Consider the following 576,716-nt stretch of genomic DNA (forward strand, 5'->3'; position numbering starts at 1 on the left):
TGCAAGATCATCAGGTTGGACACAGTCCCTGACCCACATGAGAATAACAGGCTTAATCCCCATTTTACAGATAAGGTAAATGAGGCCCAGAGAAGTTAAATGACTTGCCCAAGGTCACACAGCAGACAAGTGGTGGAACCAGGCTTAGAACCCACATCCTTCTGACTCCCAGGTCTGTGGTCTTATCCAGTAGGACATGTTCTGAAATGTTGCTTTAAAAACATATATTTTCAAGACAGAATAAACTGAAATAGGGGGATTAACCTGCATTTGTGAAAAATACAAACATTTCTATACTCTCTCTAGACTCAGCCCCATGCTGTTTGCTCTGTAAGCTCTCAGCCAATACTGTTGATTGACTGGCTGAGAGGGGCACAGGGCATTTCAAGCCTCATCAGGCTGTGGTGTGGGACAGTCAAAGTTAGATGTGCAATAGCTTTTCTGGTTCTCACCCCGACAAGGTGAGAGCCCCAGGTAAGTGGGCGATGGAGGAAGATGTTGGCGCTCAAATCATCTCCTAGCCTAAACCTCGAGAGCTTCAAAGTCACCCTCAAATCTCCTACAGAAAGTCTTCCACTGGCATCCCAACACCCCAATTCATGTCAACCTGAGAGCCACCTGTATTTATGCATTTATACCCAACCCAAGTGCATATATTGAAGTGTATGTTCAATTGTGTATCCTGATTATGGTATTTCATCCTGGCATGTTTACTTTACTCTTCCATTCATCTTTGCTCTACCTTCTGCTCCCGCACATTGTAAATCACTTTATCCACCTGTTTCCCCATTAGAGTGTAAGCTCCTTGTGGGCAGGGAATCAGTGTTTGATTCTGTTGTATTTGTTCCAAGCACATGGAATACTGCACCTAATAGATGATCAATAAATATCATCGAATTACTCATATTTCAAACAAAATTCTCTTTTGCTTAAAGCTAAAGTGTACTCTCAGGCCTCAATTTTCTGCAAAATTTGTTTTTGAAAGCAAGCAAAAATTCTGTTAGCATGGCTGAAGCTACCCTGTATGATCTACACAGTATGATCTGTATGATGTACAGTGCTCTGCACATAGTAAGCGCTCAATAAAAACGATTGAATGAATGATCTCTTGGCCTTGTTTTTACTGTTATAGAGGTTTGTTTGAATCACCTTCTGTTTTTCTTAATCCATCATTGCTATTTATTGGGCTCTTATGGTGTGCTGAGCACTATACTAAGCATTTGGGAGAGTACAGTATAACAGAGTTGGTAGATCTGTTAATTTCCCACATCGAGCTTATAAGCACCTTATAAACCTCTGACATAGTCAAATGAGTGACGTTTGGGTCTTTGGGGATTGAGTCCCGTGAGGGCCTTTTTAGACATACGCATAACCAAGAAGTAAACATAACCACGAGTGAGGAAATCTTCAAGTGTGACAAAATTCAGTCAGTGATATTTGAGCATGTTCATTCATTCATTCGATCGTATTTAGTGAGTGCTTACTGTGTGCAAAGCACTGTACTGAGTGCTTGAAAGAGTACAATTTAACAACAAACAGACACATTCCCTGCCCACAATGAGCTCCCAACCTAGAGGGGGAGACGGACAGTAATATGTATATATGAGTAAAAAAATGAATCACAGATATATGCATATGTGCTGTGGGGAATACATATGTGTGATGGGGATGTGCATGTTCTGCGTGGAGAGCCCTTGGAAGACTACAGTACAACAGAGTTGATTAACTTCATCCCTGTCCTCAAGGAATTTACAGTCTAATGGGAGCAACAGGTATTAAACTGTTACAGATGGGAGAAGTGGCTGAGTATAAGGATAGGTTCATAAGTGCTGTGGGGTTGGCGGTGAGATGGGTATCCAAGGGATTAAGGGATAGATGATGTGGAGGGGTGGACGAATAAGGTGGTGAAGTGAGGGGCTAGTTGGGGAAGGCCTCTTGGAGGAGACACAGATTTATTTGTCCTTTGAACATGGAGAGAGCAGTGGTCTGTCAGATATGATGGGAGGAGGGAGTTCCAGGCCTAGGGGAAAACGTGAACAAGGGGTCGGTGGCGAGACAGGAAAGGTCAGCAAGATCAAGGTGCGGTGCGAGGGTTGGGGTTAGAGGAGTGAAATGTGGGTTGTAGTAGAAGACAGGCGAGTCCAGGTAGGAGTTGGGGGAGTTGACACACTCTATATATATAATAAGTACAATTGAATTTTAAAAAAGCACCTCCTTTATAAAGTTAATAAAAATCTCTAAAAGATAAGTGCTGTCTTGAAGGAAACTTTCAAAGATACATTAGTGCCTTTAACATTTAGCTTCCATATTTATTTCAGTTTTATTTTTTCTTATTGCCTAGAAGTTTCCTGGAAATAACAAATGTATTTCGTAAGAGTTCATTTACTTCTGCTGCTTATCCTACACCTAAAGTCATAATGTTCTGTTTGTGACAAAAATAATCATTTCCATAGTAACCAGCTGGAATATCTCAAAAATTGGATTAATACTTCTGGAGAGAGAGAAGCAGCAGAAGCAGATGAATAATGAAAATAATAATGATTGAGTTCTCTGATAAATGTTCTTAATCAAAAATGAAACAAGCTAAATTAGGACAAGATATATGATATGCACAGTAGAATGAAGTTTTAATTTTCCAAGAGACCACAGAAGCTCTCTAAGAAAATTTATTGCGTTGCATTTTACAGTAATTAAAACGGACCAAAAAAACCCTCAAAAGTTGCTGTAGCTTTGTACAAGTTTGGCAAAAAGTTTCTTTCGCATTGTAAGGCCAGAAACAGGGAAAGGGTAACCTTCAAGCAGCGTGTTTATAGAAAGGAAGCTATTTAAAGAATTGAGTTTTACAAGGCACTTTTGAAGGTAATTTGATCCACCCTCTTTCCCCATTACATTGCATATCTGGGAATGTGCATCATAAGAGGCAGATCGAATTTTCTTATGACTTACTTATTTTCACGACGGGTAGTAAAAGAGCTAACTCATTTCTGACCTGGCATATTCTGTGGTTACGCTGCTCTTTTATCACTCCTATTTTTGTTAACGTGGAAAATGCCCTGAATCAGAAAACGAACTGCCCGATAACTACAAGGAAGGACAGACCAGAGAGAAGTAGTAGCATTGACTGTATTTACGGAGAAATTCGACCCAACTTATTGAATTCCCCTCTAACAGTTATGTCATCACAACACCCTGTCTTTGTCCGGCTAAAGAATTAAATATTGAAACAGCTACAACAGAGCTCCCCCTATTGTTCTTTGAATATACTAGTGACCCTGGGACACCGAATGGGGAACAATTAGTGAGAACTTTAATCTACCCGCGAATGTCCAGGGATTTGCAGAAACACAGCTGGTAGGGATGAGAATGTATGAAAGCCTCAGGGCAGCCCACTGGCATTGGAATCATTTCCCCTGCACAGATTCAGAGTCCTGAAGACTCAGTATCCAGGTTTGCCCTCCTTACTGGAGGAAAGACTCCCATAACTTGTAAAATATCACCCAACTGTGGAAGTTACCTCTTTGCCTGCTTTTGTTTCAAAATAGAACAGCCTTAAGGGTACGTATGTTGTTCAACACAAGTACCTACTGATTAAGCTTACTAGAGTGCATCACACATCATCATCTTCGCACTGCCCACCTACTCACTGCACCTCGATCTCATCTATCTCACCACCCAACTCTCGCCCGCATTCTGCCACTGGCCTGGATCGCCGTCCCTCTTCATAAATGGCAGACACTCACCCCACCTTCAAAGACGTATTGAAGGCACTTCTCCAAGAGGCCTTCCCTGACTAATTCCTTATTTTCTCTTCTCCCACTCCGTTCTGAGTCAAACTTGCTTTTGGATTTGCTCCCCTTATTTACCCCTCTCTCAATCCCCAGCACTTATGTGCGTATCTGTAATTTATTTATTTATTTTAATATCTGTGCCCCTCTAGACTGTAAGCTCATTCTAGACAAGGAATGTGTTTACCTCTGTTATAGTGTACTCTTCCCAGTGCTTAGTACAGTGCTGTGTGCACAGTAAGTACTCAGTAAATACAATATGAAGGAATTAGAAATATTATTAATGATATGGTTTTTTTTACTAACATTTATTAGGTGTTTACAATATAGGAAGTTAGACTGCAGGCTGTTGTGGGCAGGGAATGTTTCGTTTATTGCTAAATTGTACTCCCCCAAGCACTTAGTACAGTGCTTTGCACACGGTAAGAGCTCAATAAATACAATTGACTGACTGACTGACTGACTACTGGGATAATTACAAGAAAATCAATTTAGATAAAGACCCTCTTTCTCCTTTTGGTTTTTTTTTAACAAGTCCTTACTATCATGCTTCAGATACCAATCCCATGTTGTGGTGTTTCAAGATTGGGTGAAAAATAATTTCCGGTTCATCCAGGCTATTTTTTTTTTACTTTAATTGTTGTCTCTACCCATATATCAATAGCATTTTAAAAATGATATTTGTTAAGCATATGTCAAGCATTCTTCTAAGCACTGGGATAGATACAAGTTAATCAGGTAGGACACAGTCCAATCTGATTATTTAATGCCCACTGTGTGCTGAGCACTGAACTAAGCTTTATGTTCCTACTAAACTGTGTTTCCAGGGCCCAGTGGACCCCACACAGCTTTAAGATAGAAGAGCTACTGGTGGGAAAAGGGCAGCATACTCTCCTGCCTAGATTTGGGTGACGAGCTTGACGCATAGGGAGGTTGGGCTGGGTCTTACCTCGTATCTACCCCAGTTCGTAGTACAATGTCTGGCACAGAGTAAGTGCTTAAAAGAGGCAGTGTGGCCTAGTGGAAAAAGTACGGGCCTAAGGGTCAGAGGACTGGGTTCTAATCCTGGCTCTGCTTCTTGTCTACTGTGGGATCTTGGGCAAGTCACTTAACTACTCTGTGCCTCAGTTACCTCATCTCTAAAATGGGAATTAAAGCTGCGAGCCCCACATGGGACTGTGTCCAAGCTAATGATCCCATATATATCCTATGCTTATTACAGTGCCTGGAACAAAGTAAGCACTTAACAAAAGCCAGCAAAAAAAAAAATTGTTTTAACCAGAACTATCCAGTATTCCGAAGGTAGACATTCTATTCCGTTTGGATGCAGAAGAGATTGTGGGCTTGGGTGGCAGACCAAGAAGCTCACTAACCATGGTTCAGAGAGATGGAAGGGTTGAAAGATCAAGCATTTGAGTGTGAAATCACTCTTACAAAATGGAAACCAACCTGGGTCTGCATGTGTAACCATAAATTATTGCCTAGAGAAGCAAGTAAGAGTTGCCTTCAGGACCGTAATTTATGATTACTGAGACACTGAAATCTCCACCTGGAACACAGTGACTTTTTCATGTCTCCGGAAAACCTACCCAGTGCTTCCTTGGGATACTGGAACACCAGCTCCTCCCAAGGCACCTTCCATCAAGGCACTTTTGCATGTTCTCCTGGCCGTAACCCAGATCTTCTGTTGACTTTTGTACCACATATAAATAGGCTATTGGTTTGTATTTTTAAATAGTGGACACTGTTCCACAGACAGTTCCACCTAATGCTTTTGGCATTTTTCCAGATTCAAGAGGTCCTCCCTGTGGGTGTATAATTTATGTACCTTAACTGGGAGCCCTAGAGGCAAGCAGTAGTCTTAGAAAATAGATACTTGATTGAACTAATAAAAATTGTTGTCATTTTGATTTCTAGGCACGGAAAAAATATTCTACAATTCCATTTGAAAAGTGACATTAATTTTCTATTCATTTCCAATTTCCTTTCTTCTTACCTTTAAAGTTTACAGCACTTACAGAAATAGGTGCTACTAGATGGTTATTTCATTGGATCTCATTTGTCCCCTAAAGACCATTAGTTTTCTCTAATAACTCTTATTTTTTGGTGAAATGAAATTTTATATTACTGAATTTAGTGCAATGATTTTTCTCCTCGAAGAGAAATGACCTTCGAAAAACTACTGGAATACAGCAAACCCTTAATAATTATCTCTTCATCGGTCCATTGAACCTAACATTTTCACAGAAACTTGGCAATCATACTGCCCTTCTCGATAAAGATGAAACAACAGTGGTTGCACTAGTTGGGTTTCAAATTCCTAAAACTTCATTCATTTTACAAAATATTTTTTCAGTTTTAGTTGAAAAAAATAAATGGCACTCCTGAAATACATAAACAAAGTTTATAATTTTAGGGGCACCAAACTTGTTTCTTTTTCCTTATGTTTTCTCCATCTGATGTGTTGAAGGAAATTCAATAATCCAGGATGGATTTTCCCGTTATTTTTGAGAGTCTAGTTACTGCCTGCCTCTTCAGAACAAAAACAACACACACACAATTTTATGAGAAAGCAACATGGCCTAATGTAAACAGCACAGACCTGGGAGTCAGAGGACCTAGGTTCTAATTCCAGCTCTGCCACTTGTCTGTTGCATGACCCTGGACAAGTCACCTAACTTCTCTATTCCTCACTTATCTCATCTGTAAAATGGAGATTCAGACCATGAGCCCCACGTGAGAGATGGACTGTGTCCAACCTGATTATCATGTATCTACCCCACTGCCTGACACATAGTTATCATTATTAGAGTTGTATTATTAATAAGTTAAGCCTTACATGTATTCTTTGAAAATAATCCAGATGTGAATAAAACATAAGTACTTCAGAATTTGTTTCCAAGGCACAATAAAGTCTAATTAAAAATATTAAATATTAACAGTAAAATAATATTTCCATTTTAAATGCATTTTGAAAGAATCTGTTTTCAAGATGCAAATACTATTATTTCCCATTTGAAGATAGGGGAAACTGGGGCTGAGAGGTGGTCTTAAAGGTTTTGGGAAATTCCAGTCACTCTATAGGATACCTACCAGTCTCCCCACCCCAGAGTAATGGGGAGAAACGCAGAAGCCAATCAGGAGTGTAGACTCGAACATTTAACTATTACAGGAAGTTTTGTCACTGCAGCCGCTTCGACCAGTTACGAAACTAAAAGGAAAAATTAAATGCATAGTGCTTTACAATTCCAATTCATCTTGGCCATCCAACTTTGAACTTCACCTACATTTATTTTAGTGGACTTACAAAAATATTGTGTAAGAATTGTGATCAATAGACTTCCACTTCCTCCAATATACTATGATAAAGCAAGAGAAAACTAAATTTAACAGGGGCAGATTTATACGTCAATTTTCAGCCAATTATATCATTGCTTGTGTCTCAGTCTTGTGCCTGTGGCTAAAAGAAGTTTACTTCAGAGATAGCATTTGAAGTCTAGCTCTATGGATTTTTCTTTATAATAATTCTGGTATTTATTAATCACTTTCTAGGTGTCAAGCAATTTGCAAATTGCTGGGGTAGGCACATGGTAATCAGATGGCACACAGTCCCTGTCGTAAGAGGAAGGAATGGTATTTTATCCTCATTTTATAGATGAGGAAACTGAAGCACCAAAGAAGAATAGCTACTTGCCCAAGGTCACATGGCAAGCAATGGCAAAACTGGGAATAGAACACAGGTCTCCTGACTCTATATTGTTTTCATCATCTGCATTTTAATACTTATTCATATTGTAGCTGCATCTGACTCACATCTAGGGACTTTAAATCATACCCACTTGGGCAAGCATCAGGTTAAAAATAGAAACTTGAGGTTAATTTCAGAATATTAGTCTCTAGGACTTGCATGGTTAAGAATTAGTAATAACAGGAGAATTTAAGTACTTAGTGTATGTCAAGCATTGTACTAAAAGCCCAGTCAGATCAGACTCATTCCCTGTCTCAATGGGCTTTTTTAAGTCTAAAGGGAAAAGAGAACAGGTAATAATAATAATAATGTTGGTATTCGTTAAGCGCTTACTATGTGCAGAGCACTGTTCTAAGCGCTGGGGTAGATATAGGGTAATCAGGTTGTCCCGCGTGAGGCTCACAGTTAATCCCCATGGTACTTCCTTTCTTCTGCATTTTATAGATAAGCTCCTCGTGGGCAGGGAATGGGTCTACTAACTCTATTGCATTGATTGTACTCTCCTGAGCATTTAGTATAGTGCTCTGCACACAGTAAGCATTCAATAAGTACCACTGATGGATGAGGGAACTACTGGGGCCCAGAACGTGACCTCTTCCGAATTAGAACCCAGGTCTCCTAAAACCCAGACTGCTTTTTCCAGTAGGCCACGCTGTTTCTGAGATTTTATTTAATTTTGTCCAGTGATAGTAAAGTACTGCAGCCTTGAAGACAATTAACAATATTTTTACATGATGAGGTAACATGGGGCATAGACTAGACCTTATCTAAATCTGGTCCACAGCTCCATGCATTGCAAGGAATCTGCCATCAGTTCCTAAAAAATTGTTACCTCGTTCTGCAAAATGTGGATGGATTCCTACAATAATTATGGTATTTATTAAGTGCCCTGTGCTAAGTTATGAATTATACAAGATAAGTCTGCACAGTAGATATTTGCGGCAGATTTGCAGTAAAATGATAAAAAAAATTCTGTCCATGTAAGTTTGAAAATGTAATATAAAAACCTGATGCGCTTTTTTTAAAATTGCCTTTTGCATTTCAGCCTAAAAGAGTGGGAGGAAAACAAATGATGTTTGGCTGGTTCACTGTCAACCAGTTCTTTTCAAATAAAGCCAGTCTCTAAAATAAAGGAATGCTGTCATAAGTGTAAACAAGCAAAAGGTTATTTGTCATATGATCGTTCTGTTTCTCTTTCTACAAGATTATGAACAGTTGGCAATTGGCCTGTTCCAAAGGTAGTTTGTATTTATACACTTTAGAAAATAGTGTGGAAGTTGCAGTACAAACTTCGATATTATCCTTTGAACATAGCTGCATCATAATGCGAGTGACATATGCTGCTCGAAATCCTGTCCCTCTCTAGTATTGAGTCTTTCAGGTGATAATAATAACAATAATAATAATAATAAGGATTTAATAATAATAATGTTGGTATTTGTTAAGTGCTATATGCAGAGCACTGTTCTAAGCGCTGGGGTAGATACAGAGTAATCAGTTTGTCCCACGTGAGCCTCACAGTTAATCCCCATTTTACAGATGAGGTAACTGAGACATAGAGAAGTAAAGTGACTTGCCCACAGTCACACAGCTGACAAGCGGCAGAGCTGGGATTTGAACCCATGACCTCTGACTCCCGAGTCCGGGCTCTTTCCACTGAGTTAAGCATTTACTATGTGTCAAGCACTGAACTAAGCCCTGGGGTAGATACATGACGATGAGTTCAGACACAACCCATGTCCCATGGGGGCTTACAGTCTTCTAAGTGAGAAGCACCATGAGGGGAAAAGACTAAGTCCAACCTGAATAGTTTGTATCTACCCCAGGGCTTAGAACAGTGTTTGGCAAGGTGTAAATGCTTAACAGATTCCACACTTCTGAACAGATCACCATGGTAATAATGTTGGTATTTATTAAGCGCTTACTACATGCAGAGAACTGTTCTAAGCACTGGGGTAGATACAGGGTAAGCAGGTTGTCCCATGTGAGGCTCACAGTTAATCCCCATTTTACAGATGAGGTAACTGAGGCACAGAGAAGTGAAGTGACTTGCCCACAGTCACACAGCTGACAAGTGGCAGAGCTGGGAGTCGAACCCATGACCTCTGACTCCGAAGCCCAGTCTCTTGCCACTGAGCCACGCTGGTATAGGGTGTACCATGGTACATGGTACATCATTTCTCACATGAACTCTGGAGCCTAGACCTCTCACCCCTCCACTAATTCAATATAGATTATTATAGCTTCTCTGGGCCTAACTACATTACATTCATTCATTCGGTCAGTCATATTTATTGAGTGCTTACTGTGTGCAGAAACACTGTACTAAGTGATTGGGGGTGTACAACAGAATTAGCTCCCATAAAGAACTTAAAATCCTGTGGAGGAGACACATGTTAATATGAGTGAGTAAATAAATCATTTACAATCCATAATTTAAAAATATGTACATAAGTACTGTGGGGTTTGGGGTGGGGCTAATATCAAGCACCCAAAGGTCAGGATGTGATTCTGAATTGCAAGGTACCAATTCTGCAATTGAAAGTGCATAAGTTTCTTGATACACAAAACTCACCTGTGTGGAATTTTTTAGCTAAATATTTTTCCCCATCTGTTAAAATCTCTTCTTTCCTAACCTAAAGTTAAAGGCATGAATCGGGGAAAAAATCAAATCCAAATCAAGATTATGTCAAGTCCTTAGATCACTTCAGTTTCAGTCTCATATATGACATCAGATAAGAGGGTTCTTCCTGGAAGTTCAGAATGTGCTTTCTTGAATTGCTTTAAATACAGTGATAGGAGGCGGTTAAGAAGGGTACTACTTTCCTGTGTACTTTCCAGTTAGTATATGACTAGATTAAGCAGCGTGGCCTAGTGGAAAGAGCACGGGCCTGGGAGTCAGAGCATCTGGGTTCTAATCCCAGCTCTGCCAATAGTCTGTTGTGTGATCTTGGGTCAGTCACTTAATTTCTCTATGCTCTCAGTTACCTCCTCTGTAAAAGGGGGTTTAAGACTGTGAGCCCCATGTGGTACATGGACTGTGTCTAACATTGCATCTAACCTAGCACTCAATACAGTGCCTGGCACATAGTAAGTGCTTAACACATACCATAAAACAAAACAACAAAAAAAACACTGGGCAGAAGGGAGAGTTTCTGGGTAGGTGAGGAGGATCCTATGCGCAATTTTCCTCCCAAGAATTTTTACGGCCAAGTTGATTGGCAGCCCCACAAGCTTCTTACTCTGACCTCGTTCTTACCTCTGCTGAAAAGCTCAGAGGAATCCTCCTTGACCTTAGCTTCTCTGTGATAGATTCTTGTCCAGAATTCCAGCTATACGGAGGAGGGAGGTCCAGCAGGATTGAATGACTGACAGATGTCCTAATAATAGGAATAATAATGATTCATTCAGCAGGGACTGTCTCTAATTGTTGCTGATTTGTACATTCCAAGCGCTTAGTACAGTGCTCTGCACATAGTCAGCACTCAATAAATACTATTGAATGAATAGTATTTATTAATAATAATAATGTTGGCATTTGTTAAGCACTTACTTTGTGCAGAGCACTGTTCTAAGCGCTGGGGTAGATACAGGGTAATCAGGTTGTCCCACGTGAAGCTCACAGTCTTAATCCCCATTTTACAGATGAGGTAACTGAGGCACAGAGAAGTTAAGGGACTTGTCCAAAGTCACACAGCTGATAGCAGCATGGCTCAGTGGAAAGAGCATGGGCTTTGGAGTCAGAGTTCATGGGTTCGAATCGTGGCTCGGCCACTTGTCGGCTGTGTGACTGTGGGCAAGTGGGACACGTGGGACAACCTGATTCCCCTATGTCTACCCCAGCGCTTAGAACAATGCTCGGCACATAGTAAGTGCTTAACAAATACCGAGTAGCAGAGCTGAGATTCAAACCCATGATCTCTGACTCCCAAGCCTGTGCTCTTTCCACTGAGCCACCCTGCTTCCCTCTGTGCAGAGTACTGTACCAAGTGCTTGGCATGTACAGTTCGGCAACAGATAGAGGCAACCCTTGCCCAAAAATGGGCTCACAGTCTAAATGGGGGAATGATAATTGTAACAAAAATAATGGTGTTTGCTAAGCACTTTGTGCCAGCTACTTTACTAACCACTGGGTAGGTACAAGATAATTGGGTTGGTCACAGTTTGTGTCCCATATGGGGCTCACAGGCTTAATTCACATTTTACAGGTAAGGAAACTGAGGCAAAGAGAAGTAAAGTGACTCACCCAAGGTGACAACAGTCGACAGTTGACAGAGCAAGGATTAGAACCCAGGTCTTTTGACTCCCAGGCCCCTGCTCTTTCTACTAGACCATGATGGTTCACCTATCCCCCTCCTATCCTGCAGCATAAGGGATCCAGAAGCCTACTACTGCAGATAATAATAATAATAATAATTGTGGTACTTCTTATTCACTTACTTTGTGCCAAGCATTGTACTAAGTGCTAGGGTAGGTACAGGATAATCAGGTCCCACATGAGGGTCACAGGCAGATTCTGCCCTGTGTCCTTGACAGGCCCCAAATGAGCCCTATTCAAGGGTCCCATCAGGCTCCAGAGCAGGACTGGCCCTTGGGATAATAGTAATAATAACTATTATCATTATTATGGTGCTTGTTAATAATAATAATAATAATGTTGGTATTTGTTAAGCGCTTACTATGTGCCGAGCACTGTTCTAAGCGGTGGGGTAGACATAGGGGAATCAGGTTGTCCCACGTGGGGCTCACAGTCTTAATCCCCATTTTACAGATGAGGGAACTGAGGCACAGAGAAGTTAAGTGACTTGCCCACAGTCACACAGCCGACAAGTGGCAGAGCTGGGATTCGAACTCATGAGCCCTGATTCCAAAGCCCGTGCTCTTTCCACTGCGCCATGCTGCTTCTCTTGTTAAGCACTTACTGTGTGCCAGGCACTGTACTAAGCGCTGGGATGGATACAAGCAAATTGGGTTGGACACAGTTCCTGTCCCATGTGGGGCTCACAGTCTCAATCCCCTTTTAAAGATGAGGTAACTGAGGCCCAGAGAAGTGAAGTGAGGCCACACAGCAGACAAGCGGTGGAGTCGGCATTAGAACCCATGACCTTCTGACTCCCAGGTCCGTGTTCTATCCATTGCCCCATGGGTGTTGTTCCTGTCCCTGGTAGCTGCTTAGGTTGGTCAGGACCGCTATGGGCAGAGAGTGGAGATGTTGAGCAGTGAGGACTTCTCCCAACTGTGGCACACTTGTCTCTCACCAACCCTCATCTCCTCCCATCCCCCGCTCCCTCCTTTTTAGAAGAAGCCACGATGCCAGGAGACACTTAACCAGCAGGAGACCCTAACAATGGCCCAGTGAGTACTAGTGTTAACCTACAAGCAGCATGGCATAGTGGGTAGAGCACCGGCCTGAGAGTCAGAAGGGCATGGGTTCAAATCCAGGCTCTGCCACTTGTCAACTGTGTGACTGTGGGCAAGTCACTTCACTTCTCTGTGTCTCAGTTCCCTCATCTGTAAAATGGGGATTAAGTCTGTGAGCCTCATGTGGGACAACCTGATTACCCTGTATCTACCCCAGCTCTTAGAACAGTGCTTTGCACATAGTAAGCACTTAACAAATACCAACATTATTATTATTATTATTATTATTTAGAAGAAGCCATGATGCCAGGAGACACTTAACCAGCGGGAGACCCTAACAATGGCCCAGTGAGTACTTGTGTTTACCTACAAGCAGCATGGCATAGTGGGTAGAGCACCGGCCTGAGAATCAGAAGCTCATGGGTTCTAATCCAGACTCCGCCACTTGTCTGCTGTGTGACCTTAGGCAAGTCACTTCACTTCTCTGGGCCTCAGTTACTTCCTCTGTAAAATGGGGAGTGAGACTGTGAGCCCCTTGTGGGACAGGGACTATGTCCAACCTAACTTGCTTGTAGCCCTCCCAGAGCTTAGTACAGTGGCTGGTACATAATAAGCACTTAACAAATACCATTATTATTGAAGCAGCATGGCTGAGTGGAAGGAACACAGGCTTGGGAGTCAGAGGACATCGGTTCTGATCCCGGTTCCGCCACTTGTTTGCTGTGTGACTTTGGGCAAGCCACTTAACTTCTCTGTGCCTCAGTTACCTCCAAAATGGAGATTAAGACTGTAAGCCCCATGTGGGACAACCTGATTACCTTGTATCTGCCCCAGTGCTTAGAACAGTGCTTGGCACACAGTAAGCACTTAACAAATACCATTGTGATTATGTACTGAACTGTCCCTGGCTCAGGGCTGAAGGGACAGGTAAAGAGCACTGTCTTCTCTGCTAGAGTAAAACTGAGTTGTAAAAATGAGACGTTTCTTTTATTTTTTGTGGTATTGGTTAAAAGTTTACTATGTGCCAGGCTCTGTACTAAATGTTGGGGTAGATACAACCTAATTAGACTGGACACAGTCCCTGTCCCACATGGGGTTCACAGTCTTAATCCACATTTTGCAGATGAGGTAACTGAGGCACAGAGAAGTTAAATTATATGCCCAAGGTCACACAGGAGATAGGTGGCAGAGGCAGGATTAGAACCCAGTTCCTTCTGACTCTGAGACCCCTGCTCTATCTACTAGGCCGTGATGCTTTTCTTAGGTTGAAGAGAAGCTGCTTCTCATTGATGATTAGGTTGAAGATAATTTGGGATTGTGTAATTCCTTTTTAATGTAAATATACATCTCGAAGATGCTGGTTGATTTCCAAAGGTGCATGATTCCTTCCACAGGTTACACAGTTTTGTCCTAAAGGATCCTCTGCAGTCATGACTATTGAGACTTACTGTGTGCAGAGCACTGTACTAAATGCTTGGGAGAGTACACTATAACAAAGTTGGTAGAGACTTTCCCTACCTGCAAGGAGCTGACAGTCTCTACAAATTAAACACTACTGCATGTCATTGCTTTGGCATTCAAGGCTAATGGCTGATTGTGATAGCATTTGCCCTCCATATCAACCCCACAGCCTCCCTCAGTCGAAGGCCCAACAATTTAGAATCAGCTGAAATGGCAGAGCTGGGATTAAAACCCAGGTGTACTGACTCAAGGTCCGGTAGCTCTAACCACTAGACCAGGCTGCTTTGACTATTTGATTCTATCATTTTTTTGACCCCCAAATCATGCATTTTATTTTCTAAAAGGGTAAAGCTCACTTATAAGAATAATGATGATAGTGGTATTTGTTAAGGGATTACTAGCTGTCAAGCACTGTTTTAAGTGGTGGGCTGAGGAAAGCACAAGATAATCAGGTCAGACACAGCTCCTGTCCCACACGGGGCTCACAATCTAAGTAGGAGGGAGAACTGGTACTGAATGCCCATTTTACAGCTGAGATAACTGAGGCACAGAGCAGTGAAGTGACTTGCCCAAGGTCACAGAGCAGACAAGTGGCAGAGCAAGGATTAGAACCCAGGTCCTTCTGACTTCTATGCCCATGCTCCATCCACTAGACCACACTGCTTCTCTCTCATTTCCCCAAACATTGCATCTTGCCTTTTCCATAACCCTATAACTACTTACTAGTAATATTTCTCATTACTGAGTTACTTTTTAATCTTTTTTCAATCATATTTATTGAGCACTTACTGTGTGCAGAGCACCATACTAAGTGCTTGGGAGAGTACAATAGAGAAGCAGCATGGCTCAGTGGAAAGAGCCTGGGCTTCGGAGTCAGACGTCATGGGTTCGACTCCCAGCTCTGCCGCTTGTCAGCTGTGTGACTGTGGGCAAGTCACTTAACTTCTCTGTGCCTCAGTTACCTCATCTGTAAAATGGGGATTAACTGTGAGCCTCATGTGGGACAACCTGATTACCCTGTATCTACCCCAGTGCTTAGAACAGTGTGCAACATTATTATTATTACAATAGAACAGACGTATTCCCTTCCCACAGTGGGCTTGGGGGAGGCAGACATTAATTAAATTATGGACACATAAGTGTTGTGGGGTTGGGAGGCAGATGAATAAAGGCAGCAAATCAGGATGAGGCAGAAAAAAGTGGTAAAAGAGGAAAGGAAGGCTGAGTTAGGGAAGGTCTCTTGAAGGAGATGGGCCTTCAGTAAAGCTTTGAAAGGAGGGAAAGTAACTGTCTAGTATGAAGTGGGAGGACATCCCAGGCAGGACGTGGGCTGGAGGTCGGTGGCGAGATAGACGAGACAGAAGTATAGTGAGAAAGTTAGCATTAGAGGAGCAAAGTGTGCTGGCTGAGTTATAGGAGGAGAGTAGTGAGGTCAGGTAGTAGAGGGCAGGGCGATCGAATGCTTTAAAGCTGATGGTAAGCTGGATGGACAACAACTGGAGGTTCTTGAGTAGTGGGAAAACATGGACTGAACGTTTTTATGGAACAATGAATAGGCCAGCAGGGTGAAGTATGGACTGGAGGGGAGGGAGAGGAGGCATGGAGATCAGCAAGAGGCTGATACAGTAATCAAGGCAGTCTTTCAATTTTCTCTTTACCTTCTTCTTCAGTTAGGCCGAAATGAAAGTTGCTTCTGCTTTCCCCTTTTCTAAGCAGCTCGTATGTTTATTTGCTTGAGGGAACATTTTGGTAACTGTTATGATTTGTTTTTTAAAATAAATTTTGAAACTTTCAATTTTATAAAAAAAAACTTAGGCTCTTCTGCTTGGCTTTAAGATCAAAGTTGACAGTTACAAACAGATAAGACTGAAGGAGCAGGTGCTAAGTTGTCAGAATAATAAATTACTTCTATAGTATTCATTTCAAAACATTATGCAGAGAGTTCAGAACCTTGAAACTAGGTTTTCCGAATTTAAATGAGTCAGATCATCTAAGTTACAATAAAATCGGTAGCATGAATATTTTTATCCTTTCGAAAGTATTATTTCATATTTTGATAGAACACTGAACCTGCAGAGTGCTTTATAATCATTCATTATACTTTCTCATGCCACCTGAATCCTGTGAAGCAAATATTATTATCCCATTTTAGAGATGGGTATCTCAAGGGAACACAGGTGTCCACCACTCCTGTGGCTGTGGTAAACTTGAATAACAGCCCAGACAAAATGTCTTTCTGTCTGCTTAGCTCAACAATTTCTCAGAACAGAATTTAAACATCTTAATCTTCTTCAGACATAGAAAGACTTTATGTTTAAAAGTTTTTTTTGTTTATTTTTGTAAAAGAATGAGAAATGACATCTTGGTTACAAAGAAGATTCATGATGTACAACATTTTCAGGGACCGGGTAAGGAAACACGGTAAGGAAATATCCACATCATATATGATAGGATTTGAGAGGCAGAGAGGATTAACAAAGTCTCGCATCTTTGGTCACTGGTCTTAATTTGGGCCAGGTCATTGGTGATCCAAACTTAATGTACTACAGTTGCTTTTTGGCCCAAGACATCAGTTGCCTCAGGCTCAAATCCACATCACCATTCATTCATTCATTCAGTCGTATTTATTGAGTGCTTACTGTGTGCAGAGGACTGTACTAAGTGCTTGGGAGAGAACAATACAGCGGTAAACAGACACATTCCCTGCTCACAACCAGCTAACAGTATAGACAGGGGGAGACAGACATTAATATAAATAAGTTACATTTAAGTATATAAATGCTTTGGGGCTTCCCTCCGGAGCCCGGGTTACCAAAGACACCATCGCCCTTCGGTAGTTTTACGCTCACTCTAAGAGACTGAAGGTGAACCTTCAGGGTCCTGACATCCCCAGGGATGGAAGAGCACAGGAATTTGCCCAGTCATTTCTGGTGTTGCACGTTGCCTGAGGAAGACGAGTAAGCTTCCCAGATGTGTCTGTTTATCGGTGTATTGTGCTCTCCCATGTGCTCCCATGTGCTTAGTACAGTGTTCTACACACAGTAAGCCCTTGATAAAGCAGTGTGTCTTAGTGGATAGGCACAGGCCTGGGAATCAGAAGTAGCTGAGTTCTAATCCGGGCTCTGCCTTGTGTCTGCTGTGTGACCTTGGGCAAGTCACTCAACAGCTCTGTGCCTCAGTTGTGATTCTGCACAAAATGGGTCTTAAGAGGGTAAACCCATATGGGACAAGGACTGTGAACAACATGATTAACTTATGTCTTCCCCAGTGGTTGGCACATAGTAAATGCTTAACAAATACCACAATTATTATTATTTTTACTATTATTATGAAATATGATTGAATGAATGAAATGAAGTAGATATTAAAGCATCAACTCTTCAGCTCTAGAAAATGACATGTACTTTCATTGAAATCTCATTTGAGGGGGTGAAAAGTAAATCGCCCCCAAGTGCTACACACAGTGGGTGCTCAATAAATATGATTGTCTTTTTTTCTAGAGTAGAACTGTGTTTGGAAGTTAGAATATGCAGGAAGGTTCCAAAAAAGTTTAGGTTTCTCTACTTAACAGAAAGCAGGAGGAAGGAGGAAGAGACAGTGGGAGGCTTAGGTTATTAAAAAGTAAGATACTGCTAGACACTTCCACATGCAGGCTTCCTTGGCCAATGGGGTGAGTTAGATAAATGGATGATAAAATTCTGTAAAATGGGCCATTCAGTTAGAGAACTACTAATGACCCACATTATAGGAGCCAGGCTTGAGAGTCACATGGAAGATGAGAAGAAAGCACCAGGGCAGTAAAGAGAAAAGAAATGATGTCAGTAAATCCTTGCACAGATTTAAATTGTCCTGGTAGGAAGGGGATGCTTTTTTTTTTTTAATTCCTGAAGTTTACCTGGAAGAAAGGCATAAAGATGAATTTAGACATGAGGTACTGGCAAGTCAGAACAGGAATCTGTGAAAGTAAAGACAAGAAAGGGTTTATTAATTCAGAAAATAGAATATGTTTCTGCAAGATAAGGATGAAGGGCAGGAGAAAAATCATCAATTTAGCTAGCTAATTTACACTCAATACAGCTTTCCTTTAGCCTTACGGAATACGTAATTTTTTGTTTTAACTATTTTATTGTATTTTTAAGCACTTACTATGTGTCAAACACCATTCTAAGCACTGGGGCAGATACAAGTTAATTAGGTTGGATATAGTCCCTGTCCCATACAGCACTCATAGTCTATATAGGAGTGAGAACAGGAGAACTGAGGCCCAGAAAATTTAAGTGACTTACTCAAGGTCATACAGCAAGCATTTTGTTTAGTGAAGATTAGAAACCAGGTACGCTGACTTTCAAGGCCCCGCTCTTTCCACTAGGCTATGCTTCTTTGCTTGTATGGCAGGGTAAGGGTTTCCTAAACTTTCCAATACTTTCTTTGGCCTTTTCCACTGCCATACACAGTACCCGCTCTGTTACAGCCAACTACTCTCATCTATTCTTGACCAGCCACCCAATCAGTGACTGGTAATAATAATAATAATAATAATGTTGGTATTTGTTAAGTGCTTACTATGTGCAGAGCACTGTTCTAAACACTCAGGTAGATACAGGGTAATCAGGTTGTCCCACGTGAGGCTCAGTCTTACTCCCCATTTTACACATGAGGGAACTGAGGCACAGAGAAGTTAAGTGACTTTCCCACGGTTACACAGCTGACAAGTGGCAGAGCAGGGATTCGACCCCATGACCTCTGACTCCCAAACCCGTGCTCTTTCCACCGAGCCACACTGCTTCTCTATGACAAGGGGTAGGTGACTTATTCTGGCCCCAGACAGGCTCCAAAACCCCATTCTACTGCTTTTCCCCCAAATATTTACTGCTGGAGATAGACATGCTCCTTACTCGAAGTATCTGTGAGTCTAGGAAGAGGATATGATCTAAATTGAAGGAGTTCATAGTAAAAAGGCAATCCTAGAAATGGGTTCTCTTCCATTTGGTTTTTATAAATCACAGCGCAGAGAAACACTGGAGGCTCTAACACTTTTAGAAGAAGAAAGGGAGAGTTGTGGCTAATGATGAATAATGGTGTTGCCATTAACACACAATGAACCCATCCTCCTAATCTCAGAATCACAGGGCTAGAAAATCTTCCAGAGATCCCTTAGTATGACCTCCTGTTAGGCTTGAGGACAGAGATTGTGAGTGCCAACTCCCTTGAATTACACTCTTCCAAGCACTTAGAATAGCATTGTGTATTCAGAAAGTGCCCAAAATACCATTGATTGGCTGTAACACGATGTAGACCTTCACCCTGGGCTTTTGGTTTTGTTTTTCTTACATTAGGTAATAAGTGCTTACTATGTACCAGGCACTGTACTAAGCACTGCAGTGGATACAAGCTAATCAAGTTGGACACAGTCCCTATCCAACATGGGGCTCACCATCTTAATCCCTCTTTAAGACAGTTGAGGTAACTGAGGGCCAGAGAAGTTAAGTGACTTGCTCAAAGTCACAGAGTAGACAAGTGAGGGAGCTGGGATTAGAACCCAGGTCCTTCTGACTCCCGGGCCTGTGTTCTATCCACTAGGCCATGGTCCTTCTCCTCAGATGCCTGGGCCCACTTTAATCCACACCACCCTATCCCTGATGGAGCAGGTAAGGTATGGACCTCAGTGGGATGATAGAAAGAGACTGACTGTATTCTCCCCAACACCAGCCTCACACAAACACAAAGGATTCCCCCTCAAGGACTCACTCTGAATATGACTCTGCACATTTGGGCACATCTGCACCTACTCTTTCCAGAGGAATAAGTAGCATTACCCATTTGTGAAAATAAGCTTAAAAGAAATCAGGTGGGCCTAATGAAAATCAGGCTTTGGGCCTAGAATGAGCAACAAGCATCATTGATTAAAGAATGCGAATTCATTCATGTGTATTTATTGAAGATCTACAGTGTCCTAGGCACTTGAAAACATACAATAAGACTAAGGGAAATATTCCTCCACTCCCATTGCCATGAAGAGTTTACACTGTAAGGGAAGTTTTTCAAATCGGAATATGAAAATAAAGTCTAAGATGATTAGCAAGTGTTGGAAATGGGAAAAGTGAATGGGGCACATTCATATTTTAGAGATCTAATAAACATTTTTGAAAACTATCTATGAGCCTGAGTAAAACCCAGCACAATTTAAAAATGTGTACCATTACTTAGAAAGAGGAAACCGAAAGTATTCAGTGATGTTTGGAAAATGTGGCAGATCTCAAAACAGATGCAAAAATACATCTCAAAACAGACACAGAAATACTACAAATGATTAGCTGTATGAAGTTCAAAGCAAACTGGATAGGTTTGCAACAATTCAGAGCTAAGGAAAAAAGTACATCATAGTAGCAAAATACTTAAAACACTGAAGACATAGTGTAAGCCCATCTTAGAAGAAGAGGGAATGACATAAGAAATGGAATAGATGGATAGGGAGAAAGGAGAAAGGGACAGTAGGAAATGCTAAAAATAGGGTTCTGCCAAGAGCCATCAGGACAGGATAGATAAGTGGATGATAAGACTCTGTAAGTGCTAGTTTTAAGGAATAAACTGCTAATGGTAATTGCTATTTCTATTTGCTGGCTTAGCTGAAAAGACTGCAATTGTTTACTTCCCTTTACACTAGGTTTATATACACGAGCTAAGTGTGTGTGTGCGGCTATGTGTTTGTGTGTATATCTACCCAACCTCAGTGAATCCAAAGTGCCTCTTAACAATGGTCTAGATATGTGTCTGTGTATGACTTCTAAGTTTTTTCTCCTCCTTTCAAGACCTGCTCAAATTCTTTGCTCTGTAAAATCTACCTCAGTCCTGATTATTGTATGGAAGGCCAACTGTCTGATATTGTATTTGGTGTGGCCTGGTGGGAAGACTTTGGTCCTGGGAGTCAGAGGACCTGGGTTCTAAATCCACTTCTGCTACCTGTCTGCTGCATGATCTCAGACATCTCACTTCTCTGTACCCCATTTACCTCATCTGTTAAATGGAGATTAAGACTATGAGTGCTATCTGGGGACAGGAACTATGGTACAGTGCCTGGCACATAGTAAGGGCTTAACAAATACCACTTTTAAAAAAGCTATTCTGTGCTGTTTCTTCATCTGTAAAATGCTGATTTAATAGCTGTTCTCCCTCCTTCTTAGACTGTGAGCCCTATGTGGGGAAGGGTCTGTGATTGACCCACTTATCTTGTATCTATCTAGCATTTCACAGGGTACTTGGCATGTACTATGTGCTTAACAAAATACCATTTGAATCATTCTTTTTTTAATTATTATTATTGTTCAGATGGAGAAGCACCATGGCCATGCTTCCATTTAGTGGGAAGCAGCGTGGCTCAGTGGAAAGAACCTGGGCTTTGGAGTCAGAGGTCATGAGTTCGACTCCTGGCTCTGCCACTTGTCAGCTGTGTGACTGTGGGCAAGTCACTTCACCTCTCTGTGCCTCAGTTACCTCATCTGTAAAATGGGGATTAACTGTGAGCCTCACGTGGGACAACCTGATTACCCTGTATCTACCCCAGCGCTTAGAACAGTGCTCTGCACATAGTAAGCACTTAACAAATACCAACATTTTTTAGAGGAAAGAGCGCAGGTTGGGAGTCACAGGACCTGGGCTTAATCTTGGCTCTGATACCTACCTGCTTTGTGATCTTGGGAAAGTTACTAAACAGCTCTGTGTCTCAGTTTCCTCAGCTGTACAGTGGAGATTTAAAACCTATTCTTCCAGGTACTTAGACTCTGAGCCTCGTGTGGGCCCAGAGACTGGGACTGGACTGATCATCTTATATTTCCCCCAGTGCTTGGTACATAGTAAGTGCTTAATGATACCAAAATAATAATAATAATAATAATAATAATAAGATGATGATGATGATGACGAGGTACGTGACAGAGGCACCAACCCTTCCCTACCAGTATGGTGAGGAGCAGTGAAGACTGAGAAAGGACAAGCTTCTAATAGCTAAATGGTCAGAAAGCCGTCATTTGGGTTTTCAGCCCTAAATGGAAATTTTCAGGTCTTTTCAGAGGGCTGTGATGAACAAGGCTGGGAGTCCAACTTAAACAGCTATGGACTTAATCGTGCCCATCACCCTTGGGACGTGATGGTCACAGAGTCTTCATTTAGTCTAAGGCTTTCTGCGCAGCTGTTTGCTATTTTCCCTTTTCATTAAACGGGAAATTTTGCCAACCTCTCCCTTTCGGTATAACATCGAGAGCAACATTTCCTGGAAGCCCATCAGAAGATCGCTTCTGTCACCCTGGCAACCCTGCCCTAGACCTCTCAGTCCCGAGAACCTGACTTCAGCTCCACTAATGCACTACATCCTACTGCTGCTGTCTTGGAGAGACACATAGCTTTTTGCCACCATCTTACTGAGGGGTCCTTACCATTATCCCACATTCCTGCTACCATTGGCATTGAGCTATGAGTGTGTGATGACCACCTTTTAGGTATGGACCAGAATGCATAGGGGATGTAGAAGGGAGAGAGAATAGGATGAGGAAATGAGAGGTGAATGAGAGAAGACTTCCAGCAGGAAATATGATTTTAGTCGGGCTTTGAAGATGGGGAGAAAGGTCATCTTTTTGAGATGAAGGAGGGAAGGAGCTCCAGGCAGGATGGAGGGCATGAGAAAGTGGTGAATGATGAGAGAGATGATGAGATAGAGGCACAACAAATATGTTGGTGTTAGAAGAGTGAAGTGTGGGGGCTAGCTGTAGTGGGAGAAGAGTAAGGATAGATAGTGTGAGAGAGCTGATTATCTTAAAGCCAATGGTAAGCAGTTTCTGCTTCATGCAGCAGTGGAAGAGTAATCACTGGAATTTTTGAGGAGCGGGGAGACTTGCACAAAATGATTTTTTTAAGAAAACTAATTTGGGCAAAAAGAGTGAAGCATAGACTGGAGAGGGGACTCCAAGAGTGAAGTAATAATAATAATAATGTTGGTATTTGTTAAGCGCTTACTATGTGCAGAGCCCTGTTCTAAGCGCTGGGGTAGATACAGGGTAATCAGGTTGTCCCACGTGAGGCTCACAGTTAATCCCCATTTTACAGATGAGGTAACTGAGGCACAGAGAAGTGAAGTGACTTGCCCACAGTCACACAGCTGACAAGTGGCAGAGCCGGGAGTCGACCTCATGACCTCTGATTCCGAAGCCCAGGCTCTTTCCACTGAGCCACGCTGCTTCCCGTAGGCTGAACGTGGGGAGGTTAGTGAGGAGGCAGTAGTTGAGGCAGGATATCACAAGCTTAGACCAGCTTGGAAGCTGTTTGGTTAGAGAGGAAAAGGTGGATTCTAAAGATGTTGTGAAGAAACAACCCAACTGGGGATTGACCAAATATGTGGGTTAATTGAGAGAGATGAGTTGAGGAAAATACTGAAGTCCTGGGCTTGTGAGACGAGGAGGCTTGTGATATTGTCAACAGTGATGGTCATGTCAAGGGGAAGATAGGGTTTGAGTGGGAGTTCTCTCAAAATGAACTGAAGACAGGAGGAACTATGAGGCTACAGAAAAGAGTTGTCGGGACTGGGGGAGGGGAGATGGTAAATTTGGGACTTATCCATACAGAAGTGGTAGTTGAAATCACGGGAGTGAACAAGTTCTCCAAGGTAGTGGGTGCAACTGGAAAATAAAAGGGGATCCAGAAGTGAACCTTGAGGGACTCCCAGCATTAGAGGGTGGGAGACAGAGGAAGAACCCACAAAAGAGACTGAGAGGGAGTAGCCAGAGAGGTAAGAGAACCAGGGGACAACAGTGTCAGCATTATAAGGGATAGCTAGTGTTTCCAGAAGAAGAGGAGAGTCCACAGTTTTGAATGTTGCTGAGAGAGCTAGGAGGATTAAGATGGAACAGAGCCTGTTGGATTTGGCAAAGAAAGGGGCCACTGGTGACCTTGGAGAGGGCAGTTTCAGTGAAAGCTGGATTGGAGGAGGTCAAGGAGAGAGTTGGAGGAAAAGGAGACATTTGGAGTAAACAATTCACTAAAGGAGTTTGAAAGGAATGGGCGGGGATTGTCTCTATCTGTTGCTGAATTGTACATTCCAAGCGCTTAGTACAGTGTTCTGCACATAGTAAGCGCACAATAAATACTATTGAATGAATGAATGAATGAATCAAAGAGAGATGGGATAACTGGAGAGTGCTGGGGGGTCAAGGGAGGGTTTTTTTAGGATAGGGATTATGTGGGCATGTTTGAAAGCAGGGGGGAAAGGAGAGTGAGCAGTTGCAGGTGCAAAAAGATAGGGTTGGAGATGCTAATGGAGAGAATAGATTTTGAAAGGAGATTGGAGATCTCTTGAGAGACAGCTGAGAAGGAGGAGAGAGTCTGAAGGAGCAGGAGGTGAATGGAACTGGAGAGGTGCAGGGGAAATTTTAGAGAGTTAACACGTGATTGCTTCAATTTTGTCAATGGCATGGATGGCAAGGTCATCATGGGCAGGAGATGGGGGAGGTAGAAGGACAAGGGGTTGAAGGAGGGAGTTAAAATTCAGAAACAGTTGGCATTGGTAATGGGCATGGAAGTCAATAAGGGCTTTGACTGGAATAGTTGCTACAAGTCATCAGATCCAAAAGAAAATGAAAATGAGAGAGCATTTCTAATGGGGCAGAGTAAAATAGAAGAATAGAGCTGGAATGCTAGGGGAATCTAAATGGAAAATTTCACTAACTGCATCACAGAAGGATAACCTATAATTAACCCTGAAGAAATGGGAAAAGGAACTGGAAAGAAATCTTATGAATGTTTGGTCAGAGGGAAAAAAATCAGCTGTGGAAATTGCTTAGGTAGGATTCCTGGGGGAATTGGTCATAGGTGCCATTAAAAGAATAATTTCTACATTCTGACCTCGAAATGAACCCAAAGGCAAAACATGCGATTTGGTAGCAAAAGCATGAATTAATTACAAGAAATCAAATTTCCAGATGGAATTAAGTCAACTTCAAATGCATGAGGACTTGGTGGAAATGAAACACTAGAGGACCTAGAACGGAACGATTTCTTTCTGGAAGAATGCAGCACCTAAAGAAAATTTTTCCTGTAGCGGAAATTGAGTTGGTAGAGTTGGTGAGTTAGTTACCATCTTACTTGTTCAAAGGGGAAAATTCCATGCACTGTCAAAAGAAACAATGAGGATCTAGTGAGTGTTCAATGTCACTGATTGATAGTAAAAATGATTGTCGCCCCACTAAGTGGTGCTGGCATTAAAATGAACGTTTGATGCCAAACCACTGGAGACCTGTGTTCAGTACACCTAAAAAACACTGTTGTTGGAAGAGAAAAATTCAAGTGGAACTCTTGTTGATGCTGTTGGAGTGTCCATTCATTGTTTAAAAGCTAAAGATAACTCACTGTGTTTTTAGTTCAGAGAGATGTCAAGTGAAAAAGAGCATTAACAGAATACAGAGATAAACTTTATATTAGTGCAGGCTTTACATTAGGGTTCTATACAGTGGGGAGCAGGTGGTATCTCTGCCAGTCTGTATATCCTTAGTTTAATGCAATTCTCAGGAATACTAGATAGCACTGAACCCCCAAAATGCAAAATTCCATCACCAACTTTAAGATTCTCTCTCCTCGCCCTGTGATCAGCCCTAACCTGGTCTACATTCACACATTCACATTATCTTTTATTTTATTTCTTTCGATATTTGACCCAGGTGGGACTCAAAGTCTTAATCCCCATTTTACAGATGAGGAAACTGAGACAAAGAGAATATGAGTCACTTACCAAAAGCCTCACAGCAGACAAGTGGTAGAGCTGGGATTTGAATCCAGGTCCTTCTGACTCCCAGGCTAATGCTCTATCCACTAGGCAATGCTGATTCTCCTGAGGGGAGAGTGGAGCAGAAGTCAGGCAGTTGGAGCTTGCAGTGCTGTGGGCTTGGCGATCAGCTCCAGGTTGAGAACACATCATTAGATTTCCATGTGGTAAAACATTCCTCTCTGCGTAAGCTACACTTCGGGTAAAAAGGAAGGGAAAACAAGTAAATATGGGGATGATTTTTCTAAGCTTAATCTTTGTCCAGGTTTTATCCAAGAAAAGTCTTTTGGCAGCCACACTGAGAGTGAGCCACATGGGGTCTCATCCTCGAACTGGCTTTGCAGTTCTGAACCTCAGTGGCTTTAGGTTTTACTTGTAAACCTCAACTCTGGTATTTTCTGCTGTTATCCTTTCCAATCTGTGGTATTGGACTTTAGTCTTAATCTTATTTGGGAATCTGGTTTAGCCATGGTTGCTGGAGCTTCATAATACACCCAACTGGATTCTGGTTGGGTTTCCTAATCCCATATCTTCTTTGGATCACTCTAAATTTAGGGTAAACAATATGGGTATTTATTTGGGGCTATAGTACCAGGTAGTTTCAATCAATCATCAGTTGTATTTATTGAGTGCTTACTGGGTGCAGAGCTCTGTACTAGGCACTTGGGAGAGTACATTAAAACAGAGTTAGTCATAATAATAATAGTAATTGTGGTATTAGTTAAGTGCTTACTATGTGACAGGCACTATACTAATCACTGGTGTGGATACAAGCAAATCGGGTTGGACACAGTCCCTGTCCCACATGGGACTCACAGACTCAATCCCCATTTTAGAGATGAAAGAACTGAAGCTCAGAGAAGTGAAGTGACTTGTCCAAGGTCACATAGGAGACAAGTAGCAGAGCTGGGATTAGAACCCATGACCTTATAACTCCTAGGCCCGTGCTCTATCCACTACACCATGCTCGCTGCCCACAAAGTTCCAGTTGCACTCTAATGAAGAAACAGCCTTTCAGTCTATCAGCTTGCTACCTGTACTTGGAAAGGTGGCTCAACCTCCACTCATTTTTCTTAAACTGGAGGAAAAAGGGGAAGTCAACCAAATGATGGGTAACACTCAATTTCCATCCAGGGAGACATATTGCTTTTATAACAGTCACTGACCAGAAATCAGCCCCTTTAACTAAAGGCATTGACTAACTTGTTAAAATGTTTTGATTTTCTCTGCAGGCATAAAAAATATATCATTAAAAGTCATTAGTTGTAAAAGCACAGCACTGCCATGAAGCATAAACACTGTTTGTTGTTTTCCTCCCTACCACACAGGCCACATTTACATTGGCGAGCCAAGTATGATGGGAAGTTGCAAATATTTTTTGAGTCTGAAATCCAGGATACTTGTGGCCTGCTTTTATGATATTTCGCTACCCTCATCACCACCAGTAATATTTGAGTGCAAACTGTAAACCAAGGGCCCCTTACCTAATATTCTTTTCCCCAGCTCCGGCATCCCTTGCTAAGAACGTAAACTGTCAAGCATCGCACATATCAGCCCCCTCCTCGTTCCATCATTTCCCCACACCTTTAAAACTCTACCAGGATTTACCTCTTAGGACACTGTAACCATTCCAGCAATGCTTCTTTTCTATATGCCAGATCAGTTGTGACTGGTTTTATTATTTATTAACATGTTTTCTAACATAAGAGTTTTTATATTCTTAAGTGTATCCGTTCTGCTTTGCCCACAAGATTGTAAGCCACTCAAGGGCTGAGATTGTATCTCTCATAGCACTTAATCAATGCTCTGCTCCTAGTGAACACTCAATCAGTGTTTTTCCTCCTGGATGCTGGTGTCAGTTATAAAAGTAGAAGCCTTAGACTCTACTTGCAAAGAGGCCATTTAATGGGAAAATCAGGATAAATACAAATAAAAGCACAAATAGCACATAACAGGCACCTACAAAAATAACATTTTGTAGCCATAGCGTTATGCCAGCGCTATCTGCTAATATGGACCACTTCCATCGTCCTCTTTCCTTCCTCTCATTCTTTGTGGGCAGGGAATGTGTCTGTTTATGGTTATACTGAACTCTCCCAAACACTTAGTACATTGCTCTGCACACAGTAAGCCTCAATAAATATGACTGAATGACTGACTGACTGACTGACTGACTGACTCACTGACTGACTGACTGAATGAATGAATGAAGGTCCTTCTTCCCTGCATCTCATTCCCATTAGCTTGAATATGTCCTCCCCTCTACCTCATTACTCCCATCGTGGGCCTGGAATCCAGGATTGACAATTCCCTAACTGCTCAGACTGGGAGAGGGAGGTGGAAGTCGGGATCAGGACTGAAATATTTCTGGTAACATTGCATTGAGATTCCCTGGTTCCTCCTGTAAACTGCTAACCAACAAGGGATTTAATGTAATGAGCCAAACGTCTGTTCAACTCACTGTTTCTCCAAGGCTGGTTTAGTTCTTCCAAACCTCCAAGAGTTCAGCTCTAAATAAACCCAGACTGGGATGGCTAGGTCTGAGTAATAAAAATTGCATTTTTACAAAGAAAACTTTTTCAGAGATATTTACATACATGGCTAATATAACTTGGGCAAAGAAAATAGTTTCACGGCATTTGCACTCTGTAGAATGTTTGTGTCAACACTTCCATCAGATAAAAACTTTCCCATAATGTGCAGGTGTTCTTGTCGTTCAGACATTTGTGTCAACTTCAAGGGATGTGATTGTTACGAACATTTCAAAGCAAATAACAAGGAAGTTCTAAAATCGTTTTCCCAATGTTTCTGCATAGTGAAAGAAAAGACTTGCCCTCAGAGGTCAAACTGACCCGAAAATGTGCATTATATTCCAGGAGTCAGGATTTTTGGTTCATTTGTTCAAGGAAACATTTTTTTTTCCACCACTATAGAAAGGAGAAAGGGAAAAGGGAAGGAAAATACTATTTAAATGATCAAAGATGTAAGCCTTCTTAATCTAAATTCTCAATTTGCTTGCTTGGAATTGTGGTTTCTCTCCACTATTTTTATAATTATCTAAATAATGTTTACACAGTTTAGCCCCACAAAGATTTTCTATCATGGAAGTTAAAATTGGAAAGGGAAGATTTTAAGAAAGAAGGGTAAGCTTTTGCTCTCTCTGGTTAATTATGTCATTAATTTATTCCTGCTTCTCTGTTCTTTACATTTATAAGGTGTTTCCATCCAGAGACCTAGCTCTTCCTGCCAGACATTTGTGCCTTTGACCAATGTTGGGTATTGGGGAGTGGCTGAAATCTGGCAGTATTGATAACTTGCACATTGAGAAGTGCGGGGAAGAGTTATTGGTTCAGTACTCAGCTTAGATCCAGAAGGACCAGAGCAATAGGTGCTAAACTCCTAGGGGGTAATTGACTTGTCCAAGGTCTCGCAGCAGGTAAGTGGTAGAGCCCGGATTAGATCCCATGTCCTTCTGCCTCCCAGGCCCATGCTCTATCCACTACACCATGCTGTTTCTCTGTAGAAACTATTAGAGCTTGTGAGCAGGGATCAAGTCTTCTAATTCTAATTCTTCTACTTCTATCTATTATACTCTTCCAGGTGCTTATTAGCATTTCTTGATTAATGGGGAAGACAAAACACAACAATACTCAGTAAACATAAACAGGAAAATATCAATCGATGATATTTCTCGAGTACTCACTGTGTGCAGAGCACTGTTTTAAGTGCTTCAGAAGTTACAGTTCTCTGTGCCTCAGTTACCTCATCTGTAAAATTGAGATTAAGACTGTGAGCCCCACATGGAAAACTGATTACCTTGTATCTATCCCAGCACTTAGAACAGTGCTCGGCACATGATCAGCGCTTAACGAATACCATAATTATCATTATTATTATCATTATTAGACATGATCCTTGCCCACAAGGAGCTTAGAGTCTACAGGGGCAGATGGACACTGAAATAAATTACAGATAGGGTATAGGGTATAGTGGGTATAAAGATATATGCATAAGTGTTGGGGGGCTGGGGTGAGTATAAAAGAACTACAGGAAACACCATCTAGGGAAGGGAGGGTGGGTAGAGAAGATGAGGGCTTAGTCAGGGAAGGTCTCTTGTAGGAGATGTGATTTTTGTAGGGTTTTGAAGAGGAAGGCTGTTGAATACAAAGGGGCAGGGGGTTGCAGGCCAGAGGGAGGAGGTGAGCAAAACAGTGGTAGAAGGAGGGTGGTCTTGTAAAGGAGCCCTGCTATCATCGAACACTTATTCAGAGGCTCCTGCCTCTGATCTTGGATCAACATTAATGAGAAATATTGTCAGCACCTCGGTCTCACAGAGTTGGAGTTATAAGTCAAGTTTTGGGACCATGTTTTGCAAGAAATAACTCCAGTGCACTCTTCCTCTTCCATACCTGCTCTTTGTCCATTTTAAATGATGACTCCCACATGAGAAGGAAACTGTATGATCCGGTTGGTGTGTTCATCTACCTCAGTGCTTAGAAAATAGTGTCTGCTTAATGAACACCGTGATGACTATCCCTTTCTTCTGGCTCTAGTCTCCAGAAGGAACTTGTTGCATTCCTAGTAAACAGTTTTAAAGTGGCACTTACTTAATGATCATAAATTCTTACTGAATGTCTACCGGAATCATTGTATTGTCCTTAATTCATTGGGATCGACCGAACACAGAGCTGCCCCCAAGAAGTTTACAATCTGGAGCAGCCATACCAACTTTGCCCTAAAATATTTACTCTTACGCTGCCTCGATATCGATAGAAAGTTGATACTAGTGTTTTCTTCCCAAAACTCACCTGCAACTTGATTTTCCTAAACTGTAGTTCTTGAACTTCTCACTCTAGGCTTCAAGGCTGTCCATCACCTTGCCCCCTCCTACCTCTCTTCCCTTATCTCTTTCCACTGCCCACCCCACACGCTCCGCTCCTCTGCCACCCACCTCTTCACCGTCCCCCGTTCTCGCCTATCCCGCCATCGACCCCTGGGCCACAATCCGGCTGTCCAGGTACGCCCTCCCTCCTCACCTCCATTAAACGAATTCTCTTCCCCTCTTCAAAACCCTACGTAAAACTCACCTCCTCCAAGAGGCCTTCCCAGACTGAGCTCCTCTTCTCCCTCTACTCCCTCTACCAACCCCCCTTCACCTCTCCGCAGCTTAACCCTCTTTTCTCCCCATTTCCCTCTGCTCCTCCCCCTCTCCCTTCCCATCCCCTCAGCACTGTACTCATCCGCTCAACTGTATATATTTTCATTACCCTATTTATTTTGTGAATGAGGTGTACATCGCCTTGATTCTATTTATTGCTATTGTTCTTGTCTGTCCATCTCCCCAGATTAGACTGTAAGCCCATCAAAGGGCAAGGACTGTCTCTATCTGTCACCGATTTGTTCACTCCAAGCGCTTAGTACAGTGCTGTGCACATAGTAAGCACTCAATAAATACTAAATACTATTGAAGTTGGGAAACCCGCAGAAACAGAATTCCTAAGTGCAAGGGAATGGGCAATCTTTGTGTGGGCAACTATCAGATTCTCAGTAAAAAAGTTCCATTTCAGCCAAACTACTAAATTGACTTTAGAGCAAAGATGAGGTTTAGGTTTTTGTAACAAAGTTTTGAACCCTTAAGAGTAACCAGGGCAATCACTCCTGGCTCCAAGATTTTTGCAATGCTAAGAAAAAATGATAACTCAGAAGCCACAGTTGTTTCAAAAACATTCACTAACCACTATCCTGCTATTGCCACAACTCCCCCTTTGGTTGTGATAGAGCTGTCTGGGAAAAAAAGAAAGGTAACAATTCAGCATTTTATTTTCAGAGAACGGGGGGCAGTCCTTCGTTACGGGCAGAGAACGTGTCTGCTAATTCTGTTGTATTCTCCCCAGCATTTAGTACACTGCTCTGCACGTAGTAAGCACTCAGTAAAGACCACTGACTGGTGGATTGATTATCTTTTATGAAGTTAGCTGACTGCCTTACTGGAAGTAGCAGCAGGAGATTATAGCATTCATTCATAAAGCTCTGGCAAACCCACCCCTCCCTCTCTAAATTTAAATAAAGTTCAGGCTTTTTTATTTTTAGCCTGGGGGGAAACTTCATTAAAATCAATTAGTTAGTAGGCCTCTCCAGTGAATAGAGTACCACGTTGGCAACAGCAAGGTGAGTGCGATTACTTTTCCCGGTTCCCTCGGTGCGTCTCTGGAAAATGACTCATTCATTCAATAATATTTACTGAGTGCTTACTATGGGCAGAGCACTGTACTAAGCGCTTGGAAAGTAAAATTCAGCAGCAAATAGAGACAACCCCTGCCCACAACGGGCTCACGGTCTAGAAGATAACTCGAGAGCCACAGTTGTTTCAAAAAACGTTCACGAACTACCATCCCGCTACGGCCAAAACTGCCCCTTTGGTGGAGATCAGGCTGTCTGGGAGAAGAAGAAAGGTAATAATTCAGCATTTTATTTTCAGGGAGTGGATCACCTCTGAATCATTCATGCATTCATTCAATCGTATTTATTGAGCACTTACTGTGGATAGCACTGTACTAACCGCTTGGACAGTACAGTTCAGCAACAGAGACAATCCCTGCCCACAATGGGCTCACAGTCTAGAAGATCTCAGAAGCCACAGCTGTTTCAAAAAACATGCATTCATTCAATCGTATTTATTGAGTGTTTACTGTGTGCAGACCACTGTACTAAGCGCTTGGACAGTACCATTCAGCAACAGAGACAACCCCTGCCCACAATGGGCTCACGGTCTAGAAGATAACTCAGGAGCCACAGTTGTTTCAAAAAACATTTATTCAATCGTATTTACTGAGCACTTACTCTGTACAGAACACAGTACTAAGCGCTTGGAAAGTCCATTTCAGCAATAAACAGAGACAATCCCTGTTCACAATGGGTTCACAGTCCAGAAGATAACTCAGAAACCACAGTTGTTTCCAAAAACATTCATTCAATCATATTTATTGAGCAATTATTGTGTGCAGAGCACTGTACTAAGTGCTTGGACAATACAGTTCTGCAGCAGAGACAACTCCTGCCCACAATGGGTTCACAGTCCAGAAGATAACTCAGAAGCCACAGTTGCTTCAAAATAATGCAATTCATTCAATCGTATTTGTTGAGCGCTTACTATTTGCAGAGCACTGTACTAAGCGCTTGGACAGTGCAATTCAGCAATAGAGACACTCCCTGCCCACAACGGGCTCACAATCTAGAAGATAACTCAGAAGCCACAGTTGTTTCCAAAAACATTCATTCAATCGTATTTATTCAGCAATTATTGTGTGCAGAGCACTGTACTAAGTGCTTGGACAGTACAATTCAGCAACAGAGACAATCCCTGCCCACAACGGGGCTCACAGTCTAGAAGGGGGAGGGGAAATGATGCCGGCCCACGTGTGCCCAGGTAAGGGCGGCTTCCCCGGGGGAAACAAACTCCTTGCAGCTGAGTCCATCATCTCCAGATGGGGTGGATGACCGTGGCCCTGGATTTAAAAGCCCCCCACGGACGATCCTCCGCAGCTGGGGGCCAGGCAGAGTCAGCGTGGTTCAGTGGAATGAGCCTGGGCTTGGGAGTCAGAGGTCATGGGTTTGAATTCTGATCTGTCCCTTGTCAGCTGTGTGACTGTGGGCAAGCCACTGAACTTCTCTGTGCCTCAATTACCTCATCTGGAAAAGGGGGATGAAGACTGTGAGCCTCACATGGGACAACCTGATGACCCTGTACCTACCCCAGCACTTAGAACAGTGCTCTGCACATAGTAAACGCTTAACAAATACCAATATTATTACCTCATCTGGAAAAGGGGGATGAAGCCAAGGAGCCCCACGTGGGACAACCTGACCCTGTAAATCTACCCCAGCGTCTCCTGTTGGCAAGTCACTTCACTGTGCCTCAGTTACCTCATCTGGAAAAGGGGGATGAAGCCAGTGAGCCCCACCTGGGACAACCTGATGACCCTGTAAATCCACCCCAGCGTGTCCTGAGGCCAAGTCACTTCTCTGTGCCTCAGTTACCTCATCTGGAAAAGGGGGATGAAGCCAGTGAACCCCACGTGGGACAACCTGATGACCCTGTAAATCCACCCCAGCGTCTCCTGTGGGCAAGTCACTTCTCTGTGCCTCAGTTATCTCATCTGGAAAAGGGGGAGTGAAGCCAGTGAGCCCCACGTGGGACAACCTGATGGCCCTGTAAATCTACCCCAGCGTCTCCTGCGGGCAAGTCACTTCTCTGTGCCTCAGTTGCCTCATCTAGAAAAGGGGGGATGAAGCCAGTGAGCCCCACGTGGGACAACCTGATGACCCTGTAAACCCACCCCAGCGTGTCCTGCGGGCGTCACTTCTCTGTGCCTCAGTTGCCTCATCTGGAAAAGGGGGGATGAAGCCAGTGAGCCCCACGTGGGACAACCTGATGACCCTGTAAATCCACCCCAGCGTGTCCTGAGGCCAAGTCACTTCTCTGTGCCTCAGTTACCTCATCTGGAAAAGGGGGATGAAGCCAGTGAACCCCACGTGGGACAACCTGATGACCCTGTACCTACCCCAGCACTTAGAACAGTGCTCTGCACATAGTAAACGCTTAACAAATACCAATATTATTACCTCATCTGGAAAAGGGGGATGAAGCCAAGGAGCCCCACGTGGGACAACCTGACCCTGTAAATCTACCCCAGCGTCTCCTGTTGGCAAGTCACTTCACTGTGCCTCAGTTACCTCATCTGGAAAAGGGGGATGAAGCCAGTGAGCCCCACCTGGGACAACCTGATGACCCTGTAAATCCACCCCAGCGTGTCCTGAGGCCAAGTCACTTCTCTGTGCCTCAGTTACCTCATCTGGAAAAGGGGGATGAAGCCAGTGAACCCCACGTGGGACAACCTGATGACCCTGTAAATCTACCCCAGCGTCTCCTGCGGGCAAGTCACTTCTCTGCGCCTCAGTTACCTCATCTGGAAAAGGGGGGTGAAGCCAGTGAGCCCCACGTGGGACAACCTGATGACCCTGTAAATCCACCCCAGCGTCTCCTGCGGGCAAGTCACTTCTCTGCGCCTCAGTTGCCTCATCTGGAAAAGGGGGGATGAAGCCAGGGAGCCCCACGTGGGACAACCCGACGACCCTGTAAATCCACCCCAGCGCTCTGCCCCGAGTAAGCGCTTGGCAAACACCCACATGATTCACTAAAGTTGTGCGGGGGCTTCAGGTGCCGATGCTTAGGGGGCCTCCCCGGCGTTTAGGGGATGGATCCGCCCGAATGCGGGGTGGGGTGGGATGGGGTTGGGGCAGTCCAGCTGTTCCCGAGCAGGACTGGTCCCTCCTCCCAGCTGCGGCTGCTTCATCCAACCCTCGGCCCTCCCCTCCGACGTTGCCGCTGCTGCTGCCGCCTCCACCTCCTCCTCCTCTTTCTCTCTTCTCCCTGCATCTCTCCCTTTTTTCCTCTGTGTGTGTGTGTGTGTGTCGGCACCCCACCCCCTTCTCGCCTCCCTCCCTGCGGTCGGCAGGGGCAGAGCAGACGGCGGGGGAGGGGAGGGGGGGAATCTCTCCCTCCAACACCATGACAGGCATCGCCGCCGCCTCCTTCTTCTCCAATACCTGCAGGTTCGGGGGCTGCGGACTACACTTCCCCACCCTGGCCGAGCTCATCGAGCACATCGAGGACAACCACATCGGTAAGGGGAGGGTGGGAGCGCTCCGACTCCTGCAGAGCTCAGCTCCCTGCAAAATGCACGGGGCGGGGGAGGGGAAGGGTGGGCGGGCGCCCCAGCCGAGGAGGGGGTGCAGATCGAGGTGGGTTGCGATAGAGGGGGTGCAGATGGGGGGAGGATGGAGGGGCAGAGCTCTGCACGCCGCCTGCTGCTTCCGCCCCGGCTCAGGCTGTCAGGGCTCCGGGAGGGAGGGAGGGAGCGGCAGCCATTCCGCTTCCTCCTCCTCCTCCTCCTCCTCCCCGCCGCTGCGTCCTGTCAGCGCTTGTTGCTAGGTGTGGCTGCAAAGGGGGGGAGGGGGGGCGCGCCCCCGCCTCGTGCCCGCGCGCGCGCCCCCCCGTGCCCGGGCGGGGCCGCGCGGACTCCGGCCGGGCTGCAGCCTTGGGTCCGGGAGCCCCCCCCCCCCCCCCCCCCGTCTCCGGGCGGGGCGGGGCGGGACGGGGGGTTTCGCTTGCTTCCCCCGCGCCGCCCTCGGCCTGTGGGAAAGGGCTAGGCCTGGCGGGGCGCTCACTCTGCCCTGCGCGCTGCGGACCCACGTGCACACCGCCCCGAGAGCCTCCCACAAGTTGGCACGCTCATCCTGCCCGCTTACCACCCCCATCCCCTCCCACTGCCCTTCTTAGCTCCCCTCCACCCAGTGCTCTTCTTACCACCCCCCCGTGGTCTTCTTATATCCCCCCCCCCCCGTGCTCTGCTTATTCGCCCTAGTGCTCTGCTTATCCCCCTCCCCCCCGCCTCTGCTTCTTCCCCCCACCCCGGGCTCTGCTTATCACCCCTAGAGTGCTCTTGATGTCCCCCCTCCAGAGGGCTCTTCCTATCCCCCCCGAGGGCTCTTCCTATTCCCCCCCCCCGAGGGCTCTTCCTATTTCCCCCAGAGTGCTCTTGCTGTCCCCCCTCCAGAGGGCTCTATTTCCCCCCTCCCCAGGGCTCTTCCTATCCCCCCCTGGCCTCTTCCTATTTCCCCTGCCAAAGGGCTCCTCTTATTCCCCCCTCCTCAGGGCTCTTCCTATTCCCCCCCCCAGTGCTCTTCCTATCCCCCCCCCCCAGGGCTCTCCCTATTTCCCCTGCCAGAGAGCTTTTCCTATTCCCCCCAAGTGCTCTTCCTATTTCCCCTGCCAGAGTGCTCTTCCTCCCCCCCGGGTTCTTCCTATTCCCCCCCCCCCCCGAGGGTTCTTCCTATTCTCCCCCCCCCCCAGGGCTCTTCCTATTCTTGCTCCAGATGGCTCTTCCAATTCCCCCCCCCCCCCGAGGGCTTTTCCTATTTCCCCCCACAGAGGGCTCTTCTTAACCCCCTCTGTCCCAACCCTTGCCCAAGCCCGGATAGTCTCTCAAAATTACCCACCTGGGCACATAGTCACCTGCAGAACCAGGTGTAGGTGTGAATCGGTAGGCATCAGTTAAAGTTGGAAATACAAGGGAATTAAGTGGTACAGACCTGCTGACTCTCTGCGGCTCTCTCAAGAGCCAGTAAAGTGACCCAGAAAGTAATTTGCAAGTGTAGGCAGATTATTCTCCATTGATTCCCCTTCTGAGTACTGCCTCAACTTCTACCTTTTCTTTTTTGCAACAATAGTATGTATTGAGCACTTACTCTGTGAAGAGCAATATAGTAAACGCTTCAATTCAAGCACTGAGTCAAAGATCCGTGCAGTTTTAGAATTAACAAAATGCTTGTGGAAATACCATCCCATAGGTAATATCAGTATGCTACCGCTTAAATTTGCTTTCCAACTTGTATCAGAATTTTGGGTTATAGGTCATCAGTTTGACTAAGAATGCAGAAGTGTAAAATAAAATAATTTCCGTGTCAGAAATGTCTTTTAACTTTTTTCAAATGCATATAGCAGTGAATATCTTCATGTTTGTCCTCTGGCAACATGTGCCGTGATGGAGAATTGAAAATAATGGGATAATATGTATATTTAAAAACTACAATAGAATTATAAACTGTTGTTTAGGACTACAATCAATATGCCACTCCATTCTGTACTTTAATAGATATAAACATCTTGGGAGGGGTAATTCATGTTTTCATGAGGAGCTAGTTTAAAGTTTAATGGTAAGCTACACAGTAATTTGACGTTGAAATTCTGAATTTGAATTCAAAACTTCCTCCCACTCTTTTCTCCTTCCCTTACACCTCTTTCCCATCCACCCTCCTACTCTGAGTTCTTTTGCAATACACACTACTGCTTACCGTTTTATTTGGCTTATATTGTCAATCCTTTAACAGTACTTTCAGCATTTATCCTTTCCCACCATGATGAGTGCATCAGCCTCCTTGCTGGCCTCCTGTCTCTCCGCACCCCAGTCCATTCCTGGCTGCCTGGATCATTTTTATACCAACTGTTCAGTCCATGTTTCCCCACTTCTCAAAAACCTCCAGTGGTTGCCCATCCACCTCTGCATTGAACCGAAAGTGCTTAATCACCATGCCCCCTCCTATCTTACCTCACTGATTTCCTACCACAACCAGGCACGTTTACTTCGCTACACTAACACCAACCTACTCACTGTACCTTGATCTCGTCTATCTCGCCCACGTCCTGTCTCTGGTCAGGAACTCCCTCCCCCTTTACCTCTGACAGATGATCAATCTTCCCCACATTCAAGGCTTTATTGCAATCACATCTCCTTCAAGAGGCCTTCCCCGACTACCCCCTCTCCCTTCTGCATCACTCTTGCACTTGGATTTGTACAGATGTATAATTTATTTTAATGTCTCTCTCTCTCCCCCTGTAGATTGCAAGCTCCCTGTGGGCAGGAGCCCACAGTACTTATGTACATATTTTAAAATTATACATTATAAATCATTTGTTCATAGTAATGTCTGTCTCCCTCTCTAGGCTGTAAGCTCATTAGAGTCAAGGAACACGTCTGCTAATTCCCTTGATCATACTCACCCGAGCACATAGTACAGTGCTCTGCACACAGTATGAGTTCAGTAAATAGCATTGATTGGAACATGCCTACCACCAACTGGTATATCTTTCTCTCCCAAGCACTTAGTGCAGTGCTCTGCACATATTAACCCTCAGTAAATACCACTGATCCATCTTTCATTGGTGAAAATAGGCACTCTATGAGTAGGGGAACAATTTAGGGTGAACCAATACTTATGAATACTGATTTCAATTGCTGTACTGCATGAATATCTACATGGTGAAGGATTAGGTGACTAAAAAAAAGAAGGTTTGGCAATATTTTTTAAGTCCACTTTGAATGTTTGTGAATCCCAGGCCCCGTAATTAGTCTTACCATAGCTGCAAGAAGGCTGAGCGCAATAGCTTCTGTGCCATCTAAACCTTAGGTATTGTTTTGGCCTGTTTTAATTTGGTTGCTTTTTCTGCCTAAAATATGAAAACAGATAACATGTTTGAAAATGGTACTTTTGCTGGTGAGAGCCAATTAGTGCATTTGGTTGTAGTTTAAAGACCTATGGGAAACCCACAGAAATGACCCCTGGGGTCATGTAAAGATTATGTATGTACATATTTATTATTATTATTTATTATTCTATTAATGATGTATATATATATATGTTTATTTGTTTTCATATCTATCTCCCCCCTTCCAGACTGTGAGCCTGTTTTTGTTTAGGGAGTGTCTCCATTTGTTGCTGAATTGTTCTTTTCAAGCGTTCAGTACTGTGCTCTGCACACAGTAAGCGCTTAATAAATATGATTGAATGAATTGGAAGTCAGAGGACCTGAGTTCTAATCCCAGTTCTGCTCCTTGCCTGCTTGCCTTAGGCAAATCACTAACATCTTTGTGCCTGTTTCATCATTTGCCAAATGGGGATTAAATACCCCTTCCCTCTCCTGCTTAAACTATGTGAGGGGACTATGACAGGGACTGAGTCCAGCCTGATCTTGTGTCTGCCCCAGTGCTTAGTACAGTGTTTGACATATAGTAAGGTTTTAACAAATACCATTATTATTATTATTATCGTTATTATTCCTAAATAGGGCAACTTAAACATCCAGCAATGAAATAACCAATATCCCAGGCAGCTACGTGAAGATCTTGGTTCCGTTAGGTAGGGAGGAATCCACCATCAATATAACATATGATTGATTTTTTTTTTTTCCCAGTAAGGATGGTGGGTTTTGGTGAACTAAGCTCATTCTCTTGCCTCATTCCCTAATGGGACAACAGCACATAATGTGAGAGATGACTGGCTGGGGTTCACTGCGCTGTCTGTGGGCGTGGTATAGAACATCTGTTGCTCAGGGATATTTTGGGTTCCCTTCTCAAGATTTTGATATAGCCCCCTTCCTCCCCCCAATCTGTTTTTTTGTGCCGTTAAATTGAGTGTACCCCGCCAGCACGCATCCTTTAGTTTTAGAGTCCATTCCCCAGGCGGATCTCACCTCGTGTTTGAATAAAATTTAAAAATTTGATAGAAAATAGTATGGTTCTACATTCTACTTTTAAATTCTTACTGACTTTATTTCTAGATTGATTTATCCAAGTGCATTAAAACCAGCTGTTGGTGAGTCACAGGAGTTGAAAACAAAAACTTTGAAAATTCTGACAGTTTCACACAAATATTATTTGGAGAGTTTGAGGTTTACTAAATCTTCCAAAATGATTCCTTTGGCCTGAGGATATATGTCACTGGGGTTTGTAAAAAAAAAAAAAATTAAAATAAGCTGCAAGAGTAACTCTGGTGTGTATTGTAAGACTGATCTTTTAAATATTGCTTTGGAAGAAAAACCTTGAAGCTAGCTAGTTTTAGGTTGTCAGTGTCAAAATAAATGTTACTCTAGGAAGTGTGTTAAAGGTGATAGCTTCTGAAACATTTTTGTTCCTCTGCAATGGAGCGCCCTTTAGTTTCAAAGCAGCTCTATATGTAGAGAGAAAGAAGAATTTGGCCTAAGATGAATAAGAACCACCTGATTGGTTGGGGCTGGTGAATAAATATACTTTTAGTGAAGTCGACAGAATGAAGCCCTAATACTAGCCAAGATATTGAGTTAAAAAGTACTGTACTTGTATTGTGAATGATGTTTATTGTTTCTAGCATAGTCTATACTTCTGTGGATACAATTAGAAAATTAATTTTAATTAACGCTGTGGTAGTAGCTTAATAATAATGATATTCGTTAAGCACTTACTACGTACCAGGCACTGTTTTAAGCTTAGTATAGTTGGAATAGGAGTGGAAATGTGAAAGACAAAAAGCGTACTCTGGTTTTTTACAGTAACGGTTTGTCACCATTTAGTAGCCTCTTAAAAAAAAGTATGAACTGAGACAGCAATCAGTAAATCAATGGTATTTATTGAGTGCTTCCTGTGTACAGTGCACTGTACTACAAGGTTTTGGGAGAGTGCAAGATAACAGAGTTGGTAGACATGATCTCTGCCCATGAGGAGCCTTCAGTCTATGGGGGAGACAGACATTAAAATAGTTAGGGTTTGTAATTAAGCGCTGAGGCTGGGCTAATGTCAAGTGCTCCAAGGGTATAGATCCAAGTGGGCAGGCAACACAGAGAGGAGAAGGAGAAAGGGAAATTAGGGTTTAGCTAGGGAAGGCCTCTTGGGAGTTGTGATTTTAATAGGGTTTGAAGGTGGAAAGAGAGGTGGTCTGACATACAATAATAATAGTAATTGTGGTATGTAAGTGCTTACTTACTTTGTGCCAGGCAGTGTACTGAGTGTTGGAGTGCATACAGGGATATCAGGTTGGACACAGTCCCTGTGTCACGTGGGGCTCACAATCTTAATCCCCATTTTACAGATGAGGAAACAGAGGCATAGAGAAGTGAAATGACTGGCCCAAGGTTCCACAGCGGACCAGTGGCAGAGCCGGGATTAGGAGGAGGAGGGAGATCCAGTCCAAAGGGAGGGCAAGAGGTCAGCGATGTGATAGACGAGATTGAAGTACAGTGAGTATGGGGGCCTGAGAGGAGCAAAGCGTGTGGGCTAGATTGTAGTAGGAAGTCACCGAGGTAAGGTATTTTTAGGAGCCTATTTTTGTAAAATCCCCCTACCTGTAACTTTGTAATGATGGAATATGTTTCGTAGTGGGTTTTTCTATATTAGTGGTTAGAAAAGTTTGCAGCTTACCCGCTGCAACATTCTTAGTGGCTGCCTTTTTTAAAGAGTGGGTTAACTAAAAAATTAGCAGAGATCTGTGAAGGATTCATGTATCTTAAAAATGCACTAACTCTCCCTCAGTGCTTATATTCTGGTTTTTTATGTCCTTTTTTTTGTCCCTACCTGTCTCTTGGTGGCCACATGGAAATTCTTTGGTGGCTATAGGAGATTTTGGGGTCTTCTAGACTATAACTTTCACTGTATGGGTCAGAAAGCACCTGTATATATTCTTTAAATTAAAACTGTCATGGTTAGGGGCAACAATTTCCATCCACCTTTGGACTTCTCATTTTGGGGTGAAGAACAAGAATTTGTGAACCTGGGGAAGGAGTGTGGCCTAGTGGATAGAGCACAGGCCTTGGAGTCAGAAGGACCTGGGTTCTAATGCCGGTTTTGCTACTTACCTGCTTTGTGACCTTGGGCAAGTCACTTCATTTCTCTATGCCTCAGTTACTTCATCAATAAAAGGGAGATTAAGACCGTGAGCCCCTTGTGGCACATGGACTGTGTTCCATCATCTTCCTGCAGAAACGCTCTGGGCATGTCACTCCCCTTCTTAAAAACCTCCAGTGCTTGCCTATCAACCTCCTCACGAAACAAAAACTTCTCACTCTAGACTTCAAGGCTCTCCATCACCTTGCCCCTCCTACCTCTCCTCACTTCTCTCTTTCTACTGCCCACCCCGTAGGCTCCGCTCCTCTGCCGCCCACCTCCTCACGGTCCCCCGTTCTCGCCTATCCCGCCGTCGACCCCCGGCCCACGTCCTCCCGCTGTCCTGGAATGCCCTCCCTTCTCACCTCCACCAAACTAACTCTCTTCCCCTCTTCAAAGCCTTACTGAGAGCTCACCTCCTCCAAGAGGCCTTCCCAGACTGAGCTTCCCCTTTTCCCTCTGCTCCCTCTCTGCTCCCCCCTCACTTCCCCTCAGCTAAGCCCCCTTTCCCCCCCTTTCCCTCTGCTCCTCCCCCTCTCCTTTCCCCTCCCCTCAACAGTGTCCTCGTCCGCTCATTTGTATATATTTTTATTACCCTATTTATTTTGTTAATGAGATGTACATCCCCTTGATTCTATTTATTGCTATTGTTTTTGTCCGTCTGTCTCCCCCGATTAGACTGTAAGCCCATCAATGAGCAGGGATTGTCTCTATCTGTTGCCGAATTGTACATTCCAAGCGCTTAGTACAGTGCTCTGCACATATTAAGCGCTCAATAAATACTATTGAATGAATAAATGAACCTGACTAGTTTGTATCTACACCAGTGTAAGCACAAGCACAGTATCTGGCACATAGCAAGTGCATAATAAATACCATTTGTAAAAAATTAGATGTTGCCAAGTGTGCTGAGGCTTCTTTTTAAAAATGGGGGCCTAAAGGCATCTTTAGATCACTCATTTCCATCTATATTTGTAAGAACTCCACAATCTTAATAATGTCAAATGTTTACCCCTGAGATTTAAAATATCATTTTATTCTTACTCTGAACCCCTCTTCCTAGAAAGTGGGAAAAAATATGAATATAGTATTAAAATACATTTCTAGAAGGCAATTTAGGAAATGAGAACAAAAGTCAGGTCTGCTATTGCATATAATAATAACTGTAATATTTGTTAAGCGATTATGTGCCAAGCACTGTACTAAGTGTTGGGGTAGATACAGGTTAATGGGGTTGGACACAGGCACTGATCCACATAATAATAATGATAATAATGGTACTTGTGAAGCACTTATGTGCTCAACACTGTACTAAGTGCTGGGGTAGATATACTGTAAGCATATTGGATTTAGCCCCTGTCCCACATGAGGCTTACACTTTAAGGGGGAGGGAGAACAGGTATTTAATCCTTATTTTACAGCTGGGAAAGCTAAGGCACAGAGAAATTAAACGATTTGCCCAAGATATATTTCCCACACACTCCCATCTGTCTGTCCATCCATCCACACACTTCCCCCCACAACCTCCCCTCCCCAAGACCAGTGGTAAATCCAACATTAGAATCCAGGCTCAGTCCCCTGCTCACATTAGATCATGCTGCTTCCCATCTGATTAGGCTGTAATCCTATTAGATTAGGCGGCTTGCTAACTGAAACCTTTAACACCAGAGGTAGTGTGTCAGACGTATCCTAACTCAAAAATTAAGGTGATTTTATAAATTCAGGTTCATTTATAGTATTCTTGTCTTTAATCCCAGAAAGAGGTGTCTGTTTTAATGCCTGTCACATGATTCAATTCTTTATCTGTCTTGTAAAGGTACCTCTTTATTGTGGATAAAATGGGCCAGTTTAGCAACTACGTTATCATGTAAATTTGACCACTTTGGTTGGTTTAGTCCCCTGCTGATGCTGGAGAGGTGTTAGGTTGAATTTAACAGGGCATTGAGTGTCTTAACTCAATCTCTAAAATTTCTATCTCTAAAATTTCCAGTGGCTACACTTCTCCCTTATGTAGATTTCGTAAATGCTACTACCACTCTAAATCAGTCGATCATTTATTGAGTGCTTATTGTGCACAGAACACTGTAAACACTGTACTGAGTGTTTGGGCGAGTACAAAACAACAATATGATAGATGCAATCCTTGCCCACAACAAATTTACACATGGCCTGGTAGTTCAAGTCAAGACCTAGGAGTTGAACTCAATTTGCTGACCTTGTGGCTTTAGCCACAAGATAGTTATTCATTCAATAGTATTTATTGAGCGCTTACTATGTGCAGAGCACTGTACTAAGCGCTTGGGATGAACAGGTAGGCAACAGATAGAGACAGTCCCTGCCGTTTGACGGGCTTACAGTCTAATCGGGGGAGATGGACAGACAAGAACAATGGCAATAAATAGAGTCGAGGGGAAGAACATCTCATAAAAACAATGGCAACTAAATAGAATCGAGGCGATGTACAATTCATTAACAAAATAAATAGGGTAACGGAAATATATACAGTTGAGCGGACGAGTACAGTGCTGTGGGGATGGGAAGGGAGAGGTGGAGGAGCAGAGGGAAAGGGGGAAAAGAGGGTTTAGCTGCGGAGAAGTGAAGGGGGGTGGTAGAGGGAGTAGAGGGAGAAGGGAGCTCAGTCTGGGAAGGCCTCTTGGAGAAGGTGAGTTTTAAGTAGGGTTTTGAAGAGGGGAAGAGAAACAGTTTGGCGGAGGTGAGGAGGGAGGGCATTCCAGGACCGCGGGAGGACGTGGCCCGGGGGTCGACGGCGGGATAGGCGAGACCGAGGGACGGTGAGGAGGTGGGCGGCAGAGGATCTTTTTTTCCTCCTCCATAGATTTTCCCCATCTGTCAAACCAAGACAACAACTCTGAGACCTCACAAGAGGGGTGATGTCGAATAGCCAATAGATGATGGTGAGATGTTTTGGGAAAGCAGTATAACCACTCAAATTTGAAAATAAATTACAACTGACCACCTGTTGATCAGTATTGATTTTTAGGATAATAGAATTCTGATTCAACTATAAGCTTTTTTAAACCATTTAACATTTCTGCTCCCAAGAGATTGTGTAATATTAAAAGCTGGACAGTGTCGGGGCGGGGGGAACATTTGTGGGTATTTTCATTGTTGACACCCTCTCCCTGGGGTTGGTTAAGCCATTTCCATTTCTTCCAAGCTTCTGCATCATTTAAAACCTATGACAGGAGAATACACTATCTCTTTTCTAAAGAGGCAATGACAACTCAGTATCAAAGTCCTGGTCAGTGATCTGCCTAAGTCAGTCTTCTTTCTGAGCCTCCTTTCCCTGCTCAATCCCTCCCTCCCCTCTGCCCCATGACTCCCAAAGTTAGCTACCTGGGCTAAAAAAAAGTCTGCCTTCTAGGCCTCTGGGCATCTCCACTACTGAGTCTACTCTGTCTTAAGGAGGTTAAAGCCACAGAGGGGATGAAAGGCAGTGTTAAGATCCCACTTATATGTCCCACTTATAGGCTAGTAACTTTTTAAAGGTAATTTTCAAGCAAAGCAGCATGGCCTAGTAAATAGAATATGGGTCTCGGAGTCAAAGGACCTGGGTTCTGTTCCCGGCTCCACCACTAGTCTACCCTGTGACCTTGGGTTAAGTCACTTCACTTCTCTGTGCCTCAGTTACCTCATCTGTAAAACAGGGATTAAGACTGAGCCCCTCATTGTAGGCAGGGACTGTCTTTTGGTTGTTATACTGTACCCTGCCAAGCATTAAATAAAGTGCTTAGCACACAGAAAGCACTCAATAAATGTGATTGGATTATGGGATATGGACTATGTCCAACCTGATAAGCCTGTATCTACCCTAGTGCTCAATACAGTCCCTGGCACATAGTACTCACTGAACAGATACCATTAAAAAAGGCTTTAGACCGTTTGAAATGGATCAGAATTCTTTCTATGTGCCTGGCCTGCAGTAGAATCAGAGTAGAGATGAAATTTCTTTAAGGTCTCAAGAGGAAGTCGGGTACGTCTTGAACATGTTCATAGCTCCAAGCATGCATCCGCAACTAAAAGTTGCCACCTTCCTCCCCTCCACCACTTTATTTCAGGTGGGATATATGTAATGTCAATTCAGCATTGTCTGTAGTCTCCAAGCCTCCTAATTTCCCAAAGTAAAAGGTTTTGGAAAACATTATGTTTATATTTTCTTTCTATGTGTTTTGGGTAATGATTTAGGATTGATTAAAGAAATTGAATCTAGTTTATGTTTAGGGGCTTCCCCATGTAGTATTTCATAGGCAGTAACCACATGGTGCTCATCACTATACAGAATGAGGAGTTAATGATCCCTTAGCATTTAGGTAGTTGGTCACCCTCCTAGAAATAAGTACATTTAGACTAGAATTTTTTCTCCTTTATAAACAGTACAAGAGTCTTGAAACCCAATTTAGATGTGATTTTCTGTTTCGCTTGAGCATTCAAGTTAACCTCAAGGTTGACTAATACAGAAGTAGTCCAGGAAAACCCAGTGTAATATTTAGTTTGTGCACCTTCCACTTATTTGGGTTCTTTAACACTGTTAACTTGCACTTCTGAGAGGCAGAGGGAGGTCCTTTCCTGTATCAAACTCGGTCCATTTCACATGAGTTCTGCTGTTTCTCAAAATAGAGTTCCAAGAAACTATCTTTAATCAATGAGCTCATCAGTACTTATATTAAAACTATCCTCTCAAACCTTTAGAATTAGAAAACAAAAGGCATTTTAGATTCTGAAACTGTTTTATGCCCTTGACCTTTTAGTTAGTGGTGTTTGAGTGTTTACTGTCTGTGGAGCACATGGTACTAAGTGCTTGGGAAAATTCAATGAAATGGAGTAGATAGGTGCAATCCCTGCCCACAGGTAGCTTACAGTCTAGAGAGGGAGACAGCAATTAAAATAGACTACAGATAGAGGAAAAAGCAAAGTATAAGAACATGGATGTAAGTGCTATGAGGCTGGATTCTGTTATATTGTACTCTCCCAAGCAAAGTACAGTGCTATGCAAATAGTAAGTGCTCAATAAGTAAATTAAGAAATTCTTAAAGGGTACACAGCCTTGTGCATAGGCGATAAAAAGGGGATGGTGGATTAGGAAAATGAGGGCCTAGTGTGGGAAGACCTTTTGGAGGGGATGCATTTTAGGAGGGTTTTGAAGATGGGGGAGAGTGGTGGTCTGTCACAAAGGGGTAGGGAGTTCATAAGCTTGAGGCAGTATTTGGGAAAGGAGCTGGCAGCAGGATAGATAAAATTAAAGTACAGGAAGTAGGTTGGCATGAAAGGAGCGATGTCTGTAGCCTGGGTTATAGGAGATCAGTGAGGTAAAGGAAAGAGGGGGAGAGCTGATTGAGTGTCTTAAAGCCAAGGGTAAGGAATTACTGATGTCCAGGTGGATGAGCAACCATTGGAGGATTTGGAGGTGTGGAAAGATGTGGACTAAATGGCTTTTCAGAAAAATGATCCAGACAGCAGAGTGGAGGATGGACTGGAGAGGGTAGAGACAAGAGGCAGGGAAGTCGGTGAGGAGGCTGATGCATGAATTGAGGTGGGAAATAAGTGCTTGGATAAGCATGGTAGCAGTTTGGATGGAGAAGAAAGGATGGGGTCTAGAGCTGTCGTGAAGGTAGAACCCACAGGATTTTGGGACAGATTGAATATGTGGGTTGAATGAGATAGATGAGTCGAGGACCAATGCCAAAGTTGTGAATTTGGGAGACGGGGAAAATGGCAGCATTGTCTATGGTGATAAGAAAGATAGGAGGAGGACAGGGTTTGAGTGGGGAGATGAGGAATTCCAAACTTTTAGGCACCTAGGAGCATGGAGAGCCCCAGTGCAACTGGATCCAAAGCTCTGACTTCATCAGTCCGTGGTAGCTTAGCTCCTTGAGGCGTTCTAGATGCCAGTGACCCCTGACATCCTGATTCTTTGCTCTGGCTGCTGCATAGAAATGGCCCAAGCTTGAGAGGCCCATCCATCAACTATTCATTCATTAATTCAATAGTATTTATTGAGCGCTTACTATGTGCAGAGCACTGTACTAAGCGCTTGGAATGTTCAAATCGGCAACAGAAACAGTCCCTGCCCATTGATGGGCTTACAGTCAAATCAGGGGAGACAGACAGACAAAAACAATAGCAATAAATAGAATCAAGGGGATGTACATCTCATTAACAAAATAAATAGGGTCATAAAAATATATACAATTGAGTGGACGAGCAATGATATTTAACGGGTGCTTAGTATGAAACACCATGTAAAGGATTTGAAGAGTACATCATTCAATTCAATCGTATTTATTGAGCACTTACTGTGTGCCAAGCATTGTATTAAGCACTTGGGAGAGTAAAATATAACAGTTATGAGCAAGACGCCTGATCCCTACCCACAAACAAAAATTAATTGCAGGTACTGGGAGCAGGAAGAACAATTATCTAACAGCAAATAAGGCAAATATTACAAGATGAAATAACTGATACCCTGGTTTAGTTTTCAGCAATGTAATGATATATTGCATAAAAAGTAACTAAATTGAGTACTTTAAGGGAGATGTTTCTAACACTGGATTTTTGGAATTTGTAAGAGGTTTACCCTGTGTGATGTTTAAGTGGCTTAATCAACAGGCCAATAGTTGAAATTCTTAAAAATTAAATGGTAGGTTGAGAAGCAGCGTGGCTCAGTGGAAAGAGCACGGGCTTTGGAGTCAGAGGTCATGGGTTCGAATCCTGGCTCGGCCACTTGTCAGCTGTGTGACTTTGGGCAAGTCACTTAACTTCTTGGTGCCTTAGTTACCTCATCTGTAAAATGGGGATTAAGACTGTGAGCCCCACGTGGGACAACCTGATTCCCCTGTGCCTACCCCAGCGCTTAGAACAGTGCTCGGCACATAGTAAGCGCTTAACAAATACCAACATTATTTTATTTTCCACAAGTGTTTCTAGTTGTCTCTTGCTTAAGGAGGGTGAAGGGGGAAACCACGGACATCTAAATTTGAAGCTAGGGAAACATATTTTCTAACCATTGAGAGACTTGCCCATTCTGTATTTCAATCAATCAGTACTTTCAATTTCTCATCTAATGAGTTCTGGAAAAGTGATACTCTCCAAAGCTTTTGGACTTTCCAAATTGTATAGGGTAAGGGAAGACGGAAGAAAGACTATTCATTTTCTCAACTAAGTCCTCATTTCCACCTTCTGCATCACCTATGCACTTGGATCTGTACCCTAAAGACACATAATATTCACCCCACCCTCAGCCCCACAGCACTTATAAACATAAATGTAATTTTAATGCCTCTCTCCCAGTGTGCACTCTACGCTCCTTGTGGGCAGGGAACATGTAGTCTCTGCACAAGCTAACTGGTCAATAAATACCATTAATTGATTAAAAGAGTTGAAACATTAAGTTTACAGGCTGCCTAGGGAGCAGTGTAGCATGAAGTAGTCATGGTTTTTATTGAGCACCTAGTGTGAGTTACTGTACTTAGCACTTGGGAAATTACAGCAAGTAATTTGTGTCTGAGGATGTTGAAGCACTTATCATTGTTAGGTTTAGGTGTTCCTTCTTTGGAAGAAAGCAGCTGTATAAATCTGAGAAGTTGTAACAAATTCAATCCCCAAATCTGGAATTTTTGTTTTCTAGTTTCCCCCAAGAGAATGGATGTCTGGTTTACTTTTAACCAATTGCTTGAATATAATTTGTATTTTTAACCAAAGTTTAGACATTAGACAGAATGAGAGTCATTTCCAGCTAGACAATAAGACTCTCATCATATATGTATATTTTTTAACCTTCTGGTTTCCTTGGGCTCTCTGAGCTTTTGTACTCTCCTTGTATAGTATTAGTAGAAATCCCCTACTCTTCCCTGTCACTACTCAGCATACCACATAAGGTTCCCAAGATGAAGAAAAACTAAATCATAGTTGTACAAAAAAGTGTTGCTCAATTTCATGCTTTCTCGATTTTACTTTGAAGTTTGCAACACAACTAGATTTTCCTGCTAGATTTCTTTTTGTCTTTGTAGAAGTCTCTGTGTGGAAACAGGAATTTAGAAGCTGTTAAAGTAGTCTACAAAGAAATCTTGCTGTTTCTAAATGCATAGTTAAAATTTTATTATTTATCCAAATTAAGGGTTTTGGGTAAGTTTGGATGAAATGATTGAGAAGCAGCATGGCCTAGTGGAGAGGGCACAGGCCTAGGAGTCAGAGGACCTGGGTTATAATCCAGGCTCTGCTAGTTGCTTGCTGTGACCTTGGACAAGTCACTTAACTTCTCTGTGTCTCAGTTTCCTCAACTGTAAAATGGGGATACCTGTTCTCCCTCTTATGTAGACTCGAGCCCTTTGTGGGACAGAGACAGTCCAACCTCATTAAATTGTACCTACCCCAGTGTTTAGAACAGTGTTTGACACATAGTAAGAGCTTAATAAAAACCTTTTTAAACCTGATTAGGAGTCTTTTTTTTTTTACATGAAAAGAACAAGTGTAATTATTGGGAAAAATCCATAGGAAAGCATTTTAATAATAACAATAGTATTTAAGTGCTTACTATGTGCCAAGTACCTTACTAAAACAGGGTAAATTCAAGATGTGCCTGTCCCCCATGGAGTTCACAAGTTTAAGTTGGGAGGGAATTTTATATTAAGAGGTATAGAGAGTTATAAATGTGCATAAACAGGTTTATGCATTTTTCCATGTTGTACCAATAAACTTGAGTTATAAATGATTTGACAATTCAATTTGAGAGTGGTTATTCAGGCCATGAAAAGTTACTTTTTGCACATGCTGTTACTTATGAAATCTAATTCCTATCCTGAATCTCTTGCAAGAACTTGTAGGGGAAAACCATGCCATTGGATAGTTGGAGAGAGATATTTGTTTCCAGCCATGAAATAGTAGTGGATCTCTTTAGGTTTGTCCTTGAGATGTCCCAGACATCCTCCCAGAAAACTCTGCCATTCACACAGGCCCGGGATTTTTCTCATCCTGGAAGCAGAAGTTCCCTTGCAAGGCCACTCTTTTGCAATTTTATGACTAAACCATCTGTGGGAGTTTACCGATTATGAAGAATAGTTTAAAGCAAAACTGTACAGTGCCCTAGAATTGTTGAGGATCGGAGAATGCTTGTGTCAACAATCTGAGGTAGAATAGATACTCTTTCCCATTTTTAGAGGTGGGAAAACCGAGGCACCATGAGGCCAATCCGTGGCCCCGGGGTCTTTATAAAAAATTAAAAAAAAGACAAAACCCTAAAGGAGGAGCAAGATCTAGGACGGGGCTAGATGAATATTTTGTCTAGGGGACCAGTTGCTGTCATTGAGGCTGCTTAGGACTGCTCACATAGGGTCCCCAGTGTTTGGAGTGAGGGCCGGGAAAAGGGAAGGGGAGCTGTAAGCCACCAAAGTGCAGGTGCCTCCAAGACTCTGACGTGACTAAGCGCTGCCTCACATTTTCAGGGTCTCTGGGGATGGCCAGCTGAGGCTGTGGTTGGCTCCAGACTGGGCAGAAGGTCCAGTCCACCAGCCAGCGAGAATCAAATGGTAGCCTGCAATCTCATTCATTCATTCAATAGTATTTATTGAGCGCTTACTATGTGCAGAGCACTGTACTAAGCGCTTGGGATGAACAAGTCGGCAACAGATAGAGACAGTCCCTGCCGTTTGACGGGCTTACAGTCTAATCGGGGGAGATGGACAGACGAGAACAATGGCAATAAATAGAGTCAAGGGGAAGAACATCTCGTAAAAACAATGGCAACTAAATAGAATCAAGGCGATGTACAATTCATTAACAAAATAAATAGGGTAACGAAAATATAGACAGTTGAGCGGACGAGTACAGTGCTGTGGGGATGGGAAGGGAGAGGTGGAAGAGCAGAGGGAAAAGGGGAAAATGAGGGTTTAGCTGCGGAGAGGTAAAGGGGGGATGGCAGAGGGAGTAGAGGGAGAAGAGGAGTTCAGTCTGGGAACGCCTCTTGGAGGAGGTGAGTTTTAAGTAGGGTTTTGAAGAGGGAAAGAGAATCAGTTTGGCGGAGGTGAGGAGGGAGGGCGTTCCAGGACCGCAGGAGGACGTGACCCGGGCGTCGACGGCGGGATAGGCGAGACCGAGGGACGGTGAGGAGGTGGGCGGCGGAGGAGCGGAGCGTGCGGGGTGGGCGGTAGAAAGAGAGAAGGGAGGAGAGGTAGGAAGGGGCAAGGTGATGGAGAGCCTCGAAGCCTAGAGTGAGGAGTTTTTGTTTGGAGCGGAGGTTGATAGGCAACCACTGGAGTTGTTTAAGAAGGGGAGTGACATGCCCAGATCGTTTCTGCAGGAAGATGAGCCGAGCAGCGGAGTGAAGAATAGACCGGAGCGGGGCGAGAGAGGAGGAAGGGAGGTCAGAGAGAAGGCTGACACAGTAGTCTAGCCGGGATATAACGAGAGCCCGTAACAGTAAGGTAGCCGTTTGGGTGGAGAGGAAAGGGCGGATCTTGGCGATATCGTAGAGGTGAAACCGGCAGGTCTCGGTAACGGATAGGATGCGTGGGGTGAACGAGAGAGACGAGTCAAGGATGACACCAAGATTGCGGGCCTGAGAGACGGGAAGGATGGTCGTGCCATCCACGGTGATAGAGAAGTCTGGGAGAGGACCGGGTCTGGGAGGGAAGATGAGGAGCTCAGTCTCGCTCATGTTGAGTTTTAGGTGGCGGGCCGACATCCAGGTGGAGACGTCCCGGAGGCGGGAGGAGATGCGAGCCCGAAGGGAGGGGGAGAGGAGAGGGGCGGAGATGTAGATCTGCGTGTCATCTGCGTAGAGATGGTAGTCAAAGCCGTGAGAGCGAATGAGTTCACCGAGGGAGTGAGTGTAAATGGAGAACAGAAGAGGGCCGAGAACTGACCCTTGAGGAACTCCAACAGTTAAAAGATGGGAGGGGGAGGAGGCGCCAGCGAAGAAGACCGAGAATGACTGGCCAGAGAGGTAAGAGGAGAACCAGGAGAGGACAGAGTCCGTGAAGCCAAGGTGAGATCTGGAACCTAGCGCCAACTCTGTCTCCAAGCCTCACACTCATCTTTCTAATTTTCTTGGAGCTACCAGGGCTCCTTCCTCTCCAAGCTGAACCATTATTGATATTCAGAAGTGAGTTTTGCATGTGAATCTTTGATGTGATCCAATATAAGTCATATATATTCGGCACGTGAGCTTTTTTATAGTAAATAATGAACTAGACTAAAAAAAAACCCATTTGCACTCAGTTGTATAGAGTACAAATTTCTGGGGTTCTGCAGGTTCAGAAATTTTTTTTTTTAATAGAAGCAACTTTGTAAAATTTTGTGTGGTTTTTAAGTGACATCATGAGAGGAATGAATAGGGGAGGTAGAATGGTGTTGAGAACAATAACTGGAAATATATTGACAGAGAGACCAAAAAAATCACTTAGGGTGGCAATAGAACCTTATCTAAAAGATATTTCATTACAAAAGGACTTTTTGTATCCTGAAAGGTAATAGTTTACGTATTTGTAACTTGACAAAATAAGATACCACATTTCCAAGCATCACCGTATAGTAGAGATTGCTAGTGAATACATTTATTAGTTAATGTACCGTTTTTTTCAAATGGGGCATCAAATACGAGTGCAATGACTTGATGCCTACAGTTGGATCTATTACCAAACCTGAAAGTAGTGAAGTGGAATTGGAAGACTTGTAGACCATAGGGTAATGATTCAGCTCATCAGCTGAAAGGGAAAAAAATCAAAAAGCACAGTAAATCCACAATATCTCTGCATAGTGGTTGACTCAAAACTCATTTTCTATATTTTATGAATCGACATATTGCAATACCACAACATTCAGCCTCCATACAGGCAGACTGGTCTGTGAAACTGTATTCCGTGCAGGACTATATCACACATCGGCCATCCAGTCATCCAACCGGAGCCAACCTTCGGTAGTTTGGACCTTACCTGGAGTGGGAGAGTGTACTCAGGACTCCAAAACCTTTATAGAGGAAACCAAGCTGGGTTGGAAGCTTGCCCAATACAGGAGAAATGACAGCACCTGACTGTCTTTCCTAATCTCTTCTGACTTTGGCCTTCCCCCAGGGGATTCCCACAAGGCCACCACAGGACTGATATGAGGTTACGGAACCGCAAACCATAAACTTTCCACACTAATAATAATTGTAGTATTTAAGTGCTTACTATGTGACAGGCACTCTAATAAGCACTGAGGTGAATACAAGCAAATTAGGTTGGATACCATCTATGTCCCACATGGGGCTCACAGTCTTAATCCCCATTTTACAGGTGAGGTCACTGAGGCCCAGAGAAGTTGTGACTTGCCCAAGGTCACACAGCAAACAAGTGGCATAGCCAGGATTAGAACCCAGGTCCTTCTGCCAGGTCTGTGCGCAATTCACTAGCCCACTGTGCATACTATGGGGCTTTAGCAAATTGCCCTGTGTTTTATTTGAAACAGCCATCTCAAGAACCTGGAGACTGTTGTTAGAACTCCGGCAAAAAACTTTAAGGGAATTCTGGATTTTCATTCTAACTCTGACTTATTGTTTAACTCTGGACAAGTAATTTTTCCCCTCCTGTGTCTTTGTTTCCTCAAGTATAAAAAATGGTCTTAGGCTAAGTTCCCTTTCTTTCAGGTAGTGAACGTTATTGTAAAATATTCGGGTTAAATAAGGTGCAGTGTTAATTCATAGCAATAAGAAATGGATGATGTATCATCTCTCTTTACTGAACACCAACATGTGCTGTTTCTGTGCCCAATGTTTTCTTCTTCCCTGAGTCTAATAAAATCACTTGAATGCATCCTCTGGGTTAGTTTTATTTATATCTTGTATCCTGTCAGTGTTCACAAGCAAAAGTGAAGAAACCTCTCTTTGGGTCTGAAATATATCGTCAGAAACTGGCTGGCTCTGGTCAAATTAATGGAAGTGACTCTGTAGAATGTACCACCTTTTGCAAACCTAATGTGTTCTTGTCCCTTTCCCAATTATCAGAATTTTTTTTTAAAAAAACCTCATTTACAGTCCCAGCTGAAGTAAATGAAGTGAATAAGATGGAAATAATGTTTGTAATAGAGCCTTGAGTAGACAAAGGCCGAGGATGTGTGAAAAATTACAAATAATTTGAATTGTGGTATTCATTAAACCCTTCTGTCTGCTAAGTATTTGGGTAGATAAGATAATCAGGTCTGGTCCTAGTTCCTGTCCTACCTGTGAGTCTCAGTATAATGATAATAAGGAATGGACCTATCAGAGGGGTTAATGTGATTTGATGTTATTGATACTGTGCAAAATTTGCCAATTCTAAATGCAAATAATTTGCCTAATCATGATGCTTTTTGCAGCACAATAAGTGCATGCCAGACATATTTTACTAACCTCAGTTTTATTACCTGTATATCTTCTGGTAAAAGACTGGGCTAGTAAATTATTCTATTTGCAAGGTTCTCTTATTATATCAGACTTGAAAAAACAGCCTTCAATAGAAGTATTCCTATTGTTGTTTTTCTTCATTTGTATTCATATTTTATATTTGAGGCTATACTGTAATCAATTGCATTTATTGAGCACTTATTTTGTGCAGAGCACTGGTGCTCTGAGGAGTACAGTGTAACAGAGTTGAAGACCTGTTCTTTACTGTACATTCACTTGCAATCAAGTTCACCTTTCTGTTGTGGAATGACTTTAAAAGGATTGCTTAGTATTGGGCAACAAGGTCTTTGAGGTTTCCCTACCATTTCCTATTTGAATTTCTGGCCTCAAACTTAGAACAACATCATTAGGGAAGTTACAAGAACTACAGACCAGTAATGCACTATCCAAATTTAATGTAATTCTAAATTACACTAGGAGGGAGAGACCTAGAAGAATAGGTTATATAGTTTTATTTAGACTTGTATTAGGTTTTAAAATTTCTGTATAAAACAATTTTTCCATTCTCTCACCATCTGCCCAGTTCCACTTGAATAAAGACAAAAAATGGACAAAATGTTAAAATAACTGTGGAAAACAAAGTGATTCCCTCTGCCTCAAACACTGCAGAAGTGGCCTAGTGGAGAGAGCACAGACATGGGAGTCAGAAGGACCTGGTTTCTAATCCTGGCTCTTTCCTGTATCTGCAGGGTGACCCTGGGCAAGTCACTTCACATCCCTCTGCCTCAGTTCCCTCATCTGGGCATTAAGACCATGAGCCCTATGTGGGACAGGACAGTCCAACCCGATTACCTTGTATCTACCCCAGCGCTTAGTACCTGGCACATAGTAAGCACTTAACAAATACCACAGTTATTATTATTATTCACCACCTCATTTGTCTCCACTTTTGATGACTGCCCTTTCCATCTTGAGGAAATGTTTGCCATCAGAATTTAGCCTCCCTCAGGCAAAAGCCAGTGTAATTCTGGCAGTTGCAGGAATACATTATGGAGAAGGGTTTGAGTTTTGGGGCTGGGGGGAGGGGTTGTCTTTTGCCCAAGGCCTCATTACAGTATGTTCTGTCTATTTCGGAGCCCATTTCTCTTCAGGAGAGAAGCTGTACTTTAACTCTCCCTGGGAGTGAGACCCATTTTTAGGTCATACCATCTCTTTTAGGCTTCTAGAGTACCACTTCTTAGCCTGTCCCAGACATCTTTTCATGAGTCCTGGGAACATACTGTGTGAAATAGCTGCTCTGTTACTATCCCCATTTGGCTGCTGGAAAAGGAGAAGCATGAGGAGATGAGGGATCTGGCCTGATCCAAAGCTGCTTGTCCAAAGATCTAATGAATGCCTAGATGACACAACCTTAAAATCATCATGTTAACATTAAGTTCCTTCTTGCCAGTCACTTTATTAATCAATGGTTTTTGTTAAGCGCTTAGTGGTTGCAGAGCACCATTGTTAAGCACTTGGGAAAACATTCAGTAGTATTTATTGAGCTTTTACTGTGTGCAGAGCACTGTACTAACCACTTAGTTGGTAGACCTGTTACCTGTCCACAATGAGCTTGCAGTGTAGAGGAGAGCTGTGAGCTACCAAGGTTCCCTTAAAAGTGAATCCAAAACTGTTACTACATCTCATGTGCACAATTTTTTTTATCAGCTGCCTTAGTAAGCAGATTTACATGGGGCCAGTTTAGGATCCCATGCTGACTTATTCATGTAGGCCAGTGTACAACCTAGCATCACTTTCACTTTGTACATGTTTAAGGATCATCCTTTGCCAGAAGGATGGACATGGCTATTGGCTGTGGCAGGAATTGTATTCAGTTCTGCCTCTTACTATTGTTAACTTCCTAAAGCCTATGCCTCTTCATGTCAGACTGATAAGTCAATCAATCAATCAGTGATCTTTACTGAGCACTTCTGGTAGGCAGAAAACTGCACTAAGTTCTTGGGAGAGTACAGAGTTAGCAGACACGTTTTATGTCCACAGCAAAGTTATATGAGGGCCGCTTTTGTATCTGAGGAAGCAATGCCTCCTGAAAGGCCTGGGGGTAAAGTCAGCATCTGGGGCCACTAGAAGTGATTGCTGTCTTTATTTTTTTTAATCGTATTTGTTAAGCCCTCACTATGTGCTGGACACTGTTTTAAGTACTGAGGTAGATAGAAGCTAACCAGGTTAACACCGTCCGTGTCCCACATGGGGCTCACAGTCTGAATCCCCATTTTACAGATGAGGTAACTGAAGGATGGAGAAGTGAAGTGACTTGCCCAAGGTCACCCAGCAGGCAAGTGGCGGAGCTGTGACTAGAACCCAGGTCCTTCTGATTTCCAGGCCCGTGCCCTATCCACTAGGGCCCGATGCTTCTCTTCTTTGTAGCTGCCGTTTATCTGTTTCATTGTATTGGTTTAGTGCCAGGTTTCTCTTTAGATAAATTCCCAAACCAAGTCAGCCTTGTAAAATGTTCATACTTCTCTGAGAAACACTGAAGGCTGAAATAGAACAGAACATAGCTAGGCACGAAATGTAATTACTCAGAGATGGTCCTGAGAGTTCCCAGCAGAGCCTTAATTCATAAGGGTGACATTCTCCAAGGACAGGCTACTAGCAGGTGTCTATGTTGCTTTCTAGGCCTTGTCATCAATGATATTTATTGACCCTTAATGTGTGCAGAGCCCTGTACTATGCACTTGAGAGAGTACAATGCAATAGAGTTGGTAGACACGTTCCCTGCCAACAATGAGCTCACAATCTAGAGACAGACATTAATATAAATAAATAATGTATAATATATGTCTGTTTTAGAAAGTTTCCACTCTATGGATATATTCATTCAGTAGATGTACAGTTGATTTGCAGGAGTGCCAACTTTTTATATAAGCATGAGGTTGAATTTTGGGGTGGAGTGGCGGGCTTTGTTGGGGAGTGTGGTGTTCAAGAGGGTGCTTAATACAGTGCTCTGTGCTCAATAAATATGATTGAATGAATGATTGACTTCTAGGGTAGGATACTCTCTTCTTAGCAAACACTCTAGACATTGGGGAGAGAAGTTCAGAAAACATCTGGCTGACCTGGAACTCAATCAGAGCGTGGTCCCTATCCTGTCCTCAGCCAGCACTTGAGCTCAGTGGAGTGTTACCTTCCACCTGAGCACAGAGGCTACCAAAAGCCTATTGCTTCCAGAACCCCATTCAGTCAGTCTTCAACATTGGTTGAGTGTCTACTCTGTGTGGAGCACTTTACCAGCCACTTGGGGGGAAATCGAGTAGAAATAGAAGATGCACTCCTCACCTCAGAGTTTAAATTGATGATATGATCGGGGAGGTGAGGATTAGTCAGAGAAAGCTTCCTGGAAGAGGAGGGAATCTAAAGGTTTAATGGATATAAGGAGGGAGAGTTCCCCGAGGCCTTCAGGGCTGGAGGTGAGAGGAGCCCCACTGGATTCTAGGGCTTGGAAACTGCAGTCTGCTGTCAGGGGACAAGTGAAACCATCATCTTGGTGCCTCACTTGGCTCCAAGTAATAATGATAATAATAACAGTGGCTGTGGTATTTGTTAACCGCTTACTGTTTTACTAAGCACTGGGGTTGGATACAACATATTTAGGTCCCACATGGGGCTCACAGCCTAAGTAGGAGGAGAACAGGTATTGAATCCCCATTTTGCAAATGAGGGAACTGAGGGCACAGAGAAGTTAAATGACTTACCCAAGGTCTCCCAGCAGACAAGTGGCAGGGCTGGGATTAGATCCCAGGTCCCCTGACTCCCAGGCTGTGCCCTTTCCACTAGGCCATGCTGCTCCAAAACGTGGCTGCAGTGGTCTGTCCTATCTAAAAAGCTTGTGTGGTCAAAGCTAATGGGGACAGTTCCTTGGAGGCCGAAACTGTCACACTTCCATAGAGCTGGCACTTTAGGTGATTTGAACCTGCATCTTGGAGAGGTCTGATGCCAATCATTTTAAAACTATTTTCTTTTTCCAAAATAGGTAGAGTTGGGATAGAATTTTGAATTTTATTAAAAACCTTGGAATGATTGTGTTATGCTTAGCTTTTAAAAATAAATTGTCTAGGGGGAGTGAGGGAAAGAGAGGCATCAGCTGCCTTACTCAGAATCACCAGGGATGGGACTGCACAAGGGTAATTTGGGATCCCTTCATGGCATGAATCCTATCGACCAACTCTCTTGTGCTTTCCAAAGTGCTTATTACAGTGCTCTGCCACGTGGTGTAGTGGCAAGAACTGGGCTTGGGAGTCAGAGGTCATGGGTTCTAATGCCAACTCTGCCCCTTGTCTGTTGTGTGATTTTGTGCAAATCACTTCACTTCTCTCTGCCTGTTACCTCATCTATAAAATGGGGATTGAGATTGGGAGCCCCATGTGGGACAGGGACTGTGTCCAACCTGATTACCTTGTATCCACCCCAGTGTTTGGAACAGTGCTTGGCATGTAGCAAGTGCTTAATAAATACCATTGTTATTTCTGATGCCATCAATTGAACAGTAACTCCCCTGACTTTTGACACTATGAGCTGAACAGTTTTTCAGAAAAATGTTATGGGCAGCAGAGTGAAGTATGGACTGGAGAGGAGAGTGATGGGATGCAGGGAGATCAGGGAAGAAGCTGAGGTGGTAGTCAAGGCAGGAAATAAGTGCTTGGATCAGTGTGGTAGCAGTTGGGAGAGAAAAGAGCAGACTCTAAAGATGTTATGACGATAGAACCGACAGGATTTGGGGGTTGAATATGAGGGGTGAGTGCGAGAGATGAGTCACGTATAGTGCCAAGGTTTTAGGCTGGTCAAATGGAGAATGGAGCCGTTGTCTGCAGTCATAGGAAGGTCAAGGGGAGGACAGGGTTTTCGTGGGAAGATTAGTAGTTCTGTTTTGTTTGAAGTGTTGGTGTGCCATTCAGAGAGAGAGGTTCTAGAAACAAGAGGGAATGCGAGGTTACAGAGAAGGATAGGGGTCAGGGCTGGAGAAGGAGATTTGGGAGTCATCCCCATAGAGATGGTGGGTGAAGCTGAGGGAATGAATGAGTTCTCCAACAGAATGGATGTAGGTGGAGAAAAGAAGGGGGCCCAGAACTGAACCTTGAGGTTAGGAGGCAGAGGAGGAACCTGTGCAGGAGACTGAGAAAGAGCTGTCGGAGAGATTGGAGGAGAACCAGGAGAGGATGGTTTAGCTGAAGCCAAGGTTAGAAAGCATTTCCAGGAGATGGGTGATTCCCAGTGTCAAAGGTAGCAGCTAGATTAAGGAGGATTAGGGTGAACTGGAGGCCATTGGATTTGGCAAAAACGGTGGTCATTAGTGGCCTTTAAATGGGCCATTTCTGTGGAGTGGAAAGGGTAGAAGCCAGATTGCAGGGGATCAAGGAGAGGAAATGGAGGCAGCAAGGGTAGACAACTCACTCAAGGGGTTTGGAATGGTAGGAGGGAGATTGGGTGATAACTGGAGGGTACAATGGAGTGAAGGGAGAGTTGCTTGGAAGCAGTGGGGAAAGGAGTCCTTGCAAAGTGAGCAGTTGAAGGTGGAGTGGGTAGGACTTGAGAGAAGGTGGGATATTTCCTATTTGAGATACTGCTGGGAAGGATGGGAGAGTCAAAGAGGGGCTGTACGAGGAAGGGACCGTAGAGGAGCAGGGGAGACTTTTTAGGGAGATCGCGCCTCATTCTCGTTCAGTGATGTATCACATTCATCTAGAGCAGTGTGCTTCTAGACCGAACTTTGGCCCTAAAGCGTCTTGTCTTATGCTATCGAGTCATCTCCAACCCATAACGACTCCATGGACACATCTCTTTCAGAACACCCCACCTCCATCTGCAATCGTTCTTGAAGTGTTTCCATAGTGTTTTTTGGTAAAAATAAGAAAGCAGTTTACCACTGCTGCCTTCTGTGCAGTAAACTTGAGTCTCACCTGTGCCTCTCTCCCCTGTCACTGCTGCCCAGCACAGGTGAATTTTGACTAATAACAGATGGCCTTCCACACTCCAGCTACTAACCAAGCTAGGAATGGGATAGGTATGCCTCCCGTAGCTCAGACTGGCAGAGTACTGGAAACTCTGCAGTTGCAATCCTGAGAGGGTGCCCTAAAGAGTAGCTTATGGAAATACATAAATCAAAAATAAAGTAACAGTGTATTAAGCATTTTTAAATGATAAAAATCCACTGAATTATGCTACGTGAACAGTAAGTCCTCTCTTCTGGACAGTACTGCCTTAAACTTTACCTGTACTTAAATATGCAGCCTGGTCCTGGAGGTGGAGTCAGAAAAATCTTTGAAAAATAGCTCTGGGATTTTTAAAGGATTTTTTTTCACAGAACAAATTTTGCTACTTTGAAAACATTTGTCAGAACGAAACTTTTAGTTCTACAGATATGGCAGAGTGAAACAGGAACAGGATTTTTCTGAACGTGCTATTTCTCTTAACTCGATACAAGAAGAGTTCGATAAATACAGTGTTAGACAAATAATCAGTAGGCATCTGTTAAAATGTTTTGATGTTACTCTAGTATTTCTCTTTGTAAGTAGTATGTATTAGTGTTGGTGTCCCATTCAGATAAAGATAATAGTTATAATGGTTTCTTTTTGTCTGAATCACATGCTTTCAAGTGTTTTTACCAAAAATATACATTTAAAGACCAGGGGGCAGGCATGGTGTAGTGGGTAGAGCACAGACCTGGGAGTCAAAAGGTGATGGGTTCTAATTCTGACTCTGCCACTTGTCTGCTATGTGACCTTGGTCAAGTCACTTCACTTCTCTGGGCCTCAGTTACCTCATCTGTAAAATGAGGATTGAGACTGAGAGTCCTACATGGAACAGGGACTGTGCCCAACCCAATTTGCTTGTATCCACCCCAGCTCTTAGTACAGTGCCTGGAACATAGTAAGCGCTTAACAAATGCCATAATTATCATTATTATCCTTCTCACAAACAACATTCTAACAGTATTCCCTCAGGAAGGTAGTACACTCCTTTTCAACTTTGGAAATCTTCAAGGAAGGATATCTCAGAGAAATGACTTCAGTAGGTACAAAAAGTGGGCAGCCCATTTCAATGTAGCTTTTCTGGGGCATCTGGGGCCAATCAATCCCTTGTATATATTGAGCGCTTACTTTATTCAAAGCACTGTACTAAAGCACTTGGGCACAGTATAAAAGAGTTGTAAGACATTTTCCTTGCCCACAGCGAGCTTACAGTGTAGAAGTGGAGACAGATGTTAATACAAATAAATTATGGTTAAGTAATGTGGGGCTGAGGAATGAGTGAACAAAGGGTACAAATCCAAGTGCAAGGGTAGCACAAGAGGGTGTGGGAAAAGAGGAAATTTAGGGCCTAGTCTGGGAAGACATCTTGGAGATGTGCTTTCAAAAGACTTTGAAGGTGGGGACAGTGATAGTCTGTCAGATATGAAGGGGGAGGTCATTCCAGGTTAGAGGCGGTACGTGAGCAAGAGACCATCAGCGAGATAGACAAGATCAAGGTACAGTGAGTAGGTTAGCATTAGAGGAGTGAAATATGTGGTCCGGGTTATAGTGCAGAAGCAGCGAGCTAAAGTAGGAGGAGGTAAGATAAGGTAGGACCTCCTCTACTGAAACCCCTGTGGTGGTCAGAGTACATCGTAAAGACCCCAGCAAACAGGACAGCCCTGATTGGCTGGAGGGGCCTCTACTGGACATCAGTGGCCCTGGATTAGGTTTATTTCTGGGAGGTATGATGTGGTATGTGGTGATATAGTGTCCTCTTGATGTTGAGTGTCTGCATGGGGAGTGTGATAATGGGGTGAAAGAGACGGGACAGTTTGGGAGAGAAAGGAGACAAGACAGATTCTCCACTGTTCAGCCCAGCAGGTGGGTCGGCAGCAAGCTTGGAGGCTTATGGCCAAACTTTGATGCTTTCCCTTACTCATTGATTTTTTCCCTTGGCAAGCTAGACCAGGACAGCAGGCACATACCCAACTAAATGTCTGCCGGGTAAGGCTCGAACCGGCCTCTCTGTGATCCGCCCCATTGCCCACTGTTAAACAACTCCTTGATCCCCTCCCACTCCACTCTCTGGCAGACCTTCTCCTTCCAGGGACATCCCTCCCATTTATCACCTGAATCTGATTTAGAATAGCTTTAGCTCCATCAAGCCTCCATTTTATTGGCTATCTGCCAGGGCAGACTCAGAGGCTTGATAGGTTTATATTAATAGCTGTCTCCCCCTTTAGACTGTTAGCTCGTTTTGGGTAGAGATCATTTCTACCAACTCTCTTTCATTGTAGTCTCCCAAGTGCTTCTCACAATGTTCTGCACCCAGCACTCAATAAATGCCATTGATTGATTTGATGTCTTCTTTGGGTTTCCCCTATCTGTAATTTCAAGAAGCAGCATGGCATGATGGTTAGAGCACGGGCCTGGGAGTCAGTAGGTCATGGGTTCTAATCCCGGCTCTGCCGCTTCTCTGCTATGTGACCTTGGGCAAATCCCTGAGCATCAGTTACCTCATCTGTAAAATGGGGATTGAGACTGTGAGGCCCATGGAGGACAGGGACTGTGTCCAACCGGATTTTCTAGTATCCACCCCAGCGCTTAACAAATACCATTATTATAATTTATCTTAATATCTGTCTCCCCCTTTAGACTAAAAGCTCCTTGTGGGCAGGGATTGTGTCTACCAACTCTACTGTATTGTTCTTTCTTAAGGGCTTAGTACATTGATCTGTAGCATATTAAGTACTCATTAAATGTTGTAGATTGACTGGTTGGGTTCTGCTATGTCACATCCAACATGGCACAGCTTTATGGGCTTCAGCAATAATGGGACCTTGCTCTTCTAGCTAGGGTGGACTGTGTCTATATTTATGTCAGTCTGTCTCTTGTCTGGCAGGACTGAGGTTGATCCATAATCTTGGTGGAAGAAATCTTCATCACTGTGTATGGTTCAGGGTGAGTGGTGAAGGGGTATCTAGTATTCATGAGTACTGCCAGCAGCCACCTTATTTAGGGCCCTGAGTGACAAGAGAGATGGATTAATCAAGATGGATAGATGCCCGAATATCGAGGACTCAACTTTTTAAAAAAAAAAAAATTTGTTAAGCGCTTAATATGTAGCAGGCACTGTACTGCATGCTGACATCGATATGAGCTAATGAGGTTGGATTAATGGCCTACTCTCTAGCCAGTAAACCATGCTCCTTTTGGCCCCCAAAATTGTTCAACTCTCAAATTTTGGTGCACTTTGGCTTTCTCCTTTCTAGGATTGAATGTATAACTTCATTTTTTTGTTTTAGACAGCTCTCCAAGTTAGTTTTTAATTTTTATAAGAATTTAGGAGCCTTTTTGTAGCATTTATATATAATTTCTCAGCTGCTCTGCAAATTATCTTCTCTACAGGACAACTAAGACAGCAACATGGCCTAGGGAGTAGACTCTGCCACCCTTTTCTCCATGCTCCTTCATCTACATGGGATTTAGATTCAGAGGAAATGCGTACCAGTGTAATAATGTTGGTATTTGTTAAGCGCTTATTATGTGCAGAGCACTGTTCTAAGCGCTGGGGTAGATACAGGGTAATCAGGTTGTCCTACGTCAGGCTCACAGTCTTAATCCCCATTTTACAGATGAGGTAACTGAGGCACAGAGAAGTGAAGTGACTTGCCCACAGTCACACAGCTGACAAGTGGCAGTGTAGGACACCATTCCTGAATTTTGAGGTTTGGGAATGGGCAGCCTGAGAGTATTTGTTAATAATGTTTGTTTTCAGTATCTAGAGCAATAAAAAAAAGTTCTGGATTTGAATCTTAGAGTAGATAATGTGGATGAGAAGATATTAAAATAGTTGGGTATGGACAATAGGAAGGTACAGTCCTCAAGACCTAGTACTTCTCCATTTCCTCCTCTGCCCATGTTTTGCTGTGGCTGCAGCTGTGACTGTTGTAAATTCTGAGCCACAAGGAACTTGAAACTCGGCTTCTCTGGCACCAGCTCTTATTCTGTTTGCCATTGTTCTTTTATGTTGTTTCTCTGTTTTTGTTTTCATCTGTATAAAAAGCAGCATGGGCTAGTGGAAAAGCACAGACCTGGGAGTCACAGGACCTGGGTTCTAATCTCCACTCTGCCATTTGCCTGCTGAGTGACCTTGGGCAAGGCACTTAAGTTCTCTGTGCTTCAGTCTTCTCATCTGTAAAATGGGGATGCAATACCTATTCTTGCTCCTACTTAGACTGTGAGACCCAAGTGGGACAGGGACTGTGTCCAACCTGTGTCCATCTCCTGCAGTACTTAGTGTTTGACACAGTAAGTGCTTAACAGATGCCATAATTATTGCTTGTCCTCTTGCCACATACCCCTTTTTCTTAAATTATGATTCCCTGGAGGGCTTGGGACTCATGGAATTTTCACATAGGAATTTATTTCCACCACTTAGATGAGCGCTTTGCACACCATTGGCACTCAGGAGGGTGTGCAGGAGGGTGTGCAGGCCAGCACATGCTGAAGGGTCAGACTCATTGGATGATGACTGTGAGATTTGTTGAGAGTCTACGATGTGGTCCAGCACTGTCCTAAATTCCAGGATAGATATGTCGGTCAGGTCATGCGTAGTCCCTGTCCTGCATGGGGCTCACAATCTAAGTAGGAGGAAGAAGAGGTATCGAATCCCCATTTTACAGAATAGGAAGCAGAGGCAAAAAACTTGCCCAAGGTCACACAGAAGGCGAGGGGCAGAGCCAGGATTAGAACCCAGGTGCTCTCGTTCCCAGGTCTGTCCATGCTCTTTTCAATAGGCCTTAGAAGAGAATTCTGGAAGATCAGGGTTTGCTTACAACTTCTCTACCCAGGTCTCTTAGGCTAGCACTTAATACTTCCAACATGGCTGCTTGGAATGTTCAGGGGAACCAATTTTCAGGATTCTTGGAATGAGAAATGTAACCTATATGATGAAAAAGTTCATCTGAAGTACACTGAATAAAAGTGATGGTGGAAAGAAAGTATAGTTTGTATTGAACACTTGAGTGTTTTCCGGAAAACTCTGTTCTGCTGAATGCATATTTTCTAAAAGCGATGGTTTAGTATGTGACAGCAGAATTAGGGAATGTTATTCTGACACTATGAGCCTGGGAAGATTCAGCTCTACTTGATCTTGGAAAAAGATGTTTGCACAGCATCGGACACAATTAATTTTCCTTATTAAGGGGAATTACAAGAATGCAAACCTGAGATATTGGAAAATGGTGCATACTTAACTCAGGTTCAGATAAGCTGCTTTTTTATATGAATTATTTTGTAGAACATCAGAGCTCAGAAGGGTAATTGCAGGATTCTTTTCCCAACCTAAATTGAAGACCTTTAGCCTCTGGCTGTCTGGGATCATATCTACCAACTCTGTTGTACTTTTCCAAGCTCTTAATACAGTGCTCTGAACATAGTAAGTGCTCAATAAACACCACTGATTGATTCACCCTGCTATTTTCTGTTGCCCTGCCTGTTTTTAAAAATAATATTTAGCAAATGTATTTGGATGTTTCATAGCCTCTCTTGGTTTTTCTTTTTCTTTTAATGGTACTTGTTGAGCACTTAGTATGTGCTAAACACTATTCTAAGCGCTGGAATAGATACAGCTTAATCAGATTGGACAGTCCCTGTCCCACAGAGACTCACAGTCTAAGGAGAGAGAAAGATTTAGTCACCATTTTACAGATGAGAAAACTGAGGCCCAGAGAAGTTAATGACTTCCCCAAGATCATACAGCAGATATGTGGAAGAGTCAGAATTAGAATTTAGGTCCTCTGAATCCCAGACCCATGTTCTTTCCACTAGGCCACATTGCTTCGCTGTTTCTTCTAATTGACTGACTTTGATGTAATTCTTCCCCATTCCTAGGGGAGTGTGCTGCAGTAAAAGAATGCCCTATAAGACTTTATAAACTGTAAGCTCCTTGTGGGCAGGGAACATATTTACCAACTGTGTTGTAGTGTATGCTCCCAAGAGCTTAGTATGGTGCTCTACTCACAGTAAGCACTCAATAAATACCATTGATTGATTAAAGAACACTTTTTTCTGCCACATTAGAGGACCCAAGAACTCTAAGATATGACAGGGAACCCAGCCAATACTTGCTTGCTGACTACATTGCCAAGCTACAAATGTTTTGGTCTTTAGGGGGGAAATGTCAAGGGACAAACTCACCTCTTTCTTCTCTGTTCCTTTATACATTCCCCTTTCTCTTCCCACCTACTTTTCCACTGGCAGATTCTGGTTTGAGAGGAAGAAAGGGAATATAGGTGCCTGGTACAAAGACTCAAGATCAAAGAGCTTACAGCCAAACAGAAAGAGGAGGCAAAAATCAGCATGATCTAGACCAGCTATAGGTTGTCATCTACATTTTCGGACAGAAAATACTTCTTTGTTGACCCATATTCCTTGGCAGAATTACTAAAAAGAAAATTACTACAGTGTGATACCAGAAAGCCAAATGTTTTTCTTTCTGTCTTTAATTAAGGATGGTAAAGCCTTCTTCTAAATCCACTATTTAGTAATACAAATTGAAGAGTAAGGGCATACAAAGAATGAGGTAACTCTATGGGATACATACTACAGATTACCTTGTGATTTTTCTCTATTTGGTTTGGGCCAAGACTCCTGAACAATTAGCTCAAATATAATTGAGTGACTTACTGAATTGACTTTGGTGTACACTGGTCTTCCAGCAATAATAACCTGAATGCCTTAAATTGAAATCTTCACTATCTCCAGTTGGTCTTCCTGCTCCTATGTAACTCTGGGAAGTGGGACTCATAATAATTATAATTATGGTACTTGTTAAGTGCTTATTGTGTGTCAAACACTGTTCTATGCACTGAGAGAGATACAAGTTAATCAGGTTGGACACAGTCCCTGTTCCAGACTCTTATCCCCATTTTACAGATGAGGTAACTGAGGCACAGAGAACTAAAGTGACTTGCCCAAGGTCACACAGCAGACATGATGGGCAGGATTAGAACCCAGGTCCTTCTGACTCCCAGGTCCATGCTCTGTCCCCTAGACCACACAGCTTCCCGCACTGATTAGCAGGGTGTGTCCATCCAAGCAAGCAGAGTGAAGGAATGACTATGGCTTTCTTTATTGCTGAAAAAGTCTGTTTTGCAGTCACATTGGCGATTGATAACTGTAGAATGCAGCTACACACATTAAGAACTAAATAGTAAAAACACTCTGTTCTTCTCTTAATGTGATGTGGCAAATATCTGAAAAGCTTTCTTGGTTTCATGCCTTAGACTCTGTTATTTTTGTTTTCCCTAATGTTTCTGTTTCTATTTCTCAACCCAGATCAAAAATGCTTCCCTTCCTTGACCTGAGAAACCTACTTTTGCTGGCAACGAAGCCAGTGCCTTAAAAACCATGAGTTCTTGAGTATTAATACACATTCTATTCTGACTTGCACCTGTAATCCAGGGTTTGATTGAGTTCCCTCATTTTGGGAAAAGCTAAGTTATTAAAAGTGATAGGAAACCATTTTGAACAGTGTTAATAATAATGATAATTGTGGTATTTGTTGTGATCACTTACTATGTGCCAGGCATTGTACAACCAAATCGGCTTGGACACAGTCCCTGTCCCAAGTGGGGCTTAGTCTCAATCCCCATTGTATAGATGAGGTAATTGAGGCACAGAGAAGTGAAGTGAGTTGCGCAAGATCACAGAGCAGACAACTGGTAGAGTTGGGATTAGAGCCCATGACCTTCTGACCTCCAGGCCCGTACTTCATCCACTAAATTATGCTGCTTCTCCAACTTCAATGAGGGTTGCTTTCCTTGGTTTAAATCTTCTCTACATTTTCCCTGTGCAGTTTCTTTATACATTATTCAAGGATCAACATCACTGCGAACCAAAGGATCTCTGGGAAGAGTTTATTTCAGTCCCTTTAAGGGAAGTATGCACGGCACAGCACAGTGAGAACTCAGGAACTGACTTGGATTGTGTTCAGGTGGAGCAAAGTAAAGAATCTGCAAATCAATAGTTGGAGAGACAGCCTCTTAGTATGATTAGCTAGATCAGGTCAGGAACAAGCTGGATCTGTACCCTTGAAGGCAAAAATCCTAGAAGGGAAACAGCAAAGAGCTATTAGGCTGGGTTGGAGTTAGGAGAGACCAAGTGATTACTACTGGGAAATGGTACATATCTTTAAATTATCTATTATAAATTATTCTCAATATCTGTCGCCCCTCCTAGTCTGTAAGCTTGTTATGGGCAGGGAACATGTCTACTACTTCTGTTGTATTGGACTCTCCCAGTGTAGACTGTGAGCGTGTTATGGGCAGGGACTTTGTTATTGTATTGTACTCTCCCAAGTGCTTAGTACAGTGCTTTGCATTCAGTAAGTGCTCAATAAATACAGTTGAATGAAAGGGCTTAGTATAGTGCTCTACACATAAGTGATCAATAAATGCCATTGATTGGTAGCCCAGGTGGATGCAGAACCCTCAGCACCTGCTTACTGTCACAACTTGCAAGTCAATCCCTGTGAGGTGGGGACAATGCCAATTCCCAGCCAGTGGGCTCCTCTGTGACTGTATCTATGACTGTTCTCCATCCACAACTGTTTCTCTGACCATTTTCCTTGGAGAGAGTGCAACAGTGAGGCCAGGCCTGTTAGAGAAGAGGCAGAGAAAGAGGTCTTCAGGAGGAGAGCCTCAATTGAGTCTCTGCCGGATGTAGGGACTCCTTTTCCTTTGTTCCAAAGGATTTTAACTTTAGTTAATCTACTCCCCACCTTCCAGTACCCTCTGGAGATGCAGAAAACTACTGAGCACAACAGTATCTCAGAATAGAGGATTTCCCCTAGGCAGGAGAAAAATACAGAAGCTGTGTGAGTAATTTCTGCTATGCCATTAGCCATCTTCTACCCATGAGTATAGAAACTGTTCTTGGGTTTCATGGTTCCTAGTCTCTTCTCTTGGGTTGCTAGGAGATTCTGCTGTTCTGTGCTATTCTGCTGCAGTGATGAGTTCAGTTCCTGCTGCTGTTTAGCTGTTCATTTTTTATCTGCCTCTGCTTTCCATAAGTAATTGGAGGACTTCTAGCAACTTCTCTACCCTGGTTTCCCCACTTCTAATTAAGAACTTGCCTGCAGAGTTTACTTCCAGTTTTTTTGGGGGGAGGGTTTAAATGGTTTTTGTTAAGCCCTTGCTATGTGTCAGGCACTGTACTACAGCTAATCAGGTTGGACCCAATCCATGACACACATGGGGCTCAGAGTCTTGAGCCCCATTTTACAGATGAGGGAACCGAGGCCCAGCTAAGTGACTTGCCCAAGATCACAAGGCAGACAAGTGGTGGAGCTGGTATTAGAACCCACGTTCTTCTGACTACCAGGCCCGTTCTCTATCCACTAAGCCATGCTGCTTCCAGTTTTCCCGGTTTGACTGGAAATGGGTCTAAATGGTCCCTGTACACTGGGCTAAGTAAAGGCCCTGGTGGGCTTCCCCCCAGGCCAGTATTTCTCTCCTTGTGCTCTTACCAAGGTGCAAACCCCTGCTTGACCTGCCAGGGCTATTTTTAGTCTAGCAGAGGCCATGGTAGAGATAAGGAAAGAGAGGGAGGAAGGAAGAGAGGTGTGCAGTAGATTGGCCAGGGAGTCCTCTCTGGGGTTGGACGGCCCATAGCTGCTGTCCCAACTGCCAATCAGTAAAGCAGTCCTACCTGTACCCGAGAAGCAGTGTGGCCTAGTAGAAAGAGCATGGGCCTAGGAGTCAGAAGGACCTGAGTTCTAATCCTAGATCTGCCACTTCTCTGCTGTGTGACCTTGGTCAAGCCACCTGATTTCTCTGTGCCAGTTACCTCATCTGTAAAATAGAGACTAAAATTGTGAGCCCCAAGTGGGAAAGGGACTGGGTCCAACCTGGATATCTTGTATCAACCCCACACTTAGAACAGTGCCTGGCACATAGTAAGTGCTTAACAAATGCCATAAAATGAACAGAAAAACCCCAGAGTTTACTGCCAATATGCTGGCACACTGCCTCTGTCAACTTGAGTTCCTGGCCATGGCCTTACTCTTCTTGTCCCCACTGTACTTTTGTTTCTCCACTTTCACAAGGAAAAGGCATAAAACTCTCCTGTGCCAACACGGTCCCTGCTAGAATGTCAGGAAGAATATCTATTTCCTACTTCTCTACTCCATCCCCTTTTTCTCTTAGAAAAGCAGCATGGCTTAGTGGATAGAGCACAGGCCTGGGAGACAATAGGGCCTTGGTTTTAATCCTGGCTCTGCCACTTGTCTGCTGTGTGACCTTGGACAAGTCACTTAACTGCTCTGTGCCTCAGTTACCTCATGCGGAAAATGGGGATTAAGACTGTGGGCCCCATGAAGAAATGGACTGTGTCCAAATTGGTGTGTATCTACTCCAGTGTTTAGAATAGTGCCTGAAACATAGCGAGTGCTTAACAAATACCATGAAAAAGGGTCCTCCTTATGACTGAAGGTTTATGCCTACAACCAGTTTTCCTATAGCACAGAGGTGGTCTTGCAAATCCCACTTTAAGGAAAACTCCCATTTTAGTCTCACTTTATTTCGAACCCACACTGGTGCACACATAATAACGATGGTATTTGTTAAGCACTTACTATCTGCCAAGCACCGTTCTAAGCGCAGAGGTAGATCCAAAGTAATCAGGTTGTCCCAGGTGGGGGTTAGTCTAAATCCCCATTTTACAGATGAGGTAACTGCGGCCCAGAGAAGTGAAATGACCTGCACAAAGTCAAACAGCAGACAAGTGGCAGAGCCACATAAACCCAGGTCATCTCTTCTCACCCTGTATCTAAACAGGGTGCTCTATCTAAATATGTTTTCAGACCAACATTCCCTAATTTCTAAATGATGTTCTATTGAAAGCCTGTAGTGAAAATAGTGTTGTGGCAAAACTGAATGTATTCATAGAATTCAGCACTAGTGTGAGAAGAAAGCATGGTTAACTGGTTAAAGCCCGAGCTTGGGAATCAAAGGACCTGGGATCTAATCCCAGCTCTGCTACTTGTCTGCTTTGTGACTTTGGGCAAGTCACTTCACTTCTCTGTGCCTCAGTTAGCTCATCTGTAAAGTGGGGATTAACATTGTGAGCCCTATGTGGGACAGGGACTGTGCCCAACCTGAATAGTTTGTATCTGCCCCATTGCTTAGTACAGTGCCTGTCACATAGTAAGAGCTTAACAAATACCATTTAAAAAAAAACACAGAAAAAGGGGAAGGCCACTGTATTGAGGCTGAAGGATTTTTCTCTTTCTAACTCAATTCCTAACTCTGCCCCTTAATGTGAGAAATAGCTTTGTAGCTTCCATTGATGGGGACAGTAGAACACATGCCCAAGTCTTTAATCTTCATTTTTTATTTGTGGCCTAGTGGGAAGAGCACAGGCTGTTGTCAGGAGTTCTGGGTTCTAATGGCAGCTCTGCCACTTGCTGTGGAAACTTGGGCAAGTCCCTTAACTTCTCTGTGCCTCAGTTACTTCATCTTTAAAATGGGGATTAAGACTTTGAGTCCCATGTGGGCCACTGACTATGCCCAACTTGATTAACTTGTATCTACCCCAGTGCTCAGTATAGTGCCCGGCACACAGTAAACCCTTAACAAATACCATTAAAAAACCCCAAAAAACTTCTCTGTGCCAGAGTCTTACCCCTTAAGTTCAGCACCTAGGTAAATATCCTTACACTCTACTATTGGCCCTATCTGTAATTTATTTTAGTGTTTGTCTCACCCTGTTGTAAGCTCTTTGTGGACAGGGATCATGCCTACCAACTCTGTTGCTTTATCCTTTCCCAAGCATGTAGTGCAGTGCTCTTCACACAGTAAGCCCTCAATAAATACCATCGATGGACTGATCTGTAAAATGGAGATTAAATGCCTCTTTTCCCCCTCAGGCAGTGAGCCGCATGAGGGAAAGATTATGCCTGACCTGATTATCTTGTCTCTGTCCAACTGCTTAGTACAGTGGTTGACCCATATTAAGTGCTTAACAAATTCCACCATTATTAACACTGACTCCTCATCTCAGCCAACCAAGCTGTTTGGCTTCTAAAGTGGGCTGATGGCAAATGAACCTGCCTTACAGACTTTCATTTGGGAAATAATGGAGTCTGTCCCCAAAATGAAGCAAGAATCAGGAGCAAGGCAATTGCCCTTCTTAGTAGTTTGCAGAAACCTTACCAGAAAAATTGCTTCATGCTCCGGCAGTGAAACAGCATGCAGCATTAGTACAGGAAATGGACTCTAGATGATGCCATTGATAACCTCCTTCTACAGAGGCTTTCAAGGACATGAATAGTAAATTTTCTGCTTTGAGTTATGTTGGCACCACCTCCACTCACACTTGCCAATTGTCCCGAACTTGTTTATCACATCTTGTACGTTCCATTATTGTAGATGTCACTTCGCCTCACCCTGTAATGTTTGTGCACAATTCATGATACTCACCATTGATCAGACATGCAAAGCAATCATTTCCTTTGAAGGCCTCTCTTGCTTTCTAGAACATCGACTCCCTGTTCCTTTAGAAGAACATTTTTCATATGCAGCTGCAGTTGTCCTGGGAGGGTGCAGGGAAAAGGGGGACTTTTTATCAGATCTACATTTGGCAGAAAAACCTGGCTAGAGTTGTTATACTATAAATTCTGGTCGATCCTCTTTAATTTCCCAAAGAACTATGTTGTTTCAGAGAGCTGTGTTCTCTTATAACCAATTAACTAGTATTAAAACAGGAAGACAATTGGCCTGATAATGCCTGCTCACTGGAGAATTTAATATTTAGAGTTCTGTATCTTTATGTTGAGCCTGAACAGTAGCAGAACAGCTTTACAGTTGAGACTGGAGGCAGCACAGGCTCCAGGATAGTTTAATTTGGATTTTTAAAAAATTGTTTCTGGAATTTGAGTTTTTGAGTTGGGGTTTGTGCACAGTCTTCAACCAGAGTTGAATTTGTGTGTGTGTGTGCAAAAGAGAAGGGGGGTGGGGGGAGTGGGGGGTAAGTAAATAATGAAGGGAAAAATAAATAATTTGGGGAAAACTTTATAACGATTTTAGGGAAATTATAGGGAAAAATACCCTTTGTCCTGGGTGGACACTGGCCCCTTAGGAAAAGTGCTCACTATGGCAGCTTGCTGATAGGACAGCTGGTCCCATAATAGTTTCTTTTTTCTTTAAGAATGACTGACTGGGGGAGTAGCATTACATCTGAAGAAAGGTATTTTACTCTATCTGTCCACCTTTTTCCCTCTTCCCCCTTTCCTCCCCCACCCCAACTGTTATGCAGGGTAATTCCTCTGCATAATTTGTGTAGTTGTTCCTAAGTGATGGCTTCTGCCAAGGTCCATGTCCCTAATATCCACATCCGTAATGTTCTGGAAGAGGAGTTTCTTATCCATGGAGGATAATTTTATCGCACATGGGCCTGAAAATAGTTATTGTCCTTTAAGGATGTGGACCCCTACTAGTGTCTCCTCTCAGGAACCAGGTTCACAAGCGAGAGATATTGTGGAAAAACAACCAAACCCTGTAAGAATAATAACTGTGGCATTTGCTGAGTGCTTTTTGTGTGTCAAACACTGAAGTAAATGCTAGGGTAGGTGCAGGTTAATCAGGTCAAATACGGTCTCTGGCCCACATGGGTCGCACAGTTTCAGTAGAGAGGTGAACAGGTTTTGAATCGCCATTTTGCTGGTAAGGAAACTGAGACACAGAGTAGTTAAAGGACTTGTCCAAGGTCACACTGCAGGCACGGGCATAGCAATGGGAGCTGGGAATCTTTGCCAATTAATACTCCAGAGGCAGGATTCTAACTATTAAGATTGTTCTTATTAGAGTGGGTGTTTTCAGCAGGAAGTCATTTTTTTGGAAATCTTAGCTGGTCTATTTGAAAACTGTACCTTGAGTCATAGAGTTTGAGAAAGGGAAAGACGTTTAGGACCAGATGGTCTGCTCCTCCACCAAGGCAGAATTGAATGTGATTGTATCTTCTTACATATGTTGTTCAGTGTAAATCTGAATGCCAGCAATCTCATAACTTCAGGCCATGGAAGACTGTCCTTCAACGTAATTAAAATTATGGACAGAAATTGCTTCCTCATGTCTAGCTCAGATTGCCTCTGACATGATTTCATTTTATTACTTTTAGTTAAATCTCTCCTCTCCTCCCTAAAGGATCCATCCTCCCCCTTGATGTTGCCTCCTGTCAAATAATTATAGACAGTCCTCAGTTCTCTAGCTAAGCTGCAGGTATTTAGTTCCCATAACCCCTCCTGCTAGTTTGTTCCCTCTAATTGCCAAACTTCTCAGAGCGTAGCAATCTTTTCTCCTCCTTCTTTATATTGCACTTCTGAAGAATCCAAGGTTTTATGTCTGAGGCAAGATTACAAACCCAGTGAGCTGTACTGATACCCATTCTGTCTAGTAAATCCATTGCTAATTACCTTTCAACTCAAGCCTGGCAGATAGCTTTACTATGCTATCTATGTATGTATGGGGTAGTGATAAAATCAGATGACCAACTGCTGTGTTTTCAAAATGATAATTTATTACTTTCCATTTCATCAATCATAATAGGAAAATGACATGTAATACTCTCTTTGGGGATCCAAGAACAGAATTGAAGTTTAAACATCTGGCTAGGAGCCTTCCATTCCTAGAAGCTCTAGGATCAAAGAGCACTGCATTTTTTTTGGTATTAATACATGATCTAGGCCCAATTATTAAACCATATGCCCCCAGGAAAATTCCATATAGCCGTAAATTGTAATGATCAATCAGTGCTCCAGTACTTCCGGCTTTTGTTTTATGTTCTGTAGAAGTGAATGCAAGGGATATAACACGATGGGAGGATTAGGGGACATTCTTCCCACAAGTCGGGGAGGGGACCATGTGATATAACATGATCCTGCCACCACCTGGTTCAAATGGATTTGAGTTCAGGAAGAGATGGTCTTGCAAATGTGTGGCCTCTTATATGGCATGGTGCTCCTTCACTTTCCAACCTCTACCTCAGCCTTACTTCACCATACAGGACTGTGTTTCTTTGTGGACTTAACCATATTATAGGGATTTTACATCAAAAAATGTCAAACATGGTATCTCTCCATCTATTCTTCAACCTATAACTTCCCATTTAATCTGTTGTTCTAGAATGCGAGCCCATTGTTGCTTAGGGATTGTCTCTCTCTTGCCCGAATTGTACTTTTCAAGCCCTTAGTACAGTGCTCAATAAATGCGATTGAATGAATGAAATGGTTACTTTAGTATGATTTTTACATAAGGACGCAACTCCTGCATTTTACTAGAAATGATCATACTTTAAGAAAGGAAGATTATTTCTTTTCCTCTCAGGGTGACCCTATTATGTGTGCAGGTCCCTTAAATATGGAATATCTCATACCCCAAAACGTAGATGAGAAAAATCAGAAAATACCTGACTTTCCCGATATTCTGAAGATGTTCACAGAATGATATGGAATGACCATGATGCTTTAGAAGTCATTCTATGGATCTGGAACAGCCATAAGGAATAAGTTGTATGCCTTAGCAGATGAGAAGCCAGAAAGAGTCAGGGTTCCTTTTAGGATATCGGTCATGAAGAAGTGGGTAGTGACATTCATCGCTTGATAGTCTCTTCCACTGGGGAATTTTTTTCATTTGGTGAATGTTCTGAGTTGATATAAGTAAAGAAGATTTCACCCATTAGCAAGAATACACTGAAATTTAGAATGATATGAAAAGGATTTTAAAATAATCCAGCCTTTAAAATGTGATTTCTTCAGTAAGAATATTGTAGTGGTGCATTAGGACATTTTTGATCTGAGCTGTAGTCGTAGTTGGAAATGGAAAGAAACACAGGTCTAAGATTTCTTTGTCCTAAAAGTAATGGTAGTTTTGGTATTTGTTAAGCATTTACTATGTGCCAAGGACTGTGCTAAATACTGGGGTAGATAAAATCAGATTTACTAACCATTTTATTCATTCAATTATATGAATATGTGTCTTAGTGGATAGAGCATGAGCCTGGGAGTCAGAAGGACCTGAGTTCTAATCCTGGTTCCACCACATGTCTGCTGTATGACCTTGGGCAAGTCACTTAACTTTCTGAGTCTCAGTTACCTCACCTGTAAAATGGAGATTAAGAGTGTGAGCCCCATGTGGGACAGGGACTGTGTCGAACCTTATTAACTCATATCTACCCCAGTGCTTAGAATAGTGCTTGGCCCATAGTAAGCACTTAACAAGTACCATAATAATTATTATTTATTACTATTGTTATTTATTGAGTGCTTACTTTGTGCTAAATACTGGGGAGAGTATAACAGACGCATTCCCTGTCCACAGTGAGCTTGCAATCCAGAGGACAAGGTTCCACAGAATGATTCGACTTAGATTACCATATTTTGGACACCTAATCAGGAGGATTCATTCTCTGGAGAAGACACTAATGCTAGGAAAAGTCCCGGGAAAACATGGAAGAAGCAGATAGAGGCCTTTACAACGTTAACGGAAGAACCATTAGAAAGGGGGCGGATTATGGCAGAGGACAGTAGGTTCTGAAGAAAGTGTATCTGTGGAGTCACTATGAATCGGAAATGACTCAGCGGCACATAATAATAATAAAATAAAAGCTGTGTTATCCAGTATGCTTGGAGAAGAATATGTCAGTTAATTTTTTAAAACATGCCCGTTATCTAAGAGTCAGGGCTACCCAACAAGGGGCTTGCATAATCACAGGAGGGTTCACTAGAACTGTTTGCTAATCACCTTAGCAGAAGAGTAAACCCAGCTAGGATTCGGGGTGCTTTGCATAAACACTTAAAGGATTTGGGGAAAAGTCCCTCTGCAGCACCAAGATGGTCTGGGAGGAGCAACAGTGAACTCTGGTCATTCAGGTATTAGAGTAGCACTGTTGACTGAACCTCTTAGGAGATTAAACTCATTGTTGAAGCTGTTATAATCACATTATCTGAACAGCAAACCCAGATCCTACAGTTCAAAGCAAGGAGTTGAGGGGCTGGGTGGAATTTGTAGTGGGTGAGTTGAAGCTCTTTGCTAATCAGATTAGTAGCAAGTTTATGCAAACACACCAGGGTAGCTGCCTTCTCTGGAAAGGACCTCAAACATAGTAAGACCTTTCCCACAGGAGACCTAGGTTGCGGATTAGTAGAGCATTCCCCCTGGCAAGGTGCCAGGCAGCAAAGCTTTCCCTGTTGGATTCCAAACAAGTCAGAGTATCTCTTTATCAATCACTGGGATTTACTGTTTCCTGTGTGCAGAGCACTGTGCTAAGCGCTCGGGAGAGCACATTACAACTGAATTGATAGACATGTTACCTGTCCACAAGGAATTTGCAGTCTAGAGGGGGAAATTCTTTAAAAAATTCAGTTTTCAGTTAAAATTCAGAAAAGCGGGGACATCCAGCCCCTAGATAAGGTGGCCATTATTACGATGATGATTATTATATATGGCAAGCCGCATGGCCTAGGGGAAAGAGCCTGGGAGTCAGAGGACCTGGGTTCTAATCCCACCTCCACCTGTGTCTGCTGTGTGGCCTTAGGTAAGTCACTTGACTTCTCTGTGCCTCAGTTGCCTCATTTTTAAAATGGGGATTAAGACTGTGAGCCCTGTGTGGGACACGGACTGTGCCCAACCCTATTTGTTTGTATCCACCCCAGTGCTTAGCATAGTGCCTGGCACACAGTAAGCACTTAACAAATGCCAGGTTATTAGTAATATTGATGGTGCTGGAGTGCCAACTAAGGAGATGCACATGACTTAGCTTGATCCTCCAAGCTGGAGATCAGGCCCCAAATGAGGCCCTAGGAGACGGAGGAGACAGTGAGGTGCCATTTCCTCTTCTGGGAAAGTTCTAGAACAATTTTCTAGATCCCCATCCCAGAAATTATGAAAAGGGGAAAAACCTGTTTTCTTTCCAGGGAAAGCCTTGCTCCTGTAGGACAACCAAAACACAGGGGTTAGCCAGTAGGGTTTTTGCTGGAATTCACTGAAGTTTGTTTTCTTCCCTGGCTTTACTGAAATCCTTGGGAGATTTTATGGTGCTAAATGTATTTCATTAATTATATTAATGTCCCAGAAGCAAATGTGAAGTGTTAATGCATATTAAGCAGCCACTTGATGAGGAGTAGCTGATAGCAAGAAAAGAAACCTTGCAGATTAATTTTCTCTTTTGATGCTTTAAAACAAGAACCACTCATTCTTTCGCCCACAGCCTAGCTTCTGGGTCTTCTAGAGGAATGATTTCAAAATCCTTTTGGTTCTGTGACCACTCTCATCAGTTCCATGAACATCAGGAATAAGATTTCCAGTCACCTGAGGAAGATGGGGCTAGAAGGGGCAGAAATTCAACCAGTGAATGCTTTTTATTGTGCACCTACTGGAAGAGTACAGAAGTAAAAGAAGGCAAGGTTCTGGCCTTCAAGAATTTTAGAATCTAATGGGACTGAGAGGGAGAATAGATAAAGAGAGGGCAAGGAAGAGAGAAGAAGGAGAAAAGAAGAAATCAGTAAAAGAAGGGGGAGCAAGAGGAAAGGAGGATGAGAGAGGAAGAGAATGAGGCTTGGGATAGGGATGTGCTCTAAATGCTTAGTACAGCGCTTTGCACACAGTAAGTGTTCAATAAATACCATTGATTGTATGGACTGATGATGTTATTGGAGCAGTTACTGCCCTCCATGTAAGTTTCCTGTGCCCCCTGATAATAATCATAATAATGATAACTGCAGTACTTGATGAGCACTTCCTTTGTGCCAACCACCATATTAAACATTGGGGTTGATACAAAATGATCAGGTCGTACTTAGCCCCTATCACCCATGGTCCTCAAAGTTTAAAAGTAGGATTGAGAATAAATATCAAATCCCTGTTTTACAGATGAGGAAACTGGCGCACAGTGAAGTTAAGCAACTTTCCCAAGGTCACACAGCAGATAGGTGGTGGAGCTGGGAGAAGAACCCAGGTCCTCTGACTCCCAGGCACATGCTCTTTCCACTGTGCCATGCTGCTTCCCTAAATCTAATTCTGGATGTAGAGTCTAGCAAATAAATTGGACTCATCAGTCAGGAAACCAAAAATAGTCATCTTTGAATTTCTGGATTTCTGAAGTATGAAAATGAGTCACTTAACTCTTGGTGAATATGATTATGGAAAAATGGTTTTCCATCTCATACTAAATCAGTAGCACAGATTAGCTCCTATTAGATATGGAACACTGTTCTGAACATTTAATACAGTAGAATTGGTATTAATCTTTGCCCTCTAGGACATCACATTTTAGCCAAGGAGATTAAGGGATACTACAGTAATTTACAGATAAGACAGAAAAAGGGGTTTTGAGTATGAGTTGGTGTTTAAAGCATAGAATGTATAAGATATGTATGTAAATACTATTGGCAATTGTAAATGCAGCAGTGTTAATTTGGTGCAGAAATACTCAAGAGGTAGTTGTGGGAATATAACCTGGAGAGCTTAGAAAGTACTGGGGGAAGGTTTCCTGTAAGGGATGTGATTTAATGATGGAAAGAACTGCCAACTACCTTACTTGAAGTGGAAGGGAGTTCCGGGTGGAAGAGATTGGTGCTAGACACATGGAAATGAGGCCCAGTGAGTAGATTAGGTTGAGAGAGACGAAGAGTGTCAACCTGGGAAGTAATGAGAGCCCCACTCTAGACTGTGAGCTCATTGTGGGCAGGGAATGTCACTGTTTATTGTTGTATTGTACTTTCCCAAGCACTAAGTACAGTGCTCTGCACACAGTAAGCGCTTAATAAATATGACTGCATGAATGAATGAGAAAAGAGTGTAAATAGGTAGGAAGCAGAGAACTGATTGAGTTCCTTAAAGTCAGACAGTAGTCAAGAGTTTCCCTCTGATGAAGAGAGGAATGAATAACTGTTGGAGGGTTTTGAGGAGGGGAGAGAGAAGTGCATATTTAAGAAAAACGATCCAGGCAGCAGAGTGAAGTGTAGACTCAGGAAAGGAGTCACTGGAGACAGAGAGATCAGTTAGGAGATAAGCTGGGATAAAATATATGCAATGACCAGGGTGATGGCTGGGTAGGATGGGGAGGAAGGGGTAGATCCCAGAAGTGTTGTGGAGGATAAACCAGCAGGATTTACTGACAGATTGAAGTGGGTTTTGAAAGGGAGGGAGGGGTGAAGGGTAATGTCAAGGTTGTGGCCTTCAGTCAGTGGTATTTCTTGAGCCCTCTGTGGGCAGAACATTGAACTAAGCTCTTAGGGAGGTATAGAAGAGTTGGTAGACTCGCCAAGAGAAAGTGAGAGGTCGGGAAGATTTAGGATAGTCTGTTAGATTTAGAGAGGAGGTCATTGGTGGCCTTGAAGGAAGCAGTTTCAGTGGAGTGGAAATGGATTGTAGAGGGTCAGAAAAGGGAATTTGAGGAGAGGAAGTGAAAAGCAGTGTGGACTAGTGGGAAAGAGCATGGGTCTAGGAGCCAAAAGGTCCTGGGTTATAATCCTGATTCTGTCACTTGTCTGCTGGGTGACCTTGGGCAAATCACTTAACTTCTCTGGGCCTCAGTTGCTTCCTCTGCAAAATGGGGATTAAGACTGTGAACGCCAAGTGGGACACAGACTCTGCCCAACCTGATTAGCTTGTATTTATCCCCACCACTTAGTTCAGTCTCTGGCACATAGTAGAGCACTTGTCCAATGCCATTAAAAAAAATGCAGAGGCAGTGAATGTATATAGCCTATTCAAGGAATTTGGGCAGGAATGCAAGGAGGGGATGATAGCTGGAGGCTTCAGGGGGACCCAGAAACATGAACATATTGAGAAGCAGATGGGAAGGAGTCAGAGTGAGCAGCTGAAGGTGGTAGTCTGGAAAGGAAGAGTGGCCACAACTATTTTTAGAAGATGAAAAGTGATTTGACAGCCCCCTTGCTGACCTTCCAGCCTCCTGTCTCTTCCAACTCCAGTCCATACTTCACTCTGCTGCCCAGATCATTTTTCTACAAAAATGTTCAGGACAGATCACCCCACTCCTCCAAAGACTCCAGTGGGTGCCCATTTACCTCTGCATCCAACAAAACCTCCTCACCCACTGGCTTTAAAACACTCACCTCCCTGCCCCCTCTTACCTCACCTTGCTTATCTCCTACAACCCAACCCGCACACTTTGCTCCTCTAGTGCTAACCTTCTCAGTATGCCTCGATCTCGCCCATCTCGCACCTGACACCTTGCCCACATCCTGCCTCTGGCCTGGAATGCCCTCCCTCCTCAAATCCGGCAGACAGTTACTTTCCCCTCCTTCAAGGCCTTATTGAAGGCACATCTCTTCCAAGAGGCCTTCTCAAACTAAACCCCACTTTTCCTCATCTCCTACTCCCTTTGCTCTTCCCCTTTCCCAGACCCACAGCACAGCAGCTATGTACATATCTGTAATTTAATTTTATATATTTGTATTGATATGTCTTCCCCCTAGCCCAAGACTGTAAACTCTTTGTGGGCAGGGAATGTGACTGTTTATTGTTGTACTGTACTCTCCCAAGTGCTTAGTGTAGTGGTCTGCACACAAGTGTTCAGTAAATATGATTGAATGAAGGAATTAATTTGAGTTGGAGGCATAGGTGGAGCAGGTAGACTTTGAAAATATGGAAATCTCATCTTGAGAGATGGTCTGGAAGAATGAGAGTGGTTGTGGGGGTGGGCCTTACTTCCCACTCTAGACCCTGGCCCCCAGTATATCTAATTTTTGGTGTGCAAAGACTCTGAGAGTAACGTGTCTAAGTAGCCAGTGGGTCTTAAGAGTTGTGAGTTTCATACTTGATCTGATGCTGTCTCTTTGTTACCTCTTGCAAGTCACCGTTTTTCTCTTCTCTAAAATGGGGATAATTCCGGTGACTTAGGTTTCTTTTACATTGTAAGTAACACTCACTGCTTCCCATGAAGTGAATGCATCTCAGGCCATTTCTAATCCACCAGAGCCCAGGGCAGTGTGTTTAATGTTTTTGGCTGGCATAACCTAGCCAACTTCCTTGTTTTAGGGGTGAGAGAAAGCAAGGGAGAGAGAGTTTGTGTGTGTGTGTAGAAATTAAATGTTTGCCTGCTGGATTTAATTGAATTTAATTATCGTATTAATGTTTTTCTATCTGAGCCTCCAGGGCTCAAGTAATGGATATGGATCTCCTTAATTGAGCCAGTGAAATTATTATAAAATTCTGCATTCAGGCTAAACAACAACTATAATTATAATCATTATAATAATAATGGAATCATTGCAATACCTGTGCAAGTATGGCAGGTTTATATCTGAATTTAATTATGTTGTTCTATTTATAGCTTTGTTTTAGGTTTTGATATTTAATTAGAGTCTTTCAGTGGTATTTCAGTTCCTTTGCTTTTTAACTGACATGAATAAATGAACTCACATTTATGCACTCAGGATTTACATTTTAAAGTGATCAAAAATACCCATTAACCACAAAGTTAACTTATTTTTATCTTCCTTTTGCTAATTTGGTTGATAAACTTTTCTGCAACTTGGTTATTATTTATTAGTATGTTCTCTTTGTGCTCCCCCTCCCCGCACATAACAGTTAACTTATAACTCCTCTCTTGATTTTGAGTTTCCTCATTCTAATTGCTCACTGTTCTGCCTTTTGCCAGAGAAGTTTTAAATCAGAGCAGTAGTTCAGGTAACATGAAGTTCTTTTGATCTTTTAAATAAATGCTTTAGAAGGGTGAACCCTCCCAACACCCATGTTACAGACGGTAAGACTGAAAGGAAAATGAAATAATTGTCTCTAGTACTTGAAAATTGACAGCATCCATTGGTTTAGGAGTAAAACCCTCCTCGAGACTATAAGCAAAGCTCATTGTGGGCAGGAATGTGTCTGTTGTAGTCTCCCAAGCGCTTAATACAGTGCTCTGCACACAGAAAGCGCTCAATAAATATGATTGAATGAATGAGCATAAATGAGTATAGGGTCAAGGCTGAGAAGGAAAAAAAATCATTGTCACTTGGCTCTAGAACTAAGTTTGACTGCCAGAGACTCAGATGAGCACCCCAATCATCTGTTTCTTATAGAAAACAATTCTTTTGCCTTCAATTGTAACATTTGCTATCCAAAACAATCAGTAAATCAGTTCATGTGTTCTGAGTGCTGCATTCTTTAGAAAAAGTCACTCTGTCAGAGAATTCACACAATTTAATGTGTTTATTTTGAATTCTTGCCACTGTGCTGAAGGTACATGTAGCCATCCCCTGGTTTCCTGTTGGCTCGTTGTAATTTGCAGTAAATCACTGAAATGTAATCTGAACTCTAAAACATCAGCCACGTCTGCATGGAGCAACTCTGATGCCATCGCAAAATCATTTTGCAGAATCCATATGTCCTTGAATAGCTCTAGTGGGATCGACATCAGAACCAGGTAGCAATAGAGCCATTTGCTACTTGCACTTTGTTCCAAGTCCATAAGGTAGGGCTGAGAAGCATTAGACTGGTAGGTGCAGACAGGTCTTTGGGTTTTGTTTTAATGTGGAATTATAACCTTGTACGTGTCTCCTGTTTGGCCTAGGAGTATATTGGATTGATAGCTTCCTCCTGGGGCTGATGGGAGCTGTTTGGTAGCAGGACTAGGCTGGCCCATCAGAGAACAAGGAAAATCCTGGTGGGTCAATAGATATCTTGAAGGGCTGAACTGGGCTGTATGGGTTGTGTTGGGATCCAGAGCCTGTAGGGCCCTACAAGTGGCTTGGGAAAGGAGAACTTCTGCTCCTCAAGTCCTTTTTACATGTAAGCTCGTTCTCTAGACTCTAAGATCTTGTGGGCAGAAAATGTGTCTGTTAGAGTGTACTCTCCCAAGTGCTTAGTACAATGCTTCGCACACAGTAGGCGCTCAATAAATGTGATTGAGTGATTTACTGACTGGGATGTCCTGAAAGATTTTTCTGAGCCAATCTACCCTTGTTGACAACTTTTCCGAACAGTGGAAAATGTTGTGCTCAAAGGGTGGTGGTGAGACCGTGGTGGGGAGGGGGAAGAATGTAGCACTTTGGGGGCTTAGGAGATCCTGAGATGCCCATCAGTCAGGCTGAATGTTGATGTCAGCGTTTTGGATGGTTTTGATCAATCAGTGGTATTCAGTGAATGCTTACTGTGTTTAGAGCACTGTACTAAGCACGTGGGAAAGTACGATGTAACAGAGTTGGGAGATGAAATCCCCTGTCTACAAGGAGCTTATGGTCTAGAGGGGGAGACGGACAACAAAATAAATTACAGGTAGGGAAATAAAATATAAGGATAGTTACATAGGTACTTTGGGCCGGGGTGAGTATCACAGTGTTTAGGGTACCTAGCCAAGTGTATAATCAACTCAGAGACGGGTGGGGGAGAGAAGGGAAATGAGGGTTCAGGGTAGCCTTCTGAGGGCTAGCCCTATGGCGTTCCAAAACATTAATCCGGTTTGCACAGGTTAATCCCTGCATATTAGGTGGACACATGAAGATTCTGGTTAAAAAATAGATTTTGCTGTAGAATATTCGTTTCAAATACTATCCCTGGCCAACATTCAGTCATGACCATTGTTTACAACATTAATAATGGGAATTTTTCAGTGGCTTGCCCTATATCTGTACCCTTTGTTTCTCTCAAAAGTAAAATATGGAGATGCTGTAATTTATAAATAGCCGTGGAGAGAGCACATTCATTTTTCTGTTGAACCAATCACTTTAGTAGCTGTCTTCTGCCCCTTAAAACTCAGATAAGGCTAGGCTTGTTGACATAATTTTATTTTCAGAAATATTTTGGAATTCGTCCATCAGGAAAAATGCTTCTTGCATTTCCGAATTTTCAGGCCGCTAGGCTGAATGAAGCGTCTACATTTTTTCTTTAAGGCCTGTCATGTTAACCTAGAAAAACATATAACCAGTCTGTCAGTCAGGCTTTAGTTTGTTCCATTATTGAAGCTATTGTCCACTGCTTTGGAGTGTATCATAGCAGCTCCCTGTCACTCAAGCAAGATTTGGTTAAGGCCCAAACTCAGGATGATAGCCAGATCAGACTGGCCAGTGAGTTTGGGCCAACTGAGGGGCATCTTCCATCTGAAAGAGCCCATGGTGGGCCCAGTTGTTCCTCAGGGTCTTGTTTCACTTGGGGATAAGCTTGGAGATTCACTTTTCATCAGGAACTCTGGGACTACCTCAGACTTTCCCCAAATTAAAATTTTTGAGAAGCAGCATGGCGTAATGGGTAGAGCACGGGTTTAGAAGTCAGAAGGTCCTGGGTTCTAATCCCGGATCCACCACTTGTCTGCTGTGTGACTGTGGACAAGTCTCCTCACTTCTCTGGGCCTCAGTTACCTCAACTGTAAAGTGGGGATTAAGAGTGTGAGCCCCATGTGGGTAGGGACTGTGTCTAATCTGATGAACTGTATCTACCCCAGCACTTAGAACAGTGTTTGGCACATAGTAAGCACTTAAGTACCATAATAATAATAATAATTAATAATATGATATTATTATAAGTATTATTATAAACTTGCCTCCTTCAGTCCTGCAGAACTAGAATGACTATTGGCCAGAGTGGCCCCAGTGGGGTTGCCTTGTAAATCACCATGGTCCACCATGGGATGTGGCTGAAACCATACCAGATGTTAAGGGTGAAGTGATTCCATTCAGCCCAGGTTGGTAGAGGTGCCAGATTTTTCATTTTGAATGTAGAGATGAAAAAGGGACAAGTGTTGCAAAGCAGCTGGGCCTAGAGGATAGAGCACAGTCCGGGGAGTCAGAAGGACCGGGGTTTTAATCCCAGCTCTGCCACTTTTCTAATGGGTGATCTTGGGCAAGTCACTTCACTTGTCTGTGCCTCAGTTACTTCATCTGTAAAATGGGGATTAAGACTTTGAGCCTTATGCAGGACAGGGACTGTGTCCAACCTGATTACCTTGTAACTACCCCAGCACTTAGAAAAGTGCCTGGCACGTAGTAAGCACTTAGCAAATACCATATATTTTTTAAATGTTCTAGCAGGGAGGTGGGAACTTGAAAGGGTTCAAGCTTCAAAGAGTAGCAAGCCACTAGGGGCTTTTCAACCACAACTGACCTTGTCTGAGATCTGGAATAAGTGTAACTGGAAGTCCAGCTGTAAGACCATGGGGTCGACTCTGTTACATAGTACACGCCCAAGCACTCAGTACAGTGCTCAGCACACAGTAAGTGGACAATAAGTACAACTGATTGAGTGATGGATTGATTGCCTGCACCCGTCACTGGTACCTATGCATGGGGATCAGTCTGTTGTTGGATTTCCCGCAGATCATATAATTCTGCAGTTTGAGTACTTACTGAAAGATCCTACTCCCTCTGACTTAGGCTGTGAGCCCCATATGAGACAGTGACTATGTCCAACCCAATTAACTTGCACCTACCCTTGCACTTAGAACAGTATTTGACATATAGTAAGTAATTTTAAAATACTATAGTAATAATAAGAAATACTACAGAACGTAGGAAATTATTGGCCAGAATTTGGGTAAATTCATTCTTTCAGTCTTATTTAGCGAGTGCTTACTGAGTGCAGAGCACTGTCTAATCTCTTGGGAGAGTACAGTACACCAATAAACAGACATATTCCCTGCCCACAACAGGCTTACTGTCTAGGCGGAGGGGGAAATTGTTTAACTAGGGGTTGGAAATTGTTAGCCTAAGGACTGAACCTGGGCTCCGTAATAATTCTGCATAGTCCAGGATTGGACTCAGATTCGTTCTCTATTTTCTGGCCCAGAGTTCAGCCACATCCTTGAGCTCCTCTGCTGAATTCTGGTTCAGGTGCACAGCTGTGGCCCAGATCAGTCAGTCAGTTGTGTGTGAGAGTTTACTGAGAGCAGAGCACTGTACTAAGCACTTGGGAGAGTGTACAATGCAACAATAAACAGACACATTTCAAGCCTTAGTCCGGATGTGCTGCACATCTATATACTGCTCCAGCAGTAGAGTGTCACTCTAATGGTGCTCTTTCAGGTGGCCAGCAGGAGGCTCAGAATGTAATCAAGTCCTGGCATTGAAGTTTTAAATACTAAAGCATTAACACCAAAACCGGGAGAGGTGTGGGCTTCTGGAATTTTTTTAGGGGGGGGGTGGGGTGGGGGAGTGTTTGGTCCTAAATCCCATCCAGGTGGCCAGAGAAGAGTTTCTTGTAGGCAGAGGTGATCCCTAGTATCTTGAAAGTATTAACACAATGCACCTGGAGCACCTTACTTCCATTTTTCAGTTGTACCTGACGATCCAAGATGCTCTGCTGAAGTAGGTTATTGTGCCCCAGTTCTGACCACGCTCAGCCACTGTCCTGGCCTTAGCCCTAGCCATTCTGATTGGGCCATCAATGAAATCAAAGAGACCCTTCTACAATGAGCTGGGGTAGTGACATCAATTTACCCCCACAGCCCTAAAAGTGTGTTCCCTATTTTACATTCATTCATTGTCATATTTATTGTGTATGAAAAACATTGTACTAAGCACTTGGGAGAGTACAATATTACAATAAACAGACATATTCCCTGCCCACAACAAGCAGCTGTTTCTATCCCCCCGCCAACTTCTGGATGAATTGCAATTTAGGGGACAGGCATCACCAGCAGAGGTGAGAGATATGTGTCACCTTTCTTCTGGCACCGCTTAATTAGCCATTGAGGAACCTCTTTCCTACTACATTATTTTCTCCTTCAAATCAATTAACTAGTTCTAAATGGACGCTCCCTGTGGGCAGGGAATGTGTCTACCAACTCCGTTATATTGTATTCTCCCACGCGCATGGTCAGTAAATACCACTGATCGATATAGTATAATCTCCACAGACTCAGGCCAGAATTAAACTCTAGTGAGCCTGGGACTCCCACTGGCCAAAGTCAGTCTCCATCTGACTTTCCCTTACGTGTCTCCCCTGCTAGATTGTAAACTCCTTGGGGGCACAGAGATCTTGTGTATAAACTCTTTTTTGTACTCTTCCAAGTGCTTACTACAGTGCTCTGCACAGAGTAGACACTCAGTAATCATAATTGATCTGGCTCCATATAGCTCACTAATGCTGCCCTCCCCTCAGCTTTTTAATCCTGAGTAACAGTTTGGGCAGGGAGTGGCAAAATGCCATCACGAGTGGATGGCTGCTGATGCTTAATAAGGAGTGGTTAAAACAGCATTAATGTTCTCTTTGTCCATGGTTGAAGTACTCCTGCAGAAGCATAGAACCAGGGAATGTGTCTGTTGTTGTATTGTACTCTCCCAAGAGCTTAATACAGTGCTCCACATACAGTAAGCACTCAATAAATACGATTTAATGAATGAATGAAACTGTTGTCATTGTGGGCAGGAGCCAGGGCCTGGGTAAGTTCCGTAAAGGCTCAGGCCCAAGATAGTAAGGTTATGGTCTGACCAACTTCCTTTTCCCCTCTCCAAAAAGCAGATTCTTAATTTTGTGGCTCTGAACAGGCAAATAATGTTAATCAGGAGATTTTTGTATCAGCTCTATCAACGTGTACATTTGCTTTGTGCAGTTAATTTGCATCTGAAAAGACCCCATCTATAATCAACATTTAAGGGATAATATTCAAATTTGCTTCTGATAGAGTAGAGACATGGTAAGTCACTTCAGCTGATCTGTTGCTAGGAAACAAATTAATAATTCACGGTATTTCAACAAAACCTGAATTCTAACTTTCCTTTCATTTAATTTTACGTTTCAGTTGTTTATACTGTGACTTTTCCCAGTAAATTGTGACAAGTAAATTGTCACCTTGCTAAATTCATTTCTGTGATTACACTCGTTAGTCACATCTGTCAATACAACTTTTTAAGTGTGTTTTGAGAACGAGTTTAAAAAGCTATTTTTTTCCTACAGCAAAGTCATTTTAGGTATTATTGATGTAAAGCTCATAAAATGTGAACTAGGATTCACTGTTACTACTTCTGCTTGTGGTGGTTCTAAGTATAGATTTATGAAAAAATCTTTCTGGCAGCATAATTATACATTCTCTGTTGGATGACTAATAATTAGAATATTAGTCAGTATTCAGAGAATGATAGGCAGCTGATTAAGCATTCAGCTGGGTTTTGCTTCATGCTGACTTTTCTATGGTTTGTAAACTATGCCAGGTTTTGTCCTTTATGTAGTGCAATTAAAATTTTAATTACATAATTTTGTATGACTAGGCTACTGATCTTAACGTAGGAGAAAATAACTTTTTTGATTCTGTAATACTTCTTTTTGCCAATTAGCCATGTATGTACATTTGAACTGCAGTAGAATTTTACAACTTGGCACTTAACAGTGTTCATCTGGCAAAGATGCTAATTAAAAAGAAGAATAGTTCCTATTCATATTAGCTTGTGAACATTCCAGATACGTAGGGCATGTAAGCACATTTTCTTCAAAAGTATTAGGTGAAGTTGAAGGCGAGCGTATAGCACTACTGTGTTATCAAGTCCTCTAGACTGTAAGCTCCTTGTGGGGAGGGAATGTGTCTGTTTATTGTTATTTTGTACTCTCTCAAGAACTTAGTACAGTGCTCTGCACACATTGTGTTCAGTAAATACAGTTGAATAAGTGAATGAATGCTTAGCGCAATGCTTAGTTCATCAAAAGTGCTTAATCAGTAACCTAATTGTAAGAGAGACAGTGTCGCCTGTATTTTCAGACACTGAAGAAAGCCAATCTGCATTTGTTTTCCTTTGTTACTCTTCCTTTTTTTGGGATACAAATTCTCTTTATGGAAGAGAAGCAGCGTGGCCTAATGGATAGAGCACAGGCCTGGGAGTCAGAAAGACCTGGGTGCTAATGCCGGCTCCACCTGCTTGCTTGCCTTGTTACCTTGGGTAAGTCACTTAACTTCTCTGTGTCTCAGTTTCCTCATTTGTAAAATGGGGATTAAGACGGTGAGCCTTATGTAGGACAGGGACTGAGTCCAACCTGATTACCTGGGGTCTACCCCAGCCTTTAGTACAGTGCCTGGCACAAAGTGCTTAATAAATAGTCTTTAAACAAAACAAAGAAAGAAAACTTGTGCTTAAACTTTTGTCGGAGACTGTGTAGACAGATAGCTGTCACTGTACACTCACCTTAACTCTTACACAGCACTGGTAATGCAAATTTATTATCCTGAGAGGCAGTGTTGGGCTCTACCAGTAGAATTCCCGATTCCTCGGGCTCATCAAAGTGGACCTTGGGAACGCTTGGGATATTTCGGGGAATGGCTGGGTTTTCTGGTTCCAGAAGGCAGATGTGAAAACTGGGGAACACATGAGCCTCTGGATGGGATTGACAAGAAGCTGGATTGGGTAATGTTTGTAACTGAGGAACACATGGGGTAGGGGGTTGGCTGTAGGTCAAGTCCCACAATTCTTGTGGGGAAGCATCATGGCCTAGTGGAAAGAGCACGGGCCTGGGCGTCAGAGAACTAGAGTTCTAATCCCAGATCTGCCACTTGTCTACTGTGTGACCTTGGACAGGACACTTAACTTGTGCCTCAGTTAACTCATCTGTAAAATGAGCCTCATGTGGAAAAGGGACTGTGTCCAACCTAATTATCTTTTATCTACTCCAGACCTTAGTACAGTGCCTGGTACATAGTACCTAAATACTATTAAACGGAAATTATCTGCACTAAATGAAATCATCTTTCACTCCCAGCAAAATATTGGTAAGGGGATTTAAGAAATTTTTTTGTTTTGTTTTGAATGGTATTTGTTAAGCACTTACTATGCGCCAGGCACCCTACTAAGTGCTGGGATAGATACAAGCAAAGCAGGCTCACAGTCTTAATCCCCATTTCACAGATGAGGTAACTGAGGCACAGAGAAGTTATTTGCCCTAGGTCATATAGCAGACAATTGGTGGAGCTGGGATTAGAACCCAGGTTCTTCTGACTCTTAGGCCCAGTCTCTATCCAGTTGGCCACGCTGCTTCTCACAACAAAGACTGAGCGGCATCAGGAGCTGCTGTCGCTACAAAATGTCCGGGAAGAACAGCAGTGGCTGAGGTAGTAACCTACTTAATTTTCTGCCTTTCTTATGAGCTAGTTTTATCACATGGCCTCTCCATCTTGATTCAAATTGACAGTATTCTAACAGCCTGGATTTTCTGAGTTGAAGGCATGCCTCCAGCCCCTTGCTCTTTTTGCATAATCCCCAATTTGATTTTTGATGGGACTTCTGTGTATATCACTGTCATTGAAGGTGTGATGTTTTCTAATTCATGACTCATACAGACGTCCTGGAAGTGTCGATGTAAGTTCCATATTGGCACATTAAGTCCAGGTCAGACCACACTGTTAAAAACCTGTATAAAGTCAGGAGTAAAATGCTCTACAGGGGGCAATCTGGTTTAGAATAATAGTAATAATTGTGGTATTTAAGTGTTTATGCTGTGCCAACCAATTCTCTAAGCCCTGGGGTGGACACAGGATAATTAGGCTGGACACAGTCCCTATCCCATGTGGGGTTCATGGGCTAAGGAGGAGAGAGAAGAGGTATTGAATCCCCACTTTAAAGTTGAAGAAACTGGACACAGAAAAGTTAAGGGACTTAGAATCTGATCTGCAGACACTCGTTGTTTGTTCAAAAATGGCCATTTAATAAAACTTGATAGATTAACCAATATGAAATAGTTTATACCTATAAAAGTTTTTTTTTTCCTATAAGGAGTTCTTTCTGTACATACCATAGATTTTTAACTTTTCTCCTGTTGGAATTGACTGTAAATTTGGGGATGGGAATAATTAGAGGCATTAAGGTTTCTTCTTTCCCCTTAAAAAAATAAAAGAATAAGTTGTCCTCTTTCCAGAATAGCCAGACTAGACTTCAAAGCAATCCTTCACCCCCAGTAACAATAATACTTTTACACTGAGCATGACCCAGGCTGTTTCAGCAAACTAGGACTTTCTGCAAAATGACTTTTCATTGCCAAACTGTAATTATGCACTATTGCTCAATGTTTATAGCCGGTTTATTATATTCAAAGGAAAGAATAGCTCAGAATAATTTCCAACAACAATAAAGGAAAGTTGCTTAATGAAATCCTAATCATATTCTTATTTATCTCAATTATGTTTGGAGGTTGCCCCCATAACTTCATTTTAAAAAAAACCTTTTGAGAAACTGGGCCTCAGTGATGCACTGTTTAGTAATCATCCAAGTGCTTTAAGCTGTTGGACTGAATGGACACTGTTCAAAACTAAAGCTTGGGAAAGTGAAATCAAGTATGATGAGATCTTGTGGGGCCACAAATAGTAGATTATTTATGTGTAACTGGTTTTGTCAACTTGCCTGATTCTGTGTACACGGAAAGTGATGAATTTATCAAGGGAAAGCAAAGCATACACTCTGCTGCCCAGATCATTTTTCTACAAAAATGTTCAGTCCATATTTTCCCATTTCTCAATCTCCAGTGGTTGCCCATCCACCTCTGAACCAAACCGAAACTTCAAAGCACTCAATCATCTTGCCCCCTCCAACCTCACCATGCTTATCTCTTGCTGCAACCCAGCATCCATATTTCACTCTGCCAGCCTACTCACTGTACTTGCTTCTCTTCTGTCCCAGTGCTAACCCCTCACCCATGCCCTGCCTCTGTCCTGGAACTCCCTCCCTTTTCATATCCAACCATTACTCTCCCCACCTTCAAAGCCTTATTGAAGGCACATCTCTTCCAAGAGGCTTCCCTGATTAAACCCTAATTTCCTCTTTTCACACTCCCTTCTGTGCCCTCCTGACTTGCTCCCTTTATTCCAGCTGTAGAGCAGTTATGTTGCTATCCATACTTTATATTAATGCCCGTCTTCCCCTCTAGACTGTAAATTTATTGTGGGCAGGGAATGTGTCTCTTATATTGCTGTGTTGTACTCTCCCAAGTTTTAACTTGGAAGTTTTAACACATTTGTAGTGGGTGGAGAGATAATTGAAATAATTGACAATTTTTTTCCCCAGGGATCGATGATCAATAATAAAGGAACTAGTATTTAAGAAATACACCAAAGATTAATGTTAGGAAAACTTTTTCTAGGAAGAGCCTGGAAAAAGTCATGAAACATGCTGATGTAACAATTGCCACAAAAATACAAATTCATTCATTCATTCAATAGTATTTACTGAGCGCTTACTATGTGCAGAGCACTGTACTAAGCGCTTGGTATGTACAAATCGGCAACAGATAGAGACAGTCCCTGCCCTCTGACAGGCTTACAGTCTAATCGGGGGAGACGGACAGACAAGAACAATAGCAATAAATAGAATCAAGGGGATGAACATCTCATTAAAACAATAGCAAATAAATAGAATCAAGGCCATGTACATAATTGCAAGTTTTGTGGTGTTTCCAGTGACAGTGTATGGATCTGAAAATTGGGCAGTGAAAAAACAGGATAGAAAAAGCATCGATTCTTTTGAAATGTGGTGTTGGAGAAGGCTTTTGGGATTACCATGAACTGCCTGAAAAACAAATGGATTTTGGAGCAAATTAAGCCAAAGCGGTCTTTAGAAGGCCAAATGACTCAATTTAGATTAGCATATTTTGGACACATAATCAGGCGGACTAATTCTCTGGAAGAACCATTAGCAAGGTTATGGATTATGGCAGAAGATAGGACGTTTTGGAGAAAATATAGAGTCGCTATGAATCGGAAATGACTCGACACACTTGATAATAATAACTCTCCCAAGCACTCCATTGCATGTAGTCCAGATTTCAGTTGGCCTTGTCCCTTTGGAGAGAAAACTTAATGGTGGTCAGACATTCAGAACATTGAGCCAGTAGTAACCACTGTTCTGAAGTTGGGAGGTATAAACCATCTGTGGATTAGTCAGGGGCCTAACTTCCAGAAGTTACAACAAGCATTGGTTGCTTAAAAGTGAAAGGCACTAAAGTCTGTAATGTATGTTTAGTGTCTGTCTCCCTGGCCAAATTGAAGCAGCATTGTGTAGTGGATAAAGCATGGGCCTGGAAGTCAGAAGGTCATGAGTTCTAATCCCAGCTCTGCCACTTGTCTGCTCTGTGACTTTGGGCAAGTCACTTTACTTCTCTGGGCCTCAGTTACCTCATCTGGAAAATGGGAAATGAGACTGAGCCCCACTTGGGGCAGGGGCTGTGTCCAACCCTATTTGCTTGTATACACCCCAGTGCTTAGTACAGTGCCTGGCACATAATAAGTGCCTAACAAATGCCATTATTATTATTATTATTATTAATAAACTCCCTGAGGACAGGGAGTTGTATTCGCTCAAGCATGTAGTGCAGCGCTTTGGAACAGGTGCTTAATAATATTAATAGTCTTGATTGAAGAAGAGCAGTAACAAGAGCAGTAAAATAATTTCATTGTCTATGGGAATGTAGTCTTAATGGCCTGGTTAATAGTCTAGACAGTTTAATCTCAGCCTACTTTCTCTTCTCCCTACAATTTGAAATTCTTTCCAGATGCAGTGGAAGAGAAAAAGAAGGACAAGGAACATGGCATAGTGGATAGAGCATGGACCTGGGAGTCAGAAGGTCATGGGTTCTAATCCCTGCTGTGCCACTTGTCTGCTGGGTGACCTTGAGCAAGTCACTTTACTTCTCTGTGCCTCAGTTACCTCATCTGTGAAATGGGGATTTAGACTGTAAGCCCCGCATGGGACAGAAACTGTGTCCAACCTGATTTGCTTGTATCTACCCCAGCACTTAGTTAAGGGCCTTGTGCATAGTAAGCACTTAACATACACCGTTATTAGTAATAATAATAATAATAAAAAGGAAAGTAGAGTATTTCTGATCATTGGTGGGAATTGCTTTGAGAATGCTGTTGGGATTTTGTAGGGAGTTTCATTCAGAATGACGGAGTAGACAGTATGTGGCCCAAACAATACTGCTATTTCTACTTAAACGTGCCTGTGAGCTTTTTTCTAATCTGTTTATTCTGTTTGTTCAGTTGAGAGAGTCAATTTGTTAACTGGACAGATTCTGATAGTGCCGCATTTCTTGTTAGTTCTTTGATTTTTTCCTATGATCCTTTCTCTGATCTGAATATGTATTTAATTTTCTAACTCCCAAGTGTTTATGGGTTACCCCGTTAAGAGTTGTGTTTGTGCTAATTTCTGTAGGAGGATTTACTTTGAATTTTGCAGCTTCTGAGTAGAATTACAGACATGAATCAAAGATAACTAAGCCATCCTCTTAGAGATTTTATCCATCTCCCAGCGTGAACAGTTTAATCTTTCTTGGATTTTCAGTAGTCTTCTTGTGTAGTAAAATTATTACGATCACCTTTCAGTTATGCAATTTTAGTCTGTGTGGTCTATTTCTACTTTCTCCTTTCCTGTCCCCAAACATACTCTGATTGCTTTCCTCGAGTTGCCCAATCCTCTGATTTAAAAAAAAAAATATTTCTGAAATAGACGAGGAAAAGAGCTTTGTATGACAGGCCACTTCAGCCTTGCAGTAATTAAGTTCATTTTTGCCTAATTATCATTAGAGGATAATTTCATTTCTGCCTGTAATTTATTTCGTAGGCCTCTCGTTATGCTGCTTTTCCACATGGGAACTAGGAAATAGGAAAATTCCTCTGGCAGCAAACCTTAGAGAGAAGATTTTCTTTTTATTCTATAAACTGACTTTACAGACTAGTAAGTGTGTAGTTACTCTTAAGTATATTCATTACACTTTTGGTTTTGCTTGATTTATGAAAGTACATGTTCAAAAGTACAAATATTAAAACAGTTTATCACTAAAATGAATGTTATAAAATCAACGTCTGGTTTAAATAATGAGTTTTTGTTCAGCTTTTACTTTACTGAGTGAAGCTAATAAAACTGTCCTCCACTGTTAGGCCAGTGAGTTCCCTTTCTTCCCTCTTTCTGTTCCTTCCAGTTGTTTTTTGGGTGGAACATACTAAAATCAAGTGTCTTCTAAGCTTTTTTGTTCACTACTTTCTAAGAGGCAACATGCTATTGGAAGCCCCCAAATAACAATTTTTCCATCACGCCCGTGTGGCAGTGATGACATGAAGATATCATCGGTCTATCCATTTGCCACCAAGCTAGTGGAAAGCATCTCTAGACTCTGACAGTGAGCAAAGATGGAGAAAAAAAGAAGTCCAAAGTGAGGTTCCGTGTTTTGTTTTTAGTGGTATTTGTTAAGCAGTTACTATGAGCTGTACTAAGCTGTACTGTACTAAGCACTGTACTAAGCACTGGAATACTTCAGGTTGGACACAATCCATGTCCCACAAGAGGCTCACAGTCTTAATCCCCATTTTACAGATGAGGGAACTGAGATACAGAGAAATTAGTGACTTGCCCGAGGTCACACAGCAGATGTTGATGTACAATCAAATAAATAAAATAACATTCGCTGCCATTTCAGAAAGTGGGGAAAACCGATGATACTGATTGAATCCCATGCTTGTCATGTCTGCCTCTGACCCCTTGCTCATGATTTATCCCCCACTCCCTTCCCTCCACCCCCAGCCAACATAGAATGGTCTTCCCCTATAATTCCACCAGCCCTCAGACCTCACCACCTTCAAAGCCTTCTCAAAAATCACTCCTCCCCCAACAAGCCTTCCAAGACTATCATCACCCCAAATCCTGTCCACCTTGTAGGCTGTCCCTTATGTTTTTTGTCCTTTTACTTCTTTTATTTCATCCCATCCTCAGGCAGTTATGGTTATATGCCTATTTGATTGAACATTTCATTTTATTCTGAATTCATTCATTCAGTCATATTTATTGAGTGCTTACTGTGTGCGGAGTGCTGTACTAAGTGCTTGGAAAATACAATACAGCAATTAAGAGAGACATTCCCTGCCTACAACAGGCTCACAGTCTAGGTGGGATGAGACAAACATCAATGCAATTAAACAGGCATCAGTATAAATAGAATTATAGATATATATATTTATATACATAAGTGCTGTGGGATGGGGAGAGAGAGGAAGAGCAAAAGGAGTGAGTTGTGGTGACGCGGAAGGGAGTGGGAGCTTAGGAAGAGTGGGGCTTAGTCTGGGAAGGCCTCTTGGAGGAGGTGTGCCTTCAGTAGGGCTTTCAAGGGAGGGAAGATTGTGCGTAGATCTATTTGTTGCCCCCATGAGAGTGATAGCTCCTAGTGGGCAAGGAACACATCACTTCTCTGTCTTGTATGTTCGGAGTTAGTACACTGCTTTGCATCTTCCAAGTGCTTAGTACAGCACTCAGAACACAGTAAGCCCTCAGTGAATACGATTGATTGCATCCAGTGGGTGCTCACTAAATACCAGTACTACTATTGATAGTTCTCCAGGCAAAATGCAGTTTTATTAATTCAATAGTATTTATTGAGCGCTTACTATGTGCAGAGCACTGTACTAAGCGCTTGGAATGGACAAATCGGTAACAGATAGCGACAGCCCCTGCCCTTTGACGGGCTTACAGTCTAATCAATAATGTTGGCATTTGTTAAGCGCTTACTATGTGCCGAGCACTGTTCTAAGTGCTGGGGTAGATACAGGGTAATCAGATTGTCCCACGAGAGGCTCATAGTCTTAATCCCCACTTTACAAATGAGGTAACTGAGGCACCAAGAAGTTAAGTGACTTGCCCACAGTCACACAGCTGACAAGTGGCAGAGTCGGGATTCGATCCCATGACCTCTGACTCCCAAACCCGGGCTGTTTCCACTGAGCCACGTTTTAGTTAAGGTGACACCAGAAAGGAAGATTAAAATAAAATGAGTGCCATCCTTTCAAGATGTAACTTGATTCCCTGTCCTCGAATTAACTTTCCTCACTTCATTCTGCAATTTGAGCAACATAAATCTGGTTTTGTAAGGTGTTTGAAATAATACTGCATCATCACATTGATACTACAGAATATCCCCTTTGTCTACATAATCCGTGGGCAACACTCAGCCTTCTACTTTTGGTACGAGATAAATCAGAAGTTTTGCTTCTTTCTTTTTCCTAGCCAGTCTGGGTCCTTGGGAGACTTAATGGAGACAGTTAACGTTCTGGGATCCATTCTCTGAGATGTATTTAGAAGCATTGTCTTTTATCTTTAGTTTGTGCTTCCCACAAGTCTGTTCAAGTGGAATTTAAAAGGCATTCTCACACAGAACACAAGGTCCGGCTGCTAAGCCATGCATGGATGATAGCCTCATTTTGTCCTTCCTAAAACCATACCCCTTTAGCCCTAACATACTTGCAATTTACAACACGTTCTCAAGTCTCCATTTTACAGGGCAGCTACCAAATGGTTCTTTCTCCCATGCTTATATCTTTCAAAACAACAGCTAGATACATCCAAACTCATTTTAAGAATTGGGGCGTATGTTCTCTAGTTTTAAATCTTTTAATTTCCACTTGTAGGCTAGATTCAGCCTGATCATAAGATAAATGTGTCTCATTTTTCACTTGCTGATTGTGGAGCTGCAAAATTGTGATTTACAAGAGTGTCATTAAAAACATGTTACCTTGGGCAATGTAATCTTGGAAGCATCATTTGGGTCCTCTCTGTTAAATTCTCTTAAGACTTTTAATGATTCTTCCATTTCCACCCTTCCTTCCCTGAACTGGATACAGATTTTCCTGTAGATACTGAAAGAGGATCTTCTCTAGTTTGGGTACTTCCACAGTATTCCTGGTAGAGATGAGAAGCAGCATGGTATAATGGTTAGAGCAAGGGCCTGGGAGTCAGAAGAGCATAGGTTCTTATCCCGGCTCTGACACTTGTCTGCTGGGTGACCTTGGGCAAGTCACTTCACTTCTCTGGATCTGGTACCTCATCTGAAAAATGGGGGTTGAGACTGTTAGCCCCATGGGGGACGGGGACTGTGTCCAACCCGATTTGCTTGTACCCACCCCAGCGTTTATTACGGTGCCTGGCACATAGTAAGTGCTTAACAAATACCACAATTATATTATTATTATTAGATGTGAGCCCACCTGAGGGACAGGGACCATATCTAATTCCCACCTGTGTATTCTCTCCCAGTGCTTAGTACAATGCTGTTTACATAGTAAGCACTTAATAAATACTGTTACTACTAATATTACTAGATGGTTCCACATAATAAGATCATGGATAGTAATAATGATAATAATAATATGATTCTTAAGTGCTTACTATGTGCCAAGCACTGTTCTAAGCGCTAGGGTAAATAAAAGGTTATTAGGTTGTTCCACATGGGGCTCACAGTCTTAATCCCTTTTTTTACAGATGTGGTAAGTGAGGCACAGAGAAGTTAAGTGACTTGCCCAAAGTCACACAGCTGACAAGTTGTGGATCTGGGATTCGAACCGTTGACTTTTGACTCCCAAGCCTGTGCTCTTTCCATTAAGCCACACTGCTTCTCAATGAGCCTGGGAGTCACAGACGTGGATTCTAATCCTGGCTGCACCACTTGTGTGCTGTGTGACCCTGGGCAAGTTCCTTTGCTTCTTTGGGCCTCGGTTACCTCATCTGAAAAATGGGGATCGATTCTGGGAGCCCCATGTAGGACATGGATTGTGTCCAACATGATTAGCTTATATTTACTCCAGTGCTTAGTACAGTCAAATGGTAAGTGCTTAGGAAAAACCATAAACAAACCAAAAACAAGGTGAGGAAACATTCCCCCGGCACATCTTACCCTTTCAACACAAGGTGTTGGCTGGCACCTCTCCAGAAGAGGATGCATAGAAGCTGTTGCAATAGGTAAGTGGCTGTGAAGGGGAGTAAAATGTTAGGAATGGCTGAGAGAGGAAGGAGAAAGATGGAAAGATATTATGCTAGAGCTGACCTTCTTCTTCGCAACGGCTCCCCAAGGAACCATTCTATTATCGTTATTATTATTATTATTATCATCATTAGCTAAGACTCTTATTGTCATTAGCTCCACACATGTTAATAATATTAGTATTGTTTTTGTCCGTCTGCTCCCCCGATTAAACTGTAAGCCCGTCAATGGGCAGGGACTATCTCTATCTGTTGCCGATTTGTACATTACAAGCACTTAGTGCTCTGCACATAGTAAGCGCTCAATAAATACTAATGAATGAATGATTCATATTATGCTACCTAATTTTGGACTTATTGCAGTACAATTAAAAAATACAAAAATGAGTCTCAGTAAGCCTCGTAAATGCAGCCAAATGGGGGCTTAATACCAGTTAAAGTTGAGTCAGTTTCCAGACACAATGTAGAGGCTGCTTTTTATTCATCTGCTTGATTTGACATTTTGTTGAACTCGTTTTCAGAGCAACATGAGCTCTTTTTTTTTTTAAATAGTACTTTTTAAATGCTTCCTATGTGTTACTGTTCTGAGTACTGAGGTCGATGCAAAGTAATCAGGTTAGACACAGTCCCTCTCCCACAGAGGGCTCATATTCTAATAGGATGGAGGAGGATTTAAACCCCATTTTACAGATGAAGAACCTGAGACATAAGGAAGAGAAGTGACTTCCCCAAGGTCCTACAGCAGACAAGTGGCAGAGCCGGGCTAGGAACTTGGGTCTTTTGACTCCCAGGCCTGTGCTCTTTCCACTAGGCCATGCTGCTTCCCTAGTGGCAAGATAACACCACTAGTCATGTTGGTTCACTGCCTGTGGTTTTGTATGTTCATGCACACTCTGTCCTGCTGTAGCACATGTTTTCATTAAGTGTTTTAACTAGAATACTATTTGAGAATTAGGGTACGTCCTTCTGACAGTGAAGATATGTTGGGAGACAGCGCAATGCAAAGTTGGAGGAAACGGTTGAGTTCAGTACAACTTTTCCTCAATGTGAGATTTTGCAAGAGTACCACTGTACGTGTCAACAAGATGTATTGAGGATAGCGAGACCCTTATAGCTCAGGATGGATCCATTATTGTAGTGTTCATCCCTGAAATGTAGCGGTTCACCCTTGCTTTTAATTGGGAATCTCGCCCATCACCCTGAAAACAAATTTAGAGACTGGGATAACAGAGAAGCCATCCAAGTGGGAAAGAGGCCTATGTCCCTGAATTGAGTAGACTCTGTCTCACTTACAAACATCTCCTGAACCACTGTGACTAGTGAAACCTAAAATCATTTATTCATTCATTGTCCTATATGAGCATGTACTGTGTGCAGAGCACTGTACTAAGTACTTGGAAGAGTACAGTATAACAGTAAAACAGACACATTCCCTGCCGACGATGAGCTTATAGTCTAATGGGATCCTGACAGTATCCTTCCTATCACAAGAAGCTAAAACTATGGACCCTGTAAATATCTTTTTAGCTTAACTGGCATGTAGAGGTGGATTTCATCTTTGAAAAACAACTCTAGTGGCTTCTCTTGCCTATCCTAGTTATCCCACTGCTACTTTGAGGATTCCTGCTCCATCTCCCATATACCATTTTGGCCTCCATCTTGTACAGTTTTGAAATAAACATGGTTTTCTTTGGCCATGGATAACACCACCTGTCATTTCAAACTGGCTGAGTCTGGAATCATAATCTGCTTCTACATCGCTATGTTTTCACTATTCACTGTTCCTTGTAAATTTATTGGTAACGGTGAACTTTAAACAGTTACAATTCCATTCCCAGAGTAATGCACTTGATCTACTGATAAAGCACAATCAGAGGCACTGCAAGCCAATCGAAACAGTTGGAGAAAGATATTTTTGTTTTCCACAAATCTTTGATTTCATCTGCTGTGACTCAATCCAGGTTATCCCTAATCCATCGTATTTAATAAACCATCAGTCCTGCCTGTGTCATCTTGCCAATTGCGAGTACTTCTAGGAATTTACCATGTGGCCAGCAAGGGAATCCTTTCGACTTCATTTCTACTGTACAAAAGTGTGAACACTAAAACCACGCAGCCACAAGATAACACCGCTAGCCTGTTAAACCAGAAGCAGAATCATGCAACAACCGCACTGCTCAAATCACTAACCTGTCACTAGATCATAAACTCCTTGTGGATAGGAATTGTATCTTCTCATATTTTACTCTCCCAAGCACCTCATATAAGGACTCTGCACACAGTATATGCTCGATAGGTAGCATTGGTTGGTTGAAGTTGAAATTTGGATTAGACACCAACCAAGAGCAATCCTATACACAGAGTACACACCAAAAGTATAAAACCGTGACACGTAATAATAATTGTGGTATTTACTAAGTCTGTAATGTATGCCAGAATTAAGCAGTGGGGTAGATACAAGGAAATTTAGAGTAGACCCAGCCCCTGCCCCTCATAGGCCACATCTAATACTGACTACCAAGCAAACATATATGGGTAGCTATAAATGAATATCACTGTGCTTTCAGATTGAAAAATCATTTTATTTTCACTGGTTTTCTCAGGCTTTGGAAATGAAGGTACACTAACATCAGATTTGAAGTCTCAAGACACGGTATAGCAGTTAGACTATTTTATAAATGTTTAAAATTCCACTTTCTGAAGCTACTGGCTGGTCACTCCCTTCTATCAAGCTTTCCCAGATAAACCACACCTGTTTCCAGTTACTGCAATCAGGCCAGTAAACCTTCTGGTCTTTGGGTATGTCTCTGTATGTTTATATGAGCTGACTCACAAATATTATTTGTCACTTCTTTTTTGTAAATTCTCTTTAAAATCCCCAACATTCAAGGGGTACAGAGTATCACCATGGTTACCATAAGTAGCTAAAACAAAACAAAAAAAAGATTGCTTTGCTTTAATCTGTAAAAAGATAAAACAGTAAAAGCAGCATTTTATTCAAAAGCCTTTCCACCAGCATTTCTCTGATAATCTAGAGCTGTATTGTTTTAACGCTGATATATATGCTTTTGTGATTCAGGCTGATGAAATGTCTCTGGATGAGATGTATTATAAACATTTCCTATTGTTCTTTCTGCTTCAACTTGCAAACCATTAGTGGTTGGTTAATAAATTACCCAGAAAGATAGAGGTTGTCAATGAAAATATAGAGTTTCATTTCAGGCAGCCTAGGAGTTGAACAGCATATATGTCCATGGCAGTAAAAACGAGTTACCTGCATATTCTGCCATTCCAGGATTTAGGTAGTGGCTGCGTGGCTGTAGTCATTAATTTGGGGCATATTGCTCAGACAGAAAGGGTTCTTCTTGGTAAAGAGAAGGATATTACATTATTAGGTTATCAGAAAAGTATCTCATTTCTAATCTTTTCCAAATCAGATTACCTCTCATTACTTTTCAATATGAATTCCTGGAGTGTAACGCGTATTTTTAAAGTGTGGGAATCAGCATTGCCTAGTGGATGGGCCATGGGTCCAAAGGACTGGGGTTCTAATGCCAGCCCCACCACTTGTCTGATGTGTGACCTTGGGGAAGTCACTTAATATCTCTGGGCCCTAGTTACCTGATCTGTAAAATGGGGACTAAGACTTTAAGCCCCATATGGGACAGAGATGATGTCCCACCTATTAGCTCACCCCAGCACTTAGAACCGTGCTAAACACATGGTAAGCACTTAACAAATGCTATTTATTATTATTATCATTATTATTGTTGTTGTTGTAATTATTACAAGTAGAGACAGCTTGAAGCTGGTAGGAAGCTGTCACTGGCCAACCACAAAGGGGAAGAGTCGAGGCTGGGTTCATTTTGGATTCTGAGTCGAGAATGATGGAGACCCCCCAGGTGGCACACTGTAGAGGCATTTATTAATTACAACTGCCAGTCAATGCAGATAATCAGACAACTGCTTCAACTTAATTCCTTGTAGCTACTACTTAGATGTGGTTTCAGGTCTCCTATCTCTTTCCCAGCATTCCTGGGGCGATGCAATTATGTAATTTGATATTCAGCGTAACAGAGTTTTGTTTTTTTTTAGTTGGTATTTGTTAAGCGCTTACTATGTGCAGAGCACTGTTCTAAGCACTGGGGTAGATACAGGGCAATCAGGTTGTCCCATGTGAGGCTCACAGTCCTATTCCCCATTTTACAGATGAGGTAACTGAGGCACAGAGAAGTTAAGTGACTTGTGCACAGTCACACAGCTGACAAGTGGCAGAGCCGGGATTCGAACCCATGACCTCTGACTCCCAAGCCCAGGCTCTTTCCACTGAGCCAAGACACATTCCCTGTTGAGAACAGGCTTACTGTCCAGAGGACTGTAATCAATCAGTCAGTAGTATTTATTGATCTCTTACTGAATGCTGAGCACTGTACTAAGCGTTTGGGAGAATGCCATAGTAAACACGATCCCTGCCGTCAAGGAGTTTACAATCCGAGACGGTCTGTCCCATGCTCATGAAGGTCCCTGACAAAGCTTGGCTGAGTTGATAGGGCACAGGCATGGGAGTCAGAAGGACCTGGGTTCTAAACCCGGCTCCTCCAAATGTCTGCTGTCACTTCACTTCTCTGGGCCTCAGTTACCTCATCTGTAAAATGGGGATTAAGAATGTGAGCCCCATATGGGACAGGGGCTGTGTCCAACCTGATTAACTTGTATCTTCCCCGGTGCTTGGCACATAGTAGGTGCGGCTCTAGACCGTAAATGTGTTGTGGGCAGGGATTGTCTCTATTGCTGGTTTGTACTTTCCAAGTGCTTAGTGCAGCGCTCTGTACACAGTAAGCGTTCAATAAATACGATCGAATGAATGAACAAGTACCATAATTATAGCTATGCCAAGGTTCTGCCAATTCCTGACCTCCTGAGTTCCGTATTCTAACTCAGGCTCATCAAGGGGCCAGCATAGCAGTGTCACACTGGGGTGGTACATCGGGCCCAGGCCAGCTGGTGTCCTCAGTGCAAAAGCTACGAAGGACCCCCCAAGTCAGGCCAGGTTCTTATACCTCTTCACTGGGGGCAGTAATGCTGAGCACTGCCATCAAGACTGTGAGCCCCATGTGGGACAGGGACTGTGTCCAATCCGATTTGCTTATATCCACCCCAGCTCTTAGTACAGTGCCTGGCACATAGTAAGCGCTTAACAAGTACCATACAGCCAGTGGAAACCTTGTATCAGCCATGAGCGATTGTCAAAGGTAGTGAGTGTGGCCGTGGAGCAGCAGCAGTGCCCGAGAACAATCAATCAATCAATGATTGTATTGAGCACTTACTGTGCCCTCACTTTGGACTGTAAACTTGTTGTGGGTAAGGAATGTGTTTGTTATATTGTTGTATTGTACTGTCCCCAGCACTTACTACAGTGCTTAAATATGATTGACTGCAGAGCACTTAGGAGAGTACAGTGCATTAAAGTTGATAGACACAATCTCTGCCCACGAATAGAGAAAGCAGCATGCCATAGTGGAAAGAGCACGGGGCTGGGAGTCAGAGGATGTGGTTTCTAATCCCGGCTCTGCCACGTCTGCTGTGTGACCTTGGGCAAATCACTTAACTTCTCATTCTCTGTGCCTCAGTTACCTCATCTGTAAAAAGGCTATCAACACTGTGAGCCCATGTGGGACAGGATTTGTGTCTAACCTATTACCCTGTATCTACCCCGGCACTCAGAACAGTGCTTGGCATATAATAAGTGCTTAAGAAATACCACTATTTTTATTATTCTTCAATAGTATTTATTGAGCGCTTACTATGTGCAGAGCACTGTACTAAGCGCTTGGGATGAACAAGTCGGCAACAGATAGAGACAGTCCCTGCCGTTTGACGGGCTTACGGTCTAATCGGGGGAGACGGACAGACAAGAACAATGGCACTAAACAGCGTCAAGGGGAAGAACATCTCGTAAAAACAATGGCAACTAAATAGAATCAAGGCGATGTACAATTCATTAACAAAATAAATAGGGTAACGAAAATATATACAGTTGAGCGGACGGGTACAGTGCTGTGGGGATGGGAAGGGAGAGGTGGAGGAGCAGAGGGAAAAGGGGAAAATGAGGCTTTAGCTGCGGAGAGGTAAAGGGGGGATGGCAGAGGGAGTAGAGGGGGAAGAGGAGCTCAGTCTGGGAAGGCCTCTTGGAGGAGGTGATTTTTAAGTAAGGTTTTGAAGAGGGAAAGAGAATCAGTTTGGCGGAGGTGAGGAGGGAGGGCGTTCCGGGACCGCGGGAGGACGTGACCCGGGGGTCGACGGCGGGATAGGCGAGACCGAGGGACGGCGAGGAGGTGGGCGGCAGAGGAGCGGAGCGTGCGGGGTGGGCGGTAGAAAGAGAGAAGGGAGGAGAGGTAGGAAAGGGCAAGGTGATGGAGAGCCTCGAAGCCTGGAGTGAGGAGTTTTTGTTTGGAGCGGAGGTCGATAGGCAACCACTGGAGTTGTTTAAGAAGGGGAGTGACATGCCCAGATCGTTTCTGCAGGAAGATGAGCCGGGCAGCGGAGTGAAGAATAGACCGGAGCGGGGCGAGAGAGGAGGAAGGGAGGTCAGAGAGAAGGCTGACACAGTAGTCTAGCTGGGATATAACGAGAGCCCGTAATAGTAAGGTAGCCGTCTGGGTGGAGAGGAAAGGGCGGATCTTGGCGATATTGTAGAGGTGAAACCGGCAGGTCTTGGTAACGGATAGGATGTGTGGGGTGAACGAGAGGGACGAGTCAAGGATGACACCGAGATTGCGGACCTGCGGGACGGGAAGGATGGTCGTGCCATCCACGGTGATGGAGAAGTCTGGGAGCGGACCGGGCTTGGGAGGGAAGATGAGGAGCTCAGTCTTGCTCACGTTGAGTTTTAGGTGGCGGGCCGACATCCAGGTGGAGACGTCCCGGAGGCAGGAGGAGATGCGAGCCTGAAGGGAGGGGGAGAGGACAGGGGCGGAGATGTAGATCTGCGTGTCATCTGCGTAGAGATGGTAGTCAAAGCCGTGAGAGCGGATGAGTTCACCGAGGGAGTGAGTGTAAATGGAGAACAGAAGAGGGCCAAGAACTGACCCTCGAGGAACTCCAACAGTTAAAGGATGGGAGGGGGAGGAGGCTCCAGCGTAGGAGACCGAGAATGATCGGCCAGAGAGGTAAGAGGAGAACCAGGAGAGGACAGAGTCCGTGAAGCCAAGGTGAGATAAGGTATGGAGGAGGAGGGGATGGTCGACAGTGTCAAAGGCAGCAGAGAGGTCAAGGAGGATCAGAATGGAGTAGGAGCCATTGGATTTGGCAAGAAGGAGGTAGTAGTAGTAGTAGTAGTAGTAGTATGGAGTTTACAACCTAGACATTCAGAGGATTCCCCTGTCTCTCTGATAGTCTTTTCATCCAGAGCGGGGAACTCCTTGGTACAAGGCCGGGAGCACTGATCCTGTTTACTTAGTATTTTCTTTCAGCCCCTGTTGAAGGTGAATCAAGCTGCCTTGTCGGTGTCTCTTTTCTAGAGCCTGCTGGCAGGCTGGACCGGTCTTTGGCTCAAGCAACAGCAAGCAGTGTCATATGCAGGAGTGAAGGTGTCAACTTGAGGCACTTTCAGACACTTGAGTTCTGTTTCCCTGGCTACTATGTGCTGTACATCATGAGTCACTTTGCCAATTTACATCTCATCAGCCTGGAGGAAGAAGCTGCGGTGACTGCTGGTACCAGGAATGTACTTAGCCTTCTAAAAGCACTTTCCCTGCTCTGAGGTCACAGACTTCACTTCATCTGACACAAAGAACATTATTCATCATCCTGTACAATACATGTGACTTGGCTCTGGTTCAGCATGGTTTTGCTTTTGTGGTGTGTGTGTGTGTGTGTTTGTGCATGTGTTTAACACTTTAATGCCGAAGAAAGAAGTGATCTAGGAAGAATTCGTGGTAAAACGCTACCCACACTTAGAGCAGTGTGCTAGTCTTGCCCCGTTCTGATTCAAAAACCATTTCAGTGTGCTACTGTTTGGGGATGTCTTAAGAGTAAGTGAAAAAACCTTAGGCTCATAAAAAGTGGAGCAGCAAGTTAATTCAGTTTTCCTCAACGGGCCACTTGGAGGTGTTTAAGTACAGCTGCCTCATTTTAGGAGTATGTTTTCATCCTCCAGCCTATCTTTGCTCTTCATATGCCGAGAAGGGAAATGGAATGCAATTTGGTCATTAAATGACTTTACCCAAATTCTCGGGAGCAGAGTCAGGGCTAGAACCCAGACCCCTGTTGCTCAGTATGCTCCTAGGCTACTGGACCAGATCAGGGCCTCAGAACACAAGTAATAATAATAATATAATATTATTTGGGTCTTTGGGTTACCAAACTGTCTCTCATTTTTACTGTATATATGAAATATGGTATTTCATATTATTGTTAGGGGTAGTTGAGAGCAGAATGGAGTACTGTATTAAAATGCAAGGTGTTGGTAGTAGGCATATATGAGCCTAAGCTGTGAGCCCAATGTGAGAGGTGACTGTATCTAATAATAATTATAGTGTTTGTAAAGCACTTACTATGTGCCAGGCACTCTACTAAATGTTGATGTTATTGCATCTACCCCAATGCATAGGACAGTGCTTGGTCCAGAGTAAATGCTTAATAAATATAACAAATATTATCATTACTATGAGAATTCTCAGAAGTACTCAAGCAGTTTGCTTACAGACAAAGCTTTCTTGGCTGAATATGCTTTGGCAGTGTATTGGAAAAGCAGCAGGGTGTAGTGGATAGAGCGTAGGCCTGGGAGTCAGAACGTGAGTGTGAGCCTGATGTGTGGCCTTGGGCAAGTCACTTTATTTCTCTGTGCCCCAGTTACCTCATCCGTAAAATGGGGGTTGAAGCTGAGTGTCCCATGTGGGACAGGGCCTATGTTCAACCCGATTTGCTTGTATCCACCCCAGCGCTTACTACAGTGCCTGGCACATAGTAAGGACTTAACAAAAACCATAATTATTATAACACTGGAAAAATTGATCACAAAGTGAATGAAATACATACACTATGTCTGTTCCTGCTAGGCAAGAAAGAATGCAGCAGTTCTTTGGTGACAACAAATATGAGTTCTTACATGAGTATGATCTGCCAGCTGTTGTTTTTATGGGAAATAAAGGGCTCAATCAGTAGTATTTTAGGGCCACCTGCGTGCAGAGTGCTATATTGAGCTATTGGGGGAGTTCAGTAGATTCAGAAGTCACAATCCCTGTCTGCAAGGAGTTTATAATCCAGGTCACACCACACTTCCTCTTGCTTGTATACATGCATTCGTGTTTTCTGTTGAAGGAGTAAATGTCATTTTAATTTTATACTGTTCCTTCTAGGAGAACAGTAGGACACAAGGCTGCCAAAAACTATCTTTTGGAGAAAACACACACCCCCACACCCCAACCCACCCCAACATCATTATCCAGTCACTATTTATTCCTTGTTAGGGTCATTTGTCACCTAGAATTCCTCTTGCTTTGTTGGTGAAGTATACAAAGAACCCAATCATACCCCCACAGTTTTTTGATATAACTCTTTTCCATAATTAACAAATTTTATTTTTAAAAAGTAAGTTGTTCAGATGCTAAATTGGCAGTTTTGGAGACAGTTTTTATAAGGAAGTGCTCTATATATCTTAACCTGGTAGAAAAATCCCACCTGTCAATATTGTCAAAATTAAATGAGTAGATTTCTTTGTCTGTCCTGGCCCTAGAGGGCCTAGCCTTGGACATTTCACTTTGTGTTTGTGGAAATGGTCACATGCAGTAATAGGAGTGCTGATGTTTGTGTGAAAGCGTAGGGACAAAGAGCCTGTTGGAGCTTTAACTCCAGATTTCCCGACTTGTGTGAGTAACATCTCAAACAAGGTTATGAATATCTAGGCAAGTGTACTGGTGTGGAAAAAACTAATATTTTATGAGAGGAAAACGATTGTGTCAATGACATAGGGCAGATCTAGACCAATGTTGAGGACAGTTTTCTTATTTGAAATATATTGGTCTGATATTGAGTCATTCATTTCCTCCCAGTCTTTTCATGAGAAATAATACTTTTTATATGCTTAGCCCAATTGCAGGATGCCCATCTCCGTCATGGGACAATAAGGTTAGTCATCCTTTTATTTGAAATCTCTAAATTTGTTATGGTTCAGAAGAGAGGAGAAATATCGTGGGGCTTATTTCCTCTCACATAACAACCCTCTTCCCAGCTTTCCTCTTACTCACTTCTCCCAGTCCATTTTCACAGAAAACAAAAGCCAAAAGTAACCCAAGATGTTTTTATTTTTATTTTGCATAAATGTGTGTGTGTTTGGCAGGGGGAGAAAGAGGGAAGGGAGAGTGAGGAGAATGGAGAAAGGCATGAGGGATTGGGAAAATTCATTAATATTGTGATTTTAGAAATATCCTTAAATAAGCTCGTTACTGGTGCACGATAAAGTGAAAAGTGAGAGAAAATTTTGGAGATCTTAATCATTGAATTGTCATAGATGATTCATGCCTCTAAGACTGTATGTTCTCAAAGTAACAATGCTAAAGGGGAAAGCAGGCCATCCTACCTTAATCTCATCTATCTCACCACTGACCCTTCTCTCACATCCTTTCTCTGGCCTGGAACTCTCTCCTTTTTCATATTAAACAGATCACCACTATCCCCATCTTCAAAACCTTATTAAAATCACATCTCCAAAAGGCCTTCCCCTCCTCCCTCTTCCTTCTGAATCATACTGGCACTTGGATTTGTACGCTTTAAACAGCCCAACTACAGCCCTGCAGCATTTATGTACATATCCATAATTTTAATGTCTGTCTCCCCCTCTAGACTGTAAACTCCTTGTGGGCAGGAAATATGTATACCAACTTAGTACAGTGCTCTGCAAACAAGTGCTTAGTAAATACAAAATGATTGATTGGTTTACTGCAGAAAAGCAAACTCTATAATCAAATACATTTGTTCCTAAAACTGTTAGTTTCCTATTTGTGTGCTTGCATCTTATAATCACATATAATCTTATAAATTACTCATTTCCAAAGGGTGTTTACATACCTGAGCAAGGAAATCCTATTGTGAATGTAAAACATAAATTCACTGAAGACATTTATTTCTCAGTTTTTGGTAAATGGCCTTTCCTCAGTGGGAAGGCTAAGCACCACGTCTCAGTTGAGTAATAAGATGTAATTTTATCTACTTGAAAAGCACTTGTTGATTTCTTTGTGATGTTCAGCTCAATTGGACTAATTTGTTTCTTCACCAGAATTTACTAGTCTGCAGTTTGTGTACAGTCCCTGAGCCTGTAGTTTTTCTCGGAGAGCCTCTCGGTATTGCACTCTGAAGTCCCATAGTTTTCTTTCCGTTTGCTGGACTCCTGAAGATAATTTTTTAGCCCTTCATTTCCTACTGAGATTAAATTTTCATGCAGTTAATCTATGGTACATTTACCATTTTAACTAAGAATCACCCTGAATTAGTTATTGAGTCTGCCTTAGTCGGCCAAATCAAAATCTTTCCTCTCTCTATGGCTCTGAAATTAACTGTGGGCGTATGGCGTTGTGACATTTTATTTTATACATTCTCCAGCGGTCCACTGCTATTTTGTATACTTTGGGTTTCCAGATGGAGATCATTGAACTAAACCCAGACTATTGTCTGTTGAATATTTACTTTGAAATCCAACCTGTGCAAAACACAGTTCTATCTTCTGGGCCAAGCAAGCAGGAGTCAAGGACGATGTTAGCTAGAGTGACCTGCAAGCCCGTGTGATTCCCAGTAAGGTTAATGGGTATGTCTGACACGCATGAGGGAAACCAGGAACTATTTAGACTTTATTTAATTGAATCGCATTGAATTGAATTTTCTCTTAAAAAAAGGAAAAAAACTCAATGATGCCAGTAGAGGGAGTACTAGATGGAAATGAACATTTTCAGGGTTGGAATGACAAACAGATCTGCCAAGCTCAATGCAGCCTTGAACTCTATTCCCTCTACCCACGTCCTGCTCTCCTGGGATAGTGATAACTTGAATTTGTACAGCTCTTTTATTTTCCAAAGCACTTTCACATCAGTCTATCTCATTTGTCTTTGGAACAGCCCTGTGAGGTAGGGAGAGGCAGAAATTATTCTCCCCATTTTATAGTTGAGCAATTAGGGACACAGAAAGGTAAATGATCTGCCTCCTAGGACTGTTGGAGAATCAGAACTAGATCCTAAGCTTTCTTACCCTGAGTGCCATCTTCACTCTGAAGCAGCAGAGCTTAGTGGAAAGAGCACGGCCCTGGCAATCAGAGCTCTACCATATACCTGCTCTGTGACCTCGGAAAAGTCACTTAGCTTCTCTGTGCCTCAGTTCCCTCATCTGCAAAATGGGCATTCAATACGTGTTTTCCCTCAGACTGTGAGAGCCATGTGGGACCTGATTATCTTGTATCTACCCCAGCACTTAACAGATACTACCATTATTATTACCAGATTATTTTCTACAGATTAACTTCCTCAGCCTTTGAAATTGAAAAACCCGAAGAACATCATGGGGAAATGGGGAACTCATTTCCACCTGCTCTTGTGATAGTGTTGACACTGGTCTATCCGCATCAAGGCAATTTTGCTAAACTGACTAGATGAGTAAAAGTTTGCTTCAGCTTTTTTTCCCCTAAATTCAGATTTGCTACTGTGTACTAAAAGTGACCATATTTATCATGTGAAATCTTATTTCAAAGTTATCTGCCTAGAAGCTTCACCCCCCATCCCAGCCCCACAGCACTTATTATGTACATATCCATAATATATTTATATTAATGCCTGTCTCTCCCTCTAGGCTGTAAACTTGTTGTGGTCAGGAGATGTGTCTGCTATGTGGTTATCTTTTGTACTCTACCAACCACTTAGTACAGTGCGGTGTACACAGCAAGCATTCAATAAATATGATTAATTGATTCCTTTGGAGGGATAACAGAGTGCCTGCTCCAAGCTAGCAGGATGAACTTCAACTGCATTTTTGGATTCTGGCAAATGGGTAGGAGGGTCATCTCTGATTTTGGTCAACCTCCCAATTCCCCACTAACCTTGGATTTGGTGGGATTAAAGACCGTAGTGGCATCAACAGTGCAGTCCTTAGCCAATTTACTCACTGTGCCTCGTCCTCGTCTCTTATGCTGTCAACCTCTTGATTACACCTTTCCTCCTACCTGGAAGTCTCTCCCACCTCACATCTTACAGACCACTGCTCTTCCCATTCTGAAATCACATCTCCTCCAAGTGGCCTTCCCTGATTAACTGACCACATCCCCACTCTTTATCCCTCTTGCCCAGCAACTGACACTTCAGCACTTCTGTGTCATCTAAATACTTACTAGCACTTTATCAAACAAACATTTATTGAGCGCTTACTGTGTGCAGAACATTGTACTCAGCACTTGGGAGAGTACAAGATAAAAAGAGTTGGTAGACACGATCCCTACCTACAACAAGTTTACAGTATGCACATTCAGGCATAGTGGATAGAACACGAGCCTGGGAGTCAAAAGGTCATGGGTTCTAATCCCAGCCCCACCATTTTGTCTGCTCTGTGACTGTGGACAAGTCACTTAATTCTCTGGGCCTCAGATATCCCATCTCTAAAATGCAGATTGAGACTGTGAGCCCCAAATGGGACAGGGACTGTGTCCATCTCGATTTGCTTGTATCCACCCCAGAGCTTAGTACAGTGCCTGTCACACAGTAAGTGCTTAACAAATACCATTATTATTATTATTATACCTCTATTACTTTATATTTCTATTACTTTCCCCCAGCTGTAATTAATTTTAGTGTGTCTCCCTCACTAGACTGTCAACTCCTGGAGGCCAGGGTTCATGTCTAGACAATTCTCTTGTATTCTTCCAGTTGCTGAGTGCAGTTTTCTGCAAACAAGGTGCTGCTCAATAAGTACCACTGATTGATTACATTCACATGCCACAAATCTGCCAGTAATTAAATTGACTACCTCCAACCTGTAAGACAAAATTAGAACTGGAGTGGAATGTTGATTTTCCTGTAGTTAAAACTTAGTTTTAGAAATTCATCACTTGCTAATAATGGCCTCCATACACTGCTGTAAGACATAAGGCATCAGCTCAGTGGTCAAGTATGTATTTAGTTTTTTAACTAATTCCAAGAAACAACAGCATACCCAGTTTAAGTGGGTTTGAAAAGTAAAGGCATTGAATCTATTTGAAATGCTTTTCCTTTCACACATCTGTTACCTCTAAAAGGGATTTGTCCCCAAAATACTCAGCTTGTTGTTCTTTGTGGTTATGTATGTAAAAATAAATGTGCATACAAAATATACAGGCTTGTGTATATCAACATTAAAAACAATTGAAATAAAGAATAACAGAACTCCAGGCAGCTGGCTATTCGACAGATTACTTCTTCTTAACCCAGACATGGTTATTTGGAAAAATAACATGGTCTATGGAAAAATAGAAACTCTTGAACTCTTAGCTCGGCCACTGAAAGTCTCTGTGTGATTGCATTTCTTTTTCTTGAAATAAAAGTGGGCAATATTTACTACCTCGCCAGTAATGTGATGATTGCAAAGTGCTTTGAAAATACCAAGCATTGTTTGAATTATTACCTATCTACCCAGGTGCTGAATTTATTCCATAGAAAAGACATATTAGCTAGTAGGCCAATGTTGGATAAAGTAAGAATCTGACTTTAACTAGTAGTATTATAGGTGTTTTTATAACCTATAGAACTTTTGTTTTCCTAAACTCAGAAAGCATACTTAAATAGAACACAAACCCTATCTGACCCATCAGTGTAGTTTTCCATGAATGCAATACAAGTGTCCTCCCTTTCTTTATGTCATGGTCACTGCCGAAAATCCAAGGTTTTAGTCAGATCACCAGTGTTACTTCTCATAGTGGAACCTTGAGATTGTTTACTTTCCCTCTGTTGCCATCACCCACCCCTTATTTGTGTCAGTCAGGTATTCATGGATTTGCCACTTGTCTGTTGTGTGGCCTTGGGCAAGTCTATTAACTTCTCTGTGCCTCAGTTATCTCATCTGTTAAATGGGATTAAGACTGTCCCTTTAAGCCTCATGGGGGACATGGACTGTGTGTCCACCTTGATTAGCTCATATCTACCCCAGCTCTTGGAACATAGCCTGGCACATAGTAAGGGCTTAACAAATACCTTTTTTTAAAATAAAAAGGTGGAGGAACTTGGATTGCCAGTCTTCTTCAGCACTATCCTAGGGAACAGGTACCAAATGTCACTTCTGAAAAGATTTCCCCTCCAGTACAGTTGGTCAAATCAGTCAATAGCATTTATTGAGCACATATTTTGTGCAGAGCACTGAACTAAGCATATGATAGGGTACAGTGCAACAGACCCAGCAGTCATGCAGTCACCTTACCTGCATGCAAGGAGTTTACAGTCTAGAAGTGGAGACAGAGTAATATAAACACATAAATTACAAATATAATACATAAGAGCAGTGGGGTGGAGGGTAGGATGAATATCAAGTGCTTAGAAGGTACAAATCTAAGTGCAAGGATGACACAGAAGGGAGATGGAGAAAGGCAAGTGAGGGCTTAGTTGGGGAAGGCCTCTTGGAGGAGATGTGATTTTAGTTAAAGCTTTGAAGGTAGGGAGAGTGGTGGTCTGTCGTATAAGGGGAGTGGGAAAGTTCCAGGCCAGAGGGATGACATGGGGAAAACATCGACAGCAAGATAGATGAGATCGAGGTACAGGAAGTAGATCGACATTAAAGGAGGAATGTGAGAAGGTAGGGTTCGTTCAACTGTATTTATTGAGTGCTTACTGTGTGCAGAGCACTCTATAGGGCACTGAGGGTTGCAAGTAGGAAGTCAACGAGATAAGATAGGAGGGGCAAGAGAGTTCAGAAGTAACCAGAAGTTGTGTGCATTAGAAACAGCGTGGTGAAGTGGATAGAGCACGGGCCTGGGAGTCGGAAGGTCATGGATTCTAAACCTGGCTCTGCCCATTTGTCTGCTATGTAACTTTGGGCAAGTCTCATCACTTCTCTGTGCCTCAGTTACCTCATCTGTAAAATGGGCATTGAGTCTGTGAGTCCCTGTGTGGGACAGGGACTATGACCAACCCAATTAGCTTCTATCCACCCCAGCATTTAGTACAGCACCTGTCACATAGTAAGTGCTTAACAAATACCATAATCATTATTATTATTATTATTATTGTTATTATCATTATTTGTAATTTATATGAATGTCTCTTCCCCACACCCCCAAGGCAATAAGCGCCTCGTGGGCAGAGAATGTGCCTATCAACTCTGTTGCGTTGTTCTTTCCCAAGCAGCTAGCATAGTGCTAGGTATAAGGTATGAGCTCAGTAAATATCATGGATTAATTGAGATGACAAGACTCTGGGCAGAACCTTTTGCCTCCAGCTGGAAGATATGTTTGGCAAATTTCTTAAATTAGGCCAAATTTTCCTTGTTATATGCTTTCAGCAGTGCTTTAGATTCCAAATTCTGAAACCAAATGGTTTCCAAATCAGCCTTGAGAAACATGCTGGCCATAGACACACTGAGAGAAGAGAGCCAGGCCCAGCCAGAGAACCGGAGGGAAAAGATGCCAGAAAATCCTCAGGCACAACTGGCATTAGGTCTGTCTGCTCACCAAGGAAAAGGAAGAACAATTTAGTGGATACAAACCAGCACACTGATCGGAGTGGGAAATGATTTACTGGAAACTTTTAATGGAAAGAAATTGAGATTTGAGTATTAAAAATATAACTTTTTTTCCCCATCATAACTATACTAAGCACTTGAGAGAGTACAACAGAGTTGATAGGCACATTTCTTTCCCACTGTGAGCTTAAAGTTTCAAGGGGGAAGTAGCTATTAATGTAAATAAATCATTTCTTATATATAAATGCTGTGGGCTTAAGGATGGGGCAACCCTCAAATGCCGAAAGGTCACAGATCCAAGTGCAGAGATGACACAGAAGGGAGAAGGAGTCTGGGAAATAAAGGGCTTAATTGGGGAAGCCGTTTTGGAGGTGTGACTTCAATAAGACTTCGAAAGTGGGGAGATTGGTGGTCTGGTGTATATGGAAGAGTAGGGAGTTACAGGCTGGGGGAGGATATGGGAAAGAGGTTGGCGGCAAAATAGACAAGATTGGGGCACAGTGAGTAAGCTGTAAATACATATTTTTTTCCAAATGTTAAACTCTTTTGTTATGTGTCTTCCCCAGGGATTTCAGAATTCTCATTTTATGACTGGGGCAGTGCCTGGCTGTATTCTTATACTCATATGCAGACTTGGAGAGAAATGGGTATGCTTTTGAAGAATTAAAGGTCCAGTTCAGGTGATAGATGATGATTGGGATATTATGTCATAAACAAGATGCATTCCAAAAATAGTCAATTATGATTTTGAAAGTGAATGCTAACAGAATGCCAGATGGCATATTTGGTACACATCAGATATGACTCCTGTCATCAAGTAATTTACCATTTAAATTAACTACGTTCAGCTGGAGGAGTTGAGTGACCAGTGACTCACATTTCATAGCCTAATATTAAAGATATAGAGATCTCAGTATTTCTCACAAACTCTCCGTGACCTCTCTCCACTCTTTTCTTGATTAGATTAAGAAGAAAAAGGCACAGATTTGGGAGGTATTTGGTGGGCAGGACTTAAAATGGATTCCTGCCAATTTGTGGTTTTTATTTGTATTTTTAGTTAGAGTAATGATTCATAATCCAGGATGTAGTATAAATACATATATAAATTACACATACATAGATACACACACAAATATGTACTGTTTCAATTGGGAAAACTGACAAGATGAATTTGGCGTAACGTTTTAACTCAACCATGTACTTGCTGTGAGTTATGTGGCATTTGCATAGTAGTGGAGTCTGAAGACACACTAGTTATTGTTTTTGAGAAGAATTCAAAGATTTTCTGCTCCACGGGCATAAACTGCACCCACCACTCTTGCCAGACATCTTGCTACATTCATGTCGGCCAGATGGTAAAGAATCTTGAGAGTTGGATAATTCAGGTTGAACCACTACCACTACTAAATATCATATCAACTTTGTATCCTATTGATGGTAGAATATGCCTTTCCCCTCCTTCCCTCTCTCCCCCCTTAATCTTAATCTAAAGCCTTATATAGACAGTCCAGTAATAGTCTCTTGATTCCAGAAAGAATTATCAAGGCAGGGTGACCCAGTAGAAAGAGCATGGGCATGCATGCTTCTAATCCCAACTCCACCACTTGCCTGCTCTGTGACCTTGAGCAAGTCATTTAATTTCTTAGCACCTCAGTTTCCTTATCTGTAAAATGGGGATTCAGTATCTGCTCTCCCTCCTATTTAGGTCACGAGCCCTCTCTGTTGGACAGGGACTATGTTTGACCTAATTAACTTTTATCTACCCCAGCATTTAGCATAGAGTAAATCCTTAATGAATATAATAATAATATCATTATTATCATCTTGTATCTACCACAGCACCTAGTACAGTGTTTAAAACATTGAAAGCACTTAACAAATACCACAATTATTATTATTGTTGTTATTGTTTTATCACAGTTCTTCGAAGGAAGTCTCCCACTTGCAGTTCCTAGTTGATTTCAAGATTGTAGATGTCTCAGACTCCTGACACAGCCCACTTTGGTCTACATGGGTTCTGGCCCATGGGGATTTTCATAGTATCCCTGAGCCTCTGAAACCTCAGCTGTATTAGTAATGAAATTGTCTCAATCAATCATTTTTCAAGCACTCACAGTGTGCAGAGGGCTGTACTAAGCTCTTGGGAGAGTACAGAATAACTGATTTAGTAAACAGGTTCCCTGTCAAGAATAGTAATAAAAATGATAATAATTGTAGTATTTGTTAGCGGGTGCTGAGGGAGATTCCAGGAGCAATGTGGCCTGGTGGAAATAACACAAGCCTGGGAGTCAGATCATCTGGATTCTAATCCCAGATCTTCCAGTTGTCTGCTGTGTGATCTTGGGCAAGTCACTCAACTGCTCTGGACCTCAATTTCCTCATCTCTAAAATGATTCAATACTTCTTCTCTGTCTTACTTAGACTATGAGCTTCATATGGGGCAGAGACTGTGTCCAGTCTGATTCAGCTGTATCTACCCCAATACTTAGAACAGTGGTTGACACATAGTAAGTGTTTAACAATACAATGTAAGCAGATTGGACAAGTCAAAGGAAAAGACTATGGAGAGGAGAAGACCCAGCCAATGGGATAAAGCTGTGGTGAGAAAGCCCAGCAAATGGGATAAAGCTGTGAAGACAAGGCCCAGCAATGGGAATGGCAATGGGAAAAGGCTGTGGAAAGGAAAACACCCCTCAGAATTTTCCCAAAGTTCTGAAACAATTCAGGGGAAGGGGGACAGCCTTGGGAGGTGCCTGAGGTCCCAAAACCAGGGAAGTGTGGTCCCTGTGGTTACCCCCATGATACCTTTAGTGACTTACTAATGTCAACACCAGAGTCAGGGCTGAGTCCTAACTGTTTTGTTTCAGGTCAGGATATTCCTGGATTCCAGATTATGTCGTGTTCACCAGAGAATGGTTTTTGCTTGTTGCTTTGGGGATATTTTTAAAAACGGTACCAGAAAGTCACGTCATTGTAGCATAACTGAAGTTGCAGCTTTCACAAAACATTGTTAATAACAATGGTATTTGTTACGCACTTACTTTGTGTCAGCCACTGTTCTAAGCACTCAGGTGGATACTAGCTAACCAGGTTGAACACAGTCCTTGTTCCCTGTGAGGCTCACAGTCTTCATCCCCATTTTGCAGTTGAGTAACCGAGGCACAGAGGAGTGAAGTGACTTGCCCAAAGTCACACAGTGGACAAGTGTGGAACCAGGATTTGAACCCAGGTTCTTCTGATTCCCAGACCCGTGCTCTATCCACTAGGCCATGTTGCATCCATGCTTGCTGTTGGCCCAAAGAAAATTGTATGGCACTTAGAATTCTAAGCTTGTTAGAAAAAAATTGCCATTTGAAATGGCAAGCATAGTCATTATGGTTGCTACTACATCTGAAACCTGAAAATTAGAAGTGAAGTGGAAGATGGCTACTGGGGCTATCACTTAGAGATTTATATTTTAATCAGGCAGTCATACTTCATTTTTAAACAATGCTTGATTTCTAGTCGTTTTGCAGTTCAGCCCCTAAGCTATTTTATAAATTAGAGACTTCCAAATAGCTATGTGGATATTTTAAAATGTTGGCAGCAACGTGAGCAGTAAATAAAACCAAAAAGAATAAAAAACTTGGCAGGTCTCAAAGCCTTGGCGAATCTAGATCTCTTTTTGTAGCAATATGAGTGAGGGAGGTAAGTGGGGGCTGTTATATTTGTTGTACGTTAAACCACACGCTTTCTAATAATAGGTGGAGTTTCTAAATTATAAGTGAACAATGAAGTTATTTACAGTGGCGAAGGAAAACTGTACTTCGTTTGGGTAGCTGTGGAACACTGGGATGTCTGAACTCTTTGCAGGCGATGCAGCAAAGGAAAAATAATTTTGGTCATGGCCCTCCACTCCCCTGCCAGACCAATCCAATGGAATGAAATAGTGATCAGCACATTCATCAGTATATAGACTATTCCTTCACTGGCCAGATACAGCTTACAATTTTTAAACTCAGTAAATGAGATTGATTATTCTCCATTCTATAGATAAATGAACCGGGGTGCAGGGAAATTCAGTGATTTCCCAAAGGTCACATAGTCAGGGAGTTATAGGTGTATAAAGTAATATTAATGTTACTAAAAGATCATATATCCCTTGTTATGTTCCATGTCCCTCCGACCTGCTCAACTGACTGTAAGCTCGTCCTTTAGACTGTAAGCTAGCTGTGGGCAGGGAATGTGCCTGTTTATTGTTATATTGTACTCTGCCAAGTGCTTAGTACAGGGCTCTGCACACAATAAGCTCTCAATAAATACAATTGAATGAATGAATGAATGACTGCCAGCTCCAAACCATACCCAGGTTTAATCCTTTGCTTGAAACACCTTCATCTTCCCCAGCTACCATGCATCCTCCTTTCACTGAGGCAACTCCTGAACCCCACCTCCTCCAAGAAGCCTCCCATAACTACTAGAATAGAAGACTGTACTTTTCCTGGACCAAAGTTGTATATATATGCCATTCTTTTTCCTTAAATTTCTTTCCAAGACTAGATTTGGGAATCTCAACTGGACCAAACCAAGATCCTCCTCAGCCCAAGCCCTACAACCATTGAAAAATCAAGGCCAGGCTTTCACAAACCCTCAATTTTTATAAAGTACCAATAGTTGATGGAAGCACATCCCCTAAGGCTAGTAAGGGCAGGTGGTTGTTGTCCTGTGCTGTCGAGTCGTGTCAGACCCGTAGCAACACCATGGACACATCTCTTCCGGAACGGAATCGTTCTGATATTGTGACCATAGGGTTTTCTTAGTAAAAATACAGAAGCGGTTTACCATTGCCTCTTTCCGTGCAGTAAACCTGAGTCTCCGCCCTCGACTTTCTCCCATGCCATAGCTGCTCCACACAGGTGAGTTTTGACTTGTAGCAGATTGCCTTCCACTCACTAGCCACTGGCCAAGCTAGGAATTGAATGGTTTGCCTCTGCTTGACTCTCTCTCCCATAGTTGAGACTGATAGAGTACTGGAAACTCTCCAGGTGCGACCCTGAGAGGTGAATAAGGGCATGACCCTATTACAATTTTGTTTGGGACAAGCAACCCCAAGGAAGGATGACAAACTAGGTAAATGTGTGTTGTCCAAGAACCCCTTTAATTTTGCCATTGTATCTTGCCTGGACACATTCTTTAAGACCAAATGTATCCTATACATTCTTATTAATATCAGTGTTATCTGTCTTAGGCAGAAACTCCGAAACAGCCAGTCTGCTGTTGTTATTGTCACTATTATCATCATTATTTATTGAATGCTTACTTTGTGCAAAGCAATCCACTAAGCACTGGGGAAAGTAGCAAGGAAGATGATTCAGATCATGGCCTATTTAAGTTGCTCTGTGCATTGCCTAGCTCAGCTCTCCACCCAGCTGGCTGCTTAATAAATATTATTGATTATGGTTATCATGATGATGCTTGAGGCACTTAAGAGTATTTTGAAGTAAAGGCATGGTTTCAGTCATCTCACACTACTAACATCTGGGAACATGTTAGTAAGTCAGAAGCATCTACTTGTTCATGAAATTTTTAATAAAAAATAGAAATCTGGGGTCTTGTAGGGAAGAAAAGTTATGGACTGGAGGTAATGACCTTTGAAAAGTGTGAATAATATGTAATTGTTTAGACTGTACCGATTTTGACAGATGCTGAAGTGAAATGGTGAAAAGCCAAGATTTAATCCCTTCTATATTTGTTTATTTCCTGGCAACTTAGTTAAGAGCAAAAAATTAAAGGAACTACTGTGAATTTGAAGGGTTTTTTTCAAGTTAGTTTAAAAACCTTCTATTATTTTAGCAGATGTGAGTTGGTGCTACCTCATTCTTCGCATATGCCCTTTTCATTAAGAATGTGTGCATGATGTGGTACAGATGGCATTTTAGCCTCTTGGTAATATTTTCCACAACCTGTTTTTAGTAATGAGACTTAAATTTGGTGGTTCAAAATTGGCTTTTGGCATCTCAGTTCCCATTTAGGTTAAAATGTGCTCGGCAGCACGTCTGTAGTTGTGTCAGCAGATGGCAATATAAGCCAGCCTTTCGATTGAAGCGAGCACTTTTCTGTGCGAGGAAGGCCTGGAAGCTTAGCAGCTCCATCTCGCCAGTGTATTTGAAAGTGTGATCTAGAATATCATTCATCTGGGGACTTTTTATTGCAATTAAATATATTGTCCATCTTACCTCATGAGGAACTATTTTTGCCCTACAATATTATTTGACATGTTTATGTGCCTTCCATCCATACGGGCTGTATATTACCTGAAATATTCAATAGCATCTGTCGAGTGCTTACTGTGTGCAGAGCACTCTACTAAGTGCTAGAAACAGTGCGTTAATTCACCTCAGAAAATGGCACCTCTCCCATTTCTGAGCTATTGTTCATGCTGTTGCACCCCCCGGCCTAGATTTCTCCCCGTGAAAATACAGCAAAACGTGTTCCTCTCCACGTTCAGAGATTGATTGATTGATTGATTGATTGATTGATTGATTAGCAAAAAGTCAACTCTTCCACGAGGCAGTCCTTGACAGACCCCCTCACTTTTCTGGTTACATCATCCTACATCCACCTTAATCTCCTCTGTGTGTGTGTATGTGTGTATGCACACATGTATATGTGCTTATTTGTTGCCTATTTAATGCTTTGTCATTGATACCTATTTTTAACCTGTTGTGTGCTGTACACTTTGGCTCCCCCTGGACTCCACATTAGATTGTAAGCTCACTAAGAGCAGCTCATATTCAATTCTCCTGTATCTACCCCAACACTTGGTATAATGCTTGGCACATAGTAAGAGCTAAACAAATACCACAATTATTATTATTATTACTATTATTTCTTTTGGATGTTCCTAAGTGCCTGATTCAATGTTCTGTTCTCGGTAGATGCTCAATAAATGCTGCTCTTGCTCCTACGTAGGAAAGCAAATGATTTAGCATCTCTCAGTGCAATAGGAAGGAGTTATTGCCTCCAAAAGAGGGAACTAGAACTCAATCAAGCAGCATGGCTCAGTGGATAGAGCATAGGACTAGGAGTTAAAGGACCTGGATTCTAATCCCAGATCTGAAAATTGCTTGCTCTGTGACCTTGGGCAAGTCACCTAACTTCTATGTACCTCAGTTCTCCAATTCTCCCTCCTACTTAGACTGTGAGCCCCATGTGGGACAGACTGTGTCCAACCTAATTAACTTCATTCATTCATTCAATCTTATTTATTGAGTGATTACTGTGTGCAGAGGACTGTACTAAGTGCTTGGAAAGTACAGTTCGGCAACAGATAGAGACAATCCCTACCCAACAATAGGCTCACACTCTAGAAGGGGGAGCTTCTATCTTATAAGCTTATAGCTTATATCTACCCCAGCACGTAGAACAGTGTTTGACACATAGTGATATGATTGAATGAATGAATGAATGAATAAGCACTTAAAGAGTACCATTTAAAAACCAAAAAGCTTCAGTCCTCTTTCCTCTCCGTTTCCATCGATTGTTGGGAAAGAATGCATTATAGAGGATGATATAATTCTGAGCAATAAACTTACTTTTCATATTTATTGAACACTTGTTAAGACAATTAGACATGATGTAATAACTTATTAAACTCTAAAATAACCTGTCATAATTGAGCCCAGGCAGTCATTCTTTAAGTCCAGAGATCCAGCAGCCGCAGTGGTGGGGAGAAGTTCAGCATGTGTTCCTCTCACATTAGTGACTTCATTTCAACTACCCAAGCACATGTGGCCCTGACTTTTTTGTTAGGGGGTTTCCCTGTACCTTGGGTGGGGAACAGGAAGGGAGACAGGATGATGAGAAGCAGCGTGGCTCAGTGGAAAGAGCACGGGCTTGGGAGTCAGCGGTCATGGGTTCGAATTCCGGCTCTGCCACTTGTCAGCTGTGTGACTGTGGGCAAGTCACTTAACTTCTCTGTGCCTCAGTTACCTTATCTGTAAAATGGGGATTAAGACTGTGAGCCTCACATGGGACAAACTAATTACCCTGTATCTACCCCAGCACTTAGAACAGTGCTCTGCACATAGTAAGCGCTTAACAAATTCCAACATTTTTATTATTATAATAACCACACAGATATTTTAATCAGAAGGGTTTATTGAGCAATTACTCTGTGCAGAGCACTGAATTAAGCACCTAACAGAGTACAACAGCATTAGTAAGCATGATGCCTACCTTTCAAGAGCTTACAATACAGTGGGGGAGGGGGGTAGAGGACACTAAAATGAGTTACAGGTAGAGGGATACAACAGTTTGTGTGTGTGTGTGTGTGTGTGTTGTGTGTATATATATATATACATATATATGTAGTTTGGGGGATATGTTTATTTGGGTACCCAAGTGCTTAGTGTATTTTTTTAAAATTTTTTATCTTGGTATTTAAGTGCTTACTATGTACAAGACACTATACTAAGTATTGGGGTATATATAAGCTAATCAGGTTAGACACAGTCCAAGCCCCATAAAGGGGTTAACAGTCTTAATCCTCATTTTACAGGTGAGGTAACTGAGGCACAGAGAAGTGAAGTGATATGCCCAAGGACACAGCAGACATTTGGCAGATGCAAGATTAGAACCCAGATCCTCCTGATTCCCAGGCCCCTGCTCTAGTGTATGCATAGTGTATCACTTTAACCAAGCAATACTTCTTCTCTCCTCGGATTTAGTTGGAGACTTTGGTCCACTGGAATGGGGTGGGGGCCGGGGGCTTGTAATCGAGGAGCATTGTAGCCTAGTGGAAGGAACATGGGCCTGGGAATCAGAAGGACCTGGGGTCTAATCGACTTTGGGCAAGTCAGTTAACTTCTCTGTGCCTCAGTTACCTCATCTGTAAAATGGGGATTAAGACTCTGAGCCTCATGTGAGACAACCTGATTACCCTGTATAGCCCAGTGCTTAGAACAGTGCTCTGCACATAGTAAGCGCTTAACAAATACCAACATTATTATTATTATTATTAATCCTGACATTGTCACTTTTCTGCTGTGACCTTGGGCAAGTCACTTCACATCTCTGTGCCTCAGTTTCCTTACTTGTAAAATGAGGATTAAGATTGTGAGCCCCATGTGGGAAATGGAGTGTGTCCTACCTGAGTAGCTTGTATTTACCCCAGCACTTAGAACACTGCCTGTACAGAGTAAATGCTTAACAAATACCACAGTTGTAATTATTATCATTTATAAGCAATCAATCATTGGTATTTATTGAGCACTTACATTGTACAAGCAATAAGGGAGAGTTCAGTAGAGTAAGGAGACATGAATGATCCCAGACCTCAAGGAGTTTACAATCTGGAGATCTTTCATTCCTAGTCTCTTTAGTGACTATTCCCTTGTTGCTAAATCATTAATGTAGGATTTGGATTATTTGGCAATCTTTAAAAAATAAATTACACAATGTTTATGTATTGGATTGAACCACATGAAAACTCTGTGTAGGTATTCTAAAACTCTGGGCCATGAGCAGGGCTGATTCTGAACAGGTGCTGTGTCCCTTTCCAGTAGATAATTCCTATTCTGAAAAGTGTGCCAAATTTAGATTTGGCCCACAAGGTTCATCACACATTAAAAGCAAGATCTCAACTTGTGAATATTTTCATCTACTTGTGTATTCTTCCATTATCTCCTGTGTTTTACACAAAATTAGGGTATCACATTGAATTAAAAGGTTTTGACATGTAGGGAATGCTAAGAAGAAAGCCATACACAGAGAGAGTAGCATAGGCTGTGTCCAGTAGTGGTTAAATACAGTATTTTACAATTTCCCTGTTTTGGTTAGGAAGCATTTTTCCTAAACCGGGCACTCATATATAGGTATTGAAATACCGTTGGTAACAAATGTGTTGCATAAGACCTACCCATAGGCAAAGACAATTTTATTTTTACATTGACAACATTAAGCATGCAATCAAGTTTGTATCTGGGAGTTGAGTACCATCATTTTCCTTTAATTCGGTATTTAAAAACACCAGCCCACACAGCTGCTAAGCAGGAGAAAAAAGCATGACCTTGAAACAAGTTTATGCTAATTTGCTCTTATCATGTCTCGCTCAGTTGCAGCAAGGAACATTTTGTCCTCTGATTAATAAGGGCATAACATGAATATGTTTTTCTCTGTTACACAAAATGTATTCAGTCCAATTCTTTCCCCCTTGTATGGCGAGTCAGTGCAGAATTCTGAGTATTGGCTGAACATGAAGAAGATGACAAATTTCTACTAGTCCTACCTATCACCGGTGGGAGTTACTACCTTAACATATCAAGTAATAGGAGGGAGCTATTTTCCATATTTGGGATCAGCCTTCTGTTATATGTCACAACGATTATATCATTGAGATTGACTATATCCAGATTCACTAATGTCAGGTGTGATCCTATTGTTCTGTCTTCTGATGTGCCAAATCTTAACATGTATTTATTTATTCATGTTTACTCTTTCCCCTACTATTTATAGGTCAGAGGGAAATTGATTTCTTGTAATGGGAAAATCATCACTCTGTCCTCACCTGAAACTTTAATTGGTGTCCCCTCTACTGACCCAGCCAAATGACAATGAAAACATTTGAACAGAGTGACCAAGATTCTTTTCTTTCACACATCAATTTTACTGCTTGTTCTTTTTTATGATATTTGTTACGTGATTACTATGTGCCAGGCACTGTACTAAGCACTGGGATGGTTATAAGGTAATCAGGTTAGACACAGTTTATGACCCACATGGGGTGCACGTCTTTTACAGAAGAGGTAACTGAGGCACAGAGAAGATCAGTGATTTGCCCAAGGTCACACACCACACAAGTGGCAGAGCAGGAATTAAAACCCAGCTCCTTCTGACACCCAGGCTTGTGCTCTATCCACTAGGCCATGCTGCTTCTCTGTGTTGCCTCAAAAAGAATAAAGTTGCTGCTCTGTTACTCTTGAATAGTGTGTGTTTTTAAATTTCCTAGTGACTACAGTAACCACTTTGTCAGGCTGTGAATTATGGATGCTTGTGGAGAGGGACTCAGGAAAGTCCTCAGATCACAGAAACCTGGGAGTCTAGAAATATTCCAGGGCTTTATCGGTTATAATCAGGACACACTACAACTGAAAACATGGAAACAATTTCCTCTTTAATTTGGGCAGTGTGGAATGTGCCCCCAAAATCCAAGCGGAAATAGTAAAATTTTAAAACTTTTATTAGTACCCAGCTCAGCTGCACCTGGCTGCCCTAATTGCCTTCAACTTAGTCATTACTCACTGGCAAGAAGTTTAGCCACCAACAGCACTTATTAATGTATAATAGGAATTTACTTGTAAAACAGAATTATTGGAATGGTGTGATGTCATAAAGACCGAGGTGCTGACATTTTAGATTGTTTTATATAGGGATGTTGAGTTATAATTTAGGGCTTGAATATTTCTTTGGTGATTAATCACTATGGGATATTCTCTAAATATCGATTGGATGTTCAGATTATTAAGGTTTGTAATGAACACCACCTAAAGCATAGTGATGCAAAAGAAGTTGCATTTTGCATGTTAAAAAAAATAAAATCTTCCTTTGAATGTTTGGCAGAAGATTGGCAAAAGCTGAATTCAGAGGAATTACTGAAATGTTTCAATGCAGCAATTTCAGTGATTTCTATAAACATGTCAAAGCCTGAGACCGTAAAATTACCTGCAAATTCTCTCTTTAGTATCTGTGGGGTGAGAAACTGAATACATTAATTCTATTGGACCTCAAACTTAGAACCTGTCAATATGGTTCTGTTGATTAATGGTTACAGACTTTTACCTACCTCATAAATATAATGTGCCTTGATTGCAAAGGCCCGGTTTGCTCAGCTAGAGTTAACATTATGTCAGCACTTCCATTGTAAACCCCCTATTTTAGGGGTTTATAAATCGGTCATAAAAAATCATTTGGGGATGAAACTTCTAATATGAGTTTTTAGCTGGGAACAATCGGTTTAAAATGCAAATGTGTTCCTACAAAATTAATGGGTATGCTTTTAACTCCAATGTCAGCATAAACTGCCTTCAAGAAAAGCTAAATTTTCAATAAAAAACTTCTAAAACAGTTGGAATTGCTAAGTTGTTTATTTGCTTGGGACTTTTAGAGTACTAGCTTCATTCAGTTTTTCAAGAAATGTAGTTTCCAGTTTCTAGGTCACATTATAAGCCCGACCTGTGGCCATTTTGTGTAAAGCAACAGAGTTGGAAACATTTGCTAAGCAACATTCAGAATCACTTTTTGAAAACTTGGACTTCATGTCAGTAGCAATGATTTATAGCATAGAGCAAGTGGATGATAAACAGTAATATTCAGCATTAATATTGTAATGGCCCCAGGTCAGAGAGGTGGAAGTCTTTGGGTTTCATTTTAGAAGAATACGTTTTCACTATTATGTCTACCATTCATTTGACCTATCTTTGGTAAAGAGATTGCCCAGTTCCAAATTACACAGAGTATTGAGCCCTCATATTTGTAGCAAGTAATAATTTATTCGGAAAGAATTCTCCTTTCAAGATTCTATTGGGGGGTTAAAAAAATATATATTTTAGAAACTGGAATGGATCCTCCAGTTTATTTGCTTGATGGTTAGATGGAATGTAATCTATACACATTCCATATTGAACTTCTGTTGCTTTAAAGGCACATGACATTTTGCTTTGGTAAATGATACTATGTTTTTTATAAGAATTCATACAACCTATTTTTCTTTAAATATATCAGAAGAAATTGGGATCTAGTTGAAAGGCATGGGGCCAGTGAGACAGGAGACCTGAGTTCCAATTCCAGATCTGTCGGTGGACAGTTTCTTCATCTGAAAACCAGAAATAAGATACCACCCCTCCCTGTATATTTGACTCTGAGTTCTATGTGAGACCAGGACTGTGTCCAATATGATCAGTTTATATCTACCACAGCACTTACCCTATAGTAAGCATTTAAAAATACCGTAAAAACTGTGGAATGTTAAGGTAAAATAACTGGGTTAAAATGAAAATGTTGGCACAAGCTGGATGTGGTCCCCAAATGTACAATTCCCATTTTTTCCCAGCATGGAAAAGAGTACTCATTTTGTCTTTTTTTTCCAGTTGTGCTTGCAACATACAGGGAACAGAAGATATTCTTTTGGGGGCATCATGTATTTCAGAACAGTGTATGATGCGTGTAGCACTGGTGTGACAGTGTATTACTTGGATTCTGTGACATTACTGTTTTTTAAGGGCAAACCATTCATCTGTGCAGCAGCAATCAAGTTGATCTAGAGGATGTCTTCAAATCATATGAATGAAGCTTTAGTAGTAGATGTAGTAGCATTTACTGAGTGCCTGTTTGGTGCAGTGCACTGTATTAGACACTTGGGAAATAGAGGATAAAGAAATCGCATGTTTCTGGTCCACACTAGCAGGGAAGATAGATATTGACAACTAGAGAGCTTTGTGTCCATTCTTGTACTTAACTGTTCCCAAGCCTTCTGAAAGAGGAAGAAACTGAGGCATAGAGAAGATATGTGACTTGCACAAAGTCCCAAAGTAATCAAGTGATGGAACTGGGATTAGTATCCAGGTCTCCAGACCCCCAGCTCTGTGCTCTTTCCATTAGGACATGCTGCTTCCACTCTGAGATTGTATCGTTCTCTTCTTTCAGTCCCTCATTCACATTCATATCCTGACTTTCTCTCCCTCCCCCTTCGTACACCCCTATCTCCCAAAATCATACCCATACCCCTTAATGCCGTACCCAGTCCCACATGGCACAGTCCTGAAATGAAATTAAATGAAATGTAATGTGGCAAAGCAATTAAGTAACGAGAGTGGGGACAGATTTGCAGAATATTGGGATTAAAGCTAGAACACTCTCTAGACTTGAAGATCTCAAATTTCCTTACTTGACAGAATCATTTAGGGATTGCAGAAAACTTTGATAACCTTTTTATTGGCATTTCTTTGGAAGGAGAGAGAGAGTGTGTGTGTATATGTGTCTGTCTCAGACTAAGAACCTGGAAAACAGAATTAAACTCTAGAGGGATTTGAGCAGGGGAGGAAAATGATCAGCACTAAAACTCTTGAAGTTGGCATCCGGCTCTTGCAGTTTACTTGATTAGTTGGGTAGCTTGAAAGCTGTAATTTAAAAGTCATCCTCCAGTCCTTTTTAATTGGTTCCAAAGTTAGTAGTTGAACAACTGGCCTGATAAGAAGGCCTTTGGCTCTACATGTGCCATAAAATCAGCAAAGTGAGGCATCTGTTTAATGCAACAATGATACTGTGGGTTTTTTGTCACTGGGATTTGCTCAGAACAGGATTTACCCCTTCAGGCAGCAGTAACACACCATAAAAAGACCATTCTCGGAATCCACAGCAGCAATGTGGCCTTAGCATTCTGGAATCTTCAGCTTTTTAATAGGCAGCAGCCGATTATGCTGCCAGTTGTGGTTTGGCGACTTGCATGTATTTAAATTCTGGGCATGGTGTCTGAGGTTCTCGATCAAATACAGCACTTTTAAGTTTTCTGTATATTTTTCAGGGATCCTGGGAAAGAAACCCCACAGATACTGAGGGACTAAGCTTGCTTGCATGAAGTTTTTAAGTGGAATAAGGGTACCCACAATAAGTAGCAATATTCTTCAATCACATAGTCTTCCATATCAATCTGTACCATCTTCCTCCTAATTAAACTGGGATTTTCCTAATTTTGTAAGTGTCAGGGTAGTTTATCTCTTTAAGCAGGGGAGCTATCACTCTGAATGGGAGGCAGCAGCTAGGATATAGAAGGAAGGTGAGAGGATGTCCTGAGAGTTTCCAGGACTGCAAGGCTCATCATAAACACTTTTACTGATGCAAGCTACCTAGGGCTGCCACCTCCCCAGATATTGGCCAGAGTCTCTGGAAATGGAGCTGAGGATTAGCCTCTGGGCAAATCGAAAAACCTCCAGGCTCTGCTTATTAAATCATCATGTGTGCACACCAGTGTGGCTGGCACTTATCCATCCACCCTCATCCTGGCCCACCCCCAAACTGGCATGGTGTCACTGAAAGCCACCCCCCTCCTCATCCCCAAGAGTGGTCTCCTTCAAACTCTCCCTGGGCCACCTGTCCCCATATACTTAATGCTTCTCACCTCAACTCTTATTGCCAGGGGGGAGAAATGCAGAAGCTCCCTCTGGCTTCTCTTTCATTCACCTTCCTACCCTGTGAATTTGGAAATGTAAGGAGGGGGCAACCTTAATACCACCCTCCTTAATCCTCTCTCTTACCCCAAAATACCCTAAGAAGAACAGAATGGAGGAAATGATGCAAATATTAATTATAATAATTGCATTCCTTAAGTACTTACTATGTGCCAAGATTGGATATACTCCCTGTCCCACTTCGTACATGGGGCTCACAGTTTAAGTAGGAAACTGAACTGTATTGAAGCCCTATTTTTCAGATGAGGAAACTGAGACACAGAGAAGTTAAGTGACTTGGCTAAGGTCTCACACAGGCAAGTGGCAGAACCGAGATTAGAACATCTTCTCTTTGCTATAAATATCAGTCAACTTTGCAGAAGGAATTTCACAGAGCAGGCAGTTTAGTTAGTTTCAAAATGTTTATGACCTGATCAGGTAGCAGAATAATTCACTCATTCACCAAGTTATTGCCTTCCCATGTGGATTGTTTAGTAACTTTTGAAGACTGAGGGACTTTTCATTTTGACAGCGGGGCTAATGCAAGTTTCTTTCACTAGGTATTGCACCAGTAATGCTTTTCCCCCTTTTCTCTGTGCTGGACCTCACTTTTGATACAGTTTAGGGATAGGGGGTGGGAAGGAACCAAGTAGAAAAATGATCTTGAAATATCTACTGAGCTATTGATCATGACAGTGCTGGAAATGGGGAAAGTGGTTTAAGGGTAAACACATGGGAGCCCAGTTCCAGCAGTGTCCTTTTGGTTGGAAATCATTTGCAGGATGTAAATGATGTAATAATAGTGCACTTGAGGTCCCCAAGGAAATCATTTCCATTCCCATCATAGTTAAGCCTGAAGGGATGGATTACAGTGGCCTCTGCTGTAGAGATACATGTCAATAATATTATTATCATTATTAGTAGTAGTAATAATTGTCATATTTAAGTATTTTTTGCCAAGAGTTGTACTAAGCACTGGCGTAGATACAAGATTATCAAGTCAGACACATTCCCCATCCCAAATGGGACTCACAGTCTAAGGGACAGAGAACAGAGATTGAATTCCCATTTTACTGATTAATCAATCAGTCCTATTAATTGAGTATTCACTGTGTGCAGAGGCACAGTACTAAGCTCTTGGGAGAATACAATGTAACAGAGTTGGTAGACATGTTACCTGTCCACAAGGAGCTTACAGTACAAAGCTCTCCAAGGCTGTAGATAGTACATTTTAGAATCTGCAAGCTGGAACTCAGCTGGACACATCTTCTCCCGGGGGCCTTCCCTGACTAAACCCTCCTTTTCTCTTCTCCCATTCCCTTCTGCCTTGCCCTGCCTTGCTTCCTTTATTCATCCCCCCGCTCCCAGCCACCCAGATTTATGTACATATCTGTGACTTTATTTATATTAATGAAGGTCTCCCCCTCTAGATTGTAAACTCATCGTGGGCAGGGAATGTGTCATAATAGTGTACTCTCCCAAGTGCTTAGTACAGTGCTCTGCACACAATAAGTGCTCCGTAAATATGACTGACTGACTGAATGACCCACTCTCTAGCTATTTCTAGAGAAGCAGCGTGGCTCAGTGGAAAGAGCCCAGGCTTGGGAGTCAGAGGTCATGGATTCTAATCCCGACTCCGCCGCTTGCCAGCTGTGTGACTTTGAGCAAGTCACTTCACTTCTCTGTGCCTCAGTTACCTCATCTGTAAATAGGGGATTAAAACTGTGAGCCCCACATGGGACAACCTGATCACCTTGTATCCCCCCAGTGCTTAGAACAGTGCTTTGCACATAGTAAGTGCTTAACAAATACCACCATTATTATTATTATTATTATTACCCCAATGCTTAGAACAGTGCTTAGCACATAGTAAGCACTTTACAGATACTATAACTATTATTATTTACTCTGGCTGTTTGGAGGAAAACGTTTTCAGGGCCAAGACTCCATGCTGCTAAATCTGCATAATCCCAAGGAAACTGGCTCATCTAGACTCCCTCTGGAATAATTTACAAGTTGAATTCTTTAGTGAATTAGAATAGGTACCTTCTTTCATTAAAGTTGATTCTATCAGCTAATTAATTTTAAGTGGGTTTGTTTATTTGCCGGGCATAAGAATTCCAGAGAGCAGACACTGGATTTAGCAAATGCACAATGATTCATGTAGTCCGATCTAGAAACTACAGTATGTAAAGATAGTCGATAAGTGAAAAATAGATGCTTCTTAATTGCATTTTTAAAACAATAAAATACAGTTTTTATTCCTTAGCCGATCAATGTGCAGCACATGTGTACAGTGTATTTAATAAGGAAAAAGGGAGAGATAAAATTACGGTACCAAAAGAAAGTAATGGTTTAAAACATTCTGCAAGATGTGATTAATTATCCCCCATTTCTCATTTTAGGAGAATAAACATTTAGTAAATACTGTAAATGCCATAACATTAAGGTTGGATCAGCATTTCCATTTATAACCCTCCAGTGTTATAATTTTTTAATTCATCCTTATGTTGAATTTCAGAATGGCTGTCGTATATTAATAGAAGAATACAAATATTTGATACATTTCATTAAGCAGATTTTTCATCTGGTCCATAACTTGGTAATGTTCTGCAGCTGCAAAGGAGAGCAGAGTGAAGGGTTTACAATCAGGCCTGTCAGTCTACATACTGTAGGTCATTAGACACTCTGCAAATACTCAGTCACACAGATCAAAATCCCCTTTGACAGGAAGTCTCTAAATATGGATTTACACAATAGGCCCTAGTGTTTATTTTGGATACATTATGATCTACCTGGGAAAAATGCCCATTACACATATCTTAAAATGCTCTAAATACATATTTACACCAGGTTCCCTTATGGAAACATTGCTTCAAGAAATTATCAACCCGTACAGGCTTCCATTAGGGAATAACAACAAAAAAAAAGATATAAACTAACCGTGTGGAAGAGAGGTTAGAGGAAATACAGCATAAACTAATAGTAAAAAGCATTCCAAAAATAAGGTTCAAAAAGGAAAGCCGGCCACTAGTAGAGGACTGGCAGAAAGCGTTTTGTTCTTTCTGCGAGTTAAATAGCAGGCTACCATTTTACCAATGTCCCAACCTAAAGTTAGAATCATCAGGCTTAAACCTTTCCTTATAGCTGTGGAAGTGAAGTTGAGCAGTATTAATAAAGAGTGGGAATTGTTTTGTTATTGTTTGCCTGCATTGAACTTTTGGCCCTACCTCAAGTGTATGGGTGGTATATGTTTTAAAATTGATATATTAATGTTGAATTTTTATTGCCACAGTTTCTGTTCGTGCTCCTTTCAAACCTTTCATTTATTTGTTTCTGAACCTTGGATGTCTCGTAAAAATGTCACCATTGTGGTTGAACATTAAGCACCTTCCCATTTTGCTCCGGGCCGTTGAAATAAATTTGGACCAGGTGCTCTGCTCATAATAGAACCCCTTGATGTGCTCTGATAATGAGCTGGGGAGCGGAAGCTGTCAGCCTTCAGCTGGCTTGAAGAATGCAATTAGAGCCGTTTTAATACCACTAAGGGACCCCATCCAATCAAAGCCATTTGAATTACACCAAGTCTAGAATCCTAAACATATACTTTTATGCCTGTCAGCTTTGTCTTTGGAGTAGGAATGCAGAGCTGTCATTCCCAAAGACTAGGTTAGGTTTGTACAGAAACAAAAAGAAAATTCTTTAAATGCCATGATGGCATTTTATCTTGTGATCAGTCAATCAATGGTATTTATTTGAGTATGCTCAGAGCACTGTTCTAAGCGCTTTGGAGAGTACACTGCAAGAGAATTAGCAGACACGTTTCCCTGCCCATAATGATGTCACTACGACCATATTTACGGTCTCATGAAGTCACGTTCAAGATAGCCACTGTGAAAAGTAGGTTTAAATTCAATGCCAAGACCTCCAGCCGTGGCCCATGGCCCAACTTTGTTTTCACAAATTTCCTATAGATAAATGCTTCACCAGGTGCTCTGACCTCCTCCGACCAAAGATGCAAGGGAGAGGCAGCTTCATGAAAGCAAGAGGTTTTGTGTGTCACCTTGTGTTTGCTTAAAAGGGCCATTTTATCCTTCAATATTTAACTTCTGTCCACAAAGGCCCTTGCTTTGTGGGAGTGTGAGTAGTTACCACTCACTTCTGACAGTCATTGTAAATACCTGGAGAGCTGCTAAAAACATGGAAGTGCCCATCCTTGCACCACGAGTTATACCCGTGATCAAATGAGGCAAAGGAGTTTTAAAGTGTTGAGCCAGGGTCCTGAATATGGGAGTGTGGAGATCTATTTTTTTCCTTGGACTCTTTTCTATTTGGAGTGCAGTGTCATATAATCAGCTGGTGAGAGTGGCAGAACATTTCCCTATGAAGAAAAATGGGATACGAAAGACTCAAATGTGAATATCCAAATCTTGGACTAAGCTGTTGCACACTGAATAATCAGCATTGCCTTTTCTTCTAAATCACTTAGAACTCTCAAATGCAGTGAGTCTTCTTTCTGCTCAGGGCGGCTTGGGCATTAGCTCTTTGCTGAACTGTATCGAATAGTAATAGTCACAGCTCTTTAGATGTTCTTAGTACCAAGGCTGCTTTTCCATTAGAGTTCAGCTCTGTTATATAGAGCAAATTTTAACAGATTTTCCAAAGTATTTGAAAAGAGTTATTACTTATCCATAATTTATTTATATTAATGTCTGTCTCCCCTTCTAAACTGTAAACTCTTTGTGGGCAGGGAGTGAATCTACCAATTCTGTTGTATTGTACTCTCCCAAGCACTTAGTACAGAGCTCTGACAGAGTAAGCACTCAAAAAATACCATCAATTGACTGATTCCCTCAATCATAAATATGCAATGTAGCCTAAAGAGTGAGCTGTGCCCAGAGATCGTCTTCTGTGCTTGTGAACTTGACTTCCCAGCATTTTTTAAATGGTATTTTAAGTACATACATGTGTCCAACACTGTTCTAAGCTCTGGGGTAGATATAAGTTAATCTAGGGGGACACAGTCCCTGTCCCACATGAGGTTCACCATCAAGGAGGAGGCAGAGCAGGTATTGAATCACCATTTCACTGTTGAGGAAACTGAGGCACAGAAATGTTGGGTGACTTGCCCAAGGTCACACAGCATTCAAGTAACAGAACCTGGATTAGAACCCAGGTTTTCCGGTTCCCAGGCCTTGTGCTATATCCACTAGGCCACACTGCTTCCTAAGTAATGAGTAACTTATGGGAAACCCACACAAGGCAGTTAGGTTTTCAGATGAAAATTCTGTTTTGTTTAGAATACTACACAGAGCAGTCCTGACACTTTAGCATATAACCAGTGCTCACCATGAAATGATCATGCAGACATAACTAGCACTTGCAGAAGTGTGAAATCGAAGGGTGCTTTCAAGCCCACTAGAGGAATCCCAGCGTCAGTACATTGTCCACAGTGAATGTTGTCAGGATATCAGTCAATCAGTGGCATTTATTATGTGCAGAGCACTGTGCTTAACACTTGGGAGAATACAATATAACAAAATTAACAGACACTTTCCCTGCCCAGAACGAGTTTACATTCTAGAGATGCCTCCAGCTCCACTCTCAGTCATCCCTATTGGACTGTAAGCTCCTTGAGGGCAGAGGACCATGATTTACTAGCTCTGTTGTACTCTTCCAAGCTGTTAGTCCATACTGGATTGCCCACTTGGTTAATGTCTGTCTCTTCATCTAGACCGTAAGCTCTTTGTGGGCATGGATTGAATCTACCATCTCCGATGAGTTGTACAGTGCTCTGCACACAGCTCTAATACCATTAATGATGACAGTATTTGTTAAGTACTTACTATGTGCCAGGCACTGTACTGAGTGCGGGGGTGGATGCAAGCAAATCGGGTTGGACCCAGTCCCTGTCCCATGTGGTGCTCACAGTCTCAGTCCCCATTTTACAAATGAGGTAACTGAAGCCTAGAGAAATTACTTGATTTGCTGAAGGCCCCAGGATCAGAACCCATGACCTTCTGACTCCCAGCCCCGTGCTCTATCCACTGATCGATTGACTGATTCCTGTTTCCCCCCTCGTGACAATGGCCTGGGGTACCTCTAGATATTGTCCAGCCTAAGCAGGCCAATGGGAAGAGGGAAGGAAAGGATAGGGTTCTCAACAGCCCTGGGCATTAACCCCACAGTCTCCAAGACCAAATGGGAGACGTTTACAAGGTAACTATAATGCAGACAGGAGGTAGTTCAGTGGAAAGAGCACTGCTCTGAGAATAAGGTATTAGGGATTCTAGTCTCAGTTCTGCCTTTCAGGGCTGTGCCATCAGAGTTTCTCACTGAAGAACCAACTGTGTATGGGCCCAATGGGGATCCTGAAAACAGCAAAGACCGCAGCGGCTACCAAGGCATCTGCCTGCCGGGCCACAGCCCAACTCTGGCACTTTACTGGGATCCTGTGTAGAAAAAACCTGGCCAGCTTGCTTGCTTGTTACACTCTGTGCCCCGAGAAGAAACATGATTGACAGAGAAGAACTAGTGGGAGTGGTGCTGCCATTATTCAGTCAGTCAATCGTATTGATTGAGCGCTTACTGGGTGCAGAGCATTGTACTAAGCTTTGGGGGGAGTACAAACAATACACAGACACATTCCCTACCCAGAGCTAGCTTACAGTCTAGAGGGGAATACTGATATTAATAGAAATAAATATTATAGTGCACAAACCCTTGCACCATAATCACTTCCTCCGTTAAAGTTCTCACCTCAAGGCCGAGGCTCATCCACCATACCCCATTATCATCATGCCGCAACTTGCCAGCTCAATCGTCATTCTTAAAGTAAACAGACTCATTTAGAACAACAGGCAGCAGTTGTCAGTTCTCCTCTAGGTGGATTTAAAGGAAGACTGGTACTAAGTGACCATTGAACACCAAGGAGGATTCACCAAGAGCCTTTTATTTGCCTGTTGTGAACACAATATAAATTCCCCAGTTAATTTCCCAGCACCCTGAGTCATATCATTCTCTCATCTAACTACCATTTATAAATTTGTATACATCCTCCTTAGCATTCATATACATATGTGTGCTTTATTTAAGTTTGACCTCTCTAGTTGAATAAATACTGTAAGTTCCCCGTAAAGGCAGGGAGCATGTCAGTCAGTTGTATTCATTGAGCGCTTACTTTGTGCAGAGCACTGTACTAAGCACTTGGGAGAGTACAGTATTAAACAGACAGTCCTGGTCCATAATGAGCTTACAGTCTGGAGGGATAGTAATGGTATTTGTTAAGCGTTTACTTTGTGTCAGGTGCTGAACTAAGTACTGGGATAGATACAAGCAAATCATTTCCCTATTCTGTACTTCCCAAATACCTACTACAGTGTACCACACCAAGAGAATGTTAAATAAGTGCTCCTCCTCCTCCTCTTACTACTACTATTTTACCTTTCTGACCCACCTCACAGAATAATAGGAAGACTGTTGAACATTTGTTTGTGAATCACTGAACTGTCGTACAGGCTGTATATTTTCTTAAGACTGCATTATCATGTGCAGGCTTACTTTTTGCTGAGTTCTTTAAGATGACATTTGAAGGGAAGTGTCAAAAATATTTACTTGAATATCTTTCTCTAAAAATATGGATCCGCTTTCTGACTTTAATGATATGACTAAGCTTCCAGCATTTAAAATCTGCCTTTCTATGATATTTAGTTACCTGGTCATCTCAGATTTCCATTTTTAGAAATAATATTTTTTTAGTTCCTTTAAAATCTTTATAGGATTTATAGGATATGGAAAGGTTTTTCTTCAGCTTTATGTGAGCCACACTATTCAAATAAATCACCATTCAATTGCTATAATACAAATCTGGAATAGGATTGCCCAGAAAAAACTGCATCAGTTGGGGCCCATAATGGGAGGTTTTTGGGTGGTTTTTTTTTAACCTTCAATCCCAGCCGCAAAAGACCAGTTAGTCCGAGCCGGAGCCCTGGGCAGAATTCCCCAGACAGGAAATATAATCCAAACTTAAACTCATGGACGTAAACAGGTATATTCTAAGTGATTAAGCATAAGAGATCTCTATTTCTTGGGAGTATGTTTACTGCTACAGTTTTTTGAGTGTTTTGTGAAATTGTCAACGGTGGAGACTGCTGGGGGTCCATTCATTAAAAAAGTCCAGTGAATGATTTTAGTGGAAATTGAGGTTAATTCAAAATACAAATACAAGGTTAAAGTTAGCGTCTGGTTAGTTACCAAAAAGTTAGTCACTTTTTTCCCTCCATGTAACTGTTTTGGTGGGACATAAAAAAGTGTTGAAAAAGGAAAAAAAAGTATATCACTACATTTTATAGGTGAGAAGATGGGTATTCACTGAGTGATATTTATCAGGCATACTAGTTACACTAAAAGTTAGCCAAAAATAAATTTTATTATTCATGTTGGAAGTCATGCAGTTTCATAAATTGAATTAATTCCTTATCACAGACAGACATTTTGTCCAGCTGAGAACACTTCCTGCAGGTAATTATAATACTCCATTTCAAGTCCGGTTTACACCTTAAGCAGACATCATTTCACACACTTTCTCACTGAATTGCAAGGGCTGGATCAGTGCCTGGGGGCAGTTATGACAGATACAGGGTTAAGGTGCAGGGCTTGTTTTGAAGTTGTGTGGTGTCTTTATACTTGGATTCTAGTTAATGTGAGCAGTTCGCTTTTCATGAGCAGTGAAAAAATGCAGCCACCCCCCACCCCCCGAAGTAATTAGCTTTGATAAATTAAGGAGGCAGTGAAAAATTTCCAAAGAGAACTAATTTAGGGAATTAACTTGAGACTCTAGTTGTAGGGATACTGGGTTATTTTTCAATCTATTGTTTTGGGTCTCTGATTAAAGTATTAAATCAGTTCCATCCTTTTTCTGTATGAAGAGTCATTCTTTATATTTGGACTAGAAAAATGCCAATTTTCTATAAGCCAAACAAAACAAGACAGCACAGAACATGTAAGATATGTAATATTTCCAAATACTATGCCATATGTGTATTTATAGCTGCTTTCTATCCTTCTGAACTCAGTTGGGGCAGGTAACAATTTGCATGCAAAAATCAAAAACAGGTTCTGCCATGAATTTGTGCTTTTCCTGAGCCACAGATGTGCCCTCGCATGTTGCCTGTTCTTGAAAACCAAACATATTTTTGTCATCACCTGTAGGAGCTTTAATCAGCAACAAACACTGTTGCTGGGGAAGAGAGGTCAAATTGTGAACTGTAGGTAGTATGCTACACCACTAAGAAAGAAAACAGGAAAACCCCTTGGCAATGACAGAAATGGGGAACAAAGATTTAAACCAAGTATGAACAATAATAATAATTGTATTTAAGTGCTTGCAATGTGCCAAGCAATGTACTAAGCCATGGAGTAGATACAAGATAACAGAAGGAACTAAAATTTGGGGTAGTATGTTTTTTTTACAGTACTCAGAGTTTTCCAAATGAGTAGAAAGTCGAGTGACTTGATGGAGTCAAATCAATCAATTGGTGATATTTTTTGAGCGCTTACCGTGGGTAGAGCACTGTACTAAGCTCTTGAGGAATACAGTATGAAAGAATTGGTAAACACGTACCCTGCCCTCAATGAGCTTAGAGTAAGGACTTTAGTGTTCTGAAGAGTGATTTGTTTTCAGGAGTGGGACTTAGACTGGCTAATTTTGATCCCAGTGAGCTCATTTACCAAAAATTGAAGGGTAATCCTTGTTCTGGGTTACAACAACTGAGAAAAAAAATTGTTGTAGGGGTGAGCTTTACACCTCTAATTTCTGTGGCTCATGCAATATTTTAATGCTTACTGCCTAGTGGAAAGAGCACGGGCCTGGGAGTCCGAGGACTTGGGTTCTAATCCTGCCTCTGCCACTTGCCTGCTGTGTGATTTTAGGGAAGTCACTTAACTTCTCTGTGCCTGTTTCCTCATTTGTAAATTGGGGATTCAATACCTGTTCCCCCCACCCCTTAGGTTGTGAGCCCCATGTGGGACAGGGCCCTGATGAACTTGTATCTACTGCAGTGCTTAGAACAGTGAAGCAGCATGGCCTAATGGATTTAGCATGGCCCAGGAAGTCAGAGGACATAGTTTCTAATCCCGGCTCCACCACTTGTCTGCTGCAGGACCTTGAGCGACACACTTAACTTCTCTGTGCCTCAGTTACCTCCTCTGTAAAATGAGGATTAAAACTATGATCCCCACATGTGGGACATGGATTGTGTCCAAGCTGATTACCTTGCATCTACCCCAGAAGTTAGAACAGTGCCTGATATATAGCAAGCACATAACAAATACCATAAAAAAAACAAAAGCAGGGCTTGAAACATAGCAAGTGTCTAACAAATACCACAATAATAATCATAATAGTTCTGATTATTATTACTGTTATTCTTCCAGGCAGATTGCCTCTTTACAGCCATCTCCCTCATCCTCTCCCCACCCTGCTTAATCTTACAGTGAACCCACTGGATGCTGGAGGCATTTCAGTTGGATTCTGGTCCTTCTCGAATGAGTGTTCAGGTACATGATGGAGCCTTAGAGAGACTGAGGGCTCTTGATCTAGATTTGGTGTGACCCAAACCTAAAGAACCATCGACAGAAGCCAAACCCAAAACCTGTTGTTCCCTAGGATGGGTTGGCCAGCTAGTCAGCACAATCAAACTGTTCGAGTTGGTGTACAGCTTGTCTCTCCTTGAGAACCCAAAAAGATTATTTCCTAGGGAAAGAATTGCGCAGCATCCACACCTAGGGAACAAGATGTGCCAGAGTCTTTGTGTAATCTACTCCCTCAGACAGTACTTTTGGAAGGAATATTACATTCCAGTCCATCAGGGTGCTGTTTAGCACAAAACACCCGCATCTTTTTGCCAGTTAATCGCAGTGCTCTGCTCATATCTGGGAGTAAGTTAGGCCCTCTTGGACTATCAAAACGAGTTCCTATGCAAGTCCACTGGAACAGGCTGCTAGAATAGTGACAGTCTAGTTTATTAATGAGGGACTAAAAAGATGGCTTTATGTTTATAAAGAAAACTTCTGATAATGATCCAATCTCATGCAGTCATTTTAAAGTGTAATTGAATAATTAAGGTCGAACAAGAAGCTGCTAAATGGATGGTCTCCTGCAAGCTCTTGGCAAGAATCTTTTCTATTGTAGCAACAGAAATCCATAGGAGATGAGGAAATCCACGTTTGCAAGAACAAGACTTATGTAATGCTGGTCCTCAGTTCTTTTTGATCTAGATTATTAGTCCAAGTGCCCTCTTAGGAAGTACTCAACTGAGTCATGAGAAAATTGGGCATTAGGAGAATATGGTTCCATTCACCAGGAAGAGATCCCCAAACAGCAATTGGCATTTCCAAAATGTATTTTAAAAACTCTTTTGAAGGTAGGGACCACACAGATAGAGTGTTTCCTAGCAGCCCAGATACATCTATTTCAGGTGACAGTATTTGTTTCGCGAGAAGACCTTTCCAAAATGAGTATGTTGGCTCAGTCTAGAAAGCTTTTGAGTGTCCGGGGCAGCCATTACATGTAAGTATGAGAGTCAATAGCTACTTATTGAGGCACACCACCATAGAGTGAAATCTTAACTTAAATGATTAGGGGCTCATACATGCCCCCTTGGATGGGGATGGGGTCAGTTCTCCATGGGCAGGGGTAGCAGCTGTTGTTAGCCCACACCTTTGCCTGTAGTTGGATGGAGGCAAACCACAGCTGCAAATGATGCCTCCACTCTGATTTGTCCTCCGAGACAGCCTCTGCTGGACCCTGAGGCAGAGGCTTGTCCTGGCTTCCAGGCTCCAGGGCCAGAATTGGGGCTCAGTCTGCTCCAGTGGGATCAGGGATAGAGCAGAATCTCACTTTCCCCTCTTTCCCCTCCATTATAAATGGCCGGGAGTGAGGTGAAAGAGAGAGCTCTGTGAAACCTCACCTTTTGAGGCCACACCCCCTCAAAACCCCCTCAGTTTCTACCCTCCCGCCCCCCAGGCTTCAAACCCTTACCCCACATCACTTATAGGGAAGTAGCATGGCCTACTGGATAGAAGACAGGCCTGTGAGTCAGAAGGATGTGGGTTGTAATCCTGGCTCATCCACTTGTCTGCTGTGTGACCATGGGCAAGTCACCCAATTTCTCTGGGCCTCAGTTACCTCATCTGTAAAAATAGGGATTAAGAATGTGAGCCTCATGTTGGACAGGGACTGTGTCCGACCTGATTACCTTGTATCTGCTACAGCAGTTAGAAGTGTTTGGCACATAGGAAGGGCTAAACAAGTACCATTACTAATTTTATTATTATTATTATTATTTTGAGCTCACATTAAAAAGTTGACCCTTATAGTAGAATGTCCAAGGAGAACTATATATAGTGACAGGGCCTAAAAGCCTAAGTGGGGAATCAAAGGGAAAAAAAACCGAATCTGTTTGTGTATCATTCACCAAGGTGAACAGGTTGCAGCCATCTTTGGAGTCTCTGAGGCATTTACGTATTTGCCACTGTATCATTTCACTCCAAAGAAGAGAAGTTGAATTCCATGGTCTAGTGGCAAGAGCATGGGCTTTGGAGTCGGAAGTCATGGGTTCTAATTCTGACTCCACCACTCATCAGCTGTGTGACTTTTAGCAAGTCACTTATCGCCTATCCCGCCGTCGACCCCTGGGCCACATCCTCCCGCGGTCCCGGAACGCCCTCCCTCCTCACCTCTGCCAAACTAATTCTCTTCCCCTCTTCAAAACCCTACTTAAAACTCACCTCCTCCAAGAGGCCTTCCCAGAATGAGCTCCTCTTCTCCCTCTACTCCCTCTGCCACCCCCCTTTACCTCTCCGCAGCTAAACCCCCTTTTTCCCCTTTTCCCTCTGCTCCTCCACCTCTCCCTTCCCATCCCCACAGCACTGTACTCGCCTGCTCAACTGTATATATTTTCATTACCCTATTTATTTTGTTAATGAATCATCGCCTTGATTCTATTTAGTTGCCATTGTTTTTACAAGATGTTCTTCCCCTTGACTCTATTTATTGCCATTGTTCTCGTCTGTCTGTCTCCCCCGATTAGACTGTAAACCCGTCAAACGGCAGGGACTGTCTCTATCTGTTGCCGACTTGTTCATTCCAAGCGCTTAGTACAGTGCTCTGCACATAGTAAGCGCTCAATAAATACTATTGAATGAATGAATTAACTTCTTTGCGCCTCAGTTACCGCTTCTGTAAAATGGGGATTAAGTCTGTGAGCCCACGTGGAACAACTTGATTACCTGGTATCTACCCTAGTGCTTAGAACAGTGCTTGGCATATGGTAAGCACTTAACAAATACAATTATTATTATTATCATTAATAAATGCAAGTAACAAAGCATAGCTTTTAGGAATTCCTCACCCACTCTCTTAGCTGCAGTGATCCATTTCTTTATGATATTCATCAAGTGCTTCCTGTAGGCTTAGTGCTGAGTTAGGTACTAGACAGTCAGATCAGAACCATCCTTGTGCAGCATGGGGCTCATAGTCTAGAAGAGAAGTAATCTTTGGCTAGGGCAAGCTCCTCAAAACAAACATTTTTCTATAACAAGACTTTGCTGGTACAACACGTTTGGGTATATGGGGTTAAAGAATGGCCACAACTTCTACTTTCAAGGAGCTTACAGTTCTAATAAGGGAAACAAGACAGACATATATAACTGTAAATACATATTTCTCTATGGCACTCTCCCCTTTATAGCTAGATTGTAAATTCTTTGAGGGCCTAGGTCATGTCTATTAATTTATTGTACTCTCCTAAGTGCTTAGCAGCAGGCTTCTGCCCACAGTAGCTGCTCAGTAGTATCGATTGATCCCCTTAAGTTTTCAGTCCTGCCTGAAGCTGGCACCCTGAACACCAGGCCTCTCTCTTAAATGCTTGGGACAGTGCTCTGCACACAGTAAGTGCTCAGTAAATACAGTTGACTGACTGTCTTACTGACTCACCCTCTATCCCCCTCCCTGTGAAACATTACTGCTTCAGTCTTTGTGGTAAAACAATGCCAACTTGTTCTAAGGCTTGCTGGAATATCAAATGATTTTGCAAGCTTTCTCACAATTGCCATCACTGACGTCTCATGGACGAGCTTTTCTGTTGACCAAGACTCTCGAAGGACATTCAGGTCTGCCTGGTAGAACATTTGCAAAAACATCTGCTGGGTTTGGGTGGCCCAAAAACATTTGCTTGTCACCAGTGCACGTTTTTTTGAAAACTTAAGTGCCTCCTTGCAATTCTTTGTTTGCCAGTGTGGACACAAGAATAACTGGCTGTGTGTACATCGTCTGCTTCTTATTTAATAAGTACTTAGCTGTCTGTGGCAATATGACTAATCACTCAAGTTTGTTATTAATGTTCATGTTCACAGGGCTTGTTAGCACCACTTGTCTTCCTGCCCTTTAACCGAAGGTATTTGAGGTTTGAAGGAAAATCTAAAGATCCTCCCTTAAAAGATTGCAGTAATAATGATGTTGTAGGTTTAATTGTTTGAAAAGAAACTGGAAAAGATTTAGCTTCACAGCTGTTTCAGAGTAAGGATCAATCAAGTGCATGGCAACAAAATGCTCTCCTTTCCTGGGAATTCTGCCAAGATGCTAGCTTTCAACATCTGAAGATTTTTTTTCCCCTTAAAAGAACAATTTCAACATACGGAGAAGGAAAAGAATCACAAAGGGGGCCAGGGGACAGTTAAGAGACCCATAATTGAGAAGCCAGAGTTCTGGAGCTATTTCCAGATTTGGAAGTGGGGGAAGGGGGTTCTTATTCAGCCTCATTGATTAGCTTGACTTTGGGAGTAAACTGTTCCTTGGTGAATACGTTTTGGGTTTGTTAAGACTTGGAGGGTTGATTCCTTGGAAACAGTAAGCTTCACCTACGTATCGCACGTCAGTGAAATCTTAAGTGCGCAATGAAACCTCTGCTAACACACTCTCTCCATCCTGGATCTACTTCCCTCTTCATATCTGACAGAAGACCAGCACTCTTGCCATCTTCAAAGCCCTACTTAGATCACATCTCCTCCAAGCCACCTTTCCTACCTAAGGTCTCACCCCTTCACCTTATTCTCCCTTCCTTCGGCTTCACCAGTGCCCAAACTTTACATAACTGCATAGCTGAAAAAAATTCCCCCCTCCCCACACTCGCCTGCACAACGAACCAGTAGGTATTCCCCCATCCCCATACTGAGATGGACTTCCTTTCCCTATTGTATGCATTTAACGGATCATTGCCTCAGTGTGCTAAATGATTTAGTCTCTCGAAAAAAGTTTGAATTCCACTGACACTTGATAACTTTAAGCCAGCTTTAACAGTAATAATTGTGAGTATTTAAGTGCATACTATGTGCCTAGCACTGTGTTAAGTGAAGGGGTAGATACAGTACAGTCAAATCAGACACAGTCCCTGTCCCACCTGGAGTACAGAGTCTTTGGAGGAGAGCAGGGACTTTAATCTCCATCATATAGATAATAGTGCTATTTGTTAAGCACTTATTATAGGATAGTTACAATGCAATCAGATCAGGCATAGGAGAGAAAAGAGCTAAGTAAAGAAAATAGGACCGAAGATGGAGGGGCAGGGAGCAAAGGGGAAAGAGATTGAAAGAGGGGAAGGGGAAAATACTCCCCTACTTTGTCTTCCACTGCCACCTCCACCTCCTCCACACGGCCTCAGCAGAAACCTAATCTCAGACAGGCCAGTTCAGTTGGTTCAGTAGCCACCTATTTTGCCTGGGTTGTGGTGCTGGCAACAGTCTCAATCTCAGTCCTTGGTTCACCGAGAACTGTCTCCCCCTCTCTCCTCCAGGGCCCCTGAGCTGGCATATCCAGATTCATTGGTCTGCAGCTGTCAGCTCCAGATTCGTGAGCTTGAAACTTATTGGACCACTGTGGCTGCCCCCTTTGATCAATGGTGCTGACTTTTTGAAGGGCACTGTACTAAACGCTTAGGGGAGTGCGGTACAGTAGAGTTGGTGAACACAATTCCAGCCCTCTGGGAGCTTTCTTTTTTCTTTCCCCTAACCCCAACTTCCTTCAAAAGGCAGAGCTGCATGTTCACTTTTTTTCTTTAGGTTTTTCAGGACATCAGGTTGCCCTAAAGTGGGAGTGGGGAGGATGTTTGGAATTTGGGGATCATCCTGCTTAAATTGGGATGTCTGGTCACCTCATCCTACAACCAACATATTTGTAAATCTATAAGCATGGCCAGTGTAAAATGGCAAGATTTTCAAACATTTGCACAATATTATGGCAACATCTATAAAACTGCTTTGAAACTTGAATGAGACCTCAGCCGCCACTTGAAAAATATAATCAATCCTCCCATTTCTAAATCAAAAAATAATATTCCTCAGAAATCAGATTGGGAAGGAGAGGGCCAGTAAGTCTGCCTTAATCACTTTTAAAACCCAGTTAAAGGGTAATTCTGTTGCCCGGGGATTTTAAATCAAACATACAGTGGTGTGCTTTATTCAGCCTTTCTTGTGAGACCTGTCTACGGTAACAGATACCTTCCAGTCACAAACAGTGTCATAATCCCAGAATGCATTTAAAGTTGAGGAAACTGAGGCAGAGAGAATTTAACTGACTTGCCCAAGGTCACACGCAGGCAAATGGTGGAACCCGTATTAGAATCCAGTTCCTCTGACTCCCAGGGCCATGCTCTTTCCACTAAATCATACTGCTTCCTTTCTTTAGCCATAAGAAAATTCTCTTTTTTTGTACTCCCACAGCCCTATCACCTTCCCTTAACCTTTTGCAGCTCTGTTACTGATGCAGCTTAGACTTCTGATGGTCTCTTGAAACTTCTAAAACCTCTGGATTTGCAATTTACAAATGCATGACCACCTTCTTTGAGTTGCCCTTCTGAGAAGAGTTGTGGGTGGCATTATCTAAAATTTGGATTTATGAAATTTCTTTTGGTGACTTGGAAATTGAGTAATTATTCAAAAAGTACAATCCTACCATCTTAAAAAGTAGCTTGGCCTAGTGGAAAGAACACGGGCATGGGAGCCAGAAGACCTGGGTTCTGATCTCAGCTCTACAAATTGCTTGCTGTCTGACAGTGGGCAAGTCACTTAATTTATCTGTGCCTCAGTTTCCTCAGCTATAAAATGGTGATTAAATACCTGTTCTTGCTTCTGCTTAGACTGTGACCCTCGTGTGGGACAGGGAAATGTGTCAACCTGATTTACTTAGAGCATGGGCCAGGGAGTCAGAAGGATCTAAGCTCTAATTGCAGCTCTGCCACTTGTCTGCTGTGTGACATTGGGCAAGCCACTTCACTTCTCTGTGCCTCAGTTCCCTCGTCTGTAAAGTGGGGATACAGACTGTGAGCCCTATGTGGGACAGGGACTATGCCCAACCCCATTAACTTGTATCTACCCCAGCACTTAGAACAGTGCTTGGCAGCGTGGCTCAGTGGAAAGAGCACGGGCTTTGGAGTCAGGGCTCATGAGTTCGAATCCCAGCTCTGCCACTTGTCAGCTGTGTGACTGTGGGCAAGTCACTTAACTTCTCTGTGCCTCAGTTCCCTCATCTGTAAAATGGGGATTAATTCTGTGAGCCCCACGTGGGACAACCTGATTCCCCTATGTCTACCCCAGCGCTTAGAACAGTGCTCGGCACATAGTAAGCGCTTAACAAATACCAACATTATTAAGTGCTTAACAAATACCACAATTATTATTATCTGCCCCAGTGCTTAGTGCTTGGCACATAGTGAGCACTTAACAAACACCATAAAAATAATATTAGGTAGAGGAATTATTAAACCACACTCTAGTTATGTTTGAGTGGGGGAAAAAAACCCTGATTTTTTCCTTAACTCATTGGATTCAGTGGTCATTTCTGTTCAAGGCTAACCTGGATCAGAACTTTTCACTACAGGGTCTGTAAAGCAAATTCTCAGAGAGTTCACTGGATTCATTTAAAGCCCTGTGGAGGTTCCATAACCCTAATAATCTTGCGTCAGTTAAGTTCAGGCTTTGTGGAAGCTGCAGAATCAGCCCAGAAGGGTAAGACAGTGACCCACTAGATTTGTTACGGTGAGATGGAGGTATCTTCATATGCAACTGTCAAACTACCAAGTAAAAATGTCATCTGCTCAGTTGCCAATTAATCCCATGGTTGTTCATTCCATGGAGTAATACAGTTCGAGACAGTTTGGGGTTGATGTAGCCTTGGTTTCTGGATGCCAGGGGACAGGATATAAATTCTGCCTGTACTCTCTAGGTTCACTCATTCATTCAGTTGTATTTATTGAGCACTTATTGTGTGCAAAGCACTGTACTAAGCACTTGGGAGAGGTTATGTTTGACTTTGAATTAGTGGAGGAAACTTTGGCTGGATTGTGTTATTAAAAGGCTGAATGTAAAAGTAACTTCAGAAGTCATAAAATCAGATTGCAAATTAATTGGCTCCAATTAGAACTGGGTACGAAAATGAGTTTCCTTGTCTAGTTACTAGTAGTATTTGTAAAATAAGCTTTAGTTTTAAGTGCAACCTGGTGGATTTGAAACTTACTGTCTTTAATGACATTTGTCGTTGATCTTTTCTAATATAAAGCTTAGCAGTGTTCCTCACCACTCAGTCCAGAATCCAGTGTTCCTTTGGAAAAAAAAAAGGCTCTGGTGAAACTCTATATAGCCTTAGGGATTTGTTTCTGTAATTATTTGTGTTTTCAAACACTCAACAATTTAAAAGTGCCCCATCAAGGGTGTTAACTGTTAAGTAATGTAGTAGCCAAAGGACTGAATCTGCCACAGGGGAAGTTTTCTGATCTGTCTTGCTTCACTGAACAATCCTGGGGAGAATTTAATAAACATGGACATAGAAGATGTGTTAAAATAATGCTGTTTTGGAAATCCCAGTATGAAAAAAGGGTCAGCTGTCTTACTCTCTGGCAGATCTATATTTTGTCATTCAAAGGTAAAACTAGAGAGTCTACCACATATGTGGTAAGATAGCATGAATAAGTACTGGTTTAAAAATGTATTTTACTCTGAACAACTCAGCTGCTTATTTCATATACTCTTACCTCAGAAGACTCTACCGGGATGTCCTCGAACACCATTTGCCTGATTACAAAAAGCCACCTAGTCAACCCAGGAATAATAATGACTATGGTACTTGTTAAGTGCGACTGAGCTCCCCTTCTCCCTCTACTCCCTCTACCTTCCTCCCTTCGCCTCTCCGCAGCTTAACCCTCTTTTCCCCCCATCTCCCTCTACTCCTCCCCCTCTCCCTTCCCATCCCCTCAGCACTGTACTCGTCTGCTCGACTGTATATATTTTCATTACCCTATTTATTTTGTTAATGAAATGTACATCGCCTTGATTCTATTTAGTTGCCATTGTTTTTACGAGATGTTCTTCCCCTCGACTCTATTTATTGCCATCGTTCTCGTCTGCCTGTCTCCCCCGATTAGACTGTAAACCCGTCAAACGGCAGGGACTGTCTCTATCTGTTGCCGACTTGTTCATTCCAAGCGCTTAGTACAATGCTCTGCACATAGTAAGCACTCAATAAATACTATTGAATGAATGAATATATGTCAAGCACCATTCTAAGCGCTGGTGCAGCTGCAAGGTAATCAGGTTGGAAACAATAGAGAAGCAGCGTGGCTCAATGGAAAGAGCATGGGCTTTGGAGTCAGAGGTTATGGGTTCAAATCCCAGCTCGGCCATTTGTCAGCTGTGTGACTTTGGGCAAGTCACTTAACTTCTCAGTGCCTCAGTTACCTCATCTGTAAAATGGGGATTAAGACTGTGAGCCCCACGTGGGACAACCTGATTCCCTTGTGTCTACCCCAGTGCTTAGAACAGTGCTCGGCACATAGTAAGCGCTTAATAAATACCAACTTTATTATTACTATTATTATCCCTGTCCTTCTTGGGGCTCACACTCTTAATCCCCATTTTACAGATGAGGTAACCAAGGCCCAGAAAAGTTAAATGACTTGCCCAAGATCCCACATCAGACATCGGGCAGAGCTGGGATTAGAACCCAGGCCCTTCTGACTCCCAGGCCCATGCTCTATCCACTAAGCCGCGCTGCGAGGCTGAGAGGGCTGTTGTAAAACATCAAGAAACCCTCTGTTTAATTCAATTTTGTCAACATCTTTTACCTTTAAGAATCATGTGATTGTAAGAGATCCTGAAGGGTAGGGACTATGACTTCTGTTGTAAGTTCCCAACCACCTGGCACAGTGCTCTGCTCACATTAGGTGCTCGGTAAATGCTTCTTCTGCTGCTGAGGATTGAATTAGGCTCGCACTTTCTTGTGATGGAAATGAAACAAAACCCAAAGGTATCGATCAACTATTTTCCACCTCCCTGGCACCCTGAATTATATTTCTTAAGGAAAGTCAGTTAAAACTTCGAAGAAAGGTTTGGTTTGGGGCCATGCCAGTGGAAGCTTTAAAACACTCATTCACAAATTTGTAGAATCATCTTGGCTATTACTTATCAATAGGAATGAAACAGACTCTCTGAATAGCTTCTTGGGGGAAAGGATATTTTAGTTGGCAAATGAAGGGAATGTGACGTGTGAGAGAACATATTTTAAGTGTCACTGAAAGTTGGTTTTCTCAACTGTCGTTAACTTAGTTTGTGAAGTTGTAGCATATCTTTCACACCCACTTTAAGGAACAGCTTGATTATTTTTCATTAAAAAAAATTCGTTCTCTGTTGAGAGAGTGATGAATGGAACAACTTGCCTTTGATTACCATCTGAGGAAGATAACCAATGTTTCAGAAATGACCCTTATTCCTTAGAAAATGGCTGAATGTTGAAAAATCATTTGCTTATGCAAGACTCGTATGTGGTTTCCTTGGTTTTTTCTTTTTAATTTTGCTTTGGTTTCCTGCTGGCTGGGTAAAGCAGAAAATGCTGAAATTTTCAAACTCTCTCCTAACTTCTCAGCCAAGTTTTTCTTGGCATTTTGGGGTGTTAGTTCCACACTTTGGGGTTTTCTGCTCTTAATCTGCCTTCAGCCACAAAATAGAAAGAAAGACCTTTCCACTTTTTGATGTAACATTTCTGAAATATATTTTTCCAGGTTTGGTCTAAACCTGCTGTCTTCAGGAGGAATCTTTGCTCTCACTGAGTCCTAAGCCAGACCACCCCCCTGCCCTCCCCTACTGAACGCTCTCATTGACAAGTCACTGAATGCCCACTTTTTCCCATTTTAGTCGCAAGACCAGTGCAGTGGATTTGGAAGTCCCAGACTGATGATAGTCATTCAGCCTATTTCTCCCCCTGCCACGGGGCAACTCTCCTGTGCCAAAGAGATGCCTACAAATCGGGGAAGGAAATGAAGAGGCTTTGTAAACCAGACTGTATTCCTGTTAATTCATTTGAATACAGTTAACTAAAGCAGAAAGTCTTGGGGCTTCCTCTCCCTTGTTTTCCTCTATTTCTGTGGTGGAAGAACTGGGAAGATAAATGAGTCGAGGCAGCATAAAGGAAGCAGGGATAAAACTCTTGAGAAGCATGGCAATATTCTGATTTAGTTTTCTGATGTGCACAAATAGGGACTTAAAAGCGCTATTCATCTCCTTTATTGCTTACAAGTGAACATGCTGTTACTCTCAGTGCAGTGGGGGCTCAATAAATACTGATGTTGATAGGACTGATGAAGACTTAACAAAGAAATCCAAGGATGAGAGGAGGTGATGCACTTTAATTTTGGTAAACTACATTTTTGGGCTCTCTTCCCGCTGCCCTTACATTCTTCACTTTGTTCTCTTATCCTTCTTTATCCTTTAACACATCTTCCCACTTTCCAATGTTTTGTCCTTCCTCTGATCTTTATCTCTAGTCTGGAGTTTTTCTTATGCTTTGGCCTCCTTATGCCATGATTTTCGCTCCCTTCCCTCACTTTCAAATCATTATTCAAGCAAAAATTTGTAGTGCCCTCTGTTGGATTCCCAGCTTGAGGCTTTCAGCTCTAAAACCAAATCCCTTTTGACCACAAAATGGGAATATGTCCCAGATGGGGTGGACTTGTTCCCCTTAACCTTTTGAGCATGGCTTAGAACAGATCCTGTCTTGCAACCCATGGGGAGGTCCCCTATCCTGGGCTGGAGTGTAAGGGGCCACTGCATGTGCCCGCCGTGGCGACCCTGTGGCTACTAATCCCCTTCCTCCCCCTGAGGTGCCCAAAACACAGGGGCAACTGAAGCATAGCCCTGTCCAAACTAGACCAGCAGAGGCTGTAGTTCCTGCTAACGATCAACAGAAAGACCAGTTCATCCCCAGACCCAAGAGCATCAAGGAGTTGGGGTCATTCTGGCCTCTCTCTCTCTGGGGGCTTGTGGTGGATTTTAAGGTCCTAGAGGAGACCAAGGGAGCTCCAAACTGGACTGGGCTGCAGAAGTGGCCTAGAGCACGGGGCTAGGAGTCAGAATGTCCTAGGTTCATTCATTTCATTCATTCAATCATATTTATTGAGCGCTTACTATGTGCTGAGCGCTGTAATAAGCTCTTGGAAAGTGCAAATCAACAACAGAGACAATCCCTACCGAACAACTGGCTCACAGTCTAATCCCAGCCCCATCACTTGTCTGTTCTGTGACCTTGGGCAAGTCACTTCACTGCTTTGTGCCTCAGTTACCTCATCTGTGAAATGGAGATGAAAAGTATGTGCCCACTGTGGGACAGGGACTGTGTCCGGCCCAAATAATTTGAATCTATGCCAGTGGTTAGTACAGTGTCTTACACATAGTAAACTCTTAAATACCACTATTATTATTTATTAATATTACAATTATTATTATTTTTATGTGACTCCAATTCCTGTGGGGGGAGAGGAGGAGATCAAGAAATGACTAGTCTCTCCCACTCTTTGGAAGCCACTTGGACAGGAGTAGACCCAGCCTGAATCTGAGAGGTTTAGGTGGAAAGGGCTGTGTTTTAGCACCTCAAAAAAATGGAACTGCAAGTTGGCAGCCATCCCGCACTGTAGATCACTACCTCATCCTGCCTTTGCTACAATCAAGACCAAAGCCCAGAAGAAAGAGGTATTCTGGGACTTTCCTGCTTTAAATTTGTTTTAAAGAAAAAAATCTAGCACAAAGAGAGTCTGCCTGCTAGGGGGAGTAGGGAATCGTGGCTGGGGAAGGGAATGAAGCCATTCATCTGGAGTCATTTGACTTGAAATCATTTGGAATGTGCCTGGGAGATGAGATTTGAATTCATGTTTGCATGTTCAAAGAACAAAGGAAAGTTTGGGAGAATAGATTATTGTGATTTACAACATGCTAAAAAGACATGGGAAAAGTGGTTTATTTGAGAATGTAATGAATAACCTTAAGGCAGCAAAATCAGTAAAACAACCCCAAAGGTAAATGTCTGTTTTGAATCCCTGAAATAGGTTATCCATCTTTTCTTTTTTAAAAGAAACAGAAGACCTAAATCTCAATTATCCATGGCAATCAGACTGGAATAGCAGAGAGAAATGAAACCAGCAGATAATCCTATAACCCAATTATAGCCAATTCTGTACATTCTCAATCATCTCTACTAGTTAGAGGGGAACTGATGGATAATAACTGAAATGGCAGAAAAACCACCAAAACCCATTTGCCTCCTCCTGAAATTCCCTTCCCTCTCTCAGAATCCACCAGCCAACCTTGGCTGGCAGGGAATATTTTCAGGAGTTGAGTTAAAGCTCATCCCCAAATCCCAGCTACTTCCCTAGTTTAGCTTTTGGGGAAATCTGTATCCCTCCATTCAGACATTGGTGGTGGGTTTGTAGATTGTAGGAGTAGCTGGGCAAGTTTCAGGTTATCTCCTCAGAGATAGAGGGGAATGTGATGATTAGAGGCACCTCAACTGTCACACTTGTCAGGAGCTCAGTCAATCAGCTAAATTAAGCATTTACTGTATGCTGAACACTGTACTAAGGATTTATCCTTGCCTTCTAGTACCTTGCAGAGAAGAGACACTAAAATCATTTAGACAGAAGGAAAGGGGCAGAGGAATGTGAGTTTGTGCTCAAGTAATAGGGCTTGTACGATCTGCACTTGAGTCCTCACATGACGTTGTGCATATGAAAGTGATAACAATTGTAGTATTAAGCACTTACTTTGTGCCAGGCACTGAATTAAGTGCTGGGGTGGATACAGGTAAATCAGGTTGGACACAGTCCCTGTCCCATATAGGGCTCACAATCTCAATCCCCATTTTAGAGATGAGGGAACTGAGGCACAGAGAAGTGAAGTGACTTGCCCAAGGTCAGGTGGAGCCAGGATCAGAACCCTTGACCTTCTGACTCCCAGGCCTGTGCTCTATCCACTGTGCCATGCTGCTTCCACAAAGTACCTGCCCTGTATCCACAAATGACTCCCAAATCTACCTCTCTAGGCCTGTCCTCTTGCTAACCTGCAGTTCCACCTCTCCTCTCACCAACAGGGTATCGTCACTTGAATGTCCCACCAACAACTAAAACTCATCTTCCCTCCGAAATCTCCTTCTTGTAGAGCTGCCTGTCTTAGGTATACCACCATCCCCCCAATCCCAGAAGCCCACAGCTTCAATAGCTTTATTGACCTCTCGCTGTCCTTCCACTATCACACTCTGTCTACTGCCAATCCGCTATGTTCTTCCCATACAGATCTCCCCATCCGCTCCTTCCTCTGTATCCAAACGGCTACCGTTGCGATACATTCCCAGGTATTGTCGCAATTAGGCTATTAAACAGCCTCTTTAATGGTCTCCTCACCTCCAGCGTTTCCCCCATCCAATTTATACAGTGTTACATGGATCATCTTCCTGAAGCATCACTTCAAGCCCTACATTGACTTCCTTGGTCCCACCTCATCAAGCAGACACTCCTCACTGCTTCAAAGCTCTCCCGTAATTCACCCCACCTCACGTTATGTGCTTTCTTCACCATTCCCTCTGCTACTTCTCCTGCTACTCCCACTCTTTGTGTTTCTGCCAAGCTGACTCTCTAACTACACTTTGCTCTTCCACCTTAGTCTTCCCTTGGCTTGGAAATCTCTGCCTCCCCAAATCTGAAAGACCTCACTCCCACCCCCTAGTGAAAGTCCTACTGCCTCCACTTTTCCTCCAATCTGCTTTCCCTAGTTAAATCCTGAGTAGTATAAACCAATCAGCCATCTCTAGAACTTCCGTCCATGTTTATACCCGTCATCAGCAAGGTGCAAATACAAGCAACGTGGCTATTAGAAGCACAGTGGCTTAGTGAAAAGAGCACAGGCTTGGGAGTCAGAGGACATGAATTTTAATCCTGGGTCTGCCCCTTGAGCAATTCACCTAACGTCTCTGTGCTCAGTTACCTCATCTGTAAAATGGGGATTAGGACTGTGAGTCCCATGTGGGGCAGCCTGATTACCTTGTGTCTACCCCAGTGCTTAGAACAGTGCACGGCACATAGTAAGTACTTAACAAATACCATTATTATTATAATTATTCATTCAGTGGCACATTCAATTATATATATATGGATTGTTCACTTTGTAAATATTTTTATGCCTGTCTCCCCCATTAACGTACAAGCAGGGAATGTGTTAATTTTTGTTTCATACATCCTGAGCACTGAACACTTAGTACTGAGCACTTAGGTGCCTCGCACCTAAGGAGTGTTTGACAAATGCTCCTTGTAAGGCTAGTGTATTGGTGGGGCTATTGTGGGAGGATGTAATTCCAAGACAGTAGAAATGAACTGGGGAAGACCTCCTGGAAGAGAAATGATTTCTCAAAGATTTTGAAAATAGGGGAAGCAGTGGTCTGTAAGATTTGAAGGTGGGAGAATGTTGGGAGACAGTGGTGGCAGAGGCAATAATGAGGCCCAGTGAGGGGGAATAAAGATTACAAACTGGGAGAAGAGGGTGGATAAGAAGGAGGGAGCTGATTAACTGCTTGAAGACCAGTTGTCACCTATTTTTGCCTGATGGAGAGAACACTGAGAGCAGCCACAGCAGGTTTTGGAACAACATTTTAGAAAAAAGATCTGTACAGCAGAATGAAGTGCAAACTGGAGAAGGGAGAGGCTACTAATAATTGTAGTATTTGTTAAGTGCTTACTATGGCCAGGCACTGTCATAAACACTGAGGTGGATACAAGCATTAATTCATTCATTCAATCGTATTTATTGAGCACTTACTGTATGCAGAGCACTGTACTAGGCACTTGGGAGAGTACAATACCCTGCCCTTGTATTTTAATAGTAGAAAGAAGGAGAAATAAGCCTCCTTCTGTAATCCATAAATGGAATAATCAGCCCCTGTATAATCAAGCAGTTTCTATCCTGAGATTGACATTAATACCATGAGATACAAAGAACACACATCAGGAGAGACAAATGGAGTTCCAGTCTTGTATCATGATACCAACAGTGTCCAGCCTCTGTTATTCCAGACTAAACTTATAAATACCCTTAAAAGTAATGTTTTCTGATTACACTTGAAATTCTTTCCTACGATGGCTAGGCACCAGCTAATGATCCAAAGTCAAAAGACTGTTTTTATCCAAACAATGGTAATATCAAATATTCACATTTACACTTTGCTGCAGTCATGGGCTCCATAGTTTCATTTCCAGGGTTTATGTTTTGTTAAAAATTACTTCATTATGCTTTTATTCAATCAGTAGTGTTTACTGAATGTTGACTTGGTAGGCAAGAAATGTGGCTGCCAACTCTGTTATATCCCAAGGGTTTCATACAGTGCTCTGCACACAGTGAGTTCCCAATAAATGACTTTGATTGCGGAGCACTGTACTAAGCATTCAGGAGAATATAATACAATTAGTAGATATGACCCTTGTCCCCACTGAGTTTACAATCTAGTGGGGTGTGATAGACATTAAAATCAGTTACAAGTAGGGGGCCTCACAGAGAGTTATAAAAATGCTTTGCTTTATTGTTTTAACATTCCTTCTTGGTTCGGAATTATACAGTAGGATAAATAGGAAGATTCAGTAGTGTTTAACTTTGCCATTCATTATTTTTTTAATCATCTAAATTTGTGACAATTTTTTTTCAGATCAAAGATCATTAAAATAAAAATGTTTGGCAAAAAATTGGATATAAAATGGCATTTATTGTAACTTTTGTCATATGAAATTTTTTTATGGAACAGGTAAACATCAGGGAAAAGTTTATTTTATGTATGATTTAGTAAGTTCTTTTTTCATGACACAGCATTATTATGTCAAAATGTTCACTCATATTAATTTCTAGAAACGCCATAAAAATAATGAACTTCCTGGAAATTGGTTTCTGTTTTTGCAAATTGTCCATTATTATCCCAACCAGCTGCTGGTTTATCAGGTTCATTTTTTGAAAGCTTACTTTTTAAATGGGTGATGTGAGCATGATCATAAAATATCTACCTGGTTCTATAATAGCGTATGTAAATCTATGTAGATTGTTATAAACAGGAGCCTCTAATGTTCTGCTTCATTATGCGAACACCAACAAAGCGACTTTATGAAGACAGTTTACAATAGCACAGCATTACTATAATCTGCTGGTTTAATTTACCTTAAATAATTTAGTATAGCAATTTAAAAGATATATTTGTTTCTATTTTCATCCTCATAACTCTTCCTAATGAAAATTTTTAAATCGTTAACGAGAAAAAAGCTAAGACAAATATAAGTGGCAGTCAGCTCTCCTGTAAATCTGAGTTTTGTGGGGGTTTTTTAATGGTGTTTGTTAAACGTTCTATGTGCCGGGCACTATATTAAACACTAGGGTAGATATAAGCCAAGTCCGGATGGATACAGTCTGTGACCTACATGGGGCTCACAGTCTTAATCCTTATTTTACAGATGAGGTAAATGAGGCCCAGAGAAGTTGAGTGACTTGCCCAAGGTCACACATAGACAGGATTAGAACCCAGGTTCTTCTGACTCCTAGGCCCGTGCTCAATCCACTAGGCCATGCTGCTTTAAAGAAAGCTTGCACTCTGACGTACTACGGCTGATGCTGCTTTCCCAACTGTTTCTTCTAATAGCATGTCCATGCTGGATCCAGACAGATGCATGGTTTTGGAAGAGCATTCTCTAATACTGCCATCTTGTTCTAGCCAAAAAGTGAAATGAAAAACTTGTGCTATGGAGGAACTGACTGAACCAGAGTTTCATTATCGTAATATGTATGTGGCCGAGGTTTTGTTTTTTTTAAAAAAAAAGACGAAACAGAAATCAATAGCCCATGTGCTCTATGCAACATATAAAATTGGGATAATCTTCTGCCAGTAGAGTTCATATTGCCCTTGGTGAGCTTTCCTGCAATCTGGAAGCTCTGAGAGCTATAGGGCAATGCCTGGACTGGTAGCATTGCTGCATAAATGCAGCAAAGAATTAAAAATCTGTGTTCTCTCACAGCCACCCTGGACCCCCCTGTTCCCCTCCAGTGACCACCTCCTCTTACTTCTCCTGATACCCACAGGGTGGCCATTAATCAAGTTCAATTCAAGGCAGTCTGTTTGTCCGCTGGTCTATACAGGCTGGGATTTCTGATTGCCACTAGTGGCCACGCTAAACTTGAAACCCCAGGCATCTCCCCTTATCTGCCTCTGCCACCTCCAGTTCTGGTCCTGGGTCCCAAGTCAGGGACTTTGATGAATATTCTAGGTGCTGGGCACCCTACTTCCCTGTCTCCCTAACTACTGGCTGGCTCCTCCTCACAGCTGTGGAGTCAGGAAGCTGCCTTTTTTGTCTAACCCAAATTCATCCCAGAGCAGATCGGGCCTCTGTGTATTTCTCGTTCTTAGTCCTGAAGACCATTCTTAAAGTTGCCCTTATGCCTCCAGCCTAAATAATTGTAATTCTTATAGACTTTCCTCACAGATCTTCAACCCTAGAGAAGCAGCATGACCTAGTGGCTAGAGCACATGCCTGGGAGTGAGAAGGACCTGGGTTCTAATCCTGATTCTCCACTTGTCTTCTGGGTGACCTTGGGCTTCACTTCGCTTCTCTGTGTCTCAATTACCTCATCTGCAAAATGGGAATTAAGACTGAGTCCCTTGTGCCACAAGGGAAGTGTCCAACCTGATTTGTTTGTATGCATCCAGCACTTAGTACAGTGCCTGACACACAGTAAGAGTTTAATAAATACTATTATTATTATTATTTTCATTGATTTTCTCCGATCTCCAAGACCCCTCATCTCCCGACCTAGACTGTGAGACCCATGCGGGAGAGGGACTGTGTCTAACCTAATTATCTCAAATCCACTCCAACACTTAGTATAGTGTTTGGCATGTGGAAAGGGCTTAACAAATGCCACAATTATCATTATTATCATTGTTTTAAGATTTCCAGGACTCCATTCCCAATCAGTCGCAATGACCCTAATAAGGTGCCCTCAGAGTCTCTGGCAATTAGTGGCCAACACAGAAACATCACTTAATACATAAGAATGGAGAAAGGTAAAAACTTAAGAAAGAGCAGGTATTGCAGGAGAAAACATGGGTCTCTGAAGGAAAGTTACAAATATATACACCTGTTTTTATGGATGTCATAATTCTAGGATATTGCCGAACCTGGTGACCCCCGAAAGCAATACTTCACACTGCATTACAGGCAGCCCTGTCTGCCCCAATGGTAATTAATTGGAAAGGTTGCCTGGAATGAAGCTCACTGGCCTTGACAAAACGTGTGACTCTTGGTAAGAATCACAAGGTGTGCCGTTATTGCTGCTTCCGCACTGAGCCCTCAAGGGCCTCTCTGCTGAGTCTGGAAAGAAAATGAAAATAATTGCTATGGTATCAATTAGGGTGACCATTCATCCAGTTTTATAATGGGCAGTCTGGTTTTCAGCTTGGTCTGTCCCCTGACTGAATATGGATATACCCCAAGATGCTTTTATATTTTAAGCATCAGCTTCACTCTGCTTCGGCTCTTGCCGCTGAGTTTCTGCTGCTTAGTTGAGTTACCAGTATTGTACCACATATTATCATCATTATTATTATTATTGATAAGAATGAGAATATGTTGAACCTGTATTGTGATTATTGAAAATGTTAATAAAGGTGCCATATTATTATTGTTGTTCATAGTAAAGATTAATAATAATTGGGATATTTGTTATGCATTTACTATGTATGAAGCCCTGGGGTAGATACAAGATAATCAGGTCGAACACAGTCCCTGTTCCACGTGGGACTCACAGTCTTAAAATAAGAGGGAGAACAGGTATTGAATCCCCATTTTGCAAATGAGTAAACCGTTGCACAGGGAAATTGGTACTTGCCCAAGATCACACAGCAGGCAATTGGACGGAGCTGGGATTAGAACCCAGGTTCTCTCAACTCTCAGACCCGTGCCCCGTCCACTAGGCAACTGCTACTTCCCCTAAGGAAATGGGAGGGGAATGCCAAGGGGCAGAGAATGGTGTGATGGTGAAATAGAATCACCTCTACAATGCCCAGGTGCCAAGAAACTAGGTTAGCATCTATTAGTGTAAACTACACTCCAAAATAGTTCCACTGGGCCTAGCGTTAAGTGGATGGCTTGATTCACCCAAAAGCAATTAGGCAGGTAATTATTCTAGTACAAACATTGCCAGTCTGATTAGTGGAATTTCAGAATGGCAGGTAGACTAGATGAGCTTTCTATGGAGCAGCTTGCAAGGGTCCTCCCTGCAAAGATTAGAATGCTGTTGAAAAGATTGAGTTGATCTAGTGGTAAAGATGGAAAGGTTTCAGAGCAGCACTCCTTTCCACTCAGTCATAAAGTCAGAAGGGGACAATGCTAATGGTAGATTGAAAATGAAGTTACCAAATCTGTGTGTACTCTGAATGTTGTTGTTTTTAAATGGTATTTATTAAGCACTTACTATGTCCCAGGCACTGTACTAAGTGCTGGGGTAGAAAAAAGCTAATCAGGTTGGATATAGACCTTGTACCACGTGGGGCTCACAGTCTGAATCCCTATTTTACAGATGAGGTAACTGAGGCACTGAGAAGTGAAGTGACTTGCCCAAGGTCACACAGCCAAGTAGCAGAGCCAGCATTAGAACCCAAGTACTAATGGCTTCCAGGTCCGTGCTCTAACCACCAGGCACACTGTTTTTCTTCTCTTTTCTGTGTGACAACAGCAACTGTTTACTGCAGTAGAGTTTTGATGAGTGGGTGCATCCAGAATGTACTCCCACTATATTGTGCCCCCATGCTTGCCTTCTAAATGACTGGAAGGTCCCCCTTGTAGGCCACAGCTGAGTGGGGGAGGGGATAGGGGCGACCTAGTTCTCAGCCTCTGCAGTTCAGCTGGGCTCCAAGGACTACACCCTTTATTAGCACCCTTTATTCACCCATCCCTCACCCCCACAGCACTTAATGTACCTATCTGTAATTTATTTTTATTAATAGCTCTCTCCTTTTCTAGACTGTAAGCTTGTCATGGGTAGGAAAAGTATCAACTCTGTTATAGTTTACTCTCCCAAGTGCATAGTACAGTGGTCTGCATACAGTAAGGGCTCAGTAAATGCAACTGATTGATTGATAGATACACCCAAGGGCAGTAGTGGGTTAAGGGTCTGGGCTGAGATGGGACAGTCAAAAATGCAGGCTGACGAGGTGGATGTGCTGTCAGGGTCCGGAATAAGTACAGAAGCAGAAGATAGGGCTCTAAAAATACTAACATTGGATTGAAGGGGCTAATCCCAAACTGAAAATGTAAGTTTGGGCCAAAAAAATGGCATTTCTTTTGTGATTATTTGTGTCTCTTATGTCTGCCAAATCTTGCAAGTCAGAATTCCCCCTGTTCCTTTTAGGGGAAAGGGGGCGTTTATCATGAGTGGAAAGCAACTTCTGTTGGAGGGTAAGCATTTTCTTTACATTCCTTTGGGAAGCAATATGGCATAGTGGGAAGAGCCCGGGCCTGGGAGTCAGAGGACCTGGGTTCTAATCCTGTCTCTATCACTTACCTGCTCTGTGACTTGGGCAAATTATTTATGTTCTCTGTGCTTCAGTTCCCTCATCTGCAAAATGGGGATTCAATATCTGTCCTCCCTCCTACTTAGAATGTGAGCCCCTTGTGGAACTTGATTATCCTACATGAACTCCAACTCTTAGTACAGCGCTTGGTTCATAAGTGCTTTACAAATACTATAATTGTTAATTTAATAGAAAGATGAAGGGAATGCAGTGGGATCATTGACATAGTATAATGCACAGAGAGTAACCCAAAGTCTCTGTAGAGATAAGCAACTCTAGTGTTCGAGTGTTAACCATTCCTGAGGGTCTGAATTAATGTTTTCTAGTGCATGAATTTGTGTTTGGGTTCTTGGTGAAATTTGTGCCCAGAGGCTTCTGGGGAAGAAAGTGTGTCCAATGTCTGCATCCTCTCGCACTTTGTCCTGCCTCTCCATTTTAATGCCTTCTCTGCCTCCCCCCTCACTCCATAGCAACTGGAGTTGCTACACTAACCAGGCAGCCAGGAAGAAAGGCAGACTGTGTCTACAAGAAGTCTGCCGCTCTTCCTGAGTTAACTTCTGAAGTGGGATACACGAAGCCCTTTTAGCCAAACGGCCTCAAGCCCAAGCGTGAGAGAATTGCAGTTTGTTTCTGGCTCTGGATTGTCTACGGATAACAGCAGAACTCTTTAAAATATGGCTTTAGGCTAGGCTAGAATGTAATCCGTTCTTTAAGAACCACAATAAACCATCATGTCAATTACAACATGAAGGATTGAATTGTGGTAGCTTAAAGATATGACCAAAGTCTGCTCTGTTTGCTGTAAGAGCTGTGGTGCATGGGGCCAAAATGCATAAATTTAAGTCCTTTCAAAACACGTATACCATGTTTTCCACTCTTTGCAGAGCAATTACAGGATTTTCTCTGAATGGGAGGATTCTTTTGACCACCATTTTTTCTGGCCAAGTGTCAGTTGAAGTCCTCTGCTCTTAGAGAACCGCAATTCCAATTAGTAAATTTAAAAAAAGATTACTGAAATTTTTTTAATAATCTTTGAGTCCAGTGTGATATGATTCAGAACACGGTAACGGGGAATAGATTCTGCAAGAATGTCATCAAATTTACAAACTATATTGCAGGTTTGAAAAACACTGCAGGAGTGGAATTGTGATTGTGTGTGTTCACTGAGAGTATTTTTATGGCCCCGTGGAAGTGTGAAATTTAAATATTTTCCTTTCCTTTGTTTTGTTTTCTATCATTAGTTTATTTATGGCACGATTCAGTTTTTAAATGAAGGCTGGGAGCACACTTTAGGGGAAGAGAAGCAGACAAAGTCCACAGATTTTACCCAGATGGGGAGATAAGGAAAGAGGAATTGTTTACTCTGTCTGATGGTGTTCCTTTAACTGAGCAATATTAGTAGGTCAATCAATCAATCGTATTTATCGAGTACTTTCTGTGGCCCGAGAACTGTATTAAGCGCATGGGAGACCTAACTACATGAGTGAAGAAGACTGATATATTGCAGACATACATCTTTTTTCATTCGTTTGAAGGAACACACTTTATTTTAGACTGATAGGTTATTTCCTAGTAGGTAATTTCATATATTATATTTTCATCATCATTTCAGGGCAGATGAAACTCGAACTTTCCTGTCTACCTACGTGCCACCGAAAATGCCTGCGTGTGCTGATGCTGCGTAATTTTTAATTGTAATGGCTTTGGTAAAATTAAAGGAATTGACTTCAGTAACCCAGAGAGGAAAGGGTAATGAATGTCAGATGTCCAGGATTTGTTTTCTAAGGTTGAGTGGATCACTCCTATCTTTCCTACAGCTTTAGTGTCTCTGTGCATAATTACAATGGGAATCATCAGATGAAAAGAGCAGATATACGCCCCTTTCCTTTGAAAACATTGCATATTGAAAGATAAAATTATTAGAGAGATTTTGAGGGGGAAATGTTTTCAAAATCCAGAAATATGTAATACAAAAGTGTATTTCTTTTTTTCTCTCTCCTAAAACAGGAGGGTGGAGTGTTTTCACAATGAGGGATTAAAAATCAATTTGAGGATGACAGAATCCTTCATAGTTTTGCCAGATTAATTTACTGTTGCATATTTGGCTGGGGGAAACCTTGTGGGGAGGGTGGTATAGAAAAACACAATGCGTAAGACTCATTTCTCATAGGCAGTGGTATGTGTTTTGAGGAACTGTCATCAGCTTCTCTCCCAGTGGTAACTCTACATGCCTATCAGCAAATAGAGCCCAGAGCTAGAAAACGATTTGGGTAGTCAGATGAAACTGCTGCAGGGAAAAAAGGGTCAGGAAGGTGTAATCCCTACCTGCTGCAGCACACAGCTTCCGAGGTGCACCTTTACTAGCTGAAACTAAGAAGGAGGGGATGCTTAATTTTTAATACGAGCCGTTTACAACCATTCATGATTAAATGGTTTATAGGATTCTAAGTAACAAAAGGTGGTCTAATTACCAAGGAAGAGAAAACAATATAGCAAGGATATTTACAATGTGTGACCTATTTGAATTATGATCCCGTTAACCACACAAAAACGACAAAAAGCAGAAACCTCACAATTAATTAAACATTTAGCTTTTCATTAATGATCTTTAATAGAGGAGGTGTGCAGAAAGGTTAATTTTTTTTTCCCCCTTAGCATCACATGAAGTCTGCACTCTGGGTGAACCTGTAGTTTCTAAGATTCAGAACACCAGCTCCTGAAGAGGGAAAAATGACAATATTTTTTCTTTACAACTAGCCCACACTTGAGCGTTTAGTCTCTGCCAGTAAATCACATGCCAGTGTGTCCAATACCCATCTAAACCAATTGGCGGTGTGATTCCCTACATTGTGATGTTGCCTTTACCCTGCATTTGCAGTTGATTTTAATTGTTCTTATTTGCAGGCTTTAAATGTTGATGTATTGAGTCATTTACAATTCTTGCTGCCTGCTGACCTATTAAGGAAAATTTCATATATTTAGGTAGCATTTTTGAGGGGAGAGGAAGGGTTATTGTTATTGTGGGCCAAAGGGATCACAATAATAATAGTAGGAAGAAGCTGCATTTTCATAGGGGAGTAATAAAATAAAACAACAGGTTTTACACCAGATCAGAGCCTGAGACCATTACTGTTCTTTTAGCTCAGGTTCAGATTTTAGGAGGGCACCTCATTCTGGAAAATTGCTAAAGGTATAATAGATATCTTCTAAATACAGCCATCTGTTCCTTTATCAACTCTGAAATTTTTTGATAAACTCTAGAAGCAACAGGGGTGGGAAAAAAAACACCCTAAATACAACTGACCCTGTTTTATTCACAAGATTTCCTGCCTGTACATCCCTGAGTACAGACTGTTCGGGAAAGGGAAGGAATGTGGTGAAAGAAAAGGAACCTTGGGCATCCTGTAGCCGATGAGTTATCTGAGGTTTTCAACAGGTTGTTAGGGTCCTGAGGATAAGAGGTCAATAGCAGGCATAGGTCACTTAAGATACACCCTGGAGGCAATTTCTGATGGCCCGCTGTTAGAGGGGTCACTTTCTCTAATTTTTCTCCCTGGCTCTCTTTCTTATTTTTCTTCCTTCCCTTCAGTCTTTCTCTGTACCATTTTTTCCTCCTTACTCATATTTTCTTTCTCCTCCCCTTCCTCCCACTCTCCCCTGCCTATTCTTTAGTCCTGTCAGCACCATTCCGGAATTGTCTTGTCTTGCCTTATGCAGATTGTTGGTTTCATCAATAAATGACATAGTTTTTCATCTGAACACAGGCACCACAGGTCAATTTATTTGAAACAGAAGGTCTCTCAGGTTTTCAGAGGAGAATAATGTAGGTATGTCTCATCCCAGGGAACATTTTCTGTTTCACCAGTTGGGAAAATTTAACCTCTATGGGCCTTTCTTGGAGCTACTGAAATGGGGATTTTGAGAAATTCAGTGTCATCTTTTGGGGTTAATTTAGCTCAGATGATTGCTTTAATTCAAAATTGAGGATTCTTAGGGTAATGAATAGTAATTGTTATATTTTAAAGAACTTTCTCTGTGCCGAGAATTGTGTTAAATGCTCAGGTATATCAGATCTACTCTAAGAGGTAAATATCTCCATTTCGCAGATGAAGAAACTGAGTCTCAGAGAGAAGTTTAGTGGTAGAACTAGGATTAGAATTTGGTTCTCCTGACATGTAAACCCATGCACTTTCCACTGGCCTATTGTTCTTTTTGGGTGTGTTTAGGATAGAAGACACAGACTAAATCACTGCATTTGAAAATCTACATCTCTGCCGGTGCTTAGTTATAAGATAATACTTTGGAAAGCGTAGTTTCAGGAGGTCATATAGTTCACTGTCCCAACTTCCAGGATGGTTTAGAGGGCTAGTTGTATCCAAAAACCTAGAGCAGAATGTGCTATGGGATTGGTCTGTGATTGCCCCCGTCTAGAAAGTGGAATAATGGTAATTCCTTTCCTACCAAGAAAAGTTTTCCTTTGCGAAAAGGGTCCGTTCTATCTGGACCAGCACTTTGCAGATGTAAATAGAGAATCCCAGTAATCCAAAATTAGATCCGCTTGGACTCAGGTTTGAGGAGTCTTGTTCTAGAGGTTTATTGGAAGGGGAAATGGGATGAAAAGGGTAACTTGGTGTCAGCCTCCTGATGGCTACTGCGGCCTAGAGTGTGGACTGGGAACCTTTGATGAGGAACTCATATTTATGCACTTTAGACAGATGCCTAGGATTGTTTTGGCATCTCTTTACTGTTTGCTTTGTTTTGAGTCTATGCAAAGTGCACATGAAGTCTACTTCACATGTCAAACCCTCTGTTTGGAAGATTCTTGTGGGGAAGTTGCAACTCTCTGTGAATACATAACTTGGAAATGAAGTATAATTTCACCTCAGGTATGAGCTAATCAGTTTACCCAAACTACAGTCTCAAACACTCAATCAGTGGCATTTATGCGGAACTACTGCGTGCTTGTGTGGGTGCACAAAATCAAAAAATACAGTCTCTACCCCCAGAGAACTTGCACTTTAGTGAGGGAGACAGGCAGACACAAATTATTTACAAATAATTGGAGCAGAAAGAATAACAAGAAGTAATACAGATGTGTCAGGAGGAAGAAGATGGATAAATAACTGAAAATGCATGTGTACTTAACTTGCTGAGAAGGGTATGATAAACACTGGGCTAAGGGTGGATGTTTCGATGATATTATTTGGAAATTCATTGGGAATACTTCCTAGAGGAGATGAGGATTTTAGGACAACTTTGAAAGTGGGAAGAATTGTGATCTGGTGGATTTGAAGGGAAACTGTAAGCTCCTTGTGGGCAAGGAATGTGTCTGTTCATTGTTGTACTCTCCCAAGCACTTTGTACAGTGCCCTGCACACAGTAAGCACTCAATAAATATGATTGAATGAATGAAGGACAACAGAATTCCAGGAAGGAGGAATTGTGTGATTTCTTATCTCCCAACCTTGCATATCCCCAACTACCATTTCAGCACTTCTGTCCCCATCTAAATACCTACGAACCCACACCCCTCTGTGACAATAATAATAATAATGATAATGGTATTTGTTAAGCGCTTACTATGTGCCAAGCACTGTTCTAAGTGCTGGGGTAGATACAGGGTAATCAGGTTGCCCCAAATGGGGCTCACAGAAGCAGCATGGCTCAGTGGAAAGAGCCCAGACTTGGGAGTCAGAAGTCATGGGTTCGAATCCTGGCTCTGCCACTTGTCAGCTGTGTGACTGTGGGCAAGTCACTTGACTTCTCTGTGCCTCAGTTCCCTCATCTGTAAAATGGGGATGAAGACTGTGAGCCTCACGTGGAACAACCTGATTACCCTGTATCTACCCCAGTGCTTAGAACAGTGTTCTGCACATAGTAAGCGCTTAACAAATACCAACATTATTATTATCCCCATTTTACAGATGAGGTAACTGAGACAAAGGGAAGTTAAGCAAGTTGGGCAAGTCACACAGCTGACAAGTGGCGGAGCTGGGTTTAGAACCCTTGACCTCTGAATCCCAAACCCATATTCTTTCCATTAAGCCACACTGCTTCTCAAATTAATACGTATCTTTATGCTCTACCTTATGTTCTTTTACTTCCTCCTATCAGTAATTTATTTGTTTGTTTCCCTCACTAGATTGTGAGTTATTTGTGGGCAGGAATCAGGTCTGCTATCAATCAGTTGTAATTTTTGAGTGCTTATTGTGTGCACAGCACTGTACTAAGCACTCCTAATTCTATTATACTCTCCCAAGCATTTAGTATAATGCTCTGAATCAATCAACAGAGTTGGTAGACCCATTTGCTGCCCACAAGGACTTCACAGTTTAGAAGTCTATGCGGTTTATGCAGTTGGTGCCCAGTAATTGATTGAAGAAATTAGAGGCAGGGGAATTAAGAGCGAGTTATGGTTGCAAGGTTTGTTTGGAAAGAGCAAAGTGTGTGAGCTGGGGAGATACAGTGTAAGAACCTTGAAGGCAGTGGAAAGGACTGTTAACTTGATATGGATAAAAAAACTTATTTTAAGTGGGTGTTATGAATCATCTATCATAGGTCTGCTTGGGGTTTCCCAGCTTAAATAAGTTTGATTATAAATACCCAATTTTAAAAATATAACCCTTTATAAAATACCCATTCTTGAACTCTTAAGTACAGATTCATATTCCATAACGTGCATTGTGTGCATATGCAGGGTTTTAAAGTAAATAAAAAGCAACCTGTTTGACTTTTCTGCATAATTTATTTTCCTCCTATTGCTAGAAAGTTATTAAGGAATATATACTCAGTATTTTGGGTTTTTTTTTCTTTCTGCTCATTAAAATTATATCAAATTAAAATTGGCATTGAAGGGCTATACCCAGAACAAAATTTGTTCTAACTCAGATGGGGTGCGATGGAATCCAGTTTTCGGTCCTGGGGAGGGGAGAGATGGGAAGCCTGAGCTCTGCACAGGGATGTGAAGGAATATCCTCCTTGTTGTGAGTAATGCTAGGATACCCAGCTCGGCGACTGGCCAAACTAGGGTACTGAATTCCTTTTCAGGACAAGGCTTGTGGGGTGTAGCGTGTAGCTCCTTGTGTAACAGGTTTTCTTGTTCAGGGATTTTGCTGCCATCCAGTGGATGAAGCAAGCCAGAGATCTAGTTGTTCCAGACCCTGTGCTTAGCTTAGCACTCCCTCCCTAGCTACCTCTGGGTAAGTCATTGAGAATCACCTTTGGGCTGGCCAAACAAGCCACGAAAAGAGACCTGCTCCAGAGGATTAGCACAGAAAAGAGGTTTAGAGGAAACGCTTTCACAGAGAGGAGAAGCAGGGTCACCCCAAACGAAGCAGAATTGGCTAGAAAGGACCTACAAGAATAATTCAGTAATAATAATTGTAGTATTTGTTCAGCTTTTATTAGGTACCCAGCACTGAGGTGGATAATAATGGTAGTATTAAGTGCTTACTATGTGCCACGCTCAGTTCTAAGCCAATCAGTTTAGGACACGGTCCTTGTTCCACCTGGGGCTCACAGTCTTAATCCCCATTTTACAGATGAGATAACTGAGGCACAAAGAAGTTGAGTGACTTGCCCAAGGTCACACAGGAGACTCAAGGCTATAGAGAGTGATAGAACTTAAAGAAAACCACCTTGCAGGACTCCTGAAAGAGGTGTGCAGGAGGTTGAGCCAGCCAGAGGCTAACCCTACTTTGGGGAGTGAAAAACTGATCCCAAGAAAGCGGATCCCAAGAAAACTGGCTTGGAGGCCTGGGGCCAGTCCTGGCTTGGGAGAGGGATGGCATTTCAGAGCCAGGAATAGTGGTATCTGTGCCACAAATATGAGCCTAACCGAGTGTCTTGTACTTATTCATTCAGTCAATTTGTATTTATTGAGTGCTTACTGTGTGCAAAGCACTGTACTAAGTGCTTGGGAGAGCACACTGTAACAACGAACTGACACATTCCTGCCCACAAGGCGCTCACAGTCTAGAGGGGGAGACAGACATGAATATAAATAAGTAAATTTCATATATATGCAGATATAGTCATATGTGTGGTGGGGAGGGGAGGGAGGATGAATGGAAGAAGTAAGAGTGGAGCAGAAGGGAGTAGGAGAAGAGGAGAGGAGGGCTTTGTCAGGGAAGGCTTCTTGGAGGAGATGTACCTCGTATCTCTTATGGACAACCTAACCTTGCTGTGGCTCAGTGGAAAGAGCGCTCCTGTGGAAATCAGGAGAACTCAGTTCTATTTCCAGTTCTGCCTGTATTTGGCTAATGTGGGCAAAGATTGCAATTTTTTTTGGTGGTATTTGAGAAGCACTTACTATGTGCCTGACATTGTAATAATTACTGAGGTAGATACAAGTTTATCAAGTAAGACATAGTCCCTGTCCCACGTGGGGCTCACAATCTTAATCCCCATTTTACAGATGAGGTAAAGCACTGTACTGAAGCCCAGAGAATTGAAGTGACTTGTCCAAGGTCACACAGCAGACAAGTGGCGGAGCCGGGATTAGAACCCAGGTCCTTCTGACTCCTAGACCTCTGCTCTAACCAATAGGCCACACTGCTTCGCTGCACTTCACAAAGTGGTAATAATAATTGTAGTATTTAAGCACTTACTTTATGCCTGGCACTGTGCTAAGCACTGGGATAGATACAAGCTTATCAAGTGGGAAACAGTCACTGTCCCGCATGAGGCTCACAGTCTTAATCCCCGTTTTACAGGTGAGGTAACTGAGGTGCAGAAAAGGGAAGTGACTTGCATACGGTCACTCAGCAGACAAATGGCAGAGCCGAGATTAGAACGCAGGTCCTTCAGATTCCCAGGTCTGTGCTCTATCCACTAGGGGACACTGCCTTCGCTTGCACTTCATAATGTGCTTCACTCCTTCCTGCCTACTTGCTTGTGGCACTCTGTGCCCCCCATGACTTGAAAGGTTAAGAGAATGTGATGGCACTGCCCAAGTCAGAAGTACTCTAATCAAGTCCTCTATTCAGCTCCTCGGTCAAGGGTCATCTGTCCTTCCTGGCTGGAGACCCCTTCACGGGAGACCCGCTGCCCCTGTAGACCGACCATTGGTATATGCCCCCTGCTGACCTGGTTCTGCAGAGGTCAGTGAACTAGTCGCAGCTGCAGAGTGGCCCATTCATTCATTCATTCATTCATTCCCTGCTATTTATTGAACGCTTAGAGAAGCAGCGTGGCTCAGTGGGAAAAGCATGGGCTGGGGAGTCAGAGGTCATGGGTTGAATCCCAGCTCTGCCACTTGTCAGTTGTGTGACTCTGGGCAAGTCACTTAACTAGAGAAGCAGCGTGGCTCAGTGGAAAGAGCACGGGCTTTGGAGTCAGAGGTCATGGGTTCGAATCCCGGCCTGGCCATTTGTCAGCTGTGTGACTTTGGGCAAGTCACTTAACTTCTCTGTGCCTCAGTTCCCTCATCTGTAAAATGGGGATTAAGATTGTGAGCCCCACGTGGGACAACCTGATTCCCCTGTGTCTACCCCAGCGCTTAGAACAGTGCTCGGCACATAGTAAGCGCTTAACAAATACCAACATTATTATTAACTTCTCTGTGCTTCAGTTACCGCATCCGTAAAATGGAGATTAACTGTGAGCCTCACGTGGGACAACCTGATTGCCCTGTATCTACCCCAGTGCTTAGAACAGTGCTCTGCACATAGTAAGTGCTTAACAAATACCAACATTGTTATTATTATTATTATATACTGTGTGCAGAGCACTGTACTAAGCACTTGGTAAAGTACAATATAACAATAAACAGATGCATTCCCTGCCCACAGTGAGCTTTCAATCTAGAAGGGAAGACTCTTAAATCTAGTCAGAGTTTTAAGAGAAACTAATAATAATTATTATTATTATGGTATTTAAGCACTTACTATGTGTCAGGCACTGTAGTAAGCACTGAGGTGGGTACAAGCATATCGGATTGGACGCAGTCCCTGTCCCATGTGGGGCTCACAGTCTCAATCCCAATTTTACAGATGAGGTAACAGGCCCAGAGAAGTGAAGCGACTTGCCCAAGGTCACACAGCAGACAAGTGTCAGAGCCGGGATTAGAACCCATGACCTTCTGACCCTCAGATCCTTGCTGTAGCCATTAAGTCATGCTGCTTGTCTAGAGATCTAGGGAACTGAATTGTCTCATCTAGTTTTGTAACTAGGGAACTGCACAGTCAGTTCTATCACGTTATCTGGGGAATTGGGTGATGAGCCCTAGTGATACTGTCAGCATATAATAAACTCCTTATCTGCTGTGGTGTTTGGACTTGTCTGAAGAGGGCTGTCAGGCCAGGGGAGTGTCCCAGGTTTCCGGATAGGGGCTGGCATCATGCCTTAGGAGAAACCCGTAGGGAGGTGGGCCCAGCCCTTTCTGCTGGAGACGGTGATAAGGCAAATGTTACCCAGGCCTCTTTCTGGCCATTCTGGCCACGAGCAGAACTCCGCTCCCTTACCAACAGCTCCTAAGTGTTTGTGAGAAAGGGAGATTTGAGGATCAGGGTGAGGACGGCTGTCCAGGTGTCTGGGGTGTCAGTCCCCTGCACCAAGTGTGACTTTGATTAAGCATTATTATTCAGGTCACATCTCCTCTTGGAGGCCGTCCCCCATGAAGCCCTCTTTTCTTCTGCTTGCTGTCCTTTCTGGGTCATCTAAGGTCATGAGTTCGAGTCCCAGCTCTGCCACTTGTCAGCTGTGTGACTGTGGGCAAGTCACTTAACTTCTCTGGGCCTCAGTTACCTAATCTGTAAAATGGGGATTAACTGTGAGCCTCACGTGGGACAACCTGATGACCCTGTATCTCCCCCAGCACAGTGCTCTGCACATAGCGCTTAACAAATACCAACATTATTATTATTATTATTATGACTTTTGGACATTTGATATCCGCTCCACCCCCAGCCCCTCAGCACTTATGTACACGGCTTTAAATCATTATATCATATTTTATAAACTCCTATCTATTCATATTAATGTCTGTCTCCCCCTCTAGACCTTAAGCGCATTAGGGCCGGGAATGTGTGCTAATTCTGCTTGTTTTGCTCACTCCCAAATGCTCAGTACAGTACTGCATATAGTAAGCTCTCTATAAATACCATTAATTGATTGATTTTTAGAGACTGTGGGAGGTGGAATGCAAGATGAGGGGAAATGGCCTGTTTTTCTGTTTCTTTTTCTTTTTTAATGGCATTTGTTAAATGCTTACTATCTGCCAGTCACTGTAGTAAGCAATGGTGTAGATACAAGCTAATCAGGTTAGGCACAGTCCATGTCCCACATGGGGCTCTGTCTTAATCCCCATTTTACAGATGAGGTAAATGAGGCACAGAGAAGTGAAGTGACTTGCCCAAGGTCACACAGCAGACATGTAGCAGAGTCAGGATTAGAACCCAAGTCTTTATGACTTGCAGGTCCGAGCTCTATCCACTAGGCCATGCTGCTTCTCTTTTTAACCACAAAGGATTAAAAATCAGCCTCCACTAGGTCCTTTAAGCCTTACCAGGAAACCTTGAAGCCTCTTGGCATGAAGGTTTGAGTGAGGGAATTGAGAAGTGGGAGCTCCTCCTGCTCTCTACTGTGCTGCTCTCTATCCTCCTGACGGGTGCCAAGCAGTACCCTACTTTCTCCAAGCCAGACACCGTCCAGACTGCCCCTCTAAGGACATCATCCCTTCACAATTTCCCCCGTGTCCCCGGGGTCCGGCTTTGGCTTCCACCCTTGAACTCTGCTCCTGGCTCTGCTGTGGCCTTGCTGGGTGATCTTGGGCAAGCCACTTCACTCTCCTCCTTTTTCTTTTTATTGCCCTATTTCCATCTGGGAAGTAGAATTAAAGCTGGGACTTGCATATTTCTTGCCTGGTGATGCATGGGTGGAAGGCTATTTGTAAGTTTAAAAGTTCATAAGTATAAAGTGAAAAACACCTAACATTTAGTTGAATTATGTTTTAATGTTATTGGGGGGGGGGCGGTTTGCATGTGTAAGTATAAAGAATACATTTCAGTGATAGTTTAAATTTGCATTATCTGGAATCTCAGCAGTTCTTTTTTTGTGCATTAGGTTCTACGTGAGGACTTTCTGAAAGGCTAACTCTAATAACATCAGACCTGCCATTTCCACAGGGCTTAGAATAGTTTCTAAAATGCCAGAGAAAATTAAATGCAAAAAAGCTGCAGTTAATTAATGTTTCTGAATAAATTAATGTGTTAGGTCCGACTTTAACTGACAAGAATGGTGAATTTCCAAGTTAAAGCTGCCACCCTCTACCATGTCTGCATTTTTATGTCTTCCTCGTTTATCCTCAGGATTCATTTCCTAGAATAATAAGAGAAGAAAGGTAAGGGTGGGCATGGCTCAGTTGGAGAGCACATTCCTTTTTTGATCTCTCCAAAATCTCTCCGTCTCTCAACCTCCTTATTGTCCCCGGCTCTTAGTAGGAATGAAGGAGAATAAAATCATAGTGTTGGAATTCAGCAGTGGAAGCAGGGTCGTATCTACCATAACCAATTAAAGCACTTGGTTTATAAGAATATGACAAATATATAGGGGGTAGGTGCCCGTGTCTGAGATTCTGCCACCGACAACTTTGGCTGTCCTTGTACCAGGTCGTTCTTACTAACACATTTGTCCAGCAAAGTTGCCTCATCATGAATGCTTTATTAGAAAGCTGAAGCTGGCTGTGTCACCTTTAGACCTTTAATTTGGAGCCATCCATCGAGGTCTTTGCCACAGACCAGTGGAACAGTCCTTGCAGTAATAGTGATGGTATTTGTTAAGCTTTTACTATGTTCCAGGCACTGTACTAAGCATTTGGGTGAATAGAAGCAAATTGGATCAAAGACAGTCCCTCTCCCAACTGGGGCTCATGGTCTCAATCCCCATTTTATAGATGAGGAGATGACTGAGGCACAGAGAAGTGAAGCGACTTGCCCAAGGTCACACAGCAGACAAGTGGTGGAGCTGGGGTTAGAACCCACGACGTTCTGACTACCAGGCCTGTGCTCTATTACGCCATGCTGTTTCACTAATGAGACCTGGGGCTTAAGAGTCACGTGGCATCCCCACACCTGCCCTGGGCATCACAGCCACTGGACACATCTGGCAGTGACCAGACCGTAGAAAGTAAACTTGCTGTGAGGGTGGCCTCAACAGCCCTGCATGCTACCCCAAGGGCTTCTGGATATGTAATCCTAGTACCATATCCTCATTTGAGAGAGCATAACTAGGGCTACATATCTCAGGATCACCAGGGGCATAGACCTGCCATGCCCCAGGCCCCTATTCATTTTTTTAAGTAGTATTTATTAAATGCCAAGCACTGTATTAAGTACTGGGGTAAGTCAATCAATCAGTTTCTTGAGTGCTGACTATGTGCACAGCATTGTGCTAAGCACTTGGGAGAGTACAATGCAACAGAGTCGAAAGACACGTTCCCTGCCCACAGTGGGCTTACAGTCTAGATGGGGAGAATACAAGATTGGACGCAGCCCACATAGGGCTCATGGTCTTAGTCCCCGTGTTACAGATGAAGTAACTGAGGCACAGAGAAATGAAGTGACTTGCCCAAGGTCACCAGCAGACAGGTGGCAGAGGTGTAATTAGAACCCAAGTCCTCCAACCCCCAGGCCTATGCTCTGTCCATTAGGCCATGCTGCTTCTCTCTCCTATTCTCCTAACAATTCTGAAACAGCAGAAATATGATGCTGCAATTCAGCAGAACAGCAACAAAATAATTGATTTTGCAGTATAGTATCTGATTAAACAGCAACTTGTGTCACAAAACACTGGCAGATAGGAGACCCCAAAATGGAAATTTATTTTCTAACTCTTAGAACATATTTATATCTATGTGATATACATATTTAAAGGCATTTGGGTTTCTAAAAAAAACCAAAAAAACTCAGATTAGATGCCACTGGGAATTCCAAAAGAAGACTAAAATATAGCCCCTGCCTCTGAGGAGCTTTTGAGTTGAAGAAGAACAAGGAAAATAACACATTTCTCCAGAGAAAAAGGAAAACAGAGATGCAACAGCCTGTGTCATTTTATCAGGTTCTGTGTTCCTAGGCTCCCCGATTTGATGATCAGTTTAATTTTGTTCACAGAGGCTTGAATCTCCATTATTAAACATCTCATTCCTATTAACACCCTGAAATTCTCCTGTTGGCCAAGTACTGTAACTGATTCTGTTGTGTGTGTTTTTTCCCTCCCCGCCTGAACGCTAGTTTCTGCAGGGAACTCATGGGACCAAGGATTCCAAGTATTGAGTGTTCACAGGAAGCAGCAGTGTTATATAAAGCAGATGCTAAGCAGTTTTGTTTTCAAAAACATGTTATCTCAATCATTTATAAATGTTTGTAAGAAAGCAGTGAGTCCATTTAAGGACTAACTTTTTGCATTCTCCCATACTCAGTCTAGCGTCACAAACAAAAGCAACTGAATCACTAATGTTAACTGCTTATAAAACCCAAGTCTAAATTAGATTTTTCATTTTGGAGCTATAAACCCCAGAAAAATTAAGCTTATGGGCAGAGAACCTATCAACTCTATTATATTGTATTCTTCCAAGCACTTAATACAATGCTCTGCACACAGTAAGTACTCAATAAATATAATTGATTAATTGTGCTATTAAGAGCAGTCCCCATGAAGTGTTGTACTGTCAGGCCCTGGGTAAATAGAGCTCTATGTATACAAATGTTATTTAATCTTTTACATCAGATCAGCTGGAGAGTAAAAACTTAATAAAATTTTCTACTTTATATAAGTGGCCTACATTGTAACAAATAATTTCGGGTAAAAAACCTGGAGATAATAGGATTCAGGCCTTGAGCACCTCTAGATGATCCATCTCACTGAATATCTGCCATATGTAGCCTTTCCTTGTTGCTGGATAGGAATGGAGTTCGACTATATTTCACTACCACCTTTGCATGCAAGTTTGAACCTGAATTTTAAGTAAATTCAGCAGGAAGGAACCTTTCTAAACTTAAAAAGCGGGTGACTAAGAATCAAGAAGAATTTTAAAATCCCCAAATCTTGAGGCCTTGTATTCTTAATTTCTAGTTAAAAGCTTATCATGGGTTAAAACATTGCAGCTTCTTTCCATAAAGAAATGATTTAAAGGCTATTTTAAAATAACTGATGGATGGGCCCCTCCTGGAAAACTTAAAAATGATGGCATTGCTGATCACTTGGCTGTTTTCTTTGAATTCCTCTGCCTCTTTTATTACCGGGGGCCCTCACATGAAAACATAATCTTCGTTGCGTAGGAGTACATCTGTTCTTGCTGCTTTTACTTCAACTTAAGTCATAATTGTCTGTTTGTGACTAGGAGTGGATGGAGGTTAAGTGAGGTCGGAATTTACCGAAATGTTTGGCCCTGAACTGATATCCCTCATAGCATCTATCCCATTTTGAAATTTTCATCTTCCTATGCTCCATCCTCAAGATTGAGGTCTTTCTCCCAGTTAAGTCGTCACTGCCTGAATGTTGACTGTTTCATGAAGAATTATGTCTGGCCTCTGAGATACATTTTGCCTAACGCTAGAGTGGTGAGGTCCTTGTAGGCACCACCTAGTAAATAAATAGAGAGTGATGAACTAGCTGAAAATGAACAGTCGCCTTTGGGCTGCTCTCCTCTGGGACGTTAAACTACTTTGAGTCTGAAGCAACCTAACGGCCCATGGCTTGCTTCATGGGTCGTAAGCAGAAAAACAGTCTGATTCTGATTATTTTACAGGCAAACAATGACTATGTGAGGTACTCCATATTGAAATCTTGGTATGGCTATAAGATTCTGTGAAATTTTGCACCTTGTCAAATGGAGTACTAGCAGCAGCTGTCCTTGGAGCCTCCACAAGAATCCAGACAAATTCTGAGTATTCAGGAGCCAGAAAGAATCCATTCCAGCTATTAGTCAATCCATCAATGGTATTTAAGTGCCTAAAATAATCCATTCCAACTATGAGTCAATCCATAAATGGTATTTGAATGCCTACTTTGTGCAGAACACTGTACTAAGTGCTTGGGAAAATGCAGTACAATAGTTGATAGACAGAAATCCCTGCCTGCAAGGAACTTAGAGTCTAGAGGTGGAGACGGAGGCAAAAATAAATTACAGATAGGGGAAGTGGCATATTATAAACATATGTGCCTAAGTGTTGTGGGGCTGGGGTGAGAATCAAAGTGCTTAAGGAAAGTGCACCCAAGTGCATAGGCTGACATAAAAGAGAAAGCAAATATGGTGGGGGAAAAAGAGGGGTAAGATAAGGAAGGCCACTTGGAGGAGATGTTACGCTAACAGGCCTTTGAAGATGGGGAGAATGGTGCTCTGTTAGATTTGAATGGGGAGGGAGTTCCAGGCCAGAAGGAGGACATGGACAGGGATCAGCGGCAAGACAGACAAAATCATGGTACAAAATGATTGGCATTAGAAGAGCTAAGTGTGGGCTGGGTTATAGAAGATTAACAAGGTAAAGTAGAAGAGGGATTCTGAGTGTCTTTGATGCAGAGATGAATGGACAACAAGTGGAGGCCCTTGAGAAGTAAGAAGACAGGGGCTGAACATCTTTTTTTTTTTAGAAAACAATCTGGGAAACACAGTGAAGCATGGACTGGAGAGGGGAGAGACAGGAGGCAGGGCAGTCAGTGAGGAGGCTGATGCATTAGTCAAGGTAGGATAGAATAAGTACTTGGATCAGCATGGTAGTAGTTTAGATGGAGAGGATGGGGCAGCTTCTACTTCTGTGAAGGTATAAATGACAGGATTTGGTGACAGACTGACTACGTGGGTTGAATGAGAGATGTTGGGGATGATACTAAGGTTACAGCTTGGGAGACAGAGAGAATGGTGGTGGTGTCTACAGTGATGGGAAGATCTTCGAGGGGACAGAGTTTGGACAGAGTTTGGACAGAGGAGTTCTGGGACATCCAAGTAGTGATGTCATGAAAGCAGGAGAAAATGTGAGACTGCAGAGGAGAAAGGTTGGGGCTGATGAGGTAGATGTGGAAATCATCCCCTTAATAATAATAATAATAATGATGATGGTATCAGAGATGGTAGTTAAAGTTGTGGGATTGAATGAGTTCTCCAAGGGAGTGGGTGTAGATGGTGAATAGAAGGGGATCCAGAACTGAGACTTAAGTGACTCCCACGGTTAGAGAGTGGGAGGTAGAATTGTTTTGTTGCCGAATTGTACTTTCCAAGCGCTTAGTACAGTGCTCTGCACACAGTAAGCGCTCAATAAATAAGATTAAATGAATGAATGAGGTAGAGGAGGAGCCCATGAAAGAGACTGAGAAGAAGCAGAGAGATAGGAGGAGAACCAGGAGAGGATAGTGTCTGTGAAGCCAAGGTTAGATAATGTTTCAAGGAAAAGAGAGTGGTCAGCAGTATCAAAGGCAGCTGAGAGATTGCGGAGGATTAGGATGGAGTAAAGGTCATTGGATTTGGCAAGCAGGAAGTTATTGGTGACCTTAGAGAAGTCAGTTGCTATGGAGAGGAGGGAATGGAAGACAGGTTGCAGGGGGTCAAGGAGAGAATTGGAGGAGAGGAAGTGGAAGCAGCAGGTGTAGACAACTCACTTGAAGAATTTGGAAAAGAAAACTAGGAAGATGCCATGGGTTCAAGGGCAAATGCTCCTATTTTGTACAGAAGACATTGGCCTCCTTAGGTACGGGAACATGACCACGACCCGCTCGGTGCCTTAGTTCTACAAGGGTTAAGTAGATACAGCAACAAGGCTGTTCAAGCTGTATCTCCCAGTGCTATTGGTTACATCACATTAATCTCCATGGTAATGGATCTATTTAGTGAGAGAGAACTGTAACTTCAAACGGGGAATAAGAAACCAAAGTCAAAACATATAAACCACCAAGTTCCAGTATTGGTATAAACGTCCCAGATAATTAGATTTGATGCATAAGGGAAGTAATTTACTGTAAAAGTTGAATTGTTTCCAAAGAGAAAGCACACTGACATGGCGTCGGTCACCTGTTGTCTATAAAAATCTACTGAGCAGTGGCCTTACTGAAGAGCTTACTGCATTTGCTTACCTTGTGGTTGATACACTGAATATTTTTTATTTCTGCATTGGAGGTTCATTTATGTAATTATGGCTTGGGACCCCACTTTTTGCACACTAAACAAGGACAAGGACCATGAGGTAGTTTTGAACATCTAGTGGTCTGTCCTGGTGCACTATGGTACCATTTCTGTTGCATAGACTGTTTCAGGGAATGGCCCCTTGAATTGCACAAAAATAGAACCCTGGTTCTCTGGGAGAGATTTCTATCTCTTTATGAGGAGAAGAGGGTTACTCCCACAAGATAATTTATTTCCTGATCATATAGAATAATTCACTCTTTCAGTTGCTCACACATCTCTGAGGTCTTCATGCACAGCTAGAACAGAGGGGCCCCATGGATGAAAAGTTCTCTAAAAGTAATCTCATGTCATGTTGAGAAAAATGAGTTATTTTGAGAATATTTAAAGATGTGTTTGAGAACATGCAAAGATGCTCATCTTGACGCCTGTTCACTTTACAGTGATGTTTTCTGAAGCCATCCTAGTGACACTCTGACACATCCTCCTCTCTCCCACACAGCCCACAGCAGAATTCTAGATTTCTGTACTTTCCCCTTTTTCTCCAGTTATGAGTCATTTCAATAGTATGAATTTTCTGACCTGCTCAGGAGAGAGATGGTTGTTCTGTGCAGATTTTGTGATGGATCCCAGCACAAAGGGAGGCTGGAGGGCAGATTCCTAGCTGTGCCAGCCCTCGTGACTGACGCATGGGGACAGCCATTTGAAGACTTGCTCTGGCGTTTATGGGCTATTGGGCTTTATGTCCTGGCCACGTTCCCTTTGGGCTGTGGTTGTCGGAGACTTTGCAAATGGATTAGAGCTGAACAGAGTCACAGCTCAACTGCAGCGGGTGGTGGATACATCTCTCCCTCTTCAGCCCCCTGCCCTGTGTAAATGGGCACTTAGTTGTGCGAGCTGGTGTTTATGCAGCCCCATAAAAACTGCACCCTGCACATGCATCGTTGATGATTTGCAAAAAAAAATGTATTTTCATTTTTAAAACAAAATCACTTTGATCTGTGCCCAAAGTGCCGTATTCTCTTGCCTTATGTAGAAATAATAAGAATCATTTTTGCCAGTGTAGAAAAAAAAGCCTTTGTTCATTTTCCAAAGGGGAATAATCCACATCCCATGCTACATTATCTGGAGAATTAATGAGATAACAATTTAGAAGTGCTTTGAGATTTCTGGAAGTGAAATCTTGTTTTCTCATAAAATATATTGCTAAAACAAAATGATTCCAGGAGAAGTAGCATTGACTGAGTCTTTTACTATCAATCTAAATGCATATAACTCATCTGAAGACATTAGCCTAAAGGGAAGTACCTATAGGAAGATTTATTGAAGTCAGTATAACTTTGGGGGTTTTTACATTTTTTTTTATGTGAGGAAAAAATAGAGATTTTTTTTTTGGAGAGCCTAAATATCAAATGAATAGAATCGGTAGCCACACTAAAAGGATTTTGGGATTTTCCTTAAGAGACTCCCCTCCAATTGTTGAATAGGGACTGCCATCAATATTTGTATTTAATAGGACTCTATGCTTCCTTTGGGGTCTCCAAGGGAGCTGGTAGGCATTTGTTAGGGCATGGACAAGGGAGGTTCTTCTTATACTTCCCTCCATGCCTTACCTCATAATGTCTTTTAATAATGATGATAATTGTAGTATCTGTTAAGCGCTTACTATGTACATTGTACTAAGTGCCAGGGTGGGTATGAGCAAATCTGTCTGGACAGAGTCCCTGTCTCACATGGGGCTCACGGTCTAAATCCCCATTTTACAGATGCGGTAACTGAGGCAAAGAAAAGTGAAGTACAGAAGCATCGTGGTTCAATGGAAAGAGCGCGGGCTTGGGAGTCAGAGATAATAGGTTTGAATTCCAACTCTGCCACTTGTCAGTTGTGTGACTGTGGGCAAGACACTTAACTTCTCTGTGCTTCAGTTACCTCATCTGTAAAATGGGGATTAAGATGGTGAGCCTCATGTGGGACAACCTGATTACCCTGTATCTACCCCAGCGCTTAGAACAGTACTCTGCACATAGTAAGTGCTTAACAAATACCAACGTTATTATTATTATTATTAAGTGACTTGTCCAAGGTCACATAGCGGACAGATGGCAGAGCCAGGATTAGAACCCAGGTCCTTCTGACTCCCAGGCCCAAACATAACTGAATCTGGGAATTTGCCCCACACCGGGCACACATGCAGGCTCCTTCCTCTAAACACTGCCCACCTGTGAATGTACTCAGGCACTCCATGAGCTGAGCCACAGTGCTTGTGCAAGTGGGAGCCCCTTCCTTCAACTCTCTCCTGTTTTTAATGGTATTTATTAAGCACTTACTATGTGCCAGGCACTATATTAAGCACTGGGGTCGATACAAGCTAATCAAGTGGGACACAGTCCCTGTCCCACATGGGGCTCATAGTCTAAATCCCCATTTTATAGTGGTGAGGTAACTGAGGCACAGAGAAGTTCAGTGAGTTGCTCAAGGTCACCCAACAGACAAGTGGTGGAGCCGGGATTAGAACCTAGGTCCTTCTGACTCCCAGGCCCGTGCTCTACCCGTTAGGTCACACTGCTTCTCACTGGTGCCCTGAGTTCCTCTGATGCCCCACTGTTTCCATTTATTTGGGCTGACCTGGAGAAAGAAGAGCAAATGCTCAGAGAAACAGCCTAATAACCAGAAGAGGAATTTGAAAGTTTAGTGAGGTTATCTCCCTGAATCTAGACTCTTCTAATAATAATAATAATGTTGGTATTTGTTAAGTGCTTACTATGTGCCGAGCACTGTTCTAAGCACTGGGGTAGATACAGGGTAATCAGGTTGTCCCACGTGAGGCTCACAGTTAATCCCCATTTTACAGATGAGGTAACTGAGGCACAGAGAAGTTAAGTGACTTGCCCACAGTCACACAGCTGACAAGTGGCAGAGCCGGGATTCGAACTCATGACCTCTGACTCCCAAGCCCGTGCTCTTTCCACTGAGCCACGCTGCTTCTCTAGATTTCTAGATTACAAATTCATTTTGGACAGGGAATGTGTATACCAACTCTGCCTTATTGTACTCTCCCACGAATTTAGTACAGTGCTCTGCACACAGTAAACACTCAATAAATATGATTGATTGATGATTGATAATCTGGCACATTTTTCCAATGTACCAGTATGTGACTTTGAAACTACGAAATGGGTTTTATATACAGTTCAGTCAAGGTTTTATAAGGCGAAAATGGTTTACAAGCAAAACAATTCCTCCAACCCAAGGGAGTCACCCCATCTTTTTGTCTCCACCTAGGTAAAGGAACATTTTTCAGGCTCTTTTCCACTTTCATTAAAAAAAAGAAGAGTTGTCGTGTGTGTGTGTTTTGTGGGGGGGGAGAGCAAAGGGGCAAATTGGCTAATTGGATTTACTGAGTTTAAGTCCAACAATCTTTGTCCCTTCTACATGGGAAGGGGAGCAAACAAAGTGACCATGCAGCCACCATGCTAGGTCTAATGGGTCTTGGGTAACTTCTGGGCCCCTCTCAATTCTCTTTGGAGGTTGTCACTCTGATGCTCATGGTATGAATCATAACAAAAGAACAAGATAATAAATTATCCATTTGAATGTTTCACAAGAAAATGCCTTTTCCTTCACAGAGAGAAGCAGTCAGGCTTGGCGATCTTTTCAGGGAATGTTTGCAGTGTCTTGGCAAGACCAAGTTACACATCAAGCTGTCTGAAACAAGGCGAATATTCTTTAAACTCAAATTCAGTGCAGTGTATGAAACTATTTTCAAGTTAAAATTTTAACTGTCAACCTTTTATTTGACCATTATAAATAATGGAAAGAATGGTAATGACGTATGAACTTCTTTCAGTCAATGAGTATCCAAATGTGGCACATAGGTACAGAGAAGTTTAGAAGATTAAAAGTCAGTCTACACTTTACCCCCCAAAACTCTCCAGCCACTTCTCCAAAACAAACGAAAACTGAAATTTGAAAGGAATAACAGCCAGTTACTTAGGCAGACTTGTCCGTAACGACTCGCACATACCTCGGAGATTTTCTGTTGCCCGTGATAAGCCTGGGTGTATGCTGGCTTTTCTCATCAAAGTGTTCCTGGATCTCTTGTATTTTCATAAAGCTCTGTAATTGGAAATAGCCTGGCAGAAACTTTCCAAGTCTCCTATCTTGGCACTGAATCTGCTTGTGGAGATGTTGTAGCTGCCACAGGCATTTAACATTATTTATCTCTCACTGCTGGCACCCATTGATTTGTTTGTATTTCTCCGCTGTCTCCTCCAGGCCAATAAAATATTCTGCTGCTCTGCAGGCAGGCTTTATATGCCAGGAACTTAATGCAATATATGTACAAGCAGACCACTTCCTTTGAATTCCTTAAAAACATATTATCTTCCATTCCTGAGTGGGATCATTTTCTTTTGTTCGTTCAGGGCACCTCGAGTCTCTCCTTTGACAGCAGATATACTGTACCTCTTGTCTAAATCTCAACAGTTCACATTCTTTCCCAGCTGGGCTGGCAATAATGTAGTCAAGCTGTATTTGCCTTTTCCAGTTTTCATGTCTTGAAAGCAGAGGGGCTATAAACTCGGTTGGTCTAAAATGCAACCTCTTGATATGTAAATATTCAGTTTCAAGAGCAAATATTCTGAATTTCAAGAAATAGAAAAAGAGTATGTCTCTTCTGCATTTCCAATCTCTTGCCTCTTTATTGTACCTTCTAACCTGGGAAAATATCTATGAGGTGTATGCGATTGCCACCCTCCTTGAGCCTGATTATTTCAAATCAGCAGAGCAAAATTTCCCTCGATTCCTTTAAGCACTTTCTACTTTCAGTTGATTCACTGCTACTGCTATTTAAATTTCAGTTAAGCGGACTGTGTCAGCAAGAGGATGTTTGCCCCCCTGGGGTTTGCCTTTGGGGAATGTTTGAATCAATCAATCAGTGGTATTTATTGAGCACTTACTATGTGCACAGCACTGCACTAAGCACTTGGGTAAATGCAGTACAACAATTAGCAGACACTGAGGAATGAATGCAGGGAGACATTTAATATTAGCCTCCCAAACTTTCAGTAGGTAAAATCATATTTTGTTGATCAGTGTCCAATATTTGTGTCTAATATTTGACCTTGCATTTACCACTTGCATCCTGCGTGTGTAGAAACATGAAACTTGTGCAAAAAATTTTGAATGACAAAATAGTATCCCTTTTTCCTACTCGTCTCTGAACTTTTTCATATTTTGCCTGGTCCCACACCGGATTCTCCTGTCATCTCTATCTATCTACCTGCATCCATTTGGAATAATGGCTGATTGCAGCTGCTTTTGTAGCCAACCTTCTCAGTGATTCCAGGACGTTCATTTGAATACGTGTGGAAGAGGATTATTACCCAAAGGCATATGAAAGGGTTTTTCAGCTTTCAGAAATTCTGTACTAAGCAGGCAATATCTACTTTCTTTCTTTGTCGCTGGTATTCTTCAGATATTTCACTGGCTTTTGTTTCAGTTTGCTGAATAAAACCCTGCAGTAGCATTTAATGGCCTTGCATAAAAATGAAATGTTGGTTTATGGAGAGTAACTTTGATTTAGCTTGGCAGGACCTAGCAAGAGCCTGGGTATTATTTGGAGAGATTTTTATTCCTGAGCCATTCTCTTATGAACAATTCTGTATGGTCAGTTGATTTCACCCCATTCATGAGAAATATAAAAATGTGTGTGCCCTTCAGTGGACTCAATAGAAAAATAAAGGAAAAAGCTAGTCTGGCACAAATGGGAAACTTTGAGCAGAGACACTATGTTTTAAATCATTTGAATTTTAATCTTACTGTATGAGGATGTAAAACATAGCTGAGGATTTCACTCTGTGATTCCACCTACCATCTCGAGTAATACTAGTATGAAATGTTGAGCATCTAATTTACTTAATATATATTAACAGTTGCCTCTAAATCTCCTGTTTTTAAAGGTAATAATGTTTTTTGTCATTCTATTGATATTATTCTCCAAAGGCTTAAGATACTATTTTTTAACCAGGGATGCCATAATTTAACTCAATATATAATTGAATATACAGTGGCTCTATCCAATATATTGCATAGGTATAAAAGGATGGCATCTCTCAGGGTCTCACCAGTACTCTACCATTCTCAACTATGGGAGGGAGAGTCAAGCAGAGGCATATCCCTATTGAATAAATTAATGAATATCCATTCCATTCCTAGACTGGACAAAGACTAGCGAGTGGAAGGCAATCTGCTACAAGTCAAAACTCACCTGTGCTGGGCAGCAGTGGCATGGGAGAGAATCGAGGGTGGAGACTCAGGTTTACTGCACGGAAGGATGCAGTGGTAAACCGCTTCCATATTTTTACCAAGAAAACTCTATGGTTGCACTACCAGAACAATTGCGGATGGAAGTGGGGCATTCTGGGAGATATGTGTCCATGGCGTCGCTATGGGTCGAAGACGACTCAATAGCATAAGACAACAACACAAAAGGATGGAGTTTACTGCCCGCTAGTCAACTTGTCGTTGCAAACAGGGGAAGGGAAAGTAGCATGAAATCCAGTGGTCATCCCTAAGCTTCACACGAACCATTCATTTTCACCCTTTCTATCCCCAAACCTTTGGTCAGAGGTGTTTGCAAGTAGCCAAAATGAAGAAAATGGCTTCCCTTATCCATCTTCAGATGGATGCACTAATGAGTAGTAAAGTGTTGACTAGATCAGCAGCAGGGAGAAAGAGAAGGGTTGAATTGGACTCTGTATGGGAGACTGATGCCTTGACATTGTTTATCTTAGGTGGGTGAGGGGCACAGAGGGTATAGAACCTGCCCTCCTGGCTTTGAGGTTTGTTCCCAAAACAGCTTGGACTTGTCATGTTGGAGTCCATTACCAATTCATGTCCTTTTGGGGTCAGTGGCATTAAGAGGTAAGGATTTCTTGATTCAACTCACCACAACCTTTAGCACTTGCATATTTCATTCCTATCCTCAGCACTTCAATCAGTCAGTGGTACTTACTGAGCACTTACTGTGTGCAAAGAACTGTACTAGGTAAGCACTTGGGAAAGTGCAACACAATAGACTTGGTAGACATGATCCCTGTTCACAAGGAGCTTACAGTCTCTAGGAGGAGGTGGATATGAAAATAGCAGGTAAAAGAAAGTAGATTTGAAGGATTTGTACATAAGGTCTGTGGGACTGGGGCAAGTGTCAAACTGATTAAGAGTTACATAGCCAAGTGCAAAGGTGACCCAGAAGAAAAGGCAGGGGAAATGTGGGCTTGGGAAGGGCTCTTGGAGGAGGATTTTGAAGCTGGAGAGAGTGGTGGTCTGTTGAATATGAAGGGAGAAGGAGTTCCAGGACCAAAGGAGGATGGGGTAAAGAGTTGTTGGCGAGATAGATGAGACTGAGTTACAGAAAGTAGGTTGGCATCAAAGGAGTGAAGTGTGCAGATTGGATTGTAGTAGAAAATCAGCAAGGCAAAGAGAGAGAGAGCTGCTGGAATGCCTTAATGCCAATGGTAAGGAGTTTCTGTTTGATGTGCAGGTAGTTGGGCAAACCATGGAGGCTTTTGGAGAGTGGAAAAAAGTGGACTGAATGGTTAGAAAAATGATCTGGTCAGCAACAAAATTAATGCACATATGCATATTTTCATTTGTCTATTCCTATATTCAGCCATTTTATCATGCTAGATTTTACTACTACCTGTTCTAACCTGTTCTTTCATCTGCTCCAACTATATGTAGCTTATGTTTTTGCCCTGCCCCCATCCCTGTGCTATTATAAACCCTTCCAGGAAGTCATCTTGTGTCCACTAGACAGCACATCTTAGTGGAAAGAATCCAGACCTGAAGAAGACCTGGGTTCATTTTCCTTCTCTGCCAGTAACCTGCTGTGTGATCTTAGGCAAGTCATTTTAACTTGTCTGTGCCTCAGTTTCCTCCCTTGTAAAATAGGAATGAAATACCTGTTTTCTCTCCCTCTTAGACTGTGAGCCCCATGTGGGACAGAGATAGAGTCCAACCTGATTATCATATATCTACCCCAGCACTGTGGAGTACTTGACCCATAGTAATTGCTTAAAACTACCATTATTATTGTTATTGTACCTTTCCAAATGCTCAGCTCAGTGTTTCACACTTGCTAGACACTCAGTAAATACTGATGATGAGGATGATGATTCTTGCTGTAAATCTACCACCCCTAACCGATCTCCATTCAGGCATCCCTCTAGAGAGACAGGTTTTTCAGCCCTTGAACATTTCCTTCAGGGCAGACATAAGGTATGTCTGGTGCCGCAGTTGTCACAGGGAAGAGATCACTAGCCCTGCAGCTACAGCTTAGGTCGTACTGGTTCTGAGGCAAGCTTGGGGCCGTAGCACCTTGCTCCAGTCATAAATTCCCTTAAATTAAAGGGCCTGTCTTTTAACATCTGTAATGGAAAAGGATACAGCCATGTACACGAGAGAAGGTGTGAAGCATACTCTGGGCTGAAAACCCAGATTCTGACATGATGCAGTGGAAAACCATGGTAGTATGTTTTGTGGTTTGAGCCAAATCATGGATCTTGGCCCTGCATACTTGTCCTAATGGGTTGGATAGCCCTATTGCTGGGGATTGGGATGTTTTATGTTAATAATTATACATTCCAATATTAGCCAAAGCTGCCCAGGAAAAGGAATAATAATTTTCATCTATTTCCATAGCGCCTTTCTGCTATCGTCCTCTACTGCATAGGTGGAGAAACCAAGGGACAAAGGCATTTTGTGAGGTGGTGATGGAACAGGACCAGAACATTATTTTTTTTTCTACTGGTTTTTCATTTGATTTTTCCACTGGGTTGTGATGTTTTGATCTGGTTATTACATTGGGCAAAACCATTACCCTCCGGAACATGAAGGTGCTTATGAATAGCACATTTTCTGTATAAGTGTGGGCTCTTCTAGAGCAGAGGGAGACTGGGAAAATGGGGCTTATTGTTTGCATGACATTCTGGGGAAAAGTTGCATTTTTGAGTTTCACCGTAATGAAGCAAAAGCAGCGCAGTGGCCCTGAAAGGTCGAGATTCCATGGGCTGGAGTACTACTAATAGGCAAATATTGCAGTTACAACCCATTCACTAACTGCAGCTACAATAGCTCCAGATTAATCGTCTGAATTATGACATCTTGGTGTTTTTGACAAAGTGCATAAAGTCGAGGAACCTACTGTAAGAGATGGATCATGAGAGTTCAGTGCTAGTGTGAAATATAAAGGAAGTAGAAGTGGTCCTAGTCATGGGGATAAGAACCAGGAGATTTCAATCTCCTAGAGGGCTGTGGGGTGGTTTCGGGCCCTCCTCCGATGGGCGAGTATCCCACATAAGGCACAGGGTCAGGTTGGAAAGACTACACCCACTGAAAGGTGTCACATTGGGGCGGGAGGGGCTTGGAATCTCTGGCAAGGTTATTCTGCCATTTTCTGAAATCTGTTAATCATGACTCGCATCCGGGCCCTTTCTGAATGTAATTCTCAAGGAGATATTTGTATGACCCTCTTGTCTCATGGAAATTATAGTGTTCTGTATTGGACTTCTGTTTCCCAAGCAGAATCATGACAAGTTAATTGTCTGCCCTCCTGAATATGGATGGATATGGATACCCTCCTGATCCTTGAATAAATTAGAAAAGCAGTGTGGCCTAGGGGAAAGAGCATGAGCCTGGGAGTCAGAGGACTTAGGTTCTAATACCAGCTCTGCCATCTGTCTGCTTGCTGCGTGATCTTGGGCAAGTCACAGAGCTTCTCTGTGACTCACTTACCTCCTCTGTAAAATGGGAATTAAATCCTACTCCCTCCTATGTAGACTGGGAGCCCCATGTGGGACAGATAGTGGGTCTAACTTGATTAACTTGTATCTACCCCAGTGCTTAGAACAGTCTGGGCACATGGTAAGTGGTTAACAAGTATCTTAATTAAATATATTAGCAGAGACAATGTTCTTGATGTGCTCTTGCTGGTTGCTGAATCACCGAAACAGTATCAGACCTGAGTGTCATGAGTTATGTGCACAAACATCCAGGCCTTGGCTTCAGGCACGTTGCCCTTGCTGCTCCAGGAACTAAGATCCAAATGATGTAGGATATTTAACTAGAAACATTTTGGACATTGACCTGAAGGGTAAGTTGATAACAGGTATTAACTTCATAGCTGCAGAAACCCTGGGGACTGTTGAAAGAGATTCAGTAGCACAAGACTTATCAATAACTGTGCATAAAAAAGTTCCATAGGGATTAATATCAATCAATCATTCATATTTATTGAGCACTTACTATGTGTGGAGCCGTATATTAAGCACTTGGGAGAGTTCAATATAACAGAGATGGTAGACACTCCCTGTCCATAATGAGTTTGCAATCTAGAGGGGGAGGCAGACATTACTATAAATAAATTATGGATATGTATGTACATAAGTGCTATGGGGGTGAGGGTTGGGGGTGTAAATCAAGGGAGCAAATTAGGGTGATTCAGAAAGGAGTGGGAGAAAGGAAATTGAGGGCTTAGTCAGGGAAGGCCTCTTGGAGGAGATGTGCCTTCAATAAGGCTTTTGAAGGTGAGGAGAGTAATTGTCTGTTAGATACAAAGAGGGAAGGCATTCCAGGCCAGAGGCAGGTTGTGGGTGAGAAGATGGCGGCGAGATAGACGAGATATATTTCTCTTGGGCGAATACCTGTTTTAATCACATTATCAATCCATCAATGGTATTTACTGAGGGCTTACTGTGTGCCGAGCACTGTACTAAGTGCAGGGGGAAGTACATTAGCATCCCCTTCATCCATAAAAAGAAAAGACACCAGGGAGTTTTCAAGCAGGCCTTTTTGAAGAGTCATTTTGGATGGATGGAGTTTGGTGCTGTGCTCTGTTCATTACTGGTCAAAATTAGTGTTGGTCAAAATTAGAAATTTTCAATCCTAAACCTGTCTAGAGCTTCTAAAGTGACATTCCAAAGAAGACTCTTCTGACTTCATTGCTCTAAGGCATCACAAATTCACAGTTCATGCAATATACCGGGCATCTGTCTGGGTGTGATAATAGTTCATTTTTCTGGCTGCTGCTGTAGCTTGAAAGCTTTAAAATTTTAAATTTAAAACTACATCTTCAGAAATTATTTACTTGTTTAAACAAATCTCAGTCATTTAATAACATATGACATGTCACTGTTATATTTTGAATGTTGAAGCAGTTACTTCCTATATGCATTTTTGAGTATGAATTGGATTTTGTTTTTAATTCCCAAAAGACTAACATAATTAACCAAAGATCCATTTTTCTTAGAGTAGATAGGAGCAGGGTGTTTAGAGACTGAAAGCACCAATTTGATTTACATTCCAAGTGCTTAGTACAGTGCTCTGCACATAGTAAGTGCTCAATAAAGACGATAATGAATATGCTATTAATGCCTGTATTGCCTGTCTCTGCTACTGATGATGCCTGTGTGTTTGTTTTGTTGTCTGTCTCCGCACTTCTAGATTGTGAGCCTGTTGTTGGGTAGGGATTGTCCCTATCCATCGCCAAATTGTACTTTCCAAGCACTTAGTACAGTGCTCTGCACACAGTTAAGCGCTTAATGAATTACGATTGAATGAATGAATGACATTCTTAAAAGAAAACTTTGCCCACAACTGAAGCCATCGTTGGCAAACTACTAGTAAATGTCTATCCAAGAGTTAAAAAATAATGACCTTTGTTAGAAATATTTTCCTTGGTGTAGCTAGAATTTAAATGGAATTGTCTCCATTAGATTTGCAACAGTGTGGGTCAGTGGAAAGAGCACAGGCTTAGAAGTCAGAGGTCATGGGTTCTAACCCCGGCTCCACCACCTGTCAGCTCTGTGACTTTGGGCAAGTCACTTCACCTCTCGGTGTCTCAGTTACCTCATCTGTAAAATGGGGATTAAGACTGTGAGCCTCACGTGGGACAACCTGATTACCGTGTGTCTCCCCCAGCACTTAGAGCAGTGCTCTGCATATAGTAAGCACTTAACAAATACCAACATTATTATTATTATTATTCTGTGGCATTTCTGAGGTCACGTGTATTCTTCAACCAAACACTGTTAAAACATTTTTATAGCTCATTTGTGGACAGGGAACGAGTCTACCCGCTCTGTTGTATTCCACCAAGCAGTTAGCACAGCGCTCTACACACAGTGAGTGCTCAAAAACTTCTCACTCTGGGCTTCAAGACTCTCCATCACCTTGCCCCCTCCTACCTCTCCTCCCTTCTCTCTTTCTACTGTCCACCCCCCACGCTCCGCTTCTCTGCCGCTCACCTTCTCCCCGTCCCCCGTTCACGCCTATCCCGCCGTCGACCCCTGGGCCACGTGCTGCCCTTGGCCTGGAACGCCCTCCCTCCTCACCTCCGCCAAACTAACTCTCTTCCCCTCTTCAAAGCCCTACTGAGAGCTCACCTCCTCCAAGAGGCCTTCCCAGACTGAGCTTCCCCTTTTCCCTCTGCTCCCTTTCTGCCCCCCTTCACCTCCCCTCAGCTAAGCCCCCTTTCCCTCTGCTCCTCTCCCTTCCCCTCTCCTCAGCACTGTGCTCATTTGTATATATTTTTATTACCCTATTTATTTTGTTAATGAGGTGTCCATCCCTTTGATTCTGTTTATCGTGATTAAGTTGTCTTGTTTTTTGTCCGTCTCGCCCCCCCAATTAGACTGTGAGCCCGTCAGTGGGCAGGGATGGTCTCTATCTGTTGCCGAATTGTCCATTCCAAGCGCTTAGTCCAGTGCTTTGCACATAGTAAGCGCTCAATGAAGACTGTAAGCCCATCAAAGGGCAGGGACTGTCTCTGTTACCGATTTGTACATTCCAAGCGCGTAGTACAGTGCTCTGCACAGAGTAAGCGCTCAAAAAATACTATTGAATGAATGACTGACTGAATGGGATGAATGACTGAATGGAATGGATGGATGGATGGATGGATGGATGGATGGATGGATTCCGTTGGTCGATGAAATCTCCTGAAGCCTGTTCAGTCCTGTAGGTGTCATGCTGTGTATGACCACAAGGTGTCAGTATGGCATTATCTTTGTTGAAGGAAATCTTGGCATTGACCTCCCTTACCTGCCCAGGATCTCCAACCATCCTTCAATCACAGGGCTAAGAAACAGTTAACTAGAACATTAATATCATCTAGTTTATACCCAATCCAGTATTTTCTAATAATTATTCCAGGGTGATTTCAGTGAAAGAATTTCCATTGGTTTATGTAGAAACACTTCCCTAGACTTGATTATCTGGAAGAATTTCCAAAAAAAAAAGTTGATAATAATAATAATAATAATAATAATGATGTTGGTATTTGTTAAGCGCTTACTATGTGCAGAGCACTGTTCTAAGCGCTGGGGTAGACACAGGAGAATCAGGTTGTCCCATGTGGGGCTCACAGTCTTAATCCCCATTTTACAGATGAGGGAACTGAGGCACAGAGAAGTGAAGTGACTTGCCCACAGTCACACAGCTGACAAGTGGCAGAGCTGGGATTCGAACTCATGAGCCCTGCCTCCAAAGCCCGTGCTCTTTCTACTGTGCCACGCAGTATTAAGCGCTTACTATGTGCAGGGCACTGTTCTAAGCTCTGGGGTAGATACAGGGTAATGAGGTTGTCCCACGTGAGGCTCACAGTTAATCCCCATTTTACAGATAATAATGTAGGTATTTGTTAAGCGCTTACTATGTGCAGAGCACTGTTCTAAGCGCTGGGGTAGATACAGGGTAATCAGGCTGTCCCACGTGAGGCTCACAGTCTTCATCTCTATTTTACAGATGAGGTAACTGAGGCACAGAAAAGTTAAGTGACTTGCCCACAGTCACACAGCTGACAAGTGGCAGAGCCGGGATTCGAACCCATGACCTCTGACTCCCAAGCCCGGGCTCTTTCCACTGTGAATTCCAATTTAAATGGCTTTCTTAATTTTATTCCATGACCCCTGGGCTTATCTCAAGAATCTCCTTCCATGCGTGTTTCATATGCTAAGGAGCAGTTAACTCAGTTCCCTACCAAAAAAGAATGGAGAAGAACTTTGGGGTGAATGTGCTAATCAAATGAAGGTGGTTTGGAATTGGTTGGGATCAACTTAGAAAAAGTTGTCTAAGCCCAGTGCTCGAGGCATTACAAAGGAAGTCACCAGATAGGACAGTGAGGGTCGTGATAGGGTGACAAGGAAAGCTAGAGGAAAAGAGAGGTCTGTTCACCAAGACAGGCTGCACTTATTTTTTATGGTATATGTTAAGCACTTAATTTGTGTCAGGCACTTTATTAAACACTGGGGTAGATACAAGCCAGTCAGGTTGGACACAATCCTTGTCCCTCACAGGGCTCCCAGTCTTAATTCCCATTTTACAGATGAGGTAACTGAGAAGTTAAGTGACTTGCCCAAGGTCACATACTGATTTATATGAACTGTCCAAATCGTGAAAAATAATAAAGTGATTCTCAATGATTATAATATGAGACATCATATAAGTAAAGTTGTGACTTTCTTTGGGTCTAGGTTCATTCTTTACAAAGTGTTTTGAATTGCTCCACATAGTAGTAATACTAACAAAAATACAGCGAGCAAGTTTATACGATACTATTTAAAAAAAAAAAAGAATGAACTGACAGTATTTCCTTGACTGCTCTAACTTGGCTGGTGTGTATTTTCTGCAGTGCAAGGAGGCAAAGGGTATGGTTAGTCACCGTGAGGTTACTGGCTCAGTCAATCAGTAGTATTTACTGAGCATCTACTGAGTGTGTAGAACTTTATGAAGGACTTGGGAGATTATAACACAAGCAAGATATGCTTTCCTTACCCTCAAGAAACTCAAAATCTAATGGGGGATACAGACAAAAAATTATTTACAAATAGTGCGCATCCTAGGGAATAATAATAATGATAATGATGGCATTCGTTAAGTGCTTACTATGTGCCAAGCACTGTTCTAAGCACTGAGGTAGATACAAGGTTATCAGGTTGTCCCATGTGGGGCTCACAGTCTTAATCCCCATTTTACAGATAAGGTAACAGAAATTAATGACTTACCCAAAGTCACACAGCAGAAAAGTGGCGGAGTCAGGATTCAAACCCACGACCGCTGACTCCCAAGCCCATGCTTTTTCCACTAAGCCACGCCGCTATGGAAAATAGAAAATAAAGTAATATCCAAATGAGACACCAAATAAAATATATCTAGATACATAAATGTTGAGGGTTCAAGTTGGCTAAGGAAGAATTTTCTCGTCTCTATGCCCTGAAAGTGCGATCAGTCAATCAATGATGCTTCCTATGTGCATTGTACTGAGTGTTTGGGAAAGTACACATCAACGGAGTTGGTAGACACGTTTCCTGCCCACAAGGAGCTTACAGTCTAGTGGGGGAGATATTCAATTAAATCACGGATACGTATGTAAGTGCTATGGGACTGAAGGTGGAGTGAATACTAAGTACTTAAAGGATAAAGATTCAAGTGCGTAGGTGACGCAGAAGGGAGAAAAAATGAGGGCTTAGTTGGGCAGAGTCTCTTGGAGATTTTTATTTATTCTGGCTCTGAAGATAGAGTGTGGTCTGTAATATATGAAGGGGAAGGGAGTTCAAGGCCAAAAGTAGGGTGTGGGTAAGGTGGGTAAGGTACAGAGATTGTTGTTGAGCAAAGCATGTGGGCTGGGTTGTTGTGGGCACTATAGCCAGTTAAGGCAGGAAGGGGAAAGCCGATTGAAAGATTTAAAGCCAATGGTAAGGACTTTCAGTTTGTTGCAGAGTTGGATGGTTCTTGAGAACTAGGAAGACAACAGACCGAAAGTTGTTTTTAGAAGAGTGAGCCGATAAACTGAATCAAGTAAGGAGTGAAGTGAGAAGCAAGAGGAGGCCGGGAGGTCAGCCAGGAGGGTAATGCAGTAGTAAAGGCGGGTTAGGACAGAGAAGGTGTCTGCCAACTGATGTATTAGAAAAACAGCATGGCATAGTGCTGTGATGGGATGGGAAAGACAGGGGGAGGATAGGGTTTGGGTGGGAAGTTGATGAGTTCCGTTTTGATCCTGTTTAGTTTGAGGTGTTGGCAGGACATTCAAGTAGAGGTGTCCTGAAGGAAAGGAAGGTGTCCCAAAGGCAGAAGGAAATGTAAGATTGCTGAGAAGGAGAGAGGTCAGGGATGGAGATGTAGGCTTGGGAATCATTCGCATAGAGATGGTAGTTGAAACCGTCTGTGCAAATGAGTTCTCCAAGGGAATGGGTGGAGATGGAGAATAGAAGGAGCCCCAGAACTGAGCCTTGAGGGACTCCCACAATTAGAGTGTCGGAAGGAGAGGAGGAACCCATGAAAAGAGACTGAGAAGGAGCAGTCAGAGAGATAGGAGAACCAGGAGGGGACAGCGTCTGTAAAGCCAAGGTTAGATAGTATTGCAGGGAGAAGGGGTTGATCCACAGTGTCAAAGGCAGCTGGGTAGTCAAGAAGGATTAGGATGGAGTAAACGCCACTGGATTTGGAAGGGATTTGGGGGATTTTGCATAATTTATGCTGCACCCTAATACATAGGCGAGATTGGAGAAGCAGCATGGGATAGTGGGTAGAGCCAGAAGGTCATAGGATCTAATCCTGGCTCCGACACTTGTCTGCTGTGTGACCTTGGGCAAGTCACTTCACTTCTCTGGGCCTCAGTTATCCACCTGTAACGTGGGGATTGAGACTGTGAGCCCCACATGGGACGGAGACTGTGTCCAACCCGATTTGCTTCTATCCACCCCATTGGTTAGAACAATGCCTGGCACTTACTAAGTGCTTAATAAATACCATAATTATTATTATTATTTAAGCTGAATATTCATCATGATAGTCTTCTGTCAAATTATGACAAGAGGCTGGAATTCTCTGGAACCATTTTACTGCTAACCCAAGAAAACTTCCTCTATGTCTTATTGCCTCACATAATCCATGTTTGTGAAACCACACTCCTTCAATGAGGGGGGTGTCTAGAAAGAAGTAAGGGTGCAGAGTGAGACAGTCCCCACTAGATCTGCAAAGAACCTCAGAAATACTAATGATTAAGTGTTTTGGGCTCAATATGTTCACTGCCTTATAATGCTTCCTCAAGGTCTTTATCTAGCAATGTGCTGATCTTAGAGCAATTCCCATCTTCTGATCCAGAGAGAGAGAGAGCGGCCCCCCAGTTTCTTCTTGCAAGTCAGTCAGTGAGGGAAATGGACACCTTGGAAATCCTGAATCATTTGTATATTAGTGGGATTAGGATATGCTGGAGCTGAATTCCTGAGTATTCGTCTGAACTGATAGCCCATTCACAGCCCAGACACTTTATAGATGCCAAATACATTGGTTCCTTTCCTTATTTCATAACTGTTTTGTCTAGGAGAAGATACAGATTACATGCATTCCCAGAGTTTCTTGCAGTCATATCTCTTTGGGTGGCAGTTGGAAGTTTGGGTTTTAAACCACTGTATTTTTACAGCTGTAGAATCTAGTGCTTGACTTGATTTAACAAGAAATTGTGGGTTTGTTTTCTGGCCTTGGTCTGACACTGGTGGCTTTGGGAAAATATGTATTCCAGCCTATTCCTAGGAAAAGATCAGTCTATTTCATCTCAGCATTTACTGCAGCTCATTTCTCTTGGTGACCACGTTCTAACTCAGAATAACAGGCAATATTGATATTCAGCTGGTTTTCTTTTCACGACAGATGCTGAATGCCCTGAGGTCCTGGCACCTGCAGGGACAGTACACCGAAGTCCATGGAATACATGTATAATAGAGCATATACTCTATATACTGTATATACTTTATATGGAGCTTATACTATATACTCAATACCAATATACTGCCTTCTGCTGTCTCCTACACTTATGGATTTATGTTCATCCTAAGCATTTGTGGTTTTTAAATATAGTTGATAGTGCATTCGATTTTATTTACTTTAATTTTCTCATCATCATCTCTACTCTGCTAGCCTCGCCAACTCTGAAATTCCACTCTCTGATCACAACTTCCTGACCTGCCTTCTCTCCCACACATCCCCTCCCCAAAAATCTGTCATATTTCCCCACATAGACCTCCAATCTATTGACCACCTCCCCCCACTGACCTCCAATTTTCCAAAGTCATCGAGAAGCTCTGTGGCCTAGTCAAAAGAGTATATGCCTAGGAGTCTAAAGGACTTGGGTTCTAATCCCTTTGTCACTTGTCTGCTGTGTGACCTTGGGCATGTCACTCAACTTCTATCTGCCTCAGATTCCTCATCTGTAGAATGGGGATTTGATGCATGTTCTCCTCCCCTTCATAGACTGTGAGTAATTTATGGGACAGGGATAGTTATCCAACCAGATTAATTTATGTTCATCCTAAGCATTTGTGGTTTTTAAGTATAGTTAAAATAGCTTAGGAGAGTGCTTGACTCACATAGTAAGTGCTTAACAAATACAGTTATAATAATAATAATAATAATGTTCCCTATGGTCTTCATACCCAACCTACCTTCTCTTGATGTACAAATCCATATCCTCCAACTCTGCTCTTTCTATAGAACTTAACTCCTTTACTCCCCTATCCATCTTTCGATCCCAACCCATAACCTGCAATCACCTCCACAGTTTGCTTTCTCTACTCTCTTGTGCTCACCAGGAACCCAGATGTCAGAGCTATAAAGTACAACTTAGAAAAGAGACCTCATAGTCATTATTAACAGTCCTATTAAATCAATGTTCCACACACTGCAGTGTCCAAGCAGCTCAACCATTACTGGGCACTATCAAGAATGGGATAGAAAACAAAAAAGATGCATAATTTATTCTGCTGTAATATTGTGGTAGGACCACATCTGGAATGCTATTTATAGGTCTGGCTGCTGTATCTTAGGAAGGACATTCAGAGGTGGAGAAAGTATCAAAGGTGGATTATAGAGAAGCTTCCATACAAGGATAATTTGAAAACAACAGAATTTTTCAGACTGGAAAGAAGCAGGCTGACAGGAGACAGGGTTGAAATTTTTGTTTTCAAAAAAAGAGCAGTGTGCAGTTGTTGCTCGCTGAATCCCAGAATGAGGATGCTCCCCTGAACCTCGAAAGCAATGCAAAACACCCTCTAATGGTAAACATGTGGAATTCGTTACCACGGGAAGTTAAGCAGGCAGAACCTATCAGCAGGTTGGATAAATTCATGGATAAGTGGTCAGGTGTGTGGTGGAGTAACTTTAGGGATTTTAGATAGTATTTCCCCTAAATACTAGGATGTGGGTCAAACACGGGCCTCCAAGTAGACAGAATGCAAGGCAGGATGGATCATTGGTCTGAATTAGTAATGACAGTTTTTGCCCGCTAAATTACTCCGTTCCTTTCCCCATTTTTTGGAATTGAAGTCCTTAAAAAAAAATTCACTACTGTTGGGAAGTAGCATGTTGTAGTGGCAAGGACTGGGAGTCAGGAGACCTAGGTTCTAATTCCAGCTCTGCCACTTGTCTGCTGGGCGACTTTGGGCAAGTTTACTTACCCTGTCTGGTCCTAGGTTTCCTCATCTGTAAAATGGGGACTAAATACCTGTTTTCCTTCCCCCTTAGACTATTAGCCCCTTGTAGAACCAGGAACAGTATCTGCTCTAATTGAATTGAATCTACTCCAGCTCTTAGGACAGTGTCTAGCACATAGTAGGCACTTTATAGGTACCATAATTACTATTGTTATTGTCCCTTGCACAATAGAAATTGAATTCTTTCTCCCTCAGTTGTATGAAAAACTGTCTACCCAAACCAAAGCCATTTCAGGTCACTGGAAGAAAAAGTATAATTCCCGTAACCAAACAAAATTGGGCACAAACCTGTCTAAACTAGCCAAACCCAATAATGCTCCATAATAATAATAATGGTACTTGTTAATCCTTACTGTGTTTCAACGTTGTTCTAAACACTGGGTTAGTTGGATACAATCCCTGTCCCATGTAGGGCTCACAGTCTAAGTAGGAGGAAGTAGGATTCAGTCCCTTTTTTACCAGTGAGGAAGCTGAAGCCCAGAGATATTAAATTCAGTGGAGCATGGGCTTGGGAGAAAGAGGATGTGGGTACTAATCCCGGCTCCACCACTTGTCTGCTATGCGACCTTGGGCAAGCCATTTAACTTCTCTGTGCCTGTTACCTCATTTGTAAAATGGGAATTAAGACTGTGAGCCCCACCTGGGACAACTTGATTACCCTGTAACTATCCCAGCGCTTAGAACAGTGCTCAGCATGTATTAAGTGCTTAACAAATGCCATAATTATTTTTTATTATTATTGAATTCATTCAATCAATCATATTTATTGAGTGCTTATTGTGTGCAGAGCACTGTACTAAGCACTTGGGAGAGCAAAATACAACAATAAACAGATACATTCTCTGCCCGCAATGAGCTTACAGTCTAGTGGGGAGACAGACATTAATATAAAAAAATTTACAGATATATACATAAATGCTGAGGTGCTGGGAGGGGGGGAATGCATGACTTATTCATTCATTCGATAGTATTTATTGAGCACTTACTATGTGCAGAGCACTGTACTAAGTGCTTGGAATATACAAATCGGCAACAGATAGAGACAGTCCCTGCCCATTGACAGGCTTACAGTCTAATCGGGGGAGACAGACAGACAAAAACAATAGCAATAAATAGAATCAAGGGAATGAACATCTCATAAAAACAGTAGCAATAAATAATAATGTTGGTATTTATTAAGCGCTTACTATGTGCCGAGCACTGTTCTAAGCACTGGGGTAGATACAGGGTCATCAGGTTGTCCCACGTGGGGCTCACAGTCTTAATCCCCATTTTACAGATGAGGGAACTGAGGCACAGAGAAGTTAAGTGACTTGCCCACAGTCACACAGCTGACAAGCAACGGAGCTGGGATTCGAACTCATGACCTCTGACTCCAAAGCCCGTGCTCTTTCCACCGAGCCACGCTGCTTCTCAATAGATAGAATCAAGGTTATGTACATCTCATTAACAAAATAAATAGATTAATGAAAATATATACAATTGAGCAGACGAGCACAGTGCTGAGGGGAGGGGCAGGGAGAGGGCGAGGAGCAGAGGGAAAGGGGGGAAAAGAGGGCTTAGCTGAGGGGAGGTGAAGGGGGAAGTAGAGGGGGAAAAGAGAGAGCAGAGGGAAAGGGGGAAGGTTCACACAGTAAATCAGTGGCGGAACAGGATTAGAACCCCAGTCCTCTTACCCCGAGCCCATTGTTGGGTTGGAATTGTCTCTATCTGTTTCCAAATTATACTTTCCAAGTGTTTAGTACAGTGCTCTGCACACAGTAAGTGCTCAGTAAAGACGATTGAATGAATGAATCCCAGGCCTGTGGTAGTCCCACTATCAATGAATCATATTTATTGAGCGCTTACTACAGGCAGAGCACTGTACTAAGCTCTTAAGAGAGTACAATTCAACAGAATTAGCAGGCACATTCCCTGCCCATAATACGTTTGGGGATGAAACAGACATTACCACTCAAAAGAAAAACTCCTCACTCTAGGCTTCAAGGCTCTCTATCACCTTGCCCCTTCCTACCTCTCCTCCCTTCTCTCTTTCTATTGCCCACCTCGCACACTCCACTCCTCTGCCACCCACCTCCTCACCGTCCCTTGGTCTCGCCTATCCCACCGTCGACCCCTGGGCCACGATCTCCCGCGGTCCTGGAATGCCCTCCCTCCTCACCTCCGACAATCTAATCTCTTCCCCTCTTCAAATCCCTACTTAAAGCTCACCTCCTCCAAGAGGGCTTCCCAGACTGAGCTCCCCCCTCTTTCCCTCTGCTCCCTCTACCCCCTCCTTCACCTCTCCGCAGCTAAACCCTCTTCTCCCCCCTTTCCCTATCCTCCTCCCCCTCTCCCTTCCCACCCCCTCAACACTGTACGCGTCCGCTCAACTGTATATATCTTCATCACCCTATTTATTTTGTTTAATGAGATGTACATCACCCTGATTCTATTTATTTGCCATTGTTTTTATGAGATGTTCTTCCCCTCGACTCTATTGCCATTGTTCTTGTCTGCCTGTCTCCCACGATTAGACCGTAAGCCCGTCAAAGGGCAGGGACTGTCTCTATCTGTTGCCGATCTGTACATTCAAGCGCTTAGTACAGTGCTCTGCACATAGTAAATGCTCAATAAATACTATTGAATGAATGAGTCCACACTGCTTCCATTAGCAGAGTTTTGAATTGTCTCAATTGGCTAGTTCTAGTGTCTCTGTATGATCAACTTTCTACTCTACCTCTTACTGAAGAGGGATTTCAAATGACTTGGTCTCTCCTTCCCAGCCCTATGGAGGCTAGACCATCCTATGTCCACAGATACCCATGCAGCCAACATATTGGTGGTCATCAGGTAACTCCGATTCTACTGTCGATCAGTGGTATTTATCGAGGGTTTACTGTGTGCAGAGCACTGTACTAAGTGCTCAGAAGAGTCCAATACAGTTGTCATGCATTTTACCCCATGTCCAAACTTTCCAGAAAAGGTTCACACAGAATGCAAGGGAAGAAGGGGTAGGAAGAGGGCAGCTCGGGTTCCTCTACTGACCAAGGGAAATTCCCCAGAAGGTAGAGAAGTAGTGTTCCCTAAAGGAAAGAACATGCGCTGGGTGTCAGAGGACCTGGGTTCTTAATCCTGATTCTGCCATTTGGGTGCTGTGTAACAATGGGGAAGTCACTTCTCTGCACCTCACTTACCTCATCTGTAAAACAGAGATTCAAACTGTCAGCCCCATGTGGAACAAGGGCTGCATCCAACCTGATTAACTTTTACCTATCCTGGTGCTTAGTACGGTGCCTGGCACATAGTAAGCGCTTAACAAATCCACAATAATTATTGTTCTTATTACTATTATTCACTTCTCTGGGCCTCAGATGAAATCCCATCTGCAAAATGGGGTTTCAATACAAGTTCATCCTCCTACTTGGACCGAGAGCCCCACGTGGGCCCTGATTAGCTTCTATCTATTCCAGTGCTTAGTACAGTGCTTGGCACATAGTAAGCACTTAACATACCACAGTTATTCATATTGTCAGTGGGATTGGGACAGCTGTTCCTTACCTCAGTGCTTCAAGTAGCCTTAAGACCTATTTCCTGCCAATACTGAAGGCCTTTTTTGGGGGTGTTGTAGAGCAAACAGTTTCTTAGCCATTGGGTCATTTAATTCTTGATGCAGGGTAACTTAGAGGGATTTAACATGTGAAATATTATCTGTCTTTGCCTATTCCATTCCTCTTCACAGTCTGAAGCAGAAATACAAGTGGCCTGTTTTCAATGACAGATGAAAATTTAGTACTATGTTGATAGTCTAAAATGGAGATATTTTTTTTTGGACATTATAAGTGAAATATGTACCAGTGGAGTTCTGGTTGTGGTTGAGCTGACCATGGAGTTCAGGCATAATTATATTATTTTTGCTCCTGGAGATCATTACTGTGACTAAAACTCTCCAGCGTCACAACTGTCGAAACACAGCAAAATAAGGGTTGTTCCTTCCCCACTTCCCAGCCCCGCCAGACTGTTAAATAGATTTCTATGAGGATTTTGAAGTTAAATCAACTTTTGAGTAACTAAGCAATTATAGAATAGAAATATATCTTGAAAACCCACTATCAACAATTGTAAAATCATTTCTTAAAATTGATCCTTGGCACTTCTTTTCCGTACATTGAAGACTTAGCTTTATACTTTTCTTAGTATTTATGTTCATTTCGGCCTAATGAAAATCCTCCCAAGTCTTCATTATCAATGGAAAAGAGGATGAATGGAAAAGAGGATGATTGAGCTAAGAAAACTTGCTTTTGGAGAAGAGGGATGCTGAAGTTTTCTCTCCCCATTAGATTTGTCCACTACCTGGGTGACATTTTCTAGTAGACTGAGCCTGGTCTGCTAGAGAATTAAAATATTCTTTGGTGGATCTATTTTATATTGATAGATATGACCTCAGTGTGTGTTTAACTCTGACAAGCACCATGAATTAATAGGAATATTTTAGGATAAAATATTAAATTAGGAGCACTTTAAATCAGGAGCATTTTAATTTCATATATTAGTCAGCAATTATTTACAATAATGATTTCAATATTTAGCATCATGTTCCAAGCACTGTACTATTGAGGACTGCTGGTCGGATAATTAGGTCAATTATTAGGTCAAACATGGTTCTCATCTCTCCTGGGGCTTGCACTTTAAAGGGGAGGGACAGTAGGTATTGAATTCCCATTGTATATATGAGGAAACCAAGGCCCAGAAAAGTGAAGTGACTTGCCCAAGGTCACACAGCAGGCAAGTGGCAGAACTTAAAATTCAAGTTTTCAGATTCCAACACCTGTATTCTTTCCACTAGACCTTGGAGGATAGATAATATTGTATTAGGTGCTGGAGGAGATATTAAGGCTTTGATATGGTCTCTGCTGTCAAGGAGTTATAATTGAGCAAGGGAAACAAAATAGCCATAAAGCCAATGTAAGCAACTATAACACATAGAACATTACACAGTACCTTGAAGAGAATGTGCAGGTCAAGGATTATGCTGGTAGGTTTGTTTGCTCTTCCATTACACTGTTTACTTCTCCAAGAGACTTTTATCTTTTAGGACAGAGTCCATGTCCTATTTTCCTTTCATCCCTCATAGGATTGAGGTCAGGGCTCTAGACACAGTAGATGCTTAGTAATTATTGTTGACTGACAGACTGGCCAAGGCTCCACAGAGCAAGAGTATTTTTTGAGAGAATTTCCTCACCCCAAGTATCCATTTTTCACCCAAATCTAATTAAGCCAGCAGCATGGCCTAATGGATCCCTCTGTGCCACTTATCAGCTGTGTGACTGTGGGCAAGTCACTTAACTTCTCTGTGCCTCAATTCCCTCATCTGAAAAATGGGTATTAAGACTGTGGGCCTCATGTGGGACACCCTGATTACCCTGTATCTCCCCCAGCGCTTAGAACAGTGCTCTGCACATAGTAAGTGCTTAACAAATACCAACATTATTATTATTATATAGAACAAGCCTGGGAGCCAAAAGGACCTGTGTTCTAATTCTGGCTCTGCCACATGTCTGCTGTGTGACTTTAGGCCAGACACTTAACTTCTCTGTGCCTGTTACCTCATCTGTAAAATGGGAATTAAGATTGTGAGCCCATTTGAGACAGGGACCTTAGTACAGTTCCTGGCAAAGAGTAAGGGCTTAACCAATACCATGAAAAAAGGAAAAGCTAGAACCCTGCAAGCCAGCATTTGCAGGGAGCATGCTCTTCAGGGAAAGGTAATATTTTTGGACTCTTGCTCTGGGAGGCATGATTTCAGAAGTCTTTCTGATAGAAAATCTGAGACTTTGTTTTCCTCCACCCTTGTCTCAATGACAGTGGAAAACTGCAGCCTGGAAGCTCCTCATGGGTATGGATCATGTCTACGAACTCTATGGTACTGTATTTTCCCAACTGCTTAGTACAGAAAATTCTCAATAAATACCAGTGATTGAATGATTCAGATTGGGATGGGGCCGGGTGGGGGGGAAGATGAGGCCAGAGCTCTTCTACGTTGGCAACAGAGTCAAAAGGAGATGAGCAGTTTGACATATAATAATCATCATCAATATTATCAGTGGTATTTATGGAGCGCTTACTATGTGGTGAGTGATTACTATGTGCCACTATGCTTAGGAGAGTACAGTACAGCGAACTCATAGTCTATAATAATTGTAGTTAGTGAGTAAAATGAGCTTCAGGTGAGTAAAGGTCTCCTATTTCAAGCATCATTGTATTCTAGGTAGACTTCTCAGTGCAGAGAAACCCAGGCCAATCAGGAAGCAGGGAGAGAGCGCTATCCTGCGATCAGAAAACCCATGTCTCCCTGGGCTTAATAATAATAATAATGTTAGTATTTGCTAAGCGCTAACTATGTGCCGAGAACTGTTCTAAGCGCTAGGGTAGAGGATAATCGGGATGTCCCACGTGAGGCTCAAAGACTTAATCCCCATTTTACAGAGGAGGTAACTGAGGCATAAAGAAGTGAAGTGACTTGCCCAAAGTCACACAGCTGACAGGTGGGTGAACTGGGATTAGAACCCATGATCTCTGACTCCTAAACCCGTGCTCTTTCCACTGAGCCATGCTGCTTCTACTGCTTAAACAGTGCCTTTTGTGCCTATCTAGAAAATTGGTGACAAAAAGAACTACTTCCTGTTACTTTGGATCGAAACATATGTATGCAGTGGGTTTGGACTATTTATATATCTCCCTCTTTTTCAAACAAGTGTGATTTTGCTCCAGGAGGACTCAGGCACTGTCTATATCTGAAGCTTGGTGAGAACTCCCATTGTCTTCAGTGTGCCTAGCAGGGCCTAGCCCAGAGAGTTGATCCGCCATTTGTCTTTAATGGACAAAATCAATCCCTCTTTCAGGGTTTTGCTCACCTTCTTAGAGCAGTATCATTGCCCGGCTGGGTGAAATGCAGATTGATATTTGCAGAGCTCTCTGACAACCTTGGTTGAAAAGAAGCTATGGAAGTTTCTATTTTAGATATAATCTTAGGGTTGTCCGTAGCGCATAGTAATTGCTCAGCACACAGTAAATGCTCAAAAAATACCATTGATGATTATTAGATAGCAGTTCAGATCTGTGTTGGGTTTTTTTGCCAGACTCAGTATCGTGCATTGCATACATTAGGCCTTAATAATGAAATACCTTAAGTAGTAGTGTATTGTAGCATTGTGTTGTATTGTACTCTCCCAAGCACTTAGTGCAGAAAATGCTTACTAAGTACCATTAATGATATTATCCCCACCACCACATTTTCTTCTCCTGTTGTAAAGTGACTCACTATTTTAAGCCAAATAATCTCCTCTTGTGCACACATCATCCAAGATGCACTCTGAATCTGAGGTTTAAACTCAAATCTCAGCAATTATCAGTTGGGTTGCATTTGAAATGTAAACCTTTAGAGGACTGTAATTGAATAGGTTTAACCTGCATTAATGGAGAAGAAAAAAAAATCGCCAGATTATTCACTTTTCTCTTTCATCTCTAAGGACCTTTTCTAAACTCTGCAGGTCTCTTGTCTGTTGAGTTGATTAATGAATATTTTACCCACTGAAATTGGCTATTAATTATTGCCTTGGGTAGCAGCAATAATTATATGTTTCAAATAAAACCTAATTAACATAATAAGCAGAAAAGCATCATGCCAGATGAAGTGTGTTTGTGGTGAGGTTGTTACCGCCAGAAGATAACAAAGATGCCATTCAATAAGCAGCAGTTGTATTTCAATAGCTTGTTTCCCGTGATTACATTTAACTGAATATAATATAAATGGTTTACACTGCCATGCTTTGACTGTTTCCAGAGGTGAAAGCCTGGGAATTTTGATTGAGTCATTCTGTAGGCATTATCTTTATTGTGAGAAAGCGATTGAGACCATCACCATAATAAGTTGTGATGACTTGTTAGTGTGCCTTCCCCTCCCCCCGGCTCCCACCTCCCCGCTGAATATTTGCCATTGGGTGGATATTCTAAGCCTCAGTTCCTGGAGCAGCCAATCCAAATATCAAGGAAAATAGATCTCTGGGACACTTTTAACTCTGTAGCCCTTCGGGGCTCCTAGAGACCTTGCAGAAAAACAGCTCTGTTTTAAATCATATTGCAATAGAAAATGTATGTTTTCATGATTTGCTTCTCTTTCCTCGTTCAAGGCCTTTATGCACAAACAAAATGGAGGCTTTACATATTCTCTGGTTGTGCTGTATGAACTCTAATGAATGTGTATGGAGAGAGTACGGAACATGTCTCCAGAATGGAGCTACATTTGTCATAGGCTTGAGGCTCTCACAAAGTAGAAATATAGGCAAATTTTGCTTTTATATCTCCACTGGAAGATGACATGAGTTTTCTAGAGTCTTTTTAATGAAAGCCCCCTCTCCTTCAAGGGGAGTTCTGCCAGCATTCAGTGAACTGTGGTAATGGGACAAGAATGGTGTCGGTGTAGAATCCAGAAACTTCATTTTAGTCAAAGGTTTCAACTAATAATCAGATTGATTGACGTAGACCTCATCTCTTCTCTCTGCCCCATCCCACCATCCTGGAACAATGCTGTGTACACTTGGCCAATGAAAGAGAAAAAGCAGGAAAAGGGCAGAGAAGCAACACACAGAATCATCATCATTTGGCTGGCTGAACTTGCATAAGGCACATATTGAACTTTCTGAAGATCAATCATTGAAGCAACAGCCCTACAAGGTATAGGGGATAGAGAATAGCCCTGAGAGTCAGAAGGTCATGGGTTCTAATCCTGGCTCCACCACTTGTATGCTGTGTGACCTTGGACAAGTCAATTCACTTCTCTGTGCCTCAGTTACCTCATCTGTAAAATGGGGATTTAGAATGTGAGCCCCATGTGGGACAGGGACTGTGTTCAACCTGATTTGCTTGTGTCCACCCCAGAGCTTAGAATAGTGCCTGGCACATAGTAAGTGCTAAACAAATACCAATATTATTATTATTATTATTATTATTCTAGCCTGCAGGATTCAGGAGTGACCGGAAATGGTTGGCTGGAACTGTGTCTTTGTTGGGCAGCTTTGCACTCAGGTAATAGCACATCTAACCTATATCCTAAAAGATCTTTAGGAGAATCCAAGTGAGCTGCAAAATGGCTGTGCCACAAAAGCCCTTTCTAGGCCAAATTTGCATCAAACAATGTTATTATTGTATTAGTGCTTACTATGTGTCAACCCCTGTTCTAGGCACTGACGTAGATACAAGATTATTAGGTCCCACCTGGAGCTCACAGACTAAGTAAGGGGGGTGAACAAGCATTGAATCCCCATTTTGTAGATGAGGAAATTGAGGCCCAGGGATGTTACATGACTTGCCCAAGATCACACAACAGGCAAGTGCCGCAGCCGAAATTAGAACCCAGGCCCGTGCTCTTGTCACTAGGCCACACTGTTCCTCAGAATGAAGTTAATGTAAATACAGGTCTGACTCTTTCTCGGCCCACTTAAGAACATCCCCTGCAAATCCTAAAGTCATCATGTCTTCCTGATGATTGCATTTCAGATATTTCCAATCCCAACCTGACCCTTTATCCTTCTTCCTCTCTTCGAGCTCTTTGTCTCCCCATACCCCTAGGTTAGCAGCAGAGAACTGCCAACTTCCCCAACTCTGAGTGTGCATGCCTGAGAGCTTGATCCTGGTTGCATTCCCTTAGCTTGATCTTTTGAGTGTTTGGCAGGTTATCACAAATAATACAAGTATCAAATTATCCAACTATTATCTGGATCATTTATGGCAGGTGTTGGGACCATTAAGAACCATACAGATTCTGTTAAACTTTTAAAAACCCTCCATAGGTTTGTCCAGCTGACATGGCACATAGCTTCCTATTTTATGCATTTCAAATATCCAGCAGATACACACCCCTCCAGGTCTCCTACTGGATAATCTCTGGCAATTCCTTTTACTGTTTTAGTGGCTGCGTAGAGGAAGAGAAACCACCTGTGGATTTGGAAATTTAATTTGCCTTTCAGGAACTAAGCCCCTCTAGACTGTAAACTCAATGTAGGCAGGGAACCTGCCAACTTGGTCATATTGAAGTCTCCCAAGTACTTGGTACAGTGTTCTGCACACAGTAAGCCCTCAATTAAATGCAATTGATTAATTGAAATACAACAAATAAACTTGGACTGTCACCCAGCTATTGCAAATCTCACTTCTTTTACTCAATCAGCCCAGATATCCAATCTCATCTAAATGCTTTCTGGTTGGCAGGGCTTTATCCAGGAACAGCTCCAAGCTAAAGTGAAGTTTATAGCAGGAATTCATTCTATACCACGATGTCCACTTGGGGATGAAGTGAGTGGCGTATCCAAGTGGTACCCAAACTCTTAGGGATTGGCACCCTACTCCTTTAGGTCACTGCAGCCTGGAGTTACTGGCTACCATCAGTTAGTGACACCCTGGGAGCAGGAAAGGCAGTGTTCCTAATGAGTCTAAATAATGATGGTATTTGTTAAGCACTTAATATGTGCCTGGCACTGTATTAAGTGCTGGAGTGGATAGAAGCAAATTGAGTTGGACACAGTCCCTGTCTCGTTCCCCATTTTGCAGATGAGGTAACTGAGACATAGAGAAATGAAGTGACTTGCCCAAGATCACACAGCAGACAAGTGGCAGAGCTGGGATTAGAACCCATGACCTTCTGACTCCCAGACCTGTGTTCTATCCATTACATTATTCTGCTTCTCAAGGCAGGCTGGATCTAAAGGCTGTAGAGCATTGGTAATTTTGGTATTTAAGTACTTTGTAAGTACCAGACACTGTATTAAGCACCTGGGTGGATACAAGCAAATTGGGTTGGAAAGTGAAGCAAAGACAGTAAGCAGAGCTGTTATATGATTAACTTACTGACCGACTCTTCCAGCCAGTGGACATTCCACACTGCTATCACCTCTGAGGGACCCCTCCAGCCTCTCCCACTCCTCCTTCCCCAGTCACTGCTGCCAGCTTTCCAGCTTCAACATGGTACCGTTAAAGACCTTTACCCAGGCATATCCAGGGGGCAAGCCGGAGCTGGTGGGAGCATTGCTCTGCATTTCCATGGGCTTCTCAACCTAGCAAGAAACCAGGGAAGTCGCTCCAGTTGCTCCTCCTTGCTCCTGGTCCTGGCACCATCTGGGAAGGTTGCCTTTCTAAAGATAAATACCAGCTCAGTCCAATGACCAAGTGCATCAATTTTAACACCACAGAACCTCATATTGTGAAGTAGGAAAATTACATTTGTTAAATCCATTTTTCTACCTCAGTTTCAAGTACTTCCCACCTCTTCTTCAGATATATGAATTAAGGAAACCATGTAGCTCCTCTAAAAAAATAGACACAAAGTCCCGCCAGCAGACAGGGGCTTGTAAAACAGCAGAGACGAGGATTGCCGATAGCTCTCCGCCAGGTGCCAGAAAATCACAAGGGGCTCATGAATTCCTAGACTCCTCTCATTTCACATTCATGCCATTGATGAGATCGATAGGAGTTACATCTCAGCATGAATTCCAACCCATTAGCAAGTAGAACGAACAAATAATGTGAAGAACAATGAAAAATAAATACCCAACAATTACATAACCTCAATGGACCCTAGAGGCTGAGCAGTATGTTTCTAGGCTGCCGGCAATAAATGAAGACAGAAATAAAACTCCCACAGATAACCAGCCACCAGTCTTAGCATAAAACCTTGTCCTGAGCTAGTTGACCCAAGGTGCACACTATTTGACCATTCTGAGGTGTAGGAATATTAAGACAAATCTGAACCCTTTTCAAGCTTTAATAATAATTGCAGTATTTCTTTAAGCACTTACTAAGTGCCAAGTACTGTACTAAGCACTGGAGCTTGTCCCAACACTCTTAGTATTGTCTTTTCTTTTGTCTCTTTAAAGTCACAGTTTGATTTCCCCGAGAGATGGAGAGAAAGGAGGGTAATTATCATCATCAAAATATTAAGTAAGCTGACTGTCCTGGGACGCAATTGTTAGGGTTTGTCGTGGTCGGATTTGTTGCCACTGGAGAGGATAAAGGATTATCATTAAAGATTGTTTGAATGTGTATATTCTGAGGAACTCAAAATGCTTTTGTAGGTATTGTTTTGCCTCACCAGATCCCTACAAGATAATAATAATAATAATACTTGTGGTACTCGTTAAGTGCTTACTATGTGCCAGGTACTGGGGTAGATACAAGTTAATCAGGTTGGACACACTCCCTGTTCCACATGGTGCTCACAGTCTTAATCCCCATTTTACAGATGAGGTAACTGAGGCCCAAAGAAGTTAAATGACTTGCCCAAGGTCCCACATCAGGCCTGTGGCAGAGTCAAGATCCCATTTTACAATTGGGAGAAACCGACTCACAGGGTGGCAAGATGACTTCCACATGGGATTAGGTCCAAGGTCTCCTGATTCCCAATTCTGGTTCTCTACCTGCTAAAGTAAGCAGATATCTCAGTTTGGCCTTCCTGCTGGGCTGTGGTTTTAAAGGAACCAAGAATGTGCATCTTTGCTAGATTCCAGGTGGTTAGACTATTTTCAGGGAGACCTGGGGATTTTGGAAGAGCTGACCTAGAAAGAACTCTCCTATGGCTGGCTTTGACTGCAAAGTAAACGTTCTCGCTCTCCATCCCTGTCCCTAATAGTGGATCATCAACCCATGTTTTCAGCTTTCTCAGTCTTCCCCATAGTTCCTATTGGAATCACAAAATATAAGCTGTCCTGATAGTAATAAACTATTGTATCTGTGTAACCTCAAAATAGACATTTGTTGTGATAAGTTTTCTGGATGCCAGAAAATATGATTAGGCTGCGCTTAAAGATCAATATCTATACTGCTCACTTCAGGGTTTTCTTCTTTCTTTCATCTTCCATTCATTCAATTGTTGTGAGCTCTCAATGTGTGCTGAGCACTGTACTAAGTGTTTGGGAGAGTACAATACAACAGTAAACAGACACATTCTCTGCCCATTTAGATTGTTAGTTCCTTATGGGCAGAATTGTGCCTATCAACTCTATTATACTTTCTCAAATGCTCAGTACAGTGCTCTGCACCCAATAAGCGCTCAATAAATTCAATGGCTCTGTACCAGTTTTTCTTCATAAAATCTCTTTAAGGTTAGGAGCTAATTCCAAAATGAAATTTGGAGCATGGGCGAGAGAAAAAGAGCTCTTTTCATTTTCGAGTAGACAAAGGCCATTTTGTAGTTCCTCTGAACTCACACTGTGGTAGTAGCCTATTTTGTGGGAAGAGGGCAGGGGATACAAATGGAGACACAGCTGCTTTAATAAATATTCAGACTGAATCCCACTCTCCTGTCACTGCATATAGTGTTTTACATGTAGCATGCAGTGATGGAAGTTGTACATACTCTCATTTTTCACTTTAATTGCCTGCCTAAAGAAATCCTGACAGCTTCAAAGGTTACTCTTACTTGCATTGTTCATACCTCAGGAGCAATATGCATGTGCAATTTGCTTCATTATTGCACACTAATAACCAGTCCTGAGGAAAATCTTAAAACAATCAGAGGATCCATAATTTGATTTGATCACTTTCTCTCCTCTCTTCTCTGACCCCCTCCCTCATCCCTCATAGCTGCTCCTGATGGGAAGCCGAAAAGATGGTGTTGGGTTTCATTTGGGTGTACTCTGTTCAGCGTTACAGAACCCCACAACGTGTAAAATGCCAAGGGATGCGAATCCTGTGCCTGACACAGCACCAAACGTTAAAAACGTTAGCAAAAAGTGAAGCCGGGATTGGCTATCTAAATGGCATCTGCCAAAAGCAGGAAAGTAGCCTGGGGCACACGGGAAATGTAAATTTAATATGGGACTGCATTTGGGGATTCTGAAAGTGTGTCTCTAACAGTGACTGTCCCTACTCTTGGCATAACAGAAAAGGAGGGTCTCAATCAAGCAATCAATTGTATTTATTGAGCTTTCACTCAGTGCAGAACTCTGTACTAAGCACTTGGGAATTCATCCTATCCCATTTGGTGACTATCCTTTCTGTGGACTAGAGAAATGACTGCAAATTTTAATACTATTGAGGATGTGGGCGGATGTGTGCATGTTACACATAGATGACACAGAGGCTATCTAAAAGTTAGAACATAAAAATCTAATCATCGCCTTGTTGGTTAAGAATAAGAGTCTGCCTGGCCCAGTTTTTTGGCTCTAACAGTGGTAACAAAGATGATGGGACGAAGAGTGTGATGGTTGGCTTTCTTGACCTCCTACTGCAGGGTTTGAGTTATAGCTTCTTGATATACCTCTAGACTGTAAGCTCATTACAGGTCACTATTTCTGTTGCATTTTACTCTCCCAAGCATTTAGTACAGTGCTCTGCACATAGTAAGCACTCAGTGAATAGCATTGATTGACTTATTTAACCCCCCACCCCCAGATCCTCCCTCTAGTTAATAATGTTGGTAATTGTTAAGCACTTACTATGTGCCGAGCACTGTTCTAAGCGCTAGGGTAGATAGAGGGTCATCAGGTTGTCCCACGTGAGGCTCACAGGCTTAATCCCCATTTTACAAATGAGGTAACTGAGGCACAGAGAAGTTAAGTGACTTGCCCACAGTCACACAGCTGGCAGAGCCGGGATTCAAACTCTGACTCCTAGGTCCATGTTCTTCCCACTGAGCCACGCTGCTTCTCTACTTGTCTCATGTGGTCCTTGGGCAAGTCACTTCACTTCTCTGTGCCTCAGTTCCCTCATCTGTAAAATGGGCATTGAGACTGGGAGCCCCATATAGGACAGGGACTGTGTCCAACCCAATTGGCTTGTATCCATCCCACCGTGTAGTTCAGTGCCTGACAGATAGTAGCATGGCTAACTGGAAAGAGCCCGGGCTTGGGAGTCAGAAGTCATGGGTTCGAATCCTGGCTCTGCCACTTGTCAGCTGTGTGACCGTGGGCAAGTCATTTAACTTATCTGGGCCTCAGTTCCCTCATCTGGAAAATGGGGATTAACTGGGAGCCTCACATGGGACAACCTGATTACCCTGTATTATCCAGCGCTTAGAACAGTGCTCTGCACATAGTAAGCGCTTAACAAATACCAACATTATTATTATTATTCTTATAGTAAGCATTTAACAAATGTCACAGTTATTATTATTATTGTTATTATTATTCTAGGTGAGCCTGTCAGCAGTAGCTTCAGTTAAAGGTAGAGCCTTGTATCATCATTTCATTTCTGTAGGTGGGGCCAGGGTATTGAATCCAAGGAAGTCAGCAAAATACTGCTTTTGTTTATAACTCAGTTTCCTAGAAGTTGTCCTCATGGATCTTACTTGCAAAAAATGAATAAATAAATTCCTACCGGTTGGAAGCATGAATGGGTGCTTTTTAACGGATGATGTTATTGTGCTGCTAAATGTCCCCAATTTTTAGATATTTAACTCATAAAGTTTACGGCAACACTTAACTGCATCTGGATTTCACATTGAATTTGGGAAGGCAAGAATTCAGTGTAATTTGCACTGACTGCCCTGTAATGGAAATTGTGGCTTGGGAAAAGTTTCAGATGACATGTCCATAAAGCAAGGAAAAGCTGATCCTTTCAAAGGCCAGTTTAAAGCTGTTGTGGATTTTTTGAAGGAGCCATTGCCAATAGAAATATTTATTTCAGCAGTTGAAAAACGCCAGTTATAGACAGAAAGGTAGATCTCTGTAAACATTGCTGGTTGCACAGCAGTAAGGCATTCCAAAGGAAGCAGAATGCAAGGTAGGGCAGGCTTTTTTCTTCGGGTAGATGATCTGAGGAGTCTTTATACTGTATTAGATATGGGGAATAAGTCAGTTTAATAGCGAGTGAAGAATTCAGTGGTAGGGCAGAACCGCTTGGGGAAGCTAGGAGAAGACCAGACTGCACTCATTAAATTAGCACTCTGGCTCAGTGATGCCCAGGGAAAATTTTCCTGCCCAGAACTGTTAGAACAGTCTTGCAAATAATTACAAAAAAAATAACTAGCTACCCAGTGTGTGGATTTTCTGTTTTTTTTTCCTTCCCATCCAGCTCCCCTCCCGGGAAGTACACAGTTAGTAAAAAAGAGGAAATGGGCCTTCTTTACTGTGTGGTTGCAGAAGTCTACATCCCTAGGCAAGCTGCCTGAGGGCAGTGTTGGAGTCTTCATTGTGCAGGGAGGGGGTTGGAGAGCAGCTCTAATCAGGAAGTAGGTTTTGTGGCCGTGTGGGACCAGCCTACGATAAAGCAAGAAGGCAGCTTACATGGCTCCTTTTAAAAATCAGCCCTCTCGGTAGTACTGTTTTGACTCTCACTTTCTTAACCTGTAAAATTTAACCGATAAATAAAATCACAGGATGACTAGCACTTGTCGTATAAAGAAAAACATTTAAATAAAGCATCTCGCCTTGTTAATTACCTGATGGGGCCCAGGTCTGGATGGGGCTTTCCCACAGACCTGAGCACATTTCTCCAGAATACTATTAGAAATCTCATAAATCGAAGCACTTGCCGTCATTGATTCCAGGGCTGGGAAAATGTAGCTCATTAATGCTGGCCAGTCCTTTATTTTATTTTATTTTATTTTATTTTAAAGTATTGATTTATGAAGGCGGAGTGTGGTGTTTTTCCTTTCCTTGGTCATTCCCTAATTTCTGTTCACACTGAGACGCTTTCTGAAAAGTATCATATTCACTTTTCTGCCATCTGCCTTTCTTTTCCTCTGCTGCTTGTGAAAGAGCAAGAGTGGTTCTAGTGTCGCTGCAGCTGAGCACTTTGCCCCTTAATTGAATCCATAAAATCATGAGTCACAGGACCATATGAGCTTTAAAAGCTCTCTCTGTGTGCAAGCGTCTAAATACACGTAGCCCAGATTCTGCTATCGTCAGAAATCTGCTCAGTGATTTAGGAAGAACAATTTAAGAAATACTTCTTATGGAAAAGTTCTGAGGGAAGGTGGTACAGAATTGGTTTTAAAGAAAAAGATGCTAAAATGAGTAGCAGTGAGGCATTGATTTTTATCTCCAGTGTTTTTAAGCTGCTTGCTGTGATACGTGTAGCCTTCCTAATATGAAAGGCAGGCATATGTGTGTGTGTGTGTGTGTACACACTAATAAGGCCACATGAAGGACAAACAGAAACCGTTGTCCCTAATCCAAGAGTTTGGCACAGGTGTCATTTTTTAGTTTTGCTTCGGCACGCTCCAGTGAAATAATCTGGCATCTTACCACAGCCGCATAAAGATGGTACAGTGCAGTTATTCGTAGATTCGAAAATCCAGTTGACTTATATGCAGACACTTCCTGCCTGGTCGCCAATTTGGCGTGTCACAAGGTTGTTGAAAAATGAAAGTGTTTATACTCTCCAGGCCATTTATTGAGGTGGATCGTATCTCCTGGCAATTTTATGTCAATATTCCCGTTTTCACGTTTTGATCGGAGGCATAAACAAACAAACTCTAAAACCATCTGGGGAGTTGTATGCTGTAGTCTGTTTCAGTCAGCATTTGGACTTTTTAGTAGCAAATAACTTTTTGTGAGGAATTCCCTATAAATTTCTGAAAGGAAGGCATATCCAGTATATGCCATTCGTCTACCCCATTCCCTGTTTGAAGGAAGCAGTACTGTGCTAGAAAAGCCAGTCTTCTGCGGAATGATTTCAGAGTTTCAGCGTTACTTTTTGTCAGAGAGGGAAAAATAACAAAGGCAGTTCTTTTGTGTTTTCTGAATCTGAAATGCTTAATACCGTAATTAAATCCATAGAATCATGGGTCATTAGTGCCACAGATGATTCATGTGAGAAGTGAATGATGGAAGTGATATTGTTTACTTGTAACCCAATAGCTGATATAGGCCTCCCTAGCCGTATTTTGAATGTCTTTACTGATTTGTGGACCCCTAAAGTGTATACTATAGTGTAAGCAGCATGGCTTAGTGGAAAGAACCTGGGTTTGGGAGTCAGAGGTCATGGGTTCTAATCCCACTTCTGGCACTTATAGCTATGTGACTTTGGGCAAGTAACTTAACTTCTCTGGGCCTTTAACTTCTCTGGGCCTCAGTTTCCTTATCAGTAAAATGGGGATGAAGTCTGTGAGCCCCATATGGGACATCCTGAGTCAGGGCTCATGAGTTCGAATCCCAGCTCTGCCACTTGTCGGCTGTGTGACTGTGGGCAAGTCACTTAACTTCTCTGTGCCTCAGTTCCCTCATCTGTAAAATGGGGATTAAGACTGTGAGCCCCATGTGGGACAACCTGATTCCCCTTTGTCTACCCCAGCGCTTAGAACAGTGCTTGGCACATAGTAAGCGCTTAACAAATACCAACATTATTATTATTATTACCCCAGTGCTTTGAAGAGTGCTTTGCACATAATAAGCACTTAACAAATACCATCATTATTATTATTATTAAATTTCTTTTTTAAAGAAATTTAGTTTTAATTGGTATTCTGAAGAAAGCTCTATTGGCTGTCTGTTCTGTAGGTAATTTACTGGAATCAGGATTCTTCCTGAAAAATTGGAAATCTTCGAGGTGTTTTCAGTCAGCTATTTTGGAAAAAAATGATTATGTGAGTCTTCGGAGGCCTGTTTTACTGCTACTGGATTGAATATATGTTCTGCCAGGGTCAAGCCAGGAGGAGGTGGGTGAACCATCCAATCACCCTGTAATAATAATTGTGGTATTTGTTGAGCACTTACTCTGTGCCGTGCACTGTTCTAAGCACTTGAGGGGTTACAAGCAAATCGGTTTGGACACAGTCCCTGTCCCACATAGGGCTCCCAGACTTAGTCCCCATTTTACAGATGAGGGAACTGAGGCATAGAGAAGTTAAATGATTTGCCCAAGGTCACACACACGGCAGGCAAGTGGCAGAACTGGGATAGAACCCTTGTCTTTCTGACTCCCAGGCCTGGGCTCTATCCACTAGGCCCCCAGATCACAGAAGTCCAGTCCTGGCCAAGGAGTTGGGTAGCCAGGGGTGGCACTTGAGAATACCGGACATTGAGACGCAGCTGACAACCCTTGTGTTACGCTGGGTGTGCATTGTAACATGTTGATATCATGTTGAGGAGCAATGTGGCCTTGTGGATAGGGTACGGGCCCAGAAGTCAGAAGGATCTGGGTCCTAATCCTGGCTCCACCACTTGTCTGTTGTTTGGCCTTGGGCAAGTCATTTTACTCTCTCTGTGCCTCAGTTACCTCACCTGTACAATGGGGATTAAGACGGTGAGTCCCATGTGGAACATGAACTGTGACCAGCCTGAGTAGCCTGTATCTACCCCAGGACTTAGTACAGTGCCTGGCAAATAGTAAGCTCTTAACAAATACCGTGAAAGAAAAAAAAATCATGTTGATATTCTCCCACTCCCTTCGGTATCACCCTTGTACTTGGATTTGCATCCTTTATTCACTCCTCCCTCAGCCAATTGTATTTATTGAGTACTTACTGTGTGCAGAGCACTGTACTGAGCATTTGGGAGAGTATAATATAACAGAGTTATATTGTCTGCTGGGTAACCTTGGGCAAGTCACTTCACTTTCTCTGTGCCTCATTTCCCTCATCTGTACAATGGGGATTGAGAATGTGAGCCCCATATGGGATAAGGACTGCGTCCAACCTGATTTGCTTGCATCCACCTTAGTGCTTAGTACAGTGCCTGGCACATAGTAAGCATTTAAATACCATAATCATCATCATCAACAGGGTTGGCAAACATGGTTCCCATCAATCAACAGTATTTTTGGGGCACTTACTGTGTGCAGAGCATTGTACTAAGTGCTTGGGAGAGTGTTGCTTCCCCACACTGAGCTTACAGCCTAGTTGTCGGGAGGAGACAGACTTAATATACATTAATTATACATTAATAAATTACAGATATGTACGTGAATGCTTTGGGGCTAGGAGAGGGATGAATAAAGGGAGCAAATCCAGATACCAGGACTATGCAGAAGTGAGTGGGAGAAGAGGAAATGAGGACTTAGGGAAGGCCTCTTGGAGGAGACATGTCTTCAGTAAAGCTTTGCAGGTGGGGAGAGTGATTGTCAGTAGGCAGTGTGGACAACTCTCCCTGCTCCAGTAGAGCTCTGGTGCTGCTGCCTTTCAGAATCCCTGCCCTAGGGATTCCGTTCCTCAGAAGGTTGCAGCAGAGATGCTGAGCAGGGAGCCAAACTCACTCATTCTGAAAGATACACAATGCTGTGACATTGCCATTTGGCGATGTAGCTTCTCAGGGCCCTGCAGAGAGATCCAGCTAGTTATGCATGCTTTATTAGGAAGGATGCCGGATGTGGTGAAGACAAATGGGAGGTCACAGCTTGGAGTTTAGAAATGAATGCCAAGTATTTTTGCACTTGGGATTTCTAGTCCCCATGTCCCCCACCTCCTTGCTAACATCGGGTTGAGGTATCTTGAGGTTTCAATGGGTTGTGCTTTCCATTTGCTCTGGTACCAAGGACCTTTTTTCATGATTTGGATCCTTGAAAGAACTCTTGATTCCTTGTGGGAAATCCAATAAAAGGAAACATTTCCACTGACTTGGGTTTTTTTATGGTAGTTGTTAAGCGCCTATAATGTGTCAAGCACTGTTCCAAACGCTGGAATTGATAGCAGTAAATCAGGCCCAACATGGGACTCACAGTAAAGTAGGAGGGAGAACAGGTATTGAATCCCCTTTTTACAGTTGAGGAAACCAAGGCCCGAAAAACTTTCAGCCCATGTCTCCCCACTCCTCAAGAATCTCCGATCACTACCCATTCACTTCCATATCAAGAAAAATACTCCTTGCTATCATCTTTAAAGCACTTGATCAGCTATCCCTATCCTACCTCATTTAAAAACAATAATAATGATGGTATTGGTTAAGCGCTTACTAAATGCCGAGCACTGTTCTAAGTGCTGGGGTAGATACAAGGTAATCAGGTTGTCCCACGTGAGGCTCAAAGTCTTAATCCCCATTTTACAGATGAGGTAACTGAGGCACCGAGAAGTTAAGTGACTTACCCAAAGCCACAGAGCTGACATGTAGCAGAACCGGGTTTAGAACCCATGACCTCTGACTTCTAAGCCCATGCTCTTTCCACTGATCCCCACTGCTTCATACTCCTACTACAGGCCTCCTACTACTAATCTCCTACTATAGCGCTATTCCTACTCCTCTAGCCCCAGCTTTCTCACTGTGCCCCAATCTCATTTTTCTAGCCACCGACCCCTTTCCCACATCTTCTCCATAGCCTGGGACTATCTCCCCCTCCCTATATACCAGACCACCCCTCTCCCCACCTTCAAAGCATTTTTAAGGTCACATCTCCTCCAAGAGGCCTTCCCCGATTAAGCCCTCTTTTCCCCGGCTTGCTCTCCCTTCTGCGTCGCCTATGCACTTGGATCTGTGACCTTTGGATATTTGATATTCATCCCACCCTTAACCCCACAGCACTTGTGTACGTGTCTTTAAATTGTACATTATACATTATTTTTATGAATAGCAGTCTCTCCCTCCAGACTGTAACCCTGGTATAGGCAGGGAATGTGTCTGTTGATTCTGTTGTATCGTACTCTCTCAAACAGTACAATGCTCTGCATATAGTAAGTGCTTAATAAACACCCCTGATAGCTTACCCAAGATTCCACAGTGGGCAAGTGGCAGAGCCAGAATTAGAATGCAGGTCCTCTGGCTCCCAGGCCCATGGTTAATTCAATAGGCCATTTTGCTTTTGATAATGATTCCAAGACAATCAGAACAATGAATATCCTCTAGGATAATGACTATATTCATCAGTTTCTGAATGTTCTTATGTGTCCTTTCCTCCTTTGCCAACTCCAACCTTCTACCTGTTATCCCTTTTAAATTGCCAGCCTCCTGTGGGCTGTATCTTTCCTCAATGTTTTGAAAAGTGATTTGTACTCAGTAGACCCTCAGTAAATATGATTATGTTGGACATTTTAGCAGCCTACAGGTAGATATTTAGTTTCTTGTCTGTGTAGTAGGCCTTTTTTATGTCAATCAATCCATAGTATTTATTGAAGATTTACTGTGTGCAGAGCACCATATTATATGCTTGGTAGAGTACAATTGTGATTGACAGGATCCCTGCCTTGAAGGAGCTTACAGTCTAGTGAGGGAGACAGTCATTAAAATGAATTACAGATAAAGGAAGTAACAGAGTATAAGAATAAGTATGCTCAGAAGTGTGGTGGAGTGAATAGCAAAGTGTTTAGAGGTACCGAACCCAAGGATTTAGGTGGATTTAGAATAGGATGGGGGGATGAGGTTGGGTAGGGAAGATTTCCTGTTTAAAAAGTAGGTGACGCTTTATAAATTATTGTCAATCGGCAGTGGATAGCTTTCTTAACATGAGTGTGATCTCTGAACGTGCCTAGTTACCTAGATCATCACTTTGGGTTTCCTTCCCTATAAGGGCAAGAAGGGGGAGGTGTGACTTATTGACCTGTGCTCGTTAACAGACTTTCCAAATCCTTAAGATCCGAGCTCCATAGAATGATGCAGAGAAACTTTTGTGTCTTATTTCAGGAGGAGGCTTTCCAGGGTATGCAGTGTAATAATATGGCAGAGACCCAATAAACAAACGCTACCAGAATAGAATCTAAAATTGCTTTAGGAATTCTTTGTCTAGGGGAACAAAAATGAGCCTAGATTCTTAACAATTTGAACACTAGAAATGTGCATTAGAGTAAATGACATCCCAAACTGAGCCTTTAATTCACTCAAGTTTTCTCCACTATGCTATGCCTTCCGTGCCCTGGTTAATAGAGAATGGTGTTAATGTGTATGCAAGGGCTACTGTGTGCAGTAAACACTTTCCTTCTAAAGGTACAGAAATCAGCAGCTGTCATAACTATGTCAAAGACAGAATTGTTGCCAAGAACAGCTGGAATATATTTAGATCTCAAGTTTAGAACCATTCCATTGTTAATTTAAAAAGAAATTTACATTTTTAGCAAATGAATTTTTTCCTAAACTAATTCTGTTAGACTGTTTTTGTCCTATACATCCTAATAGTTTGCCCTTTCAAATAAAAGGCACGTTTCCCTAAATGAGAAGTATGAGAATTCACACGATTTTATAAAAAGGTGCACTTTTGTTAGGCTGGAAAATCAAGACTGAAAAGATTAGGTGCTTTCAAAAGGAATCCTCTGCTGGATATACGTTTTTTAGCAAACGGATCTGTATGTGAATTTCAGATGGAGAGCTTCAGAAAATAATCTAGGCAGCCCTGGCACAGATGAAGGATATAATCACCCCTTTTGCATCTGGATTCAAGCCTAGCGTAACATTCGGGGGATGAATGAGCAGTGGATTGCTGAATTTCTTTGTAAATGGCATCTCGATGTGTCCAAACATTGAAATTGGTACAATTAAAATGGACTTTGTTGCTTTTCTTTTTTTAGCAGACTAAACAGTGGAAACACTGTTGCCAACACTGATGTAAGCAGAAAAAACCTAATTATTTATGAGGGGGGATTACGACAGTTTGCCTGACATATGGACATTTGATCACTGTTGATATGTGGAATCCCCTTGAAGAGTAAAGCAATATCTTTTTTTATTTATGAATGAAAAAACAATTGTTTTTTCAACTAAGTTTCCTCTAAAAGCATTGTTTATCAAATTTAATATCCTATTTTCTGCTTAAGATATGTTCTTTTGTGGTAAGAAGGCTTATGGATGTTATGGCAAATGCAGAAAGTATATCATTGTGGTTTTGGTTGTTGTTTTTTTTCCAGATACAGACCCACGTGTGTTAGAAAAACAAGAATTACAGCAACCAACATATGTTGCACTCAGCTACATTAATAGGTAAGTTTTTCAAAATTTATAGCCAACTGTATTTTTGTGTAAGTTGACTTTTAAACTGTATCTTTTAAAAAGATGCAATATAGTGAAAATTGAAAGTTCTGTAGGTTAAGGTCTTTATTTCCTAAAATGCACCCATAAGGTTATTTAAAAGTTTAATTTCCCTCTTCATGGAAAATTTAGAAATATAACTCTCTATTTTATTATATGAGGTTAAAAATATGGCCCAATTATGGTATAAGATCAGATGTCATGAAACTTTGTTCAAGTAGGACTAGAATATTCCCTGCTTCATGAGCTTGCTGTAAGGAATAATGAGTTTATGTTTCAGTGGAACTTGTAAATCCTCGAGTGAAAGAAGGTGGTTTGAGAATTCAGATTTTGCTTCTGAAAAGCAGCATTTGCCAGAATTCACAAAGTCAGAAAGTCTTGTTACTAGCTAATGGAAAGATTGAGCTAGTGGCCCAATGTCTTGAAAGACGGTAAAAAGAAAAGTGAAACGTATTTGACCATTTATCTTTCAAAAACCTATCCTCAGGAACCAACTCAATGACCCCCAACCCCCCCCCCCCCCAAACCCCTATCTGAAACAAGGTGGGTTTTTGCTTTCTGAAATGGGACTGCCTTTGAAGATGTTATCAGAGTTCTCTGTAGTGGTTCTAAAATTGTATTCAGAATCTCAACCAGGTCAGATAACTAAAGGAAGCCAGTTTTTATGGGAGGATCTTAATGCAGGGCCCGAGGAAGCAATGGTTAAGCAGGGCAACCACAGCAACCACCTGAGCCCACAACAAAAACCTCAGGCACTTTTGGCATTGGCCGGGGGAGTGTGGAGTGGGGAACAGGAGGTGAATTTCGAAGTTGATTAGTCACTCAAGTGGACTACTTGTATTTAAAGAAAAAAAATTGGTCCACAATCCAGAAGTATATTTTATTCCTTGGTTCTTTGGGTTTGATAAGGACTCATGTTGGAGTTGACTGGGTAATTTTTTTTCTTCTTTCATAACCACTGCCTGTCTTGTCACCTGTTTAGGAACTATAAGGTAATGCAGGAGAATGGCTGGAATTAAATTCTGTTCTGAACAGGTGGTGCCATGCCATTTTCTAACCTCTTTTTGCCTTTTTGATATTTGTTTACCTATTGCCAATTTCTGGCTTAAACAGCTGGGCTTTTTAAAATTAATTCAGGATGAAGAATTCTATGAAACAGATTTTACAGATAGGGCCTGGGACTCCATTTAGATGTGAAATTCCCATTTATGCGCATAGCCTTATTCCTGGGGCTTACCTGTAAGCTTTCCTTTGGCTGTCTATAAATCCTTTGCTGAGACGACCAAATCTATTTCTTCTCAACTTCTCCAAGCAGGAGAAAGTCATGTGGTTTTTTAAATTATCCATCCAGTCTGGAGTGTCCAAACACTAACAAGCAGGTTATAGGCAAAGGCCCACACAGATAAATAATAAGCAGAATGAGTCATACTCATTCCATGTGGGCATTTTAATTGAATATGGATCGCTTCAGCATTTTCACATAACCAATCTATTAAAATAGGTGTGTGAATATTTTTACTAACTCTCATCTTTTTTGTATGTTTGTGGTGCCATACGGCAAATATTGCAGCAAACCGTTCATAACATTTATACTTCACTATTTTTAGAGCATCAAATGTGAAGTGATACAGTGTGATACAAAACAGGCCCTTGAAATTATGGCATACTCTAAGTGAAATGTATTGAAGCACTGATAAGGGTAAAGGAGACCTGAGAAGGAAATAAAGTGTCCAGGGAAACTGCCCATATTTATTGATAAAATATTCCAGATTAGCAAATGCCATGGACGACGCCAGGAGTAAGTGATAGAGGACAGGAAAAAGGAAACTTGGCTAATGTGGAAAGACCTATAGCAAGAGAGAAGAGATTTGAGAGCCTCAGTAGGGGAGGGAAAAGCCAGAGAAGAAAACCAAGGATAAGGTGGCGTGGTTCGAATCACTGAGAGGAAAGTAAAAACAGTGGCAGGATCCTGAAATCAGTAGAAGTTAAAATAATGAGAGTTTGGAAGCTGAAAATTAGGGTGTGGTAGTAGTCCGAATGAGAAATAATTGAAATCTGAGTGAGAGATGGAGAAAAGAAAATTTAGTAAAGGTCAGAATTTCTGTCTGTTTAATATGTATGTGTAATCATCCATTCATCAATCCACCTTCTGCCTTCTGGTGTGTTTATCCCATCTTATTATTCAGACCTAATTATGTATCTTACCTTCCTCTTCCCCAGCATCCTGATTGAGTAGACAATGGAGAGTTAATAGGGTACTCCATGGGTGTAGCTTTCCAAGATGAGAGGAGGAAGGCAGATATGATGTCTTATGTCCCCACAGTGGAGGATGAAGCCCTCTGGGAAGGCACATCTGGGTGACGAGTGTTGAATCTTCTCTGAAGTTCAGCCTCATATGCCCAGAGCAGAGAGGGCTTTGTGATTGGTCCTGTTTTACCAGATTTCTGAGGGCCCGCTTTAAAAAGAAAAATATGTTATTTGTTAAGCTCTTACTATGTGTCGAGCACTGTTCTAAGCACCAAGATAGATATTCAAGGTTATCATGTTGGACACAATCCCTGTCCACTGTCCCAGTCTCCGCTGGAGGGAGGAGGATTTAATCATCATTATATAGATCAAGGAAGTGAGGCAGAGAAGTTAAGTGATTTGACCAAGGTCTCCCAGCAAGTAATTAGCAGAGACCCCAGATCTTTTGACTCCCAGGCCCATGCTCTTTCTACTAGGCCATGCTGCTTCTCAGGCAGGAACTGAGGCAGGAGGCAGGACAACGGTGCTAAAGGCTGACTCCTAAATTATCCTGTGTCTCCTACTTCAGAACCAGTGATGTAAGATGGCTATCTCCTTGGCATCCTAGCACGGTGTCCAAGTTACAGTCCCCTTCGGCTTCCTTCAAACCTTCCTTGCCACAAATCCACCAGTATTTATGCATCTCTCTTACTTGTGCTGTCCTTGGCCCTCAGAAGTCAAGCTGAGTTTATACACTACTACCAGAAAAGATGTGATTCACCTTTGTATGTTCCATTTTCTCAGAAAGAAAAAATGACAAATTATTTGTCAGCATACAGGATAGCATACAGTGCCACAGCTAGTGAGAAAAAAAGTCTTAAAGCCAGTGTCCTTCAGGGGTAGCTCGGCAGAGGGCTGAGCTGCACGACACACTAGTCCCTGGAGATCTTTTTTTCCCTGCACATTAACTAAAAAGACTCCGGGCTCCTAGAATTCCCTTATTTCATTTGGATGTAAAGATCACCAGCAGTATAATCTTCGTGATTTATTGCTCTACCCTGTGTGCGGTACCTTGGAGTTAATTAAGATGGCTGTGAATCTTGCCCATGGTCAGGCTATGCCATTCCCATTTGCATGACACACACCCCTTGTTGCTGAGTCTGTTGGCTGCATTCTCTGCATTTAAAATATGTAAAGTACTGCACTGATCATAAAAAAAAACTGCCTGGACCCCAGTTGATAAAACTGTACCTGTTGTAGGATATTTTTTTTCTTCTAATTTCCTACATCTATAACAGAACTGGGTTCTGGGAGCCTGACCAGCTGAAGACTTTTTTTCCCAGATCCCTCAGTCAATCAGTTGAATTTATTAATGCCTACTATGTGCAAAGCATTTTACTAAGAGTTTAGGAGAGTACAGTTCAACAGAGCTAGTAGACATGATCCCTGGTCATAAGGAGCTTACAATCCACCTCACCTCCCTTAGCTCTAAACAGCTTCTCTCCCTGCTATGTGAGACCTTGGGCAAGTCACTTAACCTCTTTGTGCCACAGCTTCTTTATCTGTAAAATGGGTATAAGATACCTGCCCTCCCTACCTTTTCAGTTGGGAGTTCATTTGTGGGACAGAGACTACCTGATCTGTTATCCTATATCTACCCCAGGGCTTAATGCGATATTTGATACATAATTTTATGGTTATTATTGGAAGACTGAGTTCCATCAGGACCAACTTCCAAAAAAGGATATGCAGACTGAATGCCACCAGAGGAGCTGCTAAGGGAAATAGAGCAGAGTTCTAGGGTGATTGGACCGCCTAGGATTTGCCTAGGAGCAAGTGCAGAGTTAGGGATAGACATTTCAACTTGGATCTGGTTTAGGATATGTGATATCACTACTGTTAAGCCCCCTCTAGACTGTAAGCTCACGTGGGCAGGGAATGTGTTTGTTGTTACACCGTACTCTCCCAAGCGCTTAGTATAGTATTCTGTGCGCAGTAAGCACTCAATAAATACGATTGATTGACTGACTGACCCTGAGTGCTTCCTGTGCCTCTTGAGAATGACAAATTTACTAGTCACAGGATGGTGGCAGCAGATGCCTGGGAAACTGGTTTCGAGCCCAAGAAAGTTCTTACCATGGTTGCAAATGGTTCTTACCATGGTTCTAGCCCCTTGGTTTTAAAAACTGGAGTTCAACCCTAAACGGTTGTTGAAATGTCACAGATCCACAAATACACAGTTAAGGGAAGAATGAAATAGTAAGGTTTGGGAATATGTTAATATTACTACCCAGGATTCATTCATTCAGTCATATTCATTAAGTACTTACTGTGTGTGAGCACTGTGCTAAGCACTTGGGAAAGTACAGTATGACAGTAAAAAGTGACATTCCCTGCCCACAATGAGCTCAGAGTCTTGAGGTGTGGAGACAGACATTAATACAAATAAATACAATTACAGATATATACATAAGTGCTGTGGGGCTGGCAGCACGGGAGGGTAAAGGGAGCAAGCCTGGGCGATGCAGAAGGACATGGGAGATGAGGAAAGTGGGGCTTAGTCTGGGAAGGCCTCTTGGAGGAGGTGTGCCTTCATTAAGGCTTCAAAGAGGGGGAGAGTGTCTGTAGCTATTCCTACAGCCCCATTCATCCACAGAATTCACATTCAAGGTTATGTCGGCCTTAACTTGGTTCTGCCCAGGCCAGCCCACCCCAACTTGAAAAAAGTTTCAAGAATCCATGTGTTTCTTGGTACCACTAAAAAAGCCAGCTCAGCAAACTGAGAACAAAGGCATGTCCCACTAGTATTCTGTGGTGCCATTCATCGGAAAAGAACTGAAAAGCACTTGGTGTGTCACAGGGACAAAAGGTGTGTGTATGTAAGAGAGAGAAAGAGAGAGAAGGCAACTTCAGTCAATCAAATCACTGGTATTTGTTCAGCATTTACTGTACTGGTAGCATATACTAAGCATTTGGAAAACTATGATACAGTTGAAAGATACAATCCCTGCTAACAAGGAGCTTACAATCTAGTAGGGGATACAGGCAGTAAAATAAATTACTGACAGGGGCAGCAACAGAATATAAGAATATGTATCTAAATGCTTTGGGTTAGGGATTGGGTGAATGTCAAAGTGTTTGGGGGATATGGATGCAAGTGCATGGGTGATGCAGAAGGTAGGGAGAATAAGGTTAGGAGATGAGAAGTTAGGGAAGGCCTCCTGGAGTAAATGTGTTTTTTAGGATGCTTTTGAAGGTGAGGAGATTGGTGATGTGTCAGACATGAAGGAGGAGGCCCAAAGGCACTTGGTTTTCTTCATGGAGTCCAGGAAGCATTGTCCGACCAGTCTTCCCTTTCCACCAGCTGATCTGGATTTTGAGAGAATGCCTTGAGGCCATCGCATGTGTCCCGAGATGTGGGGAGCAGAGCTTGGTGGCAGAGCATGAATTACCTACAAGTCTATCACCCAGAGATGCTCATTAAAGAAACCAGTGGTACCCTACCCTAAGGACATTAGACTTACCTGCATATTGCAATTCCAGCTATTATCAGGTGACTAGAGGCCTCAGAGAAGATTGGAAGATCATATTCTGTAGAAATTACTTCTTTTCACTAACCCTATCGCTCCTTCTTGCAACCTTGTCCAATGAGTTATTGGGACAGGTGTCATGTTTTGGTGTTTATGGTATTTATTGTACATCCACTGAGTGCTGAACACTGTACTAAACCTTTGGGAGAGTACGAACAGAACAGCTTTGAACAATACTGAGAGGTGCAGGACTCCAGGTTAACCATCTCCTTCTCCCAGCTGGAGGATTGCCAAGAGGTAAAGCAGCCTAATAATAATGATGGTACCTGTTAAGCACTTACTATGTTCTAAGTGTTAGGGTAGATACGAGGTAAGCAGGTTTTCCCACCTGGAGCTCACAGTCTTAATCCCCATTTTACAGATGAGGCAACTGAGACACAGAGAAGTTAAATTGACTTACCCAAAGTCACACAGCTGACAAGTGATGGAGCCAGGTTTAGAACCCATGACATCTGACTCCCAAGCACTGCTCTTTCCGCTAAGCCAACCTGCTTCTCGCTTACATAAAGCTTCCATAAATCCCAACTGTGTTGTATGTACTGAACACACTGCCTCTTTACTAAACCCAGTAACTGCCTTACTGGGACATCTTTCACTGCTGTGATAGTCCATTATATATCTATATACTGTGGATTACTTATTTATACTAATACCTGTCTCCACTTTAGACTGCAAGCTTGTTATGGGCAGGGAACCTGTCTAGTGCCTGGCACATAGAAAAAGCTTAACAAATACCATCATTATTATTATTACCAACTCTGTTAATAATAGTGATGATGGTATTGTGTTAAGCGCTTACTATGTGCCAAGCACTGTTCTAACCACTGGGATAAATACAAAGTAATCGGGTTGTCCCATGGGCTCGCAGTCTCAATCCTCATTTTACAGATGAGGTAACTGAGGCACAGAGAAGTTAAGTGGCTTGCTGAAAGTTACTCAGCAGACAAGTGGTGGAGCTGGGATTAGAACCCGTGACCTCTCATTCTCAAGCCTGTGCTCTTTGCCACTAGGCCGTACTATCCCAAGTGATTAGTACAGTGCTGTGCAAAAAGTGAGCTCTCAATAAATATCATTGATTGATTTATTCTTGAACAGAGGATTGTAGGTTCAGATAACTTGAAGGCAGGTATGTATGTGTGTTTTTTTTTCTTCAGTTGCTGATAAAAACAAAAGCAACAGAAAAGAATCACCCATTCCACATTAAACAGGGTGTAATTTTGTTTCTGGTTAATTGCACTCAAGTCCATACTCAGTCACTTGGGAATTTTTTTTTCTTTCTTGATACTTGTTAGTGCATTTTCCTTGACATTCAATTCACTCTGCACTGGGGCTAAGGCAGTAATCGTGCTGTTCAACAAGCGTCAGGATCTTCTGTGAAACCGCCTCCCAGCAGCTAATACCTTGGTGCTCGCTGAAATTTCCCCTCAGATTTAGTGTGACAATTTCTGCCCATGTAATTTAGTGTTCCTGGGAGCTGGTGTTCAATCAGTACATGCCAACTCGCTCTCTTCCTTAATGAGACATAGTTCCTCCTGCCAAGACCAAAAACCTGTGCTGTCTTGTGAATTTTCACCTCCCTTTTCAGTAGTGTCATCATCCTTTCATGATTGTGTCAAGCAAAGCAGACAAGGTGCTCTGTTCCCAGTCAGGATACTTTAACAACAAAGCCATCTTGCTCTCTTTTCTGAACCCATAGTGTCAAGTTTTACCTTTGGTTTGCCCTGAATAATCTCTTTGGTTTTACCTAAATTCCAACCTTGCTTTTGTCCACAGGAAATCACCAAGCTGAATCAATCTGGCCAAACCAGATTGGCACTGTGCTTGACACTGTACTAAGTGCTGGGATAGATACAAGATAATCAGGACCTCACATGGGGCTCACAGTCTAAGTAGGAGGGAAAACGGGTATTGAATCCCCATTTTGCAGATGAGGGAACTGAGGCACATAGAAGTTAAATGATTTGCCCAAGGCCACAGAGCAAACAAGTGGCAGAATCTGGATTAGAACCCAGGTCCTCTGACTCCCAGGCCTCTGTTCTTTCCACTGGGTCACACAGCCTTTCAACTTCTTGCCTTCAACAGCACCTGCTGTTCTATAGACAAGGTTGGGGCTCCACAGTGGTAATTCAAGCCCCAATTAATTCAAACCCCGAAATCTGCTGTTGAGGAAAAGGCAGTTTTGCAATAAATATAGTCCAGGTGGCTGCCTCCACCCATTAAATTCTAACCTAATTGCTCCATTATCCATTCTTCTTGTGAAGACCCAACTTCTGTTGTAATTTTTGTTTTCCTGCATTTCACACAGCCATGTGTATTGGTACATTCTTCCTCTGGGTCGAGCCACAATGAGAAGAGAGTTTGCTTACCACACTGCATTAGTAGTAGTCACATTTTCTGATTTGGTTTTTTCTAAAGAGCTTAGCATTTCAAAGCCATCAGCAACATAGGCTTCGACCTTGATTCTATTTATTGCTATTGTTCTTGTCTGTCTGTCTCCCCCGATTAGACTGTAAGCCCGTCAGAGGGCAGGGACTGTCTCTATCTGTTACCGATTTGTACATTCCAAGTGCTTAGTACAGTGCTCTGCACATAGTAAGCACTCAATAAATACTATGGAATTGAATTGACATTATGCTGCTTCTGGATCAATAGAAGCAACTCTTTATTTCCAACACAGTTTTATGTGGCACACTGTGCTAACCACTTGGGAGAGTACAGTGTAACAGAGTTGGTAGAGTTGATAGACATGTTCCGTCCCCATAATGAGCTTACCATCTAGAAGGAGCTTACTATGCTTAGAATATAGTCAGTTGACTAAGAATGCAGAGACTGTGTTATTGAAGAACCCACTTTTAGTAGTAGTAATATTAATAGTTCTTCATGGCCTGCTCACTCCCTCCCTTTCATGTCTTATCCCGGCTCGGCCATTTGTCAGCTGTGTGACTTTGGGCAAGTCACTTAACTTCTCTGTGCCTCAGTTACCTCATCCGTAAAATGTGGATTAAGACTGTGAGCCCCACGTGGGACAACCTGATTCTCCTGTGTCTACCCCAGCGCTTAGAACAGTGCTCAGCACATAGTAAGCGCTTAACAAATACCAACATTATTATTAGTTATGAACACCATTATGTTCAAAAGCACGGTGTTGAGAACTTGAAAAATACTAAATAAGCAAGTGACACATTTCCTGCCCACAGGGAGCTTTTCTGGCTGTCTGGAGTAGACAGACATAAAAATAAGTACAAAGTCATCAAATTAAATAATTACAGTTGAATACATATATAGTCATAATTGCTGAGAGTAAATATAAGTAGTTACTGAAATACTACAAGAGGTTGATGGTAGACAAGGTAATCAGACTGGAAACAGACCATTTCCCTCAATCATTCATTCATTCAGTCATATTTATTGAGCGCTTACTGTGTGCAGAGCACTGTACTAATCGCTTGGAAAGTACAATTCAGCAACAAATACCGACAACCTCTACCAAACAATGGGCTGCTCACAGCCTTAATCCCCATTTTACAGATGAGGTAATTGAGGCAGAGAGAAGTTGTGTCTTGCCCAAGGTCACGCAGCAGACAAGTGGCAGAGACAGGATTAGAACCCAGGTCCTACTGACTCCCCAGGTCTGTGCTCTATCCACTAGGCAACACTGCTTCTTTAAACTCCATAATTCAGGTGGCTGTTTGTAAATACTCAATGTAGTGGTGCAAAGTAAAAAGAGAGATTCTTGTCCCTTTCTCATCTTTTCCAAGCATTATTACCCAACTGAGCATTGAGATTTTCACCAGGCCATGGTATTGAAATTAACATTAGCATTTTCTTGTAACTGATAGGCCTATTAAAAAAAAAATTTAGCCACTAATACATTTCTGCAACATGGGTTTTTATCACTTTGCATATAAAAAGGCAAATCCTAATTATTTGCTTATGCTGAATACTAAAGGGTATCAAGATATACATGTAATTTATTTGCATTCAATTCAGTTAAAACGTTTTATCTTTGGGGAGCTATTTATTTGGATACTCTTAGCAGTTGCTTTTCTTTTTTTAATCCTCAAAGTGACATTTCAAGGTATTGTGGTATGGAATGATGCAAAGAATGAGGGAGTAAGAGTGAAATTGTAAGGGATATTAATTAGTCACTGCAAGTAGAGCAATTTAGCATTTCTAGCATTTCAAATTGTTGAGTCTCAGAATTCACATGAAGCAGATTATGAGTGTAAGTGGCACCATTTAGCATTCATACATTCTGATCCTCTGGAAACTATTCCAAATCAACTGACCAAGAAGATGATTAAAAGGAGTATATGATACAGGTGCACATTGGCTTTACTGTGTCTGATTGGATTACAGGTGTCCCTGAGCACCCATATCTGTTCATCTTGCATCCAATTGAAGGTGTTGATTTACGACACACTCATGAGCTGTGTCCTCTGATTGGTTCTCGTAGACAGGATCTGATTGATCAGAAGAACTGCCAATTTTATGACACAGTGAAACCATAGTGGGACACAGAGTCTGAGAGAGAGAATGCTTCTGGATAAATCAAAATCATTATCCTTTCCTGCCACACTCATCTCCTCCCAGCCAGGTGGTTATCACCACCCCTCCAGGAGGACAAAGAAGGGGTGCAGGGAGGCACCAGGACCATCATGCCACCGCTGCTCTGGAGGTAGAAGGGGGCTTCAGGAGGAGTCATGTTGCTGGAGGGCTTAGAGAGGTGGCTCTGGGAGAGGTAGAAGCAAGACTTAACCAAATGTTCCACCTTCTTATTCCCTAGCTCCATCCCTCTGTTACTAGACAAAAGATGAGGTGGCAAGATACTGCAGTAATTTAACCAATCAGATTGAAGGACTTTGCCAGATAAATGGGTCATTAATTAAAATAATGAAAATCCTTCATGAAACCAGTGAAAATCCTTGAATCATTCAAGTGGGAACTATGGTATTTTCATTGTCAGTCGTATTTATTGAGCATTTATTTTGTGCAAAGCATTCATTCAGTAGTATTTATTGAGCACTTACTATGTGCAGAGCACTGTACTAAGCGCTTGGAATGTACAGTTCGGCAACAGATAGAGACAATCCCTGCCCAATGACGGGCTCACAATCTAACTGGGGGAAGCGCTTGGAAGAGTACAGTGTAATAATAGACAAACTCCCTGCCCAAAACAAGTTTACAGTTGACTGTATTCTAGAAGTTCACATGCAAAAAGCCACACAGGTGATTTGGACCTATTTTGAATTAGCAAAATACCATGAATTGACTGCCTGAAAATCATGCTTTTATATCAACCGGTACTCAGAAAACCTTACAAGTAACTAAGGATTTTCAAAATTTGTGGGGAGTATGGATGGATAAAAGGAAACAAGTCCCTGAATTCTACTATTAAGACAGCACACTCTCCAATGATAGTAATAGATGCAGTTGAAAAACAAATCGAGTGCGTGTGTCTCAGAATTTGAACTGGAAGCAGTGTAGCTTAGTGGAAAGAACATGGACTTGGGAGTCAGAGGTCATGGGTTCTAATCCCAGCTGTACCACTTGTCAGCTGTGTGACTTTGAGCAAGTCACTTAACTCCTCTGTGCCTCAGTTACCTCAACTGTAAAATAGAGATTGACTGTGAGCCCCACGTGGGACAACCTGATAACTTTGCATCTATCCCAGTGCTTAGAACAGTGCTTGGCACAGAGTAAGTGCTTAACAAATACTGTCATTATTATACCTAATTATATAATATACATACCTGTTATGCATATCAAGGGTATTATCTCTCAGATAATTGATATGATATGCATAGCATGTGAAAAATATGATAATTGATATGCCTAGCGACCTAGTTTGCCAGTTTGATGGCCCTTTGAAAGTGCTAACGAAAGTAATTCATTGAGTGCTGGTATAAGAAAGAGTAAGTAAAAGAGACCTTTTCCATCACAAATTAAATTCGATCCCAGCATCTGTAGTCAAGAAGCCTTCTTAGCGGAAGACCTTGTTTTTCAGGTACCAAATCTAAATATGGTTGGCTTAAGCTTTCTCTCTTAAATATCACCAGATCTGAACCACAGGCATGCTGAAACAGATTCACTTGGTGATGTCTCTGGAGTTACAGAGACAGCACTGGAGAAGCAACCTGGCTTAGAGAAGCAGCGTGGCTCAGTGGAAAGAGCACGGGCTTTGGAGTCAGAGGTCATGGGTTCAAATCCTGGCTCGGCCGTTTGTCAGCTGTGTGGCTTTGGGCAAGTCACTTAACTTCTCGGTGCCTCAGTTACATCATCTGTAAAATGGGGATTAAGACTGTGAGCCCCACGTGGGACAACCTGATTCCCTTGTGTCTACTCCAGCGCTTAGAACAGTGCTCGGCACATAGTAAGCGCTTAACAAATACCAACATTATTATTAGTGGAAAGAGCATGGGCTTGGGAGTCAGAGATCCTGGGCTCTAATCCCACCTCTGCCACTTGTCAGCTGTGTGACTTTGCGCCAGTCACTTTACTTTCTCTGTGCCTCAGTTACCTCATCTGTAAAATGGAGATTAAGACTGTGAGCCCCACATGGGACAACATGATTACCTTGTATCTACCCTAGCACTTAGAATGGTGCTCGGCACATAGTAAGCGCTTAACAAATGCCATAATTATTATTTGTTGTCATGTGCCACCAGATCAATCTAATGTTTATTGAGCCCTTATGTAAGCAGACTAAGTGCTTGGGAAAGTACAGTACAACAAAATTGGTAGATATGTTCCCCGCCCACAAGGCAAGAAGACAGACATTAAAATAAATTATAGGTATGTACGTAAGTGCTGTGGGACTGAAGGTGGGGTGACTATCAATTGCTTAAAGAGGGTGCAAATCCAAGTACAAGGATGATTAAGGGGAGTAAGGGAAATGAGGGCTTAGAAAAGGCCTCTTGGAGGAGATGTGATTTTAATAAGGCTTTGGGGGTGGGGAGAGTGGTAGTCTGTCAAATTTGAACAGGGAGGGAGTTCCAGATCCACAAAAAATCTAAAACTCGATTCCTTACTCTCTCCTTTGAATACGAGTCATTTAAATAGCCTAACAAGTGGCACTGGGAAGGGGACTGCGCAGTGCCTGCAGGCAGGTTTAACAGCTGAAGTCAGCAAGATGTGACCAAAAAGTCCCAGCTGAGTATCCCGTGTTCTGGCCCTGGTGGCCGACTCACTTGATTTGCATTTGGTTACATCCCAGTTTCTGCCAGTAGTCACTGCACTGAAGCCGATCAGAAAGCTGATCTGATGGGTTAGAAAATAGCTGAGGTGGGAGTGGCCAGAGGGGAATGAGTCACCAAGATCAATTTTCCTGTCCATTACCCTGGGCCAGAGCCTTGGCCTCCAAAATGGTGATATTCACCACTGGACCATCCTACCCCCACTCTTTGGAGAAACATCTACAAGGGGGGAGGTGTGGCTCAGATCCCATTTTGAGGACAATATTTTCCACAAATTGATATGCCTAGCGACCTAGTTTGCCAGTTTGATGGCCCTTTGAAAGTGCTGATGAAAGTAATTCATTGAGTGCTGGTATAAGAAAGAGTAAGTGAGAGAGACCTTTTCCATCACAAATTAAATTCGATCCCAGCATCTGTAGTCAAGAAGCCTTCTTAGCGGAAGACCTAGATATAGTTTCAGTGGTCATTCCAAACGTTTGTAATGGATTTGCTGACTGCATTATGTAGTGTTAATGTGGCGAATGTTGTTCTTTTAGTGAATCTTCTTTGTAATGTGACACTATCTTACAGTTTTTAAAATATTAAACTGAGACTGTTTTCTGAAAACATGACCGTGGAATACAATGGCAGCGGGAAGGTGAGGGGCAGATGTCTCCAGTAGCCACTGGATTGAGCATTTGTGACAAAATACAGAAACAGATAGATCAAAGTGACATGTCACTTGACAGACAGTATTTTCTGTCTCATCTTATTTTTATGTTTGCAGTGGCCACATTGGTCATATGTTTTTATTCATGTAGTCATATCTTTACGCCCTGCCGTCTGACATGTACTGGAGATGGAACAAGACAAACCTCAGATGCTAAATTCAAACAAGATGTGTAGAAATGGCTTTCAGTTAGGGGCAAAAGAAAAGCCTTAGCATTTAGAAGGATTTATGTGCCTGGCTTCATTTTGAGTCTCATTTTTCATTGGACTTTAGGCTTATCACAATCTAACATTCCAAACATTTATAAAATACAAGGTTCTGTAATTTCATATCAGAAGAAATAACCAAGAAGAGATAATCAACACTTTAAGGAATGTACCTAAATGTACTCCAAAATGATGTATCACATGAAAATTACCAAGGTGACATACATTTTTAAACTACATTTTAAAAGAGCAAAGAAAAGACTCCCAAACCATCTTCATGTTAGTCAAATTTGGGAAAATTTAGGAAGCATAATGTAACCCACATCCCTTACTCATTTCAAACAATAATTTTGGCTTGTCAGATATGTTCATTTTACCTATAAGGAACATATGTATCTATGCTAGAAGAGACATTTTGGTCATAAAAATAAATATGTTCAAGATCTCCCAGTCCCAGGGCTTCCCTTTATCAGTATTTTTACCTTATCTTTGCTCTAAGAATTCATTCATCTGTATTGGGCATACAGGATTTTTGTTTTCCTTCCTGTTTTTTATAGAAAACAACCTGAATAAAGTGATCTTTAATTTAAAATCATTCTAAAATCTTGCTGTGCCAGTAATTTGGGTACTCTGCTTAGATTTCCGTCTGAAAAACAGTATATATTTTAACATTTGTTGGTGATCCTCATTAAAAAAATGTTCGCTGCACCATAGATAAAATGAAATTCTCTATCCATCACAATGGTTTTTGATTTCTACTAAAACATCTATCAGATAAGACTGGCTTCTCCATAGTGATTATGATAAGGAACAAGATTGGTGACTACTAGCTAGGCTTTCTTTTTAGCCTGTTTTCCTTTTATAGGAGGTGGAGTGGGGGGGGCGGGGGGACCACCTTATAAAATCACCCTGGCTCTCAGAATCCCTTCCCTTTCTCGTGATCTCTTTACCATCCTTCTTTTGAATTTTTGATGCTGTAAGATCTGTTCAAACTAACAAATGGAATGTCAAAAGCAAGGTAGCATACCCCTAACTTCATCACTAAAGGTGCCCATGAAGGAAAGCGGTAGCCTCATGAACCACTAGGTGATCGATAACTCAGTAGGCTGGGGCTCAAAAGAGCTCAGAATCCTCTGCTACTTGGAACCCAGCAAAAACCTTTAGAGAATTAGCATTCCCAGTTTCCATTGTTTCCTGGAGTGCTAAGAAAATAATTAGAAAATCACCCTACATTAATGAGAGGACAAATCTTTTGGAAATCAGTTCCCCTAATTTAGCTGCTTATTTTACAATATGAAGTGTGGTTTTGGACCTTGCTAAAGGAAAATGAGAAAGAGAAGTAGCAGTAGTAATGGTATTTATTGAGTGACTATGAAGTACAATGCACTGTATCAAGCACTTGGGAAGTAAAGTAGATGAACAAGACCAGTTCTGTGCCCACAGGGAGCTGACATGCTAACAGTGGAGACAGACATAGAAATAGTCAAAAGCAGTGGGAGCAGAATAAAATTAATTGTTCAAGCAAATATATGTATTTTGACATGTGCCGGGTGTGGACATAAGTGCAAGAAGCGGCTGAAAAGTTGATGAGATTGGGGATGTCACTAATGAGCTGGAGAAGGCTTATTGGAGAAGACAAGCCTGCAGAGGCGAAAGTTTAAAAAAAGAAAAGCAAATTGCTGAAATGGTAAGCGGGTCTATCTGAGTGGGGATATCACTTTGCTGAAATGGTCAGCAGGTGTGTCGGGAGGGAGATTGGTGGCAGTGAGCAGGCGTTCCCGATGAGGGGAGCATTCCTTCTTACCCTGTACACGGAGTTTAAGGTATGGGGTCTTGGTCCTCTTCCCTCTTGTTCTGACTGTCCACCTGGACTTTAAAGTGGCCATTGAAGATATACATAGTCTCGCATGTTCACTCCAGGCACATTGCCCTGGACTTCAGGCTAAGGAGAACCAAGTAAAAGTGGGAGAGGCAGACTGTAGCTGTTGGCATATGTCGTTGGCAGAAGCTGGGAGTGGGATCAGGTGCTGCACGCCCTCCCCATCCTGGGCCCAAATCTGACCAGGGCCATGTAATAGCCCACCACCACCTCTACAGTGGCAAAAAGCATCAATTACCATACCAGAATTGAGGTTCCAGCAATTTTTTACTGGAACCGAGTTCTGGCCAGTTTCAGTTTGTCTTCACCCCTGCTAGTCTGTCTTTAAGGAGGCAGACAAATGGTGGCAATACCGTGGCACTGAGATTTGGACCAAGTTGAACGTCTGAAGAGCGGTTGTAATGTTCAACTCTATATGACTCTGTGACCTGGCCCACAGAAGCCACACCTGATTTTGAGAGAATTTCCATCAGTGCTACCTACATGCTATAATAATAATAATAATGGTATTTGTTAAGCCCTTACTATGTTGCTAGGCACTGGGGTGGATACAAGCAAATTGGGTGGACAAAGTACCTTTCCCTTGTGGGGCTCGCAATCTCAATCTCCATTTTACAGATGAGGAAACTGAGGTGCAGAGAAGTGAAGTGACTTGCCCAAGGTTACACAACAGACAAGTGGCTGAGTCAGAATTAGAACCCGTGGCCTTCTGACGCCCAGGCCCATGCTCTGTCCACTCTGCCATGCTGCTTCTCCATGCTATGGAGAAGCATGCTATGGTTAATATACTTCTGTCATACCATTACCTCCCAAAACCACAAAGTCCCCTCCTTCCTGACCTTTAGAGCCCTCCTTAAAAAGTTCTTTCCCCCATAAAGGTATTCCTTGACTAATTCCCCACCTTCCTGTTGCTACACTGTTGCCATCACAGCACTTGTGTGTGGCTAAAGAGCTTTCTTCTGAGAGGACTGTCATCTGAGTGAAAACTTTCAGGTATTCTCCCTCCTACTTAGATTGTGAGCCCCATTTGTGTCAGGGACTGTGTCTGACTCAATTATCCTATTATCTAACCTAGTGCTTAGAACAGTGTTTGGCATATAGTAAGTACTTAACAAATACCACATTATTATTATCAGGATTTATGCTCTACTGATCTTAAGTAATAATATCTTCTTATCTTAGCGTACTGGAGAGCCACCCAGTTTTAGTAACTGTATTTCACTTTTGAAAATTGAATTTGACAATAAAAAAGCCAGTGATTTCAAATGTGCTATCAGCCACATACCTTTTATCCCATGGATTTAGCTATAGAAACTCCACTATGAATGAATTAACAGAGTGACCCCAATTCCTTGCATCTGCTCCAAGTGTGATAAATAATATTTATTTCCAGTTCTCACCCCTGATATATTAGACTACGCTCAGGGTTTTACTTGGTCTGACCTATTTCTTCATTTCTAATTTCATTTATCAGTGTGTGGCATTGCATGTAAATGTAGGAACTTTACAGTTAGTTGACATTTTGAATAAAAATTTTATTGCCCTATCTCCAGGTCCTAGGGTATTCTGTATGCTGCTATTAGATTTTTCAATTAGCATATCTTAATGAACAAATTAGGATTTCTTATTACAATGCTTTATGATTTAACTTAACATCTAAGTGCGATCTATGAGTCTTTCTCTAGTAAGATATTATAAGCTCATCAATCAATTATTCCTGTTTAAATGGAAAGATTTGGTTAGCCAGCCCTGTGACAGGGGCATTTCTTATAGGACTATTTCCTTTCTATAGCAACTGGATTCATGTAGTTTATATCCATCCAACAGGAGAGATTTCTTTAAAAAAGAACGTGGAAAATATTTTTCCTCAGTGCTGAATTGTTTGGCCCAACATATTGCTTTCTCCTTTCCTATTGCTTGAATTGCCAAAGATTAAGTGTAAACCACAAAACCAGAGGCAATTAGCAAGTTGTGGTCCCTCTGACAGCCAAACCTAAAATCTTATCCACAAAACTCCCTTCAAGATGGCAGAATCAATTCACAGGCTGGAAACAAATATGTTGTTAAAGCATTTTGTAGGGTAGAACAGAGATTTTTTTTTGCAGGGGGCAAGGGGGTGTTAATGGTATTTGCTAAGCACTTATTATGTGCCAGGCACTGCACTAAGCACTGGGGTAGATACAAGCTAATTAGGATCAAACAGAAACTCTTTACCATCAGCTCTAAAACATTCAATCACCTTGTCCCCTCCTACCTTACCTCGCTGCTCTCCCACTGCAAACCAGCCTGCACATTTTGCTCCTCTAATGCTAACCTACTCACTGTACCTCGACCTTTTTCATCTCACTGCCAACCTTTCGCCCACATCCTGCTTCTGTCCTGGAACGCCCTCCCTCTTCATATCTGACAGACAATTACTCTCCCCACCTTCAAAGCCTTATTGAAGGCGGATTTCCTCCATGAGACCTTCCCTGACAAAGCCCTCATTTTCTTTCCTCCCACACCCTTCTTCTTGGACTTGGACTTGCTCCCTTTATTCACCCCTCCCTCAACCCCACAACACTGATGTACATAGCCATAATTATTTCTAATTATGTAAACTCATTGTGGACAGGGAATGTGTCTACTCTGTTATATTGTACTCTCTCAAGTGCTTGGTACAGTGCTCTGCGCACAATAAGTGGTCAATAAATATGATTGACATAAAGCAAAACGCCCACCCCATATGTCCCATGATCGTTCTGTTACCCAAGCACAGCCTCAGTGTTCCCTAGGAAGAACTTGGCTTTCAAGTGGATATTCATTCATCAATAGTATTTATTGAGCACTTACTATATGCAGAGCACTGTACTAAGCGCTTGGAATGTACAAATCGGTAACAGATACAGTCCCTGCCCTTTGATGGGCTTACAGTCTAATCGGGGGAGACAGACAAAAACAATAACAATAAATAGAATCAAGGTGGGAAGATGGTGCAGATTTCCAAATTTCCGAAAGCCTGAGTCACATCCCAGCAATAAGTAGTAGCTCTTCAAAAGAGCAGGCTGTGAGCAAGAGTCTTGAATTCTGTTTTCATCTCTGCTATTAATTGGTAATGGATACTCCAAGCACTCTGAGGCTCCATCTGAATAATTTTCAATGAAGGGATTACCATGTTTACTAATGTTTGGGATGTTGTGAGGATTAATAGCTCAATTTGTCTGTGAAATGCCTGGAGCTCTTGGGAGGAAAAGAGCAATGCAGTGCTACATGTTTTCACAGTAGTAATGTTGGTGCTTGTCAGTGGATAAAAGAGAAATGGATTTGTCGGTCTCATGGCAACTTCCTGGAAGTGTTTGAAGTTTCTTACAGATATTAATCTCCTTTAAGATGAGGAAGGGCAAGGAATTTAGAATTTGAACATTTTCTAACTATGTTGTGGTTTGCACAGAATAACAGTGTTAGCTGAAATGATCAGGGCTACTTTGTCAAGAGACTATTTATATTCTGTTGGGTCAGTCTTGGCTCAGTGTCAATACACTAAAAAGCTAAAACTATTCAAGAGTTTATTCAAGAGTTTCTGCTCTGTTTTGGAGTCAGGAAACTTCCCAGCTATCAGGAAGGTGGATGTCTTCTGAGAAGACCCTCCAGGAGAAAGCTAAATGAAATTCACTTGGCCACCAAAAGTGTTTCAGAGGAATCAAATCATCGCAGTCTGATTGGGAAGGCCTGTGTCAAAAGTAGCCAAAAGCATGACCGTAGCATCATTATAAATGAAAAAATATAAATTGCACCTTTTTTCTGTAAACTCACAAGAGAATCACAAGAGAATGTTGGCATCATTTTCTAAAAACGTAGAGAGTCAGTTGTGGTTTCTTATTCCTTCACTAATCTGGCACAAATCAATTTTGAATACGTAAAAGAGTAATATATGTTTTTAGAAATTCATGCTGGCCACAAATAGACATTAAGCTCGATGTGGGCAGGCAATGTGTCTGTTTATTGTTTTATTGTATCTCCCAAGCACTTAGTACAGTGTTTTGCAGTAAGTGCTCAATGAATACAACTGAATGAATACTCTCAAATCACCTTTGTTGTCATCTACCTCAATGATGTCCTTCAAGAGAGTCTTTTTATAGCTTGGCGAGCAAAAATGGTATAAAATTTCAGTCAACAGTTGATTCCTTTCACAGAGTGGAACTCCCTTTGGCATTCATAGTTACAAATACAGATTGTGATTTAAAACAACAACAACAAAAAAAGATTAGTTTGGGTCTGTCAGGTCACTTGTAAAGATTTACCGTATGGAGCATTCAGACTTAAGATATTCTCACCATAAGAGGTATAGATTCTGGTGATTTTCCCATTATTTTTGTATCTGATCATGGGAAGAACTCCATGCCCTTGATACTGTAATTAACAGTTTGTATATCACACTTGCCCTGTCAACCAGGACAGTGCCTTGTGGGCAGGCACCTCTTCCTCCAAGGGATGTAGAGCTATTCTTGACTTCAGATGGTTGGCTGATCCCCTTCACTTCCATTTCCCCTCAGAATTAATCCCCCAAGAGTTCTTTTCTTGACCCTGAGTAGAGAGAGGTACAGTCCTTTATCGTATAGAGTACAGTTTTTCAGTACACAGTAATCAGGTTGGATACAGTCCATATCTCACATGGTGCTCACAGTCTTAATTCCCACTTTACAGATGAGATAATTGAGGCACAGAGAAGGAAAGATCACACCGGAGACAACTGGTGGAGCTTAGTACAGTGCTTTGCACACATTAAGTGCTCAGTGAATATGATTGAATCAATACGACTGAATGAGCCCAGATTAAAAACCAGGTCCTTCTGACTCCCAGGCCTGTGTTCTGTCCAGTAGGCTTCACTGCTTCTGATTTTAAGGTGACAGAATTCAGCCAGAAATGCTGGTGCAAATAGATAATAATTGTGGTACTTGTTAAACGCTTACTATGTGCCAAACACTGGTCTAAGCACTGGTATAGATTCAAATTAGTTAGATTGGACATAGTCCCTGTCCCACATAGGGCTCACACTCTTAATCCCCATTTTACAGATGAAGTAACTGAGGCAACTGAAAAAATGAAGTGACTTGCCCAAGATCACACAGCAGATATGTGGCGGAACTGGGATTAGACCCCATGACCTTCCGACTCCCAGGTCCCTGCTCTATCCATTAAGCCACGATGCATCTCCTATAGATGATGGGATGCTGGGGAAATTCTCTTATCCAACCCTCCTTAGGATTTCAAAGATAAATGATTTTAAGCAATGCAGAATGTTCCTAGTCAGATGCTAATGATCACTGATGAGTGTCAGAGAAAGAAAGTGAACTTCATAGTTCAAGCTTTTTTGTATCCCAAAACCTTGTGAATTTCATCTGGTGTGATAGAAGCTATGCATTATTTCGTACTGTTTTCAAACCATCTTCCCCCACTGATGGTGCCTGGGGAGACTGAACACGCATTTGTCCACCCAGACATAGCAGACGTATGTTATGTTTTGTGTTACACATGTTCTGTAATACGATGGAATGGTGTCTTGTAGAACATTTTGTGGAATTCCCAGACCCTAGAGCTTGTCCCGGAGGAGACCCCCAATTCCCTCCTTTGCTCTTGAATCATTGTGCCCCACTGTCAGATCCCTGGGAACAGGTACAGCCTCCAAGCCAAGGACTCTGGGACGGGGGCTGAGGCAGAGACTGGTGAGCTGTAGGAAGGCTATCCCAGCTGAACCACTGACATTCACCTTTCATTTGAAGAATGAACAATACTAGTAACTGTAATATGAAGTGCTTACTATGTGCCAAGTACTTTGATTCGTACAAGATAATCAGGTCAGGTGCAGGCCCTGACCCACACAGGGCTAACATTCTGAGATGGAAGGAGAACGGGTATTGAATCCCCATTTTACAGATGAAAAAACCGAGGCCCATAGAAGTAGTCAGTCAGTCATATTTATTGAGCTCTTTCTCAAGTGCTTGGGACAGTACAATATATCAATAAGCAGCATGGCATGATGGATAGAGCAAGGGCCTGGGAGTCAGAAGGTCATGGGTTCTAATCCCGGCTCCACTATTGTCCCCTGTGTGACCTTGGGCTAGTCACTTCACTTCTCTGTTCCTCAATTCCCTCATCGGTAAAATGGCGACTGAGACTGTGAGCCCCACTTGGGACAGGGACTGTGTCCAACTTAATTTGCTTGTATCCATCCCAGGGCTTAGTTCAGTGCCTGGCACATAGTAAGTGCTTCACAAGTACCATTATTATTATTATTAATAATAATAATAAACATTCCATGTCCACAGCGAGCTATGTGACTTGCTCAAGTGGCGGGCAAGTGGCGGAGCCAGGATTAGACCCCAGGTCCTCTGATTTCGCGGCCCAGGCTCTTTACACCAGGCCATTCCACTCGTATTGGTGAACTCTGTATGGGAACCAAATTTTCTAAATAACTGCGGGGCCCAAATGAGTTTGCAATGAAAGCTAAGTGCACCACTACAGAGAGAGCTGGATTTCTTGGCATGTTGAACTTAGTAATAATAACCAAATGGGCAAGTTTGAGGCAGAGCATATGGTTTGTAATTTTTTTTAAATGCTAAAACTGTGCAATGTAAACTTTAACAATTGCTTTCCTGAAGAAATATTGGAATTGAGTTGTGGTCTTTCTCACCTTTAGACCTTGCGTATTCTAGTTGATAAAAGCATGCATGTTAAAATTTAGTTGTCTCAGCTTAAAATTGATCCATCTTCTTACGCAATTAGTGAGCTTGAGAAGGTACCCATTGATGAAGAAAATGTTGAGTCCAGATGGCTGCAGTTTTTTATAACTTACCCTACAGTATGTGATCTGCCAGCTGGAAAAACTTTGGTTTTGGTAAAACTTGCACCAGTATCAATATTTATTCTATTCATTTAAGGAGGCCAGGATTAGGTTAATACAGAACTAATGCCATATGCTACTGCCAGAAGTGCCGCAGAAAGGCCCTGCGCCTTTCTTGATTTTTGAAGCATTTAAAATATAAACCTATCCGGTTCATAAAGGTTCATGTTTAAATATTGAAACGCTGTATTTTAGTCAGGAAATTGTTCCACTTGGAAATGTTTGTGGAATCAAAATGGTTAGACCAGTTATATTGAATATTAGTATCAGATGCTTCCAAATCTCAAAATAATTAGCAGTGAAATAAAAATATATTTTTAAGTTATTCATTTTCTGAGTATGTTTTCAGTGAACATCTATTTCCAGACTTGAAAAGAAAAGCAGCTTAGCAAATCTGATAACATTTCAGAGTACACCTATTGTTTCAGCAGTGTGACATCTTAGTGTTTTCATTAGCATTCCCTTACTCCCCAGAGGTCCCTAACATGGAGGAACAACTCCACAGTTGAAACAATTCGTAAAGAATTAGAGGGTTTCAAACCTTTGAACCAAATACATCCTTTTGCAGATGTCAGGACCTATTTTTTTTTTTTTTTACTTTTAATGCATTTGCAATTCTAAAGAATTAATTAGAAAACTGCTGGCTTAGTGTGCACATCTGTTCTCCTGCACTGTGTGTCTGTGGAGAAATGAGCCATGGATTTGGGGAAAGACACATCAATTAATCAAGAGTGTTTATTGAGCACATACTCCATGCAGAGCATTGTACTAAGCACTTGAAAGTCTATAACAGAGTAAGTAGACACAATTCCTGTCCTCAAGGAGTTTACAGTCTAGTGGGGGAGACAGGCACTAAAACAAATGTACAGAGTCAGGGAAGAAACAGAGTTTAAAAATATGTTCATAAGTGCTATGAAAGGGAGGAGATGGAGTGAATGCCTAAGTGCTTAAGTGGTGAGCACTCCCCTAAGTAGGGGACATGGAAATACTCAAGGGACAGTAAGGAAATAGGGTGGGGAGATGAGAGATTAATCAGGGAAGGCCTCCTGGAGGAAATGCAATATTTTAAATATGGCTTTGAAGATGGGGAGAGCCTGTTTGTGGCTGCCTGTTGCGGGACCTCAGAGGGAATGAAAATGTAAGCTTTGCACTGACTCGGCACAGGACGTGGTTTTATAGATATATAGTTTTGGTAACAAACACTGTTCCTGTCAGAAATGCAGTCATAAGCCCATGGTTCCTAGTACCAGCCATGCATAATCTCACTCCTTGAAATCAGAATCTGGATACCTCCAGTCTCAGCTGGAAGCCTTTTATCAGGAGGAAGACATGGAAAAGAACACGAAGAGCAGTGGAGTGTCCGAGGAAAGCAGCATGGCTTAGTGGATAGAGCATGAGCCTGGGAGTCAGAAGGTCATGGATTCTAATCCTGGCTCTGCCACTTTGCTGACCTTGGGCAAGTCACTTCACTTCTCTGCACTTCAGGTACCACATATGTAAAATGGGGATTGAGACTGTGAGCGGTCACCTACTCAGCAGGTTTTATGGCCTCAATCTTTGTAGAGCAGTTGACATTTTAGAAATTTAAAAATTTGGGAAATTTAATTTGAGAACATAAATACTGGAAATGTGAAGTTTTTAAAGAGAATATTTGTGCATGGTAATAATAATAATTACGGTGTTAAGCACTTACTATGGGCCTAGTACTGTACAGTGATGTAAGTACAAGATAATCAAGTCGGACAGGACTCACTGTCTAAGAAGGAGGGAGAACCAGCAATGAATCCCCATTTTACAGGTAAGGAAACTAAGGCGCAAAGAAGTTAAGTAACTTTTTATGGCATTTGCTAAGCACTTTCTATGTGTCAATCCCTCTTCTAAATGCTGGGAAGTTAATAGGAAGTTAAGAACTTCTCATTTTACATTTGAGGAAACTGAGGAACAGAGAAATTAAGTGACTTGCCCAAGGTCGTACAGCAAGCAGTTGGCAAAGCCGGGATTAGAACTCAGGTCCTTCTGTCTCCCAGGGCCATGCTCTTTCCACTGGGCCAGGCTACTTCTTCCCAAGGTCACAGAGTGGAAATGCGACAAAGTTGGGGTTAGAACCCAGGTCACAGAACTTGTTGTTGGAATGTCAAGAGGAGGAAGAGCTTTTAAATGCCCCAAAACAATGGGAGCAGCAGAAGGACTGGGACCAGGATGGATACTGTGGTTTTAACTTCAGTCTAGACGCACAGCACTTTCAGGGGGAGATGGTTGTTGGGAGAGAGAGAGAGGAGAAAGATGGGTAACTGTTCCTTCCAGGCCAAAGTGTGGGGGAAAGTGGAATAATCTCCTGCCCTGGGGAGTCTGTCTGTCTCTCTCTCTCACTCTCTCACTCACACACACACACACACACACACACACACACACACACACACATAATCACATACCCAAGAATACAAGTATCATGAGTCACAAGACCCACCCAACCAAAGAGAAATGCCTCTCTCCCTTCTTCCTTAATTATCTCTTCCTCACTCCATTTACCTGCTTTTCCTTCTGCTCCTCCTCTTTCCCTTTTTTGCCACAGTCCTTGTGTTCTTATGTTTTGTCTTGCTGCATTTCAACCTTTCTTCGGGCCTATTGCCAGCCTCCCAACCCCCATTATTAGATTGTGAGCCTGGTGAGAGGCAGGGGCCCTGTCTTAAATTCCCTCCCCGCCTCCCCGCCAACGTAGTAAGTGCTCGGTAAAGACCGTTGGTTGATAAAGTGGCACTGACCCCCCATAAGGGGCCCCACACTCCCAGAGCTCATTGCACTTGGGCGGCTTACAGATTTTTCAGCCCATGCAGGTCTCTCAGATATGGCAAACTCTTGAGCACTTACACACACACACACACACACACACACACACACACAACCTTCAGTTGAAGAGGTCAGACCTAGCTGTGGGGAACTGGGCATATGACAACCTTCATTTTAATATGCTATGAATAGATGAGACATGCTTAGCAGCAGCAGAGGATTACATCCCCTTGATTCTATTCATTGCTATTAAGTTTTTTTCTTTTTGTCCATGTGTCTCCCCCGACTAGACTGTAAGCCCGTCAATGGGCAGGGATTGTCTCTATCTGTTCCTGAATTGTACATTCCAAGCACTTAGTACAGTGCTCTGCACATAGTAAGCACTCAATAAATACTATTGAATGAATGAATGAATAACTTAAAAATACATTTAAATACATTGAAACATATAAAAATGATATACAATTAAGCTTCCTTTTGAAACCAACAAAATTGTATCCTTATAGAGGACAGCATCTAGACCTCATAAGAATTATTCTTGAAAATTAAAACCTAAGCGTTTTGTGTGATTATCAGTGCATTCTTCTAATATGCTGGGTTTCAAAATCACCGTGTACAAATTCTTCAGTCTCACATTATAATAATAATAATAATGTTGGTATTTGTTAAGTGCTTACTATGTGCCGAGCACTGTTCTAAGCACTGGGGTAGACACAGGGGAATCAGGTTGTCCCACATGGGGCTCACAGTCTCAATCCCCATTTTACAGATGAGGTAGCTGAGGCACCGAGAAGTGAAGTGACTTGCCCAAAGTCACACAGCTGACAAGTGGCCGAGCTGGGATTCGAACCCATGACCTCTGACTCCAAAGCCCGGGCTCTTTCCACTGAGTCACGAATCCTGGAACATAATGACCTGAAAGGGGTCATCCCTAGTCCTGCTACATCCTTGTCTAATGTATATATAAAAACAAAAGGTATGGTATATAAGTTTTACTTGGGACTAGGTTTCCTGGAATATGGAATAATGGAATGTGCAATTTTACTGTTAGCTGACTGTGATTTCTTTATCTTCCTCAAAAACCCTCTTCTAAGTGCTAGCTAAAATTGGACCGATTGCTATCTATTCTGAATCTTTTGAGTGGTTCACATTAGATTTTTTAAAAAGTTAAAGTGCAAGAGCTGTAGTGATCATAGAAAGCTTAGTGTTTAAAAGGCTGTATGGAAAGATAGTCTATGTCAACTATCAGTGCCAGGAGCTGCCAGGATGTCCCAGTCACTTTAGTTTTATTCCCAAATACCTCACCTCATACACTAGAAAATTTTGCAGTAGCCTCCTGCCCCACCCCCAGCAGAAGAAGTATTACGGATTCTGTTACGTCGCTTTTTGGAGTTTCCAATAGTTTTTCGCTTTGGGAATGGAATTTATGAATATCTGCCGAATCGCAGATTTTTAAAGACATGAATAACAACTAGATAGTAAAACCAGGCATTCTTAGCTGGCGTGGAAGGGAGCTCTCTGGTAAAGGTGTGGGCAGATTGATGGGAGAGCCACTGGATAATGCTGTCTTATCAGACTGACTTGGGACATATGTGGGTGCTTTTGTTTACAAGCTCCCAAACCTGCTGTGTGTCCAGAGCAGGTAACTCCTTTAGCTTTTTATAAATAGATGAAGTAGCTCCTTTCCCTGACTTCAGGTCACAGCTGCACACCAACAGCAACAGAAAAAATGATCGCTAATACGCCACCAGCTCTTTAACCCCCAACCCAATGAATAGGATTAAGAAGCAGTCTAGAAAGCTCAGGTGCTGGGAGTTCTCATTCAAGCGAAACACACACTATGAACCCATTACTTTTCACTTTTGGAGTTGGTCATTTATCTTAGTTTTCCCTCTCCATTCTGTAATGTCAAGGTTACAGGGCCGGCTCACCGTCTTCAAATATTCGGCCACCCCAAGTGGGCGGAAATTGTAGGGAATGTGTACGTTTTTCTGTTGTACTCTCCCAAGTGCTTAGTACAGTGCTCTCCACACAGTAAGCACTCAATAAATACAATCGATTGACTGACTTCACCACCCCTTTCCAGAGCGATGACCCCAAGCATCGTGACGCTGCAGGTGTTCACCGGGCTTGCACCTTAGCGTCGTGGCGTTATATGGATCATTTTGCAGGAGTCCTCTCAAACCTCTATCAGGAGTGGAATCCGAGTAAGCTCAAATTCATTCATTCATTCATTCAACCGTATTTATTGAGTACTTACTGTGTGCAGAGCACTGTACTAAGCGCTTGGAAAGTAGAGTTGGGCAACAGATAGAGACAATCCCTAACCTGTGATGAAAAAGTAATTATCATCTTAAAATCAGCCAATCTTAACATTGCTGTACATATCTGTAATTTAGTTATATATACTAATGTTGGGCCCCCCCCGCCCCCAGGCTGTAAATTCGCTGCGGGCAGGGAACGTGTCTGTTTATTGTTATATTCTGCTCTCCCAAGTGCGTAGTTCAGTGCTTTGCACACAGTTAACGCTCAAAAAAATGTGATTGAATGAATGAACGAATTGCTATGTTTCCACACTTTGCATAGAAAATCCTTGTGGCGGTTCACAGCAGCCTCACTTTGGTGCCCCAGACAGAGATAATCGCCTCCTTCACTTACTGTCTTAAACAGTTGCAGTGGGTTAACCAACATGGTCACCAGGGAGGATGATTAATAAAAGTGATTGTAGAACACCTTGGAAATGCAAAGGCCTGACAACTCCTAGTGGGCATGATTAAAGGGAGCTTTAGTTCAGCTTGGCCCCCTGTATTCCTTCTCTGTGGGCATTTCAAAACAATATTTGATTGTAGGCTTTGACATGCATGATATTTATTACCAGGATTATCTGATTGGAATCATGTGGAAAAAATAACCAAACAGCTGCCTCCCCTTATAAATTTAACCAAATACCAACATGCAGTTTTTTTTTATTTTGACATTTTGGGGTTGATGAGCAAGAATACCATGGCATGAAACAATAAGTAAAATGTTCGAAAATGAGCACAGATGTCCACACCCAGGGGTGCCATAAATCTCCCGATATAAAGCCCCTTCTGGATTCTCTTTCCCTGGACTCTGTTCCTTTCAGCCATGCCTCGATCTCTGAAATCCTTGACTATCCCCGAGGCAGAGGATCCTCATATTACCGGCCCAGACTCAACTGTTCATTTTTCTTTTTATTAATGGTATTTGTTAAGCATTTGCTATATGCCAAGCAGTGTTCTAAGTGCTGGGGTAGATATAAGATAATCAGGTTGTCCCATGTGGGGCTCACAGTCTTAATCCCCATTTTACAGATGAGGTAACTGAGGCACAGAGAAGTTAAGTGATTTGCCCAAGGTCACACAGAAGACAAGTGGCAGAGTCAGGATTAGAACCCACATCCTCTGACTCCCAAGCCCATGCTCTTTCCACTAAGCCACACTGCTTCTCTAGTCAAGTTGGACACAGTCTGTGTTCCAGATAGGGCTCACAGTTCTAATACCCATTTTACAGATGAAGTAATTGAAGCATAGAAAAGTTAAGTGACTTCTCCAAGGTCACACAATAGACAAGTGGCAGAGCCGGGATTTGAACGTAGGTCCTCTAACTCCCAGGCCTGTGCTCTTTCCACTAGGCCATGCTGCTTCTCCTGCTGATACTGCTAGCAGCACTATCCCCTGATATCAGTTCAAAACCAGTCTGCATTCTGGTCTTGACCTATCTGACCCCTGGGGATTGGATGATTCCTGACACACTCACCAAGCTTCTTTGAAAATATTTGTCAACTCTTGGTGCCATTTGACCAAATAAATAATTGAAATGAAACTTGAAAATTGGAGGATAGAGGTTTAGCTTTCTGTCCTGGATTGTGAGTTGTTCGATTCCAGATGCCCAGCTGTTAGTCATCAGAATTTCAGGCACCAGCTAAAGTTAGAGCTTGTTTTAGATTCTGCTGGAGCCACCAGTTGGGAATAAATCATCAGAGGTCTAATAAATTTTCATCAAGAATTCTGAAGCTTTGATCCAGATTGAGTAGTTGATGGTGATGGCAATTTATTACCGTTTGTCAGAGATGATGTAAATAACTAAACAGGAGGCCCAAAGAGCTATAGAAAGCTCAATCTAGGAGGAATTTTCCTGAGTTTTGGATTTCAGTTTTCTGAAGTTGGTTGAGGACCAAAGAAAGGAAAATTCAAGTTGAAGTCTCCAACTAAATAGAACTTGTCAATAGGATTTCGGTCTAAGAAGGTGCACTATCTAACAATCCATGGCAACAATATTGTTACAGCAATATTGTAAACTACAAATGTATCCAAACCAAAAAAAAAGGACTTATTAATTCAGAGTGTAGGGGAGGCGGGGAGCTAATTATTGCCATTGCATTGTTCTTTCCAAAAGGTCATTATCTACGTGGCGATTATAAATCTATTAGAGGCATGTTCAGGGATAGAGAAGGGAAGTTGGATTCCCCAGGGAGAGCAGTCCTAGTAAATCATTCGGGGACAATATGAGAGAGTTACTTTATCTCTGAAAAATTTGAAGACGGTGAAGATCTTTTTGCAGTTGTCCTGAATTCCGAAGGCCCCTACCTATAGTAATTTAGGAAAACGTTTGCTGAAATATGGAGCCTCTAATGATCAAATTGTTGAGAATCACATCTTCAACTCTTTGGATATGCATCATTGTTGATGATATGGCATGCTTCACTGACAGATTGGTTTTATTTTAACCCCAGAAAGGAAAGAAGGCTTGTGATTTCACACTAAAATTACCACGGCCTTTGCTGAGGTTACTTGAAAGCAAGAAGCCTAATTAACCAAATACAGAACAAATTTTGATGGATTGTAATGAGTGTAGCAGAGCTACTCAGAACCTTTCGAATGTTTCTTAAGGGCCATGGCATTTGTTGGTAACATGTATTTACAGGGTAAATTTGACATTCTCTAGGTGATGAGTAAACTAAGCCCAATATAATCTAAAATGCCCGTAGATGATAACAGAACCCTCGACATCCTCAAATCTTGACTTTTTCTCATAACTTTATTGAATCAGCCTCCCCCTGCCCTTCCACCCCCCGCAGCACCTCCACCATGACAGCCAAAAGAGCAACTCTAATGGATCCTGCCTTAGGGTTTTCAGGTGGTGGGACAGAACTCCATAATTCATGATCATCCCATCTATTGCATCTGAGCATTATATATTTTAAAATCACTGACTTTTGGGAAAGCAGTCCGGGAAGGGTAAGGGCCTGAGAGTCAGAGGATATGGGTTCTCTTCTGGGCTCTGCTGTGTGACCTTGGGCCAGTCACTTAACAGCTCTGTGTATTAGTTTTCTCAATGATAAAATGGGATTCACAACTTGTACTCCCTCCCCCTTATAGTATGGGCCCAGGATAGCCAGGGACAGTATCTAACCTGATTATCATGCATCTACCCCAGCACTTAGTACTAACCCTTGGCACATAGTAATCATTAAACAAGCACCACAATTATTATTTCATAATCTCTGCCCTCAATGAGTTTTCAGTAGTTGCAAAGAGCAGTGGTTATTGCCTCCCTTCCATATCAGTAGACCCACAAGACTATGCAAGACATATCGCAGAGTGAGTTGCACTGTTGGAAGGGAGTACATGATGAGAGGGCTTGCGAAGCATGACGACAGGGAAAGAGGTCACATTGACGAGATGGCAAGCAGTATCCTGATTAGCGAGTTTTCATCAACTCCAAGAAATGAGAAAATGTAGGAACAGAATTCACCACTCTTGGAACATCCACCAGAAAGTGACAGGTGAAATGACAGGTGAAACCAATCTGATGACATTGGTCTTTAGTCTTGGTGGAGCATTACCCTAAGCCCTTGAGAGAGTACACTATAAGAATAAGCTGACACATTCCCTGCCCACCACGAGCTTACAGTCTAGAGGGGGAAACAGACATTAATATAAATATATAAATTAATGAATTACAGATATGTACATAAGGGCTGTAGGGCTGGGAGAGGGGATGAATAAAGGCAGCAAGTCAGGGTGATGCAGAAAGGAGTGGGAGAAGAGGAAAGGAGGGCTTAGTCAGGGAAGGCCTCTTGGAGGAGCTGTACCTTCAATAAGACTTTGAAGGAAGGGAGAGTAATGGTCTGTTGCCTATGAGGACGGAGAGCGTTCCAGTCCAGAGGCAGGATGTGGGAGAGAGGTTGGCGGCGAGATAGACAAGATTGAGATACAGTGAAGTTAGCATTAAAGTGTGCGGGTTGGGTTGTAGTAGAGAGGTGGCATGGTGAGGTAAGAGGGGCAAGGCGATGGAGTGCTTTAAAGCCAATAGTCCTTGTAGAGTCCTTGTTCTCAAGCCCTGTGCAGAAGCCCTGGGTCACTCCCCATCTTAAACAACTCCAGTGGTTGCCTATCAACCTCCGCTCCAAACAAAAACTCCTCACTCTAGGCTTCAAGGCTCTACATCACCTTGCCCCTTCCTACCTCTCCTCCCTTCTCTCTTTTTACCACCCACCCCGCACGCTCCGCTCCTCCACCGCCCACCTCCTCACCGTCCCTCGGTCTCGCCTATCCCGCCGTCGACCCCCGGGCCACGTCCTCCCGCGGTCCTGGAACGCCCTCCCTCCTCACCTCCGCCAAACTGATTCTCTTCCCCTCTTCAAAACCCTACTTAAAACTCACCTCCTCCAAGAGGCCTTCCCAGACTGAGCTCCTCTTCTCCCTCTACTCCCTCTGCCACCCCCCCTTTACCTCTCCGCAGCTTAACCCTCTTTTCCCCCCATTTCCCTCTGCTCCTCCCCCTCTCCCTTCCCATCCCCTCAGCACTGTACTCGTCCGCTCAACTGTATATATTTTCATTACCCTATTTATTTTGTTAATGAAATTTACATCGCCTTGATTCTATTTAGTTGCCATTGTTTTTTACGAGATGTTCTTCCCCTTGACTCTATTGCCATCGTTCTTGTCTGTCCGTCTCCCCCGATTAGACTGTAACCCCTCAAAGGGCAGGGACTGTCTCTATCTGTTGCCGACTTGTTCATTCCAAGCGCTTAGTACAGTGCTCTGCACAGTAAGCGCTCAATAAATACTATTGAATGAATGAATGAACACTAGCCACTCCCTCTGAGTGGCCGGGGCCCCGAGGGTAGTCTGGGATATCAGTGTGCCGCTTGGCTGCAGTCCATGTGTGGCCTCAGCAGAGCCTGGACTTCACCTCACTGGTCCATGGACTCGGCACAGAGCACTGCAACAACCATTTTTGGTTGCCAGCCCCCAAGCTGTTGTATTCTGTTGGTCACATACCTTGCACCCCACTAGAGAGAGCCTCGCATAGACCATGTGTGGACCGGCTTACAAAGGATAAATGTGCAATCTTCATTTGTTAATTATGGTACTTAGGCACTTCCTATGTGCAACACTGTTCTAAGCACTGGGGTTGATACAAGGTTAATCGGGTTGGAGCCATTCATTTCTGTCTGCTCCCACAAGGCTCCATTCCCACCGCCTCATTTCCTTATTTTTCCACTCTCCAGGCCCATATGAATTGCATATCTCCCTCTACATCAGTAGTTGGCTGTATTGTTTTTAACATGCTCTTTCGATATGTATTGATTTGTGTTTGTTTTTCCCCCTGCCTTGACTTTTAAGGTCCTAAAGGGTAGGGACTATGACTTCTCCTTCCTTTGTAAGTGCTCACATAGTCTATTACAGTACCCTGGGCTCAATGGACACTCCAGTAAATGGTATGGACTAAATACTGGTAAGAAGATAGTAGAGGAGCCAAATGAAAGCCACAGTTTACCTCCCGGAAGAGCAGCAGGGGCACTATAGATGAGAGGAGCTCATGAAAGGCACGGTAGGGGTTCCAGGAAATCAGTGGTATTTCTTGAGCTCTTACTCTGTGAAGAGCATTGTACTAACCAGTTGGGAGAGTACAAAATAACAGAGTTGGTTGACATGTTCCCTGCCCACAGAGAGCTTACATTCTAGAGGGGGAGACAGATATTAAAGCAAATAAAAAAACTACGGATATGTACATAATTTCTGTAGGGCTGAGAGGGGCAGTCAATAAAGGGAACAGATTCAGTTAGTCATTCGTATTTATTGAGTGCTTAGTGTGTGCAGAGCACTGTACTAAGTGCTTGGGAGAGTACAGTACCACAATAAATGGATATATTCCTTGCCCGTAATGAGCTTACAATCTAGAGGAGGAAACAGACATTAGTATAAATAAATGACAGATATGTACATAAGCGTTGTGGGGCTGGGGATGAATAAAGGGAGCAAGTCAGGGTGATACAGAAGGGAGTGGGGGAAGAAGAAAGGAGGGTTTTGTCAGGGAAGACCTCTTGGAGGAGATGTGCTTTCAATAAGGCTTTGAAGGGGGAGGGTCACGGTCTGTCATATGTGAGGCAGGAAGGCATTCCAGGCCAGAGGCAGGTCAGGGGCGAGATAGATGAGATCGAGCTACAGTGAGAAGGTTAGCATTACAGGAGCAAAGTGTGCAGGCTGGGTTGTAGTAGGAGAGTAACGATTTGAAGTAGGAGGGGGCAAGGAGATTGAGTGCTTTAAAGTCAATTGTAAGGAGTTTCTGTGCAAGGGCGACACAAAAGGGATTAGGAGAAAAGGAAATGGGGGCTCAGTCTAGGAAGGCTTCTTGGAGGAAATGTGCCTCCAATAAGACACATAAGATGGTGCTTCAAAAGGCGCAGCTCTGTTCCAGGACAGGGATACTTCATGGGAGAAAGCTCCAGATGGAAGAAAGGAAGAACTGCCAGCTCTCCCCCACAGTCCCACACAAACCCAAAGCCAGGGACTCCATGAGATAAGTAAAGGCAGGCTTACGGAACCTGTGTGTCCCTTGGAGGAGAGCACTGGTCGCTACAACCTCCAGATGTTTTCTTGAAATGGTACTGTCTTAGATTTGGGTAGAATAAGGAACTGGTATTAGAAAAAGAGTTTAGTGGAGTAGCCATTACTGGTTGAAATGGCGTGGGTTTCCTTAACGTGCCTTCTGATGTCTGGCCCTTGGACCAGATGAAACCATCTGCTTATATCTAGGCCTGGGGTATGCTCACAAGCTGACTAAAACGGGGCGGGCAACTGACCAGTGCCCTGATGGATTGTTGTCATGGTGGAGTGTTTTGGAATCCAGGAAGGGTTTAGCCTCGCAGTGTGGCAGATGGCAGCATTTCAAATTGGAGGTGTGATCCGAAGAGGGAGAAAAGGATAGGAAAGGGATGTTTTCAGCGTCCGGCCCCGAATATTTCCAGCACGTCTTCCCTGAAGACCAGCAAGAAGGCTAGCGAAATCTAAATATAGAAATAAAATCTCCTCTTTGGGGGCTCCCTTCACACTTAAACCTCCTGCCTGTGATGGAGAGCTGACTGCCAACATATGTTTTTACAAATACAGTTGCTAATGGAAACTGCTTCAGGCAAATGGCAGTACCCAAGTTCTCATATGACCTCTGCACGATTTTGGGGAGGAATTTGACTTCTCATAAAACCCTAAATGGAACCCTGCTCCCATATGTTTCATTCTAGTTCAAGGAAATATTTTGTTGGCCTTAGACCAGCCCTGGGAAATAAATAGCATACACAATTTTTAAGATGTGGTCAGCATTATAAAATGAAAATAGATAATAACCAAGCAAAACCCATCACATACATACAAAACAAATTATATTCCATCTCTTCAGTCTCGGTGCTTCTTTGCAGATTTGTTTGGTCTTTCAGCAGAAACATAGATGTGTAGCCACTCATTCCAGGGTAATGTAGAGTTACAGCAGGTCTTTCCCCCTAGGGGCAGGGAGCTGATTTTGAGTTTGTACACAGAAATCTGGCTAGAGCATTCCTGACCCAAATTGTTGGCTCCACTTTCCCCCTTCACCCCTCATTTAGAGGGTAAGCTTCTGGTGGGCAGAAAACATGCCACTTTTTTACTGTATACCTCCCAAATGCTTAGTACAGTGCACCTCACCAAATAGGCACTCAATATATGCTGCCCTTGCTGCTGCTACTACTAGTGAAAGCCAAATATATGATTTGAGGGGTGTCAGCTCCTGGTTGTGACATTTAAATTTGTACAAATATGGGTACTTGTTCTCTATTCCTGAACAATTTAGAATGATTTAGCACCCCTGAGACAGCAAAAAATGCACTCCAAAAAGAAGTTAAATAACATCTTGGCCACTCTGTTGTGCTGGGCCATTAAGCCAGACCCAATTAAGCAACATCTTTCTCCCTCTTTCTCTCTCTCTCTTGCTCACTGAACAACTTTGCCCTCAGAGGATGTTCCCTTGTGCAAGGGTTATGTCATTCCAATGAGTGTTTGCACATGAAGGCCAGAAAGGCAGTAGAACAAAGTACACTTCCCCTCCACTGTTTTATTCCAGTGTCACAGGAAATTAAAGGGCGCTTGGAAATCAGGAGAAAAGACTTAAACAAGCTCACAAGATTCCTAACTGAATTCCAGCTTTTTACCTGACAGAGCAAAATGATGAAAAGCTCCAATATATTGAAAAGTTCAGTGTTCCCCGAGAGATCTGAGAGGAATGGTCTGTCTCAAAGCTAAAACCCAGGAGAATGGGTTTAGTAGCTCAACCCAAATGACAATTAGCAGCACTCATCAAAGAAAATGCAGTCACTCTTGCTTTATGGGAAAACAATGAAATCTCATAAGGAGGGGGTGTTTGATTGGAATACAGCTTAGGAGGAAATTGGCTTGTGTGACACAGTCTTTTATGAAACATTTGATTTACCTGTGGTGGTAACTAACCATAATATTGAGGGGGAAATTTGGTTTCTAATATGGGCTAATCTGGGAAGGAGGTGATGACGAGGCACCGTGGTGTCAGTGGAATAGAGTGCCTATTATTTCAGGGTAAAATGACCGCACGTCTTCCCTAGCCAAAAGGCTAATTTTCTACACCTCCCCGACTCCATTACGTGTTCTTCTCTGCTACAGGCCCCCTCTGGAAGGATACCGGTTAGATGAATGGACAATGTCCATTCTAGAATCATGGCACACTAGCCTTAACGTTTAGCCTACACATGTCACTCATTTATTCTGCTATTCATTTTCTTCTCTGTTGTCTCAGGGAATGAACAGTCTTCTGGGCACTTCAAATGCACAGAGGACTGGTGCGAATTTAGCTAACGTATAACAGACCATGAGGAAAGGACTTCCTGGTAGGATTGGTTATTGTGAAGTCTGTAAGCGCAAGACAGGATCTTCTCAGATGTGGGTGGTTTAGTTAAGCCCCGCATATTGGACTTTTTTATTTTTATCTTTCATCGTGTTGGTTGTTAATTAGTAATAATGATTATGGTATTTGTTAACTCTCCCTTTATGCCATGCACTGTTCTAAGCTCTGGGGTAGATACAGGGTAATCAGTTTGGACACAGTCCTTGTCCTGCATGGGGCTCAGAGTGGAGGAGACTTGCCCAAGATCACACAACAGACACATGACACAGCCAGGATGATAACCTGGAACCTTCTGACTCCTGAGCCCATTCTCTATCCGCTAGGCCAGGTACTTCTCTGTGCCTCAGTTCCCTCATCTGTAAAATGGGGATGAAGACTGTGAGCCCCACGTGGGACAACCTGATTCCCCTATGTCTACCCCAGCGCTTAGAACAGTGCTCGGCACATAGTAAGCGCTTAACAAATACCAACATTATTATTATTATTACTGTACTAAGCTCTTGGGTTGGTACAGGAAGGTACGGGGTAGGGACAGTCCGTGTCCCACATGGGCCTCTCAGTCTTAATCCCCATTGCACAGATGAGATAACTGAGGCACAAAGAAGCTAAGTCAGTCAATCGTATTTATTGAGCGCTTACTGTGTGCAGAGCACTGTACTAAGCATTTGGGAGATTACAATGTAACAATAAACTGACATGTTTCCTGCCCACAATGAGCTCACGATCTAGAGGGGGAGACAGACATTAATATAAATAAGTAAATTGCAGATATGAACAAAAGTGCTATGGGTCTGGGAGGGGGGATGAATAAAAGGAGCGAGTCAGGGTGATGCAGAAAGGAGTGGGAGAAGAGGAAAGGAGGGCTTAGTCAGGGAAGGCATCTTGGAGGAGATGTGTTTTTAATAAGGCTTTGAAGCTGGGGAGGATAATTGTCTGTCAACATGAGGACGGAGAGCATTCCAGGCCAGAGGCAGGATGTAGGCGAGAGGTCAACAGAGAGATGGATGATTGAGCAACAGTGGGAAGGTTAGTGTCTTATCTAAGGTCACACAACAGACATGTGGCAAAGCCAGGATTAAAACCCAGGTCCTTCTGACTCTCAGGCCTATGGTCTCTCCACTATAGTGCCTGGCACGTAGTAAGCGCTTAACAAATACCATCATTATTATTATTAGGCCACGCCGTTTCCACTTCTGGTCTTAACTAGGTGACCGCCATTTAGGAAGGACATGACTACGTGGCCGCTAGAGATCCCTTCAAGGGGGACAATTCCCTTTTTGATGTGTGGGAAGGAGGGGGAGGGATGAGCCTTCCCATTGTTGCCAACGACTGCTAAGCTAAAGTAGGAAACTCACCTCCCGCGGGCCTCGCTTGAACTGATGTGCAGCCTCAGAAATGGAAGCAGCTAATCTTTCCTGTAGGAGGCCCCATCAGTCAAGGGCATCACAATTAGCAGTGTCTGGTTGACCTCCTGTTGTCTTGTAGCCCCCCTAATTGTCTGGTGGTGGGAGTTTTGCTGTGGTTAGTTTTATCATTTTGTCAGTTTACTAATAAAAGGTCACTGCAGGTACAAAAAAAAATCTCCGATTTACATATGGCAGGTAAGGGAGCATTATGGGAAATCGGCCTCTAAGATAAACCGGTGCATTTGTTGATATTGACACCCATGCTGCGATTCCATAATTGACAAGAAATGCTATTATTAAGCAGGTCTGTTGAGATAATTAGCACTCAGGGTTGCATTTTTAATCGGACTTGAGTCAGATAATTTATCACAGCAGTAGCAAGCTGTCAGGGTCACACAATAAATACTCATTAAGGCTGAATAAAGATTAAGTGCAGCCTGAAAGAAAATTAGGCCAAGTAGTAACATTTGATTTCAATATTTACAGTACTAATTTGGTATGATATTGGCAGAAAGATCAGGCCCTATATTGAGCTTGATTGCGAAGGAAAAGAGGATACTGTGTTATGATGCCTGAGTGGGAATCTTTTAAAGCCTGAAATCTTATTCCTAATTGATTGCAAAGAAATCTTAATCTTGAAAAGCTGATTTGGCAATGACTGTGCCAGCAGCTTCAGGATATGCTCATTAATAAGCTGACAGTGTTGAACAGAAAATTGTTGCATCTTGAAGGCATGCCTAATTTGTTAACATTAGTAAGATCCTGCACTTTTAATTTAACGCAACTAGCTTGTCTTTGATTGGTTCACACATGGGCAGTTTATGGCACTTGAAGTTAATTAAAAACACCTACGATTAAAACATGCACCATCTTTAAAGGAAAAAGGAAGCAATTTCAGACCACTATATTATCAGACCAGGACATTTATGTACTTGCTTATAATTTACAGTATGCTAAGGAATATGGAGCTAAATGAGAACATTAGTATTTATGAATACAGTAAATTTTGTTGACAAAACCAGCGGAAAGGTCAGGTACAAAATCCACAGTTAACGTGCAGTGTGTTTATCAGACTGATAGGTTTAGATTTTAGTGGAAAATTAATTTCAAGGACTGCTGAAATGTGAGCTCTCCTCCATGTCCCTCCTCTCAGCACCAACCTACCTTCCTACTGACTGCTCACAAATGTGTTCTACATGACTCCCAGACATCTAAACGTGAATGATTTCAAAACCATCCTGAATATACAAAGCCGTGTCCGCCCTTCACAGAATATCTAGGGGTCTAGTGAAGAGAGATAAAATCAGGTTCTGCATTTCTTTTTGGAGGGCAAAGCCGTCTATCGAAACACTCAAGCTGAGAATCTTGGCCAGGCCTTCAGGTAGCTGCTTGCCCCATGCACATCTGCAGGCCAGGTTAGATTGTCAGTCCAGGGCCAAAATCTGGTGGCCTCTCTCCACTTGGGAGAAAGAGGGGGGCAGTTCTCTCCCATCCTCACATCTGTACCAACCCCCTCACCTTCTCTCCCATTGGACCCCACTGCCTAGTGAAAGAGCTATGTGGCCTAGTGGAAAGAGCATGGGCTTGGGAGACAGAGGATCTAGGTTCTAAGTATGGCTTTGACACTTTCCTGCTGTGTGACCTTGGGCAAGTCACTTAACTTCTCTGGGCTTCAGTTACCTCATTGGTAAACTGGGGATTCAATCTTGCTCACCCTCCTATTTAGACTATGAGCCCCATATGGGACCTGATTATCTTGAATCTACCCCAGCATTTAGTACAGTGTTTGGCAAATAGCAAATACTTACAAATATTATTATCATTATTACTATAATTATTATGAACTTTCCTATGCAGAGAGAAACAAGCTGGCTTTGGATGAGGAAGGAGGGAAACAGCTGTCAACCTTAGGTTGGGAGTGGGGACAATGGGGTCTTTCTGCCATATCACCCCTGGGCCATCACAGCACGTAAAATGATCTTTTCCCATCAAAGACTAGCAACAATTATTTTTTGTGGTGTTTAAGTGCTTATTATATGCCTATTACTGTTAGTGTAGATACAAATTAATCAGGTCCCACATGAGACTCACAGTCTAAGTAGGAGAAGGAAAAGGCAGTGATTCGCTCTTTTGCAGATGAGAGAACTGAGGCACAAAGAAGTCAAGTGAGTTGCCCAAGATCATGCAGCAGGTAAGACGTGACAGGGCTAAGTTTAGAACACAGTTCCTCCGACTCCCAGGCCCATGCTCTTTCCACTGGGCCATGCTGCTTCTCAGTGAAGGCTGGAATACAGACAAACGGAAATGCATCCACTGAAGATTGTCTTGGGGAATTTTCAGGAGAAAACACTGTTTCTTCTTGAATCTACTTAGAGAACACCTCACCCTGATTACCTAAATGTCTATTTCCGAGCCGTTGACTGACTATACAGATAAAGCAATGGCCAGGAGCCCCATCCTACTGGCCCCACCTCTGACCTGCTTCCAGAGCTCTGACTTTGGCTTTGCATTGCTGGAAGGACTCTCGGAATTTTCAGTCTTGCTCCTGGTCCTGGAAAGCTTAGAGTAAGTAGTCTCCAGAGACCCGGCAGACTGGTGCAGGATGCCGGAGAGGACCACCAGGGTAAGATGTGCATAGCCATTCAGGAGGCAGTAATAAAGAAATAATCATGCTCATCACTGTCTTCCTCGGTATTGGAGCACGTGACATGCTAGGTGGTAGGGAGCACATGATGAGATGAGAAGACATGGCCCCTGCCCTTGAGGAGCAGTCCTACAACAATGCTACCTTGCCTCTAGAGCATAACCTAGCATTTAAAGAAGTCAATAACGTTGTGACAAATAGTATGCACATTTCTGCCATAATGTGTGCTTTCTTTACACATTTTAGCTAGAACATCGTTAGTCTGGCATTGTTAATCTGGCAATGCGAACCTATTCAAATACAACACACTTCAGGGTTGGAATAAGCTATGCTTCTGCACATGTGTGTGTGTGTTCTGGGTGTGTACCCCAGTGCACCTTTTACCCAAATACAGAGTTTTGTAAGAACACAATCCCCATATTATAGGAAAACTGGGAGTACTCAGTTTCCAAGCCTCCTCTTGTTTGGTTGGGAACAAGACTGGCAGAGCCCCAGCCCCATCATCAGGAACGGGCCTGATTCATGAACTCTTTTTCTGTGTTTTTTGCACCCCTCTGATCACCTTTTACAACAAATACTTTAAATGCAAGTCCCAGTGCAAAATTTCTGCTTCGGCAGGGCTGGGGAAAGTCGGGGAATCAGGTGACAATAGTGGAGGCAGGACGGGTCCTGCTCTGAACGGGACAGCAGTAAAGAAACATTGTGGCCTGCTGGAAAGAACACAGGCCTGGAAGTGAGAGGTCCTGGGTTCTAATCCTGGCTCTGCAATTTGCCTGCTGCATGACTTTGAACAAGTCACTTAATTTTGCCGTGCCTCAATTTCCTCACATATAAAATGAAAATTAGGTACCTATTCTCCCGCCTCTAAGACTATAAACCTCATGTGGTACAGGCATTGTGTCTCACCTGATCATCTTGTTGTACTTGGCACAAAGTAAGCACTTCACAAATACTATGGATTATCATTATAAATGATGGTATTTGCTAAGCGCTTATTATGTGTCAAGCACTGTTCTAAGCACTGGGGAAAATACAAGGTTATCAGTTTGGACACAGTCTCTCTCACACACGGGGCTCACAGGCTTAATCCCCATTTTACAGGTGAGGAAACTGAGGGACAGAGAAGTGAAGTGACTTGCTCAAGGTTACAACCGGGATTAGAACCCAGGTCTTTCTGACTCCCAGGCCTGTGCTCTCTCCACTAGGCCAGCCTGTTTCTATTACTACTATTCTAAATTAGAGAAGAGGAGAGAGGTGGGCGAGGGGGGTTGGGGAGAAGCAGTAGGGAAGGGAAGGGCCCTCCCTAATTCCCCAGTCCCTGCACCCCCTTGGGCAGTTCTATCCATCAGAAACCCAAGGATGCACAAAGCCCTAAGCTTGACAGGTTCAGCAACTCCAGTTGACCCACAGGTAATCTTGCACAGTAAAGGTGTCTTAACCTTCCTGGTAATCTCCCCTAAAGGTTTCAGATTGGGTAAAACTCATGTCGAATGAATTATATAGCAGAAGGCTAAATGTTAGAACTATAAAGCCTAACCACCTATTTAACATACTGTGAAATGGGATATTTAACTTAGTTACCAACCATGTCCGTGATTTTCAATATTTGGGCATGATTAAAGCAGGAAGTAGTATGAAAATGTTTAGCCAAAGCATGGAGCACATTCTGGAGGGTATAATAAACATGGAAATCTATGACAGCAGCAAATAAATCAGAAAGTATAAATAGAGAGACCGGGCTTATGAGCCATTTTATATCACTGACATGAGGGATAGGTAATCAGCAAAGACATGGGAGAACATTTTAACCTTTATTACCATCATCTGTTATCAAAATCATGGGGAACATAAAAAGAAGAGAGAAAATCAAGTAAAATTATTTCAGAAGTAGATGAATCCGTGCAATTCAGGAGTGTTATGTGCGTGAGTTTGAATGTGCATTAGCACTGAGCCAGTCCACACGCATAGACTGTGGCCATTTAAATAAAGGGCTTCAGGAGAAATAGATGGATTCCATTTTCAGAAGCAACTGTCTTACAGTTTTACTGCCTAATTTGTAAACACAGCACCCTTTTGACACCCACGCTACACCTCTGTATTCACCACCAGTTAACTGGCAATTGTGGACGGGGAATGTATATTACAACTCTGTTCCATTGGGCTCCCCCAAGTGTTTAGTACAGTTCTCTGCATACAATGAGCACTCCATAAATTCCATTGATGATGATGATGTACCCCTGCATTGGGCTTTGCCAAGAAGCAGTTCAGTAGAAATGAACCCAACCCTGAAGATGTGGGGAAATGCGATGGTTCTCTAGTTTTGAGGAAGTGAATTCTAAAGAATCACATCAATGGGCTTTGTTTAATAGAGATTGCAAGAATCCGGCGATGGAGTTTTGTCAGGGGTTAGTTTTTCTATTCTACCTGCATACTCCTCCTACACTCAGATTTTGGGCAAGTCACACCACCCGTCCATCCAGAAAGTAGGGAAAGAAAAGGGTTTTTTCTTCCCTCCCTACTAAATCTACTTGAAAATATATTGTGTTAGTGGAGATAGATGCAGAATGATGGAAATGAAGCACTTGAGAATGGTAATATTGTTTGATACTCTAACTTTCAAATATGCCTCTGTTCATCATAAATGATCACTGATTCAGCGGAGCTTGGACAGATAACACACTTCACTTTGTTGGCATGGAAACAAACCGAAAATCCCCATGAGTACTTTAACTGGGCTGGATTTGTTTTACAGTGTCATTTTAAAGCATGTAGATCCAGCAGAACTTGTTCTAGATAGGTTTTCCAAGGGGATAAAACTGCTTATGATGCTAATACGAGGTTGCCCTGAAGTATTAACCCGTAACCTATGTATGTAAAATTATACATAGAACATGATACATAATTTGAACAGAGAAGAGCACCACCATGTTTGATTCTTGTTATCTTTAGAAGTGGTGAAAAGGCCTTCGGTGGTGCCTTTGCATTATCTCTGTCCTGCATTTTTCATTTTCTCCTCCCCTGTGGCTTTGAAAATCAGTTCATTTTTAGTTATCTTTGGTGTGGTGTTTTCAAGTAGAAGAATGACCCTACATGAATGCAAAGAGCCACTGATTATCAAATGAAAACAGTGTACTTAAGTGAAGTTCTTTGGAACTGTATTTTCTGGACAAACCCTAAAACACATTTTAAAGATCCAGGTAGTATTGCGCTCCATCTCTCTTAAGGAACATTTCACCCCATGTGAGCTTCTTTCTGTAGAGGGAGATGTCTGAAAGTCAATATATGTTTCCAAACAGAAAGAACAGAAAAAGCTAAGATTTCCATATGGAATTAATGATGATACTAGCTGAATATCCTTTTAACTTCCATGCAGTTAATTAAAAAGGAAAAAAAAGCGGTTAAATTTCTGAAGGGAAATATGTATGTCATATTGGCCATTTGCAAAATGCCTCTTCTGTTGAAAAGTCCACATATGACTTTTACATCTAATTTCCTGGCTTATCTTCCCCGTGCCAGCTCACAGTGTGGGGCATTAAGAAACAGTATGCACTTTTTTCGCTACTTAAAAAAATTCCCATGAAGGTTTTTTCTACTACAACTGCCTACCCATTATGTTCTGCCGTCTGCCAAGCTTGCCAAAACTCAGCAGGTAGCCCACATGGTATGCATGTCTGTGTGAGAAAGCTCCCCTGATGTGGACAAGATGTTGGTTGTAAAACGAAGCCAACATCTTGTCCACAAGTGTTCAAGAATACAGTATATCGTCAAGCAGCACAGCCATAAAGAATTCTTAGTCAAATACATTTTTGAAGAATGAGGGTATTGGACTAAGAAGTCAAATAAAAGAATTGCTAAAGCCAGTGAGAATGGGCTTCAAAATCCCTGTACTTCTTACCACAAAATCCCTGTATTCCTTACCACAAAATCCCTGTATTTCTTACCACAGAATCCCATTAGGTTCACGGGCTATTTTCTCAGGATTCTCAGAAACTGTCCAGCCAGCATTCCTTGTAGCTCAGGTTGTGCTATAGAAGCTAAAGTTGACTGTTGGATTTCACATTTGTTCAGCTCCTGGGCCGTCTCAGCTCATACTGAAGCTTATTTGTAGTTTTTAAGAAATATCAGTCAATCAGTGGTATGTATCGAACACTTTTCTGTGTGCAGAGCACTATACTAAGCACTTGGGAAAGCTCAGTACAGCAGAGGTGGTAGACGCAATCCCTGCCCACTGGGACTTTAAAGTTTACAGGCAGAGTTTACAGTCTTCAAGTTGGGTATATGTAGTTAAGGGTGATTCCTTTATTTTTACTTAAACACTTATCCTAAATATTCATGAGGAATCTGCTGGCACCTATATTTAAAATGTCATTTTAGAATACGTATTTACTATTGAGAACTCAGTGGTTCAAGCCAAGGCTTTTAAGTTTTTGGGTACAGTGTTTTGTGCACAGTAAGTGCTCAATAAATACAATTGAAAAGACATTTGTACAATGGAATGAATGATCTTTAGCACCGCCTATGTGGAATACCTTGTGTTACTTCATTTTTAGACTGTGAGCTCATTGTGGGCAGGGAATGTATCTGTTTATCATTATATTATACTCTCCAAAGCACTTCATACAGTGCTTTGCCCACAGTAAATGCTCAGTAAATAAGACTGAATGAAAAGGAACAAGACGGTCATGTTTGCATGTGTCTATGAGTATCTCAAAAATGGTGAACACAAAGGAGTAAGACATGCCGATTTATAATGGGACTGTTTTCAACTTTGAACAAAGAAGTAGCTGATCAAAAAGGATTGGCCATCTCTTTGTTTTAGCGTTATTACTTTTGTGATAAGTTAATTAATGGATTTGTGTCTTCTTGCAAAATGTGAGCATCTTCTCTAGAGCTCTGCCATCAGTCAGCCGCCCATTCATACGCATAACATGTCTGGCAACAACAGCTCTACTTGAGAGCAATATGTATACAGCACTTAAGAATAAAGGTAATTGATGTTTCATCATAAAACTGTCCTTTTTTAAAACTTCTCCCCTCTCCTTCATACCCTTGTAAAATGAATGGGTGAATTCATTTCAGGATGCAGCTTTCCACGTTAAGAAAATTTGCATTTCCCGAATTAACTTTACATAGCAGTCCCAGTGCCAGACAAGTGTTGTTCCTTATATCTACCTTGCAAAACTGGGTACTTCCAAGTCACTATCTCCTCTGTCTTCTTCCTTAGAACATTGTTGAAAGGGGTCATTTGACCAATGTGAAAGGGAATTATGGTTCACCATTGAATAGAATCAGTGCTTGTTCCAGAAGTAGACGGGTCACCCCATTCCATGATGGTCAAATTTTGCTATTATTATTATTAGTTATAATAATTATTATAATAATAGTTGTATTTGTTAAGTGTTTTCTATGTGCCAGTCACTGTACTAAGTGCTGGGGTAGATACAAGATAATCCGGTCAGACACAGACACTTTCCCACAGAAGCCTCACAGTCTTAATCCCCATTTTTCAGATGAAGTAACTGAGGCACAGAGAAGTGAAGTGACTTGCCAAGATCCTTCTGACTCCCAGACCCGTGCTCTATCACTATGCAGTGCTGCTATATTCTGCCCCAGTTTGAGTGACAGTAGAGCTGAGGGGAGATTGGTACAGTTGTGTGGGCTCGTTGTGGGCAGGAAATGTGTCTGTTATATTATTATATTGTACCCTCCCAAGCACTTTGTGCTCTGCACATAGTAAGCACTCAGTAAACATGATTGGCTGACTGCTAAGCGCTTAGTACCATGCTCTGCACACCGTAAGTGCTCAGTAAATACGATTGAATGATTCAGTACATACGATTGAATGATTCAGGCCTTCATTCAGTAACGTTTGTGAAGTGCCTAGTGTGGGCAGGTAACTGTACTGGGAACTCGGAAGCACATAGTAAAGGTAAAATCAGTCATTCAGTGGTATTTATCAAACACTGACTGTATCCGGAACTCTGTTCTAAGCACTTGGAAGAATACAATAGAGCACATAGACATGATCCCTTACCCTCTAGGATATATACTCTAGTGCCAGAAGACTGTAAAAGAAACTGTCCCCGCCTGTAAGGAGTTTTCAGTCTAATGGGTGGAAGCAGACAGACAGAAATAATGGGATCAGGAGGAAGAATATAGACACAGTTAGTAACAGCAAGAAGCTAAAAAAATTGCTTGAATTAATGCTGCACTTAATTCCCTAGTACCTTGTGGTTTGGTAAGACTAATCACTTCTCCTTGAGATGGTCCTTTTGGGAACATGAAATCTCAGTTCGAAAGAAGCCTTTCTCAGGTTCTGGATGTCCCTGGAGAGAAGGGACATCAGCTGATAGAGCACTTTTCTTCAATCAGTCAATCAGTGGTATTTATTGAGTGCTTACTGAGGGCAGAGCACTGTACTAAGCACTTGGGAGAATACAGTATAACAGATTTGGTAGACATGTTCCCTGCCCACTTCCTAATAAATTCAAAGACCCTCACAATGTTGATTCATCAGTTCATCCTTTGAGCAACCCTGTAGTGAACCAGTGGGGTTTTTTGGAGAGTCTAATGCGGTTTGCCTAATATACCAAAAGAAAATAGTTTCATAAGGATTAAAACAAAATAAAGTCATTCAATAAATTCATTCATTCAATCATTGAGTGCTTACTGTGTGCAAAGCACTGTACTGAGCACTTGGGAGAATACAATATAACAATAAACAACGAGCTCACTGGAAGGGGAGAGACATTACTATAAAAAATAAATCACGAATATATACAGTCAAATGTGATAAAAAGTGTTATCTCTGAAGGTTAGATGCCTTGAATTTTCCTTCAGTGTGTTTTCATTTCCTAAATCCTCTTGAGGGCAGAAATCATGTTTTTAATCCCCTCTGTAGTCTTCGGAATGCCTCAGTTCAGTTACTGTAGGCATTCAGTAACTGGTGGTAAAGTGGAAAGAGCGCAGGTCTGGGAGTCAGACATCTTGAGTCCCAAACCCAAAAATTCAATTGGCCTGCTCTAAAACCTCACTCAAGTATGTAACCTCAACACCTCTGTTTCTCCATCTTTAAAATGTTGCTAATAATAATAATGGTGGTATTTGTTAAGCACTTACTATGTGCCAGGCACTGTACTAAGCTCTGGGACAGATACAAGTGAATCATCTTGGACACAGTCCCTGTCCCACATGGGACTCACATTCTCAATCCCTATTTTACAAATGAGGGAACTGAAGCCAGAGAAGTGAAGTGACTTGCCCAAGGTCACACAGCAGACAAGTGGCGGAGCCGGAATGAGCATTGGCTAGTAATTGGCTAGTATAGGCTAGCCCGGATTGGCTAGTAATACCCGTCGTTCCCAGCCTTGTAGGGAAACACGTGGGAATGCAGCGCTTTTATATTTCCAATCGAAACCTCTAAAATAATCTACTAAGGAGATGTTCGGGCTTCACAACCTGGTCTAGTTGCAAGTCTCAAAGTGGGGTCCTTGGATACCATGGCCCAAGTAGCCCTAGCTGTCAGCCTAACCCTGGTAACATTGGGATTATCTCAACCCCACCTAACAGTGGTTACCCATGCCCAGGGGAGATGCCTCTGTGGGCGGGTACAAATTATCCAGGGTGAGCCCTAATTAAGACTGATCCGGGTATGGCGTTGAGGGTTTGTTCCTTCCTGCACCTGGGTAGACCTGCCACTCACTCACATGCTTCTGGCTTCCAAGATGGCAGGCTTCCCCATTTCCTTACGAGCCTGTTCAAGGCACTGGAGCTGAGAACATTATGGGACATGGTTTGGCCCTTCTTAGAATCCTGCCCATGCCTCTCCCACTCTGTCGTTATCAGGGTTACTCTCACCTGGCACCGGCAGCTAAAGCTGAGGTAGGAAAAATAGGGGGAGAAGTGCTGTTTGATTGGAGTGGTGAGTCACCCTGAAGGCCTCCTGGGCAGCTCTAAGGACAGTAGATTTGGACAGTTACCCAGTTGCTCCCAATGATTAAAGTTGCCCTTCTCCGGATTTCAACTTTGAGCAAATCTATTTTTCCAGTGCTATCAGCATTATTCCGGTATGATCTATGCTTTAATGCTTTAAAATCTATATATACTGCTCTTGGGATTGATGCGCTGATTTTAATTAGGAGACAGTCTCCAAAATGTAATTAAGATCATCGTCACATCTTGAAAGGTTTATATGTTCATCTTTAGTCTTGATTTAGTCCTTGCCGTTGTTAATTGAAGAAAATGATGAAGCAAAAAATAAGAGTGCGAGGGTAACTCATTAGAGACTAAAAGCATAATTCCAACCTCTTTGTATATTTCATGTTGGAATTGCTATTTTATTTTTAAGGAACCCATTTATTGCTTAAGTCTTGTGAAAGTAAGGAGAAGCAACGTGGCCTAGTGGTGAGAGCACAGGTCTGGGAGTCAGAAAGAGTTGAGTTCTAATTCTGGTTCTATAACTTTTCTATTTTGTGGCCTTGGGCAAGTCACTTCACTTCTCTGTGTCTGTTACCTCATTTGTAAAATAGGGATTAAGACTGTGATGAGGGCTGATTTTCTTGTATCTACCCCCAGAACTTAGTACAGTACCTTTTGCATTGTGTTTAACAAATACCATTTTAAAAAAAAAAAAAAGAGGAAACACTTTTTTCAACACTGGTGGTAAATTACACTCAGATTATATGTAAGTACAAGTATCTTGGTCCATACTGCTGTGCTGTTAAATACTGTTAATTTAAGGGAAGAGCCATATGTTACCTGTGAGTGTTTTTTTTTCCCCACTGAGTGACCGTAGACCTCAGAAGATGCTGAAAGAGGTCAAATCCTAAATATACACAGCCTAACTGCACAGATAATTGTTATGAGGATTGGCCCACCCCATAACGAAATGGGGATAAGTATTAGTGGTCTAGAATTCCAACAAGATCCTAAGTGGCTTATTCAAGTCCTAGAGGGCTTAATCTTAATGATAATGACAAGTATTAAGCACTTCTTGTGTGCAAAGTCCTGAGGAAAATCCAAGGTGGTCAGACTGGTCATAATCTCTGTTCTACATGGGGCTCACAATCTAGTTTATCCCCATTTAACAGATGAGGAAACTAAGCCCCAGAGAAATTAAGTGCCTAAGGTCACACAACAGGCCAGTGGCAGAGCTAGGATTAGAACTCAGTTCTCCTGACTCCCAAACCTGTTCTCTTTCCACTAGGTCAAGCCATAATATCTTTCCTTCTCCTTACCTTTGCCACAACCCACAGCCTGTGCAGCTCAGTTCTGGCCCTATGTCCACAGTCTTTCTTTTTCAGGAACAGTGCAGATGTCATTTCCCGCTCAAATCGTAAAAAGAAAATCTCTTTGAGATGTTCATCCAGATTTGACTCTCACCATCATTCTATGTTGTCAAGTTATTAATTTAGTAAAGACGGAAAAGCATTTTAGGGAGTAGCTTCCTATGAATATCATATGACTACTAGTTTTACTATCGGGAATCATTTCACAATTACTGTAACATCTCTAAACCATAGTTAGGGTATGGGGCCCTCAAAATTAAAAAGGACAAGTATAATAGTTAACTGTAAAATTCATTTGAAATGATGTTTGGGGTATTATTGAAATATTTATATATGAGAGTTGATTAACAATACCTGTATACCTCAGATGTATCCATGCATTTAGTTTCATTCTAATTCTACTATATTCTCACCCCCTTTTATGGTAAAATATATGTATCATTATGAAGAGAGGACAAATGTTTTTATCTGATAACCTACCCTCCCTCCCTGCTCCCCAAATGTATGCATGTGAATAGTTGTGCAGGCAAATACAGAACAGTATTTGTTTATGTCTTGTGACCAGATTTATGTTTTACTGGATACAGCTGAGGACTAGAAATGTGGTTCTTAAACTACCTTTGTTTTGTACCTGTTCAGTTTTCTTCTAAACTTAAAGCCTCCTGTAATTCATATAGTCTTAAGAGAAAAAAATATAATTTTATTCCATTTTAAGGTCACCAGAATCTTCAGAGAAATTCATAGTAGATATTTGTAACTTATACAGAGTACATAAAGTAACCAGCAAAAATGTCAGTATTTTACCATTTGGGTGATCATCCAGTTTTCAATCAGCCTGTCCCCTGTACTGAAGTCAGAGAGAGAGAGAGAGAAATATATAGAGATTTATATCTATACACATGTGCATGTGTATGTGTGTGTTTGGGGGGAAGGGGTGGGGTGATAGGCAGCAGAATGTCCAGTATTCTTGAGTGCTGTCTCAGGCTAGCTACTTAGCACAGACTCTAAATGAACTTTGTTACATCATTTAAACTCTTTTGGCCTTTTTTTCTTGTACTATAAAATGAGGTTGTGAATCCTGGTTTCACGTTTCTGAAAGCTAGATAGTATAAAACTTTAAAATGGAATTGGAGTAACATAATCTTTGATAATTATGAGAACTATCATTGGAATGTTTTTTAAAGTCTCCAACATGAATGGGATAGAGTTACCATTGGCTCCTGTGTTCCAGAACACATGGAGGACAGATTATTGATGTCCTGAATCTTTGGTAAGCTGTATTCAATGGCAGAAAAGACTTTTCATTTTTCTTCATAAATGTCAATTTTGAATTTCCATTTTAGCCTTTTCCAGGTGAAAATTCTTCATTATTTATGTGCTACAGTGGCAGGCTACAAATAATAATGTCCCTTGGAAGAATGAGTCAAAAACCATCCTGCATATTAATTACAATTGTCAAGCTATCCTTGGTGGTAAATTAAATATCTACCACCTTCAATTCATAGGAAAGCAACTGGATGTGATCTTTTAATAATTGTGACCTTGAGATGGCTTTGATTTCATGAGGGAGTGTTTTCATTCTGTGTTTTTCACCATAATGTTTAACACAACTCAAAAACTATTAAAAGGTTTTATAAAAATGGCAAGTTTTTGTTGGCTTTTTTAATGAGATCAAAGTCTTATCCATTTCCCCTGGCCTGGATTGTTTTATGCAATAATCCTACTAGCATTAATATGGTTTTCTACGATCTCTAGTAAGAGATGAAATAGAAGCAGAGGCTTTCCTGAGATGGAGACTTGCAGTTAAGACTGGGATCATGGGTTTTCCTAACACTGTTTTGTTAAGGAGACATTTATCTGATTACACTTGGAGAGCCAGGGCTTAGAAGTAACTGTAATGATTCAGTGGTATTGAGCACCAACTGGGTGCTGTGCACTGTACTGAGCAGTTCGGAAAAGACACTGCACTTGGGAAAAGACACTTTCCTTGCAGGGAGAGAAGATGGTTGAGAGGATCTGTGAGCTTATGGGGGCTTTTTATTATGTGGTGATTCTTTTTTACTTGTAAGTCTCCTTTAACAATATGAATTAGAGGAATGATAAGGTTTTAATGTAATTTTTTCTGGTATTTGTTAAGTGCTTATTATTTGCCTTACACTGTACTAAATGGTGGGGTAGATGAAAGTCCCACATGGGGCTCACAGTCTTAATCCCCATTTTGCAGATGAGGTAACAGAGGCAACGGAGAAGTTAAGTGCCTTGCCCAAGGTCACCCAGCAGATTTGGTTGTGAGCTGCTGCTTTTGGAGTTATTTGTAGCAAAAAGATGGTCCTTCTAAGGGTTGTCCAAACTGCTGCAGGCTGAGGTAGAACGTACTGTGACAAGCTTTCAAAAATTGAATTTTTTCCTCATTCGAGTGTAAATCTCTAAAGATTGCCAGTGATAGTTTTTGGGTTAGTGCAATAAAGGACATTTCTGATAACTTGACTACCACTGCAGAACCTAATAAAAATGTTAATGCAGCATTATTCAACATTACTATGCAGTGAATAATAAAATGAAACTGAAATAGAGCACTATTGACTGTGTTTATATCTGTATTAGACTTAAACCTTGCTAGCAATTATACTTTTTTAACCTTCCTTGCTCAACCATTTTAAATGTACCAGGAAATGTGGAGCAAAGACTGATGCCTAACTAAAACCAGATAGTATGAGGCTTATAAAACTGGGAGAAGAAAATGCATGTCACTTTGCAAAATAATCTTGACATTAAGCATGGAAGTCAGATGATATTTGGAACAAGTTTCCAGAAAGCATTTAAGTACATAAACACAAGCCAACTGTTTCAGTTCCAGGGGACAGTCTGATTTGAAAGATTGCATCACTGGCTATTCAGGGCAGTATGGGTCCACCATCAAGAAAACGTTTTCCTGAATGATGGTTCCTACTTGGGGTTGCTGTGATGGTAATATTCACTGACTGTCCACTGGGACCAGTGCACTCTATTAAGCCCTTGGGAACTATACAATAAGCAGATGATACATTTCCTGCCCACAAGGAATTTACACCCTAATAGGGAAAGATAAATGTGAAAGTATTTTACCAACAGAATAATTAAAATTCTTGAATGTATAATTGAATAAACATATAGGCAGAAGTGCTGAGGAGGGGTATAATAAGCGCTAGTGATGGGTGATGGGGTTTTAGAATTTGGAATGCTGGGAATTCACAAGGGAAGGTACATTGGAGGAGGTGGACTTTCAGGAGAGCCTTGAATATGGAAAGGGCTGTGGTCTAGGGATAGGATTGAATGAATGAGTGAATGAATGAATGAATGAATTTGGGGAGGGAGGGACCAGAGCTCTATGACTGCAGAAGAAGGTGACAGAAGGTTTCCTAGTCCTCAGCCTCTCCTGCACAGTTTCAAAGAGGCTGGAGAAACACCAGATCCCAGTTCATAATAATAATAATTACGATATTTGTCAAGCGCTTACAATATGCCAGGCACTGCACTAAGCACTGGAGTAGATACAAGATAACAGGTTGGAAACAGTCCATGTCCCACATGGGGCTCAGTCTTAATCCCCATTCTACAGATGAGGTATTTAAAGCACAGAGAAGTTAAGTAACTTGCCCAAGACCACACAGCAGGCAAATGGCAGATCTGGGATTAGAACCCATGACCTTTGACTCCCAGTCCCGTGCTCTATCCCCTTCTCCATGCTGCTTCTCTACATAAAGTGCTGGCAGGAAGTGCAGGAGTGGGACGGACGAGTCTTCATTGGCAAATTGTCCATGTGATTAAAGCTTCCAGGTATATTTTGACCTGAGACTCGTAATTAGTCCCCAAATCACATTCACCTGAAATGTCTGGAGAGTGAACCTTGCCAAAGGTAATTGCACAAATTCTGTGCTGGTCAAAACAGCATGACCTAGTGGACAGAACATAGGCTGGGACCCAGCTCTGCCACTTGTCTGCTGTGTGACCTTGGGCAAGTTACTTAATGTTTCTGTGCCTCAATTACCTCATCTATAAAATGGGAATTAAGACAGAGCCCCAAATGGGACATGGACTGTGTCCAACCTGTTATCTTGTATCTACCTCCATGCTTACTAGACTGTGAGCCCATTGTTGGGCAGGGATTGTCTCTATCTGTTGCCAAATTGTACATTCCAAGTGCTTAGTACAGTGCTCTGCACATAGTAAGTGCTCAATAAATACAATTAAATGAGTGAATGAATAGTACAGTGCCTGGCATATTATAAGTGCTTAACAAATACCATTTAAAAAACCAGTTATCAAAAGAAAACATGTAGTAGAAGTAGTGGCGGAGATATTTATTGAACATCTACTTGCCCAAGTAGACAAGCAACATAGCTCAGTGGAAAGAGCATGGGCTTGGGAGTCATGAGGTCATAGGTCCCGGCTCCACCCCTTCTCAGCTGTTTGACTTTAAGCAAGTCACTTAACTTCTCTGGGCCTCAGTTACCTCATCTGTAAAATGGGGATTAAGACTGTGAGCCCCACATGGGACAAACTGATCACCTCGTATCCCCCCCAGCTCTTAGAACAGTGCTTTGCACATAGTAAGCGCTTAAATGCCATCTATATATATATATATTAGTAAGTGCATCAAGTGATGCACTTACTAATACCTTGGAAAAGTACAGCAGGAGGACAAGAGATATTCCTTCCCCACAAGAAGCTTAAAATATCAAGATAGGGTAAAATATTTCTTATGAGTAGTGGAATCCAAAGATGATGGTTGTCGTGAAGATTACTTGCCTGTGAAAATGAATCTGTAGGGAAAAAAAGTACCATGTGAAAATGGTTTTGCCAGCACCCTTTCATTCATTCGTTCATTCATTCATTCATTCAATTGTATTTACTGAGCGCTTACTGTGTGCAAAACACTGTACTAAGTACTTGGGAGAGAACAGTATAACAATAAGCAGACACATCCCCTGCCCACTAACATGTCATTTAATTCAGTGCTCTGGTGAAAATGCCCCCTGTTATGCGTCTCCTAGAAGAGAATTGTTTATGATACTCTTGTTGTACTTGAAGCAGTGTTAGTTCCAAGAATTTCCTTTTGCTCATTATGCATAGGCTTTGACCCTGGGGCTTATCATTTTAGTTGATTTTGACAATTTAAAAAATCGAGACCAAAATTTTCAGTTCCCTAATGTAATAGATTATTCATTTCCTATTTCTGTTTTTTCCATTAGCTGTCCAATATGCTAAATTAAATAGTTTTCCCTCATCCAACTGGAGGTTGTTTTGCTGTTTCTCCCATTGATGCTCGATCCTTATTCTCCTGCTTTCTCCCATTTATGATCTGCCCTTAAATCAGGTCCACCATGTAAGGCCGAGGATATGCAGATGTGTTTAATTGCCATCATCTGTCCTCTGTAGAATGTTGTTCAAACTCTGACAGGGCCCATCAAATGCCCCATGGAGGGTGAGACCAGAAACAATGAAAAATTCTAAGTTACCAAGTTTCTCTTTCTCTCTCTCTCTCTAAGATGCATCTGCTAAGACGGATGCTGTTCTCTAAAGCTGGTCATGGCGTCAAAGTGGGACATATGCTAAATGAAGATGGCGGAAGGGACCATGTTAGACAGATGAAGTGTAATATTGATAGGCTATCTGACATTATCTTAGGCAAGTTGGGATGGATTATTATAAAGTTTCCCTGAGAGCTAATAGTTGCACATTTTAATTTCAGGCTTTGTCTCTGGGTTTTAACTTCTGAAGTTATCAAATAGGACACTTCTGTCACTTGGGGCTTTTGGCTTACATTTGAGACACGAATATTTAATTTCAACCAAAGTCCTTTCTCGTACTAACGTGAAAGAAAACGTTGGTCATTTCTGTGCCACCAAGCAGATTGAACAGGCAAATGCTCCAGAATGAAATCAACCCTGTGAGAAAAACCTCAATACCAGAGACAACTCAATTCTCCTGGGACATAGAATGAAGCCAAACCCCAAAGTGAACCACTGAAATCTCCCAAGAATTTCTGTGGTGATATCTTAGTCATTGTGTTTTTGTTCAGCTCTGTAGCAACTGAAGTTTGGTCACTTTTCCTCGATCTACCTTCTTATTTTAACTCCCTGATTGTTGGGGCTACCCAAGAGATGCTGCTTATGGACTGGAAATGCTATTAGTAAGAATTGTTACTTATTTATCACTGAGTCATTTTTAATCACTATATCACTTCCAGTTATTCCTTTTTACTGGTTTCCCTGTCAAGTGCTGTACTATGTTACAGCTCCTAATGTTTTACTACTAGTATAAAAGGCCTTTTAAAAGATTGTATCCCAGCCATCTTCGTGAATTGTTGGAAGGATATATCTCCAGGCAGTCTGGGATGTTTGTAGGCTAACTAGCAAAGATTAACTTCTGCAGTCAATGAGAGGATACATTTTGAGGTAAAGCCTTCTATTTTTGAAGCCAATAATTGTGAGACCATTATCCAGACCCTCCCCATTCAAAGTTTACTCAGGAAGTCTTTGACGGTGTTAGACTGCTGTTTCGATCATGAACGTAACAGGGTTAGCAGTGCCTTACCTTGAAAAGTAATGTATGGATGATTTTAAATTTTTGTTTTGATCCTCAGTTTAGAAAAAACACATTTTTAAAATATATGAGCTTTATTTTTATTCAGGAATCATGTATCTCCTCCCCTCCAGAAAAAAATGCCACTTTGAAGTGCAAATTCCAATAATGTCTCCAAATTCACTGGAATATTTGAAAAAGTGTGCTTAATTTGTCAGCCAAAGGCAAGGTTCATTTTGGGGAGTTCAAAAGCTCATTGGAGATGCTTCGTTTCATTTTGGCTACTTCCCTTATTTTCCCAAAAATAGCCGAATGAAAGAAAGCTAACATGACTTTTTTTGGTCAGAGTTTTGGGTTCTTTTTTAATTTCACTTGAATTTACCTGGGTTTTAAAGAGAATTGTTCTCATGTCAATTGAGAATGAGTTCTGTCACACAAAGAGGAGGTACGGATATGGGTATCACTCTAGATTTCATTAATTTGCCGTCAATTTTTTTTTTCACACTGTAAGCTCATCCTGTAGGCCATAAGATCCTTGTGGGCGGGGAAAGTGTCGTCCAGCTCAGTGGTATCGAACTTTCCCAAGTGCTTAGTACTGTGTTTGCACACCGTAAACACTGAGTAAATGCTACCGATTGATTTAAAAAACTGAGTCTTCAAGGTCCCATAAGAAATAAATGTTATTGTTATGTCGTGTTATAAAGCACTGTACAAAGACAGTAAAGAGATTCCTCGCAAAGACCAGAGTGACCTAGAGAACATCTTGTGGCACAGAAGGGTCTGCGGATGATTCCATGAGTCTTTTTGTTCAATCGTTTTTGCAAAAACCGGTGATTTGGCGTCAGGTTGTCTTCTGACCGTGTCTTTCTCCTGACAATATCTTTCCAAGAAGGTTTTACGTAATGTTCCAGGCTCCAGTGCCTCTTTCTCTACCGTTCTTGGACTTATAAGAGCAGTCATGGGGACAGCATCGCACCATTCCTGTCCTGAAGAGGGCTCTCTTAGACCATATTTTCCCTGGCCAAGCTCCTTTTCAAATCAGAACATGCTGGAAGGGGGAAGGGAATCACCTTATAATGCATCCAACAGTCTGGTCTTAGTCTGGTAAACAGACTAGGAATTGTGGACAAGTTCTTTTCCTGGGCTTTGCACCAAGCATGAGATCAGATGACTCAGTCCGGACTCATTATTTTAATAGCCTAGAGCTAGTTCACATAGCAGCAGGAGTCCACAAAAAAGGCATTTAATTGTTGAAACTGAAACTGGTACATTGTAACTACAGATTATAGTATTCAGATTTTTAGTAATTCAAGTCATTTATAAAGCTTTTGCATGAGTAAATACAAAGTCGAAATGCTGATATTGCTATAAAAAGCAAATAAAGCATATTTTCGCACATTAAGTCTCAATTAAGTAGCGTGATTTCACTTAGCAAATTTAAAACAGGCAGGTGATATTTGCCAACATTACTACAGCTGTGTTTTACATTAGGAAATTAATTAAAACAGTCATGTATACTTTTTTCCACTTACAAGTTTTAGACTTTTCTGAATTACACCATATATTTTCCCTTCACTCACTGTGTTATGGTACATTTGTAATCTAAGTTAGCAAGCTATGTCTTATTTTGTTGGGGGGTTTTAACCTAATGAAAAGCTTGCAGTGTGCCATAATGCTACTGAAGTAGATCAAACAGTTCCAGAGGAACTTCCTGCTGTCTGCCTAAGAGGGAGTGCATTCTTAGTTTTTCAGATGTCATTCTTTCCCTTTTTCATCATAGCAGGATTTCACTTTCTCACATCACTTTATAGTATATTCCAATAATTCCAGAATGTGAGGTGATGCAGAGGAAATGAGGTAGATGCTGTTTTGGAAGTTGCTAGATAAGGCATATTTATGACTTTGAATAGTTTATTACTGAATTGTAAATTGTTTTAACCTCAATTATTCTATATCTAAAGCAAACGATAAAATTTCCAAATTATTTGGACTGGGTTTAATATATCAGAGCTGAGTAATGACTTGAAAGTCATTATGCAAATAGTAAGCATAGTTTACTAATTATTTATGTTTTTCTCTTATAATAGGCTTTTAAAGATCAAAATTATTGACCCTAGGTGCATTTATTCCAAAATGAATCTTAGGTCATATAAAAGATAGGTGCTTAGAATTGTATGTTCTTGCATTTATTATGTAGAATCACTTTGGTCCCATTTTCTAAATATTTTTAAAGCAAGCACTGCTTCTTCAAGTACGCTGGTGTTGGGGTCTAAATTGATTTTGGATGTAAAGGTGAATGGCAGCCTTGGGGAAAGTGTTCATAAACTCAGAGCTTCTAAGATCGAGTTGCTGAACACTGTAGTATTCAAGAATTTAAGGAGTTCAAGAAAATGAACTTAAATAAGCTTAGGAAAATAGCAGGGTCGCTGGGGAAGAAAATTAAACATAGTTCAACACAGCTGATCATCCCTAAAAGAAACTATTGGAGGGCTAAAGGAAAGCTGAAAGCTGACATTAGTGTTGTTGTCAGTGAGCTAACACTAAACAGGTTTGGCTGCCACTTAAAGATGAATATCCTAGAGAAGCAGCATGGCCTAATGGATAGAGCACGGGCCTGAGATTCAGAAGGACTTGGGTTTTAATCCCATCTCCACTGTTTGTCTGCAGTGTGACCAAGGGCTTAACTTCTCTGTGCCTCAGTTGCCTCATCTGTAAAATGGATTAAAACTGTGATCGCCAATTGGGACATGGACTGTGTCCAACCTGATTAGCTTGTATTTACCCCAGCGCTAGCCTCGTGGAGTGCCTGGCATTTAGTAAGCACTTAACAAATATCTTCAAAAAAATCTCAAGATTACTAATGTTGACTTAGGTGACTTGCATTGAAGGGGTCTTGTCAGATTCATTATCATCAGATCATAACTGTAGCTCTAGACTGTAAACTCCTTGTGGGCAGAGAATGTGTAGCTCAACTCTGTAAGGTGCTTGGGAGAGAACAGTACAGTACATTGCTTGGCCCAAGGTAAGCGATTAATAAATTCCATTGATGGATTGGTTGTGTATTACTAGGTCTGCACTTTTTCAGCCTACTCTACGCAGCCATGCTTGGCAATGCTACAGGGAATCTGGAAGCTGGCTTGAGAATATAACTCAATACTTAGTACAGTGCATTGCAGTCAGCTCAGTAAAGACCATTACTCCCACTTCATTTATCTCAGACTAAGGGACAGCTTCAAAATCTTTTACGGAGTCAAAGAGGGAACTGCTATATCGTGGCGGGTACTTCTTTAGGAGCGAACACCGAAGAAGGCAGGAAGGAGATTTTCAGAACCAGAAAAGCATCTTAGATTGACAGCCTAAAGGAACCTATATCATGTACCAGCAACCTTTTCACTATGAAAGCTGTCACAGAATTCTTTCATCTGGAAGATCCCATTGTCCTATGCCATTAGGGTATAGTTACAAAACTACATGAAGAAGACCAGCATGGCCCTTGGGCAGGAAGACTGTACTGCAATTATGACAACCAGCTGTAAACCATATTGAAAGTTTAGAGAATTGTGTTGTCCAACCATTGCCTATGGCTGTGATACTTGAGCTTTATACCATAGAATGCCACATTCAACTATGGAGCAGACCGAATCAAAGCAATGAGGTCTCAAAGAGTAATCAGGCCACCTCGGAGGCTTGCAGGAAGCCATTTTAGAGCCTCTAAAGAGCTCTTCACTCTTGCTCTCTGGACTAGATGATAAGGATCTTTTCCTGAGCCTCCTGATAATTCCTGAGTGCCAAGTGTTCTCTCCTAAGCCCTTCCCTTCCACCATTTCCCATTAGCCTACTGCCTGCCCTTTTTTCTGGCTTGCTAATTTCACTCTCATTTGTTGCCTAACCTCAGAGCTACAAGTTGACTGTCCTGTTCTCCTGCTACTTTCTATGACTTCAGCCCATTGTTTATCCTGCCATGCTTGTCCCAGGTCCTTACCTCCACTTGTCGAGGCCATTTTAACTGTACCTTGCCCAGACCTCAGAATGGCTTTCCTCATCAGTCTGACCATATTCCAGGTCTGTCTCTGCCCAAGCCATCATTGTCTTTTGCTTCAGCTCTGGCTTCTACTAATGTCCCAGTGCACTGCCTGTGATAGGCCACCAGAATCAAGCAGTGCTTTAGTATCACACAATACTTGATCACCTATTTAGTTATAGTCAAAGCATTCCAAGTTGAATTTCATTTTCATTTCTGTAACTAGTCCTTTATATGCAGAGTAGCTGGCATTGCAAAATCTCTTTTAGGTGCCACAAGTGTTCAACTGAGCATCTATTAGGAGAATTCCTTTGCCCAGACGTTCAAGGGAACGCTTAGTGGTTGTCAAAGAGTTAATAAGTCCTTAGTAGAATTAATTCACAATATTTAGACACTGGTATTTTACTTAAACCACATCTTTATAATGTTAATTTTATGTCAATGCCAAAACCAAATTTCCTATCTTTGCAACTAAAAGAGACTAACATCTACAATAGACATGCTATTTAAACTTGGATTCTGAAGTAATTCATGGATTAATTTCTCAGGCCAGATTATAGATCATTTTCTTGCACACCTGGACATTAAGAAATGCATTCCTGAAATCTGCTGTGGTGAATTTCATTTACCTGGCCCAGAGAAAGTTCTGATTGTACTTTAGGTCACAGCTGCCAACTTTTCATTTGGAGTACTGGGGCCTACTTGTGTGGCAATTTTGGAGAGTGGGGTGGAGGACCTATGAGGGACTGTTTCTTGAGAAAGCTGAAATCCAGTCAGCCAGTCGTATTTAATTTACTGTGTGCAGAGCACTGTATTAAGCACTTGGGAGAGTACAATATAACAGACACATTCCCTGCCCACCATGATCTTACAGTCTAGAAGGGGAGATGGATATTAAAGTAAATAAATAAAATTACAGATATGTACATAAGTGCTGGGGGGGCTGGTCCCTGGGATTTATCCTTAGGGTGGCCTCAGATGTCATTCAAGAATACTGGCCAGCCCTTCTCTCCCCCCACTGTCCCCACCCCACCCCCCCCACACACACACACCAGACAGAGAACGGACCAACTAAACACTGGAATGTCAGGCTTAAAACTGTGCAAATAGCTAGCCTCTTTGCACTGTCAGCTGACCTAAGAACTCAATAAGGGTAGAGGCCTCCAGCCCTGGCCCAGAAACCAGTGGAAAATGGCTATGGAGTAATCAATTAATCAATGAATGGTGTTTTTTGAGCACTTACTGGGTGCAAAGCACTATCTACTGCTCTTAGGAAAGTACAGTAGAGAGTACATAGACATATATCTGCCCTTGAGGCGCTTACAGTCTATAGGAGTGCCTATGGAGGGTGCAAAGATCCCTTCACAGAGCCTCAGAAGCCCAGCAAGTGTAAAAGGGACCAACCATCAGTTGAACAATCATATTTACCGAGCACTTACTGTATACAAAGCACTGTGTTAAGCACTTAGGGAGAGTACAATAAAACAGTTGGTAGACCTTGTGGATAGAGCCCAGACCCGGAAGTCGGAAGGATGTGAGTTCTAATCCCAGCTCTGCCACTGTCAGCTCTGTGACCTTGGGCAAGTCACCTAACCTCTCCAGGCCTCAGTTACCTCATCTGTAAAATGGGGATTAAGACTGTGAGCCCCATGTGGGACACAGACTCTGTCCAATCTGATTAGCTTGTGTCTACCCCTGTGGCTTAGTATAGTGCCTGGCCCATAGTAAGTGCTTAACAAATACCACAGAAAAATGTGTAAATAGGCAGTAGGAACAAGAATAAAAACATGAATATTCTTGAGTAGTAATACCATGAAATGAATAATCAAAGGATAGTAAATGGAATAAGTATGCACATATGGGTAAAATTGGTGTCTCTACCGAAGGTCTATTTAGGAACACAGCCCACCAAACAATTAGCAGGGAGTCTGCCTGATTGACAGCTGCTGCTTGAGGGGACTGCCAGTCCTGGGTTTCCCCCTCACATCATTGTTTCTTCCCCCGGGCCAAGGGTCTTGCTTTGAGGAGAGGGGCACAGGTCTAAGGTGGGAACTAACTCTGAAATATACCCTTGTCAATCAAGCGTATGGGCTGACATCAGTTTCTGGGACAGGTCCAGGAATTAAATTAATGTAACACAAATACAGAAATGTTTATCTTGTGTATGCAACATCTATAATTCTACTTATTTATATTGATGCCAGTTTACTTGTTTTGATGCCTGTTTCCCCCACCTCCAAACTGTAAGCCCATTGTGGGCAGGGATTGCCTCTCTTTTTTGCTGTATCGTCCTTTCCAAACACTTAGTACAGTACTCTTGACACAGTAAGCGCTCAATAAATATAGTCGAATAAATGAATCAACACCTATGCTACCAACTTTAATTGGGCACCAAATGCCATTCCTCTTGTGCAAATCCAAGTGAAAAATTGACTTATTTTATGGAAAACATCTTTTAAAAAATTATCGTATCCAGATATGGCCGTTGTGTATTAAAATGGGGTGCTGTTTCAGCCGGCACACCATGTAGACTGTCCTTAGCAATTTAGCATGAAATGAATGAATCAATCTTATTTATCAATAATATTAATAATTATGGTATTTGTTAAGCATTTACTATGTGTCAGGCACTGTTCTAAACGCCAAGGTGGATCCAAGCAAATTCGGTTGAGTACAGTCCCTGTCCCATATGGGGCTCACAATCTCAATCCCCATTTTATAGATGAAGTAACTGAGGCAGAGAGAAGTGAAGTGACTTGCCCAAGGTCACTCAAAGCAGACAAGTGGCTGAGCGGAGATGGGTTCTAACCCATTTATTGAGTGCTTACTGAGTGCAGAGCAGTATACCAAGCGTTTGGGAGAGTACGATACGATGGAGTTGGTAGACATGTTCCCTACCCACAAGGAACTTACAGCTTAGAGAAGCTAAATAAAGCCAAAAGCCTCCTTGATGCAAAATGAATCGTTTCACCATGAAATACTTCACCTTTGTAAGGGATGTGGGTAGATTAATGAGATAGTTTGTAAAGCATTTGGAGTTCCTGGGAGGAAAGTGTTCATTTTAAAGTGTTGTTATTACTTCTCACATTTAAATGCCCATTAGAAAAAAAAAAGCTAAAGAAATAAATTCTTGGGTTTACTAATGTATAGAATGTCCATCCATTGCTCTGGTTTGTTTAGGTGGTGAACTTACAACAAGGCAGGCTTTATGTGAGTTACTGAGAGCAGTAATGAATATTTGAAAAACCAAATATGTGGGTGAATCTAGAATGAAAATTCAACACAAACATTTGTGTTTATTCATATTAAATATAGTTATGGAAAATGCTTTACAGCAAAACACTGACATTCCAATAATTTGCTTTTTGCTTCATCGTATGTTCTTTTGTGAAGCAAATTCTTTTCCTTAAGGTGATTTTTCTTAAATGTTGTGCTAAATGAAATTCCCAATGGCTTCTCAGAAACACGTGAGCTTTGCCAAAATATGAGGCGAGATGGGAGGTTTGGAAGTATAGTCATTTTGAAATGTAAATTGAACTTTCAGTTAATTTCATATCAAATTGCTTCTTCAAAAAGCATGATGTTTAGCATTATCCTGAGCTACATTGGTAAATCAAATTCACTGTGTTTAAACTTAATAGAAGGCTTATTAACCAAAATTGAGTATTAATGATAAAGTCAACATATTACTGCCCTTTTCAGTAAGATGATATTCATTATTCATTACCCAATTACTTTTGCAATAAAAAAAGAGTTATGATTTGTTTTGGTAGTATGTTATTAGATTAATGGTGTGTTTCAAATAAATGTTTAAGCGTTAATATTTCACATGAAAAGCATATCAGTAAAACTCTGCGTTTCATCTTGTCCAATGGAAGAAACCTGCTGTAAAAGAAGCAGTAAACCCTTTTTACTTTTAATTAGTGTTCAATAATGCGGTATTGTTGTGTGATTGCACTGAATGTGAAATTGAAAAAAGAGGTAGCTATCAAATCATGTACTTAGATTAATTAAGCAATAACCCATGAAGGATCTATTGTTACCAGTGGGTGATGACTGGTTTGTTAGTTAATGACCCAGAGCAAAACCCAGGCTGAGCTGAGCTCAAAGAAGGCAGTCATTAAGTACAGGAAGGATGAATTTCGAGAATGATAATTGCCGTATAAAATGGAATTTGTTTTGTCACAGCCTGTTTTGTTTCTTTTTTAATCTACCCTGGGCTGTGCATTGATGATTTTCCAGAAGCTAAAGAGCAGGAGCTCTCCTCACCCCCACGCCAGTTAGCTTTGCAAATATTCAATAATCCATAGTAAATTGGTTGTTGCTCGTAATTAACAACTGGTTTAAGGGAGAACTGCCAGGAGGGGGTTCCAGGCAAAGGTAGTTAGTGCTTTAATGATTCAGTCTCCCGTCGGGAGCGACAGGCAAACCCTCAGTCCTGAGGCTTCAGAGCCAAGAATCTGTGTGCAGGAATTGAGTGTAGTGCTGGAATTTTCGGCAGTGTCTCTGACAGCCTTGTTCCTGCCAGTTGGATTCCCTCTGGGGCCTAGAGTTCAGCGTGCGAGTAGATGTGCTGAGCACATTGGGAAGAGTCCGCAAAGGATTTTTTCATGCCAAAATGACCCCTACATGGAACCCATCTCGTGCCATATTTCTGGGTCCCTGCAGGTGGTTTCTTGAGTAAGCTGTGGTCTTTGCCACCCACAATAACCAACTTTTTTTCTGGGATCTCGATGGGTCAGTCCACTCTGTAAGTTGGACTGTCGCGGCGAGTCTTTGATCAGAAATCTGCACCTACCTCCATTGACACAATCCAGGCAGAGAGAACCTGCAACTAAAACTGGTGTCTCAATCAATCGATCATTCAGTCGTATTTATTGAGCCCTTACTGTGTGCAGAGCTGTGTACTAAGCGCTTGGGAGAGTACAATATAAGGAAGTTGGAAGACCCATTCTCTGCCCAAAACGAGCTTACAGTCCAGTGGGAAAGACAGACATTAATGTGAATAAATAAATTACAGATATGTACATAAGTGTTGTAGGGCTGAGGGAGGGGTTTATAAAGGGAGCACTGATTCTCAGGGCAGTGCTCTTTCCACTGGGCCAACAATGCTTTAATAAAATATGCATGGAGGAAAATATCCAGAAAGGGAATTGGCAAGTAAAATGGCTAGAGATACATGTATTGTCTTTTATGCCGTCGAATCGTTTCTGACCCAGAGCAACACCACGTACACGTCTTCTCTCCCAGAACGCCCCACTCTCCATCTGCAATCGTTCCGGTAGTGGATCCGTAGAGATTTCTTGGTAAAAAGATACAGAAATGGTTTACCATTGCCGCCTTCGGCGCAGTAAGCTCCAATCTCCGCCCTCGACTCTCTCCCATGCCTCTGCTGCCCAGCATGGGTGAGATTTGGCTTGTAGCAGATTTCCTTCCATTCGCTAGCCACTGCCCAAGCTATGAATGGAATGGGTAAGCCTCTGCTTGACTCTCCCTCCAGTAGCCGAGACTGGTAGAGTGCTGGAAACTCTCCAGGTGTGACCCTGAGATGGGGAGAGATACATGTGTCAGTGATGCCAATTCATTGATTAAGGCTAGGTTTTATCCTCTTTGTGGGGCACATACACACTGATGAATCTGAAGGGACCAAAGTTTTTGTCCACCAACATCAAAGCTGCCTACATCCCCACAGCACATATGCATATATCTGTATATATCTATAATTTATTTATATATCTATTTGTTTAAAGTAATGTCTGTCTCCCCCTCTAGACCGTGAGCTCATTGTGGGTTGGAATTTGTCTGTTGCTATATTGTACTCTCCCAAGTGCGTAATACAGTGCTTTGTACACAGTAAGTGCTCAATAAATATGTTTGAATGAATCATTGCTGCCACTCTTGGAGGCATTCACTTGGAGGAGAAGTGTGTCCCTTAGCCTGTGGTCCCTTTCCAAGGTGCCATGTTTGTATCGCATTTGGGAAATGGTGTGCTCCAAGAGAATTGTCAAGCTTTCCCTTCCTTTATGGCTCTTCCCATCCACTTCACCACAGTCGGAAAGTGGTCCGTGAATTCTTCGGTCTGGATAAAGTGGGTCCTCAGCTTGAAGGGTTGGAAGACCATCATTTTAATAGGTTTCCCATTGATGGAAAAATCTATCAGTAACCTATGTTCCACACTGGTTATTGTCTCAGATTCAATGTTTCATTAGTATACACTGTGAGGACAATGGGGCCTGATTTGTTCCTTCAATAAATAGCTAGTTGATTTCCTATGGGAAACGTAAGGGCAGCGAAATGGACCATTGTTGTGAAGGTTCCGAAATAAATATTTTGCTCAATAATGGGGGAAACAGGAACGGTAATATCTGCTGAATATTCAAGCCTGATATAACAGACAACATCCAGTGCTATTTAAAAAAAATTACATCCACTGAAATTTAAATACGAGCAGGTATGTGTTGGCAGCAAGCCACTGAAGCCTTTGGACATGAGCTGGTTTTTCCATTTTAGTGTGGAATGTGGAACTGTGTTACTAATTTGCTGTGGAGCATTAAGTGATTATTACAGGAAAGGCAGAAGAGAAGACAGGAAATAACATCCCAGAATAAAAGACCCTGAATAGGGTATTAATCCTAAGTGACAGTTCTAATTTTTGGAAACTGGCATTCTCATTTAACCACCACTGGAACCAGGGTAATAGTTATTCATCTCATAGACAGAGCATTCCTTCAGCCTGTCCCACTGACCTCTGCCCTCTCTTGGTTGCCCCATAATATGGACCTTTGCCACCCATTTAGGATGCCTGGCACCTTGCTTAATGTTATCCACCTGGCAGCTGTAAAATACGGAGCCTAGCCCCCCTCGCAACAGCCAGAAGGGAGGCGTTGAGGGGTTCAGGTGCTTGCTCCAAGCACCATTTTAGAACACTTCTAGGAACCGGGCAAACAGCCATTGTGTGGAATAACTGGCCAAGGAACAAGTGAAACAGGCAGGAAGTAGGCCTGGACAGTGGATGGGAGCCAGACAAGCGGGTGGGTGGTCTATAGGAGACCCCGGGCAGGAGGGGACCTTGGGAGGGGCCCCACCCCACTACCCACCCTCAGACCTTCACGCACCTCCTATATCCTGCCCCATCCTCCAAATCTTCCCCTTTAGGCCAGCCCAGAGGGGAGAGGAGGAGCCCAGTAAGTAGAGATGAAACATTGGGAGAGGCGCTATTACTGTGTGTGTCTGTCTCTCTTCTGCCTTTCTCCCCTTTTCCCTTGGCCCCCCCAAAACATTTGGATGATCAACCCTATTTCCTAGAATGGACATCCCACTGTGATAAAACTGTCCACACTCCTTTTGTGTTTTATGGACAACAAATGTAAGCAAAGTCGTAACAAAGGATCTCCCTTTTATCACACTTCTTCTTCTCCAAAGTTTGCCAACCTCAGTGTATGTTGTTGAAATTTGATTAATTCTGTGTGATTAATTCTTTATGAGCATTGAACAGAATTACAGACTTAAAGTAAAAACAGAAGTCCTCACTCTCCTATTACAAAGAGTGGTAGCATATACTTGTACTCTCCCCAACGTTTAGTATGGTGATCTGCACATAGTTAAGTGGTCAATTAATACAATTGGTTGAGTTCCTTGGTTTTGAACTTATGCTCCTTTTCCTTCTTGGTTGTGGAAAGTTCTCCCAGGGCCCAGGAGACTTTGTGGGAGTGAATTAGGTCTCTTGGGGGATGGCATACCAAAGTAAATTACAGGTGCCACTCACTAGCTCCATATTGACCCAATAAATATTTTGTGCCAACCTCAAATTCCCTATTTTCCCCTCAAAAAAAAATTTTTTTCTGCACCAGGAGAATTTGGCTGCTTTGAAAAACTTTATTCAGCCTTCTTATGAGACAAAATTTCAAATTCCTAATCCACAGAAAATTTTAACTTGAGAATTTCATTCCTTCAGGTTTTTCTCCAGTTGTGTTAACAGAACAGTGAGGCTAGATATTTTGGAATTTCTGGAACTACAGAAAAGAAATGGAAAAAATAGCGTTTGTCACCTTCTTTTCTTCTCCCAGTCCTTCTCTGACATTCCTCCTCCTACTACTACCCTATATCCCCCATTAACTGAGTTAGAAAAGGCACTCTCTTTGAAGTCAGTGGGATCTCTGTTCTCCCATCAGCTCAGCTCTGCAGGGAAACTGGCCCGGGATTTTCTCGGCTTTTTTATGGCAAAAACAGCTGTACGAATATATTTCTTAATTTCCTATCACAATTCCTCTATTGAAGAAGTCATATGGAATTTTAACCCCAAAAGAGGTAAATCTTCCTTGGAGAATCTTTCCTTGAGGAGCCCTTACAGAAAAGTGACCAGCTTGAAGAGCAAGCAGCCAAGTATAGATTTAAATGGAAATCGTGAATCAATCTGCCATATTTATTGAGTGCTTACCATTTGCAGAGCACTGTACTAAGCACCTGGAAGAGTATAACAACTGTGTTACACACAGTTAGTAGACGCGTTCCCTGACCACAAGAAGCAGCATAGTTAGTGGCCTGGGAGTCAGAAGGACCTGGGTTTTAATCCTGGCTCCGCCACTTGTTTGCTGCATGACCTTGTGCAATTTGATCAATTTCTCTGTGCCTCAGTTATCTCATCTGTAAAATGGGGATTAAGACTGCGAGCCCCATGTGGAAACTGGACCGTGTCTACCCTGATTACCTCAGAGCTTAGTACAGTGCTTAAATCATAGTAAATGCTTAATCAATACCATTAAAAAAAGAGGATCTGACAGTCTACAGGAGAGCTTCAGTCTTGGCTGTAAAAAAATCATCTTGCCCAAGCCTTCGATGTTTATTTGACTTTATCGCCATGCTCAAATTACTGATGGGTTGTGTCAACCACTTGCATTTGAATTTGAAGAGCTGACTGCCTGTATTAATTTTTTGCTCAAAGTTGTATGTTAGTGGGTCTTGGCCTCATCCCATTTTTCACAGCGGAAAAACCTGGGTTCTGAATTGGTTGCCTGTTGCCCAACAGATATGCAAAGATAAAAACCCTTTCATGAAGAAATATCTGTAAGGCACTGATTCTAGCTGAGCCTTGAAAAAGGGACTGTGTGCATGTGTATGTGTGTGTGTTTCTGAAAATATACATATAAAATATGCATATATATAGTTATAGATGGTAGATCCGATTTATAAACAAATGTGCCAGGTCACACATCAATCAATCAGTGGTATTTATTGTGTGCTTACTATGTGCAGAGCACTGTTCATTCATTCATTCATTCATTCAATAGTATTTATTGAGCGCTTACTATGTGCAGAGCACTGTACTAAGCGCTTGGAATGAACAAGTCGGCAACAGAGACAGTCCCTGCCGTTTGACAGGCTTACAGTCTAATCGGGGGAGACGGACAGACAAGAACAATGGCAATAAATAGAGTCGAGGGGAAGAACATCTCGTAAAAACAATGGCAACTAAATAGAATCAAGGCAATGTACAATTCATTAACAAAATAAATAGGGTAATGGAAATATATACAGTTGAGGGGACGAGTACAGTGCTGAGGGGAGGGGAAGGGAGAGGGGGAGGAGCAGAGGGAAAGGGGGAAAAGAGGGTTTAGCTGCGGAGAGGTGAAGAGGGGATGGTAGAGGGAGTAGAGGGAGAAGAGGAGCTCAGTCTGGGAAGGCCTCTTGGAGGAGGTGTTTTAAGTAGGGTTTTGAAGAGGGGAAGAGAATCAGTTTGGCGGAGGTGAGGAGGGAGGGCGTTCCAGGACCGCGGGAGGACGTGGCCCGGGGGTCGACGGCGGGATGGGCGAGACTGAGGGACGGTGAGGAGGTGGGCAGCGGAGGAGCGGAGCGTGCGGAGTGGGCGGTAGAAAGAGAGAAGAGAGGAGAGGTAGGAAGGGGCAAGGTGATGTAGAGCCTTGAAGCCTAGAGTGAGGAGTTATTGTTTGGAGCGGAGGTCGATAGGCAACCACTGGAGTTGTTTAAGAAGGGGAGTGACATGCCCAGATCGTTTCTGCAGGAAGATGAACCGGGCAGCCGAGTGAAGAATAGACCGGAGCGGGGCGAGAGAGGAGGAAGGGAGGTCAGAGAGAAGGCCGACACAGTAGTCTAGCCGGGATATAACGAGAGCCCATAGCAGTAAGGTAGCCGTTTGGGTGGAGAGGAAAAGGCGGATCTTGGCGATATTGTAAAGGTGAAACCGGCAGGTCTCGGTAACGGTTAGGATGTGTGGGGTGAACCAGAGAGACGAGTCAAGGGTGACACCGAGATTGTGGGCCTGAGAGACGGGAAGGATGGTCATGCCATCCACGGTGATAGAGAAGTCTGGGAGAGGACCGGGTTTGGGAGGGAAGATGAGGAGCTCAGTCTTGCTCATGTTGAGTTTTAGGTGGCGGGCCGACATCCAGGTGGAGACGTCCCGGAGGCAGGAGGAGATGCGAGCCTGAAGGGAGGGGGAGAGGACGGGGCGGAGACGTAGATCTGCGTGTCATCTGCGTAGAGATGGTAGTCAAATCCGTGAGAGCGGATGAGTTCACCGAGGGAGTGAGTGTAAATGGAGAACAGAAGAGGGCCAAGAACTGACCCTTGAGGAACTCCAACAGTTAAAGGATGGGAGGGGGAGGAGGCGCCAGCGAAGGAGACCGAGAATGACCGGCCGGAGAGGTAAGAGGAGAACCAGGAGAGGACGGGTCCGTGAAGCCAAGGTGAGATAAGGTATGGAGGAGGAGGGGATGGTCGACAGTGTCAAAGGCAGCAGAAGAGGTCAAGGGAAGGATCAGAATGGAGTAGGAGCTATTGGATTTGGCAAGAAGGAGGTGTTCTAAAGTGCTTGGAAGAAGTACAATAGGACAGAATTAGTAAACACATTCCACCAAAAGGTCAGGAAGAGTGAAGTGACAGAAGTCCTGTTTTCAGCATGAGACTTTCCTTTTTATTTCTATTTAAAAAATAGAATCAATCTGTACTTGTGTTGAATATGAAACAGAGGAAAAGATCCACCATATAATCTAACCATGTGCCTATTTATTTCACTCGTGCGGCTTTGGGTGACTTATGAATTACATGACTTTTTTTCTGGTGGACTAATGTAGAATCTCAAGGATGAAGGTTTTAGGTAGTCTTTGCATTCCCTATTTTATGTGCAGGAATGGGTTGTCTAGCTGGCCTTGAAAGCTTCTTGCAACCCACTTAACCATTTTTCCACTCTCTTTCCTCCTTTGGAATTTATTTTGGCATTCATTCTCCCAACTAGATTTATAAGGTCTGGCTTATGGCCCCCGTGCCAGCGATAGCCTAGTGGAAGGGCCATGGGTCTGGGACCAGAGAACCTGGGTTCCCTTTCAGTTTCCACCACTTGCCTCCTGCTGTGACCCTAGGCAAGTCATTTCTGTGTCCCAGTTTCCTCATCTGTAAAATGGGATTCTATACCTGCCTCCCTCATTCTTAGACTGTGAGCCCCATGTGGGACAGGGACTGTATCTGGCCTGTTAATCAGTATCTACCCCAGCATTTAGAACAGTGCTTGACACATAGTAAGCACTTAACAAATACCACAATTATGGTTATTATTGTTATTATTAATGTTTCCACAACAATTTGGGGGATTTTGCTCTATGAAATGTTGGTATTCTGTCCTGTCTCACAAATACTACGAATCTTCCCAGGCCTTGAACATGTCTGGATTGTGTCATATGACTGGGGGGGGAGGGAGGGAGGGGCAGAGAGAAAGGACTGGAGAGGGAACTAGAGTGGTGACAGTTTGCGTCATATAAGTGGGGAGGGGGAGTGGTGCCCATGTTGGACTTTAGTTCAACCCTTTGCTTCAGGATTAGTAGAATTGATAGGCCACCAGACAACTCCATAAGCCAACCTCACACCTTCATGTAAATCACACTGCCACTGCATCACTCTTCTAAGTGCTCTACTCTCCCATATACTTAATACAGTTTCCCCACACAGTCAGCAAGTGTAGTCATCCCAGTGTGGGAAGATTGCTCCAAGTCTGTGGCATCTGAATAGAAGCATTTAATATATAGTACTGACTGATTGGACTTCTTTGGGACTTTGGGGCCAGATTTTTTTGTAATGGGTATTTTGTTAAGCGCTTACTATGTGTCAGGCCACCGTATTAAGCGCTGGGTATAGAAAAGGTAATCAGTGGGCATAATCAATTCCCAAATGGGGCTCAAGTCTCAATCCCTGTTTACAGATTAGTTAAGTGAGCACAGAGAAGTTAAGTGGCGTTGCCTAACGGTCACACAGCAGACAGTGTGGAGCCGACATTGGAACCCAGGGTCCTCTGACTCCCCAGCTCATGCTTTATCCATTAGCCATGCCCACATCTAGTGTCTGCCAATTAAACTGAAGAGGAGTGAAAGTTTTTATCAGCCCTGCTGGAGGGTTGTGTAGTCATTGTGCCTCATAGAGCTCCAGAAAAAGGGTATGAATTCTGAGGGGCTAAAAATGAAGTCAGGGGGTTTTACCTTTAGGGGAGTTTCTTGTGTGCGGGCAGTTAAGATGGGGCTTGGACAGGAAGGAGGCAGGCTACGAGTCAACTGGGCAGGCCTACAAGTCAACTTCCCCAGAGCCGTTCTACCTTTCATCCAATCGCTGCTGCTTCTGCCCTTAAGCTTTGGCCTACGGAGAACTTCTATTACTACCCAATAACCCCATTCTCCGGCCTCTGGAGCTTCTCTGCTCTCCCACCCCCACATCCCCACCCAGTGTCCCGGCCTCCAAGGAGGATCTAGAATGGACAAGGGTAGTAGCCGAGGGAGGGAGAGACCTATCACAGGAGTGGATTTGGGGTATTATACAGTCTCCAGAAATGATGAAAGCCCTAGAGTCTGATTTGCCAAGCGGAATGGCCTCATAGCCCTCTCTCTGCTATAGCTTCCAGATTTTGTCAATATCTGCTTTAAATCTTGCATTTAGTTATTTTAAAGGATTTTCTACATAAAGCTATCATTTTCAGTGCCCAGTAAGTTGCTGTGTGACCTCTCCGTGGGTTTTATGGGATTTGGTTTTATAGTTGGAGCTCTTTTGGCTTTAGCATTTGCCTTGTTTCTCAAAGCAGGATAAAAAAGAAAAAAATACAGCCTAATCTAGTACCGTGTTTGCCCACAGAGTCCACTATTGCCCAAATATAAAAATGGACACTTTCACTGAGCAGGTAGGAGAGCATTTGTTTTTACGCGTGTGCAAGCATAATATTTTATATTGAGCCACTGGGCATCAAAAATGTACCTTGTTGGAAGCAGTCAGCCCAGAGCCAGAGGGCAAAAGGAACGCTTTGTGTCATTCAACAGCAAGGCCTCTAGCCAAGAGTTTCTGGGTTCCCTCGAGACAAGGGAACGACTCTTTTAAAATGGGTTTGCCAGATTTATAGGCCCTGCTGGCAGCATTCTCCAAGGTTCTCACTACAACTAGGCCACATTAATCGTCGCTCAGGAACTTTCCAAGCGAGGCAGCATTCAGTACATGGGGTGCTGACCTGAGAAGTTGTTCTGACGAATCACTTAGCCTCTGGTTTGTAAACCATAAGGTAGAGGATTTCCCTAAGCCTTAAATGGAGAAAATCCAGTTCCGGCTGAAGTGGCCTGATAATTAAGTGAGTTTGAAAAGAAGGGCCGGCGGACAGAATTGGGCAGGCCATCTTTGGATTTAAAAGACAAGTTTCTTTATATAATCTTCATGGTTGTCCTAGGGAATTCATGGTAAGTGTTCCCAAGTGTAGAAGTAAAAGGGCTTAAAGTTAATAATAATTTTATTTCTTAGGCACTTACTGTGTAGCAAGCCACTTGTTCTAAGTGCTGGGGTAGATACAAGGTAATCAGGTTGGACACAGTCTCTGTCCCATGTGGGGCTCTCAGTCTTAATCCCCATTTTACAGATAAGGTAACAGAGTCACAGGCAAGTGACTTGTCCAAGGTCACACAGCAGACAAGTGGCTGAGAAAAGAAAGAAAAAGAATAATGATCTTGTAAAGGGTCAATATCACATGCTTTTAAGAACCTGCTGGGGAATTAATATAATAATAACAATAATAATAATAATGAGGGTATTTGTTAAGTGCTTACTATGTGCCAAGCACTGTTCTAAGCGCCAGAGTAGATGCAAGGTAATCAGGTTGTCCCACGTGGGGCTCACAGCCTTAAACCCCTTTTGACAGATGAGGTAACTGAGGCACAGAGAAGTCAAGTGACCTGCCTGAAGTCACGCAGCTGATAAATGGTGGAGGCAGGATTAGAACCCATGATCTCTGACTCCCAAGCCAGTGCTCTTTCCACTAAGTGACAATTACTCTTTCTCTCACTGGCTATCTGTAAGCATCAGGATATGTAAAATACACTCAGTTCATCCAGAGCGCATGTTTCTGTTGGGCATTTTGGATGGAACACTGTTAGGGAATCAGGGAGCATCTTTCCAACAATGTGTATTTGCCTGTGTAGGACACGGTACCTTCATGTGTGTGCCCTTGCCTCCAGTCTAGTACCTCAGACCATAATGTGAATGTGAGGTTCATCAGGAACATAAGAACTAAGTGTATATTGATAGGGGATCCAGGATCTCCAAGGATATATTTGGATGAGCAGTTGTTCTAACAATGGGTTGAATTATTTAAATGTTATTTTCCTTGTTTTCAAATGATTAAATTTTTGTTACACAAACATTTAGGGGAATCGGTAATTAGTTATATCTTCCACTGGTGGTGGGGCATGAAGGGCACGGAGGCGTTGAAGGGATTCTTGTCAATGTACCTTGAAGGGCCATATGAGAAACTGTGAAAGCAGCACCTGCCCATGATCTGCTGTGTTACATGTCACTTTTATCCCTGTTTCCCAGAGGAGATTTATAAGCTCGTGGTGGGCAGGGAATGTGTCTGTTTATTGTTATATTGTGTTTAGTACAATATTTACTATTGTATATGTACTTGTATATTCCAAGTATTTAGTACAGTGCTTTGCACTTAGTGCTCAATAAACACAATTGAATAAATTTACTCTGATCAGTCAGTCAATCATATTTTTTGAGTGCTTACTGAGTGCAGAGCGCTGTACTGAGCCCTTGGGCAAGTACAATATAACAGACATATTCCCTGCCCACGACAAGCTTACAGCCTAGAGGGGGAGCCAGATATTAATATAAATGAATTGCACATAGAGTGTTGCATTTACATGACCCACGGAGACTCTTGAAATGCTTTAGAGGATCAATCTCATGCGCAGTTCTGAAATGAAGGACTATCTCCCTATGACACAACTCTTTTCTATGGTATTTAAGTGCTTACTATGTGTCAGATGTTGTACTAAACTCTAGGGTAGTTACAAGCTGATCAGGTTGGAAACAGCCCCTGCCCCACATGGGACTCCCAGTCTTAATCCCCATTTTACAGATGAGGAAACTGAGGCACAGAGAAGTGAAGTGACTTGCCCAAATTCATACAGCAGACAAGTGGTGGAACCAGGATTATAGCCCAGGTCCTCCTGACTCCCAGGCCCGTGCTCAGTCCCCTAGACCACCAAGTTCTATGACTGCGATCTAAACTTTCATTCTGTTCACTATCACCTATTGCCCTACATCCTGATCCTAAAGAAATGCAGACATATCATGATCAGAAAATCAGAAAGAGGTGTGCAGTACTAACTAGTGAGTTACTGATACATTGTCTTCCATTTCATCTTCCCAGTTTGCACGGGCTCAGAGCCTGAAATAACTCTGCCTAAAGGAATTTTCCACAGATAAGTGGGAATCTTTATACATGAAAGTGATATCCACTGACTTTGTACTCCTTTTAAGTACTGGTGTTCCCCACCATCATTGTGATGACACCAACAAAAACGTCAATAACTGACAAAAGTCTTTTGGGAGCTAATTGCTTCAAAAATCTCTTGGGAGGCTGCTCCAAGTCCACCTTGGCCAACTCTCTCAAACTAGCCAGGAAACTTTATTCCATAACTCCTACCACAGTTTTAGATAGGCACTTGGTTATGAATTGAATGGAAAGAGATGGTAATGAGAAAGATGAGGACAGAAGGGAAATTTTCCAAAAGAGTGTGTTTCACGATGACCATGAAAGATATTGCTGGAGGCTGACAATCTCAGGCCAGTGGCCGGGGACCGAAAGTTCAGAAAAACACTGAATCTTTTTCTTGTTGCTTCCTGTGGCAGAAGCCACAACCATCTTTGCTTGCAGACCCATTTTCCCCTCACGATCCCAGGCCACTAGAACCTAGACCTCTTCTACCCCTTGAAATTCTGCCCAATCAATTCTCCCCACCTTCAAGGCCCTCCAGAAATCTCCTCTCCTCCAACAAGCCTTCTCTTCCTAACTGACCCTGAATCTTTTCAACCCTTAAGCCTCCTCTTGAATTTATATACTTATACCTGCTTTCATCACTTGTGTATGTATGTGAATCAGTTGGTATTTTTTGAGTGCTTACTGTGTGCCGAGCACTACATTAAATGCTCAGGAGAGTACACTATAACAGAATTGGTAGACAGGTTCCCTGACCACAATGAGTTTACAGTCTGGAGAATGTATATTACGTCAAGTCTTTGTATTATTTGTTCTGTTTCTGTAGCTTGTGGATGTTTCTGTCTGTCTCCTCAACTAGAGTATAAGCTCCTTGTGAGGCAGGAACTTGTCTTGTGCTTCCGTTATACTTCCCAATAGCATTCATTCAATAATATTTATTGAGTGCTTACTATGTGCAGAGCACTGTACTAAGAGCTTGATAATACAATGCATTGCATTCAGAGTAGGTGCTCAATAAATTCCATCCAACTACCACTCTTATTCTTTACAGCTGTAAATCTATAAAGCATAGCACCATACAAGGGTGTAATATGCCATTTTATAGACAGAAAAGGTGAGGCTCAGGAGTGATTTAGTGTAATAGGTCCAACATCACACATGGGAAATAAGACGCTAGAAACAAAACAGTAATAGCCTTAAGTCTAGTTGTCTGTTTTCATCACTGATGCTCCCAGGTTGTAAGAGGGGATAGATGTATCCTTTCTGTGTCACAAATGTGAGGTTTTGTCAAAAGCCATGTCATCTCATTGTTAATTTATTCAGAGTAGATTTTTTTAATGTGAATTTACTTGTAATAGACTGCTTTATTTCATTCATTGATTGCTTTCCAGTAACGTCCCAAGGTAGTGGGGAAAAACCTTTTGTGTTGCAATTACAGAAATGAGTGCCAAGAATTAAAATTGGAATAGAAAGTTGCAGTGAGAGATGTTGCAGCACTGCAGACTGCTTCCAATAGCACAGATTTCTAGAATGTTGCTTTGTTTTCAGAAATTGTTTTTGTTCCTGGTGTGGAGGAAGGGAGTCAGGTGGGAGGGGGCGGGGGCAGTGAGAGAAAGAGAAATTTGGCAAAAAAACATAATAGCTGTATTCAGATTAGTTAGTGAAGGTTATTTAGTCATAATCTTTGACATTACCCTGTAAATTATTATAGTAATTATTGGTTTTGTAGGCTCTGTCTGTAATAGCATAATTATCATATTTTATTAATTTTAAGAACACATACATTATTTACATAGTGCCAATATTGCCACAAGTATTGCAGGGTTTGATTCAGGCTGATTAGTCTACTTAGATCAATTTTAGACTCAATTTCTGTTCTTGGAACAAAATATAGGAAATTTCCATTTGATAGACACCCATTCCCAATGGAATTTTTATCCATAATTGGGTAATGAATCTCTCCTCTCCTTTCCCTTTAACACTGTCAGCTCACTCCTCCCTTCCCCTTAGAATTAGGTATGCCATTGGCCTGTTCCTATTTGGGGAATGGGCTTCTCATAATAGCCTCAAGCTCTAGCCAGGGAAATAATACTAATGATGGCATTTGTTAAGCACTTACTATGTGCCAGACACTGTACTAAGCTCTAGGGTGGATACGGGCAAATCGAATTGGACACAGTCCCTGTCCTCCAGGGGGCGCACAGTCTCAATCCCCATTTGGGAGATGAGGTAACTGAGGCACAGAGAAGTGAAGTGACTTGCTCAAGGTTACACAGCAGACAAAGTGGCACAGGCAGGATTATCCACTACACCATGCTGCTTCTGTGCCGGAAGCCATTCAAACTGGTGATCCTTGTCCCTCACACAGCATAGATGTGGTTACACTTGTGCCCACCGTACTCTCATTCCGATGACACCGAAGATTCCGCTAACACTTTACTTACTCTTGAGACAATGAGAGCTTTGGTAAAGCTTTGCCTTTCCTTCCCGTTATTAGATTATATTCGCACCGGGAAGTGAAATAAAAACTATCATTTCATGGCTTGGTTCTCAGTACTAAACTCAAGAGCAGGTCAATTTGTTGCCAATCATGTGGAAAGGGAAAATGATGTAACTCTAGGACCCTCAGGTTTCAGCAGTGATGAAATCATCGTTCTGACTGGTAGCGAGAAATGCAAGAGTAAACTGAGAGCGGTTTGATAGAATAAGGCATTTCCATCCCAGTATTCATGGCAACTGTGAGTTTTTAGCTTTTATAAAAGAGTGCCATAGAAACCTTTCTGTCATCACAGACATGAATGGCAAATAGGTACCTGCTTTGTGGGGAAAGCAGCATAGCGTATTGGATAGAGCGCGGGCCTGGGAGTCAGAAGGTCATGGGTTCTAATCCTGACTTTGCCCCTCGTCTCCTGCATGACTTTGGCTAAGTCACTTCAGTTCTCTGGGCCTCAGTTCCCTCATTTGTAAAATGGAGATCAAGAGTGTGAGTCCTACATGGGACAGGGACTGTGTCCAAGTCAATTTGCTTGTATCCACCCCAGCACTTTGTACAGTACCTGGCGCAGATTAAGCACTTATCAAATACTATAATTATTATTATTATTTGTGGCAAGCCAAACAAGCCATGAACTTGAACAATTAGTGGACTGCCATGCTGAAGTAACCCATGGGTATGCACACTGCCTCCAAATCAAGGATTTTGGTATATTCCTCTTTTGAGGAAAAGACCCTAAACCAACTCCAGAGTTAGAGCCATGAAGGATGGATAGCTTCCAAATAATGCCTTACTTCTGTTACTATAACATTTCTGAGAGGTAGGGAAAGACGAGTAGTATTATACCCCTCTTACAGATGAGAAAACTGAGGCTTCAGAAAAACTAAGCCACTTGCCCATGGTCCTTTAGAGTACTATAATTTTTGAACCAATTAGATCCCTTTCTCACATTCCTCCTGTCTTTTCTCCATCCCTGTGTTGATTCTTGAGGACTTCAATTTCCGCAGAGAGGTTCCTGATACTTGCACCGCCTGCTTTCTATCACTCTTCAATTCTATTGACCTCCTGCCCCACCCCAGCTTCCCCATTCACCGACTTGGACACATGCCCGGTCTCGTCTCTAGCCTCTGCACAACTTCTATCCTAACCAACTCTGAAATCCATCTATCTGACCACAACCTCCTCATTTGCCTTCTCTCCCATACACCTCCCACACACCATGTCTATACTCCAGACCATTTCGAAATCAATATCCTTGTCCCTTTTCCCCAGTGCTTAGCTCGTTATGGGCAAGGTAGGTGTCTTCTAATTCTGTTGTATTGTCCTCTGTGCTTTGCCCATAGTATGCCCTCTTTAAATACGATTAAGTGTTTTGCACAAAGTTAGTGTTTAATAAATGCCCTAAATCGTAATCCTACTGCACCCCAGATGACAGGCCCTGAAAAATCTGTGACAGCCCAGCAGAGGGCAGAGTTTATGGGCTTGCACGCAGCAAGCTGCTTCTATAATAATGTTGGTATTTGTTAAGCGCTTACTGTGTGCAGAGCACTGTTCTAAGCGCTGGGATAGATACAGGGTGATCAGGTTGTCCCACGTGAGGCTCACAGTTAATCCCCATTTGACAGATGAGGTAACTGAGGCACAGAGAAGTTAAGTGACTTGCCCAGAGTCACACAGCTGACAAGTAGCATTTCATCTGTGTATATATACATATATATGTGTGTACTATATATATATATATAGATAGCTGTATGTGTATATAGCTATCTGTATATATACATATATATATGTGTGTGTGTGTACTATGTATATAGAGAGATAGCTATATGTGTATATAGCTATCTGTATATATACATATATATGTGTGTGTGTGTACTATGTTTATAGAGAGATAGCTATATGTGTATATAGCTACCTGGACATAGCTTTATATACATATATATGTGTGTGTACTATGTATATATATAGATAGCTATATGCAAGTGAGTATGTGTGTATAGATGTATCCATATACATGTGTGTACATGAATACATGCGTGTATTTGTGCCTGTATGTGCCTACGCTTGGCTGTCTTTGAGATACCAACCAAATAAGAAGCAATGAAACTCTTTTCAACAAGGGTTCCTGTGGCTCTTAGGGTCTTATTCTTTCATTCAATTCGGTCACATTATTGAGTGCTTCTTGTGTGCAAAGCACTGTACTAAGGCTTGCTTGTCCCTGCACATAGCTTGAGGGAGAATGAAGTGTCCATCAGTCTCTCCCTTCTAAAACATTTCCAGGACACTATCATTTCCAGGACACTATCTTCCTTTGCCTACCCCAGTCGTAGCCTTCCAGAACCTATCTGCTGGTTTTCTAAACTGAATGTGGGAGTGGGAAGTAGTTACAGCCTGAAAGTGCAGTCGCCGGTGTGAACTTGGGTGAATTTTATGTTATTCAATAGTATTTATTGAGCGCTTACTATGTGCAGAGCACTGTACTAAACGCTTGGAATGTACAAATTGGCAACAGATAGAGACAGTCCCTGCCCATTGACGGGCTTACAGTCTAATCAATAATAATGTTGATATTTGTTAAGCGCTTACTATGTGTAAAGCACTGTTCTAAGCACTGGGGGGATACAAGGTGATCAGGTTGTCCCTCATGGGGCTCTCAGTCTTCATCCCCATTTTACAGATGAGGTAACTGAGACCCAGAGAAGTTAAGTGACTTGCCCAAAGTCACACAGCTGACAAATGGTGGAGCCGGCATTCGAACCCATGACCTCTGACTCCCAAGCCCGTGTTCTTTCCCCTGTCTCCCCAGCTCAGCATTTCCACGTATTTAATGGGGAGCTGGACATGTTCTTGGTGACATTCATACCCCTTTGAGTATCATCAGACTGAAAGACCATCATAACCCAAGGGTTGTAAAAATTTCCAACACAAACATGCCGATTTACTAAAGGAATAGATTACATCCCCAAGAGCAAATATTGCTTCTAATAGCTGTTTTAAATGTAAATGCCCTAGGCATTTCCCAACCGAAGCAATGTTAACTTTTTTTGACACCTCCATTTCAAAATTTAAAAAAATTTTTCCTTAAAGTTTTTTTAGGAAATCTTTTTTTAGCTTTTTTATTATTATTATTGGCTTCAGGAAATAATAAACAATTAGCCTGGCACCTTTGAAAACTGAATATCGGGAATAATGTCTGAAAAGCTTCATGTTCTCTCTTGATGTAATGAATTGAAACTGCTCCAAAGAAGATAAATTGTTTTGTCAAAAAGCTAGAGTGACATCATGAATCATGGCTGAGATATTCTTGTTAATGTCTCAGCACCACAAGTAGGATACATCTTTATAGCCAGTAAGTTGCTTCAAGTGCTGGGCTGTAGTTTCTCAAAGATGTGTTGACATGCACCAATCATTCATTCATTCAACTGTATTTATTGAGTGCTTACTATGTGCAGAGCACTGTTCTAAGCGCTTGGAATGTACAATTTGGCAACAGATAGAGACCTTCCCTGCCAAGTAACGGACTCACAATCTAAACGGGGGAGACAGACAGCAAAACAGAACAAAACAAGTAGTCTGGACTTTTTGATGGAAAGCTAAAAGAAGCATTATGTCATAATGGAAAGAGCACAGGCCTGGGAGTCAGAGGACCTGGGTTCTAATCCCCATTTGGCCACACACCTGCTGGGCTACCTTAGGCAAGACACTTAACTTCTCATCTGTAAAATGGGGATTAAATCCTCCTCCCTCCAATTTAGACTGTGAGCCCCATGTGGGACAGGGACTGTTCCAACCTGATAAACTTGTGTCTATTCCAGAGCTTAGAACGGTGCTTGACACATAATACGTGCTTAAAAAATGCCATTAAAAAGCTGCTGTTGTTTTTCTGGCCAGAGGAGAGTCCTCAGGTCTTCTGAGATTGGCTAGGTGGTGATCACCTCATCCTTAAAGATCAGTTTCTCCAGAAATGTGTCTATATTCACCCCTTCTTGCCAAAACTATCCACTCAGCTTTGGGTTGGAGGAGCAAGATAGCAAATGGCTGCTGGCATTCACATTCTTCAGGCTCACAGAAAAATGTTCTGTATTTCTGGCCACTTTACCAAAGGGGAGCCCAGTGGAGTAGTGCTGGAAGTCACTAGCAAATGATGAACCTCTTTCCAAGTGTTCTCTGCTGTTGGTGATAATAATAATAATAATAATGTTGGTATCTTTTAAGTGATTACTATGTGCCAAGCACTGTTGTAAGTGCTGACTTAGGTACAAGGTAATCAGGTTGTCCCAAGTAGGGCTCACAATATTCATCCCTATTTTACAGATGAGGTAACTGAGGCACAGAGAATTTAAGTGACTTGCCCAGGTCACACAGCTGACAAGCGGCGGAGCCAGGATTAGAACCCATGACCTCTGAATCCCAAGCCTGGGCTCTTTCCACTAAGCCACACTGCTTCTCTAAGAGTAGAGTGTTAAGAGTGTGTGGTGATGGGGAGAGTAGGAATACATGAAATCTGTTCTTCCAGGCAAACAGATGGACACAAATCCAGCACATGGCAAAAAGTAAGCCCTTAATAAACACCATTGTTATTAAACTAAAAAGAATCCGAGAGGAGACCTCCTGCTGCTTAATGGGTCTTGAGGTTACAACTTCATTTTCATCTGATTAAGCCCTCATTTCCTCTCCTCCCACTCTCTTCTGCCTCTCCCTTGCACTTGGATATGCTCCTTTTATTCACTCCTCCCTAAGCCCCAAAACACTGATGTAGCATATCTGTAATTTTTTTATTTACATTAACATCTGTCTCTATTTCTGGACTGTAAGCTCATTGTGGGTAGTATCGGGTCTACCAACCCTGTTATATTGTACTCTCCCCGGTGCCTTGTACAATGCTCTGCACACAGTAAGCGCTCAATAAATATGATCGATTGATTAATTAACATGTTTTAACCCAGTTGAGTCCCTTTAGGTTGGAAAATACTCTGAGGCCCTTAGAGCCACGGAAGCAGGGCTGTAAGCTCATTATGACAGGGAATGTGTCTACCAGCTCTGTTGTATTGTACTCTTCCAAACGCCTAGAACAGTGCTCTACACACAGTAAGCTCTCAGGAAATACAGTTGATTGATTGATTGATTGACCTAGAGCCTGGTGTTGTGGGCAAGTGTGTGTCCCTGACCGCCTTGGGGACCTGCAATTGCCAGTTGATATCTCTGGAGTCAGGATTTGTGCCTACCTGGGTATTACCCCAAGTTCTCCCCCACAGCTTGGAAGAGGGAGTTTTTGATGATTGTATCCTCCCTCTCCAAAGAAAGAAGAACCAGTGACTTACTGGGTTGAAGGAGGGAGCCTGGTCCATATGGTTTGTCAGTTTTTAAGTGTGACCAATTCTTAAGTCATTTATAACCAAACGAGCCGGCGAAGAGGCCAGTTAGCCTCCAACCGTCGGCTGGGAATAACTCCTTGTGGCATTTTAGTTCTTCTCTTTAATCTCCACCATTTTGCAGCACAGTATCCAGCAGCTCGAAGTATGGTTTGCTACTTTTACTGCAGTTAGGTTAAACATATAAATTTCAGTTTATAGATATGGGTTGTATTATAGAAGCCATTTAAGAAGTATGTGTCATCTGAGTTCCAAGTTTAAAAGGAGAAATTTTAAGACACTGTAGCAATATTATTCTTGTTTCATTGGGTGTTTCATGTGACTAAGCACCGACCATGCAATAGAACTTTCTTTCCTTTGCCTTCACATTTCTGAATTTTTAGTACAGTAAGGGAAAGATTTTGGTTTATCAGAAGATTAAATCTCTGCAAGTAACAAATAGCCTTTAGCCGTGAATTATCGGTTTTTAGTGAACAGTAGAATGGCTGGGTACACCCATCAAGATTGAGCAGATCTTTTATAGCCATGTGCTATATCATTGATGGGATTGCATATTATGTTTCATGTAATAATGATTTTGGCATAGAGTTATTTAAAATTCTTTTACGAACATAGTCCGAAGTATAGGGTCTAGCAAGCACTTCTCTTAGAAGAGATTTTCTGAGTTATCAGTTCCTTTCTTTGGAGATATCATGTGTCCTTACTACAGGGCTGGATTGGCTACCGTGACTCCAACCTGCTATCCCTCCCTTTCCCTTCTCTCACCTTGTCCTCCTTTGCCTTTCCAGATTTATGACTGATGCAGCCCGACGTGAGCAGGAATCCTTAAAGAAGAAAATTCAGCCGAAGCTCTCGTTGACGCTGTCCAGCTCAGTGTCTCGTGGGAATGTATCTACTCCTCCCCGCCACAGCAGCGGCAGCCTTACTCCTCCGGTGACCCCTCCCATCACCCCCTCCTCCTCGTTTCGCAGCAGCACCCCAACAGGTAAGCTCAGGAGCAAGCCATGGAGTGTCTGCAACGGAATGTATTGCCACTTTGCTGCCACTTCCTTCACTGTCTGTGTCAGTTCGGCATGTAATTTCTCACCGACTTCTTCCACGTCCCCTCCCCATCGATTCAATTCATAGTCTTATTATTGAGCACTTACTGTGTGCAGAGCACTGTACTAAGTGCTTGGGAAAGTACAATATAACAATAAACACATTCCCTGCCCACAGTGAGCTTTCAGGGTGGAGTATAGAGTCCATTGTGCATTTCCCTTTCTGATTCAGACATCACTGTGCTCTGTTACCTTTTTCTGGGAGTTGGGTCAGCGAGTGCGATTCAAAGTTATTACCCTGTAACTCAGGGAAAGAGCAGTTGAGGCTGATGGGAGGCTCACCTAGTCAGGTGAAAGTGAATGAGAGAATCAGGGATGGAAGGAACGACCAGAGACGTGAGCTGTGCATCCAACAGCTCTTCAATATGCCCAAAAGCCAATGCTGAGGCCTTAAATCAAATATTCAGGGTAACCATTCACTGAGTAAATCTTTTGTTAACTTACTGAAAAAGATTAGTCACAGGTAGCGTCAAATCTCCTGGAGGGTAAGAACTTTGAACATCTTAGTGGAAAGCCCCTATAAAATATTAAAGCAATTAAACAGTAAAGTCAAGAACTATACCTTCTAGACTGTAAGCTTGTTGTGGACAGGGAATGTGTCTATTGTTATAGTGTACTGTCCCAAGCGCTTACTGCACACAGTAAGCACTCAATAAATATGAATGAATGAATGAATGAATGAATATGAGATTGCTTGGCACTGTAGAACCCTGAAAGGAGGCTTAAATCAATTTGTCCACTTAGTTCCTCTAAATGATGGAATTAAAATGGTGGGAGGGTGCCCTCAGCTCATGTTTCAGGCTATTTCTAGAGCTGCTGAAGCCCTTGGGAACACCATGAGAATTGTGTATGTGTATGCATTGGCACAGGGATAAAACTAAAAAGCCAAAGTGACCTAAAGCATAGAAATACAGAATTGAGAAGAATTCAAAGAGAGATAAAAGTAATTTGAACCTTTCTTATTCAGAATGTAGTGTTGTTGACAGAGAAGATAAATGTCTGGTATTTGGACTGGTGAGAGACAGTATTTCCTTTCTCTACCCCACCCTCCTACCTATAATCTGTGATCTAAGACCCTGAGAGAAATAGGAGGACAAGGAATCCAGTTTCTTAAAGTTGGAGATCTGGACTGGAGAAGGCAATGTAGTGAGGAGTAGTGTGGCCTAGCGGAAAGAATACAGGCTTGGGAGTCCGAGGTCCTCCGTTCTAATGACGTCTCTGCAACGTGTTTGCTGTGTGACCTTGGGCAAGTCACTTAACTTCTTTTTGCCTAAGTTCCCTCATCTGCAAATGGGGATTCAGTACCTGTTCTCCCTCCTACATAGGCTGTGAGCCCCATATGGGACCCCAATGCTTAGTTCAGTGCCACAAATGCCACAATTATTATTAATGGGTTTTATACAAGGTACCACCTCCTGACTGACCTCCCTTTTTTCCCAGTCTCCCACACTAAATTTCTCCACTCTCCCCGTCCTTTCCCAGCCCATAAAATGTCTTGAAACTGTAGTGTTTCCTCTCCTCTCCCGCCCACAACCCTGCCAACAAACAGCGTTCTCACTCTCCAAACTGTGCCTGTCCCCAATGTCAAAATATAAAAACCCACATTTTTCTGTCCTGGGGATCGGACTTAGTACTATCATTGAATCAATTATAGTTATTGAGCACTTATTGTCTCATTGTGTACAAAGTACTGTACGGTGTGCTTGGGCGCGTACAACAGAGTACAATCATCCTATGTAATCATAACCACTTCCAACATCTGTCCAAAATGAACAATCTAGAATTTTGTGGCTTATGAATTTACAACCATTTCCTTGGCTTCACCATTCCAGCTATGGACAGGTATAACCTTCCTTAGCTTATGAGATCTTAGGTGATCATGACTCCAAGTTGAACTGTGAATAAGACTACAAACATAAAATATGACCAGGATTCAGCAGCAGCTTTGAAATGCTCATGGTGTAATAGCACATTGTTTTTATTCTTGCACTCCCGGTGAACCACGTAGGTGTGCTGTTTGTGTTTTGCCCTTTGGGGGTTAACAATGTTTCCACATTTTGCAGTGAGAGATTAATGTTATTATTACGCTCAGGTTGGAGAGGTGAGGCCAGTGGGATTTATCAGGTGTTTTCAAGTACCTTAATGGAACAGTGGTGGAGATGTCTCCACTGTGGCTATAATAGCAATACAGAAGGCTCCCTTGGAAAAGTGTAGTTTATGTCACTTGACCTTCATCTAAAAATAAGTTCAACTCTTCCACCAGAGGAAAGCTCTAATAAAGGCTCTCGTTTAAACGGGCAAGACGGTTTTCAAGTCGTAGAGGAGACTTCAATTTCAACAGCAAGTCCCTAGTAGAATTTGATGTTGCTAAAGAGCATTTTGCCTAAAGTTTAATATTTGAATAAGCTGCCTGATATCATTTTAGAAAATGCTTCTATTAAAATGGTTTCATGTATATTTTCCTTTTCACTTACATTTCTTGTAATCCATCTCAAGAATGGCTTTATATGTTTTCATGTCAGGATTTTATGAAGCTGTGGATACTAACTGTGCACTGATGGATTTGAAAGCTCTTTTTGCATTCTGCTTTACTTTACTAGTTAAGGCTCAAAGTGGTCTTTTTAATTTCCTGGTTTCCCTGGAGCTATTCTCCCCTCCCCACAATTCCCACAGCCACTTCTCTCCCAGTCCCTGCAGCCCCTCATTCATTCCAATCATATTTATAATAGTAATAGTAATGGTATTTGTTAAGTGTTTACTATGTGCCAAGCACTGTTGTAAGGGTAGATACAAGGTAATCAGGTTGTCCCACGTTGGGCTCACAGTCTTAATCCCCATTTTACAGATGAGGTAACTGAGGCACAGATAAGTTAAATGACTTGCCCAGACTCACACAGCTGACAAGTGGCAGAACCGGGATTAGAACCCATGATCTCTGACTCCCAAGCCTGTGCTCTTTGAGCGCTTACTGTGTGCAGAGCACTGTACTAATTATTTGGGAGAGTACAATGCAACAATAAACAGACACAATCTCTGCCCACAACAAGCTTACCCTGCCACCAGCCCATGTCCCTCAGCCACTCCCCACCCTCCTGGGCCCCACTCCCCAGGTACCACAGTTACCCGCACAGGCCCTTCAGCCACTGCCCCCCAACCCAGGCCTCATAGCCACCCCTACCCCTCTCCCCCAGCCACTTCCCCCTCCCTCCCGGGCCCCCTAGTCACTGCCCACCTCTCCACGGCTCCACAGCCATTCCCCCCGGTGAGCCTTGTAGCCACTCTCCACCTTCCTCCCCTCAGAGCCACTTCCCCTTACCCCGGACCCTTCATCCACTTCCCAGGCCCCACAGCCACTTCCCCTGCCTGCATCCACCTGGCCCCACAATCACTCCCCACCCCCCAAGCTCTTCAGCCACTTCCCCCTCCCACCAGGCCCCACAACCACTCCCCACCTTCCCAGGCCTGGCAGCCACTCTTCCCTGGGACCCATAGACCTCACAGTCACCCACCCTGCTCCCAGTAGCTGTTGCCTTTCAACTGTAGTCATGGGTGTTACTTTTGCTTCCGACTGAAAGGTTTAATCGGGGGGGTGGGGGTTTGGGGGAGCAAGGAGAGAGGAGGGGAGAGGCAGAAATGTGGGCAGAATACGTTTGACATAGAAAACCGCAAACCTACTGCATCATGGAAGTGGAAATGATATTCCATTCAGGAAGTTATGGGCTTTCAGATGTAGCAAATGTTTTAACTGAGCTACAGAAAGGTTGTCTTATTCTTGGTGGAGGAAATTACAGCCAGGATTGGAGAGCTTGGAGGTATATCAGGATAGAAAGCCCTCACCACAGTTAAATCTTTCACTTTTCCCCATTTTCTTTCCAGTTCTAAACCTAGAATTTCCATTTTCAGGACCCAAGGAAGGATTTCCCCCGAATAAAATGGCAGTTAGGTTGCTACCTAAATCCAGGGAGGGAGAAGAGCTTCCTTTGAGTTAGAAGCTTGTCAGTGTAACAGGGAAGTTCAGTTGTCCTCAAAATCATCAGGGTGGGGAAGGTACAGACCTACCCCATTCTTTCACCCTCCTAACCGCCTAACTTTCACAAATTTTCATTCTGCTGGCGAGAAGACATCGTTGTCTAGGGGATGGCACACAAAAGGACTATTGCTACTATCCATTTGAAATAAATCTATTGTCAGAGCCCAGCATCCGCCACTCTCAGCCTACATCAGAACTCCCAGAAATATGTTAAGTGCCTTCTACACCTCCATTTTGGGTCCACATTGCACAACAGAGCAAAGCCCATTGAGGTGGCGTATGAACTGTTTGCCAGCTAAGCATTTTCTACTGCATGTCAAGATAGCCTTGTAAAGCTTTTTTCCTCTCCTGTATTCTTTGAGCAAATGATGGCATCTTGGAAAATGCTAGTGGGCAATGTGATAAAATATTGCTCATTTTTGCCCAGCTTCGAGATGTAGGGACAGAAGACATAGGTTGAATTTCCAGCTTTGACTTTGACTTAGCTCTGTCTATCTGAGTTTTTCCCCTCTTCTGTCAATGCTTAGGGTTATTGAAGTGGTTGGAGAAGTATGTCACCAGAGCCAAAAATTGGAAGCTGGGGACTATTTTTTCCTCTTCTCTTCTCTACTTCCTCTCTATGGCCACCTCATCAACCACTGGTTCAAACCTTCACCTTTGCCCATCTCCAGCTCCTCATGCTCATATTAGCAGGAAAATTAGAATATGAAGAGTGGGAGAAGTCTAAGGATCTCCCCCTTAGGGAACTTGACAGTAAATTAAAAATAATGATTATTGTATCACTTATTATAAAATATTTACATTAATGTCTGTATTTCTATAAATTATTTATATTAATGTCTGTCTCCCCATCTAGACTGTAAGCCTGTTGTGGGCAGGGATCGTGTCTACTAACTCTGATATATTATTCTTTCCCAAGCACTTACTACTGTGCTCTGCATGCAGAAAGTTGCTCAAAAAATTCCATCGATTGATGGTTTGATTGAAATGGAGTAAATAAGTAGAAGTGTGCTTGCTACCTTTTTTGCACGAAAAAATCAGTGACTTCTTCAACCAGCTCTTAGCTCGAAGGTTGCAGGTTTGCAGGTATCATTGACACCTGGATTCCAGATGAATAGAGTTGCACGGGGTGAGATTAAGCATCTTCCCCAGGTGATGTAATGAAGCGGGGGCCAGAAGGAAAAACAGGAGTCTTCATTCTACTCTCTGCCTCAAACTAGTGAACAACATTTCCTCCTCTGTAAACAATCCATTCAAGAACAAAGAAAGCAAATAGCTTGAGTCATTTGGTAAGGAAGTCACTGAAATTTCCTCACTGCTTAAGAGATCAGGACGGAGCAGGGCTTTATTCTGTCATAGGAATCCCATGGCAAAAGGCAGCATGAGTTCGGAAAAGCAGCCGCAACATTCCACAGAAGGTTGGGGGTGGGGAGGGCTTTGATTGTTGGGTTCTTGGGCTTTTTTTTTATTTTTCGTCCATTGCCAGATCCTGAGTCTTAAAGAAGCGATGGAAGCACTTTGGATAGGAAATTGTTGCATCTGGGCCTTCCAGGATCCAAAACATATTTTGCAACCAAGACTCCAGTGTTGTGTTTTCAGGCATCCCTTATGAGCAGAACAGAAAAGTAGCACTGCTGAATTCCAGGCCATGTTAGCCACATCTTTGAAAACTCAAAATCGATCCTTTGCTTAAAATAATCTGTACTTTGGTAAGAGGTTTATCCCTTGATGAAGTATCAGTAAAAAGAGAAAGATGGGAGGGGTGGGGGGAGTATCTTCTCATGAAACAGCACCTTCAGTGCCATGCTGTAAAAATGCCATCCTGTTGTTCTTTTGAAATGTCATGTTTAGAGTGGTGTGATACTTTGATTAGCTGTTTACATTTCATTAGAAGCCTAATTTCGTCTCTGCTGAGTAACTGTGTGTTACTGTTTAACCAGGCTGAAGAAGGAGAATAGGTCCCCTATTTAGAATCCCCATTTGAAATCTTGAAGCTCTCGACCGAACGGCCATATTTTACACATTGCTTGGAACACCGGCGCTGGCAAGACCATGGCCCTAAAACCGTGTTACTTTCCCCCAACCCAGCAGGGGTTCCAATGCTGGCCAAAACCCAGATATCGAGTGGGGTCACTGGATGGAGTTATTTTAGAAAGGATTTTCCATGGCTGGAGCTGCCGGGTTTCAGAATCAGTACCTAAAAATAAAACCAGGCAGTAATGCTGCTTTTCGGAAAAGAATTCAGTAATTGAAGGGAAAGTTCACAGCTCGTCTAGTTGCCAATCCCCATCAGGACACACACTTCCCAGTCATTTTTCCTTTGGAATCAAGCACTAACGGAGAAACTCACCAGTGCTGAAGACTGCGAGTGGTAAACATTGTAAAACAATAAGTGAGGTTTCGCCTTCTAAACCTCACATTTTGGGACATTAAAAAGTTAAGATCTGATTTATTTGTGGAGGCCACATTTCAGAATCGTCCCCCAACCCTTTCATTTTCCGGCCAAAACCTTAGTGTATTAAAATCAGAGACGCCCTTTCATCTTCATAGGTGTCACAGCAGCTGATGTATTTTAATGTCTATTCCATGTGGCTAGGTTTTAACAATGAAACAATCCTAAGGCATAGCCAGCTGTCAAGTTGCATACTGTACCAGTGTTTTGAGAAATAATTTCCCCCCCAAAGTGAGACAGCCCTGACTAGGCTACTATATTTGTTCCTCAGACAATAGAACTGTGGAATGATGCCTTACTGGGCGTGGGAGCTCTTTTCAAACCACTGGAGCCTACAATAAAGAAGGAATGGGCATTTAAAGAGAAAAGGAAACATCCTGGTTCTTGTAAACTAGTTGATGTTTAAGAGGATAAGATTCCACTGACTCATTATATAGGAGCATTTTTTAGCATCAAGCCTATTTCAGATTAAATGAAACCCAATCCCCAGGTGCATATCATGGGTTTTCATCTTAACATGAGTTGATGAGTCAAATCAGCCCTAAATTGTTTTAAGTACAGCAAACTAAAGGTGTGGCTTATTTCCCAGGGAGGAGAACGAATGAAATACTGTAGTGCAATAGTCCTCCTTTGTGAAAATGTAATTTGAGAATAACTTTTGAGGGCTAAACGTTTATATGGAAAGTTAGCCTAAGGGAGCAGGTGGAAGATTATGATGAGAGCTCTTTGTGGGCAGGGAACGTGTTACCAACTCTGTTGCATTGTACTCTCCCGAGCACTTAGCACAGTGCTTTGCACACAGTAAGAGCTCAATGAATACCTTTGCTAATGTTGATCAGAAGGATTTAAGGTGCTCCGTGAGGAAAAGAAGGCTGTTGTTTGACCTCACCCAAATGTTTCACTTCAGGGAAATTAAATCCACTACCTCTGTTCTATTCTGCACCGTCCTGTGAAGGATAATAATCATCCTTTTTTTGTGGTATTTATTGAGCACTTACTGTGTGCCAGGCACCATACTAAGTGCTGGGGTAGATTCATTCAATCGTTCGTATTTTTGAGCGCTTACTGTGTGCAGAGCTCTGTACTAAGTGCTTGGGATACAAGCTAAAATACAAAGGGGGTAGATACAAGCTAAGACAATACAACTTCTTACATAGTTATTGTTGGAATATTGTTTTTAATTACTTTAGTAAATAATAATTTAACGGTGTTTATTATTCCAGGATATTACATATGGGGTTTGGATCAGCAGCATGGCTCAGTTGAAAGAGCCCGGTCTTGGGAGTCAGAGGTCATGGGTTTGAATCCTGGCTCTGCCACTTGGCAGCTGTGTGACTGTGGGCAAGTCACTTAACTTCTCTGTGCCTCAGTTACCTCAACTGGAAAATGGGGATTAAGACTGTGAGCCTCACGTGGGACAACCTGATTATCCTGTATCTCCCCCAGCACTTAGAGCAGTGCTCTGCACATAGTAAGCGCTTAACAAATACCAACATTATTGTTATTATGTAAGTCTTTGGGGAAAACACATAGAATATGTTTGGGGAAAACATAGAATATCCAAGTTTTTGAGGAACATATGATGACTGTTTTGTGGGTTATGGCCAGGTCAAGGTAGTATGTGGAGGTGTGGGAGGGTGGAGTCTTATCCCATAGAGTGGCTTTCCCTTTGTGGGTTATTACTGTCTCTCTGTCTCCTTTGAGAGCCTAGAAATGAGGGCTACTTTCCCTTTTGAAGGAGCCAGAGCTCTCATCTAATTAGCCTCTTTTTTTTTTGGTCTAAAAGCAGCTTCTTCTAGCCCAGAGTGTTCCTCCCAGCCCCAATGGGCCAAAATCAGGAGACCTATCTGAGGAGACTGAAAGCTCCTTGTGAGCAGGGAATGGGTCTATCAACTCTGTATTGTACTTTCCCAAGCATTTAGTGCAGCAATGTGCACATAGTATGTGCTCAATAAATACCAGTGATTGATTGATTAGAGACTTGGGTCTTTGACAAAGGAGATTCCCAGGATCTCCTCAGCACTAAAGGAGAACAGGAAAAAAAGGATCAAAAGTAGATAATAATAGATTGTATTTGTTAAGAGCTTACTACGTGCCAGGCACTGTACTAAGCACTGGGGTAGATAAGGCAAATCAGGTTGGACACGATCCCTGTCCCTTGTGGGGCTCAGAGTCTCAATCCTTATTTTACAGATGAGGTAACTGAGGTTCAGAGAATTAAAGTGACTTGCCCACAGTCACACAGCAGACAAGTGGCAGAGCCTGGACTGGAACCTATGACCTTCTGACTCCCAGGCCTTTGCTCTATCCACTACACCATCCTGTTTCTACAAGTGAAATAAGGGCTCCTTCGGGAAAGAAATCCAGGACCCAAATCCCATTTATGTCTCCCTGTGAACACCTTAGGGGATTCTCTTCTAAGTTTATACCAATTCTTAATACTGAACAGTTGTTTTCATGTTAAATTGATACCAATTTGAGAAGTAGGGTTTTCATTTTGGTGGGATGATAGGACCAATACTCACACCCTTTGGCTTAGAACTTCCTTCCTCCTCCTATCCAACAGATCACCTCTCTCCCCATTTCAATTCCCTACTAAAATCGCATCTCCTCCAAGAGGCCTTCCTTCACTAGGCCCTCATTTCCCCTGCCTGCCCTCCATTCTGCCTCATCTACATAGTTGGATCTGTACCTTTTAAGCACTTGAAATTCATCCCACCCCCAGCCCAGCAGCATACATATCCTTATACAACCATTTCCCCTCTCTGCAAGTGATTTTAATGTCTGTTCCACCCACTCCACACTGTAAACTCCTAGTGGCAGACAGAGCATCTATCTACTGTATTGGATTATACTCTCCCAAGCTCTTAGTCTCTCCTATTAATCGACTCCTTGTCGAGGCAGGAGAGAATGTGTATGCCAATGAAGCTTAGAGCTGTGCCATTGAGAAAGATTCTCTCACCAGGGTTACCCATAATGGAAAGGTCTAAGGCAAAGTGTCAGACAGAGTTGGTTCCCCTGTGCTGGGCAGCAGCTGCATGGGAGAAGTCAAAGGTGGATGATCAAGTGATCAAAATGTTGATCAAAGGCAATGGCAGACACTCAAGTTTTTACTGCGTGGAAGAAGGCAATAGTAAACCACTTCCATATTTTTTTCCAAGAAAACTTTATGGATGAAGTCCATAAAGTCACTATGACTTGGAAATGACTCAATGGTATTTGATGATGATGCAGCTCTGAGTACAATGGTATGCACATAGTAAGCGCTCAGTAAATATGATGGATTGATTAATTGAGTTCTTCAGTTAAGAGTACTTAGTCTGCAAGCCCTGCATGGAACAGAGACTGTGTCCAACCTAATTAACTTGTACCTACCCCAGTACTTGGAACAGTATTTGACACATAATAAGCACTTTACAAATACCGTAAGAAAAAAAGGCTTACTAAAATTCAGGCCAGAAGAAGTCTATGGAAGCACTTTTAACTTGGGCCTCTCACATTTATGAAGGGACAGAATTGAAACTCAGCCAGACAAGTGGCAGAGCAGCTCTTGCTTGGTTGCACTCCCTTTACTTTCTCTTGCCCCTGGACCTTGAAGGTCTGATAGGTAATTCCATGGGCCAGGGCCTGGGAGAGTTGATTTGTAATGATTTTTTTTAAGACCAAGTTTATGTTCTTCTGAAAGGGAAACCCTTGAATAGGCAGGGTATTGGATTGAACAGTCTTATGTAGATTATGAGCTCCGTGTAGGATAGGGATTTGTGTCTGACCTGATAACTTTGAATCTACCCCAGTGCTTAGTACAGTTCTTGGCACAGAGTAAATGTTTAACAAATGCCCCAATTTTTTATAATTATTATTCTTATCAATCCAATTATCTTGTATAGTCCCCAGTTGTTAGCACAGTGGTGGACGAATAACATAAAAAAAAATTTCCAAGAATGTCAAAGGGAAGATGTTTCACCCAGAGTAACTGAATTATTTTCATGTCTGATTTTTCAGACCGAGAGAGATGGAGTGGTTACCTCCCACCCAGCTCCTGGCCAACTTGCCATCTTGTGTTCATCCTTTTATTTTGCAGGGGGCTCTATTTTCATTTGAAAAGAAAAAGCTGGCATATGATGATTTTTACTAGAAGCTAAGCAAAACTGTCACAAAATAGACTTCTCAGTAAGTGTACATAAATTTCCAACAGAAATATTCAGTCATATTTATTGAGTGCTTACTGCTTGCAGAGCACTGGGAAAGTACAATATAATGAATTAATTATGGACTGGTTAAGCACTTATTATGTGCCAAGCACTGGGTAGGTACAGATTAATCAGGTTGGACACAGTCCCTGTCCCACATGGGGTTCACACTCTTAACCTCCATTTTACAGATGAGAGAACTCAGGCACAGAGAAGTTAAGTGACTTGCCCAAGGTCACACAGTAGACATGTCACAGAGCCGGGATTAGAACGCATGTTCTTCAGACTTCCAGATCCATGCTCTATCCACTAAGATACGCTGCTTCTCCTATAATAGAGTTGGTAGAATGTTCCCTGCCTTCAAGGAGCTGATTCTTTTAGGACAGAATCAGTAAAAAGTTCCAGGCATTAAGGAGGAGGATAGCTTCAATTTAGTTTTGTAATTTAGTAGCCACCAGAACGATTGCAGGTGGAAGTGGGGTGTTCTGGGAGTGATGTGTCCATGGCGTCGCTATGGGTCGGAGATTCATTCATTCAGTAGTATTTATGGCGCGCTTACTATGTGTAGAGCACTGTACTAAGCGCCTAAAATATATATTTCGGCAACAAATAGAGACAATCCCTGCCCAGTGACGGACGGAGATGACTCGGCGGCATAAGACAAGACAAGACCATCACTCTTGGCCTGTAAAATCAGCCATGAAAATCATGGCAGTTATTCTGGGTGAAGCATCTCCCTTTGAAATTCTTAGAATTTTTGTTTTATTATGTTATTTGTTCATCACTATGCTCTCCACTGGGAACTGTACAAGATCATTCATTATAATAGTAATATTTGTTAATAGCTAACTCTGTGCCAAACACTGTTCTAAGCCCTGGGGTAGATATAAGATTATCAGTTGGGACACAGTCCTTGTCCCACATGGGTCTCACAGTCTAGGTAGAAAGTAGTAGGATTTAATCCCCCATTTTTACAGATACGGAAACTGAGGCATTGAGAAGTTGACTTCCCCAAGATCACCCTGCAGACAAATGGCAGAGCTGGGATTAGAACCCAGGTCCTCTGACTCCCAGGCCTGTGCTGTTTGCACTGGGCCATGCTGCACAGTCAGATCAGGCACAGTCTGTCTCTTACATTGAGCTCCAAATCTCAGAGGTTGGAACAGCAGGTATCTTTTTCCATCTGCCAGGTCAGGAAAATGGGACACAGAGATGTTAGGTGACTTTCCAAGTTCACACAGCAGCCCAGTGTCAGAGCTGGGACTTGAACCAGGGTCTCCTGACTCCAGGGATTATGCTCTTCCCATTAGGCCATGCTGCTTCTCTATTTTGTCAATCAGTGTACTCTCCCAAGCACTGTACTAAGCGCTCGAGAGAGTACAACACAACAGAGTCGATGGACACGTTCCCTGCCCTTAACAAACATTTCAGTTCCAAATACAATTCGGGCACATGGCATCATTAAAGAGCACCTTCTCATGTTTTTATATTGTGGAAACACAAAATTTGCCTAGGAAACAAATCGACATTTCTGCTATTGTTTCTTCTCAGAGAAGACCAGGTCCGGTCTGTGAATAAATCGATGGTCGATGGGTGTGTAGGTTTCATTTTTCTTCCTCTTCTTCTTTAGCTCAGGAATGTTGTCTCTTGCTCTGCTGTTCCTCTTTAGTGTCCTTGTTTTGGCAAGAAAGAGAAAGGCACAGTTGGTGCCAAAACGAGGAGCCTGCTGACTTCCCAACAGCAGCAGCAGCAGCAGCAGCCTCAGTCTAGCACTTTCTCAGTAGCATGGGTCGGATGAATGGCCATTAGTTGCATGGGAATTTTCACAGTAATCTCCCTAGAGAGCAATTTTACCAAAGAGTAACCTTCTTGTCTAGACCATAGAAGCCCATAAAGTCATCACTAGTTAGGATTTTAAGCTACGAAGTAGCAGCAGAAAATATTGCCTTTAGTCTCTTAAGTGCCTTACAAGTTTTGAAGTCCCCATGTATACAACCGGCCTATTTGGACAAACATTCAGGTTCCTCCTTCTGCAGGAGCAGTGAAATCTCCCGAGGTAGTGCAGAGGCCAAAGAAAAAAAAAAAAGCCTGAGAGTTTTCGTCATTACTTCTCCAACGTCACCGTTGCTCTTCCATGTTTTATACCAGCACGTGGTCTGTGATCGTACCGAACGTAGCATCTGTCAGTGTTCTTATGCTTGGGCCTAATTTCCTGCTTTGCCAAATTTAACCATGTCACTTACTCTTCATGATGTATTCATTGAGATTAATAATGTGTGACTTAGTGGAGCAATAGTACAGTGTTCTGTACATAGTAAGTACTCAGTAAATGCCATCAATTGGAAAAGAGACAGGTAGGAGATTTGGGTCCTAGGCCCGACGCCGCCACTAGTCTGCTGTCCGGTCTTGGGCAAATCACTTAACCTTTCTGGGCCTCACTTCCCTTATCTGTAAAATGGGAATGAGGTAGATTGTGAGCATTGGACTGTGTCCTATCTGTTAACCGCAAGTCACTTAGTTTCTCTGCGCCTCAGTTACCTCTTCTTTAAAATGGGGATTAATACTGGGAACCCAATGAGGGACATGGACTGTGTCCAACCTGATTAGCTTGCATCTACCCCAGTGCTTAGTACAGTACCTGGCACACACTAAGCGCTTAACAAATAACATTATCTATTCTTCACTCCGCTGCCCGGCTCATCTTCCTGCAGAAATGATCTGGGCATGTCACTCCCCTTCTTAAACAACTCCAGTGGTTGCCTATCGACCTCCGCTCCAAACAAAAACTCCTCACTCTAGGCTTCAAGGCTCTCCATCACCTTGCCCCTTCCTACCTCTCCTCCCTTCTCTCTTTCTACCGCCCACCCCGCACGCTCCGCTCCTCTGCCGCCCACCTCCTCGCCGTCCCTCGGTCTCGCCTATCCCGCCGTCGACCCCTGGGTCACGTCCTCCCGCGGTCCTGGAACGCCCTCCCTCCTCACCTCCGCCAAACTGATTCTCTTTCCCTCTTCAAAACCTTACTTAAAAATCACCTCCTCCAAGAGGCGTTCCCAGACTGAGCTCCTCTTCCCCCTCTACTCCCTCTGCCATCCCCCCTTTACCTCTCCGCAGCTAAAGCCTCATTTTCCCCTTTTCCCTCTGCTCCTCCACCTCTCCCTTCCCATCCCCACAGCACTGTACTCGTCCGCTCAACTGTATATATTTTCGTTACCCTATTTATTTTGTTAATGAATTGTACATCGCCTTGATTCTATTTAGTTGCCATTGTTTTTACGAGATGTTCTTCCCCTTGACGTTGTTTAGTGCCATTGTTCTTGTCTGTCCGTCTCCCCCGATTAGACTGTAAGCCCGTCAAACGGCAGGGACTGTCTCTATCTGTTGCCGACTTGTTCATCCCAAGCGCTTAGTACAGTGCTCTGCACATAGTAAGCGCTCAATAAATACTATTGAATGAATGAATGAACATTAAAAACCTGTCTCTCCCCCAACACTAAAGACCTTTACTAAATGTCTTTTTTTTTTAAACCCACCTACCTTGACAGCATCTTTCCAACAAGAGGGTTGTGAGCAATCCCTCATACAGTGTTTTGTGGTCTGGAACAGAGAATACGTATAGTTTAGAGAGCATTGCTCTTTATATTTGAAGAATCTGCTGCTGCCTATTGATGCTTTTGACTGGGTGCTTAATAATGTAACTGGAACCATTCAAGCTAATGAGCTGAATATCACAGTCACCTACTAATGGTTGTTCAAACTAGGAAGCATTAGTTGGCTGATCGAAGTGGATAGGCAGTGGCTGAGGAACTTTTGCTCTCCTAGTTCCTAGAGTTTAGTGTCCATTGGCTACAACGATGTGGATGATGTTAAACGCTGTTAAAATAATATTGAAATGCTCAGACTTGTTAAATAATAATAATGGTACTCGAATGTGTTTATTATGTGCCAAGCACTGTTCTAAGCACTAGGGTAAATACAAGTTAATCAGGTTGGACACACTGTCCCTCCCCACTCCGGTCCATACTCCATTCTGCTGCCCGGATCGTTTTCCTTCAAAAATGTTCAGACCATGTTTCCCCAAGCCTCAAGAAACTCCAGTGCTCGCCCATCCACCTCCACATCCACCTCCTCACTGTTGGTTTTAAAGCACTCAATCACCTTGCCCCCTCCTACCTCACCTCACTACTACAACGCAGCCCGCACACTTTGTTCCTCTAGTAGTAACCTTCTCACTGTACCTCGATCTCATCTATCTTGCCTCCTACCTCTCTCCCACATCCTACCTCTGGTCTGGAATGCCCTCCCTCCTCATATCAGATAATTGCTCTCACCCACTTCACAGTGTTTATAGAAGGCACATCTCCTCCAAGAAGACTTTCATGACTAAGCCCTCCTCTCCTCCCATTCCCTTCTGTGTTGCCCTGACTTGCTCCCTTCATTCATCCTCCCTCCCATCCCCACAGCACATACGTATATATCTGTATATATCTGTAATTCATGGATATATTTATGTGTATTAATGTCTGTCTCCCCCTCTAGACTGTGAGCTCGTTGTGGAGAGAAATGTGTCAGTTTGTTTTTATACTGTACTCTCCCAAGTGCTTGTACCATTCTTTGCACATAGTAAGCATTCAAGTAAATACAATTGAATGAATGTCCTACATGGGGCTCACACTCTTAATCCCCATTTTACAGGTGAAGTAACTGAGGCGCAGAGAAGTTAAGTTACTTGCCCAATGTCATACAACAAATATGTGGCAGAGTTGGGATTAGAACCCAGGACCTTCTGTCTCTCAGTCCCATGTTCTGTCCACTAAGCCATGCTGCTTCTCTAAAAATTCTATATGAATTAGGTGTTTTTCACACTCCTGAATTGTTTGTCCCTCCCCTCCAAAGTATAGATTTTATTTTTCCCTCCTGTTAGAGTATAAACTCCACGTTGGCAGGAAGTGGGTTTCTTGTTTATTTTGTACTTTCCCAAGTGCTTAGTATAGTACACTGACCCCAGTGGGTGTTCAAGGAAAGAGGCTAGTTGAAAACTTGTTTGCATTGTGGGTGATCACGGAAATATGATGGAAAATGCTTTTCCCAAAATGAGTTTTGAAACGTCTTCTTTACCCTGGAATCCTTGGATTATTTTTTGTCTTTTTCAGTCATGGATGACAGTTATTTGGGCCCATGGGATAAAAGTGAAGTGGAGGTAGGGGATAGGGTTTCGACCACGGAGATGCGGCCATTGACGTGACTCCTGTTAGATCGTAAGCTCCCTGACCTTCCACTTCTTCATTCTGACCTTCCCGAGCACCCAGAACAATGCACCGATCCTACAATTTGGTGTCAGCCGCAGATCCTCAGAGCTCAACTCGCTGCTGTGCTCAGTCCCAGAGGGGCACGGCATTGCTGTGGTATTTGCAGCTGCTGAGGGGGAGTTGGGGAGGAGTTCATTCATTCAGTCATATTTATTGAGCGCTTACTGTGTGCAGAGCACCGTACAAATTGGAATGTACAATTCAGCAACAGATAGAGGCAATCCCTGCCCAACGATGGGCTCACAGTCTAAGAGGGGGAGACAGACAGCAAAACAAAACAAGTAGTCAGGCATCAATACCATCAAAATAGATAAATAGAATCATAGATATATATACATCATTAATAAAATAGACAAATATATACAATAAATATACACAAGTGCTGTGGGGAGGGGAAGGGGTGAGCAGAGGGAGGGAGTAGGGGGACTGGGGAGAGGAGGAGGGGCAGAGGGAAAGGGAGGGCTCAGTCTGGGAAGGCCTCCTGGAGGCGATGAGCTCTCAGTAGGGCTTTGAAGAGGGGAAGAGAGTTAGTTTGGCAGATGTGAGGAGGGAGGCCATTCCAGGTCAGCGGTAGGATGTGGGCCGGGGGTCGACAGCGGGATAAAAGAGAACAAGGCACAGTGAGGAGGTGAGCGGCAGCAGAAAAGCGGCGTGTACGGGGTGGGCTGTAGAAGGAGAGAAGGGAGGTGAGGTAGGAGGGGGCAAGGTGATGGAGAACTTTGAAGCCAAGAGTGAGGAGTTTTAGCTTCATGCGAAGGTTGATAGGCAACCAGTGGAGATTTTTGAGGAGGGAAGTGACATGCCCAGAGCATTTCTGTAGAAAAATAATCCGGGCAGCGGAGTGAAGTATAGACTGAAGCGGGGAGAGACAGGAGGATGGAAGATCAGAGAGGAGGCTGATGCAATAATCCAGCCGGGATATTATGAGAGTTTGTACCAGCAAGGTAGCGGTTTGGATGGAGAGGAAAGGGCGGATCTTCGCGATGTTGTGAAGGTGAGCCCGACAGGTTTTGGTGACGGATTGGATGTGTGGGGTGAATGAAAGAGCAGAGTGAATGAGAGAGGAGTGCGCAGGGCGTGCCCTCAGAGCCCAGGCTGAATCTGGTGTTCAGACGTTAAGCAAGTGAGGCAGCTGCCTTGGGAGCTAGTCAGTCAAATTTACTGAGTGCTTACTGTGTGCAAAGCACTATACTAAGTGCTTGGGAGAGTACAAAATATACCAGTATAACAGACACATTCCCATGAGAAGCAGCATGGCTTAGCAGATAGAGCACGGGCCTGAGAGTCGGAAGGTCATGAGTTCTGATCCCGGCTCCACCACTTATCTGCTGTGCGACCTTGGGCAAGTCACTTCACTTCTCTTTGCTGTGCCTCAGTTACCTCATCTTTAAAATGGGGATTGAGACTGTGAGCCCCACCTTGGACAGGGATTGTGTCCCACCTGACTTCCTTGGATCCACTCCAGTGCTTAGTACAGTGCCTATATAATATATATGCGCACATATTAAGCACGAGCAGCATGGCTCCGTGGAAAGAGCACGGGCTTGGGAGTCAGAGGGCATGGGTTCTAATTCCGGCCCCACCACTTGTCTGCTGTGTGACCTTAGGCAAGTCACTTAACTTCTCTGTGCCTCAGTTACCTCATCTGTAAAATGGGGATGAGGACTGTGAGCTCCACATGGGACAACCTGATGACCTTGTATCTACCCCAGTGGTTAGAACAGTGCTTGGCACATAGTAAGCACTTAACAAATACCATTATTATTATTATTATTCCTAATGAGCTTACAGTCTATAGAGGGGGTGACAGGGGGTGGCGATGGTTGAAAATTTGAAAACTCCTGAGCCTCCCGCTACCCGAGTTGAAAGTGACAGCTTTATTAGCAAGGACTTGGAGGGGAACTCAATGGAGCAAGCTGGGGGAGGTGTCGGGGACCCCCACCCAACAAAAACCAAGGAGGTGCTCTGCATCTGGGTGGAGTTCCCTATGATGTCATTCACTCAGCCTGCTTGGTGTAACACACACAGCGCTGTGAATAATGTCTTATGGAACGAGAGAGGGGGATTAATTTTTTCCGTCGCAGAGCGGCCAAAATCCTGAAGCCTGCCGGGCCATTGACCGTGTTCTGCTCACCCCTGTTTAAAACTGTGATGTGGGTTTTTCCAGGAGTTGGAGTTTCGGGGGCTCCTGGATACAAAGCCTGAGCTACCTTCCCAAACTGAGTTTCAGGGAAACCTAATCCCCTTGGCCCAAATCGGACCCCCTCCTCTCTATCGTCCCTCAGGTCATCGGCTTCCCCACCGATCGCCTGTAGTCCTGCCAGAATTATTACTATCAAACAATGCTGTGATTCTTCCAGTGACTATTTGCTGTTCTTATAGTGGTCCTCTGTGCTCCTAAGAGGAATTGATCATCTGTGCTCCTAAGAGGAATTGAGAATCTAGGGATTGAGAGATTCTTGTAGCATTCATTTAAAAAAAAAAAAAAACCTTAAGATTCAGGTGCCCGTCTGAACAACCTCAACCCAGTCAATCTGCTAGTTTGGCCCCGACATCCCTGGGGAACAGACGTTCTTGTAAGGTTTATGATACTTCCTGCTCTTATGGGGCCCGAAATAACATCTCAGCAGGGTCAGCGCTTCTGGTTTTAGTTCCTGAGGGAACCAAAAGGTGCCTGCAGAGTCAAATACCAATTGAAAAGAAATCCGTTCAAGCTTCTCTCCCCACTCTGAATCCCAGAGAGGATTCAGCCATTGAGTGTCTAAAGTAGCGATGGCTTCTGTTCTGATTTCCACCACGGAAAGACTCTATCATGCATTCATTGATGTAAGAATAACTCCAGTGTTTGGAGTTTGCCTTTGTATTTCAAGAGTAGGCTGATCTCTTCAAATCCAGAACACTTATCTGTAAGCTCACTGTGGGCAGAGTTCTGCCAACTCTGTTGTATTATCCTTTCCCAAGTGTACAGAGCTCTGCCCATTGTAAGTGCTCAATAAATATCATTGATTGATATTTGTCAATATCAATATGATTAGTTGACCTTTCTAAAGTTACCATTCTGGATTCAACTTCGGGCAAGTGTTTTTTTACCTATCTAAAACATTCCGACACTAACATTATGATAATTTTTCAATTCAGTCCACCTTGGGTGTAAAGGGAAGATTTAAAGAGACCCCCACTATGATCTTAACTTGCTTGCTTAAATGTTTTGGGGCAAATTGCATGTTTTATGTAGGATTTTTTTTATTACATAATTAATGCAATGAATTTATTACTACTTTTCTGGTAACCCAGACAAGAATTGCAAGAGATTTTGCTTTTGCAATCAGGTAAGGTGAAGGATTTGAACAAGTGTTTTGCGGGGGGAGGGGTTGATTGAGGAAAAATGACTTTCCAGATTTTTTTTAATGAACTTAAAAGGGCACCCGTGGAAATGAAAAGGTTTTTTTGAAATTTAGATACCTAAATTGTACGACTCCCTCCCAGTAACCACGAAGATGTCAAGTTGATCAACATTGGGAAACATTATGCATTCAGTTCTTCCATAGTGCATGTTTTCACTATGCTTTTTAGCTAGGGTGGGCTAGGGGGACTATGGAATATTCTTCTGGCAACGTGTGTCCATTGGAATAGAATGTGAGGTCTGAAGAAATGGTTGTCTGCATGAGTGTTGTATGCATCCAGAGGTGCGTACTATAACACAAGTTTTCTTAATGCAGGACTCCTCAAGAACCTATCTCCAGTATTTTGGGAGAAGTGACGTGGACAAATTCCAGGGTTTTCTTTTGGTCAAAAAGTGGCTCTGTGCTTTTTTCTCACAGCTGCCAAATGAACTTAACCCCAGAAATATAAAACAGTTCTTGACTCCCGCTCTGTAGTTTCGTAAACTGACACTCATTTACGTAAGTCGTTTTTGTTGTCATCCCTTATCGGTTACGTGACTGTTTCCTGATATTGTTCTTCAAAAGAAAAAAATGAAAAAAACAAGAACCAGCCGCCTTTCTACATCGGGCATCGGAAGCCTTCCCAGATCTGGGACCGGGACTTAAAATTTATATTTTTAACCTAAGAGTTCAGGACTCAGCATCGAGGAACCAAAACCGTATTAATTATGAATGTTCTTCATTATAATTGCAGAGTAGAAGTCCCTAACAGATGGTCCTTTTTCCCCGACTCAAGTGTTTTCCATTCTTTCTTGATCGTTGGGAGAGAAATCTTTAAACATTTGCCAGAGTTCAATTAACATCCCCTGACCGAAGGTGGAAAATGCCCTCCTTTGTTTTCCCTCAGCCACATACCTGCTTTGGTCGCTCCTGCCCCTGCTCAAAGAGAAAGGATCCCAGCTGGTACAGGGTTTATTACTGGGAAGTTAATTTGCAGGATATGCCTTTGGCGGGAAGGTTCTGTTTAGTTTTATTTATTTATTTTGGTTATAAAAAAAATCTCACTGTAAAAACGCTGCAGCTTAATTGCAGGAAGCCCAAGCGATTTTATTTTATTTTATTTTTGAAAGTGGTTTATTGCATATTTTTGTTTGTATAAAGTTGTCTAAATCCCATTTAAGAATATGTTTAAAGCCGAGATTATGTTACCTGCTTTATCATGTTTGTCCTTTCCTCGGCATAAACAGAAGGTCGTAGGCTATTGAAAGGCCTTTTCTGTTGAAAAGAAAGAAAGAAACAGGGTTCTGAAGAAAAAAAAGTTTATATAAGAATGCAGAATAACTTCCCGAGACTATAGGCGCTCTGTGACTATAAAATCTCAACGGCACGTTGTGCCGTGACATTGTAACAATTTGCCTTAGCACCTCTACAACATTTGACTACATTTTCAGAAAAGGAGCCCTACTCTACGAAAAACATGCCATTGGAGCAGCTGACTTATTTTTCCAGCATCGGCCCTTTATATGCATGTTTTTGTAATTACTTGCTGTTTTACAATTAGCTGAAACTGAAGGAACACTGCTCATTCAACCACATTCTCTACGCACAACACAAAATCAAGGAACGGCCCCTAAAACACGCAAGCCATGGGGTCGTGACAGTTGTCTCTGGGGTTTTAAGTGTCCCACTTCTGAACCGGATAGTTTGCAAATGACATCTTAAGCACCGAATTTTCCACTGTTATACGGTCAACACTGGATCGATTTTTGATGCTGCTGCACTGATAGCTCTTTGATTCTTGGAAATCCGCAGATGTTCTTTCTGCTGTGACTGTCCCCGATATGTCTGTTCAGCAGCCTCATATTGGAGTTAAATCATATGCCATTTATTCATTCATTCAGTTCACTCATATTTATTGAGCACATATTGTGTTCAGAGCACTATTCTAAGCGCTTGGGAAAGTACAATAAACAGACTCCTTCCCGGCCCACAACGAGCTTACAGTCTAGAGCAGGCGACGGACATTAATATAAATAAATAAGTTACAGATCTGTACAAAGCTGCTGTGGGGCTGGGAGGAGGGATGGATAAAAGGAGCAAGTCAGGACAATGCAGAAGGGAGTGGGAAAAGAGGAAAGGAGGGTTTAGTCAGGGAAGGCGTCTTATAGGAGATGTGCCTTCGGTACGGCTTTGAAGGCTGGGGAGACTAATTGTCTGTCGGATTTGAGGAAGGAGGGTGGACCAGGCCAGAAGGAGAATGTGGGCGAGGGGTTGGCGGCGAGATAGACGAGATCAAGAAACAGTGAGGAGGTTAGCATTAGAGGAGGAAAGTGTGCAGATTAAGTAGTAAGAAGAGAGTAGCGAGCTGAGGTAGGAGGGAGCAAGGTGATTGAGTTCTTTAAAGGCAAAGGTAAGGAGTTTTTGTTTGATGCCGAGTTGGATGGGCAACCACTGGAGTTTCCTGAGGAGTGGGGGTACATGTCCTGAAAGATTTTGTAGAAAAATGATCCGGGCAGCAGAGTGAAATATGGGCTGGAGTGGGGAGAGAAGGGAGGCTGGGAGGTCAGCAAGGAGGCTGATACAGTAATCAAGGCAAGAGAGGATAAATGCTTGGATTAACTTGGTAGCAGTTTGGATGGAAGGGAAAGGGAGAATTTTAGCGATGTTGTGAAGGTGGAACTGACAGGATTTAAGCTGCAGGACAAACTGAGAGGCTTTTTAGGACCTCCTCTGGACAAAATGTGGCTGATGTGTGAGACCAGTTATCATAACTGTCAACCAAGGATTTGTGGCCAACTGGGGTAGAGTGTGTTCCCCATAGTCCATAATGCACACAACAGAAAGCGTTACCTGATTTGGGTGGTGACAAATGGGAGGTGTCCAATAAGTAATATTGGACGTAATAAGTAATATAATAAGTAATAATAATAATATAATAGTAATAGTATAATAGTAATATAATAAGTAATATTGTAGAAGCAGTGTGCCTCAGTGGAAAGAGCCTGGGCTTTGGAGTCAGAGGTCATGAGTTCGAATCCCAGCTCTGCCACTTGTCAGCTGTGTGACTGTGGGCAAGTCACTTAACTTCTCTGTGCCTCAGTTGCCTCATCTGTAAAATGGGGATTAAGACTGTGAGCCCCACGTGGGACATCCTGATTCCCCTGTGTCTACCCCAGCGCTTAGAACAGTGCTCGGCACATAGTAAGCGCTTAACAAATACCAACATTATTAAGTAATAAGCAAAAAAGCATTAACAAATATAATGTAATCTCTGCAGTGTACAGGTCTGATTTTCAGTTCACCGAAAAGAACACTTATTTAGCCCCGATTTGATAAGTGAAATGCCTAGATTCAGTCCAGCTTGAATAGAGTACCAATTCAGTAGACTTGACTGACCGTAGGTAAGTACGGTTCTGGGATTGATTGATGATTGGAGCCAGTAGATCTGAGGGTGTGCTGAATATTTTCTTGTACCAACTGTGAATAAGTACACCAAATTAAAAAAACTGAGAGGTCCCACAGCCAATATTTAGCTATTTTATTATGGGAAGAGAAGCAGTGTTGCTCAGTGGAAAGAGTCCGGGCTTAGGAGTCTGAAGTCATGGGTTCGAATCCCGGCTCTGCCACTTGTCAGCTGGGTGACTGTGGGCAAGTCACTTCACTTCTCTGTGCCTCAGTTACCTCATCTGTAAAATGGGGATTGAGACTGTGAGCCTCACGTGGGACAGCCTGATTAACCTGTATCTCCGCCAGCGCTTAGCAGTGCTCTGCACATAGTAAGCGCTTAGCAAATACCAACATTATCATTTTATTAGTGCTAGAGCATGGGACTGGGATTCAGAAGGACCTTGGTTCTAATCCCAGCTCCTCCACATATCTCCTCTGTGACTTAGGGTAAATCACTTAAATTCTCTATTTCTCAGTTACCTCATCTGTAAAATGGGGATTAAGAGTGTGGGCCCCGTGAGGGACAGGGACCTTGTCCAACCTGATTACCTTGTATCCACCCCAGCACTTAGAACAGTGTGCGGCACATAGTAAGTGCTTAACAAATACCATTATTATTAATGGTAGTAGTTGAATCATAGCCAAAGTTTGCTTGCTTTTTACATAAGCATTTACTCAAGAACAAAACAGCAGTATGTAAAATTCCAGATCCACTGTACCAGTAGGTCTCTAGATGCCATGAATATTTTTTGTAATTTTTGGATTTTTTTTGGACGAATACAGTCAAGATCTAAATTTTTAATTTTTCTAGTCTTGAGCTACAGAATGGCTCACTTTTAAAAAAAAATGGTATTTGTTAATCAGTTACTTTGTGCCCGGCACTGTATTAAGTGTTGGGGTCAGATGGGACACAGTCCCTGTCCTACATGGGGCTCACAGTTTTAATTCCCAATTTACAGATGAAGTAATGGAGATACAGAGAAGTGAAGTGACTTGCCCAAGATCATCCAGCAGACAAGCGGCAGAGCTGGGACCCAGGATCTGTGACGCCCAGCCCCGTGCTCTGTCCATTAGGCCATGCTGCTATTGGTTTGAATGGCCTAGTAAAACAAAATCCTTTTCTGCCCCCTCTGTAATCATTCAGCTTTAAACCTTCTGCTCTAATGTCTTTCTGAAACTTTGCAGTTCCGTGTTCCAGGCGGAAACTATTTTTCCCTTGTTCTAGTATGCATTTACTTCACCAACACGAAGAGAGGCAAGAGGAGGGTGAGGTTTCCTTTGTCCACTGTTTCCTCACCAGCCTTCCTTTCGACATCTGCCTGGGTAATGGTAGGATGTCTTTCTTGTGTGGTCTGTCTGCTGGTCCTAGAGCAGGGAACGCACCCAGAAGGTTTGTACAGATTGAAATTGGGGCACCAACAAGGAAGCTACTGAAATGGAAGTTACCAAAATAGCAGCCCCGCTCAGAGGCAGAGCCCCACCAGAAACATGGGAAAAGGGAAGTGGGTTGGGCAGTTCGCGGAAGTGATACCGTGAGTTAGCAGCTCAAAGTGACCCCACTCATAGCTTTCCCAGAGTCCAGGAGAAGTGTGCAACCAGCCTCTCCTACTCCCTCCACAGTCCATTTTAATAATAATTGTGCTACTTGTTTACCGCTTACTATGTTCCAGACACTGTACTAAGCGCTGGGGGAGATGCAAGCAAATCAGGTTGGATACGGTCCCTGTCCCACAAGGGGCTCACAGTTTTAATCCCCATTTTACAGATGAGGTAATTGAAGCACAGAAAAGTGAAGTGACCTGCCCAAGTACACACAGCAGACAAGTGGTGGAGGTGGGATTCGAACCCAGGTCCTTCTGACTTCCAGGCCTGTGCTCTGTCCACTATGCCACTGAGGGAATCATCCATTCATTCAATTCATTCATTCAATAGTATTTGTTGAGCACTTACTATGTGCAGAGCACTGTACTAAGCGCTTGGAATGTACAAATCGGTAACAGATAGAGACAGTCCCTGCCCTTTGACGAGCTTATAGTCTAATCAGAGTGTCTGCTGCTCTTTTAGTTGAAGTTAGATCTGCAGGAGCTGAGCTAATGTTTCAACTACAACTTGAGAAGCAGCGTGGCATAATGGACAGAGTGCGGGCCTGGAGTCATAAGGTCCTGAGTTCTAATCCTGTCTCTGCCACTTGTCTGCTCTGTGACCTTGGGCAAGTCACTTTACTTCTCTGTGCCTCAGTTACCTCACCTATAAAATGGGGATTTGAGTGTGAGCCCCATGTGGGACAGGGACTGTATCCAACCCGACTTGATTGGACCCACTCCAGCGCTTAGAGTGTCTTGCACATAGTAAGCATTTAACAAATATAATTATAGTAATAATATCAGATGCTGGCAAGTTTGGGTCGGGGTCTCTGGTGGGGAATTCTGGGAAAAAACCCAGATTCTCTGGATTTACATCATTTACAAACAGAAGAATCCAACCATGCTGGGGGATCAGTAGCAACTTTCATTGATGCCTTAGGGGAAGCAGCATGGCTTAGTGGATAGAGCCCAGGCCTGGGAGTCAGAAAGACCTGGGTTCTAATTCCAGCTCTGCCTCATGAGCTGGAAGTCACTTCACTTCTCTGGGCCTCAGTTCCCTCATCTGTAAAATGGGGATTAAGACTGTGAGCCCCATGTGGGACGGGGCCTGTGTCTAACTGATTAGCTTGTATCTACCCCAATGCTTAGAACGGTGCTTGACACATAGTAGCGCTTAACAAATGCCATCATTATCATTACTATTATTATTAGGTGATGTTACCGGGGTGTCTCTGTTCAAGTCAAAGTGAATGGGGAAATAATGTGTAAAGGAGAAAATCATTTGGGTTACTGGAGTCCAGAGTGATCAATCAATTGTATTTATTGAGCCTTTAATAATAATAATAATAATAATAATGTTGGTATTTGTTAAGCGCTTACTATGTGCAGAGCACTGTTCTAAGCACTGGGGTAGATACAGGGTAATCAGGTTGTCCCACGTGAGGCTCTCAGTCTTCATCCCCATTTTACAGATGAGGGAACTGAGACACAGAGAAGTTAAGTGACGCCCAGGGTCACACAGCTGACAAGTGGGAGAGCCGGGATTTGAACCCATGACCTCTAACTCCCAAGCCCGGGCTCTTTCCACTGAGCCACACTGCTTCCCAGTGTGCAGGGCACTGTACTAAATGCTTGGGAGAGTACAGTGTAACAGAGTTGGTAAATACATTCCCTATCCACAACAAGAGTACATCAGAAAGCAGTGGGACTGTGACTTTGTTTTTCATCTTGAAGGCTTGGGGATTTATTCCCTAGCTCCAAGCAGGACAACCCCTAAACCATCCAACGGGCTTCTGATAATACAAAAAAACACAAGCTTTTGTTTTTAATTTTGAAAAGATACTGAAAACGAACTCTGCATTGTGAAGCAGAGTGAACTGTGGTCTCTGCAGTTTCTTTAAATCACTGCAAGCCTGGGCCTATTGGATATGTAAAATTTCCACCGATTTAAATCTGGTTTTGTGTCTTATGAAATCAGATTGATAGACGCAATATGTAAGAACTACACTGCCATTTGCCATTTTGAAGAAGCTGTCGCATTATATGGCCAAATTGGCTTCTTAAAATGAGAAGTGCGCTCATAAAGCTCTTGTTTATGGACCCAAACTGTAAGTTCCACAGGAGACAAAGTGTGGAACTGCGCTAGCCTGAGAAATCATTAGGACTGCGTGAACTTTCCATGACACTCACAACATTATTCTACAGTAAAGCAATTTATTTACTGTTACTGTGAACTTTATATGTTAAGCCTGGAGAGAAACAATTATTTTGGTATAGCATGAGATGGTTTTGCTCACAGACTCTAATTATTTCTCACCTAGATCATTATAGCATTTTTCTCAGGGTCTGAATTTCTATTTTTGTATTCCTCTTCCCGTGCAAATATTCTTTCATCTGCAGTGCACCCTCCCAGGACCTAACACATTACATTTCATAATGAGGGAGAAAATGGCCAGGCCAGCAGCAAACCCTGGAGAGCGTAGCGGTTGAATTCTTTGTAAGAACCTGGAAAAAAACCTCTACATCTGTCTCACAAGCCACATCTACCTGAGCAAGTGTATTTTTTCAGAAGAATTTTCCAGGGGAAATAGATGGCTTTGACCGGAATCTGCAAAGGGCAAAACAATCATTTAATAGGAATCACTAGTATTTACTGCGTACCTTATTGTGTGCAGAATACTGTACTTAATCGCTTGGAAGAGCACAGTGGACTTTGTATCAGTCAGTCAAACAATCATGGGTATTTATTGAATGTTTACTAAATGCAGAGTACTGTATTAAGCATGTGGGAGAGTACATACAACAGGTTAGACCTGATTGCTGCTCTCAAGGAGCTTTCAATCCTAGTGGGGGAGAGAGATACAAAAATAAATTACAGATATGAAGAAGGGAGTGTTTGGGAGAATACAGTAGAAGAGAATGTGATCCCCAACCTCAAGAGTCTTACAGTCTAGCTTAAGCGACAGACATAAAATAATTTACGAATAAGAGGAAGAAATGGTTACGCAGTCTACCGTGTGAAACGATCTGTACAAATGCACACCGAGAGGCTTTGTGTGCAAAAGTGGTGATATGACAATTGGGAGAATACAACCTGGGAAGAAGGGAAATTAATCCAGGGAGACCTCCTGGAAGAGGTGGAATCTCAATTGGTGATGAAGATAGGGAGAACTGTGGTTTGGTTGATATGAAGGCAGGAGGAAAGGTTTAAACCAGGAGTCATGTCACAGGCCATCAGTGGCATTTTACTAAGCACTTATTCATTTAATCGTATTTATTGAGCACTTACTGTATGCAGAGGACTGTACTAAGTGCTTGGAAAGTACAATTCAGCAAGAAATAGAGACAATCCCTGCCCACAACAGGCTCACAGTCTAGAAGGGAGGAAAAAAGGCATCAAAACAAGTAAACAGGCATCAGTAGCATCATTATAAATAAATAGAATTATAGATTTATACACAGCAATAAAAATAAATAGAATTATAATAAGTATGTACATATATACACAGGTGCTGTGAGGTGGGGAAGGGGCATCGGGGAAGGGAGAGGGAACAGAAGAAAAGGGGGGATTAGTCTAGGAAGATCTCCTGGAGGAGGTGAGCTTTCAGTAGGGCTTTGAAGGGGAGAAGTGTGCTAGTTTGGTGGATTTGAGGAGGGAGGGCATTCCAGGCCAGAGGTAGGACATGGACCAGGGATCGACGGCGAGACAGGCGAGAACGAGGCACAGTGGAAAGGTTAGTACCAGAGAAGCGGAGTATGCAGGCTGGGCTGTAGAAGGAGAGAAGGGAGGTAAGGTAGGAGGGGGCAAGGGGATGGACAGCTTTGAAGCCAAGAATGAGGAGTTTTTGCTTGATATTTTTGCTTGCTTATTGCTTGCTTATCTTGTGCCGAACATTGGACTGAGCACTTGGGAGAGTTCAGTAGAGTAAGTAGATGCATTGGGCCCTCAAAAAACTTACAATCTAGTGTGAGAGGCAAGAAAGGTGAGACTACCGTATAGTGAGAGAGGAATAGAAAGTGCAAGCTGGTGTGTGGTAGGAGAAGAGAGTGGGTAAGTAAGAGGCAGAGTGTTGATGGTGTATCTTAAAGCCATCAGCAAAAAAAAACAACCCCAACAGTGAACACGAATTAAAAGTCTGCAATCAAAAATAGTAGATCTGGGGGCGTGTTCCAGCTTCTCACCATTCCAGTCAAACAACCCCTGGTTAATAAGAACTTTACCACTTTTCCCCTGCCGCTACTCATGTGTTATCAGAAAACAAGGTTCAGTCAAATTGATAATGTTTCATATGGCGGGGAATAACAGGGAGGGTTTAAAGAGAAGACTATTCATTTATAACCTAATTATAAAAGGATCTAATATCCCTCAGACCTCCTCCACAAGGCCTTCCCTAACTAGGCCCCCATTTCCCTACTTCCCTCATTCCCTTTTGCATCGTCTCTGCACCTGGATCTGTACCCATTAAGCACTTGATATTCACTCCACCCTCAGCCCCACAGCACTTTTGCTCATTCATTCATTCAGTGGTATTTATTGAGTGCTTACTATGTGCAGAACCCAGTACTAAGCGCCCAGGAGAGTTCAGTATAATTCATTCATTCATTCAAAAGTATTTATTGAGTGCTTACTATGTGCAGAGCACTGTACTAAGCTCTTGGAATGTCCAATTTGGCAACAGATAGAGACAATCCCTGCCCAACGACGGGCTCACAGTCTAAATGGGGAAGACAGACAGCAAAGCAAAGCAGAACAAAACAAAAACAAGATAACATCATCAAGATAAATAGAATCAAGGGGATGTACACCTCATTAACAAAATAAATAGGGTAATAGATAATATATTCAAATGAGCACAGTGCTGAGACGAGGGGAAGGGAGTGGGGAGAGAGAACAGTTCATTCAGTTGTATTTACTGAGCACTTATTGTGTGCAAAACCCTGTACTAAGCACTTGGGAGAGTACACTATAACAATGTACAGACCCTTTCCCTGCCCACAACGAGTTACAGTGTAGAGGGGATACCCAGACATGGTCCCTGTCCCTCTTCTATGTAAACAGCCATAATATCTTTTAATGTTTGTCTCCCCGTCTAATCGTCTTTCTGGGCCGGTAACGCACCTACCAACTCTGTTGAATTATATTGCAGTATTCAAAGCAACGGGTAGGTCGGTGTTGAAAAGTGAGTGTGGGCTGAGTTGCAGGAGGAAATCAGCAAGGTAAGGTAGGAGGGGGCAAGCTGACACTGTCCTCTCCTCGTTCCTCTCCTATCTTTGTATCCCCTCTAGCGCTTAGAACAGTGCTTGGCCCATAGTAAGCGCCTAACAAATACCATCATTATTATTACTCTCTCTTTGGCCGCTCCTTCTCGGCCTCAGCCATCAATCAGTCAATCGGTACCGTCGATCGATTGATTAATCTGTAGTGACTGCCGATCCTGGCTGCTACCTCTGTCAAAAATCAAGTCAGAAGATTCTTCCTTCCCGAGACTCTCGCCAGTCTGTCTTGACCTGCTTATCTGCTAAATGTGGACTTGGTTTTTCTAGAGAAGCAGTTTTACTCTTCTGCCCAGTTGATTTCTTTTCGCCACTGGTGACACTTGGAACTTGGTGGACAGACTGTTGGAGATGAGACTGAGGCCGTGAGCCCCGATTGAGACTGTGGGCCCCACTTGGGAGAAGAACTGTGTCCAACTTGATTTGCTTATATCCACCCCAGTGCTTAGTAGAGTGCTTAAGCGCTTAGCAGATGCCATCATCATTATTAATATTATGAGCATAACTTCAGTGTCAGCATCTGCTCAGAAAAGTCAGTTTCCGGGGGAAAGAGCAACTGGTTGCTTTGGGGCACCCAGAAGTTAGCCCACTTCTTTGCCCCGATAAGGGGCAAAAGCGATTTTGTACACACGTGGACAGTTGAGGTTCCTTCCCTTTGTATTGTTGATGCGGAGGAGACAGAAAACCCCTTTATTTTCTCTTTCCTTTCTTCTCCTCTCCCATCTCTGCCCCAGGCCCAATTAAGGCACTTTGTGCTTCTTTGGGGGTAAGGTGGGAAGGACACAGGTGGCGCCCATTCCAACCATTCTGAGGGTCCTCTGGGAGATGCGTGAGGAGAGCAGAAGGTGCCGTAGAATATGAGGTGGGAGACTCCTGTCAGGAACAGCAGTGTGGCCTAGTGGAAAGAGCTCAGGCTGGGAGTCAGAGGACCTGACTTCTAATTCCAGCTCTGCCACTTGTCTGCTGTGTGACCGTGGGCAATCTCATAACTCCTCTGTGCCTCAGTTACCTCTTCGGTAAAATGGGGATCAAATCCTACTTCCTCCTATTTAGACTGTGAGCCCCATGTGAGTCTATGTCCAATCTGACCGTGCCTGGCACATGGTAAATGAAGTATCATTCAAAAAAATATATATGTCTTGCAAGGAAGAGCTCTGAGAAGAAGAGTTTAGAGAGGGAAACGTTTTCCTCCTCATGTTTCAGCTTGCACTCTTGAATTATATGCCCTGAACAGACAGATACACATAGAATAGAATGGCCATCTTAAATGCTTCTCCTTTTGTGCCTTTGGAATTATGAAAATAACTTTGTTGCGTGCTCCTCGAAAATCATTAACAAATGGGCAAGACTCCCTGCCATTTGTCCTGATGGCTTGGTGTCGTTAGGGTGGAGGAAACAACAATTTTCCGGCATGGTGAATAGGCAATTAAAAGAGCGTGACTTGGATCCTCTTTGTGTGTAGAAAGCGGCTGAGTTCCGTGACTGCTTCACCCAAGGGTGTGTGTTCGTTCGTTTGTTTGTAATGGTATTTGTTAAGCGCTGACTGTGTGCCAGGCGTTGTACTAAGCGCTGGAGTAGATAAAAGGTAATCAGGTTGGACACAGTCCCCCTCCCACAGGGAGGCTCACAGTATTAATCTCCCTTTTACAGATGAGGGAACTGAGGCCCAGAGAAGTGAAGTGACTTGCCGGAGGTCACGTAGCAGATAAGTGGCCGAGGCAGGATCAGAACCTTCTGACTCCCAAACCCGTGCCGTATCCCCGCCTGAGCTCCTACCCCGGCCTTGGCAGCAGGCGCAAGGTCCCGACGTGTGTTGGGCCTTAGTCCTACAACCGGAACCCCAGGTCCCCCACCTAACGAATCCTTCCTCCCAAGCCAACCACTGGAGACTCTTGCTTTCCTCGCCCGCCGGGGCCCGTCCCTCTTTCTGGCGGCCCCGGGGAAGGCTTTCCTATTGATTCATTCATTCAGTTGTATTTATTGAGTGCTTATCGTGTGCAGAGGACTGCACTAAGCGCTTGGGAGAATATAATATAAGAATAAACAGACACATTCCCCGCCCACAACGAATTTACAGTCTAGAGACTCTGGCTTCACATCACCAGAGGCCGGGGGTTTCTCCCGCTCCCGTAGTCACCAGGCTCAGTTCTTTGGATGGCTAGAGGAAGAGCAGCTAGGTTGCCATGCTGTCAGGACTGCAGGACCAAAATGGCCCAAGTTCTCCTTTCCTTCCCTTTCCCCAGGTCGGTGCAGCAGGTCTGGCCTGGAGACCTAAACGTTTGTCCCGAGTCACAGGAGGAGAGGAGTTGTAAACGACCCAGCTGACGGTTTACTTTTCTCCACCAGGATGGTATCCCGTGCAGAAAGCAAAGATGCGGTTTGGGTCCAAATGTTTTTAATAAGTTAGTTTAATTGCAATGGGGCTTAGCCCTAGAATTCAAAAGCATGACAAAAATGGTCAGAAGTGATTGTTTTGACTATATATCTTTCCATACGCCAGAAGACCCTGCAGCCAGTCATGGCTTTTTCTAGATGTGACAACTCAGAGTAGGCTAATGGCGAGATGCACTCTTTTTTTCCCTATCTGCACATAATCCTACTTTGCTTCCTTTCTGCAGGGTAGAAAATAGCTCAGCCTCCATCTGCGGATTAACTCGTGGCCTCCGGACCTAAGATGGAGAGTAATGGCCCACCAGTAGGGGTCCCCAAGATGGTGGTGTTATTCTTCTTATTACTATTATTATCATTATTATTAATGATAATAACAGTTATAATGATATTAATAGTGTGATTTTTGTTAACACCAGGTACCAAACACTGTGCTATTTGCTGGGGTAGATACAGTACAAGATAGATACCCTATAATCAGATCAGACACAGTCCTTGTCCCACGAGGGACTTTGTAGTCTGAGGGAGAAGTAGAACAGGCTTGTCTGCTGTGTGACCTCGGGCAAGTTACTTCACTTCTCTGTGCCTCAGTTCCCTCCTCTGTAAAATGGGGATGAAGACTGTGAGCCTCACGTGGGACAACCTGATCACCTTGTATCCTCCCCAGCGCTTAGAACAGTGCTCTGCACATAGTAAGCGCTTAACAAATACCATCATTATTATTATTTAATCCCTGTTTTACAGATGACAAAACTGAAGCACAGAGAAGTTTTAATGACCTGTCCAGAGTCTCAGCAAGCAAGCAGCAGAGCCACGATTAGAGCCCGGGTCTCCTGAATCAATCAATCTCAGTCCTGTGCTCTTTCTACTAGACCACACTGCCTCCTATTGACATTAATGGCTCTTTTCTCCTTACTCTACCCCAAGAGGTGGCCAGACTAGGACCAGCAGCCTCTTCTGTCCAGAAGTCCGTGGGAGAACAGCCACCGAAGCGCTTACTATGTGCCGGGCACTGTACGGAATACTAAAGGCTGGAGTAAATACAAACTAATCAGATTGGATACAATCTAAATCCAATATGGGATGCATAGTCTTAATCCTCATTTTACAGATGAGGCACAGAGAAGTGAAGTGACTTGCCCAGGGTCATCCAGCAGACAAGTGGCAGAGCGGGAATTAGAACCCATGACCTTCTGATTCCCAGGCCCAGGCTCTAACCACTAGCCATACTGCTTCCCTATGGTTCCCCACCCCCAATATTCAAGGGGACACTGAACCTCCTACCCCACTCTACCCTTCCTAATCCAGCAGTGCTACTGGGGAGTCGTCTTTGCCGGATAATTTCCCATCCAAGTTTCTGTGTGATTGTATCCATGGCATAGTGGATAGAGCTCAGGCCTGGGAGTCAGAAGATCATGGGTTCTAATTCCTACTCCGCCACTTGTCTTCTGTGTGACCTTGGGCAAGTCACTTCTCTGGGCCTCAGTTCCCTCATCTGTCAAACGGGGATTGAGACTGTGAGCCCCCTGTGGAACAGGGACTGAGTCCAACCCGTTATGCTTGTATCCAACTCAACGCGTAGTACGGTGTCGGCACATAGTAGGTGCTTAGCAAAACCATGATGATTATTATTACTATTATTATTATTCATTGATGTCAGTGATAATAGGAGTAGTACAATCCACAGTTAATTGAAAAAACTCAGTTTAGCCAATAAATTTCCAACTCCTCATCGACCCTTCTTTCTTGTGCAAGAGCTGGCATGCGGTGAAATGACAGAAAAGGGTAGGGGAGTTTCAAGGTAGAAGAGATGGATCATCAGTGGAGGAGGAGAAAGAGGAACAAGTGGTAATAGCCACCCATGGGGACTGTGGAAGGGGAAGAGGGATGTGGATAGGGTGAGATTGTGTACATAAAGTGGGGTTGGGTCTGGCTCATTGTCCTCCCAGCCATAGCTGAAGTTCTGCTCTTTTATTCTGTGCTCAACTTGTCTTCGGACTCTTTATTAGTATCCGTTAGTGTTAAAATGAATAAAAGTGCCCATATTTGGTGGTGAAATTCCTCCTGTAGCAAAGCTCAGATGCTGAGGACCAAGCCAAGTTCACGGTGCTCTTTTCTCCATACCTGGGGATGCATTTCACTGCTGTAATTGTTGTGATATAATTTTTATTAATGTTGTGCTATAATTCCTGTTTACTTCCCCAGAGCTTGTAAATGCATTAGGTCTCTTGTCATCGTATTATTTTACACTGTTTATGATCTGTGAAATCATTCTCTTCGGGTCTTGCTTTGTGTGGAAGCCAATCGCCAAGTAAATGATTTGGGGTTTGTTCAAAAGATCTGGGTTGTGATAGGGTTTTTTAATTTACCTCCTGGCTAATTCAGATTGTAGCATTCCATTTTTAATCAGTAGTTACTGGGGCCCCAGTGGCGTTGGGGAAACCAAGGGGTGGGACTCACACGTACCTTACTCCGCGTGGGACGGGGGCTGTATCCGATCAGGCTATTTTATTTCTAAGCCAGCGTTCGGCCCAGCATTTAGCGCTTAACAAATGCCGTGCCTAGGGACGGTTGAAGAAGGCCTGGTTGAGGCCTAAAGGCCCCAAGAGAGTGGTTTTGGTGGCAAACTCAACTGCGGTACGGGGACAGACTCTCACGTACTATTTCCGCCTTGGTTTTTAGGGAGCGAATACGACGAGGAGGAAGTTGACTATGAAGAATCGGACAGCGACGAGTCCTGGACCACCGAGAGCGCAATCAGCTCGGAAGCCATCCTCAGCTCCATGTGCATGAATGGAGGGGACGAGAAGCCCTTTGCCTGTCCAGTTCCGGGATGTAAGAAAAGATACAAGGTAAGATAAGCCAGTGACGGGGCTGGGGGGAGCAGGAAAGCCCAAGCCCCGAGTACCAGGTCCTCACTCATTTTTAAAAAGTCATTTATTCTCACAAAGGTCACAGAAGGCCTTTCGTGGAACTTCTTATCTTCAATGGATCTGCATTACTGAATTTTGTAACCGGCTAGGAGGAAGGATTTTTCCATCACCTGTGATAACTAAACCGCCGAGTACGTTATTATTAATAATGATAATGTTATTTGTTAAGCACTTACTGTGTGCCAGACGCTGTTCCAAGCGCTGGGGAGGATACAAGAACATCGAGTTGGACTCAGTCCCTGTCCCACACAGGGCTCAAAGCCCTCATCCCCATTTTGCAGATGAGGTGACTGAGGCACAGAGCAGTAAAGTAGCTTGCCCAAGACCACACAGCAGACAAGTGGTGGAGCCAGGATTAGAACCCATGACCTTCTGACTCCCAGGGCCATGCTCTATGACTGACCTTTTTTTTCTAAGGTATTTGCTAAGCACTTACTCTGTGCCAGGTACTGCTCCGAGGACTGGGGTAGATACAGAATAATCAGGTTGGACAAAGTCCATGTCTTAAACGGTCTTAAACCCCGTTTTACCAATGAGGTAATTGAGGCACAGAGAAGTTTAAGTGACATGCTCTATCCATTAGACCACGCTGCTAGTTGTGTTTACTCCGGTGAACTCTGCGTAGTAACTGAGCCATCGATCGAGGTCTCTTATGGACTGCAGAATGGCAACCTGGACTCTGCCTTCAAAATGGTCCAGATTCAGATCCAACTGGCAACCCGAATGAGTGATTGTCGTTGCCATACTCCCTCTCCCTCGGTGGCTCCAGAGGCAGCTTGTGAAAGACCATTGGGAAGAAGCGGCGTGGCCTGTTGGATAGAGCACGGGCCTGGAAGTCAGAAGGACCTGGGTTCTAATCCCGACTCCGCCACTCGTCTGATGTGTGACTGCTGTGAATCAATAGGGAGGCCATCCCTGAGGCCACAGGGAGGAGGGACGGGCTCTGGCAGGTGAGGAAAGCGGGAGTCTGCAGTGGTCGACTTGGGCGGAAGGATTCGCTAGGTGGGGGACCTGGGGTCCCGGGAGTAGGGCTGAGCCCAACACGTGGCAGGACCCCGTGCCTGCTGCCGAGGCCGGGGTAGAGGCTCAGGCAGGGATACGGCACGGGTTTGGGAGTCAGAAGGTCTTGGGTCCTAATCCCGACTCGGCCACTTGTCTGCTGTGTGACCTCGGGCAAGTCACTTCACTTCTCTGGGCCTCAGTTCCCTCATCTGTAAAATGAGGATTAAGACTCTGAGACCTACATGGGACAGGTACTGTGTCCAACCTGATTGACTTGTATCTACCCCAGTGCTTAGTATAGACTCTGGCTCATAGTCAGCACATAACAAATACCATTAAAAAACAGCATTAAAAACACGTATAAAGTACCTTCAGCTCCCAGAAAGCATTTGGAGAGCATCTTCTTGAGCTTCCCCTCCGGGAAATTCTACCGACTTGTATGAATAGAGATTCATTAATTCAGGTTTCTTGGCTGTCTTGCCCCCAGAATATCACCTCACGCCCGGGGCTGAAGTTGAAAGGAAAGAGGTGTGAGGGAGGCCGCCGGCAGGCGTGCCTGGCCCCAGCCCCGGGACCCGGTCGGAGAGCCCAGGGTCGCCCGGATTCTGAACAGCTAAGCCCAGAGGGCTAGGGATCAGCCCTAGCGGGTCCTGGCAACCAGTCCATCAAATAAGAAGCAGCTTGGCCTAGAAGCGGCTGGACTGAGAGTCGGGAGAATTGGGTTGTGATCCCTGCTCTTCCACTTGCCTGCTGGGAGACCTCAGACAAGTCACTTAACCTCTCTGTGCCTAGGTTTCCTCGTCTGTAAAATGGGGATAAGATACCTATTCTTCCTCCGCCTTAGACTCTGAACCCCCTGTGGGACAGAGGCAGTGTCTAAACTGCTTATCTTGTATCTGTATCAGTGCTGAGCGCGGTGCTCGGCGCACGGCATCCACGCCTTAGCATCCTCCGATGGCTGCCCATTTCTCTCTGCGTCAAGCGAAAACTCCTGACCAACTCTGTCAATTCTCTCCCTCCCACTTATCCGTTCTCTTCTCCCACTCCACCCAGCTCTGACTCTCCTTTCCTCTCAGGCTGATCTACTCACTTTGATGCTATTGATGCCCGGCTACTTGTTTTGTTTTGTTGTCTGTCTCCCCCTTCTAGACTATGAGCCCATTGCTGGCTAAGGGATTGTCTCTATCTTTTGCCGAATTGTACTTTCCAAACGCTTAGAAGAGTGCTGTGCACACAGTAAGCACTCAGTAGATATGATTGAATGAATGAATGCCCACTGGGCCTCCTTCTTTCTTCTCTGACTGCCAACCCCTTCTTCACACCCTTCCCCTCTACCTGAAACCTCCTCCTTTTTCATAGCCAGCAGAGCACTGCTGTTCCAATCTTCTCTAGCAGGCCTTCCCCAAATCATATCTAATCACCCCATCTTATTTTCCCCTTGCCCAACTCACAAATTAGAACCTGTGCTCCACCTGAGAGCAGGGATCATGTCTACTAACTCTGTTCACTCATTCAGTCGTATTTATTGAGGGCTTACTGTGTGCAGAACACTGTACTAAGCGCTTGGAAAGTACAATTCAGCAGCAATAATAATAATGTTGGTATTTGTTAAGCGCTTACTATGTGCAGAGCACTGTTCTAAGCGCTGAGGGAGATACAGGGTAATCAGGTTGTCCCAGGTGAGGCTCACAGTTAATCCCCATTTTACAGATGAGGTCACTGAGGCACAGAGAAGTGAAGTGACTTGCCCACAGTCACACAGCTGACAAGTGTGACTGTGGGCAAGTCACTTAACTTCTCTGTGCCTCAGTTACCTCATCTGTAAAATGGGGATTAAGACTGTGAGCCCCACGTGGGACAACCTGATTCCCCTATGTCTACCCCAGCGCTTAGAACAGTGCTCGGCACATAGTAAGCGCTTAACAAATACCAACATTATTAAGTGGCAGAGCCGGAATTCAAACCCATGACCTCCGACGCACAAGCCCGGGCTCTTTCCACTGAGCCACGCTGCTTCTCTAACAGAGACAATCTCTGCCCAACAATGGGTACCCAGTCTACTGATTCTATTGTACTCCCCCAAATGTTTAGGACAGTGCTCTGCACACAGTAGATGTGTAATAAACACTGTTGATTGCTTGATTGACTGCTGTCACTTGGAGACCTCGCTCTAGGTTCTGGCCCTGTCGCAGGAGATATAATTATCTCCATTTCCACAACCTAGGCCGAGGAAATAACTACAGAAATGCCTGTGGGAGTGTTTCTAAGACCTAGTTTCTTAGTTTCCAGCTCCTTAAAATGCTGCAGTGGGGTTGAATAAGTGAAACATCAAATCACTGAGGTGTGGGCTAGGTCGTTCCAGCCTCCATTATGCCATTCTGTTTGCAAAACAATTTGCAAAATATATCGTGGTTCCGAGTGGCTCTGCAGCGCTCTCCCGCTGTTCTCCCTCGACCTGACCCCCGAGCCGAAGCCGGGGTCAGTCGGCGCCCTCTTAAGCCTGCGTCACGGTTTGTTTGGGAATTGGGGGGCAACGAGAGAAGGGGGGGATGGGAAGGCTGAGTTTTCTAGAAAACTTATTCCGCGAGACGGATTGAATTATTTATTTTAGACACAGAGAATTGAACTTCCCTTTTGGGAGGAATATGATTATTTAATGATAGCTTCCCTATCAGGAGGAATATACTTATGTGTTAGTCAAGTGTGGCAAAACCCCCAGGTCCCACCCAGGTGGAATTCATTTATGGTTTGTTGGCACGTGGTGAGGGGGCTAGCTCTTACCCACGAGTACTTTCCACTAGGGAGGAATCCACTTATGCGTTACACACCCACGGTGAAGCCCCTCGCTCCCACCCACCAGCACTTCCCACTTGGGAGGAATCCACTTAGGCATTACACACCCATGGCGAAGCGCCTAGCTTCCAGCCCCACGAGCGTTCAGCGGGATGGGACACTCACCCATCCCACGGCTCCTCACTTGGTGCAGGCCGAGCGGGCTTCTCACGCTCTGGGCAGGGGCGACCTGCGGCCGGCTGCCGCGAGTGTCCGTCCGCTGCACGGAAAGTCAGAGGCTGCAGGTATTTATCGCCTGTGCTCCTACGCCATTCCAGCCTCAGTTTACCCAATATCCACCCCTCCCCCTCCTCCACACCTGATTTGATTGGCATGGGGGCGAGGGACACCGTCTGTATCCCCGGCTTGAGCTGTCGATCTAGTAGAGAAGCAGCGTGGCTTAGTGGAAAGAGCCTGGGCCTGGAAGTCAGAGGACGTGGGTTCTAATCCCGGCTCCTCCGCTTGTCAGCTGTGTGACTTGGAGCCAGTCACTTAACTTCTCTGTGCCTCAGTTACCTCATTGGTAAAATGAGGATTGACTGTGAGCCCCATATATGACAACCTGGTAACCTGCGTGTATCCCAGCACTTAGAACAGTGCTTGGCCCATAGTAAGCGCTTAACAAATAGCATTATCATTATTATTTACCAATCTGATCTAATTTCGGTTGTGGGGGCGGTATCCCACCCGCACTCCCGAGTTCCGCCGCCGGCTCGGGGGTCACGAGATAGCATTTGATCTTGACACGGTGGGGACCCCGGGGTCACCTTAGGACAGCCTGTTAGTGCAAAAAATTGTAGCCCCAAACCATATCATCACAGACGTGAGTGTAGTTGAAAAGACAGGTGTGTCTTCCAGAAGTTTTCATGTTTATTCGGGCTTTATTATTATGCGGGAAACTAGATTGCTCTTCATTGAGACGTAACTGAAAAACTTGTCAGGATATTTTGAAGGGTCTCTGAGCTAACGTGATCTTGATCTCACGTCTCCAGACGAACGTGTACGTCTTCCTTGTGACAGAAGCCACGGACGCGGAGGAGTGTAGTAAAAAAGCTAAATGTTTAGCTCAGAAAGCAAACAAGCCATGGCGATTGCTAGACAGGCCCATTTCCCAGAGGGCATCTCTATACTGCAGAAAGCATTTCTTTAGTGGAAAGAGCTAAGAGGAGAACCTTGTAATTTGCTGAGTCCTGTCTGTTCCCTGTTTGATTGCCAGCCCTCTTAGTCTTTTTATTGCCCAAATAAGCAAGTTGTTCCTGCCTGCTTCTGCTATCTTGCTACCTTCATCTCAAATGCATGAGGACTGTCTCGGGGATGTCTTGCACACCATTAACGTTCCAACAGTCAGACGGGGAACAAATTAACGACCCGTGGAGCGGCTGACGAGCACGGATCGAGCCGCAAAGAACGCTCGATACCGTATTTTCGGTAGGTGACGGGCACCTTGTATTTTGGTCTAAATGGGTGAGACTCCTCAGGGCCTCCTTTTTTCATCTAAATTCTCTTTCAGTCTCTTCGTTCGGTCGTATTCGTTGAGCGCTTACTGGGTGCGGGGCACTGTACTAAGCGCTTGGGAGAGTTCGATACGACGACGAACAGACACGTTCTCTGCCCACAACTTCTTCTTTGGTCATTTCTCTGTCCCTCTTTTCCCTAGCCTCATTTATTTCTCCCCTCTTCTCTGTGTGTCTTCTCGGTTGAGTGTATATGACTGGGTTACCCATTTTTTTCCTTCCTCACTGTGTTTTTTCTCTCTGTGATGGGTGTTGGCTAATAGCATCAATCCTCCTTATTGGACAGTCACCCAGACGGCAGTAAGAGGATCCAAATTTCAGTGGAATTACAGCTTTCCTTTCCCCCGCAAGAATAGCAAGTAGATACACACGTAAAACAATCCCTCCCATACCCCCCGCGCCAATTCCTTGTCAAACCATACGTGCAGTACAAAAGCTAAATGCTGAGCTCAGAAAGCAAACGTTTGGTTTGGTTTCAAGCGGCAGTCACCATGCATCGATGGGGGGCCCGGTTTCGGTAGGAGGTGATGATGGTGACGATGGTATTTGTTAAACGCTTACTGTGTGTCAAGCACCGTTTTAAGTGCTGGGGTAGATACAAGGTAATCGGGTTGTCCCACGTGGGGCTCACAGTCTTAATCCCCATTTTACAGATGAAGTCACTGAGGCACAGAGAAGTGAATTGTCCAAAGTCACACAGCTGACAAGTGGCGGAGCTGGGATTAGAACCCACGACCTCTTTCTCCCAAACCCGGGCTCTTGCCACTAAGCCACCCTTCTTCTGGGGTTCACTGTCAGTGGAGGAACCCCAGCATCATTGGGTCAGGTGGCATCTATAATAATAATAACGTTGGTATTTGTTAAGCACTTACTATGCGCTGAGCACTGTTCTAAGCTCTGGGGTAGATTCAGGGTAATCAGGTCGTCCCACGTGAGGCTCCCGGGCTTAATCCCCATTTTACAGATGAGGGAACTGAGGCACCGAGAAGTTGAGTGACTTGCCCGAAGTCACACAGCTGTCAGATGGCGGAGCCGGGATTAGAACCCACGACCTCTGACTCCTAAGCCCGGGCTCTTTCCACTGAGCCACGCCGCTTCTCTCTCTTTGGGGACCCCATGCATCAACCACAGCCGCAGGAATCCGACCACAGCTGCAGCTGAGCAGCAAGGAGCTTCAGGGTAAAGGCATCAGAGATGCAGGTCACTGTCAGTGACTGGCCAGAGCCCAGTGGGACCTGCAGTCTTCAAGGACCCAGAAATACTTGGCCCTAGAAGCCCCTGCTTTTTTCCCCTTCCCCCTCCCTCCTGGGTCAGACCCCTTGCCACCCTCAGGGAGAGAGTGGCCCAGTTAAATCGCCGGTTCAGGGGTAGCACAATGAATCACCCAGGTTGCTTTCTTCTCCTTCCCGTAACTCCACCAAATTCCCCAGATCTGTTGAGGTTCGACTTGTTTCCCAGCACTGGGCGCGTTGAGAGCTTGGGTTTCCATTTTCAGGGGGAAATCCTACAGATAGTACAAGACGCCAAGATTCGTCGTGTAGACAAAGGTGGCTGAACTCGGAGACCAGAACGATGCTTGACGCTTCCCACCACGATGCTTCCCAGTCAAGTATAATAGGAACCTTATTAATACTGTAAAATGTAGTTTATCCTAGGGCAGACCCGTAGACTATACCTCAGAAAGGGGGTGAAGCCAACCACTGCTGTATATAATATTCTGGATCGGTGGGAGGGGCGGGTAAGAGAGGCGATTGAGAGAAGCAGCGTGGCGTAAGGGATAGAGCACGGGCCTGGGAGTAGGAAGGTCATGGGTTCTAATTCCCCACCCAAACCGCTCGTCTGCCGTGTGACCTTGGGGAAGTCATTTCGCTTCTCTGTGCCTCAGTGACCCCATCTGTAAAATGGGGATTGAGACTGTGAGCCCCACACGGGACAGGGATTGCGTCCAACCCAATTTGCTTGTATCCACCCCGGTGCTTAGTACAGCGCCTGGCACAGCGTAAGTGCTTAAAAAATACCGTTATTCTTATTCTTATTATTACTATTATGTCATGTCAACCTGGGGATGACTGATAGGGACCAGCCCCAGATAAGTCAGGCACTGAGTTTGACCTGATTATCTTGTATCTAATAATAATAATAATGGTGGTATTTGTTAAGCACTTACTATATGCAAAGCACTGTTCTAAGCGCTGGGGGGATACAAGGAGATCAGATTGTCCCATGGGGGAGGGGGGGGCTCACAGTTTTAATCCCCATTTTACAGATGAGGTAACTGAGGCACAGAGAAGTTGTGACTTGCCTGAAGTCACACAGCTGGCAAGCGGCAGAGCCATGACCTCTGACTCCCAAGCCCGGGCTCTTTCCACTGAGCCACGCTGCTTCTCTGTATCTATCCCATTGCTCCGTCCAGTGCTTGGCACATAGTAAGCACTTAACTAATCCCACTGTCATTATTATTGACAAATACTAATTATTATTATTATAGTGACAATCCAGCTCTGTCATATTTTGAAAATATATCTATATATAAAACATATATAACATAAATTATTCAAAAGTAATTCTTAATATATATATGGCATATACTTTTTTCATACTTTTCATTGTTCATCTCTTTACAAAGTTGATGGAAGCTCATCTTTTAAATATCCCAGCAACTTTTTAAAAAACAAGTTTTTTCCAAAGCTCACAAAATGTCTGACACTTTTGAAATTGGGGGTGATGCATTATTTGCAAAAAAAGGAATTTACTTTTCAAGAAGGGTTATTCTAGCCAGGTAACAAAACACATGGTGAAATTTCAAAAAGGCTTGAGGTTCCAGCTTTTAGCAACGTTGACAGTTGCAAAGATGAAATTTGGAAGATACTTTGGTTACTGTTGTTGTTGTTATCATTATTATTAGCCATCGAGTTGTTTCTGACTTTGGTTACTCTGGTGGAAATATGCTGATTTTAGAGAGAGAGTGGGTTTCAAAGTGATGGGGTACCTTGTCGGGGCAATAAAACTGATAAACGAGTTAAAGTCTTTCTTTTCTTCTGCACCTCAACCAGTTTAAGCCAGGCCCACCACTAAGTGTTTATGTTAGAGCAGGGAAGAGCCTGCTGCAGTTTCAACAAATTTTCTCCCCGCTTTTAAGCAGAGATAGAGGATTCGGTTTTGTGGCTCATTGAGTCTTGCAGCTTTAGCAATTTGTGTGTCAGGTTTTTCCTAACCCAACTGGTAGGAAAACCCAGGCCAACATGGAGTTTCTCTGCCCTCTATGAAGAGCTAGCCTCTCTCATTTTTCCTCGACAACAGTAATGGTGGTAATGATAAAAATGGTAATAATAATGATAATAGTGATAATTGTGATATTTATTCGGAGTTTACTAGATGCCAAGTACCGTTCTAAATTCTGGGGTAGGTACAAGATAAGAAGATCAGGCACAGTCCCTTTCCTACATCAGGGCTCACAATCTAGGGGAGAGGGAGAAGGTGTATTTAATCTCTATTTCACAGGTGAGGAAACTGAAGCACAGAAAAGTTAAGTGACTTGAGAGAGGTCACACAACGGGGAAGTGGTGGAGCCGCATTAGAACCCAAGTCTGCATTAGAACCCAAGTCCCCTGATTCCCAGGCTCGGGCTCTTTCCGCTAGGCTATGCGAGGTCGGCAGATCTGAGGAGTGAGGGTTGTTGGATTCTGTAATCTGTCGAGCAGCACGTTTTGTGTAAAAACGATGGGGTGAAGCGTTTCGAAGCTATGTGCCAAGAGCAGATGATCCATTTGAGGATGGGTCGCCGTAGTACACCCCAGATATCTGGGAGCTGAGGGGTTTACTGCCTTTAATGGTATTTTTAAAGGGACGTTTTGCTTTTCTAATTAACCATCTCCAATCATTAAACAACGTGTTAGTTTCACTTGATTTGAAGCCCAAACGGGAAGATATGAATGACCCAGGCCAGGTCTGATCTGCACAGGACCTAGTGAATTGGTGCTAATTAGGTGGCGAAGTGGGCTTCATCTTCTGTAATCTCCAGACTGTCCGGCAGCCCGACTATCCGGAAAGTTGCCAACACTGTGCCTCTCTCTGGGCTCAGAGATGAGGCCTGGCTCGGGCCAAAGAGGGCTGGAGAGAGCTAGTGTCCGCTGCCTGTCTGGGAGGCTGCACTATCTCCCTCGAACAATCAATCATTGGGATTTGAGTGCTTCATTCATTCATTCAATAGTATTTATTGAGCACTTACTATGTGCAGAGCACTGTACTAAGCGCTTGGAATGTACAAGTCGGCAACAGATAGAGACAGTCCCTGCCCTTTGACGGGCTTACAGTCTAATCATGTGTAAACAGTACTGTATTGAGCACTTGGGTGAGTGCAATAGACCCGGAGGCCACGCTCCCTGCCCGCAAGGAGTTTACAATCTAATAAAATTATGGTATTTGTTAAGCACTTACTACGTGCCAGGCACTGTGCTAAGCACTGGGTTGGATACAGGCAACTCCGATTGGACACAGTCTCTGTCCCACATGGGTCCTCCCAGTCTCAATCCCCATTTTACAGATGAGGTAACTGAGGCTCAGAGAAGTGACGTGACTTGCCCAGGGTCTCTCAGCAAATGGCGGAGCCGGGATTAGAACCCAAAGACCTTCCAACTCCCAGGCCCGTGCTCTATCCGCTACTCCGTGCTGCTTCTCTAGTGGCGTACAATCTCTCTCCGTGTGTCCGCTCTGCACCGAACACGCCCGATCCACGTTGCTCTCGTCCCTGTAACTGAAAGGCGGGTGACAATCCACCCTCGCTCGCAGTGTTGCTCAGAACATTCCAGCCGCGCACGGTAGGCAGAGTGTCCATGGACCCAACAAATACCGCAGCAGAGCAAGAGTAATAGAAGTAGTGGCGTTTATTGAGAGCCTTGGTGTAATGCCGCGGTACGAGGCGCTTGGGAAGTCATCCTTGCCCACAAGGAACTTACACTGGAACTGAGAAGCAGCGTGGCTCAGTGGAAAGAGCGCGGGCTTTGGAGTCAGAGGTCATGAGTTCGAATCCTGGCTCTGCCACTTGTCAGCTGTGTGACTGTGGGCAAGTCACTTAACTTCTCTGTGCCTCGGTGACCTCATCTGTAAAATGGGGATTAAGACTGTGAGCCCCACGTGGGACCACCTGATTCCCCTGTGTCTACCCCAGTGCTTAGAACACTGCTCGGCACATAGTAAGCGCTTAACAAAAACCAACATTATTATTAACCGAGGGACTAACCTAAAAAAATAGAGTTAGAGTGATCGGAGCTGGAGAACTGGGACTTGTTCTCATCTGAGGTCCCAGCTGTTCTCGCTTTTGAAAAACGATAGAGATTCAGCTAATCACCTCGTGGAGATGGTTGCGGGATTGCTGAACGAGACCTTTCAGGAAAGGAACTGTGGGCCGCTGCCCATAGTCGCCCAGAGGGCAAGGGCTGTCTTGAGAAGGAGCATGACCTAGTAAGAAGCAGCATGGCCCAGTGGATAGAGCACGGGCCTGAGAAACAGAAGGACCTGGGCTCTGATCGCGGCCCCACCACTTGTCCGCTGTGTGACGTTGAGCAAGCCACTTCACTTCCCTGGGCCGAAGTTCCCTCATCTGTCAAACGGAGATTTAGACTGTGAGCCCCATGTGGGACATGGACTCTGTCCAACCCGATTAGCTTGCATCCACCCCAGTGCTTAGTACAGTGCCTGGAACCATCAACACTTAACAAATACCATAAAAAAGGAAAAGGGCTGGTCCTGTTAACTTGGTTCAGTCCCTGACCGAGCCACAGTTGCCCATTTTCTCGTCTTGTGCTGTCGAGTCGTCTCCGACCCATAGCAACTCTATGGACACATCTCTCCCAGAACGCCCCACCTCCACCTGCAGTCGTTCTGGTAGCGTAGCCGTAGTTTTCTTGGTAAAAATACAGAAGCGGTTTACCACTGCCTCCTTCGGCGCAGGCAGCTCGAGGCCCCGCCCTCGACTCTCTCCCGTGCCGCTGCTGCCCGGCACGGGTGAGTTTTTGACTTGTAGCAGATGGCCTTCCACTCGCTAGCCCCTGCCCAAGCTAGGAATGGAATGGGTAGGCCTCTGCTGGAGTCTCTCTCCCGTAGCCGTACGGTAATAATAATAACAATAATGATGGTATTTGTTAAGCGCTTACTATGTGCCGAGCACTGTTCTAAGCGCTGGGGTAGACATAGGGGAATCAGGTTGTCCCACGTGGGGCTCACAGTCTTAATCCCCATTTTACAGATGAGGGAACTGAGGCACCGAGAAGTTAAGTGACTTGCCCAAAGTCACACAGCTGGCAAGTGGCAGAGCCGGGGTTCGAACCCATGACCTCTGACTCCAAAGCCCGTGCTCTTTCCAGTGAGCCATGCTGCTTCTCACTAAGCGCTCAATAAATATGATTGAATGAATACGTGCTTTTGTAACTTGAAACCCTTGGTAAAAAATTTTAATAGGATGCACTGGTGCCAGAAAGCCAGAATAGACTTGATAAACATGCTTCTTGCTGCTGTTTTTTAGTTGATTGAGGTTGAGAGAGGTTGTATTATTTATTCAATATTAATTTTACCATTTTCACTATACTGAGGCACTATACTAAGTTGTGTGGCAAGACATTAGAATCCCAAAGATTTCTTGTATTGAATCTGGAGCTTGCTTTGTCTGTAATTTTAGCCCGAGCTCAGGGGTGTATAGCAATGTTATGTTGGAAATTATCCAAGGTGGAAATGGGATTAAATGGGATTAGGGATTGTATCTCTCTGTTGCCGAATTGTACTTTCCAAGCGCTTAGTACAGTGCTCTGCACAAAGTAAGCGCTCAATAAATACGATTGAATGAATGGACAAGACTGGTAGAGTACCGGAAACTCTCCAGTTGCGATCCTGAGAGGGGACGGTTGCCCGTGCCCCGTTAAAAATGTCATTCGACGATGCAGGTGGAAATCTTGGCGAACCGGGCCCTCCGGGTGCGGGTGGGCTGCTCGGGCAGCCCACACGGACGGGCAGGTCACCCGGTGGCGCCGTGCGGCCCGCAGGGAGTCCATCTCAGTCCCGTCGGGGGCGCCGACCTCCGACAATCCCTGGGAAGGCTCGGGCTGCCGGTCACCACCTCGGGAAGGTTTCCGGAAGCAAGAGAATCCCGCATCCAAGTACGTCGAGACCCCCCCGGTGAAAGTAATTGTTTTTCTCTCTCTCTCCCCCCCAGAATGTGAACGGTATAAAGTACCACGCCAAAAACGGCCACAGAACACAGATCCGTGTCCGCAAGCCATTCAAATGCCGTTGTGGGAAGAGTTACAAGACAGCTCAGGGCCTGAGGCACCATACAATCAATTTCCACCCCCCCGTGTCGGCTGAGATTATCAGGAAGATGCAGCAATGAAGTGCTGGTCCGAACTGTGCCAAGGAATCCTCACCAGCAGTTGCTGATTTTGGAAACAGCCACCTTTTTTCAGGGGGAGCTTTCACCAACCTCCCGGAGAAGAACGAAATGCATGCTTTCAAGTTTCTGTCATTTTGGAATGATGTATCTTTGTAGAGTTAATGATTTTGTACATTTGCACATGTAATCATCATACCCATTTTCATTACTTCGATATAAGGTGCTAAACAGAAGCTCTAGATCCTTCGGGACACGTCCCCTACGGCAAAGCGAGGGCTAAGGATGTGTTGCACACGGTTTAGGTGTCTTACAGTGTTATTGGGGAGGGGACGGGAAGGGCGGGGGGAGGGGGAAGGCGGGCGCTCAGATCAGTTGAGATGGCAGTAATGTGACGGAAGTTTTTCAGCCCGGCGATTCACGCGTGCGATCCAGACCGAAAAGAATCCTACCGCTATCCACCCGGTTAACATGCCTTACACGACGGAGTCCGTGTCCGTGGGGAGCCAGGCGATAAGGATGGTAAATATGAATTAGAAAGAATGTGTAACATAATATGCTAAAAATATTTTCATACTTAACATGCGTAAAGAGATGTGCTTTCCGTGTTCTATATTATCTTGCAGATCCTTTTCTTCCCTTTGAAATGCTGAGAATCTTGCCATTTGAACTAGCCAACAATCACTTCAGCGTTAGAGTTCTTACTGTTTTTCCTTTGTACAAGCTGTGTGAAGTTTGCGCCCCTCAGACGTTCGAGGACCAAGATCCCAGTTCAGTGAAATATTTTTCCCTGCAATTGACTCTTAGGAAACACTTTGAAATACTTAAGTGCAAATTTTTTTTCTCAAACATAACTCTATCTTCATCTTCAGATGAAGTTTTAAAGCACTTTGTAGTTCTCTATTGCCAACAGATTTAATGTTTTATGTGTTGCCAATTCTTGCAGCCCTGGCACTAACATGTGCCTGTGGTTGCAAATAAAAATTAACATTTGAAGCATGTTTCAAGAAGGAACATTTGCGTTGAGAATTTCTATTGACCCTCCTTCAAGGGTGTTTTGTTTTTGTGATTTGGTGGGGGGGGTGGGGGAGGCCTACTCCTTTGCCTCATACCGTCGGTGTCCGCGTTCCAGTTGGAGTTGTCTGTATAGCTTTATTGAATCCCTTTGCCGAAAGATGACATTGAGCCTTACTGACAGTTAAGTGTTCCTTGCAGCAGCAGGGCGGTCAGTGAGTGAGAGCTAGTTGCATCGGGACCATTCCTGAACGTCTTCTTGCTGACAATACCATCCTGCCTTGAGCATCCTTGTATCCCAAGTGCTATTCTTTACAGCTCAGAGCTTTACAGTTGTCTGATGTTAGAGGAGAATTTTGACGTCACCTTCCCCCGCTCCAAAGCAACACAGATTTCTCGTGACACAACCGTCTCTCTCCCCTCCAGTGTCCCGTTTCCCCGTGCCCCCCAACCCCCCGACCCAGGCCATCTGAGACCCTTGAGGGGAAAGTTCTGTCCACAGCTGGGGAGCAGGCGGGTCTCCTCGGTTTTAGGACTCTGCGGGACTTTGAAAGGATGACAATTATCTGGGAACCAGATGTGAGAGCTTCTACTTTCACAACACGAATCCCTCATACCGAGAGTTTTGTTTTTTTTAAACGCCGATTAAAAATGGCCTCTCGACGACACACACAGCCTCCAATCCCCCAGAGGTGATGGGAGTGCGTTGTGTACAGTGCTGTAGCTTAGGTTTAAAGGACGATCCGGACACGAGAAGCAAAGAGTAAGTGCATAGAGCGGTTACTGGACTATTTTCTATTTACCGATAATTTCGGCAACAAATTAGGCCCATCAAAGTATCATTTGGCTCTGTTCCTTCTAGCACAAAAAAACCCCAGGCTGGATCAGTCAGTTCAGCAGTCATAAAACAAAGTCATTGTTGCATGTAACTTCCTTTCAACTATAAAACAAATTCCAGTTGCTATTTACCTTTTCGTTGTGACAGTATTACTAAACAGGTAAGGATGGGACTATTTTGATATACTGTGTATAGTGAATGTATTGTACTGTGTCTGTGAAAACTGTGCTTTAAATTATATTTTCATATGTTTTGTTGGGGACAAAATACATTAAGTTTGAAATTAACAGAGGTTTGTTTTAGAACTGAAGGCAACTTAATGAATCAAACTTCCTGTCGAGAAAGCTCCTTACAAATGTAAATCGAATCACGTTTAAAATAAACTGCCTCTGACCCAAAACAACTGACTCGGTATTCTTAACTAGGTTTTTGGTTCGTATGTTACTTTCCAGCAAAGATCAAGAGCATTTTATGTCAAATGTATAAACCCGGGTAGCAGACAAGGTATCCAGTGTCCCCTCTATTGAAAACTGACCTAAGTAATGCTGCTTTTTTATCTTTAAGATTTTAATCCTCCTTTCAGGGTCGGGCTGCTGCAGTTCTGCAGGTTCCACTTTGCTCGGGTCCATTTACCTCTCCCTTCTTTATTATGAAAAGGATAACAGAGATCCAACCTGTCACCTCACAAGGAACTTAGGTAAATAACTAAACGATTGTGCCGTGGGGAGCGTTTTACCTAGGAGGTGTGGATAGAACGTGACCGAAGGCTTTGAGAACGTTCTCTCCGCATCACTTCTGCCTGGATAGAAAATGATCCGGTGATGGAAGAAGCAGTCGTACACGTGGGCGTGGCCCCGTTGGTCCAGCTGTGAGTACTGTTACACAATTTCTCCTTAACGTAATATTCCTTAAGAACACATCCCCCGCGTTACAGATGAACTGACTGGATTTCAGATCGGTGAAGAAAAAGAAGTCAGCCTGCAATTAAAATACATTAAGAGGTTCAGAGGGCTGTGTGTCGTTCAGCTGCTCTCCCATCTTTGATGTATGTATGGTCAGCTCCCCTGTAATGCCGTTCGAAGGGGTGGAATACTGCTAGGTAATTTTCTCCCGGCAGCCCGAGTCTGCTTGTGCCCTGTGAGTGTTAGAGAAGCAGCGTGACCTAGTAGAAAGAGCAAGGGACTGGGAGGCAGAGGACCTGGGTTCTATTTCCATCTCCCCAACCTGGCTTCTGTGTGATCTCGGGCAGGTCACTTAACCTCTCTATGCCTCAGTTCCGTCATCTGTAAAATGGGGCTCCGATACCTCTTTTCCCTCCTACCGAAACCGTGAGCCCCATGTGGGAAAGGGACCGTGCCATACTTGTTCCAGGGGTCGGTTCAGTACTCAGTCCCCAGTAGGCATTCTACTATTACTAGAACACAAGTTTTCTTCATAGCAAGATTTCCAAGAATGCAACCCGGACGTTCGAGGACAGCTGGGAAACTCCTAAATGTGTAAATGCAGTCCGTGTGACTGTTGAATGGGCTGCCCTGAGCCCAGAGCCAGGCTCGGGAACCAGGAGAGGTGGGGCGGGCAAGCCTTGTACCCCATGCCCGGAAAGCCCAGGTCCCGTATGGACACTGTAGCCATCTCTAAGCCCCAAACAGGTGCACTATTCTCTTGCGGCACGAACAGATGTATCCCAAGAGGTAAGCGCCGAGACTGAAAACGAAATCAAACTCTGTGCTCTTGGATGAGCCTTTTCTGATGGAAGGAGAGTAGTGCACCTCTTTTTATATTTTAGTCTTTTGAGAGATCCTGTCTCTAAGACGCCTTGCTTCCTTAGCTAGCTTAAAATCCTTTGTATTTTTGTCAAATGCCAAACTATTCCATTGAAATGGTAGAATTAATAGCATGGAAATTCATGCAGCAGTCTCCGAGAAGAAACTAGCTCATACTGAAAGAAGCACATAATTTCCTCTAACAAGTACAATTGTTCAATGAAGCAAAGTAAGGACACTCAAAATGGGGTCATGCTTTACTCTTGAAAATTAGATATTAGCATAGCAAAAATAAAAACTCCCACAGGATTTGAGTGCTTATTTTACCTTTAATGAAATAAGACTACTGTACAGTAAGATGAGCAAATTCAAACTGAACAAATTATTTTGATTTTAGTTTACTCATTACATTTAGTAATTGACTGCTTAGATGTAAGATACGTTCTCTTACAGAATGTGCAAAATTAAAAAGCCCCAGAAACACCACAGCGAATGATTCAATATGAAAACATCTACATTAAGAGCATTGCTTCTGTAGACTTCTTCCATTAAATATAAATGCAACTGTAAATTATTTTAATTATTAAATCTAATCTTAGCAATTCTTTTAACTCATAAAAATACCACCTTTAAGCAAAGTGTGCTTTCTTAGACTAATTATATGGCTAACATTTTATAAGTCAAGAGATATTTGCCATATTGCAATCAATCCTAAAATAATAATTTGCACAAGATTGCTAGGAAGAAAGATGTTTTATTTCATATAACCATGCTCCAAAGTTAACAGAAAGATCCTTTTTGCTGTCAAGTTTCCTTAGCTGTAAGAAAACAGGTCTGCTATTTTTTGCACCCGTTAAATCAAAACCACCCCTGTAACCTTTATTCAAACAATATCCACACACAGGGAAATAAATAAAGAAACATACACCAGATACTTCTCTCTTATAGCAGTTAAATTAAGAGACTAAATCGATATTTGTTGATAAGTCAAGATTTATCCTGACCCCAATTACACTGCAGATGACTGGATATTTAAAAGAAGCATTTAGTCAGAAAAACAGAGCAGAGTGGCCAAAAAGCTACATTTTCTGGCTCCTGATGTGGTCTGCCTAATGAGAAGGATTTTTTTTAATGCTATACTTCAGGAACGCATAATAAGAAGTGATTTTTCTAGTCAAAATTTAAAACATTCTGATCGAAGTGGGTCTGCACATGCCTTTCAAACCTCTGCTGATCGTAGTCAGGAGCAAACTGTTCGCTGCACATGGGACACACCTTCCAGTGGCTCTCAACGTGTTCTTCAAACTTAGTCTGGTCGTAGTTGGGAGGAAACATTACCTCACAAAGGGGACACTTCTTACGCACATCAAAGCTTGAAAAACAAAAGGAGAGGAGATGAAAATTATTCAAGATTACCCATTCTCCAGAAGATCCCAACAAACTGTCTGGTGCCTGCTCAGCTCACTGTGTGACCTCGGGCAAGTCACTTAACTTCTTGGGGCCTCTATTTCCTCACCTGTGAAATGGGGATTCAATACCTCTTCTCCCTCCTCCTTAAGACTCTGAGCCCCACATGGGAAGTTGTCTACCTGATTATCTTGTATCTATCCCTAGCGCTTATCACTATCACAATCATTATTATTTTTATTATTTTCACCAAGAGTTACGGTAAAAGAGCTAACCTGCGCCTAGCAGAAGAGAGATATTCTCCAAGGGGACCCACAGCTGACAATTGAATGGAAGTACATCTTGGTCATCCCTGGGAACTAACGTGAATGAAAGACTTTCTAATCTCAAATTTCACTCATACCGGGTAGCCATGGGGCTGGAAGATCTGTTTTGAAAATCTATTTTTTTTTTTTTTTTACACAAGCGATCTTCCCCAATAACCTGAGTCACTGGGAAAAGCTGTCCCCAGCTGCCCTTGTGTAAAGGAAACATGGAGCACATAGGTCTAACTAGGAGCTGGCCGGTTCCAGGTTGTCCTAGCACCCTCCCGGGGATATCCGATCTGAAGAGCTGCTGAGGTTTTTACGCACCTTTGGATAAATATGATGTAGTAGGCCCGTAATGGCTCCAGTTCCTTTGAAACAACTCTCCCTGTTCATATATGCCTATGCTTAGCATATGACATGCTTAATAAAAGCTCTAAACTTAGATTCACAACAAGGTTGGCAAGAAAGGCATTTTTGAACTTCAAATTCCCAAAATACCACCATTACGTTCTAGGAAATGAAAGACCACTGGCACCGTGCCTTAACTTTTAAGTTACCCGAAAATGGTATTTTCTGATGAAACCCTAACAATGACAAAACGTGGAATGCTCCCACAGAATTAATAACTGTGGGCTTCTAAAATTGCACATCCACACAATCAATTCTGCCCTATAGACAATGGATTAAAATTACCTGGAATCAAAGCAAAAGCCACTTCCGTGCTCATGTAAAAGCTGACTTTGAGGATCAGGAACGGTAAGTACGTTCTCATCATCATCCTAAGTTTAAAAAGCAAAGTTTAATGCTACACCAAAAAATAGGTACCTTAATACAATTAAACAACTTATGTGTTACTATAACTACTTATTCTTGGGATAAGTTTTCAGTGAACTTTGGAAAATATTTTTGACAGCATATGGCTTTCAGGGTAAAGGGGCTTATATTTTCTTGGCCTGAGGATTTGGGGAGTTTGTGGCTAGAATGGGGAGAGAGTAACGATCCAACTGGGAAACCTGTGTTTTCCAGTGAACGCAGAGCCCCAAACTCCAAGTGGTGCAATGCTGTCTGAAGGACTGAAACTCAAAAATATGTGATTGATAATAGGTTGTCATGTAAAACTCTTAAATAACTGCCAATTTGAATCCGAGTGGAAAAGAAAACACTGATTTGGACTGGCCCGCCTGCTTCTTTCCAGAGGTCAGTTTGAATGATCTGTATCTGCTGCTGCCGTCAGCCAAGCATGTCACACACTTCACACTGCAGTCAGGCACATCAGCTAAATTGCCATCTTTGGCTGCTTCCTCTCATCAACTCTGTCACTCAAGCTCTCCTGCTCTGCACACTAACGGCACATAAATAGCTGCAGTGGGCACTGATGAGGATCGTCACGCTGATGGACAATCAGGATTTACCTCAAAGCTTCCAGCAAGAGTTAACCGGGCACATCTCTCGCTGGATGGTATCCTGAAAAGTGAACCCCGATATGAAGTCCTGAAGCTGAAACGCTGCAGCATAACCTTTCCCCCCTACCTGCATTGTTTCTAGTAGCTCATTTCTGACAGGTGAAGAAACGAGGGCTAAATGTGCTTCAAGTTTGCATCTCCACAACAGTTAAGGAAAGGAATAATGGGGCAGAAAAATTACAGGGAAACTAAGGCTGAGAAATTGAATGCTCAAGCTTTTTGGCATCCAGACCAGCTTCCATTCTCTAGGTTGTTCGCTACATATATCTCCACTCTGTAGGCAAGAGGGACCGCAAACCAATGATCTAGTTACACCATTGCAGAGCTCAGATTGCTGGGCAAAGCACCTGAAACAGCTTTCTGATATTATCATCAATGGCATTTACTGAGTCCTTACTGTGCAGAACACTGAGCTAAGCGCTTGAGAGAGTACAATACAACAGAGTTGGTTAGATACGGTCCCTTCCCACAACGAGCTCACATACTACTCTGGTTCCCTCATTTTTCAGGAAACAGAACTTGCGTGAATAACTGAATGCACATTAATTATTCCAAGTATCTCATATAATCTTCATGTAAAAGCAAGCAAATGAGGCACTTGTGCATTCCTCTCTATTCGAAAGAAGGTGAAAAATGAAGAGTATGGCCCTTAATCAGGCACTGAAAATAAAGTGTGATCTGTTAGGAAAAAAGAACGACCACAAAGAGATTTGAAGAATCTGTTGGCATTTTTCTCCCTCCTTCCTTTGAAATAACAGCTGTTGGTTTCCACCATTTTAACACTTTCATTAAGCAGCTAGTGGTGCTTGCTGCAGCAGATGCTAGCCTCACACAACTCACCCGAGCTAACTTGTGTGCTGAGCGCTTGCAGAGAGCGAGAATTAAAAACCCGTCACCCTGCCTCCTCAACTTCATAAACAAAAAACCCCACACATTTCCTACTCCCCTCCACATATGTTCCATCTTCCACTAGATACCTTGAAGTACTAAGCAAAAAGATGTTTTACATTTTGACTAATATTAGAGAGTTCCATTTTCCCAACGAGTAAGATAAACACATTTGGAAGCAATTCATTCTTTCAGGTTACCAAGGTAGTTCGATGAAGTAGTAGCGTCCTAAATTCCCCAAATTCCTCTCTTACTGCCAAAGAGCACGGCTTAAGGGGACACGGCAAGAAGAACGGGGCTCCAACTGCACTTAAAACTGCTAAAATAAATTTCAGCTAATTCACAAACGGTTATAGAAATGGCAAATCGTGCCCTGGGCTACAATCATTTCAAAAATCCCCTCAAATATTTTGCTTAATCCTTAACATTTCAATCCTTGCAACTATGTTACAATCCACTACTGCCTCATCTGTCTAAATTCCTCTGAAATTGACTGTCCCCATTATATTCTTTACTGTTGTAGTCAGAAGGCGCTCTACGCACGCACCGTCCTGCTTACAGTATGAATTCGTTGCGAATGGACTCCAGACGGGCAAGCGAGGCTGGATTGTTGTCATTTTGTTTTGCAGGCAGAGCTCTTCCCCTTACCAAGTCACTAAATGACACTTGACAACCAAAGCATACTCCTTTCTTTCTTAAAAAGTTGGAGCCCAGGCAGCAAAATCAACGGTTAAGGCTCCCCTCCGGCATTAAGATGAGTTAACTCTAGAAATCAAGATTCAAAACCACTCAGCATTCATTCTAAATGCACCAGTGCCGAACAGACAGCATTCCAGATGAAGGGGTTAATGACTCCCAGCTGTACTCCTGGAACAATTACCCAGCCTGCATGGGCAAAAAAGGTTCGCAGACATCCATCCCCATGCCAATTCCACCAGTTGTATTGAGGACATTTTTTTATAGCTCTGACAGGAATTGTTAATAGATGTGTTGAAGTGTTAAGAGCTTAGAAATTAGACTGCAATTAGTCATTACAAATAGGTCAAAATTTTCAACACAGGCTCCCCATCTAATAGAGGCTCTTTTGGACTGCTAACACTACTATGATACATGGGAGAATTTTCAAAGACGAATACCATCGTGTATCCAGACCCAAGTTAAGCATTTGGCCTATTCATCCTCCCTGGAATTACCTTTTTACACAGTTAGGACTCCACATAGCGAGGTTCTACATTCTGGGCCACTGAAGCTGGGCAAATCCCTGCCAGTTGCAATCCCCTAAGGAAATTACTCAATTGCTAAACCACCTGAGCTGAAGTGGGACAAAAGAGGGGCCAGGTAGCAATCAGAGGGAGAACAAGGAAGAGGTTGAGGAGCTGTTTTAAAGAAAAGAAAGTTCATGAAGAGGAGATCCTCCACAATGAAGAAGTTTAGGAAGGGGGGATGATTCGTTAAGTACTGACAGTAGAATCCCCCCTCAAGACGGCACCTGAAAAGTTTCCAGTACTCTGCCAGTACAGGGCAGCAGCAACCTGGGAGAGAGTCGAGGGCGGAGACTCGAGTTTACTGTGCGGAAGGCGGCAAAGGTAAACCACTTCCGTATTTTTCCCACCAAAACTCTATGGATACACTACCAGAATGATCACAGGTGGAGGGCGGGGCGTTCTGGGAGAGATGTGTCCGTGGAGTCGCTATGGGTCGGAGACGACTCGACAGCATAAAACAAGACAGTAGAATAAATGAGCCTGACCCAAACTTCCTGAATCGCATTTATCCATCATGCATTACTCTATAGGTCAGCGTCCCTCCTTTTCATGATCTACTTCAACAAGGAGCACAGTAGATTGTGTTTAGGAAACCATCCCGGGCAGTGCACTGCCCAAAACGGGCTGTCAAAGTTTGAACTGGCCCAAGGCCATCAACGATACACTATAGAGGTCATCATATTTTTCAGTCACACATTGCCATTTCACCATCAGTGGTGGCACCTCTGTTCATAACACTACACTGAAGATTGCTCTTCTTGCCTATTTACTACAGGACTACATGAATTGCTTGAAGACAGTAGGATTACAGCTGTCACAGAATCGAGCTTTATTCACATAAACTATGACGCTTCCATTCAGTGTACAGGACACATATTTCCCCTAGTAAATAAAGACTAGAAGACAAAATTCAACTCTAAGTCATTAGAGTTACGCTCTGGGAGAAAAACCTAGATCTTTGCACAATTTGCTCTTTAATTCTGCTGTTTGGACTAGAAATTCTGAGAGTGCCTTCTGATTTTGATCACTCCATATTTCTCCATTTTCATAACTCCTGTATGCCTACTAGAACTGTCTTCTCATTAATTTTCTAACCACTTATGACTGGTAACTTCCTTAATAATGGATTTTCTCCATTTTGGGTAATGGGTAATCATCTAAGCCCTTAGTCACGTACACCTTTCTCATCATGATTAACATCTCAAAAAACTTTATAGAAGCCCATTAATACCTGTCTCTGGCCAATGGGTCTATGGGACTAGAATGGGAGGGTGATACAGCAAACAACAAGCAGGAAGTTAACACTGCAAGAAACTTACCCATATAGGTATCCTGAATGATGGGCATTTCTAAACTTCTTAAGCCATGTGAGTTAAAAAGCAACAGAAAATTAAGGCAGACAGCTCTGCTAATCCCCTAAAACTCTTAGGGTCGATCCATCCTTTCTGTTTTTCTAGATTCTGGCTTCTCCACTCACTTCAATCCTTTATAACACCTCTTTCCAGTGCTTCCCAAATAAGAGACTGTTTGGTTAATATATACTGTTCTACCATCACGAGTATTGTTAAATCATTTCCTTTAACCCATCTCCTTAAAGCCTTCCATTTTCCTCTAGTTATGTTGGAATCTCTCAGAAAGTGGCCGGTGTTGGGCACAGCTCTTTGAGTCACTCCAATTTCTTCTTTCTCTTATGTGAATTTGAACGGATTAATTTTAACTTATAAATGATTTTTTTTCTTCCCCACTATGGGATTTAAGAAACACTGTGCAGACACATAAAAACATGCTGTAGTCTGAGGTGCAAATTTTTGAGCACAGAAGCATAGTTACCCAAGGTTAGTTACTATTTGAGCCCATTAGAGTCCTTTCATCTCATTACAAAATCTAAGTGTGTCAGCAAATGAGCACAAGACTCTAACACTGCTTCTCCTGGGTTTGCGGGAGGGCAAAACCCATAGATCAGAAAGAACACTCTGCTAATTAAACTGAAGCAGACGACTAAAGAAGAGAAGGGCTTGTCATGTGTAACGCCTGTGCCAAGAATGATCAGATTAGATATGCAAAATGAGAAGTAAAGGTGGGCAAAAGCAGTAAGCGAGTACTCTACATCTTAAATAGGCTGTAAAAGTTCTGACAGTTTTCCTAATTATTCCCAGTAATGGACAGAGGAGGCCAAAAGGCAGGATGGAGAAATCCATTTTTCCCCATTATAGGTGCTGAGCACCAGGGCTAAAATCATGCCTGTCTGAACACTGATCAGTTTCTGCAAAGGTTAATAGCAATTAAATGCAGCAAACTAGATAAAATGAGAAACAGGTCATGATACCACCATACTTATAAAGAGCACAATATTTTGTAGGAAAATGTTTCTTTTAAATTCATTTTACCATACAGCACATCAAAAAAGTGCTTTCCCCCAGAAACAAACCTATTTATTAAACTGACTGTACCTGAGGGTTTCAGTAACAAAGACTATCGTGTTGTGCTACAGGACTCAGTCAGTATCTTTAGCATCAGTTTTGTCTCTTGGCCGAAGAACAAAAGCTGCTGTATTTAAAAAAAGGATAGAGATATTTACGATGCCCTGTATGAGCCCCCTGCAAGTGTAACTAGTACATACCATTTTCATTTCAATCGTTAACAGTTACGAATGGATAAGAATGTGGGTAATTTAAACTTTTTAAATGGGTGATCACTAGGAAAAAAGATTTAAAGTGCCTTGTCGGTGCTTAATATTTTCACTATTAATACTTCTTTTTAGTCTGGTAAATTGGTTTTTATAAACCCAAATTTGCATTAAGCATTTAATTACTTGAGAGGACTGTTGACAAGATTTAGAAGACTGCATTAATCTGAAGTTCATGAATCTTTACGAAATTTCCTAGCTATTTAAATGGAAAGCTCACAGTGCATAAGGAAGGTCAGAGCAATTTTTGTGATTCGTTCTCAAGCGCGGAGAAAAATAAATGCTACCTGCTCTTTAAAGTCATATGTACTTTAACGGTTGCCAAATGCCTAGGATTCCACTAGCAAATAACGTGAAAGAGACAAGAAAAAATAGAAATAAAACTCAGTTTACATTGCTGTCGTCAAGGTCTTCCAAGCCATCGGGTCGACTAAGGTTGCGAGCAGGTTGGCTGCAGACGACATTGTCTTCCAGGCCCCAAGGGGAAGTTCTTGTTGGTGGTCTTTGGATTTCATCTGGGTAAAAAGCACCATCTGCCCCATCTGAAATCGAAGTTGTGGAACAACAGTGAAATTCAGCACGAGAGTCGCTATCCTTGTGGAGATCCACATTTAGCAGTTTTTAAAATGTTTTTGCTGGAATTACAAAATTTAAAATTTTGAGCATATTCCAAATAAGGCGGGAGAACACAAAACACTTAACTACCAAGCCGCTCAAGCTAGGGTCATCTCAGATTTCAGAGAACCCTTAACAGGGATGGTTTGGAACTGAAAAGATCATTTCAGAGAGCCCTGGGCATCTTCACGTTCTTATTCCTCTGAGGTATCACTGTGGGCTCTGAACCCGAGAATGGTAAGTAAGGTTTGACCTCTTCTGCAATATCCCAAACCCACCATTAGCCATCCTTGTCAGTGTTTACCTTGCCCTACCACTCTATAGCCCCAGCACAGGCAGCAGTGTTATTGGTAGTGTGGACGGAGGGGTCATTTTCTTCAACTCCAATCTAAGACATGGAATTGTCTGGGGTGAGTTGGATGGCATCAGAAAGTAATTCAAAAACTAGGTCAGAGGTACTAGTTCCCGCTAACTGGTAGACTGAAGCATTTCTTCAAGCTGTTTGCCAAATAAAATATATATTTTAGATTAACTTTGCCAAAACCTCTTTTCCCTTTCTAAACAGACAGCTCCCACGTAATCCAAAACCCAAAAGGCTAGAATAACCTCTCGTTTCCTGGGGTCCGTAAGGGTTTCCAAAGTGCAGAACTGGCTGTCGGGTAGGCACTGCGGGAACTGGACCGATGTCTGCTGAGGTTGGGTTGAGAAAATGAGACACCTGCTGAGGACTCTGAGGATTTTGACCATTTACGATTCCTTCTGCTTGACTGTCCAGTCTCCCTTTAAGTTCCTAGAAAAGAATTCAAACCAAGGAGCTAAACGTTTCATAGTAAAGGTGAAATAAAATACTGATTAGAAAGTCCTTCTTAGGTATATAGGAAGGAAATTCTTCCAAGTGCAAAACCATCTATCCGTATATAAGCCCACTTTGCCTGAGTTGATCTAACATTTACAAAATGACTTCTCAAATCAGGATGTAACCCAATATACTTAAAGAACCCTGGCTTTAAATCTCAAGTAAAGCGTTCAATTTCTCAGGCTCATATTCATGTCAATGAAGTGGGAATAAGGCTTGTCATTGACTGTCAGGAACTTGGGGACTAACCACAAAAATATCTGATAGAGCTGCATCTCCTTGGAAGAGAGGTGCAGTATAAACTAAGGTCAGTAAGAAGACGAAATAGTTCATGTATTTCACATTGACGAGACAATAAGAGCCACTGAAAATTGTAGGAAAAGGTGATGAATTCTGCTAAAAAATAAGTTCTTTAGGGCAACAGTTTAGCATTAAACCATTCATATTTTACTAACAAATGCTACAAAGTTTTTGCTACAAAGTGGAAAACAGATAGGTAAATATATTAACCATAATCTGGAAAAGAAACCCTTCAAATTTATTTTGGCTGTCAATTCACAATTCTAAACATATAATTTATTTTCAAATCTACGGCAGTTAGGGAAATATGCATAAATATTTCCTTCAGTACAACTCTTTCCTGCATCATTTTTACATCTGAAATCATTCATCCTTTCCTTAATTTAACACTCAATGCACTTTAACCTGATTTCTACTCATCTAGTATATGCAGAATATTTAAAATAAAATGAATTTCTTGGCATTTCAAATTACCTGTAATGTTTATTCTGTTGCTACAGAGAAACATATTCCAAACTATTAGTAAATGACTATCAGAGGGGTGTACATTAACTTTCAGAAAAAGAGAATGGGGCCCTAGGTTAATGCATTAGCAAAAAAATGGGGGGGGGGGGGGAGAAGAGGGGCCAGTCATTTATTCAATGTTACATATTATTGAGCACCTTATATGAGAAAAATACTGCACTAAATTGTTTACTTGTAATCTTCCTTCTCTAAAAGTGCATAATCTAGAACATATAAGTATACATACCAGTTTGGTTAATCATAAATAGCTGTTATAGCTATGGAATACTCTTAAGACAAAATACAGTAACCCAGCACTACACTTCAGGAAATGCTGCCCTTCTGAAACCTTTAAACTCAAAAAGATGTGACTAGCAGAAGAAATAAATAGATTACACTGACTAAAGTCAAGAGTATGACCAAAAAAGTGAAATTTCCTGATAAAAAAGCTTTTATCTAATCTTCCCTAAAATGATGTAAAATTTAAAATAGTTCTAAATGTTGGACTTCGAAAAGGGAAGAATCTGAAAAGCCTTGATGACTGAAATGATATTTCTCTATTTCCATGAAGTTCAACTTAAAGTGGTGCCCGTATTTTCAATCGCCTTACCTCTCCCTGTCTTCTGTTTCCTAATACAACCTAGCTGGCACACTTCACTCCTCTAATGCCAATCTACTCACTGTACCTTGATCTTGTACATCTCGCGGCCAGCCACTTGCCAATATCCTGCCTCTGGCCTGGAATGCCCTCCTTTATAACCAAAAGATGATCACACTCCCCACGTTCAAATCCTTATTCAAAGCACATCTCCTCCAAGGCCTTCCCTAAGCCCCAATTCCTCTGCTCCAACTCCCTTCTTCTGTGTCACCCTTGCACGAGTTTGCACCCTTTATTCACCCCTCCTTAAGTCCCATAGCACTTATGTGCACACCTGTAAATTATTTATTTTAACGTCTGTCTCCCTCTCTAGACTGTAGGCTTGTTGGGAGTAGGGAACTTGTCTACCAGCTGATACACTGTACTCTCCCAAGTGCTCAGTATAGTGCCCTGCACACTGTAAGCACTCAGTAAATATGAATTTTTAAAGGTATTTGTTCAGCACTTACTATGTGCCAGGCACTTTACTAAGCATTGGGGAAGACACAAGGTAATCAGGTTAGAAATACAATCCACATGCCACACAGAGTTCACAATCTTAATCCCCATTGTACAGATGCGGTAAATGAAGCACAGAAAAGCTAAGTGTCTAGACCAAGATCACACAACACACAAGTAATGAAGCTGAGATTAGAACCCAGGTTCTTCTGACTCTCAGACTTTCATATTTTTAAATTTGCTCACATCCCACTGTGTACTAAAAGGTACTAAGCATTGGCTTATTATTTTAAAAAAAGATCACTAGGGTCAGCACATTATTTAACTTCAGACTTAGGGGGTAAAAATGGACCTCAAAAGTTATCTTTTTACTCCTGTACCGCTCCAGGGTCTTGCACCCAAGCCAATCCACCCAGGTGCTTAAATTCTCCCATTTCTCCAACTCTCCAGCAAATCACCCCCACCAAAAAAGATAATCTACTAAAGCCCATGCTTGTAGTTTAAATTCCTGCTGTATTTATCCACTTGAAATTGAAAAGGCTTATTTCACTGTGTAATTAACAGAAAGAATGAAGCAGTTAGTACAGTGCTCCACACACAGTAAGTGCTCAATACATACCATTGATTGACCTCTGGAAAATACAAAATTCCATTAATATAGTATATGGAATAAATGTCACTATTCTTTAACCTTTATTAAAATCAAATATATCATGATTTTAAATAAGTAATAGTAATGAGATGAGCAAGATAATATGTATGCAGCAAGATCTGAATATTCTTTTTTTTTTTTAACATGTTATTTGTTAAGCGCTTACTTTGTGCCGGGCACTGTAATGAGCACTGGGGTTAATATAAGATAATGAGGTTGGATGGAGTCCCGGTCCTATATTAGACTTCCCATTTTGCAGATGAGTGAACTCAGGCACAGAGAAGCTAAGTGACTTGCCCAAGGTCACATGGCAGACAAGTGGCAGAGTTATTAGAACCCAAGTCCTCAGACTCCCAGGCGCCTGCTCTTTCCACTAGGTTATGCTGCTTTTCTATTCCATTTCAGCTCTCCCCCTCCTATCTTACCTCACTGATTTCCAACTACAACCCAACCTGTCAATCAAGTCAGTTAATCATATTTATTGGGCACTTACTCTGTGCAGAACACGCTAAGCTCTCGAGAGAACAAAATGTAACAATAAAAACAGACACATTCCCTCTCCATAACAAGCTTGCAGTCTGGAGGGGGAGACGGACATTAATATAAATTGCAGATCTGTACATAAGTACTGGGGACTCAAAGAGAGGATGAATAAAGGGCGCCGCAGAATGATGATGATTATGGTATTTGTTAAGAGGTTACTAAGTGCCAAGCACTGTTGTAAGTGCTGGAGTAGATACAAGGTAATCAGGTTATCCCATATGGGGTTCACAGTCTCACTCCCCATTTTACAGATGCGGTAACTGAGGCACAGAGAAGTGAAGTGGCTTGCCCAAGGTCACACAGCAGACAAGTGGCGGAGCCGGGATTAGAACCCACGTCCTCTGACTCCCAAGCCCGTGCTCTTGCCACTAAGCCACGCTGCTTATTTAATGCCAACCTACTCTCTGTACCTTGATTTTTTTTTACCCCACCCTCACACCATTTATAGATATCACACCGATTAAATATCAATCATATTTACTGAGCATTTACTGTGTGCATGGCACTGTATTAAGCACTTGGTAGAGTACAATACAACAATATAACAGACACATTCCCTGCCCCCAACAAGCTTACAGCCTATCTGGCTGCACTTGATTTTAATATCTGCCCCCCCTTCCACCCTGTAAGCTTTTCGTGGGCTGGAATCATGTCTATTTATTCTGTTACACTGTATTGTCCCAAGTGCTGAGTACAGTAATCTGCACAAAATAAATATGATTGATTGATATGTTAATTAACCCATTTCATCCCCCAACACTATCCTGTTTATTTTTTGCCCCCCAAAAATCTTGAAGTCTGAACTCTGGTGCTAACTGCCCCACCAAACATGCCGCCATTCATGAACTTAAGGAATGTGCTCACTATTTTTTCAGTTAGGTATTAGCTAGGTCCCCCCAGTCACAGATAGCTAAACTTGGAGCACGATGTTCCCAACTAGGCCCAGAAATAGGATTCCACCCCCAAAAAATAACCTGGGGAACCCGTCAGCAGTGGGTAACCCCCTCCCAAGCTGCAAGGAAAGAAAGGAACAGAATTTCACATCTTGCACTGCTCACCTAAGTGAGCCCAGGTTAGCATGGGAGTTGGTTACTTTAAAGGTAGAGCAATGGAAATGAATTGAGAGAAACTGTACATTGAGCTAAAATCTGGAACTTTTTTGCTCAAGTCCAATTTTCAGACTTAGAACTTTCTCCATGGTGTCCTGGATATTGCCTGGATCCTGAAGGAGTTCATGTCAACCCAATAGCTCACTAATCAATCAGTCATTCAGTCAATGGAATCTGTTGGGCACTTACTATGTGCAGAGCACTGTCCTAAGATCCTGGGAGAGCACAATACAGTTAGCAGACATATTCCCTGCCCACAGTGAGCTTAATAATGATAACAACAACATAACAGTGGTATTTATTAAGCACTTATTATTTGCCAAGCACTGTACTAAGCACTGAAGTTGATACATTATAAGCAGGTCACATACGCAAGGCGTAGTGGATAGAGCACGGGCCTGGGAGTCAGAAAGTCATGGGTTGTAATCCTGGCTCCACCACTTGTCTGCTGTGTGGCCTGGGACAAGTCACTTCACTTCTCTGCGCCTCAGTTACCTCACCTGTAAAACGGGGCTTGAGACTCGGACCAACCCAGTTTCCTTGTATCCAGCCCAGCATGTAGTAAGTGCTTAATAAATACAATAATTATTACTATTATTACTTTCACTAGATTCCACATGGGGCTCAGAGTCAAAGTAAGAGTCACTGACAGGGAAGACCCTCTGGCAACCGAACAACTGACCTTTCACATGCTTATTCCAAACAGCCATGGATCTCTTCTAACCTCAACCAAAAAAGGGCAAAAAAGTAATGTGCTTTGAATAGATGTTCTGGGACACAAGCTGAACAACTCAGACAATCTGAAGCTTCATCAGATCAAATGAACCAAAAAAATTTCTGTTTTACCTCACTCTGCACGGCCTGTTTTTCTGTAGAGGGAGAAATTATTTCACTCTGGTAAAATTATCCTAATTAATACATACGATCCTGCATTCTTCAAAGTATTTAGCAGAGCTTTAGAAACAAAACTCATCGAAAATTGCTCTTTGTGGGCAAGGACTGTGTCTACCAACTCTGTTATACTGTGAGCTCGATGTGGGCAGGAATTTGTCCGTTTGTCGTTATACTGTACTCTCACAACCGCTCGATAAATATGAAAATAATAATGATAGTGAAAAAACTACACCTATCAAATAAAATGGAGATTAAGTAACACCTTATTTATCCATCCCCCATCTCTGCCTGGGCCATTTTGGGTTGAAAAGAGTTTTGTTCGTGGGGCTGTAAGGAGCACAGGGTGGAGGGCCTGAGACAGGAAGACCAAAAGGAAGAGACATCTCACCAAAGTTATCAGACTACCACATCAACTCAGACAGGTACACACGGTGGTTTTGTACATATTAACAGGGATCTACTGGTGCTCTTTTATATTATCTAATGCATTACAGCTGAGGCTGCTACCAGCCCCTTGAAGAACAGGGACCTTTTCTAATTTCCACCTGGGTACTCTTTCCAAGCCCTCAGGACAATGCTCTGCGTACAATAAGCGCTTAATAAATACTCCTGCTGTTACTGTGCTTCTGGTACTATGTGCATGGCACCCAAATCTCTCTCGCTAACCCAAGCCCTTACCATCTACAACCTCACATTTCTTCTTGCTGCACTGCATTCCTGAATAAGTCCCACCTGCAGTTTAAGCTCCCTATGCCACAAAGTGTTCCCTACCAAATCTCTTCCTCCACCTAACTTTCCCATCAGAGTTCAGGAGCTTCTCACTTCCACCTTAAATACTGCATCAACCTCCTCAGTCTCCGAGCCTCCAGCCTCTCCTCTTTCTAGTGCAGGGGTCTTACTGAAACGAGACCGTACATCTCTATCCACTTTCCCAAAAAACTGATTTGACTCTGTAGCACACAGAAACTCCTAACCATTAGCTTTAAAGTGCTCTCTCTCCCACTAGCATATTCCATCTAACACTATGTTCCTTCCAAGTTCACTTTCTCACTGTGCCTTCTTCTCGAATCTCCGACCCTTCCGCCGTACCCTTTCTTACACATGGATCTACTTACTCTATTTAAACACAACTTCCTTGCATTTATGTTATTATATACTGGGAAGAACCATTATACTGCAAGATCTCTGTGGGCAGGTATTGGGTCTTCTATCTCTATTGTCTTTCCCAAGGGCTTAAGTACAGTGCTGTGCATATGGAAGGCGCTAAATAATACAATCGTTCATTGCAGAAATGTCACTTTCACTTTATATAAGCTCGTTTACAAAACAGAATGAACTTTACCCTCATCTTCCTTCTTAGGCAGTTCTTAGATACTCAGGCTCTGAATACAAGACTGTTCTCAAAGGAATATCATTCAGGGCAATTTTACCACAGTATATCACATCCTAATTCATTCCTGTCCCCTCTCAGGGTCGCACTTGGAGAGTTTCCGGTACTCTACCAGTCTCGGCTATGGGAGGAGAATTAAGCAGAGGCCTAGCCAATCCATTCCTAGCTTGGGCAGTGGCTAGTGGGTGGAAGGCAATCTGCTACAAGTCAAAACTCACCCACGCTGGGCAGCAGCGGCGTGGGAGAGAATCAAGGGCGGAGACTCGAGTTTACTGCGCGGAAGGCGGCATAGCTAAACCGCTTCCGTATTTTTACCAAGAAAACTCTACGGATCCATTACCAGAACGACTGCAGATGGAGAACGGGGCCTTCTGGGACCGATGTGTCCGTGGTGTCGCTACGGGTCGGAAACGACTCGATGGCATAAGACAAAGTCACTCCTTTAAATTATTTTTCTGGCACAGAGTTGATGAAATTATGTAGATGGAATCATTTTTAAAAAACTTAAATAGAGTTGCAACTTATGTTGCATGAACCATGTAAAAGGCTAAAATATAAACAACTATGAGGTTGCTACACACAACCCTAAGGAAAAACCTCAGTGCTCTACTAAACTGGTTCCACGAATTAAAAGGTTAAGCATACTAAACAGTTTTTCAACCTATATTCCATTATCAGTGTTTGTTTATAAATGTCACCAAACACAGCAGACTACAAATGTTCATTTGCTATCTCTTCCAGCCCATAAAATTACTTTGTTTATATTTTATGTATATACTCATGTAGTCTTTGCTTTTTAATCAATCTCTAAATTTTGAATTAATCTAAATGGGTTAAACAATTTTACTGCACCTTTTACAACCTTTTTGATCTATGCACTATTTTAAGAGATACTGCAATTAAATAACATTTTTCCCTTGGAAAATGTTTCTCTGTTGCAAAAGGAAAACAAGTGCGGATGAAATGCTTTCAATTCCCACTATTTTTTAAACATCGGATATTGCTGTTTAATTCCAAAAAAGGGATGCAAAAAGATCAAATAAATCATTTGAGTCCACATTAAGCCAGTTTTCAAAGCTCTTGAGAATTCCTGAGGGCCAATAAGGTCAATTGATATTTTATCAAAAACACTTTAGCCACTTAATCTTAAAAAAAAGTACACCTATCTTTGTATTGTTTCATTCTTTATGATGGGAACTGTTTCTCACAACCCTACTTTCATGGCGTAGTGGATACAGCATGGGCCTGGGAATCAGAAAGTCATGGGTTCCAATCCCGGCTCCACCACTTGTCTGCTGTGTGGCCTGGGACAAATCACTTCACTTCTCTGGGCCTCAGTTACCTCACCTGCAAAATGGGGCTTGAGACTCTGTCCAACTCAGTTTGCTTGTATCCAGCCCAACGCTTAGTATAGTGCCCGGCAGGTAGTAAGCGCTTAATAAATACAACAATCACTAACAAAATAAACAAGACACAACCCTGCTGCATACCTTCTCCCTGGTGAAGATTTCCAAATGTGAAGTTAGTTCATTTATTTCTCTCTCTTTCTCTGCCAGCTGGACCTGCCAAAAAAAAAAGTTGGCAACAAATGAAATGAGGCATGCACAGCTCCTTTCAGTCTTTGTACACAACAATTTCACACAATTGTTCATTTATATTTCAATACATTTCTGAAACCAGTGTTTCAAACTCATCTGAGAGATTATCATCAGTCATCATAAAACAGTGAGAAAAGGGCCAAATTACAATAATTAATAAGCATAATGGACCCAATTTCCAAATAGTAATGGGGAGAAGCCAAATTATTTTTCTACAATTTGCAAGAAATGTAAGACTTGCCTATAATGATTGATTCTTGATTTCATCCTGACCTCGTTATGAAAATAAAAAAACAGTTCTACTTTATTTTTTGGAAATATTGTGTTTCTCTCTTTCCATTTAATTCCACAACAAATTCTAGACAGGACACCAAGTTTTTTTTTCTGTCTTCAAATTTCTTCAGCCTTGACAACTTTCAGGAGCAAATTTTAAAGTTAACTTAAAATTGAAAAAATATTTACTAGGAATGAATCTGAGAGCACCTGATTAATGAGAGCGACTCACATGTTTCTTGCTCCTACCATAACAAATTCTGAACCTAGACACTAGGAAAGCTGGAAAATGGCTGTTCTAGACTCCAATTTTTAAAAATAAAGTTTTCCTGCTGGGCAAACAGGCTGCAGCAACTTGTGTCTGTTACCACAATAAAGTTTCCGGTTAACTGCAGCTAATGAACTCAGAGCTACAGAGTATTGCCCAGCCTGAAGCGTGGTTGATATTTTTAAAAGGGGGGTGTGATTAAGAGCATCGAACCGGGAGAGGAGGAAGAGAGAAGGACCACTGTCTGAGCCGAGGCCTTGCTGGTCATCCCAAGCCTGTTCAAGGCTCTTCTATATATGGTTTGACTTTATTATGGCATGAACTTTATGTGCCATTCATCACTATACTCCAAACACAATGCTCTAAAAGAGTTTTATAAACACATTCCACGCGTGTCAGCATTATGAGTTTGTTCACACTCAATATCTCGATCTCCCTCAGGCGCGGAACTCCCTTCCACTTCAGGGCCGACATTCCCCCGCTCTCCCCACCTTCAAAGCCCTCCTAAAATCCCATCTTCTCCAAGAGGTTTTCCCAGACTAAGCTCTTTATTTCCCCTATCCACAATCTCCTCTGTGTCCACTATGAGCTTGGTTGTGTAAGCCTTAAGCACTTTGATATTCACCCCGGTTTCACAATACTTTTGTAAATATTCTTATACCCTACTATTTCCCCTTCCTTTTTTACGTATTTGTTAAGCGCTTACTATGTGCCGAGCACTGTTCTAAGTGCTGGGGTAGATACAATTCATTCATTCATTCAGTCATATTTATTGAGCGCTTATTGTATGCCTAGCACTGTACTAAGCGCTTGGAATGTACAATTTGGCAACAGATAGAGACAATCCCTGCCTATAGAGACAATCCCTGACAATCCCGATAGAAACAACGGCTCGCAGTATAATAGATTCCACGTCCCATATGGAGCTCAATCTTAATCCCCATTTTACAGATTTGGTAACTGAGGCACAGAGAAGTTAAGTGACCTGCCCATGGTCTCACTGCAGCGTGACCTAATAGAGGGAGCACAGGCCTAGGAGTCGGAAGGACCTGGGTCCCAATCCTTTTCAATTTTAGCAGCTTAAGCCACAATTTTAACATCCACCTGCTTTTTCAGAATTTAAGGAGTGCAAATGCAGTACATACTGTAAATTTTGCCTACTCTATTGTGAAAAATTAAACTCATTCCTACAATACATATTTCACTTACAAAAGACAATTTCAAGGCAAACCAGAACATAACATTCATCAAAATTATGATGAACAATCCAGTGTCTACCGTTTTGAAACTATTCCTCATGTTAAAAAGCATTCAAGAGTCAAACTTACTTTGAAATGGTCCTCCATTTTAGCTAGTTGTAGTTTTACATTATCGCTGATTTTCACCTGTTCCTTCCATTTCAGCTCCAATTTTGCAAGTTCATCAGCATAACCATTGCATTTTGCCTTCTCATCCTAAATGACAAACGGAGGAATTATTTTAAAGCTTTTCAGATGATCTTAACATCAGCCATTTATTCATACAATTAAGAGAATTCTCGAATAAATACCTCGGAAGTTTGACCAATATTGCAGCCTTTAACAGGGAAGGGAGGAAATTTTACTTCTAAAGCCAACTACTCAGATAAGAAGTTTCTTAATAAATATTAATCATTCTGTTCCAAAGCACTCCCTTACAAAAGGGAGACATATCCTTTTGCTTAAAGGATACTTTATCTCCACCTTCAATTACCACAGACCCTTTCTCATCAAGGACTTTAAGTGAATCCTTATGCCCAAATAGTAATCCCATTAAAATATTACACGTAAATCAAAAATAAAGCACGTATCCTGAATGGTCCCTCAGTAAACAAACACTTTATCTCCATAAAAGTCTGGCACTGACATCTAATCAGAGCACTGAAAGATATGAATGTACACCTAGGTCTCCTAAAAACAGGGGCTGCATTCTCATAAAACCTCATTTTCAGGAAAATTCATTCCCTCTCTCTCTCACCGCCGCTCCCCCCCCACCCCCCTGCACAATACCAATATCATGGCATCAAACGCACTCATCCTTTTGGGTGAAAGTTCCAGATAAAATGCACAGTGAAAATATTTTCTAGTGGAAAATGTTTCCCGTAGACTATAAGCTCCCCTGTGGGTAAAGATCATGTCTACCAACTCTACGGTACTGTACTTTCCCAAGTACTTAATACAGTGCAGCAAACAGTAAGTGCTCAATAAATGCCACTGACTGATTGATACCTCCGAGGCTAACGGCCTTATGAAATAAAACAATGCTTCGTGTTATATGAATTACTGATGCAAATTGATCTGCATTATTTTAACTTCGGAACACTGACAGGAGGGATAAATCCAGACAGCATGTTCCTACTTTAATAAAAACAACTGTGGTATTTGGTAAATGCTTACTTCGTGCCAAACTCTCTACTGAGCTTTAGGGGCGATACAAGACGATTAGTTTAGGCACGATCCCTGTCCCACGTGAGGCTCTCAGTTTAGGCAGAACAAGTATTTCATCTCCATTTTACAGTCAAGAAAACTGAGTCAAAGTTTACGGGATTGGAGGTTACCCAATTGGATTGCATTTGGGATTGGATTTGCCCAATGATCCATAGCAGGCAAGTGGCAAGGCCTCTCGACTGCAGACCACAGACCCTCTAGACTTGAAGCTAACTGTGGGTAGGGAATGTGTCTGTTATACTGTACTCAGCATGGCTCAGTGGGAAGAGCCTGGGCTTGGGAGTCAGAGGTCATGGGTTCGAATCCCAGCTCTGCCACTCGTCAGCTGCGTGACTGTGGGCAAGTCACTTAGCTTCTCTGTGCCTCAGTTACCTGATCTGTAAAATGGGGATGAAGACTGTGAGCCTCACGTGGGACAACCCGATTACCCTGTATCTACCCCAGCGCTTACAACAGTGCTCGGCACGTAGTAAGTAAGAGCTTAACAAATACCAACATTATTATTATTATTATTACTCTTCCAAGCGCTTAGTACAGTACTCTGTACTGGGGAAGCAGCGTGGCTCAGTGGAAAATAGCCTGGGCTTCGGAGTCAGAGGTCATGAGTTTGACTCCCGGCTCTGCCACTTGTCAGCTGTGTGACTGTGGGCGAGTCGCTTCACTTCTCTGGGCCTCAGTTCCCTCATCTGTAAAATGGGGATTAAGTGTGAGCCTCACGTGGGACAACCTGATTACCCTGTATCGCCCCCAGCGCTTACAACAGTGCTCTGCACATAGTAAGTGCTTAACAAATACCAACATTATTATTATTTCTCTGCACACAGTAAGCACTCAAATACGACTGAATGAACGAATGAAAGCCAGTATTAGATCCCAGGTCCTCTGACTCACGGACCCACGCTCTTACTCTTAGGCTATGCCGCTTCCCTTTCCCATTCTTTGAAAAATGTTTGGCCCCATGATTTGTCCTTTTCTGAACTGCAGGGAGACAGGGAAAGGAAAAATCGAGTCATCTTCTTTGAGACCGGTCTGTACGAGTCCAGTCTGAGAATCTACACCCACTGGCTTTCTGGATGGTAGCAGGCGGCCAGGGTGCTAATGATCGTCAGAATTAGGGCCGGCTCACAGAGCAGGAGCTAACCCTTCTGGATTCAATTTGAATTATATTAATATTCACTGCCAATCTATAATTGGCATCTTATGTGACTAAAAATGTCTCTCTGTGTAGGTTAGACAGAAATGATAAAATAAGCCTTCAAAATAACACTTCACTATTTGCAAACGGAAGTAACAACTTATACTCACTGAATACGTTTTGAAAATGTTGACTGCATTTACTTTTTGACCTGGGTGCTTTCACAGCAGAGGGACTAGTAAAATGTCTGAACAGTACTTATTAACAAGGCGACATCAGACCGCTTAAACAGTGAAGGCGCAGAGTTTAAATGATATGACCCATATTCAGTATGCAGTGGAGGAGCTGGGAATGAAATCCAAGAATTCTGACTCACTCCATTAGCAAGTTCTTAATACAGGGAATTGGAATAAAACGTTATTATGAATCATGCCATATAAGCCAGTAGATGTCACTTAAAACATCATTATCAGCTGATTTTATGGTAACTTTCCAAAACAGTCATTAACTTACCAACAATAGCTGCTTGCATTTCCTGTATTTTTCGGTTTTCTCGGCAATCGCTCTGGTCATTTCACACACTTGCCCCTTGGTCTTCAGCTCTGAGATGGTCTCAGATAGAGTAAAGCCAAATTCTATAAAATGGGAAGAAAGCATTGGGCTGAAAAGACATCATCTCCACCATAAACTCAGTAAATCACACAGATATAAAAGTGCAGGTTGGATTCAAGGTATGAGCTGTACAATAGAGAATACCGAATGACTGGTATGTGATAAGCAGAGGCTCCAGTCTATGGTTTCTACTTATAGATACAGTCCAGCTATATTTTCAACAGTCCCAATTCCAACACCTCATCTTGGAGTAAATAAAACACTACAAAGAGACATAAGTAAACCTTATTTGGCCACTCCCTATTTAAATGCATAATTTACTCCGCCACATAATTCCTTCTGGCCAACCCACTACGGTTTTGAGGAGGAAATAATTATTTTTTTAGAGTTGTAATAGTGGCCAGACGCGGGTAGGAAAAGTATAAAGGTCAGAATCCAAGAAAGCCTCAGCTACAATGTGCATATGCTAACTGGATTAGGAAGAAGAGAATGGTCAGAGGGAGCAAAACCTGCAGACACAGCCTCATGCTAGGGAGTTTCTTCACTGAGACATGTGAACTCCAGGGGTGAGAAGAAAAGGGAAGGGGGTGATCAAAACAGTACTTTGGGGAATATTAATCGAAGTCTCCCTTCTAGACCGGGAGCTCGTTTTGGGCAGGAAATGTGTCCACTAATTCTGTTGTAGTGCACTTTTTCTCAAGTGTTCTGCACAAAGTAAGTTCTCAATAAATACCACTAATTGAATGAGAGTTCAAAAGAAATACGAGGCCAATCTCTAGGGCTCTCTTGCCTATTTTTTCCTCCAGTTCCCCTTACTGCTACAGAATTCCTCATGTAATAGCCCCTTGTCTGGGTATTACAGACATTATGCAAAAAATGGGAAAATTATGCCAATAAATACTTCGAGGCATGGACAGTGCATAATCTTCGGATTTTGGGAAAGTTCTCATCTCAGGAAAATGGAGCACATGCCTGCCTCCTGTCTCTCCCCATTCCGGTCCATATTTCACTCTGCAGTCCAGATCATCTTTCTACAGAACCAATCAGTCCTCACTCCTCAAGAACCTCCAGTGGTTGTCCATCCATCTCTGCGTTAAATAGAAACCTCTAACCATCAGCACTCAATCACCCGGCCCCCTCCTACCTTACTTCTCTGATTTCCTACAGCCCGGCCCACACACTTCACACCTCTGATGCCAAACCACTCGCTGTACCTCAGTCATATCTACTTCGCTGTCGTTCTCTCGCCCACAACCTGCCTCTGGACTGGAACCTCCTCCCTCTTGATATCCGACAGACGATCACTAACCCCACCTTCAAATCTTATTAAAAGTATATCTCCTCCAAGAGGCCTTCCCTTAAGGCTTCTTTCTCCCACTGCCGTCTGCGTGGCTCTTGCACTTGAATCTGCACCCTTTATTCAGCCCTCCCTCAGCCTCAGAGCACTTAAAATACACATCCTTAATTTTTATTTATTTACATTAATGCCTGTCTCCCTCTGGAGATCGTTCGGTCATGGGCAGGGAATGTGTCTATGAAATCTGTCATTTCGTCCTCTCCCAAAAACTCAGGACAGTGTCCTGCACACAGTAAGCACTCAATAAACACGACTGATTGACTGTATGTCTTCCCCATTGAGCTGGCAGTTGGAAGAGTCATTTCTAATCTTTCATCTGGGGCTTTTTTCTATATTATTAAGTGTAAGCCCTCTGCAGTTTCCCTGGAGACTGCTGCATAAATTCTCCTTCAGAAAGCCTAGCTGACAAACAGCAGAATACTGAAGGATGGAAGTAGAGAGCAGCAAGGAAGAGGGACAGAGAACACTGATGTCTCAGCAGTGTGACCTAGTGGATAAAGCAACGGGCTTGGGAGTCAAAGCACGTGGGTTTTGATCCTGAATCCATCACTGGTCTGCAGTGTGACCTTGGGCAAGTCATTTAAGTTTTCTTTGCCACAGTTACCTCATCTGTAAAATGAGGATTGAGATGGTGAGCCCCATGGGGGACATGGATTGTGTCCAACCTGATTAGCTTATTTCTACCCAGTGCTTAATACAATGCCTGGCACTTGCTAAGTGCTCAGCAAATACTATCAAAAGAGAAAATATAAAAAGCCAACCCATATACACCACAGATATATTTAAATAAACAGGCAGAAAGAGAGACAGACAGGCCAGTAGGAACACCAGGAAAGTGCAAAGAAAAGGATGTAACCAGCACACAAACAAGGTCACTCTCGGAGATCCAAGAGAAGAACGACTCATAGTACAACTAGTCTTGGTAGGAGTTGTGTTCTCTGAAAACCTCGCATTTTAGCACTCACCCGGTGTTCAATACCTCCACTTGCTAAAATGTGCATGCAAAATACTGTTTTCTTCCAGCCCCACACTGTGCTCCAAAAAGGCTCTCGTAGGAAGAATGTTCCCAATTCTATTACAGAGCTCTAGCCAAAACCCATAGCAGAACTGACTCTTCTAAAACTAAACTGCATTTTTAAAAAATGCTTCTAATTATTCCAATTTTTCATGAATTCGGACTTACACTAAATGGTCAAAGTGGCATTTGATGATCCATGTATAATTCAACTTTCAGGCTTACCGCAACTTATTTTTCCCCTCAAGGATGAAAAATGCTTCACACAAGAGAAGCAATGTGGCTTAAAGGACAGAACACAGGCTTGGGAGCCAAAAGGACCTGGGTTCTAATCCTCGCTCTGCCATTTGTTTGCTGTGACCTAGGGCAAATCAGTTAACTTCCCTGTACCTCAATTACCCCATCTGTAAAATGGGGATCAGACTGTGAGCCCCATTTGGGACAGGGACTGTGTCCAAACTAATTAGTTTGCATCCACCCCAGATGTTAATACAGTGCCTGGCACATAGTAAACGCTTACCAAATACCATAAAACAAAACAAAAAAAACCCACAAAAATAACTGAAATACCTGCAGGAGTTGACTTCACATCAGCAGAGGCAGAAGCACCATCAGTATTTATTGAAGCATCTGTCACTTTCTGTTGGCTCCCAGTTTTCTATAAGAGACAGATCAGTGCTTTATTCAAAACTTCCTTTGCAAATATTAAAATGAGATGGTTTAAAAGTCACTCAAGTAGGTAATCTTGTATACAAATCACAATATTGGGCAAAGAACTGAATTTCCTTTAAAATTAATAAATAGGACTATTTTACCAGGGCTGATGAATTATAGCCTAAACAAAGTAATTCAGATTTTACTGTCTATCTTATCTGGTCCAAAATGTTTCAAACCAATGACATAAACCTACTGCTTATATTCAATTTCTCTCAGAACATCATCAGCACAACACTGACTTGCCCCTTCACACTTGAACCCAATATTCCATCCTGTAGAATCTCTGCCGAAGGCCAAAGAGGCCTGATTGACTTCCCAACAGAAATCTGGCCATCTGAGGCAGCCAAGTTGTAGGTCTCATATTTGGTATTTCTACGTAGAGATGAGGGAAGACTAGAGGGCTATTCAAATGGCGGCGTGGGTTGGACGCAAATGCCAAATAGAGCGTCTGTCAAGCTAGGCATGCTCAATCTCTCATTACCTACATTTCTTTAATCAGTAAGCTCTTTTTTATTTGAAGAGCGGTCATTTTAATGGTAATGGGCCAGAGTTAGTTTCATTCTGCACTTGAGCCTAAACGTGGCTAACTCCCTCACCACATATACCCGAGGCTTTCTCGTCAAGCAGGGGAATCTGCTGGGGAGCGCAACGTCATACCCAGCGGGGCTGTGATACCGTAGTGCCTTGGGATGCTCTAGAACCACTTCAGGTTTAGGGCCTGGCTCCAAACTAATGCAGGTTGCTCTTGCGTCTACCCAACCCCGTCCACACCAGACAGTTCACGGTTCACCTCCCATTCAAATCCCTCCGAAAATCTAGCCTCTTCTTCCTGCTTTCCCCCCGCTAGTGTCCCAGCATCCTGAGCCATTTCAAAAACTACTGATTAGCCAACTTTCACTGGAATGAACTTATCTGCGTGCATCTTGGCACTCGTGCAAATGTCTGCTCGATTTCTGCATTCTGACCTCTCTAGATGAAAATATTTTTATTTGGAATGCCCCTTAAATAATAATAAATAATAATAATTACGGTATTTGTTAAGTGCTTACTATGTGCCAGATAACGCACTAAGCGCTGGGGAAGATGCAAGCAAATCAGGTTGGACACAATTCCTATCCCATGTGGGGCTCACAGTCTCAAACCCCATTTTACAGATGAGGTAACTGAGGGACAGAGAAGTGAACTGACTTACCCAAGGGCGCACAGCAGACAAGTGGCAGAAGCGGGATTAGAACCCATGACCATTCTGATTCCCAGGCCTATGCTCGATCCACTATGTCATGCTGTACACTCTTTGGGGCAAGGAAGATGCCGCTACGTTGTTCTCTACTTCCCCAGTGCAGTGGGCACTCTATGACTTATTTCAGATAAAATTATCACTTCCCGATCTGACTTCAAAATCTGTAGCCTTGCCCTAATACCACTCCCTAAAACATGCTTGCAATTAAGAAAAACAAATATGGAGGTCCATACTCAATTTTAATCAGCCCACATCTTCCATGAGATAGATGGGTAATAAAGTGAATTACAACCATGTTAGAACGCGTTTACCAACTCCGTTGTAGTGTATTCTCCCAAGCAGTAAGTACAGTCCTCTGTACATAGTAAGTACTCAATTAATGTCATTGATGAGGATTCATTAATTATGATGTTCGTTAAGAGTTTACTATGTGCCAGGCACGGTACTAAGACCTGGGGTGGATACTAGCAGATCAGGTTGGACAAAGTCCCTATCCCACATGAGGCTCACAGTCTCAGATACCGATTTTACAGATGAGGTAACTGAGGCACAGAGAGGTGAAGTGACTTGCCCAAAGTCCCGCAGCAGACAAATGGTGGATCTGGGATTCGAACCCATGACCTTCTGACTCCTAGGCAGATGCTCTATCCGTTACACCACGCCGCTTCTCCTATTTCTCTATACTCTCACTCAAAATACATCGGTACCTGCCCATGCCAAAATGGGAGTAGAGAGCAGAGGGGAATGAAAAGCTAAAGAAGCTTCAAGCCACTCCCAGAGGCCAGGCTTGATCACGGAAGACAAAAGGTTTGACAGTGTCCCTCCCATCCCTCATAAACGGATCAGCTGTGAAGCTTGAGGTGAGCCACAGAATGGAATTTTAGTTCCCGCACCACTTGCTGGAACATCAACCCTTCGCCACGCTATTCTATTTCCTCTCCCTGTTATTCCGGTTCCTCTTCTAATTTTACCTTTGCTTTCCCCTCCTCTCTCCTGCCAGCTGGGAAATCAGTCCCTTCAAATTCCAGAGCCATTGCATCCTGCTCTCAAACAATGGACTGAAGAAGTCTTAGCAGAGCGCACTGTACACTCTCGACAGATATTAACTGTTGACTGGCTTCGCCATCCGAAGGAGTCATTTAATGGCGGCTGAAAGCGTCCCACCTTTTATGGACAGAGGACTGCCTTGGGAAGCAGCGTGGCTCAGTGGAAAGAGCCCGGGCTTGGGAGTCAGAGGTCATGGGTTCAAATCCCATCTCTACCACTTGTCAGCAGTGTGACTGTGGGTAAGTCACTTCACTTCTCTGTGCCTCAGTTACCTCATCTGTAAAATGGGGATGAAGACCGTGAGCCTCACGTGGGACAATCTGATTACCCTGTATCTACCCCAGCGCTTAGAAGAGTGCTCTGCACGTAGGAAGCGCTTAACAAATACCAACATTTATTTTATTTTGCTGAACTCTTGGTTCAATGGCAAGAACACTGAGTTGGAAGACTCCGAAGGACACCCTTCTCCCTTCTGCTCTGCTCTTCGGTTCCCCAGCAGCTAGATGTCAGGAAGCTTCACACACTTCTCCCACTGGATTCAGGTTCTTCTTACCATGTCATCAAGCTAGTGACTTGAGAAACCCAGGAGGTACGCTATCTCAGTAAAGAATGCAAACCATGGCTAGAGTTTATGAATAATTTACAGTAGAATAAATTACATGAATTTTAAATGAATAAAAAGCCATAAACAAAATGAATTCAAAAGATAAGATAAATTACTTACTGACTGGTCTGTAAGCTTATTCACTTGCTTTTGAAGCCTCTGACATTCCTTGAATTTTTCTTTGTAATGGTCTGCAGCCATCTGGAGACGAAGCTTCAAATCCTCGACTTCCCTGCGCAGTTCTTGTTCCACTGTATCTGTCTTTTCCTTAAATGAAAAAGAGAGAAATCACTACCTTTAACAAAAGATCCTTATGCTTGTTTGGGATTTTTAATTGCTTTCTCAGTTTGAAAAAATCAATGCCCAAGACACAATTAGAATGGGGATCCTATAACCAATAAATATACGACGTTAATATGTACCAGAGTTAATAAAAGTAAATTGGCGAAAACAGTCTGAGGACCATAGGATCAGAAAAACCGAGAGAAGCAGAGTGGCCCCGTGGAAAGAGCATGGGCCTGTCAGTCAACCCCAAGTGCTGATTACGGTGCTGTGCGCACAGTGAGCGCTCAATAAATACAAATGGATGAATGGAAGTCAGAAGACCTGGGTACTAATCCCGGCTTCACCACTTGTGTGCTGTAACCTTGGGAAAGTCACTTAATTTCTCTGTGCCTCAGTTACTTTATCTGTAAAATGGGGATTGAAGCCGCAAGCTCCACACGGGTCACGGACCGTATCCAATCTGATTATCCTGTACCTACTCCAGAAGCTAGTACGGTACCTCAGACATAGTAAGTGTTTAACGCACACCGTAAATAAAAAGAGGGTTCAAGTAATAAAATCATCCCATCCACATTACCCCAAAAAAGATTTCTACCATTAAGAACCTTCGCACTATCAAATTTGGCCTCTTAGTTGGAATGACATTTATTAAGCATCTGCTACGTGCAAAGCACTGAGCTAGGTACTGGGATAAAGTATATGGATGAGAATTAGACAAGAATCCTGACCACCAAGGAACTCACAATCCAAGAACAAAGGAGGGAGACGGTTAGCAAGAGATACATATGAGGAAAGATCATACGAGAAAAACTCAGGAGCAACATAAGGACAATAAATATAATAAAAGTAATAGGGTCCTGTGGCTAGAGGAGCAGCATTTCGGGCTCCTCAGTTTTGGAAACCAAGAGTCAGAAGAGACACAGCCTTTCCAGTGTCTAAAAGGTTGAGAAGACCTCACACCGAAGCTGAATATTCATAGCGAGAGGGTTGGGCCTCTTGACTGGAAAACCTTAATTATTCGTTATAAAATAATTATTATTACAATAATAATTTACAAGATTTACTGCACTAGTTCATTTTTTCAGCATAGTTCTTAATTTAAACACTGAACTAATCCTGTGCATCTGATAAGCACAGGATGATTGCTATTGTTAGTGAGTCAATCGATGGTATTTACTGAGCACGCACGGGGTGCTGAGCACTGTAGTGAATGCGTGAGAGAGTACAATAGTGTTTGTAGTCACCATGCCTACCCTCGAGGAGCTTACCATCTAGAGGGACAAAGCCCAAAGGTCAGCACAGCACAGCAATGAGGTGGTAGAATGGAATCACATACCAATTTATCAATATTACTGAGCCCTATACTACTGGGTCATCTGAAGCCGCCAGAACGACTCCGGAGAATGCGTTAGGACTAATACGCATGATCCCTGCACTCCAAGACCTTAAATTCATTTGACCAGGAAACTGACTCTCTGTATAACACTGGCGAGTCTCCTTTTGAAAATCATCCACATACCCTTTTACGATAAGCACGTGCAAGTTACAGATCACTAAAAAATGTGGGTTACCGGTTCGCTTTTCACGATTGTGACTTTAAGTCCTGCCATTGCTTCAGCCAACTGTTTCTTCACCTTCTCATTTTCTAATCGGGCGCTGTGTAGGTCGGCCATGGTCCTATCCCGCACATTCACCGCATCGCTCAGCTCTTTTGTCAGAAATACAACTTCTTGCCGGGTCGCCTGAACCTGATCTTCTGCTTTGCGGAGTTGTTCCTTTAAAAAACTATCATCCTCCTGAAGAAAATCAAATTGACATACTCACATAAACAAAGCCTTCATGTTTCACTTGGGCAGAGCTGGAGAGGAGTCACGCTCCATACTCTATAACTAACCCTTAATGTTCTTGATAAGACTGGAATTAGGTCATTCCTTTACCATCCCTTTTGGGGGCTAAAAAAATCCTTATTCCTTTTTCATAGGTCTTATTTTCTAACTCTTTAATTTCCATTGCTGACCCTGACCCTCAAATCTTTAACCACTTGATCCAAAACAGTAGTGAATACACCAACATGGCTTAGTAGTCAGAGAATGTGGGTTCTAATCCCGGCGACGCCGCTTGTCCGCTGTGTGACCTTGAGCAAGTCACTTCTCTGTGCCTCAGTTACCCCATCTGTAAAATGGGGATTGGAAGTGTGAGCTCCATATGGGGCAGGGACTGTGTCCAACTGTCTGCTGGGTGACCTGGGGCAAGCCACTTAGCTTCTCTTTGCCTCAATTACCTCATCTGTAAAACGGGGATTAAGACTGTGAGCCCCACATGGGACATGGATTGTGTCCAATCTGACTAACTTGTATCAACCCCAGCGCTGAGTTCAGTGCTCAGCACAAAGTAAGCGCTCAACAGTGCCATTTAAAAATAAAAATTACTACCTAGGAGATTTAAAATTTGAAGTGGCATAATTAAACTAGCTGAAGCATTAAAAATATGAACTGCGGAGTTAGTGACTGAATGTGACTCGGTTACGCCTATAACAAATCCATCATTCCATACGTTATACTGAAATGGCACAGATGAAAAGTGAAAAGGGGAGAGACGGGGCAATAATTAAATTTACGACAAAAGTTACAGAACATCGTTTTGCAAGCGTGCCTCCCCGCCGCCGCTCAGGTTTTCTGGGGCCCGAGAACAGCCAGTGGAGTGTAGTTTACTGCTTTCTGGCAACAATCTGTTAGACAATTCCCAATGCGAAGTTTCAGCACAAACAGGAATTATTACTTGGTACGACCTACCTCTGAGAATAGGCAAATTAAGGGGGAGCCTTGCCTTTTTCACTTTGGAAACAAAAACAGTTCAAGGAATCAGGACAACCACACCAAAGAAACAGCCACCGTGGCTCTTAATTTGGACCTGGAAATTTTGAATTAAAAATACTTATACTATACATAAGCCTAAGATTCTGAGAGTTCTTACCTTGTTCGGAACGGTAAGCAAGAAAGCTTTCTGCAAGTTTTCCTTTTCTGCCATGCACTGTTGCAACTTGCCAACTTCTTCTTTGTAATGAGCTATTATGTTTTCTTTATTCCCATCCAGGTTCTTTAACGTCTGCACCTCTGTGACCAGCTTGGTGTTTTCTATTTCTGTGTTCTTCAGGTGTACCTGAAATGACGCTTGAAACTATCAGGGCTACCTTTTCTAATTACTTAACTAGAGTCATTCAAATCATAAATGACCACCTCAAAATCAAGGCAATGGAAAAGGTGGCTCAGTGGAAAGCACACAGGCAGGGAAGTCAGAGATCATGGGTTCAAATCCCGGCTCCGACGCTTGTCAGCTGTGTGACTTTGGGCAAGTCACTTAACTTCTCTGGGCCTCAGTTACTTCATCTGTAAAATGGGGATTAAGACTGTGAGCCCCATGTGGGACAACCTGATCACCTTGTACCCTCCCCAGCGCTTAGAAAAGTGCTCTGCACATAGTAAGCGCTTAACAAATGCCAACATTATTATTATTATTATGAATTGTACACTCCAAGTGCTTAGTACAGGGCTCTGCACATAGTAAGCGCTCAGTAAATACTATTGAATGAATCTAAATAGGTTTGGTTCTCCTCCCTGGAAGCGGATTAAAAAATCACACTTTTGGCAGTGGCAGAAACCCAAACTTCTAACTGCAAAATTAGAGGTATCCGCTTGTCTTGGAGAAAAGATATCGACAACAAAGAGGGAAAGATATCGCATGCGACTCACTGCCTAAAGAGCTGTGGTGACACTTTCTGGATACCGTAGGGCAGTGTGTCCAAACCGTGTTGTTTATTTATCTAAGTTTAATAGGCTTTGTACACGAGCTGTGTATTTCCTGATCACCTGTACATTGTGACAAGTTGCGGTATCCCTACTTCAGACGAAAATATTCCTATTTAGACTAAATACATAGGCAGAGACTGCCCCCTTTTTCTGAGGTGGCTACGAAGAGTATTTCACCCCAAAAGCAGAGCTTTTCATTCTGGGCCACACTGATTTTCCTTACCTTCACTCAGCTCTACCACAATGTCGGTTTTCACTGTGTGTTTTGATTTAACTACTGTAAGGAAATTAGGGAACATTCTTTCGACATCGTGAGCCTATTCATTCAGTCGCATTTACTGAGCGCTTACTATGTGCAGAGCGCTCTACTAAGCGCTTGGAATGTACAATTAGGCAACAGATAGAGACAATCCCTGCCCAATGACGGGCTCACAGTCTAAACGGGGGAGACGGACAGCAAAGCAAAAGAGAACAAAACAAAACAACATCTATGCAAATGTGCAGGAAGAAGTACTTGTGCACATGCACACTGTCAGACCCCAAGACGAATGCTACAACGCTACAGTGCAAATTTCCCTTAACGGCTGATTTTGCCAAACACAGCTCTCACGTAAGTGAACTAGGTATAACTTAAAAAAAACCATTTATTCATACATTCATTTAGAGGACTTGAGTCTCAGAGATCTCCAAATTAAGAAATATAGCTTAAATTATGTGAATTTAATCCACTGTTTGACGACCATTAAAACCGCATGAACGAGGGGGGTCCCCAGCCCAATTTTTTCCTTCTCAGTTGTCAGGAGTCACCTGAGGAAGAGAGGTTCCTCTTCTCTTTTGCACATCAGCAAGACAGTTAGAAGATGCTGATTATAAGTGCGACCAGGGTGGGAGACTGAGCAGTAAAAGAACAGAGTCTAACTTAATTAGCCATGGTAATGCTGACTATTACGTGAGCACCAACATCCAGGTGGCCGGGGGCAAGCTAATAAAGTTGAGTAAAAAAAGAGGCGAGGACTGGTACAGTACTACCCTCTATATGAGATGACTTTAAAATGTCCTGTTATATACTCTTTAAAAGCCACAGATATGCAATGACTTGTATTCGCCCACCAGAGAATTCTGAATACTTCTTATTAGAGTGTAATTTAAAAGTTATGACTCCTCAAAATTCAATGAGAAACTCAATGTCTAAGAACACATCAGGTCTGGCTTTAAGAATCACAAATTGAAATTTAGGTGGTGTGTTGTACTTTAATAAGTGAATACTCTTCACTGCTTGTCACTCCTTTTTTTGTTTCTAAACTTCACACAACAGTTAAAATGTGAAAAGATCTTAGGTAAATACAGAGAAGATAAGTAAAGGTGGATTCATTAGGTAAATTCTACCTTCAGAAAGTACACTTAATTAAAATTGATAATGCAGTATTCACCTTCCTGCTGGTGTGTAGTGAATACTTCATTTAACCCCATGGAGTCAATTTTAACTTAAACAGTGACTGAATTTTAACAAGATAGAAATGGAATAAATAAACCCAAGATACCTTTTAACAGGTATTTTTCTCAAGAAAATGCAGTTATTCACTTGAATATGGACTTGATGTTAGGTTGGGGTGTTTTTACAGTTTCGTTTTTATTCTAAAAGTACTCCACTCATAGTGGGAGACCATGTCCTACTTTCTTCCTTTTCTGCCTATTTCTGTAAAATGCCATTAGTTCAATTTACAACCAGTTGGCTTCAGGGTATACATCTAGAAATAATAAATTACCTTATAAAGTTCCTTCTCATCCTTTTCTGTCTTCAACTGGCATTCAAGTTGCTCTCTCTCAAATGCTATTTTCTTGAGCTTGTCTTTCAAGCTATGGAAAGATCAAGTGAAATCAGTGTATACAAGTGAATATTTAACCAGGTGTTTTAAAACTTCAAAAACTGGCAATAAGTTTCAGAATTGAAAATGCAGTATTTCTGATCATACCAATCTAATTCTGTTTCCTTTGCAATTGCTTTCTGTGTCACAGTCATGATATCTTCCTCCAGCTGAAGAACTTTTGAAGTTGCATCATTACAGTTTTTCTTCAACTCCTCATTTTCTGTATTTAAGCTCTGGGATGCTTCGATAAGGTCCTTTTTACAGGGAGGAAAAAAGAGTGAATTAGAAATTATTAAAACCCAAACATTTAAGCTTAAAGGCAGGTTGACCAGGAGTACCAGTGAGCAAATGCACCCACAATATATTACTCACTGCAGACCTCATGTAAAATGTACATGCAGTTTAACAAATCCATTCAATTATTCTCTGGGGCAAAACAGTCATTTGTCATTTTTGCCTCACTCATGGATTACCTATGCTAGGCTTGCTAGGCTTCTTCCAGCTTCCCAGCTTAGTGATTTGATTATGTACTATTTTATCCACCAGGTGGCAAGCAATGGTAGGTAAAAAAAACACTGGAAATGAGTCCATTTTGTTTTTCAGAACAGCGCTAACTTAAAATAAGATTCATCAGGGAGAAAATGGAAGCGAAAGGTGCAGTGAAATTTCAGATTAAGGTAACTCATTTTGAAAAAGTCACTACTCTTCTTCATTAGCACCAAACAGCGGGATGTAAATCCTGAAAAGTTTAGTAAGAGCTTGCAATTACTCCACAGTAATGCGGCTGGCCTGATCAAAATCGATGGGGCTTAGTCTAATACCTTCCCTCTTTCCGATGGTGTGTATTAGTCCTCTTCCGATTCAACCTATTTTCTACAAGTATATTTCAGAACACAAGAAATGTGGAAACTGATTGCAAAGAATGACTTCACAGTGGGAAGTCTGACCAACTCAAAAGACTCATATGTATCAATGAAAGTCCTTGAATCGGTCGTCCAGGAGAGCCTATAAACCGATGGCAGTACTCTAGGAGCATGCACACACAAAACTACAAGCAGCTCACTAGGAATGGACTTTTAGACTCTGCAAAGTAGAGGCAGGCTGGCGGTCGTCCTAAAGACCGATGTACCAGCCTACACCTGGCAAGCTCTACACACAAACAAGGATATCCATCCAAGGCACAGAGTTGATGCTACACTGGTACCAGCTAACATAGCCTCTGGGGGACTGATAATCAGATTGGGGTGCGATTCTGGCACCAAGCTTCATACCAAACTAGTGGCAGCTACAAAAATTGTAGATTCCCAATTTTTCTAGGTGAGGAAACTTCTACTTCTAAACCCGGAGCGATTCCATCGACACCACCCAAGTTCCAGACTTATAAGACAGACTCTTTTTAAAACTGTCCTTTCCATTTAAAATGTTTAAAATTGGCCCTAAGCAAATTGAGAGGGTATCATATAATGACCAAGCACGTTCCAAAATATTTCCTCTACTGTCCAAAAAGTCAGCCCCAAATTTGGCTCTTTACTTTGGTCCCCGGGTGGGAAGTGAATAGATCCCCCTATAGCCTGCTCATCCAAGTCTCCAGTGTAATGCCATCCATTTACTAAATTAAAACCCAACTCTCTGCTCTGAATTCTGCAATCTCTCTGACCTGATCTCTCGGGTGCCTCTCTGCCTGGGCCATCAAAGCCACAGGCATGACAAGCCCCATTTAAACTATGGAACCCCTACCTATTCTGGCCTCTCCCAGGTTGGCAATTGCCTTACTCTATTCATTCTTTCCAAAGGGGAATAGTCGTGAGGATGCCGCCTTCCCACATTCCCACCCAAAAGAAGTCTCATCTCTAGGCTGTAAACTGGTTGTGTGCAGGGAACCTATCTACTATGTTGCACTGTATTCCACCAAGACCTTAGGTACAGTGCTCTGCACATAAGAAGCGATAAATACCACTGATTGATTGATAATGGAGAATCCTAAAAGCTGAACTCACAACCATAGTTGCCAAAGCTTTTTGTCAGGACTTAATTTCTCCTCTACAGTCCCTCTGAGTGACTAACTCACGGATACTGAACTTCAAACAATCTGTACAGAATTAGAAACAATCTGAATGCCTCTCTGATTTGTTCAGATTAGAGTGGGGCCCAAGTAGTGTGAATAATTGAGGTTACACTATATTTTTGTAGTTGTCTAAGGAACTCATCAAATGACATGGGGCAGTGGTAGTGGGAGGATGGAAAAAAGACTCGGGTGGTAAAAAAAGTTAGCCAAAAGAGTTGGCATATTTAAAATCAATCTCTCTCTCTCTCTCTCTCTCACACACACACACAGAGTGAAAGAAAGGAAAAATATACACGCACCCAATACCACATTCAGACAGCATGGAAATCTCTCCATTCCCAAATTGAAATGGAGATGATGAGGAGCAAGCTCAAGATTCTGACCTGAATGGCCATTTAAGAATGAACCAAAATGGCAGCTGCTGCCTTCATCACCCTATTTATTTTGTTTAATGAGATGTACATCACCCTGATTCTATTTATTAGCCATTGTTTTAATGAGATGTTCTTCCCCTTGACTCTATTTATTGCCACTGTTCTTGTCTGCCTGTCTCCCCCGATTAGACTGCAAGCCCATCAAAAGGCAGGGACTGTCTCTATCTGTTGCCGATTTGTACATTCCAAGCACTTAGTACAGTGCTCTGCACATAGTAAGCGCTCAATAAATACTATAGAACAGTTGACTGGGAATAAAAATAGAAGAGTACAAGTACCTGGAAAAAGCAGAGGATAGAACACGGTCCTGGAAGCCAGAAGGACCTGGGTTCTAATACCGATTCTGTCACATGTCTGCTGTGACACCTTGGGCAAGTCACTTAATCTTAGCAATATGGGACAATCGACTGACTGACAGGGACTGTGTCCAACCTGTATAACTTGTATCTATCCCAGTGCTTAGAACGGTGCTTGGCACATAGTAAGTGCTTAACAAGTACCATAACTATTAACATATCTGTTCTGTGCAACATTGGTTTTACTAATTGAAATCAGCAATTTATAGCAATTTGTTTTAATTTCTTCCAAGACTGATGGAAGATTACTTGGAATATTTTCCATGTATTCCAACAAGATTGACTCTGCAGAAGACCATTGAGAGCACATAAGGGTCTATTTCTTATGTCAACTCAACTATTTCCATAATACGTTTATTTACTGATATAATAAAATCATTGAAATAGAATCAAATTTTAAATTATACTGAATTTTCTAAAAATTGTACAAAGAACATTAATTTTTAAAAAGGATAGTTTTTAAAAATAAAATCTACCTCATTTTTGAAACTTAAAAATCACACTTGGTAATAAGATGGATGTACCCATTCAATTGAATCCCTGAAATATCCCAATAAGTGAATGCTTGTTAAATAATGCTTTTAGTGATTTTGTCTGGGCAAATGTAAGAAACCGCCTTAGAGATTTTCAACATCTAAGAATATCTTCCCATGATCCACTTCAACTGATGAAATATTTTCCATCAGGGAAAACTGGGACCAGCTAAGGGCCATTTTCCTTTACAAATTTACCTACAATGTTGCTTTGATTTTTAAAATAAACATGATCACTAGAGGGAGACAAATGACTGCTCAAGGGTAACATTAGAGGAAACTGATTCTAACTTAATATTTTCATTTTTCTAGAGCAAAACATTCACCGTAACACAGAATCAAGTGCACCAGCAGCACACTTCACAATGAGGCTGCCTTCTCAGTTTTAAAAGTCCCTGTGTTACAAACCCTGAAAAAATGGACAATCATATAACACCAAAGCAGTATATTCTGATAAAATGCCTAGGGTAAGGACACGGAAGTGGATGACAAATATGCAGCACTCCTTCTCAATATTACAGTTGTCAATTCTGCTTTTTATTCAATAAAAGATGGGAATGAAAATTGGTTAATTTAGGCCTTTCCAGAATCAACATTTAAAGTCATCGCTTTGTTTTACAGCTGTGCTAAAGAAATTTCAGAATTGCCTGGTCCCTCATCCTCAAATATATTAAATACATTTCTGACATATTTGGAAAGCACTGGGTATAGAAAAGAGACTGCCTGATTTTGTTTTTCTGCACTTCTTTGAAAGGAGTAGAAGGAAGGGGGCAAAAGACTATTTCTTTTAAAAGAAAGGTCCATATCTAAATAAGAGTGGAGTTGAAATTAATGTGCAGGATGACTTTTAACAAGGATGAACTAAAGTTTGAACTTTCCTAGCTCATTAAATGTGATAAAAATATATACCACATTTAATACACAATCAGTTATGAGTGTGTTTTAAAGTCCAACTTCTGGCATCCCACTATTCTGTTTTTAGTTTTAAAAGACCGCTCTAATTTGGATCGATAGATTATTGCCTCTGTTTCCTCCAATTATCTAGTTAGGGCATTTTTATGAAATTTCCATGGGAGAAAGGAAAAGTCAACAATTTCAATTCAAGCAAAACTAAAAGAATTGCTTCCCAGTAACTTTTAAAATGGGAATTAAACCCTACCCCCTCCTACTCCGACTGTGGGCCTCATGGGACCGGGGCTGTGTTCATCCTGATTTTCTTGTCTCTCCACCTCAGTACTTAGTACATTTGCTAGCACGTAGTAAGTGCTTAAAAAGGACTATAATTATCAATTATTATTAACTTTCAGACCAATCTTACCTCCTTGAAAACCAAGAAAAACAGTTGTAGTTCATGGTACAACACAGTGGTTAAAAACAACAGAGTTGTAAGGACCAAAAGGTTTTTCCTTCAGCCTTGGTTTTCTCCAATATATACCTCAATAGTTCACCTAAGACCCATTTCGGTTTTTAAAAACATTTCAGAGTTACCGAACAAAAATGTTTTACTGAGCATAATACTAATCAGCTGCTGCCTAAACCAATAATAACTGTGGAATTTGTTAAGTGCTTACTATGTGCCAAGCCCTGTCTGTACCAAAGGGGGGTAGATATAAGATAATCAGGTCCCAATGCTAGAATGAGGAGTGCTAAGCCAAGCACGTTATTTTATCAAACGCATAATTAATGAAACAGTACCTCTCCAGATGCTCAAATGCCTAAAGAAACCAATTACAATGAGCTGCTCTATGAATCGAAGTACTACAGATCTAAAAAGATGAACACCAAAAACTCAGAGTTCCCATCTGGACTCACTAAGTTGTCAACATAAACTGCTGTTCGAGGACTTTTCATATAAAGAGATTTGGGGGGTTTCCCCTTACTGCAGAGCCATCCAGTCAGCTGAGAAACATGCGTATTTGGGGTTATGACAAACTGAGTTTTTCATATGCTAGTTTTACTACTGAAAAGGATCTGAAACTTAATCCCTCTTTCTTTTCTGTGAAAAACCAGGCTTGCTTTGCATAATAAACTTTCCAAAACCCAACTCTAAAATAAAGAAAAGAGGTATATAGTTCTAAGGGAGGGAGAGAACCAGGACCAGAGAGAAGGGAGAGGAATAAAATAACCCTTTTTAGTTGCTAATTTACCAACTACTTATATTTAATTTAAACTATTTAAATCAAGATTGCCTTGATTTAAAATTAACCTTCCATTGGGCTTTTAAATAGCAAAATGAGTTGTTTATTTGATAAAAAAAATTAACAGATTATACTAAAACTTGATTTTTAACCTGGAGTCCCAAATTCTTATCCCTCTGCAATCATTATTGCTTGCCTTCAGAGACCAACTTGGGCTCGTACAAATGAATGAGGTCAACTAAGTACCTACACGGCAAGCATATTTTCCTAACAGTTTAAGTCAAAAGTCAAGCCATCTGATGGTCTAAAAATTAAATAGATGTGTGGACACTTAAAAAAAAAATATATAGTGCAATTTGTTCTTGGCAAAAGTGTATACTAAACCAAGCGTGGTGGAAACTTTTCAGTGAACTGGATGGGAAGTAGAAATATGGCTCAGTGCCACTTTTTGTGGAAATTGTGAGCATATAGAGGAAATAAGGTCTCTCAATAAATTAAGCAGCTCATCCTCTTTAAGCCTTTGTCCCAAATCCATACACTTCGAGAGGTAGTAGGGAAATCTGGAGACTTAGGTAATGAATCAGTAGTGTAATCTAATTAAGAATGCAGATATACCCACATTTATTTACATTATAGACAATTTCACAGAGGCATTAATAATTGGAATTTCTCAACACCTCATTTCTGTCCCACCAGAATGAGAATAATATACATGAGAACATTCTCATAAGGATGCTTACATAACTGCCATTATTCTACTTTTGTTTTGTGCGCTTGGCATTTTTCAACGACTGTTTTATAGGACTTCTATAAAAGGCACTCAAATGGCACTAAAATGTGATTCCCCGTATTTACCAGAGAAAAGAATACTAAGGAAAATACTTACTAAAAGCCAGAGCGTGATTGTTTGCAACTTCCTGGTTAAATGCAAATTAAATTCTGATTAAATATTCTGAACACCTCCATATTTCTTAAGTTAAATTAAATTACAATAATGATGATAATGGCATGTGCCAGGCTCTTACTATGTGTCGTGCACTGTACGAAGGACTAGGATAGAAACAAACGAGTTAGACGCAGTCCCTGTCCCACATGGGGCTCAGTCTTAATCCCCATTTTCCAGACAAGGCAACTGAGGCACAGAGAAGTTAAGTGATCTGCCCAAGGTCACATGGCAGACATGGTGGAGCCAGGATTAGAACCTAGATCATTCTGATTCAATCATTCATTCATTCAATAGTATTTATTGAGCGCTTACTATGTGCAGAGCACTGTACTAAGCACTTGGAATATACGATTTGGCAACAGATAGAGACAATCCCTGCCCAATGACGGGCTTACAGTCTAATCGGGGAAGACAGATGGACTAAAACAAGACAACATATTCAGGATAAATAGAATCAAGGGGATGTACACCTCATTAACAAAATAAATAGGGTAATAATAGAGTCTAAGTAGGAGGAGGGAGGATTTAATCCCCATTTTACAGCTGGGGGAACAGAGAAACGGAGCAGTTAAGTAACTTGCCCAAGGTCGCCCGATAAGCAATCGGCAGATCTGGGATTAGGATCCTGACGATGCGGCATGCCTGCGATATAACCTGGTTCAATCAACTTTGTGCCCCACTCTCCTCCTCTGCAAAATGGGGATTTAATACCTATCCTCCTTCTCTCTTTTACAGTGAGCCCCATGTGGGCCAGCAACTGGGTCCAACCTGATTATCTTACATCTATCCCAGCAATTTGTAGAATGCTTGGCACATAATAACCATTTAACAAATACCACAGTAATTACTAGTTATTTGCAGACAGTAATATATCATCAGAGCATCAAAAGCACCCTTCAGCAGCACAAGATCCTGACAAAAGAGATGCAAATTGAAGCCTTCATTGTGACAAACAGATCAAGCTAAGGAACATGCATAACCAGAGGCGGGGGTGTCTGGTGCCACGGGCCTGGGAAATCAGAAGGTCACGGGTTCTAATCCCACGTCTGGCTTGTGTGGCCTTGGGCAAGTCATTTCGCTTCTCCGTGGCTCAGTTACCTCATTTGTGAAATGGGGATTACGACTGTGAGCCGTACACCAGGCAGGGACTGTGTCCAATTCGATTGGCTTGTATCCACCCCAGCGATTAAGAGTGTCTGGCGCATAGTAGGCGCTTAACAATATCACAATTACTTTTATTATGGTAAAAAAAAGTGGTGCAGCCTAAACTACACATTTTCTACATCTACTCATTCCTGCTGCAGTACCTGGACCTATACATACTCACTTACCAGGGGCCAATCACCACGCTCACTACAGAGCAAAAGGGAATCCCGATGAGACAGTGGCCACACTACATACTTAAACACCGCCTACCACTGAGCAAGTGCCTCGGAGAAGCAGCGTGGCTTAGCGGCTACAGAACAGGTCTGGGAGTCGGAAGGCCTGGGTTCTAATCCCAGGTCTGCCACATCTGCTCTGTGACTTTGGGCAAATCACTTGACTTCTCTGGGCCTCAGTTACCTCGTCTGTAAAATGGGGATTAAGACTGTGTCCAACCCAATCTGCTTGTATTTACCCCAGCGCTTCAAATAGTGCTTGGCACATAGTAAGCGCTTAACAAGTACTATTATTATTATTAAAGAACCACTGAACATATGAAGAAATGCAGCTTTCGTTCCAATATACGAAGATGTCTCTGCATTCAAAAACAGGAAGCTCCTGGACTGATTACACACCACTCCTGAAATCTGCAAGCAAGTAAGGGCTTGGAGTGAAAAATATCTGCACGAGTTTTTTCTCAACTTGAAAACACGTAGGATTTTCGAGACACAACTGTCAGCACCATCCACATACAGAAGTTTGTGGAAATGTCAGATGGGGAAATTACAGTGGAATCTCACTGGACTCCACTACTGGCAAGATCCTAGCCAAAATCTTTCTGGACTGAAGGCTAAACAACATAAACAAGAGCTTTCTGAATGGCTATGTGGCTTTAGAGGGCTACCCAGCCCACCAAACATTAGTTCTGGGCCCAGCAGAAAAGGAGTAATTGCTGGGTTCAAAAAAATCAAGCTTTTATACTGTGACCTCTGGCCTTCACAAAAACGAGACACTAAAAAACAGATTTGGGCTCTGCGGTTTGTTTTTTTAGCCAATTTGGCACTCACCAATACCTTACGGCTTTTCAACAAATGAGCAACGAGGCCTAGTGGAAAAATCATGAGCCGGGAAGTCAGAGGTCCTGGGTTCTAATCCCACTCCGCCATTTGCCAGCAGTGTGACTCTGGGCAAGGGCCAACTTCTCTGTGTCTGTCTCCTCATCTGTAGAATGTGGATTTAATCCCTGTTCTCCCTCCTAGACTGTGAGCACCCGCATGGGCAAAGGATGATGTCTGACCTAATTATCTTGCATCTCCCCCCGTGTCTGGAGCAGTGCTTGACACACAGTAAGCACTTAATTACTATTTTTTAAAAAAAGGAATGGCAAATTAAGTCAGATCATTCTTCAACTCACTTCTGCTGGATCATTTTTTCAAGCAAATACATCATTCTGGCCTTAAATATTTTCCGCTCTTGAGAGAATTCAGGTTTCCTTTTTCCTCTTCAATCCCTTAACTAAATTTAATAGAACTGGACTTGAGCAAATTTAATTTGTCTTCCTTTGTTCAACTTCTTTAGATTATTCTTAAGCATATCCTCTTGCAAAGTCTTAATGGATTCTCTTTTTTAACTAATTATAAAAAATTTGGAACACCCCATTGCCAATTTCTATGTAGTCTGTTGCAATCCCTGGATTATTTTATAATAACCCTGGCTTGCTAAAATATCTGTATTTCGGATATTTTCTTTAGATATACATTTTGCCCATAAGACCCCATCTTTTCCCAAATGAAGGCATTTCCCTTTCTACCTCATAAATATTCATACAATTGCATTACCTTCAATCGTCCCTTTTGCCTTTTTAGATTATGCATTTAATTCAACATCTCCCCCCAAATCTCTCATTTTATATAAAACATTACTTAGCCGCAGTCTAATGAGCCAAAAATATGAAGTAAGAAAGGGGTAGTTTGGTAAACCTTTCTTTAAAATATTTCCTACTCTTCAATTTATTCACTTAAAAGATACTTTGTACTAAGAAATACTGTTTTACTCCATAATTGCCTCACTTTTTGGCCTCCCAAAAACAAGGGAGAGGCTATCCCATTGTAGAGAAGCAGCACACACATACCACATCTTGTTTTGATGTCTGTCTCCCCCATTCTAGACTGTAAGCCCAGTGTGGGCAGGGAATGTCTCTCTTTCCTGCTGAACTGTACTTTCCAAAGGCTTAGTACAGTGCTCTGCACATAGTAAGCGCACAATAAATACAACCGAATGAATTAATTAAGTCGATCAGTAAGGGGGACAGAAGAAAAAAGGAAAAAGACTCAAAAAAGGAGTAAAGGATGGAAAAGGAGAGGTAAGAGGGCATTTCAGACTGCAGCTTTGATTGAATTCTCCCAAGTGATTCATGCGATAATACTTAATAACACTTAATGAACTAATCTCTTTTCCTATTGAAGAGTTAACACGCCTCAAGGAAGCAGACATTTTCAAGTAGAGACTCCTTACATCCAAGCTGACACTTCTCCCCTCTTTGCCCTGGACACCGCTACCAAGGCAAAGATAATCTTTTAGTTCTTCCTCAAAAATAGGGGTGAGACACAGTGGAGGCAACTATACGAATAAACGTGGTACATCTATGAAGTAAAAGATTGGCATTAAGCTTATTCCTTGCTCTTTCCTCCCTACACTCCTTTGCAATTCCCAGATAAAAGAAACTAGTTTCTCTACACGCCTTAGAAATTCTCAAATAATAAACTAATGTAGTGTCTTCAAAAATAATAAGAAACAGGACCTATACACCCTGAGAGCTTTTCAACCTTATACCCGATTTTTCAGTCAAGCTCACCTTCAAACACAATATTGGTCTAAGTTTTGTACATGATTTTTTCCTATATTTTCCTCTTATAAGTTCAATATTTGAAAGAATGGTTCACTAGCTCATGCATTTTTCAGAACCACTGTTCATGCTCATTTAATTATTTTCTTTTAACTCTAGAAAGGTCCAATCTTTTCTCCAAATTATTTGTAAATGCCTCTTGTTTTAATAAACTATCCTGATTGGCACTTATTACTTCTTGCTCTTATTTGTTCCTGAAAATCTTAACTGAGATTTTTTTGTGGTTTTTGTAATTGTTTCCTGTGCTAATTTTCCACTTTGAGTATAAATTCATTTTTACTCTCAAATGAAGCCAAACGTTTGTACTCCTCACAATTTTCTTCCTTAATAGAGCTCCAAAATAATGTGTGTTAGGGAACCTCATACTGTTTTTGCAGTAAGTCCTCTTATTTTACCACACTTTCTAAGTTTAATTCTCCAAATCTTGTTGTTTTAAATGTAATATTCTTGTATTGTTCAGCTCGATGAGCCTCTCTCAGCATGACAGTAGTTCATAACTGTATTTCAAAACTAAGAAAAAGAGTTTTTCACTCTTCAATTAATGCCACAACATCTGGAAACAGTTGTGATGACTACCTACCAAGCCTGGTACCAAAAGACCGAAGTATTTTATCCTTTTTACAACATAAAAGGAATTGTGGCAGGAGGTTAATAGAAAGTGACCTATCCCCATGTAAATGTCTATCTAGGCTCTATTTTTTTTTCCTTAGGTAGTTTTCACCCAATTTAATTGATTCATGAAAAAAGGTGGGTGACAAGCAATATACAGTCAACTTCAATCAGTGACAGCTAACCTTTTGCTCTATTTGCAGTTGGTCACATCTCTCTTTTTCGTGGTTAAGCTCTTTTTCCAGCCTTTCAACTTGTTCTCGGAGTTGCGCAGTTTCTTTTTCCAGAACAGTTGTTATCTTTAATAGCTCTTCTTTCTCTTTCATTGTTTTCTCAATTTTGAACTATAAAACAAAGCAACAAAATAAAAAACCCAGTCAAAACATAATGAGCCATACTTTTTGTTGGGAAGGAAAAGATGAGGGGAGGGGAGACAGGCTTGGCAAGAGAAACTCCTCTGGTTTAGAACAAAAACTGGAAGGGATTATGTCCCAATTAATATAAAGGAAGGTACAAATTGGAAATGAAACAGGAAGAATTTAGAATCTATCTAAAAATGAACTACTTAAGGAATGAGATTACATGCTTAGCCAGTGTGTTAAAATTTTCACAAATAGAAACTGGTGAGTTACATAAATGTTCGTCAAGAAAGGATGTAAGGAAAACTTTAAATCTAATAAACCTAATCCCTAGATTCAGGGACTGTTCAGAATTGGATTTTCTCAGACAATTCCCCCGAAAGATAGGTATGTTTTGTTTAAAATGTGATCTGTTAGACTGTAAGCTTATCGTAGGCAGGGAACATGTCTACCAATTATGTTATACTGTACTCTACCAAGCGCTTAGTAGAGTGTTCTGCACCCAGTAAGTGCTCAGTAAATACAATTGATTGATGTGGTATTTCTTGTGTTCTAGTTTAACTGCTCCACAAAAGAAGATGAAGACATTCTCCATGAAGTTTCACAAGCCTGAATTTTCCTCTCTGTAGCTAGTCTACTTTTTCTGGGGACATTCATCCAGGAGGAAGAAAGGAAAAGAATTCTCTGAATAGCATTTTCCAGCATTTAAAGGTTGCATACATTTTCCCATGCGGTATATGTCAATGTGTGAAACCTGAACTTTACCTTTTTGTGGAGCTCGAGGAAGTAAATATTAAGTATTTTTAGAATGAGACATTCACCTACTTTATTTGAAAAAATGAAAACTCCAAAGGACTAACCTTACTTCAGAGGGGAAGGATAAGAATCTTGATTTTAAGTTAATAGGCACAATGGAGGACAAGTGAAATGTGCAAGCAATAATTTCTAGATCTGATTTAATATAAACAGTCTAGTGAGGACACTTTAGTCTTTTTTTTTTTAAAGACTGGTGGACTTTGCTTAAAAAAAAACCTCCTCTTTTAATTAGGAAGCAAAATGAAGATGTCTAAGAAGGCAGAACTCTTCTTACCCAACTGTACTAATTTCAAGTCGTCATAAGTGAAATATTGATTGGTGATTAGGTATTTTGATATTTGGGTCATCTTTCTCTGGAACTTGAAACTATACTGTGGTATCTGACTGCAGTTCAAATATCCATTCTTTAGGACACGCATAAAAAGGTAACTCCCACATGGAAGGTTGTCATTTTATGGGGTGGAGGCAATTGAAGAGGATTTGCTTTGACTTAACAGATTTATGTGGGGAAGAAGTAAAAGGGGCTCAAGTAGCAGAACTTTGGCATATCGTTTCACTAGAACCATTGAACTCTAGGAGGTCCAACCAAGACTCAACAAAAAGTCAATATGGCATTCTTCTTAAGAAATGGGATTTGCTCCAGCACCCCTGACCAAATTTCAGATATATTTCAAATATCCCACTAAAAACCTTGATCATCTGACAGTTGTCACTATAGAATACTTCAGTCACCCTATAAAAGTTGAATTTATTTATTTAGATAAGCCAGGAATTTGCAGGGGGGAAGGGGAGGGCGGTTAAGGAATGGAGGCGTTCCAAAAAAAGAAAAAAATGATTAGCTCCATTTAGCTTTCTTAGGTTGACTGCTCCAATAAAAATGGATTTACAGTCTTTTTTGCCTCCTTTTTCCATATTCTTGGCTTACTACAGAAATTGTGTAAGGCAAGAATGAAAACACACAAATTACAACCCAACTATTTCCATCTGACTGAAACTGAGGCGGGGAAAAAAACAGGACCGCTGGAAAGGTAGAATATATACAAATGCTGATGAACAGAAATTTCGCTGACAAATGTTGAGTGTCAATTTTCCTGCTTGTTTCTATTTACTTAAAAGGCTATATCCCACAGCTCTGATATGTGATGGGAGATAGACAATGTCGCATCCCACGTGGATTGCAAAAAAAATCCAGAGATAATGCATAATCTACTCCAGAGAGGTTCCATTAAGGGAACCCCATATTTCCTCAAGAAATGCACATTAGAATTCAGGATAAAGCTGGTCTCCACCTCAATTATAGGGTGGCAGAGTTGGAAGGGCATGAAATTGCCACCTAACATTAAAGCTACAAGAAAGCTGAAGTTAGTAAAAGCCACATAAACCACACTTTAGGAAGGCTCTGGAGGAAACCCTTCAGAAACCTCTCTCGGAGTGGATTTGTGACTTCAACTGAACCCGATTACTGTGGAGCTCGGAAATAGAGACGGGGTGACGAGCTTACTTTGCTCCTGTCAAATCTCAAGTGGGGTTTCATGGACCAGTTTGGCTACCCCCTACCAATATTGGGAGTGAGGGGGAAGTGAGAGGAGAATATGGTTTAGTGGAAAGAGCATGGGACTGAGAAACTAGAAACCCAGATTAAAGTGCCAGCTCTGCTGCTGGTCCACTGCGTCACCTCAGGCAAGTCACTTAACCTCTCTCTGTTCCATTTTCCTTATTTGTAAAAATGGGGATAATATGCCTGTTCTCCTCGCCTGACTATGAAGCCCTTGTGAGGTTGTGAGCCCGTTGTTGGATAGGGACTGTCTCTATTTGTTGCCGAATCGTACTTTCCAAGCACTTAAGTGTTCTACACACAATAAGTGCTCAATAAATACGAATGAGAGAGGGATGTCTGATTTACTACACTGGCGCATTACAAATATTTAATACCGTTACTAAATATTGGTGGAAGACAGAATAAAATGACATTTTTTTCCAATATACAGGCACTGAGGAGCACCTCACGACATTTTAGCATCTCTCAGGAATTGGGTTTTCCAAGAGCCACATGGTCTCACTGTTAGTGTAAACTTCTTGTGGGCAGAAAAAATGCCCCTTCTTCATCCTGTACTTCAAATGCCTGGGATAGTAATAATAATAATAATGTTGGTATTTGTTAAGCGCTTACTATGTGCAGAGCACTGTTCTAAGCGCTGGCGTAGATACAGGGTAATTAGGTTGTCCCACGTGAGGCTCACAGTCTTAATCCCCATTTTACAGATGAGGGAACTGAGGCACCGAGAAGTTAAGTGACTTGCCCACAGTCACACAGCTGACAAGTGGCAGAGCTGGGATTCAAACCCATGACTTCTGACTCCCAAGCCCGGGCTCTTTCCACTGAGCCACGCTGCTTCTACATTGCACCACGTAAGTACTCAATAACTACTACTTCTACTAGGATTTGAGCCTATTCAACATTTACCTTCAGGGCCTCATGGAAGAGATGGTTTAACAAAGGAAACCCAGAAAGGAAATTTGGTTTGATGGCTAAGCACTTTACCCCCAGTTATGAAAAGAAACAGAAAACAACAACAAAATGGTTGACGTGCGCGCGCGCACACACACACACACTACATACATACTACATACATTGATTCTAAGAAGGCTAATAAAAAAATATTCATTTCCATTTCACGTGTAATGTTATGAGTCAAACACTTTAAATGCCTCACACCTCAAGAAGGCCAGCTTTTGTAGTCACCACCAACATGTCGGAATTGCCTTCATCTTCCATTGTGAGCAGTTCCTCGACTGGAGAAGAAGTTCGAAACTGGAAAGGAGTGCTTGCTCCACGAATCTCACCCTTGTGGGTCACGTAACAGAATTGATAAAATTCTCCATCGTCATTTGGGAGGTAATAGCCTAAGAAAGAAAAGTATCAGCCGTAAGTAGAGAACTTTTCTATCCTAGCCCCATGTCATTACCTGCTTTTCCTCCAGGCCGCTCAGCATACTTCTTCACCTACCTGTTTAGTGATCTGTTACTGGCTGATTGTGGATTTCTAAGGAGAGAAGGGTCTTAGGTTCTAATTCTATCGTACTCTTAAAAGGGCTTAGCACAGCGCTCTGTTCACAGAAGGCATTTCATAAAAACAACTGATAGGCTGTTTGCTATAATTTCTACTACAGGAGCATCAGAAGTCACCCAGCAAAGGGCAGCAGGGAAGTTTGCAGAAATGGGACTATCCAAATACAACATGCATAAATACCGAATCCTTTGGGGAGGATTTATAGGTGCCTGTGTGATTATAGATATGTACATAAGTGCTGTGGGGTTGAGGTAGGTGACGGGAGTGAATAACAAATGTCCAAAGGATACAAACCCAAATGTATAAACGATGTAGACAGGGAGTTGGGGGAAAGAGGGCTTAATCGGGGAAGGCCTTGATAATACAACATGTGGAGACATGTTCCCGGCCCATAAGGAACTTACAGTCCGGGGCGGGGGTGGGTGGGGAGAGATAAAGACATTACAATGAATTACTGATAGGTATATGAGGGCTGTGGGGCTGAAGATGGGGTGAATAAAGGGTATAAATAATAATAATTACGGTATTTGTTAAGTGCTTACTATGTGCCGAGCACTGGTCCAAGCGCTGGGGCAGATACAAGGTTGTCCCATGTGGGGTTCACAGCTTTAATCCCCATTTTACAGATGAGGTAACTGAAGCCCAGAGAAGTTAAGTGGCTTGCCCAAGGTCACACAGCAGATAAGTGGCAGAGCCTGGATTAGAACCCGTGTCCTCTGACTCCCAAGCCCGTGCTGTTTCCAAAGGATTGTTATAGTAAAGCAGTGGGGTAGGATAGCAGGGAGGAACGTGACTGAGTGCTTTAAATCCAATATGAAGAAATTTCTGTCGGATGGAGAGGTGGACAGGCAACCACTAGAGGTTCTTGAGGAGTGAGGAAAGGTGGACTGAACAGTTTCACAGAAAAATGACCCGGGCAGCACAGTGGAATATGGACTGGAGGGCAGAGAGATAGGAGGCAAGGAGGTCAACATGAGGCCGATGCAGTAATTCATTCATTCAATCGTATTTACTGAGCACTTACTGTGTGCGAAGCACTGTACTGAGTGCTTGGAAAGTACAATTCGGCAACAAATAGAGACAATCCCTACTCAACAACGAGCTCTAGGATAAGTAGTTGGATTCAATATAGTAGCAATTTGGATGGAGAGGAAAGGGTGGATTTTAGCAGTGTTGCGAAGGTAAAAGCGACAGGATTCGATGACAGATTGAATATTTGGCTTGAATGAGAGAGATGAACCGAGGATAATTCCAAGGCTCATGAGACAGGGAGGACGGTGATGCTGATGGTGAGTCAAGGGGAGGACAAGGTTTTGGAGGGAAGATGAGTGGTTCTGTTTTGGATGTCGACTAGTCATCCAAGGAGAAGACTGCAGAGAAGGAGAGCGGTAAGGGCTAGAGATGAATTTTGGGGAATCATCCCAGAGATGGTATTTGAAGCTATGGGAATGAATGATTTCTCCAAGACAGAGGGTATAGATGAACAGAAGGGGATCCAAAAGTGAGCCTTGAGGGATTCCCATAGTTAAGGGGTGGGAGGCAGAGGAGAAGCCCACAAGAGACTGAAGGTGAGCAGCCAGAGAGATAGGAGGAGAGCCAGGAGAGGACAGTGTCAGAGATGCCAAGGTTGGATAACGGTTCCAGGAGACAGGCTGGTCCACAGTGTGGAAGGTAGCTGAGCGGTCCAAGAGGATTAGGATGGAGTAGATGTCACTGAATTTGCCAAAGAGATCACTGGTGACCTTCAAGACGGCAGCTTCCATGGAGTTAAGGGGGCAAAAGCCAGATTGGAGGGGATCAAGAAGAGACTGGAGTAGAGAAAGTAGGGGGAGCTGGTGTGGACAACTCACTCAAGGTGTTTGGAAAGGAACAGTAGGAGAGAGATGGGGAAATAACTGGAGGGAGCCGTGGAGTCAAAGAAGGATTTTTTTTTCTGAGCCATGGAGTCAAATGAGGGTTTGGGTTTTTGTTTTTTTTACAAATAACAACAACAATTATGGCATTTGTTAAGGGCTTACTATTTGTCAGGCACTGTACTACGTACTGGGTGAATGCAAGCAAATTGGGTTGGACACTATCCCTGTCCCACGTAGGGCTCATAGTCTCAATCCCCATTTTACAGATGAGGTAACTGAGGCACAGAGAAGTGAGGTGACTTGCCCAAGGCCACACAGCAGACAAGTGGCAGAGATGGGATTAGAACCCTTGACCTTCTGACTCCCAGGCCTGTGCTCTGTCCACTAGACCGTGCTACTTCTCTGATATGGGATACCTGAGCCTGTTTGAAAACAGTGGGGAAGAAGCTAATGGAGAGTGAATAGTCAAAGGTGGTGGTCAGGGAGAGGAGAAGGAAAGGGAAAAAGGGAAGTGTTCTGACATAATGTGAAGGGATGGGGTTAGAGGCACAGGTGGAGGAAGCAGACCTTAAGGGTATCCGTAAGACTATTCCTCTATTATTGTCAGACATCAATATCACAGAGCAAATCCTGAGATGGTCATCCATCTAGCCCATGAAAGTCATTCCTAATGTCCTCATGTAATTGTGTTTAACTCCAAGTGCCTGAGCTTTCGTTCATTCATTCAATAGTATTTACTGAACGCCTACTATGTGCAGAGCACTGTACCGAGCGCTCGGAATGGACAATTCGGCAACATTCTGCTTTCATTCTTAGGAGTAGCTTAATATTTAATGTGCTGTTTCTGGGGGAGGTGAAGAAACTTTTTGGTAACACCTGCTAGAGCATTTTCATCTACTGGGTGTTACCTAAAAATTACATGCTTGATTGGCAGTGTAGTTTTGTAAAAGAAAATTTCAAATAGCCACTTGCCTTTCCATTATGGGTAAGTAATAATTTAAGGAAGCCAGAGGCAAGGAATGCTCATTTATGTAGCTTACTACCTAGGAAAACTTCAAGATGGGGCAAGAGGTAAAGTTTGTGGACCAGTAAACTGTTTTACATTTAGCAGCCAATGTGATATCTGCAGTGACTTGGGCTTCTCAGAGGAAAAGCAGTTACATGTTTAGGGCGACAGCTACACACTTCCCAAATAAACTCTGGAACTGTGCATTTATAATGTGCCCAATGCAAAGAATGTGTTTGGCACTGACAAAAGCAAAATCGGGATCTTGGCAAAAATGCTAAAATTAAAATCTCTGAATTTTCCATTCCGAGCCAGTGACATTTATAAAAAAAAAAGACTATCTCCTTAGAGATTAGAAATATCTGATTCCACTAGCAGCAGTGGGGAAACCGTAATTGCACAAAGCTATATATTTAAGCTATTCCTCCCAAACATCGACACGTCAGATCAGGAGTGCAAAAATGGGCAACAAAAATAGACATTTTTAAAAAAATAAAAACCAAAAATGGACTTTATTCATTTAATGGTTGAATTTTAGTAATGTTGGTATTTAATAATGTTGGTATTTGTTAAGCACTTACTATGTGCCAAGCACTGTTCTAAGCGCTGGGGTAGACACAGGGGAATCAGGTTGTCCCACATGGGGCTTAGTCTTAATCCCCATTTTACAGATGAGGTAACTGAGGCACAGAGAAGTTAAGTGACTTGCCCACAGTCACACAGTTGACAAGTGGCAGAGCCAGGATTTGAACCCATGACCTCTGACTCCAAAGCCCGGGCTCTTGCCACTGAGCCACACTGCTTCTCTGAGCCACGCTGCTTCTCTATGTAAAGCTACATAGAGAAATTTTATACATACAAATTTTATGTAAAGCCACTTGATGCCAATAGTTATTCTGAAGGCAACAGAAGAGTGGGAGTTAATTAACAGGGAAAAATATTTGGTAAACTCAGTTCTGCTAAAAATTGTGTTCTTAATGAGCATTTCAATAAATTTTAGTTAGGAAATCACAGAAGATTCTTCCAGCAATGCAAGCTTGTTTGGACTCATGGGCCGGGCTTCAGAAAAACTGCTTTGGGGCATGTACAGCATCCAAATGGGTACCATCGCAAGTTTCCCCGAATGTAAGGCTTTATAAAAACTCAATCCTTGTATTGTAAAAGAACTGGATAAACAATTTTTTCCATTCAGAATCCTGTCTAGGCAGTGCAGTTATGAGGACAAAAGATTACATTTTTTAGAAATACAGGTTAATGCCAACAGACATCACCACTTCATTTACCCAATCTGGAATGCTGGGGTGGCTATTGCACTCTCCTACGTCACTCGCTCGACACCAGAACTATTTTTACAAAAGGTAACTGAATGAGCATATGAGAACTTCCCGCCATCCTTTTACGAAACGCAAGGACCCGGTTCTACTCTGAACTGTTGCAGAAAGCAGGTTTTTAATCAATTTCACTTGAATTGTTCTTTTGAACAATTGAGCAATGCGACTGGGAACAAACAAAATAAGGATAATAATGAAGCCAAACTGATGAAGCAAGAGGTGAAAGTTGAAACTGGGGTACTGTAGAATACAGTTGATTGTATTTTCCAGAATTGACAATCTCCAGACACAAAGCAGCGTGGATCCACTTGCTACCTAATTCGACAGCACATGGGGCAGGGAAGGCAAACTGGAAACAGCAGTATGGCCTACTGGATAGAGCATAGGCCTGGGAGCCAGAAGGACCTGGGTTCTAATCCCGGCTCCACCATTTGTCTGCTGTGTGACTTTGGGTGAGGCACCTGACTTCTCTCTGCCTCAGTTACCTCATCTAAAATGGTGATTAAGACTGTGAGCCTGTGGTGGGATCTGGACTGCGTCCTACCTGATTTGTTTCTATCTATCCCACTGCTTAGTAAAGTGCCTGGCACATACTAAGTGCTTAACTAATAACATTTTAAAAAGAAAAAAACAAAGCTGCCCTTACTCCACCCCCCCTCCCCCCAAAAAAGGGGAGAAAAATCTGGATACTTTTCTGTGTGTCAAACCCCTTCTCAGCCATAGTTCTGATTTGGAGTGAAAGCTACAGTTTTTATCACTGGAGCAATTGACATTCCATACAACTAGTATGCTGGGCTGCTGAGTAAAGGGCAATATTTGATCCAGGGAATGAAGGCTGAAGAGGGGAAGAAATAGAAACCACCGTGGAGTTCTCTGGGCCAGATTGGGGCAGTCAGCCTAGCAAGGATTCTATTCATTTGCGGCTGGAACAGGTCCAACCCAACATCAGTGGCAATTCTGGGGTCCTTCAATTTTAAACCATTTGGCCACAGTTACTTCTGTTCGCTAAATGAAGGCTTAGATGACTGGAAGCTTCGGGAGGCCCCACCAATTGCCGTGTTCATATACTTCTTAATATCCTCCTGGAATGAAGCAAAAGCTATTGCCCTAAATAAATCACTACTTATCACAACAATTAGGACAGTGTAAGACCCTGAGTTGTAGGACAGTTTCATGAGGCCATATTTCTATACTGCAAGAGAGTTCAGTGCACTCTACCACGTTTCCTCACACGAAAGGTTGCAAGATACCACTTCATAAATGCAAGGATAAAAAAAGCCCCATCGTGGCTTTTCTCTAGTCTGATTCTGAATCTTCCATGGCCTCTCCTGTACTCGGCAGATGGAACCATAAAATCAAGTAGGCATTCGCAGAATTCTGATTTAAGAGTGATGTCCAACAACCAGTTGGATGGTCTTCACTTTGGAGAAATCAGCTGAAATTTATGAGTTTAGACTGTAAGCCCGTCAGTGGGCCGGGATTGTCTCGATCTGTTGCCGAACTGTACATTCCAAGTGCTCAGTACAGTGCTCTGCACATAGTAAGTGCTCAGTAAGTACTACTGAATGAATAAGTTACTTCTTTCTAAAAACATGTCAAGCTGGGAGGTTCTGTGCAACCTAGAGGGCAGATGGTCTTATGAGGGAAGTGAGGCAAGGAATGCTTAGGTGCCTACTCTTAGACTGTGAGCACCCTGAGGGACAGGGACCAAGTAGCGTGGCTCAGTGGAAAGAGCCCGGGCTTGGGAGTCAGAGGTCATGGGTTTGAATCCCAGCTCTGCCACTTGTCAGCTGTGTGACTGTGGGCAAGTCACTTAACTTCTATGTGCCTCAGTTACCTCATCTGTAAAATGGGGATTAAGACTGTGAGCCTCATGTGGGACAACCTGATTATCTTGTTTACCCCAGCGCTTAGAACAGTGCTCTACACCTAGTAAGCGCTTAACAAATACCAACATTATTATTATCATTAAGTCTAATTTCCACCTGTATATTCTCTCTCAGTGCTTAACAGAGTGCTCTGCCCATAGTAAGTGCCTTTTGTAGCTTGAATTCCGGCTCTCGGCTCTGCCTGAAGTTCCAGGCCGAGGCAGATGCGGCCACAAATGCTCTCGGGGGTTCCCCAGGTCCCGGAGGCCTTTTCGAAGACAGACTGAGTGTGCCGAAAACCCAGGAGAACAACTGTGGCACCGCTGGCTCTTTCAACCAGGAAATGTGGAGCCGGGTTGCTTGGAAGTATGGAGGAAAAACTTGTAGCTCACTCCTACTGCAGCTGGCATCATCATCCCTGCCCAGGAGGAAAACATCTGGTTGAATCAGTAGAGGGTTCGGGGTGGGTTTTGGTCTGTCTTTGGGCTCTCTCATGCCATATTTTTGTGTTACTCCTTGACTGTCTCTCTGCCTGTTATCATCTTCATCACCAGTATCTGTTACTATTTACAGAGCACTGGCCTAAAAACTGGAGAACATACCATAAAAGTAGAATACTTTTATTCTGCCTTGAGGCTCTTACAATCTAATGCCATTTGCAATCCAATCACTCTCCCTTCCTTCCCTTTTCAGCCCCATGGAAGCTCTGCTCATTAACACGTAATTAATTTCTACCAGATAGGTGGTTCTATTCTCCAATTTCCTTTTGCGCTATTCAACAATAATCATTTTACCAAAATGTATTACTAAGTTTGTGCTTTTTGAAAAAAAAAATACAGCCATGAATGAGGTCCATCCAAAAAGATAAATTTAACATGTCTATGCTAGAGCAAAGCTGCCTTTGTTGGAGAAAGTCTGCAGATGGTTGTTTTAATCTTAAATACGTAACTGTTCTTGGCAAACCTGATGTTAAAAAAGGCAATGCCAAATGCAAAGACCTCCTGGCTTTCCCCGCGCTAAATCAACCGAAAAAATAGAAGTGCGCAGTTCTGAATCCTAAACAAAAACTTAAAATATTTTTATAGATGGACCGAGGTAGAATTCCACGAAATGTGTGGAAATGCAACATCTTGAAACATTCACTAGGTCTTTGGGTAATATCTAATCTGACTATGCATGAAAACTAGAGCAAGATTTAAAGTTGCCTGATTCTAAGCATTTAAAGATTATCTCATATTATCCTATATAGGTAAATTGAGAATGTAAAAACCCAACCATGTTTTGCAAAGTAATAATCCCTGTTTCTGTGGAAACTCAGAGTAGGGCTTATCCTTCCAAAATTCTTGGAAAACGGTACTTTAAAGATGCTGTCAAAGATAGTCTTCTGAAAGTCATTTTCTGGTTAATGATAGTACAACAAAACCTCTGGTATCGGAAACTTTTGGGCACAAATACATATGCTCTTGCAAACATTTCAGCCAATCAAAGGCAACTCAGGGGTCTATGGAGGTAGGAGCCCATGATGCTTCACCTGATTTCGGACTTTCTCACCCAAAATCGAGAGCTCCTGTTGAGATGGGGTGCCCGGGACCCCTTTCTGATCCTGAGTCGCAATTCCCTCTCATGTCAAAACTCCAAATGTTAATATTCCAAAGTTTCATATCAGAAAAAAATTCAGATTACTGAAAGCTCAAAAAATTGATATTCAGCTAAGGAGGATTTGCTGCTGTTCTTATGGAGAGGATTTAAAGAAGCAATGTAGAAATGTGTGAACTAGGAATGAGCTAAACTTCCAAGCTGACTCTTACTGTAGTTTTCCAAAGGTTAACACCACTAGAATACAAGACTTTAAGCACCAAATTTTGTGATAGATTCCTGCAAAGCAATAAACACTTAAAAAAACAGTGCAGGATCTTGATAATAGAGTTTTTTTTTCTTTTTTAACAATTTAGTTAACAACATACATTTGAAGGAAGCTACATTTTTCTCCCAAAACCAAGACGACCCTGGATCTAACACAACCCTCCCTAAAATTTGGTCTTTTCAGAATGAAATAATTCTTTTTCATAACAAGGAATACCCATTTTTTAAAAAAAACAAAATTTATTCAATCTTGATATTTTTATTCTTATGAGTACTGATGTTTGTCATGCCATTCATTTGAACTAATTGACCACCTTCACACACCTACTTCCCTGTCATACACTCTCATACAAAGAGAATATTTTTCTCTTTTCTACCAGTGTGACGGTATTTGCACTTCAAAGAATTCCAGAAATGACTGGGGAGAAAGAAAAGGAATCAGAGGAGCACAGAACCCTTCCCAAACTCTCCTCGCATCACTGTTTCTCTTTTCTTGTGGTCTGCGGCAGCAACACCACTTTTACTTCAAAGGGTCCACGGAGGAGGAACCAGGGGAATTGTTAATGGAGGAAAGACCTTTCAGTACCGATAACTTACAGTTGGAGGCTCAGTTAGTTGAAAGAGAGGGAGAGGCAGTGTCAATATAAACTTGTATTTCCTTAAACCTTAAATGCAAGGTCAATTTTACATTAGAAATATGAGCTCAAAAAACTTCTTGCTTCAAAACAATACAAAACGGTTGCCCGGCAGCCGGAAACCCCTATGAACCTCCTGTAGTTCTCTAGCTTGTCTATATCTATATTTCCCTATTCAGAGTCTGTCATTTAATAGCAATGCTTATGCTTTAATTTTTTCATGACAACGGATATAAAAACATAACTTTAGATTGTGAAAGAAAATTCAGAAATACGGTGAAGAAAAAAACTGTATTCGTGAACGGCTGATACGAAAGATAAAGTGAAGAAAAATCCCATCACAGACTGCCCTGAAAGATCACAGAGAAGAATGATAAACTGAGACGGAAAGCAGTCTTTTCAAAGATGAAGTATCCATTAAGCTCACTCCTCCCATATTTTGAGAAGTATTCATTCTCTGAAACAATCCCAAGAAGGAACCTGAACTGTTACTATGCTCGAATTTGAGTGCCCTAAATTATACGCATCACGGTTCCTGATTTACATGGCCTTTTGGATTTATGCTACGTCAATCCCCAACGTACAGAATGACACCAGAGGGGCAAATGGTGTGTTTCTTTCAAATATATCTACACTTTTAAAATTCTAAATTGAAGACTAACCTAGGGACCCTTTCAAATGACTGGGAAGAAAGAAGGCCTTTATCCAGTTAACTCTCCTGCCACTATAAGGGCAGGAAAGATAACTGGAAAAAGGAAAGCCCCGAGGAACTTGGAAGGGAGCAGAGGCACAGCCAGGTTGATGACCCCAGCTGCGGGAAGCCAGCATTTCCAGTAGATGTCCTTGACTCAAGATGGATACTGGGGAGAAAAACAAGGCTCCCCACCAGACCTCTGTTAAACTCCTTCCCTGGCTCTCTCCCAACCCCTTTGCCAACAGAACAGATGCTGATTATCCAACAAAACAACACCCTCTGTGTTAATACGACAGCTAGCCTATTTAAGTACATGTTTACATAAGCGAAATCTGAAATGCAACTTCCTTAAATTGCTAATGGCAGTAAAACATCAAATTCAAACAATTTCGGCAATGTACATTTTCTCACCTTGAAAGGATAGTAAACAATTGACTGTTGATCCTTCCACATAATTTTCTGGCATGGGAGACCATAAAAACGTATAATAATCACGAGCAGTACTCCAACCAACCTAAAAGCAATTTAAAAAAATGAAGTGGCTGTTTATTACAAATGAACAGTTCAAGATCAGACTATGTTATCTTACAACATGCTGAAACAGGCCTTTTTTAACTGCATCCCGAAGCTAGAACATGCATTTAACAATGTTTAGAATTCATGAATATTTTAACAAGCATGTCAAAAATTTATTATGGATTTTTATAAGGCTATTACATAATGCTATAAAAGGTCCCAAATAAATTGAACAGCAGACAGTTTCCACTGCACAATAAATGACAACTTGATAGGGAGAGTATCTCAAGGAAAATCTAATTACACCTAACTGAACTAAATATAAGTTATACAAATTTAAGTTTTTTATTAAATCTTTTTCTCTTCTTTGCTTCACTGAGAATATAAACACGGAATCTTTTGCTGAGAGCCTTAAAAGGGGAGAAGAATACAGGACGGAAGTATTCTGCATTTATTATTAAACCAAATTAAAACAAAATCTTAAACAGGGATACGTGATCACATCATATGCATTACTCTTTGAATAAAAACAGACATACTCCATGTGCAAGTCACTTAACTTCTCTGTGTTTCGATGACCTCATCTGTAAAACGGGGATTAAAACTGTGAGCCCCACGCAGGACAACCTGGTTACCTTCTATCTAGCCCAGCGCTTAGAACCGTGTTCGGGACATAGTAAGCGCTTAACAAATACCACTAATAATAATATTGGTATTTGTTAAGCGCTTACTATGTGCCGAGCACGGTTCTAAGCGCTGGGGTGGATACGGGATAATCAGGTTGTCCCACATGAGGCTCACAGTCTTAATCCCCATTTCACAGATGAGGTCACTGAGGCACCGAGAAGTTAAGTGACTCGCCCAAAGTCACACAGCTGGCGGAGCCGGGATTAGAACCCACAACCTCTGACTCCTAAACCCGGGCTCTTTCCACTGAGCCATACTGCTTCTTATGTGTCCTCTATTGAGCACTAACAATATCTCATAAAGGAGATGCTTTTTAAAAGGGCATTCTCCAAGGCTCTCCAAACTACCAAATTCTGTTCACTTTCAATCATTGAGCATTGACTGTGGGCTGAGCCCTTTACTAAATTCTTGGGAGAGTACAATATAACAGAGTTGGCAGGCACGTTCCCTACCGACCATGAGCTTACAGTCTAGAGGGGGAGGGAGGTGTTAAAATGAACAAATAAATTACAGCGAGAGGGTACAGATTCAAAGGTAATGGTGTCGCGGAAGGAAGCGGGAGAGAAAATAGTGAAGGTCTATTTGGGCAAGGAGATAGGCTTTGAATACGGCTTTGAAGGTGGCGGATGTGAATGCAGAGGCAGTTCCAGGTCAGAGGCAGGACGTGAGCAAGGGGTCAGTAACAAGACAGACAAGACTGAGGCGCAGCAAACAGTCTGGCACCAGAGGAGCGACGTGTGCCGAGTGATTTATCCGAAAGAGCCAGACTAAATAAAACCTTCGAGCGGTTGATGTGCAGAGAGCCATAGGATTTTTGGTCCCCAAAGTGATGAGTAACAGTACTAGCGAGAAGCGGAGAAGGCAAGGGTGGGGAAGAGGAAGGAAGGTAAGAGATGGGAGTAGGTTGGTCTCCTGAGCATGTCAGCAAGAGCTAGGTGCCACAGATTCAGTTCCCTCCTGGGGAGGCCAGGTCCCAGATTCACGCAAGCGATAAGTGCTCAGTAAACATGATTGACTGATTGATTGATTACAACAGAGTTGGTAGACTACGATGCAACGAATTGGTAGACGCAGCGCACGATCCCTGCCCACGGATGACTTGCAGACTAGGGAGGGAGACATGAAAATAAAGTTCAGATAGGGAAATGGCTCTCATCTGGTATTTTCATGGTACTTTAATCAATCGCTGGTTTTCGGCATGGGTGCTGTTACGCCCTCACCTTCCTCTCCCCAAGTCTCCTGTGCCTCCCACCTTCCATCCATGTTCCACATGCGATCGAAGTATTCAAAAAATACTACCGCATTAATCCACGCACTTTATCCTACTCCGCCTTGATTACTGCAGCAAAAAAGGGGATCTTTTTTGTTGACCTCTCTTGCCTCCCGTCTCTCCCCACCTCAGTCCATACTTCACTCTGCCGCCCAGATCATTTCTCTATAAAATCTTTCATTCCATGCTTCCCCATTCCTTAAGAACCTCCAGTGATTACCCATCCACTTTCTCATCAAACAGAAATCCCTTACCAACTTTACAGTACTCAATCATCTTGCCCCTCCTATCATACCTCTCTCATTTCCTCCTGCAACCCAGCTCCCACACTTCGCTCCTCTAGTGCAGCATGGGTCGGTGGAAAGAGCCCGGGCTTGGGAGTGAGAGGTCGTGGGTTCAAATCCCGGCTCGGCCGCTTGTCAGCTGTGACTTTGGGCAAGTCCCTTAACTTCTCTGTGCCTCAGTTACCTCACCTGTAAAATGGGGATTAAGACTGTGGGCCCTACGTGGGACAACCTGATCACTTTGTATTCTCTCCAGCACTCAGAACAGTGCTTTGCACATAGAAAGCACTTAACAAATGCCATTATCATTATTATTATTATTAGTGCCAACATGCTGAATGTGCCTCAACTTCGTCTATCTCACTGCCAACTCCTCGTCCTCATCCCGCCTCTGGCCCTGAATGCCCTCCCTCTTCCTATCTGATAGATGTTCCCTCTCCCACCTTCAAAGCCTTATTAAAAATACATCTCCCCAACTATGCGCTTATTTCCCTCTACTCCCCCTCCCTTCTGCATTATCTTGGCACTAGGATTTGCACCCTTTATTCACCCCTCCCTCAGCCCCACAGCATTTACGTACATAGCTGTAATTTATTGAGATTAATGTTTGGCTCTCCACTCCAGATTGAGCTTGTTGTGTGGGCAGGGAGCAGATCTACTGACTCTATGTTGTGCTCTCCCAAGGTCTTAGTCTAGTGCTCTGCCCTCAGTAAGCATGCAGATACTTTTGATTGATTGTTCACATTGCTCTGAGCGGGGAATTTTTGACCATTTCCAGCCAGGCGGGGAGTTCCTGCCCCTCAACTCAAATGGAAGAAGGATAATCCCCTGACCCCGGATGCTTCCACACACTTGGGCACCTCAACCGGCCCTCACCCCCACCCCTCCTCTCATTCCTGCTCTAAACTCCCTAAACTCAAGCACCCACAACTCTTCTCACTAGCTCCCAAAACCTGGTGAGCTGGGCAGGAAAGAGGCAAGGCAGAGGCAACCTTCTGGCCCCGACCCCCTGAACCACTTATCCTTCTGCCGCCCCTGCCCCTCCCGACTCCTTCCTCTCCCTCTGGGGTTAACTCAAAGGAAACCCTCTACTGGCTTTAGTGCCAAAAGAAACTGGACAAGGAGTAAGGGGAAATTATCTTATCCTGTTAATAAGGGACAGAAAGGATAATAATAATGTTGGTATTTGTTAAGTGCTTACTATGTGCAGAGCACTGTTCTCAGCACCGGGGTAGATAAAGGGTCATCAGGTTGTCCCACGTGAGACTCACAGTCTTAATTCCCATTTTACAGATGAGGTAACTGAGGCACAGAGAAGTGAAGTGACTTGCCCACAGTCACACAGCTGACAAGTGGCAGAGCTGGGATTCAAACCCATGACCTCTGACTCCCAAGCCCGGGCTCTTTCCACTGAGCCACGCTGCTTCTCAGGATGTGAAGGAGGCAGGAAGAGCACAGCTGCAGGTGGGCCCACTCAGAGTTGGGAAGGGGGGGAAAAAAAACCTTATCACACGCCTGATTCTCCACACTCCCGGGCAGCAGGACCACAGCCTCGGTCAACCCAGGGACGTGTGACAGTTTCTTCGTCTGCACTGGACTAAAGGGTGAGCTGGAGCCTCACCACGCAATTCTGCCACAGTTTGAAGTGCCTTATTTCCCCCAGCCCGACACACAACGCCTCGTCGTGGCTCTATCCCCAGTTCTGACCTGCGTCTATTTTGACTTTTACCTCTAAAAAGAAGCCAAGGATCCTTGTCTCAAGGAATTTACAACTAATATGGGGGAAACAGGCAGACAGATTATTTACAAATAGCGGTAACAAAAAGGGAAGCAGAGATACAAGTAGCACTTGGTAGACTTCATAGATCTAAATACCAGTATACATTAAGTGCTAAGGATGACTATATATTCCTAGGGGTGAATATAGGCTACATATATATATATGTATATACATATATATATACAGATGTGTGTATGTATATAAAATTATAAGTTTGTATTAGTGAAGATCTACCCAAAATTTTGCCAAAGGAATTTACCCTCTGGCAATCTACTTCAAGTCAGCAATTCAACATCTCCTTTTCCCAGTGACTGTAAGAGTAAGCCCCAATAGGCATTTGATATTGTGGGAACGGAAATATAAATTGCACAAGAAGAAAGTTAATACGCCCTCTCCAAAAGTCTTGCAAATCAACTATTTTGGACACACTAACTGGAGATGATCAAAGAAAAACAAAGTTTTGGTGTTTTCAACTATTACTGAGAACTGAGCACTACTGAGAATGTTTTATGAAAACAGTGATAATTTGAGCTTCCGATATCAATCACTGGTATTTATTTAGTGCTGACAGAGTACAGAGCACCGCATTACGGTTGCTCCGATATTGTTGTATATATACTTGCTCCAAGAATATACCACTGACGGTGAGGTTTGCTTTTCACGTGTGACTGAAAAGGCCAGGCTCAGCCTCCTGGGGCACAGAAAAAAGTCTGTCCCTTGGTAAATTGTTCTATTTAATAGATGTAGCTCTTGATGTTGCTTTCTGTCACAATTTCACTATTATAAGCCGAGGAATTAATAGAGCGTTTTTCCCCTTTTTTCATTTAAAAACAAAATTACTTTTGCTAAAACGTTACTGAAAATATCCTTTCCCTTTGAGATTCATTTACGATGACAACACATAAATATTCTAACATCTCTAATGAGAATCACGGATTAAATTGAGAATCGGCATCCTAAATTCTGAAATTTAAGACTTTATCACGTATTTAGATCCCACAAAAAAAAAGAGTACTATACTTCAGGAATCGCAAAGATCAATTTCTAGGAAACAGAAGTTTTGATAAAAAACCATTTTAATGAAGCAAACATTCCCCTTTAAGAAAGAACTTCAGTTGAAACAAATGACAATAAAATGGAATCCTTAGACACTGCAGTTTACAATTCAACTGTAATTACTCTTCAGCGTTCTACTTGTTTAACTACAGAAGGATATAAAACTATTAAAATTCTAGAGTTGGCATGACATCATCTCATTAAGTAACCACCACTTTATGGCAATTTTTGTTTCACAACAACTGAAGCAATTTTTAATTTTCTGACCTTTCCCAATCCTCTATAATATTTGGATAAAATTATATGATTTCTACATTTTAATTTGTTCATTTTTCTCTTTAGGAGCCCAAGCACATAAGGCTCAGTTTGTACACACAACATCGTATTGTGATAACGATGCTGCTTTTGAGAATGATAAAAGTACTAAAAATGGTTTTTTAATCACTAAGACAAACCCTAACGTGCTTTAAAAAATGAAGGTCAAGTTGATTCTGCTGTCTGAATAATAAGACATAAGGCTTAGACTACTTCTCAAGACGTATCAATTTGAATAATAAGACATTTCAGGTTACATTTTTACCATGAGCCTGAGTCCTTGGGTCAGAATTTTTACTGCTTCCAAAACTTTTCTTCAGCCTGGATTACAAGAACTCCTATCTACAGAATCATCAAATTCAAGGAAAACAATTCCTTTCACTTCCGCTAAGGCAAAAGCCTATATTTTCTCTTCTTCCTCTGAGCTCATTCATTTACTCTCCCCAGAAATGGTAAACACCTAAGTTGTTTAACAACTACTCGGGTCAACTAGCCTGGTCAGGCTACGTCACTGACTCATTTACCCCTTCCGGAAAATGGAAAACACCTAAGTCCTGTAACAACTATACTGGTCCAGCTAAGTCGCTCATTTCTAATTATATAGAGGGTTTTTTTCCATAATCGAAGATGCCACTGATGCCAAGCAAAATTAGACTACATAGGCTCCACCAGGGATGATGGGAAAATAACAGAAAAAGCACCTGCCCTTCTTCTTCCATGGAGAGAGGGCGCATGGCCTAGTGGCACGGGCTTGGGAGTCGAGGTCGTGGGTTCTAATCCCGGCTCCGCCACTTGTCTGCTGTGACACCCTGGGCAAATCACTTAACTTCTCTGTGCCTCAGTTACCTCATCGGTGAAATGGGGATTAAGATTGTGAGCCCCAACCTGATTACCTTATAACTACCCCAGCATTTAGAACAGTACTTGACACACAATAAGCGCTTAACAAATATCTCCCTACCAACACAATGGAGAAAAGTGTTCGGATAGGGGCCTGCATCTGCCTGTGCTCCACCTTCAAAGAGCTCCTCCCCTATAGACTGTAAACTTCTTGTGGTCAGAGATTGTGTCTATAAACTCTTGTACTGTATTTGCCAAAGAACTTAATACAGTACATTAATTAATGTACTTAGTGCCCCTTTTCTCCTCTTTTGTTTACCCTCAGTCCCGGAGCACTTACTGTACATGTCCGTAATTTAACATCTGACTCCCCCTTTAGACTCCCTGTGGGCAGGGAATGTGTCTACCAACTCTTGTAACGTACCCTCCCAAGATAAATAAATGGTGGAATTTGTAAGCGCTTACTATGTGCGAAGCACGGTTCTAAGCGCTGGAGGGGATACAAGGTGATCACGTGCGGCTCACAGTTTTCAACCCCATTTTACAGATGAGGGAACTGAGGCACAGAGAAGTTAAGTGACTTGCCCAAAGTCACACCAAGATCTTAGTACAGTGCTCTGCATACAGTAAGCGCTCAAACAGCACTGATTTTCTCCAACCGTATCCATGACATCTATGACAAGATACAAAATCGGTGAGCTCTGTCCTGCTAGAATGGGTAGATGTACTCCTTCAAATACATTTTCCTTTTCAACTATTCACCAGGTAGCTTCCACTGTCCAGGGGTTAAGCAGATGAAAAATTCACTTCGCTAGTAAGAGCAGCTCAGGTAATCAAGTGTCTTTATTTACAGAACCTTTACTGAAATGGCCAGAATAAAAGGTTTTTTTAAGTTGTGAATTAGAAAGTATACAATTAAAGTAAAAGTTGACCAACTTTATTGGAGTATTCACCGTCACCATTTCACACTATAGTATTGTTAAGAGTTTCATATGACCTGATTTTTAATGTGATAAAATTACTAGATATTTAGAGGCCTTCTCCAACTAAGCCCTCATTCTCTCTACTCCCTATCCATTAGTAGTAGCATCCTGGCCTAGTAGAAAGAGCACATACTTGGGAGTCACAGGACCTGGGTTCTACTTCCAGCTTTGCCAACTGTCTGCTGACTCTGGGCAAGTCATTCAACTTCTCTGTGCCTCAGTTTCCTCAAATGTAAAATGGGCATTAAATCCTACTCCCTCCTATATGGATTGCGAGCCCCATGTAGGTCAGAGGCTGTGTCCAATTTGATTACTTTGTATCCACCCCAGCCCTTAGAACAGCACTTGACACAGCAGGCACTAAACAGATACAGTAAGAATACAATAAGAATAATTCTCCACCGCCTTTGCATGTGGATTTGTAAACCCTTTACTCACCCCACCCTCAGCTCCACAGCACTTATGTACAGATCCGTAATTAATTTATTTATATTAATGTCCGTCTCCCCCTCTAGACTGGAAGCTCACTGTGGGGAGGGAACAAGGCTATTCTCTCAAGCACTAGTAGAGTACTCTGCACAGTAAGCACTCAATAAATATGATTAATTCAGATTAAAGTCACATTGTCTCCCGATTATAAATCTCTGTCCTTAAGTCATATTTAAGCCAGATGACTGTCATAATTCCAGAGTACTGTCATGAATATGACAAAACAATACACTTTTCAAAAAAATCAGTTTCAAAGTGGTGTATGAACTGACAGAATACTTACCATCCCCCAAATTATCTACATTTAACAACTCATTTATATTCAAATTATTCCCTTAAACGTAATAAACCGTCCTTAGTCTGGTGTTCCGCACGCAGTAAATGCTCAATTAATATGACTGATTGAACAGTTTGGAAATAACTGTCAAGAACAATTTACAAAGATCCCTCTGGCCTGGAACTCCCTTGCCCTCCATACGTGCCAGACTACCGCTCTCTACACCTTCGAAGCCTTAAGGTAAAAAAAAGCTCCTCCAAGAGCCCTTCCCCGATTAAGCCCTCCTTCTCTGACTCCCTCTCCCTTCTGCGTCCTTCATCCATGAACTTGGATCTCTATCCTTTGGAAACTTGGTATTTATCTCACCCTCATTCCCACAGCACTGATGTACCTATCCGTAATATATTTATTTATACTAATGCCTGTCTCCCCATCTGGACTGAAAAATCGCTGTGCTGATGAATGTGTCTACCACCTATTGTATTAAACTCTTCCAAGCACTTATTTTGCTCAGTAAATAGAGTATCACTGATTGATTGACATGGCTCAAGCGCATAACAAACTACAATCGCTCCGTGGCTTCGGTGACTCTGGACTGTAAACTCATTATGGCAGGGAACAAGTGTGCTAATCCTGCAATATTGTCCTCTCCCAAGCACTCAGTACAGTGCTCTACACAGAGTAAGTACTCAAATACCATTGATTGATTGACAGAACTTAAATGAAAATGACAAACTTTGCATGATAAAGTATTTTATAGGGAAAGTTACAGTTATTTCTGAAAAGGCAATACCCCCTAAGTGCATTTAAACAAACCTGTTTTTTGCAGTGATAATCCAAGAAGCTAGAAAAGTCCATCACTCAGCCAAGTAAGATTTCACTCTTATTACATTCATTACATAATCCTTCTTTAATGTGAGAGTTCATCATGGTTCTAAACTGTGGCTCCATCTCCAGTTATCTCTATACGTTCACAGTTATCCTCAATATTTTCTCCCTACTCTCTTTGTGGAGACCATTTATTTTAAGAATTTTAATACTGCACACTGGTTCAAGATTTTAGGTTTTTTAGTTCTTCACATTTTGAGGTTCTCCTTTTAAAACTATGATTCTTTTTGTAAGTTTGCATAATACCCAAGCAAAATAGTAAAATACATGGCATATTTTACTTTTTTCTGAGAAAAACATAATGCAAAACATTAAAGATAAGCTAAACATTTCTCAACTTGCAGTTAAGCAAACAAAACCTAGCTTATTTACAGCTAATGTTAAGTAGTAATTATGAATAAATAGACATTTCTTTAATTTCCTGAAGTCAAAGAATAGTTTATAAAATGTACAGCTGGCAAGACACACACTTGGAAGCCTGAACTCAATCTTAAATCCTAAACCTTGCCCCAGATTAGTTTGTCTGTTCACTGCCATGACGCTAAAATACTGGAATTATATTTGAATAGTATCTCTTTATCATCAATATCTGTGTGAAGAACAAGAGCTCAGTACTACGACTGACTGAGCATCTACTCAGTTCAGAGCACTAAGGAACGTAGCAGAGAGGTACTATCAGAGATTAATTAAGGAGTAATTGAACATCTATACCCTCTCTAACTTCCTCTTCCCTAGTCCCATTCAACTCTCCCTTACTTAGCCGGCCATTCCAGCTCGACTGGATCTACACGTAAAAGTATTCGTATGGATTTTTCCCGCCGGCTTACTCACATCCAGTTTCCACCAATCTTCGCCTCCACCCAACTAACCCAATCACTGGCGATGGTATCAGAGTGATATGTGAAATGGCGGGTTTCAGGAATGCAAACGCTACCCTCCCCTCTACCCACTTTCTAGAAGGAGGACAGTCTTATGACATGAGCACTTTCTTTAAGAGAGATAGGGCCTAACCTCCATAGAGGGATGATAAATCCCAGAATCATTTTCAACCACTCTACAGAGGCAGTTCCAACTGGAACATCCCAATGTTTTAAAGTATCTCCAATACGTAGGCAGGCTGAAATGGCACAGGTTAATCACAAGGTGCTCAGTGGAAAGAGCGGGGGCTTGGGAGTCAGAGGTCATGGGTTCGAATCCCCACTCTGCCACTTGTCAGCTGTGTAACTATGGGCAGGTCACTTCACTTCTCTGTGCCTCAGTTACCTCATCTGTCAAATGGGGGTAAAAAACCCCCAAAAAACTGTGAGCCCCACATGGGACAACGTGATCACCTTGTTTCCCCAGCGCTTAGAACAGTGCTTTGCACATAGTAAGCGCTTAACAAATGCTACAATTTATTGAGAAGCAGCGTGGCTCAGTGGAAAGAGCACGGGCTTTGGAGTCAGGACTCATGAGTTCGAATCCCAGCTCTGCCACTTGTCAGCTGTGTGACTGTGGGCAAGTCACTTAACTTCTCGGTGCCTCAGTTACCTCATCTGTAAAATGGGGATTAAGACTGTGAGCCCCACGTGGGACAACCTGATTCCCCTACGTCTACCCCAGCGCTTAGAACAGTGCTCGGCACATAGTAAGCACTTAACAAATACCTCGGAGAAGCAGCGTGGCTCAGTGGAAAGAGCATGGGCTTTGGAGTCAGGGCTCATGAGTTCGAATCCCAGCTCTGCCACTTGTCGACTGTGTGACTGTGGGCAAGTCACTTAACTTCTCTGTGCCTCAGTTCCCTCATCTGTAAAATGGGGATTAAGACTGTGAGCCCCACGTGGGACAACCTGATTCCCCTGTGTCTACCCCAGCGCTTAGAACAGTGCTCGGCACATAGTAAGCGCTTAACAAATGCCAACATTATTATTTATTATTATTAAGGTGCAACACAATACAGGGCATCTGTCTCCTGTTCGACCTCTCCTCCCCACAAGCATCAGCCCATGGTGGATAGCCCCTAAAGGAGCTCAGTGTACGATTAGTTAGGTTTTGGGTTTTTTTTTAAAAAAGGGGAGTGAGGGAAATGCTTTAACGGCTCTTCCCTGGCTAGGCTAGTCCAAAATTGGAACGGCAGTCGTCTCTTTTCTTAACAGGACCTTTCTAAATTCTGCTCTATCTCAGGGGAGGAATTAAAAAAGAAAGGAATCCTAAAAGAATGGCTTAAGCTTCTTCCTTTTTCACCCTCCAGTTCTCATTAGCACTTGTGACAAAACTGCTACTGGATTTTAAGGGTTTCCATCGAGCACAAGTCCTCAAGGCCAAGGATAGTCTCCCAAGCATTTTAGTAGAATGCTAACTACTATTGACAGGTTGGACGATTGATTCTTTCGAGGAAGGGCCAAGGCAGTCACCTGCAATTCAGCCTTTCCCAGAAAGATGGGAAATAAGCCCTGGAGGTCTTACAGCTCACTCTCAGCAATTCTCTGCGGGCTGGAAGTGGATCTTTTGAAGCACCAGCAGTATTAGCTGAGCTACTGTTGGACCACATTTGTAATAAGTTCTCTGACTACACTCCAACCATTACAGGAAGCTCAATTAATTACTTTACAAAATTCAATTATCAGAGGCTACAAAGACTGTGATCTACTTCCAGTGGTCATAAAAAGCAGGCATATGGACAGTGTAAGTACACAAGATGCTCAAGTAATTCAAATTCTCCATCATTTAAACTTTGCACCAGATGTCAAATCTGGGGGTCATTTGCAAATCTTGGGTACAAATCCCACGTCCAATTTGCAAACCAGCTCTTTCTGATAAAGATGGGATGGGCCCCAATCATTGTTCTCCAACTTACTAGAAAACTGTGGATCCAAGCATACTTGGAGCAGGAGACAGGAAAACTGGCTCTCTTCACAGCCCTCCACCTCTCTTTTCCCCAAAATGTTCCCTGGTTTCCTCTCTCCGACCCAGAATACTGACTAATCTGGATCTCCTGCACATTTGAATGAATGAATTCCCCAACCAGAAGGTTCTAATTTCCAACTAAAATCCATTCTATAAAGCTACGGTAGATGAGATAAAGATGTTTCTAAACAAAATCTGCAAGGTAATATAAGTATGGAAAGGAAAATATTGGCTTGGCTAATAGAAAGAAAGAAATTACCACAGGCAGTGCCAAACATGGGGAAGGAAGGGCTGACAAGTAGGGAAGCCACCTTGGATGCAGCCAAAGAAGGGAAACAGAAAGATGGCCAAAAACCACCTTTTCCCATCCATGTTCCTCCCACTTCTTTGAAGACCGGAGGAAGTAAAGAAGGTAGTGAGGACAACCTCCGTTCTTTCACCCCTCGGGAGACAGGGAAATAGCCAGAGACTATTCACTTCCCTTAAAGGAAACCTGAGACTCAAACAATGGTATCTGTTGAGCGTTTACTCTAGCAGAGCACTGTACGAAGTGCTTGGCCAAGTACAATACAATTGATTTGGCAGAAACAATCCCAATCCTCAAGAATTTAGCAGGAGCAACATGAAATATCAAAACATACTAAACCGCTTTTTTTTGCCTTTTTTATATGAGAGCTTCTTAAGGTTTCTGAAGTTAGCACCAAAGGACACGCACACGCACAAGTGCACACACACAATTTATGAATATCAATAGGACTCACAGAAGCTTTCTTACCTTAAATATACCAACCCAATCTTTTTGATGTGGGTGGATATACTGGGTTAATGTGTAATGACATTCCAGGTGTGCATTAGGAAGATAACTCTTGGCCACATTTTGGAAGATCACATGTGCAAAGTTGGAAGTCTGCAGGGCACTGGGCAAGGTGACTTCTTGAAAGGACGTCATAACTTATCTGTAAAAATTATAGAAGTGTATTACTTTGAGAAAGCAAAGTGCTGAATATATTTAAAAGCATATAAGTTATTTTGTGGAAAATGGACAGATAGTTTCAACCGAAAAAAACGTATCTACAAGCACTAACAGTACGAACCTCACTAGTATTCATATGCTAGTTACCTATAACAGAAAGTATGTAGAATGCCAAATCATTATTTTCCTTTCCTTTGGGGAAACACAGAGTTGCATCTAGTTATCACATACTTTTCATTTTTCAGCCTGGAAGAGCTAGCCTCCAGATAGAAAGATGTCCTGTCCCTCTGCTGTTGAACCAGCAAAAGCGTAAAGCTCTTTATGACTGGTTTACACCAATGAGATGGTGCATTACCTGCAATACCTGCATTTTTTTGATACGACAAGCTACGGGAGTACTTATAAGATTCACAGTACTAAATAAAGGTCCTATATATGAAGACTGCTAAGTAAAGTGCTGATTTGGCTAAATTAAGTCATGGCATTTATTCCCTCAGAAATAGTGGAAGACTGAGGGAAGACTAAGCAAAGGGTTGTAAAACTGGGGCTAAACAATCAAGATTGATGGGGCCAAATGATCTAAGACATGAGGTAGCGGCTGCCAACAGTGGAGAATAAGGGGACAGTAAAGTTGTGGGAACAAAATTTAGGGCTGTGAAGATAAGCAGCGTGGCTCAGTGGAAAGAGCAAGGGTCAGAGGTCGTGGGTTCTAATTCCAGCTCCACCACCTGTCAGTCGTGTGACTCTGGGCAAGTCACTTGACTTCTCGGTGCCTCAATTCTCTCATCTGTAAAATGGGGATTAAGACTGTGAGCCCCAAGTGGGACAACCGGATTACCCTGCATCTACCCCAGCGCTTAGAACAGTGCTCGGCACATAGTGAGCGCTTAACAAATACCGACATTATTATTATGGAGAGCTAGCTAAAAGAGTTGGCCTTGGAGGAGGTGGCTAGAAAGGGATGGGCCTGTAAGTTAATCAAAGTTAGGTGGGACAGTCTGATAAGACTGGAGAGTGAGGCAAAGGGACAGAGAATTACACAGAAATGACATCAACGAATACCAATTTGCTTTACACAAAACAATCAAATGCATATAAACCAGTAGGTCTAGAGACAAATTAAGGAAAAGAAGCAGCATAACCTAGTGGAAACAACAGGGGCCTGGGAATCAGAGGACCTGAGTTCTGATCCCGGCTCCGTTACTTGTTTATTCATTTTCTCAATCGCATTTATTGAGCGCTTACTGCGTGCAGAGCACTGTACTAAGTGTTTGGAAAGTACGATACTGCAATAAAGAGAAACAACCCCTGCCCACATCGAGCTCACAGTCTGAGGGGGAGATGGGCATAAGTACACGTAAATAGGCATCAATGTAAATAAATAAAATTATAGATATATACATAAGTGTTGTGGGGCGGGGGGGAGGGCAAAGGGAGTAAGGGTGATAAGGGAATGGGAGATGAGGAAAAGTGGGGGCTGTTGTGTGACTTTGGGCAAGTCATTTCACTTCTCTGTGCCTCAGTTATCTGTAAAATGAGGAATAAGACTGTGAGCCCTTTGTGGGACAGGGAGTGTGTCCAACCCAATTATTTTGCATCTACCGCAGCAATTACTACAGAGCCAGGCATATAGTAAGTACTTAAATACCATAAAATTAAGAAAAATTTAAAAAAGATAAAGAAGGGCAATCCATGCACCATGACCATGATTAGCATAATGCAAGACGGGATGCTAAAAGAGAAATTCCATGATAGGGGAGATGGAGGGCTAAAAGATAAATACCATGGAAGAAGTAAGAAGCAATACAGCCTAATGGATAAAAGCATGAGACTCAAAAGGACCTGAGTTCTAATCCTGGCTCCACCACCTGTCTGCAGTGTAACTTTGGAAAAGTTACTTCACTTTTCTTTGCCTCCGTTACTGCATACATAAAATGGGGATTAAGTGCGTGAGCCTCATGTGGGACAGGGACTGTGTCCAATCCGATTTGGTTGATCACATCCCAGCACTCAGAAGAGTGCCTGGCACCTAGTAAGCACTTAAATTATTATTATTACTATTATTATTATTATTATCAATGGTAAAAACAATGAGTTCTGCATTCCAGAAAGAGACGACCAGGGAATGTTGAAGTATCGTGCTCTTAGGAGTTACAGACGCATGTAAGTAAAGCTGGATAACCTAAAGAGCACTTCAAACCCCAGACAAGAGTGAAAGCTATTCCTGCAAAAGGGACTAAGAAGTAGCTTCACAAAAAGAAGGAGGTTATTACAGGCCAACTCTGTAAAACCTCATAACCTTGTAGTTACATTCTTAAAAAACACTGTCTTGTAAAACCATGTCTTATGAGTCACTGAATCAATGGGAAAGAGTGGATTACTTCTTGAGGCTGCCAATTTTCCATAATTTACAAAAAAAAAAAATCGGCAAGCATTTCAGAGGAATACATACTTAAAGGGATATTACTTATGTATTTTAGACTGTAAACTCCTTGGAGACAGGGACCACAGTCACTAGTCTTAACGGGGCATTCAAAAGTCTCCTGGTTTCAGAAAAGCTAAGCTCTCCAACCAATATTTTCACACTTCAAAACGTTCAGGATGACAGAAATTAACCACGTTGCTATTTCGGGGGTATTCATTCAACAGTATTCTTCAGAAGTAGATGAAGAACCAGGAGCACTGTGGTGAGGTCCCTCAATGGGTGGAATCTTAGAGATCCTGTGGTATTTTCTGTGTTCCACATGTTGTCACTTCCACGCTGAGTAAGCGCTCAATTTAACAGGAGCGGCATGAATACCCATTTGGTGAAGAATACCATATTCCGTGCTTTGGAAGTTCAGAAAAATGAAGACGTGTTCCCTTCTCACAAGGAGCTTACCTTGAGGGGCTCTCAGTGGGTCTACCATCAGGTTCAGGAGCTTTATCATTTTTCATGACTGTTAAAGTGACTTTGCCAATCATCAGAACAAGAGCCTTGTCTCTGCATGTGGGAAAGGTACTAACTTCAATATTATACGGTAATAATGGTAGTTGTTAAGCGCTTACTATGCGCCAAGCACTGTTCTAAGCCCTGGAGCAGGTACAAGGTAATCGGGTTGTCCCACGTGGGGTTCACAGTCTTCATCCCCATTTTATAGATGAGGGAACTGAGGCCCAGAGAAGTGTGGTGGCTTGCCCAATGTCACAATGCAGCCAAGTGGCGAAGCCAGGATTAGAACCCACGTCCTCTGACTCCCAAGCCCGTGCTCTTGTCAGAGAAGCAGCATGACTAGAGCAGGAGCGTGGCTCAGTGGAAAGAGCCTGGGCTTGGGAGTCAGAGGTCATGGGTTCAAATTCTGACTCTGCCGCTTGCTAGCTGTGTGACTTTGGGCAAGTCACTTAACTTCTCTGTGCCTCAGATACCTCATCTGTAAAATGGGGATAAAACTGTGAGCTCCGTGTGGGACAATCTGATCACCCTGTACCCCCTCAGCGCTTAGAACAGTGCTTTGCACATATTAAGCACTTAACAAATACCAACATTATTATTATTGTCACTGGTCCATGCTACTTCTCCATAAGGTGTTATGGCACAGCAGACATGATCTCAGCAGCACGTCAGAAGCAGACTAGACTATAAGCTCCCTGTGGGCAGGGACTGTATCTACCAATGCTGTTGTATTGTACTCTTCCAAATACTTCAGCACGGTGCCCTGCACACGGTAAGCACTCGGTAAATACACGGACTGATTAACCGTGTGGAAGAAAAACTTGGCGGACTCTGCAGTGTATCTGAGCGGAGATGTTAGAGACAAGTTTATTTACTCCTAGAACTTCTTCTAGCACTAGTAAGGAGAGGCGACCGAGCGGCAGAGATTCCTCTGTTAAAGGCCAGCTCGGTTCTCAGTAAACCAGATTTCGGCACCTAATTTAATCAAAGTACAATACGGGATAAATACATCAGGAGGATGGGCAGCAACACCCTCTGGGGCAGAGTTTTCTACCTTGTTCTCAAGGTGATTAATCCCCCACGCAACCCTACTAAAGGAGTAGCTTCATCTTATTGTCAGCTACTCCTTTCGGAAGACCCAGAGAACAAACTGAAGATGGATTGTGAACTCGACTGCCTGGGTAACCAGAGATCAAGCAGGCGAAATGGTTCGGAGAGAAGGGGGCAAATGCAGGACCTTGACCTTTAGGCTTCCACAACTGAAAAGTCAAAGAGGCGCGGGCAGCAGCAACCAAGACGTGTATACAGTTTTCAAATAGCCCAGCTGATTAAACGTTAAAACTTAATAAACTAAATGAAGGATAAAGTTAAGAATTTGCAATTCAAGTGACTACCCAGTTTCAGACTGGTCCGACCAATCCTACCAATTCATTTCCAAGGAATTCTGTGATTATTAGTGAGATCTGGGTCAGATTCTCGGTCTGTACTCATCCCACTTGTTTTGCATGCAGATGAACTCTGTGTCGCAAGGGTAGCAATGAAACTGAAATCCGTAATTTGCAATTTACCCTAAGAGCCTTGAGAAATGTATCCCTGCCAAACACTGTGCGCTGGCATGTTTTCCCTTCTCTGTTAAAAAAAGAGCTGGTGCAATTTGATGACCACAGAAAAACAAAATTTAACATTAAAAACACTACTGAGATAATATTTTCATGAAAGTAAAAGAGAAATTATGACTAAGGATTTCAAAGTACTTGACTAATGACTTAGCCCACTTCCTACCAATCAACTCAACCACTTTTCATAATTCTAACCTACTCTACGTTGTGATAAACAAGTTTCCAACCTACTTGCATCACCAAAATTCCATAACTGGCAATTATCGCATAGTTTTCTACTGCCTTTGACTTCAAATAACTGCTCAGTTAATCATATATTTTCCCACAATCTTCAGTTTACAACACTAAGAGCTATCCCATTAAAAAAGTCAATGAAGTTACTACAATAAAATTAAATATACTGCTGAAATGTTTTATTTTTCCCTACAGAGAATAATTTAATAAAGGCCAGTTCAGGGTTGTTAAAATCTTCCCCAAATTTGTCCTACTCAAGGAAGTTATGCAGTGAACTATATTAGCTCTCTGACCTTAACGAATGGAACTGCAACTATTTTAAGAGAGGCCAGAATACAGAGATAGTGGGCTGAGTGTTCTCTCTCAACTAGTCTGCAATTTTCAACTTTTAACCTCTACTTTATCCCATCTGCTTTATTTGCTTTTGTTTTAAAGATCTTGGGGTCTGGAATAAAGATGCCTTAAAATACCATTCTGATTTAAAATTTACAAAATGAAACTTTTCAATTCTACTAGCTAAGAGATCTCGATATTACCCGGGATGAATCATTGTCACTCCATCCCCGGTTGGTCTCATTCAACAGTCTGCAGCATACAGATCCTTTTCTATTACCTTGGCTTACGCTAGTTTGTGACACATAATTATTATTATTATTATGGGATTTGTTAAGTGCTTACAGTGTGTCAAGCACTTTTCTAAGCGCCGGGGTAGATTTCAAGTTACTTAGGTCAAATACAGTCCCTATCCCACAGGGCTCACAGTCTAAGGGAGAACAGGGAGGAGAACAGAGAAGCAGTTTGGCTTAGTGGAAAGAAGAGTCAGAGGTCATGGGTTCTATTTCTGGCTCCGCCACTTAGCTGTGTGACTTTGGGCAAGTCACTTCACTTCTCTGGGCCTCAGTGACCTCATCTGTAAAATGGGCAGTTAAGACTGTGAGCCCCACGTGGGACAACCTGATTACTCTGTATCTACTCCACAGCTTAGAACAGTGCTCGGCACATAGTAAGCGCTTAACAAATATCATCATTATAAGTGCTTAGTAGAGTGCTCTGCACTCAGTAAACGCTCAATACGATTGAATGAACGACTCCCCATTTTATGGCTGAAGAAACTGAGGCACGGAAAGGTTAAGTGACCTGCCCATGGTAACACAGCAGGCATCTTACAATCCTGCCCGATGAGGGGCTTACAGTCTACTCGGGGGAGACAGACGGACAAAAACAAGGAGCACACTTCCCCCTTTCAAAGCACACTGAAATCTCACCTCCTCCAGGAGGCCCCCCCGGACTAAGACCCCCTTTTTCCTGCCCTCCCCATCATCCCCACTCGCTCCCTCCACACCCCACAGCACTTGTGTGAAAGAGCACAAGCTTGGGAGTTGGAGGTTGTGGGTTCTAATCCCAACTCTGCCACTTGTCAGCTGGATGACTTTGGGCAAGTCATTTCACTTCTCTGTGCCTGTTACCTCATCTGTAAAATGGGGATTAAGACTGTAAGCCCCTCTTGGGACAGCCTGATTACCTTGTATCTATCCCAGTACTTAGAACAGTGCTTGGCGCATAGTAAGCGCTTAACAAATACCATTATTTTCATTAAATATTTATAATTCTATTTATTAATGATGTGCATATATCTATAACTATTTATTTATAATGATGTTGTTGACGCCTGTTTCCTTGTTTTGATATCCATCTCCCCCCTTCTAGACCATGAGCCTGTTGTGGACAGGGGATTGTCTCTATCTGTTGCCAAACTGTGCTTTCCAAGCACTTAGTCCAGTGCTCTTTCATCCATTCATTCACTGAAGCGGGTTTACTGAGCGCTTACTGTGTGCAGAGCACTGTGACTAAGCTCTTGGAAAGTACAAGTGGGCAACCGAGAGAGACGATCCCTGCCCAATAATGGGCTCACAGTCTAAAAGAGGGAGTTAGACAACAGAACAAAACAAGTAGTCAGGCATCAGTACCATCAGGCTAAACAGAATCATAGCTATATACAAATCATTAATAAAATCTAGTAATAAATAATATATAGGTAAAGAGAATCATATATACATACACATCATTAATAAAATCGAGTAATGAATAATATATAGAATCATAGACATATACACATCATTAATAAAATCGAGTAATAAATAATATATAAAAACAGATATATGTACATCATTAATAAAATAGAGTAATATATAATGATGGTATCTAAGGGCTTACTATGTGCAAAGCACTGTTCTAAGCGCTGGAGGCGGGAGGAGAAATACAAGGTGATCAGGTTGTCCCGAGTGGGGCTCAGAGTCTTCATCCCCATTTTATAGATGAGGGAACTGGGGCTCGGAGAAGTGAAGCGACTTGCCCAAAGTCACACAGCTGACAAAGGGCGGATCCGGGCTTAGAACCCACAACCTCTCCCAAACCCGGGCTCTTAATAATAACAATAATAATAATAATAATGGTGGAATTTAAGCGCTTACTATGTGCTAAGCGCTGTTCTAAGTGCAGGGGTAGATACTAAGTAATCAGGGTGTCCCACGTGGGGCATTTTACAGACCTCTGAATCCCCATTTTACAGACCTCTGACTCCCAAGCCCGGGCTCTCTCCTCTGCGCCCCGCTGCTACACAAGTGCTGTGGGGAGGGGGCATCAACACGAATAATCAGAATAATGACAGTATTTGGTTAATAATAATAATAATAATAATGTTGGTATTTGTTAAGCGCTTACTATGTGCCGAGCACTGTTCTAAGCGCTGGGGTAGACATAGGGGAATCAGGTTGTCCCACGTGGGGCTCACAGTCTTAATCCCCATTTTACAGATGAGGGAACTGAGGCACAGAGAAGTTAAGTGACTTGCCCACAGTCACACAGCCGACAAGTGGCAGAGCTGGGATTCGAACTCATGAGCCCTGACTCCAAAGCCCATGCTCTTTCCACTGAGCCACTGCTGCGTGGCAGGCAGACGACTGAATGAGTGAATGGGTTGCACACACGGTAAGGGGTGAAGAACGAGGCCTGCATGAGAGAGACACACGTCACAGTGGAGGGGCGTTGTCCTTCGGAAGCCTCGGGTGGGGCCGGGAGGGACAAGGGGACGGACAAGGAGAGGGACGTGGCGAGGGACAAGGGGAGGGCGAGGGACTAGGGGAGGAACATGGCAAGGGGCAAGGGGAGGGACAGGGCAAGGGACAGGTAGAGGGACTAAGGGAGAGACATGGCGAGGGACTAGGGGAGGGGCAGGGTGAGGGACTAGAGGTGGGACAGGGCAAGGGACAGGGCGAGGGACGGGGCGAGGGACTAGAGGAGGGACAGGGCGAGGGACAAGGGGAGGGACAGGGCGAGGGACAGGGCGAGGGACTAGAGGAGGGACAGGGCGAGGGACAAGGGGAGAGAGAAGGCGAGGGCCAAGGGGAGGGGCAAGGGGAGGGACAGGGTGAGGGGACAAGGGAGGGACAGGGTGAGGGGACAAGGGAGGGACAGGGCGAGGGACAGGGCGAGGGACAGGGCGAGGGACAGGGCGAGGGACAGGGCGAGGGACAAGGCGAGGGACAAGGCGAGGGGCAAGGGGCGGGACAAGGGGAGGGGCAAGGGGAGGGACGAGGGGCGGGCCACCGACAGACGGCCCGTTGGGCGGAGGGAGGAGCCGCGGGGCGCCTCCGCCCCTTAGATCCGCAGAAATACCACAACAACAGGGCGGACCCAACCAAAACATTCATTCATTCATTCCCTCCTATTTCTACAGCGCTGACTCTGGGCGGAACCCTCGACTAAGCGCTTGGAATGGACAGTTGGGCAACAGAGGGGGAGAGAGAGAAAAACCCCGCCCAACGACGGGCTCACAGTCCACGGCGGCGCCGCCGCCCCGGCCCCGGCCTCCCCTTCCCTCTCATTCCTTCAATAGTATTTATTGAGCGCTTACTACGTGCGGAGCACTGTACCGAGCGCTTGGAATGGACAATTCGGCAACAGATAGAGACAGTCCCTGCCCATTGACGGGCTTACAGTCTGATCGGGGGAGACAGACAAAAACAACAGCAATAAACAGAATCAAGGGGACGTACATCCCGTTAACAAAATACCTCGTATTTAAATCCTATTTACTGAGCGCTTACTGTGGGCGGACCTCTCTGCTAAGCGCTCGGCATGTACAATTGGGCCACAGAGAGAGACCATCCCTGCCCGACGACGGGCTCGCGGTCTAAAAGGGGGAGACGGACGACAAAACAAATAATAATAATAATAACGTTGGTATTTGTTAAGCGCTTACTGTGTGCCGAGCACTGTTCTAAGCGCTGGGGTAGACATAGGGGAATCAGGTTGTCCCACGTGGGGCTCACAGTCTTCATCCCCATTTTACAGATGAGGGAACTGAGGCACAGAGAAGTTAAGTGACTTGCCCACAGTCACACAGCCGACAAGTGGCAGAGCTGGGATTCGAACTCATGAGCCCTGACTCCAAAGCCCATGCTCTTTCCACCGAGCCACGCTGCTTCTCGTGGCCAGGCACCAAGTATACCACCATAATAGATCAACGGAATCACAGATCTAGACACATCATTAATAAAATTAATGAGCAATAAATAAATATATACAAATATTCGCAAGTGCTGTGGGGAGGGGAAGGGAGGGAAGAGCAGAGGGCGGGAGAAGGGGGAATGGGGAGGAGGGGCTGAGGGAAAGGGAGGGCTCCGTCTGGAAGGCCTCCCGGAGGAGGTGAGCTCTCAGTAGAGCTTCAAAAATACTACTACCGATGGTATCTGCTAAGCGCTTACGTTGTGCCAAACACTGTTCTACGCGCTGGGGTAGATAGATGCCAATAATAATAATAATAATGTTGGTATTTGTTAAGCGCTTACTATGTGCAGAGCACTGTTCTAAGCGCTGGGGTAGACACAAGGGAATCAGGTTGTCCCACGTGGCGCTCACAGTCTTAATCCCCATTTTACAGATGAGGGAACTGAGGCACAACGAAGTGAAGTGACTCGCCCCCAGTCACACAGCTGGCGGGTGGCAGAGCCGGGATTCGAACCCATGACCTCTGACTCCCCAGTCCGGGCTCTTTCCACTGAGCCACCCTCCCCCGGTGGAGCTGGCAGTCTCGATCCCCCTTTCCCACATGAGGGAACTGAGGCCCAGAGAGGTGAAGTGGCTTGCCCAAGGTCACACGGCAGACCAGGGGCGGAGCCGCCACTAGAACCCATGACTTTCCTTCGTGCAATCGTTATTTATTGAGCGCTTTCTGTGCGAGCACTGTACTAAGCGCTGGGAAAGGACAATTGGGCAAGAGAGACCACTCCTGCCCAACGACGGGCTCACGGTCTCAAAGGGGGAGACAGACAACAAAACAACTAGACGGGCATCAATATAAATAGAATTAGAGACATATCCACATCATTAATAAAATAAATAGAATTATAAATATGTACATAGACATGTGTTGAGGGGAGGAGACAGACAACAAAACAACTAGATGGGCATCGGTATAAATAGAATTAGAGGTATATCCACGTCATTAATAAAATAAATGGAATTATAAATATATATCTATAGACAAGTGCTGAGGGGAGGAGACAGACAACAAAACAACTAGATGGACATCAATATAAATAGAATTAGAGGTATATCCACGTCATTAATAAAATAAATAGAATTATAAATATATACACAGATAGACAAGTGCTGAGGGGAGGAGACAGACAACAAAGCAACTAGACGGCCATCAATATAAATAGAATCAGAGGTATATCCACGTCATTAATAAAATAAATAGAATTATAAATATGTACATAGATAGACAAGTGCTGAGGAGAGGAGACAGACAGCAAAACAACTAGACGGCCATCAATATAAATAGAATCAGAGGTATATCCACGTCATTAATAAAATAAATAGAATTATAAATATGCACATAGACAGACAAGTGCTGAGGGGAGCGGGGGTGATGGGGAGGGGAGGAGGAGCAGAAGAAAAGGGGGGGGCTCAGTCTGGGAAGGCCTCCTGGAGGAGGTGAGCTTTCTGGCTCCCAACCTCCTTCCCCTTAAGCCAAGCTGCTGAGAAGCAGCGTGACTCAGTGGAAAGAGCCCGGGCTTGGCAGTCACGGGCCCTGGGTTCTAATCCCGACTCTGCCACTTGTCAGCAGTGTGACCCTGGGCAAATCCCTTCACTTCTCCGGGCCTCAGTCACCTCATCTGTAAAATGGGGCCTGAGACCGGGAGCCCCAAGTGGGACAACCTCATTACCTTGTATTCACTCATTCGATCGTCTTTAGTGAGGGCTTACTGTGTGCAGAGCACTGTACTAAGCACTTGGAGTGTACAATTCGGCAATAGATAGGGACCATCCCTGCCCAATGACAGGCTCACAGTCTCCCCAGCACTTAGAACAGTGCTTGGCCCACAGGAAGCGCTTAACAAATACCATTATATATATATAATGGTTTATATATATATAATGGTATATATAGTAATGTTGGTATTTGTTAAGCGCTTCCTATGTGCAGAGCACTGTTTTAAGCGCTGGGGTAGATACAGGGTAATCGGGTTGTCCCACGTGAGGCTCACAGGTAATCCCCATTTTACAGATGAGGGAACTGAGGCCCAGAGAAGTGAAGTGACTCACCCACAGTCACACAGCTGACAAGTGGCAGATCCAGGAGTCGAACCCATGACCTCTGATTTCCAAGCCCGGGCTCTTTCCACTGAACCATGCTGCTTTGCTAAGCTCTTCCTATAGGCCAAGCACTGTTCTAAGCGCTGGGGTTGATACAAGGTAATCAGGTTGTCCCACGTGGGGCTCGCAGTCTTAATCCCCATTTTACATATGAGGGAACTGAGGCCCAGAAAATAATAATAATAATGATAATAATGTTGGTATTTGTTAAGCACTTACTATTTGCCAAGCACTGTTCTAAGCGCTGGGGTTGATACAAGGTAATCAGGTTGTCCCTCATGGGGCTCACAGTCTTAATCCCCATTTTACAGATGAGGTCACTGAGGTCCAGAGAAGTGAAGTGAAGTGACTTGCCCCATGTCACACAGCTGATAAATGGTGGAGCCAGGAATAGAACCCATGAGCTCTGACTCCCAAGCCCAGGCTCTTTCCACTAAGCCACGCTGCTTCTCTCTAATAATAATATCACCATTAATAATAATATTATTATTAACAAATACCACAATTATTAACAGGTGCCATAACTATAATTATTATTACTAACAAATATCATAACTATTATTATAATTAACAAATGCTGTAACTATTATTATTACTAACATATACCATAATTATTATTGACAAATACCATAATTATTATTAACAAATGCCATTATTATTACTACTAGCAAATGCCATAAGTAGTATTGACAAATACCATAATGATTATTATTAACACATGCCATAATTATTATAATTATTACTAAAAAATACCACGATTATTGACAAATACCATAATCATTGTTTTTATTATTAACAAATCCCGTTGTTATTATTACTAACAAATGCCATAAGTAGTATTGACAAATACCACATTTATTATTATTAACAAATGCCATAATTATTATTACTAACCAATACCATAATTATTATTGACAAATACCATAATTATTGTTGTTATTAACAACAAATGCGGTTATTATTATTACTAACAAGCGCCATAAGTAGTATTGAGAAATACCATAATAATAATAATAATTATTAACAAATACCGTAATTATTATTGTTATTACTAACCAATATCATAATTGTTATTGACAAATACCATGATTATTGTTATTATTAACAAATGCCGTTATTATTATTATTACTAACATGCGCCATAAGTAGTATTGACCAATACCCTAATGATAGTTATTATTAACAAATACCGTAATTATTATTATTACTAACCAATATCATAATTATTGTTGACAAATACCATAATTATTGTTGCTATTATTAACAAATGCCGTTATTATCATTAATACTAACAAGCGCCATAAGTAGTATTGACCAATACCATAATAATGATAATTATTAACAAATACCGTAATTATTATTATTACTAACCAATACCATAACGATTATTGACAAATACCATAATTATTGTCGTTATTATTAACAAATGCCATTATTATTACTACTAACAGGCACCCTAAGTAATATTGACAAATACCATAATAATAATAATAATTATCATTAACAAATACCGTACTCATTATCATCATTACTAACGAATACCATAATTATCACTGACAAATACCATAATCATTGTTGTCATCAACAACAAATGCCGTTATCACTATTACGAACAAGCGCCCTAAGTAGTATTGACAAATGCCATAATAATAAGTATCATTAACCGATACCGTTACCATTATCATCATTGACAAATACCATAATCGTCGTTATGAACAACAAACGTCGTTATTATCATTATCACTAACAAACCCCAGTAGCATTGACAAGCACCATACTTAGTAGTAGCATTAACAAATGCCCTGATTATTATCGTTACTAACCCATACCATAATTAGTATTGGCACATACTATATCGACAAATACCGTAATTATCGACAAATACCGTAATTACCACTGAGAGATACCGTCATTATTACCAGCTTGCTGCCGTTACGGTCATTAGGAAGTAGCATCCCTGTGACTAACAGACCGGGTGGTTCCCAGAGGCCGGTCCTCAGCCGCCGCCGCGCGCGCGCTCTCGGCGCCGCGCCCCCCCCTCCCCCCGCGTGCGCGCTCGCGCCGGGTCGACGGGGCCTCGCGCCGCGCGCGCCCCCGCCCCGCAGCGGCCGATCCCTCCCCCGCCCCCGGCGGGGTCTCAGTGGGGGGAGGCCGGAGTCGCCTTACCCGCACGACGGGAGCCTCCCGTCCGCTCCCCCGAGGGCCCGGCTGGCAGGCGACGGGCGAGGCCGTCAGCGGGGCCGCACAGCCGGAGCCTCCATCGGCGGCGCTTCCCTCCCCGCCGCCGCCGCCGCCGCCGCCGCCGCCGTCACGTCAGGCGGGTTCCGTCGCCCCCGCGGTGACTGGACGACCGTTGCTACGTCACTTCCGCCCCGGCGGGGGCCCGCCCCCTTCTGACGTGAGGCCTCCAGCCCCAGCCCCCCCCCCCACGCCTAGCGCCCTCTGCCGGCAGTCGTTCGTGCGCCCTCTGCCCTCATTCATTGGTGCTCCCTCTGCAGTCATTCATTCGTGCTCCTTCTGCCGTCATTCATTCATTCACGCGCCCTCTGCCGCCAGTCATTCATTCGTGCTCCTTCTGCCGTCATTCATTCATCCATGCGTCCTCTGCCGTCATTCATTCGTGCTCCTTCTGCAGTCATTCATTCATTCATGCGTCCTCTGCCGTCATTCATTCGTGCTCCTTCTGCCGTCATTCATTCATTCATGCTCCCTCTGCCGTCATTCATTAATTCATGAGCCCTCTGCCGTCATTCATTCATGCTCCCTCTGCCGTCATTCCTTCATGCTCCCTCTGTCGTCATTCATTCATTCATGCTCCCTCTGCCGTCATTCATTCGTGCTCCTGCTGTCATTCATTCATCCATGCGTCCTCTGCCGTCATTCATTCGTGCTCCTTCTGCAGTCATTCATTCATTCATGCTCCCTCTGCCGTCATTCATTCATTCATTCATGCTCCCTCTGCCGTCATTCATTCATTCATGCGCCCTCTGCCGTCATTCCTTCATGCTCCCTCTGCCGTCATTCCTTCATGCTCCCTCTGTCGTCATTCATTCGTGCTCCCTCTGCCGTCATTCATTCATGCTCCTTCTGCCGTCATTCATTCATTGCGCCCTCTGCTGTCATTCATTCATGCGCCCGTGGCTCAGTGGAAAGAGGCCGGGTTTGGGAGTCAGAGGTCATGGGTTTGAATCCCGCCTCTGCCACCTGTCAGCTATGTGACTGTGGACAAGTCACTTCACTTCTCTGTGCCTCAGTTACCTCATCTGTAAAATGGGGATGAAGACTGCGAGCCTCACGTGGGACAACCTCATTCCCCTGTATCTCCCCCAGCGCTTAGAACAGTGTTCTGCACATAGTAAGCGCTTAGCAAATACCAACATTATTACTATTATTATTATTCACTCATGCGCCCTCTGCAGTCATTCATTCATGTGCCTTCTGCAGTCATTCATTCATGTGCCCTCTACCGTCATTCATTCATGCTCCCACTGCCGTCATTCATTCATCCTCCCTCTGCCATCATTCATTCATGCTCCCTTTGCTCCCTCTATGCCCCCCTCACCTCCTCTCAGCTAAGCCCTCTTTCCCCCCACTTTCCCTCTGCTCCTCTGCTCCTCCCCCTCTCCCTTCCCCTCTCCTCAGCACTGTGCTCATCCACTCATTTGTATATATTTTTATTACCCTATTTATTTTGTTAATGAGATGTACATCCCCTTGATTCTATTTATTGCTGTTGTTTAAATGAGATGTTCACCCCCTTGATTCTATTTATTGCTATTGCTCTTGTCTGTCCGTCTCCCCCAAATAGACTGTGCGCCCGTCAAAGGGCAGGGACTGTCTCTATCTGTTGCCAATTTGTACATTCCAAGCGCTTAGTACAGTGCTCTGCACATAGTAAGCACTCCATAAATGCAAATGAATGTTCTACATTCATTCATTCATGTTCATTCATTCAGCTTCTACATTTATTCATACATATGTGTTTACTGAACGCTTACTAATAATGATCATAATAATGTTGGTATTTGTTAAGCGCTTACCATGTGCAGAGCATTGTTCTAAGCACTGGGGGTGATGCAGGGTCATAATAATAATAATACTGTTGGTATTTGTTATGCGCTTACTATGTGCAGAGCACTGTTCTAAGCGGTGGGGGAGATGTAGGGACATCAGGCTGTCCCACGTGAGGCTCACAGTCTTCAGCCCCATTTTACAGATGAGGTGACTGAGGCTCACAGAAGTGAAGGGACTTGCCCACAGTCACACAGCTGACAAGTGGCAGAGTTGGGATTCGAACCCATGATCTCTGACTCCCAAACCCGGGCTCTTTCCACTGAGCCAAGCTGTTCTTAAGCACTTACTATGTGCCAAGCACCGTTCTAAGCAGAGGGATAGATACAGGGTAATCGGTTGTTCAGCTGGGAATTTACCTGGTAAACTTCATTATTTCTTTCTATTTTTTAGTTCAACACATTCAGACGTCATCTTTGATTCACTCGGACCATCAGCTAACTGTCAGTGAGCAAATGAGAGTCTTTAGCACGGGCCTGGGAGTCAGAAGGTCAGGGGTTCTAATCCCTGCTCCACCACATATCTCCTGTGTGACTTTGGACGAGTCACTTAAGTCATGGGTTCGAATCCCAGCTCTGCCGCTTGTCAGCTGGGTGACTTGGGGCAAGTCACTTCGCTTCACTGGGCCTCAGTTCCCTCCTCTGTAAAATGGGGGTGAAGACTGTGAGCCTCACGTGGGACAACCTGATGATCCTGTATCTCCCCCAGCGCTTCGAACAGTGCTCTGCACATCGTAAGCGCTTAACAAGTACCAACATTATTATTATTACCGGACCCCCGGACGCACACGATATCACGTGCATCATTCCAGGCACACACTGTAACCTAACGATGTCCCCTGCACTATTTTGCAGAAACCCATCTCAAGCAACCTAAAGTAGTTTTCCAGAGGGATTCAATGGGTTCCAGAGCCTTTGCGTTCTCTTCCCTGCTTTCTCCAGTCTGATGAAAACTAGGCATGATTAGAGAGTAACCAAGTGCTTCCTGTGTGCAGGGAAGTGTACAGCGTGGCTCAGTGGAAAGAGCACGGGTTTTGGAGTCAGAGGTCATGGGTTCGAATCCCAGCTCGGCCACTTGTCAGCTGTGTGACTTTGGGCGAGTCACTTCACTTCTCAGTGCCTCAGTTACCTCATCTGTAAAATGGGGATTAAGACTGTGAGCCTCACATGGGACAACCTGATTCCCCTCTGTCTACCCCAGCGCTTAGAACACTGCTCGGCACATAGTAAGCGCTTAACAAATACCAACATTATTAAGTGTACGGAGCATTGAGAGAGAATGCACAGGGGGCAGCGTGGCTCAGTGGAAAGAGCCTGGGCTTCGGAGTCAGAGGTCACGGGTTCGACTCCCGGCTCTGCCACTTGTCAGCTGTGTGACTGTGGGCAAGCCACTTAACTTCTCTGTGCCTCAGTTACCTCATCTGGAAAATGGGGATTAACTGTGAGCCCCACATGGGACAACCTGATTACCCTGTATATTCCCTAGCGCTTAGAACAGTGCTCTGCACATAGTAAGCGCTTAACAAATACCAATATTATTATTATGATTCTACTCCTGGTTCCACCACTCCCCTGCTATGTGACCTTAGACAAGTCCCTTAACTTCTCTTTGCCTCAACCTCTTTATCAGTAAAAAATAGGAATAAAATACCTGTTATCCCTCCCCCTTAGAATGTGAACCCTATATGGGACAGGGACTGTGTCAGATCTGATTGCATCGTATCTTCTCTAGCCCTTAGTTTATCACCTAGTAAATGTTTAACAGATACTACAGTTATTATTCTTGTGGTTCCCCTTTGTTTGACATAGCTCTTCTGGGTTATTTGTTCCATCAGCCGGTCGGTAATATTTACTTGGGATTATTATTAGAAGAATCAGCTTGGCCTAGAGGCTAGCGCAGAGGCCTGGGAGTCAGAGGACCCGCGTTCTAATCCCGGCTCCGCCGCTCGTCTGCTGTGTGACCTTGGGCGAGTGACTTCACTCCTCTGGGCCTCAGTTCCCTCATTTTTAAAATGGGGATTAAGACCGCCAGCCCTATGTGGGACAGGGGCCGTGTCCAACCTGATTAGCTTCTATCTACCCTGAGGCATTGAACAGTGCTTGGCACATAGTAAGTGCTCAACAGATATCATTATTATTATCACTAAGCATTTGGGAAGGACAGAATAACCAAGTGACCCGTTCCCCACCCACAGGGAGGTTACACTCCAACAGAGGAGGCACTAGAGTGGTCAAAATTAATAAATTTTATTATATATAGCATATTACTACATATTATATGTAATTATATGTAGTATAATTACAAAATTATACGTAATTTTATTACATATAGCATATATGTAGGAGAGTGCTAAAGAGAGTTAATAAGTTCAGAAGTGCTAGAGTTGGCTGAAGGGATGATATAATGAACTAACTGGGGAAAGCTTGCTGGAGTAAGTGGGATTTTAGGGGGGATTTAAATGAGGGGGAGAGAGGGAATCCTGAAACCAGGGGAACAGCTTGAGGAAGGAGGAGAGGCAGGAGAATGAAGAGCAAGGAACAGCTCGAAGGTTGGCTTGGGGAACAGTGGGAGATGAAATGAAAATTTAGCATCCTTGTATCCCGACTCTGCCACTTGTCAGATGTGTGACTGTGGGCAAGTCACTTAACTTCTCTGTGCCTCAGTTACCTCATCTGTAAAATGGGGATTAACTGTGAGCCTCACATGGGACAACTTGATTACCCTGTATCTACTCCAGCTCTTAGAACAGTGATCTGCACATAGTAAGCGCTTAATAAATACCAACATTATTATTATTATTGAGAGGGGGAGAGAGGTCGGGACCAGTGAGGTAGATTTGGGAGTCACCTGCAGAGCGACGATAGCTGAATCCAGGAGAGAAAGTGAGTGTAGAGCGAGAGAAGTAAGAGACTCAGAATCGTGGGACCGTCTGCAGATAGAGGGTGAGAGGCGGAAGGAGTGTCAGTGAATAAGACTGAGACGGAGCAGTAGGATAGGTAGGATTCCTGGCCTATCTATTTTCGAACCATTCATTCAGTATTATATATTGAGCGCTTACTATGTGCAGAGCGCTGTACTAAGCGCTTGGAATGGACAATTCGGCAACAGATAGAGACCATCCCTGCCCACTGAGGGGCTTACAGTCTAATTGGGGGAGACAGACGGACAAAAACAAGACAACTTAATCACGATAAGTAGAATCAAGGGGATGGACACCTCATTAACAAAATAAATAGGGTACTAAAAATATATACAAATATTATATATTATATGTGTATAATATATACAAACCATGTGAGTACTGTGAAGCCCCAAGTGGAACAGGGACTGACCTGATTATCTGCTATCTACCCCAGTGCTTAGTCGAGTGCTTGACATTGAGAAAGCACTTAAATACCATAATTATCATCATTATTATGTTTACAGGAGTAGGGAGTGGTTAGTGTCAAAAGCAGCCAACGGCTCAAGGCAGATTTGGCTAGCTAGAGCCCGTTGATCGTAGCTACTAGGAAGTCATTAGTGACTCTAGAGGATGCAATCCTACTGCAGTGAATGGGGCAAAGCCTGACTGTAGTGGGTCAAGAAGAGGGTTTTTCTTAAAAAGAAAATGGTATTCCTTAATAATAATGTTGGTATTTATTAAGCGCTATGTGCAGAGCACTGTTCTAAGTGCTGGGGTAGATACAGGGTCATCAGATTGTCCCACGTGAGGCTCACAGTCTTAATCCCCATTTTACAGATGAGGGAACTGAGGAACAGAGAAGTTAAGGGACTTGCCCACAGTCACACAGCTGACAGTTGGCAGAGCCGGGATGCTTAAGCGCTTAACTATGTGTCGGACACTGTATTAAGTGCTGGGGTAGATGCCCCCTCTCAGGGTCACACCTGGAGAGTTTCCAGTCCTCTACCAGTCTCGGCTACGGGAGGGAGAGTCAAGCAGAGGCCTGGCCATTCCATTCCTAGCTTGGCCAGTGGCTAGCGAGTGGAAGGCAATCTGCTACAGGTCAAAACTCACCCGTGCTGGGCAGCGGCGGCACGGGAGGGAGTCGAGGGCGGAGACTCGAGTTTACTGCACCGAAGGAGGCAACGGTAAACCGCTTCCGTATTTTTACCAGAAAACCACTATGGATCCACTACCAAAATGAATGCAGATGGAGAACGCGCCGCTCTGGGAGAGATGTGTCCATGGGGTCGCTACGGGTCGGAAACGACTCGACGGCATGAAGAAAGACAAGATAAAGAGAGTAGGGTTAGATGCGGTCCGTGACCCCATTTTACAGATGAGGTAACTGAGGCCCGGAGAAGTGAAGCAACTGGCCCAAGGTCACACAGCTGACAAGCTGGGATTAGAACCCAGGTCCTTCTGGTTCCCAGCCCCTTGCTCTACCCACTAGGCCATGCTGCTTCTCCATTAGAATTGGAGGAAAGGAAATAAGTGACGGTTTCTCTGAAGAAGAATTGGGATAACACTTTCAAAGTAACAGAGGCTTCTTGGGAGGAAAGTGCGTGTCTTGGTAGGACCCAGGAGTTTGTTTCCCTGGGACTTTTTGTGATGGTCTTATGAGGATGCGATGAAAAATGGAGATACTATTATTAAATATTTATGAAGCATTTTGGGGGAGAGCTGTTTTAGCTGTTTCAGAGGAGCAACCAGTGAAATGGGTCAGCAGAACTGTAGTCTATTCTTTTTTAAATGGGTAAACTAACTAAAAAATCCAGGGCCAAAAAGAGGCAGGCCCAGCATCACTCTGAAGCCCAGCATCAATCTGAATTATTTGGAAATCTAAAATACCTCACTACTAAGGTAGCATGCATTTGCGTGCACTCTGTTGAGAGCTTAGAACCTTAAATGGAATATTAATGACACGTATGGCTATTTTCTGCCGTCTTTCCTCCTAGTTTGGCTCTTTTTCTCCCAGTCGATGTCTTCCCTTCCCTCCCTCCTTCCCTCGCTTCTACTACGCCCTCCCTTTTTATTTCCATCCACTCAGAGTAGTACCCAGTTTATTTATGCAGGTATGTGTTAGAAATCGGTCCATATGGGCCTACTATTTTTCAGTTCTTTTTCAATGCCCATCTGTGTGATCTTTCTCAGTGTCTAGTACAGTGCTCTGCACATAGTAAGCATTTATAGAATACTATTTATAGTTTGATTTTTTCCCCATGCCTCTAAAACAATACTAGCCAATGCGTACCCACTCCATTTTTATGAATAATAAAAATAATAATGATAATTATGGTTTTTCTTAAGCGCTTATTATGAGCCAGGCACCGTACTAAGCACTGGAGTAGAATGTTCTCCTCCTCACATCTGCCAAACTAACTCACTTCCTCTCTTCAAAGCCCTACTGAGAGCTCACCTCCTCCAGGAGGCCTTCCCAGAGTGAGCCCCCCTTTTCCTTTTCATTCATTCAATCATATTTATTGAGCGCTTACTATGTGCTGAGCACTGTACTTGGAATGTACAATTTGGCAACAGATAGAGACCATCCCTGCCCAGTGATGGACTCACAGTCTAAACGGGGGAGACAGACAGCAAAGCAAAACAGAACAAAACAAAAACAAGACAACATCATCAAGATAAATCTGATAATCTCAGATATGATTATCTCATTTCTACCCCAGCACTTAATTTAGAGAAGCAGCATGGCCTAAGAACATGGGCCTTGGAGTCAGAAGGTCTCGGGTTCTAAACCCAGCTCCTCCGCTTGATGACTGTGTGACCGTGCCCAAGTAACTTTACTTCTCTGTGCCTCAGTTAATTAATAATAATATTATTATTAAGTGCCACTAAGTCAATTCAGAGTCATAGAGACTCCATAGATATACTTTCTCCAGAACGGCCTGTCCTCTGCCATAATCTGCAACCTTTCTAATGGCTCTTCCGTTATCGTTGTTATGGTCACTGCTCCCCTCCCTTCCCCTCCCCTCCCACCTTTTGCTCTTCCCTCTTCCCCTCCCCTCAGCACTGTGCTCATTTGTATATATTATTTATTTTGTTAATGAGGTGTATATCTCCTTGATTCTATTTATCTTGATGATGTTGTCTTGTTTTGTTTTGTTCTGTTTTGTTCTGCTGTCTCCCCCGTTTAGATTGTGAGCCCGTCACTGGGCAGGGATGGTCTCTATCTGTTGCCGAATTGTACATTTCCAAGTGCTTAGTACAAGCAAATTAATACTATTCAATAAATACTATTGAATGAATGAATGAATGTGTGTTACCTCTCCCTATTAGACTGGAAACTCCCTGAGGGTAGGAATTGTTTCTTTCACCTCTACTGTTCTCTCCCAAGGGCTTACTACAATGATTTGCCCAGAGCAGGTACTCAATAAATGGCATGATTTTCAACTGGAGGTGTGACAAATAAGGAAATACACTAAGGCTACAGATCTAGCCCCAATCAGAGTATTCCCAATGATCCCTGAAGTTCTCCAGTATTCAGAAGGTCACCCTTGTGCCTGCCACTTGTCTGCTGGGTGACCTTGGGCAACTCACCTCACTTCTCTATGCCTCAATTACCTCAGCTGTAAAACGGGGATTAAGACTGTGAGCCCCATGTGGGACCCAGACTGCATCCAATCCGATTGTCTCGTTTCGACCCCAGCACTTAGTACAGTGCCTGGCACATAGAAAGCGCTTAAGAAATACTTTTTAAAAAAAAAAAAAGACACACTGCAGCCTAGCAGGGCCAGGTCTTCTGATGCATAGAGTGTTTGATGATTCCATAAAATGTTTAGGGAAATTTATTAAAACATTGCTATCTACCTTCAGTTTGATCCTCCCAAGAATCTGCAAGTACATTGTGTGATGTGTCTACATTTGATCCTCCCAAGAACCTGCAAGTACATTGTGTGATTTGTCTACATCTATACTGTCCATCTGGGATGAAAATCTTCATGATGACAGGACATGTGGTCTTTCCTTTATCAATAATCAAAGCTTTCACAGTTCTTTCTTACTAGAATTAATCTTGTATAGCACTTACAGTACACAGAGATTCTTAGTAAATAAGGCACAGAAAGATTATACTCGGGATATAGATTAAATTAACTGGAGAACAAGGTTTAGATTCCAGCCTCAGTCCTCTGGAGTCCCAGTCCTTTACTTAGATCATTTAGATGTTAAATATTTCTAATTAATATACATTTTCATCAGTAGATGGTGCCGTAGAATTTAAGGAATGTCAAATTAATAAACCATGTTAGTGAAGTTCCCAGAAGATGGACTAGGTATTAAAAATTCACCATAATACTTGTTAAACAAAGATTAGCTATAATAATAATAGAGGAATAGCTGATTAAATGTATCATTGTGATGAACTCTTTTAAGCCTGAAATTACAATCTGAGAGCAATAAAATTTGATAATTTGACAATTTATGAAGGGAAGTGTTGTAACTAAACTCAAAGATGACTAATTTCCAAAGAGATATACAAGGCCCTCTTTCAAGTCATTTTTAAGAAGGTCCACTTCAAAAACAATGTAAGCAGCCACTTAGTCGCAGATCTGTGACTTTCAGAAAATGGGACAGCCATCTCTTTGGATTGGAATATTTTCAAGGTCACGTACTGCTAACGTTTCCCGTTAAAGAGAAAGTCTCTTTATGTGTATTTCGGATTTTCTTTTCCGACACTTAATTACAATTGATGAAGAAAACCTATTTAAAGGCTGCCAAAGCTGCCAGGGTTTCCAAGCCTGTATTAGTGAGATGGATGAAATCAGTGACTTCTCTCATATGGGAATAGGTGAGAGCAGACATGTTAATTCTGCTGGTGTATATGAGAATTTGAATGCTCGTGTGTCTCCGGGAGACAGAGAGAGCCCCTCCAAGGTGTGAGATTTGGCAGTTTTGCGCTGTGCGGTGGGAATGTGAAACATTTTTCTAGCGGAGGACATCTGAATTTCTGTTATTTCACAGTTGGATCACCGTATTGTTCCACTGAAAAGGAATGTTTTTAATAAATGCAAATAGTAAATTAAATGCCGGCATTCACCGAGGCCCTACTCTCCGGTGTGGAAATAATATGCCTGTGCTCGGAGACCCATGTTTGAGTGAGTGTTTCATTTCTCACTTTTGGAGCTTTATTTTCCCCTTCAAATCCAAGGAGGTGCTAGCAACATGCCCTCCTGGGCACACAGAGAAGAACCTTCCCCAGCCCCCTGTTTGCCTGGGTGAAGAGAAGAATGGCTCCCGGCTGCAGCAGCAGCCAGACTGTCAAGCTGTGAGTTCGGAACACAGCCACTTTCAGTCTGTAAACTTCTCAACACTTTCTCGAGCAGTGTAGGAGGGCTTGGTCGTACGGGTTTCAGAATGGTTTCCTTTAGATATGGAGAAGTTGGGAGAATTAATAATATAAGACCATAAGAAATGCCATTACTGGTCCATCCAGCCCTGAATTTTAGCTCCGACAAGATGCTTGGAAGAACTGGGCCGTGGTTGCCCTTGATATTATCTTAATGCTTAGGGATGTACCAATCTAACAGCCCAACTTTCCTTCTAGCAACCCTCTGTGGACCACCCATCCTTGAATTTCTCCAAACCCCTCTTGAACCTACTGATGTTTTCTGCTTGCACGACCTCATGAGAGAACAAGTTCCATATGCTTACTCCCGGCTGGGAAAAGAAGTGTTTCCTTTTCTGCCTGCCTAACTTCCTGTGATAACTAATTCCATATCCTCACCACCCACTGCTTGGAGAATTGCTTCCTTTTGTTTGTTCTTAATCTACCAAACTCCAACTTCAGTCAGTGACTCCTCCTTCGGGCATTGTGCCGTTTGGTGGACAATTCCATTCAGCCTGTCGAGACCCATCGTGATTTTACAAACTTCAAAGATGTTCCCTCAGAACCTGCACCTTTATATACTGAGAGTCCTATCTCTTTCCACCTACCCTCGTGAGCCAACTTCTCCGATGCCCTGATGATCTTGGCTGCCTTTCCTGGACCTGTTCCAGCTCTAGCATAGCCTTCTTAAAATGCCGTGAAAAGAACTGCACACAGTATTCCAGATGCGGACATACCATGGTTTTATATTTAGCGGTAAAATTGTCTTCTCTTTTGTTCTCTGTCCCCTTGATGTTGCCCAACGTTTAGCAGGCCTTTTTAGCTGCTATTGTACATTAGACTTGGGATTGATAACATTTAACAGTGACTCAGACGTCTCTTTCTTGAGTTGAGACTGACAGCCCTAAACTCATCATTACGTAGTTGTAATTTGGATTATTTCTCTTGAAGTGCATTACCTTGAATTTCTTCACATTTAAATTCATCTGTCATTTTTACAGTTCACTCCCTCAGCTTTATTACATCTTCCTGAAGTTAATTCCTCCTGGCGCTTAATCACCCAGAAGGGCATATACTGTCCTCTGCACAATTTGAGATTCAACTCCCCCTTTCCAGATCAGTTACAGAGATGTTAAACAAACAGGTCTTGGCACTGTTTACAGTTCCTCATCCAGCAAAGTAAACTTCTATCTATACCTTTGTTTGTTTTCTTTCTATTAAACAGTTACCTGGCCATGAAAGAACATTCTTTCAAAGCCCATAACTCCTCAGTATTGTTTAAGAAAGGCTTTGCTGTGGAACCTTGTCAAAGCTTTTGAAAATCTAAAAATATTGTGTGTCCTGGTTTTCCCCTATCCACATTTGTTTTGACCCCTTTCGACTACTCCCGCAAATACGAGAGGTGCAATTTCCCCTTATGGAAAATATATTGCCTTTTCCCAAACGGGTTGTTTTTAAAGGGCTTACCGATAACTAAACTTCAGGCTCCCACCCCGCTGGACGGCCCCGCTGTCTCAACCTGGAGCCTCTGCTTCCCCCACCTCCTCCTGGCCCACTACATCATCCTGGGGCTTCAAATCCCAACCTGTTTTACTCCTTGCATCCCATGGCCTCCTGTAGGACGTCAGGAAGGTCGTAGGGGGTCCTGAAGCTGTGGCGGTTACTGTAGCTACGGTTCTAACTCTGGGCCACAAGGAGACCAAATTGCTTTCAATTTGTGAATTTATCCTTGTCGTCCTCTTTCATGTCGTTTTAGTAGTTGTTGTTTAGTTGTTTTAGTGTCCTTTCATGTTGTAGAAGCAGCGCGGCTTAGTGGAAAGAGCCCCGGCCTGGGAGTTGGAGGTCATGGGTTCTAAACCCAGCTCTGCCAGTTGGGCAAGTCGCTTAACTTCTATGGGCCTCAGTTCCCTTATCTGCTAAATGGGGATTAAGACTGTGAGCCCCTTGTGGGACAAAGTGATTACCTTGTATCTACCCCAGCACTTAGAACAGTGCTTGGCACATAGTGAGCGCTTAAGAGAGATCTAAAATTATTATTTTAGTGTTTTTGTGGCTTCCCTTTTCCTTTTGTGTTTGTTGCCAGTACGCTTCCCCCATTTTTATTCTTAGATTATGAACTTGAGTCCAGAAACCTTTTCTAATTATCACCAGTATTATATTATTTCTCAGAAAGTAACAGTGCTTTGAATACAGTGGGTGGGTGCTTAACAAATACTATCACTATTATTACTGCTAAATTTAATTATTAATTCTACTAATTTGCCAGATGTAGATGTAAACCTTCCTAGTTTCTACTTCCCTAGATCACCCCTGAACACTTTTCATTCATGGGAGCTGTATTAACAATCCACCAGTCCTCCAGGAGAGTGGCTGCTTGGAAATTTAGATCCTTCAGTTCTAGGGATTCATTTATATCTAGCTTATCAATTTGACCTAAAACTTTCCTCTGAGATGAATGCTATTAAATACAAATTGGGAATCTCTCTTCCAAAATCTTTGTCAATAAATTCCCCCCAAAATAATTCCCTTTACTACTTGTATAGATGCACCTTTTCTTCCCTGAGTGCAACTTTTATTCCACAATTGTCAAGTAACCCCACTGATTCCCCTAGTAGCTTCCTGCTTTTAATATATTTGAATATTTTTTGTTTTTAACTTTGACATCCCCTGTAAGTGATCTTCAAATTCTTATTTTGGCTCACCAAAATTCTTGGTTGTAATTAACCTGACACTTTTTATGGAATTTCCTCACTCTGGTGACTGACACCTTGTATGATAGTGCTTCTGGATAATAAGACCCTCCTGCATGTTGAAAAGAGAGATGGAAGAAGACAGAAAATGGAGGGATGGGAGTTGGGCAGAGATAGCCCAGTAAGAAAGTGTGAAGAGAAAAAGATCAGGTGAAGAGCATAAGAATAATGACATTGGGTAAGTCACTTCACTTCTCTGGGCCTCAGTTCCCTCTTCTGTAAAATGGGGATTAAGACTGTGAGCCCCTTGGGTAACGTGGACTGTGTCCATCCTGCTTATCTTGTATCTACCCCAGTGCTTAGGATAGTGCCTGATACATAGTAAGCGCTTAACAAACACATTTTTATTATTAATAGTAGTAGTAAGCTCCTTGTGGATAGGAAACATATCTGCCAACTCTGTTGTAGTGTACTCTCCTAAGCATTTAGCACAGTTTTCTGCACACAGCAAGTGCTCAGCGAATAACATTGACTGAATAAAGCTATAGGCAAAGAGCTTTTCATACATACAGCAGAATAAAAATACATAGCATTTAACCCCTAATTTGGGGCAAATAGATATGTAAAATAATACATATGATTGGTCAATCCGTGGTAATTATTGAGCACTTACTATGTGCAGAGCACTATACTTAGTGCTCGGGAGAGTACAGAATTAGCAGGCACATTGCCCGCCCTTAACAAGCTATGTCTTGTCTTTTGCCTTCGAGTCGTTTCCGACGACCCATAACGACACCACGGACACATCTCTCCCAGAACGCCCCGCTCTCCATCTGCAATTGTGTTTGTGGATCCATAGAGTTTTCTCGGTAAAAATATGTAGTGGTTTTCCGTCGCCTCCTTTCGCGCAGTAAACTCGAGTCTCCTCCCTCGACTCTCTCCCGTGCCGCTGCTGCCCAGCGTAGGTGAGTTTTTGACTTGTAGCAGATGGCCTTCCACTCGCTAGCCACTGACCAAGCTGGGAATGGAATGGCTATCCTTCTGCTTGACTCTCCCTCCCGTAGCCGAGACCGGTAGAGTACTGGAAACTCTCCAGGTGTGGCCCTGAGAGGGGCCTAAAAAGCATACCCTTTGATTAAATTGGGATATATTATATATAATTTTCTCCACAAGGGAAGAAGATACTACTGACAGTGAAATTCACCCACGAGTATGTGAGTGATTGAAAAGGCCAGTGCTGGATTCACAGTCGCAGCTATGTTGTGTAACTTTCCCTTGCTGTGCTGTTACTTTTAAGAGTCTGAGAGAAAGGATTTACTTAATTCTGCTGCTCTGCCTCTACTTGAATCTTAATTTGGCCCCAAAAGAAGGGCCCTAGGGCTCTTCTGTATCCAGGCCCTTCCCCTCCAAACCCATCACCTACACCTGAGGGAGAACCAGGCAATAAGCCCAGTGTTGACACAAAACAACAACTCACTTAGTTGCATTAATCACTTGACGCCTTCTCTGGCTAGGAGGCCTCTCACCCCTCCTGAGACAGAGAAACAAGCCTATAAAGAACACCAAGAAATAACCACCAAAGAGAGAGAAAGGGTTTTAGCTAATCCTGCTGCTTTCCCTCTGCCTGTACATTATCCACACGGTGGGAAAGCCACCGAAAGTTAACACTGGGCTTTTTCAGAATCTAAACCAAGTAAACATTTCAATTTCTTGGTAATAATATGTGAAATTTTAAGGACTATCTCCTAGGGTCCCATGGGGTCTGTTCTCCTTTAAGGGATTGGATCAGTCAATCATTTGAATTTGTTGAGCACTTTCTGTGTGCAGTGCACTAAACTAAGCGTTTGGGGGAGTACACTGTAACAGAGTTCCAGTCCAGAGCTTCCAGTCCAGAGGGAGAGTTCTAAAGTTTGCAGAAACCTGCCCACCCTATAATAAAATCAACCAATCAATCAATCAGTGGCATTTATTCATTCACTCGATTGCATTTATTGAGCACTTGCTGTGTGCAGAGCACTGCATTAAGCACTAATTGAGCACTTACTATGCTCAGAGCACTCTGGAAAGCGCTTGGGAAAGTACAAAACAGCAGATTTAGCAGACTCGTTCCTTTCCCACAACAAGTTTAAAGGATTACATCCTACCTGGGCTCTCTTCTCAGGGAAGCATATGCTCAGGATTTCCATGCAGATCGTGAAGGAAGCCACAGAGGTAGGGCAAGAATAGCTAATGTTGCTCTAATAAACTCACCTGTGCTGGGCAGCAGAGGCATGGGAGAGAATCAAGGGCAAAGACTCAAGTTTACCGCACAGACGGAGGCAGTGGTAAACCACTTCTTTATTTTTACCAAGAAAACTCCATGGATACACTACCGGAACGATTGCAGATGGAGAGCTGGGCGTTCTGGGAGAGATGTGTCCATGGCGTCGCCATGGGTCGGAGACGACTCGGCGACATAAGACAAAACAATAAAAGAAAACAGTTACGTAAATTAACACTGTTAGAGTATCCCCGGCCAGAAGAACTAGACTTTCGTCCAGGCCTCGAAAAACCTTCATTCCTTGGAGACGCAACCCAAATCCCAGGAGCAGATTCTACAGTTTCCTCCTGCCAAGGACACACAAACCCCAACAAGGAGTAAAATATGCAGTTCCACAGAGCTGTATTTACTTACTGACTCAGCACCATCTCTCCCACACAAAAGCCTCAGCTCATTTTCCTTTTCTCAGCCATGTTGTTAAAGTTTTCTTTTCTTAGTCTTCTAGTTCTATTTCCCTTCAAAATAGTCTTCATTCCTCTTCAGGCAATTCAGTTTTTCAATCATCATTCTAAGCCAATTTTTCTCGATTAATTAATCTCTACCTTCTCTCTTTTCTCCTACAGTGTGAGGTTGCTTCCTTGCAGAAATCAGGGAAAGAAAACTCATGTTGTGATATTGACCTTTCACTCTGCACATTTCATTCATTCAATTGTATTTCTTGAGCGTTTACTGTGTGTAGAGCACTGTACTAAGCGCTTTGCACAACTCACTCTTCTAACTCTGCCTCGCATTGTATTCAGACAGGCTCACAGTGTTGGAAGAACGTTTCAGTGGGTTCCAACAGATCTGAGTGATTAATACACCACTAACCAAAATTGTTCAGTATCTGCTTGTTAGATCTACTTTAAATAGATAATGAGAGCATTACCTGTGGCTTAGTGGAAAGAGCCCGGGCTTGGGAGTCCAAGGTCACGGGTTCAAATCCCACCTCAGCCACTTGTCAGCTGTGTGACTGTGGGCAAGTCACTTAAGTTCTCTGTGCCTCAGTTACCTCATCTGTAAAATGGGGATTAAGACCGTGAGCCTCACATGGGACAACCTGATGACCCTGTATCTCCCCCAGCTCTTAGAACAGTGCTCTGCACATACTAAGCACTTAACAAATACCAACATTATTATTACCACCCATTAGGGACTGCGAAATTCAAAATATCCTATATAAAAAGAGAAGTCAGAAGTAGGGCTGTGGGGGTGGAATTCGAAAAGGTTTCTATTATTCCACCAACCAGCCTAAAAAAGAACGTAGATGTAACAGGTACGGTTTATTGGGGTGTGGGGGTGGAAAGCCATTAATCAGGAATATTTACAAGTTAGAGAAAACACTAAAAAATTGAGCGTACAGGCTACTATTTATCCCACTCCAGAGACTCCATTTAAGGAACCATAGTGAGACACCGCAAAAGAGACTAGAGGTTTTATCTGACTTAGTTCTCGCTGCATGTCCCTTCCAAGAGGTCTTCCTAACTTTAGTGGAGCGGGAAGGGACTAAAATGGAATGGGAAGATTAGGGGAGAGCTGATGAGTGGAAATACTGAGGCTGAGGCATTGTGATGATGTAGAGTGAGAAACTGCATTAGTAAAAAGGAACTTCCAGCAGAAAGGAAGATAATAATAATAATAATAATATTTGTATTTGTTAAAGGCTTACTACATGCAGAGCACTGTTCTAAGCGCTGGGGTAGATACAGGGTAATCAGGTTGTCCCACGTGGGACTCACAGTCTTAATCCCCATTTTCCAGATGAGGCAACTGAGGCCCAGAGAAGTGAAGTGACTCACCCACAGTCACACAGCTGCCAAGTGGCAGAGCCGGGATCCGAACCCATGACCTCTGACTCCCAAGCTCGGACTCTTTCCACTGAGCCACGCTGCTTCAATGTAGTGGGGCCCAGTGGAAAGGGTATTGCCTGGGTGTCAGAAGGCCTGGGTTTTATTCCTAGATCTTCCTTAGGCAAGTCACTCCACCTCTCAGTGCCTCAGGTTCCTAGTCTATAAAATGGAGATCAGTGGGGGTAAAATACCTGCTCTCCCCTCTTCTGAGACAGTGAGCCCTGGATGGGACAAGGACTGTGTCCAATCATATGATCTTGAATCTGCTCCAGTACTGGGCACCTAGTAAGCACCTAATATTTTTTATCTTAGTAGAGTGAATGAAAAGCAATCCCTACGACAGTGAATCTACTTTAAACCTCCTCATATGGAAGACGTAGTAAAGAAAAGGATTGGTACAAAGAGATGGGAATGGAGTGAGAAATAACGCCACCCAGACGGAAAATATTTAACCGAGAAGTGGTGGCTGGATGCTACAGATACTGAATAGGGAAGAGTCCCATGATTTCCCGTTTCTTTTCCCTTTCCCCTTTCACTTATCGAAGCCAAGAGGTATACAGGTCTTATGCTCAATCAATCAGTCAGTGGTATTATTGAGCGCTTGGGAAAGCACAATACAGTAGAGTTGGTAGATGCAATTCCCGTCAGTGAGGAGAAGCAGAGAGGCCTAGTGGATAGAGCAGGGGCCTGGAAGTCCAAAGGACCTGGGTTCTAATCCTAGCCTTGCCACCTACCTGCTCCGTGACCTTGGGCAAGTCACTTAACTTCTCTGAGCCGCAGTTCCCTCATCTGTACAATGGGGATTAAATCCGTGAGCCCCCTGTGGGACCTGGACTGATTAACTTGTATTTACCCCAGTGCTTAGTACAGTGCCTACCATATACTAATGTTAACAATTGTGGAATATTAAGCGCTTAACAAATACCATAAAAAAAGAGAAGCTGACAGTCTGCAGGGTCAATTTCCAAAGGCCCACACTGAAGCCAAGGGGTGTGTTTTAGCAGTAAAAGAATGATAAATGTGTTTTACAGTCTAAAGAGTTCCCAGCCCATCACCCAGAACTACCTGGGGTTGTGGCATTTATGGTTTACGCTTCCTTCACTGCACCGTGATTAATTACAAGAAGTGAAGAAACTGCATGTCTGATGCAGGGAAGGGCACACTGAGGCAGCAGAAGTAGAGCTTTCTGCTGTCATAAGCACCTTCTCTACCCCATGACCCTTCAGTGAACACACACTAAATTAATACCTGGGTGGTAGGGCATTTTACCAATTTTAAATTCCCGGGCATACTCTGCCATTATGGGTCCACAATAAATATAAAGCCTTCTAAACCTGGCCTCCTACTTCTCCATTTCCTTCCTATTGTGAATGTGGCGGGTGTGCTCTCCTGTTATTGCCTGGTTTCCTGGTCCCTGACCCTGCTCCCGGTGCCCTTTGTCAAGGCTCTGTTGCGTCTGGCATAACCGGAGAGAGGTACTAGGCCAGAAGTCATTAAAGATGGCTATATTACGCAAATACTGACTCCCAGTCACCAGGGTGCCCGAGACCACCAAAACCTCGGTATCCTCTAAAGTTGCCTCACGCACGGACGGATTTTGGAAGTCATGTGCTTGTTCGAGGGTATCGGATTTAGCGTACTTTACTTCAGTGACCTTGGTGCGCATTCCTGTTCCAAGAAAAATCATGCTGAGACTATCTGCTGAGAGTATCCCAGGTCTCACCTGCCAAAGTACTGATCCTTAAGTAACTGAATCATAAGCTAATTTTGGCAGTCTCTCCGCTGCGATTATTTGCCCTCGCAGTTCTTTTTAAACGGACGACTTTGAGGAAAAATCTTCTTTGGAGGGATTAGTTTCAATACGATGGCGAATCAGGTTGTCAACAAGAATTGATTTTTGTAATGACCGGGATGGAGATTCCCTTTAGTCAGTCAGTCAGTCGTATCTCTTGAGGTCTTACTATGTGCAGAGCTCTGTAATATGCACTTAGGAATATACAATGTAACAGAGTTGGTAGGCATACGTGTTCATCTCTGCTGTCATTTCAGGGGTTCTCCAATAGCTACATCTGAGTAACACCATGCCCTACTCAAGAGTCTTCTCTCTTATAATGTTCGGGCTTTGGACTATAAAGCCAAAAATGTGGCTTTGCTTATGTGGTGAAGTGTAAGCGCCACTGGGGTTTCACTCTCCATGGTGTTGAGTGTAGGATCAATTAGGGTCTAGACTGTAAGCCCGCTGTGGACAGGGATTGTCTCTCTTTATTGCTGGATTGTACTTTCCAAGAGCTTATGCAGTGCTCTGCATACAGTAAGCACTGAATAAATACGGTAGAATGGATGAATGAATTAGGATCTGCTCAGCACTCCTGGGACCCCGTGCCATGAGGGGTTTGGGGCTGTGTAATGAAGGGCTTCTCCTCTGTGGTGTCAGGCAGGAGGAAGGCGGTCACCTGGTCATCGGGACCCGCTCTGCGGATCCTGGAGTCTCAGGGATGAGGTGGGTTTAGGCTGTGTGATGCAGGCTTCCCACTTGCCCACCCATCAGGGATCTGCCTCGTCCTGCCTTGCTCCCTTTATTCGTTCATCCTCACCAGCCCCACAGCACTTGTGGACATATCTGTAATTTTATTTATTTTTATTAATTTCTGTCTCCCCCTACAAGTTTTGACTTGTAGCAGATGGCCTCCCACTGGCTAGCCACTGCCCAAGCTAGGAACAGAACGGCTAGGCCTCCGTTTGACTCTCCGTCCCATAGCCGAGACCGATAGAGTAGTGGAAACTCTCCAGGTGCGACCCGGAGAAGGGAGAAACTCCTCACCGGTGGCTTTAAAGCACTCACTGTGCCCCGTCACTGATTTCCTACTACAGCCCGGAATGCTCACTTCACTCTTCTAACGCCAACCTGCTCACTGTACCTCGATCCCACCTGTCTCGCCGCCGACCCCTCGTCCACGTCCTGCAACTTCCTCCATCTTGATAGCTTACAGACCGCAACTCTGCTCACTTTCAATGCCTAATTAGAATCGCATCTCTTCCAAGAGCTGCTTGGAGATGCTTCCAAGGTGAAGACGGAGAGATGCTTCCCAACTAAGCCCTCCACTTAGACACTTAGATCTGTACTCTTTATTCAACCTGTCTCAGCCCCAGAGTATATTCACAATTTATTCTGATGTCTGTCCGCTCCTCTAGACTGTAAGCTCCTTGTGCGCGTGGAACACGTCCACCCACTCGGCTATATTATTCTCTCCCAAGCGCTTAGTACAGTGCTCTGCACACCGTAAGCGCTCGATAAATGACTGATTGATCCTTTCGGGAGCATGTAGAACAATACTGTGTTTTGTGCTTCACTGTTGCTAGAAAGATTGGGCCAAATCGCATTTCATGCCAACCCTGTGAAGGCTGTGAATATGCTATATTAGGCTCTAGGGTTTTTCTTAATTGTGCTAAAAATATTTCTATATTAATAGCACAAATGTATTACAAAATATATTTTTAGCACAACACTAATCCTTTTTCAGTATATTATTCCAAAAAGGGAACTAATTGGCAATAAATTGCCCAAGTAAATCATGCGAACAAATTTAAGAAATCTGGCTAGTGTTGTATGGAGTTTTTATTTAAAAAAAAACATTTTATTGTCTACTTAATTAAAAATAAGTCATTCAAAACTAGAACGAGCCCTTGACTGCTTAGACTATCCTCCATCTCTGGTCAACGGTAGCAAGGAAATTAAAGTTCTCTGCAGAGGTAATAATTTAGGGTTGGGTCCATACTCCTTCAAATGGGCAAAATTCCAAATGACTTCAAAACTGCTGTTGAGCCAAGTTCTCCAGGAGGTGCCTTTGAGGGATGTGGGAAGTCTCGCAAGCCACTCGGTAATAGTGAATAAATCACCATCTTTCTGAAGGGCACTGGATCCTAGAGGCCATATTTTCAAGAAACTGAACTCCGTTTGATGGACAGAATGGTGGACACATTTGTGAGCGTTAACATCTAATGGTGAAATAATGAAACCCGCTTTTTTTGCACCCCACCTCTGTGAATTTTTTTTAATGGGGCAAGGGTATTCCAGGACCTAGGTCCTTGTTTGGGATTTAACCGAAATAATTGCCTACATGCAGTGGGAATCCTAATAATGAGCATTATTATTATTGTTATTAATAAAGGCATTTGCTAAGTGGTTATTATGTGCCAAACACTGTACTAAGCACTGGGGTAGATACAAGATATTCAGGGTGGACACTGTCCCTGTCCCGCGGGGGCTCACAGTTTAAGTACAAGGGAGAACAGGTATTGAATCCCCATTTTCCAGATGAGGAAATATAGACACAGAGAAGTTAAGTGATTTACCCAAGGTCACACAGCAGACAAGTGGTGAAACCAGAATTAGAACTCAGACCCAGACCTGAGCTCTTTCCACTAGGTCATGTTACTCTATCCTCTGAGCTTGAAGGTCATGGACTCCCCCCAAAAGACTCTTCCAATAATTATCTTCACAGGCAGATAAATGGAGAAGATGGGCAGATATGTTCCACTGATATAAAACAAAACTTATCAGTTAAGATGAGTTTAGTGGTTCAAGGTGGAAAACGAGCAGATGATAAGGAGGTAGTTTGATCTCCACAAACTCCAAACTCTAATTCGTTTGTGAACCCTTGAAAGGATTTGGAAGCAGCTGAAACTTGGGGAGTGAACTCTTAGTCACTTCTTCACCAATTCTGCTTGCTTTCTGCAGCTCATCACCAACCCAACAGTTGTGTCCAAAAGCCAGAAAATATTCCTCCACAGTCTACTGTATCAATCTCTTTGGGTTCTTGAAGGGGGAGCAGCTCACCTGAGTTTGACCAAGTAATAAGACACACTGGTGAAGGATGCTAAAGAGGCCGGAGTTTTCTCTTTGTTCAGCTGAGGACGTCTGTAAAGAAAATATTATTTTTGCAGCTCTGTGGGAAGGTTACAGGTTATTTCCTGGCTTCACCTTGCAACAAATGATCGTCTTCTTTATTGGCATAACCAGTTCATTTTTAATTCCTGGAAGAGGATAAGAGGAAAGATGGCTGGCAATTCTCATATAGTACGTGCCTTGAGGGAGCGGATAGTGTGATGAGTTAGACTGATAAGGAATTCAATTTTCCCTGAGTCCTCAGATCTCTTCTGAACCAGATGTATCTTTACCCATGCCTCAACTTTCTTCTTATTTCCCCACTTCAGAAAACCCTTCTTTCTACTGAGAGGATTCCAGATGAAATGTGACCTGATGCCCAGCTTTAGACTGGACTGAACAAATCTCATCATTTTGCCCCACCATCTGAAATGTTGCAGATAATAATAATAATTATGGCATTTGTTAAGCATTTACTAGGTGCCAAACACTGTTCTAAGTGCTGGGGTAGATACGAGGTCGTCAGGTTGTCCCATGTGGGGCTCACAGTCTTAATCCCATTTTACAGATGAGGTAACTGAGGCGCAGAGAAGTTAAGCGGCTTGCCCGAGGTCGCACAGCAGACAAGTGGAGGAGCCGGGATTAGAATCCACGTCCTCTGACTCCCAAGCCCGTGCTCTTTCCACTGAGCCACGCTACTTCTCTAGATAGAACCCATCAGGGTCTCACTTTGGGTGAGTGACTGGACGGGCCTTAACAACTGAAATGGAGACAGCAGTGGAAGCAGAGAGATGGAAGAAGCCTCTTTCTCTGTTCTTTCTCTTTTTGAGCGGCAGGAGAAGCTACCTCCGACCACTACAGCTAGAATAGCCAAGTTCTTGGCAATTCCCAGAACCACGTCGGAAGCGGAAAGTGGCATCTCTGCTTCAAAAAGGCCCTTCCCTAGGGCCCCACCTCCACGGTCCAGGAACTGGAGCCCCACTGAAGGTCTCCAGAAGAATTTTGATTGCTTAGACGGGGGCTGAGGCAGTCAGTGAGTGGCTGCCACTGTCAATGGCCCAGGAAATGGTGAGGGCCCCCAGAGTGCAATGGTGGGTAACATGTGTGCTTTGCATCATCATCACAATTACGGTATTTGTTAAGCGCTTATTATGTGCCAGGCACTGTTCTAAGCCCCGGGATGGATACGAGCAAATCGGGCTGGATCCAGCCGCTGTCCCATGTGGGGCTCACAGTCTCAATCTCCGTTTTACAGATGAGGTAACTGGGGCCCGGAGAAGTGAAGTGACTTGCCCAAGATCACAAAGCAGACAAGTGGCAGAGCCGGGATTAGAACCCAGGACCTTCTGACTCCCGGGCCCGTGCTCTAACCACAACGCCATGCTGCTTCAAGAATTCTACCCCTGAAGCACCAGTGCTGTCACATCTATGGGGATAATAAGGAGGAGGTTAGACTGTGTCAGCTTTTCAGTGCCGGCTTGGTTTTCCCAAATCTCAACCCGCTTGCTCCCTCCCTTAAAGTCTTACATTTTTTTGCCTACAACCCCAGGCAAGTGAAAGGTTAACGTCCTTGTTTGTATCGCCCCTGCTTCCTAGTACCCTCTGGCCTCTCGTGCCTGCATCCCCATCCCTTTTCATTCCATTTCCCTCTTTGTTCCCCTGCCCTTACCTCTTCTGCTCATTCCCTTTCCCCCCACCCTTCCCCTTCTTCTCCTCCCCATGCTTTCTTCCCATTTTGAACTTGTATAAACCTGCTCACCTTATCCAGGAGGGCAGTTTGTTCATTCATTCATTCAATAATATTTATTGAGCGCTTACTAGGTGCAGAGCACTGTACTAAGCGCTTGGAATGTACAAATCGGTAACAGATAGAGACAGTCCCTTGATGGGCTTACAGTCCAATCGGGGGAGACGGACAGACAAGAACAATGGCAATAAATAGAATCGAGGGGAAGAACATCTCATTCAAACAATAGCAAATAAATAGAATCAGGGTGATGTACATCTCATTAACAAAATAAATAGGGTAGTGACAAAATAAATGATCCTAGGCAAGTCTCTCCCCTCCCTGCTGTCTTGGTTGCCTGGGCCATGGGCCAGGCTAACACCATTTGAGGTATTAGAACAAATCTTATCCCCCTGGTATGTCCTGAGGAGTCTTCTGAACTAGGACTGGCCTCTCCAAATCTCAGTGAGACCACCCACCCTTCTTGACCTAGAAGTGACTCCTCAGAGCGGGAACCGGATCAGCCTCTGAGGTCAATTGTTATCTGCCAGCAAACTCGTCCTTGGTAGAGATTTACTATGGACTACATAAATAGTCCATGTGAGTGTTGTGAAAAATAACGAGAGAACATACGTAGTTATCTTAGTTCTTCCGGGCCTGGGTGCCAAATATAAAATATTACATTTAAGCTGTTCAGGATGGCTAAATGCATAATAGGCATTTTTTTGTCTGTAATGGAAAAATAATCATATATTCAAAGGCTCTATACACACACGCACACAAAGAACTCACACAAGATTTGGTGAAATAGGCATACTTGTCAAATTTTCAATAATATCTTCCTCAATTATATATTATACATACACACATATATATATATAAATATATATAGTTGGAATTTGTTGTAAAAATGGGTCATCATTACACATGCGATTGCAAATTTTACAACAGGAAATCATGAGGTCTATTTTCTAACCTGTACCTGAAAGTTTTTCCATATACAATCTGGGAACATATTTTTATGTGAATGAAAAAAAAACCTCATAAATGATGAATTGATATATTTTCAATTGACTTGGAAACTTAGTAAACAATGGTCTGAGGCTGAGGACTGAATTTACTTGTGAACAGTATGGCAGAACTCTTAAATGTCGGTGCTAAAAACGTGTTACTAATAAAACTGATGCAAAAGGATGCACTCCAAGAATTAACTTCTAGTTATTATCAAACATTTAATGGTATTTATTGAGTGTTTGCTGTGTGCAGAGCACTAAGCGATTGGGAGAGTACAATACAACAGAGTAGGTAAACACTATTTCTGCCCATAAGGAGCTTATAGACTAGGGAAGGAGAGACTTTAAAATACACTACAGATGGATATGTACATAAGTGCTGTAGGGTTGGGGCTGAAATGAATATCAAAGTGTTCAAGGGGTACGGATCCAAATGTTTAGGTGACGCAGAAGGGAGGGCGAATAGGGGAAGTTATACGTTAGTCAGGGAAGGTCTCTTGGAGGAGATGGGATTTTAGAAGGGCTTTGAAGCTGGAGAAAGTGGTGGTCTGTTGGATCAGAAGGAGAAAGGATTTGCAGGGAGGACCTGGGCAAGGGGTTGGTGGGACTGATGAGAATTGAGTGCCTTAAAATCAATGGTAAGGAGTTTCGGCTTGATGTGGCGATGGATAGGCAACCATGGGAGGCTTCTGAGGAGTGGGGCGATGTGTAGAGAACATTTTTTACAAAAATAATTCGGGCCACAGAGTGATGCATGGACTGGAGTGGGGAGAGACGGGAGGCAGGGGAAGTAACAGGAGGCAGGGGATTCAGCGAGGAGGCTGAAGCAGTAGTCAAGGCGGAATATGAAGGGTGAGTGAGCCAGCTGTAGCAGTTCGGATGGAGAGGAAGGGCCAGATTACAGAGATGCCGTGAAGGGAGAACTGACGGAATCCGATGGCAGATGTGGATCGAGCGAGAGACGAGCCGAGGATAACGTCCAGGTTATGGGCTTGTCGGACAGTTGCGAAGAGTCGGGGGGCCGGGGGGTGTCGGGTAGGCAGAGGAGAAGCTCTTTTTTGGACAGGTTAAGTCTGAGGTAGAAGTGTCCTGCAGGCAGGAGGAAATGAAGACTGTGGAGAAGGAGAAAGGTGGAGGGGTAGATCTGGGAATCATCCACACAGAGATGGCAGTTGAAGCTGTTGGAACAAATAAGTTCTTCAAGGGAGAGGAAGGGGGAGCATTAGAGTAAAACAATGCAAGGCAGTTATGCAGTTACTGATCCTGACGTGTATTTTATAGATTCTGTAGATCTGTTCTGCTTTGTATAACAAACGGCAATTAACACCCTGATTAAACAAAGATGCAAAACATTTGGACATTTTTAGTTTGAAAATTCGGTGCACCGCGCCATATTTAGTCAGATCTTGAGTTCCCGTTTCAGGCCTAAATCATAAAAGCTGGCATTATTACCTTGAGATACAATACACCATTGATAGAAAACCAGCTTTAGAGCCAATTAAATGTTGGCAATCTTCCTACCACTGGCAAAGTCACACTTGTTAACAGTTCCCCCTGTGACACGTTTGCGGAATAATCACTGATTTCTGGAAAGCTTATTTAGCACTTACGGATATTTTGAAATCTCTAATGAATTTCTTTTTATAGACACTCTTAGGTTGCTCTAAATTTTTCTTAAGCATTCAGTTAAGTTCATTTAATGCACCCAAATGGTGCATGTATCCAGATATTTATATGTGGAAGACAAACTGTTACAGTATGTAGAACTAGACTCTATAAACAATAAATATTTCATTTATAACGTTCAGATGTTAATAGTTCAGTTTCAGCAACCTAATCATATACAAATCCATTCATAAAATACTGTGCTGGATATGAATATGCAGATACGGCTGCTCTGTTTAATAAATTAGAATTTTTAAGAGCTCTTAGTATAAGTAAATTCTTTCACAGTTATTTACTTCAAACAAAAGTATTTTGAAGTCTACTAAAGTTTATTTTTATTTCACATGGAAATAATTTGATTAACTGGAAAAAGTGAGAAATGTAAAAAATGAAATTAAATAGGAAAAATTCATTTGTTTTCACCTTATGCAACTCTGCTAAAATTGAACAGGACGGGTTTTCAAGAACAGTGTTCTAATGCTCCAATAAGTCATAGCTGACTTCTTGATAGCAGGCACTGGGTGGATGCTAGGAGAACAGCATAATAATGATGGTATTTGTTGAGCGCTTACTATGTGCCGAGCACTGTTCTAAGTGCTGGGGGAGATACAAGGTAATTAGGTTGCCCCAAGTGGGGCTCACAGTCTTAATCCCCATTCTACAGATGAGGGAACTGAGGTCCAGAGAAGTGAAGTGACTTGCCCAAGATCACACAGCAGACGAGTGGCGGAGTCGGCATTAGAACCCACGACCTCTGACTCCCAAGCCCGGGCTCTTTCTGGCCGAGTGGGTAGAGCACAGGCTTGGGAGCCAGAAGAACCTGGGTTCTAATCCCAGCTCCACTACTTGTCTGCGATGTGACCTTGGGCAAGTCACTTAACTTCTCTGGGCCTCAGTTAACTCGTCTGTAATATGGGGACTAAGACTGTGATCCCCATGTGGGACATGGCCTGTGTCCAACCTGATTAGCTTGTAAAAAATGTTGGTATTTGTTAAGCGCTTACTATGTGCAGAGCACTGTTCTAAGCGCTGGTGTGGATCCAGGATAATCAGGTTGTCCCACGTGGGGTTCACAGTCTTCATCCCCATTTGACAGATGAGGTCACTGAGGCCCTGAGAAGTGAAGTGACTTGCCCACAGTCACCCAGCTGACAAGCGGCAGAGCCGGGATTCGAACTCATGATCGCTGACTCCCAAGCTCGGGCTCCTTCCACTGAGCCACGCTGCTTCTCCACCCCAGTGCATACGACAGTGTCTGGCACATAGTAGTCAAGCAGCGTGGCTCAGTGGAAAGAGCTCAGGCTTTGGAGTCAGAGGTCATGGGTTCAAATCCTGACCCTACCACTTGTCAGCTGGGTGACTGTGGGCAAGTCACTTCACTTCTCAGGGCCTCAGTGACCTCATCTGTCAAATGGGGATGAAGACTGTGAGCCTCACATGGGACAACCTGATGACCCTGTATCTCCCCCAGCACTTAGAACAGTGCTCTGCACATAGTAAGCGCTTAACAAATACCAACATTATTATTACCAAATATAATATCTTTTTTAAAAAATCCAGAATAAACAAGGTTAATTCAAGGGAGGAAAATATGGTCTTCATAAATTAAAACGATTCTTTCCAATACCTGACTGTGCTGGTTTCTCTACCGTCTTCCGATTAGGCCCATTCTATCTCCTGAAGGGCTACCAGACCGTCCCATCTGGACGGGAGTCGGAAGAGTCCCCCAATTTCTGCACATTTTCCATCTTCTTAACAGTTCGCTGGCTAAACCAATCACTGTTCAAATAACTACTATTTAGTTGGTTGATAACTTCATAGGAGGACCGGCACTGTCTAGAGGAAAGAGCCTGGGAGTCAGAGGACCTGGGTTCTAATCCCAGTTCTGCCGCTTGTCTGCTATGCGCCTTTGGGTGAGTCACTTGATTTCCCCGTGCCTCAGTAGCCTCAGCTGCAAAATGGGGATTCAATCCCTGTTCTCTCTCCTACTTAGACTCTGAGCACCATGTGGGACCTGATTATCTTATATCTCCCCTCCTCCCCCCGCACTTCATTCATTCATTCAATAGCATTTATTGAGCGCTTACTATGTGCAGAGCACTGTACTAAGCACTTGGAATGTACAAATCGGCAACAGATAGAGACAGTCCCTGCCCTTTGACGGGCTTACAGTCTAATCGGTGTTTGGCATAAATTAAGCATTTAACAACTCTCACGGTTATTATTCAACTTTTAATTAACACGATCATATAATTAACTAATTCCACAAATTGATACGTGGCTTGGCAATTAAACAATCCTCCAAAGTACTAAACAACCAAGGAGATTGTCAGGTTTGGGCTGAATTGACCCTAGGTGTAGCTCCAGAAAGGCATAATTAGATTATCCTAGGGACACAGTGAAATTGAACTTTTGTATAATCTCCAAATATACGGTGTGTGCATCTGTGTATTTATACGTGGAAGACAAACTGTTATTGGAGGTAAAACTAGATTCCATGAAAAATAGAAGGCAAAGGTTAGAGCAGAAAAGGGAAAGAAGGGGAGAGGGAGCCACGGTGGCTTAGTGGAAACAGGATTATTCATTCAATTCTTTCAATAGTATTTATTGAGCGCTTACTATGTGCAGAGCACTGTACTAAGCGCTTGGCATGTACAATTCGGCAACAGATAGAAACAATCCCTACCCATTGACGGGCTCACGGTCTAGTCGGGATTAGACAGGGAATCAGAAGTTCCATTGTGAGGTCTTGGATAAGCGACTTAACCGTTCTCAGCCTCAGTTTCCTCATCTGCAAAATGGGGATAAGATGCATACTGTCCCTTCCTCTTGATCTGTCAGCCTCATGTGGTACAGTGGGCAAAATCTGTCTTTTATATATCTTAGTGTGTAGCACAATGCTTGATACATAGTAAGCAACCAAGCTTATTTATTGAGCACTTACTGTGTGTAGAGCACTATACTAAGTGCTTAGGGGAGTATAACAGAGTTGGTAGAAACGTTCCCCACCCACAGTGAGTTTACAATCTAAGAACGGGAGACAGACATTAATATAAATAAATTACGGATACGTACATGATGATGATGATGATGGCATTTGTTAAGCGCTCACTATGTGCAAAGCACTGTTCTAAGTGCTGGGGAGGATACAAGGTCATCGGGTTGTCTCACGTGGGGCTCACAGTCTTCATCCCCATTTTACAGTCGAGGGAACTGAGGCACAGAGAAATGAAGTGACTTGCCCAAAGTCACCCAGCTGACAAGCGGCAGAGCCGGGATTCGAACCCATGACCTCTGACTTCCAAGCCCGGTCTCTTTCCACTGAGCCACGATTAAGGCGATTCTAAGCACCGGGGTTGCTAGAAGGTAATCAGGTTGTCTCACGTGGGGCTCACAGTCTTCATCCCCATTTTACAGTTGAGGGAACTGAGGCACAGAGAAATGAAGTGACTTGTCCAAAGTCACACAGCTGACAAGTGGCAGAGTCAGCATTAGAACCCACGTTCTCTGACTCCCACGCCCGGGCTCTTGCCACTAGGCCATGCCGCTTCCAGTGGGCAAGTCAGTCCAGGGAAGTCTTTTTTACCCAGGAAGGGAGGGCTTTCTCTTTGGGGCCAGGGATGCAGCTATGGTGCCTGTCAGTCAATCAGGCGTATTTATTGAGCGCTTACTGTGTGCAGACACTGTACTAAGCGTTTGGGAGAGTACAATATAACCATAAACAGACACATTCCCTGCCCACGATGACGGTTTTGGATCACATCTCCACCGCAGCCGCTGACCTAGTTTGGTTAGCTGCAGTCTCTCGGCAAGCTTGAGACCGGCAGGCTCATGGGCCTGAGGCAGGCACTTCTGGACCAGCGCTCCAGAAGCGTGAACACCCCCTGCGATTTTTAAGACCTCCCCATCTCAACTGTAATGTCTGGTACCCTCTGACTGGACGCCCCTCGGCCCCAGGAAGAATTGAGACCTGCAAATACCCTTTTTTTCCCAAGGAGAAAGTACAGAACCAAGTGCCCACCCTCTTACTGGGATTTGTACCTGGGAATCCGGGCAAGTGAAGCTGAGTGGACAATTGTGTTTCTGTAGAACAGGGCTGAGTGCCAGAGTGGGACGGAAACACACCGGGAGGGTGAGCGTGTTCCCCTTTACCCATTTGCCAATCTGTTCCCTCTAGCTTTACTCTAGCCACACAGTTAAATTTTATTTAAAAAGTCTCAGGAGGGGGCCAGCTTGGAATCGGGCCTACACGTATCAAATGTCTCGTTATGGCCCTAGCATCTGAATAGCACAGTAATATCATTTTATTCTTAATAAAGCTCACCCAGCTAGCTGCAATTCACTTTTCTTGGGGGAATGTTGGGGGTGGTGAGCGCTTTCCCCGGGGGCGAGACGAAACTGGAAAAATCAGTACGGTTTTAGAATACAAAGAAGAGAATAATGTCACTTGATCAAACCGAATTTAGGTCCAGGAAGTAAGAGGAATATAAAGAGACTACACAGTACATATCTGACTAAATATATATAATATAGAAAGGTATATACACATACATATACGTATGCCAGATTGTAACAGTTTCAAATCGGAAGTCGGACCAGATGAATATGTACGCTATTTATAGAAACTTTCCTTCAACATATATGACTAAGATTTAGATAAGATTTAGTCATATGGCATAGAACACATGGCATACAACATATAATATAATATAGTCATGTAATATGTATTATATAGAAATATACATATATATATAATCCCCATTTTACTGATGAAGGAACTGAGGCACAGAGAAGTTAAGTAACTTGCCCAAGGTCACACAGCAGACGAGCATATATACATATGCCAGATGGTAATTTCCAATCGGAAGTTAGATCCACAGATTTCAGTGCTAAGAACAGTGCTTGGCACATAGTAAGCGCTTAACAAATACCATAACTATTATTATGAAGTTAGACCAGATGAATATGTTCACCATTTATGGAAACTTTCCTTTTGGACAACCACTCAGTGGTATTTATTGAGCCTTTACTATGTGCAGACCACTGTACTAAGTGCTTGGGAGAGTACAATTCAATAGGGTCAGTAGACACATTCCCTTCCCAAGAGTCAAGATGTCCCGTGAATACAAGGGGAAATGGCTATTAAATTTATCTTTGCCTGAGTGTTGGAAACATATCGTCTTCAACGTTTTCGCTGGAAGATCTCCCTTCCTCACACAATCGTTCTTTCCCATAGACCGAGTCTGGCAGATCTCTGTAATAAACAATAGATAGGAAAGTGGTGGATCCAAGAGGTCACCCCTAGACTGTGAGCTTGTTACGGGTGGAGAACTGGTCTTCTAATTCTATTGTATTGTACTTTACCAAATGCTTAGTACAGCGCTCTGCAAATAATAAGTGCACAGTAAGGTCAGGCACTGCACAGTAAGGTCAGGCACTCCCACATATAAGCCTTATATAAGTAAATAAAAAGTACAGGACTACCCAGTTTACTGTGCCAATTTCACCAAAATCTGTGACCCAATAAGATCTTATCCTAATGAAGTCCCCTATTATTAATTTTGACATTCAGGTTTATGATCTGAGCATAAGCCACATCAGAGAACCTGCAATTATTCTCATGCATGGGTTCACGGTTGCAGAGTTAAAAGAATAAAAACAAGCCTCTCACTTGACAGCCTCTCATTCACGCTGCGCACAGTACTGAAGGCCGGACTACCGACGGTAACGAGGTTGCTATCGGCCACTGGGAATTTTCTGTTTTACCACACTGAGCAGGCTGGTGAGCCTGCTCACCAAGCTTTGGTAAGAAGACAAAAATCAAATTGAAGTACTTATGTCACCCCAGTGGTACACAGGACATGCCTTTCATTCATTCATTCAATAGTATTTATTGAGCGCTTACTATGTGCAGAGCACTGGACTAAGCGCTTGGAATATACAATTCGGCAACGGATAGAGACCATCCCTACCCAATGACGTGCTCACAGTCTAAGCGGAGGAGACGGACGGACAAAAATAAGACAACATAGTCACGATAAATAGAATCAAGGGGATGTACACCTCATTAATGAAATCAATAGGGTAGTAAAAATATATACAAATGAGCACGGTGCTGAGGGGAGGGGAAGGGAGAGGGAATTTGCTAATCCTCTGATCCAGAAATAGTCACCCCCCAAATTAAACTCAATTGAGATGAGTACTCTCCTCTCAGGGTCGCACCTGAAGAGTTTCCAGAACTCTACCAGTCTAGACTACGGGAGGGAGAGTCAAGGAGAGGCCTACCCATTCCATTCCTAACTTGGGCAGTGGCTAGCGAGTGGCAGGCGATCCGCCGCAAATCAAAACTCGCCTGTGCTGGGCAGCAGCGGCACGGGAGAGGCTCGAGGACGGAGACTCGGGTTTACTGCGTGGAAGGAGGCAACGGTAAACCACTTCTGTATTTTCACCAAGAAAACTGTACGGATACACTCCCAGAACGATTGCAGAGGGAAGTGGGGCGTTCTGGGAGAGGTGCGGCCATAGCATCCCTGTGGGTGGGAGCCGACTAGGCAGCATAAGACAAGAGATGAGAACTAATCAGAAGAAGAAAGAACAGGTGGAATAATAATGGTGGTATTTGTTTAGCGCTTACTATGTGCCAAGCACTGTTCTAAGCGCTGGGGGGATACAAGGTGATCAGGTTGTCTCACGTGGGGCTCACAGTTTTAATCCCCATTTTACAGATGAGGTAACTGAGGCACAGAGAAGTGAAGTGACTTGCCCAAAGTCACACAGCTGGCAAGTGGCGGAGCCGGGATTAGAACCCATGACCTCTGACTCCCAAGCCCGGGCTCTTTCCACTGAGCCACGCTGCATCTTTCCATACTTCACCATTCAGTGCTCAGTCAATCTATTAAAGAAGCATTAAGAAGCAGCACAGTCTAGTGGGAAAACTACTGCAATTTGTTTCTAAAACTTTTCAATTATCTTGCACGTCATTCATGCTTTACCAAACCGAGTAAAACTTAGGCCGTTCCTGCTTATTCGACATGCCTACCATTAGAAGAATGTTTTCCATTTTTTTATGGTATTTGTTAAGGGCTTACTATGTGCCAGGTACTGTTCTAAGGGCTGAGGTAGATGCAAGATAATCAGGTTGGACACAGCTCAGGTCCCACACGGGGCTCACAGTCTTCATCTCCACTTTACAGATGTGGTAACTGAGGCACAGAGAAGTTCAGTGATTTGCCCATGTTCACATAGCAGACAAGTGGCAGAGCGGGGATTTGAACCCATGTCTTTCTGACTTGGAGGTCCATATCCAACCTACTCAAATGAACTGCTATTGTTAGTATGAGAGAATGAAAAGGTTGTTATCAAAAAAATGCAAAGAAAAACCTGACTATGGATTTATCAGTAACTGTTTCATTTATTAAGCGCTACCATATGCCAAGCATTCTAATAATAATGTTGGTATTTGTTAAGCGCTTACTATGTGCCAAGCACTGTTCTAAGCGGTGGGGTAGATACAGGATAATCAGGTTGCCCCACGTGAGGCTCACAGTTAATCCCCATTTTACAGATGAGGGAACTGAGGCACCGAGAAGTGAAGTGACTTGCCCACAGTCACACAGCTGCCAAGTGGCAGAGCCGGGATTCGAACCCATGACCTCTGACTCCCCAGCCCGGGCTCTTTCCGATGAGCTACGCCGCTTCTACTAAGCATAGGGATAGATACAAGATAATCTCATCCCACATGAGATTCACAGTAGGAGGTATCTAATCTCCATACTACAAATGGAGACACTGAGGCAGAGAGAAGTTAAGTGACTTGCCCAGGTTATAGAATGGGTAAGGGTAGAGCTGGGATTAGAACCCAGATCCTCTAACGCCGAGGCCTGTGCTTTTTCCAATAGGCCCTATTGCTGCTTCTAAATATGAAACCACATTCCCTGCCAAAATATATAGCAGATTATTTGAATTTTCTTTTTTTTCACAAGTCAACATGATAGTATTAACCTTGATTTTCCAAAGAGCTTCAGTTTCAGAATAAATCAAATGGTCTCTCCAAGGATCTCAGCTCTGCTAATTTTTTTTTTTTTTGGTGGAGGGGATGAGCCTGAAGATAATGGGTTCAAGGTACTTTATTTCAGCGGTATTTATTGAGTGCTGACCATTTACTGAATGCGGTAGGAAGAGTACAATGCAATAGAGTGGGCAGACAAAATCCCGGGTCTCAAGGAGCTTACAGTCTAGTGGGGGAGTCAGCGTTTAGTACAGTGCTCTGCACGCAGTAAGTGTTCAATAAATACCAGTGGCTGATTGACAGATGTCAAAATAAGTGACAGATGGGGAAATGGCAGAGAATAAGGATACGAACATAAGTGCTGTGGGACTGAAGGTGGGGTGACTATCAAAGTGCTTAAGGGATAAACACTCAAATAGGCGAAACAGAGGGGAGGGGGAATATTTTACCACTTTACCGCTTCCTGAAATCTTAACAGAGCTGGGATCACCTCTATTTGTAATCATTACTAGAAACAGTATCTATTAATGACTCAATAGAGTTCAAGGCGCTGAACTAAGCAAGCACTGGAAAAACACATGGGTGATTCTAATTTTAAATAAGGCTAAAGTTAGTAGTCTTTTCTTGAAACAGGGTGTTCATTCATTCATTCAGTAGTATTTATTGAGCGCTTACTATGTGCAGAGCACTGTACTAAGCTCTTGGAATGTACAAATCGGCGACAGATAGAGACAGTCCCTGCCCACTGACGGGCTTACAGTCTAATCGGGGACCTGAAGGGTGGTCGACATGACAACATGTGGTGTGATATAAATAAGTGTGGCCCTCTGGATTAGAACCCAGTCAGAAGGACCTGGGTTCTAATCCCAGCTCCACCTCTTGTCTGCTACGTGACCTCGGGTGAGTCTCTCATCTTTTCTATGCCTCAGTCACCTCATCTGAGAAATGGAGATTACCACTGTGAGCCCGGCGTGGGACGTGGACTTTGTCCAACCTCATTAGCTTCTATCTACCCCCAGGCTTTAGGACAGTGTCTGGCATAACAAATACCAAAAAAAAAGGCAATAAAAAATCCCCCATACAAACAAACGGAAAGCCAAGGGTGGAATGGAATTCTGTCCACAAGATTTTTTCCTTGGAATTCTAAAGAAATGTGAGAGCAGAAGAAAGGGATCTTAATGTCCGCAGACGCTCCTGGGAGTTACATTCCCAAGCAATAGAGCGTACACATAAGAAGTTACTAATCTTAATTATCGTGATCCAAACATAGGCATTTTCAGGGATGTTCCGAATGACCTGAATCAGGGCCTCTGGGTGAGCCCTCTATCAAAATTAATGCGTCTGCTAAAACTCAGGGGCCCCGAGGCTGTTGCCTAATGAGGTCCTGCCCCAATACAAACACACGGACTGCCAATAACGCATGGAAACATCATACTGATGTAAGCTATTAGAGAGCACGTATTATGAAAGGGAAAGAGTCATGAGAACACAGCTCGTTCTGAGTCTAAAACAAACTGTTCATTAGAAGACTTCAGTAGAAGAAAGTAAGGGAACCGGTGGGATATGGTATAAGGAAGGGTCAACAGATACACCGGTCCATTTGTCACTGATAAGTTCAATCAATCAATCAATCGATTGGATTTATTGACGCTTACCATGTGCAGAGCACTGCATTCATTCGGATTTACTGAGCGCTTACTGTGTGCAGAACACTGTATTCATTCAGTTGGATTTACTGAACGCTCACTGTGTGCAGAGCCCCGTATTCGTTATCATATTTATTGAGCGCTTACTGAGTGCAGAGCACTGTATTCATTCAGTCGGGTTTATTGAACGCTCACTGTGTGCAGAGCACTGTATTTATTCAGTCGTATTTATTGAGCGTATGCTCTGTGCAGAACACTGTATTCATTCAGTTGGATTTATTGAACGCTCACTGTGGGCAGAGCCCTGTATTTGTTATCATATTTATTGAGTGCTTACTGAGTGCAGAGCACTGTATTCATTCAGTCGGATTTGTTGAGCGTTCACTGTGTGCGGAGCACTGTATTCAGTTGCATTTATGGAGTGCTTGTGTGCAGAACACTATATTCATTAAGTTGGATTTATTGAACGCTCACCGTGTGCAGAGCCTTGTATTCGTTATCATATTTATTGAGTGTTTACTGAGTGCAGAGCACTGTTTTCATTCAGTCAGACTTACTGAGCACTCACTGTGTACAGACCACTGCATTCATTCAGTGGGATTTATTGAGCGTTCACTGTACGCAGAGCACTGTATTTATTCAGTTGTATTTCCTGAGCGCTTGCTGTGTGCAGACCACTGTATTCATTCAGTCGGATTTATTGAGCACTCACTGTGTGCAGAGCACTGTATTCATTGTGGCGTTTATTGAGCGAGCGTTTCCTGTGTGCAGAGCACCGTACCAAGCGGTTGGGCGAGTACAATACAACAATAGACACATTCCCTGCCTAAGCAGTTGGGAGAGCACAATAAAACAGAGTTTATAGAGATGTTTCCCTGCCCACAACGAGCTTACAGTCCAGAGGACGAGTTTACAGTCTAAGTTAACAGTAAGACTGAACAGAAGACTTTCCTCTAAATCCTATATGCAATAGGCCAATGGTAACATGCAAGAAAAAGGCTTCAGAAGGTAGGACGTCCGTGGCCCAGAGTTCCAGGATCTGCAGGGCGGGGAGGGCTATCATTCAATAGTATTTATTGAGCGCTTACTATGTGCAGAGCACTGTACTAAGCGCTTGGAATGTACAATTCGGCAATGGATAGAGACCGTCCCGGCCCAATGACGCGCTCAGAGTCTAATCGGGGGAGACGGACGGACAAAAACAAGACAACATAATCACGAGAAATAGAATCAAGGGGATGGACACCTCATTAACAAAATAAATAGGGTAATGAAAATATATACAAATGAGCTGAGGGCAGGGGAAGGGAGAGGGGGAGGAGCAGAGGGAAAGGGGGCTTAGCTGAGGGGAGGTGAAGGGGGAGCAGAGAGGGAGAAGAGGGAGCAGAGAGGGAGAAGAGGGAGCAGAGGGAAAAGGGGAAGCTCAGTCTGGGAAGGCCTCTTGGAGGAGGTGAGCTATCCTCACCTGGGCCGGCCTTGCCCTTTCGTCCCGACTCCATAAGAGCGAAGCCTGCCTACCCGACCTTTAAAACACTGGAACACTTATTATACTAGTAATAGTATTCCTTAAAAGCCTGTTGTGGGCAAAGCCCTGTACTAACCACAGCAGAAAAATACCCCAAACACAGATTCCTTCATTCATTCGATTGTATTTAATAATAATAATAACGATGATGGTGTCTGTTAAGCGCTTACTCTGTGCCGAGCACTGTTTTAATCGCTGGGGGAGACACAAGGTAATCAGGTTGTCCCACGTGGGGCTCACAGACTTAATCTCGATTTTACAGATGAGGTAACAGGCATAGAGAAGTGAAGTGACTTGCCCACAGTCCCACAGCTGATAAGTGGTGGAGTCGGGATCAGAACCCACGACCTCTGGCTCCCAAACTGGCTCTCGCCACTAGGCCACGCTGCTTTGCTGTAGTCATTCAGCTGGATTTACTGAGCTTTCACTGTGGGCAGAGCACTCTGTTCGGTGTGGTATTTATTGAGCGCTTACGGTGGACGGAGCACCGTACTAAGTGCTTGGGAGAGGACGATGCGGCAATAAATCGATGCATTCCTCGCCCACAACAAGCGTACAGTCTAGAAGGGGGGAATCGGATATTGCGAATGGTGCCCGGTCCCAGATGGAGTCGCGGTCTAAAAATGAGATGGGGGAGGAGGTCGACAACAGATCCAAAAAGACGAAACAATAAAAAACACTAGACCAACATAAAAAAAACAAAACCAAGGACAAAGAGAAATAGAGTAAGAGCAATAGGTACCGTGCCTTTAGGGACAGATGGATAAGGTCCTCACGGCTGAGAAACCAGGATTCCCAAGACTGTAAGCCCGTCGATTAGACTGTAAGCCCGTCAGTGGGCAGGGACTGTCTCTATCTGTTGCCGATTTGTACATTCCAAGCGCTTATTACAGTGCTCTGCACATAGTAAGCGCTCAATAAATACTATTGAATGAATCAACAGCTATAGCCGAGGGTGGGGTCGGGGAGGATACGTTGGAGTCCTGCGTCCTGGGGAACCAAAACTTTCCGACAAGAGAGCTTCTCTTCACTCTCCTCGATCTGGACCAGATGCTAATGGGAAGTCCCGACCTTTTTGGCAATTTCTCTCATAATAATACTAATAATAACTAAGAGAGAAACTTCCCACAGTGTCAGGGCTCCCCATTATTATTATTATTGTATCTGTTAAGCGCTTAATTTGTGTCAAGGGCTGTTCTAAGCGCTGGCGTAGATACAAGTTAAACAGGTTGGACACAATCTCTGTCCCACATGGGGCTCATAGTTTAAGTAGGAGGGAGAACAGGTATTGAATCCTCATTTTATAGTTGAGGAAACTGAGGCACAGAGAAGTTGTGACCTGCCCAAGATTATACAGCTGGCGAGTGGAAGAGACAAAATCAGAAACCAGGTCCTCCGACTGCCAGGCCCAGGCTCTTTCCACTAGGCAGCGTGGCTCAGTGGAAAGAGCCCGGACTTGGGAGTCAGAGGTCATGGGTTCTAATCCCAGCTCCACCACTGTCAGCCGTGTGACTTTGGGCAAGTCACTTCACTTCTCTGGGCCTCAGTTCCCTCATCTGTAAAAAAAGGGGATGAAGACCGTGAGCCTAACGTGGGACAACCTGATCACCTTGTATCCCCCCGGTGCTTAGAACAGTGCTTTGCACATAGTAAGCGCTTACCAAATACCAACATTATTACTTCCTCGTAGAAGCAGGAGGTAGCTACTTAGAAGCAGCATGGCTTAGGGGAGACAGCACGGGCTTGGGAGTCAGAGGTTCTGGGTTCTAATCCCGGTACCGCCACTCGTCAGCTGTGTGACCTTGGGCAAGCCACTTAACTTCTCTGTGCCTCAGTTACCTCATCTGGAAAATGAGGATTAGGACTGTGAGCCCCACGTGGGGCAATCTGAATACCTTGTATCTACCCCAGCGCTTAGAACAGTGCTTGGCACATAGTAAGCGCTTAACAAATACCATAGTAATAATTTCCGACCCATAGCGACACCACGGACACATCTCTCCCGGAACGGCGCGTTCTCCATCTGCAATCGTTCTGGTAGTGGATCCATAGAGGTTTTTTGGTAGAAATATGGAAGTGGTTTACCTCCTTCCGCTCAGTAAACTCGAGTCTCCGCCCTCGACTCTCTCCCGTGCCGCTGCTGCCAGCACGGGTGAGTTTTGGCTTGTGGCAGATGGCCTTCCACTCGCTAGCCACTGCCCAAGCTAGGAATGGAATGGCCAGGCCTCTGCTTGACTCTCCCTCCCATAGCCGAGACTGGTAGAGGACTGGAAACTCTCCAGGTGTGACCCCGAGAGGACCCCTATTGCTTACAAGCTCATTATCACCTGACACTTTTTGTTTATTTGTTTGGAAAGATCGTTCATTTTGGGATCCTATAAACTTGTTACCGCCCAACCGTTCTAAATGGGATCAATTTTGTACGCCAATATCGCTTTCATATTTCTGTCGTGATGGCAAAGCGACCTCAGTCTGGATAGACGGGATGAGGGATCAGAGAACGATCGGAAATAGACCGCAAGGAGAGGCAGTGAGACGGGAGACCAGGGTTCAAGTCCCATCTCTATTTATTGCTATTGTTCTTGTCCGTTAGACCGTAAGCCCGTCAAAGGGCAGGGACTGTCTCTATCTGTTATCGATTTGTACATTCCAAGCGCTTAGTACAGTGCTCTGCACATTGTTAGCGCTCAATAAATACTAATGAATGAATGAATGAATCTCTTCCAGTAGTGTGCTGTGAGACTTTGGACGTCACTTGACCTCAGTTTCCTCATCATTAAAATGGGGGTAAGATAGACTGTGTGCCTCCCATGGAAACACAGACTGGCCCCAATCTGATAATTCTGTATTCACCCCGCCCTTAGCACAGAGTTAATAAATGCCACAGTTATTTTTATTACTACAAAACTACAACCCAAGCAAGCATGCCCTCAGGGTAGAGATGAATCAGTCCTGGCCACCAGCTTGTAATATCTAGGTTAATTTAACTACACTTACAGAGTAAAACATGTCCGACTAATTGTCAGCTCTTCGGATTGCATCAACTCAAAAGCCACTCCTAGCACTTATGATTTTATTTATTTATAGTCATGCTCTTGAATAGGTGGGTATTTGATTGAACTTTCAATTAATTTACTCTGATTCACCTGCTTGGAAGTTTCCCTCACTGGAGGGTGAGTTTCCCACAGGAACCTGCATCGTGCTTCTGTTAACCGAGTGCTTGGCTGGTGATTTTCACTAGTAAGTGCTCGACAGATAGAATCACTACCACCGCACAATTAAACCTCACCGGATCTCTAGAATAGAGGCACTTACAGACAGATGAGCCTGGAAAACTCCAATCGCTTCAGCCCTTGCTCTAAGTTTGGCTGCACGGTAACCCTTCAGGAACCTCAGGGTTCAATCTTCTTACCGAACGTGAGACTGAAATCGACCACGGACTTCACAGCCGGCTTCGTCGCGTTCACCGACTGTAGTACGGGATCATCACAGAATAGGTCATAGGTTTAAGGAATTCCATTAAGACCGGCTCAGGTTTTGCTGTTTCAGACGGTGGTAACAGGACACTCGGATAAACTAAATGATGGTCGCCCCCAACTCGATGTCCTAATGTTTGATTTACCAATCGATCAATGGCATTTACTATGTACAGAGCACTGTACTAAGCACTTGGGAGAATTCGATTCAGCAGAATTAGCGGGCACGTTCCCTTTCCGTATGGAGCTTACAGTCCAGAGGGTGTATTCATTCATTCAATAGCATTTATTGAGCGCTTACTATGTGCAGAGCACTGTACTAAGCGCTTGGAATGAACAAGTCGGCAACAGATAGAGACGGTCCCTGCCGTTTGAGGGGCTTAAGGTGGAGAAGCAGCGTGGCTCAGTGAAAAGAGCACGGGCTTTGGAGTCAGGGCTCATGAGTTCGAATCCCAGCTCTGCCACTTGTCGGCTGTGTGACTGTGGGCGAGTCACTTAACTTCTCTGTGCCTCAGTTCCCTCATCTGTAAAATGGGGATTAAGACTGTGAGCCCCACGTGGGACAACCTGATTCCCCTATGTCTACCCCAGCGCTTAGAACAGTGCTCGGCACATAGTAAGCGCTTAACAAATACCAACATTATTATTATTAATCGGGGGAGACGGACAGACGAGAACGATGGCGATAAATAGAGTCGAGGGGAAGAACATCTCGTAAAAACAATGGCAACTAAATAGAATCGAGGAGATGTACATTTCATTAACAAAATAAATAGGGTAATGAAAACATATACAGTTGAGGGGACGAGTACAGTGCTGAGGGGGTGGGAAGGGAGAGGGGGAGGAGCAGAGGGAAATGGGGGGAAAAGAGGGTTAAGCTGCGGAGAGGTGAAGGGGGGCGGTAGAGGGAGTAGAGGGAGAAGGGGAGCTCAGTCTGGGAAGGCCTCTTGGAGGGGGTGAGTTTTAAGTAGGGTGTACTGACAGTGTAGGTATATTAGTCTAATTTTGCCCTCTCGATTGCTAGCTTTCCTGTGAGGAATTCATTCTACACCACCCATCTACTGATTTATCCAAACTCCTTTCAAACTGTCTGGTATTTTTGGCTCGCCCCATTTCCAGAGGTAATGGATTCCAGATGGTTACCACCTGCGACACAATCAGTCCAGCAACATAGACGTATTGCTTCGTACTACGCTGTTCTACTCGGCAGGATGCCTGGGTTCCGGAAGCGTACGCACGAGACACGCAGACGATCATGAGCCACTCCTTCGGATCAGCAAAGCGCCACGGACGGACAATCAGTCCAAAGGAAAGGGAGAGTATAGTACAGCCCACACCTGGAAAATTCCACGCACAACCGATAAATACCAGCAACGGAGCCGAATGCTGGAACTGAAGTCCATTTCCTGAGTAGCACATAGTTCAGTAGTGTAATAACAGACGAGAAGTTGGAAAACCCAAAGAAGAAGCTAATGTGTCTTCGGGGAGACTCAAAGTACAGAGTGTGATGCCAAAATGACATCAGGATTCAGACCAACCTGAAGTAAAAAAGGACAACTGCACGGTCTAACCATTTTTCTAGCTGAGGCACCTGGACCTACCGCAGACACTGTATTTCATTTTTGGAATAGTTCCATCGGTTCCACCTTTGAGCAATATTCGTAGTGGATAGAGCACGGGCGTGGGAGTCAGAAGGTCATGGGTTCCGATCCCAGCTCCGCCACTTGTCTGCTGTGTGACCTTAGGCAAATCTCCGTCTCTAGACTGTGAGCTCATTGTGGGCAGGGATTGTCTCTCTTTATTGCTGTATTGTACTTTCCCAAGCACTTAGTACAGTGCTCTGCACACAGTAAGTGCTCAATAAATACGACTGAATGAATGAATGAAAGTCACTTCACTTCTCTTGGCCTCAGTTACCTCAACTGTAAAATGGGACTTAAGACTGTGAACGCCTCATGGGACAAGGACTGTGTCCAACCTGCTTTGCTTGCATCCACTCCAGCGCTTAATAAATCTGTAATTTATTGATTTATATTAATGTCTGTCTCCCCCTCTAGACTTAAGCTCACTGTGGGCAGGGAACGTGTCTTTTGCTATATTGTTCTCTCTCAGATTGCTTAGTACAGTGCTCTGCACACAGTAAGTGCTCAATAAATACGACTGAATGAACGAAAGTCACTTCACTTCTCTGGTCCTCAGTTACCTCAACTGTAAAATGGGGCTTAAGACTGTGAACGCCTCGTGGGACAAGGACTGTGTCCAACCTGAATTGCTCGCATCCACCCCAGTGCTTTGTACAGTGCAAGGCACATAGTCAACACTTAACAAATACCATAATTATTATTATTTTTATCAGATGGCAAGACATGCTCGCAAACGATGAAGTCCTGGAGAGCAATCAGAACACTAGTATTGACGTGCTCCCTTTATTCACCCCCCGCCCTGGCCCTACAGCGCTTACGTACGTATCTGTAATTCACTGATTTATATTAATGTCTGTCTCCCCCTCTAGACTTAAGCTCACGGTGGGCAGGGTACGTGTCTTTTTATTGTTATATTCTTCTCTCTCAGATTGCTTAGTACAGTGCTCTGCACACAGCAAGTGCTCAATAAATACTATTGAATTGAAAATTGAAGCGATGCTCATCACATCACTTTCTCAGGGAGGGACATGAGGGAGAAATGGGTGGCAGAAGGATGTCTAAACAACTGCTCTACAGTGAGCTGAAATGAGGTCACACAAAAAGTGGCAAAAGAAAACCTTCAGAGACATATTGATCACAAAGCCCAAACAATGCAGTGGTGCAGAGGATGGTGGCCACGTAAGACAAGTCAATGATTTTAAATTGGTATTGGTCTTGGAGGAGAAATCAATCAATCAATTGTATTTATTGAGTACTTACTGTGTGCAGAGCGCTATAATAAGCACTTGGGAGAGTACAAGACAACAATATAACAGTGGGTAGACACAGACCCTGCCCACGAGTTTACAGTCTAGAGGGGGAGGCGGACATTAATAATAATAATAATGATAATGTTGATATTTATTAAGTGCTTACTACATGCAGAGCACTGTTCTAAGCGCTAGGGTAGATACAGGGTAATCAGGTTGTCCCACGTGGGGCTCACAGTCTTCATCCCCATTTTTTTACAGATGAAGGAACTGAGGCACAGAGAAATGAAGTAACTTGCCCACAGTCACACAGCTGGCAAGCGGCAGAGGTGGGATTCGAACCCATGACCACTGACTCCCAAGCCTGGGGTCTTTCCACTGAGCCACGCTGCTAGGAAACTGTAGGAAAAATAAAGTGTCTAAGAGGGAGAAACAAGGCACGACGGGGAACATACGTGTCATGGCGGAAAAGTCCATTTTGACACAAACAGTGAGGAAAAGATTTTCAGTTGTGCATTAATCTGATCAGACACACCTTTACATGTTAATAAAATTTTAGTCAGGAACACTATTTTACAGCCCGAAGGGCAGATACACACACACACACACACACACACACACACACACACACACACACAATCTGTATATAAGCAACTGTGAAATGTCCTTTTGAAGTGAAATGACTACCAGGAAGGTATGCAGAAGAAAAAGCAAGGAGGACTCACTGAACCATCACTAAAGTGGATCGCTGGAATAAAAAAGCAGTTAACATACTTGGTATGTATTCAGACTGAATGGCTTCTTAGGAGCCTAAGCATGGTGTCGTACTCTCCCCAGCGCTTAGTACAGTGCTCTGCACACAGTAAACACTCAATAAATATGATTGATTAACAGCACTCAGTAGAGCGGTCTGCATACAGAAAGTGCTCAATACGAACAGCTGACAGATTCAGAGAAGCAGCGTGGCTCAGTGGAACGAGCCCGGGCTTGGGAATCAGAGGTCACGGGTTTGAATCCTGGCTCTACCACTTAGCTGTCTGATTGTGGACAAGTCACTTAACTTCTCTGTGCACTTACCTTCTCTGTGCCTCAGTTCCCTCATCTGTAAAATGGGGGTTAAGACTGTGAGCCTCACGTGGGACAAGCTGATTACCCTCTATCTATCCCAGGGATTAGAACAGTGCTCTGCACATAGTAAGCGCTTAACAAATGCCAACGTTATTTTTATTAGTTTTTGTTTGGCAGCACATTACAAAGAAGTTCATGTACTCATTACGGGTCCTCTTCACACCACTGCGGCGAAAAGATAGAGTTGCAAAGATGAGTAACCCTAAACAACAGCTGTAGCCTCTTCCCACAGTCAAGCCTCAATCTGTAGCCATACCAGCACACACGGATCCCGACATCATCAGTACCTTGGAATTTCGAGGACGACATTGTAATAATCTCCTTTTGCGATCTCAGACCTTATGTCATGAAGTCCCCCAGGAAGTGGTAGACTTTAACATCTCTGATTTCAGGATACGAAGCAACTGAGGAAGAGGGAAATGAACTGATTTGCCCCGGGTGTCACAATAAGACGGCAGCAGGATGAATCAAATTCTTAATGCCGCTCTCGGTGCCAAATTATTAATGCTACCTGGGATTATTGCTCCTTAGTTTTAAGAAATGTTTATTTTCACAAAGAAAGCACCACAAACAGTGAAGGCGATAACGAAAAACGGTAGCTGATAATGAAAACGGCAAAAGCAATTGAATTGGATGAAGGCCTATAAAGGACCACTGGACCGGGGAAGTCAGTGGAAACCTTAGCAGGGTTGTAAATGGCTCTGAGCTACTACTCTATTTGACGGTGAGACGTAAGATTGCATTTCAGCGGTAAAATTATCAAGCCAGGATGGTTAAATTTAATAGTTGCAGGTGGGTTCTGATGGAAACTGCAGCCTACCTAAAATAACAATAAACTGAAAAGCAGGTATAGATAATAATTGTGGTATTCCTTAAGCACCTACTGTGGGCTAAGCACTGGGGTAGATACAAGAGAATTAGAGTCTCACATGGGGTTCGGTACAGGAAAGGGGGTTCGGTACAGGAAAGGGAGAACAGGTAGAGAAGCAGCATGGCGCAGTGGATCGAGGGTGGGCCTGAGAGACAGACGGTCCCGGGTTCTAATCCCCCCTCTGCCACTTGTCTGGGGCAAGTCACTTCACTTCTCTGTAGAATTACCTCATCTGAAAATATGAATTGAGTGTGTCAGCCCAACATAGGATAGGTTAGTACGTTAGTAAGCACTTCACAGACACCATGATTACTATTATTCTTTCCCCATTTTACAGGTGAGGGAACTGAGGCACAGAGAAGTTATGTGACTTGTCCAAGTTCACAAGGCAAACAAGTGGCAGACCCAGGATTAAAACTGAGGTCTTCTGACTCCCAGACCTGTGCTCTTTCCAAGGCTTTTGTTGCGAATGGAAGGGCTTGAAGGACAAGATTTCGGGGCAACGCTAATGTGATTCAATTTGGGGGAATTCAGTGTGGAACAGTGAGATGGGGCCTTCGGGTAGCATGGCCAAAAAGGCAGGAAAGGAACTAGAATATGGGGAAAGACGAGGAGGGAGACAGAAAAAGAGACGCAGGGATGAGAGGGATAGAGAAGCAGTGTGGCCTAATGGAAAGAAGACGGGCTTGGGAGTCAGAGGAACTGGGTTCTCATCTCCGTTCTGCCACTTGTCTGCTGTGTGACTCTGGATGTCACTTACCCTTTCTTAGCCTCAGTTTCCTCATCTGCAAAATGGGGAGTCCATACCTGTTCTCCCTTCTAAGTGGACTGTGAACCCCAAGTGGGACAGAGGGACAGAGACTTTGACCCAATTACTTTGTATCTCTCCCAGCACTTAGAACTTTGCTTGACACATAGGAAGCACTTGGCAAATACCACAATTATACTTCCAGAGAGGGAGGGAGGACGGGAGGGAGAAAGGAAGGGAGGGGGAGGGAGAGAGAGAGAGAGAATGAATCTGTTCCTTCCTCTCATCTAAACCGCTACCAAGCTGCTCCAAGCACTACAGCGTGGCTCAGTGGAAAGAGTCCGGGCTGGGGAGTCAGGGGTCATGGGTTCGATTCCTGGCTCTGCCACTTGTCAGCTGTGTGACCGTGGGCAAGTCACTTAATTTCTCTGTGCCTCAATGACCTCATCTGTAAAATGGGGATGAAGACCGCGAGCCTCACTTGGGACAACCTGATTACCCTGTATCTATCCCAGCGCTTAGAACAGTGCTCTGCACATAGTAAGTGCTTAACAAATGCCAACATTATTATTGTCCTATCTCATCTTGGCCACTGCATCAGCCTCTTCCTAACATCCCTACCCCCACTGTATTCCCAGCCCACATTTCACGGTACTTCCCAATTCATTTTTCTAGAAAAAATGTTCTGTGCACATCTCCCAGTTCCTCCATAACCTCCACTGGTTTGTCCATCCGTCTTCGCGTCCAGCCGACACTCCTCACCAGCACCTTTAAGGCATCCAGATCAATTCTCTCCCTCCTGTCCTTGATCCTCTCTCATCACAGCCCAGCATACACACTTTCTTCCTCTAACACTAACCTATTTCCTGGGCCTCGTCCTCATCTCTCTTGCCATCAGTGCCTTGCTCAAGTCTTCCTTCATTCTGAAGCACCGTCTCCCTTCATATATGACAGCCCGCTACTCTCATCATCATCATCATCATCATCATCATAATGTTGGTATTTGTTAAGCGCTTACTAAAAATAAAATAAAATGGTGGTATTTGTTAAGCGCTTACTATGTGCAAAGCACTGTTCTAAGCGCTGGGGGATACAAGGTGATCAGGTTGTCCCACGTGGGGCTCACAGTTTTAATCCCCATTTGACAGATGAGGTATGTGCTATGTGCTGGGAGAGATACAAGATAATCAGTTTGTCCCATTTAGGGCTAACAGTCTTCATCCCCATTTTACAGATGAGGGAACTGAGGCAAAGAGAAGCTAAGTGACTTGCCCAGGGTCACACAGCTGACAAGTGGTGGAGCCGGGATTTGAACCCATGACCTCTGACTCCCAAGCCCGAGCTCTTTCCACTGAGCCTTGCTGCTTCTCAAAGATCAACTACAGCTCCTTGTTACATTATGTTACATTCTTCCAAGTACTTAGTACAGTGCTGTGCACACAGTAAGCACTCAGCTAAATATAACTGATTGACTGGGGGCAGGAAACATGGCTATCAAGTGTATTGCACTCCTCCAAATAATAATAATAATATTGGTATTTGTTAAGCGCTTACTATGTGCAGAGCACTATTCTAAGCACTGGGATAGATCCAGGGCATCAGATTGTCCCACGTGGGGCTCACAGTCTTCATCCCCATTTGACAGATGAGGGAACTGAGGCACAAAGACGTGAAGTGACTCGCCCACAGTCACAAAGCTGCCAAGTGGCAGAGCCGGGATTGGAACCCTTGACCTCTGGCTCCCAAGCCCGGGCTCTTTCCACTGAGCCACGCTGCCCAAATGCCTAGTATAGTATTGGGCACGCAATAAGCGCTGAATATTTCTTCATTCAATCATATTTATTGAGCGCTTATTGTGTGCCGAACAGTAGGATGGATTGAATCCTTCTCTCACTAGTCTCTCATCTCCCCATCGTATTCTCCCTCTCTTCTGCTTCACTTATGCATTTAAATCCATACCCCAGAAGTACTCTGATACTCAACCATTCCCACTCCCACGGCACTTACTGATATATTCTTATATTTTGTTGCCTCTCCTACCTGTAATTTATTTTAATGTCTACCTCCTCGACTAGTTTTAAGATCTCTGAAGGTAGGGATTATGTCTTCCTACTCTATTATTTTCTTCTAGGTATTTAGCAACAGAGCCCGGGACACCGTGAGTACTCCATAAATATCACCGATTGATTTATTTTCAGGTTCTGCCCTTTCCCCTGTTGCTCCACCTTCAAGGCTATGGCTTGTGACTCCTTACGTTGTGGCAGCAGGGCCCTTGGGATCTTTCGAACCCAGGCTCAACCACTCCAGCACGTATAAGAGGACAGAACTGTTAACTACAGGGAAGCAGCGTGGCTCAGTGGAAAGAACCTGGGCTTCGGAGTCGGAGGTCATGGGTTCGACTCCCGGCTTGTCAGCTGTGTGACTGTGGGCAAGTCACTTCACTGTGCCTCAGTTTCCTCATCTGTAAAATGGGGATTAACTGTGAGCCTCATGTGGGACAACCTGATTACCCTGTATCTACTCCAGCACTTAGAACAGTGCCCTGCACATAGTAAGCGCTTAACAAACACCAACATTATTATTATTACAGTTCAATTGTATTTATTGAGCATTTACCGTGCGCTGAGCACCGTACTAAGCATTTAGTACAGTTCACAGGAGAAGGCTGAGCAAGCCTCTCAATAAAATCCTAGTATTTATTGAATGCACAACATGTGCAAACTACTGTTCTGAAGTGGTTAGGAGGTATAACAGACTTGATTGATGTGATCCTTATTGAGTTTACAATCTAGCGGGGAGCTCACAAATCTCTTGTTTTGCTTGCCCTTAATTATAATAATAATTATAATATTTAAGTGCTGGCTATGTACCAAACACCGTTCTAAGCACTGGGGGAGATACAAGGCAATCAGGTTGTCCCGATTAGACTGTAAGCCCGTCAAGGGGCAGGGACTGTCTCTATCTGCTGCCGATTTGTACATTCCAAGCGCTTAGTACAGTGCTCTGCACATAGTCAGAGCTCAATAAATACTATTGAATGAATGAATGAATGGGGGTCACAGTCTTAACCCCCATTTTCCAGATGAGGGAATGGAGGCACAGAGAAGTTAAGTGGCTCGCCCAAGCTCACACAGCAGACAAGCGGTGGAGCCAGGATTAGAACCCACATCCTTTGACTCTCAAGCCGCGTTCTTTTCACTGAGTCATGCCGCCCTTCATTCCAACCTGATTGGAAGAGAGGTTTAAAGCAATCCCACCGGTCGGTAATAAGAATCGTGGCATTTCTTTTAAATAAACTGTGGTATTTGTTAAGCGCTTACTCTGTGCAAAGCACTGTTCTAAGCGCTGGCTGATACAAGATGATCAGGTTGTCCCACGTGGGGCTCACAGTTTTAATCCCCATTTGACAGATGAGGTAACTGAGGCACAGAGAAGTTAAATGACTTGCCCAAGGTCACACAGCTGACTAGTGGCAGAGCCGGGATTAGAACCCGTGACCTCTGACTCCCAAGCCCGCGCTCTTTCCACTGAGCCACGCTGCTTCTCGAAACCCTCACTGTCTGCCAATGTCTAGGATGGGGTACGGGACGTCCAAATTCACAACTCTTCCTACCTTCCCACCTTTAGGCAGTGGCCCTGTGGGATGTACTCTGTTTTGCTGCCAGAGAACAGATTCATAGCACTGCTGTATATATTCTATTCATTAATTCATTCAATAGTATTTATTGAGCGCTTACTATGTGCAGAGCACTATACTAAGCGCTTGGAATGTACAGATCGGCAACAGATAGAGACAGTCCCTGCCCTTTGACGGGCGCACAGTCTAATCGGGGGAGACAGGCAGACAAGAACAATGGCAATAAATAGAGTCGAGGGGAAGAACATCTCATAAAAACAATGGCAAATAAATAGAATCAGGATGATGTACATCTCATTAAACAAAATAGGGTGATGAAGATATATACAGTTGAGGGGACGAGTACAGTGCTGAGGGGATGGGACAGGAGAGGGAAAGGGGGGAGAAGAGGGTTTAGCTGCGCAGAGGTGAAGGGGGGGTAGAGGGAGCAGAGGGAAAAAGGGGGGAGTTCAGTCTGGGAAGGCCTCTTGGAGGAGGTGAGCTCTAAGTAGGGATTCGAAGAGGGGAAGAGATCAGATTGTCGGAGGTGAGGAGGGAGGGCGTTCCAGGACCGTGGGAGGACGCGGCCCAGGGGTCGACGGCGGGATAGGCGAGAACGGGGGACGGTGAGGAGGTGGGCGGCGGAGGAGCGGAGCGTGCGGGGTGGGCAGTGGAAAGAGAGAAGGGAGGAGAGGTAGGAAGGGGCAAGGTGACGGACAGCCTTGAAGCCTAGAGTGTATTCTAGTTAGCAAAATATTCGGGGACAAATGATCCCATTTGCGAATTTTCCAGGCACTTTAATTCCATTAGCTGCTGTCCGTAGATGGCTCACGTCGATCGTCTCTGTTGCCGAACTGTACATTCCAAGCGCTTAGTACAGTGCTCTGCACATAGTAAGCGCTCAATAAATACTATTGAATGAACTGAATGAATTGAGTATGTAGGGGTGTATGTTTGATACGTCTCCTTCCAGAGGTCTTCCCCGACTAAGCCCTTATTTCCTCTTCTCCCCCTCCCTTCTGCATCGCTCTTGCATTTGATTTGCATCTTTCACTCACCTCTCAGCTGCACAACACTTATGTATATAGAGAAGCAGCGTGGCTCGGTGGAAAGAGCCCGGGCTTGGGAGTCAGAGGTCACGGGATCGAATCCCCGCTCTGCCACTTGTCAGCTGTGTGGCTGTGGGCAACTCACTTCATTTCTCTGTGCCTCAGTTCCTTCATCTGTAAAATGGGGATTAAGACCGTGAGCCTCACATGGACAACCCTATTAGCCTGTATCTACCCCAGCGCTTAGAACGGTGCTCTGCACATAGTAAGCGATTAAAAAATACCAACGTTATTATATACCCATAATTTATTTATATTAATGCCTGCCTCACCCTCTAGGTTTAAAGCTCATTGTAGGCAGGGAAGTGGTACTCTACCAACCACTCAGGATAGTGTTCTGCTCAATAATTATGATTGACTGGGGGAATCAGACTGCCTTCTATCTCAAAGAAAGATAAGGAAATGAACAGTGAGTTTGACTCTGGCCAGTTACACTCTCAAATCCAACACGCTGTACTCAAAAAGCCCTTGTTAATACCCGATGAAGGTCAGGTGAGTGGTAGGATCCAAATAGTAGGATGTTTATGCTCATCAGAGTCCACCTGGAAAACAAAATTAACCTGTCCTGTTTGCAATTTGATGTATTACAAAAGTGAAAGGAGGGGCAGGGGTGGAGGAGGTGGGTAGGATAACAAAAATGAAGGGGGATGGAGGAGGTGGGTAGGTGTGAGTAAGGGTATGGGTGGATATTGGTGGTGGTCCCTGGTGCTACACTCAATTGATGGTATTTATTAAGCACTTACTATGTTCAGAGCACTGTACTAAACACTTGGGAGAGTAATAATAATGTTGGTATTTGTCACGTGCTTACTATGTGCAGAGCACTGTTCTAGGCGCTGGAGTAGATACAGGGTAATCAGGTTGTCCCACGTGAGGTTCACAGTCTTCTTCCCCATTTTACAGATGAGGTAACTGAGGCACAGAGAAGTTAAGTGACTTGCCCAAAGTCACACAGCTGGCAAGCGGCAGAGCCAGGATTAGAACCCATGACCTCTGACTCCCAAGCCCGGGCTCTTTCCACTGAGCCACGCTGCAGCATACAACAGAATAAGCAAACATTTTCCCTGCCCACAGGAGCTTACAGTCTAGACGGGAATGAAACCAGCAGAAACATGAATTCCTAGTTGTCGAATGAACCCCACCGAACTCCATCTTTGGCAATTTCTGCCGAATTCTAATTGGGGATCACTAATTGGGGTATTCTTCACTACACGTTGGGTGGTCAGGAGCCTGCAGAGACCACCCTATTGCTTGCTTCTGGTTTTGCTTGAACAAAAGTTTTTACAGAAGGAAGAAGAGGTAAGACAAATTCGAAAATAGGGGTCAAAATTTGGATCAGGAATGATTATCCTTCCCCTGCATAACGAAGCAGCACAGCCGAGGGGAAAGAACAGAGCCCTAGAAGTCAAAGGACTTGCATTCTAATCCCAGCTCCACCATTTGTCTGCTCTGTGACCTTGGACAAGTCGCCTAACTTCTCTGTGGCACGACGTGGCTCAGTGGAAAGAGCCTGGGCTTGGGAGTCAGAGGTCATGGGTTCAAATTCCCCCTCTGCCACTTGGCAGCTGACTGTGGGCAAATCACTTCACTTCTCTGCGCCTCAGTTCCCTCATTTGTAAAACAGGGATGAAGACTGAGAGCCTCACGTGGGACAACCTGATGACCCTGTATCTCCCCCAGCGCTTAGAACAGGGCTCGGCCCATAGGGAGCACTTAACAAATACCAGCATTATTATCATCATTATTATTATTGTCGGCTGGGGGACTGTGGGCAAGTCACTTCACTTCTCTGTGCCTCAGTTCCCTCCTCTGTCAAATGGGGATGAAGACTGGGAACCTCACGTGGGATGACCTGATGACCCTGTATCTCCCCCAGCGCTTAGAACAGTGCTCTGCACATAGTAAGTGCTTAACAAATACCAACATTATTACTATTGTCAACTTGGTGACTGTGGGCAAGTCACTTCACTTCTCAGGGCCTCAGTGACCTCATCTGTCAAATGGGGATGAAGCCTGGGAGCCTCATGTGGGCAACCTGATGACCCCATATCTCCCCCAGCGCTTAGAACAGTGCTCTGCACATAGCAAGTGCTTAATAAATACTAACATTATTATTATTATTAACAGATGCCAACATCATTATTATTTTTATTATTCGTTTCTCGGGGAGGCCGTTGAGGGGGACGGGCGGGCGAATGAGTGAAGCAGCGTGGCTTAGTGAAAACAACCTGGGCTTGGGAGTCAGAGGTCATGGGTTCGAATCCCAGCTCTGCCACTTGTCAGCTGGGTGACTGCGGGCAAGTCACTCCACTTCTCTGGGCCTCAGTTCCCTCACCTGTAAAATGGGGGTGAAGACTGTGAGCCTCAAGTGGGACAACCTAATCACCCCGTATCTCCCCCAGCGCTTAGAACAGTGCTCTGCACATAGCAAGCGCTTAACAAATACTAACATTATTATTATTATTGTCAGCTGGGAGACGGTGGGCAAGTCACTTCACTTCTTGGGGGCCTCAGTTCCCTCATCTGTCAAATGGGGATGAAGCCTGGGAGCCTCACCTGGGACAACCTGATGACCCTGGATCTCCCCCAGCGCTTAGAACAGTGCTCTGCACATAGTAAGCGCTTAACAAATGCCAACATCCTTATTATTCTGAGTGGCAGCCCCTCCCCCCTCCCTCACACCTCGCGCCCAGCAGAGGCCCCGCCCGGCGCGCGCCGCCGGCTCAGTCACGGGGCCGCCCCGGGCGGGAGGGCGGGGCCTCGCGGGAGCGCAGCCCATTGGTTGCTAGCGAAGGGGCGGGGGCGGAACGGACGCTGGCGATTGGTTCGTCCTCCCGTCCGTCGGGGGTTCCCCCCTCCCCCCCCCGCTTCGGCCTGCGTCGCGCGCTGCCGTCGCGCGCAGGGGCGCGCGCTTCTCCCCTCCCCTGCCTCCCCCGCCCCCCTCACGCGCCCTCACGCGCCGGGCCGGAGCCGAAGCCAAGGTGGCGGCTCCTGAGGGGAGGCGGCCGGGACGACGACGACGACGACGACGACATGATGGCAGCCGCTCGGATCCTCCGAGGAGCCGCCTCCAGCCTCCTCTGTCGGAGCAGACAGCGCAGGGACGCCGCCGCCGCCGCCGCCTTCGCAGGGGGTAAGAGACCGGCGGCCGCCTGCCCTTCATTCATTCATCCATTCGTATTAGTGCGCATAGCACTGGGCTAAGCGCTGGGAATGGACAATTGGGCAACAGAGAGAGAGACCCTCTAATCATTCTAATGATCAGTCTAATCATTCATTCAGTAGTGTTCATTCATTCATAGTATTTGTTGAGCGCTTACTCTGTGCAGAGCACTGGGCTAAGCACTGGGAATGGACAATTGGGCAACAGAGACCCTCCCTGCCCCTCGACGGCCTCACAGTCTAATCATTCATTCAGTAGTATTTATTCATTCATTCATAGTATTTATTGAGCGCTTACTCTGTGCAGAGCACTGGGCTAAGCGCTGGGAATGGATAATTGGGCAACAGAGACCATCCCTGCCTAATGACGGGCTCACAGTCTAATCATTCATTTAATCGTATTTATAATAATGTTGGTATTTATTAAGCGCTTTACTATGTGCCGAGCACTGTTCTAAGCGCTGGGGTAGACACAGGGGAATCAGGTTGTCCCACGTGGGGCTCACAGTCTTCATCCCCATTTTACAGATGAGGGAACTGAGGCACAGAGAAGTGAAGTGACTTGCCCACAGTCACACAGCTGACAAGTGGCAGAGCTGGGATTCGAACTCATGAGCCCTGACTCCAAAGCCCAGTCCTTACTATGTGCAGAGCACTGGGCTAAGCGCTTGGGTTTTATTGAGCGCTTACTCTGCACACAGCGCTGGGCTAAGCGCTTAGAAAGGACAATTGGGCAACAGAGAGAGACCGTCCCTGCCCCACGATGGGCTCACAGTCTGATCATTCATTTAATCGTATTTATTGAGTCCTTACTATGTGCAGAGCACTGGGCTAAGCGCTTGGGTTTTATTGAGCGCTTACTCTGTGCACAGCACTGGGCTAAGCGCTTAGAAAGGACAATTGGGCAACAGAGAGAGACCGTCCCTGCCCCACGATGGGCTCACAGTCTGATCATTCATTTAATCGTATTTATTGAGTCCTTATTGTGTGCAGAGCACTGAGCTAAGCGCTTGGAATGGACAATTGGACATCAGAAAGAGAAACCGTCCCTGCCCCACGACAGGCTCACCAGTCCCTCACCTGTCATTCATTCAGTAGTATTTATTCACTCATTCATAGTATTTATTGAGCGCTTACTGTGTGCAGAGCACTGGGCTAAGCGCTGGGAATGGACAGTTGGGCAACAGAGAGAGACCCTCCCTGCCCAGTGATGGGCTCACAGTCTAATCATTCATTCAGTAGTATTCATTCATTTATAGTATTTATTGAGCACTTACTCTGTGCAGAGCACTGGGTGAAGCACTTGGGTTTTATTGAGCGCTTACTATGCGCACAGCACTGGGCTAAGCGCTTAGAAAGGACAATTGGGCAACAGAGAGAGACCGTCCCTGCCCCACGATGGGCTCACAGTCTGATCATTTAATCGTATTTATTGAGTCCTTACTGTGTGCAGAGCACTGGGCTAAGCGCTTGGGTTTTATTGAGCGCTTACTATGCGCACAGCACTGGGCTAAGCGCTTGGAAAGGACAATTGGGCAACAGAGAGAGACCCTCCCTACCCCTCAACGGGCTAACAGTCTGATCATTCATTCAGTACTGTTCATTCATTCATAGTATTTGTTGAGCACTTACTCTGTGCAGAGCACTGGGCTAAGGGCTTGGAATGGACAATTGGGCAACAGAGAGAGACCATCCTGCCCAGTGATGGGCTCACAGTCTAATCATTCATTCAGTCGTATTTATTGAGTCCTTACTATGTGCAGAGCACTGAGCTAAGCACTTGGGTTTTATTGAGCGCTTACTTTGCACAGAGCACTGGACTAAGCGCTGGGAATGGACAATTGGGCAACAGAGAGGGACCGTCCCTGCCCCACGACGGGCTCACAGTCTAATCATTCATTCAGTAGTATTTGAGTGCTTACTGTGTGCAGAGCACTGAGCTAAGCTCTTGGGTTTTATTGAGCGCTTACTATGCGCACAGTACTGTACTAAGCACTTGGATTTTATTGAGTGCTTACTATGTGCAGAGCACTGGACTAAGGGCTTGGAGTGGACAGTTGAGCAACAAAGAGGGACAATCATTGTCCAATGACGGGCTCACAGTCTGATCATTCAGTAGTATTTATTGAGCGCTTGCTATGTGCGGAGCACTGGACTAAGCGCTTGGACTTTATTGAGCACTTACTATGTGCAGAGCACTGGACTAAGGGCTTGGAATGGACAATTGGGCAAGAAAGAGAAACCATCCCTGCCCAGTGATGGGCTCACAGTCTGATCATTCATTCAGTCACATTTATTGAGCGCTTACTCTGTACAGGGCACTGGACTAAGCGCTTCGAATGGACAATTGGACAACAGAGAGGGACCATCCCTGCCCATTGACAGGCTCACAGTCTGATCATTCATTCAATTGTATTTGAGTGCTTACTATGTGCAGAGCACTGGACTAAACGCTTGGAATGGACAATTGGACAACAGAGAGAGACCCTCCCTGTCCAACGACAGGCTCACAGTCTAATCATTCAATCGTATTTATACACTCATTCAATAGTATTTTTTGAGCGCGTACTATGTTCAGAGCACTGGACTAAGTTCTTGGATTTTATTGAGCGCTTACTATGTGCAGAGCGCTGGACTAAGCCCTTGGAATGGACAGTTGGGCAACAGAGAGAGACCATCCCTGCCCAATGATGGGCTCAGAGTCTAATCGTAATTATGGGATTCCTTAAGCGCTTACAATGTGCCAGGCATTGTACTAAGCGCTGCATTACCTAACCGCGTATCTATCCCAGTGCTTAGAACAGTTCTTGGCACATAGTAAGGGCTTAACAAATACCATTAATATTATTAAGCGTTTACAACGTGCCAGGCATTGTACTAAGCGCTGCAATACGTGACCTCGTATCTATCCCAGTGCTTAGAACAGTTCTTGGCACTTAGTAAGCGCTTGAGAAATACCATTTATTATTATTAAGCGTTTACAATGTGCCAGGCATTGTACTAAATGCTGCAATACCTAACCCTGTATCTATCCCAGCGCTTAGAACAGTGCTTGGCCCCTAGAAAGTGCTTAAGAAATACAATTTATTATTATTATTAAACGCTCACAGTGTGCCAGGCATTGTACTAAACATTGCAATACCTAACCTCGTATCTGTCCCAGTGCTTAGAACAGTGCTTGGCACATAGTAAGCACTTAACAAATACCATTTATTATTAAGCATTTACAGTGTGCCAGGCATTGTGCTAACCGCTGTCAAGCGCTTAGTATAGTTAGAGAAGCAGCATGGCTCAGTGGAAAGAGCCTGGGCTTGGGAGTCGGAGGTCATGGGTTCTAATCCCCGCTCTGCCGCTTGCCAGCTGGGTGACTTTGGGCAAGTCACTTCACTTCTCTGTGCCTCAGTTACCTCATCTGTAAAATGGGGATTGAAACTGTGAGCCCCGTGTGGGACTACCTGATCACCTTGTATCCCCCAGCGCTTAGAACAGTGCTTTGCACATAGTAAGCGCTTAACAAATACCACCACTTGCTCTGCACATAGTAAGCACTCAATAAATACTATTGAATGAATACCTAACCTCGTATCTATCCCAGCGCTTAGAACAGTGCTTGGCACATAGTAAGCGCTTAACAAATACCATTTATTATTATTAGTAAGCGCTTACAGTGTGCCAAGCATTGTACTAAATGCTGTCAAGCGCTTAGTACAGTGCTCTGCACATAGTAAGTGCTCAATAAATACTACTGAATGAATACCTAACCTCGTATCTGTCCCAGCACTTAGAACAGTGCTTGGCACATAGTAAGCACTTAACAAATACCATTTATTATTATTAAGTGCTTACAATGTGCCAGGCATTGTACTAAACGCTGCGGTACCTAACCTCGTATCTATCCCAGTGCTTAGAACAGTTCTTGGCACGTAGTAAGCGCTTAAAAAATACCATTTATTAAGCACATACAATGTGCCAGTCATTGTACTATACTAAGTTCCAGCAGCGACCCCCGGGAGAAGCAGCGTGGCTCAGTGGAAAGAGCCCGGGCTTGGGAATCAGAGGTCGTGGGTTTTAATCCCGGCTCTGCCACTTGTCAGCTGTGTGACTTTGGGCAAGTCACTTAACTTCTCTGGGCCTCAGTGACCTCATCAGTAAAACGGGGATCAAGACTGTGAGCCCCACATGGGAGAGCCTGATCACCTTGTATCCCCCCCAGTGCTTAGAACAGTGCTTTGCACATAGTAAGTGCTCAACAAATGCCATCATTATTATTATATACTAGGCACTCTACTAAACGCTGGGGTGGATACAAGCAAATCGGGTTGGACAAAGTCCCTGTCCCATGTGGGGCTCACAGTCTCAAACCCCATTTGACAGATGAGGTCACCGAGGCACGAAGAAGGGAAGTGGTTTAGCCAAGGTCACCCGGCAGACAAGTAGCAGAGAGGGATTGGAACCCATGACCTTTTTGACTCCCAGGCGCGTGCGCTATCCGTGAGGCCAGGCTGCTGCTTCTTCCAGCTAAATCCCCCATTTACAGATGAGGAGACTGAGGCACGGAGAAGTTAAGTGGTTTGCCCAAGGACACACACAAGCAAGCGTCAGGGCTGGGACTAGAGCCCAGGTATTCGGACTCCTAGGCCTGCCACTTTCCACTAGGTCATGCTGCTTCTGCCTACTTCCCCTCTGTTTCCAATTTTTATCTTAGCCAAGTAGCCTTGGGAATTGAAATTCACATTGCTAGCGATGTTCACTTGCAGTTTTAAAACCGGAATCCAGTATGGCAGGCTAAACACGCCCAAGGTACGACTTACTCTAGTAATTGCAGCAGTGCCAATACACACCTGCCTGATAAACTATTCCAACTACACAGGGAAATAAACTACCTGAGAGTACACATCAGTCAAACAGTGAATGAAAGAATATCTTTTTATAGTCTTCTATTATTTTCCATTTCTTTAACAAACCAATTTAAATGTGCAGGTCAGTGTAAACCACAGTGGACTTTTTTTCCTTTAGTTGATGTAAATTCAATTGTGAGCATTTTCCTCTATTTAATGTAAATTTAATTGTGAGAATGCTCCGAAGCCTCACCCCTTAACCTCCTATAGAAATTTAGTCATCCCAAGTATAGCGTATATGGCTGGTTGGGGAAGATATTCACCCCCAAGACATAGTTTTTTTTTGAGTTAACATTCCCATTTACATTTCTCTCATTTTTTAAGGGTGCGTAATTTCAAGAACTGGGGTTGAGTGGAGCGAAGTTGTCAAACTAGATTTTACTGGGGATTTTTATGGATTGACAGGACTTACCTTTAATCGATGCAGTCTTGCAGAAGTCTTTTCACGCTCTTTAAAATAAAGGAAAATCAAAGTAGTTGTTTAGAAATTCCCTGCATGCAGGAATAGTTCTGGCCTAATGATGATGGCAGTCATACTGCATTCCCTTGCCCTGCCATCAATACTCAGCTGTAAAGGTTTAACTCATCGTGGTTATATTTACTCTGACATAAGGAGAGTCACCTGGATGTAGTGCTGGAAAGTAGATGTTGAATTCTGCGCTCTTGGGCAATTACACAAATTCTTCGAAAATTTGAAGTATTGGGAAAAATGCTGCCCTTGTCATTTTGAGGATTGCTGATTTTTTTTTTTGTTGCCCTTCAAAATGAGACCAGTGAAATATTTCACCCTCAACTTAAACATTTATATCTAAAATTCCTACTATGCTTTTCAAATTGAGTGTGACCAATGCACTTGTGTAGGCTAGAATTAGCATAGGGTCATAATTGTTTGACTCTCATCTTAGCAGAGATGATACCTAAAAGTACTTTGTTGAAATCAGTCATTAATATACCATTTGAGTTGTGTGATTTATCTTTATTCATAGTTAGGGATTCAGTAGAGTAAACCCTTCACAAAATCATGATGGTATTTTTAGGAGCTGTGTGCCAAGCATTGAGTTAAAAGATGGGTTAGGTACAGGATAATCAATTAGATACAGTCCCTTCCCTGCAAATATATAATTAGGAAATAGGAGGTTATATTATAGTTTAATTGAAAGGTGTCACGTATGCTTTGTCTATTGATACATAATTACATTTTTCTGAGACAATTGGGAATCCTTGATTTAAACTGTAGAAGATGTCTTTTCATTTTTCATTTGTTGTAGCACTTTTTTAAAATGTCTGTACTTGTAATTAAAATGTAAACTCATCCACATGATACTTGGGGGAAATGGACCAAAAAAAAAAGATATTCTTAGGCCTCAAGATTTAGAACAGGCAAATTGTGATATCAACCCCCACTCCCCTGGATGTTTTTGGGTGACGACAATATGTTTTATTCCATTCATCTGTTTTCATTCATTCAGTAGTATTTATTGAGCACTTACTGTGTGCAGAACACTGTACTAAGTGCTTGGAATGTACAATTGGGCAACAGATAGAGACAGTCCCTGCCCATCGACGGGCTCACAGTCTAATCGGGGGAGACAGATGGATAGAAACAAGACAACTTAATCGCATGAGTTAAACTTTGAAAATTGTACTTTCAGCTTAAAGCTGTGGTTTTTACACCCGAAAATTGTTTGTTAGAAGTCTAGTGGGCTGGCTAAATGGCAGGCAGTGTGGGTGGGGAGTTGCTGAGGTAGGCCGGGGAGCCCAAACAGAGAAGCTGGAGGAAGGAGACGTGGGAGGGCCCGGGTTAGTCCCTGCCATTAACTCCGCTCCAGCCTCCTCTTCCAGGCCAGGGAAAGACCCAGTCCAAGAGGAGCCAGAGAGAGGGGCTCACGTCCTCGTGGTCGGGCTTCTCCCTAGCTCACCCCCTCCTCTGAAATCAAATCAGTGCTATTTTATTCTGTGCTTAATGATAATAATTATGGTATTTGTTAAGCGCTTACTATGTGCAGAGTGCTATTCTGAGCGCTGGGGTAGGTACAGGGTAATCAGATTGTCCCTCGTGGGACTCACATTTTTTAATCCCCATTTTTACAGATAAGGTCACTGAAGCCCAGAGAAGTGAAGTGACTTGCCCAAGGTCACACAGCAGACAAGTGACGAAGTCAGGATTAGAACCCACGACCTCTGACTCCCAAGCCCGTGCTCTTTCCGCTAAGCCACGCTGCTGCTTCTGCTTACTCTGTGCAGAGTGCTGTTCCTGAGAGCTTGGGAGAGTATAAAACGAAAGAGTGGTAATAGATGGTTGCCTGCCCACAAGGAGCTTACTGTTGGACTGGCTTTCTCCTCAGCAGGACAGTGATCAAAAAATTATGTATTAATTATTTAAATCAATAGAATTGAGCACTTACTGTGTGCAAAGGACTAAGTGGTTGGGAAAGAATTAGAAGACCTGTTCTCTGCCCATAACGAGCTTACAGTTTAGTGGGGAAGACGGACATTAATGTGAATAAATAATATATAATTTAAAGATAGGTTCTTAAGTGCTGTGGGGTTGGGATGGGGCAGATATGATGTGTCTGAAGGTCACAGATGGAAGTGTATATATGATACAGAAGGGAAATCGAACTGGAGAAAGGAGGGCTTAATCGGGGAAGGCCTCTTGGAGGAGATGTGACCTCCAAATAAATATATTTATATTAATGATTGTCTCCCCCTGGACTGTAAGATCGTTATGGACAGGGAGCGTGAAGCAGCGTGGCTCAGTGGAAAGAGCATGGGCTTTGGAGTCAGAGGTCATGAGTTCGAATCCCAGCTCTGCCACTTGTCAGCTGTGTGACTGTGGGCAAGTCACTTAACTTCTCTGGGCCTCAGTTACCTCATCTGTAAAACGGGGATTAAGATTGTGAGCCCCATATGGGACAACCTGATTCCCCCGTGTCTCCCCCAGCGCTTAGAACAGTGCTCTGCACATAGTAAGCGCTTAACAAATACCAACATATACCAACGCTGTTGTAGTATATTCTCCCAAGTGCATAGTACATTGCTTTACACAGAGTATGTGCTCAATACCGTTGGTGGTGGTGGTAAAAACTCTTGACACACATAGGAGTTTCTAATAAACCTCTGACATCTTTGATGGATAATTTCATAGATATTAACTCATAACATGTTATCAAAGGGTCAATAGCACTCTTTTTGAACACTGACACCAGAAACGGGTGGTAGCAATTTCTTTTAGATTACCGTTCCATCAGAGTAGGTCATTAAACATTAACTTTTACATTAGGTATTAGAATTAGTAAGCTGGCGTTTGAAAGACATCGGCAGCAAACACTTTCTCCAATTTGGGCTCTCCGTGGAACACTAACTTGTCTCTGACTCCCCAAAGTATAAACGAGGAAATAATTAGCACCAAGTGATTTTATCTGGAAGGAGGGTGTGTGGGAAGAGAGTCTTTTTCTTAAAATAACCTAGACCTCAATCACAGCTGTGTAGACTAAAGTCAGCAACTTGAATTTGACTAGGAGAGATAGCGGAAGCCCGTGCTCATTGCCGCAGCTTTGCTTGTACACATTCTCCCCATTGTGCTGTACATCTGTGCTCTGCTACTGATGGTCTCCAAGAGTCAGTCCAGCGGATGACTGAAGACCACAGATGCCAGCTCCTTAGGGGCTATAGAGGCGACGTTCCCCGTGGCCTTTAGAGCTGGAATCCCAGCCTTACTACGTCCAGGTTTCTGACAAGATTTAGAGAGTTTCCTACCAGGGCTGAAAAGATCCAAAATTGTAATTTTTTTTTTCCCATCCTGTTTGCTCTTGGAAATCTTCCCTATCCCAGACCCACCTACTGGAAAATCCCCATTCTCTCTTTGACTCCACAATCGCAAGGAGAAATAGCCGTGCCTGAGAGGTCAGTGTGAAAGAGAATAAGTCACTCGATGTGCAACTCTAAGATGGAAAAGGCCTGTAGTCATAGATATCAGCTGCGTGTAGTCATAGATATCAGCTGAGTGTTCAGGTTCATCGCAGATCTAGGAGAGATTCAAGGCAGCAGATTTCATTGGCAAAGGGCAAGAATGGCATCTCCAAAGCATCAAAACAATCCCACCCCATTCCCTAGTTATTTTCCCCTTCCTCTCCCATTAGATTATAAACTCCTCAAGGGCGAGGACCATTTTGAATTAAGCTGAGTAGCATTTCAGGGATTCTAAATTTCACCAATATATGCTTTACATCACATCAGTCTTGACTTCATTCATTCAATCATATTTATTGAGCGCTTACTGTGTGCAGAGCACTGTACTAAGCGCTTGGAAAGTACAATTTGGCAACAGAGACAATCCCTACCCAACAATGGGCTCACAGTGTTAGAAGGGGGAGACAGACAACAAAGCAAAACAAGTGGACAGGCATCAATACCATCAAAATAGATAAATGGAATTGTAGATATGTACATATCATTAATATAATAGAGTAATAATATATACAAATATACACAAGTGCTGACGGAAGGGGTAGAGCAGAGGGAGGGAGTCAGGGCGATGGGGAGGAGAAGAGGAGCAGAGGAAAAGGGGAAGCTCAGTCAGGAATGATTTAGGGCATTCCTAATGTATGCGGGGATTATGCAAGGAGCTTGGGAAGTGTATAATAAAAGCACCATCAGTCATCAGTTTGACAGTTCACAGTAGCAAGGCCTAGAGAAAGTACACGAAAGGGAGCCAGAAGATCTGGGTTCTGATTCGGCTCTGCGCTTGCTATGCTCTGTGATAATAGACAAAGGGGAAGATGGAGAAGGGAAGGGGACCAAGAACTGACTCTTGAGGAACCCCTACAGTTAGGGGATGGATGGGAGGGGGGAGGAGGAGCCCGTGAAGAAGACTGAGAATGAGCACCAGAGAGATAAGAGGGGAACGAGGAGAGGATGGAGTCCGTGAAGATGGCTGTGGCGCGAAGTGGGACCCTGGGAGCCGTAGGGAAGGTCGGAAAGCATTGTGATTGTGATCAGATATGTGATTTTTTTCTGTGTGTGTGAGGGAGAGAATCTTGGATAGCTTTTCTGTCAGGGAATGATGGTTTCGACTTTGTTTCTCCACTCCACGCATCGTCTGCTCTTTTATCTTGTACTCTCCCAAGCGTTTAGTATAGTGCTCTGCACACAGTAAGCACTCAATATGATCGATTGATTCTGAACTCAGAGAGGGTAACCTCTTCCACTTCCTCTAGACTGTAAACTCCTTGTAAACTTGTGGGCAGAGAATGTGTCTACCAACTCTGCTGAACTTTCCCCAGTGTTTAATTCAGTGTTCTGCACACAGTAAGAGCTCAGTAAGTACCTTTGATTGATTTCCCAAATGCTTATGTTTAACCAGGGTCTGTAGCCAGCACACAGCTCACTGAGTCACCTGTGACTGCTGGTGACTGCTTTCCCTTCCAAATACGTGACCCTGTCTTTCCCTTGACCTACCCCAGTTATGTGTGGAATAATGAAAGGTTCATGTCCGTTCCTCGATGCCCGTGAAGCCATTTTTAGAATGGACGTAGGGTTGTAAATTGTCACTCTTTTCCCCAAAATGGCAATTAGGATGGAGCAAGGGGACTGCCTGAAGTGAAGGCTGATTTTTCCTCCTTCCAGTATACCTGCTGGTTTCTTTTACATCTAATGGCTCTTAGCCTGAACTATATTAAGTAGCAGTTGTCTCCACACCGAGACTCTTCTGAAAATAAAGAGAATATTATAACCGTGGTTCTTTTAGTATGTGACCAACAAATAGCATTCCGAAGAGATGTCTTGCCTTCTCTAACACTTGCCCCTTCTTATTTCATATTAATGTAAAATTTCTTTGCCAGCCAAATTTTAAATATTTTTTTTTTTAGAGAAGCAGTGTGGCCTAGTGGAAAGAGCACTGACCTAGGAGTCACAGGACCTGGGTTCCCACCCCACCCTGCTAGTTGCTTGCTGTGTGACCTGGGGCAAGTCACTTAACTTTTCTGTGCCTATCTTCTCAACTGTAAAATGGGGATTTAATCCTACTCCGTCCTACTTAGACTGGGAACGCCTTGTGGGACAGGGACTGTGTCCATCCTCATTAACTTGTATTTACCCTAGCACTTAGAACAGTGCTTAACACATAATAAACACTTAAATTTAATAATAAAAATAACTGCAATAATTTAAGTGATTATTGTAAATGTGGCTCTTCATTTTCAGTTGATTGTTTTATCTTGGCTTTCCAATATTCATCTGAATTTTGTAAGGACCAAAGGCAAAATAGTCTACGAAAAGCATTTGTTAGATTCTATTAAGTGCGAATAGCAAACGCTGGGGTCCAGAATTTTTCAGGCTGCATCTATTTTGGAGACCGGAATATTTTGGGTAACAGAGAAGGGGCGGTTCCCTGACCTATCCTGGGTCAGAAAGGAGACCTCAGATTCCTCTCTGCTGCCAGCAGTTCTGACTTTGGAGCTTGGGGTAGGGTATTTTTATCCCACTCCTGTACCGTCCCTCAACTTAGCAAAGTAAATTCTGACTCTCATCTGAAGTTCCACAGTTTTTTCATCAATTTTTTTTCCACTCTCCTTTTTGTAATAGTAATAAATCCCAATGAATTCCCTGGAAACAGAATGGGTATACACAAAGCCTCTCTTAAAAAAAAACCCTAAAAAACAACAACACATCAACCCATTTATCCCAGTTCTACTCTAAGGGTTTCAGTTTTGTTAGAGAGTGCAGCCTCATTTGTTTTCCCCCTCGATTCTCAGAATGAAGCAGGTCCAGTTCTACCTCATACAGTCTCCAGCACAGGTGAAAACACTCTGTGTTTAGCTTGGCGCAAATTTCCGAGTTCCAGGGCAACATGGAGAACAAGTTGAACCTCCCTGGGCTTCCCAGTCAGTGAGTCAGTTGTATTTATTGAGCACTTAATGTGTGCAGAGCACTCTACTAAGCGCTTGGGAGAATACAGTGCAACAATAAATAAGACACATTCCCTGCCCGCAGGCTTTTAGGACCTGCCCGGCAGTGCAGATGTTCTTTGAGGAATCCAACCTGGTCTGAGCCAGCACCCGTTTTGGAAGATCCCCATGTTCTCTCTGGGCTGTAAATGAAAATGGTATGCTCTAGGCTTCTTACCTCCTAGATTGGGTTTTCAATTTGTCTCTCTTTGTCCAGTTTATTAACATCCCACACCACATTGGGTGTACTTTTTCTACATAGATCAAACGTGGCTTTTACCTTCATCCCGTATTTATGATTTAATGTAACCCAGAACTTTCTGAGTCTGCATTTGTGTTTTAAAACAGATATATTGTCAGTCAGTAGTGAGCACTGGAGAGAGTTCAATATAACAGAATTGGTAGATCTGTACCCTGCCCTAAAGGAGCACAGGGTATGGAGTAACTAAAGCTCCTTAACTTCTCTGTGCCTCAGTTACCTCATCTGTAAAATGGGGATTAAGATGGTGAGCCCCATGTGGGACAACCTGATTCCCTTGTGTCTACCCCAGCGCTTAGAACAGTGCTCTGCACATAGTAAGCGCTTAATAAATACCAACATTATTATTAAAGCTCGATACATAAGCGTGCAAACCTTACCAGCCTGTACTTTCTTTCTTTCTTTCCCCTAGAGGCACACAAGTAAACCAAATAAAATGAAAAGCTATCTGGCACAAATTCCTGGCTCTGAAATATTTGCAAGGGTGTTGCATGGAGTGTAAATGTGTTTCCCTACGCTTATCTGTGAATTTTAAAAGGCATGCACGGGAATATCTTCCTCCTGTTTATCTTAGTAGCTGGGAAATGTCTGTGCTCTTCACAAAGAGGGTATTGTGACATTCGTCTTCTTCCCGGGAAACATAAAAGGGTAACCCTTAAAACACTATACTTGTGTGAAACATCTCTGGGGCTAAATCCCGGTTGTTATGTCTTTTGGAATTTGTTGGAGAATCTTTTGGATTACAGAGAAAGATCCTAACATTCAGAGCTGTAGCATTAAGACTGTTGGCATTAGGAAGAAGCGAAAGAACGGCTGATGTTTCAAAAGTGGCTGAATGGAAAAGAGCAGGAATGAGAAGCGGCATAGTCTAATGTATAGAGCACAGGCTTGGGAGTCAGAAGGACCTGGGTTCTACTCCTGGCTCTTCCACTTATCTGCTGTGTGGCCTTGGGCAAGTCATTTTACTGTTGTAATGTACTTTCCCAAGCGCTTAGTTTTTTGCTCTGCACACAGTAAGGGTTCAATAAATGTGATTGAATGATTGATTAACCTGTCTGTGCCTCAGTGACCTCATCTGTAAAATATTCATTCATTAATTCATTCATTCAATAGTATTTATTGAGCGCTTACTATGTGCAGAGCACTGTACTAAGCGCTTGGAATGTACAAATCGGTAACAGATAGAGACAGTCCCTGCCCTTTGACGGGTTTACAGTCTAATCGAGGGAGACGGACAGACAAGACCAATAGCAATAAATAGAATCAAGGGGATGAACATCTCATTAAAACAGTAGGGATTAGGACTGTAGGCCCTATGTGGGACAGGGACTGAAGCAGCGTGGTTCAGTGGAAAGAGCCCGGGCTTGGGAGTCAGAGGTCATGGGTTTGAATTTCGGCTCTGCCACTTATCAGCTGTGTGACTGTAGGCAAGTCACTTAACTTCTCTGGCCCTCAATTCCCTCATCTGTAAAATGGGGATTAAGACTGAGAGCCGCATGTGGGACAACCTAATTATCATGTATCCACCCCAGCGCTTAGAACAGTGCTCTGCACATAGTAAGCGCTTAACAAATGCCAACATGATTATTATTATTTCCAACCTGATTACTTTGTATCTACCCTAGTGCTTAGTACAGTGCCCAGCACATAGTTCTCTCTTAACAAATACCGTACAAAAATGCAGGCAGCCAGACTGACAAGAACTGATTGAGATTAACGCAGTTAGGTTAAGGAAAGAGATTGAGATTGCTTGAGGTAAACGACAAGAGGCACTTAGAGTATGTTCAAATTTTAACATTCCAGTGTATTTGCTGCTCAAAAATTTCCAACTTGTTTCCCTCTGCTTCCGTATGGAGAGGCTAGATGTAGTTCTATTCCCGTGGACGTATTAGTGAAGGGAAAAGTTTGCTACAGACTAATAATGGCGGAAGATGTCAATCTCCTTCCAGAATTCAAACGAACGCTTTCCCATTCTCACTCTTCAGAGGAGTGAGACACCAGGATCTGACAACTGGATCACCTTCCCAGATTGGGGCTTCTCGATAAGAAGCCTAATAGATCTTCTGAGCCAGCAAAGATAGAATCTTCATTCCTCTGTGGGTTCAGGTTCACTGTCAGAATTTTGCAGTTATTTTTTACACTTTTATAGGTAATTCTCTGGTGCTTTCTGCCTCTCTTTGGTCACCTTATCAGCTTGTCAGTCAGTGGAATGATATTTGAGTGTTTACTCTGTGCATAGCATTGTACTAAGCGCTTGGTGCTTTCTGCCCCTCGTCTACCTATCAGTCAGTCAATGGTATGGATGCTCCTTTTACCTTTTCCTTGTTATTCTCCTAGCATTATAGCAATCAGTCAGTGGTATTTCTTGAGTACTAAGTATACTCGAGTGTTTTTTGCCAAACACTGCCCCAGGTGCTCCTGTAGATTCAAGATAATTAGGTTGGAGACAGCCTGTCCCAAATGGGGCTAATGGTCTGCGTAGGCGGGAGAACAGGTATTGAGTCCCCATTTTACAGAGGAGAAAAACGAGGCACAGAGAAGTTAAGTGACTTGTTCGAGATCTTTCAGCAGGCATTCAGCAGAAGTGGGTGGAGAACCCAGGTCCTCTGTCTCCCAGGCCTGGGAGCTCTTTCCACTGGGCCATACTGCTTTTCATTTCACTTGGTTACTACTTAACATTGATACTTGACATTCTGCCTTAATTAAAAAGACAACAATCTCTGTTTTAGCAGTTGTCCTTTGCATTCCGCTTGTAATAATTGAAAATCTCTATATGACAAAGATGTTAGACAAAAATCTTTTATGTCACCCAATTTCGGTGTCTCTGTACAGATGCAGTAATGATACAAGTGGATGATCTTGGCTGTTGATTGAGTCAGTCATGGTTCAGTCGCAAAGTTTAAAATAATAAAATGTGATTCAAGGTGAATACTGGCCTACCGCAAGAGAGAGTGAATGACAGTCTTATTCATTCAGTAGTATTTATAGAGCGCTTACTATGTGAAGAACGCTGTACTAAACGCTTGGAATGTACAATTCAGCAACAGATAGAGGCAATCCCTGCCCAATAACGGGCTCACAATCTAAACGATGGGCTCATATAATACATTTTGTCACAATCTCACCTGTTATAAATTAAGACCCATTCTAGGAATTTCCATGCTATTTAAAGCTATTGTTTCATCTTGGCTAAGGTGATTCAAAAACGTAACGTTCCTCTGTTAACTGCACGAAGAATTGTAATATGGTTGAACATTACAAGAGAAGCAGCGTGGCTCAGTGGAAAGAACACGGACTTGGGAGTCAGAGGCCATGGGTTCGAATCCCAGTCTGCCACTTGTCAGCTGGGTGACTGTGGGCAAGTCACTTCACTTCTCTGGGTCTCAGTTACCTCCTCTGTAAAATGGGGATGAAGACTGTGAGCCTCATGTGGGACAACCTGATTACCCTCTATCTGCCCCAGCGTTTAGAACTGCACATAGTAAGCGCTTAACAAATGCCAACATTATTATTATTATTGAGTCTTTTTAAAAGGCTGTTGATGTAGAAGTGTCTCTGCTGACTGTGGTTGTGGTTTTCCAGCATTAGTGAAGAATTTGTCCTACTTGAACGGAAGCCACCTTTTCTTTAAGTACCCTTTGACCGGCCAACCCGTTCCCGAATCCCTCTGCTGCTTCGAATCCATCAATGGGTGGTATTAGTGAGTGCTTACTGTGTCCAGAACACTGGGCTAAACACTCCCCACAAAGGCTGCTGCCAGGGCCTTTCAACACAAGTCGATGCCAGGATTCCTGGGCTCTGTTTCCAAGTGCAGCCCGTGTCTCAAATATCTTGCCCTCACTCCCTCAGCCCCTTCATCTCTAAGGAGCAACAGTGGATCAGATCTTGCTGAGAGAGGAAGCTGAGCCTTAATCGTGAGTGGTACAAAACCCACACTTGTCACGGCCTGGTGGATAGAGCACGGGCTGGGGAGTCAGAAGGTCGTGGGTTCCAGGTTTTATGTATTGCTGGATGCTCCCCACCTGGGATATGCCAGCACTTAACGTAAGGGTTTGAGAAGGAGGAGGAAGCATGTATATAATTTGTCTTTAGGACATGTCATCGAGGACTTCGTCTTTGTTTTTTAAATTTATTTTTTCTTGGTCTGAATAAAATCATTCAAGTTTTAGCATGGAAACAGATGAACCTGTTTTGAAAAGCAGTGTGGCTTAGTGGAAAGAGCCCGGGCTTGGGAGTCAGAGGTCATGGGTTCTAATCCCGCCGCCGCCACCTATCAGCTGTGTGACTTCGGGCAAGTCACTTAACTTCTCTGTGCCTCAATTCCCTCATCTGTAAAATGGGGATTAAGACTGTGAGCCCCATGTGGGACAACCTTTATCTACCCCAGCTCTTAGAAAGTGCTTGGCACATAGTAAGCGCTTAACAAATACCATTATTATTATTATTTTTGTAACCTCCCTTTTCTCACTGTAAGATTAAAAAATAGATATCTGTTGTCAGTAGTGAAATTATATTGTTTGGATAAATGAAAAGCACAGCATGGCCTAATGGAAAGAGTATCGGCTTGGGAGTCAGAAGTCCTGGGTTCTAATCCTGGCTCTGCCATATCCCTGCTCTGTGTCCTGGTATAATCATCTAACTTTTCTGTTGCTGCTACCTTATCATTAAAAAGGGATTAAATCGTACCCTTTCTTATTTAGACTGTGAGCCCCATGTGGGACAGGGACTGTATCCAACCTGACAAACTTGTATCTACCCCAGTGCTTAGAACAGTGCTTGGCACCAGTAAAAACGTAAAACATATAATAATAGAGAGGCAGTCTGGCTTAGTGGAAAGAGCACGGATTTGGGAGTCAGAGGACGTGGGTTCTAATCCCGCCTCTGCCACTCGTCTGCTGTGTGACCTTGAGCAAGTCACTTAACTTCTCTGGGCCTCAGTTACCTCATCTGTCAAATAGGCATTAAAAGTGTGAGCCCCACGTGGGACAACCTGGTTACCTTTTATCTTCCCCAGCGCTTAGAACAGTATTTGGCTTAAATACCGTAATAATAATTATGATTATTATAAATAATTTTAAATATGTTTAGAGTACTAATGATATTTACCAAGAGCATCAACCCCCTCCCCCCATATATACATACACCTGTATTGGTCAGCTGTGCTTGAAACTGTGTATTGTTTTATAGATATTCTATAAAGCTACAGAACATCCGTACAAAAATAGACCACCTGACTTGTTGTAGGTTGGTAATGTCACTGTTTATTGTTGTATTGTACTTTCCCAAGAGCTTAATATACTGCTGTGCACAACAGTAAGCGCTCAATAAATGATTGAACGAATGCATGAATGGTAGATAGATTTTTGTTGTAGTTAGCCTTTCAAGGAACATTCTACTGGTTTGCAAACTTTTCATTAACAATAATAATAATAATGTTGGTATTTGTTAAGCGTTTACTATGTGCCGAGCACTGTTCTAAGCGCTGGGGTAGACATAGGGGAATCAGGTTGTCCCACGTGGGGCTCACAGTCTTAATCCCCATTTTACAGATGAGGGAACTGAGGCACAGAGAAGTTAAGTGACTTGCCCACAGTCACACAGCCGACAAGTGGCAGAGCTGGGATTCGAACTCATGAGCCCCGACTCCAAAGCCCGTGCTCTTTCCACTGAGCCACGCTGCTTCTAATGCTGCCATTAGTACTGCCTACCAATTTTGATGCCATGCTGTGCCTTTGCTGGTAGTAAAGATCAGTGACCAAAAGATGTATAGGACCCATTCTGCGACTCCAGCTTTTAGGTATTTGTGTTTATGGTGATTTGCTATCTGAATTTTTTTTTTTAAAGTTTAACCAAGTTTTCAGATCCAGAGCTGCACCTGTGCTGTTTTCTACTTTATTTTGAATGTTATGTATATTTTGACATGTAGTTATTTTGTACAAAGCTCTGCATACAGTTAGCATGTTAGACATATATCTTTACATTTATTCAAATTAAAAATGTGATTTTTTTTTTTAAACTGCCATAAAGGTCTGATAGTAGGTAGATTGATGACTTGTTCCTGAAATTGAGAAATTGGCAACTTTGGGGGTTAAATGTAATTGAGGTTAGAAATAATTACAGGTGATCATATTTTGAAGACTGACATCAAGTTGAAATGAATCAGTAACCACTCAGTAACACTGAGAAAAAAAGTCCTCCAGTGATAGAATTTGGTTACTTTTTCATAGAGTTTAGGGACATTTTCAGTGGCATAATCAACCTTTATTAGTGAGACTATGGACTTCATAATATACTAATCATGTAATTTAGGACTTTACACAAGCATAAAATTTAATCTGAAGAAAATTGGAGATGTGTAGAATTGACGTGAGCTAAAAAGAGGAAGCCAGAAGAGATATAAATTGATCGAACCCTAAGAAAGATATTTCCCTGTTTTCCCAGAGTTAATCAGCAAATGATACAATAATGCATCATACTTGTCTGCTAGAAAAAAAAAGTATAAGCTTTTTTTCTATCCTTGTATTTGAAAATAGATTTTTCTAGTTCCTTTGAGAAGCAGACTGTCAGTGAGATTTTTTTTTGAAATGAATTTATAAAAAGTCTCAACATTGAAAATATCATATTGAAATCAGTGTGTTCTAGGACAATGGCCTCCAAAACTCCAGTTGGATTCATTGGGCTGGGCAACATGGGAAATCCAATGGCAAAAAATCTCGTGAAACATGGATATCCTGTCATTGCTTATGATGTGTTTCCAGAAGCATGCAAAGAATTCCAAGATGTGGGTGAACAGGTAATCATCTTTCAATGATGTTTCCAAAGTACAGATTTTAAAATTTGTGCGTTTCAGGTAAGAGATGGCTTCTTGGATTGAATCTTTTATGGAAAATACCTTCCCCTTGATTAAAGAATCGAAAGCAAAGGATTTCTTCAGTCATCAATAGCTTTTCCTGTTGAGAAAAGAAAGGAAAGCCAGCAGCGAAACTTTCATTTTGATTTTATGACTTATCTCTCTCCCCTGAGAAAGATGTGTAAAGAGGGTATTGGAGTTCTGTTCTAGAATTTGAGGGACACCTGCCTCTGAAGATCCCTCCAGTCTCCACTGGTCTTGATTTCGAGCAGGAAAAAGGATAGTTGCTGCTACTGCAGAATAATGTGATATATCACTATATTAAGAAGTTGGGGCATGGGGAGTGTCAAAGAATAGAACAAGCGCTGGCTTGTTAGCTTTCTGTCAAGCATTCCCTCATCTTTCTACTTTACCAACCCCTTTGTCTTTGGAATAGTGGAAAGAAGACCGGGTGGTTACTACAAAATCTTTTATGTGCAGGCTTTCTTACATATTCCTGAAATCTGTGGTGAAGTGTCTGGTAGTAAGTTGGAGAATATTTTGCTCCTTTTTTCTCTGTCAGCATTCATCCAGTCATGTCCACCACCTGTTCTTCTCAGTCCCCTCTCCTTCACCACTCATTCCCCGTTTTCCCAAACTCCTGTTTTCTCTTTGCAAGTTATCTTAATTTCCTGTCCCCAAAAATGAGTCCATTACCAAAAAAAGAACCACTGATTTAAGTAAAATAAGTAGAGCAGCAGGAGAGATGTGTGGCACAAATATTTACGTTCTTTTTTAGCCCTGCGTAGGTCTTTATAAATCAGTAATATCAATCGATCTGTGCAATGTACTTATTTTTTTTGACATTTCATCCTATCTTATTCTTGCAGCCACTAGCAGCAACCTTGTGTTTCCTGCTTCCATCATTAGTATATGGCTTGTGTTTGCCCATCTTACCCATTAGTACAGTGCTTTGTGCACAGAAAGCACTCAATAAATACGATCGAACAAAATAGATTATATCTTGAGGGTAGGGGTTGTCTCTTTTACTTGTGGTGTTCTCCCTCAAGTGCTTACTTCAAGGACTTTGCACACTGATGCCCAAAAAATACTGTCATGGGAACTATTTGTTGATAGTATATCAGAAGTACCATCGGAGTGCAAATTCTCTGTGGGCAGTGACACCCCCTTCCCACCCCGGTTTGGATCACTTCGTTTTGAATTTTCCAAGTACTTAGAACAGTGTGCTGCGTCCACGCAGTGAATGCCTGTGGGTGCTCGGTGAATACCATTACTATGACTGTGATCTAATGGAGGAGCGAGTTGAGTGATTCATAACACAGGAAGAGATTCTCTTCATTCAGAAAAAAAAATCTACCCCACTTAGTTGTTTATAGCGTAAAAGATAATGGTAAATAAAAGATAAGCTTTCATAATGCAAATAAAGACTCCAGGGAAATAATTTCATTTAGTCTCCTAGCGGGCAGGGAATTCGACTTTCAGCTTTATTACATTGTACCCTTCCAAAGGCCTAATACAGTTCTCTGCACACAATAAGCGCTCAATTAATACCATTGATTTATTCATTTAGGCAAATTGAATGCTCTTGGCATGGAAGGAGTTACACCCAAATAAGCATTCTTTTATAGGAGGAAAAAATCTGGCTTTTAGGCTTTTAATAATGGAACAAAATAAGCTAATTGACAATCCCCCTAAAGCTTGGGAGCTGTTTACTTCCATTTTTTGCCCCTGACAAATATGTGAATTGGAGTTTTTTCCCAAATAAATATTGATATTGGCTTTTGCAATTTCAACCTGCCTTCTCTCAATCTCTAAGGAAGGAGTTAAGAAGTCGGAAGAAGAGATAGCAGGATTGAGAGATAATGTAGTAGTTGGATAAACAATCCGTGAATGAGTGGGAATCGACTCTATTTAAAAATAGGTTTTTTACGAGTGTACCATCCTATCCTTTTCCCAAAAGTTTTGCAGGAACACTTTCCTGGTATAAATCGTTACCCAACCTGGCAAAAGGGCAAGCAGCTGATTGCAGAAAGTGGGATCATATTGATATATAGCTGTGGTTTTGTTTTCACAATTAGAGTAACAGCAGCCATAAAGCCCTCCATGGGTCCCGACGGTCAATCGGTCATATTTACTGAGTGCTTACTCTAAGCAGAACATGGTACTAAACACTTGGGAGAGCATATCGTAACAGAGTTGGTAGACACAGTCCCTACCCATGAAGGGCTTACAGTCTAGCAGGGGAGATAGACAATTCAGCTCTGTTCATAAGTACCGTGAAGCTGAGGGAGGGTTGAATAAAGTGTGCAAGTCAGGTGCAAGGGTGACCCAGAAGGGAGGGGGAGAAGAGGAAATGAGGGTTTAGTCGGAGGCGGCCTCTTTTTTATGGTATTTTTTGAAGTACTTTTTTTAAACGCTGGAGTGGATTCAAGTTAATGAGGTTGAAAACAGTTCCTGTCCTACATAGGGCTCCCAGTCTTAATCCCCATTTTATAGAGAAGGTAACTGAGGCATAGGGAAGTTAAGCGATTTACCCAGCATCACACAACAGACAAGTGCAGAGCTGGGATTAGATTAGCCTCTTAGAGGAAATGCGCTCTCTGCTTTAGGTCCTTTGAAGGTCGCTGGATGGCAGGGTCAGCAGATGGTAGGCTTTAAGCATATGGAGTCTCTGCTGCTCCACGTAGTGGCCACGCTTAAGTGGGGCACATGCAGTAAAGGCGGGGGAGGCGGGGAGCAGCAATCCATCAGACTGAGGCATCCAGCACCCACCACCATTCTCTCTCACCACTCGATCAATCTACTATTAATGCTATTTATTGAGAGTTTACTATGTGCAGAGGACTGTACAGAGCACTTGGGAGAGGACAGTACAACAGAATTAGCAGATATGTTCCCTGCCCATAGTGAGTTTTCAGTCTAGAGGGGGAGATAAACATTAATATGAAAAAATAAGTAATCTATAATATGTAATTTAAAGATGATGGCTGCTCGCTTCTTCCCGCCTCACCCCCTCACTGGAGTCCCTGAGAACCACAGTAAGTGATATGGCAGGGAAACGTAGGCAGTGTGGAAACCAGTGTTTAAAGCCCAGTAAAAATCTAGTGAAGATCCTGAGCACAACCTTTTATATGTTCATTGAGTTGAGCACTAACGGATTTATAATTACACACGGGGTTGCTGAACAAGCCTCTTTGCTTCCAAAGACCAAGAAACATGCAGTTTGTTGAAATGTAGACAGTTGGATCTTCAGTTCAATCTGTGATGTTTGTTAGCTCACCTTCTAGGGACCTCTCTCCTTATTTTGATTTTCTTGTACAGTGAAAGCTCTACTCATGGGCAGATGTCCCCAGAAGTCCTAATTTGGGAAGTTTTGCCCCACTTTTTAGGGTTCTGTCCTGCCATCCGACAAACTTGAGTTGGGACGTATAGAAGGGTCACGTCTTTGCCCCGGTGACAGGATGGAACCCGTCAGCTAAGTGGTGATTTCCGCTTCTACTGCAGTCGCTGCCGGTGCTGACGTGACCTTTGTGGAGCTGGGATCGGGATTTGTGGTTACAGCAAAAACACGATTTGTGCCCATATGGCAAACTTTTACCCCCAGGTCGAAAGAACCAGTTTTGGGGTGGTTGTGGTTTGTTCCCCTTTGTTTACCACTGTCTTTCACTGCCTGCTGACATTGTTCACCATTTGCCATCCACTGGGCTGGAGTCAGCCAACTGTGGTGGATGATAACTAGATTGTATCTAGACAAAAAACTTGTTGTGAGTGGGGAATATGTCTGTTTATTGTTATATTGCATTTTCCCAAGAAATTAGTACAGTGCTCTGCACAAAGTACTCAATAAATCCAATTGACTGACTGGTGAAAGGGTTTTCAGTCCTCCCACTTCCCTGTCCTTTTTCCTTCCCTCCTCCATACTTTCCTCTTCCTCTTTATACGCTACTCCCTAGTCTACCTAAGATTATTAGTTTCCCAGTTATCCTGGTTGTATCCCACTTTAACTGCCGGGGTTTATAAATGCACAGCATTCCGGTTTTATAAAGTTAAGGGAATAATAATTGGTGTTTATTGAGTCTTCCACTGTAACAAGAACCGTTTCAGCACTATGACAAATTATAAGAATAATTGTAATTGTAAATTGTAATTGTAAATTAGTTTGTAAAGTCTCTGAGGGCGGGGATCACGTCTCCTAATTCAGTCATACTACCTCAAGCCTTTAGCTTAGTGTACTGTGCATAGTAGATGCTCAATAAATTTCATTGAACAAATGAAGGACTGCGGAATTACCAACAGTGTTTTAGTTGTCCTAAAATTAGAGTAGCTGGTGTCTTTGATTTTTATGTTCCTATTTTTTTTCCAAAAGTCAATGCGCAGTCTGGATTCTTTCACATTTAAATGAAAATCAGGTGTTTGGGAGGAGAAGTCAGAAGAGGATAAGGGTGGAGAAAATGCAAAGGATGAAAGGCGACACTAAATTTGAGCTCTAATCTCCTCTTCTCAAAGATGGGAGTAACACATCCAGAGGCTTCCCTTCTGTGAGTTCATTAGCGGGGACAGAAAGGGGAATTGGCTTCCATCTAGGCTGCCTAGTGTCCCTGTGAAGGGTGCATCTATAATAGTTTGCAGTGTCATTTAGGATTGACAGCTGCTGGTGTGAGCAGTACCCTTGCAGTTCTCTTGAATGTGCTTTTCGGGCAGCTTGGGATAGATTGGACTTGCCAAGCACTGAGGGGAGCCTTTAAGAACTTCTAGGCACTCCAGGGGATTCCTGCCCTGGTTGAGAACTCCATCTGGGAGGAAGCGGGAACTGGTTTTTGTTTGTTGGTTTTTTTCCAATTTTGTTTAATGTACTGAAATGCTTAGTGTGAGCCAAACAAGGTACTAAATGTTGGAGGAGATACAAGATAATCAGATTGGACACAGTCTTCATCCTACATGGAACTCACAGTCTAAGAGGGAGGAGGATTTAATCCCCTTTTTATAGATGAGATAACTGAGGCACAGAGAACTTCTCCAAGGTCATTCATTCAGTCATATTTACTGAGCGCCTACTATTTGCAGAGCACTGTCCTAAGCACTTGGGAGGGTACAATGTAACAGTAAACAGACACGTTCCCTGCCCACAACAAGCTTACAGTCTAGAGTGAGTTTACACACCCACAGCAGACAAGTGGGAGAGCTGGGATTAGAATCCAGGTCCTCTGACTTCTAGGCCAGTGTGCTTTCCACTAGGCCCTGCTGCTGCTTTGTAAAGGTCCAGCCTTAAAAAGGGATTTTTGAACAGAAACGTCCTTGCGATCTGACTTGGTTCTAGGAAGCTGTCCCGTTTGCCTCGGTGAGTCTTTCTGAAATTGGGAAGCACCCTAATCTAGATGCTTCGGGGGCACCGCTTTCTGGTTCAAGCCCTTGATGCTCATGTACGGTTGGTGGATCGCTCTGCTGTTAGAAATCCAACCGAGCCACGTGTGTGTCGAGTGAGTGCAGAGCATCCCCCACCAGGCTGGCAGCTCTCCAAGAAGGGCAGGTGTGGGCTGCTGCTGCTGCTTGGCAACTTGATTTGGGAACAGAATGCAGCAAGCCGGCATTTTCCTCCCAGTTGCCCAAGGGGTTCATTGTTGGGGCCCGGATGCAAATATATAAAATTGGGGTTATCTTCAGTTATTATTTGGAGAGGACCTTTTTCTAAAAATCAAAACGGCATGCTCAGTCCCTTGAAGCAAAACATTTCCTCAGTGTGTCTCTGTTATTATTAAGACGCATAAAGTCAAATGTTTCTCTAATTGTCAACTATTTTAAATGCCTTCAATTTTAGGAAGAATTGCAGGGGGGTTTAAAGAACATGAGAAATAAGGCGACTTGAAAAAACATGCAGTTTGGGTAGATCGAAAACCCTTTAGCTTTTCAGGGAGATGTTTGTTGCTCTTTCTAAAGTTTAGTCCCAAAGGTAGTCTGCCTGGCTTTGATTGGGTAAGGATTTTCAGTAGTATTGCTGTTGTTTCTCTGCTAAAAGTTCAGGGAAGCATGTACATTTCTTATGTAGGCTATCTGAAGGAGGGAGGCTTAATTAGATTCTTGCTTGTTTTGCTTCCCCTTTAAAAATTGGGAAGCCATTTTATCATTCTGGAGTTACAAGACTGAAAATGTTTGGGTAAGTAATTCCCTGGGGTTTGGATTTGGCATCTACGTAAATCTTGTTAAATAAGCATTTGGCTAAGTAAGCTCGATCGTATCAGCCAACTGTTTCAAGATGTTAACTGAGATATTTTTGAGCTTCAAGACCACAACAGGATTGTTCTTTAGCACTTAGGGATTCAAGTACTTGGAGAGGCACGTTTTAAAAGTCACGCTTCCCCTTAGATTGTGATCTCCATGTGGGACAGGGACTGTGTCTAATCTGAGTGTACCGTATTTGGCACGCAGTAAGTACTTAACCATTATTATTGTTATTATTATTTATTCTAATCTTATTTGTGGGGGGCTCCAGATCCAAGCTACCTAGAACTTTTGGTTTAGGAGTTGAAGTACTGAACCCCTTACCTAGTTTAGAAGGTCATGGGTTCTAATCCCAACTCTGCCACTAATCTGCTCTGTAGTCTTGGGCAAGTGATTTCACCTCTCTGTTCCTCAGTTACCTCATCTGGAAAATGGGGTTTGAGACTGAGCCCCACATGGGACAGTGACTGTGCCCAACTCGATTTGCTTGTATCCAGTCCAGTGCTTAGTACAGTGCCTGGCACATAGTAAGCACTTAAATACCATCATTATTATTATTATTAATGTTCTATTTGAAAAGGCAGCCATCAGATTGATCTTTGTACTTAAGCTCAGCCATGGTATGAGGTGTCAGCTTCCAGTAGCAGGAAGGAGGAGTGTCTGTCGGGACACCTTTGGTCTAAGGGAACTTTTTTAGCAGCCGAGAGAGAAGCAGAGCCGTACCAACGGGATTCCGTTCTTCTTTCACCTTCTTCACCCTCCAGAAGTGTCTTGTGCTGCCTTAGAGCCTTTCAATCTGGTGCTGGTATGTGCTGGCAGAGTGGAGATTAGAATCCAGGTCTTTCTGACTCCGTCCTTGCTCTATCCACTAGGCCATGCTGCCTCTCAGAAGTTAGGTGGAGGAGAAGATTTGGGAGGAAAGATGGAAGAGTTCAGTGGGACTCTTTGAGCTTGAGATTCCAGTGGTTCACCCACATACAGATGACGTGGAGGCAGAGGAAATACAAGCTTGCCAAGAAGAGGGAAGGACTGGCAAGGTATATTTGGGAGTCATCCCCACAGAGGTGGTAGTTGAAGCCCCTGGGGGATGAGTGAGTGTAAAGTGAGAAGAGAAGATGGCTCAAAGAGCCCTAAGGGACATCCCCAGTTAGAGGGTGGGAAGCAGAAGAAGAGTTGGTAGAAGAGCAAGTGGCAAGAGAACCAGGAGAGAACTGTCAAAAGCAAGGTGGTATTTTCACTTTAGGGACAATCCCTCTGCAGTTTAAGGATTTTAACCAGAATGAATTGCTGGACATCTGTGGCACTCTTTAAGAGCCAGACCACCTTGACATTGCCGGGACATCATCATCCATGGTATTTATTGAATGGTTATTTTATAGAGCCCTGTACTGAGCACGTGGGAGAGTACAGCATAACGGAGTGCATAGCATCTTCCCTGACCACGGTGAGCTTACGGTCTAGAGATGGCAGTCTAGTAGATGGCACACACACCTTTGAACCATTGTGCTGTGAGGCACGGTGTAGCTTTGTATTGAAGTGCTTACTATGTGCAAAGCACTGTTCTAAGTGCTGGGGGGGGGAGACAAGGTGATTAGGTTGTCCTTTATGGGGCTCACAGTCTTCATCCCCATTTTACAGATGAGGTAGCTGAGGCCCAGAGAAGTTAAGTGACTTGCCCAAAGTCACACAGCTGACAAGTGGCGGAGCCAGGATTAGAACCCATGACCTCTGACTCCCAAGCCCGGGCTCCTTTCCACTGAGCCACGCTGCTTCTCTATAAAGAAGACTTTGTAGTCTTCTTTAATCTGGTATCAGTCAATCAGTGGTATTTATTGAGTGCTTAGTGTGTCCAGACCAGACCAATGTACTAAAGTTGAATTGTGGCTCCCGGTGTGCACCCCTCTAGAGCATGTTAGACCATTTAATGAACCTCAGAATCCAGCTGCCGCTTGGGTTCAGATCGACACCAGATCAGCACTGAGGAATGGTGGGGGGAACCCAATTCAGTCTGTTAGCTTGCGAGTCTCTGGAAAGACCCATTGCATCTAAGTATCCTCTAGAGAGTCCAGTTCACTTTCAACAGGTCCCAGAAGAAACCAAGTCCATTCATCGCTCTCGGGGGAGGAACTTAGTTCAGTGCTCGGCACGTAGTAAGCGCTTAACAAATGCCATAATTATTTGAGGGGGAGGCCTGCGAAATCTAACTGGTAAATTGCAAAATGGTGCCACCCATTCACATACTCTGTACTTGAGAAAGTCCAACAAGCAAAGTCCATGATCCCTGCCTGCAGAGAGCCTACAGTCTAATGAGTAAGGTCTGAAGTGAAAGGCTCCAAATATGCCTCTGACGCCATTCTTCCTCAACTTATCAAAACCCTTACCCCCCTTCTTCTTTCCCTAACTGCCATATTCACTCGCCAATGCCTTCCCCACTGCTTTGAGACATGCCCGTCTATCCCCTGTTCTAAAATAACCCTTCCTTGACCCCATGGCACCCTCCAGTTATTGCCCCATCCCTCTCCTCACCATTCCTCTCCAAATTCCATGAACGAGCTATCTACACCTGCTGTCTCAAGTTCCTCTCCTCCAATTCCCTCCTCTACCCTCTTCGATCTGGCTTCCGTCCCTTTCGCTCCACCGAAACCACCTTCTCTAAGGTCGCCTCCTTGCCAGATCCAGTGGCCTCTACTCCGTCCTCATCCTCCTCGACCTCTCAGCTGCCTTTGACACTGTCGACCATCCCCTTCTCCTGGAAACGTCGTCCAGCCTCGGCTTCACCGACACGGTCCTCTCCTGGTTCTCCTCCCATCTCTCTGGCCACTCGTTCTCGGTCTCTTTTGCCAGCTCCTCCTCTGCCTCCGTCCCCTAACTCAAGGTTCATTCCTGGGTCCCCTTCTATCCTGCCTCTGCCACTTGTCAGCTGTGTGACTGTGGGCAAGTCACTTCACTTTTCTGGGCCTCAGTTCCCTCATCTGCAAAATGGGGATGAAGACTGCGAGCCTCACGTGGGACAACCTGATTACCCTGTATCTCCCCCAGCGCTTAGAACAGTACTCTGCACATAGTAAGCGCTTAACAAATACCAACATTATTATTATTCTCCATCTGCAACCATTCCCTTGGAGAACTAATTCACTCACACGGCTTCAGCTACCACCTGTGTGGTCGATACCCAGATCTACATTGCCAGCCCTGATCTCTCTCCCTCTCTGCAGTCTCGCATTTCCTTCTGCCTTCAAGACATCTCTACTTGGATGTCCTCCTTTCACCTCAAACTTAATATGGCTAAAACTGAACTTTATCTTCCCACCCGAACCCTGTCCGCCTGCCTACTTTCCCATCACTGTTGACGACACCACCAAAAGAAGGCAGCATGGTGTAGTGGATAGAGCATGGACCTGGAAGTCAGAGGGTCATGGGTTCTAATCTTGGCTTCACTTGTCTCCCTGACTTGCTTCTTTCATTCATCCTCCCTCTCAGCCCCACAGCACTATATATATACATATATATCTGGAATTTATTTATATTTGTATATTAATATCAGTTTCCCCCTCTAGACTGTGAAGCCTTTGTGGGCAAGGAATGTGCCTGTTGTACTCTCTCAAGCACTAGTACAATGCTTTGCACACAGTTAAGCGTTCAGTAAATATAATTGAATGAATATGCCAAATGGATGCACGTTGGAACTTATTGTGCACTTTTTGGGCTGGGAGTTTTCATTCCAGAGCTCGCTAGAGTGAAAAATACTTGTCCAGGTTGTGCCCCGTAGCCAAGACAATCCCTCTCCTTTAGCATGAAATAGGAGGAAGAGAACATCTACTCCTTTGTTTTAAAATCTGGGCCATTTGAAATTTGATTTCCTGTGCTGCTAATACAATATTTATTCCTCATGTTCTGTTCCCGAGATGATAAAAAATGACATGGGAAACTGAATTGCAAGATGAAAATTAATTTCCTTGGGATATTACTTTGAAAGTCAAATTCTGAATGAAGAAAAAAATGCATTGTCTTAGGTCGTTACAACGTTCCTCTCTTTGCAGTCCGTCTCTAAGAATCCTCTTGTTTTAAAGTACTAAAAATCAAAAGTAAATGTTCGCAAGTCTTTGCGGTACAAAAAACACGGACATTTCTGTTTCCAGGAAGTCTTCTATTTTAGTCCTTTCCGTAAGAGATGTCAGTATCTCATTTCTAATACCTTTTGAAACCAGTACCTGGAGAAGAAATAAGATCCGGCCGTTAGAATTCAGTTCTGTTATTCTTATCCTCAGCTCCTAGTGGGACTGGAGGCACATCATTTAAATTCTGGAACCTGTTTTCTCGTGTTAACTGAAGCAAAAAACTTTGCACCTTTAAGCTAATAAGTGAAAAGGCCACGTAGTTCCTGTGTGATCTCTCTGCACGAATGAACTGGTAGTTGTTATAATGGAAATACTAGAGCAGCCTCCGAAGGTAGAAAACAGTGCAAGGGCAAGGATCTGTGTTCTAATCCCACCTCTACCACTTTCATTCCTTTATTCAGTCGTATTTATTGAGCCCTCACTGTGTGCAGAGCACTGTACTAAGCACTTGGAAAGTACAATTTGGCAACAAATGGAGACAATCACTTGTCTGCTCTGGGACCTTGGGCAAGTCTCTTAACTTCTCTGTGCCCAAGTTACCTCATCTGTAAAATGGGGATTAAGACGGTGAGCATCACGTGGGACAGGGACAATGTCCAACTTGATTACCTTGTATCTACCACAACACTTAGAACAGTGTGTGGCATGTGGTAAGTGCTTATTAACAAGTACCATTAAAAAATCTTCTTAATTTTTTTAATGGTATTGCAAAACGCTTACTATGTTCCAGGCACTGTGCTAAGCACTGGGGTAGATAAAAGCTCATGGGGTTGGACACATACGGTCCCATATGGGGCTCACAGTCTTAATGCCCATTTTACAGATGAGAGAATCCGGGCAGAGAAATGAAGTGACTTGCCCAAGGTCACACAACAGATAAGTGTCAGAGCCGGGATTAGAAGCGAGGTCCTTGTGACACAAGGCCTGTGCTCTATCCACTAGGCTACACTGCTCATTTTCTTTTATTTCACCTGCCTTTCCCTTTTATTTCTTGGTGTGTTTTTTTAAATACAGGCTTGCGAAGGAGAGAGGTGGGGTCTAGCAAGGTACATTTGGGAATCACCCCCCATAAAGGTGGTAGTTGAAGCCATGGGAGTGATGAGCTCCCCAAGGGAGTGAGTGTAAAGGGAGAAGAGAAGGTGACTCAGAGCCTTGAAGGACCCCCACGGTTAGGGGGTGGGAGGCAGGAATCGAGCTGCTGAAAGAGCAAGAGGTAAGGAGACCCAGAAAGAACCAATTTGTGAAAACCATGGTGGTATTTTTCATTGAGACAGTCCCTCAGCAGTCTAAGCATTTTAGCAAGAATAAATTGCATCCTTTATTTTCTTTCTCCCATTTCTTTCTCTCTTATTTCACCTGCCTCACTTCCGTCTGACCTCCTACTGTCTGCCAGGTCAGCCGGGAAGGACCCGGCCTGGGTTTAACATAGGGGCTTTTAAAGCCTTCACTAGCCTGATACTCGGAGTCTGTGATGTGTACCTCTGTCTCCTTGGGCTTTCCCTCTCTAGACTGTAAGCTTGTTGTGGGCGGGGACCGTGTCTACCAACTCGGTTATATGGTACCCTCTGAACAGTGCCCTGCCCACAGTAAGCGCTCAACAAATATGATTGCTTCTATTGCCTTTTCCTCCTCCTCTCTTTCCATTCCCTTTCCTGCCTTCCTGGGAAGTCTTGTTTTCTGGCTGGTGATGCCCCACTTAGACCTTGGAAAAAAAAAAAATCTGGCTATTTTAGCCACGCTATGCATGTCCCATTTGGTATAAGAAAGCTTTCCCTGTTCTCCGCACCAGGTCAGACTCCCTTGTCAATCGTGTGATCGGGCTGCCCGGCTGATAGTGCTAGAATGTTTTTCTCAGCCAACCAAAGTACATACCAAAAAAGTATGCGATTTCAGGATCCCGACAGGAGGAGCCATGAGAAGTGTGTCTGTTCCCAGGGCTGTTAGATTTTGCCCTTTTCCCCCCACAGCTCCCCTCACGCTTTTTAAAGTAAACAACAGATTTTGATGCCATGGAAACAGGATTTGTATGTGTAAGAGGAATGAACTCCTTATTTTAGACCATGAGGGTGAAAGCTTTCAATCTTTTGGTTTGATGTATGATTTTGGTAGCTGTCACAGTTATATTTATGCGTACGCCTATAAACCGGAGTGCAGTGGGTCATGTTTGTGCTCTACAGACGGTTGAAGTCAATAAAAAGTATTAATTTTACCTTGACAGCTATAGCAGTGTTAAAGAATTAAATAGGTAGAAATGATCTCCTGAATTTTGTGTCTAGTAAATCAATTTAGCACAAATGTAGGTTAAATCCCATCTTTGTCACTTTTGTAGAATGTTAAAGCTTTGCAGCTTTGATCATTTTCTTCAATTTTATTTTTATAGGTAATGGCTTCACCAGCAGATGTAGCAGAGAGAGCAGACAGAATTATTACAATGCTGCCCTCCAGCCTCAATGCAATAGAAGCTTATACAGGACCAACTGGAATTCTGAAGTAGGTATTTGCTCTGTGGTGGATAATTTCCTGTTATGGTGTGGTAGCTTCAAAATTCCACATCTGTTAGAATCATGCTCGTGTTTTTTTCTGTTTCTTCAAGGGGATTTGTGTAGCTCCTCACTCTTTATATAAGAATGATTTTTTTTTTTCTTCCAAGCCAAAGATGTGGAAGCCTCTTCCTTGACTCCCCATTTTCTCAACGTATATATTCTGCTTCCACTATTAACCGGGCTTCGGTAACTTCAGTTAAAACCCTTTTGAACTACTAGCCGTGTGTTTAACAAGCTACTTTCCCTGTGTGCTCACTACCACTTGCAAAAAAAGAAATAGCTCCATCCCAGTCTGCCAAGAAAAGCTCCTATGAGAGATGAAATTAACTCTTGACAGCGTCATCTCAAACAGTTATTTATTGAACGCCCCTCAGAGGCGTGGAACTATGCTAGGAATGAGACTCCATGAAATGAGGACATTCCCTCAAGGAATTTAGTGGGCCACCATTTTCCATTCATTCATTCGTATTTATTGAGCGCTTACTTTGTGCAGAGGACTATACTGAGCGCTTGGGAAGTACAATACAGCAAGGGAGACGATCCCCGCCCACAACAGGCCATTATCTATCTGCTGCTCCTTCTTTATCAGTCTGCTAGTGTGGTGCTGGTAATTGTCCCTCCTTGGAGGACCTGTTGTAGTTTCCAGCTTTATTAATAGTTTTTAACAATAGTTATAATATTTGTTAAGCATTTACTATGTGCCAAGCCCTGAACTAAGTGCTGGTGTAGATGCCAGATTGGTTGGACACAGTCTCTGTCCCTCATGGGACTTGCGGTCTGAGTTGGAGGGAGAACTGGTCTGGTCTAGTGGATGGAGCACAGGACCTGGGTTCTAATTCTGGTTCCCCCACTTGTCTGCTGGGTGACCTTGGGCGAGTCACTTAACTTCCCTTTGCCTCAGTTACCTTATCCGTAAAATGGGGATTAAGACTGTGAGCCCCCTGTGACACATGGACTGTGTCCAACTTGATTAGCCTGTATCTGCCCCAGCGTTCAGTACAGTGTCTGGCACATAGTAAACGTTTAACATGGCATTAAAAACAAAAGAAGGTTGCTACTATACAGCAGATAAGCGTCCTTCTTGAGGAAATTGCGTATAGACATGAGAAATCCCACATGAGGTTATTCAGTTCAGAGAAACCATTTTCAAAAGACTGAACCCCAAGAAGTGTTGTCCTGTTAAATAGTACGTGAATATGGTAGAATTACTGTCTAAATTCAGCACGTGTTTTGAGTTCTGTATCTGCTTTCTACATTCGCCTTCATTAATTGGACTGTGGGCTGCCTTCACTGAAATCTTTTTGTTTAGTTGAAAGTGAATGTGTGTTTTGCTGATTGTGTTGGAAAGACTGTGGTGGGACTAGCTAGTTGTAATATGATTTTAAGATTAAGACCTCCTTGATAGGTGTAGCAATTTATAGGCTGGGTTGTCTTGGCATGGTATTAATCCTATATGCCTAGTGCTTGCAGAGTCTATTGAGAGTGCCTAACTACAATTTTTTTAAAAAATTTATTTAGGAAAGTGAAGAAAGGTTCATTGTTAATAGATTCCAGTACTATCGATCCTGCAGTTTCAAAGGAACTAGCTAAGGAAGCTGAAAAAATGGGAGCCGTTTTCATGGATGCTCCTGTTTCCGGTGGTAAGTGATAGCTAAAAACATGTATATACTGTGTGTGCTTCTCTACTAATCAAGATGTCTTGAAAAGCTGTCACTCGCATCGGGCCTTTTCTGCCTTAAATTTTAAATGATAGAATGAAGCATAACAATCGACATAATTAAATTGTATATCATTTTAAAAATTTTGATTTTTATTACATTTAATTAAAACTCCTTGTCAACCACTTAATTGTGGTTGATTTTTCTGACCATTTAAACTCTATTATTTTGACTTTGGAATAAGTCAGATTCGGGTTTAAGGCTGTTGTAGGGCTGCACACTTTTCTTAAAATGAACTGTTTTGAACAATTAGTTTTCAGCATTGTTTTGTGGGCTTAGAAATTACTGAAGTTTGTGTAACAATTATTTTTGTCCAGTTGAATTTAAACCCAAGTCCTGCACATTTTGATTTTGCAGATCCAAAGAAGGAACTGTGGAATCTGGCCAATCCAGTCTTTAAGACAGGACAAAGATGAATAATGTAGAAAAAAACTGTGGAAAACTTTTACTTTTTTTCATACAATTTGTAAGACTGTACCAAAATGTATGAAGCAGGTGGACTTGATGTTACAGTAAATGAAAAAACAATTCAGGAAGAATTTGCATTAATTCATGGGTGAGAGGTCCGTCATGGCTGTCAGTGGGAAGCCTGAGGAAATGAGGTGGTGTGTTCTCGAAAATTAGGATATATGTTAAGGATGACAAAGCGTCCTGTTGCCATCGTGAGAGAACAGGGCAGGATTTTCATTGGTGCAGTGGAATAAATGATCCAGGTACCATGTTTCTAGGGGCCCTGAGCAGTTGCTCTTGAGTCCTGTGGCAGGCTCCATTAAGCCAAGCCTGAACACTCCTGTACCGCTCTGCCTTGGTGCTCTATGTGACCCCAAGCCAAGGAGCCTTTTGGACTGTAAGCTCGTCGTGGGACGGAAATGTGTCTAACGTTGATTGTGAGCCCCTCGAGGGACAGAGTCCGTGTCTAATTCCCTGTTGTATCTCTTTTTCGGTGATTATTATGGTGTTCTGCACACATTAAGCCCTTAATACATACTATTACTACTGCCAACTCTGTTATATTGTACTCTCCCAAGCTCTTAGTACTGTGTGCTGCACAGAGAAATTGCTGAGGAAATACCACTGAGGGAGGACAGTGCGCCGTTTCTTGGTGCCTGGTAGAGTGGCCATTTGAAAGTAAATGAATTTGTGCTTCTCAGACTTTCCCCCTCATTCTCTAATCCAGCCACCAGCACATCCCTTGTTCTGATCAGTTTTAATCCCCGTTTTAATTAGTAAGTTGAAATTTTTCTGAATAGAGCTTTGATCCAATGGATTATAAAGTCCTTGAGGGCAGCTATCATGACTCTGTACTCAAGTGTGCTCTCCCAAGCTCTTAGTACAGTGCTCAGCACACAGTCAGTGCTCAGTGAATACTGTTGATTCAGATGAAACTGGGGTAATCATCTCCTAATTAGAAGTTGATAGAATTAGAGTATGTAGGAGAAAAATCTGTGTTCTAGAAGTCCTATGTAATTTGTATTTTTGCCAGCATCTTTCTCCCACATCTTTCCCCCATTTAATCTAAAAAGGCAGATTAAAAAAATATCCTCTCTAATATTTAACTTGCCTTAAGGGCCCAGAATTTCCTGGTTTAAGAGCAGTGGTGTCATGGACTGAAGGGACACTTTGCTGTCAGTCACTACTCTCTGGCTTTGGGATCCTTTTGGCCTACAATCACAAAGCGTTGCTTCTCAGAGCTATGTAAAGGTGCCAGTTCTGGTCTAAAGCCCTTCTAAAATGTCTGCTCTAACTGACTGAGTACTTGGAAGAAGTGGGATTTGAGCAAATTTTCCCCCCTCCACCCACCCATGTCCACCCCTGTTGGAGTCTACCTATTTGGAACTGGGTCCTAACTAGGCGAACTCCTGGGAGAACTAGGATTAGGAAACATATACTTTGGTGCACCAGATGCTTTCTTGAATAGTAGATTCTTTTGAGCTCAGGGAAGGTGTAAATCAAGTGTGAATGCCAGCAACAGAAATGACCAGGTATTTTTTTGGGGGGGTAGCTTCTTTTAAGTTTCTCTCTGTTTTTTCTGAGTGATCCATTCCGGAGCATTTTCATATGCTTTCAGGTGTACATTTTACCCGAGTGCGTACCGTATTCCTTGCTCCCAGCCTAACTTCCGGAAGCCTCATCTTTACCCCCAAGTACCTCACTCCTACAGTCTCTGTTGGATGATTATTATTTCCGACTGTAAAGTAACCTTTCACCAGCACCTTCCAACAAAGCAAAAGCCGTGAGAGTAGAAAGGGAGTCTTTTTTATTAATATCATGTGGTATTTGCTGCTAAGTGTTTGAGCAACAAAGTTGAATTAGGCTTCAAGATAGACAGCTTGGCTCAGACTCGGCTCAGGCTCTGGCATTACCAATCATGTTCTCCTCCTTGTAGATTCCTAATTGAAAATGGCTACTACATTTCGTATATTGTATAATTAGAAATTTGCCTGGTTTATAATCAGCTAATGAATTGATAAAAAAATCCTGGAAGGATTTAGACTGACCAGAGTAATGAGGGAGTAGTTAAAGTAAAATGATAAATTTTGGAAGTGGAAAATTCATGCTAAGGATCAACACCCTTGAATATCAGGTTCATTGGATCGTAGAATAGTATCCCAAGGGACGTGGTGGAAACCAGGTAACTTGACATTTAAACACCAGACTGGACAAAATGTTAGGGGGAAGAAAATGAAAGTAATGGAGATTGGCTAGTTGAGCTAATTTCTTCAATTCATAGAATTTCTATATTTTGTTGTGACAGTCTTCTGTCGAAAACTCAATTCAAAGAAAACTTTCCAGATAGAAGCTGGAAGTTAAAGATCTGTTGGCATATTTTGAAAGAAAGAAGAAAGCCATAGTGGCAAAGCCAACATTTGCTGTTCATGCCTGAATGGCTATTCTGGGAAGATTAAATCCCTTTTCTAATTTATTTTTGGGGAAAAAAAGCATCTGCCTTTGAAGGGTGAAGATGTGAGTACTCTCATCATAGAAAAAAAAGAGATCCAAAGGCAATAAGAACATTTCAATGTTCTCCTTCAACACACCTTCTGTTATTGAAGAAGAGATCCTGCAAAGTACTAAACACTTTGCAATATACAAAAACATGGCACTTGTCCCAGTCACTGGAGAAATCACCACAGCAGTCAGAACTCTCAAAAGAAGGGAAAATCACCTGGACCTGATGGCATCCTCACTGAGATCTACTCACATGGAAGAAACACCTGCTTTAGCATCTATACAGGCTCTTCCTCGGCATATGGACCACTGAAGAAATGCCACGGGACCTCAAGGATGCTGCCATAATCACCATCTTCAAGATGAAAAGTAAATGAGCACACTGTGGTATCTCACTGTTCTTTATTATCAGTATCTCATTACTTTCCATTGCCAGAAAGAGCCTAGACAAAGAACTCTGATTGTCTACTGCAGAATGTCAACAGCTGAATGCTCCAGAGTCACAGTGGAGCTTTTGACTAAAACACTAAACAGCTGATGTAATCTCTGCTGCACGGCAAATGCAGGGAGCTTCACTAAGACCCCTACAGAGTTTTTCAGAGACCTTAGAAAAGCTTTTGATTCTCTCAGTAGATCTGGGTTGTGGAAATTACTTAGCAAATTAAACTGCCCTGAAGAGTTGGCGATTCTGAGACTGCTTCACGATGGCATGGCTGGCTGGATCAGAGCCTAGGGTTCCCAGGCCGTTCTGGTCCTCGTCGATAAAGGAGTAAAGCAGGGATCAGGGCAACGTAGTCAACCTGTGGAATTTATTTTATGTAGCCACGTTGGAAGAGAAGACAAGAAAGCTGGCTGCAGGAATTACAGTAAGCTTCTGCATTGCTGGGAAATCCTTCCAACTCAGTGGATTTTGAGCACCATCCAAAGTTTCATTCATTCAATAGTATTTATTGAGCGCTTACTATGTGCAGAGCACTGTACTAAGCGCTTGGAATGTACAAATCAGTAACAGATAGAGACAGTCCCTGCCCTTTGACGGGCTTACAGACTAATCGGGGGGAGATGGACAGACAAAAACAATGGCTATAAATAGAATCGAGGGGATGAACATCTCATTAAAATAACAGCAAATAAATAGAATCAATGTGATGTACATCTCATTAGCAAAATAAATAGGGTAATGAAAATATATACAGTTGAGCGGACAAGTACAGTGCTGAGGGGAGGGGAAGGGAGAGGGGAGGAGCAGAGGGAAACGGGGGAAGAAAGGGCTTAGCTGAGGAGAGGTGAAGGGGGGGCGGTAGAGGAGGTGAGCTTTAAGTGGGGTTTTGAAGAGGGGAAGAGAATTAGTTTGGCGGAGGTGAGGAAGGAGGGCATTCCAGGACAGCGGGAGGACGTGGCCCAGGGATCGACGGCAGGATCGCGAGAACAGGGGACGGTGAGGAGGTGGGCGGCAGAGGAGCGGAGCGTGCGGGGTGGGCAGTAGAAAGAGAGAAGGGAGGAGAGGTAGGAGGGGGCAAGGTGATGGAGAGCCTTGAAGCCTAGAGTGAGAAGTTTGAAAGACAGTCATTCAATAATGGTTGTATGCAGATTACTGCCGCCAAAGTCCCCAGCCAAGAAGAAATGCCAACGATTGTGAACGGCTTTACCGAAGCAGCTAGGCGGTACGGGCTGATAAGTCTAAAGAAATTTGAGGTTATGGATCCAGTGGGCATCAGGGAAGCCATTCACAAAACTAAAAGTGTATATTGGCAATTTGGAGCTAACCGTTGTCCTACTGACCAAAGATACAATAGACAAGGAGGTAGAAAATTGAATCAAGAAGGCCAATGCATCCTTTGAGAAACTCTAAAATTGATTTTGGCAGCTGTTACCAAGGTTTGTGCCAAACTAAAAGTCTACTGAACTGTAGTGCTGTCCAGCTTCCTCTGCAGCTGTAAGACCTGAACCCAACGTGAGTGATCCACCCGACTCTGTGCAGTCCTAGCAAAATCGTCTGTGGGCGATACTCAACGTCAGATGGCCAGATAGGATCCCGTTAAAGGAAGTTCTGGACTGAGGTTCATTTTCTTGTATCAAAGCTACTTACCTCCAGTTAGTGTATAATACCAGAAAATAAACTTCGTTAATCACTGCGCTGCCTCCCTTTGCTCCGTGCCAGAAGAGGGGCCGAACCCCTCGTTAGGAGAAAGAATACTCGAGAGAATATCCCCTTATCTCATCATTCTGGAGTCTTCAGGCAGAAGTGGTGGATGAGCCTTGGCCCTGAGACTTCACGTCCAGGAATTTGACGACTGTGCTAGTGGTTTGTGCTGCTCGGTTCACACTCTCTCTTTGTGTTTCCACTGTTGCATGAAGTGCGGTGGATGTAAAATGCCCGCACTTTTCCTTTTATGCATAGGAGCCCTTTTTGATCAAAGTCCTAACAGTGTGGAGCCAGTGCTGGGCCACAGCTGTGAAGCCCAGGAGGAGATTGTGATGCTAGCAACTGGTGCCTTTGCGGCCTACGTTAATCTCTGAATTTCAGGATTCCCCCGGGCTCAGTCCACCTCGCAAATGCCCCAGGTGATTGTTTGGTCAGAGCCATCACCAGTGATGGCACGGCCCTAGCAAACATTCCTCTACTTGGAAAACTGGGATCAGAGTCCCACAGCTGTGCATTTTACCTCTGAACCAAAAGCGGGGATGTAGCTGATAGGAAAGGAATGGGCCCAAAAGAGGGGATTTTCAAGGTAGAGGAAAAACCGTCGCTCTTTTTGATTCTCAATAGTAATGTTGGTATTTGTTAAGCGCTTACTATGTGCCAAGTACTGTTCTAAGCGCTGGGGTAGATACAAGGTAATCAGATTGTCCCAGGTGGAGCTCACAGTCTTCATCTCCATTTTCCAGATGAGGTAACTGAGGCACAGAGAAGTTAAGCGACTTGCCCAAAGTCACACAGCTGACAAGTGGCAGAGCTGGGATTAGAACCCATGACCTCTGACTCCCAAGCCCGGGCTCTTTCCACTAAGCCACGCTGCTTCTCTCTACTTATATATACGTATGTGTGTATACACATATACAGTCATATTTATTGAGCTCTTACTGTGTGCAAGGCACTGTACTGAGCACTTGGTAGAGTACAATACAACAACAAAAAGACGTTCCCTGCCCACAGTGAGTTTACAGTCGAGTGGACAGACGCATTTACATATATATATATATTCTTTGATACAAGAACTAGTGCAACAGGGAGAGAGGGCAGAGGTGCCTGATGTCTTTTCAAATTGAGCCTTCCCAACCATTTAACCTGATTTCTGCAAATGGAGAAAATAAAAAAGGGGCATGGAATTTCAATTATAAATGGTAGAGGTTGGAGAGGGATGTCAGGGTGACCTAGTCTTGTTGTTTATTAAGCATTCGTTATGGGCCGAGCGCTCAGATGAACTGCAAGGTGATCAGAAGAGACACAGCCTCTGCCCTTTTCAGATTTAGAGGTGTGGGGTAAGGTGAATGGAGGGAGAAACTGCTTCTTATTCTGATTCATGAGGAACTTCAAAGAGTTAAGTCCAAGGAGGCATTGATTTTGGAGGAATGTGGTACATTTCCAGAATAAAGGTCCATGTGTATTTGCAGTTAATGAAGTCCTGTAAAACTTACCTTTCCAAGGGCCAGAACTGTATTGAAAATATTCACTAATTTCATTGTTAGAATGTGAATATGAGTCCTGGTTATGAATCAGTCACTGGTATTTATTAAACCCTTAATATGTGTAGAGCACTGTACTAGCATTTAGAAGAATACAGTAGACAGACACCATCCCTGCCCTCAAAGAGTTTACAGTTTGGCAGAAGCAAACAGTTCTCGAATGGCATCTCTGGCTACCATAAGTCTCTCTCTGTCTCCTGAATATGGTATGCCTGTGTATTCACCGTACAGTATTATATTCAGTAAATGCAAATGTCAAAATTGAATAATTGATCTCGTATATATGGTATTTCTCTTTAAGAAAGGCAAATTATACTGTAGTTGGCTGGAATAATTTTTAGTAACTTTTTCCTTAACATATTGAGTAGAGAAGGCAGCAAGCCTTATTAAGCAGTTACTATTTAACAAGCTATGAAAAATTCACAACCTGGTGTGCTTGTTTAATTCTCTTCAAAAGCCTCTTAAAAGACTTAGGTTTTCAGCCAGCGTCAAATCTATGCTGTGATTATTTTTAAAAATCAAGTGTATAGTCCTAGCTTTCCTATTTACTGGACCAGATCTCCACTGTTTCACCAGTACCATATCTAATCTATGGTTAAAGGACCACAAAATCTGAAATTATTTATTCTTTGGCACCCAACAAGACCATTCTAGTTAGGGGTTTGTTGGTATTTCCATTTCGAATGTTTCTTAGAGAGGCTTACAACTTGGCAGTTTTACTTGGCATCAGGCTGAAACATGCTATTTCTGTTGAAGAGCAAATTCTTAGACCAAATTCTTCTACTTCAGTTTGGCTATGCTTGGGTGAGGAAAAATAAATTTATTTGGGGTGTTGTCTGATGCTCTTTGGTGTTCTATAAACATTTTTGTGTCCTAAAGGTACTTAAAAATGAAGGAAAGTTATAATCTTCATTTTTTAAGTAGTGAAGCAGAATGACGTGTTTTCCTGTTTTACATTGTGACTACTCTAATCTCCATAATAGATGACTCCTAACTGATTTGCAATTTAAGTAAAAATATCATATGTGGTCGATGTAATTCATTTTGAGATCTCAGCAAAAATCCCAATTCTAAAAATAACGATCACAATTAACATATTAAGCTCCTCTAATCAATAACTTGAATTCTTTTTCCAAATATAGAGCTAAAAATGGGGGTGATTCTAAGATGTATTAATTCCAGGCTTCAAAGCTCTCAGTTTCTTCTATAGTTCTTTTATAATGTGTGAAGAACATAAATTTGCCATGTTTTACTATTAATTATGATGCACTAACAAAAATACTTCTAAATTATAGCCAATGTGAAGTCTTCCCCAAGCATTTAAGAGTAATCAGGTAAGTTTCAGAAAAGAAAGAAAATTCACATTTTCCAGAAGAATTAATAGTATTCTCTTTATTTGTTCTAGGGCTTCTTTTTAATTACACCTCTTTCAATACCTATAGACTCTTAATGCTTTGACCCAAGGGGTCCTTCCTCCATCCTTTTGTCTGTCCCTTTTCTCCCTGAATACTGTAGGCGGCACAGAGTTGTCTCCTATAACTCCCTCCTCAGGCCCCTTGTCTTCCCACCTCCCCCATCCCTTGCCCCCGTTGACCTGACCACCTATGGTGCTTCGAGAAGCAGCGTGGCTCAGTGGATAGAGCACGGGCTTGGGAGTCAGAGGTCGTGGGTTCTAATCCCGGCTCCGCCACTTGTCAGCTGTGTGACTTTGGGCAAGTCACTTCACTTCTCTGTGCCTCAGTTACCTCATCTGGAAAATGGGGACTAAGACTGTGAGCCCCACTGGGACAACCTGATCACTTTGTATCTCCCCCCAGCGCTTAGAACAGTGCTTTGCACATAGTAAGCGCTTAACAAATACCCATATTATTATTATTACTTTCCAAGTGGTTAGGACAGTGCTCTGCACATGGTTAGGGCTCAATAAATATGATTGAATGAATGAAGAAAATTTTCATTAAGAAAACTGACACCATCAGGTGTGTGCTCCCTAAAATCACTCCCGCCCCTCCTCGGTCCCTCTCCCTTCCAGCCCCCTCTTCAACTCCCCCATCCTTCCCAGTAGTATCTCTAGAGGAGATCTAGAGATCCCGGCTCTGCCACTTGTCAGCTGTGTGACTGTGGGCAAGTCACTTAACTTCTCTGTGCCTCAGTTGCCTCATCTGTAAAATGGGGATTAACTATGAGCCTCATGTGGGACAACCTGATTACCCTGTGTCTACCCCACTGGTAGAACAGTGCCCTGCACATATTAAGCACTTAACAAATACCAACATTATTATTATTATTATTATCTCCTGTCTTCTCCCAAAAGCCACCCCCTCCACCTGCACCTCCGACCCCTTTCCTTCACACCTTATCAAAACACTCGCCCCCCCCCCCCTTCTTTCTTCCCTCCCTACCCTCTGTCTTCAACCGTTCTTCAGTGGCTGCTTCCCCACTGCTTTCAAATATGCCCATGTTTCCCCTATCCTAAAAAAAAACAACCCTCCCTTGACTCGACAGCTCCATTTTTGTACAAAAACATTTAGGACATGAAACCCCACTCCTCAGAAATCTCCAGTGGTCCACCTCTGCATCAGACAAAAACTCCTCACCACTGGCTTTAGAGCACTCTGTCAGCTCGTCCCCTCCTGCCTCACCACGCTTCTCTCCTTGCCCACCCCAGCCTGCGTACTTCACTCCTCTAGTGCTAACCTTCTCACCGTGCCTCGATCTCATCACTTGGCTCCCCCGCTCTAGACTGTGAGCTCGTTCCGTGTACTCTCCCAGGGGCGTAGTACAGTGCTCTGCGCACAGTAAGGACTCAGTAAATACTCAGTAAATGAATGAATTTGCCTTACTAGTAAAATCCTAATTGAGCTATATATATATTTTTTTTTGAGAAATGCAAATGAATGTACTTCATGCCTTTCATTCATTGTCATATTAAGCACTTACTGTGTGAAGAGCACTATACTGAGCGCTTGGGAAAGTATGATACAACAGTAAACAGTGACATTCTCTGCCCATAATGAGCTCACCATCTAGAGGTGGGGAGACAGACATCAATCCAAATAAATAAAATTACAGATGTATACATAGGCGCTGTGGGGCTGGTCGGGGGAAGAGCAAAGGGAGCAGGTCAGGGCGACGCAGAAGGGAGCGGGAGATGAGGAAAAGTGGGGCTTAGTCTGAGAAGGCCTCTTGAAGAGATGTGCCTTCAATCAGCCTTTGAAGAGGGGAGAATAATTGGCAGATTTGAGGAGGGAGAGCATTCCAGGCCAGAGGCAAGACGTGTGCCAGCGGTCGGCGGCAAGACTGGCGAGATGAGGGCCCAGTGAGAAGGTTAGCACTGGAGGAGCCAAGTGTGTGGCCTGGGTTGTAGGAGAGAAGCGAGGTGAGGTAGGAGGGGGCAGAGTGATGGAGTGCTCTAAGGCCAGTGGTGAGGAGGATCTGTTTGATACGGCCTGATCTCCTCCCGACAGAGCCATTGGCCGACTTGAGTCCATGCAGAAATTGCTGGGTCCTTTTAACCCTTGTCTTTGGATTTCCCCATCTTGTGAAGGAACAGAAGACCGTAAGCTAGTTCTGTAGACTTTAAGCGGGTCGTGGGCAGGGAAATAGTTTATTGTTGAATTGTACTCTCCCGAACGCCTAGTACGGTGCTCTGCGTACAGTAAGCATTCAGTAAGTACGACTGAATGAATGAACGTGCAGTTGAGGAATGATTTTGAATGGTGATGGGGACCTCCTCACAGCTTATTCCCTTCAGTGCATCATCTTACACTAGACTCCTGAAATGCTATGAACCGTCCTACATATTGCTCAAGGGAATAATAATAATAATGTTGGTGTTAAGTGCTTACTGTGTGCAAAGCACTGTTCTAAGCGCTGGGGGGGATACAAGGTGATCACGTTGGCCCTCATGGGGCTCACAGTCTTCATCCCCATTTTACAGATGAGGTAACTGAGGCCCAGAGAAGTTAAGTGACTTGCCCAAAAGGCAACTGTAGAAAGGCTACACATACTGCGTGTTCCTGGTGGCGCCCTTTCTGTAAGTCTAAGTGGAGCAAAGGTGTCTCTCATTTCCCAGGGTGAAGTTGGCTGCGGACCTGTCTATCCGCGGCAGTCGGTGAGTTTCCGTGATCTTTAATTCCAGCAAAGCAGAGGCGACCTGGTTGAGAAGCTGTGGGAGAAGATGGAAGTAGGAATTTAAAACTGGATTGCTGTCCAAACTTCATCTGAGAAACCTTGCCTGGCCAGCTGCTACCTTGATTTGAAAGGCCTCTCTCCTATCAATCATATTTATTGAGCACGTATAATAATAATGTTGGTATTTGTTAAGCGCTTACTATGTGCAGAGCACTGTTCTAAGCGCTGGGGTATTTACAGGGTAATCAGGTTGTCCCCCGTGAGGCTCACAGTCTTAATCCCTATTTTGCAGATGAGGGACCTGAGGCCCAGAGAAGTGAAGTGACTTGCCCACAGTCTCACAGCTGACAAGTGGCAGAGCTGGGATTCGAACCCATGATCTCTGACTCCCAAGCCCGGGCTCTTTCCACTGAGCCACGCTGCTTCTCTTATTGTGTGCAGAGCACTGTGATAAGTGCTCAGGAGAATACAATATAACGGACTCGGTAGACCCGTTAGATGATCACAAGGGGCTCTCCTTTCCATCCCCCTGCCCAGATGTGAGCAGCAATGGTGGGATTTATAGACGTGCACAAGTATGGGAAGCAGCATGGCTTAGTGGATAAAATATGGGCCTGGGAGCCCGAGGACCTGGGTTCTAATCCCAGCTCCTCCACTTGCCTGCTGTGTGACCATGGGCAAGTCACTCAACTTCCCTATGCCTCAGTTTCCTCTACTGCAAAATGGGGGGGTTCGGTATCCGTTCTTTCTCCTCCCTAATCTCTGAGCCCCATGCGGGACAGGGACTGTATCCAGCTGGATCAACTTGTATCTACTCCAGTGCTTAGAACAGTACTTGAAATGTAGTAAACACTTAACTATAATAATGTTGGTATTTGTTAAGCGCTTACTATATGCAGAGCACTGTTCTAATCGCTGGGGTAGATACAGAGTCATCAGGTTGTCCCATGTGAGGCTCACAGTGAATCCCCATTTTACAGATGAGGGAACTGAGGCACAGAGAAGTGAAGTGACTTGCCCACAGTCACACAGCTGACAGGTGGCAGAGCCGGAATTCGAACCCATGACCTCGGACTCCCAAGCCCGGGAAAAAGCGTAGGCTGCTTTCCTATGCCTAGGAGCTCTAAAGCTACTTCCCTTCTGCTTCTCAGGCTAGGCCTATACAGTCCTCCCCTCCTCTTCCTCACAGCCATCGCAAGTCTCTCTGCCAGAAGGAATGGGGATGGGGGGGAATAGGGGTGAGCAAGCAGGAAGTCGGGGGATGCTCATCAAATTTTTTTTGGTTTGATTTTTGTCTTCTTGCTGATGTCAGTTTCTGAAGCTATGAAATGATCTTGCAAACGGCTGACGTGCCCGAGGCTGTCTGCAATTAGTTTGCTCTTATCCAATCTCCTTGGATTTGAAAGGCGCTTAAGAAACTTACAGCTTGTGTCAAGATGCTATCCACACATTTTCTTGTTGCTCCTCTGAATATTTTTCATCCAAATCAAATGAGGTCCACTTGGAAACCCCGCCGCATGGAAGTGCTTTAGATTTTCCTTCATTCCTCGTTTACTTTGGATCACTTAACTTGCAGAAAATTAAACTGCATCCAAATTTAATTGCAGTCCTCTGTTCCCTGCCAAGTTAGATAACTCGGCGGACGAGCGCATTATGAGCTGCTCCTCTGCCTTGAAATGACCTTAACCTGACCCGAAGGGAAAGTTTTGTGTTCGGCTCACATTTTCTGTTGACAGTCTAGTGCCTTTTAAGTGGAAACCGCCTTAAGTATTAGAATTATGGCATTTGTCTCATGGTTATGGATTCTTTTCCTTTTAGAACAGCGTTAAGAGGATTAAAGATTTAGAACAGCTGAGTCATTCTGTAGTTTTTATGACGATTCATAACAGTTGTCATAGTAGGATATAATAATAGTTTATTTCACTTTCCGCTAAGTGGTTGCGATTAGCGCTGGGGACCTTTTCATTGAATAAATAGTTTAAGAAGCTATGCGTAAAGTCCTCCTTTTATCGTAAATTGCGTTTCGTTTGTCCTCACTTTTATATTAGGGAATTATCTGATTTTCAAATGGGCAGCTATTTCCACATACAGTCCCTATTATGAAGGAAAAGAAAATAAGAGTTTTGTGAGTTTTCGTAGATAATTGGACCTTTAACCATTGGATTACTTTCTTCCTGAGAAATAGAGGAAAAATTATTTTGGGCTGAAATCTTTTGACTTTTGCTGCATGTGGGAAAATGCTTCTAAAAATCAAATGATTAAATTACCTCATTCAGGGTAATGTGTCAGAGCTAAATAATTGGATTTGTTTTAAAAATGAGAAGTATTTTCAACCTGTCATTGATTGAAATGTAAATCTGCATGTCTGGAAGAATTTTTTTGAAGGGGATGTCACCATGTTACATATTTAGAAGCAGCATGATGTTGCAGATAGAGCACGGGCCTGGGAGTCAGAAGGCCATGGGTTCTAATCCCGGCTCTGCCACTGGTCTGTTTTGTGACTTTGGGCAAGTCACTTCACTTCTCTATGACTCAGTTGATTCATTTGTGAAATAGGGATTGTGACTGTGAGCCCCATGTGGGACAGGGACCGTGTCCAACCCGATTTGCTTGTGTCCACCCCAGTGCCTTAATACAGTGCCTGGCACATAGTAAGCGCTTAATCATTATTATTATTATTATCAATAAAATACCTGATGCTTGAAATCATTCATAATAAGACCATTTCTCCATAAAAGAATTGGGAAAACATGTTAATTTTTGGTTTTGTGGTGTTTAATTGATATTAGTGCTTAAATTCTGTGTGGTTCTCTCACCTTGCCTAGAATCTCCAGAGACTGTGGATGGCAGGCCAGGCCAACGGTCTTGAGATTTTGGGGCTCCCGAGTCTTTTGTGGTGGCCGTCTCACTTGGCCGAAATCTGTGAGTGGTAAGAGGGAATGAATTACAGCGACTGTTAATGCGAGAAAGATTAAAGCCGAATCCTGAAATGCTGAGTTTTTTCGGAAATGTTCGAGAGATGTTCTTGACTTGGAACGTCAAACTTCCTCCCATTATGGGTCTGCTCTCGGGCAATCTCCATTTCCTGTGGTTCCTGTATATGTGGGGTAAAACCCTGACCTAAATATCCATGTATGACTTTGGTTTCCTTGATTCCAGTACTGCCCGTTGGGAATACCACTTGTCAGCTGTGTGACTGTTGGCAAGTCACTTCACTTCTCTGTGCCTCAGTGGCCTCATCTGTAAAATGGGGATTAAGACTGTGAGCCTCACGTGGGACAACCGGATTACCCCGTATCCACTCCAGCGCTTAGAACAGTGCTCTGCACATAGTAAGCGCTTAACAAATACCAATATTATTATTATTGTCAATAGATGTATTTGCCCACCTTATTTCTGGATTCTAGAAAATCATTTGTCCATGCCTATATCTGCAGGTGACCAGGAGTCGAAAGGTGGGCGGGGAGGAAAATCAGGTTTGTGGTGTAGAACTTCCCACTTGAGCATTCTTGAGCAACACCAAGGAATTTTTGTTTGTGGTACCATTGATCGTCCCTTTCCATTTTAACCGGTAGGGTGGCCTGGAAACCGTAAAGTTGAAATTTTTTGGAATTGTTACGGCCCCAACTGGGAATATAAACCATACTGAACCAAATTTATTTAGTTGTTAAAAAGTCAACCTGAAACGATGGTTAATTAGTTTATGCTATTACATCACTCCTAGTGGGGACGCAAACTGGTGCAGAATATTGGGAGCTCTATCAGGTGAGTTGACTGCTCTCCATCTGGGGCTTTAAGATAATGATGAGTTTAAATTTCCTCTTAGAGCTAAGTGAGAATAAAACTGGAGGTAATAAATACTCTTGGCCAAAGTCATTAAATGAAAAAGCTGGGAATTCTCCAGCTCTTGACTTAAATTGTTTGTTTATCAGCTGGCGCCTAGTCTGGAGTCAAGAGCTGGAGATTTCTATCTGTGACAGAACTTTGAAACTCTTGCAGGACACTTTCATTTTAACTTAAGGTAACTTGAGTTTATAGCTTTGGCTTTAAAGATTACTAATGATTTACTCATTTCCTTACCATTTAACCAGAGTGGACTTTTTCCCAGGAAGGGATCTGTGTTTATTTAGGGCCTTTGTCTGCGGAGGGATTAAAAGGCAGCCCACCAGCATTGTGAACTTGATGGTAATAAAAGGTCACCAAAACACACCGTAAAAACATTCTTACCATGGAATTAATTATACAGTGTAATTTTACAAAGCAAATGATTCCCCTCCCCATTTTTTTTTTGAGGGGGGAGGGGTGTTGGGAGGATTTCATCCTCTTTGAACCCAAAATTTTTGCGCACTTTTTGGGTTTCATATTGTAAGGCGACTGAAATCTGTTTCTCACTTAATGAATTCATTTTCCTTGCTTTTAAAGTACCTTCTGAACGGATTTGGGAGATTCCTACCAACTCAACGTTGCTTTGCAAGTAAAGAGGTGGAGGTATTTTCAAAAAGCATTATTTGATGTTAAAGCTAAACGAATAAGTTCTGTGTTTTGGGCGGTGGGATTGTGAGGAGCTAAACGATGGGCATTTTATGGAGCATTTTATATTTGTATATTTTGGTTCAGTTTGTTGGTTATCTGTGCCACCAGGTGGCATTGTAACCAAACACGCAAGGAGTTTGGAAAAGATATAACAGATGTAATTACGAAAAATCTTAACTTCTCAATTTCGTTTGAATATATTCCCATATAAAATAGCAGTATCAAATAAGGTTAAATTGGCATGTAATATCTTCAGGCTTTTAAAAAATATTTAATATTGCCTTTTTTTAAAAAGCAAGAAAAGTCATTAAGGTAACAATTTTTTACTTTCAACTCTGGGAGCTTTAACATTCCTCTTTTGGTCAGATTAATGTTAAAATTTCAGTTCCTTTCAACTCTGGGACCTTTGACATTACTTTTTTGGTCAGATTAACCAAGGGTTTTAAAAATTATTAACGTTCTCTAGTAGATTAGTATTCGATATGCTGTAGGGCAAAACTTATTTATAAAATTTTGGCTTAGCGTGTTTAGTCGTCTTTAAAATGGTATCGACAGGTCTAACGGTATATTTTTAAAATGCAGCCAAACCCGTGAGAGGTGTGAGTTGGTCATTTCACGAGTCCCACGTTCAGATTCACGGTCGTGTCTTAAAAGCTGTTTTCTGTGGAAGTAAATCCATGGAGTTTCCTGTACCGAATGTGGGCGGGAGTCTTTATGATCTCTCGAATTCAACTCATTATGAGAGAGTGATAATATATTAAAGAAGTCAATTTTATACTCTTGGAAGTTTTAAAAGGCAATTATCAATTTTTTAATATAAAAATTATGTTCTAGACTTTTTGGAGGGGGAGGGGATTTATGATTAGTGTTTCATTTAATGCTGTACAGTTATTCTGGTGTAAGTGATACTTTCTGTACGATCTGTGATGTGGTTTCTGACTTTAGAGTGAATGTGCTGTCAAAATAAGTAAGGTTCAGCTTAGATTCTGTTGACCTTATCCATTTTTTTAATGTATTCACCATTCAGGGAAATGTTTTAATGTTTTGCTCGGATTTATAAAAATTGTATGAAATTCATCTCATCTTGTATCACTGCTACTTCTCTAAGATGTAGAATGAGTAATATGTTTAGCTTGTTTTAGAAAATCTAGACGTTTTCAAAGGAAATGTCTGACCTCCCACTTTGAAGTCCACGCACTCCATTTTTCCATTATATTTTGAACAAAGTGCTCTCTCAGTTTCCACGATACAACATAATTAAAATATTACATTCAGTGTTAAAAAGGAGCTATGGCAAAACCTACTTCAGCGCTTTGCTTTAAAAGAGTAGTATTAATTAATTGACGGGAGCATAAGGAAATGGAGACTTTCGACCCTAGATTTTAACTTTTAAACCAGGTACGGTCTGTTGCTTAGCTTTGCTGTATACTGATATTGCTACTTAACATCAAAAAGCTGTCGTGGTTGTCCTCACAGATGGTGCTGTGTTCTGAAATTCCCTTTTTGTAGAAAAGCTTCTTTGTGAAACGTTAGAATTTCTCAAAAACAAACGGGTGTACACACACACACACACACACACACCCCCTCCCCACCTTTCTCCCCCCTCCCCCCCCAAAAAAATTTGATACAGTAGACTGGATCAGTGGAAACTATCTGAATAGTGCTGTCTCTTTTTTTTATTTACAGCATTTTGATTTTCATTAGAAATGCCATACACATTTTAATTTCACATTGCATATAATCACTCGATATTCCTACTTTTGGGGTAATGCTATAGTATTAGATAGCTGGATATCCCCGTCATCCCTTCTCCCTCTGCAACACTTGAAAAGTGAACTGGTCTTATTAAAGGCAGTTACCCCTCAAAAAAAGTCCTTAACGGCTTAGAAAGTGCCTAATAATGTAGTTTTGATTTGGGGCTCCTCTAGTTTAGTTGTAAATAGTACCAGTTAGAGTAAGTGTTGCTATGGGAACCTTTGCCTAGATATGAGAGATGAGGATGTTTGGGCAAAAGGAGCTATAAAGTCATATCCCTCAACCAAAGCGATCTGTTAACTCTTACTTGTAAGGAAAAAAATAATGGTGGAAAAAGCAGATTTTTAAAACTGGAAAAAATACGTTTATCTATTTGAAGGATCATATAAGGAAAAGTCAGAGAAATAGGACTCGACTGTTTTGTCTGCCCATTTCCTGAACTGTATTGTAACTTTTTGACTAGATTATTTTTAAGTTCAGAAACACTTAATCAAGAGAGCTCTGTTTTTGCATCATGTAGAAAACGTGGTTTTAAATGAAGTCAGATTAATTGGAGGATGAAATATGAAGTATTAAAGTGACCATCAAGTCAAGCCTTCCTAGATATGTTCTGATTTGAATATTTCATTTTTAAATGATTGAGTCCATAGAAGGGGTCACTAATATTTAATCAGCATGATTCCGATGCACTTGGGTGTTTATTCCTTAAGCACTTTGATGCCCTATCCCAGGCTCCAGAGCACTAATGCCCATATCTTATACTCTGCTACTTCCCCTATCTGTAGTTTATTTTAATGTCTGTCTCCCCAATTTGATTGCAAACTCCCTGAGGGCAGGGGTCATTTCTCCCAACTCTGTGGTATTGTACTCTTCCAAGCTCTTAGTACAGTGCTCTGCACACAGCGTACACTCAATAAATACTTTCAGTTCATTGATTAGGACAACAATATAAGAAATTGGCTTTTGGATAGTCAACGATAGTTGATCTCTAGGTTAAAGAGATTCAAAGAAGGTAGATATTTCTTTTTGACCCTTTTCTCTAGATGAGCACTTAGAAGTCCCTTAGAAATATTCTTCTCTGTGACATGCAAATGTACATAGATTTTGTCATATGATATTTGGCATTTTATCAAATAGGATTTTCTTAGAAATCCCTAAACTACACTGCCCTTTGGGACATCAATTACAACTGGATCATTACAGGCCAGAGGGCAGGCTTTTTACCTATATGTGTGTATAAAATCTGATGTACATGAGCAGTAAAGAAAAAATATGAAATTTTATCATTCTGTTCTATTTAGCTTGGTACTATCATCATTCCATTAGCAGTAATAAATTCTGGTTGCAATGTATATGTAATATGGCAAAGATAATAAAACTAGTAAGAGTAGTTAGATCTTTACCTTTTAAGTTAATCGGGAAGGAAAATAAAGCTGCCAAGATAATAAAGAAAACATAAATTCTAAAAGTGAGACTATCAAGAAGCAGTCCCTCTGTTTCCAGGGATATCTGCATCTAAAGGGAACAAACTGGTAGTGGAAGCATATTGATTTAAACTCTGTGTAAACAAAGCTGTAGTTCTAAAAGCAGAGCTCACTCAAGTGAAATTTGTCTGTGAAAAACAGTTCCAAGATGAAAGAGAGGGGATAAAGGTGAATAAATTAAAAAAAAAAAAAGCCTAAGCGGTGGTATGAAATGTATCAAATGGAATTCTTGCAGAAGTTGAGTTCATGGCTTTTTAATGCACGGATATTGAGAGAATGGCTAAATATTCAGAGGAGGTCATTTTAGCTCTATTGAGAATAGCATCAGCTTTTGAAGGTATAATACTGTATCTACCCTGTGATAAAATGTTCAAGAAGCCTCCGTTTTCATGTGTTTCGGTTTGTTTAGTTCTTAGTTCGATTGTAAAAACTATTACTGGAAATTACGTGTGTTTTCCGGGAAAATGGCTAACAGGAAGAGGAAAATCTATGTTGGTCATAACCTGTGGCCCTCAGGATTTTATAGTGTCCCCCAAATGCTAACAAATGCTTCAGAGAGAATGAAAGGAAGGGCACCGAAAGCAGGAAAGGCCCCTAAAGCTGCCATAGTTGGTTCTAGTTTTTGTGTGATAATTGCCCTTTTTTCCCTTCTCGCTTGGAAAAATCATATTAATAAAAGTAGTAGAAGATGATTTGAGGGGAAAGAAAAGAAAGATGGCATGAAGAAAACAAAAACATTAAAGTACAACTAAGGATGTATAGACCTTACGTGAGTTTAGTTTGCTTACATATGTCAGCTGTGTACATGTCGGGAGAAGGATATGACCAAATGCTGTCCTCGGGAATTTGATTGCTCTTTTTTTTCTGAGTCTGGAGTTAGAATAATGGTTTTCTGAATTACATATTAAAGCAAATTGTCACTTTCTCCCCTGTACTCTCTAATTTGAAGATACCTTCTTGGTCTTGGGTTTCTTGGTACCTCACAGTTCAGAGATTTGATTGGTAATTGAAACACACCCCCACACCAAGCATATATGTTGTTAAATTTACTTTCGATGAGTACGTGCCATCCCCCACCCCCGCGGTGATATAGCAATATCTGAAACAATTTTAAGGTTTTATAAACCAAAAGGGGTATGGGCAGTAGATGTAGTTAAACTAAGAGAATCCAGGAGTGAGAAAATATTTGGAAGCAGATTTGAGGGCTAAGCATTGGTAAGAACAAAACCATCCAACGACACCCCATGAAATGTTCTGTGCACTTTTAGTTGAAAGCCTGAAATATTTAAGAGTCTTAAAGCCTGGGATAGTTGGGTAAGCAGGCATTTTTTCCCATGTGTTTACTCATATTCTGCAGGATCCTGTTTCTCTAACCAACATTCCTCAAGTAATTCAACAATACCTGTCAAACATTTGTAACAACTCTCCCCAGAAGTCCACTGTAAAATACCAACACCAGTGAAGTGCTTCGGAGCGTGCGTTATTGAATAATAGTGCGCTCCATGAAAAATTTACGGAATTCAACCTCAGATTTCTGCCCATCAATACATCTTAGCAGTAAAATTGTAAAGCGCGATATTGCTTGCCCTGTTTTGCTGAATTGTTGTATTATTTAAATTATAGTAGTGGCTAGCCAGTGAATTGTTCCTGCTGATATTGGAAGTAAAGTTATTTGATCGTATAAATTAGCAATTTTTCAAATGTTCGGAAATGCGCAAAGCATCAAAATTAATGTGATATTCAGGCTTAAGCTCTTAGGTATGGTTTGTAATGCGTTCATAGGCAATTCAAAGTAAAACAATTCAGGTTATCACATAGGTGTTTTTTTTCTTCAGTGGGATTGCAAAAGTTGTATTTAATTAAAGAAAAAAAAACTTGGTTTAAATGCAAGAGTTAGTTTCACCCTGGGTCTGCCAAAAACCTGGCTTGTCCAACATTTTACGTTAGTGTTTTTGTATTTTCAAAAGGTGTATCACTAGAATTGAGTGTGTAAATGATAGTGTCATAAAAAGAAAACCCCTCAAAAACAGATCACCCACTTTCATGTTTCTCTTATTCTGAAAATCATTAACAATAGAAACTTGACTTTGAGGATGGGAGGGGGATAGTCGATAATTGAATTTCCATATTTTCCACAGTATGTTATTGTTCATTTCTAAGAGCATATAAACAGGCTAAAGAGTAGTTAACTAAAGTGTACAGAACTTTATTTTCGGAAGTAAGGTATTTTCAACATGGGGTAAATTCTTTTATGTTCTTCCTTTCTTGAAACAGTCCATTTTAATGTAATTGCTTTCACTATCCTATTAGGTTTTCCAGGAGGTATATCCCGTTTTAATTACCTCCCCCACAAAGTTGCAGTGGTAGAAATTCTTAGCAGCATACAATTTGATGAGTGTTGTATGTGAGAAAATGAAAGTGGAGTGAAGTAAGGAATACAGTGTCTTTCAGATCACTTCTCTTTTCTTTTGAACTTCTCTTTCACTTCTCTTTTGAACACCTGATGCGGTTCTGGTGAGAGAATTTCCAAGAAATGTAATTTACAGCTAATTAGAAAATTGCCTGTCAGGATGGTGATGACACTGGGATTTAGCCAAATTTGATCTTTTCCCCTTTCTCCAGGCTCTTTTTTTCCCCCCTGTTCATATATTAAATTTAGAAAGGAACTCCAGTGTGTCATGAAACCACAGTAGGATGGAGGTCAAATTCAGCTGCGCTGTCTTAAATGATGTCAGCACCACCTTTTAACCATTATTAACTTCTTCAAAAATTATTTATTGAGTACCTTTATTGAGTACCTACCTTGTGCAGATAAAATTGAGAAGATTAATGAAACCCAATCACTGTCACCAAAGAACTCCCAAACTAAGGAGAAGACTCACAGTGAAGAGTTTCAGCATTATTCAGTTTTAAAAGTAAAAAAGGCTGTACATTTGCTAGAACTGAGTGTTTCTATATTTTTGTTTTTACAATGTAATACAGTGCCGGCAATTGACTACATTCCTTCTTGATGGGAAGAATAGGGATTGTGACTGTAAAAGCTGTCTTGTGGGGTGGTTGGTATGTGTGTGGGTATTCTTGAGTAGGAGAAAAGAGGGAAAACTGTAATGGAAGAAGTCGTTGCACATTTATAGCAATTAAGTGGCAAAACCTTGGGAAAGGGAAATCTTTTAAACGAAGATTTTCTTTCATCAGAGAACAGAAGCGGCACTTAGGCGCTTTGCAAGCAATGCCAGAACACCTGATCGAGAAAGGTACAAATAATACTTTTTATTTTTCATTTTGTTAAAGTGCTTTTTGTTGAACCCCCACTAGGAAAGATGTCCTCTGATCGCATCCATGAGTGTGGGTATCTTTGAGAGAGAATCTTTTGCACGTTTTGTCTTTGAAAATACAGGATGCATCTATTTGCTCAGAAGACAGGGATTGATTAAGAAGGAAAGATATGTTGTAACCAGCAGGACTTGGTACCTTAGAGAAGCAGCGTGGCTCAGTGGAAAGAGCCCGGGCTGGGGAGTCAGAGGTCATGGGTTCGAATCCCGGCTCTGCCACTTGTCAGCTGTGTGACTGCGGGCAAGTCACTTCGCTTCTCTGGGCCTCAGTGACCTCATCTGTAAAATGGGGATGAAGAGTGTGAGCCTCACGTGGGACAACCTGATGACCCTCTATCTCCCCCAGCGCTTAGAACAGGGACATAGTAAGCACTTAACAAATACCCACATTATTATTATTACCTAAGTCCTTTTATTATAGTAGTGATGGCCAACCACACCCTGTCCCCCAGACCCCTCAGTGCTTAAGGGCGCACTCTCTGATATGCCTGATGCAGAGAATGGGTGTTCACAAGAGAAATATCCCTGAAACCTCATTAATTCATTCAGTCGTACTTACCGACCACTTATTGTGTGCACGGCACTGTACTAAACGCTTGGGAGAGTACAATACAACAATAACCGGGCACATTCCCTGCCCACAGTGAGCTTACAGTCCAGAGGCGGGGAGAGAGACATCAATACAAATGAATAAATTACAGATATGTACATAGGTGTTGTGGAGCTGGGAGGGGGGGAAAACCACGGGAGCAAGTCAGGGCGATGTAGAAGGGAGTGGGAGAAGAGGAAACCATCTTGCCGTCTCACAAGCCCGCAGCCTTGGTGTCACCTTTAACTTCGCTGTCTCATTCACCCCGCATAGCCATTCGTCACCAAATCCCGCCGGTCCCACTTTCACAACATCGCCAAGATCCACCCTTTCCTGCCATGTTAGTACAATCACTTATCCTATCCCAACTGGATTACTACATCAGCCTCCTTTCTGACCTCCCAACTTCCTGCCCCTCCCCACTTCAGTCCATATTTCACTCCCCTGCCCGGTTTATCTTTCTACAGAAACGTTCAGGGCATGTCACCCCCCTCCACAGAAATCTCCAGTGGTTGCCCATCAACCTCTGTATCAAAAAAACCTCCTCTCTCTTGGCTTTAAAGCTCTCCATCACCTTCCTCTCCCACCTCACCATCCTTCTCTCCTTCTACATCCCTGCCCACACACTCCGCTCCTCTTGTGCCTTCTCACTGTGCCTCCATCTCGCCTGTCTCCCTGCCGACCCCTGGTCCGTGTCCTACCCCTGGCCTGGAATGCCCTCCCTCCTCAAATCCACCAATCATCCTTCCCTCCTTCAAAGCTTTACTGAAGGCACACCTCCTCCAGTAGGCCCTCCCAGACTAAGGCCCCTTTTCCTCAGCTCCCCCTCCCTTCTGCGTCACCTCGACTCGCTCCCTTTGCTCTTCCCCCGCCCCGCCCCACGGCACTTATGTATATATGTATATATCTATAATAATATTTATATTGATGCTTGTTTATTTGTTTTGATGCCTCCCGCCCCAGACCGTAAGCCCATTGTAGGCAGGGATTGTCTCTTTTTATTGCTCTATTGTACTTTCCAAGCGCTTAGTACAGTGCTCTGCACACAGTAAGTGCTCGATAAATTCGATTGAATGAATGAGTGACAGAAAACGAGGGCTTAGGGAAGGCCTCTTGGAGGAGCTGTGCCTTCAATAAGGTTTTGAAGCAGGGAGAGTAATTGTCAGATTTGAGGAGGGTGGGCGTTTCCAGGTCGGAGGCGGGACATGGACTAGGGGTCAGTGGCGAGAACGCGAGATCGAGGCACAGGGACAAGGATAGCATTAGAAGAGTGAATTGTGCGGCTGGGTTGTAGGAGAGCGATGAGGTAGGAGGGGGCAAGGTGGTGGAGTGCTTTAAAGCCAGTGGCGAGGAGTTTTTGTTTGATTAGGAGGATGGGCAAACACTGGAGTTTTTTGAGGAGCGGGGTGACACATCCCGAATGTTATTGTAGAAAGATGGTCTGGGCAGCAGAGTGAAGTATGGACTGGAGTAGGGAGAGACAGGAGGCCGGGAGATCAGCAAGGAGGCAGCAGCAGACACCCACCATCCTCTCTCCCATTACTCTGCACACAGTAAGACCTCAATAAGTACCAATGATGGATGGATGGATGGATGGATGATGTCTCAGTAAGGGCAAGAGGTTCTAAAACCCAGGGAAGTAAAAAGACAAGACCACACAAAGAACAGAAGTGAGAAAATATAAACAGCTAGACAGGAGTATCAGCGGAAGGTATATGTAGGCCAGGGTGGTTATTTAAAATCTAGCCCCACTAGATTTTTCTTTCTTGTCCAAATGGACACACGCATACTCTGGGAACTTGCTGTCGCCTCCCCCCACTTTCTTTCTCCCCCCGCCTCTCCAACTCCCGCCATCCCACATTGCGGCTTCCAGCATCCCCGTGCGTCCTGGACCCAGAGGTTGAGGCTGCTGCTGAGCTCTCCCTGGGCCTCTCTCTCCCCACCAGTCTCACCCTGACTTGCTCCCTTTATTCATCCCCCCACCCCCGTCAGCCCCACAGCACTTATGTACGTATCGGTGATTTATTTATATTAATGCCTGTCCCCATCGTCAGACTGTAAGCTCATCGTGGGCAGGGAATGTGTTTGTTTATTGTTAGGTTGTACTCTCCCAAGCGTTTAGTACGGTGCTCTGCACACAGCGAGTGCTCAATAAATACAATTGACTGACGAGATCCCCGGAAACCTGCTGCACCGGGATCCCCGTTCTGTGTCGTGTGCACCGTGGGCCGGGAAGTTTTAAGCCGCCACAGAGTATGGCCTGGGCCTTTCCCACCGCGACTCCCTGCTGCCGGCACGTCTTGTGCCCTGCAGGCCTCTACAGAGTGCTCCTCAAGCCCCTCTCTCCACTCGACAGGTGAACAGAGCCCGTCATGGGGCAGGGATCGTCTCTATCTGCTGTTGAATTGTTCATTCCAAGCGCTTAGTACAGTGCTCTGCACATAGTCAGCGCTCAATAAGTACTATTGAATGAATGAACAGCGTCACCGGCACTGCTGCCTTCCTATCACAACATCCACCATCCTTGGCATCCGTCTCCACCTGACCCCCGTATTGCTTCCCTGGGATCCCGTGCCAGCCCTTCTCCCCACCTACAGTCAATCAGTGGTGTTTACTGAGTGCTTACTGTATGCAGAGCAATGTACTAAGTGCTTAGGAGAGTGGAACAGTGCTTGGCACATAGTAAGCACTTAAATGCCATCGTTATTGTGACAATACAACAGAATTAGCGAATACGTTTCCTTCCCATAAGGAGCTTACAGTTCACAAGGAACCTCTCTCCTGGTCTGCGTCGTACTACCCCAGGGATGGAGATAAGCAACTGTATCATGCCATCCCGAAGTCTACCTCAGTGTTTAGTACGGTGCCTGGCACGTAATAATGCTTAATATATACCTTTTTTTTTAAAAAAAAAAAAAAAAGACTGTGATGGTTGCTGCTGTAGCTGTCACTGTGATGGACTCTGAGCTGTGGGAAGCCTAAAATTATCCTCCTCTAGCCACGGCACACTACGTGTCTTTATGTTTTGTCTTTACCTGCCTTAATGGTATGTGGGGGTTTTTTCATCTCGTATCTGCTGCAGTCCCCTCTTTCTTTCCTGTCTTCTTTTTTTTTCTTTTTACGTTGTTAGCCTCCTAAGGGTCAGAAACCATGTGTAATTCGCATCTGTATATTCTTTCTCAGCTCTTATATGAGTGCTATCACTATCTATTAATCAGTGGTATTTATTGAGTGCTTAATGTGTGCAGAGCGCTGAACTAATCTTTTTTTAAGGCGCCTCCCTGAGGAGATTGTAAAATCTTTGAGGGTAGGGAATGTGTTTACCAACTCTATTGTATTGTACTCTCCCAAGCACCTTAGTACAGTACTCTGTACAGAGTAAGCACGCAGTAAATACCGTTGATTGATTATACTAAGCATTTGGGAGTCAGTAGAGCTGGGGGACACAATCTTTACTCCCAAGGAGTTTACAATATATCAATATTAGTACTCCTTCCACCTCTTGGCCGGTTTGAAGGCCAGATCCCAGCGATTGCCTGGCTGTGAAACCATCCCTCCGGTCCTTCGGTTACCACTCGAATGAGGAAAGACATCTCCAAATCCCATTTCCATGAACTGTCCTTCATATGAACAGCAGGGCGTAGCGGATCGAACGCGGGCCTGGGAGTCAGAAGGTCATGGGTCCTGATCCCGGCCCTGCCACTTGTCTGTTGTGTGACCTTGAGCAAGTCACTTAGAGAAGCAGCGTGGCTCAGTGGAAAGAGCACGGGCTTTGGAGTCAGAGTTCATGGGTTCGAATCCCGGCTCGGCCACTTGTCTGCTGTGTGACTTTGGGCAAGTCACTTAACTTCTCTGTGCCTCAGCTCCCTCATCTGTAAAATGGGGATTAAGACTGTGAGCCCCACGTGGGACAACCTGATTCCCCTGTGTCTACCCCAGCGCTTAGAACAGTGCTCGGCACATAGTAAGCGCTTAACAAATACCAACATTATTATTATTATTATTACTTCACTTCTCTGTACCTCAGTGACCTCATGTGTAAAATGGGGATTGAGACTGTGAGCCCCACGTGGGACAGGGAATGTGTCCAACCCTATTTGCTTGTATCTACCCCAGCGCTTAGTACAGTGCTCGAACACAGTAAGCACTTAACAAATACCCTCCCCGCTCCCTGTCCCACAGCACTTATGTATATATCTGTAATTTTATTTATACTGATGTCTATTTGTATTGATGTCTGTCTCCTCCCTCCCCCCTGTACTGTGAAGCTCATTTTTGGCAGGGATTGTCACCCTTTATTGCTGTATTGTACTTTCCCAAGCGCTTAGTGTAGTGCTCTGCACAGAGTAAGCACTGAATAAATACCACTGAATGAATGAATCAAACTGTTCGGCCTCACCCAGGGCTTTGATACCAGCTCCACACCCGGCCAGTCCAAGGGCTACAAGTGATATCATATTTTAAGAAGCAGCGTAGCCGAGGGGAGGAGAAGCAAGAGTGGCCAAGTGGTTAGAGCACGGGCCTAGGAGTCAGAAGGACCTGGGTTCTAGTCCCGGCTCCTCCATCTGTCTGCTGTGTGACTTCGCACCAATCGCTTCACTTCTCTGTGCCTCAATTACCTCATCTGTAATACGGGGATTGAGACTGTGAGCCCCATGTGGGATATGGACTGTGTCCAACCTGATTAGCTTGTACCCAGCACCTTAGTGCAGGGCCTGGCACTTAGTAAGTGCTTAATAAATACCATAAAATAAGACTAGTTTTCATCGCATGGGTTTACGTGGTCAGAGCAGGCAGGATACAGAAATGATAGTGTAGAGTCGGATGGAAAAAGTTAAAAATCCACACCTCATTATGCCAGTCGGGAACCAGGTGTGGCATGATTCCCCAGAAGCTCTTTTATTGGGATTGGGCCAGTGGAAGGACACATAAAAACAGAGATAAATCACTGCCCTCCCGTTGCCTGGACCAAGTTTGTATACAATTGTTGAGTGAGAGCTTTACTTTCTAAGTGCAAATTATTTGCAGTCACAAGGACTTTAGTGATAATGATTCTGATACTTATTTTCCCAAGGTCATGCAACAGATTAGTCTCCTGGAATCTATTTTCATTTGCAAAACTGTTATTACCCACCAGCTTATCTGCCCGATGTGTTGAATGGCTTTGAATTCTAAATTTGAGAATACAGCATTGAAGGAGAATGTAATCTACGTGAAGATTGTCATTTCTGACCATATATCATTGAGGAAAGAGGTGGAGGGAAGGATAAACCTATGGTTAATTTTGAATTTTTATAGAAATGTATTTGAACAAACAATTGATATCCTTGACTAAAATTTATAACGATTTTATTAGTTTTGACTTATACCATTTTCATTGCTTTTGCATTTTCAGTTTATTTTTATTCGACTCCTAATTCTCACCGTGGAATTATTTGTGGGATACATTTTTTTTCATCACTTTAAGGAAGAGTTAAAATGAGTGTGAGATGAAAATAATCCCTTAATTGTGGCAGTTCATTCACTTTTGCACCTATTTCATTAACTTTTATTTTAACTGGCTTTTGTTTTTTGTATACGCACAAGTATCTCTCCCTGGAATTGTAGTAAGTGGATAGAAAAATGAGCACTAGTGCAATTTGCTCCTTTTGTACCTCTGTATTTGAAATTTGTCTAATCTATCCTGTATGTGTGTGTTTGTCTCTCCACTTTTACTCTTTGGTAACTTCTCAATTTGGGGCATACTTGGGTTTTCAACCATGTTCACCCAATTTATTAATTAACATGATGACAGAGTGACAAATAGAATAGGAAAAAAGTCCTTGTTTCCTGTCTTTGTTGGTATTTGTGGTCTCTAATCTCCTGAAATTCCTAGGATGTAGATTTGAACATCACATCCAGGGGTGGGTAACTTTTATGGTGGGAGAGGGGAAAAGATTGTACTGAAGCAGTTCCTGTCTAGGTCTGCTGAGTATAGATTGCATTTCTCCTTCATTGGTGTTAGGTTTATAGCTCCTTTTTTCGGAAAGCACTTTTAAGTGTTTGGAAGTGTTTATCTTTCTCCTTTTTGTTGGAGCTGATATGGTTGCTGTCCAGTGGATTTCTTTGTATAATAAATGTTGCACGGCAAGTATGCTGGGTGGAAGTTTAATCTGGGAAGATTACTATTCATGTCTTTGGTTTCCTGACAAATACGTTATTTGCTACATAGTCGATGAGCTTGCCGAGAACTAACGCTACTAAGATTACTCAGAGAAGTCTGAGCTTTCTACCTGCCTTTGCCTCTAAAGGGAATTTTAAGACATTCGTGAATGATGACCATCTTGGCTTGAAGTAGTTTTCAGTTTTTTTACCTTTCAACAGTGGACCTTCTAGAAATATTCAAATATTTACTCTTAATACACTTACTATGGGCAGAGGAGTGTAGTGAGCACTCGACCAAGGTGTGCAGGTGGAGAGGACAGTATTTCTGCTTCATCTTTTCCTTTTCCCTTCTCCATTGCATCCTTTTTGTCATTTCCCCTTTATAATGCCCCCAACTTTCCGACTTTAATATTTTACCTTGTCCCCCTCTCTCTCTTCCCCCTTTTTACAAACGTTTCCCCTGAAATCGTTTGGGAGAGAACAGAAATCTGAAATGTCAAGGCAAGTAAGCATTTTTCTTTTTTTACGTCTTCACTGCCCTTGATCCTAAAAACTGAAATGCAGAGACCCATCCCTTCTGAATTTAACTTTGCCTATTGCCTCAAGCAGGCTTCTGTGTATGTAGAACCTCCGGCGGCTGCCTCTCCACTGCCGCATCAAACGGAAACTCCTTTCCATTGGCTTGAAAGCACTCAGTCAGCTTGGCCCATCCTACCTCACCTCCCTCATCTCCAACTTCAGCCCAGCCCGCACACTCCACTCATCTGACGCCAGCTTACTCACTGCACCCCATTCCCGTCTATCCACCGATCCCTTTCCCACATCCTCCTCCTAACCTGGAACCCCTCCTCCTCCATATTTGCCAGACCATCACTCTCCCCACCTTCATAGTACAATTAAGGTCTCGTTTTCTTGATGTAGCCTTTCCAGATTAAGCCCTTTTCCCCCCAGCTCGCTCCCTTCTGCATCATCTATGCACTTGGAGCTGTGACCTTTGGACATTTGATGTTCTCCCCAACCCCACAGCCCTTATATATGTATCTTTAAATTATATTGCTAATATAAGTACTTTATTAGTACTTATTTACTCATATTACTTGTCTCCCCTTCTAGACTGTAAGCTCTTTGTGAACAGGGAACTTGTCTGCTAATTCTCTTGTATCGTACTCTCCCAAGTGCTTGAAAACAGTGCTGTGCACATAGTAAGGACTCACTAAATACCATCGATGGTTGATTAATCGCTCAATAGATACATTTGATTAATTGCCCTTCTTGATATTCATTCGATTCATTCAGTCGTATTTATTGAGCGCTTACTGCGTGCAGGTATCAATCCTGTCATTCGTGGATGTACTCTGCAGCCCACCTAATATTTCCTCTCAATACATCTTCAGTTTTTCTTACAGTAATTCGTTAGGCACAGATCTCCCAAGGATTTAATCATTTTGGCTTGCAGAACTTCTCGTGGTAGCAAATTCCCTGTATCGTCTCCAGCTCTTTCATACTTTTCCTCTAGCGTGGTAGCTTGAACAGCACCCAGCATGACAGGCACAGGTGTCCCGTGCTTTAATGTAGTGGCAAAACTGTGCCTTCTCTGATGATACCCAGAATTCGGTGACCGTTTTGGTCACTGCTCTACCTCGGACTGTGGTTTCAAACAGTGGTCAGTAATGACTCAGTTCTCTTTCCCGAATCTTGGCCGAGAGTTTCCAGTCCATCATGAGGTTGTAGTTTGGATTATTTTCCTGGAGGGCCATTATTCTGCTCCCCAGTGGGTTGGACAAAAATCACACCAGACCAGGTTGCTTGCGGAAGGAACCGGCAAGCTGAAAGTGTGGTGGATTCTTCTTTGGGGCACAGCCAACCCCTCTTCAATCGAGTGAGTTTTCCCTACTAAAGACCTAGATTCCAGGACTGTCGCTTCCATTTCCTAGACGGTCAGCCCTCGATCCTAGAGGTCGGAGTTGGGGGACCTTGAGCGGACGTTTAATAGTGATGGGGTTAGGTTTTTAAAATACTGCCTCCCAACCCTTGTCTTAGCTGAAGTGTTTGTTCTCATCCTATTGTATGGAGTGCTAATGGAAGAGGAGAAAAACCCAAAATACCCCAGGAGTGGCAATAATGGTACCTGATTCTGTGTAGCTAGATTGGCACCCTTCCTCAAGAGAGTTAAAGTTGAACTGAAGCTAAAATCATGATACCCAGCCTGCCATAAAATGTTGAAGAGGAAGAAATCGAATGTTTGGATTAACGCCACTACTACTACTAATAATAATATTGGTATTTGTTAAGCACTTACTATGTGCAGAGCACTGTTCTAAGCACTGGGGGAGATACAGGGTAATCAGGTTGTCCCATGTGAGGCTCATGGTTAATCCCCATTTTACAGATGAGGTAACTGAGGCACAGAGAAGTTAAGTGACTCGCCCACAGTCACACAGCTGACAAGTGGCAGAGCTGGGAGTCGAACTCATGACCTCTGACTCCGAAGCCCAGGCTCTTTTCCACTGAGCCACGCTGCTTCCCACTAGGAGGGACAGCCTTTCAGTTGTGACAATGGAAACTGGTTGAGTTGTGTTTTTTTCTTCATGTTAGCTTTCTGCATGATTGGGGTACAAGCGTTAGTCCTGACAACGCTTCTGGTTTAAAGAATGAAATAATAATATTCCAAGCATTGGTTGTAATCTTCCCCACGTGTGACACTTGAGTAAGCAGCAGGCCACAAGTGCTCATCTGAGTAATTCCAGGTCTAGTATTTTGGCCCAACTTTGAAAAAAATGGTATGTCTAGTGTACATTATGAAATGAAATATCCATCTGGCCAAATGAAGGAATTAATGGACACCTCACCACCCAGCACACAGGAAGTCAGGGGGAGGCCCCATAGAGGCCGGATAGGTGGTGGTTAAGTCAGAGAATATGTTCCGTTTTAAAATCAGCAAACCGGAGGGCTAGAAGTACAGTGCTTGGTTTCTGCTGACTTTGCTGAGTGGAGAAGTTTTCCTTTTGCCTTCGGAGGTGGCAACAAAAAAGTATTCAGATGGCCTGGAGAGTCAGAGACTCTTTGTTGTCTTTGTTTTTTAAGTGGTTAGGTCAGCCCTTTAGAGCGTAGTGGACAGAAGAAAAAGATGATGATCCATTGGGAGGAGGAGGTATGTTACACAGGAAATGCAGATGATACCGGGTGAATAAACACTGAGGCAGCTGGATAGGATAGCTCTTTTGTGACTCTTCAGAAAGTTTTCATTACAGGTTAAAATATTCCAATAAAAATAACAAAAATGTAAGCGAGCTTTCATGAATGACTACATTTTCATTGAAAATTCGTGCTGAGTTTGAGGATCATGGGATCTGGCGTACTGTGGAAAAGAAGCACACTACATAGTAAATATAAACCCCCCTAGATCCAGGCACCTCCGAACACTCCAGCAATCCCTCAGCATTTATAATATGGTGGCATTTATTTACATTTATTAACGTCTGTCTCCCCCTCTAGACTGCAAGCTCCTTGTGTTCAGGGAAATGTCTGCTCACTCTCGTGTCGTATCCTCCCAAACACTTGACGCAGTGCTCTGCACACAGTAAGCACCCGATAAAAACCATTGAGTGATTATGTCTGTCCTAGTTCATTCAATCATATTTATTGAGTTTATTGAATTTCCGGGATTTTAATTCCTTGGCTTCCTTTCCTCTCTATCGATCCCATCTACTCAACCTGCTAACCGACTAATTGCCAGCTCTTATAGTGTTATTGAGTCTCTCTCTGCTCCGCTTGCTTGCCTCTGACCTTAAGTTTCAGACCGTTCAGATCAATTCAGCAGTATTTATTGAACATTTACTATGTACAGAGTAATAATGTTGGTATTTGTTAAGCGCTTACTATGTGCCGAGCACTGTTCTAAGCGCTGGGGTAGACACAGGGGAATCATATTGTCCCACGTGGGGCTCACAGTCTTAATCCCCATTTTACAGATTAGGGAACTGAGGCACAGAGAAGTTAAGTGACTTGCCCACAGTCACACAGCCGACAAGTGGCAGAGCTGGGATTCGAACTCATGAGCCCTGACTCCAAAGCCCGTGCTCTTTCCACTGAGCCACGCTGCTTCTCTAATACAGAGTACTGTATTAAGCACTTGGGAGAGTACAGTAAAACCGAGTTGGTAGACACTTTCCCTGCCCACATGGTGTTTAGAGTCCAGAGGGGAAGACAGACGTTAATATAAATAATTGGCTTAGTGGAAAGAGCACGGGCCTGGGAGTCAGAGGTCATGGGTTCTAAAGCCGGCTCCGCCACTGATCAACTGTGTGACTTTGGGCAAGTCACTTCACTTCTCTGGACCTCAGTTCCCTCGTCTGTAAAATGGGGTTAAGGCTGAGCCCCAAGTGGGACAACCTGATTACCTTGGATCTACCCCAGAGCTTAGAACAGTGCTCGGCACATAGTAAGCACTTAACAAATATCATCATCATCATTTTCATGGCTCAGAGAAGCAGCATGGCTCAGTGGAAAGAGCCCGGGCTTGGGAATCAGAGGACATGGGTTGGAATCTCGGCTCTGCCACTTGTCAGCTGTGTGATTGTGGGCAAGTCACTTCACTTCTCTGTGCCTCAGTTCCCTCATCTGTAAAAATGGGGATTAACTGTGAGCCTCACATGGGGCAACCTGATTACCCTGTATCTACCCCAGCACTTAGAACAGTGCTTTGCACATAGTACCCGCTTAACAAATACCAGCATTATTATTATTTTCCCCACCTCACGAGGCCCACTCTAAGAACAAGGAAGAGCATATTTTATCCTCATTATAAGGATAAGAAACCAGAGGCACAGAGAGGTTAAGTGACTTCTCCAATGTCACTCAGAACCCTGGATCTTTTGCTTCTCTAATAGACCAAACAGTCCACGGTCTATTAGTTTGGAACATTGAACTCTCCATTATGTGACTTTGAAAACATTAAAATAAGCAGCCACTTTTCTAAACTTCATGGCCAGATTCATTCTCAATAATGTTCTCCTTCATATCTCTAGTGTTCTGGAAGGACCTAGATTATAACCATTTACCTAGCTTAAAATTGAAAATAATCTTATAAAATAGTAATCACACCAAAATAGAAAAATTTAAGTTAGGTAAATGGTAATGGTAATCAATGGTATTTATTGAGCGCTTCTGTTTGCAGACCACTGTACTAAGGTTGGGAGAGCACAGTACAACAGAATGAGTGGGCATGTTCCCCGCCCATAACAAGCTTATTATTTTAAAAGGGATTGCAGTATTTCACTATCAAATGATTTCTTGAAACTTTCATTTTCAGATAAGGGAAATAGGGCCCATTTCAGGACATCAATTCCCTCAGCAATGAGGAATTTTGACACGGACCGAAAATAAAATTATGTATTTTGAAGAGCATTGGCTTGCTTGAAGTATTCCTAGATATAGCTGAATGCTCTTCATGCAGAGAGCTACTATTGATCCAGAAAGATTCCCTGCTATTGCTTGTTCATTCTTTCTGCTCTCTTCTCTTTTCTGTCGGAAGAGAGAAAGAGGCAGTTCCCTTTTAGCCACTGTCTGTGCTATTTTTTTTTTCATTTTCGAGTGCAGATGTGACTTCTGAACGTGGAATTCATCTATGTGAATGCCCGTGGGCTGATCATACTCTCAGTTCTTCAACCCTCTAAGTTTTTTTGGTTTGTTTTTAATAACTCACAAATAAACTTTCCCTCACTGGAGATTGTGCAGATACCTTTCGGAAGGGCGTTCAGAAACAGAAAGCACCGTTATTTAGATTGTGATGCTTTCGATAGTTCCTTTTGTTTCCTAATCTAGTGTGTTGTTAAACTCCAGAGGTTTTTTGTTAAAATAATCTTCCTGTTTCAATGGTCAGCTGTTGATAGTCGGCCTTAGGGTTTCTTACCGTTCAGCTTTCTCATCTTTGCCTTGTGAACTGATTAAACCTCACGTTTTCCATCAAGATCGCCGGGTAAGACTTAACTTAGAAAAATTGTTGCTTCAGCCCAAAGGGGTTTCTAGTGTTTATCTTTTGGAAAGAAGTTGAAAATGCAAAGAAGACCCAAGTGGAATATATCGTGAGTCCTGAATAATATTCCAATTACTGCTTGGCTAAAATGAGTTTAAAACTGATTGAGAGCTAGGAATGAGAGATGCTCTTAATTGGGGAGGAAAAATGTAAACACCTTCCCCTAATAGCTTCAGAATGAACCCATTGATGAGCTATCAACCTGTACATTACCTGACTAAAATGAAGTCCTTTCTCTCCGTTGGCTTTTAGAAGTGAAACGAGCAGCTTCGACATGCTTCCCCGCTTCTGGCTTATTCTCGGTGGCTTGTCAAATCGAACTTCCCCTTCTGCTGTTAAAGTTTCACATTTCTGTTTCCTGGAGCGAAACCACCTTTGGGGAGTGTAGCGAGACTGTAGCTTTAACATCGCGTCGTGTCCGATTAGAAGGGTTTTCTTTTTTAATTGATTTCCCTCTCAGCTCTTCGCAGGGAACGGTAGCCCACTGCAGAGAGGTTATCGTGGCGGGGACTTCGGCTGTTCTGCCTTAATGGTACAAGGGACTAGTCAGGCAAGAATAAATGAGGTGCTTTTGGGCGAGGAGAAATGTGAACCGACTGTCAGTGTGAGATTGGTTCTAGGAGCAGTTAGCCAGCAGTAATAGGGCACACTTGAGTAATTGAATTTGCATAACAAGGCTCGCTGAAGAGCTCTGACAGGCATAGAGATTTGTCTAGCTCCAGAGCTCCAGATGGATGTGACCACACAGCAGCTGGGCAGCAAGTTGCTCAGCATGGTCAGGAACGCCCAGACTGGCAGCTGGACCCTGGCGACTGCAGGGCTGTGGCAGGCCAGCTGGTGGCTTCTGACAGCCAGTGGCCCCGTTAGAGAGGCTTTTCGAAATGGCCTGTCAGAGTACCGGACCTACGGGGACCCGCCGGAGGCGGCACCGGGCCACCGGTGAGGGTCGTGGAGGAGCTGAGGAAATCCGCCCCCGGGAAGGATCCGCTTCTCCTCCGAGGAGACGCAACTTCCCCGGGGTCGGGCTCCTCCCGGTCAGAGCCCGCTCGGCTCGTCCGGGGCCGCGGTTCGGTGCCGCTGGTTTGCCTAGCCGCTTTCTCGAGAAAAACCATCTCAAAATTCAATTTGGGAGGCTTCCAGGGAGCGTGTGTGACCTGTCGGTGAGAGAGAGAGAGAGAGAGAGAGGGAAAATTTCTTTTCATGTTTTTGAGTGATAAATTCGTTCCGGGGGTGCCGGTGATGGTTTCAATAAATATCCTAGATTTATCGGGCATGACGAAAGTGACAGAATCAAGGAGTAAACCGCAGCGGGAATGGGGTGCCGATACGAAAATACTGAGTCGATCTGTACCCAAAGCACCCTCTGTTTTCCTTACATCTACCCAAATGTAATCCACATGGGTGAGAGAATTGTAGCGCATCCTGTCTTCCTGGAATTTTGTTCTCGAGATAAGAAATAAGTGTGGCAGATGCCAAACTCTTTGCCTGGCGTTAATAAAAATGACATCTGGGTACTTAAATTGAGAATTTTGGCATCTCATATTTCCACTTGCAGCTTTCAGACATCGTATAACCCCCACGCTGCAGTCTTTTGGAGGAAAGCTGTTTAAATATCAAATGCAAGCAAATTGTTTTTAAAGTGTGTATAATTGTGGGGTTGACGTGTAAATGCCTATTTAAAAGGAATACTATGGCTAAGCACAGTGGGCAGCTAAGTAGTTACCAGGGTTGCTAAGTGTACACTAAAACAGACGTGAGATGTAAGTCGGTCGGGAACAAAATAGAGGAAAAGTAAAATCTAATCAGATATACTTTGTAAAGACGGTTGATAGCGTGGATCATTTATATAATTTTGGTACCTAATAAACTTGAAATAGTCAGTGTTCAATCCTGCCAGTTAATAGAGCACCACTGAGGCAGTCCCTTAAAAAAGAGTTGAATCCCAAAGGCAGGAATCCTCTACCGAGGAAATTATTTGAAAGATCCAGTTCAGTCCTAAAGCAGAAGTACTTTCCAATTTCTGGTAACCAAACTGGGTTCCAGATAAAAAGCGGCAGTGTGGTTTAGGACACCTGGGTTTTAGTCCTGGCTCCACCACTTGCCTGCTGTGTGTGGCCTTAGGCAGGTCACTTCTCTCTGCCTCAGTTTCTTTGTCTGCAAAATGGGAGATAAAATACCCGTCTCCCTCCATTTTACACTGGGAGCTCCATAGAGGATGAGAACTGTGTCCAATTTAATTATACTCCCATGCTTTGGCACGAAGCGCTTAATAAACACCATCATTATCACTAACTTGAAAAAAGGAAGTGAATAAATTGAAAAACCAAGGGACTACTTGTTTTCATTAAGGGGATTTTTAATCGGCTCACTTGATAGCATGTATTTCCTCCTTCTCATTGAGGGAGTATGATCGCTTTTCCCGAAGAACTTTCTGGTCATTGTCAGAGTGGACCCTTGAGCATCTTCTCGTGCCAGACCTGTCCTGGGAGAATGTCAGCGAGCTGCCTCTTTTTTTTCCCTTGTAATCTTTCTTGATCCCAGTGTTTGCTCAATACTTCTTGACTCTAACATCTTTCTCTTATCACCAGGCAGGGTTCCTGGAGTCTAACAACCCGCTCTCATGGTTTTGCTCGGATTTTTGTGACAGTTTTAATATTCTCACCCCCGAATCCTTTTGTGTTCCCCTGGCCTCAGTCCTGAAAGTAGAGGTTGGTCATAGGCAGAGGCACTTCCTCATTATCCTGGTTAACCACTCTTTTTCAAATTGAAAATTAAATATCCTATTTCTGTCCCGATCCAGCAAAACCCCAGTTCACAACCATGCTACCGTATAGAACCCTCTTTTCATTTTCTGCCACTCAGCCTCATTACCTGTCAGTGCTTGGCTTTCATTAAAGCTTTTTTCAAACCCAGGTGTTTGAAACAAGGCCTTTCTATCCAATAAACCTGAATTCCCTCACACCTCTTTGCTTTCCACTTAGGGCAGGAGCAAATGACAGGTTTAATGGAATTCAGCAGCAAAATATTTGAGTAATTCAATTAGTGTGATAAATTTACTCTCCCTTTAAACTTCAGAAAGCATCAGGTAACTTTAGGACTAGGGCTCAGGAGCCCTTTATTTGTGTCTGTTTGTGTTAAAATTAAAATAAACTTAATCTTCCAAGGAAAGATTTAGATTTTCATCAGAACATTTTGACCATGTTTAGTCAACAGCAGCTAAATACCTGAATCTCCAAAGTTCTTCAGCTCCGATTTCAAAATGACAGGGCCAAGAACTTCAGTTTTGCCATGAACTCGTATTCGTACAAGCCTTCCGTTTGTGGGTCTTTAGTGACTGGAGTCCAAGAAATATCACTCTCTCTCCATTCTCATTCTTGGGAAAGCTTCTAGAACCAGGGCCCGAACCATTTTCCGCCACTTTTGAGAGTGATGTTCCATTATCTGTATCTTTATGAAAAGGAAGGCTGGAGTGCACAGTGGCTCCGGTAAAAATGCACTCATTGTTCTTGTTTGGATTCCTCTATTTCAACCTAATACTAAACTCTGTGTTCTTGTTTTGGGTTGCCTAGCATCTTTTGACGCTGTATCTTCCTTTTTAGTCACAGAGAGGACTAAAACATTTTCCCCTTTTATCTTTATGTACTTGGGAGTGTGCTTTTAAATGCAGGTACTTTTCCTTTTTTCAGTGCTGTAAAGTCCCGCTGGTTGAAAAGTGTAGTTTGAGTGGATATGGTATCTAGGCTTTACAGGAACCCCAGTTCTGTTTGAGACAGGTCCAGTCCTAGATTAAGTGCTCGTCTAGATCCCAGAGTCCGTTCTGATTCAAACCCACATCCCAGCTCTGCCCCGAAAGTCACCTGCCTTTCAGAGTTAGTCGACTGGACTCTTTTTGACCTCTGCAACTCCTTTTGGCCTAATTATTTTAGCCCGCCTGTTCAAGCCCCCTTACGAAACTTAAATGTTCCAGAGCCATCGCATTCCCCTCCCAGGTTCTTATTAACACAGCCGCTGCTTCCAACTCGGGCAAAAAGAGGCTGGGAGCTTTCAAATTTTATAACAGTGGCTACCCTGCTTGGTTATCATGTGAAACCAGCCCCACTTTATCACTTCATATTTCAGTCAGAAGCCCTACAGTCAGAAGGGAATTGGGTTTTTTTCATTCATTCATTCAATAGTATTTATTGAGCGCTTACTATGTGCAGAGCACTGTACTAAGCGCTTGGAATGTACAAATCGGTAACAGATAGAGACAGTCCCTGCCCCTTGACGGGCTTACGGTCTAATCGGGGGAGACAGACAAGAACAGTGGCAATAAATAGAATCAAGGGGAAGAACATCTCATTAAAACAATAGCAAATAATAGAATCAGCGGTATTTCCTGAGCGCGTACCGTCTGCAGATTATTGTACTAAGTGCTTGGGAGAGCACAAGGTAACTAATTAGATATGATCCATACCTTCCAGGATCTTACAACCTAGCGGGCCTGGCAGACACTGAACTGAAGTACAGATGGGAAGAACAAAAAGGTTGTAAAGATATGACATAAACGCTCAGGGGCAAGCGGGTTAAGCACGTAGGTGGTAAGAAAATGCTCCCGGCGTTTGGGGGATTATAAAGTGGGGAGATTAGAAGTTAATCGGGGCGAGGCTTTCTGGAGGAGGGGTGATTTCAGAAGGGCTTTGAATATCGGGAGAGAAGTGGTCTGTTGGATGTAAAAGGGGAGAACAGGCATGAGGGAGGATGTGAGCAATAGAATTGG

At 42.9% G+C, this 576,716-nt stretch overlaps 3 protein-coding genes and 6 non-coding genes across 12 annotated transcripts in view; 4 read left to right on the forward strand and 5 right to left on the reverse strand.

Annotated features, from left to right (window-relative positions):
* The first annotated feature begins 35,564 nt into the window (after nt 1–35,564).
* Nucleotides 35,565–362,156, forward strand: JAZF1 (JAZF zinc finger 1). 2 transcript variants are annotated; one of them, XM_029071263.2, is made up of 5 exons: nt 35,565–35,841; nt 226,737–226,809; nt 311,881–312,077; nt 346,928–347,097; nt 359,731–362,156. In XM_029071263.2, exons 1-5 carry the CDS (start codon nt 35,727–35,729, stop codon nt 359,905–359,907), a joined length of 732 nt encoding a protein of 243 aa, XP_028927096.1. In that variant the 5' UTR covers nt 35,565–35,726; the 3' UTR covers nt 359,908–362,156. The 2 variants fall into 2 exon arrangements, with proteins under 2 accessions (XP_028927096.1, XP_028927097.1); XM_029071264.2 differs by lacking the exon at nt 35,565–35,841 and adding an exon at nt 165,170–165,236.
* LOC114813966 lies at nt 123,098–123,234 on the reverse strand. The gene has a single exon (XR_003761710.1). It is a non-coding gene; the product is annotated as a small nucleolar RNA SNORA7 (small nucleolar RNA).
* Nucleotides 292,885–293,022, reverse strand: LOC114813988. The gene has a single exon (XR_003761732.1). It is a non-coding gene; the product is annotated as a small nucleolar RNA SNORA7 (small nucleolar RNA).
* A 146-nt stretch (nt 362,157–362,302) lies between the features above and the next one.
* Nucleotides 362,303–449,388, reverse strand: TAX1BP1 (Tax1 binding protein 1). Of its 3 annotated transcripts, XM_029071262.2 has the most exons (19): nt 449,271–449,387; nt 435,459–435,639; nt 422,824–422,926; nt 412,806–412,993; nt 409,100–409,258; nt 397,891–398,039; nt 397,684–397,774; nt 395,085–395,270; nt 393,683–393,907; nt 391,947–392,093; nt 388,789–388,876; nt 385,748–385,869; nt 382,963–383,088; nt 380,986–381,057; nt 372,758–372,941; nt 371,930–372,078; nt 365,928–366,013; nt 364,736–364,891; nt 362,303–362,734 (listed from the first exon to the last, which is right to left on the reverse strand). In XM_029071262.2, the coding sequence occupies exons 2-19, from the start codon at nt 435,630–435,632 to the stop codon at nt 362,707–362,709; spliced, it is 2,433 nt and encodes an 810-aa protein (XP_028927095.1). In that variant the 5' UTR covers nt 435,633–435,639; nt 449,271–449,387; the 3' UTR covers nt 362,303–362,706. The 3 variants fall into 3 exon arrangements, with proteins under 3 accessions (XP_028927095.1, XP_039768830.1, XP_028927094.1); XM_039912896.1 differs by lacking the exon at nt 362,303–362,734 and having other exon boundaries at nt 363,829–364,891; nt 393,746–393,907; nt 449,271–449,388; XM_029071261.2 differs by lacking the exon at nt 362,303–362,734 and having other exon boundaries at nt 363,829–364,891; nt 449,271–449,386.
* LOC114814050 lies at nt 379,567–379,703 on the forward strand. Its single transcript, XR_003761793.1, has one exon. It is a non-coding gene; the product is annotated as a small nucleolar RNA SNORA7 (small nucleolar RNA).
* Nucleotides 449,389–455,042: 5,654 nt separating the features above from the next.
* Nucleotides 455,043–455,180, forward strand: LOC114814121. The gene has a single exon (XR_003761858.1). It is a non-coding gene; the product is annotated as a small nucleolar RNA SNORA7 (small nucleolar RNA).
* Nucleotides 455,181–463,123: 7,943 nt separating this feature from the next.
* Nucleotides 463,124–463,261, reverse strand: LOC114814140. The gene has a single exon (XR_003761877.1). It is a non-coding gene; the product is annotated as a small nucleolar RNA SNORA7 (small nucleolar RNA).
* A 25,665-nt stretch (nt 463,262–488,926) lies between these two features.
* On the reverse strand, nt 488,927–489,064 carry LOC114813918. Its single transcript, XR_003761662.1, has one exon. It is a non-coding gene; the product is annotated as a small nucleolar RNA SNORA7 (small nucleolar RNA).
* Nucleotides 489,065–503,502: 14,438 nt separating this feature from the next.
* Nucleotides 503,503–576,716, forward strand: part of HIBADH (3-hydroxyisobutyrate dehydrogenase) — a 130,550-nt gene continuing 57,336 nt past the window's right edge. The window contains exons 1-4 of the mRNA XM_007667351.3: nt 503,503–503,738; nt 522,504–522,664; nt 535,436–535,545; nt 537,117–537,238. Of these exons, the coding sequence (XP_007665541.2) occupies nt 503,639–503,738; nt 522,504–522,664; nt 535,436–535,545; nt 537,117–537,238 (493 nt within the window). The 5' untranslated portion in view covers nt 503,503–503,638. The remainder of the gene's footprint in view (nt 503,739–522,503; nt 522,665–535,435; nt 535,546–537,116; nt 537,239–576,716) is intronic.

The sequence above is a fragment of the Ornithorhynchus anatinus genome, chromosome 8, assembly GCF_004115215.2.
Source record: "Ornithorhynchus anatinus isolate Pmale09 chromosome 8, mOrnAna1.pri.v4, whole genome shotgun sequence".
Classification (NCBI taxonomy): Eukaryota; Metazoa; Chordata; class Mammalia; order Monotremata; family Ornithorhynchidae; genus Ornithorhynchus; species Ornithorhynchus anatinus.

What these genes read in the sequence shown, in the direction of transcription:
- JAZF1 (XM_029071263.2), top strand. Translation starts at nt 35,727, where the DNA reads ATGACAGGCATCGCCGCCGCCTCCTTCTTCTCCAATACCTGCAGGTTC. An exon ending in TCGCAGCAGCACCCCAACAG is followed by an intron (nt 312,078 to 346,927) that starts GTAAGCTCAGGA and finishes CTTGGTTTTTAG; the next exon opens with GGAGCGAATACGACGAGGAG. An exon ending in GATGTAAGAAAAGATACAAG is followed by an intron (nt 347,098 to 359,730) that starts GTAAGATAAGCC and finishes TCTCCCCCCCAG; the next exon opens with AATGTGAACGGTATAAAGTA.
- TAX1BP1 (XM_029071261.2), bottom strand. Translation starts at nt 435,632, where the DNA reads ATGACGTCCTTTCAAGAAGTCACCTTGCCCAGTGCCCTGCAGACTTCC. An exon ending in CAATCGTGAAAAGCGAACCG is followed by an intron (nt 392,094 to 393,682) that starts GTAACCCACATT and finishes TTTTCATTTAAG; the next exon opens with GAAAAGACAGATACAGTGGA. An exon ending in AATGCAAGCAGCTATTGTTG is followed by an intron (nt 383,089 to 385,747) that starts GTAAGTTAATGA and finishes TTTGTCATTTAG; the next exon opens with GATGAGAAGGCAAAATGCAA.